The 576716-nt window shown below is 41.1% G+C and overlaps 4 protein-coding genes across 14 annotated transcripts; 2 read left to right on the forward strand and 2 right to left on the reverse strand.

Annotated features, from left to right (window-relative positions):
- Nucleotides 1–78153: 78153 nt before the first annotated feature.
- On the forward strand, nt 78154–248760 carry DOK6 (docking protein 6). The gene is made up of 8 exons (XM_081919351.1): nt 78154–78930; nt 154969–155076; nt 173699–173813; nt 189431–189550; nt 198464–198653; nt 209673–209811; nt 218511–218628; nt 245729–248760. Exons 1-8 carry the CDS (start codon nt 78865–78867, stop codon nt 245866–245868), a joined length of 996 nt encoding a protein of 331 aa, XP_081775477.1. The 5' UTR covers nt 78154–78864; the 3' UTR covers nt 245869–248760.
- Nucleotides 248761–250444: 1684 nt separating this feature from the next.
- Nucleotides 250445–270391, reverse strand: CD226 (CD226 molecule). Of its 6 annotated transcripts, none has more exons than XM_081919348.1 (7): nt 270044–270391; nt 269433–269753; nt 264109–264459; nt 261621–261732; nt 258935–259001; nt 256163–256260; nt 250445–255710 (listed from the first exon to the last, which is right to left on the reverse strand). In XM_081919348.1, exons 1-7 carry the CDS (start codon nt 270153–270155, stop codon nt 255668–255670), a joined length of 1104 nt encoding a protein of 367 aa, XP_081775474.1. In that variant the 5' UTR covers nt 270156–270391; the 3' UTR covers nt 250445–255667. The 6 variants fall into 6 exon arrangements, with proteins under 6 accessions (XP_081775474.1, XP_081775473.1, XP_081775471.1 ...); XM_081919347.1 differs by having other exon boundaries at nt 256174–256260; nt 264109–264456; nt 270044–270390; XM_081919345.1 differs by having other exon boundaries at nt 256174–256260; nt 270044–270390.
- A 9451-nt stretch (nt 270392–279842) lies between these two features.
- On the reverse strand, nt 279843–369290 carry RTTN (rotatin). 3 transcript variants are annotated; one of them, XM_081919309.1, is made up of 49 exons: nt 368984–369290; nt 366401–366588; nt 365371–365566; nt 364978–365064; nt 363341–363431; nt 362881–362995; nt 362611–362761; nt 360790–360955; nt 359398–359573; nt 358165–358280; nt 357132–357302; nt 354727–354939; nt 353147–353259; nt 352136–352262; nt 351540–351665; nt 349714–349830; nt 348564–348700; nt 347529–347703; nt 346080–346179; nt 344677–344765; nt 342863–342980; nt 341657–341753; nt 339911–339979; nt 339203–339391; nt 337558–337797; nt 336521–336665; nt 335281–335435; nt 333650–333869; nt 330877–331005; nt 329551–329655; nt 326775–326933; nt 324614–324685; nt 318907–319099; nt 316463–316545; nt 314199–314307; nt 312333–312531; nt 310298–310388; nt 305639–305774; nt 303578–303715; nt 302803–303014; nt 296626–296731; nt 294369–294466; nt 293107–293187; nt 292521–292647; nt 286673–286875; nt 284499–284766; nt 283136–283239; nt 281514–281583; nt 279843–280364 (listed from the first exon to the last, which is right to left on the reverse strand). In XM_081919309.1, the coding sequence occupies exons 1-49, from the start codon at nt 369090–369092 to the stop codon at nt 280285–280287; spliced, it is 6759 nt and encodes a 2252-aa protein (XP_081775435.1). In that variant the 5' UTR covers nt 369093–369290; the 3' UTR covers nt 279843–280284. The 3 variants fall into 3 exon arrangements, with proteins under 3 accessions (XP_081775435.1, XP_081775436.1, XP_081775434.1); XM_081919310.1 differs by having other exon boundaries at nt 305639–305792; nt 349714–349788; nt 368984–369289; XM_081919308.1 differs by having other exon boundaries at nt 305639–305792; nt 368984–369288.
- A 19393-nt stretch (nt 369291–388683) lies between these two features.
- On the forward strand, nt 388684–413290 carry SOCS6 (suppressor of cytokine signaling 6). 4 transcript variants are annotated; one of them, XM_081919334.1, is made up of 2 exons: nt 388684–388756; nt 405343–413290. In XM_081919334.1, exon 2 carries the CDS (start codon nt 405466–405468, stop codon nt 407071–407073), a length of 1608 nt encoding a protein of 535 aa, XP_081775460.1. In that variant the 5' UTR covers nt 388684–388756; nt 405343–405465; the 3' UTR covers nt 407074–413290. The 4 variants fall into 4 exon arrangements, with proteins under 4 accessions (XP_081775460.1, XP_081775459.1, XP_081775461.1 ...); XM_081919333.1 differs by lacking the exon at nt 388684–388756 and adding an exon at nt 389049–389254; XM_081919335.1 differs by lacking the exon at nt 388684–388756 and adding an exon at nt 393317–393444.
- The last annotated feature ends 163426 nt before the right edge of the window (nt 413291–576716 follow it).

Raw genomic sequence — 576716 nt, forward strand, 5'->3', positions numbered from 1 at the left:
AAACTCTCATTTTCTAAGGACAAGTTATTGCCCATGACTGAAACATTGTTTACTTCAGAACCTGAATCCGAGCGGTTGTCGTGCACCTTCAGCTGTATCTTTGAGGGCACATCTAGTTTCTGCCATCTGTTCTTTTCATGTGGTCATAAAAGATCATTTGTGAAATTTTCTTTCCTTTATGGCCTCCCAATGAATGAGTTTCTAATAGCACTCGCTGTGAAAGTCTCCTGCTTTATGGGAATCAAAGTGCACATCTTCACTCAGCTGTTTGGGAAAGGTGTAAGACACAAAAATCTCTCTTCATTCATCATTTTAATGATTAATATAGAATAACAACCACAACTTTTAATAATTTCTTAGATGTAGTAATAATAACAGAAGTAATAAATAAATAAATCCCTAAGTAAAATGTGCAAGAGATAGTTAAACTCAGTTTTGATTTTTACTGTCAACCAATATATTATGTTTTATTGTGTTTTTGTATATGCTGGAAGCTGCCCTGAGTGGCTGGAGCAACCCAGTCAGATGGGCAACCCAGTCAGTACAAATAAAACAACAACAACAACATATTAACATAAAAACAGAAATTCCAATGACTCCATCCATCTTCGCTTTCAGCAATATCTCATCTTCAACAGGCTTTTTACACTTCTAAGGCTGGACTCAAATTATAGTCTCCTGCAAACCAGTAGTTTAATTATTTGGGGTGATTTGAGGCCAGTCTTTGGCAAAACTGAAATACGAAATCCTCATCTTAAAAAAATGATACTAACTATTGATGTCTCCCTTCTCTCTCTATGGTCAGAAACAGCATGTCACTAAAGGCCAGAGGCTTGGAACTACAGGACTGCTGTTGCTCTCATGTTCTGCTTGCAGGCTTCTCCTGGTTGGCCACTATGAGAACAGTTTGTTGGAGTAGAGAGGCTTTGGCTTTATCTTGCAGAACTCTTGCCCAGGCAGGCGCATTATGTGACCCATGAGAGCACCAAAATAACCAGACTGTAGAACAGTGGTGGGATAAAATCAGGCCAAATCTTATGGTAAGGGTTGGCATGGCATTGTGTCCAGGATCAGTTCATCATTCCACAAGTCCCATGTTGATGGAATGGATCTATCGGGTTTGGACCACTGCAAACCTCTTCCATGGGAGTCAGCCAGTGTTGAACCTTGCCGTGGTGCAAGCCAAGCAAGCAAGCTCTCACTGGACGACTAGGGTGCAGCTTCCAACCAGGCAGATACCCCTACCCAAGCTTGGGGTGCCGTGGTCAATCCTTCGCTCAGACCCCTATTGAGGGGGAGCCCTATACCATGTATATCCTGCCCGATGCCATTTCCACCCTCATACAAACAGTGCTCTTCTGCCTAATAAAGAAAAGCCATAATTTCACTAAGGGGAAAGGTGGAGAGGGGACCAACCAATTGCCAATCAGGTTGAGAGAGAAGAATTATTTTCGATCCTGTCGACTAGTGACCCAAAAATGCTTGGTGAAAGCTCTAACTCAAGGGTGGGCGGGCAGGAAGCTCTTGGGGCAAAATGGCCCTGAGCTCCAGGGGAAGCAGCCTTATATAGGCTTTCCTCTCCTCTCCCTGTGCAAGGGCTCGTGGGACAACTTTTCCCCATGGGCCCATGCAGACAGGATCTGGGCAGACTGCCCAGTAATTTGCTGCATTCTATGGGCTACAGGACCACCTGACAAAGGCAGCCTATGTTTATTGGGCATGAAATGAGGCTTCTCAGGGCCTGCCAAAGACATTTTGAAACCTGAAACATATCCCAAAATGGTGTCCTGCTCCCCGCCAAGGACTCTCAACAAGTGGGGGAGTAAGATTGACATCAGGCTCTACTGGTCAGGTGGACCCTGCTGCCTGAAGTGGTCACCTCATGGTAACCTCATGGGTGGGCCGGCCCTGACTCTTCTTATGACAATAAGCCATGTTGCTATCACTTGTAATGTCTTTGTGTGTATTGGCAATGAATTCTGCTGTTCTGTGCTGATCACTACTATGGCAGATCATGGTCACCTACAAATAATTTTGTAGCCTAGCCTAGACATGTTAGTTTCCCTGCCATACTAGTTCTCTCATGTGCAGTCCCTTCAATCCCATGATAGGGCAGTGTCCAAACATAATACAGCCTTGCACCCATTCCTCATTGAAGAAATATTTTGCCATGCGACCTGCTGCTTGTGTAGAATGACGTAAAACTCTCAGCTAAAGGGACCGTGCCTGAATTTAGAGTATGTGCTGATGCACACATGGATTACTGGCATAAGGGAACTTCTGTAGTCACTTCAGTGCCTTTGTGTCGACAGAGTTCTTGTTTCTATTGAAGTGAATGGGGAAAGCTTTGCAAGAACTTGGGTGACTTGGCTGTCCTTCCAGGAGTCATGGAGTTGCAGCCAAACTCTCATATCCCATGTATATTTCTAGCAAGCAAACCTTACAAGCAAAACACCTTTTCAGTGGTTCCTTATGTATTTTAAAAGGGGGGCTTTAGAAATTACTAGATATTAAGTTTTTCCGTAAAATTACATGAACCATGAAAAAAATGGAAGGCCTCTAATGATGTTTTCTTAAAAATATAGCAACTTTAAAATTAATTTCAAATGGAAAAGGTAACTCTTTTTTCCTGTTAGGGTGCACACTTCCTTTTAACAGTTATCATTTTAGAAACATTTGCAGTTTATATGACTAATCAAGTCACTGTACAGCTGTGCTAATAGCACAGGAAGCACAGTAATTGAATACTGATAGCAATAGTTTTCCATAAAAGAAAAAAAAACTTATATAAGGATAATATTTTAAAATAGTAATTTATATGCAAATATGTAATAAAAAGACTTGCTTCCATCTAAGAATCATGGATTATGTTCGTTCAAGCAAAGCACATGTAATAATAACAGAGCACATTTGTGATAGGTTCTGTGATGGATTTAATTTGAGAAGTGGAGAAGTTTAAGAGGCAAGCACCAATTGGCCAGCTTTTAAAGCAATTAAATGCAAGATAAGTCTGAGAAAATTTTGATCTTGGGCCTTTTTTAGATATCTGAAATATCACAAAACTCACACATCATCTGAAACTGAGCACACACCATACATTTAAAGCACATTTAAAACAAACACACCATGAATCCTGGGAATGGTAATTTGTTAAGAGTACTGGAAATTGTGGTTCTGTGCGGGGTAAACTACAGTTCTTGAGATTCGGGTGAAGGGAGCAATGCTTTAAATGTATGGTGCGTGTGCAGCCAAGAGAAGGCTGTTTGGTTGCTATGTGGATCCTGCTCAAAATAGGGTGCCTTTGACAAACTATCCTCATTTCAGTAAACCCTGAGAGAGATTTTCACAACCACACAGCATCCCTTTTGCAGCAGCTTCCAGGAATGCAAAGTAAGGGCCTGGAGGTTAACAATCCACTGTATTCCAACTGTATCTTTGGACGGTTGGAAAGCACTTCCATTTCCATAAGGCAGGGCTTAGGATTTTTGCTTATTTTCCCCAACATTCTGTTCTCCTCTGCTTCATATCCTATACTATCCTGGAGGATCCCCCACAAGCAGCTTTTCAGAGATCATGGGGATGGTGAAAATCAGATGCCCTGCTTTACAAGAGCATAGGTGCTAGTACCCAAGGTGTCTGGTTGTGCTAGTGCAGTAGGAGTACCATGGCGTTTCTTCTTTCTTTGGGGGGGAAGCACAGACAGAAGAAATGCCATGGTAGTAGTAGTAATAATAATAATAATAATAATAATAATAATAATAATAATAATAATTTATATCCCGCCCCCGCCAGCTGAAGCCGGGCTCAGAGCGGCTAACAGCAATAAAAGTAACACAGCATTCTAAAATCAGTATTCTAAAATCAATTCAAAATCAAATGGCAACCACTGGGCCCAGAGTTCTATGAGGATCGCCAAAGGAGGGGGTCAGACTGTGCCTTGGCCCTGCAGAAAGATTTCAAGTCCATCAGGGCCCTAGTCTCTTGTGACAGAGCGCTCCACCAGATCAGGGCCACAGCCGAAAAAGCCCTGGCTCTGGTTGAGCCAGCCTAACCTCTCTGTGGCCCGGGACCTTCAAGGTGTTTTTGTGTGAAGACCGTAAGGACCTCTGTGGGACATACCAGGAGAGGCGGTCCCATAGGTACGAAGGTCCTAGGCTGTATAGGGCTTTAAAAGTTAAAACCAGCACCTTAAACCTGATCCTGTACTCCACCAGGAGCCAGTGCAGCTGGTGTAGCACCGGGTGAATGTGATCCCATGGCACGGACCCCGTAAGGAGTCTCGCCGCGGCATGGTACACTTGCACCAGTGTGACCAGGCATCTTCATCTGCCTGGACCTCTCCCACAATTGCTTCAAGAGCTGAAAGGTAGCCTCAAAGGAGACCTGCACATCTATTGTAGTGAGCTGCAGTCCAGGAATATCCCACACTTCATGTCAAGGCTACTTGCTACTTCCAGCCCTTATTTTCAAAGCAACCTGTGTTTTCCATACTTCTCTTGTGCTTCCATCCTACCTCTGTCTATTTCCTTCTGACGCGAGGTTGATCAAGAGAACCTCATGCACAGAGACAGAAGGCAATGTGTCTACTGGTTGCTAATCTCATATAATATGGAGCTATGTGGAAGTGGTGCATCTTCAGTGCGGCAGGACTAAACAAATATGTGATCCCATGTCAGGGGATCAGGAGGTCCTGGTGAAAAAGCAGGGTCTGGATCACATCAATAGCCAAGGTTTTTTCCCTTGTTTATTTTCCATTGCACTCTGTTTCGGAATGCAGGTCATTTGATCTTATTTTGTGTACTGGCAATATCTCTGAAATTATATATTATTACAGAGTCTACTGCTTTGACATTTTCATCAAACCAGTAATAGTCTTGCATATCTTACACAGCATATGATTTAAAAATGCTGTCCCCAGTAAAGCAGTCATCACAGACTGTTAATCATCCGTTAACAATGCAGCTATTATATTGCTGAAACTTCTCAGCAAAAAGTTCAGTAATTGTTGGTAGAAATAACATATTTCAAAGGAATTGTTGATGATACGAGCAATTCAGCAACTACTGTTCCTGATTTACTTTGCCGTTACTTGTGTAGGCTGTATTTGAGCCTATCAGTTGTTGATGATGTATGTTTCAGCACAGAGGCAGAGTTATTGTGCTGCTAGTTAAAAGCATTAATTGCTCGATTTTACATTTCCTTAGTTTACTAGCATCTGCTGTTCAAACTTACACTGCCTCACTTTGAAGTTAATCGTTTTTTAATTCAAGGAAACTTTTGGATTGCAGGCATAAGTCTTCAGTCCTATACTTATTGAGGGTAAGTTACATTGAACTCAATGGGATTTAATTCTAAGTAGACCTTAGAGCAAGCGTGGGAAACTTCATATCTAAGGATTAAGTTGTGACTAATGTATGCCCAATTTTTCATGACTCGCTTATTCATTAATAAGTAGCTTGATTTGGATTTTTTTCCTTGTTCAAGTGAATTATTGGATGCAGAGAGTGCTGAAAGCAACAATATGATTTCCTATATTGTCATAGAATTGTAGAGTTGGAAGGGATCCTGGGGGTCATTGAGTTCAACCCCTTGAAATGCAGGAATCTCAGCTAAAGCATCCTTGACAGATGGCCATCCAACCGCTGGATTGATTTTCAAGTATATAGCAAAAATGAGCCTCAGCCTCATAAACTCCATAGTTTGTAGTTATTGACTGCAGCTAGCCTGTTCCTACTAGCATATTTTCATGTGTGCAGATCAGTACAGATGTAGAAGCTTGTTTCTGTCTGCACCATGCATGGTTCATGGTGGCTGCCCTTGGCAGTTCTGTGGTGTGCTGCACAGTGGCCAATCAGCATCAAGTCTGTGGATTAAGCCCTGATTGTTTAATGTAAATATTCTAGCCAATATCTCTCTGTGGATAGTACCTTCATGTGTGCATAGAGTCCTAGTCAGCAGTCTTCATGTAGATCTCTCCTTTGAGGTCACAATTAATTGTCTAATTTCCCAAAGGATGCCTCTCTAATACAAAACTTGCAATGCACAGGTGTGCTTCAGTGCAGCAACAGTAATGTTCTTGTTTTCTTTTTCTTTTCTTTTACTGTCCACATCTCTCTGGGTGAAACATGAGTTTGAACCATCCAAGATAAAAAGGATTCTGCTGTGATCATAGAATAATTTACATCGATAAATATCAGCACAATGCGATTTTTCACTATCAGACTCCCATAATGTTTTCTTGGAAATGTGTCTGTATCTTGTCAGCTTTATTTTTAATCACAGCATGAAGAATAATTTAAAAATCAACTATTTGACAGCTATAGATATGAATCTATTACTCAATCTGAGCCTTTGGAATGGGATCGACTGTGCATCTAAATAAATGAAGGCTGGAATACAAGCATGCAAAAGCTAAATCATGAAATAATGACAAGGAAAAGTCACCTCATGCTGACATTTTTTTGCCACCCTAAAGCACTTTATGAACACATCTGTATTAGATCAGGGCACAGACAAGATGCTGCACTTCTCTTTCATTAGAAACCCATTCATCAGGGATCACACTATTGCGCAAGTAGGAATGTGCAAACCTGTGTTTGTTGCCACTCTTGCACAAGCCACTGCTGCATGTATGAGTCTCTGGACTTTGGTAAATAATTCCAGAAATTAATTTCAGAATTAAAAATACATGGTGGCATCCAGAGGTGGTGTCCTTATTGTGCAACGGACTTCTGGTTGCACAAATTGGAGTTATCATTTCTCCACTGCCCTCAGCCATAAAGCAGATTGCAGGACTCAGTGGACCGCATGGGCAGGAAAGAAGGGGTATCGTTTCATCTCACCCAAAACAATCCAGTAAAATAATTTGTATATGCAGTCCTTTCAAAAGCCCTTCCCTCTGTAGAAAGGCATTAATAACATGTATTGCCCACAATATTTTCCCTAGAACTGTAGACTTCTCTTGATTAGCCTAAATTGTTTGGCTTAAATAGCACAAATTTATTCATTGGCTCAGTATCTCAAGCAACATTTTGCTGCTCGAAAATTGGCATTGATATTGCCCATTGGCTTTGATAATGAAATTGTACACCTGTTCAAAAATAAGCACCAGATTGTTAATGATTCTTGGCCCTCTTGCTGTCGGTTATTTTCCAACAATATTTCTTTCCAAATTAGTGGTGCCTTTTTGTGTTTGTCAAGAACTGAGAGACAAACAGCTCCAAGAGTTCACATGTAACATCCCAGTTAATCCAGATTCACCTACATCTAAAACTGTAACTTAATGGAGGAGTGATGTTTGGACAAGATTGTTGTTTAATGTTTAAATAAGCTTTCCTTAAATAATGAGCTCATGAAAAATTCAAGAATCCACTTCATAGGAAATACATTTTATTAAGAATATGAAATTCAGTATTAGTTATTTGAATAATTGTAAAGCCTTTAGGGTATGCCAGACCCACTTCTCAAACCCGATTCTCCAATCTTTTCCCTTCTACTAGTTACATTATGAAGAAAGATGTTTATTCATTTAATGTTTTTATATCCCACCCTTCATCCAAATATATCTCAGGCAGGGGTGAGGACTCACAATAAGAATTTACAGCAAATTACAATCACATTATTAAAGTACCGGTAGTACAAAATATGCATTCAAAACAAGAAACACTTTTCAAATTCAACAAATTTGTCTGAGTATGTGTAGAAGCCCCATTCCATGGCCAATAAGCACAGGAAGCCTTTGCCTGGCGATTGCTGTGGGCCATAGATTGCAGCAAAATACTGGGCAAGGTTTTGCCCACTATCTTCTCTGTGTGATGGGTGCATAGGGAAAAGCTGTCCCATGAGCCCTTGCTGCAGAGTGCAGGGGAAGCCTATATAAGGCTGCTTCCCCTGGAGCTCACACTGGCAGAGGAACGGGGGGCAGGGGAGCGCAGCACCCCCAGCACCATCGGGGAGGGGGGGTACCATTGCGATCGCCCCCAGACATGCACCATAAACCCCCCCACTGCACTGGGTGCCACGCCCACGGGATACATGCCACACCCCCGCAGGCGGCGTGCTACACCCCTGGGGCATGTGCCAGCCATGCCCCCACCTGCTCTCTGCCCCCGGTGCCGGAGCATGCAGCTTTGCCACTGGGAGCTCCCAGCCATTATGCTTTGAGAGCTTTCCACCTACCCACCACTGGGTTAGAGCCTTCACTGAGCAATTTTGGGTTGCTGGTTGACAGGGCCTGAAACATTCCCCCCCCCCCCAATTTGGCACTTGGTTGGTTTTTCTTTCTTTCTGCCTTTCCCTCCGTGAAATTATGGCTTTCCTTTGTTAGGCGGAAGAACATTGTTTGTATGAGGGCAGAATGGCATTGGTCGGTATCTACATAGTCTAGGGGGGGTCTTATAAGGGGCCTTGGAATCTGCCCCCTGGTCCCCCAGGGAGACCTTGCTTGCTTGGCTTGCACTATGGCAAAATTCAACAATGGCCGACTCCCATGGAACAGGTTTGGAGCTATCGAAACCCACCGGATCCATTCCGTCAACAGCTTGTGGAATGATGAACTGATCCTGGGACCCAATGCCATGCCAACCCTTGCCCTGCCTGCTGCTGTCAATAAAGATTTGGCCTGATTTTATCCCTTCACCATTGTACACTCTGGTTATTTTGCTGCTCTCATGGGTCACACGATGTGCCTGCTTGAGCAAACAAGTCTACTGAAGAAAGTTAACATTTACATATTACTCTGCCCACTTTTGACTGGCATGTGTCCCCCAAGAGATAGCCAATAAGGGAATGTGATCCTCTTTCTGAAGAAGGATCCCCACCCCTGATATAGATACGGATTAGATATAGATAAATTCCATGCAAATCCATTTTTTATTACAGTAAAATCAAGACAATTGTCAATTAATACATTGCAGTTGAAAACAACGGATATGTGTTTTTTGTGTCGAATGTTTAAATCATACGAACTTAATTAAAAAAAAAATACACAGGAAAAAGTTCTGTTTGCATTTTTTTTCCTTTGTACTTGCAGATATCCAGTATTCCTTGTTGAAGCCAATTGCAGAATGACAAACACAAAGACTCTGCATTAGTTCTACTCAGAATCCTTTGAAATTAATGAATAGGACTAAGTTAGGTACTTTAATATTTGTAGGTATGCTCTTAGTTGGATATCATCCATTGAAAATAAATCATTATCAGAGTAGGTCTGAGTATGACTAATGTTGGATACTACTTGATATTTTTAGCACAGGTATGTAAAAGATTAGACTTCTTTTTTATAATTGTTGATATTAAACTAAGTTTTACTCAGAGTAGAGCCATTCATGAATTTCATTAGGTCTACTCTGAGTACAACCCAGTGTTCAGAGATTCTCACAGCTTAATGAAATACAGCTGCCTTAAGGTCTACTAGAAAAATCATCTCAGAGATTTTTCTATCACAAGCTATCTGCAATTCCAAAGTGGCAGACTTTGGTCTCTTAAATTTCAGTGGCACCCTGCGTGACGCTAAAATTTGGTGCCTCCTGCCTCTCTTGCTCTGTTCTGCATCGTTATTGTGACTTCCCCTGCAGCGCCAGCACCCAGTGCAGCTGAAACAGTCACACTGCCCTAAAACCACCTCTGATACTGTGTTTTGAAACTAACTGTTTGGTGGAATCATCTGATTATCATAAGTAAACTTGACTGTAATCCTCTCATATCATATATTGTATCATATCATTCTTACTGTGGGATATTAGCTGAGATAAATGGAGTGCATCATGCTATCAGGTACTGATCATTTATCAACTTTAAAACACTTTGGGCAGGATTCAGCCAACGAGTCCCATCAACAGAAGCTCTGCACAAGGATATCTGCTTGCACAAATTTTCCCCCTGTGCGCCCCCCATGGCGAAGGGTGGTCTGGAGAACCCTCAAGGAGAGGAGAAAGGGAATTGTTCTACCCAACAAACTGCAATGCTTGCACACATAAGAACAATTGGAAAAGCACAACATTGAATTCCACCTGTTATTCTGATTCAGACAAGGTAAAAAGGTAAACGGACCCCTGACTGTTAGGTCCAATCGTGGACGACTCTGGGGTTGCGGCGCTCATCTCGCTTTACTGGCCGAGCAAGCTGTCGGGGCCAATATAGGGACTACCAGTGCAATTCTATACATATTTACTCCAAACTAAGTCCCTTTGATTTCATTGGGGTTTACTCCCTGGTAAGTGTGTATAGGATCAGTGACTAACTGAAGCTAAATTGTGTGCATTGTATGATTTATATATAAAATATCTTCCATCTTATTCTTTGCTGTCAGTAACAGCATCAAGAATGATTAAATGTGTCTAGTAAACCCAGACAACATAAAAATAAATGAAGAAAACTCAGCATGACAAAGTTATATTTCCAGAAAGACTGCTCTCTCTCCCATCCCAGGAAAAAAAGGTACAATAGACTTTTTAATGGATGAGGAAGCTTTTCATCTCCACATCTTATTGGCTGAACTGCTAAGAAAAAGAACTGAAATATAGGGTGGTCCTCTTGGATAGTGTTTTTAAAAATAGCCTCTTGCTTGATGTACCTTGCTGTTGAGCTGGACTCTGTGTAATGTACTTCTCACCTTCCTTTGGATAAGTACTGAAGGATCTCCTAATTAGGATGCTCACTTTAAGCAAATGTACCTTCAGGCAAATAGGATATCTCAATTTTGCATGCAAGATAATTTCCCCAGCCAAGACCCTCTGCCCCTGAGTGGCTTACTCGCAGGCATGGCAGCCCCTCGCTAAAACATCAGAAATCAGAAGAGGAAATGGAAATGCTGACCTTGGAATCCAACATTGGCACACTTGCTGCCAGGAAGTGTCCCAGCAGAACAGTAAAAGAGTTAACTAAGATATGGATCCCAACAATGTTAAACAGGGATCATCACAGTGATTTTCACCAATGATCAGTTTATTATCAGCGTTCTGGGCAAGACTGACAAGGCTTATAATAAAACCACTGCAGCTATCCTTTTGAAATTTGGCAGGATTCACCCCTCTGCAAAAGGACAAACTTGTTTATAAATTTCATCCAACTTTAACCAGAAATAATAAAATAAAAGGTTAGAGATCTCCTTATTTAAGGGGGAGGGAAGGGCAGGTTCACAATTTAGAGGTCTCCAGCAGAAAAGCCCCCGCATTTATCTGCCAGCAGTTTGTCAGGCTTTAATCTATATTTCACCCATTTATGTCAAAGGGAAAAAATGATTCTGAATCAGTTTCCTTCCATCCACCCCCAATCACTAATGGGAACTCTCTAGTGCCATCAGGAGATTGACAGATAGGCAGCCACACCCATGGGAAATGGATGAGACCAGCATCTTGCCCAATGGCCAGATCCACTTCCTCACCCCTGATGTACACTGAGAGGCAGAAGTTTTCTAGAATCTCAGACAGGGTCCCCCTCCCCCTGTTTTATGCAGAAATGCCAGGGATTAAACCTGTGACCTGTTGCATATGAAAGAGCCATCGTCCTTTACTACTAGCACCACCAATTTTTATATATATATATAGCAATAATGCTTCCAGAATGATGCTACATCATGACACAATGCAGCTCACTAGTTCACTAACAGCAGTGATGTTGCTGCTTTAAACTGTGGTCCATCTGTACTTTTAAAAAGAAGAAGAAAGGGACACTACTGGAATTAAGTCCCAGGAAGCCCCCAGCTTCAAAATAAAAAAGGCATTTATTTATTTATTTTTCACACTTTTCAGCAAGTGAAAAGTTGTAGCAGGACTGTAGCCTAAGAATCAGTCCTGAGCAGGCTTCCTCAACCTTGACCCTCCAGATGTTTTTGGCCTGCAACTCCCATGATCCCTAGCGAGCAGGACCAGTGGTCAGGGATGATGGGAACTGTAGTCTCAAAACATCTGGAGGGCCGAGGTTGAGGAAGCCTGGTCCCGAGTCTTGCTTAGATTGATCTGTCACTAACTACAAATACCTCTTGTGGGATGATAAATGAAATTATTAGCACTGGTAATTAAGCTGGCAACTCTTTACCATTGCTGCTAAATGGTGTGATCATTAAGGGAAATTATGCTTCCTAAAAGTTATTTTAAATGTTTCCAGTAGAGAAAGGAGGGAAGGTATCTCCATCAAACATTTTTAGGAAATCAGTGCCTGTATGTTTATATGTATTCCGAAGAAATAAATATGAGAATCATAGACTTGGCAGTTATTCTGAAAGTCATCTAGACCTGCTCAGAACAGGAATCTTGCATCTGCTTAAATGCCTCCAGAAAAAGTATTTTAGATGGTCCATTCCCCCACATCAGAACTGCTTAGCTGATCTTGACATATGCGAGTAGCAGCAATAAATCTATAAGCACACAGGCCTTTTGACAGACAACTTATCATCTCTCTTTCTGTGTCATTAAAGTCTTTTTCTTTATTCAGTTAAATCTATGTACTATGTTTTAACATTTGATTCATATTTCACCCAGGAGGCCACCTTCCCAGTAGCTTTTCTTATTCATATGATGATGAAGGAAAGTGAATCCTTATGCTTCTCTCCAGAATCCCCAAAATTATTTCTTCCCCAACCTAAAGTCTAATAACAAACTTTTTATTCAAGTGTGGATCCCCCTACAGCCAAAATGGCACCATCCACACACAGGTGCATCAGCCCAAGTGGCATCAGCAGGCTCAAGAAAACCACAATATCTGTAGAAAGCCTGGTGGTGGAGGAACAGATTCCAGTGAGAACTCATGAGCATGCTCAACAGACACAGAATGCAGATAATGGTGGAGAGCACATGAAATGGAATGTCTAGAAAAGCCACGGCAAGTTGGAACCTTAAAACAAAACCATTTTGTTTCTCGCTCCCTTTGACTTCTAATAGCAAACTACCAACCTGTTTTTGTTTTGAACCTTTCAGAAATGGCTATTGTTTTGTAATTATTATTATTATTATTATTATTATTATTATTATTAATTTATTTATACCCCACCCATCTGGCTGGGTTTCCCCAGCCATTCTGGGTAGCTTCCAACAAAATATTAAAATACAATAGTCTGTTAAACATTAAAAGCTTCCCTAAACAGGGCTGCCTTCAGACGTCTTCTAAAAGACTGGTAGTTGTTTTTCTCTTTGACATCTGGTGGGAGGGCATTCCGCAGGGCGGAACTGCCAGAAGGCCCTTGGCGCTGGACCTCAGTGTCTGGACTGAAGGTTGGGGGTGGAGATGCTCCTTCAGGTATATTGGACCGAGGTTGTTTAGGGCTATAAAGGTCAGCAACAACACTTTGAATTGTGCCCAGAAACATACTGGGAACGTACTGGAAACGTACTTATCATATAACAAAAAAATGAGCAAACCAAACCCAGAACTAATTTGAAACCATTCCTTCATAAGTATCCTGATATGTACGTGAAGAAAAGAAAAGATTAAAGATCATTATCACCTTTTCTTTTTTCTTTTCTTTTTAAATGTCCTACAGACTTCAGGGGCATCGAGAACTAATAAAGGAAGTCCTTGCCATCCAACCAAGTCTTACATATATTGGACACATTGAGATTAATGGATCCAAATTAGTCAGGTTTGTTAATTTCAATGAGTCTTCTCTGAGTAGAGCTTGAATCCCCCCTATGGTTTCCACCCGTATGTTTGAATCTGAGTTCAGTAAATGGTTGTTGATTTTGTCTGGATCATCAAGCACTAAGACATTAGAGTATTTATGAAATATGTAATTTCTGCCAGGTGTTAACATACAATCCTCTTCAGAAATTAATAATGCCATAGCAAGTGACAGTGGAGTCATATGCATGTATATTCAGGTGTAAATAATATTGTGTTCAATGGACTCTTACTCCCAGGTAAGTTTTGTTAGTTGAACTTAGGTTCTATTGAAATCAGTGGGACAAGTTAGTCATGACTCCCATCTCATCAATATCAATGGAAACTAGCTTCAGCTAATATTCTGGATCCTTTAAAGACCTAAATAAAACAGAACCAGGATACCTGAAGGGCCTATTTCCTCATATGATGCTGCCTATCTTCTCAGGACAGCTGAGGAGCATCTTCCACTGTTGTCAGAACTGGTTGGTACAGGAGAAAGAATATTCTTGGTTGTGGCATCAAAGATGTGGGACTCCCTGCTCTGAGAGATTCGGCTAACACAGAAAACCCCCTTCTAGTCTTCAGCCACCACCTGAAAATGATATTTTTCAGCATACATGATGCCTGTGTCACCTGCTCCTGCTGGAATTGTAAAAACTGCTGCTATAGCTTATATTATATATTGGCTATTTTTTTAAATTCATGATGTTGACTGCCTTGAGCACCTCACTAAATAACTAAATAAATAAATACTAATATGATGCTCAGAGGGGCTGGATCTGTCAGATGTTTGTGTTCAGTCAAATTTGCTCGTTAGAAAAGCCAGTTGAACAATGATAAATTAGCATTGCATTTTTGTTGCAGTGATACAGATGGCATCTTTAAATGCTCAGCAAGTTGAGAAAATTCAGATCATACTTCTGCTTTCAGATTCTTTTTGGAGGGAAAATAAAAATTATGCATCTCATATGAAAGGATTGGCCCTTAAAATTGCCACACCACTTCAGCTAAGACTGGAGTTTTGTTTTCATATTAGGTTGAGAAAGATCAACAGAATAAAGGCAAGAAGAGAAAACTCGTGTTCATGTTTAATTATCTTGTGAAGGAGGAAGAGCAACATCTCTGTGGTAGAGCATCTGTATGAAGAATGCCCCAGGTCCAATCACTAGCTTCTCTACCTGGGACTGGGGAGAGAACTGAGTCTGAAATCTCTGAGAGCTGCTGGCAACAAATGTAGACAATACTGAGCTAGATAGACTAATGGACTGATTCCTATGTTCCTACATATGCTACAATCACAGTGATGGGGGGGGGGCGGGGAGGGATGTTGTCAGTTATGGTACATAAAAAGTTACCTAGAGGCAAGCTCAAAAGTTATAAGAACTATCAATAATACATTATTGTATGTAGCTCCAGAGGATGTATATGTTGTGTAGTACCAGCAAAACTCATAGCAAGACAGAAGATATTTAAATATATTATGTAGGATTGCTGCCAAGCGGCTGAACTCTCTGCTCACCTTTCTCTGCACCTTGAGGATTTGGTGCACTGTGTTGATTTTCTCCCACACAAAAATTGCAGTTATCCTTGTTAGAAAAACATAAATCAATCCGCTTCAGCAGTACTGAAAACAGGAATCAAAAAAAGTGCATTGCCCCCTTCCACTTTTACTGTTGAAGACTGATATACACCCCACAAAATCCCACAAACATTGGACAACAGCAGGAAAAATCTTTTGAAGCTTCTAGAAAGATTTTACAGTATGCAGGCAACTTAGAAGCAAGGAGGGGAAGGTATGCCTAAAACATACTTCGCCAACCTGATCCCCCCTCCAGAAGTTTTGACTACAACTCCCATAAGCCCCAGTCATCATGTGCTAGCTGAAGATGATAGGGACTGTAGTCCAAAACATCTGGAGGGCACCAAGTTGGGGAAGGCAGATCTAGAGGAAAGACCAAGTGTACATTCAACACATCCAAAGGGATCAGCCTGAAAATTGATTTTCCCATCCTCCTAAATTAAAAGAAAATTACAGTTTTATACTATCGCTTCCCCTCTATTTTTCTTTCAGTTCAAACATTTGAAAAATCTTCTGCATTATTACAGGTCAACAAAAAAACAATCCTTTTTAGTACTGAGTGCTTCTCTGGCTACCTGCCAAATGCCCAAAGCCCACATGCAATTTGCATATAAATGTTCATTAGGGTTTAATCAGGAAAATGCACACAGGTTTCTGTTTATTAACTTCTATAAAGAACAAACAAAACTGCACCAAACACACAGAAAGACAAATTATGTTTGAAAAGAATCAGGAGGCATTTTCACTGGAGATAGACAAACCACACACTCATGCCATTTGGTGTAAGCGCAACAGACATGAAAAGGTGTTGTAAATGACAACACCATTCAAAAAGTGATTTTTCTATTAGTTTTGGGAGCATGGAAATATTATCGTTCTGCCTGTCATATGCCCATATTTCTTACATCTGCACCACCATGTAATAACCTTTTGTTGCTCAGGTTGTTGTTCAGTTATCAGACAATAGTCCTTCTTTTACTGTGCAGAGAAAGGGTTGGAATGGCACAACTGAGTCTAAAGCAATATCTAAATAGACCTTTTGGCTCATTCATTTTCTATGTCTCAAATGAGGAGGGAGGGTGCTAGCAAGAATACTATACATTTTTCAACTTTGTCTCAAAAAAACCAAAATGCTACATCTCTTGAGCTGCTTCAACAAATGTTTTTAATGAGACCCTCTAGTCTTCCAACACTGCAGAAGAAGTAAGATGAAAACATGACTTCTACATATATTCACACCTTTCGTTTATGGTGTTCATTTCATAAAATTTGTAGACTGCTTGATTGTAAAAACAACCTCCAAGCAGATTAAATGAAAAAATATGTTAAGGCAGATTAACCTAAAAGCACTCTTTCCTGTATTTCACTACACAATCATGCCAATCGGCTGCTGAGGTCCTCTGGGTCACTCCACAACCTATGGGAGTACGATTATCGGCCGCTAGAGTTGCCATCAGAGACATCTTAGAGACACTGGAGGAGTACACCTTCAAAGGTGAAGCTGTGGCTATAGAGATTGAGACAGGAAAACATGTTTTGTTGCAGCTGGGGCAGATGAAGGTGTCCAGTTGTGCCGCTGCAGATGCATCATGGTGTTTCTTCTCTGCGCTCCTCCCAATAGCCATTCCTCCTCTGGTTGTTGCCATGGATGCATGACCTGATTGTCTGTCTCCAGGCAACGTGGTCATCTGCAAGGAATTCCATATGGCGGGGTTGATGTTGCCAGACTTCATATAATGTTTGCAGACATATATTTGCACTGCAGAGTTGGTCTGGCAATGGGCCTGGTGCCTGAAGCCAGCTCCCTATAGTCATTGGGGATCCTGCCATCTTCCATTCTGTGAGTATGACTAAGGCAGTGTAGACGTTGCTGAGACAGAAACGCAAACACATTGGGAATGTGGGCTTGGGAGAGCACATCATTGTTTGAGACTCTTTCCTGCTATGTGATGACCAAATCCTTTCTGACGCAGTGCATGTGGAAGGTGTTGAGGGATCGCTTCTGACGATTGTAAGTTGCCCATGACTCACTTCCATAAAGCAGTGTGCTCAACACACAAGCCTAGTAGGCCTTCATCTTGCTATTGGACGTTAGCATCACATTTTCCCATACCCTTTGGAGAGGTAAGCCATTGCCAGAGCTGCCTTGCCAATATACTTGTCCAGCTCAGTGTCAATGGAGAGATTACTGGTTATGGTGAAACCCAGACAGACAAAATCGTCCACCACCACAAGTGTGTGGTCACTAGTGTTGATGCGTGGAGTGCTGGTGACATCCTGACTCAGGATGTTGGTCTTTGTTAGGCTGATGGTAAGGCTAAACTGCCTGCAAAATGGTTGAATCTAGCAGTGACAAGAGGGAGGGCATTTTCTGCAGTGGCACCCATAGTAAGGAATCACCTTCTCTATGTTCTTGCTACATTAATAATCCTTAGGCATCTCTTGAAAATACATTTGTTCTCCCGGGCCTTTGCTGGCACTCAATCTCCATAGATTATGATTTTAATTCTAGACTGGTTTTTCAGTTGTTTTTTCTTCCTATGTATATTTTAATATTTTGAGATGTGTTTTATTATTGTTGTACACTGTCTCAAGGACTTGACATGGGAGGCATTAAAAATGGTTTTTCAATTAATTAAAACTTATTGAAAGTACAAAATGAGTTTATTTCACTGCAGCAGAGACAAACCCTATTGGTGTTCAAATACCAATATGAAAAGGAGCTTGTGAGCTTGAAAGAAGGCTTCAGGTGCCAGACAGTAAAATGGTTCAAGGCCCATTTGGCACGTGCATTGAAACAGAAAAGAGTCCTAACACACACACCAGATATTGCTGAGATTTCAAGCGGGAGCTTTTCAACATAAGAACAATAAAGTAAATCTGTCGAGTATTTTCAAAATGATCTCTGAATAAATGGCTGTTCAACCAAGTGTTTTTCTGACCAGAGTGCCAGATACAAACCCAGAGGCAATTCAAAGGGTGGCTTCATAATCGCTTGAAATTTTTGCCAAAGGGACAGATGCTATTTCTGGAAGTGCCACTTTTCAGAAGGTAGCATCTGGTTCTCTATCATTCTTGGTAAAAACACATGGGTTGAGGAAATTGTATTGGTTTCTTCTCCTTTTTGCCATCTTAATGTTACAGTTATGGAGCTGGCCAAGAGCCATCATCAGCCTGCTTCCGACAGAACACCCTAATCCTAAAGTACCTGCTGAATATCCTTGGGCAGTTGGCAGAGTTTTCCAATAAACTGTCTTAAGCAATTTTATCTTCATTCTAATACACACACACTCTCTATTTATCTCTATGACCATTTCATAAACTCTTCCTCCAGTTTCGTCTCCCCTGCCACCTTGAAAATTAATATGCTGTCAGTAACCTAGGAAGTGCCCTACTGAATTTCAATAATAGTACCTCATGGACACTTCTTGGGTGATATCCAGCTAAATAATTGCATGAATGGAACAACTTCTTCTTGTGCAACAGGATGCTCCCTTCTCTCCATGCCCAGCACAATGTCTACATCTGCTCTGGAGGGTGAGGGGAACCCCCAAAACAGAATCAAGGGGTGCACAGAGAGAGGAGAGGAAGTCATTCCAGTCACATAATTGTTAAACTGATAAGAACAGATACTACACTTGATCTCAGCCAAAAGGCCAAGAAGTCATAATTATTTAGTTCAGTACCACCCCATATATTTGGACATCCATTTTTGTCTTACCTCATCAATGCATTAGTTCAGTGAAGAGTGACAGTAGTGTGCCTTCACTGAACTACCAGTACCCAATCTGAAAATGGAAACGGTCAATTGTGGCGGGTAGAGACTGCAATAATCAACAGTGTTCAATGCTTCCAGTAAGGATAAAACTAGGTTACAACTTACTGCTAAAGTAAAAGAATAAAAGGACTTCACTCATTCAGAAACTACTAGACACCCTATTAGATTCTCATGAATAGAATTAAAATCAAGGAAACTCTATCTGCTCCCAAACCCAACAAAAAGATATGAGATTATAGTGACTGACCCTTCTTCAGATTAGAACTTGCTGCCCCACACCTGGATCCTCACAGCCATGCCTCATATGAATGTTCTGATGAAGTCTGGAGATCTAGGCCTACTAACTGTTCCACCAAATGTGATACAAGGTCATTCGCTCACCTCCTTGGGAGATTCTTAATCAGCTATCTACAATAACGTGCTAGAACATACTCACTGAAATATGGGCCATACTGCTTTAAGGAAGTCTGTGGCACACGTATAAGACTTGCCCCCACTTGGCCTCCAGTCATGTGGACTTCCAGATCTGTGCTATACACTGATCCACAAGTTTTGATGCAATAAACAAAGGGAGAGTAACTAACCCTCAGGGAAAGATTTTTGGGGGGACTGTTAAAAGGTTAACAAATTATCAATTGTTTATTACTGGCTAGGCAGGGAGCTCCATTTGGATGTTTTGCCTCAAGAGCAAAAACATTTTTATTTTCAGTTTTTTCGTCCAGTGCCTACTATGTTCTGTGCATGTTTTCGAATAGCAAGGTTTGTTGGATGGAGGTTCCTGTGTCAAATATTCAGTCTCAATCCAGTCCCTCATCCAGTCCATTACAGTGGCCAGGCATCAATTTCTGACCTGCATGGCTTCATCTGACTCAGATGACTAAGGGAAACATTGCTGGGTGTCATCAGCATACTGATTGCATCCAACTCTATATTGGCATGGATTGCATCCAACTCTATATTGGCACTGGATTGTAGTTTGTGGCTGTGTAGATCAGAAAATAAGAACAAGCAGAAGGCAGGTAACATGGTTGTGGCAGAGACACATGGGTTGTGGCAGAGACAGGCTGGCCTTACACTGCTAATGGGCTTTTGGCCGGGTCATATCAATAGCCAACTCCTACTTTGGCTCATTTCCACATGGCTGAGTTGCTGTAGATCTCTTTGTTAATACTCACTAAAATTGTCACTAGTTTACCCAATACCTCTGTTTCACCAAGTTCTTCTCAAATATTAAGGGGCACCATTAAAGAATAGCATCCAAGTGTCTATGTGATGCTGAATAAGATTAATTTTATTTTGAGAAGAAGCCATGGCAGGATGTGGGTTGGGGCGTTGTGTGGATATGTCTACAGAATCAAGCAGAAATAATGCATGGAGGAAGCATGACTGAAAAGCAACGTGCTTCATGAATTTAAAACAAAACAATGTGCATGAGATCACCATCAATATTTCCCTCATGGGAATTTTGCGCATCAGTACAGAGCAGCACACTGAAGTTTCCTATGCTAGAATGTCAAGAAATTTCAAAGATGTGGCACAGCATAATCCATCCAATCTATATTTTTTTCCTGTTGTATGCAGTATATTCAGCAGAATAACAGGCAACCCATGCAAACTGAATGCAGATTAAGTAGAGGAGATTGGCAGAAGGATATAAGCAAATATTTCCCAATGCTATTCTGCCTCCCAGCCTCAAAGAGGGTGGAAAAACTGTTGTGGGTGGGGTCAGGGGACAGGCAGAAAACAGCTGTGTGATGTGCAGATGTGTGCCATGCCAATAGACATGTAGTAAGCAGGAGGCAGTGGAAGACAGGAGTGCCTGGTGTGCTATAGTCCATGGGGTCGCGAAGAGTTGGACACAATTAAACTACTAAACAACAACAAAAATAAATTAAAGGAACACCCACAATGATTAATTTAGTCAGAATTTTCGCCAATCAATGTCTCTGTATTCATTTTGCATGCATACCATGATCTCTACCTGTGAGCTATGATGTTCTTCCTAATAGGATAGAGACCAGCTGTGATATTAGGTAGCATTCCAATTGTTTTCCAGCCCTTGTAGGGAAGGATGGTGAGGTTAGCAGTATTGTCTTCCCAATAAATTGTTCCTAGTCTCTGATCAGAAATGTCTTTCTCCAAATTTGTGAAACTTCTCAGCTCTGCCATGTGAGGGCCAGCTTTGCTCTGACCTATTCTTTACAGGTTTATTGCTTTTTTAAACACCAAACTACTAAGGTTTAGAGGCCATTTATTCTCAAGCTGCTGTTGCCCTTTCTGTATATAGAAGTGTGAAAGCTGAATTCACCAATTTTGAGGTACATCTATTATTGAATCTTTTAGACATTGAGTGGAGGGATACTATTCAGACAATATACCTTAGTCTGTGAGCTCTTGGGCTTATCTGCAAAGTAAATGACTTGGTTTGAGCACATCATCTCTCCATTAGCCAGTAGACTAATTTAGCCATTTTGAGGACAGATACACCAAGATTCTATTAAAGCTCTCATTTAAGTAGAATATTACAGGGATAATGCAAGCGCAGAAACCATAAAAGGCAGAGAGTTATTTCACAATATGTAAAGATGTATGGAAGGAAAAACTCATGCCACAGCCATTCCACAGCTGTGTAATGCACTCAACAAATCCTCAGGAATAGATCCAGAGATTTTCAGTGTTATAATCATTGTAAGTATCACTGAGTTAACAACTTTTCAAGCTTTCCCATCAGTATCCATTGGTACTCAGCATCCACCCCATTCATAGTGTACCATGGACCACAGCTTAGAGCTGGACTCCACCTCTTGGCATAGGCCTGTTTCATATAAGATATTTCTCATGTACAGTGGTACCTCAGTTTATGAACTTAATCCATTCCAGAAGTCTATTCTTAAACTGAAACCGTTCTTAAACCGAGGCATGCTTTCCCTAATGAGGCCTCCTGCCACCGGTGCCCTTCCACCGTTTGGATTAGACGGAGGTAAAGTTTGCAAACCAGGACACTACTTCTGATTTTGTGGAGTTCGTAAACCAAATCATTCTTAAACAGGACTGTTCTTAAACCAAGGTGCCACTGTACAGATAATCTTCATATATCAGCAGAGGAGAATTTTGGAAGCATCCCTAAAGTGGAGAAGCTGTTCAGAAGGAAGAGCTCTTCACTGAGGAACAATTGTCTCTTATTCGAAGTGACACTCTTATTCGAAGTGTCAGGAAAATATATTGTGACTCAGCAATCCAATACCTCAAGGTCAGTTTCAGCACCTTATATTGCTGGACAGCGGCCAGGGCCCCGGCATTCTGGTGGAGTCTACAACTGATACTTGCCCGGGGCTTCTGTTTAAAAGCTTCTGGCCCAGCACTTATGGAAGAGTATTGATCCATGGCAGTTTGGAAATTAACATAATGGCTAGACTCAGCAGCTCAGTGTGCTGCTACTGTTGCTGCTTGGTACTGCCTGCCAGAAACTGCTTAGATATTATTGTAAACCGCTTTGAGGTGTTTTCTTTTCTTTTGTTTTTACAATCAAGCAGCATATATTTTTTATGAAATAAAATTAATTAAAAGGTAAGACCACTAGGGCCCTGTGAGGGAGGAAGAGGCCCACCAGACAGATCTATCTTTACTTATGGTCCTTCAAACATGGAACCAGCCCTGAAAACCCTTCTCCAGCCAAACAATGGAAAAGTGAAATTGGCCACACTTCAGCATGGGTCATATTGTTGGGAATCAGTGCTCTTCTATAAATTGATAGTGAGTTAAAAATGGGGCAGAAGGTGAGGTAGAAGTTGCCACCCTTTGTAACTTTTTTTAAAAAATGGAGACCCATCTTCTACTCTAAGAACTAATGGATAAGAACATATATAATCATTAGTATCATCTAATCCGATCATGTGAAAACTTTGTTCAATGTGGATCTTCCCTTCTGACCAAGGAGGTGGGATCATCAGTGCCAAAATTTCCAATGAATTCAATGACATACTACCTTCATTATCCAATTTCTAGACAGCCGATTTTTTTAAATGGCAGTAAGCTTAGATGAAGTTGAATGTGTGGTTTATGTGCATGTGTTGGAGGTTAGAAAATACACATTTCAGGATAAGTACATTGAGATAAAATATACATAGAAAAAATTGAGTGATATATAAATGATGTTAAATAAACATATTTAGATCTGTATTTTGAAATTAAGTATGTATTTAAATATGAATTTTCATATAGATTTTAAATAAAACATAATCTGCAGATAAATGCAGTAATTGGACAGTGTGGATTTATGAATAACCCATTCACACTCTACAAAGTCTAGTAATAGTCTATCCCCAGTTTCGAAATGATGAGGGGAAGATTCCCAAATAAATTCATACCAAAATATGACAGCAACCTTGAAAGAGGTCAAGTTTTAAGAACATGAATGCTAGATGGCAACTGTTTTCTTTTGTAGCCAGCTTAAAGATAAACCATTCTAAATATTCTACAAGATTTAAGGTAATTAACTGCAAATATTTGGTGTTGGTTCAATTAAGCAATAAATAACTAAATTGAACTCCATGCTATTTGCTTTTTCCTTGATCCACTATCAAAGCAGCCTCTTAATTCAGAACTGTAAAATGAAATACAGAGCTGTTTATTGGATAAAGTGCCTATGTATTGCTATTAAAAGCTAATCTTTTTAATTTTAAAGAAGTTAAATTAATTGCTTCTCAAAATATTCTTTTCATGTTTCTAGGAGAATAGTGCATCATTTGCATCCTTTATATGATTCTAGAATTTCTTCTTAGTTCTATTTTTTTTCTTGTTTCACAATTTTCCATCAAGAAAACTGTTTGAAAAGAAGAACAGGATAGCAAGAATATATATCAAATCTGGCACTAGCATTGAATGTGGTATTTCCTGCCTAGGATCAGTTGATAAAAGACCTGTAGTAACCTAACTGCTTCACAACTCATGAAATTTGAGTTGTTTTCATGGTTTTGGGTTGGCACCAAAAAACTGGAGTTAGCCCCAGACAGGTCTTCACATACCTGGGTATTGTGGGTATGTGCTGGTGCTTTCCAATTAAAGCCAGACTGGAAGGGAGGGAGGCAGCATTGCAAAATGTATATTTTATAAACATAATAGCAAACTCATTTTTTAGTCTGCCGTGCATTTCTAAAGCAAGTTATTTATGATATACAGAATGTTAACTAATGTTTTCTGCTATTGAGTGATAAGCTGCAGAATTGATCTAAGGGAAGGTGATTTTTCAAGATGATGATGTTTCTGTAAATATCCTTTCGCCCTTGTGCCCTTGAAGCACTCCAAACTTGTATTTTGTGTCTTGAGGCTAGAGTTATCTTGATTATTTCAGAGATTCGTTACACCGCTGTCTCCGCACGGTTCATCAATTGGCTGTTCGATATATGAGATCAGACAAATGCTGCACACATTTTAGGACACATCACAGTGAGTGAAGAGGAGTGTGACCAGCATGTTGCACAGCAAAAAGCCAGATGGCACAAATGTAGCATGGGAGTAGAAAGCACCAATGGAAAATGATTATGATGATTTAGAAGAATGGGATCTTGAAGCACAATCTTTTCTACTCAAACTCAAACTTTTACTTACTGGAACAGGGGCAGCCAACATAGTCCCTTCCAGATGTTGCCAGACTACAACTCCAATCATACCTGACCATTTGCCCGGCTGACTGGAGCTGATGGGAGCTGTAGTCCAAGAACAGCTAGAAAGCTTGCTTTAAATATTACCAAACCATATCATTATGTATTATAGAATGTATTGTATAATTCTATGACAAAAAATATGAATTAATGCTGCTATCCTCATCACTTGCATGAATCAGGATCTATTCTAGTTATTCAAACAATCACCAACCTACCATCCAAAATATCTGTAGAAGGAACAAGCAATTTTCATACTTAGAGTAGAGACTCTACTCTTTTCTATACCTCTTTCACAGGCTGCCTATTAGTTTCTATTCCCTTCTGCTCCACACACATTGGCGGCCGAATGTTATACCCACACAAGGAGTCTACTAAAGCAGAAAGGCCTCCCCACTGCAGATGTTCAGTCCCAATCTGTGGAGCGTGGTTAAGGCTCAGTCCCCAAAGTGTAACAGACTTTTCTCCACTCTCTCCATCACATGAGCGGCTAATCTGGTACATTTTTAAGGAACTATTTTGAAAACAGTGGCTAAATAAAAATGTATTCTTATTGTAGCCTCTAGAAATACAGGTTTTTTTAAAAAAAAATGCACAGTTTTAGTGATAAAGCTGCCATCAATGTGCTGAAGAAGGACCCTTTTTATCGCAAGATGCTAAAAATGAGATTGTTAATAACATAAAAGATTTTAGGACCCAGCCACTGGGCAAATGCTAAAAAAATTATCAGGAGCATAATGTTCAGGGGAGCATGCAGTATTAGAATAAAAATGAAAGCTGCAGCAGCGGAAAGAACTACGGAGGATCTCATGTCCTGATATTCTCCCCTTCGAAACTCCTAATAGGCAATGAGAGGAAGAGGTGGGGGGAAAGACACATTAATATTTAATTAGTTTTGATCCTGAGAAGTACTTAATCTTGTGCTAATGAACATATTGGAGCCAATTAACAATCTCTCTGGAACCATGCACAACAGTACTTTGAATGCAGCTCTATAAATCTTTCGCTTGTATTTGTCATCGTCCACACTGTGCTAGTGGTTTCTGAGCAGATACCAATGATCTTTTGGAAAATCCATAGGAATCATAGCAGCCCCTTCCCCCCAATTCAAAACAAGTAACATAATGTGCTCTGAATTGAAGGTCTTTAGCATCCATAGGGTTGCCATGTGTCCTCTTTCCCCAGGAAATTTCCTCTTTTTTCAGGGGTAAAATTTAGGATAAATTGCATTTATTTGCTTTGAATGGCCATCTGAGGTTGGATGGTCTGAAGTTCACCACACCTGCTCTAGAATATTCTTGCTAGCATTTATTCAGTGCCATGTTCTTGATGCTCAATTTCTGTGAGGTGTCAAATAATACGGAAATAAATTGATTCATTTCATCACTTCAGTAACTATGAAAGACATTCATTTGAATTCATCCTAAAATGAGTAGACCAATAATGGGTTCCTTGATGCAGCTTCAGGCATTGCAAAGAAATGGCAAGTGAGGAACTGGAATTGCCTTTGTTTCCTCTTTTGCACAATAGGAATGGACAGATCAATCTATTTCTGATCTGTGTCGATTCTGCTTGTGTTTATTCATGTCTCCGATCCCATTTCCACATGCACTTTCTTAATAAAATTTATGTATGAAAATTCATATTTAAATATGTACTCAGGTATATGTATTTTCTCTCAGTGTAAGCATTTCTAAATGTATTGCATCCTAAATGCACCTTTTCACATTTTTTTTTTAATTCTTTGAGCATAAAACTGCAAGGAAAATTTTGGAGAAATGCAAAATCAGAGAGATAATGACATTCAAAGCCATATATGTATCCAGGAGGTGCAAATTAGCTCCATTTGTTTAAAAATGTAAACCATACAAGATGTTCCTGAGGTCTCCAAAATGAGTCACCATAATAGACAATCAGCCCTATGGGCCATTACTCTGATATTATTCATATCTGTTTCTGGTTTCTTATCTTGTTTGATACATCCATGCCAATATGATACCTTTTTGCATTGCTTTCCAAATAAATGGAATCAATGGCAAGCATGTGATTGTGTACAGCTCGGCTTTAATTTTTTAGATATACTAGAAGCCAGCTACAGCATTTGAATAATCAGGATAAGCTATAGAACAACCCAAAAGGCTCTATTTAAGCAAAAATAAGTAAGATCGCTTGTTCTTAAATAAACAAATAGGATTCTGCTTCATTCTATCTATTTTGTTATGGGTTTGGCTGAAAGAATGCTATCCCCTGCCACTATGACCACATTGCTATAATATGAAGGTTCTGCTGGATTTGGTCAAACCATGAGTTATGACCATTTAAATCTGGATAATGGGAAATGTGCTATGCATTGCTTATAAATAGGGAAAATATATAAGTGTACTTACTCTACTGCTCATATGACACTCTATTATGTAATGAAACCCAGATAGCTGAGAAACCATTTGCATAATCAAAGCATAATCTCAGATTCAATTACTTGTTTCCAATTAATATTCTGCACGACAAGGTCAACAAATAAATGGAGACTGGGAACAAGAGAAGGATTCCCCCCCTCCCAAGGGCATGTTCAGTCATACTGAGGCATAAGGGTTCCAGTCTGTTATTGATACCAGGTACTGTCACAGGAAGGGACGCAGGTGGCGCTGTGGGTTAAAGCCTCAGTGCCTAGGATTTGCCGATCGAAAGGTTGGCGGTTCGAATCCCTGCGGCGGGGTGCGCTCCCGCTGCTCGGTCCCAGCGCTTGCCAACCTAGCAGTTCGAAAGCACCTCCGGGTGCAAGTAGATAAATAGGGACCGCTTACCAGCGGGAAGGTAAACGGCGTTTCCGTGTGCGGCTCTGGCTCGCCAGATGCAGCTTTGTCACGCTGGCCACGTGACCCGGAAGTGTCTCCGGACAGCGCTGGCCCCTGGCCTCTTAAGTGAGATGGGCGCACAACCCCAGAGTCTGTCAAGACTGGCCCGTACGGGCAGGGGTACCTTTACCTTTATTACTGTCACAGGTACCTGGAACTCTAGCTGCTGAAGATGCTGCTTTGAGTATGTTCAGTTAGTAGCTAAAACAGCCAGAATAATTGCTCTTCTTGCTTTAGCATGCTTGTATTTGTTGACCTTGTCGTGCAGAATATTAATTGGAAACAAGTAATTGAATCTGAGATTATGCTCAAGAATGTCCTGAGAACAGGATGTGAGGGCGATCTGGCTGCGACACCTGTCACCCCATTGATCGCCAGGGTTGATTCGGCTGATATGGCTGGCTAGGCGGGTGTCCCCTTCCTCCCTCACCGCTCCATGTGCGTCCCTCCTGAGGCTGCACGCTCGGTGGAAGAGGACGACCATCCCAGATAGAAGGAGTGTACCGTTCTTTGGTCAAGGGTATACGATAGCTGCACTCCCCTGCTAGAACCTCCAAACAAGCTCAAGAATGTCCTGAGAACCCATCTTTACACAGCTCTTCGTGTGCCTCCTCGACTAAAGGTCTGGAGGGTAGCAACATGAGAATGGGCTTTTTCTGCAGTGACTCCCCATTTGTGAAATGCTCTCCCTCAAAGAGGCTCTTCTGGTGCTTTCATTACATATCTTCAGGTGCCAGGCCAAAAAAAAAAAAAAAGCCTTTCTATAACCTTTGGCTGTTTAACATTCTTTGGCCTTTTAACTGTGTTTTGGAGCGGCTGTTAATGGTTTATTTTTATCTTATTTTATTTTATTGCGAAAGAACGATGTCAATCAACATTTGATGATCTCCTTCTACTGGACACAATGGAAAGTGTCCTTTCATACTGCATCATGGTGTGGACCACTTGTCTGACATCAATTGATAGGAAGTGCCTACAGAGGGTGGTGAATACACCACAAGATATTATGGGCTGTCCCGTGAATCTGCTGGATGACATCGCAGAAGAACGTTGCCTCAGGAGAGTGAGGAAAATTCTCAGGGATGATTCACACCCTGGCCGGCACTTTCTTGATCTCCTGCCCTCGGGCAGAAGATATAGAAGCGTGATTAGTTGCACCAACAGGGTAAAAAACAGCTTCTATCCGTGGGCTGTTAGGCTGCTGAATGAAAAGATAACAACAGGGCAACTGACTTTCGGGTTCGGTGGGCGTGCATCAGTAAACGAGGGGAACTAAAAGAGCTGAGTGGGGGGGGTGCTTATGTAATCTCACTGTATACAAGCTGTACAAGTGACAATAAAGTATTTCAATTTCAATCATTTCAATTTTTGTTTTATTATGCATTTTATGTTCTCATTTTGTATTTTTATGTTGTGCTGTGATTTTTGGATGAAGGGGGGTATACAAATTTAATAAATAAAATTGCACATTATGCACAGTAGTATGGTAGAATTCAGGACTGATCCACATCTGGCTGAAGCTAAGAGGTTTGAGGGGGTTTTTTTTGGGGGGGAGACACACAAACAAATGCAGAAGCCATATGGGAAAGGGCTTCCAGTTCTGCAATTCTATTATTTGATCACCAGTTAGAAACTGATTGATCATAACCCATATAGGTCTCTGCATGATGAATATATTTTAGGACAGAATGGAATTTCATATTCTGCAGATTATTACCATTTTCAGAGGAGGAAATGAAGATTTGCAAGGAACAAACAAACAAATCTATGCCATTGATCATTCCATATTTTGTCTTTCAAATAAAACTTTGGAAAGAAGAGTGTACAAGAGTATTTACACACACTGAAGTAAATACATCAGAAGACATCAATGGACTTGCTAAACTCATTAGACAAGCACATATCTGTCAAATATATATAATGGACTATATTTTGTTTCATAAACATACATTGGTTGTCTAGTCACATAATCAATATGAAAATAAATCGGTTGAACATTGTTGTTTTATGGAGAATCATGACTATACTCCAGCCTGTAGCCAGAGAATAATGCCATTAAATATATATGTTTTGGGAATCAAATTTGATTGAGCTAAAGGGGGAGGGGAGGACAGATGACAAAAAAATTATTTTATTTATTTTTAATAACCTTATATCCTGCACATAAAAAAGAGTGTGCACGGCAAACTGTCACAGAATATTAAATCACAACCCCCATTTCTTACTCTAGCCAAAATAAAAGGCCCAATGCATAATAATACTTTTAAAGAACAGCCATCAAGCCTAAACACTAGACATCAATCAGCAAACAGTCAGCTCAAGGTCTTTATAAACAGCCACATTTTTACCAGTCACCTGAAACGCTACAGTGTTGGGGCCTGATGCACCTCAGTCGGCAAGACATTCCTCTGGGTGGGGGCCATTACAGAAAAAGCCCTGGCTTTCATCACCAGCCATGTTCCATGGAGCTCTAGGACACTCAGGTGATAATCAGAGAATATGAAGAAGAAGAAGAAGAAGAAGAAGAAGAAGAAGAAGAAGAAGAAGAAGAAGAAGGAAAAGAAGAAGAAGAAGAAGAAGAAGAAGAAGAAGAAGAAGAAGAAGAAGAAGAAGAAGAAGAAGAAGAAGAAGAATAGTAGTAGTAGTAGTAGTTGTAGTAGTAGTAGTTTGGATTTGATACCCCGCTTTATCACTACCTGAAGGAGTCTCAAAGTGGCTAACATTCTCCTTTCCCTTCCTCCCCCACAACAAACACTCTGTGAGGTGAGTGGGGCTGAGAGACTTCAAAAGTGTGACTGGCCCAAGGTCACCCAGCAGCTGCATGTGGAGGAGCGGAGACACGAACCCGGTTCCCCAGATTGCGAGTCTATCACGCTTAACCACTACACCACACTGGCTCTCACACTGAAGAGGAACACGTGGTAGAAGGCAGCCCTTAAAGTACCTAGTCCCAAATTATTTATAGCTTAAAAGGCTAACTCTAGTACCTTGACTGTATACAGAAGATCTATAATATAACTCCACCACTCCCAAATTAAGAAACTAAACATAACTTCGCATTGTGAATATGACTGTGTTGTTCAAATGAAAAGACTAAGCAAAGCAGATGCATCTGTCTCTGTAAATCACACACATATTCCTCCACCCACTGAAATGAATAGCAAAATGGCCATTGACTTTAACACTATAAGATCAAGCCCTAAAAGCAAATTGGTTTGATCTTGAAATGGTTTTTATTTTAGCTTGATGAGGTCATGGGCTTGCCAACACAAGAAAGCTGAAGTAAGTTAAATACTTTTTCAGCCACCAACTGACTTCCTTCTCTTGCTCTGTGCCCCGAGGTTCTCTGTCTCCATTAAATGCTGTTATCAAGGGAGTATTTTGGTTAAAAAATAGCCTCCTGCATGTGAGCACATATGTCTAGGGTGCCAGGGGCTACAATTCAACTTCCATAATGCACCCAAATTAACGAAAGAATTTTCATTAACGTTAACATTACGTGAGCCTTTCAGAACAGAATGGTAAATAGCTAGCTGCATCCTAAAGGAGGTTATATATTACTTTTTGCACTTTGTCATTTTCAAGCCATTTAAACAAATAAATATGCAATGCTGGATTTAAAATAATTCCAATCCTTTTCTGAAGAAGAACCTGGCATGCATTGTTAGATAGTGACCTAGCAGAATTGAGCATTGGGTATTTTGCTCTGGGCCCTCGATCTCCAGAGCACTTCCTAGCCCCCCCCCCATATTTTCCTTTTTCTTACTCTGCACTCCCTGAAATCTCATAAGGATCTGGCCTACAGAGCCAAAAAGTCCCCCCTGGCTTACAGGATGGTGAAAGCCTATCTCCATGCAATCTTAATTTGCCCAAAGGCATGGGGCCTGTGCAGCGAATCTTCTAAACCCATAGCAATGCCTATGCTGTTAGAACTGCACCATTACTCACATTTCCCCAGCTGAGAATGAATAGGAAAGGCTACAATTGTCACTTTTGTCCTAGATTAGTTTAACTGAAGTATTGAAGACAAGTAAGGAATCTGAGTGATGCTTCCCACCATTTCAATGGCCAACTGCATAACGCTAGCAAACACAAGGCCTGCCTATGCTCTGATTTGCTTTTTCACATGGTCAGTCATAGAATCATTGGCTCTATTCAAGCTCTCAGTTGTGTAAGGAATCAGTACTGTGAGTGAGTTGGACTGCATTAGGAAATAGCAAGAAATTATATCTACAGTGGAGAGTGGAAGCATTTTGCTTGTCCCTACAGCGGTTCTCAACCTGTGGGCCCTCAGATGTTGTTGGACTACAACTCCCGTCATCCGTGAGCTCTGGCCCTACTAGCTGGGGTGATGGGAGTTGTAGTTCAACAATACCTGGGGACCCGCAGGTTGAGAAAGGCTGCTACAGAAGTGTCCTCTTACTCCAATGTCTGCAGCGCCCTCATTTTTCTAATGTAGGCTTCATTTCCAGATTCAAATACAGTGGTACCACAGGTTAAGTACTTAATTCGTTCCAGAGGTCTGCACTTAACCTAAAACTGTTCTTAACCTGAAGCACCACTTTAGCTAATGGGGCCTCCTCCTGCTGCCATGCTGCCAGAGCACGATTTCTGTTCTCATCCTGAAACAAAGTTCTTAACCTGAAGCACTATTTCTGGGTTAGCGGAGTCTGTAACCTGAAGCGTATGTAACCTGAAGCGTATGTAACCCGAGGTACCACTGTTGTAGTAAGCCATGCAAAAAGAATAGTCAGTCTTAACATATTTCCATTCTTTTTATCCAGAATGCTTTTTTAAAAAGCAAACAACAAAAATAACAACAACACTTCTACATGAGTGAAGTGGACTCTGTGAAATAATTTTGCATCTCTGAGACTTCCAACTCTACAAAAACTCCAGTGGGAAAAGCTACTTTGAGCCAAAAGATACAGGTTGTATTTTAATGTGAGAAGCTGAATAATTATGGCCTTTCCTCTCTATAGAACCTTCCAGAATTTTAATTAGTTTTAGTTCACAGACAATGGCAAGGCAATCTGAAATGTACGGTAGTTTCACAGTTGCCAACTGGCTAAGATAACGAGTTATAATTAAGTATGGTATTTGCAACTGTCATTCTGCATAGAGAATTGTAACAAAGATCACAACTATTCCAAGGAGGTTATTGTTTAACACTCTCCACTTCTTCCCTCTACACTGTCAGTTTCCTTTTAGATAAAAGAATATTGGAGACTTGGTGGCGCCTTTTCTAAGAATGGCTCATTTAGAAATGTACAAGCTGAGCAGCAGGGAGCAAGAAAGCACATGAGCTGGTAAAGCTTCAACACCATTGCTCCAGCCAGCCTTGAAAGGTGAGAAGTGTGTTCTCGTTATCTCTGACCAAATACAAAACTGCATTAGCATGTCTATTCCAGACAGGTTTTGAATCTGGCATATTGCCTATGGCATCAATGGAAACCTGTTGCCCTCATAATCCCTGAGCATGGGCCATCCTGTCTGGCTCTGATGGAAGCTGGAATCTAATGACACCTGAAGGGTCACAGGTTTCCCATCCTTGTCTTAGGAGGGTGAGACCAATGCTCAGGTTTCCACTGCTCACACTTCAGTGCCACACGCACAGAGAGATACTGACATTTTGCAAGGGTTCAAATCTCCTACAAGTACTATTTAGGAGCACAGTACACAAAGTAGAGGACAAAAAGTCCATGCACACACAGCATTCATGCAGTTCACATGGTTGGGACCCAGTGGCGTAGCGTGGGTTGTCAGCACCCGGGGCAAGGCAAGTAATTTGCGCCCCCTAACCCGGGGCAAGGCATGTAATTTGCGCCCCTTAACCCGGGGCAAGGCAAGTAAGCCCCCTAACCCCTAACCTGCCGCCGCTGCCAGCTTCTTCTTGCTGCTGCCTGGGCTGGGGTATTTACGGTAAGGTAGCCACAGCGGCGGCGGCGGGTCCGTGTCGGGTGATCTGAGGCGAGTTGCCGCTGGCGCTGCCGCCCAAACGACGCCGCTTGCAAGGAGGAGGGCAGAGAGACGAGGAAAAGGCAACATGGTCCAGCAGCTGCAGCAGCAGCGGTAGTGGCGGGGCTGTGAGGAGGGGCTGCCTGGCGCGCCCTCCGCGGCCCTGACGCGCAGGGACCGCGGCAAGCATTGAGAGCCGCTGCCTGCCGGACGCCTTCAGCCCGGACGCGCGCACAGCTCGTTGGTTCTGCGAGACATGGGGCTCTGCTACAGCCTGCGCCCGAGGCTCTTCGGCGACTCTGGAGGCGGCGAGCGCCCCCCCCCGATGTTGCGCCCGGTGCGGCCGGCCCCCCCTGCACCCCCCACGCTACGCCACTGCTGGGACCTACAAAATACCCCAAGCCCTTCAGGAACACGGTTCAAGCACAGCCAAGGAAGAAAAGGCTTTTTAGACAGGCTACCAAGTGGTAAGACCAAGACACACAATGAAAGCAGCCATAGGCAGCTTTAGGAGTTAAGAAGGAGGTGGGAAAGAACACCCCACACACCTTTTGCATTCCTGACCACACACACAGGTCACCTACATGTTTTGTCGTAGGAATTCAGACACAAAGCGGAAATGCGGTAGGGAAGGTGGAAATGTAGGTATACCACAATTAAAAGTGGTATGAATTAAAGTGCTCCAGCACATCTATTACACTGTTTTCAGAAAAAGAAAAAAACTTTTTGAGTTAGCAAAGTGATGCCGAAATACATGAAAAGTGTGATATGAATGGCTGATTACTGGGAATATATATAAACAAATCAGAGCAAGGGCTAATTGCAGGCCAGTATGAGTAATGCACCAACCAGCCTCCCCCAGTGTAAGGCAACAGTATAAATAGGATGGCTGAAAGCACTGTCTTTGGGAAGACCAATGTTAGACCAACCCAGGACAGCGCTGCATCATCTAGCTCCAGTTATGATGGGGTCCACCTGCTGTCATGCTTGTGGGATTCCCTTGCAGCAACAGAAGGGGTGTGAGAAATGCTGTTTAGGGTATTTATTTTAGTTGTGTCTAGCTATGTAATAATGTGCTTTATGTGTTTTACTTAGCTGCAGATGTGCCTTGATATGTTTATGCTTTCTATACACGCTTTGTAGGACAGCACAGCTGATAGAGCGCAAGACTCATCATCTCAGGGTCATGGGTTTGAGCCCCACATTGGGCAAAAAGATTCCTGCACTGCAGGGGGTTGGACCAGATGACCCTTGTGCTCCCTTCCAGTTCTACAGTTCTGTGCTTCTATCCTCATCCATAAATGTGCCTATTGCCTTTGAATCCACAAAAGAACCACTGCCCTTACTAAAACCACTTGGCCTTGGCAGAACAATCCTTCCCTTGCTCACCTGTGTGGGCAGGGAGCAGCAGTTGCTTTGTCCCTGTGCTTGGAATTATAGCGGTAGTAATAGAGTGGGCATTAACTTCAAAACGCCTATTTTCTTGCAACCTGTAATGTCATATGTTCACATATACAAGTCACATGTCTGTATTTTTTGTTCCATAGTTTTTAACCCAAATGAGCATTTTCAGTTTCTACTGAATCAATATTCTCCTTTTGTAAGAGTTTGTTTCCTTCTAGAAAGGAGGCTGCATCAAGTGTTTGAGTACTGAAAAAGAAATCTAAAGTTCCTTACAATAAATATTACAAGATGGATTGAAGAAGGGCAGCTTTTATACTGTTTTAATGTGTTCCTCCTTTAAAAGGGCAAAAGTGATGGTAACAAGCTGGTCCTAATGATGTTCATTGATTGCAGTAGGGCTTAATGCTAGCCAAGTATGCTTATCATCGCACCTTTCAATTTAGATTATACCAGAATCCCAGGCATGCCCACTCAGAATTATGCTCTACTGAGTTAAATGGGACTTCTTCCCAGCTAAGCGTGTATAGGATTGGAACATCAATCCACCTTCTTTGGCATTTAATGTACTATGCTGCATAATTCACAGTGCTCTTTAATTGCCATTGCTTAAGGCCTTGCTTCCTATAGTAACATGAAATTTTAGCACCAGAGAAAAGAGCTTATTAATTATTGAACATTCTTCTGGGAATGTTAACCTTCTTAATGTTTGTCGAGAAGAACTGGGATTGTATAGGAAGCTCACATGCATTTACTTATTCTAAAAACCTCTTCCCCTACTTTTCTACCCAGTGGATGCTCACGGTGCTTACTGTTGACTATCACCATGTCAGGAAGAGTTTGGATTTTGATATCTCGCTTTATCACTACCCTAAGGAGTCTCAAAGTGGGTAACAATCTCCTTTCCCTTCCTCCCCCACAACAAACACTCTGTGAGGTGAGTGGGGCTGAGAGACTTCAAAGAAGTGTGACTAGCCCAAGGTCACCCAGCAGCTGCATGTGGAGGAGCGGAGACGCGAACCCAGTTCACCAGATTACGAGTCTACCGTTCTTAATCACTACACCACACTGGCTCTCTGATTTTAAAGGAAGCCCACAGCTGCTGCTTCAGCAATGAAATAGCTCAGTTTGAGAGCTGATATAGGAACTGGGAGCTCCACTCATGCTTGACTCTCAATCAGGCTCTGACCTAAGCAGTTTTTTGAACATGCATTTCACCATCCTCCCAAGGAACATCATGGATAACTAGCCACTTTGGCTGTGGATATGGAAATCCTTCCTGACTCACCATCATATTTGCTCCTGTTGTCCTAAGGCTTGTCTAAGAACCAACCAAGAACCTAGCTAGTGTAGTGACATCCACGCTAACAAACTACATACACATGCAATAACAATGCTGCAACAGTTGAATTAGAAGTCTGAGCTGAAAGTGTAGTGGTGGCAAGCTTCATGAGCTTGAGCTGTTGATCAAAGGAGCTGGGAGAGGCTTGCTTAACAATTTCCTGCCCAGTGGTTCCCTGCCCAAACTATCTCCCTGACTGATTTATCCTTAGATGAGGGAACATCCAGGAGTAGGTTAAAGTAACTTGGGAGCGGATCTGGAATGAGGAAGTGGCAGGTGAGGTAAGGGTTAATTACCTTCTTTTTCCAGAACCTACTTTTCATCATGATATATTTAGAGATATTTGTGTGCAGTGTGTCAATCACAAACACTAAGCACTTTACATATCCATTGATTTTAAAGGAAAGGTAATCACATACTTAGGCCTGCAATACTAAACCATATGAATAAGTCCAATTGTACTCAATGGAATTCTTCTAAGTAAACATAGGCAGGACTGGGCTATACACTCTTCTGTTTTGTATCACTTGGATTCAATAGTTTGCATCCTACCTGTCCTCTATTTTCAGACATTTTGCCATTGTAATATTTTTTTTTTAAGAAAATGATGCCTGCCCTTTACTGAACCTTCTGTTTTGTTGTAGTGTTTGTTCACACTGCCTTAGTATAAGAAGCCCTATAATTTTCACTTTCATTGGCACAAGGAAAGCTAGACTAATGATTTGAAAAGGTAAGACAAAGAACCAAGCATTTTCCTTTGTTTTCAATTAACCTTTAATCCATTAAACCTCTTTACAAACTGTGAGAACTGCCAACTTAAATTTATATTCCATGGAAATCAATTTGGTTTCTTAGGCAGAAGTCGGATAATTGGAAATTGCATAGACTGGAACTATTCGGTCTATCTGCCAACAGTAAGTTACAAACACTGTTGAGGGGAAACCCTGGGGAAATGCTAATATGTTGGAATCCATCACTTCCACTTGATCAGGGATGGGAAACCTGTGGCCTTTAAGGTGTTGGACATCCATTAGTCCCAGCCAGCATGACCGATGGGCAAGAATATGGGAGTTGCAGTCCAGCAACACCCCTGATCTAGATGCTGAATTTGGCATCTCAGCAATTACTATGACCCCTTTACCTTGGACTCCATTCTGTGTGCCTCTGAAAGCATGGGGAAATCTTATTGCAGGTAATAACCAGGAAACCCCAACAAAGGAAGAATATGAGATCCAATCAAAAAGTTTACTGAAGCTTGAAGAATGTTAGATCTACCTGAACTATAGAATTTTAAAAATTAAACATAGTATCATCTAGCTTACTTCATCCAATCATCATCATAGATTCTTTCAAGCCCATTCAATAATATTTCAGACACATTCATGAATAACAGTGCACTATACATTTAGAGCAATATCATATCATTTTAAAAGCCTTGACTCAACTCAAAGAATCCTTGTTCTCATGGCTTAATGGCATTTGCAAGGCCAAGGAAAATACCAGTTACCACCACCCATCTCCTCCCAAAGATATCCCACATGGCAGCAGATGTTTAGGATCAGAATTTTTCTTCTCCTAGATGGGCTACCTTCCTAGGTTGACAAGCCCCATCTGCTCCCCACTTCCATCGCAGCACATGCAGAAACCATCTTCTTGACCACTGGACCCACTATTGGTCTCATCTTCTCAATCTTCTGGAGCCTGTCTTCACATGCAGGGGAAGTCTCTAACTCACTGAGAGTTTGAGTCCCATTGGCTACCCTCAGCTGGTTTAGGTGGCCAGTCAAAACCATTCCCAGGGTGTCACCACTGCCACAGGCTGACAGCTTCTAGGGGCCACAGCTGAGAGCTGACTGCAGGGTGGTAACCAAAGGTAAACTACCCCAAAAGGAGCATGTGTCCCCCACCAGAGGTACTACCCCTCCCCTAATACCCCATTTTAAAAATTATTATTATTATTACATGCCTGAGAAGGAGATATGCTGCCAGAAGCAAAAGTAAACCTTCTTTTTCCTTCCCAAACAAATTCTACACTGAGTATCTTTTGTCTGTGATTTCAAAGTGAACAGAAGTGTGTTGATTTGTTTTAGACAATCTTCTCTCTTTAATTTATTGAATTCTATAGAGTGACAGATAGGTTTATTACAGAGGCACCCGACAAGCATAAAATGAATCAAATAACTGACAGACCAGAGCCTTCTATAGTTTGCAGAGGGCATGGCCCAATCAGTTCTAGTACCCTCTGCCAGCTTTCTTTCAGGTCACACGTAGAAGACTAATGAGCATGTAAAGGATAAAAATGAAAAAGCAAACACTTATTGTCACTTTTTCTAAGAAAATTATGAAAGTAACTGAGAAAAAGTAGCAACGGCCAAACTCCCCTGAGCTTATTATTTTGTAAACAGTATGGGAAAAGCACAGAAAAAGCTAACAGCTGTTTCTCAACTTAAGTGGTATCATATGCAAATTGGTGGTGTCGTCCCTCCCATTGTCATGTTCCTCCATGGGATCCATTTTTTCATTTCAGCTACCTTATTCCAAATTGTGGCGCTTTGCTATCATGAGGAACAGCCTGAAAATACAACCATGCATGTCCTCCACTGCGGTGAACAAGCATGCCAGGAACAAGGGAAGGTTTTGCATCTGGATGAAGGACAACAGCCTCATAAAAGGCTTGCAATAATTAACTACTATAATTAAATTCAAAATATACCCACTGTTGGTCAAGAGGTCTGTTCATACAATCCGTGAAAGTCTCTTCAAGGTTTCTTAAATGGTTAACATTACGACACAGGGATGGTGAACCTGTGAGCTCTGGATTCCATTGGATTTCAACACCCATCATTTCTGACCACTGGCCAAGCTGCCTACAAGGATCCTATAGATGATCTTCATGTTCCCAAACCTCAGGGATTTGTCTGACCTTTAGAGTTTTCTACTTGGGTCATTTAAAAAAAATACCATTGCTTATTAATTTGTTTATTTGCTTAAGTAATTTACAAGCCATTAAGCCACTTTTCTGGACTATGCCCATCCTAGGCAGCTAGCAACAAGATTACAATACAACAGCAGAATAAAGCCTTCAAATCAACAATACATTTCAATATAAACAAGTTTTTAAAAAACATTTCCAAAGCCACAGCAGTGAAAGACAATATCCACAGTAAATAAAACATCAGCAGGTCCCAAAGGTACACCAGTTAAAAGCTCTTTGAAGCATTTAGTTTTTTAAAGCCTATGACCATACATTCATGGGGATGGAGTTCCATAAAGAAGTTTCTGTCCCTGGTGCCTGCTAGTGTAACGGATCTTAAAGGAATGCTAATAAGCAGAACCTCTTTAAGCATAGGCAGGATAATTTGGGCATAGGCAGACCATCAGGTAACCTAGGCCTGAAACATTTAAAGGTCAAATCAGCAGCTTGAATGGGACCCAGAAACATGCTGGTGACTGGTGAAACCGGTACAAAAGCATCGCAATATATTAAACAAAAGCAGCTATGTTCTGTACCAGCTGAAGTTTCTGGATCCTTCTGAAAGGGAGCATCATGTACAGCATATTACAGTGCAATAGTCTAATCTGAATGTAATTAGTACATGCATGACTCTAGGCTAGGTCCACTGTTTTTAGATAGGAGCTCAGCTGGCATATCAGCCTAAGTGAGCAAAAGACATTCCATTGCCACCACCTGTGCTTCCTGTTCTCATCAGTTGGGATTTTCACCACCGGAAGGAGGTGATCACTGAAGCAAGACAAAAGACTAGTGGAAACGCCTGGAGAAGAGGAGGTTAAGGGGTGATATGATAGCCATGTTCAAATATATAAAAGGATGTCACATAGAGGAGGGAGAAAGGTTGTTTTCTGCTGCTCTAGAGAAGCGGACAATGGATCCAAACTACAAGAAAGAAGATTCCACCTAAACATTAGAAAGAACTTCCTGACAGTAAGAGCTGTTCGACAGTGGAATTTGCTGCCAAGGAGTGTGGTGGAGTCTCCATCTTTGGAGGTCTTTAAGCAGAGGCTTGACAACCATATGTCAGGAGTGCTCTGATGGTGTTTCCTGCTTGGCAGGGGGTTGGACTCGATGGCCCTTGTGGTCTCTTCCAGCTCTATGATTCTATGATTCTAACTCAGACAAGATCAGGACCGTGGACAAGGACCAAGGTGCTGATTCAGAGTTCAGTATTTATAGCCTGGGCTATGGAGTCCAGATTAAAGCCCGATTCTCTGGCATCTAGCAAGGGCTGGTGCCTTTTTTACACAACCGCTGGCTTCTTTATATAAAGTGGGGTTTCAAACTGCACATAGGAATAAAACTGTGGAAAGATTATTCCACCGCTATGCTTTTAAAGCTCCTCTAATGCTGCATTGTAAAGAAAGAACAATACACTTTGATTCATGTCCCAAATGACCCAGAGGGTCAGCGTTTCCTATTGATTCATGCCGTCAGTGCTACCTTTTCCAAGAACATTCATTTTGTTTTCCTGAATATGAGAGTGGTGTTTGGGTTTCAACCTCCCCTGTTTTCCCTGGAAGAAGAGAACAGAGAATTAGTGAGTTTGTATTGTAAACAGCAGCACTGCAATAATGAGATATTTCACTTTAGGGCATTATGACGGAGTAGCTGCAACAAGTAGAACAGTTAGTCTCAGACATGGTGTATAATCTATGCAGGACTTTAAATTAATTATCTGAGTAGAATGCATAATTATAAGCACATTTATGCTGGATGGCATAGAAGACAACAAAACTTGCCTGCATGCATAGATATGTATAGATATAGGTATTTTAAAATTCATATAGATTAATATAAAATAAAATCTCTTGTTTTACATGTGCCAAATGAATTAAACGTTCATTCATGTTCACACACACACACCCCTTTTCATTTTAATTAGGAACAGTTATCCATATAATCCTTGCTGATATTAAGATTAATCTTGTTTGAAGGCTATTCACTAAATTGGGAGCCCTTTATGGAGCAAAAATATATAAGGTTATTTACTTTCACTAATGAAATAATCTTTCATAGGTTTGATTGTGGCTCTTCTTTCTTAAGATTGGGAAAGCAGTCCAGCTGAGTTGTGGAATGCAATCACTTTTCAGTGGAGCAGAACATTCAATATAGATTGTCAAATGGCAGCAGTAAAGTAGTCATATGCAGCAAAATTCTATGCCCAGAAGTTTGTCCATCTTCAGTGGGACTTTCTAAAATATGTATGCAGAAGATTACAGCCTTCAGCATGAAACACACAGAAATAATGCAATCCATATTTATTGTATTGAGTTGATTTTAGTCATTTGGACTCTTTTTACTGTGTTTATTGAATTTTGTGAGTTGGAGTTTATTTTTTAAATTAAAGGAAGATTTGCATTTTTAATGAATCAATAAACATACAAATCTCAAGTCTGCCATTACTTTCTCAACATGATACCTGCATGCATTGACGTTATTTATATGCTAAGTATTGCTGAGAACAAACTGATCATGTTCTCATTTTAATGTGAATAGGTATTATATCATTTCTTTTCATCATGAACATTATTTGGAGCTGCACGTTGGTAACTTAAATTTGTAAACTATAATGTCAGGCATGGTCCTATGTTAATTGGTTCTATTGATCCCATTAATTCTCTGTTAGAGGGTAAGTAGTTGGGGTTTCAAGGTCAGTGGCAATACAAGCAATGACTTGGACAAAATATCAGCATGTCTTAAAAGTAGAGAGGCTGGAACTGACTAAAACATAATATCATCTCCACCCCTCCCAAAGCCTGGGCAAAAAAGTTGCATTTTGACTTGCTGAAGAAAGATGCACAATATTTTGGAGGAAGAAGCATTCCAAACCTTAGGGACTACCACTGAAAAGCCCATCACATGTTCCACTGCTCCTTGAGCCTAATGATTAGGGCCTCTCTCACATATCTTAATGCTTGGTTGGGTCAATGTGGCAAAATATTTGGGGTTCAAGATGTCTAGGGCTTTACATGTTAAGAGAAGCACGTTGAATTGGGTCTGGAAACAGATTAGCTTCCAGTGTAGATCTTTCAAAACTGATGTAGTATGCCTCCAGACAGTGGTTCCTCTCAGTGTGTTGGCTGCCTTGTTCTGTCCCAGTGGAAGCTTATGAACCATCTTCAGGGGTAACCCCACATAAAGCAGATTACAGTAGCGCACCCAGGGCATGACAAACGTATAAAACTGTGCTTTATTTGTCTAGGATAAGCCATGCCTTTGGGACATGTCAGTTGCTATATTGTATCTTCCCTACTCCTGTTTTGCACTCGTAATACTGGAAGAGAGAGGCCAGGTAGTTGAACTCATGAATGGCTCTTCCATAATAAAGTGTTGCACAAATTTCCAGTAGGTTGCTGCTAATATGGAAAGTGTTGTGGAATCCTCCCACATGCTTGAGATAAAATCAAAACACCTGAGTTAATGGGTTCCACTTCCTCCTCAGTCAAATCATTAAGGGAGGCAAAAAAGAAAGTTTTTGGTACAACTAGCAGAATTTGTCATGCATCACTAAGGAGTGTTAAATGTTGCTGATCTTGACATTGGCTTTGTTGACTGCTTGAAGCATGAAAGAAACTATTGAACACATGAAACAATCTTGAATGGCATGGAAGTCTACATTTCGTCAAAGTACAAGCAAGATAGTAGATAACTAGAGACAGGTTCCTATGACTAGCAATTAACATTCAAATGTGTAGGACAAGAACTGTAACATAGATAGATGGTGTGATGGAGAGAAGTACTAGAAAGTGACATGTTGGTAGGCGGGACGCAGTGTCTGAAGGCAGTAATGTTCAATGATAAAGATCCAAATGTCAGACCCATGTGTTCCTTCATAGGAGTTTATCGTCACATTAGTTTTGAAGCTGCTTCCATGCCATTCTTGTAAATTAAAATGAACCTGACACTATCTTTTAGTGACAATGGTTTCTGCTGAAATAAAATATTTGCACATAATTAGGCAGTCTGCAATGAGCAATTGCTAACCAGTTTAATGCTCTGTTTCTTTGTGTGGATTAAGGCAGCCCTGGGAATCATGTATCAACCAGCTCACTTCTGTGGTTGTATTTTCCACATGGCTGTGTAAAATATTTCGAGCACATTCTTTGAAAATAACCGTTGGCATAACTATCTCAGTATATCAGTTTGGCCTTCACACCAAATAATCTGGCTAAGCTGTTGTGACAGGCTCGGCTGGCTAAATTGCTTCTGCCTTATTTTGATGTTTCATAATCCATGTATATCACTAGGAGTAATTTGAGAACTTCTTAGCTATGGAGCCTTAAATTCAGTTCAGCTCCTCTCCACACAAGATTTACAGAAGAGCCTGACCTGTCAGCAGTCTCACCACTATGGATGGGGAAGAAAATGCAGTTTGCATCTAAAGGCAAACCTACTCAATTTGCACTTCTCAAAACAATATGTGGACCAAAACTCTCACTTCTCCAAATTTTGCAATACAGTTCCCCAGACAAGTAGTGCAACAAAAAAAACATATTCTAGGGTAAAGTGGGTATAAAAATGCATACATTATTGAAAATAACATTGTCATATTGTAGGAAATCTTGCAAAAATGTGCATATTTACCAAATTGCATACAAAAAAAATGTGTTCATTGGAAGAAATCTGCAGGAAAATGTTGATAAATTTTCATGAGTATTTTTTAAAAAGAAAATGCAAATTGGTGTGGAAAAACAGAGAACTGAATTTAAGACTGGAAAAGTGAGAAACGCGGAGAACCAAAATTGACAGATTTCTCCATTCCTACTCATCATTCATCAGATCTCAGTGCAGTAATTATGTGATATGAATGCACAGGCTCTAAAGTGCACATAAGCACTTTCAGCATGTTTAAGGAGGGGTTCTATGTGTGTACACATGAAGAACTCAACACAAGGGAGAATTGATTGATCCTGGATCCCACATTTCACATATGTGAAATGCATGGGTAATAGTGGTGTGTGTATTTTTCCAGTGCACAAATTTCTGGCAGGGCTGTGTGGCTACTAGACATTATCCCACTATTGTAAAGAGATGTACATGTGAAACAGCCTTCTCATTTGTAGTGACATAGTATCACATTTCTCTCTGCAGTTCACCTTAGCCTCTGGATTAGGGTGTCTGGTGCAATGTGTTTTCTTCCTTCCTTTTTGCAGTCACAAGTACTATGGTGGAATGAAACTGTTGATTCAGAATGACTTGGACATTAAAAAAAATAAAATCCTGCTAAACGACATAATTAGGTGAAGCATGCCGTAGCTCAGAGGAAGCCATTGATATCCTATTCTTAAGGCCAGAGTCCCTAATGGGCTCTAGGCCTCTTTTGTACAGCCAAAGTAGCTGTATGCTTGTGTTCCAGCAAGCTTTTGGATGAACAGACAAGCAATTTGGCCCACTGGAAGGATGCATTGTAATACTTAGGAGATGTTCCAAATTCCATTTAGTTGGAGATCACTTTGGGCACAATTGCTCGACATTGCTTCATTCCACTCCACCAGATTGCCTCCTGATAGTTGGTGTGTTTCACATTGAAGCAGCAAAAGTCAACAACAAATGTAATTTTAGCTTTGAGTCCACCAGCTTTCCTGGCACAAGAACCTTAGCAGCTACCATTTGGTACAAGGAATATGTGAAAGAACAAGTAGCAGCAGGAGAGTGATATTGTGCTTGGGTTCTGGTTGTGGGCTTCTCGTGGACTGGTTGACCATTGCGAGAACAGGATTCTGGGCAAAAGGAGCAAGATGGGCCAGTAGGCTGGTGATGCTTGTGACAGCAATGTTCAGCTCTCTTTATGATCAACATTATTTCTCATCTTCAATTATTAATTTTTGAAAAAGTTGGCATTGCTGTTTGCCACAACTAGCTTAGCAGATGTTAAGTTAGATATTAATGAGCAATGTGCCTTAGGTATGCTTGTGTGAGTTAGTTCAAGCAACATTAATTACCCCTTTGATGTTCTTTTACATTTGAGCCTAGAATGTCTGGATTGCTGGACGTGACCCCCACATATGTAACTAGTCTACTGCCTGCTATCAAGGCACACTTCCAGCAGATATTAGGTTTATAAATATTATTCATCTTTTTAAAAATATACCAACATTAATTTATCATCACTTTCACTTTCAGTTAATGATCTTTTCACATTCTGCCGTTTTCACTCAGCATGTGTATTAAAACACTGCCACAAGTTATGATGAGGCAAATGAGTCAAGTGTTTATTGTATGATGTCATTCAGCAACCATCTAGACTAAATAATCTACATTATGTCATTAGGCTAGCTGAACGTGACTCATAGTTTAAAGCCACTTTGACAGAATTAACTGTAGAGATGGATTTTTCCTTGTTATATATTTTGGGTTGAACATATAGTTTTTCTTATGCCTTACATAATCTACCATGGTATTGATGTATTGGAGGAGATCCCGCTAAAAACTATGAAAGCATGTTTCTCTCTCTTTTCTTTTCTTTTTTGTATTTTACACAGGCATCTTCCAGCAAGTCCATAGGGGCACACAAGCTTTGCCTTCCATGTTTTTTTGTGTGTGTCCACCCCTCCCATTCAGTGCTTAACCTTGCCCCTGCTGTATGGGAAGGTCTGTGTGGACACAAATGTAAACAGAATTTTCTGTGTGAGCAGGAACTCTGATAAATATCAGGGAATAGAGTGAGTGGGGTGCGCACACAATCCTGTCCTTAATCCACACTTTGGAATTTGCATGTTCTGGCAAACACCAGAACGCACCTCCTACCACATAATTGCCTTCTCTGAAGTCTTTCTGCTTTCTGAGATGAATTTCCTACTGCTGTCACTCTGGCCAGAAGCTACCATGGAGAACCATCTCTGGAGACTCCCTTTCTTTGAAAGCTGTTGTAGATGACAGTGATTCAGTGGTAGGAATTCTGTATATACATAGCCCTAGAATAATTCTGCATGGAATTGGAACGCATGCACATAGCACCAATTGGTGCATGAGAGCATGAATATATCTTACCTGGTATGGCGGTTAATATATTCTACTTAGGATACTTTTTTCACATTGAAATCATTGACTATAAACAGACATGTTAAAGACAACATGAGACATGTTAACTTCAACCAAGTTCTATCGCCTTATGTCCATGGTTCTTGTTATTTACTGAGTTGTTATTTACTGAGCAGTCTGATTGGTCCTAGAACAATGCAGCAGTATGATTGGTCTGCAGGAGCCACCCAATCCGGCTCCAGATGGAAGTGAATCCACAACCTGATTGGCCTACAGGAGAATTCTGGAATTAGCCAATCACGTGCAGCCCATTGTGTAAATAATGTATATAAAGCAGATACTTTGAGGGGACTTTCATTCCTCCTCAGCACTATGAGCTGAATAAAGAGCATTGAAATCCACTCTCAACTCTGAGTATATTTCAGTTCTGTGCACATATTTTTTAATATACATAAGCTACTGAAGTCAACTGTTTCTTGCACCATCAAGGTAATATTAGAAGCTCTGGGGCCCATGGGGGAGGACATGTTACAGCTCCTGCCCACACCAGTTTTCAACAATGTGGTTTGACTACAAAGTGTGCAAGGGCCTATTTTAAATATCAAATGCCCCTTTCGCTTGAGCTGACTGTGCTTTGCAGTACATGTGAAAATAGTGTCCACACATTGTGGTATGCACCCCATTTAAAATGGCAAAGGTGTGAAATGCATGGGTTGTGTGCTGCAGGCATATTTGCCAGAGAATTTTGTGTTGCGAAGATTATCTCCATTCTATGTGGGTCATTGCATAAGGATATCTCCTACATTTAATTGTTGTTTAAATGCTAATTGGTCTAGGGGAAGATTTATAATTGCATTTAATTTGTCAAGTGCTGCAATGTAATTTATATATTAACACAGTCCTTGCCATAAGGAGAGGTTATTAATTATAGCACAGTAGGTGGGCTGTGGGAATTGCTGTGCCCTTTTGTACATTGATGGTGTTATAAAAATGCTTTATCTGCCAGCCTAATTTCTACAATCTGATATTGGCTAGTAAAATAGCAGCATGCTGCAGGCATCATTTAGTTGCTGAATTAATATGAATAAAATGAAGAAGTTGATAATGACTGCAATCTTAACTCTTAAAAAGATGGATAAAACATTTTAGGAGTGAAATATAGGAGTACTTTGGGTGCTGAGGGAAATTTTAATTCATATAAATATCTGCTGAGACTGGGGGTGGGGAGGTTACTACAGCACAAAGCTTTGGTGTTTCCAGTTTAGTTATTATAAATCCAAAATTCCAATTTAAAATAACACACATACACACAGAGTGAAAAATCTTTTTCTTTTGTCCATTTCCATACCAAGAGAGTCCTGCATCTGAAAATCTGCCAGTGCAACAGATGCTTGTGCAACATTTACACTGATAGTAAACTAGCATGACGTGTTGGCACAGGAACTGCAGCTCAACTTTACCAATGTTCATACTCCCATTGTTTGTTATCTATTTCATTTAGCAGCATGAACGGCGCAATGTTACATATGGCTTGTCAGAAATAAGCTTCACTTAGTTCCCTGTGATTTACCATGGTACTGCGGTCTAAGAGACATTTTGTAGCAGGGTACAATGAAGGAATCAAGATATTTTAACCTTGCCACCAAAAGGCCTATTAAAAATGTTCTCCAACCCCCATCCGACTTAATAGCAACAACAACACACACTCCAGTGGAGACGCGTGACTCAACCAAAGTAGCCAGACTGTGAAAATGAACCAATGTATTTTAGTCGGCATTTCTCCAGTTTCCATATTTAAATAATTTCTGGCTCTCACCATGTGTTGCCAATATTTCTATGGTCTCCTTCAGCTTTTGTTTCATTGTTGAGGAACATCAGAATGTCTCACAATAAAGCTAAAGTTCATTTTATTATGACTTTATGACTTTTACTTGAGGGGTGTTAGATTTGGGGTTTTGAGATGACTCATGTCAACACTCAGACACTTCTAGGCACAGGGGTCAGCTTCTATTTGTCCATATTTTTGCACTCAGAGAAAGCTTACAAAGAGAGTGGGTCTTAATTCAGAATAATTGTACCTTTTCAGAACTATCCTCATCTTGCTTATGGTTATATGAATGACTTGTGCCCAATTTTTTTAAGTATAAGCAATTCAAACCCAACAAGTGTTGGATTTGAGAGAGATCATCTTCCTGATTCTTGGTACCAGATTATTTTGTAAGCTCATAATGAAGTTATCCTTTAGTCTTTTTTTGTCTCCTTTCCAGAATCAGTTATATGGTTTTTTATCTCTTCTGTACAACTAACATTTTACAAAGGAATCAAAGACCATGCTAATTCATATCAGGAATCTGATATGAAGTTACTTCTGTTAGTTCCAACAGGAATAATGGAAGCTTAAGTAAGAGTAGAACTTGAATACTTTCCTGTTCAGAAATAAGAAATCCTTTTGCATCCCCAGAGAATGGCTGCTAACCCTGCTCAGGGATGGGAAGCGGTTGCAGCTCATCATCACAGGCTCCCCCTCTGCCTCTGGGGAGGGGGGGTGGAGAGAGAGACATCCCTTCACTGCCAAGCATTGGGTTTTCCTCTGGCAGACAGCTTTTGATGGTGGGATAGCCTGCCAAATCTAAAATTTGAACTGCCCAATCATAGACAGGCAGGGAGGAGGAGCCTGGGTGATGGACCAGAGTTAGGAAGTCTTCACCCTGGAGAAATTAAGTTATTCATATCTATAAACTCCTGACCGTTCAACAGAAATTCCAAGGCCTTATAGGTGAGGGATGATATTAGCAATCCTCTTATTAAACGAGCTTACAGTGTAAATGAGCTATACAAGTCAAAGTCAACTGTACAGATTTGGGGCTCCTGCAAGGTTAATGCCCTGTTCATTAGGTTATGATGTGAACATTATAAAGGAAATATATTGGCATTCTATGACTTCAGGATGACCATATTTTCTAGGAGAATGCTTTCCCATAATTACCTGTAACTAAATAAGCACTGAATTAAGATGAAGACCCTAGAGGCAGAGCTGCATGCCTGACTTGAAATCAGCAGTTCGACACTGAATGAGCTTTCTGTGCTTCCTAAATTTAAGTCCAAGATGAATGGAAGCCTTTCTTAGCTGAGGGATGCTTACAGGTGAGTAGCATTTTCTACAGATTAATTTTGTGTGCTAGTCATATTAACTAAGCAAAGTTAATAATTCAGTTAAATCTTAGGGGATCCTCTGCTCTGAGCAGATTCACATATTCCTCCCAGCTGTTTCAGACCCTCAGTTTTATTCCCTCTCCACGCACCCACCTTGGCTGTATGTTTGGTCAGTCATATGACCAAAGGTGGACAACTGGACAATCCCTCTGCTACTGCATGATCCCGTTCTGGCTTTCCTGGTCCTGTACTGTTATTTGTTAAACAAAAGTCCATAGGACAACACCAAACTGCATGGCAAATATCACATTTAGCTGGGCTCCAACAAGGCTTGTAATATAATTGTGCCTGAACCAAAGTGAAAGATCCCAAAGGCAAGTTCTATGTGACATATTTGGGTTTTAGGGAAAGCAGTTCCCTGCAGGGATGTTTTGCATAATAAAAAACAATGTTGTAAATTCAAATGGCTTCAACTGCTACGTAAGGATTTCTCTTTTCTGTTTTTGAGGAGTGTTTCTTTCTCCTTCCTTCGTAGTATGATAAATATTTTATTCAACATTAGAAGACCTTCTATTTGTACTACAATAACTGTCAAAAGGAAAACATGAGGGCTAATGCCTGATCTCTGTGGTCAAATGTCTGCTTAAACATTCCATGCAGCTTGTTCAAGGAAGGATGGAATTTTCAGCGCTTAATTGCTTTTACTAGATGCCATCTGTTCATTGATTTCTGACCTTTCTTTCTAACTTCAGTATACATGGAGTGTCCACAGGTGAGCCAATTAGATCAGAGATGTTTCATGCTGACAAAACAACCCAATTACTGCCTACCTGTCGAAAATCAGTTGGGAAAAATTAATACTGATGGGACCATGACCTTATGCAACCCTTATTTCGGCATATGATACATTGGATTATTTTCTCTGATATGTGACATAATTCATTGTTCATTTTTTTGTTTAGTTTCCTGTTTTCTTCCATTTTTAGGCCTGCCCGTAATCAAATGAACTGAGGGAAGATTTCACATAAAACCACCAATAAAATCATTGCATTCAAAATATCAAATGGCAACTTATATAATGAAATGATGAATAGCAGACACTCCCAACAAATATTTTCCTCCTACCCAATTGTCTCCCACAGCTAACACTCACAGAGTTGTATAAAATGGTGCCCTTCCATGAATAGAGGGATTCTTTCTATTTGCAGAACAACATATGATCTATGGAAGCCTCCATTAAAAATAGGGGGGGGAGTTGGGGAGGTGTTTTTCACCAACCCTCCCTTCCCTAGACAGCCCACATACCGCTTTCCACATTGCTCAGAAGAATCCTGAGAGAGAGAGAAGTGAGAGAGAGCTCCAGGAAGAAGAACTCAGATACTAGAATCTCTTCTCCCCTTTCATTAGCAGAGATACCTGTGACGTAATTAAGATGGATTGTGTGACAACAATAAAATACAATAGTTAAAAAATTGTAACCTTCTGCACACCAAGTCTAAAATCTAAGTTAAAAGTGAAAGAGGACAAACATCATAACGTCTTGTGCTGAGCCTTGAAATGCATATTGAAAAGGTGTTTAAGAAGAAAAAAAGTGTGCTCTTTGTTGTATTTCTACATTTTAAGATATTCTGTTGCACCTTGTTCCAAATCTGCACTCATGGAACAGAAATATCAAAACTTAGGAGCTAAAAGATACAGCCTTCACAATTTGTCCATCTTTCCCATTGTCAATAAAACAACAACAAATCCTGCTGAACTGTATTTAGAACTGGAGGTCTTAAATGACACCTGCATTAATTCCACATCTTGTCGACACCAAATTTGTTCATTCAAAATTTATGCTAATAACTAAATGATTAAGCAAGAGTCATTCACATTCATTATCGCCCCACACAATCATTTCCCCAGGAGATACCTCAGTAAAACAAATACATCAGTATGTCACAATTAACTAGCGCGTGCTTATCATAATATTTGAACTTTGCACATTTTTTAAAAGCCACATCTCAGATTAAATAAACTCATCATTGTTGAAATACAGTAATGTTTAGGGTGGTTTGCAGCACAGAACCTATAGTATATGTCTACTGTCGAGCTATGAAGAGGAATCAAAGTGATACCACAGTCAGACAGAGGCAAAGTTTGAGCTTTAAGTTCTGGAAAGGACATTAGGGCTATTACTCTGGAGGCTCTGATGAAGGGCAGTGGATTTGCTGCTGGAATGTTAAGCTGTGCACCTTCCATATGCTCACTTTGTGTACTTCTAAATAAATTCAAATATTGCAGAAGGCCATAAATCTCCAGTGATCTCACCTTCCAAATTATCATAGAACTTCTCACCAGTAGCAGAAATGGGAATATCATTTGCTTTACTGTGTTCTGTATAGCATACCCTCCAACATTTCTCTGATGAAAATAGAGATGTCCTATTCAACAACAACAACAACTAGTTTATTATTTATACCCCACTCATCTGCCCCAGCCACTCTGTGTGGCTTCCAACTTATAGAAAAACATAATAAAACTTTAACATTAAAAGAACTTCCCTATCCAGAGTTGCCTTCAGATGTCTTCAAAAGGCTGTATAGTTATTTATCATCATCATCATCACTTTAATTTGTATACCATCTTTCTATCTTACAGTACTCAAGGCAGTTTACAAGCTGAAGAACCAAAGAATGTACACCTTATAACAATCTAATGCAATACAAAAATGTAATAATAAAACATAGCTTTAAAATAAGCAACCTACATCAAATAAAGTAACATTCAACCATCATTAGAATAGTATAGAATAATAATAGCAGCATATAAAAATTAAACAAAATTAACAATTACAATAAATAAAATAATACAATGCAAATTGAGAAGCAGAGACTGGAGGGTGGGGCAAGGCAGGTGGAAGAAGGCCTTGCTTGATGAAGTCTCTCCCCTCACAGTTTTTCCTCCAGGCACAGCTCCCTTATTTATCTCTTTGGTTCGTAGGTGGCTTAAGTTCACTTCCTCCCACAGTTTTCCAATGAAAATACGGATGTCCTAGGGGAAGCGGGACATTCCGGAATCAAATTAGAAACCAGGACTGGGTCTGTAAATTTGGGACTGTCCCTGGAAAATAGGGACACTTGGAGGGTCTGGTATAATTTAGAACAGCTAGCTAAAACTGGCATTTATAGAGCACCTATATATTAATAAAGAAGGGACACAGGTGGCACTGTGGGTTAAAGCCTCAGCGCCTAGGACTTGCCGATCTAAAGGTCGGCGGTTCAAATCCCTCCCGCTGCTCTGTCCCAGCGCCTGCCAACCTAGCAGGTCGAAAGCACCTCCGGGTGCAAGTAGATAAATAGGGACCGCTTTCTAGCGGGAAGGTAAACGGCGTTTCCGTGTGCAGCTCTGGCTCGCCAGAGCAGCGATGTCACGCTGGCCACGTGACCCGGAAGTGTCTCCGGACAGCGCTGGCCCCTGGCCTCTTGAGTGAGATGGGCGCACAACCCCGTACGGGCAGGGGTACCTTTACCTTTACCTTTATATATTAATAAGCAATAAGTGGCAAAAATATTTTATTTTACAAAGGCCTAATTTGAAAACATTTTCACACTGAACTAGCCTTTTAAACATTTATTTGTTCTAATCCTTCTAACATGGTTTCTGTTTGAATAATATTGTGGGCTACACAGTTCATACTTATAGAGAACCTATTCTTACTAAAGACAAGGCTACAATGCTGGATGCGGCTTGCCATCAGCACCTACTGTTTCAGATATGAGCAAGCTCCACTAATCTTCCAAAGAAAAGATTGTGAAGAGCCGAGACATTTATACTTCAGCTTCTTCAGGATGATGGATCCTGTATCCCACTGCAATTCCATGCATGTTTATTCAGAAGTCTCACTTTGTTCAGTGAAACTTTTCCAGTGGAAATGTGTACAGATTGCTGTGTTAATGTCAGATATTCAGCTATGCCTAGCTGTTGTAGTTTCCAAATCACCTTCAAAGGTAGCCCCACACAGAGCTCATTGCAGTAATCCATACAGAAGTTAACCAGAGCCTGTACCACTCTGGTGAGACATTGCGCAAGTTGGTAGGGGCTCAACTTGAATACTAGATGGAGCTGATAGATAGCCACAGAATTAACCTGCACCTTCATGGACAACTGTGAGTTCAGAATGACCCCCAGACTGTGTCCCTGGTCTTTTAGGGGCATAGTTATCCCATTAAGGACCAGGGAGTCCCCCACACCTGCTTGGCCTCTGTCCCCCAGAAACAATGCTTCTGTCTGGTCAGGATTCAACCTCAATCAATTGACATCCATCCATCTCTCTCTCTCTCTCTCTCTCTCTCTCTGTGTGTGTGTGTGTGTGTGTGTGTGCCTGTCTGCCTGTCCTTTTTTGTAACTGTTAGGTCCCACAGCTCATAAATGATGCCCATCTCTATGAAATCTGTTTCTATAGCTCAGGGAAAACTTGAGACAAGACTTGTAGCCCATGCATTTGCAGAGAAAGATGTAAGTTATTCATAAATGTGCTTATCTGGCCATGGATCTGCAGAATAGTTTAGCCCTGCTAGCTATTTTCCTAGCAAAGTGATTCTGACTGAAGCCATTCTTAACCATCAACTAGAAAGCTGTGAAACTAGATCCATTTGATAGGAGAAAGAAAGAAAGAAAACAAAAAAGGTGACACCTGCTTTGTGCATTTCAGAATAGTGGCTAGAACAGTTTGAATAAGCAGGTGCTGAATGCATTATCAGAGATAGCACAGAGAAAGGTTATCTGCATGCACTGCACATTAGATTCTACTGCATTTAAGTTATGTGAAAAATTGTCTCCACCAGCAAATGATTTAGCACATCAAAGCCTTTGTTTTAAAAAATTGCATTTTAAAAGTCTTTACAATGTTGGAGCAGGTTGAGAACCTTTATTTACTTCCTTTTTGGGGACTTCTTTTTGTCACCCTATTCTCCATGCCAATGAATTTCCTGGTTCCGGGTGTTGAGTTATGACCACTCTGCAGGCAAAATGAGAAACAAAATAAATTGTCAGTGTGTGGGCGGTGTGTGGACAGCTCCGATGTTTTGCCGCAGTGGGGGGGGGGGACCTTTAGTGGGGGGGGGGGAATAAGGGCAGAACCCCAGTGCAGTTCACTGTAGATTCAGCATTCTCAATGGCAACAGATTGCTGAGTTTTTGCTGGGTGGAAAAACAAACAGAAAACAGGAATGGAGTATGGGAATGGAATGGAGTATTTTGAAAGAAAGTGTGGTTGGCTGACTGAAATGCTGAACAGGACCACTTTATGCCATGTCACAGACTGGTTTGATGCAGACTCAGAGACTGGTGGGAAGTACCAGCTGGGGAACCCCCAAGGGAACAGGGCTCAGAACCAGGATATTAGTGATGGGGTGACGATGACTAGTCAGAGGGAGATGAGAGAGAAGCCTGCGAGGAGGTGTCAGAAGCTGAAGAGGTAACAGGATTTAATGAGCTGGAAGAGACTGTGGCAGAGAGCAGTCCAGAATCAGAGGTAGAAGCTGCAGCGGGAGAATGGGATGAGGGAGGCCAAGAGGCAGAGATGAGTCAGGCTGGTGAAGAGTCATGGGTGTCTTCCACGCCTGCTGTGACAAGCTCCTCTCACTGCTGGTCTCCCAGAACCAGGAAAGGCATTAAAAGGGCAGAGAAGAAGTTAGCTTCACTCAAGCACAGTCTCACATTGCTGGGAGAAAACCCTGGTGAGAATGGGACTTAAGCAGCTGTGGGAAGACCTTCAGTCTCCGCAACTGCTTCATAGGGGCAAGACCTACCAAAGAAGAGTTGCTGTGCTCATTAGGTCTGATCCTGTTTCTTCTAATAAAGAGTTAACACCACTTTGTGTGATTTACTGCTGGCTCACTCCTGTTACATGCTGTAACATTTTGTTGCAAGTTTCACTTGTATATACTAATAGTGTAGCCAAAATAAAGCACCATGTATATTTTTTAGAGATGGCTGTGTAAAGAAGAAGAAGAAGAAGAAGAAGAAGAAGAAGAAGAAGAAGAAGAAGAAGAAGAAGAAGAACCTGCCCAACTGACCATTATCTGTATCCACAGACTGCTGAGTGGGGTGAGGAGCAGGTAGGAATGATATGGACTATCCTGAAGGTGAGATTGACTGGGAGAGTCAACAGGAGTGCTCCACACCACAAAAGTAATTAATAACTAAATAAATAATAAACATTTTGCTGTAGGTTTCAGTTGTATTCAGCTAATATCTGTATATGTGGGTATACCATTGTTTGTAACCATGTTCATTTCAGGGGCCATACTAGTCCTGCACATTGATAGGCCTGCTTAGAAACCTGCAGATCTGCTATCTGAAATTTCAGAAATCTGGGAGTATTAAGGTGGGGTGACAGATGACAACCACTATGAGCTGAGAATGAACTCCCCCTAGGGCACACACTATTTTCTGATTACTGCACCTTACTGGACGGAGGTAGTGGTCACGAAAGATGTCTTATGTGGAAGCTGGTTCACCATTACTAATTTTTTCATTGACAAACCCCTGATAAGCTTCTAGAAGACCCTTGGGGCAGTTTCTAAACCACTGCTATAAGCCATCACTTCAGCACAGCGTAGCAACGTATAGAATTGGGCTAGACTGAAGCAAGAGCTTACTTTTATACAAGTAGAAGTTCAGTATCAAAAATCCTTTAGCTCATGCTCAGGCAAACCTGCTTGCAAGTGTTTGAATGTGGAAACATTAGCTGCTTTTAAGTTGTTCAGATGCAAAGCATGAAAATGAGTAAGCACTGATTTATTGGGCAATTTAGGAGTACTTCACAAATAAATTAAATCTATCTTCCCAGGCTTCAAGAAAACAAATGACTAATACATAAGCACAAGTATGTGTGTGAGAGAGAGAGGGGTGGAGGGAGGGAGGGAGAGGGGGAGACTAATGGGGGAGATTCAGAAGCAGCAGTGGATTTATAAATTGGAATTGGAACAATTTTACCTATAAAATATACCAAAGATAAGTACTGTAATTTTACCTCCAGTTATACATTTGCTTAAGTATATATAATCATAAGAAGAGCCCTCATGGATCAGACCAAAGGCCCATCAAGTCCAGCATCCTTTTCTCACCATTGCCAATCAGATGTGTATGGGAAGCCCACAAGCAGAACATGAGTGCTAAGGACATGGTGGCACTGTGGTCCAGACTACTGAACCTCTTGGACTTGCCGATCAAAAGGTTGGCAGTTTGAATCCCTGCAATAGCATGAGCTCCCATTGCTCTGACCCAGCTCCTGCCAACCTAGCAGTTTGAAAGCATGCCACTTTAAGTAGATAAATAGGTACCACTGAGGTGGGAAGGTAAACAGCATTTCCGTGCGCTCTGGCATCCGTCACGGTGTTCAGTTGTGTCAGAAGCGGCTTAGTCATGCTGGCCACATGACCCGGAAAGCTGTCTGTGGACAAATGCCAGCTCCCTCAGCCTGAAAGCGAGATGAGTGCCGCAACCCCATAGTCACCTTTGACTGGACTTAACAATCCAGTGGTCCTTTACCTTTTTACTTACCTACATGAGTGCAATAGCACTCTCCCCACATGTGCTCTCCAGAACCTGGATTTCAGAGGAATATTACCTCTGATACTGGAAACATTGCATGGTCATATGACTAGTAGCCACTGATAGCCCCTTCCTCCATGAATTTGTCTCTGAGCTGCTCAGGGGTAGCTAGTCCTGTTTCACCATTGAGGCAAAACAGGAATATACCACTGCACTGCACTGCACTGCTGCTGCCACCATTCCCACCATGCCGCCCCAAAAGATTTCACTGGAAGCTGGTGCCACCACACAAGCCAGGTAAGGGAGGCATCAGTAGGCTCTTACATAAATCTTGATAACTGGAGCTCTGTCCTACCGATTTGCACTGTGTACAAATGGAACTTCTAGGAGAGACCAGGAAATGGGCACTATAGTTTAAGATACCGTACTACCAGTGGTGGCTTCCAATGATATATTGCAAGATCTTGCTGAAATCTCAAAATTTTGATCTTGGGAGAGTTTGGTGAGATCTCACTGCTTCTCTGCTGCTTCTCTGGTGGAGATGGCAGGACAGGCAGAGTATCCATTGGCTTCACCCTGCCTCGTGGGTAGGCCAGCCCTGGAGTTGGTGGCCATCATTACATCCTGTGGAGAAAAATTCTATACTTTAAAGTAAGTTATAGATGAAGAAGATCATATGGGTTGCTGGGTGGATGGCGTGTATCCTCCTTTTATTCTGCTGTAGTTCAAACAGCATATGAGCTCTGTTCTTCATAAGCTATAGTATCTTATAGTGCCCATTTCCTGGTCTCTCCTAAAAGTTCCATCAACAGAACTACCTGGGCTGTGCACAGTGAAATGTGCATTCATTCCTATAAACGGTATAATGACGACAGCTATTCCACTGCAACTTTCTACCCGCTATCTCTTAATTTCTCGTGAATAAAGCCGAACTTTCAAAAACTTCCCATAAAATATACAAGGCAGAGCGAATCGGTAGGACAGAGCTCCAGTTATCAAGATTTATGTAAGAGCCTAGTACAACTTTTACAGCCGCTGAAATCTAGCCGTTGAATAATTTTTCAAGCTGTACATTTCAACATAAAATTAAAGGTTCTCACTTATTTTTATAATGATCCATACTCTTCTGGAGAATAAAACATAGATCACTACTTTGCCAGCAAAAAGATGGGGGAGGGGGTACTTTTGTGATAAGAAAAGGAGAGAGGGAAATGCAACCATCTGCTTTTATCTGCAGCATGACATCCCCAAAATGACTTGACTATAAGCTTCATTCTTGTTTTTTTTTTAAAAAAATGCACAAGCACAACTAATTTATCCATTAGACTCAAATCCTCTACATTTAAGTACATGGGCTTAGGTATACCAGAGGTGGGGGAGCTATGTTCAGCCTCCTGGGCAATGCATTCCAATGATAGGTGGAGTAAAAGTGGGTGGGGCAAACTGCACACATGCACCCAAAGACCTGTGGCTAAGAAACAGAGGGCAATAGCCAACTAAGTTATACTCAGAGTAGTGCAAATCCATTAAAGTATATTGGTTTCAAAAGGTCTGCTCTGAGGATCACTAACATTGGATAACTCTCAGAGCCATGGCTCACCACTTAATGAGTTTTCTGTTTGTTGAAGCAACTGTAATGCACTGTACTGCATGCTTTATGATTTTCAATTGCATTTTTGCAGATAGGCCACAGTCCACCTGAATGGAGCTCGGGGAACATGGGTGGTTCACAGGGCATGGTTTGCGAACCCCTGATCCAAAGCGTTTTTTCCTAATGTACATACCCACACACCCATCCATGTCACAGTGCAAAGACAACTTCAGCTTCACTTTGTTTGAGCAATGGTGCAGAAAGTTCCATTCATTTACAGACACTCAAGTATGTGCACATAAAGTGCCTCCTTGCTTGCTGGTTGCTTGCTTACTGTGCCTGTTCAATGGGAAGCACCCGTCCAACAGAGAGAGCTCAGAGAGTCACACCAAAGGCTGTTCCTGAAAAAACATGATTTTCCTGTTTTCCAGAAAATGAGGACAAGCAACAGAAGGATATCACCTTTATACCTTGCCTTCCAGGGCCATGGTAGATGGTCACACTAAATGGATCTCACACTAAGATGATAACAGACCCCTCTGTCATGGGGTCTGTTATAAAATACTTGGTGAAGTCCAATGCCAGTTATACTCAGAGTAGGTCCATTGATTTCAGTGGGTCTACCCTAAGTAGAATTGTTGGCTTTCACCTAAGTGCTTTTTTAAAATAAAGTCTTTATTAATGTCAAATCAAAAGCAAAAAAACAACAACACCTTAATGAAAGCTACAAAACATAGGAGAAGCACAGAGATTAAATTAAAAAGCAACAAAACACATCATGGAAGCCAAATTTTGCAATTTCTTGGGAGAATAGAGTTTCGTACATTTGAATTTGACACTTAAGAAATGAAATCCCACCAAACGGCATAGAAAGACGTAATTTGTGAGTTATTTTCTCTGCTATGATCAGAATCCAAATATTCTTTAAACAAGAGGTTTAATTCTGGTGTCTTCCATTTCTGAACCAAATGAGTTTTTGCTGCAGCCAGCATTCATACGATAAGTTTCTTAGATCAGATGGTCATTGTTTCATCATCTCACAAATTGAAAAGGGTAAGTTTAAACTTTAAAAATATATATTTCTTGAAAAATATCAGTCCAGAGTTTGGATGCCAGAACGCATTCTCACCATGTGGAAAAGTGCCCCTCCCACCACAACCACACCAACTGTTTTGTGGAGTAGTTGATGTCATATGAGAAACCTGCACAGGAGTGGAGTGCCACCTTTGCAGAATTTTTGAGGAATATTCCCTTAGATAAACAAAGGTTGATTTAAAAGGCTTAGATGCCCAAATTTCATTCCACTTAGAGTCAGGTGTTTTCAGTTGTAAGTCCTTCTCCAAGGTACATTTAAAAGCTTCTAATCAGCCTGCAGAAATAAAAAGTACTCATAAAGAACAGATACCAATCCACTGTCCTACTGACCCAGATTTAATAAAATCACCCAGTGTTTTTCATCTATGATTTACTTGCATGGAAACTTAGGCGACTGCCTTACTTCTGAAAAGACATGGTTAGGATTGTGCTTTAAGTCTTTGGAAGCTGGCCTGAGAGCTTTTATAAACCATGCTGGTAGGATATAAGTTTTAATCATTGATAAATAAAATGCACCCATACAGAATACGTACTCAGGATGTTCTTCTAAACTGTAATAAATTACTGCAGATTTCTGGTTCATATGGCTTTTGACCAGCAAATTGTGCACATGACCTATTTGCACAAAATATTGTCAAGCATGTGTACTAATGATTAAATTTGCAGTCAGCCTATTGATTCAAAATGTTATTCTCACTGCCTCAAATGAGATCTCTTTAAATTTTACTTATAACTTTGGGGGGGGGAATTAAACCTCTAAAATAAATAGGATTTAATTTGTTTTTCCTCATGAAAGCATTACTTTATGTACAAGCAAGAGTGCTTATACATAATGTCATTCTTCGCCTTCTGCAATGAAGTAAATAATCAAGTTGCATTAAGTTGAACATAAATTAAGAACAATTAAATGCACTTTAGAAAGATCAATTAGACTGCAGCCCAATAGAAAATAGTGGATGCAAAGGCACTGTTAAAAACTGAACCAAAAAACAACCATGCCCTAGTTTATTATGCCTCATAAACTGGTTTTTATACTTTATTTGTAACAATGATCCAAAGTAGCATATAATAATCTTTTAATGAAGAGTAAAAGGGAAGGATTTTTATAGTTCAGAGAGAGAGAGACAAGATAAGTACAAGGATGCTGTGTGAGAGAAAGACTGATTGTGAATGAGAAGAGCAAGGGAGATAAATGTCTTCTATCTAGTTTTTCTAAGGAAAGCTTTCATGCTTGGTAATTGGCGGTTGAAGTTTGTAGACACTGAAATGAAATAATCTCTACACAAACTAATTGTTCCTGCCTAATGAAGAAAGGAAGGCAGCAATATCTGTGTATCCATGTGTAGGTGTATTGGATGGTGTGTGAAGAATTAAAAAGTGAGTGGAACACATGCCTGGCAAATGCCTTCATATGATCCCTGTGTACCAATTTCATTGAAGATGACAACAACATAAGAATATAAAAAGAGCCTTCTGGATGAAGCCCAAGTCCCATCTGCTCCAGCATTCTCTTCTCACAATTGCTAACTAGATACCTTTGGGAAGCCTTTTGAGCAGGACCTGAGTACAATAGCATTTTCCCACCTTCTGAGCCAGCTGTGTCTGAGACATGCCCAAGGAAAGAACTAGGATGTGGGTTGGGGCACCCAATGTGGCACCTTCTAGATTTGTTGGACTCCAACAAGCATCAACCCCAGCCATTGGTCAGGAATGTCGGAGGGCACATGGACCACTGGAGGGTACCACGCAGACTACCCCTAAGCTGAGTGTTTCAGCCTTGCTACTTGCTGCAGACACTGTCGAACACTGACCTGAGTTGTGGCTGGACACAGCTGTTGCTGGACAGCCACCTGTATGCAGGTTGAACACAGTCGTAGCCAGATATTCTTTCCAAACTTGTACAACCAACTGAAAGGCACTTCCAGATAAAGTGGTCTGGAGATTGCAGCATTAAAGACTGTAGAATAACTATAATATGGAATCATGATAGTAACTTGCACTGTTTCAGCTAGAACCACCTCCTCCTCCTCCTCCTCCTCCTCCTCCTCCTCCTCCTCCTCCTCCTCCTCCTCCTCTTCTTCTTCTTCTTCTTCTTCTTCTTCTTCACACCAACAACCCAGCCTCCTCCCTGTCTTTCCTAATCCATTTATTTTAAGCATAGGAGTGATGGTAACTAATATGGGTAGAATATGAAGCTTTATTTTGCATCCTCATATTGTAACATTACAGTGCTTTTAATATTGTAATACAATATTGTCTATTTGGAGGCAAGATAATAAATTTGAAAAAAGAGGAAAATCAGTCTTAACTATTTTGCTAAGGAGTAGCTTTTGTATTCATTAAGCAATAATTACAAAAGTAATCAAGGAATCTATATAAAATTGTTGGCTTGGGCTGTAACAAATTAGGCTGCATCCTTGAGACAAGACAATAATTTACTTATATTGAAATATGTGATCACTGCTCCCCTTCCCCCTTTAATTTCAATACAACTAGAAGGATGCTACTTGGGAGCATCAGTGTGTTAAAAATAATTTATAGCCCAGTTATACAAGGGCAGTTTAATTAATCAGATCAAAATTAGAATTCAGAATGTGCAATGTTAGGCCTATAATAACGTTGGTGATAATTAATCTCCATCAAATCTCTGCTCCTCTTGATAAAGGTTGTACTTTAATTAACAGGTTAGTAGTGCAGTTAGTTTAATAGCTGATTTGGAAATATTTATTCTTCTGAAATGATATCAAAAGTAATATTATTGGTGTGCCAGACTGTGCTAGTTCCAAAAGAAGATCAGTGGGTTGTATCCAACAAAGTCCATCTCAAAGCCAACCCTGGCCCTGTCCTTGGGCTTATCTCAAGCAAAGCTGCCTCAGAAGTGAGCTTTTTCTTGTGCATGTCTGCTGCTGTGTCATGAACCCAAGCGTGGCTTGGGTTGTGGTTTGTTGCTCCAGGCATAGCCTGGCAGAGGAGTGAAGCCGGGGCCACGCTGCTCATTTGCATCAAATCACAGTTCGACATTAACTATAGTTTCACAAGACATACAAACCAGGCCATTTTCACACAATAGTAAGCTGTTTCTATGGTTACAATTGTAATATAAATGTAAAATAACAAAATCAGCAATCATGAATTATTCATGTCTCCAAAGTGTGTCGAGATTCTCAAGTGTGTGAAGAATGTGTGGGCATGAAAGGCACTGATTAGTACATTAAAGCTACAGGCTCAGTACCAACAGCCACAAATACAGGCTTGACACATTAAAAGTGAAAATCACCATATGCACACGGAAAAGGAATTTTGTAAGCTGTAGCAGCTATCTTTATAATCCAGCTGGAAAAACAGCTACCAGTTTCATCAAGTGTCTCTGGATCCAGGGAGAGGAGGAGCAACAAATGAAAATGGATATTTCAAAATCCTCCAGGCATGCCTATTCAGACATGTGATTCTATATCCCATGAGGAAAGTGGAGGCGAATCTCTGCAGTGGAGAACCTTCTGTACTCTGCATGATTTAGTAGCCTGATAATTCTGTGTCACAAATAGCATGTGATGTCACCACAAGAAAAGGAGGTTCTTCTGGATGGACTGCAAGAAGATCAAACCTATCGATTCTTAAGGAAATCAGCCCTGAGTGCTCACTGGAAGGACAGATCCTGAAGCTGAGGCTTCCTCATGAGAAGAGGACCCTGGAAAAGACCCTGGTGTTGGGAAAGATGGAAGGCACAAGGAGAAGGGGATGACAGAGGACAAGATGGTTGGACAGTGTTCTCGAAGCTACGAACATGAGTTTGACCAAACTGCGGGAGGCAGTGGAAGACAGGAGTGCCTGGTGTGCTCTGGTCCATGGAGTCATGAAGAGTCGGACATGACTAAACGACTAAACAACAACAACTGGCAGAGGGCAGCATGCATGGAAACAGTGATGTGACAAGAGTATGTGAGGCTAGAGTAGATAGTGTGCCCTCACTCTTCTTCCAACATTTAGAATCACAGGTGTAAAGTGATCATCCAAATAAGGCTAGAGAACTAACAGGCCTTAGATTGTACAAGTCTGTTCTATCTATACCTTTCTTTTATGAGTGCATATTAACGGGTGCATAAATAAGGGTTTTGTATCCATCTATGATATTGATAGAGAAACAATTGACAAAGAATTTATACAAAAGCTACCCACAATGGCAAACTTCAAGAGGAAAATCTGCAACAGAATCTATCAAAAGGTTCTAATGATTAAAAAGGTATGTTGTTCATTAAGTTATTTCTTTTGAGTCAAGTTCAGTTTCTTCACTTGTATCACTCTTTAAATGTAGAAATGGCTTAGTTCTTGCATTAATATAACAGGGGAAAGATCACACCTCATCTCCATAAAGCAGCTTATTAAGTATGCAAAGACCTTTATGCACTGCAATAAATTTTAAAATGAATTCTATATTACAAGCATGATTTAAAGGTTCAGTGAAGGTTGCCATTGAAGATGAAATGTGTTAACAGCCTAGCCTTTGAGGTCTGACTCATATGCAGTATTTCTTAATGTACTGTACTTAAATTAGAGCAGTAAATGAATAAATATTTTACAGCATCAGCCATTATTTCAGTGGAATATTCTAAATGGGGTTCCCAACACACATCCATAATCTATCTGTATAATAAATATTCGCTCTAAGGCAATAAGAAATGGGAAGCCATCATATTAACACAATGTAAATATGGAATTATACCCGCTTTCAAAATGTGAGTGTGCATTTTTCATACTTAAGCAGTGATCCACAGCCCAATGAAATCAAAACAGTGACGCCCAAGCCAATTTTGTATTGTTTTTCTCAACGGGACAACAATCTGATTATTGGGTGCCATTTTAGCTGCAGATTCATTTGGCATCCTCTAATCGGTAAATGGATCAAGGCGATTTTGCTTATTCCATTTGCTGTTTAAAATTCAGATATATTATTTAAATGTGTTTGTGTGTGTGCAATTCTATGATATGCTTTTCTGTGCAAAGCACCTTCAAAGAAGTTTACAGCAATAAAAAAAAATACACAGAACCAAAAAGATAAAACCTATCCAAAACTTTCATAACATAATGGTACAGTCTCTATCCAGACAGTGGGACAAAATTACTTGAAGGCAAGTCAAAACAAATAGATATCTTTAAGGCTTCTTGAAAATTATGGAGTGCAGCAGTTAACTACAGTTCTTCTTTCTTCCAAAGAAGCAGAGTTGCCACAGAAAAGGTACACACATCACACACCTGGGGTGTGAGCTCAGCAAGAAGGCTTCAGACTGAGATCTCTATGTGCAGGAAGGATGGTACTGGTGCAGATGGTCCAACAAGTAGCTCAGGTCCAAACCATTTAGAGTTTTAAAGGTTAAGGCAAGCACTTTAAAATGGTCCTGAAAATGCACTATGAACACCTCCCTTGTTCTCTTATAATGACAATGGCACCCACCCGAGAGGTGTTGGAACTAAGTTTCAGTGAGTTCTGCTGGGGGGTTTGAAGCCCTAGGCATAAGTTATTTTCCCCTAAGTACTTAGCAAAAACAAGTATCATTTCTGAGAGCTGAATAACCAAGATAAACTAGCTCAAAATAAACTCTCATGGCACAATAGTATTTTTCTGACAATGTGCGGGATGCTTTTTAGAGCTTTATATTGGAAAAAGAGAGACCTCTACTTACTTTCATTAAAAATGCATGTTAGTGGAACATCATTAAAAGCACATGGATTTTCCTGGCAAAGTAGATTTGGGACCTTAGCCAGGGCATAATAAATAGCCTGTTCTCTCGTTTTATGGAAGAATTTGTCAATTTACCGCTCACTTACTTTCGTGTAGTCATACTGAAGCTGACATTGTCCCTGATTCAGTGATCAATGCATCAGTCCACTGGATAGTTTAACAAACTCTTCTCAGGTCTTGTCAGCTTCTACGTTGAGTACATTTTACTCTCCCACCAAGTCCTCAATATGATGAACAGGGAGTTTTGCAGAGTTTTTCTTTTACATGACGCTTCCCCACCCTCCTGCCCTGCCCAACCAGTCACAGACTCCCAAAGAGCCCAAACTTATTAAAATTCTCAGTTGACAGATACTGTTCTGGGTGTTAGAAACCATGTTAAAATAATCTTATAAAAACAACAAAATAGGAAGGAATTGAATTGTTCAGATAAATCTTGTTGAATTAATGCTGATGATGCCTCTTTGTGACAGATGATGTGGCCATGTCTTCTGGTGACTTCATTTTGGTTAGAAAATGTTGTTCCAAACAACTTGGTTTGGGGAAAATATTTGACATTTGTATGTGCTTCTGTGCTTTTACATTATATTCCTGTGATGTGGGGACTAACAGATTGAAAAAGTGAAGATTCAGGGATATATGAAACATTGAGCAGGAAAAACAAAATTTCCAAATTTAGGCTGCAACAGCATGCACACATTTCTGGGGGAAAGCCACATGAATCACAGTAGGACTTGCTACTAAGCAACCTTGCATAGCATTGCACAAAATCCAAGCAATTTAGACCACTTTCTTTGTTTTTTTTAAGCAATACAATTTATTCTGAGAACCAGAAACAATCCAAAATGACTGCACAGGGTAGCATGTCACTTAAGACTACCACAAGCTCTTATGAGAATTGATGCTACAGTTTTATGCCATCATGGAGAAGCAATACTATCATGTGAACATAAGGGTTCTGCTGGCTTAGACCAAAGGCCTATACCATAGAATACTATTACTTGAGGTAATATGGCACCATCATGACAGGTGATCATGTGAGTTGTAATTTTCCTGGAAGTCAGCATTTTCAAAAGAGTGTGGATGCAATTCCTGTAGTCTTTGGAGAGGGAGTTCCTTCTGCCATTTCTTCTCACATTGCAGTATAACTATGGTTTAACAAGATAACTTTTCATGTAAGTGATCTGGACACTTTTCTGTGAGACCTATTTCAAATCCCATAAGAATTCGGCATCATCATCCGAAAAACATTAAAATCCATGCTTGATAGTGTTATGAAGAACAAGAGTATGAAATATATGTTCTCATTTTTGCTTCGTAACAACCCCAACAGCTGAATCATAATTTATTTTCAGGCAAATGAGAAAGACAGTTTACCTGAAGATGATTTATCTCTGTGACCTCAGGAAGATTTATTTGAGCCATTTATCCAAGTTAAACTTTATGAAATGATTGTATTTCTTAATATAAAACATGTTCTTAATGTAACAACTAAATGCAACATCTTACCTCCACATATATAATTTCATAAACAACAGCATGATTTTTTTAAAAGATTTATATAATCTCTTCTTACTTTTCATAAGAAGGTGATCCCTTTTTATGTGTGCTTCTAATTTTAATGTGCAATGCAGGTTAACAGAAAAGTATTATCTTCTTAAATTAAGGGAAATTTAATCCAATTGTGCTGTAATGTTCAAGATCAGTGTTTCCTAATTAGGGGTCCGGGAACCCCTGGGGCTCTGCAGAACGTACCCAAGGGGTCCAGGGCCCCAACCCTTGCTTCCCCCACACTATTTTTTTGTCATTTTTGCATAGTAATACCACAAATTTTATGGCCTGTTTTAGCGCTGCACGATTTTTCAATATATTGGCCAAAATCGGTTTTGAAATCACACCGCGATGACGATTTTGACCTGGCAATACGCAGCAATATATCGCTCCTCACATGAGGGAGAACAGGACAGCCGATTTCAAGGCACCGCCGATATCGCATCATGATCTCAGCCGATAATGCTGCTGATCTGAGCTGCCTTCCCTCATGCTGAGGGAGACCAAGGCAGCCAATTTCAAGGCGCTGCCTTCCCCTCATGCTGATGGTGAATAGGGCAGCTGACTGACCCCACTTCAAGGCACTGTGGCACTATTTTCCCCTGGCAGTGAGGCAGAGCAACTTTTCTCAGTCAGCAGGAAAGCAGCAGTCACCACAGTGGACATGCATCTTTGCTGGCTTCCCCATTGACGGCAGCTTGATGCACCCCCCATCCCCATCCCCTCTCACCCAAACCATGCCATAAAGGTGACTGCATTTCATCTCCTTCTCCCACCAATTCAATCTCTGCAGCTGCTTCTTCCCTCATCTCCATGCCTTTTTTCCAATTTCAGACATTGTGATATATCAGAATATCGCTATGTTTAGCTGCTGATATATCACAATATTGAAAGCCAGATATTGCTTTGCCCTAGTCTGTTTTTTGTATGCCTAAAATCCTTTCCTCATTAGGGGCTACCCCACATTTTGATCAAACAATTGCTTTCCATAGGAAAGTACCATAGAGTTATCAACATTTTCAAAAGTAGGGGGGCCGTGGCTTGGCTTTTGAAAAATGTGGGGTCCTCAGTAATTAGCTAATTGGGAACCACTGTTCTAGATTTTATACGTTGTACTCATGACAGTTAACAGTGCAATCCTATATGTATTTATTCAGATACATATCCCATTAAGTAAGTGCAGCCTTTGACAGTTTTTTTAGATGCAAGGGAACTCAGCATGCAGCATAACATATTATCCATTTTCAAGGTTTTGGTGGGAGTTATTCAAATGCATGTTTAATAATCAGTAAGCCCACAAAAATTCAGCAGAGTTGGATGTAAACAAATCCTTAGACACAAACATAATTTAAGTCCCTTACCACTTTGCTTTGTTAAATCTGACAAGAACAAAGGTGTTTGGCTGTAGTGATAGACAAGCCTCACTCTCTTTTGCCTTGCAATTTATGATGTCCACACACAAATCAAGTGACAGCTATAGGATGGGGGGTACCGGCTTGGCAGTAGTATATGAAAGCAAGATCTTGGTATTATAGTTGATCATAAGCTGAACATGAATCAGCAACTTCTCTTGGCTGCAAAAGAAAGACCAATGCAGTGTTAGACTGTACTAATAGAACTATAGTTTTCAAGCCATGAAAAGTAATTTCATACTGATCAGAGGTCATCTGGAGTGCTGCATCTTGTCCTGGGAGTGAGCCTTTCAAGAGGATGCAGATAAATTGGGGAAAATGTTTAGACGACAGCAATGAGTATGGGATGGAAAGCAAGTCCTATGAGGAATGGTTGAAGGACCTAGATAAATTTAGCCTGAGGGCATGGCAGCACACTTTAAATAACTGAATGGCAGCCTGTCGCATAGAAGAGGACAAAGACTTGTCCTTTGCTGCAAGAGGGCAGGACTTGATCTAAAGGTCATAAGTTAAAGGAAGGTAGATGCCAACAGAACATTTGGTGAACATAATAAATGCAATTTGATAATGGGACCAGTAGAGGCTGATGCCCATTGGGACTAGTAGGGCAGAAGGTAGAGATGCCAATGCTTAGAGAAGCCAGAGCTAAAGCCAATGATAGGCATAGCCAACTTATTCTGGTTTGGTTGCCACTGTCTTCCTGGCTGAATTCAATAAGGGCAACTCTTAGAATAAGGAGGAGAAAGCAAACAGCCAGTGACATCCCATAGACCGGTTGTAGATAAAGAGGTAGTCAGGTGGGCACTGGCCAATGGCAGTTTCAGCTTGGTAAGGCAGTGCCCCAACTTACTTTAATGAACTAACATTCACTGAATGGGATCAATGACCTTAGGGCTAGTGGGCTCTCCTTCCTAGAGATCTTAAATCAGAAGCTGGACAGACAAGTTGGAGGAGGTCTTGTAGGCCATCTAGATTCTAGACCAACCCTCTGATCAATGAAGGAAATCAGAGATAGAGCACCCGAGCACATAGGGCTCTATGTTGCCCATTCCTCATGGGTGAGATACATTTATGTTCAGGCGACTTCGGGATTGATTTTATTCATGTTGCAAAGCTTGGGAGGGCATAGATTTCTCCCAATTTGCATTTTATTGTAATATCAGTAAATTCCCACATCCCCTTTGGACAGTTCTGTTCAGGAATCTTCCTGTTGTCTCAACCATCTCAAAAGTAAACTTGTAAAAATAGGAAATTTTCCAGAGAACTACAAGCTCTGTGCTGCCATTTCCGTCGAGTTAAATGTCTGGTCTCACTGCTGTTTCTCTGCTTGCAAAAGGATAAAACACCCACACACCCTCAAGGTCATTGTGTCACAATGATGTGAGATGCAAACACTGCTTTATTTCAGTGATATCTCTTAGATGAAAGAGCTTGCTTGCAAATCAGTTTGGGCTTTTTTTTTTAAAGCACAATGGTGCTTTTTTGCTTTGAAAAGTGAGCTGTCCTTTGCAGCAAGTGAGTAAAGGCAGGGTCATCAAAGGTAGGTTGAACACAACTGATTCATTAAAGCTTCCTGAAGATTTATTTTAAAAGAAGTTGTAAATGGCATCCACTAACTTCTTTTCTTTCTTTTTGCTCTGCTACAAACAAGTTTGTTTCACATTAAAAATACTAATGTAAGAAAATAGCAGAGAAATAGTGCCAGGAACTCTAAATGAAATGTAATGTTTTGGACTCCAGGGCTTGATTTATTTGGAGATTAATGCACTTCTTGGGACCAGAGCCCTGAACTTAACAATGCACTGGAGGCATATGTTAATGATCTAGTAAAACATCTCCTGTTGTGTCTCAGTGCTGTGTTTTGAAAGATAATGGAGTGCACATATTCTTTGCTGAAATCTGTAAGATTATTAAGGGCATGTTGACCTTGAAAAAGGTCCGCTAATCAAAACCAGCCTATTACATTTATTTTTAAAATGAACAGTAACACTAGCCTGCTAATCTTGTAATTATGCCTGATGAAACAGAAAGCTTTACAATAGCATTATATACCAAGATCTTCATTTTGTTTCTCCCAAAGAGCAGCAAAAGGAAATGTTAAAAATAATACAATAGACTATTTTGTTGCTGTTTCATTGCTCTTAACAATTTCTGTTTTGTTACCTTTGGAAAACTCATCTATGTTCTTGCAGCCTTTTCAGAAGCTTGATGGGGTTTTTTATCCCATTTTAAACAATCAACAAAATCACTGAGTGCAGTGCTGATTGATTCGTTGCCACATGTCAATGGGGGGGTTGTTAAAATAAAAATATTTCCAATAAGAGGGAGCTACCATCCCTTTACAAACAGTGCCATTTTTAAAATCTGCATGCACCAGCATCTTGCTTGTTCACTATGATGCTCTTCATTAGCATATGCTACTACTCATTAGTGTATTTGAAAAATCAGCCACTGTGTGTAAACAAAGATAGTAGTGCCTATAGCTTTAGCTTATGAACTGGTCCCTGAGAAATGCACAGGCAAGTTAACAGTGCAATCCTGTGTGTGCCTACTTATACTTCATTCCCCTTAGACTAATGGTTTACTCACAGGTAATTGTGCATAGGATTGCAGCTTTAGTGACTACACCTGAGTCCCTGGAGACCATGTTGACTGTGAAATGACTTGATTCTTTATAGAAATTATATTGCAACTACCTATTGCAACAAGTTTCATGGAAACCTCATTGTGTATGGGTTTTTTTAATTCTACAAACCTACTAATCTGTCAGTAAATCTGTTTGAGATTAAGCTTTACAGTTTGTGTCATAATGTGTTAAAATCATTGATCAGGTTTATTGAATGTCTGTTTACACTAATTTTTTTAGCTGAATACTTGGCTCTTCCACTTACGAACCTTAGAATTTTCAGATAAGAAAATGCCTGGAACTCTACAAATATATTTATGTATGCATAATTCTAATGATCTATAGCAGAAAAAATATTATTGTGCCAGTGAAAATGTTAGTATTACATGATGAAGAGAGAAATGGTACTCCAAATCCATTCTCAAATGCATATTCTTGATTATCCATGGCATATCCATTTGGGAATGTATTTGACACACCATTTTTATTTTCGTCACATAACAACATTTACACTAACACTATTGTCAAATGCTCTTGACACTGTACAGGTTAAGAACATGTGATGTACTTTGTAGTAATCATACTTTTAAAAACCTACCCCCCAAATCCTGATGTGTTGTGATCAAGGAGTCTATTTCACACCATACTTCTTTAGACACCATACAGGTATAGTCCTGTGGTTCCTAATATGTTTTGGCAGCAAAAGTCACAGTGCAATGGGTGGAATGAACTTATCCTGAATCAGCTTTAGATGGATAATCTGGAACATCAAGCAAATAGCTGCTTAAATACAACAGGTGAAAAGAAATTGGTGTGATCAACGAAGGAGATTATTTCAAAGTGTTAGACACCTTATAATGCCATCTACAGGTGACAGTAAAAAATCTATAACTCAGAGAAACCCCATATGATTTCTCTTTTCAGATTTGTCTTGTACATGATAGGTGGAAACAGCATAATTTCCACTGTAAATCAGGTAGGTGTATGATAAATTAAATAATCCATCAGAGACAATAAGACACATTAGTACTACAGAAACATGAGAAATTTAATTTCTGAAATGGTAACTTGGGAAAACCACTATATTTACATACTACTCTAGGCTAGTAAGATGGCCAGGATTCGTGTCAGGGGCAGGCAGGATGCCAAGAAAAGCAAATTGATTGACAGTGTTATCCAATATATGTCTACTCAGAGTAAGGCCCATTAAGTTCAACAGGCTATTCCTAGGTATTCCTAGGTGTGACTATGCTAACAGAGAAAAGAGCTATCTGGTTCTTGTCACTGGGACTGGGGCTGCCATGTTCAAATGGAGGTATAGAATTAGTCCATTTTTCTGAGAGCTGCTTCTCTTGATATGGTTTTATCTGGTGTGCATATCTAACACACACACCTTTAAGGCAGTTGTAGATTCCCATAACCAGATTAGAAACCTCTCATATCTTGCAGATGAAAAATAATATTGCTATAGTATCCTTGCTTTTACTGGTCAGAAATACTTGCAAATATTGCTGTACTCAAACTGGGTTTTCTTATAATCTTTATATGCTCACAACTTTTCCTAGTTTTGAATAAGGCAATTTTCCTTGGAGAATTGTCCCTTTGGACAATGGCCTGGTTCTCACATCACATTATACTATAACTGAAAGCAAATGATGGATTAATATGAGCAAACATCATACATGTGAATGCTACTTCCAAGATTATTGTACCACGCCTCCCTTTCCAGAAAACAAGCCAGATTCTGCCCCAGAGCTCATGGTTTGTTTCTTTCCAAACAAACCATGAACAGTAACCAAGGGATGTTCTTGGCTTACTGCCTGAGTTCAAACAACATGACAAGTCAGAGTTTGGCTTGTTTTTCTGGTGGTGTGGCAGCAGCAGGAGTGAGGTAAGACTAGAATGAGAACTTTAAAGTAGTGTGAACCAGCAAGCACACTGCACATTCACTTTAAGCCATTGTTTGTTAAACGATGTGGCATGCAAACTGGTCCTTTGTTTGAAACCTACCCCTCAAAGATATAGCACACCTTTTTTGCTTTCTATTCAAAATCCTTAGGCAAGTGCCATATATATTTTATGAGAATTAAATGGATTAATCATTTCCTAAGTTGCATATCAAATGTACCACAAAATAAGATTCATGTGCATGCCCTGTTGAGAGCAGAATAGGCCTCCAGCTGCATGATAAAATAGATGAAACTCTAATGGCACTCTGCAGGGTTCTTTTAACCTTTGTGGGCTTGAGACACATTTTCACTTGCTGTTGTACACCTGAGCACTAATGAGCCATGATTATAAGGTGGATGGGATGACGCATATGTCACATTTAAATGCATAATTTTCTTCAAATGCATCAACAACCGCAGTAACTCCATTCAGGGAAGAGGGGGGAAATAGGATTTTTTAAATGTTGAAAAGAATATGAAAAAGTTTTGAAGTAAAGTGTCTTTAGCCCATTGCTATTTGATGCACCAGTTTTGAATGTAAAGGGTGCTGTTTTACACTGGGAAGCATTCAGACATTCAAGTAGCACAGTCCAGAAATAAATGTATCACATGTGATGCTCCTGTCAATGCAGGATACACTGGACAGTGAGAACAGGAATCCATTCCTTTAGATTACAGAGGCTGTTCTCACACCCCTTAACCATCCCCACTATCCAGGATCAATTTGAATTGCAGCAATTAAATGTCCTCAGCCAAGTGTTCTGATCTCACAAATCACAGCCCTCTGGAGATCCCAAAAGGCTCATATAGGATTTCCTCTATCCTAGACATCTCTTTTCATTTAGCCATACCACACACAAAGTAACTGTCTCTCACAGCACTACATGCACACCACTACTGGCAAAATTGCAGCTTTATTATGCATGAGTATTTTTCCAGTGCTTCCCTATTTTCCTGTGATGAACCACTTCAGCAATAAAATTAGTATCTGAAAAGACCCATTCCCCCCCCCAGTGAAAATGTATGCAATTTCCCATCCACCCTATTTTAAGGCGTAAAAGCTCTGCTATAATTTATACTGTATTGCAAGCAGAAATATAGGGAAATGGTAAGAACTGCTTTTTAATGCCTGGCTCAGTCTCCTATCAGCATTATTTGTTCTCTCCCACCAAATTGGCCAATGACCTTATTAAGATATGAAAGGGAATTTAATTGGGAGGCTGCTGATTTAAAACAATCAGCAATAAAAACAAACATTGTTATGGAGAGGTGGGTAGGAGTAGAGGGGCGATACATCCTGCAGCCATAAATAGTGTTCAGAATTCTGCATCAGCTATATCATAATTCTGAAGATACATAGCAATAATTCTGTAGAAAGAACTTGAACCTAATTGCATTTGAAATATAGGCAAGAACTTTGAGGGATGAATCCACATCAAATAAACATGACATGCTGTAAAATAAAAGTCAAAACACATTACCAGGCAATAATTAATTTCTGACTATTTTTTTTATACAAAACATTCACAGAACAGCTCTTCTGTTGATCATAATGTACCTACTCAAGCAATTTTTGATTGTCCAAATACTTAGGTATGTGAAAACAGCAAGCAACTTTCCCAGCATCTATTTCTGACCCACCTACTTATGTCAGCACAAACTGGGCATTCTCCGTCTCTCTTTTCTTACCACCAATCAATAATGGATTTTTGCCTTCCTCTTGAAATGTTTCACTGCTTAGCACAGAACTAAGAAACCTGAGCCAAAAAAAGGCATTTATTCATTCCTTACAGGCTTTGACCATGACTGACTAGGGGCAATCTCTGCCTGCACTGTGGCTTGTCCCCTCCAGCACCCTCTAACACTAACAGTGCTTCAGAAGCTTCTTTTGAAACCGAGATTTCCCATAGTAATTGCTGATACATATGGAGACAGAATTCAAAGAAGTCAGCTTACCAAGCAGGTATGCATCAAAGGGGATTGTGCCCCCAGCAGCTAATGTTATTCCCAGGAATTCCTCATCAGCCAGCCCAAGGCAACTCACAAAATTAAAACATCAAAAACAATTCATGCATAATAACATTCCCCTTTAAAACAAACAAACACTGAATGCAGACTGAAACAAAAACATATTCAGAGAATGTTTAATGGGAAATCATAGATACGGGGCTACTGCTGGAAAGACTCTGTCTCTGCTGCCCACCAGCCAGATGTATCTTACCTGCATCTTCCCTTCACCTGATATATCCTCCACCCTTCATTACCATAGCGCCTTTGCCACACTCAAACATTTCCAGGCATATCTCAAACAAATGTCCACATTATGAACCACATTCAAATATTGTTCTCTCATGCAGTGGAATATACACAAAAATGTGAAGAAATCTAACACAGTTTGAGAACTATCTAATTCCATTCAATATTTAAAGTAATAGTCCAAAGTAATATATTTAGATAATAGAAATATAATGTTGATTTGCTTCATCACACACACTGAAAATTTTCTCTCTCATTTTTGCAGCCTGTCAAAGCAGCCTCAGCCTGTCTCCACCATTTCACAATCTGTCAAAGTGGTTTGGCCCAGAAATATTAGCAATACTCATTGATGTGTAAAACTCCTAAGAATTATTCCATGTGGGTGACCTGTAGTCTGTTTAAAGAGAACTTGTAGAGGATGCCCTCTGGAAAATGTGCATGTGTTTCTACAGCAATTTTACAGACCAGCTTTATCCACTTGCTGATACACAGAATGTTTTAAATATAAATGCATTAACAGATGCATTAAATACATTACATGCATTTTTAAAAGTAAGTCCAGTTGAATTAATTGTGACTTTCCCACTGCAAAGGTAAGTGGATAGAAAATTGCAATGAAACTGCATTAGAAAACAACTGCATCCATACGAGTGAAAAAATATTCTAAATAATAGTGGATGGTGCCAAATACCATATCCATCCAGTACAGCCAAAATGTCGCTCGGCATTATCCATATTAGCATGAGTAAAAACAAGGTGTATCATGACAGAGGTTCATGAGACCTATGTTTAGCCAATAAAATAGTTCAAGAAGAAAATTAGCAATTTAGATAACATGGTTTGGCAGCTTCTTCAGCTACATACCAGGTGCAAAGCTATGCCACATTTCTAGATAGAGTTGCATGTAACTGATGCTATTTGCACATGATTTTAATAAAACTGGAAAGTGGAATACTAATCTGTGGTTGTACAGGATGCTTCCAAAATGGTTCAAGATATGAAATGGAATGGTAATCACAGGACATCTCTGAGACAAAAGCAACTAGATATTGCAAGGCAAACAGTGTTGTTCCTCTTCTACCCCATCCACTCCCACATCTTCAAAACATATTCAGTATTGCAAAACTTGTTCTCTCTACATCTGCCTAAAGCAGCATTATAATTAAAGATATGTTTATGACTGGGCAGAGTACAGTAGATATATGAGTGATGCTGCTTAAGAGTTCCATGTTTCAACCCCAGAGGGATTCATACATTTTAGCTGTTTTGGTTTAATTGATGGTGTGCTTGAGGGTGTTTGGTGAATGGAACTAATATGTATTCATGCATATATCAAACTAAATAAATAAAATTAGGACTGAATTCTCAAAGGCAGTCACAATTCAGCTTCCTTTGGGCATCATTTTCTTTGTCTTTTCCAGAGAGATATCATTATATCTCATGTGCATTTTGCACAGATTTCCCAAAGGTTTTTAAATTACATATAGCATGACATGGTGAACAACTCTGAAACTCTCGCTCCCTGCATTGGCCTTGTCCAGTATCCATTTCAATCCATGATACTTCCACGCCCGCTTTCTCTAGAAATTATACCACTTGCCCACTCAGATATGTTGGAGACAATGTCACCCACAAGCCATTGCAATCCTTTGTTAACCATTAACGGTGCTCACTCAGGCCCATCCTCACATTCATTCACTATATCAAGGGGCATCAGGAACTTGGCCTCCATTACCAACATGTCCCAATGACCCTGCCTTTGACATCTGTGAAATCCATCTGACATTTGCACTGGGAGCCCACAACCGTAGAGATCTACATGTGCAAGTTTGAGAACCCAAAAGCACACTGTTCCTGATTGTGTGGAGGGGCTCCAGTGAATACCTCATTGTCATCCTGCCTTGAGCAAAGGAGTGATACATGTAGTCATATGACTGGCAACTGTTTAAATACATAAATACATAAACACCATTCACTGGGAAAGTGTTTTGCTTAATATTTCTATAGAAGTTAAAAGAACTTAAACATTTAAACATGCATCTGTGCCCTTTGTTTTAATTAGACTATCATATTATTTCATGCATGACATTGTTTTATGGTATTGTTTTACGCTGAGATGTCTTGTAAGTGGGCAGCAAAGTGGATTACAAATATTTCATTATATCCAATCTTTCTTCCATGGAATTTAAGGTGATGTACATAAGAATTCCTATGCAATCTTCTGTTTAGACCAGCAATGGGCACTAAACCAATGATGGGCAACTCTCAAGGGCTGCATGTGGCTGCAGTGAAGGAAGTGTGGGTGGGGTGAATGTGACCTCTGCAGTATAACTTCTTGTAAGAGATAGTGAAAATCACAGAGCTGCATTTTTTGCATCTTTCAGAACCTAAGAAGTGTCTTGCTGGATCCAATCAATGGTCTATAAAGTTCAGCATCCGCCCCCACCCCCAGCAGTGAAGCAGATCCCTATGAATAGTCTGTAAGCAGGACCCTTGGGTTTCTCCTTGCAGTTGCAAGAAATAAAGGCTGTAATCCTGTGCCTACTTAGGTGGGAGTTAGCCCCCCCCCCCTCGAACTGAATGGGGATTATTTCCAAGTAAAGATGCTTAGATAAGAACACAACACATCTCTTTCTCAGCACATGTCTGCTGTACTCTGGAGTATGTCCATTCCTAGGAGCCTACTGGTGCAGTGCTGTGCCATTATTCAGAAGGAAGCCTTATTATATAGTCAATGGGGCTTGCTTGCGAAGGTGTCCATGGGATGGGATCTTTCGGCTCCTACTCAAAACTTGCTTTCTAGAGAGTAAGTTCTGCGGAAACCCAGTGAGACTTACTGCTCACAGCAAACATAATCTAGGGTTGGGTTGTGCCCCTCAGCTGCACTTTTCGAACAGCAGCAACACCTGCGTGTGACTCTCGCAGCACTGGACGCACAGGTGGAAAGAAAAGGATTGGCTTTGCCTCTTGTATGCAGAAATCTCTCTCTCGCACACCCCCCTCAGAAGCCAGGTGGGGTGAGGGGTCCTTCGTGCTTCTCAGCTGGCTGGAGAAATGCCGCCGCCCCCGGGGGGAAGGGGAGGACAAGGCACCTCAGGAGGAGCCCAGCCTTGGCGTCGAAAAAAGAGGACGCTGGCTGGCTGGCTGGCGTGCCAGGGAAGAAAGCGAGCGTGGGAATGGGGGCGGCGGACATTTCCCCTGCTCGCCCGCCTCGTCTGGCGTTGTTGGGGAGCTGAGGTGTGAGGCGGGAGCAAGAGGGAGGGAGCGCGCGGGAACCCCTCCCCCTCCCTCTCCCCGCTCGCGCTGTAGGGGGGATGGCGCGGCGGCGCGAGCAGCTCCACAGCCTCCGGGTGCCGGCAGAGAAGCAATAGCCGGGGAGGGGGAGAGGAGAGCTGGCGGAAGAGCCGGCGAAGCAGCAACAGCGGCGGCAGCAGCAGTCCTCTTCCCCTGGCTGCTCCAGGCAACGGCGCGACAAGAGCCTCTCCCCGTCTGCTCGCGCTTGGCTAGAAAGAGCCGCCCGCTCCTCCGCTCCTGGCCGTTCTGGGGCTGCGCGTGGCGCCCCGCAGGAGGGAGGGGCGGGCTGCGCTGGGCCACGGCGTGCCCGGCACGCGCAAAAGGAGCCGCTCGGCCGCCAGTGCCGCCTGGATGTCAGAGGCTCCTCGCGAGCCGGCGGCCAAAGGCGCTCCGCAGCAGCAGCAGCAGCAGCTGGAGAGGAGAGGAGGAGAAGGCGGCGAGAGAGGAGACGAGCCCGCGCACGGAGCTGGGACGCCGCAGCCGGCTCGCCCCGGCCATGGCCTCCAACTTTAACGACATAGTCAAGCAAGGCTATGTGAAAATCCGCAGCAGGAAGCTCGGGGTGAGTGGCGCCTGGCGCGCGCGCGCTTGCTTTGTTCCCCCCTTTTCGCCCTCGCTCTCGTCTGTCAGCGCCTGGGCGGCGGAGTTGGAGGTGGGGGTCGCTTGGTCAAGGCGGCGCTGCGAGCCAGCAGCCCGCTGTCGTTCCTGCGGCGGTGCTTTGGCGGGCGGCGTGGGAGGTCGGGCGGGTGGGTGTGCAGGGATGGCTCGGCGGCTGCTGGCAGCAGCAGGCGCGCTTGGATGGAGCTGCTGCTGCTGCTGCTGCTCTCGACTATTGTTTGCCTCCCGTGCGTGTTTGCTTGCTTGCCTGCCTGCCTGCCGAGGTGGAGGCGATCATCGCGCTCCCGGGCGGTGCGGCCCGATCCCTGTCCGCGTTTACTCGGGAGTAGATCCAGCAGATTTCAGAGGCGCAGGACTCCCAGTTGAGGGTGTTTATAGGGTTGCAGCCTGTTTAGTGGGAAGAAGCCCATCGGGAATAGCTGTCGCTGCCCACAACCGATCTCGTCTGTATTAGAAAGAGTACCTGCGCGCATAAGCGGAGAGACAATGGAAACCCATCACCTGTTAAACTCGTTTCCGCCACCTTTATAGGCGGCAAGCCTAACGACTAAGGAGTAAGTCACACTGAGCACAGCGAGACTTGGATCTGAGTCAACATGTGGAGGATTGTGCTGTTAATCACACACCACTCCCCTACCCCTGCTGTGGCGTGGCTGCCTTTCCCGCAAACAGGAGAAAAGGGCATCGTTCCCTTTAAGCATTTCCCCCAAGCCCTGGCTCACCTTCTTTCCGATTCAGCTGAAATCTATAACAGGTTGAAATTGTGGCTGTGTCGAAGCTCCCGGCACTGTGTTAACTTTGTGCCTGTTGTACAGTGCGTGTTGGATGCATTGCGTTGAAAGGTGTGTTCGAAGGCACTGTCAGAAGAAAAGCTTTGAAAAGTCTACAGGTTTCAAAATAGCTCCTAGCGGCCTAGAAGTAGGAGGAAAGGTAGACAAAATAGGCAAAAGTAGCTGCTGAGTAGAGTGGCACACAGGTGATGATGGTAGGTAGAAAACATCTTTTGAGTTGTATGCTTGATTTAGTATCGGTGGAGAGGATACAGACTTAGCTAGACTAGGCAAAAGGATAATGGTACATTGAGCAGATGGACAGGAGAGTTGGCACAGTGATGGATGCTGCTGTCCCCTGTGACTAGACAACCGACCGATCTCAGAGTTTTTTGGAGGCAAGGTTGGCTTCAGACAAAAGGTTGGAATCACCTGGAAAGGTGTATGAGAATGTTGAGATAATTATTGGTTGAAGTACTTGCTTAACTTTCAACATTCACACATGCTTTACAAATGTTACTTCTTGCCTAGGAGCTGGCAGATACTATGACAGTTCCAAAAAGTAGTAATGATAACTGTCTGGTTTTGCTCTAAAGTAAGAACCTCTTTAGAAATTTGTTAGGAAGAAAAAGGAGTATTGACCAGCTTGAAGGCAAATGTGGAAACCGTGCAATGAACCTCTGATTTAAAGTTTAATTAGACTTATAGTTTGAGAGCAATACACTGAGATTTGATACGATACCATGGACAGAACCAGTCCTGAGCCAGGCGATTAGGATATTAGCCTGTGCCAAAAGGAAAACAACAGCAGTACAATTAAACCAAGGAAATATTGTGATACCTGGAAAGCTGCTTGCTTTGGAAGTCATGTAAACATCTGTCTGACATCTTAGTGGTCACTAAGGCTATGAGTGGAGAGCTGTACTATGAAACACTGCTAGTCATTATGGTTATATGCTGCCACCAGGATCAGTGGTACAGTGCTCTGTTTGTCAATCTTGGGGAACAATAGTGAGACAAGTCTCTTGCCCTCATGTCTTGCAAGCCTAGCAGATTGACCATTGTGGGAAATGGCTGCTGGAGTAGATGGGCCTTGGTCTGATTCAGCGAAGGTCTTCTTATGTACTAACACCCACATGACGTCTCCTTTTTATTTTATCTGTGTTCTTTGCTGCTGCTTCTCTCCTTTTATCTGATGGGGAAGAATGTAACACACTTTAATAAACAAGTCTTGATAAACAATTGCCACCTCCTGCTTACTGGTTTTGATATTATTTTTTTAAAAAAGTATTTTTATTGAAGGTTTTCTTGGTTTACAAAAGTATGTGCAATCTCTCTCTCTCTTTTCTCTCTCAAAGTATCATTTTTTACAGATCAGTTTCATTTGTTGAGACATTAGGAAGAAAAAGGGGGGAAAGGTGGAGGGGGGAAGGTGAGTGGGGGTGGGGTCGGATGGCGATGTTTCTATTTTACTTAATATATGTGGGGTTTTGTGCCAGCGTCGCTTGTGCAGGTTCTCTGCTATTCACTAGTGTTCCTTTGGTGGTCCGAGAGGTTGGGGTTGGCCTAAGGTGTGGTTGGTTGGTTGTGATTGGCTGTGGTGATCTTTGTTTTCATGTGTGAGTGGGGTGGGTGGGTGTTTTGGATCAAGTTAGCCATATTGATTTGTATGCTGTTGGTGGATTTTTGTCAGTCTTGCTGGGCTGTGTATGTGATAAAGGGGAGCCATACTGGGGTGAAGGCGTCTTCTTTTGTTTGTTCCCATATCAGTTTCAGTTTATTGGTTAATTTTTCTAGTAAGGCTGTTTCCCATACTATTTGGTACCATTGGTCCATGCTTACCCCTGACAGGTCTCTCCAGTGTCTGGTTATGGTGTTTCTGGAAGCTGAAAGTAGGTGGGTTATGAGTTCTTTGTGGTGTAAATGGGCATTATTGTCTTGGAAGATATTTAGTAGGGCCAATTCTGGGGTGATTTCTAATACTTGCTTAGTTATTTTATATATTTCTTGTATGGCTGTTGTCCAGAATAGTTGAGTTTTGGGGCACTCCCACCACATGTGGAGGTATGTGCCTGTGGAGGTGCACCCTCTCCAGCATACTGGTTTTGATTTTGAAGGTGGTTTATGATGGTCAAAGGCGATTAATCTTGAAAGGAAAAGTTCACTTTTGCATCCAACCGTTTTTCTTAGTCTTTTGCTGAATGACTACCATTTGAGTTTTGTGATGTTTTATGATGTTTTATGATGACATCCTTTTCTGTTAGCTTTGTACTGGAAGGAATGTGTTTTTGGGACACTATTGTAGATAGGCTCTCTCCGCAGCTGTCCTTCACTACAACACACACACACAATCTGAACGAGACTTTTCTACTTAAAACCTTGTAAAACATGCAGAATTGTAGTTTTCAAATACAAATGGCATCACTAATCAGCCCAGTTATAATATATAAGGTTATAATGTATATACCAACTCATGGCTACATGGTATTCACAGATGTTCCTAATAAATAAGTTCCTTGCTACATTCCATACTCTTCCTACACTAAAGATTCCCATGCTACTGTTTCTTCTGTTCTTACACATCCAGTTTCCATTGCAGGTAAAGTCCATGGTGTTACTGTAAGCCTCTTAATTTATTTATCTTCTGGAAACATAACTGCACAGACTTGCGTGTAGCAAATTCAGCTTCTTTTCACCAAATGAGGAACATGTGAATAGGAAATGCAGTCACTATTTTTTCTGAGGTACAAGTACTCCTATACAGAAATGGAAATGCAAGTCACAACTGCTGCTCAATACGTTTAGGGTACCACTATGTGTTGTCTGCTGTACTGTCATGGAAGTGAAATGGTCCACATTTGTAGGTGGGTTTTGTTCAGTACCATGTGAGGTACAATCATGTTGTTGAGAGTTATTTGATGGTAGGAGTTTTATACCCCTTATACAAAGGGCCTGCTCTGGTCCCAAACTGAATCTGTCCCAGGTGAGAGGTGGGAGGGAAGTTTTTTGTGGTTCATTGGCCTATTAGTGCTGCACAGTCTGTTCTTATATGTTTGGCAGTGATCTGTTGCAGGAAGGATATACATGTTTAGTGAGTATATGTGGGTTGAAATATTCTTTTGGTTTGGTGTTTGTGTCATTCTGCATAGTAATTTTGTCTGATCTTAGTTGTATAGATATGGTTATGGTTATGATTATGAATGTGGACATTGTGTATTTATGTATCTGCATTTTGCTCGATTGAAATTGTGATTGTTGTACGTCTATGTACTTCAATTTGATTTTCCTTCTGGTAAACGGCTTTGAGATTTGAGGACAAAATGCAATAGGTAAATGGACTTAATACTTAAATAAATAATATAATGTTGATAATGTATAGTAGTGTTTCATCTGCCACTGTGGATGTGTCCTAGAGCATTGGGACAGCACCTGTCAGCAGTGCTGATCATGTGGGTCAAATGACCATTGGATGTGCCATCAATGTTGAACATCCAACCAGCCTTTGCTAAATTAAATACGCACCAAGAAGGGTTTTACAGTATTAAGAATATACGGTTTGGAAACAGTTGCCCTAGGAGCAAAGAACCTTACTGGAGTGAAAGTAACATTTAATGATATATTCATTAGTTAATCTGGTTATTAACCAGATTATCAGCTGTGATCAAGAATGTTTTTCTTTCTCCACCTATGACTATGGACCTTTTTGTCAATTCCTCTGGCTATCAGGAACTCTCAATCAGGGGTAATATGTTGAGGGAATCAGATGATATCAGAAAACTTGGTGTGTGGTTGTGGGTGTTACTCATTCTTCTCTGCATCAATATTAAGCATTATGTGCAGTTGTTGACTTTTAGCAACTGGCTTTCTGGTACCTTCCAAATGTCCATTATTACAACACAGACCAGCATTATTCAGGCTTTCAGGCTTCAAAGTGCTTCCATCCCTACTCCAGGGTAGGAATTGTTGAAAATGCTAGTTCATTTTTTAATAATTCTATATTTTGGGGGTACTGATTTAGGATCAATCAGAAGATTTAATTTACAACCTGGCTCCAGTGTGCCCAGCAAAGCAGCAATTTCTTTTATATAACCACTTTTAATATTTCCCTGCTCTACATGAAGAGAACATATAACAGACAGCAAACTGCATGCTTAAGCTGAAACTGTTATCTCGAGGGACTGTGTCTTATATATTTATATGAATGTGTTCCCCTTCCGAAAGAGATAAGAGAGAGGCCATGTGAAATTTAAAATTCTACAAGTGGCTAGAAGCTTATCACAGTGCTAATATATATTATCTTTGCCCTGGAAGCTGTGCTTTTCTTTGCAGAAAGGGTGTTCAAGGCTAAGGGAAGAATAATCATAAATTGACCTTTGGAACATTTCGCTATCTTGACAGGGCTGTTAATTCTGAGAGAACACAGTGGGGTTGTTGGAATCCCAATTACAGACCATTGCGGTACAGCTGACATGAATGTGTGTGTTTTTAAGCAGCTTAAATCAAGGTAGAAAGGTTCCCTCATGCTCTTTGGCTAGATAGACACCACCCCCCAAAATAATGTTTTAAGCTGAATGGCAGTGTCAAACAATGTCTTGGGAAGTAATCACTAAATCTCAGCAGGCCTTAGAAGGTTAGCATTATTGCTACTTGATGCCAGGACAGGATGACATTAGTTCAGTAGAACAATGGAACACAGAAAACCTTATTGGGAAGCAAGAATTTTTCAGACTTCATCCAATAAGGGAAATAAATCTGATAATGCTTTATATTGAAACTAGATATGACATTGGCACAGAGGAAATATTTGGGGTATGCTCAATATTTCTTTACTCATCATGATACTACCTTTTTCGTGTGCTGGAAAATAGTGATGTATTAGGACTTGTAAAGCTTTTGAAAGAGTACAGAGATTTCTGTTGCAAGTTGGAATTTTGAGATCCCATTCTCTATATGTAGGTGTGTGTGTGTGTGTGTGTGTGTGTGCGCGTGTGCGCACACACGTGCACATGCAGACACACACAAACTGTGAAGGAGGCCATAACCAAAAGCGCAAAGGCCAACCCCCAAAGGATTTTGTTAACAGGTGGCAATGATGCCAATCAGTGGGCCAATCAGAGAAATCTGTATCTTTGGTGCTTAAGCCCATGCAATCAACAATAAAAGTAATGGTTCTGTATAAAGTATATTTTGTACACAATGCTTGAAGTACCTTGGAATGTATTTATACCATTTATGTTAATGGATGTAGAAGAGAAATTGGCAAAGGGGCATTGTAATGTGAATGAACATTTTTGCCAGTGGCGGTTACGATCTAATTGAATGAAGGGCTAATTTGTAATGTCTGAAAGCAACAACATGTTTGAACTGGAACACGTTAAAGCTATGCAATGACTCTCAGGGTCCATCAAAGCATAATTCTTATTTATTTGTTTGTTTATTTTTTTGGACAGTCTGGATACCTTTCACCTAGATAACACTTCTATTGAGGAGATATTACGTCATCCCCAGTACAGTTTCCAAACAGCTGCCATAACATTATTACAGTGGTACCTCAGGTTAAGTACTTAATATGTTCTGGAGGTCCGTACTTAACCTGAAACTGTTCTTAACCTGAAGCACCACTCTAGCTAATGGGGGCCTCCTGCCGCTGCTGCCGCGCCGCCGGAGCATGATTTCTGTTCTCATCCTGAAGCAAAGTTCTTAACCTGAAGCACTATTTCTGGGCTAGCGGAGTCTGTAACCTGAAGTGTGTGTAACCTGAAGCGTATGTAACCCGAGGTACCACTGTATTATTATTTATTGTATTTATATACCGGTCTATACCCGGAGGTGGGGACGCAGGTGGCGCTGTGGGTTAAAGCCTCGGCGCCTAGGACTTGCCGATCGAAAGGTCGCGGTTCGAATCCCTGCGGCGGGGTGCGCTCCCGCTGCTCGGTCCCAGCGCCTGCCAACCTAGCAGTTCGAAAGCACCTCTGGGTGCAAATCGATAAATAGGGACCGCTTAACAGTGGGAAGGTAAACGGCGTTTCCGTGTGCGGCTCTGGCTCGCCAGAGCAGCGATGTCACGCTGGCCACGTGACCCGGAAGTGTCTCCGGACAGCGCTGGCCCCTGGCCTCTTAAGTGAGATGGGCGCACAACCCCAGAGTCTGTCAAGACTGGCCCGTACGGGCAGGGGTACCTTTACCTTTACCTTTTATACCCGGAGGTCTCTGGGAAGTTCACAGAACAAAATCAAAATATAAAACCACAAAATATATAATCAAAACAAAAACAACAACCAAATACACCCCCACAAAAAAAACCCACATATTAAAAGGGCATAGAACACTGGAAAAATTATATTCCTCTCTCCACCATCCAGTGTGATTATTATGTGAATGTAATTGTTTTTCTTTTAAAGGAAGCAGCACTAGGCAATTCTGAAGATCTAATAGATGGCCAGTAATAACCGGCAATCAGTGCTGTGAAAAATGATGAGAGGAAGGGAAAGCTTAAATATGGTTCTCACTCTTCACCTGATATATGTGTTTGCAGGATTTGCCCTGCCATAGAGCACCATGATGGAAGGGTGGATGAAGGCAGGAACTGGTGTCAAGTTCAGCATGACTTTTTCTAGTGTCAGCCCTAACAGAGTAGAACAATTGGACACTTCAGACTCCAAAATGTCTTGGACCAGCACACTGTGAGTGTGAATGTGTTAGAAAATGGAATTGTTGGGAATAAGGAGCTGATTCAGTCTCCCCAGGTGCTGGAAAGGCCATTAATTCAGGTGGTCCGAAGACAACCCTCTGAAACCTGAGTCTTAGGACCCAAGATCAGCACTGTGTGCAACTATAGACAGAGAAGTATGTTTGGCAGTAAATGTTTCAGAATGCATTGGGAAGCCATGTCATTATACACCATATGGAAACTTGGTGTTTATTTGCCTTGATAATTTAAGAGGGACGTTTGGTGGTAGAGCACATACTTTGATGGGTAAGTTGTGTGCCAGGTTCAATCACCAGCATTAATGGCTAATGAGAAAGGTTCCTCTCTTGAACCTTGGAGAGCCAGTGCTGTCAGTACAGACAACACTGAATTAAATGGACTTTGTATAAGGCAATTTCCTATATTTCCATAACACATTTCAAATGCTGAAGAATACAGAACTTCATTCAGATGATTTTAGGAATGGCTTATCTATAAAAACAATCCTCAGATCTACACAGTTCTACCTCTAATACCATGCATTTGCTCAGACAACATTTTTGTGTGTGAAGCAGATATGAGGAAAGTAGTCCCACAAAGGCTCATTCAAGTTTTAATATAAATCTCATAGAAAACATAGCTGCTTTTGCTCTCTTTCAGGCAGGTGGCCAATCCATTATAGAAATTCTTTCAGTGTTTTTGTTATATTCCATCTTTCTTTATGGTTGAGTAAACCTTGGCTGGGAATCAAATTAAAGGTTTTCTGATCTAATGCAACCCATGGAGTGACTGTTAAATGATCACTTGGGTGAAAGTGTTCTAGTACTGAAGGAATAATATTGTTAACTTTCTGAAAAGCAAGTTAGGGGGGAACCACTGAATGCTAATAGAAGTCTTAATATACTTACTTCCTCTTTTTGTTCTAATTTATATATCTCACTTCTGGAGAAAATGGGACAAACCTATCTTTTGGATATAAGACAAGAGGGTAGGTATTCCTTGGTTTACAGCTTGTTGAATTCTTTACTCCGTGTTTGGATGCAAGTGTTTCTTCCTGTGGTGGAAGAGGTAACTTTTGCCATTTCCCCCTGCAGACCCTTGCACCCCCTGAAAATTTAGTCTGCAGTTCTGTAAGACTGTCAGAAAGGTTGCAGAGAAAAACAGCAAAAAATGCTTCTTCCTGCCTTCAGCCAGTGGGAGCCTCTGCTTTGAGGATACCACGGATCTGTGGTGTGTCTGAAAAAAACAAAGTTAAAACTCATACATCATACAGCGCAGTGCATTGCAATTGCTACAACAGTCAGAAAAAAATATTAAGTGTTCTATCAAGGCCTTCAGCAATTTTCAAGTGATTCCTGGGGTAACATTTGAGGACCCCTGTTGTCCAGGATTAAAAGCCTTCTACTGAAAGGAGATGTTCCCACTCAAACCCAACTCTGCATTTAAGACTGAAAGTATTACATTAATTTCAAGGTACCACTTCAAATGTTCATTTCTCCTACCAACAGTTCTACCAACATGCAGAACTAAAGCAGGAATGAGAGAGGATTTTTAATCCTACACTCAATGAAAATAGGCTTATCCTGCAACAGGGAGAAGGAAAGTTAAAGAACAACTTGATACTATTTGTCAACAATTCAGAGCAGTTATACGATGAACAATTGTTATAAATACAAACTGAAATGGATGCAAACTGAAGGGAGCCTGGTGGGAGCCTGGTTCACATTGGGTACAGTGGTACCTCCGTTTGCAGATGGGATCCGGTCCAGAGGTCTGGTCGGATCCCAAGGTTTCCGCAACCTGAGGACTGCTTCTGCGCATACACAGAAGCAGCAAAACCCGGTAAAATACTTCCGGGTTTGCCACACGCACATCCTGAAGTTTACATAACCAGAGGGTTACGTAAATGGAGGTACAACTGTATTGCAAACCAGCTCACATGTCTATCTGCCTTAGGGACATACAAGAGTATATTCTGAAATATTAGTCTTTGTTGGTAGACGCCCTGTTCCAAAGAGTTACATGCACTCAGATGCCTTATGCATGTGTGGAAGTCCATGCTAATTATGATAGCAATGGCTGCTTGCATAGGTTTGTTTTCTTTAGGTAGATTTTTTTATAGAAGTGAACGGGGAAGATTATCTGGACAAGGAAGTCCCTTTAATGCACTTAGCATTAATTGTTTTATTTTAATGCTTTTGGGAGCCAGCATATGAAAGGAAATCCAGAAGCGAAGTCCATAAAAATTGAAAGAAATATCTGAAGTAGATTACTGGATCAAGTTGCATTCATAGCATACCCTCCAACATTTCTCCAATGGAAATAGGGACATCCCATTCTATAATGATAATTTTATTATTTATACCCCACACATCTTATTGGGTTGCCCAAGGCACTCTGGGCTGCTTCCAACATATATAAAAACATAATAAAACATTAAAACAACTTCCCTATACAGGATTGCCTTCAGATGGCTCTGGATAACTCCATACTCGACAACATTTCTCCAATGAAAATAGGGACATCCTAAAGAAAAGTGGGGCATTCTGGGATCAAATCAGAAACCAGGACAGCTTCTCTAAATCAGGGACGTCCCTGAAAAATAGGGACACTTGGAGGGTTTGTCATGGGAATCTCAGAAGGATTTAAGAGTATATGTGTTTTACGTTTGATTAATCCTACAGCGATTGGCGGGAATCTGTCCGTTTTGTCTTTCTCATTTTTCCAATCTTAAGTTCATTTCTCCACATTTCTACATAAGTATACATATTTTTTTTAAGTCCTCAAGAAAACCCAGCAGGATTTTAGTGCAGATTTTTCCTAGCAATCGTATGTTTGTATGCAGTTTTGCTCAATATACTCAGTTTTGCATAGCAATTTCCCCTAACATACAAAAATGCAGTTTCATATATTCATCAGTATGTGCATTTGTAAGAACACTGTACCCCAATATATGCATTTTTGTAGACATTACTTGGCTGGAGAACGGCACTTGAAAATTAGGGAAAGTGTGGATTTTGAAGAATACCTGTATTTCAGTAAGTGTGAACTAGGGTGGTGCACCTTTAAATGTGAACCGAATCTAATTTCTCCTCCACCCCCTACTGCTACATAAATTTACTGAGTTGTAAGCTTTGCTTTCAGATTTAAAATTCCTTTGCTGGGATTGGATTCCTTGGATTGTTGTACACAAAGCTCTAAAAATTCAGGGCATTATTGAAGCTATCGTTTCCTAGAAGAACACAAAAATTTCAAGCTGTTACAGTAGTTAAAAGTAGTAAGAAATATTTGATTATTTACTTCTGTATGCCAGCTGCCTCACAACTTTTCTTTTTATTGGCATGCTGAGTGAAAGTGTTATCCCTAGAGGCAAATGTCACTGAGTTTTGAGTAAGTCCTCCTCCTGCTTTCATTTACGGAGAATTATTAAAACGAATACAACAATCCTGTAGGCCTAGTAAAAGGCAGTGATTGGTCAGTAAATTAGATTTTACCAAGGGGTCACCCCACTCCTTTGTATCTCTTACTACCGACATCTCTCATTTCTTCATCGTGATGACAGCAGTGCCCCCTCCTTCAGTTTTTGCTGCTGCTGCTTTAGTGTAGCAGCTACACCTAGTGAGGTGCTTCACCTGTGTCTTATCCCTCTCTGCATCACTGTAGGCTAGACCTAGAGAGTCTTTCCTCAGAGAGAGGCATTCTCGGTGGGATGGTCATGAAAGTGCCTTTGGCATTGTGGCAGTGACAAATGATGCTTAACGTTAGGGGGGAAGTTTTAAAGTTACAATTTGTTGGCTGGTTGTGGAATAGCAGGCACCATGTGAAGGAGTCTCATTTTGCCAATGAAAAGGTTGTCCCTAGTTTTACCATAGACTAATACACCATATGCAGTGTAATTACATTCCAAGGCATTTGTCAGTAAATCATAGCCTATTCTTTTGAAATCTGAGTGCTGTTATTTTTCTTGCTGATTTTTTTTTTAAAAAAAAATGCTGACTGAGGCGTATTTGCATGTGCTCCCAGCAGTATCGGAGCAGACTCTCTATGGTTATAATCACATGTTTAAAGCAGCTTGTTGGTGAATAAATTTATTTTCCTCCTGGCGGAGTTCCGATTATGTGAGGAGGAGAAGCCTGATTGACCCTGTCCATGTGGTCATGGTATTTACATCCATGCCCCTGGAGCATATGTGGAAGTGACTTCCAGGCTGCTGTCTGTTAGTGTAAAGAGTTCTTGATTGACAGGAGTGAAAATCAGATGCAGCACAATCTCCGGTCTTTAACTTATGTCATGCTGGATGTTTCAGCAACTATTATGAAAGGAGCAATATCTGGAGGATAATCCATCTATGGTTTTGTGTGCTTGGATCACGTGATTAACTGGGGAGTTTCCTTAACCTCAGCTTTGTATGGTTGATCTGAGTGTGATTTTATTTATTTATTTATTATTTAAATATGCACACGATACTAGAGTAAAAATGGCAAACACTTGAGTAAAAGCTGGTTGTCAAAGACTTTCAGGTTTAGAAAGTCTTTTTGAATAATGCAGTTTTTAGAGATGTCTGAAAGCAAGCAGGGATGACTCCTACCAACTCCTCCATGGACAAGGAGTGCCACAAGACAGGGTCTACCATACCACAGACCCAGTTCCTAGTAAAGGCCTGCCAAATCTCTGGGATTTTGAGATCTTGCAGGGTGGTTTTCTGTTGCTGTGAATCTGTGCAGAAAAACACAGTCTCCTGAATGTTCAAAAAGCAAAGCTGACTTGCAATTATGATTAGAGGCTGCTTGCAGCAATTTGGGTTTCTTTGGTGCTTGGATTCCTGGATGGGTTTTTAGAGTATACATAGCTCTAGGGTTATCTAAATGTTCAATCAGAGTAGCAATCATGGGGCAAGCACCTAATAATGTGCAATCCATGGACTGACATCATGCCTTGCTGTTCATACCTGTGGCTAAACATGCAGGTGCCTGCTCAGATGGTAAAAGGTGTGTTTGGGCAGAGATTGAAATAGATACTGACATAGGTGTCTCTGAGTGGAGTTTACAGCCCCGCAAAATTGTCTGCTCTTTGTTATTGCTGCTTGTATTGCTATGTAGCTGAATGTGGTGTTGCCCATTACCATGAAACCTAGAGGACTGATAGTCTGTGTGCTTAGACTTTTAGCAACATTGTTATAAGTACAGTGAGCAAATGCAAATCATTTGGCTTCTGGGTCTTGCAACTTTCTTTCCTTAATTTATTTTGCATGGAGGTTTTATGGAGTTTCCCTACTGCATTTGATGTGCAATTGTGTAGCACTTTATGCTTAAAAAAACCCAAAACCCTGAAAACAAAAGTTACCACAGACATCCCCCTCAATCGATACTCAAAATGTTTGTGTTACTCACAATGTGGCCATTTTGCTACATGCAGAATGTGGATGAAACTCTGGTAGACCCCACAAGACAGCCAGTTGATGTAACTGGTTGGATATGTTTGTGTCAAGCAGAAGCAGTTTCATAGATTGAATTAAGGATAAAGGTAAAATTCTACATGAAGGTAATTTCATTTCTTGCAACAATAAAATGAAAAGTCTTTTAAAAAATCCACAAGTTTATTATAGCCTATTATAATCTTTCATAGACTACAGTACACTTCACTGGATACAGGAATTGCTATCCTGAGTACGTAGTGATGTCCACCACCAAGAGAAAACCGAGGATCAAGCCACATAGTGATTTGTAGATATGGGGCTTTGGAACAAATGGGAAAGTAAGGCAAGGCTAGGACCTTGGATTAGGACCAAGTTGCTGGTTTCAGATTGCATTCACTGATCCTAGAGCTGAGGCAGAAAATGCAAGTTCTCTCAGTAATTATCTTGGAGCAACTGGCAGAGCTTTGTCTATGAGTTAGGCAGTCAAAATGTAAGCCCCTCCTCCTGTTCCGTAAAAGGGTCACTAACTACCTTTGTCTGCATCCACTGGCTTTTTCTACTGAATGGTGTTTGAAGCTGTGGGGAGCGCTCTGAGAAAAGCATATTAGGAGGCATCTAAGGAGTCTGTGGGACCCGGGTGGCGCTGTGGGTTAAACCTCAGTGCCTAAGACTTGCCGATTGCATGGTCGGTGGTTAGAATCCCCGCGGCGGGGTGCGCTACCGTTGCTCGGTTCCAGCGCCTGCCAACCTAGCAGTTCGAAAGCCCCCCCCCCCGGATGCAAGTAGATAAATAGGGACTGCTTACCAGCAGGAAGGTAAACGGCGTTCCGTGTGCTGGGCTGGCTCGCCAGATGCAGCTTCGTCACGCTGGCCACGTGACCCGGAAGTGTCTGCGGACAGCGCTGGCTCCCGGCCTATAGAGTGAGATGAGCGCACAACCCTAGAGTCTGGCAAGACTGGCCCGTACGGGCAGGGGTACCTTTACCTTTACCTGTGGTCAAGTCACTGGAGCCTGAGAATTGCCTCTTTTATGGCTTTGCATGGAGCTCCAGCGATTATTGACTACCATGTGTGTGTTTACACGCATGCACAAACACTGTCATTTTATAAAAAGCGAACAGTGATGCAATCTGAACATTTGCTGGCAAAGGAAGGGCATGGCTAAAGCTGCTCATGTGCGACTTGGAAGTAGCTGAAGATTTATATGGTGCCAAGCAGTCAGAATATCTTTTAACATTGTCTGAACAATGCCGCATCAACTGACTGCTGAGCACCCATTGCAGGAGCCATGCCTAGGGCAAATGTTCTGTCTGTCTTGGTGGATGAGTGAGTCCTGATCTCTTTATTGCCACAGATGTGTAGTCAAATGAGTTGCAGTGTCTATGCATAAAGGCTTGTAGTGTCATGCCTTTGGAGCTGCCCGTCAGCCACATGAAACTTCTTGCATATCAAAAGCATTCCAGCGATGTCACATTATGACAATCTTACTGTTCCAACATCTGTTCTTTTGTTATCTGTAAGCAAGAAAATAATTTAACCAGTGTTAAATAGATGTCCCTTTCAATATGTCAACATTAATTATGCTTGCATGTTTTATTCAAAATTGCAGCTTTTGTTAGCATAGTTTGCCTGCCTTCTAGGCATTATTCTAGAATTATAGCTAGAAATAAAGTTGTGTGTGTGTGTGTATCTCAAATAAAATTAACTTATTGGTCTGTTATGGCAAAATGCAAGGAGATTTGTAAAGAATACTGTGGATATTTAGATTCTAGATTCAAAGGCTATACACTCTGTCAGTTATATCGTTGTAACTCCATTGTAAAGATACAACACTAGATGGTGCTGTAGAGCAAAAAAAACTTTGTCTATGTGATTTTACATAGGGATTTCTTTTCTTTTCTTATAACAATCTACTTTATAGCATTTTCCCTGGGTGTAGATTCAGCCCAAGACAGGAAAAAGAGCCATTGTATCAGCCCAATCTGATAAATTACTTGACAATTTAACAGCCATGTGGAAACTTGTTATTTGTGTGGTTTCTAGCAAGGCTAGATTCAGTCCTAGCACATGGGGACAACTCTGTCTATATTTAGAATCTTAAATGTGACCACTTCTGGCTTGTTTTGACCATACTGGTTACAGCTGCCTTGAAAGACTATTAGGGTTCTGTCCAACTAAGACTTAGATGCACTGAAATCAATAGACTTAAGTTAGTCAAGTTGATTGATTTCAGTCAGTTTACTTGGTGTATGACTTAGTTGGATTTATCCTGTAGGATACTGTAAAGGGGGGTCATACTTGGCCAGTATGCTTGTGCTGATAGGGACTGCATCACCGGCACTTTTTGCATGCTTTTCTCCCAATCCTATGCATGCTTTTCTCCCAATCCTATGCACCCTTGACAAAAGGATATAGATAAGCCAAGATGCAGCCTCCATGCCTGGAAGGCTATAACAGTTGAATTACAGGGCAGGTGCTAGTCAACTGACATGAACCATCAGGTTAATGTTTGAGTGAAGAAATAATTTCTGAAGCAGGTCCTATTCCAATGCAGCTGTAGATGAAACAATGATTGAATTCGTTCTACATGGATTTTTGTGTAAAAAAGAAGTCAAGCTAATTAATCAGTCCACATTTAAAACTAAGGTGTGGGGAGAATCAGAACTCTCCCCAGGCCACACTCCTCACCAGCCCTGCTCCACACCCTCCTTAAGTATTTCCCCAGGACTGTAATGTATCATTGAACTTTTGATCATGCTTCCCACTTGCCTGGGTGGAGGATAGTGTGGTTGTGTAGCAACTAGAATACTGCACATTTGTTGTTCTGGCTATTTATGCATGTGTCCTCTGGTCAGACACAGAAATGCTGCCCTTGGGTTGAAAGGAGTTCCTTAACACTGCCCTGGACTGTGGTTAAATAGTACTGATCCTAGTAGAGAACTCTGTTGTTTGTGTTCTTTTATTATAAGACTTTCTATCTCCACCTCCCAACCACCTTTGTTAAGAAAGGTGAGAGAAAGCTGGGAAGCAAAGATGAATCAATATTGTATAATATTTTAATATATTCTGACCCTAATTAATGACTATTTCTTCTGGCTCAAGGTAATTATTTGAACAGTTCTCCATGGTGTAATACAACTCTTTGGGACTTCATTGCCTAATCAAAAGAAAATCAATGGAAGTTTAAGTTAAATGAATGTAGTCAATTAATAGTAAGTCTTCACTATTGATGAAATGTTTTTTAACTTAAATTGTTTTAAAACAATAAAAGCACCTCTGATTTTCAGTAAGAAAAGTCTTCCTTTGACTTTGAACTTTTCAACTGCTACTCTGTTGGAAAGCTCTGTTGAAAGATTTAACACATGGAGATGCTCAATGCCTTATTTGCACTCTTGAAACATTGCTTTTCATTGAAGGCATGTCATGTGTTTACCTAATTTGATCATCAAATTACTAACGTCTCAGAACTGCAAAATGCAGTGCTTAGAAAATTTTTCTGACTGAAATAGTTGAAAAGCCACAAGAGAGGCAGTATTTTTGTTTTTACATTATACTGTTGTTTTTGTTACCTTTCCAGGTTACTCTGTGTTTAGAAGGAATAAGAAAAAATAAAGATCGACAGAGCAGGGGTGTTTGCAGACAGAACCAGTTTCACATGTGGTTATTCATATACCTTTTCTGTCCCATTTAAACATATACTTATTATGCCACAGTTGTCACAGAAACACAGACAGCAAACCACAGTCTTCAACCAAGGTTGGACTTTGAATTGTGAATCTTTGCTTGTGTGGTTTTCATGGCATCCAAACTTGGTGTTCTGGCTTAATCTTATGTTGTTGCATCATTCTACCTCTGTCACCCACCAGGCTAGATTGGAGGGAAGAGTAGTTACATGATGAAACTGTGAAACTAAGACGTTCCCTGTTGCTTCTCAGACCTCTGCATCCTTCCCTCTGCTTGATAATAGGCTCCTTTTCCTTCACCTCCTTGCTGACATGCTTTCCACTATGACTGCCTATTTCTGCAGGAACCTTGTGAAATCATTTTTATACCTCTTCCGAGGCATACTTGGGTTATTGTCAGTCCTAGTCAGACTCTACCAACAAATGCACAAAATGGTTCAAAAAATGGGACCCAACCACTCACTTTCTGCAACAATCTAACCACACCCTTTCCTGAAAAACCTAAGTTTTGCTTAAAACCATTGTTCTGCTTATTGTCAACGAAAATGTTAGTGCTGGAAAAGGTTTTAGCACTGAGAAAAAGTGGCCACAACAGGAAGGATTTTTGTTTGGAAGAATTGGAAGGAAATGGTAAACAAAGAGAACGTTTAGGATTATGAGTGAGATGTCCAGGGTTTGCTGAAAGTAGATGAAGGTCTTGAAGGGGTGAGTGTGTTCATGTTCTCTCCCCCCCCCCTTTTTATTTTTATTTTTTGCTGCTGGCTTATGGCAAGAGAGCCAGAAATGTGATGACGCTTCGATAGTTTTTGTCTGTTGCAAAGCACTTTGGTATAGCAGGCAGATTTGAAGAGGAGGCAGGAGAACAACAAGCCAGCACTAGTATTAAAAAACAACAACCACAAGATGAGTTTTGTTTGATCATCTGCAAATGGAATGTTATCTTCCTCAACAAACCATGGTTAAAGCCAAGTATGTGTAGCTTAGGTCCAGAAGCAGCCTTTGCCACTAAGTGGCAGCACCTCTGAGAAAACATACCTAGTTGCTGATTCAAATGCAAAATCCTGCATTCATTATTGTATGCTTTAATTCTCTGGACTTAATAACGTGACAATTGATGCAAGCTTCAGGGCAGACAACGGAAACTCACTTATTTTGAATTTTATATTTAGTGGAGTTTTATTCAAACTCACAATTGCTGTAGAATGTGGTACTCCCATGCTTCCATGTGCATATTAATATTTATGGCTCCAGTTAACATTTTAAAAAGCTGAAATACAACAAAACATCAGGGTAGAAAACCTGAGCTGGTTCTTGCCTCCCCCATGCGTGTTATACAAAAGCAGAAATTTACAAAGTGGTTTAAAGGAGCCTGAATTACTTCATTTCTACTGAAATAAAAATAGTCAGATGTGTTTGAACATTTAATTACTATTGAGAAAAGGAGGAAATCTGAAGTGCGGAATAATTGTAGATCCCATGCTTTTACAGACTTCTGTAATCTAACAAGCTTCAGTGGGGAAGCAGGAGGAGGGTGTATTTTTCTGTTGCCAGGATACAGAGATCCAAATATAAGCAGATGTGCCATTGCACTATCATAGAAAACCGCCTCTAGACAAAAATTGTACAGTAAAGAGCTGTTAATTCTTTGTTAACTCTTCTCTTGATTTAAGCATGAAATGTGACCCTGGTTGTATTACTTTATGCACACACACACGCACACACACACACACACACACGGAGAGAGAGAGAGAGAGAGAATATCTATGATAAACTAGACTTAGACAAATGAAACACATGGTCACTTCAAAACTGTTGCATTAATACTGTTGTGGGGTTTTTTGTCATTATTATAACAGCAAACTTTTAATGTAAGCTTAGTGCTGTCTTAAACTTCAGTATTACTTTGTTTGAAATAAGTGGTTTTTTCCTTAGCCTTCAAACGTTCTTCCGCTCATCTGTAAATGATGTTTGCACATGTGCAGAGTGTCCTTTTTGATTAAACAAACAATCCCAAGTGAGTTATAATCATTCCAGCTATAATCATGAAAGAGAAGGCTCATTTAGCCAGGAAAGGAGCCTTCCTTTGTTTGTATCCAAAAGGATGAACAGGAGGAACAAAGTAACCTCAACTAAAGCTGACATTTGTCCTATTGTCAAAGAAGATCAGTCATTGGGAAGAATTACTATCAGCAACTCCAGAGATTGCGCAAGGAAAATTCAAGAGGCCTAATCAATCTACTGCAGTTCCAAATAAAAATTTCCCTCCAGATTTAGCAGACTGGACAGTCCCAGAAGAAGAGGATTTGCTGAGTGATTTTATTAACCTACCAGATAAAGAGCAAAGTGATATTCTCACCAAACTAGCTAAGTTACAGTCCAGGTTGATCCAAATACAACAGCATGGACAACAAAACATGGGTGAAACAATTGACAGTCAAGGCATTGGGGCTAAACCTGATGGCATGGAACATAGCAGGTTGGTATTCAAAGCAGAATAATAAACAGCTGGTGAACTATTTTGAGCAATTTGATATTATTTTGCTACAAGAAACACGGCACAATGACTTTATAATGCTTAATGGATACAAATGTCACTCATTGACAGCCACTCCCTCAACAAGGGCCAGTGGGGGTCTAGCATGTTTCATCTTCATACAGTTTAATGCAACTATAATTCCATGTAACCCATTTGCAACTGCTGTCTTAGTTATAGTTTTGAAAGCATGCTTAATGCTGATTAATATCTACAATACTGCCTTGTAAAAAACAACAACAAAATACCCTACTGTAAATACTACCTGGACAATGTGAGATCATTTCTCTCCATAGTACATCAGCAAGAAGTGGCATTGGTAGGACATCGGTAGGACGTTTACTCACACATGGAAAAACAGAATATCAGAGGGATCAAGCAATTCGTGGAAGTGTTGGGGGACAAAAAATCCAGGGTACACAGCAGATGCATCAATAAATGTCTGGTCAATGCGGGGAGGGGGGAGAGAGTCTGTTGCCAACAACCTAGGGAGAGGGTGCCTGTGAGGATCACGTAAAACGTTTTAGGTTTTGGTATATATGACCTGTGATGGGACGATGAGCTGCTTGTGCGTAAAATGCAAGTCCCTCAGAGTTTGATCAGGTTTTCAAACCTCTGCCTGTGACGGAGCCCCTCCAGCATGGCTGCGTCAATCACTAGTAGAATCCGAAAGTGGCTGCTTTCGGAATCGTTTCCAACATAAAAGCTCTTTAACGGAAACACGTCGTCTGGCCTCTCGGCGTGACAGTTTCCGGCGAGGTGTGGGTGTCCCTATAGGAGGTCCTGAGACCTCCCCACTGTTTTCGCTGGAAGCGTCTCTGAGCCATCCCTCCGACTCACTTTCCCTTGGAGTTCTTGCTCGCCCTCTACTGGTTCCCTCTTCCGCTGCTACTCCTCTCTCAACCTCAGTGAGCCTTTGCGCCCCCGGCGCTTTATATGGCAGTTCCCTGACATCCACCTCCCCTCCAGGGCCCCCTTCACCCCCTCCCGTCTCCTCCCCTACTGGCGGTGAGGAGGTAAAACCCCTGAAAGAACCTCCTTCGTCTTCCGACGTCGCGAACACTTCCCTCCACTTGTTGCTGTTCCTACTCTCTCGGTAATCTTCGTCATCGGAGTCCACTCCCTCTTCCAACTCCGACTCCGCGAACCCTTCCATTTCCTCTTCCTCATCGGTGGTGCCGAAATACTCCCTCCTAAACCTTGCTATCGGCTGAGGTTTCCTCGGGAACCTTTGGTGGAACGTTTCTGTTAAAACCTCGTCATTGACTTCCTCTGCATTCACCCAGGTGTTTTCTGACTCCGGTTCCCCTTCCCACGCCACCAAATACTCCACCTGATTTCCCTTCCACCTGGAATCGAGGATTTCCGCTACATGGTTGCGGCGCTCCCTCTCTTCCAAGGCTGGTCCCCTGACGTACTCCCCTTCACGTCCCCCCCTGTATGGTGACAGTAACGACCTGTGGAACACTGGGTGCAATTTCATGTGGTTGGGTAATCGGAGTTTGAAAGCTACCGGGTTGACCTGCTGAATGACCTCAAAGGGTCCCAATCTTCTGGGCCTCAATTTCTTACAACCCCCTTTGAACGGCAACCCTTGGGTTGACAACCACACTTGATCCCCCACCCTTATGGTTTCACCTTCCCTTCTGTTCTTGTCTGCCTGCTTCTTATATTGTGCCTTAGCCCTTTCTAAGTTGAGCTGGAGCTGATGATGGATCGCTTCCATCTCTTCTACAAAATGTTCAGCCGCTGGGACGCTCCATCTCTCCCCTCCTTCCCCTGGAAATGCCCTGGGGTGACACCCGTAATTAGCCAAAAAGGGACTCATCCCTGTGGACACATTCTCCGCATTATTGTAGGCAAATTCTGCCAACGCCAACTTTTCGACCCAATCGTTCTCTCTGTCATTGACATAACACCTCAGATATTGTTGAAGAATGCCATTTGCTCTTTCCGCCTGCCCGTTGGTTTCAGGGTGCCGGGCAGTTGAAAAATTGACTTCCACGTGCAGCAAGCTCATGAGCTTCCTCCAGAACCTGGAAGTAAATTGTTTGCCGCGATCTGAGATCACCCTCAAGGGAGCCCCGTGCAACCTAAAGATGTGTTCCACAAACAACTTCGCTGTTTCTTCCGCTGTGACTGCATGTGAGCATGCTACAAAGTGGCACATCTTAGTTAACAGGTCTACTACTACCATGATGGCTGTTTTCCCCTTGGACTTTGGCAGATCCGTCATAAAATCTATTGATATCGCTTCCCAAGGCCGTTCTGGTGTGGGTAATGGTTCTAATAACCCTGCCGGCGCCCTTCTTTCCCCTTTGGCTCGCTGACATTGGTCACACCCTCTTACATACTCCCTTACATCTTCCCTCACCTTCGGCCACCAAAATTCCCTGGTAACCAACCACATGGTCTTGTGTTGTCCAAAATGTCCCGCCGTGGGGCTATCATGCAACTGCTTGAGTACTCTCCCCCTCAATTCACCTTCGGGTATATACAGTGCCCCTTTGTAATACAATGCCCCATTTCTTTCCTCAAAACCTCCGGGGCTCTCGCCCTCCCCCCTGAGACCTCTGAGCTTATCCTGGGCATATTCATCATTTTCCGTTTCCTCTACCAGTTCTCGTTGCCCCACCAGCGCCGCCCCACACACCCAGCGGTCCTCAGGGATGACATGTCTCTCTTCGATCACCCCCTCCCCTTCCCAATACTCTGGTTTGCGTGAGAGCGCGTCCGCCCTGACGTTTTCTGGGCCTGGCACATAACAAATTTCAAAGTTGAATTTGGAGAATTCCTGTGCCCATCTCACTTGTCGTTGGTTGAGCACTCGAGCTGTTCTCCAATACTCTAAATTCTTGTGGTCGGTGCACACTTGCACCTTGTGTTGTGCCCCAATTAATAAATGTCTCCACCTCCGGAATGCTTCGTGAATGGCAAGTAGTTCCCTGTCATACACCGTGTAATTCCTCTCGGATTTATTCAGCTTCCGCGAGAAGAAGGCACACGGTCTCCACTCCGACGCACTCCTCCCCGGTTGAAGAAGGACCGCCCCTACCGCCCGGTCGGATGCATCGGTTTCCACTCTCATGGGTTTTCGTAAATCCACATGCAGAAGTTGTTCTTCCGAGGCGAAAGCCCTTTTCAGTTCTTCAAAGGCTCGATCCGCCTCTACCGTCCAAACAAATTTCTTCTTGCTGCTGAGGCAGTCGGTGATGGGCGCCGTCAAGTGGGCAAAGTTCTTGATGAACTTCCGATAAAAGTTCCCAAACCCCAAGAATCTTTGCACGTCCTTCTTGGTCTTCGGTGTCTTCCATTCCAGTACCGCTTGGACCTTGCCTGGATCCATGGCCAATCCCTTGTCTGACAAGCGGTACCCCAGGAATTCCACCTCCTTGGTATGAAACTGGCACTTCTCCAGTTTCACCCACAGCTGGTTGGCTTGCAGCCTGCCCAACACTTCTCGAACGTCCCTCACATGCTGTTCCTCATCTTCCGAATACACCAACACGTCGTCTAAAAAGGCCACACAATTCTTGTAGAGCAAAGGTCCCAGAACGTGGTTTATAAAAGCTTGAAAACACGCGGAGCCCCCTTGTAGACCGAAGGGCATAACGAGGTATTCAAAGGCTCCCAAAGGGGTAAACATGGTGGTCTTCCATTCATCTCCCTTCCTTATGCGTATCAGATTGTACGCCCCCCGCAGGTCCAGCTTTGTAAAAATCTTTCCCTTCCTTACTCTGGTCAAAATGTCATCAATTCGGGGCATAGGGAAAGCCAGGGGCTCCGACACTGCATTGAGGGCCCTAAAGTCACACACCAGTCTCGGTTTGTCTGTGTTCTTTTTGTCCACAAAAAACACTGGGCTGCCCCCCACCGCTCGGGACTCTCTGATGAAACCTCGCTTCAGGTTTTTGTCAATGAACTCCCTCAGCTCCTGCATCTCCCTGTCTGACATGGCGTACAGCTTGCCTACTGGGAGTTGGGCCCCAGGGAGTAGGTTGATTTGACAGTCAAAGGGTCTATGCGGTGGCAGTTTGTCTGCTTCCCTTTCGCTGAATACGTTGCTCAGATCTGCGTATTGCGGGGGCACCTTCCCTTTGTCCATTACTTCCATCCCGGCTAGGGTGACTCTGTCCCCTCCCGAAACCTTCCCCTCCTTGCAGTGTTCTAGGCAATGCGCTGACCCAAAGGAGACCACCCTCTGATGCCAGCCCACTAGCGGATCGTGTAGCGCCAGCCAGCTCATCCCCAAAATGATGGGCGCTCCTCCCAGGATGGCCACATTAAACGCTATCTGTTCGGTGTGCCTTGCCACCCTCATTATCATCGGGACAGTCTGTTGGCTAACTTCTCCCCCCAACAGCTCTCTGCCGTCAATCGTAGTCACCTGCAAGGGGTTACTTAAAGGGATGGTCTGTATCTGGTGCTCAGCTGCAAACTCCTTACTCATGAAATTACAGGAGCTGCCTGAATCCAAAAGCGCCTTGATCTTTAGTGGGTGTCCGTTTGGCAGTTCTAGTAACACCTCTATCACTAAAGTGGGTCTGGGAGGTTCCGGCATGGGCACTTTCACTGCTCTTTGGCCTGGCTGCTGTGCCCCGACGGTGGCAGCCAGGCGTTGGCTTTTACTTGCTCCTTGCCTTCCTCTTCCTTTCCCCCAACAGCTCCTACCATCCCTTGCCATTCCTTTCTTTGTGGGCAGACTCTGGCAAAGTGCCCTGGCTGTTGGCAGAGATAACATCTCTTGGCGCTCCTTCCCTCCTTCTTCCGCCCTTCACTGGGATTTGAAACTGCGCGCGCCCGCGCTGTTCCAACTTCCATCGGCTCTGCCGGCGGGAAAGGTGGCTCTGGAATGTCTGGAATGCGGAACTCCCTCCAACGGTCTCCTTTCCCTTCCCGCTTTTCTAAAGCCCTCGCCTCCTGGCGCGCTCCTATGCACAGCGCAGATTTGGTTAACTGATCCATAGACTCCGCCCTGGGCCCCCGGGAAAGCTCATCTTTGACGGTTGAAGAAAGCCCCTCTTCGAAAAGCATTTGGATGGGCTCCGCCGATAGGTCCCACCCCAATTTATGAATCAGCATAGTAAACTCAGTCCAGTACTCACGGACAGATCTGCTTCCTTGCTGGCAAGCCATTAACTGCCTTCGCACCACCCCCTGCTCAATATCGCTGGAAAACATCAGGTCCATGGCACGAAAAAACTTCCTCGTGTCCTTTAGGATCTCATTATTCGCTGCCATCAGGGGTCTAACCCAATCTTTCGCCCCGGATTCGAGATGGCCAATCACAAAAGCCACTCGCGATTCCTCGTCGGGGAAGTCATCAAACTGCAAGTTTAGAGCGTATTGCATCTCTGTTCTAAAGGCATGATAGTTCCTGGGATCCCCCCCGAATTTCTGCACCAATCCTGGCACCTTTCTGGCGAGCGGGGTGGTTTTCTCCTTTCCCTTTTCTGCATCCTGAGCCCTCCTCTCCTCAAGCCTCGCCGTTTGCAGCGCCAACTGGATCTCCAACGCCCTGTACCTTTCTTCCAGGCTTGGACCCCCTCCAGCTGCTCCTGCTCCTCCGGTTCCGGCTGGGTTGCTCATGATGCTTCTCCCTGCACAAGCTGGCTTTCGGTGACTTTCGGATTGCTGTGATGGGACGATGAGCTGCTTGTGCGTAAAATGCAAGTCCCTCAGAGTTTGATCAGGTTTTCAAACCTCTGCCTGTGACGGAGCCCCTCCAGCATGGCTGCGTCAATCACTAGTAGAATCCGAAAGTGGCTGCTTTCGGAATCGTTTCCAACATAAAAGCTCTTTAACGGAAACACGTCGTCTGGCCTCTCGGCGTGACAGTTTCCGGCGAGGTGTGGGTGTCCCTATAGGAGGTCCTGAGACCTCCCCACTGTTTTCGCTGGAAGCGTCTCTGAGCCATCCCTCCGACTCACTTTCCCTTGGAGTTCTTGCTCGCCCTCTACTGGTTCCCTCTTCCGCTGCTACTCCTCTCTCAACCTCAGTGAGCCTTTGCGCCCCCGGCGCTTTAGATGGCAGTTCCCTGACATGACCCATGAGCGAGCTCTCCCTTCTGTAGACAGTACTGATCCAGATGTACCAATGGTCTGATTTGGTATGAGGAAACGTCCAAAATCCTAAACTATGTAATACCAGAGCTCGACCAGCCTAAGCACTTCAGATCACCACAGTCCAATTATGCACAGCTTTTGCAAATATGTTTTTTTAAAAGTACTATTACATTTTGCTTTAATTTTCCATGTGTTTGTTTTTATCCTTTTCAGCTTATGAAGAAGGGGTAAGAGTTTGTGCCCAGAAGCTTTGATGTTTGAAATGGAAATGGGAGAATATGCATTTCACACTTGCTTCTGGGAGGAAATTACTCTTTGTTATTATTATAAGCTTGCTCATTACTGCTTAGATCAGAGCTTAAACACAATTCTAAAACTTATCTTGTTTTCATCTTTAAGTTTCTGCTGTTGCTTCTGTGCTATCAATGTTCTGACTTGCTCTGTTTTTGACACTGACCAGAGCCAGCATTTAGAGCTAGCTTTCTTATGTGACATTAATTGTTGTAAAGGAAGATAAAGGCAGAATGTTAATACTTTGCCTTTATATAGAGCTTTTAGTAGTTAAAGAAGTTCGAATCAATTCTCAGTAATGCTTATATGAATATTGCACAATAGGTGAGAGAGTGAGAGACTAAGTCTCCCTGGCATATCTATGGCTCAGGAAATACTGGAACTGGGGACATCTGGTTCAAAGCGTACACCTTTAGCTGCTGTACTGGTTTTTATTTAAGATGCATGGAAGAAAGATGAATGTAGTACAAGATATTGTAGTTAAAAGAGAAAGCAGATTTTAGAAGAGTTGGGTTTGCATCTGTATACCTGCTTTTATTAAACCAGATTGTTCTGGAGCAAACTCACCCAATGCATTAGACCCTATCATTACTAAGTGAGATCTAGTGATATGTCAATTTTTATTTTATTTCTTGTATGTCTCCCTCTTGTTTTATTGGAGAAAACAAGGAAGGACTGGAAAGTTAAGACTTCCTTTCAAGGCTTATATAAATTGTTCAGCATTCTGTAACTCATTCCATAATTCTGTCAGAGTGGAATGCTGCTTATTGTCAAAATTGTGTAGACGGGATAATTTTTTCCTGTTCCTAACATTTACTTAATGTAACCTAGAAAGAAGAATGGACTCTAACAGTTAGAAGGATGATAAGGTGGGAGAAGCTTCCTGGAATGTGATTGTATCTTCCTGCTGCAGGGTACACTGAGGTCAATGCTTTTTAGTATATCAAAACGTATCTCCAAAATGGATTTCTGTCTTACAGACTGAAATGAACTACTGTATCTGGAAAGATATTCTAGCTAAAAGAGCAACTCTGGGAGCAAAACAAAAAACACCCCTCCAAAATGTTATATTATGTGTTGGTTGACGATTATTCATATTTAGAGGAACAGGGTTGAGCTTGATAATTCTCTCAAATGTATGGTTTTGTAAAATATTATAGTATCTTAGCTTTCATTGGTGTTACCTTCAAACTTAGTTCTCTGTGTTACTTTGTTTTAAACTCCCCCTTTGCATTTTATCATTTCATTTTTGTACAGCTGTGTATCAAATGTTGCTTCCATAGATACATTTGTTTGCATACATTGTACAAAACATTACAGCAGTTTTTTAAAAAAGATGCTAACTTTGTCAAAATATCGTTTTTACACACCTTTAGGGCATATTCTTCTTTATAAGAGTTAATATATGAAGAAAACAAATAAAAAAATTAGATCCTCTTGTTCCATCTCCTTTGTTGTATACAACTATTCTGCAAAGGAGGAAGAAAAAGTTTTGAAATTCTCACTGTTGAAGAAGTTGGAGGTTAGCATCTAGAACAGCTACCAACTGCCAGAAATAACGTTGTTGTTGTTGTTGTTGTTGTTCTTCTTCTTCTTCTTCTTCTTCTTCTTCTTCTTCTTCTTCTTCTTCTTCTTCTTCTTCTTCTTCTTCTTCTTCTATTTTTAATCACAAACCACCTTCAAGACCTTGGCCAGTATATAGATTTAGTTAAGTAAATAAACAATGACCCTTGACTACTGAGGTCTACTACTGTAATCACAAGCTGCAATTTTTCTGTTTGTTTAAGTGCTTAGTACTTTTTATAGGCATCAAGACAGCATTTGTTAAACTTATATCAGTCGCAATTAATACAAATAATTAGAATAAACCATATAATTTAGGGAGGGGTTCAGTCTACTGGCCCTGTCACAACATGATTTGTTCAGTGGAAACACCCAAATGATCGGACAATATTTCAGCTGGATTTATATCTCCTCATTCTTACACTTCTAGAATATTTATGGCAGTTCTTTTGCCATAAAGGTTCTGTAAAATCCTTTAGAGACAGAAAGGAAGAAGAGAATTGTACAGAGCAGAGAAATAAATGACATCCCATACCAGCATATTTTTGATAAGTTGTCAAGTATGATTTAATCAGTATGAGCAGCAGTTTGAAACACAAATGTATCTTTTCTACATCCTTCTACAGAGGATGTCATTCCCTATCTAAGACTCCATCTATCTGAGGCATTTCAGAAGTGCTGATCACTGTAGTAACTAGGTGCTAAATCTCCTATTTCTAATGTGTGTGTGTGTACACAGAAGAAAGCAATCTAAAATTATTTTATACACAATAGTGCAAATGTTGCCCATGTCAAATGACCACAGGGCATTGTTTACTGTGGGTTGGTAGTTTCAGACCCACAGTTCCTGAGCCACTGAGTATTAAAATATAGTTTCAAAGTTTAATATTGCTAGGAACATTGGAATAAGGCAAGGAGGGTGGTATTCATAAGATGCTTAAATTCTTTCAAAGATACAGTAACCTGGCCCTTGGAAAAGGCCTGAAATCAAAGATAAAACATGCTAAAGGCACTTCAGTAAATGGAAGTCAGGACAGGGACAAGAATGAAAAGCAAACTGAAACAAAGCAAAGACTTTATGTTGTGAGATGAGAAGAGGACAGCATTGAGGTCAGGCACATGTATCCTCGCACAGATGCAAGAATAACCCTTGTTCCTGGGGCACATGTAATTTTGGTTTATTTTATTTAATGCTTTTATGTGTCACCTTCCAAGTACAATAGTTCACAAACAGGAACCAGGAGTTACCAGTAAAATAGTTGTGATAATGCCTGGGGTTGTCTGATTAACCTAGCACTCCAGGGTGGGCACTAGAGTAGGCAAACATAAACAGCAATTTTTTGTCACCCCTATCATTAAACTAGTATCCCAACAAATTAGTAGCTCCCATCATGTATTGAATTAACATGATAGCGGGACTGAAGGAACAGAACTGATGGAGGATATTGGACCACCATTCTGAAGGCTCCCGCTGATATCTGTTGGAATCTGAGGGAGAAGCAGGACTCTTTTGGCATGTTAATGCTGTGAACCCTTCCATCATAGGCTCAAGTTGTATATATATGGTATATAAACCATATATCATAAAGACACGACAGTGCCTCCATTTCAAAGGAGGAACCCGTGGAATCTCACACCACTCAGAGATGAGGGTGGTGTGCAGCAATATTTTTGTGTTTTTTGAAATTGCAAACTGCCCTTTGATCCTTGGATGAATGGTGCTATATAAAATAAATAAATAAATAAATAAATCTGTCTTCCTGTGTGTTTCTCTGCCCTGGAAGGCATAATCCAGAGCACAGGATTGATATTAAAAAGAGAGAAAAAGAAACCTCACAAAAGATTTGTTTCCTCAGAGCCGCTTTCTCTCCACTAAGGGTTAAGTGTACAATAACAATATTTTTAGTCTTGACAGCAGATCAAGATTTAATGAGTATGAACTGTTTTGGAAGATGGACTGGCTGTAACAATTTCAACTACAATATAATTAGAGGCTTTTTTGTAGTTGATCATTTAATGTCATTCTGTTTTTTTACATTCTGTTTTCTCTTGTCTGTCAGGGCAGACAAGAAGAATATTTCATTGAAAGCCTCTTACTCGTATATAGTTTCTGTCTCTTTCAAGGACAGAGAGGCATTTATGTCATTTAAAAAAAAACTGACACAAAATTTAAATGCCATCAAAGTTTGTTTGTTTTTATTTATAATGTATATAAAACATGGCTAACTATTTGCCGATGTCACACATTGGGTCAATATTTTCATCAAGCTATTCACCACATCCCCAAGATCTCATTCCTCATCAGTCATCACCAGTTTAGACTCTATTAGCATATGTAAAGTTAGGATTGGCCCTTCCCTCTTCTTGAATATGTCCATCACTTACACTTACTTACACTGAACTTCATATGCTGTTTTTGATGCCCATTCATCTAGTTTGGAATTATCCTTTTGGAGCTCTGCAATGTCCCTTTTTGTTGCAACTATCCTGAACACTTTGGTATCATCTGCAAACTTCACCATCTCACTGAACACCCACTAACTCTAGGTCATTTATCATGATGCCCAAATGTAGCGAGGGTCTCTTGAGCAATTTCCTGTTGGGTTTTCAAACGGTGAAGATCTAAAGGCTTGGAAATGTATTTGGATATTTAAGTTATGTGTCTAAACTCTATTGTGATGAATGATTTTTATGTTTGTTTTATTTTATAAATATATAAAAATGTGTTTTGCTGTGAATTGCAGGGAAATGTCTTTTTCTAGCTAAGTGAAAATGGGGGTAGTTGATTTAAAATTGTTAACAACTTGAATAATTTAATTGGTATGATTTGGTTTCTATGACCGTTCCCATAATTTTGTTAAATAAGACAACAAGTGGTGTATGGCCTATCTGAACACTAGCTTAATTTTTATTTATATTTTTGGATGATGCATAATTTCATAGAGCTATTTCAGACAAAGAGTGTGGGGCTATTTTATGTTTTGTAATTCTACTTATTCACATTTATCTGTTGGGTGAGGAGCAATTACCGACTGAGCCTCTTGAATAACAGCTTTTCAAGAGCATTTTGCTTAAATTATTGCTAGATGTAGTTGTGTTAGCCTTAGCCCTAGCAGCTCCCAATGTCATGGGTATTTAGACTTTATTTATTCAGTAAATCATCTTGCATGGTGGAAAAACTCAGGCTTATTCATCCTCTATTTTGATTAAAGCCTTTACATATATTGCCATGGTTGTATTTTTATACTTTTTTTGTAGAACATTTTATGCTAGGTATTAACTGATTAATCCTCCTGCCTGAAGATTATGAAACCTTCAAATCTGTACACAATTCAACAAATCCATATTAAAAGGCTTTAAGAATTTAGAATCGCAGATTTCTTGGGGACTTGGACAAATATCCATCTTCTGTGTGAAAGAAACCAAATTATTACGCATCATGTGTGTGTTTAAGTTCTTTGGACTGGGGGAACTGATTAGCAGTCCTGGCTGCTTTGTTTGAACAGAAGCTTCCTTTCTAATTCTGCAGTGGCAGCGCTCCTTCATCATCATCCCCCCTCCATTGCATGCTTAGCAGTGCATGTTCAGGAACACACATTTGGAATCATGGTGCTTTGAAGCTAAATGTAACTTGCCGGGAGCTGAGCTAACTGCTGATTTGGTTAATAATCTGCATGTTGCTTGACTCATAATTATAAAACCATTTAGCAATGAACATGGGGCACTTGGTTGTGATCTTGCCATAGAGAATTGGAATCTGGTGGTTCATCCCAGGCACGTCCAACTCCCAAGAGACTGCGATCTACTCACAGTAAAAAAGACCAGTTGCGATCTACCCATTGTCATTACCAGGAGCTGTTGAGGTTTTTTTTTGGGGGGTGACCAAAAGCAGTCACTAAACTTCATACTACCTACCTAGGACACCCCCGAGATCTACTGGTAGATCACAATCTACCAGTTGCACATGCCTTCAAGTTACATACGCTTCAGGTTACAGACTCCGCTAACCCAGAAATAGTGCTTCAGGTTAAGAACTTTGCTTCAGGATGAGAACAGAAATCGTGCTCCGGAGGCACGGCGGCAGCAGGAGGCCCCATTAGCTAAAGTGGTGCTTCAGGTTAAGAACAGTTTCAGGTTAAGAACAGACCTTCGGAAGGAATTAAGTACTTAACTCAAAGTACCACTGTATACCACTTAATAGTAAATAAAACTTCTAAGTGGCTTAGAAACAAGACCATTATTATCCTTTGTCATTTTCAACAGCATTCAAATGGTAGGCATAAAACATTGTCTAGCCTTGACAATCTTTCCTGTAGTGTACATATCTGGATTTGGGAATCGGGGCAAGGGCAGCCTCCCAAGTTAGAAAGTATAGCTATGAAACAAGCTATGAAATACCTCTTTCAAACTTAACCTCTTGACTAAGCCCTGAGGTGCTTCCATAGATTTAATGAACAATTTGATGTCATAATTTAAGAACTATTTGATGTATGGATTGCTGCTTTGGGATTATGCAATGAGGCTGTTAATAATGCCATTTGCCCATTTTTTTTCAAAAAAAATTTTTTTTACTGTTTTTGTAGCCTGGCTTCCATTGAAGTGAATGTAAATGGTGTTCATAGATAGTCTCCCTACGGGTGGATCTATATAGAGGACTATATAGATAGTCTCCCTACGGGTGGATCTATATAGAGGACTATATAGATAGTCTCCCTACAGGTGGATCTATATAGAGGAAAACCTCGCTATAAATAAGTCAGAAATTAAGTTGTTATAGGGGAAAAAATACTGTGTAAAAATCACATGGACTTTTTCCTTTGCTCTCTTGCACCACCTGGTGTTGCATGTTTATAACAAATTCGAAATGCTGTTTCATGAGTAATGTAACAGTCCTAGAATGATATGTGTTAAGATTTAGCAAGGTTGTTTGGCCATTGTGTTCAAACCATGCTGAGGGCTGTGGTTTTTTTCTATACAAGAATGGGTATCTCTCCCCACTCTCTGAGTTGAGGATGAATAAACACATTTTTCTTTTATCGTGTTTGGTTCAAAACTACTATTGCATTGTTTAGTGATTTTCAAAGTAAATTGGTACAATTCTTCAGGGAAATATTCCTATCTGAAACTCTGGAAAGCTGCTCCCAGACAGTGTTGATAATACTGAGTTAGATGTACCAATGGTCTGACCCTGGTATAACGCAATTATGTTAAACAAATTTATCTCTTAGACACAAAACTTGCCTTTAATGATCAGTATTTCAGCTAAGGACAAATGAATAATTAGGGAAAACTGATCCCACAGTCTTGTTAAACTAGAGTGTATTAACTCCAGAGTACTGAATATGGATTTTGTTTTTGTGTGTGTGACTCACCAACTTCCTTACTGTGTAACAATCTGAAGAAGAGAAATAAATGAAGCAACTACCCAAGAAAAGTGTCAAACATGTATCTTGCTTTTCTGCCTCTTGCGGTTTTCTGTCAGCTTGATTACTGCAAATCTTTTATCTTCAGGAATTGCAGGCCACTTTTCTATTTTCCTAAGGTTTCATCCTATTCATTCTGAATATTGAGGAAAATGACACAACACACATTGTTGCTGGTTGAAAACACACCGAAAAAAATCATCTGTGCTTTTACTTTTCCCCATGCTTGTGTTTTGTACAAGAATGGTTGCTAGAACCAGCAGGAAAAACAGTGCAAAGCCAGAGTTGTAGCTGCAAGCGAAAACCCTACTCTGGCTCAGTTAAAGCATGCAATTTTGGTCTTTGAAGGCTGCACAGGATCAGGAATGGACTGAATTCACTGGCAGGATTTGAATAAAATTTCACAATTCCATTTGAGTAACAGATATTTTAGAGAAATGATAAGGGGTTTTATTTTTGTTTAGGAAAAACAGGATAAAATAAATAAAATTAAATAACTCAGCAGAGGGAGAGTTGAGGGAAGTCCAGGGGAGGGGAGGGAGAATAATTGTATATAACATGATGAATGAGATTTGTATCATTATTTGTTATAAAATTCAATAAATATTCATATTTTTTTTAAAAAGGAATGGGCTGAATTTTAACAATGGTCAAATGGAATTCTGTCCAAGGGGAAACGGTCTTTAATAATTTAACTCCATATTTTAAAAAAACAACAACAAAAAAAACCAGTTTAATCAATCTCTACTATTTTGGTGGTTTTCTTTTTAAAAGCTCAACAACTCTCAGGGCATCCTGGTTTTTACTTTTTGAAATTCGGCAACCCAAATATAGAGTTGCAGCTTTTTGTTATTATTCCTTTATCTGAAGAGCTGTTTTCTTATGCAGTCTTATGTAGTATACATAATATCATTTATGGCTCTTTCTCTGATCAGATAGCATGTCACTATGGTAATTATTGTAATACTGTAAATTTTAATACCTCGTATCTTGTCATTTGATAAAATTAACATGGAAATATTGTGACTCAGAAAACTGTTCTGGACTATAATTAAGAGTTCAAGTCTTTTAGATCTTTTCTATAGAATGGTTAATCAGAAGTATGGAGTAGTTTCCCAACCAGTAGTAATCCTAGTGATTGTACATGAGTCATACTGTGCACAAAAATCTGTTACGTGTCCCTAGAATAAGAGTGTCAGTTTTATAAAGCCAACAATAATGAATTAATCCCAGCTTCATAATGGAATTCCATAATCAAGCCATTAAAAATAATTGCTGGCAGACTACTTAATTGAACTTAAAAGCTGGAAAAATATTGACAGTTCAAATATTTGCTATAATTATCTCCTTCTATAAGCTTAAAGAGATCTAACGTTTTTCCTGTTAGTATGCCACACATAAAGAATGCTTTTGGGTTAGACTATGGTAAAATAGTAACTGGTGAAATGACAGTAGCTATTGTAACAAATATCTGACACTTCCTTGGAAATTTCCTGTCTCAAAGTTGCAAGGACTAAAGTTGTCTGGCAACGTCACACTAACGTGTTATGTCTTCAAGCTTTACAGCAGCAATAGTGTCATTTCACTGGGAAAATCAATGATCAAATAAAGATCAAATATCATACTATTGATCATTAGAATATATTACTTTGCATTTTAAGGTGAATTTTAAATAATAAAATCCAAAGAAGAAGAAGGGGAGGAGGTGTTTGGATTTTATATCCCGCCTTTCACTCCCCTGAAGGAGTCTCAAAGCGACTAGCAATCTCCTTTTCCTTCCTCCCCCACAACAAACACTCTGTGAGGTGAGTGATGCTGAGAGACTTCAGAGAAGTGTGACTAGCCCAAGGTGCATGTGGAGGAGCAGGGAAACGAACCCGGTTCGCCAAATTACGAGTCCACCACTCTTAACCACTACACCACGCTGGCTCCTACAAGAAAATGTGAGTGGATGATGTGTGCAATGAGCTCCTACAGTGTACTGCACCGGGTACTTGGTACATGCACCACTCTCCTTGCATCCTAGAGGGAAAAATGCATTTTTCAGTTCCACCTTTACTCACAATGGAAAATGGCAGAATCGTTCAAGCTGTTCTATAAATCAAGTCTGTGGGAATTCAGATTTGTAAGCATTGTGGCATCAAAATCAGTATTATTTCCATGTTTAGCGATCAGTTGCCTCCTCAAAACTAAACTTTACACATAATAATTTTCAGCTATGATTTTCACAGTAAGAAATGGCCTCAGAGGAGACCAACTTCTTTCTTTCTCTGCAGTGTATTTGCATGCCTGCCTCCTACTGCGTGATAGGGGTGAAAGGGGGCTTTGTGTTTGTCCTTATAACATGGGCCAAAGAACCCCACATTTTCCTAAAATTTACTTATTCTGAGATCCTTTGCAGGGTCAGTAAGGCAACCTAAATTCCCCTTCTCTTGGGATAACTGTCTAAACAGTGGTATACCCTCACCCATAAATTCCCCTCGACCTTGGTTTAAAGCTAGTTACCATCATAAAATGGGATATTTTGCCTTGATTTGGGGAGACTTGGCAAAGAAACAATGGAAAAGCCATGAGACAGAAAACAGAATAAGATTATCAAGTAACCCACAGAAATGGTGGGGAGTTCTGTCATCAACTGTGAATGGCTACCACAAACAGAGAAACTTCAGATGCTAGCTTGTGGTCTTTATGATCTAAGGTAAATACTGACAGTATTTAATTCGATGGTTCAAAAATATCTTCTAATGAGATTACTAATGTACCTCACTTTTGTTCGTCCCTCTTCACCTGCCCTATGAATGGTATAAATGCTGAGCTGAGAATTGCAGGCTTGATTGGTTGATTATGGCTGCTGAAAATATGAGATAATGTGAAAGTGAGAAGTGACTGATTGTTAGAATGTTGGCTAGATAATGATTCTGTCTTCTTTTTATGAGAAAATGTCTTTTCACTTTCCCCTGTTTCACTGATTTTGAAATATGAACATGGTAGACTATTTATCATTAATATCTGCCGTACTCACAGAATGCAGGTCTATATTTAGAATTTGGATTGTGTTTCTGTGTGAGAGACTGTATTATCATATTTCTTCATGCAGTATGGCGTGCAGAATTGATAAAATTTATTTACAATGGCCTGGCTGTATTTGTACAGTTGTGGGTCTTGTTAGCAATACATATAATTTCAGTAAGACTTGGTGATCAGATTGTGTTATTATGTTCTTTAAAACACTAAAGCAAAAAGCATATTTTGTGCCTCCTTTTATTGCATTTTCATTTGTAAAGTGGTCTGCACATCTCCATCTGGAAACACATGTGGCAACTTTACATATCCCTGTGGCACATGTATGATATGACTTTTCCAGAACATATGGACACATGCTTTGTGTTTCAACATGCATGAGAACAGCTACACTTTGAGTAAACTTCTTAAAAGTAGCATTTAGCTGAGTGTTGTTTCACATAACTTGTTCTTTTGTTGCTCTCACACACAAAACATTTACGGTTACTGTCTTTGAGTCTCTACATTGTCTTTTGCATTATTTGTGTGTAGGTTTAAACTTATTTAATCCAGTCTAGTTTTTGACTTTTGTATGTCATCCACAGATGTGGCTTGCTCATGAATAGGCCAGGTTTCAATAGATTCTGCAGGCTTACTTAGATCCTACTGCTTACTTAACTCCCATTATGAGAACTGTCCATTTATTACTAACCTATTCCTTCTATTCTTTAACTAAGTGTCTCTCTGTAAAACTACCCTTCTTACCCCCTGTCACTAAGAAGATTTTGGTAAGGACTTTTGGCAAAAGCTTTTTCTTTTTACACACACTTTTGAAAACATCGGTGTGAGGGTATAGATTACTACCATCTGCATTTTACAGACTCTTAAGAATAGTAAGGTACAGTGGTACCTCTAGTAAATAACTTAATTTGTTCCGGAAACTGTTCTTAAGTAGAGGCGTGCTTTTGCTAATGGGGCCTCTTGCTGCTGCTACACCACCGGCACATGATTTCCGTTCTCATCCTGGGGCAAAGTTATCAACTCGAGGTAACTCTTCCAGGTTAGTGGAGTTTGTAACCTGAAGCGTTTGTAACCTGAGGCATTTGTAACTCGAGGTACCACTTCTTGTTCTTCTGCAGCAAACAATACTGTGCAACAAATTATTTGGTACAGATAGCTAGTAAGTTCTTGGCTTTTCTATATAGAAAATAAAATGAATAAATAACAGGGTGAAGATGGGTTTTAAAAAATGGATGCCTATGTGCATTAAGTAAGGTAGCTGTTTTTGTTCTCTAGTATCCTGTTTGATGGATTGTTTTCCTGTGGTATCGAGCTATATCCCAATAATGTATTTTTCTGATATATAAATATGTAACATTTTTTAATCTTGCATAACAGAAATGGCTTAAGGGATTACTTATGAATTAACATAATTAGTGTGAATATATATATATATATATATATATATATATATATATATTCCTGCTGGAAGTGTCATTAAACAAGTTATCCATTTAAATGTATTCAAGTTGGTTGTTCAAGACTACTCTAGCAAAACAACATTGTCTGGTTGACAGAACTGAACTTGAGTTAAAGGAGACATATATACAAGTAATGGAGGTAAATGAAAAGGTTGTACATGTCCTGTTTTTCCTGAAGTTATCTTTTCTCTTTCCTGAACCTTTATCTGTTATTCTCATGTGACACATTTGCTGTCACATAGCCATGACAGCTTACAAATGATGGCTTCACTTGCTTCTCAGTACTAGTCAGATGTTAGATCTTGTTGACCTTCAACAATACGTTTGTGCTTTGTGGTGAAGTCCCTGCATTAACTTCTTTTCAGAAAGGATTAATGAAACTTGCCAGTGACATTGCTTAGGGGGAAAAAATTATTATTTAAGCTCCTGCCAGAAAATTCAGATATGCTTCAGCTCTCCACACGCTATCAGATACAGAAGAGTTTTTCTTTTTAACATACATTGCAGATGAAACTTCAAGAAAGGAAGGGAAAGGTTCTTGCATATTATGACAGCTAGAACAGTGCAAGTGGGAGCTGCAACAAACTCTTGTTGTGCTTAATGCTTCCATTCAGTGCTCCTGTCAGCTGCATGTTTTTTCAGGATACTCTTAGTGGCAGCAGAAGCAACATTGACAATGTACCTTGGGTGAGAACAGAGTCTCTCTTAATCTGTTGAAAGCTTCACGGTGGTTAGATCCTAAAATGAATGATTCGCCATGACTGCAGTATGGGAATATGGGGGGGGGTAGGCTTTCCCATCTTGAAGCACTTTATCCATCATGCTTGTAGCAGCTGTTATATTGGACCTGGAAATGAGAAGAAAAGCCCAGAGCTCATGGCTATTGCTCACTCACCATTCATCATACAACAGGTGTAAAGCCATGGGCTAAAAACACAGCTAAAAAAATGGCAGTTGGTGTAGTTATTTGGGTAAGGGGCTGTGGGTTAATGGAATTGATTGGAGTACTTCATAGCTGTTAATGACTGGCACTGTGTTGTTCTCCCCAGAATGCTTCATGCAAGAAATTGTGGCCAGTTTTTCTCCTGAAAATCACACCCTTTCATTCTGAAAGCAGGCATGTGTGCTATTTCATGTCATATTTTATCCCCAGAATATCCCCCTAATTTTAACAAATTAGCAAACTGTTGAAAATGCAACTCAGCCCTATATGACACTACTATAACTATAACCATTGATGTGTTGTGCCAAGGACATAGTTGGAAGGCTGTTTTGTTATCTTTTGTTGCCCTTCAATTTGTTTTTGTTTTTTATATAGTTCAATGTAGTTTGCTGCCATTTTATTACTGTGGTAATTGTTTTATTGTTTTTATGATGTATGTATTTTGAGGATGGTCATCTAAAGTGTTCTTGTCTGAGTGTGAAAAGGTGGGATAAACTTTTTTATAAATAAAAGGATTAAGTCTCTCTGTGTTTGCCTCTTCAAGTAGCATACCAGCCAATAATTGATGATTTAGGTGTATGAATAGAAAAGGCCTATCTACTGAGGAACAGAAGCCTGAGACACAAAAACTCTTGTTTTTTTAATTTTTAGAGACTTATGTGTTTTATATAATTTTATGCCACTTTTTGTCAACTTTTAACAATGTATAGAAAAAATATTTAAGACCACATGAGTTTCATTTGTACTAAGGTTTTTGTATTAGAACCAGAATTTGACATTGTAAAGTGCTAATCTTGTAAATTCAGAGGGCTTTGTTTAGTAAGAGATTGTGTATCTTGAGAAAATAGGAGCTTTTATACACCTGCTCTTTTCAGCTTTTCAAATTACATTTCATTCAAGTGTCCCCTTAAGAGTTCCACTATGAGTATATTTCTGTCACAAATAAACTGTTGGAGAGAAGAAGATTTACTGTGATTAGCTTTGGGACTAAGATTTTCCTAAAATATTACCTTAGCAATTAAAATATTACTCCTTTCTCTTTTTTTGCAACTGACTACTCAGTGGGATGATTTCCATATACAACCTGTGCTAGCTAATTAATTTAGTTGCTGAAGGATTAAAAGAGTATTGGAGTGTATTAATAAGTTAACAACTTCTGATAATGACCTACTCCCTGCTGATACAACTCCAGTATTATCACCACTTGTGATAATTAAATTAAAACAAAGCAAATATATACCCCAGAGATTAATTAAAATATGATTACTAATTCAGTGACAAGTGTCATTTCCACACACTTCTTTTCTATTTCCCCACTTCTGACAACACTTTTGTGTTTATTGTATTATGGTGTGTTGAGCTTTCTTTCCCAGGTGGAAATCAGAGTATTCTATGACATGAAATATGCTCTATACAATATATTATTTTGAAATTCAATAATTAATAACAAGAATGATTTTATTTATTTATACCCCTCCCATCTGGCTGGGTTGCCCCGGTCACTCTGGGCAGCTTCTAACACATTAGTAAAGGAACCCCTGACCATTAGGTCCAGTCACAGACGACTCTGGGGTTGTGGTGCTCATCTTGCTTTATTGTCTGAGGGAGCCGGCATACAGTTTCCGGGTCATGTGGCCAGCATGACTAAGCCTCTTCTGGCAAACCAGTGCAATGCACAAAAACACATTAAAACAATATAAAACATCAAACATTAAAAACTTCCAGTTGATGTTGGATTCAAAGACAAAACAATGCCACTTGTTAGTTTGTAATCTATTTTTCTGTTCACTATGCTATTCTCAATTGTTTGAGAAAGAATGAAAGAAAATTGTATTGAACAGAATCTGGACCATGTTGAGGAATAAACATTGTTGACTTCATGATCTCAAAATTATTCTGCACTGAAGTGTATTCTTATGGTCATGAACAGACACTTAATAACTGATAATTGTGTCATTTTCTGGAAACATTACTTTAGATGGTACTTGTGAGGGCCACAGAAGTACCTATCGTTTATCCTTTTATTATCCACTGACATTTTAAATTGCTTACAAGCATCTCACACATTACAGAAAAATGGGGGAAACAGCAGCATTTGTTATTCTTTTCACAATTCTTCCATAATTCACACCTGTAGTTTGCCTCCTATAGCACCTGCTCAAGGCTGCCTCATGGTGCCAGTGGACCTGTGAAGAAATGTAGTCAGTTTTGGCTTTCTGATGCATCTGCCCATATAATGGAATTGGTGGTCAACATGTGTTTCCTACTTTTATAACAAGCATGTAAAAGGTTTTGTATATACATATTAAAATGTCTCCTAGTTATTCACAACCTTAATCCAAATACTAGGCCAACTAGCCACAGCCATTATCCCTTCTTCAAGCTTCTTTTGGGAACAACGAGAAGGAGGAAATGTCCAGTTTGGCCCATGGAGGCAATCACAGATGTGCTGAAGCACTGATTTTGACCAGGGCTTGAGCATAAATGAATTGATTTAGGCCTACTTTGACTAGATATCAGGAATACCTATTCCCCAGCCTGGCACCCACAAAGACCTACATTGGCACCCCCAGCAGGAAAAGCCCAGGTCTCCGAGCTTTCGTTTTTAAAAAAGGCTCCTAGAAAGTTATGACAAAAAATGTGAAGTTACCCTTCTAACCAATTTCTGTGAAATGAGCCTGCCTGCCTGCCTGCCTGCCTCTGCCAGCCAGTGATTTTAGCTGTTGAGAGCTTTGATTGATAAGTGAATTGTTTGGACTCGGTATGGATCTCTGGGGCCCTAAAGAAATGGTATTTCTTCCTCCCCCTTTCCTGCTTCTGCTTTATTTTCTAGATATCGAATCTACCTGTTTTCTGTTCTGTTTGCTTTGTTTTGCTGCCTGCTGGCATGTGGAGCAGGCAGCTGCTTAGGAGGAGCTTCAGCTGAACACAGGGATGGTGGGGGGACGATATAGCAACCAGTTCTCTTTTCTACTGCATGCCTTACTGAAGAAATTATTCCAAAGTTGTTGGGAAGGAGGAAACCCAGTATAGATGCATCATAATGGTCACTATTATCATAGGTGATAATAGTGACCACCTTTTTCCTGGTTGTTCCAAGGTTATTGTTTCTTTTGGCGGGGGAGGGGCACTTCAGGGGCAACATTTTTCTCATCTTTTCCCTCCTGTCTGTCCCAATATGTTTAGGGACGGGGAGAGCACAATGTAAAGCCAGAAACATTGTTGTCATTTTTCAAGAAGCTTGCTGTTGATATTCAGTTTTAAATATAAAATTTCTCTGGGCCAGTAATGATCAACTACTAGTCCGGTGAGATTTTCATATTTTTTTCTGTGGTTTTTTTTGTATTTCTATTCCATAAAAATAGTTTTAAAAATACTTGCCAGCCAGCTATGTCTCTTTATTTGTGACTTTGCGTATGTATTTATGGCTGTCAAAATTCCAAATTATTCCTAGATTCAATTATCTTTTATTTTCTAACTGTAGTCTACAATCACACACCAGGAACAGAGAACCTAGACTTAGTGCCTGGAATTTTTTTTCAAATATTTTTTGTTAATAAAAAAAATGGAATAGATGTTTCCATATTTGACTCATTTTATGTTCTTTTTCTGCACTTTTGGGAGCCATTTTGTGTTAGTTTACACCTGTGGTGGCATCTATTTTGTGACTGGCACCGTCTCAAAATTCGAAATGTGTCCCCAGACCCAAAAGGTTTGGTGACCTCTGCATTATCTGAACACCAGCATTTTCAACTAGAGCTGTGTTCATGAATAATTGCTTAGTTTCTATCTGAGAACTCATTTTACCATAATAGTTACTTGATTTAGTGACAGTGATACTACTATGCTGTGTGTTGTGACATTTTAAATAGACTCATGTATCATCTGTAATCTTGGAGAGTGGATCTCTCATTACCTTCACAGTTTGAGGGTTTGCAGAATATGGCATTAGTGTATGTAAGGAAAGGTCTATATACTTAGTTTGGATGATAACATTTGCATGTATACATCCCTTTCTACATTAAATGTCTCAAAGCAATTTACAATTCTTACCGTATACAGAATATAAAATTTAAAGGAATATCAAAATGATAGTTACTAAAGGTGTGATATTGCAATATTATAAAAGGACTGCCCCTAAAAGATGAACGAGTATGAGTAAGGCGAGTACAAACCCATCCAGTCTAGGGAACCACCCAAAAACAGTTACTCATTTTTGCATGGATGGGCTCTCACCCAATCCATTGCCGAGGGCAGACACTGGTCTACTACATCCATTTCCACACCTCTCAGGAGAAACAGAACCGCATGTCATCTCCATATTGATGGCAATGCACAATGAATTCCCAGATGAACCCACTCATTGGTTTCATGCAGATGTTAAACAGCCCGGGGAATGAAACAGACCCCTGTGGAACCCCGTATTGGGTGCACAGAACCAAGCAGCATCCCCCAAGTACCACACTCTACCTACCAAAAGGTAGGTACCTATGTTTATAGACTAGCAGCTCTTGTATCTGCATAGCAAAATATATTTGAAACTGTGAAGGAGAGTGGCCGTGTCAAAATCAGCCCTTGATATAGGATGGAAGGTGGGTTTGGGTGTTGTCAGTCAAAGGGAATAATGTTTTTTAAAAATCTGCCATGTGATTGCAAGCCCTTTGAGATACTGAAAATAGCTCTTCAGATTTTATAATTGGAGTTTCAGTCCCACTTGAAGCTGCACCAACTGAACAAAAACAGGAAGAGGAAAGAAAAGAGAGTGATTTAATGAGATGTCATTGGAAAGCAAATTACGTGTGCCTTTTCTGTGACTTATTATTGACTAGGAAACCATGAGTATGTATTTACCTTGTACATTTTGTACTTTTGTTCATTGACAGTCCTTTTTGTTGTTGGCAGCAAAGATCTCAAAACAAATCCATCCAACATTTCTAGGAATATCGAGAATACACTGATTAATTATAATCAAGGACAGTGAAATCACTCTGTAGTTCCAGTCATTTCAAGCCATTCTCAAGTCCCATTGCTCTGAAGAATTTATAATGGCCAATTCACCACCAAGGAGGGGAAAATAGACATTTAAACTGTGTCTCTAATATGAACTGTTGAATAAGTTTTAAGTTGGATGTAAGGATATTGTAATTAAATTTACTTATTTATGTTCTTTGATTGTATTTTGCATTTTGTTGATTTTATAAATTTTGTAAGTTGCCAAATGGACTTGTTTGATGGGTGGTATACCAAGCCATAGATAAACAAACAGCTTTGACATGTTCTATTAAATGCAGATACTTAATTGTAGGTACCTAGGCAATCCAGTAAAGATAAAACAGTACCAAGAAAAATATTAACACATAAAATATGAAGACTCTTAGTTGTAGTAAGTGACCTTTTGTACTTGAGCTGATTGTGGAAGTTCACGACAAAGAATTAGTCACTAATTTTCTTTCATGCCGTTTTTCAAAACTTGTAGACCTTGCAGAAGATGAGCAATCAAGAACTGTATTAACTGTCATTATTTCATCTTCATAATGTGCAAGCAGCTGTGCTGATTTTCAAAAAATAAAAAAAAAGTTTAGTGGAGGCACTTTTATAGAAAAAATACATCAGTGTATGGCACAAACTCATCTTCATGATTTTGAAGCTATTTTTAATAGGTTTCAATAGTTGGGTGTGGGTCTATTTTTCATGCCATGTTTTTAAGATGCAGATATACTCACGTGGAGCACTTTGATATCTGCACATACTAAATTATAAAATGTGAGAAGAACTGTCTTAAGCAGCTGGGGGTGTTGTCATTCTCAGATTTTGCATCTGCACATTTCTGGGGTGTTTCTCTCCCCCCCCCCCGGGATATTGAGGCTAGTCACATCAGTGAACCTGAGATTTCAAAAGGCAATATGAGAAACATACCCATTCTTGTTCAACAAGCCAAAGCCTTGCATCACAGAAACACATGAGAAGATCTCCATTTTCAGCCTTTTCTTTTTGTTTTGTTTCATTTGACGGCAGTTCCTTTGCAGCGCCTTATCATAGGAATGTTGCAAACAGTATTCGGAAAGCGGTTCCAAAATAATGCATGGAGAGTCTTTTCCTACCAAAGGTGATGGAGTGTGATTAACGTGCCCCTTGATCACCAGCAAGAGATGACAGACACTTCATGTATCTCTTACTGGCAACAAGCACAGCAAAACTATTCAATAATTCTTATTGGCTGTAAATGATGTGCATAGCATTCCCTCCAGAAATCAGGGGGATTGTATGAACCTCTCTTGCATACCTTTCCTCATTTAGCAGGATAAGGAATGACCTGGTGAAGGAGTGGCTGCAGGAAAGAAGAGTGGCAGCTAAGTTGTTATTTTCATTTATTCATCTTATGCACTCGATAATCTCTTCAAAGCTTTCCAAGTAATGAACAGGAACACTTTAAAAATGTAAGTTAGTTTTTAAATAAGGTGGTGCAAGCAACAACTACAGTTTTACAAATGCAGGTCAGTCAGTTACCTTTTCTTTTTCAACAAAAGGATTGAGCCATGTCACTGTGACAAATAGTCACTCAATGCACAGGACCCGTTCTTCCTTTCTCATGTCCATTTAATCACTGGAATATTGGTTCCCTCCCATGTATACTTAGTACTTATAATTGGTACTTCCGAAAAGCAGTCACCATTGCATAGATTTCCCCTGTTCCTTGTAGTGTGTGTTCTTCTTGTGCTATTTGTGCCATTCATGTTGTGGGTGTGTAAATGGATGGGGAATGCAATACATTATCTGTATGCAAAACTGTGCTTCAGGGTAAAGGCTAGTGTATCTTCCGACCATGTCAAGACCATTAAGTATTTTCCTTCCTTTCCCATCCATTGCGGTTGATTACCTTCCCTACTTTCAAAGCATCTGCCTTATGTTGATATCATCTGAATTGCTTCTACTAAGCTCTGGTTCTATCTGGACATTAAGTCCACCCTTCAGCTGCTCCAGACACAGCTGCCAGGTTCTGTTCAGGGATAACCTGCTCTATGGATAATGCATGAACAGCATGGCACTGATCCCCCCTCCCCCGCACATCTGAAAACTATCAATTACATGCATATGAGCCCTAAGTTAGAATGTTAACTGCTTTGAACAGTTTTGTTCATTTCCATTTATTATATTGTCAAGAACGGTGTTGTTCTTTTGCCTATGGATATTGGCAGAAATCGGGTTAGTTTTGTGAAGACTTGTCACGAAATGCGTGAGACATTGGAAGTGGCAGGAATTAAATCTGCATTATTAAAGAAATGCTGTATTAATTCAATTTCATTTCAAGTAAGCTGTTCCTGTAGGAAGAGATTCCTTGGAAACGAGAAAAGCCAAAATACTAAGTCGTTTGCAAAATCTTACACATTTACATTGGCGGCGATTAAGTCTCTTGTGGAAAAAAAATGCCTTTTGGGTAAATCCTCCACTTAATTTTTTGTCAAGAAAACTGTTACATAAGTCAACAAATGCTAGTGAATAGAAAAGAGATACATTTACCACCTACCTCTGATCCACACAGTTTCTTGTTATAAGATGGCAGAAATCTCCACCACATATTTGGAGATTTCTACCATATATAGGTCGACCAGTTCATCAAATTTTGAGAGGAGGGGGTGGGTGGGTGGAGGAGAAATTCTCCAGCAGTTTAAAATGGAATAGGAGTAGCGCAGCTTTCTTCTTCTTTGATAGAAGGTTTTGTTTTTTACCCTGCCACTACAAGTGGCAAGGGCAGCAATTGTGTTGGCTTCCTGGACACCATTTTACATCATCCACAATGCCCCAGAATACCTAGCATTGCTCTGGGTCCTTGTGAGAGACAAAATAGTGGCTGACACACACACACACAGAGAGAGAGAGAGAGAGAGAGAGAGAGAGAGAGAGAGAGAGAGAGAGAGAGAGATGTTGAATATTTGGAGAAAGTTCTGCAAATATCCTTTTTTCTTGGAAGTGGAAGGGGAAGAAAAAACTGGGTGCAGTTATGGGCTGACACAGAATCCTGATTAGATGGATGTGTGCTGTGTGTAAGTGGTTCTGGAGTCTAAGAATTAGGGAGATGTTCTGTATAGATGAAAAAATGGACATTTAGCTTGGGGGTACTCATTGCTAGAGGTCCAGGTGGTTTCAGTAGCAAGGATTGCCTACACCTACTTCTGGCTGTTTTACCAGCTACAGATGTTCCTGGACTGGGGCAGGCTGGCTTCAGTAATCTGTGCTCTAATAACCTCGTGATTGGAGTACTGCAGTGCACTGTCCAGATGTTGCACCTGAGGCATATGTCACTGCCAGGCAAGATGGGATCACCTGAAATTGATCTTTTAAGCAATACACTGGCTGCCTATGGGCTACTGGGACCATTTTAGATGATAGGGACTAGTGTACAGTTCTTTAAAAGATTGGGGCTCAGGCAGTTAGAAGATCACCTCTTTCTAATACCCACCAACCTGAGCATTGAGATCAGCAAAGAAACCTCTTCATTTGGCCCCACCAACAGGTATGGCCATTGGCACAGAGATATAAGACAGCACTTTTCAGTAATGGTATCCTGATTGTAGAACTCCATTCCTGGGAAAGTTCACCCTTCACATAGACAACTTTTAGAAAGTCAGCTGAAGACACAACTCTTTGCTAGAGTCTGGAGACCAACAGTTTTAGTGTCACTGTCTGCTGCACTATGTTCTTTGTTTTTTGGATATATCATTTTATTTCAAAATTCATTTTACTTCTTCTTTTGTAGACCAAAAAGGTACTTTCTATACAACTTCAACTAGCTTATCAACATATGGGAAGTAAATAATAAAGGTCTGCTGATATAGTGAAATATCAAAACATGCAATTTTTTTTACGGTATTCAGTTTGTCCACTTATTTACTTCTAATACACTAATATTGATGTTTTGAATGATAATGAGGAGGTAAACACCATATGTGATGTCTACACCTGGCATCTTCAGAAGCCTTGCATGTTTACAGCATCATTTTAAGTTAAAACAGTAAACAGCTGATATGCAAAGGCTGCTGGAGAAAAGAAATGATTTGTGATCAATGAACTTCTGTTCTAATCTCATTTCACCTTTCAATACTTGCCAGAAGAGATGCTGTGTGTGGGCTGTATTATATGAAACAACTGAAGAAAAATATATATTGAAAAGCGGTAGACAGACATTCTCTAAAAATTGATAAATCACTTTGGGTGTTTCATGAGAAGTGATTTATAAATGAAATGAAGTAAAACATTGGCATTTTTTTCTTCAAATCATTGCTGGTTGTTTTAAAACATGTAAGTGGCTGGCACATGAATAGAATACTACTGTAACTTTTGATGTGATTTGAATAGACTTATCATGGCATTGTCAGTACTAAATTTTATGCAGGTTGTTTGTATACCCTGCTTTAATTTCAAACACAGTTCTTAAATGCATGAATGTTGATGCTGAGGAATGTGTTAAGATGCACAGGTTGCACAATTCATTGAAAGCCAAATGGCCAATTGAGTGATTTGGGACAAGGTTTGCTAGTCCTTGTAGAAGAGCTAGTTGAGTGTGGACAAATTTAAGACACATTTGAATGGTACATGCTAGTTACATTGCAAGGACATATTTGAAAATTCTAATGATTTAAATATTTGCTGCTGTTTCTGTATATTTTGATGAAGGAATTTGGAAAGCTTCACCATCTGTGCTTATAGAAACTAATAAGCCATGACAGTGACTCAGTGTCTGAAAAGGTCATGAGGCTTTCAGCACTGTGTTTGTTCTATGTTTCAGTAAGTACATTTTCAGGCAGAGAAAACTGCCTGAGTCATTTTAAAATGTATTATGTTTCAAAATAATTTGCAGTGTCACCACTAGATGAAGGAGGTCCATAAATAAGCCTCAAACTGAGACTTATTTATTAAAGTTTTTTCTGCTTGGTCGTTTGTCTGTCCATTTAAGAACTGATTGCTTGTCAAGATTGTTACCTCAGAGAGAAATTTTTTGGAAACACATTATACACTTTCTCTGTATTTTGGAATAATGAAAATAAAGTGAGCCAATCCATATTTTAGAAGCAGCAGAAAGAGCTTCTCAAACTATCATCTTTTTGATAGATAATAATAGCCTGGATGTAAAGTAGAACATGAAAAATTCAGAGTAAAACAGCAACAAGACAGAGGAAAGGAAGTTACACAGATATATTTTACATATACAGTGGTATCTTGGTTTAAGAACAGTCCTGTTTATGAACGATTTGGTTTACGAACTGCAAAACCAGAAGTAGTGTCCCGGTTTGCGAACTTTACACCAGTCTAAGAATGGAAGCTGAATGGTGGAAGGGCACCAGCATCGGGAGGCCACATTAGGGAAAGCGTGCCTTGGTTTAAGAACGGTTTTGGTTTAAGAACGGTTTAAGAACGGACATCTGGAACGGATTAAGTTCATAAACCGAGGTACCTACAGTAACTTTACTTTAACCAAACATTGTGGATAGACTTTTTCCCTCCTCTTCCTTTATAAACTGCCCAGAATGTTGTACCTAGAGGTTTAAAATCTAAAAGACTGAGCCATCTGAGCCAAGACTAGTGGAACTTAAAGTGGCATTAGCCCTGAAAAATGGGTGATCTGCAGTAGTGATAGGGGTGGGACCAGGCAGGGGCCACTAACTTTGGACCGTAACTCTGTTCAGCTTAGCCATGTGGCCTGGCAAACTGGCAGAATTTGACTGGCAAAAAAGGTGACGGAAAAGCTTGCTTTTCCTCTATCAGGCTTACACCAGCTCATTGAACTGTAGCCCTGCTCTTCAACAGGGTTTGGATATGCTGTACTCTATATTAACTTAATTTAAGCTTATGCAAATTATGCTGGCTTCTCAAATTTAGGATTGCTCCCTCACTCTAAATAAAACTTTTTTCAAAATTATAAAAAGACATTACTGCTATACAAATTTTTCACAACTTTTTCTTCTGCATTCTGAATTGACTTTGAATTCTCTGTTGCTTGTAATGCATTTTTAATTTATTCCTGTGCTCCTGGTCTTAAAGGTTTTAATCAATAGCTTTGTAGAAATCAATCCTAATTGATTTACTGTTCAATAGAAGGCAGTGTGAAAATTCAATATTGGTTTTTTTTTCTGGATAGAGGTAACTGCTGGAGTTCAGTGCAGATTGCCCATTAGATCATCATGGCATTGTCAAGTTCAAAATTTCCATGATTTACTGTAGGCCAGATTAAATTGTTTATGACTGTAGAATTAGCATGTTGCTCAAAGAAGCAGAAATGTTAGCCAAGTGGTTCAATAGAACATTTATGTTCAGATCCATAGGTTCTGAACCAGACGTTAAATACTGAAGACTTTACCATCATGTATGCTTGTGGGCTGTGTTGTGGTTCCTATTCTGCAAGAGCTGTATATATGTTATGTATATGTGATGTGGGGAACCTTTGGTCCTCCAGACATTGCTGAACTGCAACACCCATCACCCCTGGTCATTGATCATGCTTTCTAGAGCTGTTGGGAGTCGTAGTTTAGTACCTGGAGAGCAAATGTTTCTCACACCTGCCACATGGTTTTAAGAATAAAATTCTGTGCCACAAAAGCCTAAATCATTTGTCAACAACATACACATTCAGAACTCATACCAAAATATTCCAATTAAAATCTTCCCAAGGTTTGGTGCAAGATATCAACTACCTTGCATGTGTGCTGATAGATAATGTTTCCAAGAAGATCAGCAGCTAGGAATGGGAATTAATTTTCCTAGACTTGGCAAAGACCTCTGATATTATCAATCATAGTATCATTTTGGCAGGTTTGAGACTAGGGACTCTTGTTTTATAGTTTTTCTGTTTCTACTTGTTAGGTATAATCTAAACGATCATAGTGGGCAGTTGTTTAAATCGTATCCCTCAATTTCTACAAGAAGCTGCTGAGAAGTCTTGAGTCACTCTGCTTATTTCTACATGTTTACAAATCAAAATGAGGTGGGCCTTTACCTTGAAACTTTGCTTAGAGCCTGTAGAGGGTTTGAAGGGAGGCCAAATCCTGTAGCTAAAACCAGATCAAACTGAGTTATTCATAATGGATGGCCAGGCTGTCCTCAGATCCTATTACTGACCTTTTCTGAATGGAGTTATACTCCCTTTGAAAGCTCAGATTTGCAAATTGGAAGTGCCCATTGGCCCTATTTACTGGTAATGTTAGTGGCCATTTCCCCTCTGTTTTAGTGGAATGTTAACTTCTAGGAAATGTGGACTTGTTATACATGTCTTGGCAACATCAACTAGACTAAAAAACTGAAGTACAGCAGTTGCACATTTCTACTGCACTACAAAATTCAGACTGATGGCAAGCATCAGCTAGATTGGACACTGTTTGGGAACTAAAGTTAAATTTCCTTCCATTGAGTTTTCAGGTCCAATTCAAAGTGTTACTTCGTAAATACCTAAGTGGTCCTGTTGCTGAATATCTGAAGGAACAACACGCCCCAATCTTTCCACACATTCCATAGGAAAAGACCTGTTAAAGGTATTCCTGCCTTTTTGTGACAAGCTGAGAGAGCTGGGCTGGTTATTTTCTTTCCTCTGTTCAGGATGCTGGCAAAGAATGCTTTATAACCTGTTTTACCAAAGTTGACTGTTTTCATGCTCCCATTGTTGCTTTATCTTGTGCTTTTATTTAAATTTGTGTTTTACAATACTGTATGCATTTTATTTGTTTGATTTTAAGATGATTTGGGGGCTTTTATCTTGCTTAGAAAATGGGTTCATTTAAACAAACAATTGTGTTGATGATAATAATAATAATATAGTAGGAGGTATTCAACTACATCCTACTCAGAGTAGACCCATTGACCTGAGTTGGTCATGGCTGTTAACTTAAATGGGTCAACTCTGAATTGGATTAGCATTGCATACCACCCAGTGTTTCAGAAACTGTCTCCTGCTCGTAGTCTGCTGTTGTGTCTTTGCTAAACAGCATTCCACTTATCTTTCCTAGCCATAAACTTTATTAAAATGTAAAAATATCTCAAGAGAACGAGGAAGCTTATGGTGTGTCTTGCCAGAAATGCTGGCAGAGAGCCATCACATTTTTCTGCTTACCCAAGAGGAGAAGAGGAGCGCTGGCAGGCAAACCATTATGACGGCTTGAAGAAGCTTGTGAGAGCTTTGTTAAGAAACTGTCAGTTGTCTTAATATTGAAATAAAGGATTAAACTGCAAACTGTAAATACTTCAGAAAAGGAAGAAAATTGGCTAATGGAGCATTTTAAAACATAGCTAGGCAATATTTTGCCAAATTATAATCTGGTTTGAAATGTAATTTGGGGCTGAATAAGGTGTTTCACATACGAACAAGTTTTGTAATAGTATACAGCCATCTAGGTGTTGATGTGGCATCATTAATATTCTTAAGAGGTGCCAGAGTCCTCTTGGGTTTTCAATGTCTCAGGTGGCTTCATCATTCTTACACTTCCTGGAGAAATATTGAGTAAGAGAGTTATGTATATACTCTGAAAACCTATGCTTCTTTCCTGCTTCTGAACCTGGCTGGGAATAAAGTTAATGGTCTGTCCACAATGACGGTATTTCTTTCCCATTTCTAGATGACAACAACCACAAATTACATGGCTTCCTTCTAGACCTTTAAAAAAACCAACAGTGAAGCTCTATTAAATGATAGCATTATGTCAGGGGGGGTGTATAAGCCCAATAATGAATTTGTAGAATGGCATAAATAACAACCCTCTTTGGCAAGGTCTATGAATATCAGTTAGAAAATATGTCGCTGCTGGATATTTGGGAATATATTTGTGCCAAGTGCAATGAACCAGTTGAAAGGAAACTTTCATTTAGACCAAAAATATTGCACTGTCTCATAGCCAGCATGTGTGTGCTATCTTCTGTCTTCCATGACTTGCGTTGAAGGACTATTCTGATGACCCTCTCAAAATGGAACAGCTGCTAGTTAACCTTTCCCTGCTCCAGTCATCACTGCCACACACTTTGCCAGCCATATGAATGCTGATGGTGTGCACTGGAATCAAAGATAGACTGGAAACGACAAAGCATGCATCTGATCTATATAGAGGTCCCTCATTACAGGCATAGCTATAAGAAGACATTGAAAAAGGTTCATGCTTTTCACCTGTTGCATTCCAGCATTCATGGAAATTGATGAAATGAGTGTTGCTTCAGAAAAATGTGTCTGGTCCAGATACCAATGTAGCGTTCCTTGGAAATGGTCAACCTTAGCCTTAGTCCAATATAGTGGCAACAGCCTTGGCATGAGCCATCTGATTTGGTCTAACAACCCACCTGTGGATCTCAACCCACTGGTTGAAGATCTATGGTATCTGTGCAGCTCATTTTATAAGCACATTTTAAAGGTTTTCTGTGGATCCAGCTGTTAGTTTTGTAAGACTTTTTCTTCTCAACTGTACATACTTCAGACTGGTCAGGGCAACAAAGTCAGGGAAAGCTGGCTGATTTCAGGAAAGGTTACATTTATAAATAAAAAATATGGAATTTTTTTATAAATAACATGCAGTTAAGCACCAAACATGCGCCACGTTCCAATACTTATTTGAAAGTTGATTTTACGTCATGAGAAAACTCAAATATAATATGGAAATTGACACTCGGGGAATGTTGTGGAAATGGGATAAACTGCCTTGTGAATGCAGGCCTAATTTTTTTCTTAGCAGCATCTGATAAAATTTGCTAGTTGTTCATCCAGATTGGTCACCTGTTAAAGACTATACACTCTTACCTGGAGCTAAGCATCATTGAACTCCAGAACACCTGTTTCTGAGCCGACATACTACTGTGAAAACTTTATCCTTTGACGTAAATAGATGTTTGATTGGATAATCCACACCATAAAAATGTGTGTTTTGAAGAAGACTATTTTTAATATCCCCCCCAAAAAAAGAATATTGAAGTTATGTAAAGGAAAGCAGGAAACCATTACTAATCAATTGAGATAATCAAACTATGACTGTGTTACAGTCTGTTTGAGAAATACTTTGTGGCTTCTGCATGAATGTCTGAAGGCCTACTAACTTATGCATACAGATATGTTGCCTTCATGCAAGTAACTTTCTTGTGTGACAAACAAGTTCATGCATAAATTGTACGTTCATGCCCTTGGGTTGACTATAAGAGTGGAAGGAATCTAAAATTTTAATTAACATTGAGTCATGATGTTGATTTTCAATCTTATAGATGAAAATACTATGAAATATCTGTAAATTGCATGTAATGATATTTATTTCTCCAGGGATGTTCAGCTGAAGCCTGACTCAGTTAATATAAACAGATTTTACATTACAGAATGGAAAATGGTCGCTTCAGAAAGTGTAACTTTTACTTGAGTGATTTTCTTATCGTTGAATTGCCTAAAGGGAATTTTGCAGCTGGCTTTTAGTTCTTATTGCAAATTTTTTTTAGCATAACCTTCTCCACTTCCATACATGTATTTATGCATAAAAGCTAAGGATACAGTCATTCCCCCCCACACACAAAGGTTTCAGTGGGTTATCTCTCATATTCTAAATTTAAGGGAGTAAAAATGAATTAAATATGCAGATCACTTTTACAAAGGCTTTTGTATTGGTATTTTGATGGCCTCTGTATTATGTTAAACTGCCAAAACCACTAGATAATTGGGGTTAAATTATATTTAAAAGTTCATTGTCTATTAGAAACTCTTACTTAACTCACATGAATAAATTCAGTTTTACTCTTATGCTTTATTATGTTAGTTACTTTGGTCACCTCTATTGCAGGAAGCAAAGGATATTAAGTCTCCAAATAAACTTAGTTCAAAGTCTTGCAGGGATGTATAACTCCCAGTGCTATAAAATTAAAGTAGTATGTATGTAAGGCTTTTTCAGGGATGCGGTGCAATAGATCAGGCTAAATCTGCACTTGCTCAATCTGGGAGTACTAAGAGACTGGAATTGCCTGGCAAGAAACTCCCATCCATCTTGGACTCCCTTCTCTTGGAGTATTTCTGACCATGGGATCTCACCCAGTAGTTCCTTAAGCTTTTTGAAATCTGACTACACTCAGCTTTCCTTTACCTGTCTTAAGCCAGTCCTGCTTGAGAATTACAGAATTAAGGAAATGTATAATGAAACCCAAGAGGACATGATCACTTCCTCCCATTATTTCCACTTCCTTGATCAGTTCCCTGTTGGTGATGAATGGTCAAAGGTAAATGATCCCCTTGTTGCATCGTCCACATTCTGGGAAATGAAATCTTCAAGAGGCAGTTGAGGAATTTGTTGGACCTGGTAGAATTTCAGCAGATATAGGGGTAGGTGAAGTCTCCCATGGCCACTATATCACTCCTTTTTTAATGTTTGGTAATCTAATATAGGAAGGAATCATCCAAGTCTTCAGTCTGACTTGGAAGTCTATAGCAGACATTCACAGGAAGGTCACTCTTGTTTCCTTTCCTACAATTCTTACCCAACTGCCTTCGATGCTCTAGGTCATGGATCTTTTCTCAAGTGTACACATCCTTTACATATAATGCTGCTACTCCTCCCTTTCTGTTAGGTGTACTTTTTTTGACCAGATTATACCCCTCGATTCCTACATTCCAGTCATGAGTCTCATCCCACCAGGTTTTAGTAATGCCTGTTAGGTCATATTCGCTATCCTGTATCAAGAGTATCGTGGAAGACAGGAGTGCCTGGCGTGCTCTGGTCCATGGGGTCACAAAGAGTCGGACAACAACAAATCAAGAGTATCATGTGCATCAATGAAGCTATTATCCCCAGTATCATGTGTTCCCCTGGTGTCTGCAATATTGTCTCCCCAACCTCAGGATTTAATTTAAAAAGTTATCCTAATCAGGTCTGTAAGACTCTTAGCAAACACATTCTTGCTACCTGCTGTGAGGTGCAACCCATCTCTTTCTATAAGTCCTTCCTCAAGCAAGGAGAGACCATGGCCCAAGAAGCCAAACATTTCCTGATGACCTGACTTGTGCAGCCTTTGGTTTACTTTCAATAGTTTCCTCTCTCTTCCTGGGCCATGACCTTCAACAGGAAGGAGTGATGAAAAAGCCACTTGTGTCCCAAGGCCATTAAGTTTCCTGGCCAGAGTCTCATAGTCCCTTGCTATATGTTGAAAGCTGTATCATTTACTTGGAGCAGAATCACTGAAAACAACGGGACCTAACTGAGTCATGACTAATTTAAATCCCACTGATTTCAGTAATCAACTCTTAATCTGAACCCAAGTCAGTGTCTAACTGCTGAAAGCAGAGAAGGTCAAATCCTACTCCCAGGAAAAGAACGAAAAAACGTTAACCTGCTCCCATTAAAATGTTGTCATCCTAAAGATAAAAGGTGTGTTGATAAAATGGTATTTTTTGCTACAGAACCTGCAGGAAAGTTGTTTTAGGAGGCTGCTGATCCTTTAACACTCATTCTTTTCTTCACCTGGTCCTCCTTGAACATTAATAACCATGGTTTATAAAAAGAAAACAAAGAAGCATAAATGTGAACACTGAGAAATATGTAGGTTATTGTTTGCCATTTACTTCCCTGCTTTTAAAAATTAATGCACTTAGCCCTGGTTGCCCCTTCCTCCATATATCTGAGAAGCAGGGGGATATCTGTTTTCAATCTAGAAAAAAGGAGAATTAAAGAAGGGAAATTAAGCTGCTGGAATGCATTTATTTAGGGAGCCATTTGGCTTTTATTGGAAAGAATTTCCACCCAATTTAACAAAATAATTTTCTTTACAGAACTGTAATTGGCAATTAAAATTATGTTGGATAGACACTAGTACACATTTTCTGCATAAACAGAGCCAGGGAAATAGGCTTTGCTCAAATAGTTTGAGTGCCTCTGCATGGTGTGTTCAAGTGTCAGCTTGATGGTCTTCAAAGAAAATAATGGGAAAATGAGGCTATACCTTTCAAATAATTGGCCTTGAGAGTGTGGAGGCACAGCAAGCAAGCAAGTAATCAAAACTTAAAATACAATCACCTCATTGGCAGAGTCTCATAGAGTGTAAACAACTAGCTAGATGACTTTGATTTGATAAACTACGCTATTATAACAGTGTCTGTGTCATTTACTTAGAAAGTAAACTGAAGGCAAAATAACCTCTTAGACTGAAAAAGCATAGGGGTTGGCTCCACCCCCTCCCCATTTGAGCCATTTTTACCACTTCAGTTTTCTCTTTCCTATAAAATACAATGAAACATTTTCTAGAATGGCAAATGCTAACATATTCAAGCTAAATGAGAGCATATAATTTCAAAAGCATTTGTGCAGGTTTCTGCCTTTACATTTTAAATAAATTAACAAGGTTGGCACAGGATTTCAAACCAAACTAGCATTTCAAGGGGCAGATTTTCCCTTAAGTATATTGTCAAATATTATTAGTTACATGTTAACCTTTTCAGATTACATTAGAGACAGCTTTCAGATTCTGCTGTGCAAACTCTTAGCAACTTGGCTTTCTGTCACATGGAGAAGAAACAAAAGAGAAGAAAATCAAGCTTCCTTCTGGGTCATCCAGGGGCAGTAAGCTCAGAATTCCATTGTGCTTTGCAGAAAAAGAAGCAATCCCATCATGATTAGGGCATAATTACCGAATACCTGCTTTTGGAAAGTCATGTTAACAAGAGTCCCCATCTGTTCATTTCCATGCAGCCACTTGGGTCATGTTAACTTGAGTGTTTTATCACAGCGCCTGCTATTGTCTAATAGTCTATTCATGAGACAAAAGAGATGAATGGAACTTCTGTAATTTAGCTTACAACTTCAGCATGAAATAATTATATGTAAACTGTCAAATCTGCACAATCTTCCATGTTCTTTTGATTATTTGAGCTGAAAGATAGATTTTTTTCTCCTTGCTAGAAACAGAACATTTTGCAGGTTGTAAATAATGCATTTCTACTTAATCACAAATACTCTTATCCTTAATTGTAATACCAGGATCTGATATTGGTAGTTACACTGATTAAGCCTAAAGGAAGTATGTAATTAAATCCTCTGCAATGGTATTCAATTTGGAGTTTAATATTCTGCTATTTAAATTTGTTTTCTTTTGCCTTCCATAAACAATTTGAATGTGAAAACATAAACATAAAAGCTCCCTCCACATTCATTTCAGTGATATATGTCTCTTTTCTTTATTCAAGCACAAAGTAAAATTACATTTATTCTGTCTTGGTGTGTTAGGGCCACACTAAATAATACCTTCAATATGTGATTGCACTTGTGTTTCTTTCTTTCTTTCTTTCTTTCTGAACACTGTCCACCTGCCTTGAAATTCACCTCCCCTGAATTTGCTAGTTACACTGGAAGGGGGAAGCTACTGTTTGTGACTTTGAGGGTGATTACCATCAGAAAAATAGCACAGGGGAAAAAATTAACTCCCATTCCCCTGTGTCATGGTCCCAATACAAATTATGGCCCCTAGGCTGTTTGTTTGTTTTCTAAATCAAGATGTACAAATGCAATCACACTTTTATCTTGCTGTCTGGTCTAGCCTTTATTAACACTGATTGTATTGAAGAACAAAGAAGACTGTTACAAAAGTTGATGAAACACTGTGTTTCATTCTCTTTGTGTATAAGGATGGACAAAGAGAGGATGGCTTTAATTTAATTTTACCTTTACTTTTTCAATTTGACTTTATTTCTCTAGAGCTTTTAAGCTGTCAGTGCAATGAAGAATAGGGGGGGAAGTACTTTAGTGTAAGACATTGCTGATGCTCTCGTTGCTATAAAGAAAAGAGGAGTGTTTATCTCACCAAACATAAGTGAGAGTACATTATTGCACCTACTGTGTGTCAGTGGAAGCAGCACACTTACTTTTCTTCAACCATTTCATCTTCAGGTAGCCATCCAGTGGAACTATTCTGGGCAGTAAAGAGGCTTGTAGCATTGGACCAGTTAGGAGGGTCGTTTGAATTATTGGAAAACCGTTGTGACACTTTTGAAATGCACTTAAAGGATAAAATCCCTCAGATTTGCATGGAGTTAGAAAACAGGGTTAGAGGAAATCCTAAGATGTCTGGCAAAGTACCATTCAGTCTGATTGATTGTGTGGATTAATTTCAAATATTTCAGCCTGAGAATGTGCACAAGTGCTTGAAGGCCTTCAAGTGACCACTTGACCTCTCAGCCCTTGCTCATCATGGCTTATAAAGACATGCCAAATGGAATTGACTGGATTTCCAGGAGTTGACTAATAATTCCTTGCAAGTGAGAAAGGTGTGCATGCCCTTGATGTGGTGGTACAGTGGTACCTTGGGTTAAGAACTTAATTTGTTCTGGAGGTCCGTTCTTAACCTGAAACTGTTCTTAACCTGAGGTACCACTTTAAGTAATGGGGCCTCTCGCTGCTGCCATGCCACCGTCCTGTGATTTCTGTTCTCATCCTGAAGCAAAGTTCTTAACCTGAGGTACTATTTCTGGGTTAGCGGAGTCTGTAACCTGAGGTGTTTGTAACCTGAAGCATCTGTAACCTGAGGTACCACTGTACTTCCTCTCTTTAAGAAGACCTTTCTTATCCAGGAGCACTGAATAATGATTGCCCCACTGTGAATATCCTCATTTGGAGCAATGTGCTCGAGAAAGAGGTGCTGCTTCAGCTGCAGGTGTCCTTGGAAGAAATGATTATCTAGACTGTTTCAGTCTAACTTTAGGCCCTTGTTGATCACCTTTATCAGGACAGAGATGGGGAGCAAAACCCTGCTGGTTATCCTTGATTTCTCAGTGACTCTTGATACCATGCACCACTGTGTCCTTGTTTTTCTTCCCTTTATTTTTCATTTGCTTCAAGTCGTCTTTGAGTTCTGTGTCTTCCTGTCCACTGCCTACTTCCCTTAGTTGTTTGTCTTCATTTGTTTGCAGGCCCAGGTAATTAAAAGAAATAATTAGCTTCCATTTGTGTGGAGGCAGCTTTAGTTACTCCTTTATAAGTTATTAGGAGTTTGAATGGGTAACCCTATCAGTACCTTATGCCTGCTTCATGGAGCATTGTGGTGTAAATTTTAAGTTCCTGTCTGCATTGCAGCGTTCCTGCACAGATACCTTGGTAGATGTTTATCGCTGAATTTTCTAATATGATTTTTCCAGTGTTCTGAATTTTTGAAATAAGTCCTTTTTAATTATGAAGTTGCTAAAGTGAACAATAATACCTCTTGGGGTGGTCACCATTTTTTTGTTTGGGATGGAGTGCTCTGCGTATCCTCTTGATATGGCCTGTTTGTATAATGGTTTCAGGATGTATTTCCTTTATCCAGGATACAAGATCCTCTCATAGGTTGGTGTCTCCAAAGTTCTCCTTCAAAAGGCATGGATTCTGGTGGTGGTCCCAATCCTGCACATCCACAAGCTGCAATTTGATGTTTTTAAAAATGTTTTAAATCATTATTCTGTTCTTCATGCTGAGCTCTATTGCTTTGTCAGTTGTGGTGGAAATGTTTGGGTATGAGGTCAGTTCTTGGAAGTGGCAGCAGCCTGGACTTGTGGTTCTCTGATGATCTGAAATAGAGGTGCAAACCAGTTGTCCAGAGTGCTACTTCATGATCTTCTGATTCTGCAGTTTGTGCAAGTTCATTTTGGAGAAGTTAGGCTATTCTTGCTTCTGGGGAAGGAAGGAACAGCAGATCAAAACACCTTATTGTCTTATTCACATAACTGCCCCCACTTTGTTATTTTGTAGTAGACTCTGTGTAAGCCACACTGGAAAAATTTGTTTGAATTTATCTTTATTAATGTATAAATAGAAGTGAAATTAATGTGATCATTGGGTGATTATGGAGTGGGCTTAACAAGAGTGCTGATCATAGTGAGGCCATTTTGATCACAGGAATTGTGCTCTCTCTCATAGTGACTATTTGGGTCTTGTGAGGTAAGAGTGGCTGGCAGTGTGATGAGAAGATATGAAATGAAATCAGTGTGAAGAAAAATGGTGGCTAGCTTATTCTGTCCGCTCTGTCCTTCAGAATGAGTAATTGCTACACTTTACAAGACAGGGCCAAGTGAGAGAAAACAGTATTTTTCTTTCTAGCTCTCAAGTAGCTTCACTTGTCCTTAACCTGTCTGCCACTTTAGAACTAATCTCTTACGTCTTAGGTCTCACACTAATTGATTCCCCAACCTCACTGTGATTCTTTTAAAGCATTATTCCACAATATGATTCATTGCCCTTACATTTCCTTCACCTGAACCCTCAACAACCCTTTCCTTGTTACATCCTACAACCCACACATCAGATTGGAAATCTATTAAAATGGTATTTAATGGTAGTTTTGAAAAACGTTTCTCTCAATAATTCTGCTTCTAAGTTTGTTCTGAGATAAAATTTCTAGTAAGAGCTTTTGATACTTTGACTCCTCTGTGTAGAAACAGTAATAAGAGTCTGCTGTGCATCATATATTAGAATGTGGGATCTTTTTGATCCTGTGATCCATACCCTACTTTCAAGGAACAAATCTATGGGGTGAGTGAAATCATGTGGTGTATGAGTTGAAATAGAGTTACAAGCTTGACTGACCAAACCCAAAGAGTGCTCACTAACGGTTCCTCATCATCCTGGAAAAAGTGACAAGAGGGGTGTTGCAGCATTCTGTCTGGGCCCATTGTTGTTCAACATATTTATAAATGATTTGGATGAAGGAATTGAGGGGGATGTTTATCAAATTGCAGATGACACCAGACTGGGAGTCTAGCTAATGCTGCAGAAGATGGAATCAGAATTCAAAACAACCTTAACAGAGTGGAGAACTGGGCCCCAACTAACAAAATGAATTTCAGTAGGGACAAATGTAAGGTTCTCTATGTAGACAGGAAGAACCAGCTGCACAAATATAAGATGGGCGATGCCTGACTGATGCCTAGGTAAAGGTAAAGGTACCCCTGCCCGTACGGGCCAGTCGTGTCCGACTCTAGGGTTGCGCGCCAATCTCGCTTAAGAGGCCGGGGGCCAGCGCTGTCCAGAGACACTTCCGGGTCATGTGGCCAGCGTGGCAAAGCTGCTCTGGCGAGCCTGAACCAGCGCAGCACACGGAAACGCTGTTTACCTTACCGCTATAAAGCGGTACTTTTATCTACTTGCACTTAAGTGTGCTTTCGAACTGCTAGGTGGGCAGGAGCTGGGACCGAACGATGGGAGCTGACCCCGCCGCGGGGATTCGAACCGCCGACCATACGATCGGCAAGTCCTAGGCGCTGAGGTTTTACCCACAGTGCCACCTGCGACCCTGACTGATGCCTACTTACTGATAAGTAGTACATGTGAAAAGGATCTAGGAGTCTTAGTAGACTACAAGCTTATCATGAGTCAAGGGTGTGATGCAGCAGAAAAAAATAACCTTTAAACTTTTAATATTAAAGTCAAACTGAAGTTCATAAATGGGATAATGTGTAGTATCTATTGTGGAGGAGTGTATCCTTAGGAGTAGCTAGAGAGGAATATATATTCAGGCAAAATTATTCTTCCTGTTCATTACTATGAAGTACAAAATCATTAAATGTATGGCATAATGCTCTGAAATGTTAATCTAGGCCAGTCCTCTGCCACTCTGTTAAAAATACCTTCTAATTACATTAAGTGAAAACATATTGTAATAACTCTTGTTGAAAGCTGAACCAGTAAATACATTACTGAAATCTCATGGCTGGTTCACTGAATCGTATTTTTTAAATTCTGTTCTGAATGGAACATGTGAAAGATATTTCACTATAAAGGGGATACAATTAGAGAGACTTGGTGGCTCAAAGGATTAGTCATAGGATATTGAATATTTTACATTTAGATTGCTGGGAAACTTCCAATATATAGCTTGCTGTTTAATAACATCTCGTTAGTGTTTCATGGCAATTCAGTACCCCCATTTGATATGAACAGGTGACACTCATGAATTCATTTTGTGCCGTGTCTTAATAATTTTAATATCTGTAGTCATGATGCACACATGTAAAACAGAGAACCATGAAGACTCTTTATGTGTATTTTCATGAGAAATGCAGTGTTTTTAAGTTCCAGGTTATCTATATCAAGAAATTCCCACCTTGGTTTTGTTTGTTTGTTTGTTTGTTTGTTTGTTTGATGGTGGTGGTGGTTTTCTAGAGGGAGAAGAATTTAATTATCTTTTCTCCCATTTTCAGTCTGAAATAGTGTAGCCCCAATGTATGTTCACTGCTTCAAAACTTGGTTGTCAAAAGATACTTATAAAAAAAGAAGGTTATATATGCATTTCTTCTTTTGACCAATACATCCTATTGTCCACTGTCCATTTTACCTATAGCAAAATGCATCAAAGTGACTATGCTTTGATGCTAACACATATTATAAAAGAAATTTCTTCATTTTGTAGCTGCACATATACCACATGTACTTCCATGAGTTTAGAAGAAAGCACCAAATGCATGCTGAATACAGCATATATTTATCACATTGGGCAGATTTCAGAAATGTGGTGAGCCAATTTGATGATGATAAGTTGTTGTTGTTTTGAAAGGTACAAATAATACAAATCTACATCCTCATAGGATTTGTGTAAACCAGTGTTCTAGGAAACACACTAGTTTCTCCACACTATGATAAGCTTTCTGCTTCAGCTTTTTTTCTTTTACTTTTCTAAAAGATCCTATGGTGACATCAGTGATCTGTGTGGCAAGCTAGGATACATTAATAGCTGCCTGCATTTATAGCTCCCTCCGCAAGGCAGCTGTATTGTGAGCACTGTCCTATTAATACTAAAAGTCTGGTTAATTCTCTGTTGACAGGCTTGGTGAGCCACATTAAGGAGTAGATTTATTAAATACTCTGAAGAGCAAATCATTTTAGAGTGCTATTTTTAAAACTTCAGAAGTAGAAGGAATGCATTTGCTCTGTGCCATTCTGAAGCTTGATTTGCTTTATTTATTGATGCACTTAGATTAATGTATTGAGGTCACAGGCAATATTTTTCATATAGCATTGTGGGTTGTAAAATGAAAATTTAGTAGAAGGCTATTAAAAGTAGGTGGTGAATGATTAATGCCTTAGAGCTTGCTTTTGCATGGTATATATTTGAACAAATCCTGAAATCCATGGCCACCACTACAGTTTTAGTCTGCAGCATGAAAGTCTGCTTTTTTCCTGTCCGATTCTATGTTATCAGTGTTGCTGTATCATGAACAATTATGCCTGTTTACGCTATGACAATTCCAAAGCAATAATAGGGGTGTTGGGGAAAGAGCAGATACAGCTGTATCATGTTACTGATTACCAATATGATGTGTGAGATTGCATTGTTCTCTTTGAAATAACGTGCTTGTGTGTACTTCCGATAGGCATCTTGTTGGTCACTGGGGCAAGAGATTGCTGTACTAGATAGGCCAATGGCCTGATGCAGAAGGCTCTTTTTATGTATTTGTGAGGGGTTTGGTAATGTTTAGAACAATGGTGTGTAGAGATGGACGGTTAACCCTTATGCTTTTCATAATTCTGTTCAGTCTGTAGATGTTCAGAAAAATCATTGTAGGTTGCTCATCTCATAGGTCACATAAAGCTTGTTGATATCTGCATCTTCTCAAAGCAATGCTGTATGTTATAATTTCCTTAGCTACTCTACATTTCCCAGTCTCTTTTCAAGCACAGTGGGTTTTTCCTCCTTATGATTGCCCTAACTTAGCAGTAATTATAATCACCTTGTGATAATCTCATTTGATTCCATCAAGGCTGTCTAGTATTTGCTGAATCTTTGGGTCTAGCATGTCCAAATCAACACTGCTTTGGTCTGGTTTAAAATCATGGAAATGGCCAGGGGTCTGATAGACCAAGGAACCTTGGTCAATGTGGTTCTCCTGTGCCCCCATCTTCCATTTCCCCATCCTGTACAACTGAAGAATGGTAGAGCCCCAAAATTGTCTAGGGAAGGCCTAGAAGGAACTTGTGCACAATTTGCATAAAACCCCTGCAATTTACAATTCTCCCCAAAGGTCCCCCCCCAATTTATCAAATGGAAAGGGGGGGACTGTGAAACAGGATCATTAAATAGACAGGATCCAATATCCAAGCACAATTAACATTGTTTTGATTCTGAATATTCAAAAAGGTTTTAAACAACACAAAATAATTTTCAAAGTGATCTTACATTCATCTTATTGTGGTAATTAGCACTTTGGGTGACACTGCAATAAAAAATGTTAATGGTTGAAAGCGGATAACATATTAAGGCAGATGTAGTTTTTGCTGTGAACAACTATGAAAATGTTTCACACTCTCTTTTAAATTGATGTATAATCCCTGTGTGAGTGCTAAGAATTCAACAGCTGTCTCTCTAGAAATGTTATATTCCTGCGTTTAACCCCTGCTTTGCTAAGGCAAGCATTGCTGCTAAATGTTTACTAAAAAATAAAACCATAAACAGGGTGGTGATACAATGACTACTGCAATCAACACAAGATAATATAACCAAGGCAACTATCTGTAAACAAACAATAAACATCCATAAAAATGGCAAAAGTAGTTTCTTTCCAAAATTGGTTTGATATTAAACAATTGTAAAGAGTTCACTTGTGATATACCAGTGGTTCAGTACTTGGACGTCTTTCTGGTAATCAGATGTTTTGTCACTAAAGGGCTTAGTCACTGAGCTGTCAGGATCAATTGTAACAGAATTGCACCGAATTAACAAGTAGAATAAGGAAAATTAAAAATACAGTATATTAACTAAGGCATACCTTTGTAGTAAATAATATATGAGAGAAGACAGTATGCAAATGACTTAAAGTAGGGGTATAGCTACAAGAATAAAGGTGAAACAATTAGTCTAATCACACATACATAGTTAATACCTCCAGTCCCACTAATACAAAAAATCTCTATAGAAACTTACCTGTCCCCTTGATTGCAAATGTCTGCTAAAAGCACAAGCTGTACATTTTCCTAAATAAGCAGTGGACAAAAAGGGGGTCCACACCCACCAATAAAACCCTCAGAAACCTTGAAAGTGAAAGGAGACAGCTTTCACAGCAAGAAAAATATTACTATCTATATGTATTTTTGTGTTTTTATATTTTAAACCACCCTGTGATCCTCGGATGAAGAGTGGTATAGAAATTTAATTACTACTAGTAATAGTTACTATGTACAATCAGAATCTATAAACTCAAAATATGAACCTGTGCGCATTGCCTCTGATGGGGCACTTCAAGTGGTTCCCCATGCCCCAGAGTTTCAATTGGTCTTTTCTAGGGGCCAAGCCATTTCTGTGGAACTCCTGGGCCAGTAAAGACTGAGCAGGAATCATCCTGCATACTTTAACACATCTCCCAAAAGCTGACTTATTCAGACAAGCCTTTGAAATATCAATTTATTTTCCCCACCAGCATTTATATTCTTACAGATCTTTTTGCAACTTTGTCAGTTGTACATATACCTGCTTGCTATATTTTCATGAAGTGTGGTTGATAATAAATGAAATTCCAAGTGCAGCTGTAGCTGGAGAGGGCAGACTGTGACATAGCAGAATGGTCTTAACTCTTTCTCCTGCTGACTTTACAGATCACACGTTCTCCCCACCACCACACACCCAGTGTCCAGAAGTTGCTATTTGGCTTGGTACCAAAAGCCTGAGCACCCAGGCTGCCTCTGTATATTTTTTCCTGATAGGGGAAAATTCACATTTACAGGGCAGGACTGACTTTCATCAGGGGGAAAAAATGTTGAGAGGAAAAGAGGTAAGCACACCCCCCCCCTTTACATGCTACAAGGCTGATCCAAATTTCTCCCTTCCATGGTTGCAATTCATGAACATTTTGAACATCTGAGTTGAACATTGAATGTTTACATTTAAACCATATATAAAATACATTGTGTCGCTAAAACTGATGCTATTGTTATACTTTTACATTTCCATTAGTTTTGACTGTATTTCAGATGGTTGTACTTGAGAAATATAGGAATACGGTACATTTTGTAAAAAAAGAACTGGATGCTATTACTTTACCTAGCTAAATAATTAATAGAAACACCATGTTGCTGAATTCTGTTTTCCCACTTGCTCTTCTCAGAACAGGGGAAAGCAGCCAGATGGAATTTACATTAACAAGGTTGGTTGTTGGGAAGAAATGGCTAAATGTAAACATGCTTAAGCAGGCTCACAGAAATACAACTTTTCGTGGAAAGAATAAAACGCAAGAGACGTTAAATAATGGTGGATTTGTATGGCCATGACAACAGAAGGATGAAATTAGACATAACTTTTCCAAATGCACCTAAAATGGAAAAGGCATTTGATGATGCAATTCGTTATCTCTCTGAACTCATAAGGTTGGTTCAGATATTTGAATGGACTCTCCTCATGGTATTGTGTCGAGGAATGTGTGTCTGAAGAGCTGCACCTCAAAGGAACTGGCAGCCATTTCTCTGCCACTGCAACAGCAGCTGATAGACCATCCTGCTAGGGCATTATTTCACATAATCCTGTACCCTAGACAAGGGACTTGGGTCCCTGGAAGGAGAAACTGTTCAACCATCTATCTGGATTAGGCTTGTTATCACTGAGTTGGTGCTCTTCGTCTTCTACACTGAGAAGAAGAGATATGTGCATTATCTCATCTTACATATATATTAATATTATTTCCCTATTGTGTTGTTTTGACCTCAGCCCTTCTAAAGGACCTTATACAATGCATATTTTAATCTTTCATGATGATTCTTAATATATTTGGGGTGATAGGTAAAGGCAAAGGGAGCCCTGACCATTAGGTCCAGTCGTGGCCGACTCTGGGGTTGCGGCGCTCATCTCGCTTTATTAGCCAAGGGAGCCAGCGTACAGCTTACAGGTCATGTGGCCAGCATGACTAAGCCGCTTCTGGCGAATCAGAGCAGCACACGGAAACGCTGTTTACCTTCCCGACGGAGCGGTACCTATTTATCTACTTGCACTTTGACATGCTTTTGAACTGCTAGGTTGCCAGGAGCAGGGACCGAGCAATGGGAACTCACCCCGTCGTGGTGATTTGAACGCTGACCTTCTGATCGGCAAGTCCTAGGCTCTGTGGTTTAACCCACAGCGCCACCCACATCCCCTATTTGGGTGATAGTATCCTCATTATTTATTTATCAACCATCATTTATGTCTGTGTATTTAATTATTATCATTTATTATTTAATCATTGTTTATTATCTATTAACCAGCCTTGGCAGTTGTAACAATTCAAAACAGTTAACGAAAATTACAGTGTAGAGTAGCATAGTAAAGAAATAGTTTCTTTCCATTCTAGTTCCAGTGCAGTGTGATTTTCAGCCTGTTTTAAATGAAACACAGGTGGTCTGAATGACTTTTAAAGGGTTGACAGTGCAGGATTTCAGTAAGATAGAAAATGTATTTATTTTATATGTAGAATCACAATTCTTTGATTCCACATAACATTTCTGAAGGGACAATTATTGTCTACCAAACTTACTTTAGGAAGATTAAAGCTTCCCAAAGACCATTGGCATATTTTAACTGCAAACATTCTAGAGGATTTTGACATGTCTGCATGGTACTAAGAAGTAGCAGATAATAGCTCACTATGAGATTTTTACTTTTTACCTATTAAATTAAAGGAGCACTCCTAATTCACTGTGGTTAAGTGAACATTTTTCTTCTTCTTTGAAGGTGAGGAAAGGGGGGAAAGCAGCAGCCATAATTATGCATTCTCTTAGAAGCATATTCTCTGTGAATATTTCAAATGTGATACCTGTAAATGTATATGGCTGCTAAATGAGAGGTTTTAAATCTGACCAAATTCACAGAGAACTGTTAGCTGATAATTGGGATCAAATTATTGGGAGGAAGATAGGGGGTCGTTAATGAAGTCAACAAATCCAAATCATGCCCCGGTATCTTTTCAAAACAGTAGCCAAGGGAACAATAATAAAAAGCTAGAGGACCTGACGATCCCCTTCTCTGCTCAGATCCCTGTAATTAAAAAAAAATGGTTGGAAAAATACCGTCACTGCTGCTCAAATATATATTTTTGTAAGAGCCATGATGGCATGCCAGTACAGCTTCATTATTTACTTGGACTTCAAAAACATTTGACAAAGGACCATCCTGAAGATTTCTAAGGTAACAGTCTTTGGATAAGAGAAGACAACAAGTCAACAGCTTTAGTGTTGGACCCAGACCAGGATTCAAATCCCCACTCAGCCATGAAACTCACTGGGCGACTTTGGGACAGTCACCAATTCTTAGCCTAGTCCACACCGTTGGGTTGTTATGAGGATAATATTGGGGGGGCACAAATGGCACCTTGAACTCTTCGGAGCAAAGGTAGGATATAAATGCAGTAATAAATAATTGGTTAATTATCAGGAAATAGAAAAATAAGGACTGAAAAGAGAGAGAGATATTAATCTCATATTTTTCCCTTAACAGAGCTTTTTAATGAGAGATACCTGAATTTGCTCTCCCCTGCATCTGTCTAACAAATGAGACTATGATATAATTTAATTTTACATCATTATCAGTTATTTAAAACCCAGGTTGTTTCCTTAGGAATGTCAGATTTGCTTCTGTTTCCAGTGTAGATACTAAGCATACTAAGCTGCCTGTTAAGCACTCTTGCACTAAAGAGGTCAAAAGATTGCGTCTATCTCAAGTCCTCTGCATGATTTATAAAAAGAAAACAAACTGGGCAAATATAGGTTCACTTTCATTCATCTAATTTATTTGTGGGTATGCATTTCATTCTGATCTCTATGGGTAAGATCCAGCATCATTTCAGTGAACATGATGTGACATAAAGCAGTAAGCTTTCATTACCATATGTTTTGTTTGTTTTACTGGACATTTTAAGAAGAGGAGAGGAGAGAATGTGCAGAGCTGTTTTTATCAATAAGCACCCATCTTTCATAGTGGCTAGTTCTATCCTTAAACTTTGGTTTACAGCTTAACCCTGAAACCTGTGTTTAGAAATATAAGATTATTTTTTTATTCTTGTTCATTCTCGGGCTGTAATTGTTTGCTTTTCTTCTCCCCTGAAAGATAAAGAAAAACAACAAGAAGCAAAACTCTCTCTCCCAAGAGTCTGAGTTGAGTTCTTCTTATCTGGGATTATTATTTTTTAGCCTTTCCTGTGAGTTCATTCATAACTCCTTTTTACTGTAAAATGCACATCTCCTTTGGAAGCTTTTTAAGCACTATTGCCTATTGTGAGCCAGTTGACTCTTGCCTTATAAATAAAGCAGCTCAAAAGACACGTCAAAAACTATCTGATATATTATTAGACTTTAAAGATAGTGCTGAAGCAGTGACATTCATGAATGTAATGATCCCTCTGGGCCAAATCCTCTTTCCCTTATCTTTTCTTTTTCAGCTCGATTGGTATCAAATAGGATCTGAATTCTAATAAGGATTCCTCCAGTTCTGCATGAAGAAGTATTCACTAAAGCAAAATTCACTTCCTATGAATGATTAAATATAATGGATTGTAGCAGATTTCTTACACAACCCCAACCGGGGCAGGTATTCTGACTTTCTAATTCACATTATTATAGTAAAGATACTGGCTATTGTTGTTTATGAGGATAATCTCACAAGAGATACCTACAATAGAGGAAATCCATTCTGCCCCCACAGCCTAATTAAGACACAAGATGATATACGTATTTGGGGTGAACCAGACCAACAACTTTATTAATGCAAATGCCTGCAGTAAGAAATCAACTGTTTCTCCTCTGTTTGAAACCACCAAGTTACTATTCTTTAAAATGAAGACTAGGGTAGCTCCATTCTGCCATAATTCTGGTTGGGATTGGGTGACTCCCACCCTGGCTCCATGCCTGAAATCAACAACCATATGTTCCTCTCTTCACATCCATTGCTGCAGAAAGATCGAAGGAACTGGAAGGAAAACTGGGCTGGCCTGAAATGGTCTTTCTACCCTGCCCTACACTTCCCAGCCTGAAGTCCTTCTGCCCTGCCCAGCATTGAAGTGAGAAGGGAAATCACCCTCTGCAATCCTCATACAATCTGAAGAGCAAATTATTTTGCACACCATCATTGCTCTGGGCTGGGCAGAGGGATGGAGAGGAAGTCATTTCATTATGTTGGACCAGGGCCAGCCGACCCATGAGGCAAGATGAAGTGACCTCTTCAGGCAGCAGGATCCCCAGGGGCAGCAGATCCAAATGTAGTTATTGCTTCCCCTGCTTCTTCCTTAGGTACTTAACCCTTCTTCCCTGGTGAGGAGAGGAGTGCCATTTTGTGGTCTTGTGGTTCGCCTCAGGTGCCAAAAAGTATTGGGAGACCCTGTGCTGCACTGCACAAATAAGTTCCTCTCCAACCAAAACAGTACCTTGTGGAGAAGAAAATCACTTGTAGAATTCCAGGCATGACATTACCATAAAAGGGGGGAAGAGGAGGTCTAATGACAAACCATCTAATTAAAAGTACATAGAGGAAGGTAGCAATAGCTTTTGGGATTCAGTATAATAACACATTGAAAAAGGCATTATCTTGCTCTGGAGAAACCCAGCCAAGTTGTTGTTGTTATGCTTTTTGGAGTGTTGCTTCTTCCCATTCTTGCAGAAACAACATTGATGCCCCCTTCCTTCCCCCAAATTCATGTCCCCCAATGTTAGTTATTGTTGCGATACAAAAGGAAAGAGCATCGTCTATTTATCCATTAACTTTTACCAATGTATTACAGAATACTAAAGTGGATTGAAGCACTCTGAGTCAACAAATGTACTTTTTCTGGTTAGGCAAGTGATGTGGAAATGCACTGCAAAGTATGGGATGAACATCACAAGCAAATCAGGATGAATTATCATTGCTGTATAACTTCCCACCAAACAAATCAGCATGGATAATTAATAAAGCCTGGGCATAGGACTTTACCACACTTGTGCTTCTCCCGCCACTTTCCCCAGGAGAAGCCTGCTCTTTACTGCTGAATCAGAGCAAATGTCAACCGAGTTTTCCACAGACTGACGTCTGCCCTGATTCAGCAGCAAAGCACTGGTTTCCCTGGGGAAGGCAGTGGGGCAAATGAAAAACTACTCAGATTTGTGGCAAGAAAGCATGGGGCAAGTGGAAAACTTAACAGACCATGCTTTCTAGGTGCTGGAAAAGCAAAGTGTGGATGAGCACATAGTCAAACCTCTGCCTAAGTTTTTCCCAAGAAAATCAGGATGAATGCTCAACAGAAATGTCTGGAGGAGCCTTATGATCATGTTGATTATGATTTTGTTATCTATGCAAAAATACTGTAACAAATGTCAGTGTGATGAAACTCATACTGCAGATATGAGGCTGAGGCTTAGGGAATTACCAAGTGCATTCAAGGCAGAAAGAAGGACTTCCTGATATACAGGGTTTGAGGACTTATTTGACACACTATGGAAACAAGTCAATTGTGCCCTATCATGATAAAAGTATTGGGAGGTATTAAAGTGGGGACTGGGAGACAATAAACTTGCTTTGTACTATAGCTAGCTTTCATATTCAGTTTTCATTTTCAATAAAAATGTTCAGGCTTTAAAATGTTGTTGTAGGTGATGGGATTTACTAAATCCCGTAGTAAACAGCCTCTATTTCCACCTATCTTGTCATTCTAAAGACCAGAAGATGACATGATGGTAAGAATACTGTCACTGAATAAAAGGGTTCAGTATGACAGGACTCGCAGAAATAAGGTTAGATGTGCAAAGCACTCTTGTACCAGCTATTGTTAACATAAAAATAAGTTTATTGGCCCCAGGGCTCATTTTAAGCTTGTAACTCTCTAAATTAGAGCTGTAAAAGTGATTGAATTTTTGTCCTTCAGTGGCTTAGAACAGGTGGCTGTGATTATTATTCCATTCAGAATCTCTGCTTTGGTTTAAGATATTCTGATGCATGGTTTGGATAATGTAATATTTATTTTGACAAATCCCTTTGCTCCCAACATACAATACTTGAGATTTAAGTAGATAGCTACCATCTTTCAGCATAAATATTGTGTTTTACTTTGCATGTGAAGGTCAGCATTTTCAATTCTGAAGCCTCAAAAGGAGGAAGCAGTTTCCCAATAATTATGTGTTCTCATAGTATGACACACTTTCATTGTGGTAAACAACATTTATCTTGTCAGATAACAGGTGTCCAATATCATGCAAATGTATTAAGCCTTTATAACAAAATAAGTGCCATTTCACTAGAATGAAAAAAAGGCACTGAAGAAGGAAAAAATATGATATTATAGATGGGGGAAATATTCAAAGCACAAAAAACTGGAACTAAGAACATTGGAATTGTATGGAATTGTGAACACTGTTATTTAATACAACTATATTCATTTTCTTACAACTACTGTCAAACAAGAAGGAAATGCAATTGTGAAAGGTTCATGCGTAAAATAATTTTAAGGTTCAGGATTGACAACAATAGTTCTTCACACAGTGAACCATTATACAGGCGACTCCCCACTTACATGGGGGTTACGTTCCGGACCCCCTGCACGCACGAGTGAAAATCATGTAAGTGGGGAACACCCTCTAAACACCCATTAAATGCCCTCTCTGCCACTCTCTCTACAATCCAGGTCAAAAATGCTGTACCAAAAAATATCTACAACTGGAATTGAAGCTGTGGGGCTAGAAGGAGGCTGGAGGGTGTATGGGAAAGTGACTGCTGATTCTGCAGTACCACAGACATCATTTCTCTTGCCTATTTAAAGGCTTAACTGAATTCTCCTACAGTTGCTAAACATTATCAGCAATCTCCTACAGTATCTGATCTGTATTTGATTACAACCAATGGCAGCTAAAACTAGGCCAGGGATAAAAGAATAGTTAACTGTTCCTGAATAATTAAGCAGGTTTCTGTGTGACAACAAGATGTCTTGTGTAAAATATGCATTCATTTACTATGTATTAGTGGTGCCTATCTTACTGCCCTTATTAATTATTTATTAAAGTTTACAAAAATAGCCTGTTCAAAGCTTTGAGAAGTGTTCTTTTCTTTTTAACAAACATTTAGAACTTATTTCTCAGCTGAAATCAATGAGAATGAACTTTTATTAGAGCAGGAAATTTTGCATAAACACACTTGGAGAACATATATTCAGCATATATTCTAAAAATGTAGATCTTTTTGCAATTTGCATAGGAATGCTTATCTATTCACACTGCATTGCTTTCAGTGGAATGTACACTTGAAAAAGCATCTGAGCGTAAATTTTCTTGAAAACTGTTGACATCATTCATTTTTTTCTTTCCTTTACTCCAACGGTTCAAGGCAGCATACATGGTTCCTATTACTTTATCCTCACAACAACCCTATCAGCTACATTAGGTTGAGAGATGGAAAGTGCCTGAATGGGGAGTTGCTTCTCCCCTACTCTACTTCAACACTCTGACCACTACACAATACTTGCTCTCAGTGCATAGTATGTCTGAGTACATGTGCCAATGTTACATTAGTTGAAAACAATGCAATTCAGATAGCCTGCCTCCTGTGGGTCTCATTCTCTGGTATTTGACTTGGAAAATCGGTGATTAAGGACAGATTTTCTATGAAACCAGTTTCTTTTTCTGTGGTCCTTTAAGCGATGAGACAGTAGCTCTCTGTCTCGCTTAAAAACAGATGTTGTTGAACTACGATTGTCATCATGCTGGCTGGAGCTGATGGGAAGTCCAACATCTGGAGGGCCCATAGGTTCTTCATCACTGGTTTAAAGAATTGGCCACAGTCTGGTAGACTGCCACACCCTCTTGCTTGGCAGCTCTGGAAGCTTGGAATATTGTTGCCACCTGACAGTGACTCATCTTGTTCTGTGGCTCCATAGTACCAGGAAGACAAACTAGCTGGCAGCTCAACCTTGAGAGCTCACAATATGGCTGTTGCCGTATTATCTGACAGGTCCACAGGACCAACAAGAAAGAGAACTTGGCAAGGCTCTGTGGATTGTGCTCAGTTTACCTACAATTCCTTCCCCCTCCTTTAAGCTATGAAGGGTCAGTTCTCTTTGACGCTTATAGGGTATGGAGAATTTATAATTATATGATTTATATGAAGATTCTGTTGAGGACTTTCATAGAGTGGATATAAGATATCAGACACCCTAAATTCCATTAAAATATACCATATACACAAGACTGCAGTATCAGGTTTACTTTGAGCAAAGTCATGCCAAGGGTCAGTCTCAGGATAAGAAACATGTGAAAAAATAATAGAAGTGTACCTGTGTGTGGGCAGATATCATCTGTTACCAATGTGTAACCTCAAACACTCAGTTTATCTGGTATTTTAGAGCAGAATTTATTGACCCAAAAGTTTTCACATGTAGGAATGAGTTCCCGTAGTTATCATATTAAGAAGTAACAGCTGGTAGTTTTACACATGCATGTTCTGGAATTTAAAAATGTATCCTGTCACCTGCGGCATATAGTTAAAAGAATAAGTGGGCACGCTGCTGTTCATAGTTTTCTGCTGCCAATTAAGTAAAATATTATCATGACACAGAAGACTTTCTATCTTATGCATAAAGAAACCTACAGATCTTGCATCCTCCAAGCTTAGACAGAAAGGGAGTAGGTGACTAGAAAAGCAGCTTATGTGGCCGTTTGTGGTTATTTGAACACAGCTTTCTACACTTGAATGCTTCTGGAGGTGTGATACCGTGTGTTTAATTCAGACATATGCTCATTATGCCTGTAATAAGAGAGTTGCTCTTGATAAAGCTCTCTATTAGATTATCACATTTCTCAGACTCTTCCAAATAAACAGAAGAAGTAGGTTAAAAGAGAACAGAAGTTGAATAAAAAGATCAGAGTTGACAGGAGTGAGGTAGATTAACAAAGAGGAAAGGAAACAGAATTCTAATCCCTTGGAGACTGGGAACATAAGAGGAGACTGTTGTTACTCAAGGACCAGTGAAACCGCTGTAAATTAGGTATTCATTGCGTGAGCCCAGTAGATATCAAAGAACATAAGGAGTGGTACCTCAGGGTATTCACTTTCTCTTCACTTCCCTGGAAATCTGCCATGTTGTAACATTATTTCTAGGAGATAAACTTGTAGGTGAAGTTACCATTACCGGAAGAGTTCAGTGCAGTCTGCTAGCACATTTCCTGTTTAATCGGGACAGCTGCCTAGTCCGTTGAAACCTCAGACATAATTTAGATTCTGTTAGGGACCAGGCTGGTTTTTGAACACTTCATTGTTTTTCAGTGCTCTGAAAATGGCTTGTTAACCCAACTGCAAAGCAGGGTAGGGGTGGGGATATCAAGTAGCCACCTGGTCAATTTTATTTTAGCAACTCATTCCAAAGCATTGAAATAAAAGTATTTTTAATGGACAAGACTAGTATTTCTTTCTCTCTGTATTTTGTTTATTTTAAATGGATAGGTGAAACAAATAAATCCATAATGATAGCAATTTCCATAATGTTTAAAACTGTTAATTAAACCAACTTTACTTGATTTAATGGAATTTGATCATCGGCTTCTAAAGAACTAACTCTGAAAAGCATTTTGTGTGTGTGTGTCTTTTCTGATTTCTGATCTGAAGAAAGAAGCTACTGTCACTGTTGTGCTTGGTGTAATTTGTGTAAATATCAAACACCACCCAACCCCTGTTCATTTGTTCTGCAGCAGTGAGCGAGGAGCTTTCTTGAATGTGCCAAGCTAGCCTTGCGCCTTATGTGTTAATATGTGCATAGCCTTAATTTGAAGGGGGTCTACAGTATACAGATGGGCACACATAGGGCTGTCTCCATGGAGCTTTTGCCCTCACATGAAAAATCCTACATAATCACACATCTCCCATGGATCATGGCTGGCATGTCATAGGCATCTAAGGTGTAAGTCTAGGCAGGAACATATTGGAACATGGTCAAACTGACTCAGCAGATCTCTAAAATTAGGATCTACCAAGTTGTTCTTAGCTCAGAGCAATGGGGGAGGGACAGGAAAGCAATTTGGTGGGGGAGGGACCAAGAAGACCAAGAGGATTTTGTGCATTTATTTAACATTTGTATGCTAGTCCATCGCATGAAGCTTTCTTGTGTTGGCAACTTGTATTCCAGTGGTTGCAGATATGTTAGTTTCTAAGAATTATACTGCCCTGTGTAACCAAAGGTTAATATTATTAATATAATTCATTAATTTTCCTTGCAGATTTTCAGAAGGTGTTGGTTGGTTTTCAAGAAAGCCTCAAGTAAAGGACCCAGAAGGCTAGAAAAATTTCCAGATGAAAAGGCAGCATATTTCAGAAATTTTCACAAGGTAGGTCATAATTATCTGCATAAATGTGTAGTGTAAGCTACTGGGGAGAAAACTATTACAGAGAATATTTTCATTCTCTGCTTTTGAAGCTGTTGAAGTTGACAGCAACATTTCATGATGCTGTCATTATAGGCTCAGACTAGAGCCATCTTTCCAAATTAAGAACCAGATTCCAGTTCTTTGGGGGTTTTTAATGTTCATTTTTGTTACCATTGTGAAGAATAGGATTCTTTTTGTTTTAGTAATTACCTAAAAATCAAATGAAGCCTGAACAGAAGGTGTCAGTGTCTAAGTGCCTGATGCCGTATCTTTAATAACAACAACAACAATAAAAGATTGACGGACTGACATACGGATGCTTGAGATTGCAAGGATGTTGAAGACTTAAATGTGTAGCAGTCACTTTGCTACAGTTTAGGCTTTGGACAGTGATTATCTTACATCTGCAACTCAATACATGATTATATGTTATTTCAATGGAACCTATCCTTTCACTCATACTTCAACAAAGCAACTATAATTGATTCAACCTTTTGTGCAGCAATCTTGAGGATGTGTCTCTTGATAGCTGTTTACTGCTACAAAAGAATACTGGGGCTCTTCCAGGACTTCTTTGTTCAGAGCTGTAGCAAAGTAACTTGCTGCAAGAGCCAAGATATGCAAACAGCTTTCGGTGGACTGACACACTTCAAATTATAGGCAGGATATTGAACGTTTGAATATCTCCATCTAATTAAGGTCACTGTGTATATAAGTTAAGGTTAGTTCATATAAGTTTATATGTTGTGGAAAAGGTTAGAACCCATCTCACGGACATGCATATTTTCTATATATAGCATTAAAATATATATACAGGGAACATTCAAGTGCATAGGGAGGGGAATGTCGCCCTTGGGACTCACCCAGGCAGGATATATCCCCCATTAGCTCTGTTTCATACTTTTTGGGTATTTTTGCCTGGCTGGAATGTGTCCTTGAACTGTGCTAATGCTGCTTAGTTGCCTGGATAGAAGGCGGAAGGGTGTGTGTGTGTGTGTGTGTGTGTGTGTATTCGTGTGTGTATGTGTGTGTAGTCTACTGTACAAACAGTGCTATTTTTCTAGAAAAGGTGCTAGGACTCACTATGAAAGCCTCCCTTGTTATCTTATAATGGCAATGGCACCTGTCAAATTCCAACTGGATAAAGCACTGTGTACAAAAGTAAAAAATGTGTTCTCGCCTCTCTCACTTTGCCTCTTGCTCTGTCCACCACTGTCAGTGGGCCTGAGCACAAGACAGGTAAAGCTGTGCCTGCAAAAAGACAGGTGGTACACAAGATTTGGATCCCATGCCAGCAGGGGCCCCAGACTCTTAACATTCAGCTGAAAAGAAAACTAAGCCCATTTGACATTTTAAAAGAAAGTTATAAAACAAAACATAGGAACAACTCTATAAGCTTTGGCACTCGGCAGGCAGCACCATTGCTAAGGAATTTTGCTGTAAATATCAGGACTATGAAACATTGTAGAGCAGGCTGATTTTCTGGCTTTCTTTATGAATGGCATTACGTAAGAACAAAAGAAAGGTTTTCTGAATCAGGCCACTCTCCCCTCCTGCAGTTTTCAACAACTGGTATTCAGAAGCCTCTGGCTGAGGAACTTAGTCATTGTGGCCAGTAGCCACTGATAGCTTACTCACAAGAAACAGATGTAAAGCAAACTGGTGTAGGTTAAACCAGCATAACGTTAAACCAGATCCAAGCTCCGATCTGTAGTGGTGGGACTACTGCTCGGTGAGCCAGTTTAAGCAGGGTAGAGTAAAACAAGAGTAGTCTAAGCCAAGTGTCCTCCATCTTACAATTGTGCAGATGGTTCTTATATTTGTCCCTGTTGAAATTCATTTTGTTAGTTTTTACCCAGTTCTCCAATCTGTTAAGGTCATCTTGTATCCTGATTCCATGATCAGGAGTAGCATTGGCTACCCCTCCCAGTTTGCTGTGATCTGCAAATTTGATGAGCATCTCCTCAATGCCTTTATCATATATAAATATGTTGAAGAAGACCTGTGCTTTGTGTTTTCTATACTGGCAAATAAATATTTTAAGATTGTAACACTATTACGTTTTACTGCTGTTGTAAAGATGTTTTCTTGGGTGTTCAAGGCAGAAACAAAGTCATAAATCAATACAATTGTAAGAATTTGTCAGATTTGTTGAAAGTCTTAAATAACTTGTATCAAACAACATAGTGATTTTGAGTTGTGTACACAGAGAGAGACTGCTTTTGACAAATGATTACTGGAATTAACAGAATTTACAGGTCCTACTATCCAGAACCTATATCTAGTGTGGAAACTCAATGGACATATAAAAGGCCTGAGAGAAAAATAATGGCCTATGACTAATTATGTATGCTGAAATGAGTTTGTAATTTCTCAAATAGTAAGATACACAGCTCATACCTATATAGCAAACCTCTCCTGAAACCGTTGGATATTTCAACAGCAGGTATAGGGATGTCTATATGGTAAAAAAAAAATCCACTGGGGTTACATGATTCTTTGGTCATGCCTAAATTAACTCATAATCCTGAGGCAGGTTTCTGTTGCACTGATGCCATAATAGGAAGCAAGTAAGGGAGCAGTCCTGTAGCAAGATCTGCCCGGATGAATGTGATTAGGATCCATTGGATCTTCAGCTAAACTAGGAGATTCCCAGTGCAGTTGGGCTATGCCGGTGTAACTCCCTATTATCTACTTTGCCAGAGATCCTCACTCTGGTTGGCTTAGTGAAGCCTAGCAGATTTTAAGGTGGTATAAGTCCTGAAAAAGGGGCATGGTGGGAGCATGATGAGAATGTGACAGGGTGATTTAGGATGGATTCTAAACCTGGTCAGCATGGTGACATGATCTGGGAACCCAGCATAAGGTTAGAGATAGATGATAGATAGATGGATAGATGATAGATGATAGATAGATGATGATAGATGATAGATAGATAGATAGATAGATAGATAGATAGATAGATAGATAGATGATAGATAGATAGATAGATGATAGATAGATAGATAGATAGATAGATAGATAGATAGATAGATAGATAGATAGATAGATAGATATAGATAGATAGATAGATAGATAGATAGATAGATAGATAGATAGATGATAGATAGATAGATGATAGATAGATAGATGATAGATAGATAGATAGATAGATAGATGATAGATAGATGATAGATAGATGAGAGAGAGTATAAACATACAACAAAAACAGTTCAAAATCCAAAAATCGAGATTACTCTGAATCTCATGACCCCCCCCATCCCTTCCATAGGTCCTAATAATAATATTTACAACTGCATATCAATACTTATCCAGATTTTTATCCTTCTAAATTATCCATACTTTGTGTTAGTTTACAAGTGTGGTTAAAATCCTGCTAGTGTTTTAACCTGCTTACAGTGGTCCCGTAGATAAATTATAAACTTTTCCCAATCTTGTCTTCTTTATTTGTGAGCTTCCCAGTTAATTTTGCCATTTCAGCAGTCCATCAAAGTGGTATGCCATTCTTCTCTGGTCAGGCTTGTCCCTTCCTTCCATCTCTGGGCATGTGGCTGTTGTCACATACAGAAACAGTCTTTTCTGATCCTTTGGTACCTATAATTCCTAATAAGAAAGCTTCTGGGATTTTTTTAAAACAAAAGTTATCTTAAACCTTTTTTACATTTCATTATATATCATCTCCCATAAATTTTTAATTACTTTACACATCCACCACACCTTTTTCTTTAGATTTCCAGTAAGTATTTGTACTTGTTCTATACATCTTTGCTAACTTAACATGAGTCAAATACCACCAGTACATCATTTCCATATAATTTTCTTTCAGTGAACAACATGCCGTGAATTTCAAATCTGTTTTCCATAACCTCTCCCAGTCTGCCATTTGTATATTATGTCCCAAGTCTTTTGCCCGATGTATCATCACCAATTTGACCTGTTCGTCTTTTATATGCCATTCCAGGAGCAAACTATACATTTTCAACAATAATTTTATACATAGGCGCCGACTCCATGGGGCCTGAGGGGGCCCGAGCCCCCTCAAAAATTTGGTTGGGGGGGCTCTGCCCCCCCAATAATTTAAGAAAATTATTAGTTATATTATGCTTTGTAAAATCACAAAATTATGTTGGTATTTTTTATTTTCCTTGTTTGACGATAGTTACCTTTTAAAATACATTCAGTAATGAGTTAAAACAAAGCCACTCCCGATCTAGAGAGGGGGTGGGGTTGCGGGCTCTCGACCCATCAACAATCTCGCGGGGCTGGCGTCAGCCCCGCGAGAAGCGGGTATTCCCCTAAGCTCATTAATATTCACCGCCCACGGCGGCAGCCAATCGGCTGCCACAAAGGGCGGGCCCTCACAGGTTCTCTTAAGGTTGGGGCAGCCCGGGGCTCGCCCCTTTCGTTCCCCCAGCAGCAGCGGTTTGGAGGTCTTGGGCCCCCCCAATATTTTTTATAAGTCGGTATGGGCCCCCGCCCCCCCAATATTTTTTATAAGTCTGCGCCCCTGATTTTATATTGTTTTGTAAAACATCTTTTTGAAATTTTGATAACTCATAACTAAAACCTTTCTTTTTAGCTGTCTTAAAAATATCATTTAATTGATGATACTGTAACCAGTCTGTTACCAGTTCTCTTATCTCTTCAAAGTCTTTTAATTTTACCTAATTTTCTAATTCAGTTATATGTTGGAGTACCCAGTGTAAATTAAGCCAGCTAAAAGGGTGGTGAAACTCAAACTCTATTTAAAGGCTTGTTCCCCCTCTGCCAGACTTAGTTTAGACTGGCTCCAGTCAACAGTAGTCCTGTTCCAGAATTTAGATATGGTGTACTTTACCCTGCCTTAACTTAAATTTAGCACAAGCTTTTTGTTTATAGGATTATCCTGCCAATGTACCAGTCTTTTTATGGGCACTTTCAAGGTTGATAAAACATTTGATATGTTGACTAAAAAAAAAAAGATACTTGCAGGAAAAATAAAAATAAACATTTATTATGACAAATTTTCTAAAATCTATTCATATTTTTGTTTTAGTTTGTTGCAGAGAGAAATTTAAAATGCAAATCATTTGCAGATGGAAAAAGTTATTAAAAATGCATTAGGCTTGAAAATGGATCTGTACACACTCATAACATATTCAAAACAAATTCATCCCTTATGACAATTAAACTAAAAGAATTTTCACATCATCAACCAATAAATCTCACTTAATTTGAAAGCAGGTGAAAAAAGAGACAATTGAAATGACTTGTACTAAAGCAGCGACCGTTAATGGCAATTAAAGGAGGAGCTACCTCAAAGCATCAAGCATATTTAACTCTTTCTGGTTGCATTTTTCAGATTACATGCTTCATTTTTAGTTTCTTCCCCAGCAGGTCTTGAACTGTTTTAGTGTAACTAATGTATGAGGAAGACAACCATAGGGGCTGCAGGAGCATAGGAAGCTCTTTTTGGAGATTCTAAATCATGGGTAGGCAGACTAAGACCCGTGGGCCAGATCCGGCACAATTGTCTTCTAAATCTGGCCCACGGATGGTCCAGGAATCAGCGTGTTTTTACATGAGTAGAATGTGTGCTTTTATTTAAAATGCATCTCTGGGTTATTTGAGGGGCATAGGAATTCATTCATTCCCCCCCCCCACAAGTGGACTGGCCCCCTGCTGAAAAAGTTTGCTGACCCTTGTTCTAAATGAACCTGGTTCATGTGAACCAGTGCATACATATGGAAGCTATATTTGTGGCTGTTGCATTGCGTACAATTAACTGTGGCTTTAAAAAAAGATACTGTGGCTGCATGTATAGCATAGCTGTCTCATGTCCTGAACTGGTGCATTGTGTGACATCAGAGGCAGATCTCGGGGTCTCAAATTTCAGCAGCACACTCCGCCTCTCACACGCTATTCTAAATCATAGTGGTGACATCCCCAAGGCTTTGCACTCAGTGTGGCCAAACCATTTGCGCTCTCCTAAATCCACCTCTGATGGCATCATAAGAACCATCTTTCTCACTGGTGGCATCCTGAATGTGGAACATCCTCTCCTTGAACATTCAGCTGGTGATCTATTCAGCATCAGCCCAATACTGATTTATTTGTCAAGCTTTTAAGTGTTGAGATGCTATGGAGCTACCCCCAGCAATGGTTGGTTTTATAAATTTTAATTGATATGAGTATTAGATTTATCAGCTTCTCTTTTGTATTATTATGTGTTGTATTTATTTATGTGCTTTGCAACTTGACCTGGAATCAAGAATAACTGGATCTGGGGGGGGGGGGGGAGAAACCTAAATAAATAAATATATGTCTCTGATACGGTTTTTGGTTAATTGAGAAATCATCAAACCATTTATGCAGCCATTTTTACCATAGCACATTAGTACATTATAACCAGCAAGGAGGGGAATCTGGGATTTCATTGTTAAAAAACCATTACTCAGATCCTGATGTAGGCTATTGTTTCGTTTTTAATGAAGTCTAGTTACTCATTTTGGGGATGCAGGTGGCGCTGTGGGTGAAACCACAGAGCCTAGGACTTGCCGACCAGAAGGTCCCAGAGATGGGGTGAGCTCCCGTTGCTCGGTCCCAGCTCTTGCCAACCTAGCAATTCGGAAGCATGTCAAAGTGCAAGTAGATAAATAGGTACTGCTCCAGTGGGAGGGTAAACAGTGTTTCTGCGCGCTGCTCTGGTTTGCCAGCAGCGGCTTTGTCATGCTGGCCACATGACCCGGAAGCTGTACGCTGGCTCCCTCGGCCAATAAAGTGAGATGAGCGCCGCAACCCCAGAGTCATCCGTGACTGGACCTAATGATCAGGGGTCCCTTTACCTTTACCTTTAGTTACTCATTTTAAATTATAGGTGTGTTTTGCTGTTGGCACGCTTACTAAAAATGTATTGCAGATTGGTAGCTTGTTTCACAATTGAAGACACACAAGTATACAGAGTATGTCACTAGCTCTCTGTGTGTGATAAGCGCCTTTGTATTGTGTTGTCTTATTGTTAAATTATATTCAAATATTTCATTTTTCAAATTTGCATCCTGCCTTTTCACTAAATGGTCCTCAAGATAAACAAGAGTAATAACAGAAATATGTTTATATTAGAGTTGTGTATACTGTTCTACACTTCCTCAATATTTTGGGTGAGTGGAGTGTATGTCCAGCGCAGCCATTGGCTTACCAAGGGCACTCCATGTGTTGGTGACATGGGGCCTTCAGGTTGGGTGGGGTTCCTCCTGCTGTGGCAAAGGGGGTGGCTCCTGCTAAGCAAAGCACAGAGTGGCCGACTGGAGCAGGAGAGGTGGTTGTGGAGAGTGGCCTCCACTGTCACCTGCCTTGCTGCAGGTGTGGTTCTCCTGAACTGCAGCGAGTGGTAGTACAGCTGCTGCCTCTTCTTTAGCTGCAAAGCAATCAGATAGTGAAATGGCAATGAGGGCTAGTGGTCACCTGGGTATGGGTGGCCAATCCCAGGAGAGAGAACTTCTGACCCCTACTCACCTTCTTTCTGCTTTCTGCACAAAGGTGGTGGTGGAAACATAAGTGAATCCTACGAGTGAGTCTACAGCATCCTCATTTTATATCCTGTTGCTGCTTGGGCTGCCTGGGCTTGATTTGTGATGATCAGTTCTTTCCCATTCTCCCATTGTGTTGATCTGCTGGAACCTAAGCTGCTCAACCCACTGGATTTGAACTCAATATTTGCATCTGAAGCAAATGTTTATATACCACTTAGTTACCAATGTTTCTAAGCAAACAATTTGAAAAGCATACAATGGATGAGAGTGATTAAAATAATTTGTCAAAACAGAAAAAAATCTTTAAATTGTCAACTGAAATATATAAGTCTCTGCCAAGTGTCTGAGGTTCAGTAGGAAAGGAACAGCTGTAATCTTGGTGCAAAGGAAATTCCACAGAATTGGGCTACAGTACTGAATGTGCAGTTTGTGGTGGATATGAGTCCTGCATCTTGCAAGGCCAACTGACAGGCTGCCTGAAAACCTTAGGGATCAGGAAGGAATCCTTAAGGTACCAGGACACAAGCTGGTAAGTGTCTTACAAATTAATACAAGAACTTTGAATACAAGAACTATGGTGGACAGAAATGACAATCCTGCTTTATGTGATATTATTTCAATGTAACCACATTTTCATTAACATCAACAGCTGGCAACAATTTCAAGGACATCTGCACATCTGAGTAATTTTAAGCTGTTAAATAACTGTTTTGTTAAGTAGCTTTTGATCTGTATGTATGTACCATATATATGTGTGTGTGTGTGTATATGTATGTCTATATATAACTTTTATCCTTTCACGTTCCAAAAAAAGAGGGAAATATATGCACACAACAAACATGCATTAAATTTTGGCTTTTCAGCTGAGCTGTTGGCCAGGGGAAAGTAACCTCACTGTGCTGGCAGCCTTTATGGATGAGGTAGCTATTCTTCGGTTTTGGCAGCATTATTGCAGTCTGTTTCAAAAGACAAAGTGAAATAGCTTGACGAGTACTCTGCCTTACTGCTTAGTGAAAGGTACCCAACATGCATAATTTGCCCTGATCAAGCTTGGCAGTCTTGTCACGTAGAGACTGTGGAATCCTTAATGTATGTTCTAAAATAATATAAATACTATAACCAGTTTAAATGAGCCCCACCACCCAGGCTTTTAGATTTCATAAAAGAGATTTCATAGGGATCCAGACCGCCTGAAAACCATTGTTTATACGGTGCAATGGGATGACCATTCTTGGCCACTGTGTAGTATCCAAAAAACATTTATCTCTAAATTGAACAGGAAAAATAACAGGGACTTAGAATGTAAATGTTTAATGTTTAAAAAGTAAAACAGTGAATTTGGTAGATAGTTTAGCTATCAGTAGAGAAATTGACTTATCTCTTGGGAAATAGTAAAAGGGCATAAAAAACATCTTGTCACCCCTGTTGATGTAGTATGTTGCCTCATTGAAATACAGTGAAATGGCCCAGCAGATCAAATCAGCTGGGAAAAGGTCAAGATAAAGGCTAAGGTTTTAAGGCCTATTTCTGGATGCATCAAATATTAATTAAAACAATGGCTTCACAGTGTGAAGTAATGAGTTGCCAAAAGTTGTAAGCACTTCTGGGAACAAGCATCCCACTAAAACCCCATGAACTGCAACAGCTATAACTATCTGCCTTACCATCAAAAGCCTGCTAACAGGATGAATGCTTATAGCAACTATCATACCAACAAAACCCAACCCTACCAGCCTTTATGCAATTCTACAATTTGGAAGTGATGCATGTATGACCGGATTTCTGTAGCTTTCTCCACCTTGTGTTACTTCGTGTTAACATGCTGTTCATCCTTTTCCTGGTGAAAAATTCCTGGTGTGTTTGTGTGGCCATACAGTGGAACCTGGGTTTTCAAACATATTCCATTATGGAAGACTGTTTGATTTCTGAAATGTTCAAAAACCGAGGCTCAATGGGCTGGCTGCAAAGTAAATGCAAAGTTAATGGGCAAAAATGAAAAAAAAACGTGCCTCAGAAGCCGTTCGACTTCAGAGGCATGTTCGAAAATGGAAGCAATTACTTCTCAGAAGCATCTTTCAACAAGTTTTATGTGGGATGTCTTTCCTGACATACTGAGTAAAAATTTTAGAGGAATACATACGTCATAGCTCAGGGGTCAAGAATCACCAGAAGATCTCATAAAAATAGAATCTGAAATCCTGAATAACTTCAGACAGATATAGTCCTTAAATGGCACAAAGAACATAGTGGATTTTAACGTGCTGTTGGTTCATGCAACTCTCTTCTCAAAAATGTGTGCTGTGCAAGGCCAGCTATACAGGCAGAGTTGGGGTGTAGTAATTATAAAATGATACACGCTGAGGCAAAAAAAATGCCAATTTCATAGATACGTTGATGAGTATTGGATTGACCAAGAAAAGATATATCAGGGTTGTGCTGCAGCATTTACTGAAAATGTTAACCCAGAGCTGAAAAAGTCAGTGGAGGAAGAGTTTGGTTCCGCATGGCTATTATGGCTATTCTTTGGACATCTTCCCCATGCAGCTGCTGAACAACCTTCTGCCTAATGTTGGAGTTAAGGAGGTGGTCAGCATCGCCATGCAGCTGCTCAGAATGGCCTGCTGAAATATTTTAAATAAATAAAATATCTCTGCAATTTCACAGTTGGGAGGGAAGCCAGCTGATCAGCAAGTTCACCAGGACAGTGTGCCACATCCCTTCGCTCCATCCGTTCATTTGCTGAAGCCTGCATCTAATGATGATAAACTGCTCTTGAAAAATTCTTTATCACTTAATGAAGATGAGATGAGTCAATCCATATTTATTTAGTTTTCAGCTAAAAAAATTTAAAGCCATATATGAAGGACTACTTTTAGTCTCACAGGAAAAATTCCAGAACTAACTCATACAGGAAATGCAACAACATTAATAATTTCTTACTTGGATGGACCCCTGGAATGCAATACATCATAAATGTTGCTTGGGAGGATAAGGGAGGATAAGGAGGATTTTTAAAATAAGTTTTTTTGCCTTTATAATATACTCCACGAAAGAGATTGAGCCAAGAAAAAGTGAACTACAGTTTCCTTTTGTGTGGAACTGATGGGCCATGGAAGGGGGAAATTGATTCAGGAGGAGGCCCTGAGATCAGAGAAATAAAGAAGGCAATTATAGCTGCTTTTCCTGCTCACAAGGAATTTGTGTTTGGCCTTCCCAGGGTCTCTGGTCAGCAACCGAAGGATGCCATTTCCTGATGCTGGTTCTAGATGTGTTTTCGCTATCACTCACCATATCCCGTGTGATTTTTATGAGTTACCTAAAGCTTGCAGGTTAGGAACTCTGGATTGTGTGTCAAAATTATTGGCACCAGTCATACAAACTCCACTGGTTTCAGATGGAGGTAAGTGACCAGGTTTGCACAGGTGTTTGATTGGTTGTCTGGATTTGCTGCAAATACCACACTAAAACTGTAAAAGGATGCTCATTTCATCCCTGAAACACCACTGCTTTCAGGGTGTGTAGACTATTGCTTAAATACCGCTAATCTTGTGCTAACTGGATCCTATCTGTTAAATCCTGAAAAGGCAAGTGCAGCTGTAAAGAAATAAACAGTGATCAGAATAAATGGCAGCTGTATTTGAGAACTCAGGAAACAAATATTTCAAGTTACTGTGTATCTATCTTTCCTTAAGAAAAACCTCACTAATTTGAGTGTTTAATTGCCTTTCACCTCTGAGATAATTAAGTGAGCAGAAAAAAATACACTTGCACTGTGTTTAAATTGGCAGATAGTTGGTCTCAGTTACCATGGAAGTGAACTGATAACAAGGCCTTCAGTAGACTCTCAGGATATAGGTTATGCTGCTTGAATGTCTGTTTGAGCATAGTTATAATCTTATGTGTTATTATTTAAGCATTAAATTGGTGATAAAGCATTGCATGGAATAGGGCAAAATTATGTACAAGTGGTACCAAATTGGATTTTTTTTAAGATGGGAAACTTCCACTGCTTTTTAAAAAATGTTTTAAGTTTTTGCACACTATCCTTGGGCATTCATGCAATTCCTTGTGACTCTTTGCCATATGAGTGGCCATATATTTTTGAGTGCATGATTATCCATAATTTCTGTTACATAAGAAATATAAGGGTACTTTAGGCTTCAGAAAATATGCGGCTCCCATGGCAACTTTAAAGATTCCTGGAGATCAACTCTTCAAAGAAGAAAGAGAAAGTATGTGTGCAAAATTTCACACTTGCTTTCCCTGGAGGGTTCACTTTTCTTCCCTATTATAATCAACACCAAGGAGGGGGAAAGGCTGTATGGATTCTTTTTTGGACATTTTTAGTAGGCAAAAGTTTATTAAAACTGTATGGATTCTTTTTTGGACATTTTTAGTAGGCAAAAGTTTATTAAAAACACTACTAATGCATTTTGCTAATGCATCTAAAACCACACAAGAGGCAGCTGTTAAGAGATCCTTGTCTCTGCTGCCACAGCAGGTGCTGTGATTCTCCAGCAGTTTGACTTCACCCCTAGAGGCACACTCCATTGTCTCTTGAGACAGATGGATGCCAACAGAGAATGTAGATTAAATTTCATAGAACTGTGGAACTAATTTCACCAATTCTGCAAAATTTGCAAGTTCCTAAATGTGTTCTATATATGAATACATGCACTAATAAGGAGAGAAAAAACCACAGTAACTAAGTTAAATATTGTAAGATGGTTGTTGTTTTTTAATTCAGTGACAAAGGACAAAGCTTTAGAATTTAAAAGCATAAAAGTTGTCAGTGCCAGATGGCCTTCACTCAGATGTTCTTAGAATCTAAATGTGAAATTGTTGAACGATTAACTAAATATGTAATTGATCGCTAAAAGCAGGCTTCATTCCAAAAGTGTTGAAATATGGCCATTAGCCAAGATAGCACCAGTGTTTAAACAGATTTGAAGGGAATCCAAAAAATTATTACTCGTCGGGCTATCTTCAAGCCCAAGTAAATGAATGAAAAACATTTTTTAAGACAGACTAGAACTCATAAACATATAGAAAAGCACATTTTGCTAGGGAAAAATCAGCATGGCTTTTGCAAAAGGAAGTCCTTCTTTTAGTAAGCTTTCAGAATAATTTCACAGTCAACAATTATGCATGGTATAACTGGTCTATATCATCTATCTATCATCTATCTATCTATCTATCATCTATCATCTATCTATCTATCATCTATCTATATCTATCTATCTATCTATCTATCTATCTATATCTATCTATCTATCTATCTATCTATCTATCTATCTATCTATCTATCTATCTATCTGAAGTCTCCTTCACATGCTAAACCCAACAGAAGGGAACTTCATCTGTAGAATTCCCTAGCACTGCATTAAATACCTTCCCAAGTATCCATGCATTGCATATAGTTATCTGAATAGCAGCAGATTATACATATAGGCCTCTATGCAATCTGGAACTCTGCATGTGGAACTGATAGATGTTGGTTTACAAGTCTAGTTTGTGTGGAGTGCTCAGGTCACAATTTTCCTGGTTTGGACATCACAGGAAACAGATTTAATAAAGCAGGAAATCTTTTCTGAAGTCAGGAGTAAACAGTGAGAGGACCAGGTGCTCATTCCTACTCCCCCCAAAAACATGGTTTGTTTAACTGGGAGCATTGCTACTGAACTGGGTCTGTTCTTCAGATTAGCAGATACAGTTGTACCTCCGGTTATGAACTTAATTCGTTCCGGAGGTCCATTTGTAACCCAAAACCTTTCTTAACATGATGCATGCTTTCGCTAATGGCGCCTCCTGCTGCTGCCGCACCACTGGCGCACGACTTCCGCTCACATCCCAGGGCAAAGTTCGCAACCGGGAGCATCTACTTAATGGAGTGCGTAACCTGAAGCATTTGTAAGGAGGGCAGTACGTAACATGAGATTTCGCTGTATAGGTGACCAAAGGGGATTATTCTGAACACAATCTTTGCTCTGTAGGAGCATCTGAAAGGAGTACCAATGCAAATGGGATTTGATAAGATTCAGCATCACCAGGTGTTGTTTTTTTAAAAAATATGATATTCTGGAAAAAGTTTACTGCAAAATGATTTCAGTAATTTCTCAAATTCTAATAATAGCCATATAATAGTTTTTATCACTGACTGACTGAAATGCTACTTTAAAAGTTTATATGTAGCTTATAGTTCAGATCTTTGAAAGATTGTGATCCAATCTTTCCCCTTTTTTTCTATTCCAGAGAGAATTTTTTTTCCTATATGAAAGGGAGATATGTAATGGATTCGGTGCTCACAGATGAATACACGCACTCAATTCTTGTTCCTGTTCTTTGAGTAGCTAGGAATCTTTCCTTTCAAAAAGAAGTGAGACTGTACTGCATGGGGTTGTTGGAAGACTCTTGGCATCACACGCCATCATGTCTGCTTGATCTTTCCTTCCTAGAAACTGATTAGCAGGTATTCAGATGCATCAACTTTGTTTGAATGGGAGAAGGAAATACGGTAAATGCTCCCAGAGACATCCAGGTTCTGACCCAGGCTTCTGAGCTTTCCTCTTGTCACTGTTCCACTTGCTGCCTCCCTTCCTGCCCAGTTTGTAGCCCAGCTGCACACTTGGCATTTATAGTTACAGCTAAACTAATCCCTTCCCTACTCCTTTTCTGTATTCCATAGTTGTTTGGAAACAAAACCCGCAATTTCTTAAATATAGGGAAAGTCTTCATTGCATTTCAGTTTATGCAGTGTCTCTCTCCCTCTCCTCCAGTTTTTCTACATTTGGCTATGGGAATTCCAGTTTAGATTTCAGGAGAGAGGATTAACAGGGGGTGGAGAGAAGGAAACAAACACACACACACGCAGAGAGAGAGAGAGAGAGAGAGAGAGAGAGAGAGAGAGAGAGAGATGTAGAAGTTTACAAACACATTCCTAACTAATATGGGTACATCTGGATTGCATACCTGCTATCGTTCTCCAAAGCAAAGGACTCAGCATTTGCAGCTGCTTTATTCCTTTGCCCCTTGTTCTTAGAAGGAAAGCATAATCTTTATTGCTAAAAAAAGTGTGAAACAGCAGCTGCCCTGGGGCAGCTCTGACCTTTCTTTATTTTTCTACAGCAAATAAGAAACGAGTAGTTCTCTAGTTCCATTTTGTCCGGCAATATTTCTGTTCAGGCCAACTGACGATGCTATGAGGCCTTTTCAAGTCTGGTAAATGCAGCTACTGCAGTAAAACTTTAACTGGCACTTATAATGGCAATGGAGAGGGTTGCAACTGGGGCATTTAACTCTAAACAATAGGTTCCATTAGTTAAGTTCCAAAAGGCCCAGACTTCCAAAGCACTTGGCTATCTGTGTTGCTAGCATCATATTGCCTCAGTTGCTTTCTGCAACTATACTACCTGAAGCAGTTTCCCTGAAGCAGTGAATATGGGTTTGACCTTGGACAAGGGAGGCTTAAGCTCACATTACTACTCAGTCCAAATACTCACTTGAATTGCCCTAAGCATATCACTGTTTCTCAGTTCCTACACATAACTGTGGTTGTTTCAAGGATAAAATAAGATGAAATATTATCGTATACAACAAAATGATACTCCTCTTGGAATTTTATGGTATAAACTTTCTTGCTCCAATGTATACCCCTCTAACCGTGTGAATGTTGTGGTTGATTTCATGATGTTTCTCACAAAATGAAGAATGGAAACATGAGCTCCCCTATCTCTTGCACTTATCCCACGTTTCTTCATAGGCAGTGTACTAGGGGTCCCAGAGTCACCCAGCCAGGCACTGATAAAATCCAGACTGCCTTAGCTTCAGCTGGGTTTTGGCCTTACGTATATGCCTTTAGATCATTATCTGAGACCTGTATTTAATACATTATTTCAGTGCCACAGATGCTGCCAGGAAGTTGAATGATTAGCATGTAGTGCCACCCACATGGTTGTGCTGAGAGGAATGCCTCAAACAATATGTGATTTTCCTAATGTTTGTACAGTTTATTTGCTTCAACCTTCACTTCTGTGAAAGAGCTCAGAGTAGCTTAGGTATTATTCTCAAGTTGTCTCCTGAGCAGGAGGGTACATGGTTGTACATGCTTATACATGCACAGTTACTGCACCATGCACCACTCACCAGCATTCTGTTGTCCTCAACCACATGGGCATCCCCATATGATTTGCCTTTCAGGTAACAACTATGTTGTTGGGATAACTTTCTAAAAAGTTGTGTATGATGGCCCCTGTGAAGCATACAGGTTTACTGTATTTTCCAGTCAAATGTTTACTCCATGCATCAGTGGAGAAGTATAGACTAGCATCACAGATCCACCTATAATATATATATGAGAAAATCAATGACTTCTGAGAGACCCTTGCTTATTTCGCCTTTTTTCAAGAAAGTAAAAAAAAACTAAGCAATCTTTTAAAAATGTGGAAGTAGTACTAAAAATCATAAATTACTTTTAAAACATTTATTTGATAGTTTGCTCCTTTCGTGTTTTTTTGATGTATTTTCCTTCTCTATAATATTCAGAAGCAGCTAACAGCCATTATGAAATAAAGGTGTATGTCCAGGGGTGGCCAGATGAGGCATTTTGTCTCTGGTCGTGGGTGTGGGTAGAGCAGTGGGTCAGGGCTGCCCTACATTCTTGCCACTCACCTCACTGAGATGACTCTTGCTGCCTTTGCTTTGCTTTCCACAGTTGTTTTAGTACCTGTGAAGACGACTAGCATCCCTCCATCTGAGGCCTCTATGCCACCACTATGTCTTCTTCAGCCACACCCATCCCCACCACTAAGTCCCCCTGCCCTGGCTTCTCACTATCTGCTTGCCATGCTGGAAGCCTCTGGCAATTGCTGTCACTTGAGCTCTCCTTGTGGACGGGAAAGAGGGGTTCCAGCCACCCAAACTACACCCCAGCTGGAAAATATTAAAGTACAATAGCTGCTTCAATCCAAGGGGATTGGGGATTACCATAGCCAGGCTCCATGACTTCAGCACCATTCCTTGATCCTTTGCAGGAAGTTGGGAAGGGAAGTGGCGGAGGAAGAGGCAGAGTGAGCAGGAGTTGGCTCTTTACACTTTTTCTTGCTCAGTTTCTTTGCTTTGGTGCCGGCAGGCAGAAAGAAAGAAATCACTACAATATGCCCAGCTCAGGAAGTAATCTTTATCTACAGTGGGAGCTTCTGCCAAACCCTCCTTGCCACTTTTAAAAATGTTTTAGCTAGCGGTCTGAACACAGAGCTTCTGAGCCTTTTGTGTTAATATATTAATGCTCTTATGCTTTGCTGTCAGTGCTTGCTGGTGTCCACTGGCTCTTCCATGGCTGATAGGGAGTCATAGGGATATACCTCCTCCTGTTCAGACTCTCCAGTCTCCACTTCTGTCTCTCAGCACTCCAAATGTTCTGCACACTTCTGTAGCCCTACACCTTGTGCTAGGCATGCATACATACTCATAAATCCAGTCCAGTTCTTTTCTTCCTCTGCATTCTCTTCCCACCACATAGTAGGGATGGGAAGGGGCCTCCAAAGCTACACACAAAGCACAGTCGTCTTCTTTTTAATGTTTTTAAATGTGCTTTTGCCCAGCTGGAGATTCAGGTCCTGCACCTGGAGGGGGCCAGGCAAACCTGGAAATTTCAGGTCAGACCTGAAGATCTGGCAGCTGTACACCTCCATGCTTGAGAAGCCTAGACTAATCAGACCCGACATCATGCACAACAGCTTTAAAACTGAGACTTTGGGGTCAGTCTTCCGCAGCTCTATTTCCCAATTCAAAAGATATGCGATGCCTAAGTTTGCTCTTAGTAAGTGACAAAGAGGTTTAAGCAAACAAAGCAGCAAGTGTACCTGCATCCAGTAAAACTGCTTTCCAGGTGTTGCTTGGTTCCAGAATAAATATTGCTCACTTAAAATGCAGTCTGGTAACTGCTCAAACCCTAGAAATATTGACCAAGAAGCAGTTTAGCTAACTGCAGGCTGCATTGTGACATGTGGAAGGAACTACAGCGGATGAATCTGTTGGGCACTCCAGTACTTTCTGTCCAAGGCAGAACACTTTAGAAGCTGAATCATGGTATTTTTGTTTTGTTTTTTACATAGCAGAACAAAGTTGGAACTAAATGTGTCTAAACTTGTGCAAAGGTACTATTGGGTTCATAAAGCTCCCGTCTTTGTGGGATTAGGCTCCTAAGGAAAAACTGAATAGTCTGTGGGAAGCCTCTAGAGAGCCTGGAAAACTAATTAGATCATACTTCAAGGTGTTTTTTGTTTGCTACAAGCCAGACACAAATTAGTCCCCAGTGTATACTTAATATCCATAACCCTATTTTCTGAGCTGATCCAGTCTTAGAATTACTAGTCAAACCTTGATCATTGTGTTGTTTCCTCCCTTCTTGATGCTAATGTGAAATGTTTGTGTAAACCAAGAAAAACAGAAAAAGAGCTTCTGTAGTTAATACATTTTGGTAACTTATTTCTTCACCAAATCCATAAAACCTATGCTAGTTTTCTTGGCTGATCTTTGCCCTTGGAATATTTCAGATGAATGCCAAAGTTGCATTTTCTGGTTCAGGCTTGGATATCCCTAGAACTACCATTTCACTTTAAAGTGAAAGAACTCCACATCAATGCAAAAGTATGTGGTGCTAATTGGCATGATGGATGAACTACTTTCTTCTTGCTGATTCTGTAGAGTTTTCTGAGATGGAAACTTATTTGCTGCTGCTACTGCAACAAATTTGCCAATTTAGGAATTCAGACAAGTGGCTTGTATTATGAAGTAATTCACAAAGCCAAAGCAGATGAAAATGAATAGGCTCTATCGCTCCAAGATTCTCGAAGTATAATAAAAATAAATAAATCATGTGTGACAGAATGGTTATTCTAGAAACAATTCTGTAGCTCCAACACACACACACACACGTGCGCACACACATTGTTTGATAAAGTCCATTCCACTGGTCATCAGAAAATGTGGGGACTATGATGAAAATTGAACATTTGGGGTTTTTCTCCTCCTGTTTATAAACCAAACTAAATTCTATATCTCTTCATTTTAAGGTAACTGAGCTGCACAACATCAAAAACATAACCAGACTGCCTCGAGAGACAAAGAAGCATGCAGTGGCTATTATCTTTCATGATGAGACATCAAAGACATTTGCCTGTGAGTCAGGTAAGCAATTATTACCACATCTTCAGCCTGAGTAAATTAAGCTGCTTATGAAACAATGCTTCAGATGGATTAAGATTCAGCATTTAAACAGGGTGCCTTATCTTAATGAGAATATGCTATAATATCTTTTTTTAGCATACAGAGATAAATGTGTCCCTCCCCCTTTTAGAAAAAGACTAGTTTGGGTGCTTGTTTCTTATTTTTCTCTGTCTGGACTTGGCTCCTAGTTGGATACAAGACTCTGGAAGCTTTCATCTAAAATTCTAGAGCTGAGTAAACAATGCCAATGGGATGCTATTAAGACAAGCGTTGACATGAATTATCAGGGGTTGTTGTTGTTTTGCCAAGTATTGCTTTAGGCACTTACTAGGTTAGTAATAATCCTGAGAGTAGCAAAGAACAGCTAAAATTCCAGGACACAGAGAAGTTCAGCTTCAAATAGTTTACGGTCTAGCTGTTTAGAACAAAGTTTTGATAGATCTACAGTACTCTCTACATTTTATGAAACAAATCATTACCATTTGCCAGTCATCCTGTCTTACAAGATTCAGTATTATGGAAAAAATAAATTATGTTCTCTGTATGTGAATTCAATATTGGTATTAATTTCTCCCCCTTCACAACCATTATGCTGGCCTGAGCTGCATGTCATGCGAAACCAAACCACGGATGATGATGATGATTTACATTTCTATACTGTACCACCCTTCTTCTGAGGATCACAGGGTGGTTTACAATATAGAAATACAAACATGCATAACAAGCAAAAATAATACCTCCCCTGCACACAAGCAGTTTAAAATGCCATAGCTTGTTTAATTAGCCAAAGGCCTAATTAAAGAGAGGAAAGAGGAAAAAGAGGAATGTGGTTGCCTGGCAGCTAATGATATGCAAGGAAGGTGCCAGGTGAGCTTCTCTGGGGAGAGCATTCCACAAGTAGGAAGCCACCGTTCTCATGTTGCTTCCTTCTGAACCTGTTGGAGATGTGCCACATGAAGAATGGCCTCTGATAATGATTACAGGGTCTAGGTTGGTTCATATGGAGAGATGCAGTCCTTGAGGTGTTTTGGTCCTGAGAAACTAACGAAGAGAGTCCATGCCCTGAATGACGTATCAGATACTGATGATTTTGTTGACATTTGGAAGCTCTTTATAAAATAACCAAATGAACATCCTGGTGACTGGCACTCACCTAATACACGTATAGATTTATGGGAAAATTTGATGGATTGGTCTTCTGTTTTGGGGAAGGGAGTACTTGTAAATTTTTTCTTGAAAATTAATAAAATGTTTATAAAAACTGTTGCAGTCCTGAGCCATTTAAGGCTCTGTAGGTCAAAACATCCCTTTGTATTGGTCCCGGAAACTAGTTGGCAGCCAGTTCAGTCAAGGAGGGATCTGTGTAATATACTCAAACCATCTTGCCCTGCTGAGCAACCTGGAGCAACCTGCACCAGCTGAAGTTTCCATACCATCTTCAGAGGCAGCCCCATGTAAAACGTGTTGCAGTAATCTAACCTAGAGGTTACCAGAGCATAGATGACAGAAGTTAGGCTATCCCTGTCCAGAGAGCAGTGCAGCTGGGCCACCACCCAAAGCTTATTGAAGGCTCTCCACACTTTGGAGCATGAATGTGTGGACATGTCAAAAGATTGCAGCCACTTTGTTCATCCCTGGTTGTTCTGCTGTTGCACTGTGATGAGCCAAACCATGGTTAAGACAAACCATGGTTTGGCTCATCACAATGCATGTTGCTTGAATCGAGGTTTGTGGTTTATCTCTCCTTCACTAACCACAAGCTGTAAAGAAGGTTTGTTCTATAGTTTATGGTTTAGGATAAAACAAGATTTTTCACTGTTTGAACACACATTTGGAAGTGTATGTGGGCACAATCAGGGCACAAGTATCCACAACATCTTTAGTTTTATTATTAAAAAGAAAGAAATGATATCAGGATTGGAATTCTGGTGTAAAATTGCTGCATTGTCATTTGCTAAAGAAAGGGGAGTCACTCTCTGCCCTTTGTTAGGTACATATATTTGTGAAAGCCAAAATGCTGCTTTTGAAGTTTAAGAATCTGTAGAACAAAAATGAAAATACCAAAACGCAACTGGAAGCAAAGGAAAAACAAAACAATGGGGTAAACAAGAAAGGTCTGGTGGCGCTGTGGGTTAAACCACAGAGCCTAGGACTTGCCGATCAGAAGGTGGGCGGTTCGAATCCCCGCGACGGGGTGAGCTCCCATTGCTCGGTCCCTGCTCCTGCCAACCTAGCAGTTCGAAAACACATCAGAGTTCAAGTAGATAAATAGGTACCACTCCGGCGGGTAGGTAAACAGCATTTCCGTACACTGCTCTGGTTTGCCAGAAGCAGCTTAGTCATACTGGCCACATGACCCAGAAGCTGTATGCCACCTCCCTTGGCCAATAAAGCAAGATGAGCGCTGCAACCCCAGAGTCGGTCACGACTGGACCTAATGGTCAGGGGTCCCTTTACCTAAACAAGAAAGAGATTTAATGATCCAAAGCATGATTATGCTAAGAAACAGAAGAGGTAGCATATCAGAATTGTGAATGGTTGTTCTGGTTTTCCCTCAAGAAGGATTAGTAGAATCTGAAATGTATTGCATCAGTAAATCTCTTTCTTGTCTACCCCAATGTGTGTTGTTGTTGTTTATTTGTTAATGGATTTGTGGACAAGGAACTTTGGGGGGATTTTTTGGTTTGTTGCTGTTGTTTTTCAATGTAGTTTTCCTTAGCAATTTCCCGGCCAGTGGCTTAACAGCTTTTGTCGGTCCATCCAGGTCCCAGCAAATGTTAGTTTCACATCTTCTCCCTTCACCATGTGCCTGATCAGACAATAAACATGCAATGTTTTAGAAGCACAACACTATCATAATTTTATGTCATAATTTTATGTCAAACTTGGCAGATTTGGGTGGCAAATACTGCCTCCTCATACATCTTCCCTTGAATGGCACAAGCTGTTTGTCAACTACATTCTCATGTGTCATGAAACAATGTGTCCACAGGTAAGCAAGCTGCTCTGTCACAGAGCTTGACCCCCAAAGTGCAAGAATTTTTTATTAGATTAAAGGAATGGAGCTAAGCAGCCCTCCTCATAGCTGATGACTCTTTGGAACATGCAGCTGTGGGAGACTGATACAAAAGGCTTGTTTTTTATTCCCTTGAAGTTTGTATTCAAAAGTTTTAAAAAGTTTTCTTAAAAATAATAATAATGGAAGTGGAAATTTGCTTCATATAGCTGGCTTCCCCCTCTTTTTGTGCATGGAAGTGCGTATTTATTGTGGCCTTTGTTCTCAAAACAATTTGAAATATTTTTCTTCATACCCATTGTTATCCTGCAATAAAAGAAAGCAAACATTTCCTGAACAGATCTTGTGCTGCTTTTCTAGTAATTTAGCTATAAGAAGCAGTGTACTTTTCAGTTCTTGCTTCTCTGCTTTGCTGCTTTCTCTGAGAAAACCCAGATGACTCTGAGAGAAGCAGATGACAGATCGCTTTGCAAAGCCAAAGCAATTCCTAGGGATATAAATGGCTAGGGAAGGAAGCCATCTAAAAAGCAAAAATGGTATTGTCAAAGTGCTCCCAGTGGGTCAGATTGTGCTAGGTCCCATGTGGTAACCAGTATTTCAAAGTGCAAGAGCAAATAGAGTAATTTTTCACAGATATGTATCCCTGTTCACAGATGAGGTAAGTCTATGGACTCCCAAGAGAAAATTACCCAGGCGCTATGTTATTGCAAGACTTCCAACTCCCATTTCATTTTAAATCCTTTTAGTGTTGTTCCAGGTTGGACAGGGTGACCTTCTAAAACCTCCTTCCCTGTGGCTCCCTTTCTATGTTCCATCAGTAGTGTATGAAAAACTAATGCTTAGATTACATGAGTGGTTCCATAGCACCACTGTATCTGTATCTTGACAGCTGACTTTAATGTGGAAAACCCATGTGATTTGAACATTTTTTTGCACATTACATATAAAAGTGTTTGTGTAAAGGTAAAGGGACCCCTGACCATTAGGTCCAGTCACGGACGACTCTGAGGTTGCGACACTCATCTCACTTTACTGGCTGAGGGAGCCTGTGTGCAGTTTCCGGGTCATGTGGCCAGCAAGACTAAGCCACTTCTGGCGAACCAGAGCAGCACACAGAAATGCCGTTTACCTTTCCGCTGGAGCGGTACCTATTTATCTACTTGCACTTCATGCTTTCGAACTGCTAGGTTGGCAGGAGCTGGGACAGAGCAATGGGAGATTTGAACCATTGACCTTCTGATCGGCAAGCCCTAGGCTCTGTGGTTTAACCCACATTTTTTGCACATTACATATAGAAGTGTGTGTGTGGCAGCTATCAAAACTCAAAAGGTAATGTGAATGTTGGACATACATGTTTTCATGGAGGATGAAGATGTCAGTGACTACTAACTCTTTTAGCTATGTTCTACCTTCACTGTTGGATGTAGTATGCTTCTGAATACCAGTTGCTGGAAACAGGAGAGGGTATTGTCTCACTGGCTGGCCACTGTGAGAACAAGATGCTGAACTTAGGCTACTGACCTGATCCAGAGGGCTCTTATGTTCTTGTGGACTTGTGAGAATTCCGAACATACTTACAGTACTTACTTATAAACCACACTTTAGCTAAAAATGTTCCCAGATTGGCTTACAAGAATAAATAGAAAGATAGCCCTGTCCTCTGCTTTCCTGCTTGATATTACAAGGCAGGCATAGAAAACTTGCTTCATTCTTTGATTCATTCATTCAGTTTATGCCCTGGTTATGATGGAACTGTGTGCACTGTGTATTCTTGGGGCTGTTGATCAGACCTAGACCAGTTTTCATGTGTGTTCAGATATAGTGTATGTTGGTACTTTCGACATCTTTATGAAACCAATCAGAATATTTTGCAGAAATCTAGAACCTATGTCATAGCCGATTAAGTAAAGCACCATGATGATGACATAATCTTTCACAATATTTTCTGCATCTCAGGAGGAGACATTGTACGAACTAAAAGTATTATTATTTCCTAAACATAATTTGCTTGTTTCTTGTGTCTGTTAAAAAGTTAATTGATTACCCTAGGCCAGCCACTGTCCTTCCTGCCTTGAATTGTTGAGCAGTTACTTTTGCATAGGAAAGAACAAAGAGAATGAAGATTACATAGAGCAATGATGTCTGTCTATATATACACACACAAGCATATATATTGAGCTAGTTGACCCCTGAAGTTTGCAGTCAAAAATGAGCGACATTTAACCAAAAAGCAATGCAAATGCAAACAATGGATCTTAATTATTATACACAAACAGAATTGTTAAGCAGAAAAAATAAGAAAGACCTTAGGTCTAATGTATGGCAGCAAAGATGGATTCTACAACCTTTGCTTTTAAAAGAAACAAAGGCAGTCCAAAATATGCTTATTGTGACATGAAAACACTACGATTTGATGCAAAGGAAGAGATCCTTTGTATTTTCTTTGGTGTCCTTTAAACATAGCCTGGTCTAATGGGAGATGCATTTGTATGAGCTAATTCCTTGTGGCTAGAGGCTTTCTCTTGAGTGATGCAAACATGTGGGTGGGACCAGTCGGCATCTCTCCTCCCCCTTGCCACAGGGAATGTTATTACAGAAAAGAAGTTTCCATTTGGTTGTAGCTTCAATTAAAGGGCAACATTGTCACAATCTAATCTATTTGGAAATTGTGAGTAGAGATTATGATGCCTGTATAAGCAAGCACTTCCTGTTGTGTGGCTACAGAGGCTTAATTTAACTCAAGAGGCAGCGAAGTTTCATTTTTGATTAAAATTATGAGACATACTTTTTGGCAAAGATTGTGTGATATTTTTGAAATGCTATGGCTCATTGGGGTAAATTCATGAGTTTTCTAACTGGAAGGTGGTACATATTGCTCAGACATACAGTGGTACCTTGGTTCCCAAATGGCTTAGTTGTTGAACAAATTGGCTCCTGAACGCTGCAAACCTAGAAGTAAGTGTTCCGGTTTGTGCATGTTTTTTGGAATCTGAACGTCCGATGCAGCTTATGCAGCTTCCAGCTGAGTGCAGGAAGCTCCTGCAGCAAATCAAGGAACTGTTTCGGGAGTCAAACGGATTCCCAGAACGGATTAAGTTTGAGAACCAAGGTACCGTTGTATATATGTGTGTGTGTTTACTATTTTCAGCAATTATATGTTCAAGGTGCAACTTGGTGTTACACAAGGCCTCTACAGGTGACCTTCTATAACATGTTGGCAGTTGATATCTTATTCTTATCATTTGGTAGGATAAACACAGTGGGACAGCTCAGTCTTGAGTAGTTCAGCATAGCAGATGACAAACTGCATTCCAATTGATGGAGAACCTGCACGTCCCCAACCTCCCAATCTTCCTTGGTTGCAATGTCCATTATCTCTTGACTGTTAGTCATACTATCTGTGACTGGTGGCAATTTGAGTCCAATAACATCTGGAGAGCCACAGATTCCCTACCTCTCATTAAAAATTTCCTCATTATCTCATAGCTCTGCTGCTGCAACTTCTTGTACATATGGGAGCCCTGGTGTTCACAAAGCATGCCTTCCCTAATCCAAAGCTACCATGAGGATGGCTGACCTTCCCTATGTGCAATATATACCGGTACTTTACGTCTGGTAACTGTAAACATTTTCTCGCTTTTAGTTCATGCTAGTTCATTAATTAGTGTCCCCTTTTAATTAGGCAGCTGGATACTGATGGTTCCAAATGGATTAGTTTGGTTGGATGAGGGAATGTCACTATGGTTCTCATCATTTTCAAAAGAGCCAAGGCTTATGCATATTTGTTTTCCTTTGTCCCTGTTATCTCATGCTTTGTGTAGCATCTTGCCTGAAAGCTGAGTTTTGGAGAACACAAAAGCTTGATGCTATTTTGTGACATTTTGGTTGGTCCTAAATAAAGAATTCTCCAACTGTGGGTTTTGGAATATTTGACTCAGTTATATCTCTGATGTGTGGTACTTTCAGCTTTGCAATTGCTCAGATTTCATTATTGACCTTTATAAAAGTGCAAACTATTGACATTTTACTGTGTTTGCCAAACATTTGTTAACAGAATCATTCAATTGTCAATCTAGTTGACTGGGACCCTCAATCTTAACATATGAGAGAGAGAGAGAGAGAGAGAGGGGGGGGGGCTAAACTCTGTTGTCTAAATTTTGAAAATGCTGTGAAAAACAATCTGTCCATTTCTTTTCTGCAGCTTTCCCAAACTCACTTTTTTTCACTATTTCCTGATATTTTAAACTTTTCTTTATTTCTATTTTCCCATACATGTTATGTCTTTATACTGTATAACAAGCCTTCAGGTAGGCCCCAAAGAAAGTACTTAATTTTAGACTGTGTGTGTCTGTGTGTGTGTGTGTGTGTGAACTAAATTGAGTACTGAGTACACCCACCCACCTCAGCTTGGTCTATTTATATTTCAGTTACTCTGTGAAAGCACCATCATTTGCTTTAATGTCTCAATATTTCTTCATTCAGTTAATCAGTTTGGAACGTTGGGCAAAGTGAACCTAATCCACCCAGACTATCTCAGGGTAAAACACTGAGTCCAGAGAGAAAATATTTAAGGTGGTATAAAGGTGTGCTTCTGTGGTTGTCTGTGATTATGATGTACTGTATAGTTAAAAAAGCCTTTTCGTAAGTTAGCTTTGCATGAGATCTTTTGGTAAGCTGGATGGGGGAAATACAAAAATTAAGTACAACAATCTGGACCCCTCTCAAATTAAACTATTTAATGCTATCAGTCCATACACACTACAATCCTCCATGCATCTGTGCAAGAAATATAGAGGTGGGCAGCTTGATCGTGTGGGTTGGACTTAACAGCTGTGGTCATTTGATCTATGGCAGCTAAAGTGGTTATAGCAAGTGTGGACATGTCTTGCTACATTTCATTTCCTATTCTCCTATAACTCATCCTCAGTTCCAGGACTGATAAACATCACATTTAATGGAACATAAGAAACTATAATATATCCTGTCCTCTTAAAATATATCCCCTGACACACCCTAGATCACGCCCTGCATATAAGCCTTGATGGAGCAACCCTGACCACCGCTGACTTTACAGCACTGGCACTTGTGGGTTGCTATTAAAGCACAGCAACTGAAAGAACCAAGCCTTGACTTTTGCAGCAGATATATTATAAACGCAATCTGGTTTTTAGTTGGAAGTCCAGCACTGTGACTCATAGTGCCACAGATTGCTCAAGGTGCACACATACTTGTCATTTTCAGAACTATTCTAGGATGCTACAACCAGACTTACAGTAGCTGTCAGCTAGCGCAACATCAGGGGTAACAGCCTGAGCTCAGCTACAGAAGCTGCCACTTCAAATCCCAGATCACTATGAACTACTTTCTGGCTCTGGGCAAGCCAGTCTTCTCTCAGCTTTGTGCCCCCTCCATCCTAATTACAATCAGCTAAGGAAGCTTGCCCCATTCTAGTTTAAGGCCCCGAGACCACTATACTACACTGTAGCACTAAAATGTTCTTTGAAAGCCCTTGATGTAAACTGAGGTTGTAGGCAGAAGAATTATATTATTTTTTAGTGTAAAAGCTGAATATGGAAAGCACCATTTTAAACACACACACACATTCTAAGAATTTTCTATCTGGCCATTTAACATGGTTGGTCGTCATTGGGCTTCTTTTGTTCTCCCCCCCCCTTTTTTGGCACAGTAGGTGCTTTTTTGAGGGGAATCCTAAAGATGTACTTTTGCAAACCTTGGTTTGCAATGCCGATATCTCACTCTTGTTTTGCAGTTATCTGGTTTTTGCTATATAACTATTGACACGCAGCACCTGAGTTTGATATTAGAGGGAGCAATTGTGTTGCGTGCCACTATTAAATATAGCGGTCATTTTAGCAGACTTTCAGCTAGTCAGAGATGCAGCATTTCAGAAAATTCATAAAGTGATTAATCTATTTACAGCTGCATGTACTGCAAATACAACATGAATTGCCAAATGCAAGTGAGACCAAACAGTGACAGAAAACAGAAAATGAAAAATAGACCTGGTATTTCAGGTTAGGTGCAGTAAATTACCATGTTATTCATTGAAATCTCTCGAGGCCCAGCTGCTCATATATCATCTGTCAATAGCCTAAATTCCATATATAAATTTATGTCATTTTTGTGTGCTGTCTCTAAATGTGCATTATTCTCTCAGGATGCTTGGAGTTGCACAAGTCATGTGACTCTGCAATATGGCTCATACTTTCACAAATCCCCCTAAAGAGCTAACCTACATTCCAAGAAAATGAATAGAGTACCCAGTTCCACCACTGGTGAAATATTAATTTGCAGGCAAATTTTTATCCCAGCATTATGACTTTAAACCAGTGGGGCTAAACAAGAATTCATGGTTTGTGGATGACTGACATCCGCAGTAGAGGCTATTGCACTAGGGCTTTTAGGCACAGCCCTCCCAATGAGAAAGTCAAGCAATTTTTATGGACCCCCTCCCCCCCCCCCCAAAAAAAATATCAAAACCACATACTCTTTCCTGCCCCACACTCATTTTATAATTTCAGGAACTTACAGAAGCCTGTGGAGGCTTTCTTTCACAGGAATAGACCCACCATTTTAGACTGTAGCTTCTACAGGTGCGCCTGTCACTGGAAGTGTATTTCAAAGGTTCTGCTGAGGCTTTTTACTCCATCTCAGGGACAATTGGCTCTGGCCAGTATAGGAATATTGAGAGTTGCATGGCAGGCAGCATTTTGGATGCTTTTCCCCACAAGCCGAGTAGAGGGTGAATAACACTTAGGACATTGGTGTGGGTGGAAATAACAAGTGTTATTGACTACAGTGAGGCAAGGGGGTGACATGACATTTGGAAAGGATCCATTAGCCCCCAAGACTTCCGATCTCAAGCCCAATACACCATCCCAGCACACCTGCTGGGGACTGTCCTGGGAGTTGACCAGTGTAGAAGGACCCAGTGTGGCACATGCCATGGGGCTGAAGACTCACTGGTAACCTGAGATGGGTGGTGCCAGGCCCAGCCCACCAGGACTGGGAACTGGTGACCTTCTCAAGACCCCTTGTGTGGGCCTCCCCCATGTTTATATCCTACCCATTGCCATTTCTACACAAGACGTGGCAAAAGCTATGTGCAAAGTGCCTAACAGTCATGTGTTATCCACCAAGAAAAGGCAAAAACCCCTCTATCGATGATCAATGGTTGCTGAGAAGAAAATTACTTTCCAGCTCAGAAAACCAGTGGCCATTTAATGCCTCAGAGGAAGACTTTAAAACCAAGGGAGGACTGGGAAATTTGGTCCATGTACAGTACAGTGGTACCTTGGTTTACGAACTTAATGCATTCTGGAAGTCCGTTCTTAGACCAAAGCGTTCTTAAATCAAGGCGTGCTTTCCCATAGCAGCAGGGGACTCAATTTACAAATGGAACACGCGCAACAGAAAGCAAAACATGTTCTTATTCTAAGGCAAAGTTTACAAACCAAAACACCTACTTCCAGGTTTGCAGCATTCTTAATTCAAGTTGTTCATAAACTAAGCTGTTCTTAAACCAAGGTACCACTGAAGTGTGTGAGAGAAACCAACAGTGGAGCTGACCAGTGCTGTTAAAGGATCTGACATTCCACCCCCTCCCAAGAGCTCACCAGGCCCTATGAAAGGAGTAGTTCAGTCAGTAGACTGACTGAAGGGATAGCCCTGTCAGCAGAGCATGTGACTCTTAATCTCAGGTTCGTGAGTTCGAGCCCCACTTTGGGCAAAAGATTCCTGCATTTCAGGGGGTTGGACTAGATGACCCTAATGATCCCTTCCAATGCTACAGTTCTATGATCTATGGCATGAGAATGCCTGTGAAATCCCAGGTGGGAGAATTGGGGGACACTGGCTATTGTGGCATCGGTGCTGCCCCAAGGACTGGCACCTGCTCTTAATTCTTTGCTGGGCCACTCTTTCTATTTGGGATCTTCACACGGCGACACAACTCTACATGTTTGAGTTGCTTGCAGTTCATGGCCCACTTTGAAAGCCACATATTTGATTAATTGAGTGCAGTATAAATACTGCAATAAATAAGTTGTTTCAGAAAAAGAGGCATTCATGATTTAGGACTATCTTGTCCACAGAGTGTTTATTTATCTATCTCATAGGATTTATACACCTCTTGATTGTAAAAACAAAAACAACCTGAAAGTGGTTTACAAAAAACAAAACCGTAAAATCAAGAAGAATTGCAACCCTACTTTAAGACATACCAAAGTTAAAACACTATAACAGATTAAAATTGCATCAGCTTTCGAAGCATCTGGGTAGGCTTGTCTAAACAGTAATGTTTCAAGCAGGTGCTGAAAAGAGTACAGTGAAGGCACCTGCTTGATTTCACTAATGTGTAGGCACTGCCACACTAAATGATCAAATTCTTACAATGGTGGAATCGGTGATTGTAATAGATGGTTGATCAGAATGGCTTACTACAATCACAATGACATAATCCAGAATAAAACAAAAAAATACAGATCAACGATATAAAAGCAGCCACAGTAGACACAAAAACAGGCTATAAAAAGCTGGGTTTCCCCCCGTAGAAGCTCATCTGTGCAGTACAACAAAAGCATATCAGAATTTGGAAGATGTCAAGCAAAGCTCCTGATCATAAGGATCTGGCAGGCTGGCAAGGGAGGAGGTGGCCTCTAAGGAGCGGATTAGGCTCTTTGTGAGAAAATAATTATCCCAGTACCTTATTCGTAATATTTTAATGTTATGAATATGAAACTATCGATTACTAAAAAAGGAAACAAAAATGTTATCATCTGTTCAGTAAACAGGAGGAAAGAACACATAACCTTTGCTACAGTAGAGTTGAAATTTTATGGCAAATTTAGTGCTTTAGTCCATTAATGAAAGAAAATCCAGAAGCAAATCTTCCTGTATAAATATATACATGGATGAATGGAAAAAAGCAGAAAAACACATGTTCTGTTTACCTAATGAAGTTTTAGACTATTTCATAAGAATGAATGTATTTTTTTGTGCTAATCAACATTTTTAATATCTTCTACAGTATTGTTTAGATATTATTCAGTATTAACCAATATTATTCACAGACACAGCAATCAGTGCAAAAAATTAATAAAGCGAAGTTTTTTCATACCACCGGCTAAATTATTAAAAATGATCCTTCCTCCAGTTGTAACTTAGAACTGTTGGCTGTAATTTCATTGTTCTAAATCTAAAGAGAAACAATTTTCTCCCTTGCTTACTGCGGTTTAATCCAGGCAACAAAGCTTCTTATCTATGAAGGATACAGTAATCTGAACTACGTCAAACTCCAGTGGCATCTGTCACATCTTTTAAAAATGAAAAAGCTTGCTGAGCTGGCGACTTTGATTTTATAGCAACAGGCAAAGCAAAGGACAAGCAGCCTCGCTCCAAGTCCAGTATAAATGGCTAATTGTCCTGGATAATATTGCAGTAGTAAAGAATAAACAAGCAGCCCCTTCCACTGAGATACTGGAGTTTGAACACAAAGTCTTATTTTTTCAGGATATCGTATCTTACATTCTATGAGAGCAAATCACATGCCTTTTTTAAGGGGAGCAATTGGAGAAGAAATGCCCCAGATGGGAACAGGGGCATAGCTAGCTGCTCTGGCACCCAGAGTGGTAGGGGCAGGGTGATCTGCATACAGGGCCCCCACAGTATGCAGTGTGCCATTTTGTCACCCCCTCAGGGAAGACACCTGGGGCGGACCGCACCCCTCTTTCTATGCCCCTGGATGGGAATCACAGATGGAGGGGCTTCATCAACACTGATAATGAATATTTATAGATAGAGATTTCCCAATAAACAATGTTTGCTTTATTTTTGTAAGCTGCTTAGAGGGTCTAGTTACAGTCATTTTGTTAAATAAACAATAAAATAAAATAGCTGTCCATTGTTGACAACTCTCCACCTCCACTCGAGAAACACAATCCAACTTACCTGTCTTATGTAATGGGGAAATTCACAGGGCAAATTCCGCTATAGGGAGGCAATGTCCTTTTGCCATGAATTAGCTAGATTAAACATACCTTAAAAACACAATATGCAGTTGGTAGCTAGTGCATCACCAATTACATTAATGTTTCAAAAGTTGAATCAGCTACTCTCACGCCTCACCCCCTGCTTTAATTCTTCCTGCCTTTGCTTGATGGAATTAAGTGGCCAGGCCAAATAGATTGTCTGAAAGAGATAATTGCAAATCAACTTTGGGATCAGTTGCTTCTGTTTGACTGATCCTGCTTGGGTTCTTGGCCAGCACCTGATATTTCAGACTGTAAGTTTAGTTTCAGAGTGGTTGAAGACAATGAACTGAGGCCTGTACAGCAGACTGTATCCAGTCTGGGTCTGAGACACAGCAGAACAGAAACTGAGATGGGGGCTGCCTGGAGTTGATCTTACTGAATAGGCTTGATAGTGAGCATGAATCCCCCCCTTTTTTCCATTGATCCTGCCTTGTTTTATAGATACGCCATATGTTGATTGTTTTTGATACCATCCTTTTCTCTGTCTAGTTCATACTTGTGTACTTTAAATCTTGATCCAGTCCCTCCTGTCAAAAGAGATTAGTAGATTTTGGCATTCCACGGGATGAGAAGATACTCACTGATAGCTTGTTTTCCCAGATGAGGGTGTATTCTTTATCCCCATCAGAAATGGCTTAATCAGGTCAGATAACAACAGCTGTCTGGACATCCTCTCAAGAGACAAAAGCTTCTGCTCAAAATTCTGTCTGCATCAAGAAAGGAATGGTTGTTTGGTGCTCGCAAAGGTTACAAATTTATTGCGAGGGGGGGAGGTAGTTTTCAAAATTTAGATCCAAGCCACATTTGATTAACTTCTGTCACCTAGAAGCAATTATCGTAATCGGTCTCAGCTCCTTTTGCTAGACTTCAGGATGCACAATTTTTTTCTATTTATAAAAGTATTTCTCTACCGCCCTCTTGCAAAACATCAGGTACAACAACATTTTTTTAAGGGATACAAAGCATCTATGAAACATGTAGTCAGAGAGACTATATATAACTATAAAAGATTCTATATTCTTTTGGGAGCCAGAGACTGGTCAAGGTCCAGAATGACCTACCACTACCAACTCAGTATGTGAGGACACGTGGCAGCCTTCCTCATATACCTCTAGAACAAGGATGGACAGACAACCTTTGGCCCTCCAGATGTTGTTGAACTCACATCAGTCCCAGCCATGTCCAATGACCAGGGATTATGGAAGTTGGAATCTGACATCATCTGGAGGGCCACAGGTTTCCTGTCCCTGCAATATCCCATTGTGAGGGTGGAGGCTTTTGCTTTTAAACAGTAAATAAATAGTAAAGGGTACTTAATTGAATTGTTTATAAGTAAACAGTTGAAGACAAGGTCAAAACCAAGTGATTTACTTTAATAATAAGGACCAGAGGATTATTGCATCTATATACTATATTGACTGGACATAAGCACCATGGCTTTAAAATGGGAAAAAGAGAGGAAAATCAGCTGTAAGCAGGTCAGAAAGTTGGTTATGGGCCAAATGGCAGCTCTTGCATTCACATATACATAACATAGTCTAAGCAAGATGCTTTGGATGACTAGTGGCAAAAAGCACATCCGTCTATTAACATTATAATATAACAAATGAAGTATGATTTGATATAGATATAGGTATAGATATTGACAGAGATACAGAGATATAGAGATATGTAGGCACCTCCCTACTTCCAGGCTCCCAAGTGAAATCATGTAAAGTGGGGAGCAGCCTATTTAATACAGAGGGAGCATGGGGAAGAGAGAGAGGCCCTGGAAATCAGTTAGGGCCGCTGCCCAGCCTTTCCAGAACCTGCCTGCCTGGCTGCAGGGAGCCAGTGTGCATGGTGCCAGCTGGCCATGGAGGGCAAGGGCTTATAAGGGCACACAACAGAACTGGTGCTATGACCTAGCATATAACACCAGCTTAACTTAACACTTGCTTCCCATATATGGGATTGCTCCCTTGAGCCATTTTTGGGATTTTCAGCATTAAGGAAACCTCTCACGTTTCTCATCAAAACAAACCATCAAACCTTGGAGTTTAGTACTATCCTTCTCTCTTCTTCTCCCATTACCTGTTATGTCACCCATGCAACAAACAGATTGTACATGTCACGGTGGCAATTAATAATATCCTATGAAGGCTCCATATTTCTGCTGCAAAAGTCATCTGGGCTAACAAAAATGGATAATGTGAATTCATCTTCACAGACCAAAAAATGATGTGCCTTAATGTCCCAAGTGATCGGGTTTCCAGTACAGTGAGCAGGCTGCAATTAATTTCCACTCACTATTAATCAATTTAAAATGCATTTGATATTTTTAACAAAAGCAATCATAAATCAAGATTAGTGTGTGTGTTTGTTTACTTTCTTTAAACTGGAAGTTGTTCCATTACTACCCCGTAAATCAAGTGCTGCTGTCATTATGTACCTTCTTTTAAATTAAATCAAATACTGCAGACGCTTCATTGTAACTCCTTGTAGTTTATTTGTTGTTCTTTTTCTTTCAGAGCTTGAGGCAGAAGAATGGTGCAAACATCTTTGTATAGAATGTCTAGGAACCAGACTTAATGATATAAGCCTTGGTGAACCTGATCTACTTGCTGCTGGAGTACAGAGAGAACAAAATGGTAGGTGTTTAGGTCATCTGGCCTCATTTATCTAGGCTACTCTAAACATTCTTGCCTCAACTCGTAGTAATTCATTTGTGGTACCTCGGCTTGGTTCTTTTATCTCTGCCCAGATCTTGGTATGATGTTCAAAGCCCAAATAATTTTTTAAAAAACAACCCAGTAAATTTTGTGCCTATTTGTTGCACATGAAAATTGCACTGCAGTATAGGATTTGTAGTATTTATGACTGACAAAAAAGGTGATGTGGGATATCATTAGCTTACAGCTTACACTAAAAAATTTTTTAGAAGATTATTAGCATTATTTAAGTTTGTATATCACCCTTTATCCAAGGATCACAGGCCAGTTCACAACATAAAAATACAAGATGAGAAAATAAAAAACTTAATAAAAAATGAAAACAAACCAGTAACCTCCCAGCCCACAAACACAAACCATCTTCAGAGGCAGCCCCACATATAATGTATAGACAACAGAAGTTAGGATATCCCTGTCCATATAGGAGTGCAGCTGGGACGCCAGCTGAAGTTCATGGAAGGTACCAGAGAGGCTATGTGAGCCTCAAGTGACAGCAAAGGATCCAAGAGTGCTTCCAAGTGATGTACCCACTCTTTCAGAGGGTGTGTAGCCAACCCCCAACTCAGAAAGTCATCCAGGATACCATGGTTATTGGTATCAAAAGCTGCTGAGAGGTCAAGAAGAATTAAAAGGGACATATTTCCCCAGTCTCACTCCTGGCAGAAATCAGCATACAGGTTAGCCAAAGCAGTTTCTGTGCCAAAACTGTGCCTAAACCCTGATTGGAAAGGATCTAGAAAATCAGTTTCATTCAAGAGTGCCTGGATCTGGTCCATGACCACCTGCTCAAGAACCTTACCCAAGAAGGGAACATTGGCAACTAGCTGGTAATTACTTAAATTTTCCAAATCCAGGGAAGGCTTCTTAAGGAGTGGTCTTACCACTGTTTCTATCAAGCAGGCAGGGACCACCGTATCTCACAAGGAGGCATATTCTGAATAGATACCACCAAAATAGACGACGGTCATTATATAGTGTTAAGAAGAAAACCCTTCCTGCATTAATGTGCAGGAGGTACCATGTATTTCAGAAATGCTAGCAGAATTTTCACAGTAATGATTGAGGTGTAGTCACTGGAACTGAAGTACTGGGCCTGAAATTTGCTCTTTGCAAACTATGGAAAGTAAGTGTGTCCAAGAAGGGATGTCCATGAGCTATGACTATCACAGTAGCAGGTAAGCACTGATGGAGCTGCTGGTCACATAAGTGGTCTGAACTGAACGGAAAGCCAGGATTGATGCTTCATTGCACCATTTTACTACATTGACAGTTGACTACTAGTAGAAATGAACACAATTAGCATGCTTATTGTCCTGTGGTAAATAAATGGGACAAAACAAACATGATTAGGCCAGCAGACACAAGGTCTCTCTGCAAGGCACACCCATAAGGAACCAAAGAGGTATGATTAGTGGCATCATTTAAAATGTAAGGAGTGAGTGAAATTGATGTTTCAGTAATATTCTGTGATGAATCATTAGGTACATTCCCTCAGACATTGCAATTTTGATAAATATCCCCCAGCGTAGAAATTTACATTTAAATTAACAGAGCTAAAACTGTCACCCTAACTCTAGAAAGCAAATCAGACATTGTGCTTGTATGTAGCAAGAGGACATGATGTAAACTGTTCATTAATAAATTCATTAGCTATGGGGAGAAATAGCATCTCTATAATAGGAATATAAATTTGGGTGAATCAACTGTATTCACCCAAATAGGACCTGTACAAGTCCTATTTAAATGGGTGGAAGCTTGTGCAGAAATTTCCAATGAATTACGTACATGTCCTTTGTTGTGAAACCCATAAAGAAGAGTTTGTTCATAACATTGAATTCCACCCTATATTTTTCAGGGTTGTAAATATTCTGGTTGTAAATTGTTTTAACTGGTATTAATATTGCATTTTTATATTGTTGCCGTATCGTGAAGGGCAGGAAAGAAATCTGATAAATAACAACAGCAACAGCCACTATGTTTAATTAATTTAATTTAGACAGGTGTTCATGCAGCACAAACCTTCACAGTTGTTGGAAAATGAAACTAATGGAGCAGTTGAAATGTGATGAGGGCAACTTGGGAAGAGGTGGCAAATAATATAAAGCCAGGACCTAAGCTGAACCTTGAATTATGCCTTTCATTGTTCTTACACAAATATTTTGGCCTCACTCTAAGAACATAGCCACAACATTTCCTTCTGTATCTCTACTAACAGCGCTGAGTCGTTGTGTGCCCCCCCCCCCGCTCCCAATTGTGTTTGTTTTCTTCCACTTCTGTTCATCTGCCTTTTCATTCTATTTGCACATCAAAGATCTGTAATGCAGCAGCTAATGGATGGTTAGCTGTGCTTTGTATCCAGCTTTCCATCTGGGATGATTTATGCAAAATGATATGATTTGAATCTGAAATCCTTTTGGTTTACAGTTGTTTTGCTTTATTGAGGTGAAATTGTATACACGGATATGGGATTTAAAGAATGAATTTGTCTTTTTCTTTTATTATTTAAATGATGATTGCCAAGTTTTCTGCATAATCAAAATGCTTCATTTAGGCTTTGCATTGTTCATTCATTATGGCCTATTCCATGGTTTAGGTGGTCATCTGAACTGGGCTACAGTCCCTGCAAAACAGTTCCATGTGTACACTTAAAAGCATATTTGAGATACCCTATTTTTGTTTTTTATTTATAAAACTATTTCTAAACCGCTTTGTTAAAAGATGTTATGATGATATGCAATAAACATTATAAAATTATAAAAATAGAACAAATGACCAACACAGAATCAAGTTAATTGTCTGAAAAGGCTTGGCAAAAAAAATTAAAAAATATTTTCAGTACAGGATGAAATATCAAGATTGTAAGTGTTTAAATAGGAACAGTGTTCTAAAGTACTGCTGCCATTGCACTAAAGGCCTTAGTTTGTGCAGAAACTAAACACTGGGACAATCAGGGCTTTTCTAGATAAGCTCAGTGATAGGACTGGTATGTAAGGGACAAATGTCCCTTAGAGTAACCTGCAATTAGCTGCAATTTATAAACCAACCTAAAGGTTAGTCCCACATAGAGAGAACTGCAATAGTCCAAGATAGCAGATGCCAAGGCATGCACCACTGTGGCCCAACTATCCCTGTCCAGGAATGAGCATAGCTGGTGTACCAGCCAAAGCTGTAAGAAATCACTCTTAGCAACTGGGGACACTTCTGCCTCCAGTAATAGTGATGGCTCCAAGAGTAGTCTGAAGCTGCAGTGCAGCCCTGTCAAGAACAGTCATCCTGCTTATTTTCCAAACTTAGGAATGACTAACCCACGGGTTTCTGTCCTACTAGGATTGAGCTTCAGTTTCACTACATCTGACTAGATCTGCTAACCAGCCATTATTTAGCTTGCCTTGCAAGTAATATAATGTTCCAGCATGTAAACAGGTATCAGAGGAGTAAACACCAGTAACCTTCAGAATGGTCCTTACAAGAATGCTTTGAGATGGAGCTGTTATTTTCCATCCATGAGCTGTCAGGTGTATTTTATTTATTTATTGCTTAGGCTGTATATCTGATCAATCATATTTGGCCTGTTTATCTTCCTGGGTTCTTCCCAGGAAGCCAGTATTTATCTATTTAACTTAGCGATTATATATCTGAATTGGTTTATAGAGAACATTCTACTCCAAAGCAATTGCTAAATAGTCCAAACCAAACATAGGATCTCATTATCTGTCTCCCACTCCCTCTGTCTGTACCAGGGTGATTTCATTTTTCTAAATAAATTGTGTCTCAACAACTTTGTTCTAAATTTGTGTCACTCCCTTTCTACAACTGGAAACACATTTGTTAGCAAGATCCAATAATGTTTTGTGTATATATGTCCATTAGCTTTGCTGAAAAACCCAGGGAATGGAACAATTTTCTGTAGAATCTTTTCAGTGCCTTGCATCATTTATGGATGATTATTTTCTGTTAACTTTTTAGCCACTTGGTTCTATTCCTGTAGTGTACCAATGCATAACTTTTTGTCTCAAGTCCTGAGTAATTGCTGTTGCTTCTGTTTCTTTGCCTTGCAGCTGATGTTCAATTTAATCATGAACATTTCTTCTTAATCCATGACACCTCACCTTAGACACTGACCTCCAATGCAGAGCAGACAAATGTCTCTTGACATTTTGAGTATATCATGTTGCCTGAATGCCCTTTTCCAATAGCATGCTCGAATAATTAAAGGAAACTATGGGTTTTCTTCCTTTCTGTTGAACTTTTAGGTTTTGACTGTATTTTTTGCCCCACACCCAGAATGAAGACTTGATACACGGATTGGTTAAAGGTTATATTTATTTGAATATAACAAGGAAGACTTGTGCCAATACAAACAGAAGTGTAAGCTGGTATAACCTATGCTAGCGGGCAGAAAATCTCATGCTTGCTGCTAAGCACCAAACCATCTCAGAGCAGCTCCATCACCCAAACTGAAGGGAGGCAAAAAACATATTCCCATAAAGGGAAACCATATGTGGATTGATTGACAGGTGCCAGCCACCCCCACTGCTCAGCATTCAGAAGGTGGCACATATGAGGCTGCAAGACCACCATACCAAGCTGCCCCCCCCAAGCTATTCAACAGTGGTGGTCCTTAGTGGAGTGCCCCCCCACTCAACACTGTAAATCTGGTTACAGATGGAAGACCTGAATAATCAGTAAACAAATGTGCTGAAAACTGTGAAAATCAGAAATGCCATATAAAATCAGAGTCTTCTGCAGTGGAGACATAGCCTTTCATACTTGGGATTTAGTTTTAAAGTACTTGTTGCAAGACTGACACCCATTAGTGTGATTAATGAGAAATATAGCCTCAGAGGAGAGGATGGATAGCCATGACATTGAGTGAATCAGCTTAGGAGGTATCACTGGGACAAAAATAAAATGGACTGAGACAGAAAATAATATTGAGACTAACAAATTTACTTATAGCCATATGGGAGCTTTAATCTTTGACATATACATAAGAATTCTTTGGCCACATAAATTTTTCAAAAAAAACTTTTCTCAGTTTTTCTCTGGTTTATTTCAGGCTTGCTTTTCTATCACCTGTCGAAAATTGCATATCATTTTGGAGTGATATGCAGTGAGTTGCAACTCCTTTGTAATCCCTAGCACTGGTTTTGCTGATTCTGTACAAGATTAGATCCTACATTGAATTTTAAGTTATTAAAACCTCACTTTTTTTAGGATAATCCTGTTAAATGCTAGGTCATATATGACTTCAGTATCCAGAGATCAAGACACAAGCTAATGCTTAGTGGTTTGCATGTGGGAGCCAGAGATAATATATGCGCTAGGATTACAGAAAAGCCTAGTACTGTATTAGATGAGCTGAAATCAGTAATGTAGGTCCATCTAAAGGCACAAGTGTTGTCAAGGATAAGACAGTTGTTGGTGGAATAGTCCATCTGGAAGAGAATGACAGTGGTGAGTGATGGAGAGCTATGCAGAGTTGCTGTGATGCTGGATCACAGCACTACTAGATCAAGCCTGTAACCAAGATTGAGAAACGGAATCCACGTGGGTCTTCCAGCAATGAAGTCACTTGTTTAAACCCTACATTCTTAGCAAAATATGACTCTGCATTCTGAAGCACTAACACCACATCACCCAGGAGCAGCAAGCTTTTCAAGCTCTAAGTGTGATGCTTGTTTTTTAATTCAGTCAAATACAGTAGCAGTGCTATTATCTTTTACATTTCTGCCTTCAAATCTTGGGTTGAACAGATTTCCAAAATTGTGAATTGGGTGGCAACAAAATTCTGCTGTTGTGTTCTTTCTCCCACTCTCAGCCTTTTGAGGCCTAGATCCATTTACTATGACAGCAAGAGGAAGTCCACAACCTAAAAAGGGACTGAATCCTTCTTCCTTCAGTTGTGGCAATGACAGTGCTCACTAGAAGCAGAAATATATATTGCTGCTGCATTTGATAGCTGTAGTATTAGTGTATAACTCAGTACTTGTTTGTTCTCAGTGTACAGAAATCATATTGATCTGATACAGTATGGAGTCTTACATAAGTCTTCTTCTAACTCAGTTTTTTGAACTTTTTGGGGTCGAATACATCAACACATTGCCTTAAAAATGTATCATTCTAAAATAAAATATTAGATAATCCAAAATTTTCCAATTTCAGGGAGAAGGGGGAAGCTTTGGAAAAAAATAGGGAAATATTTTTTCTGATTTTTATTTTATTTTTTTTATTTTTTTTGCTTCCCCTCTCCTCCCAGCCCTAGGCCTTCACACATCCACTGCCAAAATCTCTATATTCACATATTATTGGGCTTCTGCTGGTCCACATGTGCATAGAGTAAGTAATATGTCAACTGAAAATTCAAGAATACCTGATAAACATGGCTTCTAAGACCATCACCTACTGTTACATCTGAAAAGGAGGTGTCACACACAGTGCATCTGAGTTATGTGATGTGACAATATCTCCCAAAGTGGAAGTATTGGGAGGCAACTGGTAAAATCACAGAAGTGGGAAGAATGTGACCTTCCACACCCCATCTATGAAGATTAATTAAATGTGATGTGGAAAACCTGTGGATCAAGGTTTCGGTAGTGGGGGGGGGATGGAATAGCCAATAGTAAGGAGACAATCTGGGTTGTGACAAAAGCATAGGAGAGGGTTTAACTCTACATAGTATTCTTGATTAACCACTTTCCTCCAAAGCTTCTATTGGTATCTCAATGAAGGCATAAAGGTACCTGACCAAAAAGAAAAATTAGTTCCATTGTGCAGTTTCATCTTACATGTTTTCAGATTTTCTTTTAAATTATATATATATATTAGATTTTCCAAAATTATAGCAAAAACCACAAAGCAGAATGACACACAAAAACAGAAAGGAAAAGAAGAATACATCAACGAATGAAAGGGGGGGGGAAGGAACAAAAAACAAATAAACAATAACAAACAACTTCTGAGTTTCCTTGTAGTTAAAAGTAACAGCTTTCCAATATCATTATTAAACTAAAACAATTTCCAATTATAGTCCATCTTACTCACTTTTCTTAATATTCTAAATCCCATTTATTTAATTATAACTTAGTTTAATCCGGGACGCGGGTGGCGCTGTGGGTAAAAGCCTCAGCACCTAGGGCTTGCTGATCAAAAGGTCGGCGGTTCGAATCCCCGCGGCGGGGTGCGCTCCCGTCGTTCGGTCCCAGTGCCTGCCAACCTAGCAGTTCAAAAGCACCCCCGGGTGCAAGTAGATAAATAGGGACCGCTTACTGGCGGGAAGGTAAACGGCGTTTCCGTGTGCTGCGCTGGCTCACCAGATGCAGCTTTGTCACACTGGCCACGTGACCTGGAAGTGTCTCCGGACAGCGCTGGCCCTCGGCCTCTTAAGTGAGATGGGCGCACAACCCTAGAGTCTGTCAAGACTGGCCCGTACGGGCAGGGGTACCTTTACCTTTACCCTTAGTTTAATCCTAGGTCTATTTGTTTCTTTCAAGTAATTCCTAATTTTTTATATTACAATATTTATTCAAATAGTCCTTAAATTTCCTTCAGTCCTCTTGAAACTCCTCTTCTTTCTGATCGCGGATTCTTCCAGTCATGTCAGCTAGCTCCGAAAAGTTATCATCTTCATCTGCCAATCTTCCACTGTTGGTAGTTCTTGTGTTTTCCAATTTTTAGCAAGTAATATTTGGGCGGCCGTTGTGGCATACAAAAATAATTTAACATCTTTCTTGGGCAATTCCAAACCTGCTTTTCCAAGAAGAAAGGCCTCTGGTTTCTTAATAAATGTATATTTCAACATTTTTTTCAGTTCATTATAAATCATCTCCCAGAAGTCTTTCACCTTGGGACAAGTCCACCACATATGGGGAAAAGTACCTTCTTTTTCTTTACATTTCCAACAAAGGCTATTACCATTGTGATAAATCTTTGCTAGTTTTACAGGGGTCAAGTACCATCTATACATCATCTTCATAATATTTTCCTTTAACATTGTACATGCAGTGAATTTAACCCCTTTCTTCCATAGCCTCTCCCAATCCTCCATCATTATATTATGTCCCACATCTCTTGCCCAATCAATCATAACCGATTTAACTTATTCTTCCTTTGTATGCCACTCCAACAACAAATTATACATTTTAGACATATTCTTAACTTTAGTATCTAACAACTCGGTTTCCAATTTGGTTTTTTCTGTTGCAAAACCATTTCTCTTACCCATCTTATATAATTCATTAATTTGATAATATTGCAACCAATTCACTTTATCTTTAATTTGTTCAAATGGTTTTAATTTAAAACCTTCCTGATCCTCTAACAACAAATCTGAGTACCTCAACCATTTGTTTTCCATATTTAACTTTTGGGGGGCTGTGCTTCCATTGGCGAAATCCATTTTGGTGTTTTTCTTACTAAGAGATCTTTATATCCAGTCCATGTTTTCAGATTTTCTAATGAAATATGTTGATGCTTTGTTTGGTTTTTTCCCTTTGGAATAAAAAGGTCCATCACAGTAAAGAAGCTCTTTCAAAATAGCTTGCTAATTGAAATTATTAATGCAATAAGAAGAAGCTAATGATATCATTTTATGAAGGTCACTGACAACAGACACTGTTTAACTGTTACATTATGCCATTGAGCATCTGTTACTAATGATAAAGAGGTCTCAGCTGTGCTTCCAGATGTACTATGAGCTGTCTTCTGAGAGAGTTGCATTGATGTATTTAAATGGGTTTATTATTTACATGCTTGTCACTAGATTGAAAGGGAATTATCATCATAATGCAAGCTAGCTCACTATTTTCACCATGATTTTCCACTCCTTTTCAGAGCGCTTCAATGTTTACCTAATGCCTACACCAAATTTAGATATCTACGGAGAATGTACAATGCAGATTACACATGAAAACATCTATCTCTGGGATATACACAATGCTAAGGTGAAGCTGGTGATGTGGCCTCTCAGTTCTCTAAGAAGATATGGGCGGGACTCAACATGGTTCACTTTTGAATCTGGAAGGTAAGAGACAATTATGGAAATATAGTAAATAGATTGACTCATATGGAATAATGTTTTATTATTGCCATGGTGGGACATGAAGCATCAGTGGACACTTTTAAGAGAAGTTGTTATTTTTCTGTCTGGAATTTGATTTTTTTTTTATTTCTTTTAATGAAAGAAGTTCGAAAGAAGTTCCAAACTTTCTTTGACTTTTCACATCATGTATACATACCTGACAACTGAGCACCAGACTTCATGCACTTGATGAAGCAGAATTTAGTCCATGAAAGCTTGTCTTGCATCTAGTAAAAATGGAAGCATGTCATCATGGAGGCCCTACTGGAGGATTTGTAGTGCCTCTTCACAATCTTGGATTTGCATTAAATCAGGGAGAGGGAGGAAAATCAAACTGAAGGCAGGTTGCACAACTGCAGTAGCCATGGCATGGAAGCCCATCCCTCCACCATCCCTACCCTCACTTTACTCAAACTTCTGTTATTGTTTAAAACAGCTACTTCTCCCCCTATCATTGACCTTTCCTTTTCACTGTTCTCGAACATCTCCCTCTTCCTTTCCTTGCTGCCTCTTGTAAGAGAGATAAGGGGTCCAGAGCCCTGAAAATTCCATAGTGCCCTCACATAATGTATTTCACTTCTTGTACTGTGTTATCTCCACCATGAAGCTCCAGCTTCCGTGTTTCTATTTAGAACATATATTTCATTAGGAAGCAAATGCCCATATATTTACAGCATCCATCAGCTGAACTTCACCTTCTCTAACTGAACAGCCTGAACTTGCCATTAAGATTCTGTTCATCTTAAAGATACAGTAGCATATATGATCATGGGGTATGTGTGCAAAGGGGGACTGCAGAGGAAGAGAGAGGAGGGGATATGGAAATTGGAGATGTCTGTGTCCAAGGGAGAGTTGAGAAAAGGAAGGAGGAAAAAGGGAATGAAGGTGAAAATACAGGGAAAGGTAAAGGGACCCCTGACAGTTAAATCCACTCACGAACAACTCTGGGGTTGCGGTGCTCATCTCACTTTACAGGCCGAGGGAGCCGGCGTGTGTCCACTCCACAGACAGTTTTTCCAGGTCATGTGGCCAGCATGACTAAGCCACTTCTGGTGCAACAGAACACTGACACCAGAGCAGTGCATGGAAACGCTGCTTACCTTCCTGCTTGCACTTTTGGGGGTGCTTTTGAACTGCTAGGTTGGCAGGAGCTGGGACCGAGCAACGGGAGCTCACCCCATCGCAGGGATTTGAACTGCCGACCTTTTGATCGGCAAGCCCAAGGCTCAGTGGTTTAGACCACAGCGCCACCATGCGGAGGAAGGTGCAAAAAAGGAGAAAGTAGGAGGCACAGGAATGAGAGTGAAAGTAGGGGTGCGAAAAGAGCTGCAGAATATGAGGCGATGGTGGTTTAATCGCAGGGTGGAATGTGAAAAGTGTGCTTAGTAGTTGCAATGTGTGGGGAAGAAGAAGCAGGAGGTTGCCATAATAAATTTGTTATAAAGTTGCAATAGGGCTGCTTGTTGTTTTTGCTGCAACACAGCTACCCTCTGGGAGTTCTGACACATAAATACAGTAAATACAGAAAACTCCATTACTCTGTGTGCTTTCCTACTTAGCAAAGGGTATTTTACTTGCCATAATAAAATGGGATGAAGCATAAGACATTTCAGGTTGATGAATAAGCAAGCATGCTTAAGTTGGCAGCAGACATAAATTCTACATGTTGTAGTTGTGGTTTTGAACACACATTATCTACGCTGACAATGCAGCAAATGTGTGTCAGTTATCCATATTTAGGGGAAGAGCCGCATGCTTGTTTTGAGCCTAGAAGATGTGATGCCAAATGGTAAAACCCCCTTTCAGGCATTTAAAACATTTATAATAAACTTTTGAGGAATGCAGCATGTTGGTGGCAGATTTGACCGTCACCACAGATGCATTAATTAGAATGTCTGTGGACAACCCACGTGTCCAGCCGTGGAGTATTCTTTGCAAAGGAGCTGCAAACCCTTTTGCATCTGCATACGTAGGCCCTCTACAGACATTATAATTAACATGCTTAGGTCAGGGTTAGACTCTTCAGTCCATATTTTAAATGCCTAAAATGAGCTTTTTCAGAACATAACTGCTCAAGAGCAGGAATCAGTTCTGTTATTTGGTCTTCCCACTGAGTGTGTCTAATGGTTTCATTACCAAGAAGGGAAGGGAAGGATTATAAAAACCTAAAAATAGGTACAAGAATATAAATTGCAGTTCCCAAGCCATGAACTTTTTCGTATCGCAATTGGTATGCCTGAAGTCAGTGTGCTTTAGCTCATAAAGATTCAGCTAAAACTTTTGTGAATGATAGAATCTGAGAAACTTGACTGTTAACATGAGCCAAAAATATTAGAGCAACCAGTAGCATAAGTAAGGGTTATCATGCTCAAGTTGAGGAATACCTACTTAAGTTTTCAAAAAAAAAAAACCAAAAAAAAAAGACTTACAACAATTTGTCATAGACTTTTATCTTTCCAATTTGTCACTTTTGCTCAGGAATTGCTTGTTCAGGAATGTATTGCTTTGTTATGGAATTTATCACATGGTAGCAGCTGTTTCAAACATTCCTGGTGTCAACAGAACTCGTTGGTGACCTTGGGGCAGTCACTCTCCCTCAGCCTAACCTACCTCACGAGGCTATGCTGAGGATTAATTGGGGCAAAGAGAACCATGTACTCAACGTTGAGCTCCGTTGAGTAAAAGGTGGCATATAGAAGTAATAAATAAATAAGAATTGACTTTATCACCCATCTCTAGCAATATCTAATATGTGTCATGCTCAAAACAAACCTATAAAAAGGAATGGAGATGACTTTTTGAGATTCCTGCATTGTAACTTCCAACTCTACAATTCTGTCATTCTATAAACTAGCAGCAGCTTCAAGTGGCATTGCCACATAAACTGTGGGCATTTGTGTACGTCCATGCAGAGTATGTAACCAGAAGCTGGTGATGAGCTTTCAGTCTTATAGCTGTCCATGGTGCTGATAAAAGGAATCTCCCAAATTATGAAAACTCTAGTGTCAGATTTAGCTTGGCCCTGATTATGGTGTCTGTGTGTGTGTGTGTGTGTGTGTGTGTGTGTGTGTGTGGCTATTGTAAGTTTCTTGCTGTGGATTGCCAACTATGGTAAATTGTATAAAGTAATAGTTTTAAGTAGTGCAGACAGATAAGCAAAGATTAGAGTAACCCTTCTGTTTTACCATTTAAGCAAAATGTGACATTAGCTCTAGGGATAACATTCAGGAGTAATACACAATCCTTCTTAAGCTCCAGAATCAATGTGTGAAAAGAGGCAGAGGAGACATATGTGAGCATGGGGACTTTTTTAGTCTTCAGAAGGGACCTCCTTATATGTACATAAATGTAGTAGGTTTTGTGAAACTGTTGGTTGTTGACATCCAGGATAAATGAGGATTGAAATAATGAGCCTGTCTTGCTCAGCATTAGGCTTTGGAGAGAAAGACCAAAATAAAATCTTTATTTTGAGGTTTGTTGAGTGTCATTTGCTTTACATTCAAGGTCTCTTTGCTATATTAAAAACAAATGTTTCCAAGATCCGATTGAGATTGTTTATTGTGATTTGTTGCCATATTGGCTTAGGTTATTTCCTTGAATCACCTTAGTATAGAAAACAATGTTTGCTCATACTCTTCACTTGCAATGTAAAATAAATTGGAATACTGTAGAGAGAAATGCAGGGAGGATCAAGCTTTGGAACCAGGAGTTGCAATAATTTAACTGTATGGTTTTTAAGCAACAGTAAATGGCAAGCAGTAAAATTTCAAAGTCTTATTTAACAGCACTGTATCAATTATTGCTATGAATGTTTGTCAGGTAAACTCTTGAATATGGAGCTTTGGTTCAACATTTGCAGTCATGATGTTGACGCACCTTGTTTTGATGACAAGCATGACCAAACATTTTCTGTTCCATTTCATGATAGGCAAGCTTGATATTATTTCATTTCAGTGGTTCAGAGCTTGGTTTGGAGGTAGCGATACTGCTTTCAGGTGGTGGTAAATGTGTAATGTTATATGTGTATCCATGTGGGATAATTTGTGCATAGTTCTTCAGTTAACAAGTCCTAGTATTTCCCTCCCTCTGTCTCCTGCAGAATACCCCATATGGTTGGCATCTGCTAGGTGGGAAAACTAGAGGAATGAGCAGACAGTGCTGGCTGACATCCTTAACTGGCCCTCAGGGACTTAAAGGCCTAGACTGCAAAACCAGGGTCTTGAGACTGTTAGGGCCCTGCTGTGATCAGCTGCTTTGGGAATTAGAGCCATGGCTAAAGGCAGGGCAGGTTGAATGATAAGTTTATGCATGACATAAAAGGATTGACTCTCTGTGGGCATCCATCTTCTGCTGTGTGCAGTCAGTATCTTGAGATTGCCACTCTTGAAAGTCAGGCAGCTGCTGATATCTGATAGCACAGTTGGCATAATATATAGGGAAGTTTTTAAACGATTGCTATTTCCATTTACCCTAGGCAGCACATCCGCAGAAGACTAATGACATATCTAGATAAGTGGTTGTACTCCTCTCTGTTATCATGTTCTGATGAAGGTTAGAAATGTAAAAAATAAATAAAAATAGATAAATTGGTTTCTTTTGCCTTGTAAAGAAAAAGGAGTGGAAAGGAGTACAACATATATAATCCAGCAAAAAAGAAACTGGAACAGATGAAAAATATAAGTAATGGGAAAAGATAATCACAACTTTTTCCCCAAGGTGGACCAAGAACTAAAGATGTCATTTCAGTACCATAAACATTTAATGCAGTATGTTCACTTTTAAACTTGCTGTGTTATCATATTTACCACATTTCCTCCTACAATCCTACAGAGAAAATTTAGCGTTCAAGTTAAGCTAAATTCTGCCCTAGCATATAGCCATGCTCTGGTCTGTAGGGCCACAAGTTACAACCAGGTCACAAACAGATTGCAACTTGTGATAATTGAGCTGAAGCCAAGTAATTATGCCTGGGCAGGAGAGTGAGGATGAAAGGACAAGCCAGTCGGTAGGACCAAATAACTACCAAAGGATACAGGAACATGCCAAAGCTCAGGAAAAATGTGATACTTTGGCTTTGTGGATTCACTGTCTGGCATGAATGGGTGGTGTCAGTCTGTTGTTGTTTGGTCGTTTAGTCGTGTCCGACTCTTCGTGACCCCATGGACCAGAGCACGCCAGGCACTTCTGTCTTCCACTGCCTCCCGCAGTCTGGTCAGACTCATGTTTGTAGCTTCGAAGACACTATCCAACCATCTCGTCCTCTGTCGTCCCCTTCTCCTTGTGCCTTCCATCTTTCCCAACATCAGGGTCTTTTCCAGGGAGTTTTCTCTTCTCATGAGGTGGCCAAAGTATTGGAGCCTCAGCTTCACGATCTGTCCTTCCAGTGAGCACTCAGGGCTGATTTCCTTAAGAATGGATCGGTTTGTTCTTCTTGCAGTCCATGGGACTCTCAAGAGTCTCCTCCAGCACCATAATTCAAAAGCATCAATTCTTCGGCGATCTGCCTTCTTTTTGGTCCTGCTTGAAGAACTCAGATAAGCTATGAACTATGCTGAGCAGGGCACCCAAGATGAACAGGTCATAGTGGAGAGTTTTGACCAAACATGATCCACCTGGAGGAGGAACCGGCAAGCCATTCCAGTATTCCTGCCAAGAAAACTCCATGGACAAAGACAACAGGTGTCAGTCTAGACCCTCTCAAATTTGCTGTATGGGTCTGAGGCCATTATAAAACTAATGTTCACTGTCATTTCCCTTTCTGTGTGGAAATGGAGTCATATGAGCTTTGTTTTGTGCATAAATTCAAGTTCAGTGTGTTGCTATTCATATCTTAACAACTTGGGACTATTTTACCTATGAAATCACCTTACCTCGCATGTTCCCACTCAACCACTTTGATCAGTGGAATTGGCACTGCTACAGGTGCCACATAATACATGTTCTGCATTTGTAAGAACCTGATCCTTTAGTGTGGCAGCCCTTTGGAAGTCCCTGCCGAATGATATCAAGCAGGCGCCTTCACTCTAATCTTTTCAGTGCCTGCTAAAGACATTATTGTTTAAACAAGCCTGCCTAGATGCTTAGAAAGGTGATGCTTAGAAAGTTGATCTGAATTTTAACCTGTTTGGTATTTTAACTTTTTGTATTATATTTTTTTCTTGATAATTATATTGTTTTATCTTTTTTGTAAACTGCTTTGAGGGTTGGTTTGTTTTTTTTACAATCAAGCAGTGTATAAATTTTATGAAATGAAATAAAATAAATTCACCCAAGAAGCAAAACTCATCACTTGTTCTGGATTGATATCTGGAGTAGGTGAAATCCCTGTTTCTTGCTTCCTTACATGTTGAACTTTTGAGGTACCCTCAGTGTGGTAGACATGGAACTGTTTGCCTGGTGTTATCATATTTATGAATAATAATTTTAATAATACCCTACCCATCTGGCTGGGTTTCCCCAGCCACTCTGGGCAGCTTATGGCAAATCTAAAAACATAATAAAAACATTGCTATGGTTCTTAACCATCCTAGGATGGTTTTATTTCCTATTTGAAGTTGTAACATTGGAGGTAGATAAGTATTTTATTTCGTATCATGACATTCTCTTCATTTTTGAAGGAATGTAATTGTCATATTTGTGGTGAGAAGGATAAGAATGTAACAAGGATAACATTTTTTTCTTGTCCAAATAATACAATATTTTAAGACTAATATAAGCTTAATAAATGATTGCTCTAGCATAGGAAAGAAGCTCAGATTTTGGAATATGCCATTATGACTCCTGAATTTGTGCGTGTGTACTGTTATTTTGCCTTTGTTAAGCAGAAGCACTAAAGCCAGGCAAGGTGTGCTAAATAATATGTATAATTCATTCCATTGCACTGGGTTTTATAATTCTCGAGGATTAATTATCTGACAACATGTTAGTTTGCTCCACTGCTTCCATCTCTGGAAAAGGTGGGTGCATCATTAAAACTGTATAGATAATTAGCTTCACCAGCCTGCTTTTGTTTGTGTGTTTATATTATTATTCAGTGCAGCATGTAATATAGATAAGTTTAATACGGTTTCTTAATGAATACCTGATGGTTGGGGGGGAAGCACTCCTCAGTCTATGTTCATGTTTTATTGCAAAGGTGTTACGTTTTTAAGGTAAACTTCATGTTTGAAGTTGGTGGGCTCTCTGAATACTTAATTTGTTCATAAGCATGCTGTATCTACCACCACAGTCAATACTATTCCTATTGGGGGAATAGTACAAATAGCACATCACTCACTGCAGAGTTGTGCACCACATCTGAGCTGAGAGCAACATTTCCATAACCTCTGAGACCTTTGAAATAATTCAGAGGCTTCCTGGGATGTCTCTCTCCACAGTGCTAGAAAGACTGAAGGGAAGCTGGTCAGCACAGAAGTGACACATGACTCTGATCTGTTTTGACCTAAGCTGAACTTCTTTCCTGACCAAGCCTGTAGTGTAGTGTTGTGTAGCCCAAGCAGAGCACCAGTGAATTTGAAGGCACTTCTAAGATGGTTGTCTAGTGATCTCCTCAGTAATTACAGTGCTGAGGGGAGGGAAATCTCTTGTGGCTCTTTTCCAGATAGAACTGTGAAGGCTGAGGACCAGCTGGCCATTGAGTTTTGAAGTTCACACTGTGCTGCCTGACAGATCAGTAGTATGCAAGTGCCATTTCTGAGCTGGCCAGGTTATGGGAGGGCAGGGGGCATTATTTGGTATATGAAATGCTGTTTTAGAAGAAGTAAGTGCAAAATATAGAGCGATATTAGCCAGAAGTATGACATGTATCCATCATGCAAACAAATATACCCATACAAAGATTAGCTCCTATGTCCGCATCTTAATATTGTATTACATACTTCACATCCTCTCCTTACTGTAGTTGGTTTCTTTTCCATCTTCAGTTGATATTTCTGAGAGGGATTCAAGAAACCTGCCAAGTTGGCATAGTTTTTAGCTTATCCAAAGGGGGGTTTAAAGGTTAGCATCTGCCCTCTAAAAACCAGATTGGGAAATGTCAGTTCAAATTGGCTAACATCTGTCTCATGAAAACTTTCTTAGTATAACTTTAGGTTTTGTAGCTAACCCTTCAAAATAAATCTATAGAATAAGCCCATAACTATTAAAATAACAACAGTAGATAAAACCATTATTAAAACATGGGGCCATAAAATGTTAGTTTAAATAATAAGTATATTTTAAAATTTCTGTTTTGCATGGATAGAGGAGGAGTGATGTGAAGATGAAACTACCAGGCATGGAATGCCTTACCCCGGTGAAAAGGAAAACTCTTTTTCCACATTGCTTTAATATCCTGTAGAGTGCACCAGCTGATCCATTTGTACCAGCAGGTTGTTGTTGTGAAGTGCCCCTTTGAACATTCCTCACTGCCCAGCTTTGAACATGTCACTGCCCAGCTTTGTGAAAAACACCCAAGCCATGCTTGTGTTTGGAGTGGGGGGTTGGTCTACTGTTACTATGAACTTACAAAGAAAGACTGTAGAAATTGGATTTTATCCCTGAGAACAACATTATATTTTTCTGGAACACTAGCAACAGAAAGTAAGCAAGACAGAAGAACCTTCCTATTGAGTAACAGAACTGATCAGCCCACAACATATATAACCAGGAGTATTCAAGATTAGGAAGGGTTGCTCCAGACAAGTACAGTTGAACTTTTCTGAGTTTTTCCTGACTCTTCATCACCTAAAAAGGAGTTTATATCGTTAGTTCCATAAACCCTAAGAATCATAGTTTTGAACAAATAGAATAGCTGTGAAACCAGCTTCCAATGGTCCTCCCACCTCTTTAAATATTGCCTCTGTCAACTTCAGCCCGATGCACTTCAAAGCAAGAGGAATTCATATACTGAAGTCCACAAACTAATGATTATGAGCAACACATCGAGTCACAAAAGCAGGACCAATATTTACTAGTGAGTTGACTCCTGAATCCAAGATACATGTTTTTAATCTTTCTTGGAAATTTCAAATGTCTATCACATGGACAGAACCCTTCTGTGAAGCAGTAGAACTTTTGGACCTTGTCAAGTACTTCTTGAGTTTAATGGATTGGAGACAGCTGAGAATGACTATATCACACCTTTTAGAGCAGACCACGCACTGAACTACTTAGATCTGTGTGTTCTCTTCATTGCCCTTTACTTACTCCATGTTGTTCCTGTTGTTAATCTTTGTTCTGTGTCATCACTGATTTACAGGTCTTCTCTACTTTTTCTATGACCTTTTTTTCACCTATAGGGCTTGTCTGCTGTCAAGATATGCTGCTTTGATTAATTGCATTTCCTGCTCAACTTTGGTTGGCTTCACTCTCATCTTTACTTGTTAACCTTTGCAAGCTTTTATTGTGAACTTTTATGTGCTTTAACCTTTTCTTTATTGACTATCTCACCCTACCAGCACAGCCTCAGTGCTCTTTGCTGTTTGGTTTTTGGTTTTTTGGTGTGTTTTTTTGAAAATTATTTTCCTTGTATAGCTCCTGGCTTTTTTCCTATCATTGTAGCCATATAGCACTGGTATAATTGTATTTCCACAACAGTGTAAGTGGGAAAATTCCAACTGGAACTTTTTTATTTTGGGTGCTCGATGACATAATGGGACTTGGAAAATTCTTTCACATGCCAATGGAGAATATGCAGGCAAATGGACTGGGGCCACAAAGCTTCCCTCTGCTAAATCTATGCTAACCTGAGTTTTTGTGGCAACATAAATCTTACCCAAACTATGAGTAATTAGAGTTTTTCCAGTTTAATCATGGTTAGCATGAACAGAGGAAGGGACAGGCAGTGTACATAGGCAAATGTCTCATGCATATATGGGTTGACTAAGATGAGGTATGATTGTCCAAACACAGTCTCACTTACAGGCAGCAATCTTCAAATGCACTTCACAGTCACTGTGGCAGCTACCCCTTCCTTCCTTCCTTCCTTCCTTCCTTCCTTCCTTCCTTCCTTCCTTCCTTTCTTGACTCAAGTGAATGGGCCAATTGCATTTTTTTAAAATATATACAAGGGCCAACAACCTGGCACATGTGCCATCCCTGTTCTATAGATATGGTAATATAGGAAGCTGATCACTCTGAAACCGAGTGGGGTGAATGATCTGGTCTTTGCCCATGGGAGAAGCTGAAATTCAATATGAAAAGCAAGGAAGGTAGGCTAGAAGTGGAACTTGACCTCCTTCTTCCAGGCACAAGTTAGACAGATAGTTCTGATGTTTGAAACTGTTATCCTGAACTGCCCACCTGACTCAACAGTTTTACAGCAGTCTGTAGCTGATAGCATCAGTTTTGTTGGCCAGGGCATAAAATGGTGAATGCCTGAACCTTAAAGAACTAGTTCCAGCATCAGACCGTTAGTGGGAGAGCGAGAACAGACATCAACCCAGACAAATAAAGAGATGAACTCTGACATATGTTTGCCCATACTATGTGGCCTTTTACGGTGACTCTGCTGACTCCTTGTAGGGTCCTCTTTGTAGGGTTATCATCAGCCCCTGCCTAACTGTATCATCTTCCTTGGCCAGGAACATAATAGGAATGCTGCCTTGGGCAGCAGGTGCACCATCAGCAAGGTTGCCACCAAAAAGGAAAGACCACAGGGTGTTGTCTCTTTGAGGGTGACATAAAGACCACAGACTTTATTTTTCTGCTCCTTTTAATTTTTTATCTTTATTTTTGCCACACATGTAAAGCCGAATGTGCACAAGTTAAATGCATGGATTTAAGGTTCTCAAAGCAGCTTTAATGTCAAGACTAAATTTTGCCTATGTCATTAGAAATCCATTGATCTACTGACAGAATAATACAGTGCACCCATTGCCATAATAATTCATTAGCAATATGAATACCAGAAGAACCCAACTATGCATGTTTATTTTATCAAGGCGTTATAAAATAAATTAATTAATTTAGAACTTTTTCTAGGATGTGCGACACAGGAGAAGGGCTGTTCACCTTTCAGACAAGGGAAGGCGAGATGATCTATCAGAAAGTCCATTCTGCAACGCTGGCAATAGCTGAACAACATGAAAGATTGATGATGGAGATGGAACAAAAAGCACGGGTAAGGATCTCACTCCAATATTGCAAAAGGCATTTGCTGCATTAGGAAGGGAATAATTGTGAAATTAATAAAAACAAAATCAGACTTCTTTAAGAAACTTAATACCCATGGATACATTAACATGATAATGAAAAATGGATTATGACATTAGTTATTTTAGGCCATATATTCCCTCAGAGTCTATATTTAATACATGGAGTTAGCCCTGATAGATAGATGGAACACCCATCAAGGTGTTATTTTTCTGAATGTGGTGTCCATGTGTGTATGCCTTTATACATCCTCTTTACCCTAATGCCAAACATTAACCATGCCACATTGCAAGCTGCTTCCCAAGTTTAAATAGTAGTTGGATTGTGGTATGACCTTTTTTAAAAGGAACAAGATGTGCTCTTTTCTGGACCATGACCAGTGATGTTATTCCATGAACAATATTTGCTCTCAAGAATTCCAGTATATGCTCTTCTGTTTGGTAGATCAGGCCTGCCTTTAAGGAAGCAAAATCAATGAAGCTTATTATAAAGGCACCGTAAAGGTTAATAAATGTCATCGTACAGTGGTCAGAAGACTACATTTGCCTAGGTGCCACAAAATATCTCCCACGCCCCCTTTTTTTAACTTACCTTGTTTAGCAACATAAATATTTGACTGTTAATATACACATGAACAAACTCTGGTTTTTATTCATTTTTTAAAAAACCACATTTTGAGAGCATATTATTATGGGGAAAACTTTGAAGTTATGAAGAATTTCCATTATAGCATTCTAAATCACTTTGTCCTTTGCTTAGGCCACTTTCTTTTGTGCAACAGGCAGCCTTGCAGCAAACTGAGAACATGCAATGTTTCTATGGTTGACTCACACAGGCTTTTTCCTTCCCACTAACTTGAACTGAGTGCATTAATTTTTAGGCAACAAGATATTCAAAGGAAGAGCCCGTTTAGGGGACAGCCAATATTCTCAATACATTTGATTTATTTTAGTTTTCCTTTTTCATTTTAGGATGTTATTTAAAACAGTGTTTCCCAACCTTGGGTCTCCAGCTGTTTTTTGAACTACAATTCCTATCATCCCTGACCACTGGTCTTGCTAGCTAGGGATGATGGGAGTTGTAGGCCATCTGGAGGCCCAAGGTTGGGAAACACTGATTTAAAAGGACCATGGTAGAATAATAATATATATCAAACACTGATTTCAAGTTCACTATATTTAACTCTTCTCACCAGAAGAGTTCTGTTTCAAGTAAAATGTTTTGCCCAGCACTTTTAAAGATCTATACTTGCCCACTTTCAGCTGAGCTTTAATATATTTCTGAATTCCACAATGTTGGAAAATATGCTCTGAAAGGACACTCTAGAAACTTACTGTGAGTCATGTGGTTCAAGTTAGCATTTGCATCTTCAGCGTTTGTCCATATCTACCACCCATCTTTTATAGGAGGGCAAACTCAAACTTAACATTAGTAACTTGTCTTGTTCATATTCGTAAGGATATTCACATTAATTGTGGGAAAACCTAGGATGCACCAGGACTGAAATAATGTTCTTTTTAAAAGTATGGAATCTCAGTATTATGAATAAAATTACATGTTACATCTATGTAAAGAAAGGCTAGCAAGTTTAGAAAAGCATGGAGGTGGTTTATAAGTAAATGGAATTCTAAACAATCTGACATTAAAGATAAACCTTCCTCCCCCTAGGATTTTGGGTTATAATGGCAGAATGCAATTCATTTGTTTTACCTTTGAACCAGGGCCACAGTTGTGGCCCAATTGTACTCAGTATTTATTTATCAACAGTATATGGGTTTTTTTATTTCCTATATTTATCTTATCTTTATCTTCAGATGTCACTTATTGTGTAATTTGGTGAATAATTTTTATTTATTTATTTAAAAGACAGTTGAGTCAAGCAATTGAGAGTGCAGGCAATCTATTCTCTGGTTTGTTAGCTCATCTGATGTTCTAGTGTCTTGTCTTTAGGTTTCCTATCCCAATTACATGAACTGCAGATTAATTTATTTTAAATGGACGCTGAGATCCAGTGAGGGTTGCAGGCAACACAAAAGTGTATTTTGTGCTACAGTAGAAAGCTGCATGGAACACACTTGTTCTGTGTTCCCTATTTCTGACCTAAGGCTTCCTCTTGATGTGATAAAAACTGAAGGAGCCACTAGGGAAAGCACTGGGCTAAGATGATTACATTTTCAGGAAACATAGGCCTGCCTTGAAGCCCTTTCTCCTTCTCTTTGAAGATTTGAAGCTGACCAGAGTTAATGCTCTCTGAACATGCTCAGTGATGCTCTCTGAACATGCTCAATAATGCTCTCTGAACATGCTCAATTTCCCCCCCCCAAAAAAAAATAATTATGAAGCCCTGGATATTTAGACTACAATCCTATACTCTGGGAATCAGGCACATTGAACTCAATGGGGTTGAAAAGACATGCATTGGATTGTCCTGTTTAAATAGAACAAAAACAAAAAGAAGTCCGTTGTAAGAGAAGAATAGATTATATGGGGAGTGAATATTTGTCACTGTCACCCCATACTGCAACTTTTATGTTTGTATCTCCTCAGTTAACTTCATGACTGGCTTGTAATGAAAGATGTTTGTTCCAGCAAGCATTCACACTGTCAGAATCCATTTCCATATAAGTGGCTAAAGGGCAAGTTTCCAATGAGATGGAGTGGCTGAGAGGGCAGTCCCATTGCGCAGTTTGTAATTCAGATGGAATCACATTGACAAGATAGCATGAGCTCTTAACTTCTCTTTCTATCTCTTCCTTTTCCTCATAGTTGTCTTCTTTGTAACTGGCTTTGTTCCTGTTGTGTGGAATAATAGCAGAAATTGTAGTAATGTTAGGTTTGAAAGGAAGCCTGCTGTTTCCACCCTGTAAAATCTGCTATCAGATAATTTCTGCAATGTTCTCCATAAATGCCCAACTCTTGTCTATGTGTACTACATAATTTGTGAGAAGGAAAACATGTGTGAAGTGGTTCTCTCCATGGTTCCAGGTACATCTTTTATTCTGAAACAGAATGGCACAATGACACTGTTATAAGGATTGTAGAATTAAAAAATGAGCAATGTTCCTTTTAAGAAGCATATACTAGCCTAACATCTATGGACTGAAAAGGACTTAATTATTTCACCATGTAGGTGTAAAATTTAGGGCAATAATATGGTGTATCCATTATTAAAACCATGGCAAGGGAAGGCAGGTATTTCTAACTCATTTTGCCAACTTCCACTCCCAAGCTTATATAGTTTCTTTAATATAGTACTGTTTCTTTAAAAGTATACAATTAATTAACATGCTACTGTCACTTTAAATAGAATTTATTTTAGTAAGCCAGTTTTTCAGAAGCAGTTCGTTAACCTATTAAAACTCTTTTGCCAGATGACCTTATTTGCTCCACTCCAATTAGGCCTCAACAAGGACTCTTGTTGAAGTTTCAACCCTTACTAACCTAGTGAAGTGCAGGCCTGTTTTTGTTAGAATATTCATCTGGTTCTCCTTCCAGACATCAGAGCCTCACATTCCAAACTGCCTCTCACTTCTTGTCCCTTGGTGCTTATACATAGGTTTTCCCTTTGTCCCTTTAACCTGAACTGGCCACCAAGCCACCCTGCATTCTTTTCAGATCCTCTTTGTCTGCTGTCGTCTTCTTGTGACTATCCACCATGATGACTAAGCACCAACCAACATAGACTCCCTAACAAGCATGGACTGACTCCTGGCCAACCAGCACTCAACTATATGTTCCATTCTGGCACCTCTAGTTCAGGCTCAGCCAACCACAGTGCCTAACTGAATATTCTAAACTTGCAACCACATATCAGAAAAAGCATATTTTCTATTCTCCTTTTACATACTGAGAGTCCAATCTCCAACCCCACCTCAGCTCTCAGTTAAGGTCCCTCAGTGACAGTTAAACCAACTGTCACATGTCCAGACAGAAAACTTTCCCCCCATTACAATAAAAACAGCAGAATGCTTTAAAGCGCCATTCAATTAATCAGGATTCCTTCATAAAGCTCATGGAAACTATGTTGAGAATACTGAAGGTGCACTTCATTGAACTAAAGACAGTCAAAGTCCAATGTGCAAACATTATTTCTGTGGCCAGGTACAAGTCAGTGGAATCTGTCATATGCAAATGGGAGCCAGATACATAGGTGACTTTTATCTCCCCTTTTTCTGTGGCATGGGTTTTCTGGTTTCCTTCTCTGAATAACTAAGTTCTATCTGCACTGATGCTAATCATGACTCCTGTCTAAACCAGGGTTTGAATCAGTGATTGCCAAACACCCCCTGCTCAGGCTTAGAATAAGACTTTAAAAAATGAACTTTCTGCCAAACTCAATCTTTCGAATGCAATACCACCTCACACATGAACTCCCTGAGGGTTCACCCACTTTTCCATTTGTCCCATGCCTAGAAAGCATGGATTTGAGCAGTTTTCCACTTGTCACACCACTTTCCCCAGGAAAACCCACTCTTTCCCCCAGGGAAATTGGAGCAAAATGTCAATTGGAACCTAACTGGCATTTGCTCTGATTTCCCTGGGGGGAAGCAGTGGGAGAAGCAGAAAAAGCCCAGAATTTCTCACAAAGCTTCTATTCTGCCCTGCCTTTTTGTCCATTTTTGCTCTAGTGGTAGCAGCAGTGATAGGATGAGAGAGGACATGTCTCTCTTCCCTGCTTTCTCTAATGTCTTCCTTGTTTTCATGACTGAGAACAACTACAAGGATCACTGGCTAATGAAGGTTTCATAGAACTACCATGTTTTCCAGTATGTCTTAACATCAGCATACAACCATCTCAGAATGCTATATATTAAGAGGGTTGGAGTCTGTGTGCATAAGGTTAGGAGGCAGAGGATGGTAGGTGACAAGGGCAGAGGGCGTATTTATCAAAGTCATCAAAGTTGTGCTTGAATAATATTTAGAGCCATGACAATCACTTTCCATATGGGAAAGAGGGATGGAGAAGTATATCTTCCTGAGGTTGAATTCAGGTTTGGATTAGGCCATGGTGAAATATAATTGGCTGACACAACTGCAGTATTGGGCTACTTTTTAAGGCAACATGAATCTGTCATTTCATTTCATATAAATGGTGCAAGCTGAAGAAATAGGCAGATATGCCTAGATGTTATAAAATGCAGTTATAAAAATGCAGCAGCAAAGGTAAAGGTAAAGGCACCCCTGCCCGTACGGACCAGTCTTGACAGACTCTGGGGTTGTGTGCCCATCTCACTTAAGAGGCCAGGGGCCAGCGCTGTCCGGAGACACTTCCGGGTCACGTGGCCAGCGTGACATCGCTGCTCTGGCGAGCCAGAGCCGCACACGGAAACGCCGTTTACCTTCCCGCTGGTAAGCGGTCCCTATTTATCTACTTGCACCCGGAGGTGCTTTCGAACTGCTAGGTTGGCAGACGCTGGGACCGAGCAGCGGGAGCGCACCCCGCCGCAGGGATTCGAACCGCCGACCTTTCGATCGGCAAGTCCTAGGCGCTGAGGCTTTAACCCACAGCGCCACCTGTGTGCCGCAGCAGCAAAAGATTGCAGTAAATTTCACTAGCACTCATTAGACACAAAGGACTGGAAATAAATGAATCAAGGCCTAGGTAGGAAAGCTCAAGATTCTCACTTTTGGTTTGTTTGTTGTTTATTTGTTTGTTTTACTTTTCAGAAACTATTTTTATTGCAATATTTCTACAGATGAACTCTAGCCTTGTTTCAGGTCCATTTCTACAACTGAGGCATTTAGGCAGACACATTCCAGGCCATATGCAAGCTTTTCCATATATATTGTGTCTAGATCTTAATCTACAATGACATTCTTCCACAACTCATGTTGTCAGAAGTATGCCACGGCAACAGTATATCTGACAGCATAGCTACACCAAATCAAAAAGTAACAACTCAAGCATTAGTTCCAACATTTCCTGTCCAGTACCATGCTGTTATGTTTTTGTGTGTAAACCAAAACCCATTGTGTAAATACGTGTAACTAGTCTAGCCTAATTTAATAGGGCAGGGAATTGTTGCTGGTCAGATTTGGTTCTGAGACAAAATTCCCTCTTTCTCAAGATAAAGTCTTCCGCAGCTTCTTTTGAAGGTTCTTAGAAGATTTTGTTTTTCTTTCTTAGAAAAGGGTCTTTTGATCTCACATAACATTTAGATAATGTGTGAGATCAAATAGCCTTTTTCCCAGAGAAAAATGCAGCTCTTAAAACTTCAAAAGCCGCACTGGAGGTTGAGGTACTTTTTACTCATTTGAAGTGAAACCCAAAGGGCATCCATGAGCTGCACTCCCAGTACTCCTGTACTTTACAGTACTCTCAATATAGGCTCTAATAACAACTTGCAAGTGAGGTAAGCTATGTGAAAACATGTTGCAATAAAGAAATACAAATTGATACCCATAAAACTGCATCATTAGATACATTTTTTTTCCATTGGCAGAAATGGTGTACTGTATTGTGCTTGTTTGCATATCTTTCTTCTTGCTGAAAATAAAATATTGAAAAATGAAGAGGCGACATATATTTCAAAATTTTATGTTTGGATTTTTATCATATGTAAGAAATGGAAACTTTTCAGGGTTGCTTGAACCAAAAGTAGTGGTCCAGTTCAACTCTGCATCCAGGCTGCTCCTAGGACACATGCTGCCTTCTTTTAAAAGTAAGGTTCACAAGATCAGCTGTTGAGCAGATTGGGGGTGGATTTGAGGTGGACTCATCTCAGAAAAAGATCATTATTGAAACTGAAAAAATAGCATAAGAAAAGGGCAAGCAAAACGGCAGTGATTGCTGCTGGTGCATCTTCCCTATGAGGAATATCTGGAGTGTTTGGGACTCTTAGTTCCAGAGAAAGAAAAAGACAATAAGGTAGAATAATAGAATTGCAGAGCTGGAAGGGAAGGGACCACACCCTGTAATGCAGGAATCTTTTGCTCAACATGGGGCTCAAAACCCACAACCCTTAGATTATGAGTCTTATGACTGAGCTACTGTATCCCAGTACTGTAGATCAAGAAAACTTTTTCTTCCACTCCCATTGTGTTAGAACTGTCAGTCATTCCTTGAAGCTGATTGGCTGTTATTAAGACAAAATAAAATACTTCACCCAGTGCATGCATATGGAATTAATGACCACAAAGTGTGCTAATGGTCACTGCCTGAGATAGGTTTAAAAGAGAATTAAGAGTTAGAAAAACCCATGGAGGATAGATCTGCCAGTGGCTTTTAGACATGAGGTTCCGCTTAAAGGTCTTAAGTTCAGAGGCTGTGTGCCACTGCATTCCAGTTTGCAAGGGGCAGCAGGGTGGGACTGTTATGCTGCTATCGTTGTTGTTGTTGTTGCTGCTGTTGTTGTTTTATTGAATTTATATACCACCCTATACCTGCAGTGGTTCACCCTTAGTCTGATCTAGCAGAGTAAGCAGAGTTGTTTCTTTGTTTTATGGGCGTATACCTCACTCTTCAACAAGTTCCAAATATGCCTTTTAAAATGGGTTAAAAATGCAGTAGAACATATTAAAACACCACAGTTTCAAAGAGTAAATGAAAAGCAGCATGCAGAAATAAAACAGGTCAGATTTATTTAAAAAATAATAAAAACGAGCTTGCCTGTCAACAGAATGATTTCAGAGTTTAGTGTGTCCCCTTCCCAATTTCATTCCTCATTCCTCATCCAGGAACTGGTTTGACTGAGATGACTTGACTTAAATTCTGCCTCAAATGAAATAGGCTCATTCAGATTACAACTGAAATGTTTTTGTTTTGTTTTGTTTTCATTTTGATAAATACATTAAGTTAGAATTTAATTTGGAAGGGGGGGTTAAATGTTTTTAAAAAAGCAACATACAGTTTTGCTGAAGTGTTGAATGGAGCTGCATCAGATATCGTAATGCAAGAGAGTTGTGACTACAAACAAATTGTTTTCTCCAGACTAGTAATTTTATGGGAATCTAATAGGATCACTCTGGAGTAAGTATGTTGTTTGTGGAAATTATTTGTGTAATTATAAATATATCATCAAGGGAAATCAACAAGAATATCTCTAAATTTGCAGCAATTCCATACTCGTTAATGTAGTATTTTCTGTGGACAGAAATGGGAAGGCAGGGAAGGAACACATTGTTGTGATGTTCAGAGTGTGCTGTACTGTGTGTCCCTTTCTGACATGTCCCTGTTGTCCTTTAATCATTATACAATAGCCGCAGTACAGGGGCCACATGAGAATTAATCCTGTTTTTCTGAATCATTACCTTCTAATGAGATTGCTGCTTGCAAACCCATGAACTCTGCACAGAACACTGCCTCTCAGAGCAGCTGGTTCCCAGTTCTGTTCAGCCCTATTCCCAAATCTGACCAAGTCTGATGGGGGCGGGGAGTTCTTTTCTTGTGACACCAAAAGAGTTGTCAAAGTGTTTTACTTCCACTCAGGATTTCACTTGCAATTTTGGAAGCAGCTTCATACGGATTCATCTGAAATATATTTCAATGTACTTTCCTCCTGTGTTTCAGTGGATTCTCTTCATTACTGCTGTACACAATTAAAAGTAGTTAACTGTGAGTAAAGTATGCTTAATTCACAACACTGTGTGTGGTTATAGTGGTTTGAAACATGTAACACTGATGTGAAGTGGGCAATAGAATTTATAACATTTTATTCATCTTTCAAGCTCCAGACCAGTTTGACTGAACCTATGACATTACCCAAGTCAATCTCGCTTCCTCGTAGTGCATACTGGCATCACATCACTAGGCAGAACAGCGTGGGAGAAATCTACAGTTTACAAGGTAAGATGCTTGAATATTAAAATGGTATGTCCATTAGCTTCTCTCACATTGAGCAAAACTCATGCAAATTGCTTTCATCGGCACTGGCGGTTTTCTCTCCATTTCAATTACTAAGGTTTGTCATCAGACTCAGTAGGGGTGGTGTGATATGCTGCCTTCCCACTCACCACTTTTAATAAAGAAAACACACACCTTCTTCTTCTAATGGTGTATATTATTACCAGAAATCTTGCATAGGTTGAGAAGTCAATTTGACAGTTCAGCTTTTAAACGGAATATATGTCTAATGTGTGGCTTCTCAGAATCTAATGAGGAAGGGTTGTATGGAATTTCTCAGAGGAAACAATTTGCAGTTAGAGAAGATTTGATTTTGTTTAAACTGGCACATTCCCCATACATTTTGGCCATTTCCCAGTGAAAAATAAATAGGCAATTACTGCAGTGCCTTGTCAAGTATAGAAGGAAAGGTTCTGTATGCAGGAGACGTATCTTTGACAAAAGCCTATTGCTAGTCTAGGAGTTGTACATTTGGAAAGCACACTTCCTCTGACTGATAAAGAAACCATGCTGGTGGGAATGGTCTTCTGCAAGCAACTAGGCAAAAGAAACACTGCTAACTCTTCCAGGTTTACTTGCTACTCTTTGTGGTATGTGGTAGCCAGCTACTGGACTACAATACCTCAAGGATTGCTTCTCTCCTTATGAGCATACCCAGGTCCAAAGATCATCCTCTGAGGCCCTTCTTCATAGGAATGCTTGAAAAGTCATTAAGAAATATCTTGAATTCACCACTGTGTTGGTTGGACAGTAATCTGCTCCCAGTTGATTCCTGGGTTCACTCGTCAAAAGAAGGGTGCCCTATATACACAGTAACATCAATAATTCCTTCAATAATAACAGGTTCATGACTTTCTGGTGTGGTGATTTGATTTGATGGTAGAGCAATTGAGGCTTCAGTGTCCTCAAACCTGGCTTTAAAATTCACATTGTGAATGATTACTTTATTCGTGATGAATTTTTTAAAAAATCAGTCTCCCTAAGCTCTTGGCCCTGTATGACAGTGTTGTGATTCGTGTAACAGTTGATGAAAATCTGTGCTCCAAAAAGGAATCAGGAAGGGAGTGCATGATCCCATGGTATGCTAAATATTCAGGAGTGTTATATATGCACAGGGATATAAAGAGAATGTCACCGATGAACCTTTCATAGAATAATAGCTTCCATGTAATTTCACAAATTGGTTATGTCAACACAGAATTTAGTACTTTGTTCTGTTAATGTACATGGTTGTAATATTTTTTTAAAAAAACAAAACAACCATTGGATAAAACCCCACTCTGCAAGACAGTTTGGAGACTATGATCAGTTACTGGCAATTCATGAAATACTCAATTTAATCAGTCAGTTTGTTTACATTCTGTGTGCTTTCATGTGACTAGGCAAATCACTATTGCTCATGCACGTTCTTTGTTCAATTCACATGAACTATGACAACATACATATATATATGCTGAAGATATGTTTATGCAGTCAATTTTTAAACCAGGGACTGGTTTCAGAAAATATAGGACATATGGGTTATGTTGCCCAAAGGAGTACTTAACTGTTTTTGATAGTGTAGTAGTGTTGTTTTTAAAGGATGTTTGTTTCCCTTTGAAAAATATTTTTTCCCTTAAATTAACCTCAGCAGGTGGCCAGCTTGTGAAATTGTTCAAAAGACAGCATGTATGTGTATGGTAAAGCATGTGGTTTTATACCATGAATTCAACTGATCATGTAACCCGCTGCATTTTTTTAGAACAGACTCCTAAAGTAAACACACTATGTGAGCATCAAGGCAAGTTAAATTGTTTCATTTTCTCTTCTCTGCAACTCATTTGAAATAAAACAATATTTCCATTTGGTGAAGAGGAATGATATGCTGATTCCTTGATTTGAAAATTGGCCAAGATGAATAATTTAGGCTGCAATCATATATATATTTGCCTGGGACTATGCCCCATTGATCTGTAAAATACACAAATCCTCTTTCATACTGTCTTTGTGTCTGTCTCTCTCTCTCTCTCTCTCTCTCTCTCTCTCTCTCTCTCTCTCTCTCTGTGTGTGTGTGTGTGTGTGTGTGTGTGTGTAAAGGAATGAAGCTCAAACTGATGATGAAAGGATTTAAAGAGTCTTGGCACAAGGAAGTGAATAAATATATCATAATGACATAGAAACACTAACAGGCCTAGCTCACCACTTGTATGTGCCAACACCAGATATTTTATTATCCATTACATCAATCATGTAATTGCAACTTTTTTTTCTGCACAAGAAATTGTTCAAATGCAGCCCAAACTTTTGCAATGGATTAATCTGTTAACTTGCCTTTTCTAGACAGGTTTAGGAGTTTTCCTGCAAACATTGAATGCATCATTGAGGTGCACTTGAATAATAATTAACCAGCTTGCATGCTATCTTCTTAAATGAGTGTAGTAATAAGCAGAAATAATCTTTCTCCATAGTTACCTACCTAGCTAGCTAGCTTTTCCACTCACTCGTCAGAGCCATTCAATTTCCCCCTTTGTGTTTAAAATCTGGTTGACTTTCTATGGCAGTACAATCATTTAGAATGCCAAAGTCGATGGGGGTAAGGAAAACTGCCACTCATAGCCTGCTTTGGCCCCTATTTTCTTAATGAATGACTCTTAAATTTAATGTTTTGAATGGAAAAAATAAAACATAATGTGGATTTCTTTGGAGAAATAAATAAAAACTACTTCATAGCCATTTGGATGAAGAAGTATAAATCTGATATCCAAGCCAAATTTCCTTCATGCTATTTGTATTGATTAGAGTACAGCTTAAACCCTTTACTTTGATATTTATCAATAGAACTGTTTAATGAAATTCATACTTTAGGTCCAGCCTTAAAGTTTTTTATGCAAACAGTGCCACCAGGCAATTCAGTTGCTTCATATTTACTTAAGTGCTGATACTATGACGTTCTGCCAGTATCTGTTCAGCTGGCTTAGCTCTAGCTGAGACAAGATGAGGGCGTTACACTGGTGTATCTCTGGCTAAGCCAGGGTTGGGAGGACGTATATCAGTACCACCTTGGTGAGCTGGGAATCTGCTGGCTGAGCTAGAGATCCACCACATCCTTACTTGTTCATCCCTGTGGATCTGTGTTTAGGATCACACCCTTAGTTTTTAATTTCTGCTCTTCAAGCTGTTAGTTGCATTACTAAGACCTTTTCTTGTATTTTTGTAATTATTTCTGAAATTGATCATTCTGAAATCTGCTACCAATACATGTAAGTGTAAATATAAGTTTCATTGTTGAAGAAAATGAAATATAAGGTGTTAATGATTTCCCCCAAGTACAAAATACAAAGCAGAATGAATACTCGCTGCAAAATCATGACTTGATTTTTCTTTATTTTTAAAAAAAGCATTCCGTTACAAAACATTAAAAAACTTGCCTGAGTCATTCTGTTCAGTCCTTGTGTAGGCTAATCCTGTGGGCATTTCCTTTGCGCATCTGTAGTTCTCTGCAAATTAAAGTGTGTTAACAGAATTGCAGGGGCATTCATCATTTTGGCATATCCACTGTGTGTTCATATTCACAGAAACTGCTAAATTTATTCCTTCATCCTACTGTGACTCTGAAACAATATAAAATGTTTCAGTATGGTTGCTTTTGGGCATTATGATATACCATGGTTCATTGTGATGGGCACATGCTTTCTTTTCCCCACCCCACTTCTCCTTGGAAGAAAGGCTTTAGATACTTCTGTTTCTATTCTTAGGTGAGCACAGTGTGCTGTTTCATTTGAACCTTTGATTGTAACTATGATTTCTTTGAAACAAGCTAACACCAAACCTTAAGTCAGGCATAGACAAATGCGGCTCTCCAGATGTTTTGCAACTACAACTCCCACCATCCCTAGCTAACAGGACCAGTGGTCAGGGATGATGACCCAAAACATCTGGAGGGCTGAGTTTGCCTATGCCTGCCTTAAGTCATGGTTTGTCTTGACAAATCATAGTGAAAGTTTAGGGAATACACCTTTCATAATAGTCTATCTGAGTGAGTTCCAGTTGCTCAATCTCATGCCTTTGCCTCACAGGATTTTTTTTTGGGGGGGGGGGTTTCTCCTCAGGTTTCTCTAGCCACTTAGTGAACAAGAGGATTATGGACTTAGTGGTCCAGCAGACATTTGTTTTTAGGTTTTTTTCATGCATTTCCTGGTATCTTGTCATAATATCGCTAGACAGCACATCAAAATGTGTTGTATCAAGTCTTTCTTTGCTTCACATGGTCTGGCAATGCTGTTCCGCATATTCCAGAGGACAGTAAGATACAGAAGTGAGACTTTACAGGTTATATAATATACTTATCAGCAACAGTAACAAAAAAGGATTCCTTGGATTCAACCTCACACTGCTATCACTAGTGGTACATCAGCAACCCTGCCTTGCATGGCTGCACCAGTCGGGAGATGGTTCAGCAATTGGGACTAATGCCATTGTACGACAGTTGTGTGACCAACTTCAGATCAGAGGCAGATTTAGGGCAGTGTGACTGGTTTCACTGCAGTGGGGGCACCAGGTCTAGGGGGCACCACAGGGCATGCATCACTACTATGACACAGTAAATTGAGCAGAAAGGAAGGTGAGAGGTAGGGGTGCCAAATTTTGGCCGTGCAAAGGGTGCTGCTGAAATTTGAAACCAGAGTCCAGGCCTGTTCAGATCCAATAGATCTCAGGCCAGCTAGACCCTCCCTCTCCCCAGAATGCCCTGTTTAAGGCCTTCTATGGTTGCTGCTAGTGGGCATATCACTTGTGACACTCCCCACACCACACCACTCACACCCACATTTGGCAGGTGGAAGGGAGGGATGATGCACTAATGGCTTAGCCTGAATAGCTGGGAAGAGGATAGCTATATCCAATCTAACCCCCCCCCCCAAAAAAAAAACACCCACAAAAGGGGACTGGGATTGCGCTGCACATTCAGTAGAAAGGAAACAGAATAAACTGGTCATCCTCTCCATCTCCATCCCATTTCTAGGGCAAGAGAGAAGTATATTCTCTGAATGGAGGAATAGAACATCATCATTATAGTCTTGTTTATCATATATTAAGTAACCTGGAAACCAGCACCAGTACAAAAGGCACACACAAGGATAGGCCCAGTATTTTGGCTTAAGGATGATTTAGGAAAACATAATTAAATAAATTATAAACATAAAATAAAGACCTAGGAGCGTAGGCGAGGTAGCATATTTGTCAAGTATAGTTGTACTTATTTCCCAGGTTTGGTGACACAAAGTCTTGAGAAGCAGAGCATTTATTCAAGTTTGAGCTGAGATATAAATGACACATTTAAGCAAAATTGAATTTTTATGTGTGCATTGCAAGCTATACAGTTGAGGACATTATTTAAAGATGAATTGTTATAAAAGTGAGGTTATTCTACCGTATCTTCATTGGATTACCTTTTATCAAATCTTGTTTAACTCTGTTCATGTTTTATTGGTTTGCTTGGCTGGTTCCTTTCCTAAGAGAAAAACACTTCATTTAATTCTTAACAACACTGTGCATTTCTCCTACTCCATATAAATTTAATTTACAAAGGTACTTGTTTTTGTTTTATGCTAAGGTAGATTTTCAAGTATAATATCAACAGGTGGTACCTGCTATAAGAGGTAAAATAGAAAGCCACCAAGTATGACTCTAGTTGACCATGTTTTGCTGCTTTTCCATATTGCCATAGAAGCCTGTTGAAAATGAAACATTTTTATTTCTGATCCCATGAGCAAAAGCTAAAGCTCAATGGCACAGTGACTGCTTTGCATGCAAGCAAAGCAATTCCCAGCATCTCCAGAAAGGACTGAGAATGTTCCCTGTCTGAAATCCTGGTGAGCCACTACCAGTCAGATCTAGGTGTTCCATGTTCTTGCTATAGGTATTCTTGTGCATGATGATAGTTAATTCCCACAGATATTTGGGGGTGGGCTATGGCTGCCCATTGGCTACCATCTTTTTTCCCCACTTCAACAATGCTTCTGGGGACAATGTTACAGGATCATACAGGCTTTAGTAGGCCTTTTCCACTGCTGGTGCCCAATATATAATTAATCAGCACCTAAGCAGTTTTTGCAAGGCTTTTATTTGCAAAGAGACTTGGTGCATCATCCCTTAGTCAGCTTTTGATGTCGCAGATGGTTTGCCCTAGATGAAATGATCTGTTTCAGGTTAGGAAATGGAAATCTATCATCCGTCTTGTCAACTGTTTCATTCTCCATTCATCAGAGCAGTATTTTGTTTTGAGAAATAGCACTGTAAGGCATGCTCCTCTGTATGCATTTCTTTTTATCTCTCTTTTTTCATACCATAACAGAAGTGCTTTGTTTTGCCTGTGTTCCACTTTCCAATGTACATTGCAAAGCATCCTTAAAAATCACATGATGATCCACTCATTACATTCATAAATACTTATTACATTACTCAAAAGGACATTGCTAGGAAAATGGATACACTGAGGATGGTCATGTTTTGTTTTTGTACTACCACAGTCATGCAAATTAAAGACTGATCAAAAAAATTCAAATACATTTTTTGCACTGCTGTGGTCTTTCCAGCTGGTAGCATAAATGGCATGTTCATTGGCCCCAACATGAACAAATTAAATCAACTGACTTGCACCATGTACACATGGGTCCAGATCCAGTGAGAGATTGCTGTGCCAGTGCTTTGGTTCATACATACCTGAGCTGGAGACATATTATGAACAACAGAAAATTGATGCAGATAACATTAGTTGTGAACTGAGTGCTTCATATGAACTCCTGAACTTGATTCTTTCTTCTCAAATAAAAGCAGGATATTACTGCTCAAACTACTGGTCATCTATAAGAAAGGTTTTCACTGGGATGTGTTTACCTTACATGGCTATATTTGCTTCTAGTGAAAGGGTAAAAAATAAAAGAGATTTAGAAAATTACACAATAGATGCTGAGTAGAAAGTCTTATTGAGACTATCAGGAAAACTCTGTGGAAATGGTTGACTGTTCATGGTCCCTTTCCCAATATCATCACCCAGCATGAAATTGCCCCAAGCATTTATTTGCTACAGTCTGGGTAATACCCACAGAGTTGGCACATGCTGTTGCATTAAAAGTCAGTAATATAATATTCAGATTCGTAGGCAGCAGGGGACCATTATCTCTCTGAAAGAAATTTTTCAACACTGGGAGCTCTTAAGTTTACTGATGCATGTAGTCAGCCGGAAATGAAAATTAGAACTCTTGTCTTTTCCAGCTAGTAGAAATGTTCACTTTCTCTCCCAAACACATGTATGCACCCCGTTCCAGTAGAAGAGATAGGTTGTAACAACCATCTATCTACAAACAGCGTATTAATAGTAATAAACAACAATAAAAATCTCATCAAGTGGTACTTCCTAAACTTCATCATAAGGCACCTATTGAAAGCAAACAAACAAAATGTACATTTCTCTGACATATTTAGTAGATGCCAAAAATATTTCCAGTGTTGTGATATTTCAGGGCTTCCCAACAAGCCTCAGCTCTGGAAATCACTAGGAATTTTACTTGGCTAGTTACTGAGTTCAGAGTTCCCTTAATCTTCCTCTCAAGAATAGCGTATTGACAACATGTAGACTTACAGGGAATAGTAAGACTTCCTCTGTATGGTTAACACTGTATTCACAGCTAACATGTAGGGTGAGACATGTTATTCCTATAATCCACCCAGATTGGAGCACATTCATATATTTATGGAAAACAATAGTTATAGGGAGCAAATCTTCTTTCTAATATCCCAAACCCAACATTCTATCATCACTGACTTAACTATATAGCAACTTGCCTAACCACCTTTTACCTATGTATTTTACCTCTTAAATCTCACTTTTCTCACTCTGTGAGAAATAAAATATTTGAGGGGATTGGGCCCCCTCCAAAGTTGATGGGTATTGCCATTCAAATGTTGTGCATACACCACATCATGTGATCAATTGTGTGGGGTGGGACTTACCTCCCTCCCCCCCAATATTTTATTCAGGTTGGCACCCCGTAAAGGTCCACTCTCTATTTGTATATAAGATGCTAAGCATTGTAGAAAAACAGGTGCTGGGACTCAGGCTCTCATTCCCATGTTTGCATTCTGCTAATAAAGAAATAAATACCACATTTAACACATACATTGGGCTTAGGAGCAGAAAATGGCTGAAATAACTCCCAAGTCAGTGGGCTTCAGTGACAGAGACATTGGATACATGGGCTAATGTTTGTGCAAAGGCAATGTATCTGTAATACTGGTCTGCATGGGCGGCCTGTTGTATGCATGAATTGTAAGCTTTGTACACATTAGAAGTATCTGATCATAGTTAAAACAGTTTCATGCTTGTTTGTTTCTAGTTTCCACCTTGTAAATCTTTTTCTTTTAAACAGTTCTCTGTTATTTTATTTCATGTGCCTCTCCCATCATCCTGAAAATATTAAAATTGAAATGAGGTGATATAACATGCCCCAGAGTATTGTAAAATTATAACCAGTCATCAAGATTTTTGAGGCTTCAGTCATAAATGTAGGGTGGAAATGTGCCTATTGTACTGGCTTTACAATGCAAGTTGATTATAGCTCTCAAAGGTGTGAAGTAACAAACTGCTTAGCAAAAGGGTAGCCAAATTTTGCCCAAGTGATGACCATGCTGGCAATTTATGAGGAGCCTTAGAGAGAGATTGTAAATGTCCTCAGATGGAGCCAGTAAGAGACAATCTGTGTAGCTCAAGAGAGTGCACTGCGTATTGGCCACAGTGTTCTCCATTGGTTTCAAATGCACAAAAAAATGCATGATCCACAAAACAGGACTCTGTAGATTCCATTTTCTATTGTTACATATCACATATGCCAGCAATCCATTAAATAACATAAAATAATAAAATCAAATGCATTGCCTCCCCTGAAATTTGTAGAAACCAGCGCTAGACTTGGGGAGAAACAATCCCTATTGCCAGCAGCAATCTTTAGCATGTGTAATGTTTTTAAAAATAAGAATGCAGAATAAAACAAACACTTTCTTGCTCCGTTACTTTTATAAATATTGCATCTTTTGCTACTTTTAAAGGGATTCAAGTAAACAGAAGCACATAAATCAAAATCAATACATTTCATCGTTTATTTAATAAGAAGAGAATATCACCTTGCGACATATGCAAGGTTGACAGAACACAAAAGTACTTGGTCCATTGTTCCTCTTGTGCTACCAATGACTGCTTCTGACTTTGTCTTACCTTAGATTAATTAGCTAGCCATAGAAATCAGGCATTTTCTGCTGAAAGCTTTCTTTCTATCATAAATGCTGTATAATTTCAGTGCTCCCAGGTCCTGGGGACAGGAGGTACTGTCTATTGCTAGCTGTTGGGGCGGGGGGGGGGGACTTCAAAAACAACAGTAGCTATTTGGAAGAAATGAAAGCACATATTTGGAGGAGAGGACAGCGCTCACTTACTGATTCAAAATAATCATATATTTTGCAGACAGATCTTATAGTGGAAGTGTGTGTGTCCATATGTGTTATTTCTTGCTTATGCATTTAGACTTGTGATGCCCAAAGGGCTTGGGCTGGATGAGGACATTTTAAAGCCATGGTAATAACTGGATAGGTTATTCATTCGAAGTTAGGTTGATTACAGGTTTGCATAATGCTTTGCCTTAATCAAATGTTTTCATTTCAGATTTGCTGTTCTTTCATCATCTCCGCAGACAATTATAAAGAATCTTTAATGCTGCAATAGCTTTGCTAGCCAAATAAGAAAATATAATTACTTTCAAATAACAAAACATTTAAAAGCTTCAATCCTCTACGATCTGGTAAATACCATTAAATGCAGTGAAACTTACACCTGAATAACTGTGGCTTTGACTCGACAGCAGTTTACTCTCTTCTCAAACTAGCATGAAGTTTTCTACCTAAAACTGTGGCATGCAGTTGGATGACTCACCCTAGGGTTAGACAGTCTAGCTATTTTTCACTGTCTGGTAGATAAGTACAGTTCAGTGGATAGAAGGACTGAATGGAAGATCGGGTCATATTTTTGAAACCATCTGAAGCAGGAACAAAAGAAACTTTGACAAATAAGCCCAAGTAAAAAACAATTTCACTTCGGTATCAGTTTTATCTGGGAAGGTATATATCCAGTGGCATCTTACCAAATCATAGTCAGTCATGACTAACTTAAGTCCATTGATTTCAATAGGTCTACTCTGATGGGCAGAGCAATCCCAAATTTAAGTCAGCATAAGTTAACCCTACTGCAAAGTTCATTCAGAAGTGAAGGTACTGCCAACTGAGGCAGCCTACTGCCTGGGAGAGGGAAAGTAAATCTTTAAAATAGAAATATAAAAAATATTTAAAAAATGGTCCAGTGGCGCCTTAGAGACCAACTAAGTTTTTTCTTGGTATAAACTTTCATGTGCGGGCACACTTCTTCAGATACTTCTTCATGCACACGAAAGCTTATACCAATAACAAACTTAGTTGGTCTATAAGGTGCCACCGGACAATTTTTTAAAAAATTGTTATATATTCCGACTACGTCAGATGAATATGACTACCTACCTGAAACAGAGTGACTTATACCAGCCTTTTTGCCAACATTAGTTCTATTGGGTAATCAGGTCACATGACTGAGCTGAAATATGTATAGGTCTCTCCTTGCCCCTTTTCACCACCCTTCACACCCCAGAAATGCCCCTTTCATGGTATTTATACTGTAACAAATTCTGTCAGCTTTTTCACTGGTTGAGCCCTAACTGAACCAGCATAGCCTCAGTTTAGTTCAACCAGGACAGCCCAAGTTCCACCTATTTGGAACTCAATAATCCTGGTGGATTTTGGGTTTGGTTTGCGCTGTAACTATTGTACTTTACAGATTGAATAATCTAATTTTCTTTACCTATAGATGTTTAAGTTAAAGTTTGATGAGCCAAAATGGCTGACAGAGCCCGTGCCCTTAGGTGGTCAAAAACTTCATATACAAACTGAAATTTGTCTTAGGGATGGGTGACTCTCCCATTTTTTGTTTCTCTTTTTTCCAATTCTCTGTTAAATTCACCCCATTTCCACATCGGTTTGTGTTCCTTTTCCCTAATATACACATTTTTGTAAGTAATTTAGCTCAATATAAAGCATTTTGCTTATTATTTATACATGTATATATTAGATAAGTATATTTGTGCACTATTCCATAATATAAGACTTCTATATGCATTTTTAAATGGATGAAGATTTTGAAAGATCACTGTGTTATAGTTTGATTTGGTTTAGGAAGTACAAGTTAAGTAACTGCACATTAAAATGTGAAATGAATTAATTTCTTCCTTATCCTTAACCTCAGCATATCTTACCATGATTCATGGACAAGTGTGAGAGAACACCACTCCCTCTGAGCATTAGATTGTCTTGTCCTGGATAGTTAAAAGTATATTTATTGCTTCTCTTTTTAACATTAAGTCATGATCCAGAAAATTTAAGCATTATTTTAGTTCCATGGATTTCAGCTAGTGAGTAACAGCACAGTCCTTTGCATGTCTACGTATGATTTCGACTGGGCTTACTCCAAGGTTAGCGGGCATAGAATTGTATTTTCCTTCTTGTATACATTAGGTAAGAGAATATATAGCATAGACTTCCCACTTAATAAGCAAGCTATCAGAATGCACTTTTGTTTTATATACCTTCCTTGTTTTGGTACCAGATAATGTAAATGGCTCCAGACGCTATATTGTGTTTGTACCATGCATCCTTTGTTCTACAAACAATAATAAAAAATACTCTTGAAGAACAACCATGATTGTTCCACATTTTTGGTCCTTAAGCTAATTCTTGTTTAAAGAATGAATTTATTTATTTATTTGGCACAATTAATGTATATGGCACTTTACAGTGTTTCATAAAAGAAAAAAGAAAGAAAAGGCCAGTGCTCTGTTCCCAAGGAGTTTGTTTAAATTTTCGACGTTGGGGAGAAAGGCAAGAAAAACTATGATAGCAAGGAAGACACATGTGCCAGTGCTGTTGCATGAATTTAGGCTTTGATACAGAATGCGCAACAGCATTTGCTCGCATTTTAGCTGATCTGTATCAGAGAACACGGAAAACAAAATGTCATACCAGTTGTATCAGCCACGGGCAGTGTAAAGAAAGCTTGGTGAATATCTGGCTGGAATCTCAATTAATGAATTAGACAGAGCTTGCTTAAACTGTGTCTTGACTCTGTTGTCATGCTTCTTTGGATCAGTGGTTTGAGTGTACTTAGAGGCGAGTCAAGTATGACTCAACAGACACAGTGCTTTGAAAAGCGAGCTTTTGATTGCTAGCGAGCACAGTATGTGTCTGTCTTGGGATGCATTTTTCTATCAGTTCATGTTGTACCTTTTAAAGGCTACCTTTCATTTGTGCTCAAAGAAACGCACCAGAAATGCAGAGTTAAACAGCTGCCAAATAGAGAGGATGTACTTTGTGAAGGAAGATGGATGGCTCCAAATGACTGCCACCTAAAGCTTAATTAATCATATGATATGGTACCACAAACAGGAAATGATCATGCAGATCATGTAGCAGATCATGAAATTATACCATTAGGTTGGATCCAAAGTTGTTCACAAGTGGGTCCCATCAATCACGTTGCTGTAAATGCAGTAACTTTCACTTTTATTACATACGTTTGATCCTTCAAGAACACTAAAATTGTCAAAGAACTTTGCCTAGAGTAAAACCAAGTTGAGTTTGATGATACGACTAAGACAGTGTTATCGGTAGGAATTTCCAGAATATATGTGATTCTTAAAGGGGGCAGCGGCTAAACATTCTTTATTTGTAGAAAGAAGGATGCCATGTCCTGATGGGGATTTGGTAAAGCAATTACCACAGAATCTCCACCACCACTCCACATAAGACACTAGTCTGGAAGTATGCCTCACTGTACTTGATGGGATTTATTTCTGAATAAACGTGCAGGGGATTGAGCTGTGATATTTTAATTTATATTTAATTTATATTTTCAGTATTACCCTGAGCAAAATGTCCTCTGCTGGGCCTGTTCCTCTGATGGCGAATTTACCTTGTTGCAGTGGCCATGTTCGCAACTGAATCTGGCCACTGCTTTAAATTTCCCACAATGTTCACCAGGGCAGTGGTACGTTGGGGGCATTGTGAGAATGTAAAAGGGAAATTAGATCAATGGTTTGATGCCCAAAGGCACATCCTTCCATCATCTCCCAAGATGGACAGATGCCAACAATATGGTGGTGCTCATCTTTCAGTGGGGTGGGTAGGACTTGGTTCTTATTATTATTGGTGGAGCATTTTATGTAACTTGTATTGTCAGTGCTTTAAATTGACTTTATTTGCTGTATCTTATTTTTTGTCAAGTCACTTTGACACATTCTACTGTAAAAGGTGAGCAAAATAATATACTAATAAAGTTATACAGGTGATAGGGCTTTCTCAGTGGCCTCACCAGTATTGCGAAACAACTTGTCTTGGGAGCTTTGGGTAGCCTTGTCTCCGATTGCCTTCCACCACTTTATGAACACTTTATTGGCAAGCTTTTAATTTGCTACACTGAAGTGATTCCATAGAAGTCTGCATCTTAGCTATCATGCTGTCTCTTATTGCCTATTTTTTATTGTTACTATATTTTTATTTTGTTGCTGTGCTGCAGTAATTAAGTCACTGTGATTTTAATTATTGCAAGCCTCCTTGAGTGATTCATATGCATTAGAAAGGTACAGTCTCAATCTCATAAGTAAATAAATAAATAAATAAATAAAGTCAGTCCTGGACTTTAAGAGGGTACTCTGGTCTGGCACCTGAGACTCCACTAAGAATAACTGATCATGATACTAATCTGTAAATATTAGAATTCAAAGTAACAATAATGTTGCCACATCTGTAGGAAGACAGGACAAATGGGAATTACTTGTAAGCAGTGAAAGGACGAATAAACTAATGCAGGCCCAGGAAGACAAATTATAGGTAATAAAACGGTAAACTGTGTGTCACATCTTAGCTCTGTGTTCATATATCTCTTCATTATCTAAAAGTTAGTATATGCTCTATAAACCAGGCTCTCCTCTTCAGGGTCTCTTTTTTTAAGTGTCTCTATGAAGAGTCATTTGAGAAAGCATCACCACCAGGAGAATTGTGTCTCTTTCCAGCCTAGGTTGTATTTGTCAGCACCAAGCAATAAATATAAACAAGGAGAAGCTCTAGGCAAAAATAGCTTGGCCTCAGACCCATGTATTAAAAATGTCCAGATTAGGCTACTGTAATGTGTTATAATTGGGGTTGCATTTGAAGATGCTATGAAAGTATAATTAGTCCAAAATGTAGCTGCAAGGCTAGCACAGACCTTGAAATCATTTTGGTACCATCATATTTCATGCTGGAAGTAATCCCCCCTGGACAATTATTCAGTTCTGATAGCCAAATACTCTTCACTACTACTTATCACAACGGTAGGGATAGAAGACATTGAAAAGCAACACCACATGGCCAAAAGTAAGCGAGAAAGGAGCATAAAGCAGTGTAAACCAAAATGGTGCAGTAGTATGATTGCATTGCTAATGGACACAACCTATTGGGTGGCATGGAAAAGCAAAGGAGGATTGGGATGGGATAGGATAGGAACAGAGCGCAAATGGAAGGTGACATACAACACTGAAAGGCTTTCAGCAGCAATGGAATCATCTATGTTATGGATCCCTCTGCACCTGAGAGGCTGTAGTGATTTGTTCTACAGCAGGCATTGATGACAGTTGATGTAGGGTTACAACTGATGGACAGTCCCAGAAACCAATTGTGGGTGGACCTGCAGCAGTGCAGAGTTACACTTTCCCCCCTCTGGGCTACTCCATCCCAACTCAGCCTCTTACATTGAAGAAAACAGTTCCCAAAGAGACAGTGCATGAAATAGGAGTTACCGTATTTTTCGCCCTATAGGACGCACTTTTTCCCCTCCAAAAATGAAGAGGAAATGTGTGTGCGTCCTCTGGGGCGAATGCAGGTTTTCTCTGAAGGCTGGAGAGCAAGAGGGGTCAGTGCGCAGGAAGTTCTGCGCAACCCTTGGGAGACCGGCGCGGAGCTACACCGGTCTCCAAAGGGTTGCGCAGAGCTGCCTGCATTCTGAAGCCTGGGGCGCACAGCTCTCCACAAGCCTGGGGAGACCAGCGCGCCTCCCTAGGCTTGCGGATAGCAGGCTGTTATGGGGGCTGGGGTCAGGGGAAGCTCGGGCTTCCCCCGCGCCAGCCCCATGCCTGGGGGGGAAATAATTTTTCCCCCCTTTATTTCCCTCCCCAAAAAACTAGGTGTGTCCTATGGGGCGGTGAGTCCTATGGGGCGAAAAATATGGTAGCCTATAGAGCTGGGGGCTGGTGAGAGACGCATGACTGGCCTCAAGCTTCATTCAGGTTCTCTACCTTGGTTTTAAAGGGAGTGCAGGAGAGTCATGATTCACATTTGATGTGACCGAAGCAATGCTGTTTTAAGTCACTGTTCACACCACATATATAGGATCAGGCTGCATCTAATTGACTGAGCGGCATATTTTATTTTGTACTGAAAGAGAATTTGCAAATAACCTTTCTGAAAACCCCACCAGCTTCAAACCTCACTGCTTAAAAATACACTCACATTTGAATGTTATGCTAAGTAGTAATTGGATTTTAGCATGAAGAATTGCTTTGTTAACAGTCAGCTTATCTTCATATAATTATATACCTAAATACGTTACTTTAGTTGAAATAAAGGTAATCACACAAATTGATTCATAATCAGTGAGTGGATACATGATAAATATTAATTTCTGAGAATTATTGCAAGCTGCTGTAATAGTAAAAACCAAAACATGCCATTGTATCCTTTCTCTCCCTGGTCTTTCAAAATACATATTCTGGTTGTCAGTGGATAGACAAAAGCATTTAACAGATGGGCCATCTTTTTTACTTGTGACTGCTGTGGAAGAGACAAAGACAACATATTGGAAAGAAGCAGGTGGCAAAGGAAAACGTGGACAGATTCTTAGGAAATTTATACTCAGGACCTGAAGGTTTCCTTATTGAAAACCATGAGGTTAGCTTAGCTTATCAGACTGTAGATTTAAAAAATAAATCTAAGTAATAGAATAAGACAAAAACAGGCACCCAGAAAAAAGCCCAGATATAATGTAAAACTATTTAATTAGCAACATTCTCCCTCAGGGTAACAACCTGAGAATGTATAGTTGCATTATATTTTCAGACTATTAGAAACAGTCATCTGAAACCCACTACAGGTTTGCTTTCTCAAATGTCCCTTCAGGGGACATCTGTGATACTGGGGTTTTGGACAACAACAACAAAAAGGTGCCCAATTTAACTATTTATATTACAAAGTCTTTTAGATTTTGACAGTCCGAATTCACATCATATATTCTCATTTATGTTTATATCTTAGTCCATGGTTCCAAATGAAAGTTTCTACTGACAGGCCTATGCAGTTGTTGTTGCGTGTGTTTTTCTGGCGTAGCCGGCCATTTTAGCAATTGCTTTGTGTTGCTTTTAAAAGTTTTATTTTGCTGTAAATTGTCTTGATGTTTTGCAAGAGAGCAGTGTATAAATACTTCTATAAGTAAATAAGTTGACTTCTTGATAACAGTAACAATTCTGTAGTTCTGTGTGTGCCTGAATTGCTGTTTCATTGTTTCAATCTGTTTGACACAATTTGCTGCTTAAACTAACAGCTTGGGTCTCGTTGCCAATGACTTTTCCCCCTGGAAACCACTTACTTCCAAATAAGGCACTGAAGTCCTGCACACCCACTGGGTTTCCAGCATCACCATTACAGCTGAAGAGAAGACTAAGGAGAGACATACTATACACAAATTGGTCCCCATATGCAAATTGCTGCCACATAGAAGGAAGCAAATACTTCTTGTGTGCTATTCCAGAGGGCAGGACTACATCAAATAGACTTAAATTACAAAAGGATAGGTTTTGGCTGAACGTTGGGAGAAACATCTTAATAGTAATAGCCAATCAACAATGGAACCATTTACCTAGAAAGGTGGTAGGCTCTCCTTTTATGGATATTTTTGTCATGACTTGTCCCATGATCCCGAATAGGCTGACTGTTGCTGTCTAATGAAGAGGAGCAGGATATGGGAAGTGCCACAGACAAGGAGCAGCCCAAGAGGGAGGATGAGGGAGCCATGTTTTACTTAGCCTGTCATTCTGCACAATATGATTTGGTTCAAGACATACTAGAAAAGCAAAGAAAATTACCCTACAAAAGAACAAATAGCCTATTGGCTTCTAATCCAGTGGAGAACCGACAGTTGCAGAGTAAGTGACTATAGTACACAGAAGGCAGAGCAGAACCCTCAGTAATGCATAATAGTCCTGGGGCTATGCTGACTCTCTAGGGTAAGAAAAATGAAAGTAAAAATCTGTAGCTAGAAAGTGTAAAAACAACAGCCACTAAAGTTGGAAGTGGGAAGGTTTTGATCATGCCGAATCAATGTCCTGAGTAATCAAGGTGGTTTAGTCATTATTGGGCTGAGTTCCATTATAATAATTTCTCGGTATTGTTTCAGTAGAAATCATTTACGCATTATCATTAATGGCATTGTTATCCCACACTTCAGCTGTTTCAGCTGCAGCCTGATGCATTCAGCTGAGTACACCACTTAGCTTTGTTCTCCGATTGATTTGGCTTTAACTAAAAGTGAAATATGGTTATTATAGTGGAATTACTTTTAGACAGTCTTATTTTCCAAGAAGACAAACTGTAAATGCAACTGTTGCTCATTGTGATTTTGGTGGATTATTGGTTATTTCTCCTTTGTTACATAACTGACCTTCCTTATGCTCAGTAGTTTTTGTTTGCTTTTAATCTTGTACCAAAACTGGAATCCATAAAGTATACTGGGTATATCTGCTGTTGTATCTAGTTATTTATAGCAAAGCATGAATTACCATTTTCTTCTTTTTTACTATTTCCTAATGTACTGAAACCATATTTGAAAACCAACTTTTCTTTGAATAGGAAACAATTCCAAATTTGAATAACAATAGTTGTTTCAAATAATAATAATAATATCCCTTCCATCTGGCTGTGTTTCCCCAGCTATTCTGGGTGACTTCCATCAAAATATAAAAAATAATAAAATGTCAAACATTAAAAGCTTCCCAATACACGTCCGTTTAGAAAGTTGCTTCAATTCATAATAGTAAGCTTTTACTATATCAGCAGCCATAACTTTCTGGGTCTTTTTTTTAACATAGGTGCATGAAACCTGCAGACATACAAGAGAATTAACCTAGCAAAATTTCAGACAGGCAGATCTAAGTGAGTTTCTGTTTTAGAACAACAAAAATCAAAACTTTGTAAAATGGCAATGCATACAAAACCTAAGAAAACTAGACCCAAAATTATTTTCCCATAGAAGTTATTTGCTATCCTGCATTTCAGAAACAGAGGAATTGAGTTTGCTGTTAAAAATATAAACCCTTCCTCTCTTTAAGGCAAGGGTGCAAAATATGCCCAATTTAGGATTTGGCTGCACAGACCTACTATTCAGATTCCCAGTTGAATGCATCACAATAAATTTATAAAGAACAGGATCTCTCTGCAGATGGCAACATTAAATTGGAAATTCACGGTAATTCATGTCTGTTATTTAAATTGTGAAGCCGGAATGAGGAGTAAAGAACCTGCTGTAATGTTGGCTTGCCTTCATCCTCTGTCTGCTTAACTGTTCAGCTCTATAACAGGTTACTCAACTACTTTGTTTGTTTTAGAATTCCTAACACTACTAGCTAAAGACATTTATGACCAGAAGAAAAACCACTCCAGGGACTCTCCAAAGCCTGAAGTCCTCAAAAAAAAATTTAATCTGAAAAGGGAGAAGTGTCTGGGGAGAAGTAGGAGACATTTTTAATTGGTTCCATTATATTAATGCTGATGCGTATCTGCACCAGCCAGTTCTGATCCATTTCATCACACACCACAAAAATAACCATGTTTTCCAGGAAACACACCAAAAGTTTCTGTTTTGTGCTAATGAAATCAAGAGGGTTTTTAAAATTATTACGCTATACTTTTGAATGGTTTTAAACAAACAAACAAATGATATTATTTTAATAAAGTCCCATTGAAGTCAGCAGGAATTTCAGGTCAAGCATGTCTAAGATTGCAACTATACTTCTCCAGGAGTAGCTTGTGGGCAGGACAGGAAGGAATTTCTGTCACATCCTTGGCTGAAATAGCAGCCCTCTTCTCTCCCAAGTCATAAGATCCAATAGTCAAGGATAGATAGTAGACTAACCATTCGTTTACAACAGCTGATGCCAGCACATGCACGCGCGCGCACACACACACACACACACACACACACTGGTAGATGTGAGAAAGTAGGAAGCTAAGTTGATGTTTAAATATACAAATGCCCATATATCTGTTCCTGAGCTAGATCAGTCCCTTTTTCCTCTCTGTTTGAAGCAGAGAGATTACCCCCTCCAAATCCAAGAGGCTAACAGCAGCAACACATTTCTTGGTTGAGTCTCTCCTCCTCCCAGAGGGGAGGAGTTGTGAGCAGGAGCGGTTTCCCGTGTTTGGCAGGGGGGGTTCTGGCCCCTGCTCAGCTGTCCCTGCCACTGTGCCGAGCCCCCTGGCAGCCAACCAATTGGGAGGAGGCTCGAGGGCAGGGTTTAGCCGCTCAAATGTGACTGCAGCAGCGCTTCCTCCTCATTGCGCTTCTGGGTTTTGATGGATCACCCACCCACCCTCCGTCTAGTTCATTGCTTCATTCTTGACCTTGCTATGGAGCTGTGGTTGGTCGCCTTGGTTGTCCAAAGGGCCTGGTAGGAATTTTTATCCAACTGGCAAATTGGCACCAGCCACTTGGTTTTTCACCTACCTCGTAGCAAATCGTCACAGCTTTTAGGTATTGGCAGTTAGGCATTGGAATATGTTTGTGTATTGGAGGGCAGGGTGTGGCCATCGCCTACCCCTCCACTTTATGAGTATTCTGTTAAATGAGTCCGGCAGTCGTGGATCCTGTCTGATGCCCTTGCTGGTGGCTAGGGCCATGGCACGACCCCCGGTGATATCAGGGGGAGCTTACAGTTGTATTTGCCTCAACAGGCTCATCCTACTGGTGGTTAACCCTTGTTAGACTCACCCCTTCCTGAGGGGATGGAGTCATGCTCTGTTGTTTTATCCAATGCCTAAGCCAATACCTCTCACATGCAGTAATCAATAAAGTTGTGGCCTTTTTTAGCCCATTAACCTAATATACTGAGTCCATGTGTCTTTCTTATCCTCAAGGGGGTGGCGGGTCCTCGAATCACAACACTGAGAAGAGAGGAAAGGGGCACCCGAAACACTACCTTCCACCCATAGCTTCCTAAGTCCCCACTTGAACTTGCAGGAATCCACCACTAAAACTTCCTCGGGTCTTCACTATGTAATAAATAATTTCCAGCAGAGAAATATTTCACAGCTCACATTAGTATGCTAATATTACATCCACCTTGCAATTTTATTGCCACAACCAACAGGGAGATCCAATAGGATAGATAAGTATTTATATAGAGCAGTTGATAAGGGTGCATCTGATTAATTACAATGGCATGATTGGAGACAAGAAGGGAAAGTAATATGAACTATCAGAACAGTAAATCAAAAATCCATCACTGCTAGTAAAGGTGCCTATTGGAATGCAAGGTACTAGAGGTAATTTTCAAGGATATAAAAGAAAATTATCTTATAAATCTGCTTAGATGTGAAATCAGCAATACATTGATTCATATAATGTTTTCTTGGTGTGTTGCTATTGCTTGGGTTGTGCCTGGGCACAACAATCACTTTCTGTTGGTTGGTTGGTTTGCGCTTCTTTCATTACTTTTATATCTTCCTTCACATCTCAGGTCATTTGAGGTCATTCCAATATAAACTATTTCCCCCATTTTTTATACTTTATCTTATTTGTTCATGCCCATAAACTGAAGTCCCTAGGCACTCTCACAAAGGGTGAATCATTATATTCCTACCAGAACGTTCAATAACTGTCTTCCTCTTTTGCCTTTTCATACTCATTTTACACCACAGCCACATTTTGTCCTTCAGACTAAAATGCCACACAGTTGTTTTAATGAAAACGAAAGTCTTCTGCATTTCCTTACTGCTGAATCTTACCACTAGCCATAAACACCCACATTTAATCAAATATAGTCACAATGCAGGCAGGCACAAGTGGATCAGTACTGAAAATGAAGAGGATCATCAGCAAAATATAAAGCAATGAACAGCTTAGGCTATTAAGCAAGGCATCACATTTTCATGACCCTTAGACTAGAAAAGAAAGCATCAGATAACACGTGCATGTATATCACATGATGATTCAATATCAGCTGAATGAATGAATAAACGAATTTAACTTTAATAAATTGTATATTGATATGAAAGGTTTCTCACTGATATTTGATTCATAATGACCCACACACATACGCAAGCCACCACTTAATGCTTCAAAGAAGGTTATAGGATGTTGACCAGATTTCAGATCTTGCTTAAGTATGCTATAGCTGTGGTCCAAAAAAAAAACATTTGGATCAGAATCTGGATACATGGCAAACTATTATTTCATGTGCTCTTATTCTGAGTATGTTGTTCTGAAAACTTTCTCATAAATGAAAAGTTTTTTATTTCCTTAATAGCAGCAGCAATAATAATTGATTTTCTGGAAATAAGTGTTTTCATTCATCCCAGTGGAAATTAACTGTGGGCATAGGACTTCCTCCCCCCCATCCCCTTGTGTCACATTTCTTCACAAAATGACTACAAAAAATAGAATTTGATGCACCTCTGAAACCCACTTTCTCCAAAGTGTAGCAATGCTATTTCCATGTCTTTCTGCACATATATAGGAATTTGCAGTAATGATGGAAATTTTCTTAAAGATTTTTTATGAACTTTTCTGATCAGAAGGGATCACTTTCACAATCCAGAGAGATCTAAGTGATTGTATAAGCAGTAGCATTTGCTCTCATCTTATTCTTCAAATATCCATTAATGTTCTTCTTTCAGCTCCTTAATAGCATCTAACCCAAATTCCCCATTGACTCAGAAGTTGCTACAGATCTTTCTTTCTTAGTACAAATTCAGAAACTATGAAAGGAAAAAACCTACTATCAGCTCTTCAGATAAAAACGACACTTTACCTTATGGTGCTTTGGTCATAACACGCCCCCCCCCCAGCTTTTATAAATTGCAAGAGACCAACTTAAAGAGAAAGAGAAAGTAAAGATGGCAGCCAAGATATTACCCAGTGGAGCACACCCAACCCCCCAAAAAACCCTATTAAAGAGCTGTCTAAGTGATACAAGTAGATTGACAAGCACTGAAATATATCTGTGTTCCCGTTACATTACAATAGTAATAGCATATTATAAAAAAAAAAGCTGCAAATTTTCAGGCTGTTTACAGTATGTAGGATCAAGGCCGACCCAAGACATTTTGGCACCCGAGACAGACCACAGAATTAAGCTCTCTTCTTCCAGATTAGTGATATGGAGGTGAAAGCGTGGAAGAAATTTAGCTTCATCTGAAAAAGTACAAAACCAGACTCCCAAACACAATTCCAATACAAAGCACTCTGTGGCCCCCACACAATGAAGCACACAAAAATCAAGCTGCAGTGTTTTGTGCCCTCTGGAACTTTCAAGAGGTTACCTGCTTTTAGCATTCCAGTTTTGATACCAAGCATCATTGTATTGCCCCCACACAGCCTGCCCAATGCACATAGTAACACATTCAGATATCAGGTTCAAATCTCAGCTTCCTTGTAAAGCTCACCTGGTCACCTTGAGCCAATTAAAACCTCTCAACCTAACCTAATTTACAGGGTTGTACAACACCTTAAACAGATAAGTGGACTGAAATAAAATTTAGTTGTAAGCTGTGTTGAGTCCCTGACAAAGGAAGAAGGATATTAATCAACAACAATGTAAACTGTGAGAATGATCAGGCACATAGCAGAAAGTCCTATTTAGTGAGACTGATTAGATATGCAGAGACTTGCAGTGTAAGGCTCAACAATAAAGGAATAAACACTCCGTGTTCTCTAAAAGTTGCTGGCAACTGAACCATTCCAATTAAACAACTTAAAGTGGATTGGTTACATCTTCTTTTGAAATTATGAGTGATAAATACAAAGTGCTCTGTAGGTCAGCTTCACCATTTCCTTCATTTGGTGCAGGCACTTTATTTTCAATATAAATATCCCAGACTCTGGCCTACCTGGCAGCAAATCAGTATTGTAAAGTCTCCAGCGCAGAGTCAATCCATGTGCCCAAAGTCCAAATTGAAGCATGGTCCTGGAGCAGCCAAGTCAAGGTCCAGCAGCTTGGGTAGTTAAACACACCCAACCCTTTTATACTTTGCATGCTGATTGCAGCATCTGGGTTTGACAAGGCATGTGACCCTCACCTGTTCCAAGCCTACTCCAGCTGAGGAATCACACCCCTCCACTCAGAGCTAACAAGCCCCACCTGGCCAGCTAGGGATCTGGCTGTGGGCACTTGCCTGCCTCAGCCTCCTGCAGTTCCCCTTCCATTATTACAATTACTATTGTCGCTTTGATTAGTTGGCTGTTTGTTATATAAATTCCTGCAGGAACTGAGTGTTATCAAAGTGTACATAAAAACAGGAGCAACTGGAACCAGGTTTAGAGCCCTGGTGACCTACCAGCCCAAAATCAGCCCCCAGTGAAACAATACGGTCTTGAAAAGGAACATTTGTCTCCCAGTTGCTGACTACAAAAGTGCTGTTCTCAATTGGAACAAAAATCCTGTTCCTAAATACTGCTAAATTATTGACAAGATCTAAACTATCTGTCACACAAACTCATGAATCAAGCATGTATTACATTCCCCCTTTATATGAAAACAGTTGTATGCATTATTTATAAATGGTTTGGCTGCTAGAAGCGGAAATTTTACACTGGGAATGAACTCGAAATCACTGTAAGTTGTCTACTAACAGGTTGTGTTATAGTAAGTTTAGCCAGTGCTATTTTTCTAGAAAAAGAAGTGCCGGAACTCACCATGAATGTCTCCCTTGTTCTCTTATAATGTCAATGGCGCCCACCCAGTTCCAGATTTACTTATAAGCTAAACAAGCTATAGCTTAGGGCCCCACTCTGTTGGGGGCCCCACAAAAAAAATTTAAAGGGGGAAAAACTGGATGTACATTTCCAAAATATAAGATTAAAAAACAAAATAAAACCTACATACAGCAACAGTGTTTTGTGTTGTGAAGGCTCCTATGATGCATTTCAGTTCAACAATTACTTTGATAAAATACATGTTTTGTTATGTGTAAATGGCTTTAAATACCTATTAGGTCCATAAATTACCATATAGCATATATTCAACACAAAAAACCAGCGACAATTTGTTGTTGACAAAGGACAACTGGACATATAAAGGCCCACATTACCTTCAGTAGCTTAGGGCCTCATCAAACCTAAATCCGGCCCTGCGCCCACCTGAGAGGTGCCAGAACATAGTTCCAGTGAGTTCCAGATGAAAAAAAGACCTGCGTTTAACAGTAATCTGTTGGGAATTACTAAAGTTGAACAGCACCATTAGTTTGTTTGTTTGTTCTTGTTTTAAATTGAAGGTCATTTGAATGAGGAAGTCATGGGTCATGGAGTGTACACTCATGTTAACTGTTACCAAACAGGTTGCATTGTTGCAAGCCTGAACAATCTGTTTGGCTACAGGTGACAGTGGAAGAAAAGATCAGGGAAGAGGCAACCTATAGCCCTTCAGATGCTACAACACCTATCAACCCTGCCCATTGGTCATGCTAGCTGCTGCTAATGGAATTTATAGTCTTACAACAACTGGAGGGCCAGAAGCTCTCAATCCCTGCCCTGATGACAAGAAAAAGCATAAGGCAGGGTGATAAACACATCAGTCAAGTGCAGAGAAATCATGTGATATGTGAACAATTACCATGGCTATGACCTACTGTCATTTCTCCCCACCATGCCTCCACCACCACCCTAGGATTTGGGAACTTTTATTGTCTTTTTAGGTAAAACCAAATACACATAGCTCTGTTTCAGATGTTTATAACTACTTAATCACTACCAGATTCTGCTACTATTATTCTTCTGTAGGTGGCGTCAAATAATTTCCCACTTAAAAATTATGGCTAGGCATTGTAAAAATGTTTTGTGATGAACTGAACCAGCCTGCAATATCTTGAATGTGCATTTTTGTTTTTGGAGGGAGAGGAATAAAAAGTTGCTTCTTTCCTTATGAACTTTATCAGTACAAATAAAACGTCTGCATCAAGAGTCCGCTGGGGAACATTTAAAAAGTCAGGATGATGGGGACAAGATTTACATCTTCAGGATGACACTGGCATTTCTGCAGTAACAAGCACAAAAAGTTTAGGCCAGGTGGTATCTTTCTAAAGGAGGCATCATCAAGTTCATTCTGATGCAACCTCTGGTGTATTATAAGCACAGCAAGTGGAATCTGGTGGGAGAGTAATACCTGTTAGAAGCAACTTATAATCAGCCTCTAGTATCCCAGCAAACTGCATAGATTGATGACTTCCCATTCATTAATCATCTGCTGGTTTACATTTTAACACAAAGGCTTCCTGAAGCCAAAAGACATCTAAGCCATATTTCATTGAAGATTTCAAAAGCAAAGGTTAATTCACCCAGGTAGTAAACTGTTAAGATGTATGTGTATTCTCATTTGATGTGTAATATTATAACGCTGTCTGATTATTGCAGTCACTGTACTGTCTCTGGTTTAACTCCCTGATACCACCGTTTTCTGTTGTACTTTTTCTGCTCATAACTATTATTGATTGGTCTCCTTCTGTGGATTTGATTGGCTTGCCAATTTCAGTGGATTTAAGCAGTAATTATATGAGATTATTATATGACCTACCAGCATGAGTTTGACCAAACTGCGGGAGGCAGTGGAAGACAGAAGTGCCTGGCGTGCTCTGGTCCATGGGGTCACGAAGAGTTGGACACAACTAAACAACAAAAATATGAGATCACCTTTTCTATACTGCATTTCCCCAGCAGATTGGATCAAGATGGTCATGAGGCCATGCTGTGCTTCCTCAACCTTGGCCCTCCAGATGTTTTGAGACTGTAATTCCCATTATCCCTGACCACTGGTCCTGCTAGCTAGCTAGGGATCATGGGAGTTGTAGGCCAAAAACATCTGGAGGGCCGAGGTTGAGGAAGCCTGAGCCATACTAATCCAACCTTTAATAATTCTGTGATCTGAATGCAGGGGAAGTTGAACACTAATATTGCATTAGAATGCCCTGTCATCCTAATCACCCAAGCTTCATGCTATAGATGTCTTTGCTCCAGACTAGAGGGGAAACTGCAAAAGATTCTGTGACTGTAATTTGTTCTGAGACAAATGTAAAGGGCTGGCATGTACCTACCGACGAGTTTAGAGCAAACTGGAGAAATCTATGTGAGATTTACCTTCGTTTCCCCATTCATTTGGCATGCTTCCAGCGTTGTGTTTAAAAATACATGTTGAAAGGTGGAGCAAGAATGCACCCTTTTCCAAATCTATCGCGGTCTGTAACATTACAGAAACAGGTCCAACAAAAAAGGTACAAACTATACTTTTCAAGCACATTTAGAGCACATGCCCCCCAAAGTATTCTGAGTACTGCACAGAGTTATAATTCCCAGCAATCCTTAACAAACTACAGTGTCCAGAAGTCTATGAGGGGGGATACTGTATAAGCTGCAGGAGCACCATATTATTTACACATATTTGAAGCCCAAGATAGGTTGTAGAATTATTGTTGACATCAGCTCTCCCTTTACACATATCTTACCATAGTCTTTTAAATGAATGATAAACCATTTCTGGAATATCAGTGTATCTTGTTAACATCAAGAATATGTGCAATTTGCAATTGTTAAAATATAAGAATATTCATGAGATTTGTCTCCTTCCCCTCCCCACTCCTTTCCTTCCAGGTCACAGCCTCGGCTCAACAAAAGTGACTCGTGCACAGACATTTCCCAGCTACACCTCAGAGCAGGATGAGGAGCACGGGCCACGCATGTCACTGTCTAGCAGCTATGGATTCAGCTACAGCTCAGGCCTCATCCAATGACACACACCCTGTGTCTAACCAGAGAGACAGTCTAGTGTGAAACCTGCCTGTAGGCCCTGGAAGCCACTTGCCGTTTCCTCGGTGTCCACAGAAGACAAGCCGTAGTGAAAACTGAGGACACATGTCTCCAGGCTGCAACAGTGAAGGTGAAATCTTGGATCACTGCTTCCCTGAGGCAGAGTCTAAGTGTTTTATTTATTTAACTTTTGTATTTGGTTTTGTCCATATGTTTTGTTTTTTTTAAAAAGAAAAATGTGAAGAAGAAGAAAGAAGAATTTCCTTTGCAGTACTGATGGTGTGCAGCTGAAGTTTCTGCACAACCACAGACGCTGGCTGTTTGGGGGTGCGGGGAGCAAAACATTACGTCTTCAATGTGAGGCTCTTGCCGATCAATTAAGTTGTCAAGCTTGCTCATCCATGACAGTAGCCACCTTTATATCCTAGGCATCAGTCTACCAACTGAGTCATTCTTGCAGAAATGGTACCAGGCAAACAAAATTTGAAATATACTTCAGAAGGGAGTATGCAGTCCTATTACCAATTATGCACAGTTTATTCCCATTGACTTCAATGGGATTTATGCATGGGATTTAGGACGGTAGCCCAAAGTGGAATTTCTGAGGAGGCACCAGTGACTCTTAATCAGGTTCTCATCACTACAGTTAATACACAAGATAGATATAGAGATAGATACTGTCAGTGGGATGGGATGGTGGTGCTTAGTAGCCTTTCAGAAAATAGATTGTGTTGTGTGTTAAGAGGTCATATGCCTAGAATATTTCCCACACTGAATTTTTATGCCCAGATTCTGCTGTTGTGTACTCTGAACCTAATAATCCAAAACTTCCCATTGAGGAGATATCAAGGGAAGACTGTCACAAAGCATTGTCAAAGTCTTCCCATTGTAGATAATATTTAAATAGTGAAGTCTGAATTTATAGTCAGTATACTTTTAATTCTGTATACTGTGCAAGTGAGAAAATTGATATTACATTGCTAGGCAGCAGCCCAATTTCCATATAGTTTTATAGGGCAAGATGCTTGGGCTGGAAGAAATAACTACAATTTCAAGTTCTGTTCTTATTATTCAAGTCTTCTTGGTTAATATGGATTTGTTCTCTTCGTCAACATTAATTTTGTTCTAGATTCCTTGTCTGGTGTCTAACTCTGCTATACAACCATAGGCTAGTCATGATTAAATTTCACAGCCATTTGTCTCATTGCAACGTTGATTTTTTACAGTCTCCTACAGTGGACAGCCACATGAAAATGAACTGAACTGTGTGTTTTTTAGTCTTCCTGAAATCAAAACAGCTCACTGTGCCCAAAACTTTCAGTCTTTTTCTAAAGATCAAAAAATAAATAGCAGCACCTATGAGTAGAATAAATATGAGACAACAGGATTTCAACAATCACTAGGAAATTGTATGTTCTGAAGTAATGCTAATGCCTATCACATTCCAGGACAACACAATTTATTCAGCTAGGTCTTCAAATAACAGAGATCTACTGTAACTTAAGAAATTAAATAATTGACTGACTGCTGGCCACTACTGGTGCCATTCTTATACCTCTATCATAGTATCATTTTCTAAAAATAAAAAGCTGCTTTTGGCCTAGCATTCCCCCACCTCCTTCCAAAATTATGCAGTTATGACTGTGAGTAAGACAATAAAAAGAGCAACATCTTCACAGGGCAGCATGTAAAGTTAAAAACATCAAGCAAAGTTCAAAAATTAAAATGCATTGTTAAAATATATAACCAAAGATGAAAGGAAGTGGCATAAAATAATAACTAAGTCTGTGGAAATGAAAAAATACCTTCACCAAAATGGCATCTGCGCAAGCGTCAGGCCAACATCTTTGGAAGAAGCATTCCAAATTAAGGGTGCCAGCACTGAGGAAACCCACCCTCCCATCAGATAGCAAGAGAACCCTGGGATTTCTCTGCCACATACCTTAATATTCAGGCTGGCCCTACCATTAGAGTAAGGTGAATGCCTCAGGTGGCAGATGTAACGGGATCAGGAGCAATAGCCTACCTGGTAGTTCCTTCTGAGCTCCCTGGACAGTTCCCTCTGTTGTAGGACATGGCTGTATATATCATATGGCATGTCCTGGGTGCCCTAAACTAGCCTGCTGCAGGTATGATGGAAGATGCTGCCCTATTGCCAGTGTTGAAGTGAAATTCAACTCCCAGTCCGGCTGGCTTTTTAACATGGGATAGGGAGGAGGTGTCCTATTCTCCTTCACCACAAGCAGCCAAATTTCTTGGGCTGTGCCTGCTGGGTGGGTATGCATGAAGGCAAGCTGTCCTTCATATCCCCTGGCCCTGAACTATGAAAAGCTCTAATGGCCAAAACCAGCAGTTCAAACTGAGTCCGACGTACGTGGATTGACTTATCTACCAAATGTTCTCTAGACATAGGAGGGTCATGAAGCAAGATCTCAGCGGCTGACCTCTAAGGGGAATCAGAAGCATTCTAGATATGACAGACCTTTCAATAACCCAGACGCAAACATTTTAGGCTTTAAATGTAGTAAGCCGTTAAGAAACAAGCTAGTTTAGTGTGAACAAAAATGGAGGCACATGCTCCAAATAACTTGACCAGAGTTGCAGTTTCTGAACTGCACCATGAGCCTTCAGGCTGTGAGGGGTTCTGCTTCAGCCCTTCCAATAATTCAGTTCCATGTGAATTTCCACTGCAAGGTACTGCAAAAAAAAAAGTCTTCAACCTGCATCATTGGGAAAATGGACAACTGAATGCCCTTATAACTAAAGTGTAATTTCACAAAAGTCTCAGCTGTGAAACTGTGTCAACAGCTTTGGATCACACTTTGAAAATTGTAAGTTAAAGACAGGATCTCTGAGCACATATGAAGTATGTGCCCCCTCTACAGTATTTCAAATTGGGGCAAGGAGGCCTGAACTACTCATAATGACTCACGAGTACGCATTCTAGAAGGGCACCAGATAGGTGTTCCTCCCTCATTTAAGAGTTCTGTTTTTAATAAGTCCACAACAAACAAAATGAGACATGTTAGAAATCAATAAAGGGACAGACACAGTGAAAGGCATAAGCGTAAATGCACAAAAGGTCCCCCCCCCGGTCATGTGCTTCAATCTTCATAAAGCTCATTGTAATGAATGTGTAGAAAACAATTCTCATAACACTTGAAATTTTAGGGAAGAAAATTCACTGTGAGCAGACTGGGTGTTTTGTTCCGTTGTAGAACTGACAGCCTTGTTTAGCAGTAGAGTTTCCTGCCTTTCGTTGTTTTATGAGGCCAGCACTGGATGTGTTAAAAGAGTCAGAATCTTCTCCCTCTCCCCACTACCTCTGTAAGATCAAGTTTTATCTATTGCAATTTGAAGACAGAAAGAAAAGATTTCTTTAAAATGGTGTGAAAGAAATGTCTGCTTTGATTAAACATTTATTGATACATTAGGGTGGGAGATATTACTTCCCCCAAGCCATTCCTGCAGTCGTAATAGATTGCAGACTTTTACACCTCAGTGAACAGCTGCTGAATGAAACCAGTGTGTGATCTGATGGAATTAATCACGCCCCCTGTCTCTGTCACTTACTCTTCTTTTATCTCACTCACCGTGTTTCTACTACCCAGAGAGACCAGCTTTCTCTGTGGAGAAGTGTTGAGCTACCTTCCACCACAATGCAGAATTTCTGTTTCTGGCTGTTGCCCCCTGTCTTATTTTGAAGCCGTGGTTATTGACATTTGTCATTTTAAAATAAGGAGTTGTATGTAGCATGTGAGAAATCCTTCCCTGGTCAAAAATATTTTGTATACAAGAACCAGTCCTGTATAGACCTTGCATAACATTAGTGATACAAAGCTAGATTTCACTAATGCAGCTGAAAAACTTCCCATATTTTCTCCAAGTCAGTTATTATACAACACTGATGCATGTTATACATCCATTTGGCTTGGACTGTGTTCTTATTACAATTAAAGTAGATTAGCATTCTTTGATATATATTTTTTTTAAAATGGAAACCACTTCTTTCCCTCTCCCTGCCCCACAGTTTTATTATATGTTCTGCTAATAGGAATGCCCATATGTATCATGCTCCAACACAGAGCTTTTTTTTCTGGGGGTACTCATGGGTACACAGTACCAGTACCTCCTTTTCTAAAAGAAAAGCACTGGTTTAAAATGTGGCACTTGCTGTAACAACTTCGTGCTCCAACTTATCATTGTTTCTACTGTTCTCAACCAATAAGGGTCGGTTGAAAGAGAACAACTATCCATGATATGTATTTACCAATGTACATCTTACTCACAAAAGCTAACAACCAATGCTATTCAGGATTGGTCAGAAGTGAATAACATTAAATTCCATGGGGTTTGCCTCCATACACCATTCCATATATGTACATATATCCACATTTTCTTAAGTCTGTGTAATTTAAGCCTGCTTCAGTCTATCCACTTCTCACACTTCTAAGAATTGTAAAAGGAGCTCCAGTTCAAGAACAGTCAACTTCACCTATAGTTCAAGAAGGAAGGAACAAAGCAACCAACCAAGTAGAAGCATAAAAATTCAGATGCCAATAAAGCAAAGCTGTGTTTATGTTGATATATGTACATATAAAATGGCCCTTGGAGAAATAACTTTTTCTTATTCATAGCCTGTAAAAATGGCATTTCACAAAGACAACTGTGCACCAATCCTATTGGCTACTGAAACCCTTTTGGTTTTCTTATGTGAGTTGCACCTTAAAGAACGTAAGGTTCTTTTGAAACCTGTCCTTTAAAATGAATATCTGCACTGAAAACAAAAAGGATATAAGAAACCAGGATATAAGTATGGCACATGAGTAAAATAAAAACAGCATATACCAGAAGTATCGTTAGCATAAATTTTGAAGTTTTAATGTGGTACATTTAATGCACAGCCTTGCATGTCTAATGCAGCCCTGAAATTAGCCATTTGTCCAAGACTAGAAATTACTCTTGCAGGTCAAGTAGGTTGCCAAGCCAAGTGCCCAAGCAGAAACAGACAGACATGATTGAATGGTCACACTACTATATTTTTTTCAGCTGGAATACTATTCTACATATGAAACATTTCCAAAAGATTTGAGTGACCACAGTTATGGTCAGTAAGTTATGCATTGCTGGGATCATCCATTGAACTTGACTTTACCTTGATTTCAACCAAGACCAATAAAAAACTTACCAATAACAGAGTTACAAACAAAAAGCTGAGAGTAATGTGTACAATCACACTAATCACGTAATTGTTCATTATGGATGTCCTAAATTTTCATTGCATTGATATGATATATTTGGGGTAAATCTCACATCTATTAACAATCACAAGTACAAAGCTGGGAACAGTAGTTTTTCTCATTTATCTAGTCCAGATAAAATGTGTGTTTGTGCTATAGACAGCTGGTAGGGGTGACATGAAAGTTGTTCTTACCTCTTTACCCTGCCTAATCTTTACTGTTTCTTCACTGTGCCAAATAGTGGAAAGTCTTAAGCAAAGCCTACCTGTTTTTCACCTCATTCTTCTAAAGAATTGCAAGATCCATGTGGTCGCCTCCTTAATTCCTGCTCTCCACTTTCCCTTGTATGTTTGCTTTTGAATCAGTTTCACTGCCTTGGTGAAGCTAGAACAGTTCCCCAACTTCTTCTATTTAAAGAGAATCTCACTCTGCAGACAAAGTTCTCGAAGAACATCATGTGTAAACAGTTTGAAAACATGGTGATACATTTTTCTATGAGATGCTGTTGATATCCCCAGTTGTGTGGTGGACAAAACGTAATTTAAGTGTGTACAGGGCAGCCGTGGTTTTTAATGGTTTAAAAACAGCCTTCAGCTACTGTTCACTGACGCTCTCTTTTGACTGAATGGTACATTTACTGTTGTTTCCTGTTCTATTTAATGGAAAGAATTAAATACACTGCTCTGTGTGATGTGATGATCCAGTTTTCCCTGTGAACCAAAGCATCTATGAAATTTGAATTAAACCAGATTAAACAAATACCAAGATGTGCTGCATAATTTCCCCTCTACCCCCTCCCCCTGCTTTGAATGTGAAAAGTTTGTGGCAGAACAGACTGTGGAAGCATCTGAGACATGAACAAAAAAATAAAGAATGCTTACTAGATAAAAAGCAAACTAATTAAAAAAAGTACAAGACAACAGTAATCCTTTTCATTCTCTGTTTAGACAACATGCTCGCTTTCTTCCAGTATAAAGTTATTCTACTACAAAAAAAACCCCAGAAACACTGATTGTGTTACATGAAAGAGCTATAAACTCAAGTCTTAAATAAATTAGTATAAGGCATTTCAAGTTCCAGCTGGGTAGAAGTCAAATTACTAAGCACAGCCATACCCTTACATATGGGAACAAAACAGCTGTGTGTACTGACTGCTGTACCAACATAATTCACAGACGGGGAGGGGGGTGCATTTCAAAAGGGGGTGCATTTCAAAAGGAGGTGCATTTCTGGGCTACCACCAGAAACTGGTAAACTTCCTCCAGTGTCCTGTGCAAGTCTGCAGATCCCAATCAAGCCACTCTTGCATGCTCCCCAGTCCACAAAATACGGCCACATATGTACAAATGCCTGTGCCAGACGTGTCCAACCTTTCTGAGCCCACAGCTCAACTTAACCAACTGCATTCTTTCTGTAGCTCCTTGGTGGGGAAACGAGCTTCGAGCCTCAGAAGCCCAGTTATGTCACCCCTTGTCTGTAGAGCTGGCAGTTCCTCACACCCTTGTGAAGTGTTCCCTCCCCCCTCCCCTCTCCATGGGAGTCTTCTGGGCAGCTGCCACAGCTGCCCTTGGTCTCTGAGCTGCCCACCCCACCCCAAAGAGAGCTGCCTTCTCATGCTGCCCCTTGGCAGCCTGGGTAGAGGATTCCCCCAGACTTAGTAGCCCGACAGAGACTGGCCAAAGGTGAACATGAGGCCAGCACTTACTCACCTTGGGAGGCAGCAGTGATGGCAGCAGGCACCGGGGCTGCTGCAACAAAGTGCGCAAGCCTTTGGGAGGCAGAGACACAAGAGGGCATCAGAGGAGGCAGGGAAGGAAAAAGGGCCAGGGGCCAGTGCTGCCTGCGGCACCCTTGACCATTATTCAGGCCAACAGCACACTGGTTGAAAACCACTGGTCTAAGCAATAGCTGTAGCCACTTTTACCTAGATAATTCCCCAAGCTACTCCCTTTCAACCTCCACCACATCCTTCCTTTCCCTTCATGTGATTAACAATCTCCACGAGTGAGAATGATGGGTGCCACAGCATGTCGTAGTACACATGGCAGTCTCTACACTCTGCCTAAAGTGCTGCCGCATGCCCATTCTCCATTGACATTTACTTAACAAGTGGAACCCCTGATCGTTGGTAAATATTGCAAATTTCTTTACTCTTATTCTTTGTAAATTTGATGAAGCAGTTGATATGTCAGACAAAACAGAACATCATTGACATAACAGAGTTTTATGGCACACACTTCCAATACATCTCCATTTCCTGAGTTCTTTGCTAAAACACAACAACATCCATTGTAACATATGTGACTTGGATAAGGAGTCACAGATGCCAAAAGATGGTTTCTAATCATGGCAGGCTCTTCAAGTCTGGGTGAACTAACTAACTGTTGTAATTCCATTTGATTTTGCTGTAAAATAAAGAAAGCTGCACAATGTCCTAGACTGTCCATGTAATGCTGGAAAAACGTTCCTGATCTCCATCTCATTGGTCCAAAAATTACTGCCTTATGGAGATAGCTATTTAAATTACACTTTTAGCTACAAGCAGCTCCTCTCTCTCTCTCACTCTTTGTCATTACCTATAGATTAAATGGAGCTGATGCTTAGTGATACAAGTCTAGAGGAAAATACCTCTTTAAAAACAAACATGGTAGTAACACTAATCAGTAAACTATCTGCTCATTGTTCAAGAAATAAGATAATCATCTCTGTTTCAGGAAGAACTTGAAAACTCCTAAGCATTAGAGCAAAGATCACTTAATGATCTTAGCAGATATAGCACAGGATTTGTTCCCATGTGAATGCAATGCCTGAGTTGATTCTAATAGTGGTAGTATTTGCTACTTATCTGGCCCTAGATCATCTTTCACAGCCCCTTAAATTTCCACTGGTTATAACTAATAGCACTGAGATTGGGCTAACTCCTTTATAGTTTCTGGTCTGTGGGCACTGTTAAAGTCATGTCAGTAGGAAGTATGTAGCCCATATATGTCACCATATTATATTTTAAGGTGGTGTGAATTTTGAAGTTCAACAGCATCTGAGTTTACCTTTCTGAAAGAGATGAAACATTGTAAACCTGGACACAACATTTGGATTCCTACAGCTTTCCTTTTTCTTAATGTTGCTATTTCCTTTGGCTTTGAAGATAACATTTGAAAGCATATATGGGCAATGCTGCTGAAATCTCAGAATGCAGAGAGGTGACTGAAGAAAATGGCAATAATGGGGTACAGTCCAACAACATATGGGGAACAACAGGTTCCTCTTCCCTGCCTTATGCCTTCTGGATGCCTGAAGGAAGTGTGTTTTGAGCAGTGCTTTCTTTTCATTCCTCCCCATGCTTATTCACGGACAGTTCTTGCTCTCAATTAGAGTTTTCATTTCTAGTTTTCATATTGACAAACTGGAGCGTGTGCAGAGAAGGGTGACCAAGATGATCAAAGGTCTAGAAACCAAGGCTTATGAGGAACAGTTGAAGGAGTTGAGTATATTTAACCTGGAAAAGAAGAGACTGAGAGGAGATATGATGGCCATCTTCAAATATCTCAAGGGCTGTCACATGGAATAAGCCTGATTCTCCTCTGGAGCATAGGACTTGAACCAATGGCTGCATTTTCCAAGAAAAGGAATTCCGACTAAACATCAGGAAGAACTTTCTGACAGTAAGAGCTGTTCAACAATGGAACAGTCTCCATCGGGAGGCTATCGACTCTTCTTCCCCAGAGGTTTTTAAGCAGAGGTTGGGTGGCCACCTGTATGGATGCTTTAGTTGCATTGCAGAGGGTTGAACTTGATGACCAACTCTATGATTCTATAACTCAACCTTACAATAATTTATTCTAATTGTTTTCTAGAGCTTGACAGGAAGAGTCCATGCGTTTTTGTTTTCACTGGTACAGTAGAAAAGGAAAGACTTGGCATCTGTTCATTTGCTTTCTATTCTCTGCAAGCTTGAGTAATCATATTACGGCAATGGGCAGGAACTTCTGCTCAGGCTACCTGTTCTGGGCAGAAGGAAGGGTGTGTGTTTGTGTCCATACTGAATTGTGTCCAGAGGAAACATACCTCACCAGGAGCCAGCAGCAGCTTTGTTATGGAAAGTGGCATCTGACCTACTCAATGCTTGGCTGCAAGACAACTTAAAGCCTATTTTCAGTCTCTTATTTCAATAGTCCACTTATATTCAAATTTGTATCAGCACAAAGCAGCTCTGCTGACATTCCAAGTCGCATCACAGCCGATTTGTCTTCTTTGCTCAACTATTAATCTCTTGACCCCTATGTAAATTATCTCTTCGTATATACCTACAGTCTTCACACAGTTCAATTGTATGTGTGTGGGACTTCTTCAGTCACGGATGAGTGAAATGGTAGTGGAATGGGTTTTTTCTCTCTCCAGTCGCATTCCCAATGTAAAAATTGTTGGAGCCTTGGCTCTAGGTCATTCACATAGTAGACAAGAGGCCATGTTCACATATCTCTGTGCGAGCAATTTGTGCAGTTGGCATAGACTGGATCTTCTATCATTTGTCCTCTGCTAGTATTTACCGCACTCTGACAACCAGGTCTTCCATATTTGTCTGAAGGCTAGAGAGGAGAAAAGTAGAGAGCAGTGAAGAACAGTGAGGACTACCACCCTATCAGAGTTGCTTACGACAGAGGCAAATTTGAAGCATGTAATGGCTTTTGACGCTGACTGCAATGCCCATACACGTTGTGTCTGACTGAGTATTCTGGACCTAGCTTTTCAAGTCTTGAGTTGGGAAGGGTGTTTGAGGCATAACACCCCATGGCCCAGTCCCACCTCCTACTCCAAGCCAGAAACGTCCAGGCACCATCCAGTTTACGGTGTACAAAAAAAGCAGAGAACAGAGGCCAAATAGGTTTCATTTGCCAAAAAAAGCTGAAAAACTTCACAAAACCATTCACAGAACTCAGCGCCTTACTCCTCCTATTAGGGCTGCATCAAATGCTCTCCCTTTTTCTTTTCTTTATAATTAACATAGTTGAACAAATTACTGGAAAAATGGCCATCTCACCAAAGGATCACCTTGTTTTGATGCTTCTTGTCAATCTCTTGTTCTCTTGGCTGCTGCGCCCCATTTGCCTTCACTCTTTGCAGTCTCATTTGCCTTTGCTGGCAAGAGAACAAAGTGTACCAGGCCAGCATCAGAATAAAACAAAGAAGATGTTGTACGTCAAATAACTGCTAACAATGGGAACTTTTTGTGGGCCCCCCAAAATAACACAAAGCTAGGCACTGTAAATGGTTTTGGCTTACCTTTAACATGGTTAGTGGTAATGTATAAAACACTTAAGATGCAGCTTGTGCATTCATCCATGCAAGCTGTTTGCACATGTTTGCGGATTCATATATCAGCCCATGCCTTTGAAATGTAACATGATAAGCAACTCCTATTGAAACTTTGGCAACTTGGCCGTGAAGCTGTTGGACACCATCTCCTAAACAATACTTCCACAGACCATACCTAAAACACTCTTCATATGCCCTCTGTCCTACACCACCAGCCATCAGAAAGAAACAGTGCTGTATCAGCACACAGATCACAGTGCTTAATAGTGCCTCTAGAATGGAAAAGAGTTCTCTGTTGTAACTAACTGATCCCCCTTTCCCTCTGCTGGAAATGAAAAGGATGAATAAAAAAAGCAAAACCCACAAATAGAGTTGTGTGGATACACATTAGCCAAGCACCGAAGGCCACATGTTTAAGCACATTCTAAGAATGAATCAGGATGAGCTCAGCCAAAGTTTGCTTTGGAGGTGGGAGGACCCAACAAGTCATATGGCATTTTCTTTTTAACCACAACCTGTGGCTTATCACCATGCTCCTCTATGGTTAGGTAGGAGGAATACCTGGTTTGTGAGCATATTTTAAAACAGAATCACGGAGAGTTGAAAGGGACCACGAGGATCATCTAATCCAGTGTTTCCCAACCGGTGTTCCGCGGCACACTAGTGTGCCGCCAGGCGTTGCCTGGTGTGCCGTGGGAGGGAGGCGGGCGAGTCGGGCGGCGAGAGGCGGGGCGGCGGCGGCGAGGAGAGGCCGCCCAGCGCGGGGCTCTCGCCGTCTGCCTGCCTGGCTGCCTGCCTGACGCGCAAACCCCCGGCGCAGGCGCCCCGCTTGTTGACACGGGAGGGGAGGGGGGAGAGGAAACGCTGCTGGTGCCGCTGCTCCTCGGCGGCGGCTCCTCCTCTCAGCCCGCCCTGCCTATATTTGCACCAATCCCCGTCCACTAAAGCATTCGCGCCTCCCAATGGGAAGCCTTGCCGGGCGGCGGGCGCTGCTGCCTGAGAGTTCTGAAGCCACGCCCACTTTCCCAGAGACTGGCAGTTCTGTGGGATCCAGGGCAGGGCCGGCGCGCGCGCGCGCTTCTTGCTGCCCGGGCGCTTGCTCTAATCCCGCCTTCCCTGGGAGGCAGGGACGGCGGTGGCTGCGAGCGTCCGGGGCGGGGCGCGCGCTGGCTCTCCCTGGCGGCCCCCGTGCCTGGCGTTCTATCAGTGCTCCTCCTCTCTCTTTCCCCACCCATCCTCCATGTGCTGCGCTCTAACCCGGAGTTAGAAGCGAATTAGAACACGCCCCCCGTGTGTGGTGTGTTTTTTTTGCTGCTCCTCTTTTTTTAGGGCTTTTTGGCGGCTTTTGGGACGGCGTCGAGGGGTGGCGCCCACGCTCCTTGTGCGCCCGCCCCGGAGGCTCGCACGCGCGGTAGTGCTAGAGGAGGAGAGAGGTGGGCATGGTGGCTGTTTTGGAGCTGTTGCTGCAGGACGAAGTGGCAGCCAGCGCTGTCGTGCAGTGGCTGAAGGCGAGCCAGAGCCCCTGCGCCATGGAGGTAAAACGCGCAGCGCCGCCCTTGCTTCACCCAGCCCTCGGTTCGAGCGGGAAGTATCCGGGAAAACGGAGTTGATGCCGGCCTTCAAAACTCTGCGCTCCAAAAGGGAGGCGGGAGGGAAAAAAAACAGGTCGACCACTTGAGGTTTCCTCCTCTGGCGGGATGCTAAGTGGGAAGCTGCAGCCTTCAGGCCTTCGCTATGTGAACTCCTGAAGGGCTCTTGCGGTAGCTTTTCGGGAGCCCAGGTGTATATATGTGCCCCCCTGAGGGAGCCCTTCACTGAACCTGAGAACCCTGCTGTGGAGTTGGTGGGACTGAGTTGCTGTGCGCCCTTACGAATCCTTCCCAAATGCAGCTTTAATGATTCAGAAACAAGACCTACAGAATTCGTTGGAAGTTACTATTTTTTTATTTTTTTTTACATAAGTAAAAAGTGACCTTTCCCCATCTGGCATGGTGGTGTGCCTTGAGATTTTTTTCATGAAACTAGTGTGCCTTTGCCCAAAAAAGGTTGGGAAACACTGATCTAATCCAACCTCCTGTAGTGCAGGAATCTTTCACCCACATGGATCTTGAACCCACAACCCTGAGATCAAGAGTCTCATGCTCTACCAACTGAGCTAAGTGTTATAACAAATCTCTGGTTAGTCTGAAGAGCATAAAAATCTTTAAAAGTTCAGAACCCTGCTTTTAAAATAACAATACCTCTTTCAGAGTGCTGAAACTACGACGTAGCAAATCAACTGGCCCAAAACCCATAGTTTGTTTTTATGATATACAAAAGTATCCTAAATGTCGTAACCGTTCATAAATACTGTTTCCCCTCCCCAAAAAGTGATCCATGCTTTTAATAGGCAAGTTGCTTGACTCAAAAAGCTTGAGAGGCACAGCCATTAGACTTATTGCATATGGTGAAGATGCTCCTCAAAAGGATATTCTGTAAGAAAGGAGGCTTCACCTACATTTGCTTGTGTGTGAGCAAGACGAAAGGCTTTCATCATCATCATCCTTTTCTTCTTCTTCTTTCTGCTGGCACATAAAAAAAAAAACGCTGTTGTTAGACTTGATCCACAACCAGGACATAGGAATTTGAGGTTCTGTGCAAAATATTAAGGTGGTTTCTGGAAGGTAGAAACCCTGAGCAAAATTTGCGTTTAAATGCCTGACCAACTATTCATTCACTCCCCTATGAGATGATCAAAGTGTTCAGTCATGTTCTGTATGCCTGCTAGGAACTAGCTGCAGCCCAGGTTGAGTCACACTTCTACATTTGCAACTACCTCATATCAAGGAGTAGGAAAGCACTTTTCCTCAACAGGAATCAGAAGGATATGGCCTCCCACTTTCGAAATGTTTCCATGCCGGTTATCAGCCAATTAATGAGAAAGGAGCATTCACCTATATACAGTGGTACCTCGGGTTAAGTACTTAATTCATTCCAGAGATCCGTTCTTAACCCGAAACTGTTCTTAAGCTGAAGCACCACTTTAGCTAATGGGGCCTCCCGCTGCTGCTGCACCGCCGGAGCATGATTTTGTTCTCATCCTGAAGCAAAGTTCTTAACCTAAAGCACTATTTCTGGGTTAGCGGAGTCCGTAACCTGAAGCATATGTAACTTGAAGTGTATGTAACCTGAGGTACCACTGTACTTTCACCCACTGTGTGTGGTGAAGTGGTTAAGGGTCAGCCCAAGTCCTAGAGACCAGGGTTCAAATCCCCCCACAGAGCTCTCTGGATGACCTAGGGCCAGTCACTGTCTCTTGGCCTAACCCAGTTTCCCAACCGGGGGCCATATGGCTCCCGGGGGGGCAGGATATTCCAAGGGGGGCACAGGTGAAAATCACGGAAATGGGGAAGCACAGTACAAGGCTAGGGGGCCACAGAGGGAAGTGAGAAGTGAAGGGGGGAAATCATTTTTTAAAAAAATTAAAATCCTGATTGGCTCATTATCCACTTGGCCAATCACAAGAGGTAAGGGGGTGGCCCACCAGAACCTAATGCTCCTTTTTGCCACATACGTTTTCTTGGAGCAGTCCTTGTTTGTTTCCAGTGTAAAAGGGCAATCACGGAGGCTCTCATTTTGACCAGTAGAGACTTTGATCCAGGACCCCTAGGTCAGGTAAGTGTGGTGCTAGGGTGGCAATGGGTAGGGCTGGGCAAGCCGGAGCTGCTTGTTGTTGCCAGCAGTGCTGGGCCTGGTGGCAGCCTGGGCCTGACTGCAAGGTGCGGGGTGCAATCTACCACAGCGCCTAGCAGATCAGGGCCTTCAGATGCTGCCGAGGGGCAAAGAGCCTGTTGGCACCGTTGGCTTAGCTCTGCAAGGTGCAGAGTGAAATCCACCCCCGCATCCAGCTGAGCGGAGTCATCTGGTGCTGCTGACTTGCATCTTGTAAATAGCTAAGTGACTAGTCACTGAGTTCAGTGGGCCTTACTCCCAGGTAAGGGTGTGGGGGACTATAGTGTTTTATGTAGGCAGACAGGGCTCCTCCGGATGACAAGATCTTTTTGCCCAGGTCAGTGAGGACCAATTGCTTTTTAAAATTCTCCCATAAATACACCACTCCCTGTGCACCTTTTGGACAGTATCTGTAGGTTTCCCCCTCTGTGTCAAATAACTGGGATCAAATAAGCGTTGCTTACTTTTTATAATACAGTGGTACCTCGGGTTAGGAACTTAATTGGTTCTGGAGGTCCGTTCTTAACCTGAAACTGTTCTTAATCCGAGTTACCACTTTAACTAATGGGGCCTCCAGCTGCCACCGCGCAATTTCTGTTCTTAACCCAAAGTGCTATTTCTGGGTTAGCGGAGTCTGTAACCTGAAGCGTCTGTAACCTGAGGTGCCACTGTACATGGAAGATGAATCTTTTTCGGGAGGTTCTGGACTCTCCTTCCTTGGAGGTTTCTGAGCAGAGGTTGGATGGCCAACTGTCACGGATGCTTTAGCTGAGTTTCCTACATTGCAGGAGGTTGCACTAGAAAGATGAGCCTTGGGGTCCCTTCCAGCTCTATTAGTCTCTGTTTTTTCTGCTTCAACAATATTTCATTATGTTCCTATTATTTTATGTGATTGTATTTTGTATAAATTATAAAAAGCAATAAAACATGTTCTATTTATAAACAAAACATTTAAAGAGTTCCTTTTCTACCAGCAGGATGATGGGGGGGCATGGAGGTAGCCAAGATTTTTGTTAGGGGACAGACTTTTTTTGAGGGGGACAGAACCTCATATTTGTATTGATTTGTATTGATTTTTACTTATAGGAGGCAGCTGCCCCCCCGGCTACGTCCATGGGGGGCCGCAGGAAGGAAACATGGTCAGAAGGGGGCCACGGCAAGAAAAAGGTTGGGAAACACTGGCCTAACCTACCTCACAGAGTTGTTATGTGGATAAAATGAGGAGGGAACCATGTGCACTTAGCTCATTGGACAAAAAAGGTGGTATATAAAGTGGTCTAAGTGGAAAATAAGTGGTATATAAATATATAATAAAAAGTAAAATGAATTTTTCAATCCATTTCTTTGCACATTCATCACTGCTAATTTGAAGATCACCATTAATTTTAGCTGGGCATATATATGGATTAGGTTTCAAGTAGGTATCAAGTCAGTGAACAAATATTAGATAGAGTACAGAACAATTTGCTTACTTTTTATGATGACAAATAAGCGCAGTAATGATGAGGATCATTATTAATGATAAGACAGCAGCAGCTCCAGCAATAACAAAGGTACGCTGATCAGAATGACTCTCCAAAGAAACTAGGAAGGTAAATGGTAAATGTTATTACTATTGCTCAAGAGGGAGAGAAACAAGACAATTTTCTGAGTGATATACAGTCAAATGAAATTCAGTTTGTGATCATGAAGAGCAAAATAAATATACAAGTGTGTGTGTGCGCGCACACACACACACACAAGCCCATGTGTGCATGCGCTAATTTCTTCAGGGTTTCCAATTCTGGCTGCATGAGGAAAATCTAATCTGATATTCTGAAATCTGGAAACCCTGCTGGAATTTAATTGAAGCATAACAAGCTCTAAACAGTGAAGAGATCAATAATACGATGTTTCATCTTCAAGAGCTTCAGCCTGACTCATTGTGTTATCTCATCAGATGTAGGACTTGCTTCAGTAAGAATACCTGTTTCTAAATTTTTTAGAAAATCAGGCTCACATTAGTTGCTGTTTTGTTCAGAGTGAACACTGACTGCCAAACTTGTAGCCATGAAGTGCTCAAAAATAGATGCGCATGATGAACCAGTGCCTGCCAAACAGCAGTACAATTTGTGGGATTGCAGTGTCTGAAAAGGGTTCAATTCAGGTTGACTTCGTTCACATAGCTGAAGACATCTGACTGCATACTTCTATGGACTGCCTTTGTACCATACTCATTCAGGGTCTATGCATCTCAGTAAAATAATATCAACAGATTTAGCTTTTAGAAAAATACCAGAACCTGGAAGCTCTTAGCTTCTTTGCAGCAGTTTATGCTGTTCTGCGCTTTTTCAATATTTCATGTCTAGCATAAATACCCATGATTTCTTAAGAACAAGGTGTACAAGTCAGAGATGCATCACTTGTCTTCTAGATCTGCCCTATCTTTGGAGGGGAGTAGGTTGATAGGATACTATTAAGTGTGTCTTGGAGTCTGTTCATTTCCCTAAAGCACTGGCAAAAAATGCAAGTGCTTTTATATTGACACTTTTTTCTTCACGGGAGTCCAAAATTTTTGTGGGTGACTGCTTTCAACCTTCACTGCCCTGACTTCAGGTATATGGGAGAAACACTGACAGGCTTGACAGTTTACAACGCACTAAAACCTAACAAGTGGTTTGAACCGCTTGTCATGCGCCTTGCCACAAAGGGTTTTACAACATTTGCTAAGCACGCACACACACATTGTGCAGGAAGAGGTCTCTGACAGTGAGAAACTATGAAGACACTTTCAAATGGGGCAAAAGAACTTTGCACCTAAGCAGATGTTGCACCTTTCATGTGGTTTCCTCCCACTTGCTTGTTATTCAATTAAAATATGCCATGCAATGAGCTTGCAAACATCTTCCCAATGTCACTGAAGCCTGAGCATCCAGTTTTGCACCAGAAAGCCAGGCAGCCTCTGGAGAGCACACAGCTTCACGTGACACAAACCAGATGGAGGATGCAAACATATTGAAATGGCCACGTTGAAGAGCAGGTGTGTGAAATCAATCATTTTCCTGAACAAATTCAAAGTATGACAGCAACAACACTGGTGGAAAAAAATAGCTGCATGACCCTGTAAGTCAAATACGGGTTGGTAAGCAATATGTTGAAATCCACGGCTACCCAAGAATTGTTACCTGCCTCGTGTGCGGAGCTGGAATTTCACCCTAAATTATTGTGACAAATGTATTGAGGGTTAAGACAATTTTCTTTATTGATTTAATCACAGCAGACTAACCTGTCTATTCATCTGGAATAAACTACCTGGAGCAGTGAAATAGCCAAGTCTGCAGATAACACCCTGTTCAGGTGTTGTTTCTGGACATTGAATGGGAACCTGAGATCCACACCAATCTTCCAGAGCTGAGCAGAAAGGCCAGAAGGGGATTTCTAAGCATTTTCAGTTAAAGAAGCTTGGAAGTTCTCCTTGAGATCTGGAACTCTAACCACTGTTGAAAACAGTATGTTGGATGGGATGGGAGTAGATGATGACGACAGTGATTTTCTTTATAGGAAAATTGCTATATAAGTGCTTCTGGATCCTCTAACACCCTCTTATAGCAGGAGATCTTGGGGAAGGAAATTGATTCCCTCCATCACTTCATTTTATCTGGACTGCTGGCTGCTTCCCTCCTTCACCACCATTGCTGGGGGGTGGTTATAGAGGGGCGGGTTGTGTCTATCATTTCCCACCTTCAATCTTTCGTCTCCATCCTTTTCTATCCATCCTTTTCTTTTCTTGCTATTTTTTATCCAGCCAAGCCAAGCCCAACTAAGGTCCATTTTCTTTCTCTCTCTCCCTTTGCCTTGCAAATGCTTTTCAAAACAACTATTCAGCCTTTAATTTTACATGTGTTTAAATTAATACAAATGCCTACAAACAACAATAATTCTACAAACAACTGCAGGATTTTGTAAATTCCCTTCACTTACTGTTGCCATCAATGGTCAGTTTTGTCCAGACTGTGGCATTTGCACCATTCATCCCAATGTAAGAACAGCTGTACATCCCAGAGTCAGAAGCTGTGACATTCCGAAGTACAATTGTGCTATCCACCCGGGCGGCACAGTCTATCACTACACGGTCTTTGTAATCTGAACCATAGACTGCTATACCAGATGTATTACACTGGACTATGAAGTCCACATGGTCTGTATAGATCCTTTTCCATTTCACTTGATAAAGTGTTGTTTCGGGGTCAGGCCCATAGGTAAAGTTGACATTTGCTCCCGGTTCAGCAACCATATGATGATATGACAAGTTTCGAGGCTCAAAATCCCCTGCTTAAAAAAAGAAATTGAGGAAAAAAGAAACACTTTGTAAAAAAATAATAAATTTAACAACCACCCCCACCCTCTCATTTTGTTTTAGCAAAACAATTCATTGTCTGGGCAGCATGCTTACTTGGGAAGAAAGTCCCACTGAAGTCTGTAGAGCTCACTTTTGAGGGTAGATGTGCATTGGATTTCATTATAAATCTCTTATTTTCCTCACCTCAGCCAAGAAAGATGATCTGAATCTCCCCTGCTGTGTTACAGTCAGAGATTACTAGAAGTCTGCCTCCCCCCCCCCCCCCGTTTTGAAATTCTTATTTATCTAGCGCTTCCTTCACTGTGGATCATTTCTATCTGTTTAGAGGGTATGAACAGCCTCTTTCTGGCAAGGCAGTTCTCCATGCATGCTGCCACACACCTCCCTGGCTTAGGTGCTAATGGCTATAAAACCTGGAAGTCTAATTAGATGCTCCAGATGAACTGTTAACAATCGAGTCCTTTAACATTGAATTTTAGATTTCTCAAGTTTGCTTCATTTATTTTTTTTTACATGCAGTATCAGTCATAGTGCCTTTCTTTCATTTCTGTGCTGAATATATCCAAGCCTGCTGTTTTCAACATTTTGGTTAGAATCTTAATACTGGGAGAATTCCTGAATAATGGGTATACACTATTTTCCAGAAAATGCAATGCAGTCATGCTTCACAGTTCTGAGGTTAAGAACAGGTCTTCACCGGATAACATCATAAAAATAGAATTTGCAATCCTTAAATCATGTCAAGTCCTTAATAACATAATCCACCTAGTAGATTTTAGTATGTTGCTAGACCGTGCAGTCCTGAAGCCCAAAGTCAGAAGTTCAGAATGCAACAGCTGGACTCCCTGTCCCACAGAACTAAGATTCCTGGAAATGGCAGCCCATCATCCCGAATCATCTCACAGAATCTTGCATCCATAAAACTTGTCCTCCTTCTATGTCTTGTCTTTTAGCTACTGACATTACGCCCCCTCCCTCTCTTTGGTGTGTGTGTGTGTTTGTGTGCATGTAAGGCTAACAGTGCAGCTGCAGGAAGGAGATTACATTCTGATGTTCCTGCTTTTAGCAATGCAGGAAGGAAGAGAACACCAGGAAGCCTAACAGAGAGATGTTCTAAGAAGCAAGGAGCTGCTAGGAATGACTGAGGTGGGGGAAGAATCTTCTTGCATCTCCAAGAGCATTCATTCCTCTCCCCACCCCACCCCACCCGCCCACCCTGTTCCATGCAAGAAACCTGCTAGGGAGATCTTTTGCAGCTATTAAAGATAAATGCAGTAACAGAGCTATTACAAAGGTGACGTGCTTTTATTATTATTCTTCATTGTTCTGCTACAGCTCCGGTTTAGTTTCTTCATGAGCAGATCATTACAATAGCAAGCATTTTCATGCCACTTGTTCCTCACTCATCTGAAAGAATGTGTGTCATTTTAATGGCTACCTATCACAGGTTCCCCTAGTTTCAGATTTACGGCTTCGTAAGCAACAGATCGGTTCTCCGTTTTCTCTCCTTCTGTCATATAACTACCTCATTTTTCTATCTTTTTTAAAATGCCTTTTAAAATGTAGCAATTATAGCGACTTGAAATGCTGATATACTGCACATAAAGCTATAACTTCATAAAATGAAAAAAAGTAGAAATTATCTGGATACTGTATGTGGCCCCCCCCCCTTTGATTTTCCATATGGTAATAGAGATTTGGCTGTCATTGGCACTTACAATCCATTTTCATATTGTCATATTTTACGTGATGGCTTATTGGGCTTCATTTTCCAACAGTATTGAATCTGTCATAATGTATAAAGCACATAGGATGTATTTAGCATGATGCAGTGCTTTTATGTTAGATGAGAGAAACCAAGTTTCATAACTCTGTTCAGCTAGTGCCAGCCTTATTTATTTTTGTTTATTTAGATCATTTGTTTCCCACACTCCTTGGCCAAAAAGGCTCACAGACCTGCCTACATACCGGTACATGACGTTCTAATCTCTGAGCAGTGTGAGATCCCAGGGGTTTACCTAGGGTTTGGTTTCCTTGGAATGAGGGACATTGGAGACTGTGGATATATGGCTTATTTGCACATGTATACAACCCAAGCTTATGATGGAGGAGCTTACAGCATCAACACCTCAAGAAACTCTTGCCTCTCCCAAAGCCACAGCCTTGGATTCAAGCAGAAATCAAGCATGTCTCTCCCTATCAGGCTTCTGCCTGTCTCTTGTGTCTAGCTCAGTTCACACATGCATGCCTCTGGCCCTTGTCCTTCTCACCAACAGGTGAGGGTGGGGTGCTACCCATTTGCCCTCTGGCACAAAGCCACTTCCTCTGTTACCCTAACAACCCATAATTAGGGGGCCATTAACACGTCAACAAACTTGTCTGGCTATTCCAACAATCGAATTTTCCTTTAGATTTTAACCATTGCTGAATCCAGGAATTGGAAGGGGCTCAGGCATACAGCCTACACACACACACCCCTCCCCCCCAAAAAAAAACCCCCTCACAAAAATGCAATCATTCTGAACAAGGTAGTCCCTGTCTGCATATCTGAAATCTAGAAAACACAACACAAAATAAAAGAGGGACAGGGAGGGAAGAGGACAAAACAAATCACAGTCGGCCTTGAGCAAGTCACAATCACTTACAATCACAAGGGTTTAAGGCTCAAGCTTTGAGGCTGCAGAGCAAAGGAAGAATTACAACTTTTTCCTATAACAACTTGGCTACAGGACTGAGGACTTCTGGGAAATTTAATTTTAGTTTCTCTATTCTACCTTTTCCATCCACTCCCATTCCCTCAGGTGTGTGTGTGTGTGTATGTTTAAACCTGGCTTATACAGCACAGCTTGTTAATGTAGAACAGGCATAGGCAAACTCGGCCCTCCAGATGTTTTGGGACTACAATTCCCATCATCCATAGCTAACAGGACCAGTGGTCAGGGATAATGGGAGTTGTAGTCCCAAAACATCTGGAGGGTCGAGTTTGCCTATGCCTGATGTAGAAACTAACAATTATTAGTAATAATCATTTATTCATTGATTCATTAATGGCCAGTTACTGCCTTCTTTGATGCAGGCAACCATTTTAGTTATATAACAACCCTTAAAAAGAATAAAGGGTGAGAAAACCTCATGTTTCTGGTATTGTGGTATTGTGTCACTCCAAACTTGTGTTTCTATGGTACCCTTGTGCTATCACTGAAGAGTCTTTTCAATCATCTCCCAACCAGAGGCGCAAGCTATGGCATTGTGTGAAAACCATAGGCTCTGTAACTGACTCATATTCACCTACTGTGTGCGACCTTCTAGAACACCAAGAACTCAGCACACTCATACACAACGTGAATATCTTTGGTTGCAAAGGAGTGTGAAGTGCTCTGTGGAGGATGAAAACTGCCATGACATTTCTGCAGGCCTTTCTTGTGTTACTCTGGCTACAGTTGAAAAGAGAGAGAATACAGAACTCATTAAACTCAACATGACAGGGATTGCACCTGCCAATCACAAGACATCAGCTATGGGAGGCAAGTGTCAAATTCCCACTGAATTTCACAAACTGGACATCTAATTGCTTTTTATTCTACATGCAGACACAATATGAACCTTCACTTTGAAAACTTTTCACTGGGACTTATTAACAATCTGAGCTGGGGACTCAGTGTCCAAGTTCACTTATTCAAAGTCCAGAACGAGAGGCAACAAAACTTTCATGCTAGACAGGAAATCACCGAATAAAAGGTTCATTTAACAAGGGCTGCTAGCTTCAAGTTGGTAACATACGCACAGCGGCATCCACAATTAAACACTCCTAGCAGCAGGTGGAATAATTGGATAGCTAGTGTAATTCACCGCTGACAGCCACACAACAAAAGCAGCAATTCCTTTAGTGCAATTTTTCTTCTTTAGCTAAAATAGCTTTGGGAGGAAGATAATTAGTACACTAAAAGTCACAGATTTAGTCAGAGTTTCCCACAAAACACCTATATGTTCCCGGTTTTCTTGAATCTCTGACTAGAAAAATTGAGATAAGTCTCGCGTCAGTCTTGAAAGAGCAAAGGTGCTTGTGGGTGATTGACCTATTCCTCTCATTGTAAGCCAAACACAGTCATTTAAATGTTCATTTTTAAAGGGGATATGGGAGACCAATAGTTGTTATGGGTTTTTTTATTTAGAAAAGTCAGAATGAGGGAATTTAGATGATAGAAAAGGGGTTTCCTCAACTCTTTTTGCCATTTGACAATTCTCATTGCCAAATCTCTTTTCTAGCTGTTCCCTCCCACCACAGGGTTTCAAAAACATTTCTAATCCTGCATACATGAATTCAGAATTCCATGGGGTGCAGGAAGATTTGGAGAATAGAGGAGATACTGATATTTTAACAAAATTAGTTATGAGGTATGCATTCATTCTCTTTTAGGTGGTCAAACACTTTATATTGCTTCCATTAATGGTTACTTGTCCTTTTGCCACATGGAGGTTGCCTCTGAGCCACTTTGGTCCAGTATCCGGAGCAGTGGGGAGGGGGCGGTGTCACAAGAACAAGAGTTGCAGGATTTACATTAATGGTGGACTTTGGTAACTCCAGTTTCAGCGACTCCCTGTGCAATGGCAATATTCACGCCCCACCCCTGCCTCTTGAGTTCCATCCCATCCCATCATTGTGGCATTCTCTGAGCCACCCCTGAGGCTCCACACCCAGTGCGACCAAACCAGTAACGTTCCCCTCAATCCGCCTCTGCTCATATTGCAGCTGCGTCCCTGAAAATATCTACCTTATTTTTAATCATAGCAGCTGATGTTTTCTTGCTGACAGATATGTAGGATTTGCACTTACCATTGATTTTATTATTTATTATTATATCACAAGAGGTTAATAAATTGAATTTATAATGTATACTGTAATTTACATTAATGTATAAGGCGGTACTTAAAACTATTACCTTACCTGATTGGACAACCTGTATTTTCTTTTTCCAAATCCCAAGCGGGAAAGTATGAAAACAGCATAGATAAAAGCCAGTGTCTTCCCTAGTTGTGCTATTGAACACCAAGGACTTGATGTTCGAGGTATCGTTAGTAACACTGACTCTGTCCTTATATCTGCTGGAAATATGCAATTGGTCAGGCAGTTGGAAGACAGCAATGATCTCTTTGCGTTCCTCCTTCCGCCAAAACACCTGGACTATATTTGCAGCCTTCGGAAAGACACATTCAAGAGTCATGGCACTGGCAAGTTTCACAGTAGAATCCACATGTTCTCCTTCAACTGTGACAGAAACAAGACAGAAAGAGAAGAGGGGGGGAATGCTGTTATCTTCATTAAACTCTGAACCACAATAACACCTGCACCATCTAATGATCAAGCTAAATGCTTCCAGAACCAACAGCCCCCCTCCACCATCCACACCGAGTACAAGTTGACCAAGCTCAGGCTAAACAAGGATCTCCAAAGGGTGAAATTATTTCTATGGAACTTAACTACAAAACACGCATACGATCTGCAGGCAAGGTATCCAGAGATTACACCCAGCATGCTACTTAAGAAACTTATCTTACTTTGATACGATTGCAGAGCAGCAACAATGAAGAAGGCAAGGTAATCCATCTCCAGTACTTCTAAAAAGACAGACACGAAAACTTCATCTAAGTGTCTGTTTCCTGACCACATGGTGCATCCTGTTGAAATGAGTAAGCAAGATGAAAAGCCGTTTCCACAGTTTTGTAGAAAGAGCGAAAGAGACTAAATGTCTGCATGACCTATGACAAGTCTGTGAGAATCTAAGATGCTCTCCTTCTTAATTTAAGTTACTTTCACACCCATCCTAACTGCTCAGGTTAGCAGGGCTGAGCGGTATCTGATTTTCAGCATCACAATATATCACCAGGTAAATATCATGATAGCTTGATATATCTACGGCGGCAGAGGATCTCGCCATACCTCCCCACAGCGGTGGGGGGTGCGTCGCACTTCTCCGCCACAGCTGAGGGCCTTGACAAGGCTCCCCATAGCGGTGGAGGGCCTTAAAATGCATAGTGGCAGATTTAATAAAAATATTAAATAAACTACCAGATAATATATTTTCAACTAATATAAGAGTAGTTTAAGTGATTTACCAGTCAAGTTGCATCTGCTTCCCCACTCACTCAGAGGTCTAAGTGGAATCTCTGCATACAGAAGCCCCACTGAGCTCAACTAAACTTACGTCTACTTTCCTGGGAGTAAGCCTCATTGAATTCAGTAGGGCTTGCTTGTGAGTAGAAACACATTTGCTTGCACCGCGTGCATGTGAGGAAAGAAAGAAGTGCTTTCCAGTTCTTTATGTTCTTTGGTTACTTTGCTGAAGTGTCCACCTTTTGTTCACTGGTATATTGCCTTGTTGAAACACTTTTCACAATGCTATTTCAATACCAGTATTCAACGGTATGATACTGGTCAGTTTCAGTTTTGTACAACTTCTTAGTCCCCGTCCCTGTCCCCATTACTCCTTGCCTACTTTCCCACTGCTAATAAATTTCAGTAGTTAATGGTGTTGGGTTAGGGATCTATTGCTACACTTTAAAGACGGGCGGGGCGGGGGGGGAGCTAAGCTGATTTGGTCTGCAGGCCATATTGACCCATGGCTAAGCTATGGTGGGAGGAGGACAAATTAGGTGTGGCCAAATGTAAAAGCAGATCTGGGGGAAATGGGGGGAGCATGAAATGACAAATTTGCAGGGTCTTGGGAAACCACAAAAAATCTTTAGCAACACAGAATCACACCACAGTAAGAGGCGCACAAATAAACCTTTTGGGATTAAATGATTATATCAGAGGACATATGGGATGAGCCGGTAACGAAAAAAATTTTATGTGAAAAATTAGAAACGAGGGGCTTGGGAGGGCCCAAAAATATCACAACTGGGTAGGAGTAGGCATTTTTTAAAATGTTTAAGAAATAATAAATTGGTGGGGGAATTGTGGGCTACAAAAAAATCCCCCCACCTTGGGGGAACGTGGGTGGTTCATGGACCACAGGTCAGCCACCCTTTCTGCGAGACACTGTGCCTATTAATAGGGCATATCCTTGGCCTGCTACTAATTCCATGCTTACCATGCCAAGGTCTTACTAAGCAGGATGGCTTGCCACTCTAGCAGAGTAAAAGGTACATTAATTCAATTTGTCCTCATCAATTTTGTTGAATCAATAAAGCCTAAAAATATTGGCCCAAGTGAGCAAGCCGCACTGTCACTTGAGAGACAAAAATCTTTACTCTGTATTCATTAGCTTCGGAAGGAAAATATGTGTTATACCAAATGTGATTCTAAAAAGGAAAGAGGGGTGTTTCAGTGTTTGCTTAACAATTGCACTAAACTTTCCAATTTAGCTTGAATACATACATTTATTCTCTTGGGTAGGCTTAATCTCTGCAGAATTGCAAGTGTATCACGTCTTTGTGTTATAAAATTATAAATATTTAGCAAGTCTATCCTTCGCCCATTGGCCAGTTTAACAGTCAGATTGCATGAGCTACTGTATAGACATGATAAAAGTCTTAATTCTATCGGTGATGTGCCAGTGCTCTTATAGCAACCCTACTTGACATATATACCCCAAGTGACTTATTTTAGCATGGGAAAATAAAATAGAGAATAGCAAGGTCATGGTGATTAATAGAGAACGATTCTAACTCTATAGTTAAAAAACATAGTGTGATGCCATTTTTGTGCTCATTCATTCAGCCATGCACAGTATGGGAACATATATGAACTATTTTTGGTGCGTTAATAGCAGGTGGTTTTTTGTTTGTTTTAAATAATTTTTATTTGCTTAGCATTGGGTGTTGCATCAGCTGATGTCAAACACATCTCAAGCTTCATAAAGCCCAACACAGCTAAGGTGGCCTTTTACAGTTACTCTCCCGGATTTCTTTGGAGATGCTCAGTCGTTTCCCACCCTTTGAATCTGGTGGTCTTTCCTGGGAAACTACCCTTCATTATTATTCAGTTTTAATATGCTTTAAGAGATAAACTAGCATGGTAGCAGAAGGCAAAGAGGGTCACTGTGAACATGGGAGGTGCTTTTCAAATTCTTGTTAAGCCAACTCAATGGTTTTGGTCAAACCATTCATTCGTCCACAGCCTGTATTCTGCATCTATAAAATGGGGTTGAGAGGAAGAGAAAGATGAAGATTGCAGTTTTCATGCTGAACCATGATGGCTACAATACTCCAAGGCTAGCATGCAACATTTCACCTGATTTATTTTGGAATTATGTACACAAAATGCTGCTTGTGACCTTTGCCTCTGAGATGGCCCTTCTTAAATAGGACAACAGTAGAATGCATTGGCTACAAGGAACAACAATGGCACTCTTTCCTTTTACATCCGATGAAATATCCAAGGGCTGCAACAATCTTGGCCAACATAAATTTAACTTTGCAATGTACCACCGTGAGAGGTGCACAGTTATTTTGATTTAAAGAGATGAACAAACTCCAGTTCAGAAGCAGGCAGAAGCAGTGCAAAGACTTGGCTGTAACTTACAGAGTGTTCAAAACTGTGTAACATTTCATCCACTTTCCCCATCATTTATGTATTATCATGCTTAAATCAGATGACTATCCTTGCTTTTAATTTCTCTCTGAAAGATCTGATTAAACCCTGCAATGAGTCCTGATTGGAGGCTGCAGATTTTCTGAAAAGGGAAAAAGCCTATTTCCTGCTGAGATTTATTTCTTAAATGTTCAGTCCCACACAGGAGACCTCAGTAAAACTGCAGTTTGATAAGAGATGTGCCTTAAAACAAAGGGCTGTAGACAAAGCCTTAAAAAGTTAAACAGGAACATCTTCTTGCTAATGTTTTGCTCAGGCAGAAAGCACTTGCAATCCCAGTGACAACACTGGTTATGTATTGAGATGTATTAGATAGTTATGTATTAGATAGACATATTGCATGAAAACATGGGAAGTTACCTTATATTGAGTTAAGTCACTGGTCCATCTAGATCAGTATTGTCAACACTGGCCAGCAGTCAGTGTTTGGCTTTCAGATGGGGGCATTCCCAACTATACATAGAGATGCTGTGAAATGAACCTGGGGCATTCTGCATGCCAAGCCATTGAGCTACAGTCCTTCCCTTGTTTTGTTCCCATTGTCACTCAACAGATCAGTGGTGCCGAGTCTCTGGCCCTCTACAGCTCCCCATGTGGCCCAACAGGCCATTTAGGACAAACCACTCCAATCTGCTGCAAGAAGATCAAACCTAGCCATTCTTAAGAAAATCAGCCCTGAGTGCTCACTGGAAGGACAGATCGTGAAGCTGAGGCTCCAATACTTTGGCCACCTCATGAGAAGAGAAGACTCCCTGGAAAAGACCCTGATGCTGGGAAAGACTGAGGGCACAAGGAGAAGGGCAGGACAGAGGACGAGATGGTTGGACAGTGTTCTCGAGGCTACCAGCATGAGTTTGACTAAACTGCGGGAGGCAGTGGAAGACAGAAGTGCCTGGCATGCTCTGGTCCATGGGGTCACAAAGAGTCGGACATGACTAAATGACTAAACAACAACAACTCCAATCTGCCCTACAGCTGTGAAGTGTGAGGCACATAGAACATATATTTTGCAAGTGCAAACAGTCAGCTGATGGTTGATTCTTTCAAAGTGCTGTGCCATCACAGTGATGTCAGTTGACTGACAGGTCGGCAGCCATCCCCACCTGTCAAAGCTGGCCGGCATGGCATGGCGCAGAGAAAAGTGCGACCCAGGTGAAGTTCTCCACCCCTGCTGCAAACAGATAAATGGCAATTTACAAGAACCTCCTGATTGATTCGTTCTACACAAAACAACATTTTTCCTTTTGCCTTCAGAGATGGATGTTCTATCCTTACCCATTCTTCAAAAACTCATCATAGACTTTATGAGCCCTTATGGCAGTTGAGAGACTTGTGTTACAAGACCGAAAGGACAAATAGCCACCATCTACTACTCAGTGCTCAGATCTCACCATCCTTTTCTATCTTCAGACACATGACTTGTACATATCAGTATCACTGGACATTTGGATATATGTTTAAATTTGAACTGATGGAATATTCTTCTTGATAATGTCAGCTGACAATGGTTCAACTTTTCTTTCTTTTTTGTTATACTGTAACTGCAAAATTTAAAAACCTTTTTTAAAAATCACCCTTAGACAGCTCTAAATGTCTTGAGATCTAACAATTGGATTGCAGAGGGAATAATTTTTTATTGTTATTATGCATTTAATGTATTTCTAACCCAAGATAAATCTTTAGTGAAATTATCATGGGGGTGATCAGGGTGTTTTATTGTGTTTATCATACTTCCAAGGTGGCCAAGCAGTGCTTTCATTCTACAAATTATTATCCCCAGTGATCTGCACTGCGCAGCCTTCCCAAGTGCCCTTCCTTGGTGAAAACTGTGGGACATGCAAGGCTGGGATGTACTGTAAGTGTAGAAGGCAGAGATTCTGTTTTTTAGTTAAAGTCTGTTTACTTGCAAAAAAAGGGTATTTTTTAACTTTTAAAAAAGAGAGAAAAGAAAGGAATTCCCTTAAGAACAAAAAAAAAAGCAAGCACACCAGCCTCACGCATTATGTAGACATCCACCCCAGCTTCCCAAATTTAAAACGGAACTTGGGGGAAGACATTGTGAGGCAAGTCCTCCCATGGGGCTTTTTCAGATCAGTAAGCCTGAGAAGCCAGGGCGGCTGCAGAACTTTGAAGACAAGTTGAATGGAAAGAAAAACATGCATCATTCACAGCCCCACGTCTACAATAAGGTAAGTTCAATCCCACACCCACTAAAATTATAAACACATTCTAATTTGTTCCACACAAGAGATAGAAAAATGAAAGCCTATTTTACAGCCGAAGAAACTTTTTTTTTGGGGGGGGGGATGGAGTGCAGGCTTTGGCATGACACTCAATATTACAAAACACATTTACCGTATTTTTCGCTCTATAAAACGCACCAGACCACCTAGTTTTTGGAGGAGGAAAACAAGAAGAAAAATATCTGAATCTCAGAAGACAGAACAGCAAGAGGGATCACTGCACAGTGAAAGCAGCAATCCCTCTTGCTATTCTGGCTTCTGGGATAGCTGCGCAGCCTGCATTTGCACCATAAGACGCACACACATTTCCCCTTACTTTTTAGGAGGGAAAAAGTGAGTCTTATAGAGCAAAAAATACGGTAAGTAAAGCAGCATTCTACCATGGTTATACTCCTTAGGGATGAGAAATTATGTCCATTGCAGTTTCTATCAGTTTCTCATTTTTCTACTCTTAAATTCTTCATATTTTGTGATTTGTTTTAAAGAAGTCCACAACAAAATACATGAACATTACTCCTAATATATGTAGTTTTGCCTAATGCAATTCATTTTTATATTATTTTCACTAAAATTGCATTTTTATGCATACTTTCCCCTCATATATGCATTTTTTTACACATTTGTTTCGTCGGAGAATTGCACTGAAAACTTCAGAGAAAAGTGTGAATTTTGAAAGATAGCTGTGTTTCTGCTGTGTATTATTTTGGAAAGGGCAGATTAGATGGGGTCGCACTTTTAATTGGGAGAACCAAATTTCTCTCCCATCTGTAATAATCACAAGTGATATTTAATTCGCTATTTGGTAACTGTGTGTCATCCAGCTTCATGGAGCTAGCTGCCCTCTTTATTTACTATATTTCTCTTCTTTTCTGAATGGAACATTTGCTGTTTGCGCTATTACTGTTGCAATGGATGGATTATCGTCAGATCTGTGGTTTTCACAGAGCAACCCACACATATTTCCTCTGTACATGGAAATTTCCTCCACAAGATGCAGAATATAGCTTGTTTTCACAAAAGAACATCAGAACTTGCCATTTGCCTTCTTAAATTAGGAACCCTGGCAAAAAGACAACAGTAACACTATATTGTTTGTTTGTTTCTCTCTCCTTACCTCTCTCTACTTTCAGTAAAAAATATATTAAAAGCTACAGTTTAAAATGAGAGCTAATAAATTTTTGACCAGGCACCAAAGAGCATAGAAATGGGAAATTAATGCTCCGAAACCAAATTCCATGTCAGGTAAAGATGCTGAATATCTCACCTACTAACTTACAAACATAGGTTCATGTAACCACACTTCGGGAGAGGGGCCATGTGTGCAGACGAGAGTCCAAAAGATGCAGTTTTTAGAATATGCTACACAGGCAACAATTTGATATCTCATTTATCCATAAACCCCAGTGCTAAATGCACAGGGAGCCCCAATGAGCCTCCCCGCTTCATACAGCCAGTCTCCAACTCATGGAAAACAACAGAAATGGCATTCCAGGGGGAGCAGATCTGGTTTGGTCATTCCCATGCTGTTGCCATCACTAAAGGTAAAGGTAAAGGTACCCCTGCCCGTACGGGCCAGTCTTGACAGACTCTGGGGTTGTGCGCCCATCTCACTCAAGAGGCCAGGGCCCAGCGCTGTCCGGAGACACTTCCGGGTCACGTGGCCAGCGTGACATTGCTGCTCTGGCGAGCCAGAGCCGCACACGGAAACGCCGTTTACCTTCCCGCTGGTAAGCGGTCCCTATTCATCTACTTGCACCCGGAGGTGCTTTCGAACTGCTAGGTTGGCAGGCGCTGGGACCGAGCAGCAGGAGCGCACCCCGCCGCAGGGATTCGAACCGCCGACCTTTCGATCGGCAAGTCCTAGGCGCTGAGGCTTTAACCCACAGCGCCACCTGCGTCCCGTTGCCATCACTACCTTCACATAAATGTTTAGTCAGCTCAGCTTCAGAATGCCTAGAAAGGGCTACAGCTTTCCCCCAAAATGCCTCCTACCAAAGTACCCTGCGAAATCTCTTCCTTCCGTCATGGAACTGATATTAGGACCTTGCCGCGCTCACTACTGAGATTACCTGAGCCCCCAGTGCTAAAGATGGATGGAGGCGTACATATGTACCTGTTTCTTCAGAGGGGATGCAAACCCTTGGAGAATTAATGACAACTCCCAGACCTAGGAACCACTCGCCTTCTTATTAGGATTCAGTCTCAGTATGTTGGTCCTCATCCATTGCATCTAGGCATCGGTTCAAAACAGTCTCAGCCTTTCAGATGGCAGTATTCTCTGAACCCGGCCCTGTACATAGGCCATGCTTGCTAGGGCTGCCAGAAGTTGTAGATCAGAAACACCTAGAGGGTCAAAGGTTCCTCACACCTGATATGTGGAATACTTGGAAAGGGCATAACCAGAATATTTTAGCAAATTAGAATTGATTTTGGAGTAAGCTTTATTTCAGTTCCTAAAACTCGTTAAAAATCTCAAAAGTGCTTTCAATTCCTGTACCAATCCAAAATTAGTTGGGGGAGGTCACCCATCTCTCATTTATTTAGAGCCATAGGATAAGAATCTAAAATATAAATCTAAACAACTCCTAAACACACAGATGACACAGACATCTCCCTCCATTTTTAAACCTGCTATCTTTTGAGAAGTATCACTCTTACAATGATTTTCTCAAGTTTCTTCCATAGTACTTCACATTTCCTCAAGTACACTTTTCTAGAAGTACTTTTAACAACCTGATGTGACAAAAATCTAGATCTAGGTGCAACACATTTTTCAGCTGCCTCAAAAGACATTTAACAATATCCCTCCAAGGCCTTTCTTCTCATTTAACACTCTATTTTATTAGTTTCCACTTACCTCACCATATGAGAAGGATGGTGAAAGAAGTGAAAGCTGGAGTGGGAAGAGGGGATAAAGAGGTAACATTTATGATTCCTAGTTATTTGGCATGCAACCTAAAAAATAATACAAACAAAGCCATGAAAGTAGAATATGGATTTGCAGTTGATGTTTGTTTTGTCAGAACATAGGGATGGCGAACATCTGAGACAGAACTGCCTGCTGGAGAATCAAAGGAAAGCTAACTAACTATTATGTGGCATTGTTGCTATGGACACCAGTGATTCAAAACCTACTCTGGACAGATCCAAGACAGGCACACAATACTTAATACTCCTGAAAGGATTCTTAGTCATCAACACTTTGTTCTCTAAAGCCATTTGGAACATAACGTAATAAAGGGAAGCTGCACTTCAATTTTTTTAGAATAATATGGAGAGTTAAAATATAATTTATGTTAAAAATGAGACCCTCATAAACCTCTTTAAAACCTAAATGAGAGCATGAAGGAAGATGAGTTTTATGCTCCCTTGGTACCTTGATCTCCATTTTGCCAAAAGGTGAGCTAGTACAGGACTGTTTAAAAAGGAAATATTGTATTAAAAACATACACTAGCCAGTCCTATATGAATGCTGCCCATGTACTTATTCTGCCTGTCCTGTTCTTTTTCATTTATTCATCATGAGGTGCATATCAGAGCACACACAACTCTGGCTTGTTGTCTCATTGCACCACCTCAAAATGCTACTTTTTGCTGTGGAGAATCAGGATGCTTCGCTAAAAGGTTCCAACACTGTTTGGTATACACGTGGGGGAGGGCCTGGCATGTGAGGAAACCCCACAAGCAGGATTCAAGCATATTCTCCCCTTCTGTGGTTTCCAGATAATGGTATTCAGAAGCATCACTGTCTCCAACTGTGGCGGCAAAGCACGGCCATCACAGCTAGTAACCACGGATAGCCCTCTCCTCCATGAATTTATCTAGTTTAAATATCCACAGCTTCACTGAATGTCCACAAGTTCTAGCACTATGAGAAAAAAAACTTTTTCTATCCACTTTCTCCATGCCACTTCTATCCACTTCTATCATGCTCTATCATGTAGAGACATCACCTTGCCAACAAAGGTCCATATAGTTAAAGCTATGGTTTTCCCAATAGTGATGTATGGAAGTGAAAGCTGGACCATAAAGAAGGCTGAATTGATGCTTTTGAATTATGGTGCTGGAGGAGACTCTTGGGAGTCCCATGGATTGCAAGAAGATCAAACCTCTCCATTCTTAAGGAAATCAGCCCTGAGTGCTCACTGGAAGGACAGATCCTGAAGCTGAGGTTCCAATACTTTAGCCACCTTATGAGAAGAGAAGACTCCCTGGAAAAGACCCTGATGTTGGAAAAGATGGAGGGCACAAGGAGAAGGGGACTCTCCCCCGGTTGCCCTTTTCTGAAATGAATTTAAATGGAACTATGGTAGAACAAGACATGATGTTAGCATTTTGCAGCCCAAACTTTTCTGAAAGCCTTTGGCTAGCACTGATCTCAGTGGCTTTTCAGCATCTGCTTCATGAGGGAGAGGTAACACAGCCTGAGTACATTTCCTTCTGTATCTAGGCTGAATCACTGTACAGTAGCAGCCAAGAGGCAGTCCTCCTTTTCTCTCTGCAAGTGATAGTGCCAATCAACATTTTGGTGACATCTTTATTTATACAAGTTCAGACATTGTGGAAAAAATGTTTTACATCATTTATAAGTGCTATGCCTCCTTATATATAATTAATACGCTTCAGCTGAAGAGCAGCGTGTCTTCTAAAAGCAAACGTGTGTAAAGGCACTGCAAAAAGTGTGTGTAAAATATATCAAAAATAAAAATATAATGTACATTGTTAAAAATCCATGCTTTATATTTCATTCTTTCCTTTGCCTCTTATAGCATCAAGGCACTGGAACAGGGTTGCCACAGACAAACACATTTTGTGGAGTTTCTGTGGCACAGGATCCTCAGTACAAAGAATTAACATAATTCTTTAGTGGTAGATTTCTTCCACTCAGTGGATTTAAGATTCCATTTGGGTTCTGGTGTCCTTCAAAAGGGGAGGGAACCAGCTCTGCAACACTGCTACTGTTAGCTATTGAGAAGCAGCACAAGGGCTTCCAGGCATTTGAAGTGATAGGCATCTTGGTGGTTTTCTTGTTGCTGAAGAGCTAAAAGAGAGAGAGAGAGAGAGAGAGGGAGGGAGGAGAGAACCACACACATCACATCAGGTGTTTGCAATTTATCTATCTGATAATTAAAGGTAACAATAAAAAGGCAGGTCCTTCTAACCTTTTGTATTTTTTTTAAGCAACTATTAGAGCAGAAGTTCTATTAAGTCTTTGGTTTCATAAAGCATACTACCATAATTGGTTTATAGCAGCACATGCCAGATCACTGATTTATCTGGCTCATTGAGGTAGGTCTACAGTGATTACAGAGGCTAGGGGTTCCCACCCCTGGCCTACACAAACTAGCAGCAACTCTCCAGGGTTCTAGAAAGTGAGTATTTACCAACCTTGCCTGATGCCAGAGACCGAACCTGGCGCCTTTCCCATGCAAAGCATATGTTCTAGTACCAAGCTAAACTCTTCCCCAAATCACCCAACGATAATTTTATATAACTAATGCTGGAAATCACATTTGAGAACATACTGGCCCCCTTGATCAAACTACTTTAGGTAGAGCTCTCAAAAGCAGGCTCTGTGAAAATGTTTATGGAAGGAACTTTGGTCTAGTGGAGGCTCCCACTGGAATACAAGGGCACTCAAGCACTACCACTCATGCTTCTCCTCTGGGCACCCCAACCCTAAAGAGCAGCCTTCCATGTCCACTAAAGGAAGCTTAGTAAGGGTCTAACCCAGTCTTAGTCTTTCTCAGAATTAAACTTAATATGCTCATGACATGCAAGATTCTATTCAAAAGGCTAATTTTGACTGTGCCTTTTCTCTAAGATTTTAGGCAATATGCAATGGGGAAAAGCTATGGCAAGTACACAGATATATCCAATACTAATCTAAGCTAGTTCATGTAAAAAGGTTTTTCTTTTTTCTTTTAAGGCACATTATGAATGTCAAAAGTACAGTCCAAAGAACACAAAGCTTCAGGAGGTTTGTCGACATTGCTGCAAACCTGTGCGCACTTCCTTTTGGAGCAAGCTCCATTGAACTCAGTGGGATTCATTTACAATAGTACTGCATACTATGTGTTTGTTTCTGTGGTCCACACTGAATATTGATGAGCTGTTTGCAAAACAATTCCCGCATCAGCTGCTACTCCTTTTGAGATGGAAAACCAAATTTTCTCCGTTAAAAACGTACTTTTCTTGACTGAAAGGAAGGCGTCGTCTATTCTTCTTTTTATTGATGGGTTCTTCAAAGTCACTTTTGCCTGTAGCACAAAGAAAGAATAATCCAATGACTGTATTAACTCCCCCGTGCCGATGCTCTTAAGATCATTCCTTCTCCTTGGCAGTCATTTATTGGCAGCAGGCCACAAAGCTATGGCATTCAGAAACTTAAGAATGCAACATGTGAGCACACCATTGTGCATAGCGCTGTGGGGCAGAGGAGGGGGGAAGAGACCAGAGTTCAATGAAATACAGCCAATAAAAGGAGCCACAATCTCCCTGAACATGGCTGTTTGCAAAGCTCAGCATAACAGAAAGTTCCTCTTTGAATATTAAGATGCTGTGTGACACACTTGCCAACTTCTTGCTGGATGCAATGGTGCTGGAATGAGCATAGGGCTGCCTGTTACATGACAATAAGGAGCGTATTTTAAAGCCATGCATCACATAACCTACAATAAGATGCATTATGTTGCCATTTATCAGTGATAATTTGATTCATTATGTACCTCGCAGCTTGCATGCAGAGGCTGAGAGTGGAGGAAGAATATGTGCTTTCAGAAACAGACACCATTTCCTTTTTAATAGAATTTGGAGTTCCACTAAGTGTAATTGGGTGCAGAACAGAAATGTTTTTTCACACTCTGGAATAAACAGGAAAACGGAACCCAGAACAGAGTTCTGAAAACAGGTAATTACAGTACTTAGTTCTCAAGGACTCTGTAAGCTTCAGATGTGCTTAACAGGTGGGGGTGTAACAGAACCACAGAGCTGAAGAAATTATTAAAATGCTCTACACTTCTGCATTGATCAAACTTCATGAAGCTAAAAGGCGATCTCAACCTTATTAGCTGCCATGGAATGGATGCTTTCTTAGAGATCACTGACCTGGACTTCCTTAAACTTGGGCCAATGGCTTAAGATGCATGATGCTAAGGAATATTCACAAACACTCCAACTTCTCAAGAAGAAGTTGTCAGAAACAAAATGGCCCTAGGACCAGTTTCTGTGAGAAGGCAGTTTTCAGTATGGCTGGGATTAAAGCATCCCACATGCTAGTTCTACTATACTGGCAGGGCAAGGATAGATGGGCAGGGTATACAGTGGGAAGCTAACTGGTAGGCAGAAGGTAAGTACCCTTGGGGAAAGATTGTAAGTATGGCGGTAGAATAAAAAGAGAAAGTGGGATACAGGCTGAATGGAAAGAATCCCAATGTAAGACTTGCTATTTCACAGGAATAAGGAATTTAACAATTGTCAAGATTACATCCTGTGCTTTTATGCAAAACACAGAAATGAAGAATTTCTCCAACTGTGGCCTCTCTCATTATAGCAGCATGTTGATTGGCAATCCAAAGGGGTCATTGACTTGGTGGTGCTAAATATCATGTAGTAAATGATTGAAGACCTGCCAATTTTGCTGCAAGCTTTCGTTTTTAAAAATGATGTACAGTCTTATTGACCATGCTAATGAAAAGGTAAGATATATAATGTGAAACATAAGAAAAAGCTACAAAGCTTCAGTGAATACATGTCAAAAGAGAGACATCCAGTCTTTTTTTTTTAAAAAAAAAAAGAACCCAAAACACTAACCTTCTGATAATTGTGAAGCAAAGCCCAAAGTGCAGATGCTCCTATTCTTCGAGCTACAGGATTATCACTTTCTAGACAGTCAGATAGCAGTGCAATGGCTTTATCTACAAGGAAGACAAAAGACCACACATGCACCGAACAAAAGGACATTATATCATCGTTTCAGCTTCTCCAGTTCACTCCCGTGAATAATTTGTCTCTTTTTTCTCTGGTAAATATTACAACTGTATGTACAGTAGGTTTATATCATCAGAATAATTTATTTTCAACTAATCACTCCTGACTTCTGCAATTAGAAACTGTTCTTTGTAAAAATAAATCTGTATTAAATTTCATGTAAAGCCAAGAAACTGCAGGTATCTTAATTACAAAGCAGGCATTCTAATTACCCAGGAGACCCAAAAGTTGTGGAAAAGAGATGGATACATCACTGCTTTTATTACAATCAAGCAGCATATAAATTCTGTTAAATAATAAAAAAAAAGTATATGCTTTAGTAAAAGCCAAGCGGGTAGGAATTAAGACACTGACAATCTTAACCCACCTGCACTGGCAAAAACCCATTATTCTGCTGCTTCTTACACATGCTTTTCTGTCTTCAAAATGTACCTGCACACTTGGCATTCCATTATCACCATGTTCAGAATATTAGGATTCTGTTCTATAATATTTAAAGCAGATTATGAAAATTGAATAATGATTGCCTAAGAAAGGTTTCCAAGTATGAAGGTAATTGTCGATTGAAACTGTTAAGAGTTCTGTTAGAAAGTAACATGTAGCTTCATCTGTTGCCCCCTCCCCCTATGAGAAACCTTGCAACATATAAAAATTCTGTTTCATTGCATTGCTTCCACTACATGTGTGTACACACATGCACACACATACCATATGATCACAAAATATGTGCAGGTTTCTTATGAATCCATTTAGCTGGGGTCTAATTTGCTGTGACGTAAGAATGCTTTTTCCATTAAAATGCTAAACCCTATCTAGGCACAATTCAAAGTGACTATCTATAAAGCCGCCCGGCGCGGAGCGGAGGCCGCCACTCCTGCTGCTGCTTCCGAAGCAGCAGTGGGATCGCTCCGAGCCAGCCGGCTCTCTCCCGGTGCGGAGCGGAGCCCGCCGCTGCTGCTGCTTTGGAGCCACCACAGCAGCAGTGGGGGGCGGGCTCCGCTCCGTGCCACCCACACCCGCCGTATAAGACGACCCCCCAACTTTTTAACCTCTTTTCCGGGGTTAAAAAGTCGTCTTGTACACCAGAATCTACGGTACTCACCAAGGTTAATATATATGGCAATTTATCATTACCATAAAATAGCATAGCTGTATCATGGCAACACTTTAAACAATCAGTACCTACCATTAGCCAGTATCTTGGATTTGTTGACTGGGTTAAAGCAGGTGTTGTGCAGAATCAGAAGGATCGTATATGGATGGCTTCGGTGTTTGTACTTGGCCATCTCTATAAGCTGATCTAAGCTACCATTCAGCTTCACAATCATTTGCTGCCCATCTTCTCCAAATGATAAATTCAAGAGGAGTTTCAGCCAAGCAACAGCCAGGGGACCAAGGCTTTTGTTTCCTCCTTTTGGCAATGACAGCGACAAAAAGTTCTGCAGAAAGTTACTCTGGAATATGACAGGGGCAAAAGCATACCACATTACTGAAGAACACCATTTCACAGTTCTTCTGTGAAACACATTTCCTCCCCCAAATAAGCTATTTCTCCAGAAGCTTTGATCTAGAAACACTGTTCTGCAGTTTTGATAAATTAGCTCTTCCTCCCAAGTGACCCTTCAAATTGTAGCATATTTTCATCTATTGCTTCAGCCTGACCATCGCTTCAGTGAATGACCTCAGCCTGCACAAAACAGAACAGAATGAACGTACCATTTGCCCAAACTTCCTGAAATTATGAAAAATTCAATACTAGCCTGAAACTAGAATGCTGTTTTCATAACAGATATTAATAATGCAGTCAGTAAAAATAAATAAATAAAATCCTCCTCTTCCTACACTGTTCAGTCAATCCAGTTTATGAATTATAATCTGGAAACATTATTGCCATCAGATGTGTTAATACTGAGCTATACTCAACCCTCATGGCAGACAAGTGTCATGTATCAGGTAATTAGTACATACTAATTTAAGACTTAGTTACTTCAGCAAGCTTAACATATGAATCATTATTTCTTAAATAACTTTCTGATCAGCCGACCCATTTTTGCATTTTTGCCTCTTTATTTTATTCTGTTGCATTTCATTTCACATTCTGTAAACCGAATTTTTGGTATAGAAATCAAGCAATAATACTAATAGCAAAGTTAAAAGTAGTTTTAAGTGTGGAATGCTGTACTATGCCAAGCAACTTATCAAGACCAGAAGGAAGGACACAATCAGTTCCCATTTCTGCTCTGCTTGATGGGCAAAAGGAATAGAGACTATTATTTCCTTGTTCCACTCATTGTCTTGCTCTAAGAAGTAGTGAAGATCGTGAGCTCACAGATGAGGGAATTGCCCTAATGATTAAGTGCTTTATAGTTTCCGACAGCGTTCATCAAGCATAAGCAGGAAATTACTGTATTATTCAAAAGAGAATTATTGCATCAAAGCAAGCCAATCATTTCTGGAAAAAGGCACATCCCATGCTTTTCATTTTTGAGATAACAATACTGACATTTTTTTCAAAGCAGCAAAGAATGTAAATGAAGATCAAGGGATAGAGGCCCACCTTTCCACAAAAAGCAATGTTGACACATGACAAAGTATATTGACAGTGCATATAATTAATGTCTAAATGTGTTGGAGCCGTATGCAAATATTATCCTAATTATTTTACTTTCCGATGTGCAACATAGGAAACTGGTGAATAGGGTACAGCAGTTGAAACAGCAGCCAGGAAAACAGAGTGCACAATATAGCAATGAGGAAGCAATCCTACAGCAAGATATTCCAGGATAAGGGTCCATTAATTTCAATCCATTAACTCCAATGGATCTACACTGAGCAAAGTTAGTTGAATACAACCCAAAGTCTTTAAATTAGGCTCGTATGCAAAATCAGTAACTAAATTATGCCTATACTACTATTCTTTTCTTTTTAAAAAAATGAATAATGTCCTGTGACAAAAAAATCATGTACAGTAGTTGTTGTTTTTGCAAATTGTCATAACCAACAATTAAATTACATGAATAATAGAAAACAGCTTTTTTTCAAAACTTTTCATTGTTGTTGATGATAACTGTATCATCTTACAATCCCTATATGTGGGCTTTTGAGTAGTGTGCACTAACATGCTTATTCACTTTAAGCCATAGTTTAAAATAAACTATGGTTTAATGTGATGTATGAACCAAGCCTATGTGTGCTATGCCTTTCCCCATAACTTACCCTCCAATTCATCATCCTAAGCATCATTCTTCTGTTCACAATTTTTTGCTTGGTTCAGACCACATAAGTGTCTTAACATCTTCACTTGGTTTTGTACAAAACCTAAACTTTTTTGTGAAGTTTAGAAATAAAATGTATGCATACCTTCTGAAGAACACCCTTGCAGTCATGAGATACAACGGCGTTAGCCAGAAGATTAAAGGTCATCTGCTGGATTGTGCTGTTCTCGGCTGGGGTTTGGGCAGCCAACTTCACAATGCTATGCATTAGAGAGTTTCCAGCTGCTGTTCGTTGGGCTGTTTGAAGAGGAGACAATCCACTGCTTGCCAAACACAGAGAACCACAGCCTTCAAAGATGGAACCACAGTTGCATTTAACCATCAGGAAAAACATATACATATACAGTTTCCATAAATACATGTATCCTTTTTGTATAAAAATGTAATCTTATCAATTTCATTATGATTTATGAAATATGTATTTTCAAAACAACATACCAAGACCTATGAATGAACCATTAAAGTATTTATACAGCCTTTTTTATCAGCTTTCTACTAAAATTATTCTAAGTTGATCAGAGAAGAAAATTTATGCTTCAAGCTTCTTCTCAATAAGAAGTACATTAAATTTGGGTCAGTTAAAATTACCAGAAACGGTTTGTGCATGTACATATCTAGATACACTTCCATACAATAAAGAATTACAAATAGGATATTTAGTTTTCATGATAATACTGGTGATTATGTAATGTTTCTGTCACATTTGCTTTCATTTCCTTTCTTCGGGTTAGAAGTATTCGGACAGTCCATGGACCAATAATACCCTATTTAAAATGTCTAGATGTGTTTAACAGAATTCCGAGAACAAATCGTATTCAGTTTTTACAAGATGGTCCTTCAGAACAACATTGCTGTTTGTCCTTGCCTCCTGTTTCAGGGGATCAATCCAGCTGCTTCCTGCAAGCAGGGCATTCCATCACATCCCCACTGTTTCCTAAATCACTCTTCCCAGTAATCTGTGGCTACAAAACATGATCAGTTCTCATCAGGCTGCTTAGTCCTCTTAGGGTTTCTTCCCCCACCTGCAGGGTTCCCCTCAGCATGTTGATATTTCCCTTCTCCTGTTCCAGTGGCCCAAAGTCCTTTTGGAACTCACCACCTAGGTTTGGTGTTGGAGGGAGCAAATCATGATTTTAAAAAGTAGCACTGGAGGTGGAGAACAAGTGCTTTTACAATTGTAACTGTACAATTTACTGCCAGAATATTTAGTAATGGGATTAGACATTAGAGAATAGATATCCCAGATGCTGTTAGATGGGGCAGCTAAATGTTCTCAATGTCCAGAGGCAGTTGCCAGGTGCTGGGGACAAACTGGGGTGGGTGGGTGATGTCTTCATGCCATTTGTGAGTACTCCTGAGACACCTCTGCACTGCCACTGCCAAAAACAGAATTTGGACTAGGTGGAAAGTTGGCCCAATCCAATCTTAAGTGCATTTTGGATAAAGCATATATTAATGCAATCTACAAATTTTATTAGTGGCAAATATAATTTATCTTCATAAAACTCTTGACATAAATGCATTAATAATTTTCCACCATCAAATCTTGGAAATCTAATCACGTAAAGCCTGTTAAATAAAGAGCTGCAAAGATGAGCCACTTGAGGCTTCAGTGAGAGGCAACAAATAAATTGAAAACATAATAAGACTTCTTAAAGAGATCACACCCACTTAATTTTTGCACTGTTTGAACATGAACATTGTTTAATTATAACCCAAACCATTTAGGATGCTGAAACTCACTATTAGTGGTTTCCTGCCCACACAAGGGTCCTTCTGTGCTTTGTAAGAGATTCTCTTTTTAACTGGTAACTGCCCCCACAGTACTCCTCAAATCAGTTTAGAATACGCAGAGCAGTTTCTTCATCCCCTTCCTTGAAACCTGAAAGCCTCTCAAGTTATTCTCAGCCAAATTGACCCCTGGTGTACCTCTGGATTTCAGGAGAACTGAGAAAACTACATTTCATAATTGCTCCTGATGCTTGGATTCCTACCGCAGCAGTATCAAGCCCTGGAAGGGTGTGAGGGGGAAAACAACGCACAGAGAACAGATCTCTCCTTCCCACCACCAGTAAACTGGTGGGTAGTTGGGGACTTATAGATGGGTAAGATAGAGCTGGATTGAAGTTCTTTTCTGAATCAGATTAAAATCCAAGCCAGAAAAGAACCTGAGGGTCACAATACTCATCTCATATTTGAGGTGAGCATTTTGAGTTGCCAAGGAGTTATAAAATTCAGAGACATCTCTAGTAGTAATAGTTTTACACTGGTGCACTTTTGCACAGGAAAGGTCCCAGAATATGCCTTGAGGAACGTAATTTGGCTTAATGTATGAATAAAAATTGGTTTGCAGACATAGGCTCCTAGCCATGGCCATGACCCTAAATGCTATTGAAAGCATGCTTAAGGTAATGGCCTGCCCAGTTGAATCGAAGTATTTTCTTTGAATATGCTCTGCTGCATTACAGTCTGTGTTTGAGTGTCTTCTCAGTTTAGTTTGAAAAACTGAAGGCTGTTGTTTGAGAACATAAGTCTAAAGCCCACCTCAGGCATGCAGAACCTTGGACATGCACAGCTCTTCATTGCAATGTCTAGAAAGATAATTTAAATTGACTTAATGTTTTATAAGACTACCAGGAAATTAAAGCTACTTCTGTAATGATGTGCATAGAAACAAGTCTTCAGAATCTATTCACAACAGAAATGGAAGGTTGTGTGTCTTAATATTTCAATTGATATTACTGTATTTTGTATGCTGTATACCACATTGCTGAATTGTTATGATAGTGTGGTTTATTTAATATATAAAAGGCAAGGCTGTTTTTAAACAGAAATGCATTCATCTTCTATGACAACAGATCAAAATAAAATTTTCCACTCTTCCCAATCATGCTGTCAATTTAGATATATTCATACAAAAGTTGTCATAAATAGAAATATAAGCATCAACCTCATAGATACTAATTACAGTGGTGCCTCGCAAGACGAAATTAATTCGTTCCGCAAGTCTCTTTGTCTTGCGAGTTTTTCGTCTTGCGATGCACGGTTTTCCATAGGAATGCATTGAAAATCAATTAATGCGTTCCTATGGAAACCGCCTTCCCCCGACCTCTTCTGGCAGGCGGCATTTTAAAATCGCCCGGGACAGCGGAGGACTTCTCCGCTGTCCGGGGCGATTTAAAAGCCCCTGGGAAGGCAGGCAGGGGGGACAAAGACTTTTGCCCCCCGCCTGCCTTCAGAAGAGGTCCAGGACAGGCTTCGCGGACCTCTCCGCAAGCAGCGAGAGCGCTCCTTGCGGAGAGTTGCCAGCGCGCCCAGGCTTCGCGGCCCCGCCGCCGGGCTTCGGGACATCGTTCCGATGCCGGGCGGCGGGGGGAGGCTTTCTCGCCCCGCCGCCCGGCATCGGGACGATGCCCCGAAGCCGGGCGGCGGGGGGAGGCTTTCCCGCCCCGCCGCCCGGCATCGGGACAATGCCCCGATGCCGGGCGGCGGGGGGAGGCGTTCCCGCCCCGCCGCCCGGCTTCGGGACGATGCCCCGATGCCGGGCGGCGGGGGGAGGCTTTCCCGCCCCGCCGCCGGGCTTCGGGACATCGTTCCGATGCCGGGCGGCGGGGGGAGGCTTTCTCGCCCCGCCGCCCGGCATCGGGACGATGCCCCGAAGCCGGGTGGCGGGGGGAGGCGTTCCTGCCCCGCCACCTGGCATCGGGACGATGCCCCGAAGCCGGGCGGCGGGGGGAGGTGTTCCTGCCCCGCTGCCCGGCATCGGGACGATGCCCCAAAGCCGGGCGGCGGGGGAAGGCTTTCCTGCCCCGCCGCCCGGCATCGGGACGATGCCCCGAAGCCGGGCGGCGGGGGGAGGCTTTCCCGCCCCGCCGCCCGGCTTCAGGACATCGTTCCGATGCCGGGCGGCGGGGGGAGGCTTTCTCGCCCCGCCGCCCGGCATCGGGACGATGCCCCGATGCCGGGCGGCGGGGGGAGGCTTCAAAAGCCGTCCGGGAGCTTTTAAATCGCCCCGGACAGTCCCGGGGCGATTTAAAAGCCCCCGGTTAGGCAGGCAGGGGGGGGGCAAAGACTTTTGCCCCCCGCCCGCCTTGGGAAGAGGTCCTGGACCTCTTCCGAAGGCGGGCGGGGGGCAAAAGTCTTTGCTCCCCCTGCCTGCCTTTCCGGGAGAGCGGAAAAGGCAGCGCTGCCTTCCCGCTCTCCCGGAAAGGCAGGCAGGGGGGAGCAAAGACTTTTCCCCCCCGCCCGCCTTCGGAAGAGGTCCAGGACCTCTTCCCAAGGCGGGCGGGGGGCAAAAGTCTTTGCCCCCCCTGCCTGCCTTCAAAAGCCGTCCGGGATAGCGGGAAGCGCTTCCCTGCTATCCCGGACCGCTTTTAAAATGCTGGCGGTGGGGAGCAAAGCCTTTCGCCCCCGCCGGCCTTCCTGGACCTCTTCTGAAGTCCGGAGGGGGGGGGAAAGGCTTTGCTCCCCACCGCCAGCATTTAAAAAAAGGTCCCCGAGATTTCCCTATGGGCTTTCATCTTGCGATGTAAGCCCATAGGGAAAATTGTCTAGCGAAGCGTCACAAAAACCGAAAAACCCTTTCGTCTTGCGGGTTTTTCGTCTTGCGAGGCATTCGTCTTGCGGGGCACCACTGTATAGGTTTATGCGGAAAACTGAACCACAGGAGACAAGAGTTCCTCATGTATTCACATACTTTAGATTCACTGAGCACATGAACTCATCACCCACATTAGAAAGTCAATGCTGCTATATGCAATGAAGTTCACTGTCCTTCTCCTCAAAACAATAGATGTCTGAAACTTTCATAGCCTGGGTTTCCTCCTATTCTGAAGCTATGCAGATGCCTTCATGGTATTCTTATTTCCTGTAATGTAAAACCTAGCCATGCTAGGTGTAGGTATTTAATTTAGCAAAAATTATTTGGCTCTCCATACAGGTTCAGCCAGTGTACATCTCAAAAAAAGTCTTATGAAAGGTATTGCTGATTGACAGAAAATTTGGTTGTTAACAGAATGTACCTATGGATGCTGTGTAGACACACTGTGCTTATATTACTATTTTGTGCTTATTCCTAAAATAAATTTTAAAAAACTGCTACGAGAGGAGAAAGTGGGTAAAAAGAAAGAATAAATGATATCAAAGGGTAGCCATATTATATACAAACACAGGGCCATAGTCAACTAACTTCTACACATAGTAGACCTACTGAAATTAATGATCATTTGGTCCATAAATTTCAATGGGTCTACTCTGAGCAAAAGTTAGTTGACCAAAAGTCAGCTGATGAAACAATCTCCCGGCATGCTATTGTGGGGTTCTCCCAACCCTCCAAACCGGTGGGGGGTGGGGAGAAGGGGAGGGCCTGTTGCACTAGTGGGAGCCTTTGCACTGGGTTCTGTTAGCAAACAAGGTTAGTTGATTCCGCTCTACAATATCTACCTATTCCTTTAAGGAAGTAGGTGTGCATGTTATATAAGTTTTCCAGTCATGTTTAGTAGGGAATTTGAAGAGGACTTTCACTTGCACAGCACAGGGACAGTAAAGGATAATGCACAAAACAAATGTTAACTGTAGTTTCCCCCTCACAGCTTTTGCTTGGATTAGTATTTTCTGGCGACTGTTCCAGTACAAAATATACCCGGTGGCCACACCACCAACATGTGCCCTTTGCCCTGGGAGGCATGGGGGCTCCCATTTCTGTCTTTTAAATGCTGAGGAAGACATTTTTATTACCAGCAGACTTTTCCTTGCAGAGGACTTGAGGTTTTGTTTAACTGTGATGTTTTTTCTGCAGCTCTTGCCTCTGTGGCATTTTTGGTTTTATTTTGAAGTGTTGTTAGCTGCCCTGCATAGCATACAGGCACTAGAAGGGTGGAACACATATTTATATACAAATAAAGAAGTAAACAAAAGTCTGACTCGTCACCCACCTAAAGGATAGTTTGCCGTGTAGACACAGAGCAAATGCAGAGCTGTTTGCATCAGTGAGTCATCCATTAAAAGCCACGGCCACAGAGCGTGCAAAACAGAGATAAGGTGAGTTCCAAGGGCTGCTGCCTGTCGGACAGAGACAAAAGGACAGTGTAATACTGAAAAGCTACTTTCATAAGAGAAACTGTGAGTAAAAGTTAAAACCCTCACAACTAATGAATAGAAGCAGTGAGATATGGTACTTAAAGGCATACAATAATGTTTCATCTTGTGGCTAAGGAAATCGGCAACTGCATATTCGACCAAGCGGAGTATAGAGGCCATTTTGAGCTTACCACACTCAAATACAACAGAAAGTGTAAGTTCAGATTTACTGAGGGAGGGAAGGCCCACACTGCAACTTACATTCAGTAAAGAGAATCACCCCACCACCACCACACATCTTGGAAATTGTTTGAAATTACAGAAAATGAAATCCCCTGGATGTAAAGACAGAAGGAAGATTGTTCCAGAAGCTTCTGCTAGTGCTTGGAAGAGGTGCCTCCACCAACATATTCAGCTGAAAGTTGCATGTGCATCTCTTACTTTGCAGGATTCATTTCGAAAGAAGCAATTTCTTAGGAGCTGCATGACAAGCTTTATTTCTTTGCTGAGGTTATTATCATCCTAGTAGAACAAAAAGAAATAAAGAAAGTGATTTAGCATCAATATCTAACCAGAAACTGCTTTATATGACATATATAGCACCTTTTGCTTCTGGTACTATTTTACCACACTGGAATTGCACCTGACCACCTTGCTTTCTAAGATGCTGGCATTCTAACTGTCTGTGGAAAAGATTATTGAATTTCAATAAGTTCATCTAACGCAGAAGAAGCATTTCAGCTCTACTGAACATAAAGGAAGAGCGATACAATATGGAATCCATAATGGAAGCTACGTTTTCAAACACAGCAAATTCACTGGATGGCAATAAAAGGGTTTGCTCTCAAAAGTGCAATGGAAAGGAACGAAAGTAAGGTGATAAACTGGGTAGGGGAAAGGACAAACAGCAACTTTCCAAAGGGCTCAACAGAAGTCTGCTCTTGCTCTTCTCTTCACATGTAATAAAAATGTAAGAATGTTATCAAGCAAGACCACACTGGGGGATTTGTAGTGCCACATCACAATCTTGGATTTGCATGAAATCAGGGCGGGGTGGGGGAGAAAAAGTGAAGACAGGTTGTTTAACAAAAGTGGCAATAGGGTAGGAGCTAGAAGGGAGAGACAATGAAAAGGATAAAGCATAAAACAATAATAGAATTTTGAGTAAAATGGACATGAAGGAAACTGAGTTGAAAATGGTGGCTTTAAACAACGGCAGAAGCTTAAATAAAGTACCTTCATTGTACAAAGGCAGTATTTTATTTATTACATTTCTATACCACCCATCATCCAAGGATCATAGGGCAGTTTACAATATAAAACCATGAAAAGACATAACAGAGTAACAAACAAAAACAATAACTCCCCCCGACCAATTTAAAAGGCCACAGATTGTTTAATTAACCAAAGGCCTGGAAGAAGAGGGATGTTTTCTCTTGGAACCTAAAGATATGTATTCCCCAAATAAGCTTCATGGCCAAGTGTAGATTTGAACTCAAGATTCTCTGATCCCAGACCAACACACTAACCACTATGCCACACACTCTTTCTTAAGCCCCAAAAACATTTACTCAGGAGTAAACCCCAATTACCACAATGGGATTTACTTGTGCATAGACATGCACTGGATTGTGCTCTGCAACATCAGTAGGAGAAAGTCCAAACTTTTAATATTAATTTTACAAGTTTTCTTTTTTAATTACCTTTTTCCTTGGGACTGCTTTTCCAGGCCTCAAGGAGTCCAGGTTCAGTTGTGCATGAATGTGCTTTATCTGTTCCAAGCAGGTTTCTATTAGGTTGGCTGTAATGAACAATGCACTCTATCAACAAACCTGCCTACACTCAAATACAGTGGTTACTCGGGTTACAAACACCTCGTTTTACAAACACTTCGGGTTACAAACTCCACTAACCCAGAAGCAGTACCTTAGGTTACAAACTTTGCCTCAGGATGAGAACAGAAATTGTGCGCCGGCAGCAGCGGGAGGCCCCATTAGCGAAAGCGTGCCTCAGCTTAAGAACAGTTTTGGGTTAAGAACGGACGCCTGGAACGAAATAAGTTCGTAACCCAAGGTACCACTGTACTTGCAAAATGTGGAAGTATCAGACATTCTATCAGTAACCAACGAGTCACATTTTCTATTTTATTTTATATTGATGGACGTGCATTATATTATTTCTAGAACAACAACAACAAAATGTGTTCAGGTGACATACTGCATGCAAAATGACAAGCTTAAGTACCCAAAGCCTAATTAACATTTCAAGTTACTACATTTGAATTAAACTAAGCAATCAGTCCCCCTAATAGCAGACTCTAGGGAGGCATCGTCATTCTCAGGGCATCCTGGCATTTGCAGATGGGCGGGAGAGAGAGTTAAAAAAACAAATAAAAATGGGGAGCCCCTCCCTAGTCCACAAAAGGAAACTAGACCAATGAGGAATGAACATGCTCAGGGGCCACCAGGAACTGTAGACTGTCCATTGGAAAACTGTTTGCTATAGCCCCTAACAGCTTATAGCATCTTAGAGAAAGGTATGGCTAGCTTGCTGGATAAATCCTGTTACTTTGGGAGGATTTCAACGGGCAGTTAATATGTCTCACTTATTTTACAATTAGCTCATAGTTTAAAGAGTGTGTCTTCAATGTACAATTATTTCTTTTCTACGGATTCAACTGACCAAGACACAACGGTAGGATGAGAACCTATGCAACTCAGGCTCAAACCATTCACATCTTCGGCCCTGACATGCAAGTTTTGGGGCTTGTTGTTTTTTTTACCACACATCTGGAAAGGGATTATTAAGTAAATTGCTTTGGTTCTGTAAATATGGGTGTTACTATTCCGAATGATTTTTCTTTTTAGAGACACAATGTAACATTTCGCTGGCTTTTCCTTAAACATGCTATCCTTATCAAATATTTAACCATACAAAAATGACAACATTAATTATCAGCAGGTACGCTGCTCAGTGTTGGGTTTCATTCAGAGTGGATTGAGGAGACAGTCACAGTGTGTAAATTTTTTTTTACCAATTCCGCCTTGCAGCCTCCTGTAAAGCTCCTTTGGCAGGTGGGGAGACCCTTCAGGACATGGGGAGGTGGTACAGGGGATCAGTGAAAACCATCTTCCACCACCCCCTTTCCTCCATTGGGGAGCTCTGCTGGGCCCTGGTTCTCTCCGTGAACTGAAGGAACCCATCCATCTGCAGAGGCACAAGTTTGGAACCAACCCACAAGGAATACCAATAACTGCTTTTATTTTGTTCTTATTTGCTCACTTGCAAGCAAGAGGAACGGCAACCCTCTGAGGTTGCTCAGGCATCAATAAATACTAGATCTTCCTGCCTGAACCTTAACATTGGTGCCACAGGAGACCTTTAAAATGGTTCTTCAAGTTTCTGAAGTAAACAGAGTGCTAAAATACATGCCGACATCAACCTTGTGTTTTCCCACCTAGACTGTACTGTCTAAATGCAAGGTTCTCCACAAGGGATTCACTCCAAGGCTCTCATAGATTCAAGGGCATTCAAAATGCACTGCTTGGTTATGGTGTGTCTATAAACAGGTTATTCAGGGCCAGGAGAAGATAATGAACACTTACAATTACAAATATGGATACGAATTTGACAGACTTTTTACATACAGAAACACAAAAGACACTAACGTGCATAAATTCAGAACTTCTAAAAATATCCATCATTGAACCAGAACCACTTGAGCAGATAAGTCTGTTTAATGGTACCTATAAATGCATGACAAAATGAAAGCCAACTGTTGTGGTGCCATTTCTCTAGTAATGCTCATAACCAGCATTTTCTAATGTTGATTGTGATCCTGCTCTTGGTTTTGCATGTCACCAAAAGTAGACTTGGGAACACTTGTTTTAAATAAGTCTGTTTTTGCATTCCCTACACATTAAGGACAAACTCAGTGTGTGTTATAGCAAGGCAGCTCACCTTCCAAAGCACATTTCTGGGCACTTTTACTGACAGCCAAAAGGGGAAGCAAAGCACTGGCAGCAACTCGCTTCAGCACATCCTGAGAGGATTTTCCTTCATAGCTCTACCAATAAAGCAACATTGGTTACCACACAGAAAATTGAGAGAACATATCCTGCAGGAAGTTACACGTTAAATGTCTGCAAATTCCATTTACACATTTACTTACTGGTTTCCTAGACTGTCCTTCATCACACATAAAATGCATTCAGTACAAAATAATAAAATTTAAATCTCAATGAAGCTTGGCAGCACAGGGAACCCCCCCCCAAAAAAACCCCATTCATTTGGGGTGGAAAACTATACTACCACTGAGAACAGACTCTACATTCGATTCCCAGAGATTAGAACCAGAAAAATACCTCAGGTGGAATCTACACACATATAAAAAGACATTCAAAAAATGCTTTTTTAAAAAAAGTTTTTAAAAATACATTGAATTTTCCATAATGCTCACCATCGCTATCTAGTGTCACATTGTATATTGTACTTGAAACACACTTAAAATGTTTTATTTGCAGCTGTATAGCAGTGTCCTCAGTGTTGTCTGGAATCAGGCACAATTTGATGGCCTTCTTCCAATCCACTGGCCGGGCAGGAGGGTGTCACTGAATCCTTCCCTGCCCCACACTTCCCCCCTGGAACGTATCCACAGCAGCTTCTCTCTTGGCAAGGGATACTCCCCATCTTACAGTCCGCACTAAGAGAAAAATGGTCTGGGGAAAATGGCTGCAGTACCCCTTCTTGCCTTTACTACCCTCTCTCTTTATAGGAGCTCATTAACATTCTAACACGTGGGCCTTCAGCTGCCGCATCTAGTTTACCCCTTGGCAATATCTGCAAATTAACCCAATACTTCTACAGAAGTGACTGGATTGACAGGTTCCTCCTATTTTAAGTGGCCATCCTTTTTATTCCTGCTGATAACCAGTGAGTGGAAAGGTGATGATGAGTTATCCTTTTGTCATGACACTTATCAAATCTTTAATGTAGATGATTTCAAACTATTGTTCCCCTTCTCTAGATGTGAACCTCAGGCCCTCTTTGGTCTCCTTTGTTCGATATACCTGGCTCTTACATCAGTGCCTGCTTTGATTTTGCTACTCTAACTGCTTTCTCTGAAATTACATGCCTTTTTAAAAAGCAGCATGTGAATCCAGCCACTGCAATAGTGTCACTTGCCTTTTTCAGGAAACTTCTTTTACAGAGACAGAGTTATTACCAAGCTGTTAAAGAGCCTGACCGCCAGGTAGGCTATATTTTCATTCCACCCTCAAATTCCCCCCTTTGACCTCTGATATCTCTGCCTCAGTGGAGCTGTGGGTAAGTCTGCTCAGATGTCATAGCACAGGCATAGGCAAACTCGGCCCTCCATATGTTTTGGGACTACAACTCCCATCATCCCTGACCACTGGTCCTGTTACCTAGGGATGATGGGAGTTGTAGTCCCAAAACATATGGAAGGCCAGGTTTGCCTATGCCTATCACAGCAGATAGGTTAGCCACAGTTCTCTAGCCAACTGGATACTAAGGGGAACTTTAACACCAGATGTGAGTTCCAAGGCACAGAAGCTGAAGAACTAGTGATGTTTGCTCTAAGTTACATGGTCACATGGCAAGGGGAAAACCCAAGTTTTCCAGGGACACCTTAAAAACATCTAGCATCCAACAGCCAAGATACAAAGGATGCTCAAGGAAAGTGATTCTGTGGCAAAACAAGAAGGCAAGGGTGGTCCTCACAACCTCAGCACTTATCAGCATATAGTCTTGCCTCTTGATTGTTCCTTTATTACTCCTGTCTCTTGCTGTCTCTTACAATGAGATGGTTTTTGAAACCGTATAGATTTTATACAACAGATGTTGTTTTTAACACAAGACCTTGCAGCAAACCTCAGGCTCATGTACTCCCTGCTCCTTGCAGCTGTGCCGTAGGAGCTTTGGAAACTTTCGTTTCTGTTTTAGATTAACCATGGCTTGCTATGTTGTCAAAACCCACTCAAACTATGGTTGACCCTAACAATGGTTAACTGAAATGAGCCAACTTCTTTTTAAGTAGGTTGGTCTCTATTCATTCTTATTTAAAAATATGTATAGGCTGCTTTTGTATGAGCAGGCTTGTTTCAACGAACCATTTAAGATTAACTACAGTTTGTCCAGTTCAAACAACATACTAAATGGCACTGAAAGACAAAACTGAAAACTTCAATTTTAAATTATGTCCACACCAGGGGTGGGGAAAGCACAAGCCCAAGACTCATAACACTAAACCACATTTTAGGGCTTGTAAAATGTATGCAGCCAATCCCCCCCCAACTCTGTTATTTTCTTTTAAGTTGTGGGGAGGAGGGGAGGGAATTTGCACAAACCTGGCCCACAAAACAGGATTGTTAGTCCTGTGTAAATTTTAATCCACATACAGAGGAATTGGAATCACTTTGTCCCCTGTATGACTTAAGGGGTTCACCTGTATGACTTAAGATTTTCATGGGAGCCCAACATGGGCTTTTCTCTTTCTCTTAAGCTCTTTTCACTCATGTTCCTATTTTCTTTCCTTTACTATCTTTTGTGATAAATACATACTTCTTCATGAGTTTACTTTTGAATGTGTGTTTGTGTGTGTGTTCTTTAAAAACTATTTTTATTTGCTTTTCTGTTTTATTTTATTGTCAACGCATACTGTGCTACAGTCAGACACAGGATAGCAGGGGAAAAACAAAACAAAAAACAGATATACAACATATATATATATATATATATATATATATATATATATATATATATGCCCTTAAGTGAAATTTCTGAAACCCTCCTCCTGTTAGTCTATGGATGAAATTACTGGACTATCACAAGCATTTTGACTGCACAAGCATATCAGCTTGCTATTTGGAACAATTCTGGTGTTTTCTCCTGACCCTCCAGAGCCAAAAGTGGGGGCATGCGGGTGCACAGGGGGATAATAAGGGGTAAATCTCCTGTTTTATGTATGTAAATATAATAAATATTCTTTTTAAAAAATCATTTTGCTGGATATGCTGTTATTTCGTTATTTTATCACTTAAGAAATGCAAGCAGAGAGAGGAAGCAACACAGCAGAGTGGAAGAATGCAGAGAGGACAGACAAACAATTGAACGTGCACATTTCAATTCACCAAGTGCAAATAGGAAGTAGTGCCTACAGAAAATAAAAAGATGCATTCCCAATAAAATACACTGGATCCAGACCTGCTGCCTCAAGAACATTGATTCCCATTAAAATAATCTCCTCCAACACAATTAGGATCAGCGTTAGACTGAAGATAGCAAACACTGAATGGGTCATTTAAGAGGAAGTTATTTTAGCTTCATTTAAACTGAAACAGGTCATATTAATGGAAAGAAATTGGAAGAGGAACAGGCTTGAGGCCCTAGCCAGTTGATGAATATAACATCCTAAATAAGATCTGCTTATCTTCTGACTTCTATTTGGTCTTAGACAGTAAAGGTCTGGTAGATTTTTCTGACCTGTACTTGAGCAGAAGTAATATTTTCACCAGAGTCATCATCTACAGAAGAACTCACTGCAAGAATAAAAAGCTCAAAAGAAATGGGTTAGAAGCCCAATCCGCTGGGTAACATTGACTTGGTAAAAAAGGGAGCTGAGAATAGCAAGGCATGAAGTGCTTCAGTATTTTACTGCTATTCCATGGCTTAAGAGCATGATTTTGATGGCAGTAAATCAAATAAGAAAGAATTTACACAGGGAAATAGAGAAGTAAAATACTTCAGGAATTGTTTCTGCAAAGATATCGATCAGCAGTACGCAAGAGAATATTTTACCAATGTCTCAAAGAAAAAGAAAAGAGGGTGCTTATAGACAGCTATAATACCATTAACAGCACTGTGGCTAAGATGGGATGGGATTATCCTGTATCTGATGCCAAGAGCCTTGAGTCCATAGAGCAATCAAATTTAGAAGACACTGGCTTCAATATTTTGAGACCACTTGAATATTGCAGTTAAGGGAACTAAAGCTAAGGCAAACACACTGCCATGTCTCAGAGCAAAATTTCATTTCAAAGGGGCAAAAAGGGGTGGGATAACAAAGGAGATTTTCAACTTACATTTAATAGGAAAATAAACTTACATTGAAAGCCAAATAATGTTCCTCCACACCCCTAGCTTTAGCAGATATTCTGAGGGCTTGATTCAGAGTTAGCCTGAAAACCTACACTTATTGGCAGTATGCTCCACTGAACATTGTGGGATTTACTCTATGTAAATATAGGACAGTACTGTAATTTATGAAGAACTCAATAGTCACGTCTTTTAATATAGTATTAAAATGTGCCACAAATATATGGGCAGGTTAGAATTAGAATAGAAAAACCAGTTATGGATTCAGTTCTTCTTTTTCACTTATGTTTAATAAGAGAAGTATGCTCAAGAGTGTGTAAAATAGAGGAATTATGTGGTCCCAACAAAGTTTAGTGAAACTGATATGCATCTCTGGAAGAAGCCAATAACATTGTTTTCATGCTAGAGACAGCTGCCACCAACCCCTCTTATTTCTCCCCTTCTTAACAATCCCTCTTATCAGAGCTGGCATCAGCACCTGGCAGCAGCTGCCATAACCCCAATGTCTTGGTAGGGCCCATTGCAGGTGCCTTCCCTAGCACCACCCCCTTAATTCCCACTTCCCCTGGTCTAGAATTAGAATAGCCCCATGTGGTAGGTTCTAAGCCAGACTTTGAGTTTCCCACAATGCTCTTGGCCAAGCCTTCCTCTGGACATATTGGGAAACAAACAACAATAACAAAAGCACAGTTAAGCCCTGCTGGTCAATGGCACCTCAAACACTTCCACAGCCAGGAAAGTCCACAGAGCCCACAGAAAGAAGCATGGGCCCACCAGAGGGTTACCTCAAACCTGGAGCCAGTTCTGTCTCCTCCCATAATCCTATTCACACTATTCTTCTGCCTTTCTTCAAGAGCACCCATAACTCTGACACTTCTTTTCTGCATCGCCTTCCCTTCCTTTCAGATTTTCAACTTTTTCAGTCAAATTACTACTTGCTTTATCTTAATCCCACACATGCCAACACCATGGCAAATATCAATGATACATAAGAACAGGGGTCAACAACCTAAGGCCTATGGGCCAAGCAGCCCATGGGGGTCTTTTAAGGAGCCCATGGACCCCCACGGCCCGCTCAGTTGGTTCCCATGCACCGTGCTAAACCAGTGCGGAGCAGAGCAGAGACAACCTTCCATGACGGTGGTTGGCTTTCCATTGGCTGCAGGAAGCTCCTGCAGCCAATGCGAAGCTGTGCATGCCTCCTCCATGCTAGAAACAGCGTTTGCACATGCGCGCGCGCACTACAGCCCACTGTGGTTTCTGGGGGACCATGAACCGGCCCAAGCCACAAAAACTTTGCCGACCCCTGCATAAGAACATAAAAAGAGCCTGCTGGATCAGGGCAACGGCACATCTACAGTGGTGCCCCGCAAGACGAATGCCTCGCAAGACGGAAAACCCGCTAGACAAAAGGGTTTTCCGTTTTGGAGGTGCTTCGCAAAACAAATTTCCTATGGGCTTGCTTCGCAAGACGAAAATGTCTTGTGAATTCCTGTGGGGGTTTTTTCCTCTCCCCCCCCCTTTTCCCCAAGCCGCTAAGCCGCTTATCAGCTGATCCGCTAAGCCACTAATAGCGCTAAGCCGCTAATGGGCTTGCTTCGCAAGACGAAGAGACTCGCGGAACGGATTCTTTTTGTCTTGCGAGGCACCACTGTAGTTCAGCATCCTGTTTGCAGAGCGGCTAACCAGATGTCTGTGAGAAAGCAGAATGCCTGCACTTATGGTGTCTTTACAATTACAGTTACTTAGGAGCACAGTCCACGGAACCAATAGATGTTACTTCCAAGTAAGCAGGTGCACAATTGGGCTGCAACTTTTAAGCTAGGCTGGAGGCTCTGCTGCATTAGCCTCACAGGCTGAATCTTTTCATAGAGTCCCTTACCACTAAGAGGGGCAACCCCCCACCACATTGTTTTGATTAACTTAAAATGAATAAGCCAGCAAATTATTTGGGATAGATGCCCATGTAACTAGTAAGACTTAAATGCACCACACGGAAATTGGATTATTATAAATTTCTACCTGAATTATTAATTCACTGAGTTTGGCCACAGAATCTCGGCTCCTCTCATCCTCATCTAGAAGGAAAACCACTGTTGGGTGGTAGCAAGCATTCTCTTTACTGTTGAGCTCTCTTTTCCCCTCTTCGGAAAACAAGACAGCAAGGAACTGCAAGCAGGTCACACACAGATCAGGGTATCTGACGGACAATTGCATACATTCACATATTGTTTCTAAAATACAAAAAAAAGATACTGTGTTTTATGTTGCAGTATTTACAGAAATAAATATATTTAACTACATATTATGGCACTAGGTTCAAAAAAGCATATGAAAGGCAATGGGTAAGAAAATGGCTTATGGTGGTTGTACATAAAAATATCTGGAGGGCCACTGCTGTTCAAGTTACACCTGTCAGTAGTCCTTCCTCTACACAATTATTAAAATATACAGAACTGCTAATACAGAACTGCTACCCTGCTTTTTCATTTGGTCCTCATGCCACTTTGGGAGAGGGAGGAGAAATGGCACTGGGCCAGTTCATCCCATTATCACCAAGGACTAGAATTACTATAGAAGCACACAAATACCTAGGTTCATCTCTTTATGAGCTGAAAATAAGTTCTGCTGAGCCCTGAAAGTGGTAGACAAAAGCAAATTAAAAAAACTTACACGCATGCAATCAAATATCAGCAAAAGTGGTTCCAAGAAACATATTCCTTTGAAAATTTCATATTATGGTCTTAAGTTATCATTATCTGTGCAGATATCAAGGTACTTGAAAAATAGGTCTTACCGATTACTGGAATCCAATGCTTTGCAAGAGCTGCAGTCACAAATGGCAGAGAGGCATGGCAACATTTTCTTAACAGAGTAGTGAGAAGGCTGAATGAGTCTTCCCAAGTTTGATGAACTGCAGCAGTTATCTCTGACCCTGCCAATTAAACATACAAATAAAAAAAACATAGTTCTGATCAGTAAGTATTACTATATAGTGCCCATATAGAAAGTGAGAAGGGATTACTACTTTCGGACGTTGGCCTAGTTCACATGCAAAGCTAAGCCAAAATATGGTTTAGCACGAATGAGAAAGAGTGCTGTTGCAGTGAGAAAATATCAGTTGCTTCACTCCTGCAGTGTTACTTGAAGCTAAGCCATGATCTGACTTAGCTTTATGTTTGAACCTAGTCTCATAATTTGCCTCACTCCAATATGTGTAGAATATAGCACTTAATTCAAGATTGGAGGGTGATAAGAGGAATAATAGAAAAAGATGGGTATGATTCCATATGGTCTTAATTTATATCATTTATTTACAATAGTGCAGTAATCTGCTTACCGCCTCAGTCACAGCAGCCACTATGAAGAAATTATCTTAATGCTATAGACTGAAATATACCCTGTGGATGTGAGTTTAATCTGTAACGTAAAAGATTTCCCATGTCTATTTTGTTCCAATGTGGATGACTGCATACAATACTTAGCTTCTGTATTTCCCCTGGAAGACACCACTTTATGCTTGGTCATTGTTTTTTTTAAAAAATAATCATTAAAATTTGTAATACAACAAACAAACAATGAGTGGTAAACCAAGAACAAACCATGGTTACAGCTTGTGGTTTGTTTGAAGCAATAACATGAACTTCCCAGGTTGGGAAGTACAGTGGTGCCCCGCAAGACGAATGCCTCGCAAGACGAAAAACCCGCAAGACGAAAGGGTTTTTCGGTATTTGCAACGCTTCGCTAGACAATTTTCCCTATGGGCTTGGATCGCAAGACGAAAGCCCATAGGGAAATCTCGGGGACCTTTTTTTAAATGCTGGTGGTGGGGAGCAAAGCCTTTCCCCCCCCTCCGGACTTCAGAAGAGGTCCAGGAAGTCCGGCGGGGGCGAAAGGCTTTGCTCCCCACCGCCAGCATTTTAAAAGCGGTCCGGGATAGCAGGGAAGTGCTTCCCGCTATCCCGGACGGCTTTTGAAGGCAGGCGGGGGGAGCAAAGACTTTTGCCCCCCGCCCACCTTGGGAAGAAGTCCAGGACCTCTTCCCAAGGCGGGCGGGGGGCAAAAGTCTTTGTCCCCCTGCCTGCCTTCCCGGGGGCTTTTAAATCGCCCCGGGACAGCTGAGAATTCCTCCGCTGTTCCGGGGCGATTTTAAAATGCTGGCGGGCGGCAGCGGTGCCGCCCGCCAGCATTTTAAGATCGCCCAGGGACAGCGAAGGACTTTTCCGCTGTCCCTGGGCGATCTAAAAATGCTGGCGGGTGGCAGCGAAGGCTTCGCTGCCGCCCGCCAGCATTTTAAAAGCCCCCGGGACTGTCCCGGGAAGGCAGGCGGGGGGGAAGCAAAGACTTTCGCCCCGCCAGCCTTCAGAAGAGGTCGGGGGACAGACTGTCCCCAGACCTGGTCTGAAGGCGGTTCGGTTTCCATAGGAACGCATTAATTGATTTTTAATGCATTCCTATGGGAAACCGTGCTTCGCAAGACGAAAAACTCGCAAGACTAAAAGACTTGCGGAACGAATTAATTTCGTCTTGCGAGGCACCACTGTATAACTAAGCCAGACCACAGCTTGGTTCCCTGTAGCAGGGAAGCAGCAAAAGCAGCGATATATACAAGCACACCAAGCTGGGAGGAAATCTGGCCTGGGGCAGCCCTTTTTTGCTGTGTGACAGTCATGTAAAATCTCTGTTTCCAGGCAATAGGACACAGAGATGATATTGCCGCTGCTAGGTCCCATCAGCAAAATATAGAAACAAGATTTCAGGGATCTAAACATCAAAAATAACTCAACTTTGAGATCTACCAAATGACAGATCTCATGTTCAAAGCATTTCAGTAACATACTCCTTATCACACAATTACCTAAGCCATTCTTGCAGCCAATGGAAAGAACCACAAAGATATGAGCCAAGAGAGGTGTCAATAATGCATCTTGCATCACCAGGCGAGTGTCTACCAGCAAGCAAGACTGTAGCAGTTGGGACAAAGATGAAACAAACTGCAGTAGAAACAAAACCTGTTTGAACAACAACAAAAAGATTTGGCTCAGATACTTGTAGTACGTTTCTGCAGCAATTATTTTTGACAATGAGATTTTTTTTTTAAAAAAAAAAGTTAAATCAATATAAGAGTTAAGAAAGTTATGAACCGCATGTGAAATATATGCAAATATTTCAACAGTAAAGATGCGATATTCTTAGAATGCAGTCCCATGACACTCACCTGGATATAAACACCATTGCATACAGAACAACATGCTTCCAAATAAAAATACAAAGGATTGCACTGTTAATATCCAACTGAAGACTGTAGCCTGCAATCCCAAGTGCCATGTATCTGAAATTAAGTCCTACTGAATTATGTAAACAGCCATGAGGTTGGGTTATTACGACATTTAGCAGAAGGTTGTGTGGTATTTTGGGTCTCTTGTACAGAAAGCATAACCAGAACCACATATTACCACCGCATTTCTATTTCACAGAAAGCATGATGAGAACCAGATATTACTACCTCCTTAGTGACTTTGCAAGTTTACAAGGAAAGGTAGAAACTGAAGGCGTTAATGGGAGTAAAATCCAAATAACTGTCATTAGTCACTATGAACAAGAATGGTATTTTAAAGCCAAGGTCCATTCCACATGAGAAGCAACAGTGCCTCTTTAATAATACTGGTACTATTACACACTTGTAATAGTAATTGTCTTCTTGCTTTGGTGATTGATGTGCAGCATAAGGTGTCAAGAATCTGATGGCTTACTTCCTGTGGTTTTAGTAAGTGCTGTGCTCAAACCAAAATGTTTCTTCTCCTGTTGAATGAAGTTTTCAGTTTTCTGCCTCTTTCTCTTTTGAATTTCCTAACAACTTTGTTGGGTGGGTGGTTGATCTTACTTTATTTCTGCAGGTGAGGCTTTACTTCTTCCTGTTAAACATCTCTCCAGCCCTTGGCAGCCTCAGGTCTGCCCACGCTTCCTGATCCGAAAAAGCCTCATGGGAGATGTTACCTCATGATGGTTTTACTCTAACCTTTAAATGAAACAAGGGGAGCCAGGAAGGTTGGCTACTGAATGCCTGCGATTAGTACACTGATTCCTTTAAAAAGAAAAATACTGTGCTTAAAAAATAAAAATAAACAGTTTTTAGGCACATAGTAGGCACCTTCCTACTATGTGTAGTTTTGTTGCTTTTCACAAAATGGGGCTAGAAAAGGAGAGGCCTGATTCATTATGGGTTCAAGGAAATTGTCCAAAAACCTCCATACTCATTTCAGTTCTGTACTATTTTCTTATTTGGCATGCATTAACTTAAGCACACATACTCAAAGGTTTCTTTCTCAAGGATCTAATGATAAAACACATTTCAATTGCAGCGCAACAGTTTCAATATATGGCATTTCCCATTTACTTCTGAAAAGCTAGCGGGTAGTCATCGTGTGAAAAAAAAGGTGATTAAACTGCAGTTGATGTGGCACATTATTGATCTAGCTCGCACTTTATCTTTCCCTTCATTCACAAAAAGATTCCCATGGAGAAGTGAGATCAAAGGAGCTTTGATGCCACTGCTCACGTTCAGTTGCACCGCATAACCCAGTTACTGGAGTTTTACGACTACAGAGCACCCAGTCAAGGCTCCAAAAGTTCCTGAATAATTGACAGAGATGAGCTTTCACGGCACGTGGTTGTGCAAGCAAACCAGCTCTCTCAGCTACAGCAAGCAAGCATTCACATGTCTTTCGGCAGTGTGTGTATGTGTGTGAGAAGCTGTTGCTACCCAGGGACACACACCTTTCCATTCTCCATCTACTAGACCAGTGTTTCCCAACCTTTTTTGGGCAAAGGCACACTTGTTTCATGAAAAAAATCTCGAGGCACACCACCATTAGAAAATGTTTAAAAAATTAACTCTGTGCCTATATTGACTATATATAAAGTAACTCTCTTTAATAGGAATCAAATAAACACAAAGAAAGTATTTTATAATTACTTTATTATGAAATAGTAAGTAAACAGAAATATGAAAAATTATAAAATACTTTATTCAGTGCGCCTTTTGTCCCTCTCCTCGAAATGCTCCAACTCAATGTTCCTCCGCGGGCTGGCCATTGGAGAGCCGTGTCGCCCACACCGCAGCCCAATACAATATGAACCCTCCCCTCGCAAGCGGCAACCCCTCCACACTCCCCACCTTAAGCCTCCACACGCGCCCTGCCCAAAGAGATGCCCGCCCGCGCGCAAGGGGATCCTTTACCTCAGCATCCCGCCAAAAAAAAAAAAAAAGGGCGGGAGACTGCGGTCCCTCAGAGGCTGGGCGTTAGGAAGAAGCAGCTGCCTTCATCCAAGCAGGAGCAGCAGCAGCTGTAGCTGTAGTAGCGCCAAGCTGTGCCGGGGACTCCGTGCCCATGAGGGGAGGGAGGGGAGAGAGAGGAGAGGGAGCAGGTCGCCCTCTTAAGTCACGCGCGCGCAGGCACCACCACGCATCCCTCGCGCCGTCTCGCAGAGCCCCTGCTCAGCACCTCCCGCCTCGGGGACGCCCGTCATGAGCCGCTGAGAGGCCGCCAAGCCTCCAGGCTGCTCCCATTCAGCCTTAGGCGCGCGCCCGCCTCGGGAAAAGCGGAGGTGCTGGGAGGCGGAGAGAGAGAGAGAGAGAGGACGCCGCTGGCCGCGTCCCACCCTCAGTCAGTCGGCTCGGAGCTACTGAGGAGAGGGAGGTGGGGACGACGGCGCTTCTGTTCTGCTCGGGGCCAGCGCGCCCCCGCCCCCCTCTCCAGAATCCCCAACTAAATACGATGCGCTAAGGGAGGGGGGAGAACCCACCCACAAAGAGGAGCCTTTCTGCAGGGCGCCTAAGGCCTCTCGCCGCCCGACTCGCCCTCCCCCCTCCCACGGCACACCAGGCAACGTCTCGCGGCACACTAGTGTGCCGCGGAACACCGGTTGGGAAACACTGTACTAGACAAACATGAGGCATTATCACAGTTCAAGATCCCATTCCAGCAAGGAGAACATGGAGCAAGGACAGTGAAAGATATGTCCTAGGACGAGGAGGGTCCTGGAGGACCACATTCAGCTATCAGGCCTCACCCTTGTCTTTCATGATTAAACCGCCATTGATTTCTTTCTAGCTGAATTTGCTCTGGTAACTGAAACCAACAGCTGCTAATCACGTATTTTTAAACCTCAGTTTTGACCAGAGTTGGTGAGCTTTGAACTAGGGTTGTGCTCCAGATTCAGCCACAGACCCAATCCTGAAATGAATTTGACTAATTCGAGCAGAACTGGGCTTTGGTTGAGTCAAGACAAAACAGTCCTGGATTGGGTTGCCCGGAACAATCTGGGCCTACCAGCTCCACCCTCCCAAACCATTTCAGGTCTGGATTTGTGTCAGGTATGCAGAAAAATCTTGAGACTACTGTTCTTCAGAGTTTCTAGCTTCCCAAGTATCCCCCAAAACTTAACACTGGTGTCAGAAAGGTGTACAGATTCTGATGTGGCTATGAATTAGGCTAAAGGAGGTTTAAAAGGATTGTGTTTTGGAGGAGAGTTGGCCTAAATGCTTTACTAAAAGACACAAAAAACCCAGAAACATGATGTCAAAAGGAGAGAGAAAAATAATGGGGAAGGAAAAGAAAGCAAGGGTTCAAACAGCTGCTCCTTAACCGGCCAATAAGATGGTACTCCCCCTTGACCCCCTTCCTGGGAGGCAAGGGTTAGAGCCTCCCAGAGGAACTTGGTCTTCTTGCTGCTGGCTAAGGCCAGATGATGTTTCCTTTTGACTCTGTAGGCCCAGGGTGACTGGCAGAAGGAAGCCAAACCTGGAAACGACTGCTGCTTCTCAACTGCAGCAGAGAAGTGGTCTGTCTGAGCCACAACACTTGTCCTATGGATATATCTTGCTTGTTACCTTCCAGATGTTTTGGAATATAGCTCCCATTAGCTTCAGTCAGCATGACCAAGGGTCAGGTCTGATGGGAGTTGTAATCCAAAACATCTGGAGGTAACTAGGTTGGGGAAGGGCTCGTTAGGAGTAAAGTAGCATTCAAGGAGAGAAGCTGGGAGATTAAAAGGGGGAAATGTTTTTTCCACTTCACCCTGCCCCCTTCTGCAACCCACCCCCGCATACATGTACAACCACTATACAAAATGCAAAATGCTGTGGGTTTGCATTTTAACACTCCCACTAACACCTTTTCTTTCCGACAATGAGTTGTACGTAACTCTCTTACTCAATTATAATTGTTTTCCCTTAAGCAAAAACACATTTTTCTCAAACAAAAAGAAGCAGCACCTTTCATGGGGTTCACTGAATCAATAAAATGGAAGATTATTAAGGATGCAACCCTACAACTCACTGACTTGAAAAAAAAACGCTCCACTCAACTCAACAGCCTTTACTTCAGAGTTGATCTGTATCTTTAAAGCACATTTAGGGTGTAAACCGATGCCTTTCAGTAATTAAAACATGTGCTGCATCCTACCCATGCACTTCAAGAGAATGGAATAGAAAAGAAATATGTATGCCACCAACCTGAATTTTTGTGTAGTCCATATGAAAAGGCTGAGGAAGAGGTGCTTTCATTTCCAAGATACATCTCTCTATCAAGCTGGAATTTACTAGACTACCATGAAACAAAGACAACTGTGTTAAGGACACAGGAATAAACTTAACATTTTGACACAATGTGGAACTGTAGCCTAGACCATAATACCTTTCATGTGTTTTTGGACATCAACTCCCATCATCCTGTGCCCAGCATGGCCAATGACAGGGGGTGATGAAATATGTAGTCTTTAACATCTGGAGGGCACCACATTGGCTACCCCTGGTCTAGAGTGTAGGCATGTCTGAAGAATGTGTGAGACAACAGATACTTCAAAGACAGCAATTCTCTCACTCAAAACTTTGCCCTCACTCATATGTTACCTGGGTTCCTTGCCTTGCGAAAGCCTAGTGCACCTCTTTCCCTCCACTATAGAAAGGACAATGTAAGTGGGTTCTCCATGTTAGCATGACAGGCTGGACAGGCAAAGAAAAGCAATTTCTCTCCCTCCAGAAACAAACAAAAAATTGGGGGGGTGGGGGTGGAGAAGACAGGACAAGTCACACAAACAGGATGTCTAAGTCAGGGATGGAACGCTGCAGCTCTCCAGATGATGCAGGGCTGCAACTTGCAGGAGCCACAGCTAACATGGCCATTTATGATGGATGAGGGGACTTGTCCACAGGTTTCACACTCCGGCTTGAAGTGATTCAATGTTCAGCTGGAGGCTGCAGTTCACATTATGCCATCTGCGGGAGGGAGGAGAGCACAGCACTTCTACCCACTAGTGAAAGTCTTAGATAAGACATGACTGGGAGCTAAAACAGCCCAAAATGATAGAATTTAGACTTTTTCTCTTTGCAGAAAAAAGCAGATGGAAGTAGGGGAAGTGGTGTGGGTTTTTGATCAGGAGTGTGAGGCAGGAAGAGACAATCAAATCAGTCCAAGCCCCACACTGATGTCCCAAACAAAACTGGTACCCTGCCTTCATCACAGCTCGTGATCATTCCCCAACCCACTTAACCCTTCCTTAACCCGCGGGAATCTGGTAGTCTCCCATAAAAGTTTGTTTCAGTGATGTTTTGAAAGGTTCAGCCTGCCATCTTGATTCAAAATGGCATCCAGTTGTGTCCAAACAGACGAAAGCCTGTATGTGTACCTGAGGAAATGTCCACATACATAGTGAACATTCTAGGAGATGTGGTAGGTTTAGCAGCAGCAGCAGCCTATTTAAAAGTCTAATTTAAGCTAGGATCCTAATGATTCCACCTCTCATAATCCTCACTCAAACGATGTTGACTCTCAAAAGGCTGTCCTACGCTTATTACAGAGAAAGGAAGTGCAATACACTGCAGTCAGCTGTGGGATGTTGTTTCCTTGGAGACAAACTGTAAGTTGCTACAGTTCAGCCAGGATGATAAAAATAGCAATACTCCTAGCATAAAGGCTTTAGGTCTTCTCACAAGTCTGTGCTCAATGGTAGATTTGAACTGGGGACTTCAGAGCTATCAGCTCTTGGCATCTGTCGCTATGTTATTAGCAGACTAAGCAACTAAGGTTTCTCTTGTCCCTCTTGAATAATGATGCTAATAGGGTATAAATAAATCACAAGCATATTTCCCATACAACACTTGTTTCACTGCTTATAAACACCTTAAGGATTTATACCAATGTATATGCCAGTGCTTCCAAAGTACACTCTTTTGCAAGTTTTCCAGTTAGCATGACTTGTCTATGCTTGTAGCATGCAATCCGAGGACTTCATCGTCCACCGTAATAAAAAGACAAGTTACCGCTTTGCTCAAAAGTCCAAGTAAAGTAAAAGTAGCTGAACTATAAAGAGATTTCAAATCTGCTCTACTTTCTGCAAAATGCTGTGGTTCTCCTGGTTCGATTTTAAAAGGATAACTTTGAATTCTCAGAATACTCAGCGGCTCGATCAATATCTGTAACAAAGGCTTTGGGTAGCGCTTGTCCCATTCAGTCTCTCGTCTGTGACCTCAATAGCTATTGATCTCTTACCTACTGAGAGCAGTTAGTGTCTGTGCTTGCTGAAGAGCAACGCCGGTGTCTTTGGGAGTGACAATCAGCAGGTTGTCCAGCAAGCCGCACACCGCTGACAGGAGAGGGGGGGTGACCACCGCACACTGAGTGGGTCTGATGGTAGACTGCGGGGAGTCATGCGGACTTGAAGACACTGTCGTCGTCGTTTCACTCTGACCTACAACACACAATTTAGAGAAAGAACAAAACAAGCAGGTAGTGCTGCTACTTGGGGATGGATTTACATAAAGCAAGGTGGTATATGTCTCGTCGGACATGAGTTGAGGAGCTGAGCAGGAGAAAAGCCAGAGCTCAGTGGCAGAGCATCTGCCTTGCATGCAGAAGGTCCGAGGTTCAATCCTCTGCATGTCTAGGAAGGGCTGAAAGAGAACCCTGCCTGAAAAGCCTGGAGAGCTGTTGCCAGTCAGTGCACACAGTACTGAGCTAGATGACTCAGTGGGTTTGACTTGGTATAAGGCAGCTTCCTATGTTCCCATCAGTTTTGTTTGAAATCATAGAAATGGAAATTATAGAGCTGTAGAGTTGGAAGGGACCCTGAGGATCATCAAGTCCAACCCCCTGCAGTGCAAGAATATGCAGCTGTCCCATATGGGGATCAAACCTGAAACCTTGGCATCATCAGCACTATGCTCTAACCAACTGAACTACAACACATCATATGTGAAACGTCACACAAGACCTGTTGATGTGCTATTGAACTGAATGCCTCTCCTTTGGGATAAATATGAGCAGTCCAACTTAGAGGCCACAGGAGTGGGGAGGGTCCTTGGCAACAAAGACTTTCCAAGATATGGGTGGGACGCAGTGCAGTTTATAACAGAGGTTCCCAATTTAAGGTCTTCATGCTTCATTCAGGTGGTCCGCAGCATGTCCGCATCAAATAGTCACAGTGGTTTTAAACTGTATTTTTATTGCTTCCTTTATTTCTTACATTGTATTTTATTGCATTGCAATTTGAATTCTATGGCATGCAAATTGCCGTACAATAAAATACAATATGTAAGAAACAGAAAAAGCAATAAAAATACAATTAAAAATCATATAGCGTCTAGCACAGCACAATTGCTATAGACAGAAAAATTGTTGTGGTCCACCAAGGCCTCCAGCAATTTTTAAGTGGTCCATGGGGGGGACGGGGAAATTGGGGAATCACTTGGTTTAGAGCTCTTCAAAATTAAACTGTGCAATCTTGAGATATTTGAAGGAAGACCTGTGCATTCAGCTATTACCTTATCATCCTCTCCACAGCTTGAACACTGTGAGACTTGCAAAAGTGAGCAACAACATGGGGCTGAGTGGAAGTTACTGTTAGGTAAAAGGTAAAGGTAAAGGATCCCTGGACGGTGCAGTCCAGTCAAAGGTGACTATGGGGTTGTGGCGCTCATCTCACTTTCAGACCAAGGGAGCCAGAGTTTTTCCACAAACAGCTATCCGGGTCATGTGGCCAGCATGACTAAACCACTTCTGGCGCAACGGAACACCGCGACGGAAAACAGAGTGCACGGAAACGCAGTTTACCTTCCCGCCACAGCGGTACCTATTTATCTACTTGCGCTGGCATAGTTTAGAACTGCTAGGTTGGCAGGAGCTGGGACAGGGCAACAGGAGTTCACCCATCGTGGCGATTCGAAACACCGACCTTCTGATCGGCAAGCCCAAGAGACTCAGTGGTTCAGACCACATTACCACCCATGTCCCTGTTAGGTTACTGTTAGGAGAGGGTTGGTAGGAAAGAGCGCCTGGCATGTATGCAAGTAGCACTCTGCATCAGGACCATGGTTAGTGATTTGTTCCAAATGAATCATTTTCATTACATCCGCTTACCTTGCGCCATAAGCCGATTAAGTGGCACGTCGCAAATTCTAGCTATAGGTGGAGAGGTGGGCAGCTGCAGTTCCACAGCACAGCCTGGAGATGGCGATGAGGAAATGATCTAGGAAGCAGAAGCAATAATTACATTGCCTCCTGTTAACAAATGTCCATATACCGTATTTTTCGCTCTATAAGACGCATCAGACCACAAGACGCACCTAGTTTTTGGAGGAGGAAAACAAGAAAAAAAATATTCTGAATCTCAGAAGCCAGAACAGCAAGAGGGATAGCTGCGCAGTGAAAGCAGCAATCCCTCTTGCAGTTCTGGCTTCTGGGATAGCTGCGCAGCCTGCATTCACTCCATAAGATGCACACACATTTCCCCTTACTTTTTAGGAGGGAAAAAGTGAGTCTTATAGAGCAAAAAATACGGTATATTCACAGAATCAGAGTTGGACAGGACCATGAGGGTCATAGACTACAACCTCCTGCAATGCAGGAATCTCTTGCCCAACATCCGGATCGTACTCACAACCCAGAGATTGAGAGTCTCATGCTTCTACTAATGGGCAACTTTCATTTGCTGGAATCCAAAGAGCACCATGTGTGAACAGAAAGAATTGATGCCGGGGGGGGGGGGGGGAGAACAAACCCAATTGTGTTCACTGATCTCCGAAATGCAGCCTAAATTTAAAGCAATTACCTCTATCACTTCAATGGTTAGGTATATAAAAATAGCTGGCTCTGCCCAGCTTGTGCTGTTAGTAATTTACATAATTAAAAACAGAAGGATGGGATATAATAAACTGGATTTTTTAAGGCATTTTTAGTGAAAAGGACTTACTCCCAGAAAACACCACAGAGTTACAGAGTTCTTTATTCCTAAATTGTGCTACTTGGATGTTTTGGATTTTTAGAGTTCAAGGGAAACAAGGTCTTAAGATACATAAAAAATCAATAATAATTTCAGCTAGTTATAAAAATAAGTCTTGTTAGCTTCTTGCACCAGCTAAGCTTTTTCCAATAATGGCTTGCCAGTGGGACGGAGGCTGAACATAGAAATTTTCCAGTATCTAAACCAGAACACTCACAATACACATGCAAATTATTCGCACCACTGGTGAATAAGAATTGCCTCCAGGCGAGCAGGTAGAAAGGATTTTGGAAACTGGGCGAAAATGGTTTTTTTTGGGGGGGGGGTCTTGATGTATGACACAGAAGCCTGTCTATTTATTTTTATTATTATTTACAAGACAGCAACAGTTAACACATTTTCAGAGTGAACTATTTTTCAGGATGAAAGGGCCTTCCTCACATACCCTTCCTCACAGAATTACTAACAGTCATAGAAGTCAAGAGTAAGTCGTGCAATACTTCTATTATTACCTGGTGAAAACCCGTAGCTTTCAATTTGTTAAAAGCAGGAAAAAAAACTAGGTAAAATAAATAAGATTAGAAACCGAAAATGAAATGTGAGGAGGGGTTATGTGACAAAGTGCAGGTAACTTGCATCTTATGTGAGGTTCATGTTTCCAGCCATCACATGCATCAACAAAACGGCATAAATCCACAACGACCCCCAGAACAGCCCTCGCCTCCCAAGATCTGGCTGTTAAGTCCTCCAAACTTGCTTACTGGGGTCTTAGGAAGCACATTGCTAAACTTCACCTCCTTCCTTCAGCCTTCCTCAATCTTTTGTCAGCTGCTGAGGCCTCTCCTCCACCAACTCCTGCTGCACTTTCTGTTCTCCCCCTGCAAACTTTTCTCTCTTTTTAAAGAACCTCTCTTTCCAAATTACCCCAACTGCCCCACTCCACTTTCTGGGTTTTCCTGTTCTCTTTCTATTTAGAAAACCCAACTCAAAGGGAGCTGTTAAACCCTCCAGCTTGCTTGCAGTACCAGATCTCTTAAAAGGTCTCTCTCTGTGTGCTGAGTTTTCCTTGCAGCTGCTCAGCTGCTTCCTGTAGCTGCTGCTGTCGCTCTCTCACCCTGAACAGAGGAGCCCAGTCCAGCCCCACAGAATAGCAGAGAAGGAAGGTTGTAGGGAGAGGGGGCCTAGCTGCACCCAGACCACCCACTGGCCCTACTTTTGGCCCACCCCACCTACTTTCTATTTTATTAATTGTTCCCAGCCAAGCACACAAAGCTGCGGTTGTGTAAGTGAAATAAGCGGCAGGAACGTGTTACTTGGAAAATGGGACCTCTGTTTTTCCAACAATCCAATTAAACAGTATTGAGCTCCCCTTACAGTGGTAACTTGTCATTTTAGAACTCACCACAGTGTCAGAGGTTGACTGCGAACTTGGAGATTGGCTTTGAGTAGATACAACTCTCCAGAGAGAAAGTGAATCGTCAAAATCTGGAGGGGGCGGGGAAGAAAAGAGAAAAATGCAGCCTTTTAAAACACCTTGTATCAGTGGTTCTCAAAGGGTGTGGTGCACCACACGATATGGCAGGAGAGGATGGCAAGTGTGGCAAGACAATCATAGAAACATTTAAATATTTCAGTGTAGTATAGTTATCCATCTATCTATCTACCTGTCTGTCTGTCTGTCTGTCTATCTAGATATACACACAGAATATAGAAGGCTATATTTTCAAAATCAAGCACTGCTAAGAGTTGTTTCTTTTTGTTTTCTGATGAATTTCTTATCAATTAAAAAAATCAAAACGGTACAAGCAAATTTTTATTCTGAAAGTGTGGCCCAGAGAAAGAAGTTCAAGAACCACTATATTATATGCTCACCTCTTGCTTTGCTGGTAAATCCATTAGCAAAGAAAAATGACAACCACCCCTTTGTTTTTTTAAGAACAAAAGGGAAGAATCTCTCAAACATTCCACAAACTGCAAAACACAGATATTTTGCTGTAGAACAGGGCAGACAGAAGCCATTAGACAACATAGAACTATGTGTGTGGGGCGGGGGGATGAATACATATAGCATAAATCTATGTTGAAACTACATTGATTAGAGTGATTTTGCAAATTCTCTGTTCCATTTATTAATCAATATGACTAAAAAATGTGGCAAGTAAGCTGATGGGTTCCAGTTTGATCTTATGAAGTGATCCGGTTCTGGAGCCACAGGAAAGAACTAATCAATCAGTAACTGAGAACTGTTGAGTCCTTCTTCCCACTGCTTGCCTCGGCCAAGCTGCAATAAATTGTCCTGATTTTTGTTCACATCCAATTTTTGTATTATGTTTCACAGCCATAAGGGCTAGAAATAGGCTTCCACATTTTTTGCTCACCATGGCAACTGTGCCCTCGGCCAGCCTTCTTTTCAGCCTTAAAGCTTTAGAAAATGAGCAGAGATTATTCTGGTCGTTGCACAACGAACCCTGCTTCCTCGCCAGCTCCGAGAGGAAGAAAGGTTGGAAGTGGTATCTGGAGCACCTCGGCCACAGAATGGCCACTCTGGCAACTCTTCACCCACTTCCTAGTAAGAAAGATGGTAGGGAGTTCCTTGGGCAGTGATGATAAAGTACCTGGAATTCCCTGGCTGCAAATCTGTCAAATCAGGTCCAACCAATGCCAGTTTTGTGGCTTGGCTAGCCAAAAATGGCAGACCCGTAGCTATAAAAACTTGTTGCTTGTTTTTAACAACAGAAATAAAATAAAATAAAAATTGACTGCAAGGCATTCCACATTGGAATTCAATATTTTTCCTTCTAACTACTGGGGATGGGGGGAATTGAAGGGCAACCCATAAATAAATTTCAAGGAAGCACTGCTTTCTAATCTAACTTCTTCCTCTCAGCTTTCCCCAATGCTTCAAAATCTTAAGTGCTGAAGCTCAACCGTGAATCATAAATCCTCCCATAAATTCATCCTATGGGCCTTATTAAGGAATCAACACCCCCACTATTCTTTACAAGCACACGTCCCTGATATATTGATTTATGCAACAGCTCACTACTTCCCATCCCACCACAGTGGAAAGAAAGCTGTTTTTCAAACTGAGCAAAGCAGCGAAGCCAGAAGGCTCACGCTGCTGTTGCCCCATGTGGCATAGCAAGAAAACCAGGGTCACCACCAAGTGGGCCCTCCACAGGGAGTTGCAGCCAGTCTGGTTCTCTGAAGAGCGTATCTGTAGGATACATATGTTTCCAAGCACCTACTTGGCTGCATTAGCATTTTCTATGTTTCAACACATGAACTTCAAAAGTGTACCTATGAAGCAGACTTCATTCCCTATGGAGTGTTGGCAACGCTTTCTATGATCTGGAAGTAGCCTGTTTCGTTATCCCCAATATGGAATTATTCACAGGGCATCACTAAGACAACCGCTTAGAAACAGAAAAGTGAAATGCTTGCACATAGTCATAACAACCCACGTACTGCCTTTTTCAAATTCTTGCCATTGTACTGGAGATTCTTCCTTCTTGATGTTCTAATTAGATTTCTGTTTTCTTTTTACATTTCTCCTACAGCCCATTATTTATCCTTCACGAAGGAAGGAATGGGCTATCTCTAATATGCTTCTTCCACCTCCGACTATGAACACATTTAAAAACCTCATAATTGCTTCTCGGATACTGAACCAGATGATGTGGTATGAGACTGGCTGACTATTTTAACTTTGAGACACAAAAGGATAATACTTTTAGAAGACTCGCACAGAACAAAACAAAAAAATCACAAGAAAAAAATGTATTGAGAACACATAGAACCGCAACCGAAATTTAAACCAAATGAATTCTTTGAAGTGTCACTTACCATTTATGCTACTCTTTTCGGCTGCCTGGCTGCCTCCCAAGGAACAATGCAGATCAAATGTATATCGACCTAAGTAGCACTGTTTCACCATCTCATTCAAATGCTCGTAGAAGCGACAATGATATAACAGAGCCTGCAAGGCGGTTTTTCCAGTGAGAGATAGACCAGATTCTTCATCATGCACACAAGGTCCCTGGCGGCAGGGGGTAACATATATAAAAATATATAGTCATTAAAAAGAACCTCACAACATTGGTTCCCAACCAATGAGAATGAACACCTCTTCCGTCAGAGCAGGAAATAGCAAGGGTTGATGCCATGAATCCATGAAAATGCAGGAAAGCATATCCACAGAATTCATCTCTGAGAATCTCAGCTTCATTTTAAACAACACAATTGCTGCCAACTTATGCCAGGAGAATTGGGACTCGGAGAAGCTGCTGAACAGGGTTTCAACTGGTCAGAGGTATGACATTCCTTGTCGTTTTACGAAAGATTTGTGCATAATACTAACGTCTGGGGGAAATCACACAAATCCTGATAGTTTATACAGTTTGCATAATTCTCTCTCGACATTCCTACCCTCACACCTGATCACCTGATTACGCAGTGTAGGGTAAGAAAGAACTTCAATACTTGTTTGAGATGAAATATAAATAAATAAATAACATAATAAATAAATAAATATAAATAAAAAATAAGTTTTATAACTCTGTGAAGTTCTTTTCAAGTAAACTTACATTACAAGATGGGAATCTACATGCAGAAGATGTCAGTAATGTGCATTCATTGACTCAAGCATGACAACTACCTACTCAGGGAATTCTGCTGACTTCTAAGCGTGATGACATTGAGTCAAAGTTTTTATATTCGGCCCCATTGATGCCAATTTACAATTTCTATGCCAAGCATTTCACAGCCACAGGGGTGTGCTAAAACCCACTGGAGTCAGTCACACCTTATAATCTGTGTGTGCAGTGACTTCAGTCACCTTGAAAGTACATAACATCTTGTGATCTGATGACTTGGGATTACATGTGCTGATTTATTGACTGCAGAAAGGATTTCAATTTCAAAAGCAGGGAAGCTAAGAATCTACTGAACTGTGATAACAGAAAAAAATAACTGCTGGGATGGTAAAGCAGTGAACATTTTAATCTCCTTATCTTGTGTACTATTTGGTATACCACTAAATAACACCATATAAAGTTCCCTTCCCTTTCTGCAACATTCTCCATGGAGATAAGTGTAGTCTAAACTGGCTTAAGCAGAGAACTATAATATATCAACCTTTTTATTTTTAGCCAAATCACTGCATAGTTATCAATGTTAATCAACATATTTAAATAAATACTGAAAGGGTTAGGGTTAGGGTTAGGGTTAGGGGAGGATAAATTATATCAGATTTCATAATCTCTCTTACAGACAAATAATTTGTTTCTTGTAAAATCATCCTAAATACAGGTACACATTTGTTTTATAATTACAGCATTTGTATCTACACTTGTTCCAGACCAACAGCTCCAATGAAAAATTGTATTATGTTCAATCTGTGATAAGATTTAAATCACAGATTTACTAAAATCTATTTCATGTTTTTAAACTGTGATTTCCCATGGAAGTCTTGAGCCAAGTGGCCATAGATTATAAATCAATATAAGGAAATCTATTCCTTTCACACCACAGAGTGCCAGAGCGGTTTACTACTAAATCAAAAGTATAATAATATTCTTGCTTATGCCAATTGTATCTGTAAAAACTTATCAGTAAAATATTAACCTGAATTACAATCATCTAGGTGCTAAAAATGGCCAGTTTACAGGAATGGCTTGGGGGGGGGTATGCCAAGCATAATGTAGCACCATCTATCCCTGAAAGACTAGTCAAGAATATATCGGCATCTTTTGAGATGTTTCCCACAATAAATTACTTATCAGAACACATACATGGTAATTCCATTGAAATAACTTGCTTAAAATTGAATGAGTATAATTATGGGTAGTTTAGTTCTAAACCTTAGTGCGTGTAATCTCATCTCGGCTACTTCAAAACTGTCCAATTATCTTTTAATCTCCTTTACAGGAATGTAAGGGAGCAAGCCTGAATATATTCTGTTATTAAAATGAAGAAGAAGAAAAAGCAGGAGCTCCTTTTGAACTACCCCTTTCTAAGGCACTTCTGGTATATTTGAAAATCCTTTGAAATGCATGAATGGCAACTGGGAAAAATAGATGTGCCTGGATATAGAAGCTCTAAACTTTTCACAGAAATACTCTCCCTACTCCTGACCACCCATGACAAACAGTGTTCACTGAGTATACAGTGGTACCTCGGGTTAAGTAATTACCGTATTTTTTGCTCTATAAGACTCACTTTTTCCCTCCTAAAAAGTAAGGGGAAATCTGTGTGCATCTAATGGAGCGAATGCAGGCTGTGCAGCTATCACAGAAGCCAGAACAGCAAGAGGGATTGCTGGTTTCACTGTGCAGTGATCCCTCTTGCTGTTCTGGCTTCTGAGATTCAGAATATTTTTCTTCTTGTTTTCCTCCTCCAAAAACTAGGTGCGTCTTGTGGTCTGGTGCGTCTTATAGAGCGAAAAGTACAGTAATTCGTTCCGGAGGTCCGTTCTTAACCTGAAACTGTTCTTAACCTGAAGCACCACTTTAGCTAATGGGGCCTCCTGCTGCCGCCACACCTTCAGGGCACGATTTCTGTTCTCATCCTGAAGCAAAGTTCTTAACCCAAGGTACTATTTCTGGGTTAGCAGAGTGTGTAACCTGAAGCGTATGTAACCTGAAGCGTCTGTAACCCGAGGTACCACTGTATTGAGGTTGTACACTGATTGTAGGGATCATCCCCACAAAAGAGAGCAAAGTAGCATTAGAGAAGGAATCCAACAGAGACTCTGCAATGCATTTGATCCTGCCAATGTCTTCCAACTTCCCAGCAGCTTGGATCCCAATATAAGTGAACATAAAGTTCACAGAAGGAGTTTTCCAGCCTCTTTTCCTCCCTGCAGCTCCTGATGTATCAGAAGGGCCTTCTGGACAAAGTGGAGTGCAGGGAGCTGCTGGCAGGAAAGAAGAGTAATCCAAAATCAGGTAGGGGCACCTTCCAGGCACTTCGCCATATTCACTTATCTTAGGATCCAAGCCACTGAACACGTGAACTTTTCTGTGCAATCAAGTTAATTGGTTATATTAGACAAGCTACAACGCTATAAATAGAATGTATATTAAAATATATTATTTATATTATTCAGATGTCACCTAATATAAAAAAGTCTCTAGGCAACCTACATACAGAATAAAAATACACTTAAAAACAGCAATAATTAATGCACTAACAAAAAATAGAATTACATCAAGAATAGCAAATGGCAAAAACATCAGCAAAAACATCAGCTGTCAAAAATATGCTTAAAGTCAGCTCTGGACCATAAAAAAAGCCCCCAAACTCATTAACTGCATGAATTGTTTGCTCCCAGAAAACTCGCTTTTGTTGATGATGGTTCTTCTTCCTTTTTCTGCAATTGGAACTCCATTAAAGAAAAACCTGTCAGTTCAATAGTATCCCATGGAGGTATTTAATATAGGTTTTCAGAACTATACTGATCTTCTTTCAATGTTAAAATAATATCTATCTTCACTCTGCCAGAACAAGTAGGTTCTAGAGATACAATTCACATAATTATGGATCTACTGTACAAGACAGAGAGTGGTCTGCTTGTTGCAAGAAACTCCCGGGGAAATAGGTTCTAAATAACTCCTGCCAAGTTTATCCTTCTGCCTTGGCTAAGCCACACAATAGTATCTAGGCCACAGAGAAGTGTTTGAACTTAGCATCCATTTTAAGGCTAGGGCTTGATATCTCCTGCTCACAGGAGGATTATTTTACATTTATTTTAAAGCACCAAGTGGGGATGAAATGAAACCCAAAGATGTCCCTCTTCTACTTGTGCGGGTCTTGGAAAGCTGTGAAAAGTGTTATTAGTGCCTGCACAAGTGCTGGTAGACCACACTGCCAGTGGCTATTTCCTTTCTGCTCATTGTTATTTGAATCCAATCCATTTTTTTTAAAAAAAAGATCAAATGGATACATTTACTATTGAAACAGTTCTTTTTAAAAGCATTCACAAAATGTTTAAAAGGTATTTCACAAACCTATTAAAAACGCTTTAAGATGCAGCTTCAAAAGAACTGACAAGCTCAAATAGGCAGTTTACCAATTTTTTCTGTACTAATCCGTGCTGGCATCGTTCCCTCCTACAAACAGGAATTTCATTTCCCAAACTAATCTTTCTGGGTCCCTGGAGCTGCTATATAGGGATGCTTTAAAGTCAATTATTCCAAAAGCTCTTTAGTACATCGAGTACCTGTAAATTCCTGCTTCCCTTTGCTACCACTACCTTTGAGGGGAGCATTGCCAGGAGAGACAACTGCTGGCCATCAGCCCATGTGAGGAAGTCCCACCCCAGGGAGACCAAAAGTAGGGTGTTCTATTTCCGACGAGTCCCATTCTTCCCACAGCTGCTGCCGAAGAGGCTGGTGAGGCAGCAACAATAGCAAGAGGGCTGAGGAGCGGACTGAGACCTCCTCCCTCAAGATGCCCCACAAGAGTTAATGCCCACAGTACAAGGGCTGGGAATAGCTGGCACCATCTGCTCAGACTCGCAGGGCTCAGCAAACTTTTTTGGCAGGGGGCAGGTCCACTGCCCCTCAGACCTTGTGAGGGGCCGGACTATATTTTGAGAATAAAATGAAAGAATTCCTATGTTCCACAAATAACCCAGAGACACATTTTAAATAAAAGCACACATTCTACTCATGTAAAAACACGCCGGTTCCCAGACCGTCTGCAGGCCAGATTTAGAAGGCGATTGGGATGGATCCGGCCCCTGGGCCTTAGTTTGCCTACCCATGGCTCAGAGCAACAACATCTGGTGATCCAAGAAAAGGGCTCCAAACAATTCCTCTTCCATAGTACCTCCCATTTTCTGCCTCTGACTTTGAGGGAGGAAGAGGCAGGAGCCACATGGCACCAACATTTGATCCCACGATGGCACCTGGTATTCTGCAGTCAGCTTTAAAGAGGACACTTGTTTCTCTCATCTCAGGAATTCTCTCAGACAAGCAGGACAGCAATATTCCAGAAACATTTTTTTCCAATGTTTGCATGCACCTTATTGGTTCAGGGTTATTGTGAGGGCAGTATCATCAACCAACACATCAGACTTTGCTGTTGTGAACAACTCTTAAAACCATCATAGTTGAAAAACAAATATTGTAAAATAAAATGCATCAACAAATTACATCCATCATCTCTCCAAACATAGGTCACACACTTTGATCCCATTATGGTAATGGGAAAAAAGATTAAACACGTCCCTCAAATTAAAAGCAAGTGAAATTGGCAGTGTTCTTTAACTAGCTGAAGCCCTAGGTTAAGTTGCAAGTCCACTCTGTAAGGCTAGAATAATTTGAGAACGATGATATTTGGGTTTTATCCAGTAGGGAAAGAATGTTGGGGGAAGAATTGTTTTGCTTGTCCCAATCTTTACTGAAAACAGGGTAAGAATGTTCATTATTTTCACTTCTAAAGTACATCTAAAGCAACTTGTACCCTTTTCTTTCCTCTAACAAGGATATAAAATATTGGACGCAATTATATTGATGAGCAATGGAAACTCATCAAGTCAACTAGTCACCTGCCAAATAGAGTCTTTAACCTCTTCAGTGGGCAGTGGAATCACCAAAAGATTCTGAAGAATAAATGCAGCCTGCAAAAGAAAAATCAAACATCAACAGTGCCACCTGGCTGCAGCTAAATAATTGAAGACAAGAAGGCTGTTTCAGATATACACTATTATCATCAAAAGTAATGTTCAGGCCACTTTCACCTTCTATTTTAAGGAATTCAGAAGCTATTTGGATTTTGATTACTCAGTGAGTCATTTTTAAAAAATCAAATGCTGTCTTGTCAAGTTGAGGGAGGGGGAAGTGCCATTTTATTTTTAGGATAAATTTTCACTGTGGACAAAGCATGAATAGCTGAAACATCCATTACACAGAAAATACACAACTACATGTATTTGACTTATTTTTAGTATAATTTTCTTTAATTGCTAAGATTTTCTGAAAATTGATTTCTGCGTATTACTTTCTTTTCTATCATGTCTAACCTTGTTTGTTTACATAGTGCAGAAACAGTAGGCTTCCACTGTGTTGGGAAAAATTAAGAGAACTCATGTTTGTTCCTCTACTTTTCAGTGAGGATGTCTACTTTGAATCACAAAATAAAGAAGTGTGACCAATAGCTGAAGAGCTTCTTTAACGAAATTTTAAAAAGAAAACGCCGAAACATTCAGCATAATAAATTCTACCTGACATATCTAAAAATGCCATTATAACAGCAGGAATGAGGAAAACCTTTTTTTTAAAAAGAGCAAAACTGAACTGAGTTTGGGATTCAACTGACCTGTTTTGAAGTGACCATCAATGTAGGTTATAGGTGATATTCAACTAACCCCTTTCTCCTGTGTGTGCCCCACAGCACCCCCAGATATACTCCAGAGGGCTGGGAGAACCCCCATAAGAGATTTAGGGGAGTGGGGTGGGAGGAGGAGAGGGGTGAGAAAGATTCATCATTCCATATGTTCACCATAGTGCTACAGCAGCTACACTGAATACAACCCTATGAAGTGTCTTAAGCCAATCAGGGGACATGGTACTTTTAGTCACTGCTTCCAGGCACACCCAAACAAAGCACGCTTTCTACCACTTTGCCTTGGCATACCTAGATACACTCTAAATAGTGTTAGAATGATGGTCTCTCAGAAAGAGAACCAACACTATGCAAGATTGTACTTCAAAGGAGCTGAACAAGGCTGTCCTGGCCCCCGTCCAAAACCAGGCAACAGAGGAGTTTACTTGTACTTAGAGAAGTAAACTTTTATTATGGCAGTCCAACAAAACAAATTCTGCATCTATGAAAGAGCAGAATCTAGCCCTGGTGCTCTTATAGGGTGGATGAATAGTTTCCCCATCTTCCTGCCAAGCTTTAAACAGAGGTGGAGAAGGATCAGCTACTTGTGCAACTTATCTGCAAGCATGCCATCCTCCCTTCATCGAGGGAGATGAGTCTCCACTTTTGATGTGCCATCTTTCCTTGGGAGAGATCTTCGGAACCATTCTGTTACAGAAGTCTGAACTCTGCTCCTCCATCATCCTCCACAGTCTGGGAAGGGGCAGCCCCTGGGTCTCCCTCCTTTGAATTCTGGGTGCAGGGTGGGGGTGCTTCATCAAGCAGGCTCTGTTGCACCCCTCTTCCTTTCTGACTCCCCATCCTCAAGTGCTCCAGATCAGAATCAGAGCGCCCAGGGTGGACCATGACACTGACAGAGGGAGAACTGTTCAAACTCAGTTTAAAAGTCTAAATGTGAACCTGCCCTAGTTTCACCTAAATTGTATTTAGGTTTCAGATGACAAAAGCAGAAAATATCTGTGTACGCAATCTTGTTTTGCTGATGTTGGGTATTTCTTCCTCCTCTTCATAATCTTCAGTACTCAATACACAGGCTCAAATGGGGAGTGTGAAGGGAGAGATGATACACATTTATTGGATCCCATTCAATTTTACAAGCACATCAAAGTTATCTCGAAGTTTCCACAATAAGAAAATTACAGAACAAGTCAAGTAGTGCTTGTTCCGAAAAGGTGACGTAAATGATTGCAACCTTGTATCCACTTATCTTAGACTAAGTGCTATTGAACTCAATGAGAGTCACTTTTGAGTAGACACCTAAAGGAGTGTGCTGTAAGAGAACTATTTAAAAAAACCCATTTTTACAGGGAACAGAATTTACATACCTCTCTTCGGACCATGCTGCATTCAGACTGGTCCAGCAGGATGTTAATCACCGTTCCCCACAAGCCTCCTGATATGTTCTGGCAGCTTTCAGCCAACGCGAAGCAGCCTACTTCGAGGGATGTAAGTGCTGATCCTATGGCGAGGGAGGTGAACTTTACCTAGAATTAACGAAAATCAAAACCATTTACACATTAAAATCCAACTTTTCTCTAACCTCCACATTGCATTTTAGACCACGTTCCCCACCATTTAGAAGTTTCTTGAAAAACTGCAAATTGATTCTTAAAACCAATCATCTGGTTTTAAAACATTTTGCCTCAAGGTCACAAAGTTAGGTCACAAAGACCTAACAGTTTATGGAAATGGAAAACTTGCTCGTAGAAGTATGTAGGACAAGCAAAGTTTTAAAAGGTACAATACGGTAATGTTTGATACAGTAATAGTAATGCATGTAAGGTGAACACAAAACCATTCATTCATTTACTGAATCGGTAAGACTAATAAAAAAAATAAAACCCCACACCTTTGTCCTGCCTTCCTTTTCCTCCATACTATTGTTAAAATAGCATGGGGGGAAATCTGTTTCTTGACTGAATTATTCTGAGATCAAGAAGGAAAGATAGCACCCTTCATTCAAGAAACTGCTGAACAGTGACTACTGTCCAATTATATTTTAGATAATCATTCTAGCATAGCATCCAATATGCCCACGGATACATTTTATGGTGCCCATGAGGTTCCCACCCCTTCCTCTGCTGAAATTACATTTGAGAGCCGAATCCTCTTATAGCCAACAGAATATGCCATGGTGTCTGTTTCACTGTTGTGCATGTGCAGTGTCCATGAGTTTCCCCAGTTTGCAAATGCACCCATGAGCCTTAAAAGGTTGGCGACCCTGATTTAAGACCTAATGTCAACTTGTACCATCCCCACCCCAAAACTTGCAAAGAATTCTAAGAACAGAACTGCTCAAAACAAAGCTCTCAGATGTTTTACCAGATGGGTGTCTCCACCCCCATCATTCAGCCCAGATCCAGGTCCAGTGCCAAGGGCCTTCTGGAGGTTCCCTCACTGTGAGAAGTGAAGTTACAGGGAACCAGGCAAAGGGCCTTCTCGGTAGTGGCACCCACCCTGTGGAACGCCCTCCCAGCAGATGTCAAGGCAATAAACAACTATTTCACTTTTAAAAGACAACTGATGGTGGCCCTGTGTAGGGAAGTTTTTAAAGTTTGACGCTTTATTGTTTTTAATATTCAGTTGGAAGCCACCCAGAGTGGGCGGGATAGAAATAATAAAATTGTTGTTGTTGTTGTTGTTGTTGTTGTTGTTGTTGTTGTTATCATCATCATCATCATTTCAATAGAATTTGAGGGGGGTTTTGTGTTTTTTTGAGGGGGGTAGAAAAACTGAACAACTGTGGATGCATTGCTATGTGTAAGAAAATGGAATGCCTGGTTTTTCTTCCCACAAACAGGAGATTACTATGCTTAGGAAGAATGGATGAGGAGCCCCTTAAGGTGAACAATGACACTGCCACCTGCGAGAGGTGGCTGGCTTATCCTGCAGCAAAATATGCAAAATTCCTTTTGGCAGAAATAGGCAATGTATTATAGCAGAAAAGGTGAAAGAGGCTTTTGTTCTGCAGTTCATGTTTCTCATATTGATCCTTGCACTGAAAGGCAAAAGAAGCTGTTAACAGCAGCTATTCTCTTGAATGCCAACTTAGTTTATAAGTAGCTAAGGTACTGCTGGAACAGAAGAAATTATTTCACCTCTGCCCTCCCCACTTTTCTTGTCTCTTGAAAAAAAAACATATATTGCTATGAAAAATTGATATTTTCCTCTGCTGTCATCTCCCCTTTCTCCCATGTTCAATTTACCCAGGGGACAAATGTTTCAAGAAGCAAAATGTACAGCTTTTAGCCTTCATTACCCATTGTTGTTATCCTCCAGGGTTGAGCAATTTGTTAAGCGCCAAAAGCCGCATCAAAAATACTACAGGTGCCAGAGGACAAAAGAAAGCTTATATGAGTTAACTATTAGCTATGTACAATTAACAAGTTTGCATACAGTGTTCATTAATATTGACAGATGCCATAATACAGCTTGTCAACATGTTGCAATTATTCAGTCAAGTCTTTTGGGCATCTCTACAAGTGGGACTTGGGAGACCTGCTGTAGTACAGGTGAGTGTACAACTGGTTGTGAAGCTCCTTGGTGTCAGCTTCCTACTATAACAGTTCACGTTGAAACCACAAAGTAATTCCAGTCCCCAAACAGTCACCCCAACCTTCAGGTGGGAGGAATCCAGAGGGAGAGAAGGATAGTGGGGCAAAATTAAATGGTTTGAATGTCGTCCTTGACGGAAATCAGTTTCCCTACCCCCTGCTCTACAGGAGGAGAGTTGGACATGAGACAAAGCAGGATGGGTGCAACACTCCTTGTACTCCAGTGGAAGCAATGCGTGGAATTTTCTCCTAATTTTAGCACAGCGCAATACACCTTCCCTGCCAGGGCTCTAATGATTCTAGAGGGCAGAGCATTTCACTCTGTATTGAGCATCCACTAAATCGCCACAGAACTGCTGGGACAATCTTCATCTGCCTCCACACCTCCAAGGTTGGGAGGAAAGTTGGCTGCTCAAACTTGCCAGGCAGCAATGGTGCACTTGCCATGAAAAATGCGGAACTGACCTTGTGAGGATTGGACAACATCATCATATTTGTTGTATTGCAAGCATGAAGCAACAATTCCAACAGTGAGGGTTTTACTGACCTCTGGATCTCTGTCTACCCATAATGGAATCAGCCAAGCCAAGCCTTGCCGAGAAACAACTTGTTCTTCGCTGTTATATGGCAAGAACCAGAGAGGTATCCAGTCCTAAAAGATAAACAGATGAATCCTTAATCTTAAGGTAGCCTTCGTATAACACAATCTAGTCATTATTTATTCCAGCATTTAAAATTGTGCATTAGTGTACACTTTTAAGGTACTACCTACAATAAGGAGCAAATTGTATCCCAATGGTAAGGGCACCATAAGGCACAGTAAGGCCATGTGTAATCTGGTAATGATATATTGGAAGGAAATTAAATAAATAGTCCTCAATTGCAACTTGTTGGTTACAATGCAGAATTTTCATTTGACATACGACTACTTATTCAGTTTAAACCTGCCTGAGCCACATGAATGCTGAGAGTCATTTGAGCTGCTCTGGCTGCAAGTCACTGCTGAACAGACTAGATTGGAAACACAATTTCATGCCAAGGGAAGAGTAGAAAATTGCAAGGAGCTGAAATGCTCAGCTCCTCTAGCCTAACTTCCTCCAATATAGGAGTGACATTGCAGGGGGAAACAATTTTCAGGTTATTTATTCCAAGTCTTAATTGGGATCTCAATATTTATTTCTTGGGGGGTTGAGGAGCTAGACCCCTACCAGGCCATGTAGGGATTGGGAAACACCAGGGTTTCCCAAACTTGGTTTACAGCTGCTTTTGGACTATATTTCCCTTCATTCCTGACCACTGGTCCTGCCAGCTAGGGATGATGGGAGTTGTAGTCCGAAAACAGCTGGAGACCCAAGTTTGGGAAACCCTGTACTAGTTTCCAAGGTTTACCCTTTCCTACTTCCACTCCAGTGGATTTTAGCCTAGGGCAAAGAACACATAAACTACATATATTAAACAAGTTGTGCCCCACATTCTATAAATGAATATTAATATCACCAAGTATATAATCAAAACCTCTTCTGAAAAACATTTTTAACACACTGATTCTCTCCTCCCTACAACCGTTATGGCCTCACTTGGATGCTACTGCAGCAACACATTCCTGTCTGGAAACTAAGGACGGTTTTTTGTTCCATGAACGCACTTGTGTACAGCTTGAAGAAGCAAAGGTTGATCACGGTGCTCGTGTTAACACGCAGACTTACAATTGTTTACCAAGGACCCCAATAACAAATGCACCCATTGAAATGCAAATCCGCTATCACAGAGTACTGATGATGCACAGAGTTGACAGCTAATTAGAACTGTCAGTAACTGCACGTTATCCGAGTAGCTTAAGCTAAGAGACAAGGGTCGATGTTATTCCTCTTACCGCATTTGGAGCCTGAGACATCATTTCATGGGACAAGTGAAGCAAACAAAGGATGGCGCTCTTTGTGACACCTTTCCCCATGAAAGACATGGCATTTCCTCCCCATTCGACATAAAAAGATGAGATGACCTGGAAAGAAAAACACAGAACGGCAGCTTAACCGCAAACTACATTCTGATGTATGTAAGCCGAATTGCAGATATGAGTCAACGGCACCCACAAAGACAACAGGTTTTTAACTTCACTAAATAGACACTTTCCCATGCTGTTTTCAAGAGCAGTTTTATAAGCAGACATTTCTAAATCCTGTTCCTGTGTCAAGCAACTCTCGTTCACACCTTATGTCATCTATCTCTTTCTTCTGGATCGGTAATTCCCCCATTTTACTATTCCATTCAACAAGTCTCTACAAAAGAAGCAAAACTGTAACAAGTAAGGTCAGCATATGCAGGGGGTGGGGAAATCTATTACCTAAGTCAGATAATATTACGATATCTATGGCTGTCTTGGGCACAAACATAATGAAGCAGTATGTAAGGTTCTGGCAAGATAAAGACTACAATTCTGTTGCTAGTTACGGGAAGAGTGAACTACATACGTTTAGTGTAGGAGTACTGCACTTCAAATCTATATTTCTTATGAGAAGTTTGATATTGCTTCTTGGCTAGATACTTTGGCAAGAGACTAGAAGGTTATTTTCATGACAAAATCCTGTTGTTTCATTTCTAGCTCGGCATCACACACACTGAACTAAGTAATTTAGGGTCTCAATAATTTTTAGACTATTTGTGGATTGTACAAATATAATACAGAGACGCTCATTAATTTTGTCATTTTGGGGATATGCAGAGTAAACACACAAATTTGCTTTTAAAGAGGTTAAAAGCCTGTAGTACAAAAGCAGAAGCAGTCACCATCTGTTCAGTGACCATTTCAGATGGGAAGCTGTGTAAGAGCTACTAGCTTTCTTTGAAAGAAATACAAAGCAGACCAAAAAAAACCCCCTCAATTAAATGGCTCCAATTTCAGAAGCCACTCTACATTGAGATCTCATCTGATTTAGTCACCAATTAGAAATGCATCACGGCATCCCATCCCATTTTTAATTTATGTAATCAGCCATCAGCAGGACTTCCACATCTGCACTCCGTTCGGTGCTAACAATTACGTAAAAGGCCAGCCCTTTCTAGAAACAGCCCTGTTATTAGCCAACAATGACATTTTAAGAGCTGAATTTAGAAAGAAAAGCAGAAGTCTATTAAATAATATTTATACATCTAAGTGACATAGAATCCAAAATCAGATTTAAACTCCCACTTCTTCCCCATTTCACCACAACACATTATCAAAAAAACATTAACATGTTTGTTACATAATGACAGTGATGGCAATATTTCTGCCCTAAAGAAACTCTTGCTTAATAATGAAAACCTCCAAAAGAGTTTGGAGACCTAAAAGATTAAGGAAGCCCACATGCTTTATTCTACTGCATTACTTACAAACTTCTGCCTAGCTTTAAATGCCAGAAGAACTGCTGTGGGAAAAAGACATCAAAAGGAAGCTACAACCAGCTTTTATTGCTTCTTATCCATGGGTTTATCTATCGTCTTTCAAATGAAGCCTAACAGCTTTATTGTATAATGAAATGAAATATTCTTTGCTGAACAGTATGTCAATATGGACTGCAAGAAGAACCTATCCATTCTTAATGAAATCAGCCCTGAGTGCTCACTGGAATGACAGATCCTGAAGCTGAGGCTCCAATACTTTGGCCACCTCATGAGAAGAGAAGACTCCCTGGAAAAGATCCTGATGTTGGGAAAGATGGAGGGCACAAGGAGAAGGGGATGACAGAGGACGAGATGGTTGGACAGTGTTCTCGAAGCCACCAGCATGAGTTTGACCAGGCAGTGGAAGACAGGAGTGCCTGGCGTGCTCTGGTCCATGGGGTCACGAAGAGTTGGACACAACTAAATGACTAAACAACAAATGTCAATATATACGAATTCATTCAAAAGTTGTCCCATCAGTGCTGTTTGTGGGTGAGCAGGTGGGTGATGGCAATTGTAGTTCTTCTAGCTTGCAAAACTTCCTTGCCTGTTGGTATCTTTCCTGCCAAGAGTTCACAGTCCATTCTGTGGTTTTTCTCTCTAGCCCCACTTCCTCAAGTTCTACATCTTATCTTGCAATACTTGCTGCACTGATGCCTTTTTGAATAAACACATACTTTCCCAATAGCTTTACAGTGTGGGGAGTTTCATGGGGAGGAAAATAACCCATGATCCTGTGCCTGGATGTCACACTAAGCCAGGGATTTATTGCTTCCAAAGGAACAAAGCAGCAGCCTCCTGTGTAATCATTATAAGCTATGATTTTATAACAGTATTTTTAGAAGTTCCATATCCATTAGTAAAAAAAAACCCATAGGCGTTAATGCATAGGCTTGGATCCAGACTTCCTGTGAGCAAAACTTTGTTTACAGCGTAAACCCACTGAACATGCGTTGAGGGGGGGGGGTGTTGGTCATAAAATCAATCCTTCCTCTTGAGCTTCCAGAAAGGCTGCTCTGAAGGACTGGAGGATGCATCAGAATGGCGTAGGAAGTGGCTAGAAAAATCACCTCCTCTTCTTCCTTGAGTGGAAGCATCTACTGGATCTTACTTGCTACCACAAACAGAAGCAGCCCTTCCATTTGTGGAAAGGGCATTATGGATCCAACCCACTGCATTCTGCTTACCGGTCGCATTGAGATCTGTATTCATAATTCACTAACCTCAAGAAGCCCTGCTAAGTATTTCTTACAAATGGCGAATGGCTCCATTGTAACAGAGTACGAACTCCACCCTGGGAGTGCAGTGACATGAACCATGCCTCTTAATGTTCTTTCCAGAGAAGGTAATCCATAGAAATGGGGGGCATCTGTTACTCGTAAATACTGCAGAAGTTTAAGAGCGAGTTCTGTTCGGAAATAGCCAGTAAGCTCTAGGTCTTTCCTGTAATGAAATGTAAGATTCAAGGTTCTAGCATTATATATTTATTAATTAATTAGTTTACTCACTGGATAGCAACAGTGACTGTTTAAATCTATAGTTCATATAATTTATGTTCAGATACACTAATGTACTAGAAGAAGAAAGGGGGCATGCAAAGGAGGTAGATAAGAATGATGGCAGAATATGGAAGCCTCACCATATTGTGGCATTTTATGTTGCTGGATATAACAGGGGGACCTCACTATAACTGAGAAAATGCTTGAAGAAGCTGGAGAGATGTCCAGCCAATACATGGCTGCACAATCTCCAGAGCTTCAGCCTTGGCATTAAGTAATGTATGTACTGATTCAGAAATAATAACTCGCCCTTGCAAACAGTGGGAGAAAAGGAGAAAAAGCAGACAGATTAACCTATCTGCCACAAAACAAGAGTTCTGTAGCTTGCATTCAAGCAGAAGGTGCTTAAGTGCTACAAGAATATTACAAGCCAACACATTGGCGCGCTCTTCCTTCTAATAGTCATGAGCAGGCACCTTACTGTCCAATCTTCAGTTTCATCAGGACATCATCCTGCCTGTGAGCCTTAAGGCGTGCAGTTGACTGCAAACATATTGGCCAAGTTCAAAAAGTCTTTCTTACTTTTCATCAAAGCTCTGGCCCCTAAATCACCAGTACAGGCCAACAGTTTTCAACCTGCGTTCCAGAGAGCCCCAGGGTTCCTCAATGGAAAGATCAGAAACAGCTGACAAAACTTATTTATGTAACAAAGATATACCTTGCTCTTCAGTCTGAGAAACCCTCAAAATATGGCTTACAAAGAATCAAAACAGAACAGAAATAATAAAAAAGCAGCAGTAGCAAACAACCAGCATACATTAAAAGTCAGCACAACACAAAGCTAAACAGAATGGGAAAAAAATCAGGGCTGCTTCAAGTGGGGTCACCACTGAAATGATACATGCCAGTCTAATGGACCTTGATGGAGGACCAGAATAAAGTAAATCTAAAGCAGAAATCAGGCAGGCAGCAGCAGCAATGTGTTGGATGTGTTTTAGGGGTCACTCCCAGTTCATGCAGGTCAGTACTTAGGCCCAGCTGGCCATGTGAAGTGACTGCACATTTCATAAAATGCTTTGGGGTCTCTTCTGCCCCCCACATCCCAAGCATCTCAACAGGTCAAGGTGGATCCTGCATGAATGTCAAATACTCTTCTTCACAAACATGTAACTTTCCAGTAAAAATGAAAGCTGGCGCTAACAGAATTTTGGAAAAAGAAACCAAATGTGGGGGGGGGGGAATCACATTCCATGCAGCATGACCAACACCTGATATATTAAACTACCTCTCCATGCTATATAGCAGCAATATTTTTAAGAATAAAATGTCTTATGGATAACTCTTTTATGCTGTACCTGTCAGTAGCGGACATGAAGCTGAGCAGAAGTGTATTCAAGAAAGCAATCAATTCTTTCTGCAGTTGTTGCCTGACAGCAGTCTTTAGGTCATCCATTTCATCTTGTTGCTGTGCTTCTGGCTGCACTACAAGATCGAGTAGAGACTTTGGATTCTACAGAGAAAATCAGTGAAATGTTATCAGAGCAGGTATTTCATTATTTATTCTCCACCAGAGCTGGGGAATCGAACTGTCATACAGAGGATCATTTCAAACTATGTTTTACCTAAAGAAAATAGTGATAATGAACTGTCCAAAACAAACTGAGGAATAATTAAAGTTGTTCCATTTCCAGTAAGGCATAAATTTAAATTACTAGATGGTAGCAAGACTCCTGGCACAGACAGAGAGGATTAGAGTGGCTTATCACCTGGAACAGCTTCTATTGATTTCACTTTTCTGACACAACAGGTATCTTATTTTGTTGGGGGGGGGAGATCTTTTTATGAAATAAAAACTTATCTGTTACTCATTCACTGCAAGATGCTCAAGTATCTTGTCAATTCTATAGTGAACATATCATATTTCCCCAGAACTTAAAACTGCAACATTTTGTTGCTGGGCATATGCACTCTTGTCCCCTAATTTGTATCTGTGTTGGGACTGTTTTGTAGAATACGATTGTGCAGCCTGAGCAACAGAATGGCTTTGCTGCTGTACCTGCAACATCCAAGCTCCCCACCAGTTCCTCTATTGCTTACCAGCAGAGACACTCAGCAAAGGGAAACCAGGTGAGCAAAGGTACATCACCTGCTACTGAGCTTCTCTCTTTCCTGCTGTTTGAACCAGATGAATGAAAGAAGTTGCCTTAGACCATTGGTCCCTCCAGCCAAGTGCAGGCAAATTCTCAAGGCATCCCACAGAAGCGTTTCACACCACTGTTACCTGATCTTTTCCAGCTTCATCTGGAGCCAAGGCACCTTTCAAACCTGAGAGTGTTTGCCTCTAGCACTGCACTGGTCACCATTTGTAACTTGTTAGAAAATTAAACTGTGCCATTGAAGTCTGGAAATATGCTGGTAGCTGGACCAGCTGAGGATCCAGCAGATTGTTAGCCAGGTGAGCTCCATTGCCCTTGATGGCATGCCTTGTTTCAGAAGTATATGAACTCTCTCCAATGTAGTAGATTAGGAGGGTTGGATTGTTCTGCCTGCTCCCCAATTAAAAAATCATCAAAAAATTGTTAGTCAGGGTCTTACATGCTTTAGGATTACATCCATGATCCATTTTAGATGTTCTACATCTGACATAATCTTCTGTTCCTTAAGAAACTTGTTTAGGAAACATACAATGTCAATCAAGAGTTTCTCATCCTCTGAAGAAGCTGGAAGCACCTGAAGAAACCTTCAGCATAAGCAATAATTTAGCATTATCACAGGTGTATCATAAGCTTTGACTAATATTCCCCATTCCATCTTTCAGTCTTGAATTATAAAGATATATTCAGATATGTGAAGAAAACTAGCAGTAACATACAGATGGCAAGTGAAAATGCTCAGTACGAAGTGCCGGCATGCAAATGTTCAAAATCATTTTGACGCATCATGAGCTGCAGTTTCGAAATTTCATGCCATCCATGTGTCAGTTTAGCAGAGGAGAAAGCAGACCATCCACCCCTTTGTCTTTCTCATTTCATGCCCTATCCCACTGCTTCTGTGAGATACCACTATGTGCACTGACAGACAGTCCTGGAGACACCAACAACAACAACAACCACCACCTAACTGCCCTAGGATCTACTTGCGTCCAACAGACTGGCAGGAGAGGCACAAGGTTGAAGGGGGAAGGAGAAAAAGGGCAAACCACTCACTGCTCAGCCCAAGCCATTAATGCAAGCTGAGCTCCGATTATCTGCTGGGGGCTCTGATTAGGTTAGTACTGTACAGGGATGAGAAAGCAGCCAATGAAACTGAATTCATTAGCTTGGGGAAATTCATCAGATGTGGGGGCAGCTGATTACTATTTTTTAATAGTAGATATTATGGGCAGAGAAAGAGGACCGTGACTCAGTTGCATGTGTCCCATTCTATCCTTAGTCAGGCTATGAATCTGAGCACTCTCCCCCTCTGCTTGCTGCTAAACACAGATGGGTTTACCACTTTAAAGAATATTTATTCCAGTGCCAAATGCTTAGAAGGACTCCAAAGAGTCTGGATATCTTTGAAACTTTCAAAGCCAAATCTACTGTGACAGGCGTCTTTGTAGCCAGTTATGCACCTTGCACTTACACACTGACCTGCTTAATGCTGTTTGCCAAGCCAAGCACTTCAAAGTGGCCCCACAAGGGCCACTGCTGCAGATTAATGCCAGCCTGTCATTCAGAATGTAAAAATTCATTCTCGTGATGGCGGCCCGAACTTCCCTGTGGGACACTGCTCGAATGATGGAATTAAGACAATCTTGCAGCCCACTGGTTGCATGAGTTATCTTCAGGGTAATAATATCCTCCGAGGAGAGCTTTAATGTGTCTGGAAATCTGAAATGAAAAAGGAAATCAGCTGATTGTTGAGGATTTCTTTTTTTACAAGAGACTACTGAATGAAGCAAAAGAAACATTTTGTCTTCTCTGATCAAATTGGCTTTGATCCAATTATTTTTTCTTGATTTGAAACTTTGGGCAGCATGTGTCTTGTTTTAAGAGGCTGTCTGCAAAATACAAGATCTATCACTGAAAATACATTTCATTTATTAGCTATTATTAATAAAGTAGTATTTCACGGAAGTATTCAGTATCTTCTTTGGGAGATCCCAGGATATATAATTAATTATAGCACTCAAGCACCCCCATCCTCTATCTGAATCTCAAGTCTAATTTACAAGGACTGGATCAAACTGGATTTGGAATCAGGCTTAGTGACTTCTCCCATCAATTGCCTCTCTAGTGTTCTCCTTCCATTTCCCAAACTTATCCCATTGTGCGATGGTGTTAGTAGAGAGACCTTTGGATGGCAGAGGTCTTGTCTTTAAGGCAGTGTTTTTCAACCACTGTTGCCTGGTGTGCCGTGGGAAAAATTGAAAAATTTGAAAGATTTAAAAATAAAGTATTTTATAATTTTTCATATTTCTGTTTACTTACTATTTCATAATAAAGTAATTATAAAATACTTTCTTTGTGTTTATTTGATTCCTATTCAAGAGAATTACTTTATATATAGTCAATATAGGCACAGAGTTAATTTTTTTAACATTTTCTAATGGTGGTGTGCCTCGTGATTTTTTTTCATGAAACAAGTGTGCCTTTGCCCAAAAAAGTTTGAAAAACACTGCTTTAAGGAACTGATATGGGAAAGCTTTGGGAACTATATCTCTACGTTTCGTAGCCTTAATGGACATTCCTACGACATTTGTGGGACCATCCATACTTTTAACACAAGTGGCTCTGCTGTAGGAAGACTTTACCACTAATTTCCCCTCTTTGGAAAAAGTATGCAAAAGGCAGGCTAGACAGTTGGGATGGCTGGTAGACAGGATTGGTTGAGCTAATGGCTGACTGAGAGCGACTGCACTAATGTCATGCACATGGGGTTCCTCGGGGGCAACTGGTTGGCTACTGTGAGAACAGAATGCTACATGGGCCTACAATCTGATCCAGCAGAGCTCTTCTTAAGTACTTATGTGCTTCCCACAACTTTGACTTTGACTCCCACAGTCTCATTGTACTAATCACACATTCTAACTAGAAGCAACATCCAGAGTTAACCCAGTTTTGCTCTCCTTACATTTACAGTCAATGGAAAGAGGATAAGACCGTACAGTGCTGGAGGAGACACCGACAAATTCCAGTTGTCACCCAATCCTTCACCCAAAATAGTCTTCCTGCTCCAAATTCTAGCACATGAGGGGATTCAAGAGGGAATTTTCAATGAAGGTGAATAGCTTACTCTTTGGTTCCTGTCTCATAATCAGTGAGTTTCAGTAAATTATCCACTCCATGGAACCAAGACAAGTTCCAAGCCATTTTAAGCATGTCTGACACCGGTTTTGAGGCCCAGAGTTCACAAGGAAATGGTAACACCACTGAATTGGGGCTCACAGCATGATGAGCTTTGACTCTGACAGGCAGATGATACCTTTAAGGAGAGAAGGGGGGTATGGCAAAAGTTAAAATAGTTCTTTATCATCCGAAAACTTAATAAATCTGCTAATCTTCTGGCAATAACTGTTAATCTGTATGTATATGGCTTAAAAGAAACTTTAGGTGTTTGTTCTTGTTATAATGTTATCCCAGTCTTACACACGATCTACTGTGGTCTCTTATCCAAGGAACTGAAGGGCCCACATCTTCTTTGCTTCCACAACACTGTGGTGCTAAAATGATCCTATATCATTCGCTAGGCCCTAGCTTAGAAGCAACTTAGAGTAGAATACAAAAATTGCATATTGCAATTCCTGAAGATACACTCCGAAGACCTTGCTGCTACTTATTCCATCAGCTGAAGAATGCTTCAGTATGAGAATATTCACACCTTTCATGATGTGCATATGAAGTGGCTTCCCTAGGAAGTAGTCTGTTGATGGCACTTCCTGGTGAGGCACCCCACAACACCAGGGATACAACTTTCTTAAAGATGCAGAGAGGAGAGACTTACCGTCTAACAACAGAAACAGGCAAACTAAAGGGAAGAATGTTGTAAGAGTCACAGGGGAAAGTATCAGCCCTATGAAAAAGAAAACAAGGACGATAGCTGTATTAAAGAAGCACTCCATGGGTTAATCAATTAATTAGCTGCCCTGTCACTTAAACGAATGCATTGTGATATGACACAAGGGCCTTAGTTTAGAACAAACTCACAGTGTGCTGATCCACACTGCCAAAATTGTAGCTGATTCACTCTTCTGCCATTACCACTGTCCCAACTCTCCAGAGCTGGTTTTGGAGGGCACCCAGGGAGCTGGAGGGGGCAGGAGAGGAAGCTCTGTTGCATAGATGGAAGTCAATTGCACCAGCAGAGCTGCAGCACTGGGCGCAGTTTTTAAAAAAACAATTCACTTTTAAAACATTTTACTTTTGAAAACCAAGCAAAAGATACCAACCCCTTTTGAGAAAGTGTGTGTGTGCATAAGTGAAAAACAAATTTATTTTACTGAAAAAGAGCATAAGATACTCTTTAAAAATGGAAAGTTTAGATCAGGCATAGGCAACCTCGGCCCTCCAGATGTTTTGGGACTACAACTCCCATCATCCCTGACCACTGGTCCTGTTAGCTAGGGATGATGGGAGTTGTGGTCCCAAAACATCTGGAGGGGCGAGTTTGCCCATGCCTGGTTTAGATGGCTCTAAATTAATTAATTAATTGTTTAATAAATCAAAACATTAGTCAAAAAGGGCTTGTGCAGTATCACCAACAGTAAAAATTCACAACACATTATCCCTAACAATGCATTTGACCTTTGAGATCAAACTCCAATATGTATTAAACTACTAAAAGCTTTGTTAATGCATTAACTGCTAGTGTAGGATCAAAACATTGGGTGTGTGTTTTAATTCTGAAATTGATTACAATGGCCTTTTAAAAAAAATCTCACTACTGTATGTACCCTATAAGGCTATTTTGGTTGAAGCCTGCCAAAAACTTCAGTTCATTTGGGCAAAACACTTAGTGGGCCGTGGACTAAAACCTTAAGAGAACTTCTTGGCATTAGGCTTCCAAAATTAATGGGCTTAGATGCTAACAAAGCTCCAACCAGCAGGAACATCCTGTGAGAAGAGTTCCACTCATAGGACTTCCCTACCAACAGAAGGGCAAAGAGATGTGGCTCCCTGCAGTCTTTGATTTATAGCCACTAGGCTCCTCAAAGATCTTCTTCAGAGTATCAGGGGACTCTCTAGAGCTGCAGTGTGAAGTTTCAACCTTTCTGCCACGCCTGGCATCGTATCAAACATAAGGTGCAATAAACTGGATGTGGTTTGCCTCAAACGGCCCGGTGGGCCAATCTTCATGACTTGATGAGCCTAATTAGACCAACGGGTCAAATACTGCTCAGTTCTTGCTTATAATTTACATTTAACTTTGCTGGAACAGGGAGAACAAATACAGTGGTACCTCGGGTTAAGTACTTAATTCGTTCCAGAGGTCCATTCTTAACCTGAAACTGTTCTTAACCTGAAGCACCACTTTAGCTAATGGGGCCTCCTGCTGCCGCCGTGCCGTCAGAGCACGATTTCTGTTCTCATCCTGAAGCAAAGTTCTTAACCCAAGGTACTATTTCTGGGTTAGCGGAGTCTGTAACCTGAAGCATATGTAACTTGAAGCGTATGTAACCCGAGGTACCACTGTATTTTGCTTGGTAGAAAAATAAAGGAGCATAAAAGCAGTCACTATAAATCCACCTACCACATCTCTTTTCTTGATGCCTCATCAAACAGTAGTAGACAAAGCAATGCTGCTGCTTCACTCATGACAGCACCATAATCTTGGAATAACAAGCAAACTAAGAACATAGAAAAAGAATTCAAAATATTTCTCCAAGCAGCATGACCACGGGGTTATACAAATATTCAAGTCTGCTGACGACACAATCCCATGCATCTCTACTCAGAAGCAAGTCCCATTGTTCAATGAGATTTACTCCCTGTTAAGCGTGCAAAGAATTGCAGCCTTAAAACTACTAATTACAGTAGAACTGCCAAGTTTGGATTTGCTTTTTAAAAGTAATCCATCTCCGAGAAGTACCAGAAATATTAATTCATTATATATAGCTGCAGGCGAAGTAATGAATACATCTTTAAAGTTTTTGGAAAGAAAATGCTAAAACGAAACAGCATTTAGAAATAGCATTTCTCCAAGGGCTGATTACTTATTCAGATGTTTAATCTGAGGTTCACAACAGTGAATCAGCAACCTCAGAACACAGTGAATCAGCTCAAAATTGTTGACAGAGTTTTGGAATTCCAGACCATTAGTAATCGTGGCCAGTGGTCCTGGGGTCAAATAAATCAGGAGGCAGCAATTTATTTATAAGACCAATGGAATTGAATTCCAGTAATCAAAAACCATTCAATGAGTATGTATATGAGAAACTGGTGCTTAAATTACAGTATTCTTTGAAGGAAACAGAGGCTGCAGTCCTAAGGACTAAGGAGCAAGTCCCTTTAAAACAGAATAATTTGTTTCCAAACAAACATGTGTAGCAGGAACGGGGAACCCATAGTTCCAACACTTAGAGGGCTACGGTTCCCTGACAACTGGCTAATGGGGGCTGTAGCCCAACATCTGGAGTTTTCACAAGTTCCCCATCTCTGACGTGTAAGATTGTGCTGTACAACAGAAACAGATTTTAAAATAAAGAAACGGGTCCACGTAACATGAGAAATCAATTCTATGTAATTCATTAAAAACTAGTTTAAAAGTAAGCTTTTGGGGCCATCCTAGCCTTAATATCTGAAGCAACAATGTGTTGTTGGATATTTAAGCCACTAACCGAATAAATACAATGCGACACTCTTGTAAAAATCCTATCCTCTTATGGCTTTTGCATTTTCCTCCTTAATGGACCGACAAGGCTATTCGCAGTTTTTAGCTATAATTCTGTAAAGTTACCTCTAAATAACACCAGCAAGACAGATGGCTGGTTGGCCAGGGAGAGCCGCTTAGCTGGATCTGCATATGTAAGTTTCCGTAACAGGGTAAGACATGGCAACATCATACACCCCATAACCTGCCAAAGCCAGAAAACGTTTCGTTAACAGCGATGCAATGTGCCATCTGGCACTTTGCGTACCTTCTCTCTTTATTCCCAACCCTCTCTGCTTCCCTGGAAACTTAAAAAGAATTCAAAAAGCCTAAATAAGCCCAAATTTTTCACTTTTCTTTTAATATACAGGTCCATTGTCCCAGGCCTAGAGGACCAATGACCATTTTTAAACTCATGCTTGAATATTCAGGTGTAAAGGTATAAATGGAATGGAACGAGTTCACAACATGTCTTTCATCTTTTTCATCCTTAGGGCATTTTCCTCTCTCTGTGACACTCACAAAGGCTAATAAAGATTGAAATTTGAAAGAGATTCAAGACATATATAGAATGCATTGTCTCTTCTTGCTGTGGTGGGGAATCTGCAACTGGGACGTGTCTCAGTCACAGGGCAGAAAGCAGACATAACCTGGTTCAGTAGTAACATCTTGGGTGGGATAATTATTACAAGGATGAAGTAAGACTACTCATACCTTTGCACTTCTTCCACTCTAAACAAGGAAGTTTGCAAATCTGAATGAATAGAAGCCTCATATATCCCTGGTGCAATTAACCCATAATCCTAAACCACGGTTCACATTCATATCCTGGTTCGGATAACTATCTGTGACTTGTGCAAACCACAAAATACTTTCCCATATTTTGAGGAAAAGGGAACCTATGGTTTGTTCAAAATTGCAAGACAAAACTTCAAAAGTTCTCCTTTCACATGCAGAGGGAGGAAAGCACAATGTGGCTAGTGACCACACCAGAAAAACAAAACCTGTTACTGAGACTTTGCAGACTGTTTATGTCTGATTTTTTTTATTAGATTACGTTTAACTGGATTGTATTATGCAGTATTTCATTGTAATTTTGCTGTTTTGTACATGGTTTAGCGCCCAAGGATTACAAACATAGTGTTTCTTCTTCTACTATATGACAAAGCCAAAAATGAATATTCTTCAAAATACTTATTTTCCCTGCTATACCTAATCAAAGTCTAAATAGTATTTTTATCAGATAAAAAAAAAAATGCCCACCAAGAATATTGAAGGCACAAACCTAGAAAGTTACAGTGGTACCTCGCAAGACGAAATTAATTCGTTCTGCGAGTTTTTTCGTCTTGCGAATTTTTCGTCTTGCGAAGCACGGATTCCCATAGGAATGCATTGAAAATCAAAAGGAAATCAACTTGCAAGACGTTTTCGTCTTGTGAAGCAAGCCCATAGGGAAATTCGTCTTGCGAAGCAACTAAAAAAACGAAAAACTTTTTCGTCTTACGAGGCATTCGTCTTGCGAGGTACCACTGTATTTGATAAAACTATTGTGAATTCTTAAATTGCAAGTCTCTTTCCCTAGATTCAGAACTATGGTCATTGGTTATTTTTTGTTGTTACATACAGACTGATGATAACAGGTTTAAAGAACAGGAAGTTAAAAGATATCTTCCACTGAATTGCATGTGCTTAATCACTATGTTAAGGTAAGAGCCAAATAACTCAATTAGTTTTGCTCATCAAGTGGAAATACTAAAGTGGGGTGTTCAATTGCCTATTTTCACAACTGAATTTTTAAAGTATCTAATTCCTATATGAAATATTTTTTATCAAACATACAGTAATTTGAGATGGAAAGAGGAGGCTGAAAAAAGTCACATCCTGTTGTTATTCTGTTTTACCTTGCCATCCTGGTCAACACATTCAGCAAAGTAGGAAAATATTTTTTCTATGATACCCATCTTTTTGATGATTTCGTGCATTTTAGAATCTAGAAAGGGGAGTAAGACAAAAATTAGCAGGCCTCAAATGCTGGGCACATGTATTATACACACGTACTAATAATTTAGCACCGTATTTTGAAGACACTTGTGGGTTGCCATATTTCAAAAAGTAAAACCCAGGACACCCTGAAAGCGTGCCTCTTCCCTGCAGTCATTAAGCTAGAATTGGCTGTTATGATAACCATATGATGCCACTGAAAACAGAAGCCTTGCCTCTACTGCTATTACTCCCTGCCTCTAGTTTACATCACAGTTGCCAACTTTTGGGGATCCAGCAGCACATTTGCAAACTGTGTGAACACCAAACAACCACTGCAACCAAGGACATCACTGCAACCTAGTCTACTGCCCACAACAGTCTCATTTTGGTGGGGGAGGGGACCTGTGGGTGCCATGTTGGAAGCCCCAGCTCTGGAGCACGCAAAATGTACAACATCGTATCATCATTATAAGAGGTATCCCATTTCATTAGTTGCTACTCACAGTGAGGGGAACACTCAATTGCAACAAAGCCATGTTCAATGTTTCAGGTCAGCTAGGACCAACCTTGGCTCCTTATCCCTCCCTTCCCGCAACTGAGTATTCTATCTGAGCCACAAAAATGTGTGTTAATTTTATAATGATTTAGAATTACACTCTAGCTCCCAGTCCCATGCTGATGCCATTTTACCTCTCTAATAGACTCTTTCAGGTAAGACAAGTACCACTAGTTGAAGGAAAGGCCACAGTGGAAATCTCAGCTTTGGCGAGAGGGACAGAAAGCTACCATTGTTGAATGCCCCACCAGGTGTAACAATCAGAAAGTATGAAAACAGGGTGTTTCAGGGAAGGATGTGGCACCTTTATGCCCATTGCAGTTTGGGCCCCTCAGTTACATCAGCTCAGAGCTGCCTAGCAAAAAAAGTTACAGGAAACCACCCCACATATCCTCTGCCCTAATCAGTGTGAACTGGCAGGGTTTGGGATGTGGTAGTGGGTCTGCAGCTCCACCCCTCCATAACTTAAGTTACAATTGCTTCCATAGTGTCTGAATTCGCTTGTTTTCTTGTTCCCTCCACATCCTTTTTGCTATTGTGATAATAATATCAAAATATTGTGATAATAATATCAGTCAATGGGGTGCATACCTATTACAATTGTCAGAATAAATCATTCATGAAATAATCAATCCAAGTCAAAAGATTACCTCAAAAGGGGTTAGATGGAGTATCCATCCTAAAACATTATGCCAAAACTACTCCCAAGGAGGAAGTAACTCTGTGAACTGCTGCTGGTAAAAGTATGTAGGAAAAACACTTTACCTTGCATAATTACAGCTAGCTGCTCAGCTGCTGACTTCCTCAAAACTAGATCAATTGTGTCTGAGATAAAGATATCATACAGCTTTTCAACAGTCTCAGCCTAAAAATAAAATGATACATACCATTATCTATGTGGAAAAATATTTGCCTTCGTAATCCCACCAGGGGCAGAGACACCTTCAGTTCAATTGTATAAGGGTTATTTGATCAGATGTTGTTTCATTCTGCCTAATGTTAAGGGGCTAGAGGGGATCATTTGGGCACAAACACAGCATCAATTTAGTGTATTTTATACCAGGGCAAGGGAACCCATTGTTGGACTCCAACTTCTATCGTTCCTGATCGGTGGCTACACTGGTTGGGGCTGACTGCACAGCAATTTGAGGACAAGAGGTCTTACAAAGTCCCTAAAATGTGGTGAACGTTTCGCCTGCCAGATGTTGCTGAACTACAACTCCCATCATCCCTGGACATTGGCCACGCTTGCCAGGGCTGATGGAAGTTGTTGCTCAGCAACATCTGGAAGGACAAAGGTTGTCCATACCTGCTCTTAAAGTACTGGTGCCAAGGTGTTCGTTTCTGCATATGCCACAAACTCCTTCTTTAGCTTTGCTCTACGGCAAACTGTACAACGTGGTTGTACGTTTTGCTGTGCTTGGGGCCTCATTGGAAGTAAATTTAGTTACAATGTACAGTAATATAAAAAGTACAAGAATCCCAGGTGGATACCAGTGCCTAATTCTGCACCTGATCTCTTTGCCAGCTGCCAAGACAAGCTTGATCCTACGCTTGGTCATTAATTAACCATGGTGAAAACAGAAGCCTCTTTCTTGCCTCAACTCACACTGCCTTATCAATAATTATGGACATTCCTTAAGAAACTCCTTTACCCCTGCTTTGTACATAGGAAACTTGTCACTAATTCCCAGATACGATCTGGACTAAGGACACTTTGCCCCATTTGGCTCAGAACCTTCACCTTTAAGACCACCCAAACAGACTGAAGTTAGAAACATGGACTAACATATTTCATTGGTTAGCATTACCCGAAGTATCCCTCAACAAGTGCCAGTTGACTGACCTTCCGCCTAAGGAACCCAATTTTTTTAAATTGCTTATACAGTCTCCCTAGATCTCTTCTTCACTGAGGCCGTTCCATGCTTCATTCAGTCTGCTCGATCTCTGTAGGACCCCATGACAGCAGATTCTTTCACCCCACAGCTTGTTCTCTCCTCTAACCTGTTCCTTTCCCTCCTTTCCATATCTATCATTTTCCTCTGGATCAGTCACGTCCCTCAGGTCACAGTGACTACCAGGAAACCCACGCTTCTCCTCAACGCTGGCACAGAATATTTTCAACAGCATCTTCAACACTAGAACCCTCTTGCATTGGGGGATACAGCTCCAGTTCAATGCTAGCAATCTCTGTTAAAAGGCTCCTTTGTTCACCTTAAATACTGACTCTCTTGCTGAATCTCCCAGCTTGAGTTCAACAGTCTTTTCCACAATAAGTAAGTTAGGGATGCTTGAAAGGACACTACTCTGTGGTAGTGGGTGCCTCAGGGTTGCCTCTTCTTCAGTCGTAAGATGAAACATCAAGTGTTTGAGCGCCGTGGAACGGACTCTGAGGAAATAAAATGTATGCTTTGAATTTTCCCTAGAAAACATTTCCTGCTCTTCAGTTTATACCCAATGCCCTGAAATTTTAAAGTAGACACATATATGCAGAAATGCTTGGTGTTCAGTCCCCATCCCCTTCTAAATAGGATACAATGTTTTCAGTACACCTGCTACTTGAACTTCCCCAATACCTTATACCACACAGGGCTGAAGTAGTGTTTGAATATATAAAGAACCAACCAACCAGATTTAAACAAAGAGTTTCTTCAGCTGCTCACTCTACTTCAGTGGCACCTAACTATGTCCCCCTACTTATTTGCTCCTGCGCTTCAGTGTGGTGTAGTGGTTAAGAGCGGTGGACTTGTAATCTGGTGAACCGGGTTCGCTTCCCCGCTCCTCCACATGCAGCTGCTGGGTGACCTTGGGCCAGTCACACTTCTCTGAAGTCTCTCAGCCTCACTCACCTCACAGAGTGTTTATTGTGGGGAGGGAGGGAAAGGAGATTGTTAGCCGCTTTGAGATAAAGTGGGATATCAAATCCAAAATCATCTTCTTCTTCAATCAAGTGTCTGGAGATCTACGGATAGGCCTAATTATTTAATTCTGAGCATTTTGATGGTGCTACTTTTCTCTGAGAAAAATTATTGAGTGGCAGCATTGTCCCTTACATTTCCCCCCCCTTTCCTTGCTTAAAGTAGTCCAAATTAAATTTCCATAGAAAAATTGCTATTGGGGTGTCCAGTACCACCTGCACTTGAAAGTCAATCTAGTTCATCTAGAATTCTCTGCAAGAAGCAGGTCATAATGACAGATGTAATGCCAGTCTTCCTCATACACACACAAAAAAATTGCAGATATACTCACAATGGTTTTTTTGAGAACAGAAGACGCAAGGCAGCTTTAAGTCTTGTAGTTCTGGGGAGAATCCCTTCTTTTTCAGCATTTGTTTCACTCAGTGAGAGGATGCAACTACCCAGAGCGTCTTCTGTGTCTGCATAGCCCTAAGTGTGCATTTAAAAGTTCACATCGGCCATTTAACAGAATAATAAGTCATGCATTGTAATAATTTTCTTGGCAACAGTAAATTCACCCTGAGTAATGGGCAATTTCAAGTTTGTAGGCCAAATTCATTGGATGGGTGGTTGCTCAACACCATCAACACTATATGAACAAGTGCTCCACCAAATTTTCGAGAGGTTCAGTTATAATTTCAGAAGACTGGAAATGTTTCGTTATTTAAAAAGAAAAAAAAAAGCCTTTGTACATTTTTCATACCAGTTCACAACCACTGTTCCCTTGATTGGCTGCTGCATCAGAGGGGAGTATGAAAGGGTATATGGTTCCATTGCCCCCCATCAATCCTGATTTGCATCACTGTTCTGGCAGTTTCTTTATTTTATTTTATTTTCAATTTTCAAAAGATCACAAACACACACGTTCCAAACTGTTCTGGCAGTTTCACTACACACCAAAGCTGTGTGGTAAACCTTTCACCCCAATTTGTATTTCATGAATGAGTGAACATGTATGCTCACATGTTTCTTAAAGGTGACCTCTGGTGTTTCGGATCAGCGCTACTATTCTCATGGTCATAAAATGGCTGGGATTAATCTCATGAGATAGGAGGATAAATGATTCTACAGCAAATTGAGCTACCAAGAAACTTCAAGATATACAAGGAAATCTATAACTTGTCCCCTGAGTCAGGATCAATGTGGATTTAAGATGGTTAGGAAGAATAAGGTTCTGAAGAACTATTCAGAAAAATGCTGGATAATCCATTTGAAATTAAGCTTTCCCATTTTGAAATAAGCCTAATGCTACATTGTTGTCCAGCATTCACTCAGAATATCCAATGAACAAGTATATTGATTGCTCCTCCATTCCTTATTTGCCTGGCCGCCATGTTTATAAATATCCATCTTTCCCTATTGTGTAATGTCATTGCTGCTCCTATTGGCAAAGCAATTAAGCTTAGTTCAAGATAAACTGTGCTCCGAGAAGTCGAAATTACCTGAAGAATTGGAACAACAGGATAGAGGGCCTCAATAAACTTGTTCCAGGTCACTGCTGCCATCATCAATCGGCCCTGAAGAAGATACATCAGCATAAAAGTGGCGGCTGAGCACACCTGTTTTAATGAGAGAAGGCAAGGTAGCAGAATAAAGAGTGGTCAAACCAATTTGTTGGTGCCATAAAGGGAAATTAGGCTGTGCCTTGGAAGCTTTAACATCAAATAGTTTTCTGCTTTGTTTGAAATCCAACTGTGGTGAAATACTATCATGAGCCTACTGTTATCAAATAGTCTTCAAGTAGAGTGTAAGACTCAGCTGCCTTGTAGCAAAGCATCCACCCAAAAATGGCAAAAAGAGCTTCCCTGCCTTAAGGTTTAGGGCATGTTTTACAACTGGTGATTGGCTTTGCTTACTTCCCACAGAGGAGACTGACTGCAATGGGGGGATAAATCTCAGCACAATACCTGAACTTTGTTCTATCCTTTGAGTACATGTCAACAAACCTGGTACAGAATCTCTGGTAAGAAATCTCTGATCTGAACGTTTCTCACATTCAAAATGAAGAACAAGCTTGAAAAGGTATGGAACCATTCCCTGAAGGCTCAGAAACCCAACAGTATGATGGTAGAGATTGACTGTGTCTCCTTCCACAACTCAAGATATAGAATAACATAGCTGGGTCCTAGATGCATGACAACAAATGTACTTTCCCACACCAGTCTACCTGAGTGCCTAGACCACTTCCACATAGGATGGACTGCATCTTGTCCACATTTTCAGGTTGAAAATACTGGATGGTATTCAAGTCAGTTTTACTCAAGAGTTAACCTATTGAAATTAAGGAATGTAACTAATGTTCATTTATTTTAACGGGTCTACTCAAAGTAAAACTTACTTTAATACCACCCTTTGAAAATTATCTATGACCTGACAGTGCTCTGAACACCTTTACAGACACTAGCAGATACACTGTCAAAACAAAGATATGAGATTTTATTCTAGTAATGCCTTGCAAACTTGTCACAACTGTTCCTCTTACTATCAACACACCACCTTATTCTCTATACAGTGGTACCTCACAAGACGAAATTAATTTGTTCTGCGAGTTTTTTCGTTCTGCAAGTTTTTTCGTCTTGCAAAGCATGGATTCCCTGGGTATTAACGGTTTTAAGAAAAAGGAAACAAACTCGCAAGATGTTTTCGTCTTGCGAAGCAAGCCCATAGGGAAATTCGTCTTGCGAAGCAACTCAAAAAATGAAAAACTCTTTCGTCTTGCGAGTTTTTCGTCTTACGAGGCATTCGTCTTGCGAGGTACCACTGTATACAGTAGCTGCCATAATAGAATATTTCCTCTGCCTGAAACAACATAGTGCTGCTAGAAGCAGTTGTGTGTTGTTTTTTACATGCAACATAAAGCATACGCTCCAGATAAGGAGTCTTCAAGTTCAGAAAGCATGGTTACATATTAGCTTCAGTGAAACTTCATATTAGCTTCACTGAAAAACAGCAGGGACAGTTAATACTATGAAGAAAAGGGCCACTTGGCAAGGCCCCATTTCCCAGAATCCAAGTCCCTTGAATGGGAGAAGAGAAGAATTTTGTTATGATGACATCCTTTGGCTACACGAAACTTAGTCACATAAAAAATATATATACAAGGTCTTCTTCAAATTCCCCACCATTCTTATGACTCAGTTGAAACATTCTGAGGTAAATTCCACTAATGAAAGAAAAAAATTGGACGTTTAGAAAGTCCTTTGGTGTATGCAATACCTCTCAACATACTGATTAACTAACAGAGGATAAGATGAACAAAATGTAGTACCTCATGATGGGAATCTTGAAGGCCAAAACTACAGATTTCATAGAGAACTTTGGGATGAAGCAGAAAATGTATTCCATAGCTGACTGAAGAAACAGGTTTAGTGGCATTATGAATTCCTAAACATTCCTAGAAAGAATACATAAAAGACAGCTAAGTATTGTCTTGACAATATTGAAGCCATGCACAAACAGTCAAGCTATATCCAGCAAGATAATAATGACACCATTAACTAAAATGGGTGCTAAGGGCTGGGCTGTTGGCTCTGTTTATCTGCCTTAAGCGAGCAGCTTTTTATATACACCAAATGAGAAGAACTATAATAAAGTATGATTTAGCAGGTGGACAGGGAATAGAGACAAAGAAATCGTGTGGACACATCCCTCTCCTCTGTGAAACTCAGAAAAATATGAACGTGCTCAGGCATAATTCATGCCAAGCAAGCTTAACATCATATAGCAAAACGCTGGGTTTTCAGCCCAACACGACTAAGGCAGCTTTTGAAACAGACTGTTCCTATGAGATTACTAAATGGTAGGGAAGAAAAAGAAATCTTTCTTTAGCTTGGAAGTAAATTGCAAGCCATTTTAAATGCTAACCTTAACAGTTTTGAGGCAGTAGCGATAGGCTTCAGTTCGTATATTCGGCAGAGGATGGGACAACAGATGGAGGAGAACCTTCTGACTCTCTGCCTGCAGCAACGGGCTAGCTTGGGCAGACTTCCAGCTACAAACAGAAATAATTCAATACAAAGAGAAATTAATTGCTCTGAGACATGGGCAGCCAATTCATTAAGCCTTGGGGTGCAGATTCCCCCTGGCCAAGGCACTCGGGAGCTTACAACTAATTCAGTTACTTCCTCATCTTTTGTAGCTGTATGGTTAATTGTTAGGCTGTCGACTTTGGCCACCTCCACACCATACTTTTAAAGCAGTTATGTTGCTTTAACGGCCCTGGCGTCTCCCTCCCAAAGAATCCTAAGAACTGTCATTTCTAAGGGCACTGGGAACTGTAATGCTGTGAGGGGCATCCTAGTAACTTTCCACCTCAACAACCCATAACAAAAGTAGAGCTTTCAGGATTCCTTGGGTGAAGCCATTACTTTAAATGTATGGTGAGGATGTGACTGATTTCTGAAGAAACATATGCTACAGTGCAGTTTCCTGTGTCAATATGGGGACAGTGGTACGGTGTTGGGAGCACAACTCTGCCCTACCATTCAGGCTGCTACTGCTTTATACAATTTAAAGGGTGCCTTTTAACCAACATTCTTAAGGCGGACTACAGGGATGGCGGGATCCTTGAGCAGGAGCCTCCTTCTTCGCATGTACTGCCCTGCAAATCATCCTGTGTATCTATGGCACTACGTAAGGCAGGACTGCAATCTTATACATACTTACCTAAGAGAACAGGATGGCAATCTTACTTCCAGATAGGAGTGTATAGGATTGTGTTGTAAGCCAGCACTTATTACTGGCTAAATTTATGACAGACAGACAGACAGCGTAACAATTTAACTATAGCCCCATACTTTTAAAAATAGCCCTGTACTCTTGTCTCCAGCATCATGACATGGGGCTTTCTTGCAAGTTAAGTTGCCATATGCTTACATGTCTGAGCAAATGCTGAGGAATTCCTGAAGTAGAGGGAAGTGCTGATGATATGGGAGACTTTTTAGAGCCTGTTCTACCATCTCCAGTAGATCAAGAAGATTATTTTCTCCCTACGAAAGAGTACATATGAATCACAGAATTTAATTTTTTTATAAAAATACTGAAACAGCTCACTTAAGGGTTAATGAACAAGCATTATCTTTCAAACAAGTAATCATTTGCTAATTACAATGGATGCAACTAGGAATAGTAGCTGTAAAAAATGCAACACATATACCCAGAACTAGTCTACAGCAGACCCATTAATACCACCATGTAACACACTTAAATAACACAAGACTGAATTTTATTGGCAAGTAGGACCAAGGATAGATCAAGCATGCCTAAGGCTGCCCACATTGCAGCGTGATTTCACTAAGTAGTACAATCCAAGAGGGGTGTACTATTGAAATACCACGGGGCAATAGATGGTTCTCTCAAAATACCTCCAATAATCTTAGTGCAACTCATTCTATGGCAGGGTGTGTGGCACTACAGGAAGATCATTTATGTCAACACAGCTAAGAGAACTTCTAAGGTTGCTCATGAGTAGCAACGGGATTATTTTTCCACACAGAGGGAACAGTAGACACAAGGAAGTGCTTTGGATAGCGATGGCAACAATAATATAATCTGTAAAACACAACAAACTGACATAGCCATTATTGTCATTATCTTGTTACATCTTAGAAACTAACCCTACTGTGAACAGGGCTAGCTCTTGAGATGTAACAAGCATATATAAGATTAAAACAACTTGATGACATTTTTACCCATGCACTAGTCAGGCCAAGCTGTCCTCTCCCCCCCAAAAGGACACTTTCTCACACTCCTCGCTACCCAAGGATGAAAAGAACTCAGAATGGTAAAACGTAGACCTTCACCCTCTTGCCCTTATTCTGGAACACTGATGAAATAATTCTTCAACAAAGGCTGTCACCCCATTACACGGTTTACACTGCCAAATCACTGAGGTCTTAGGGAAAGTCACTATTTGTGGTTCCCCATGGTTCGGATGCATGGCTTGTATCCCAGCAGGAGCTTGGCATTCAGTACCGTGGGCCCAATTTTATGTAACTCCCTTCCAGCTGAGGTAAGACAGGCTCTCTCCCTGCTGGTGGCTACTGAGACTTTTAAAACCTACGTTCTGATTTTATAGTTTTGACTGGAGTGAGGAGGGGTGGATTGCACCGAGTTACTCATACACTGCTTATGAGAGCATTATAATTAAGTGGTATATAAATTGTCAAGAACAAATTATTATTATTATTATTATTATTATTATTATTATTATTATTATTATTATTTCATTTACGGATCGCTTCCCATGACGCATCCTGAGGTGATTTACAATACAATAAAAACACACAGAGCAACTGCATATATAAGAACAGCCAAAACATTTGCATATATCAAAACAATTTTTAAATATATATATATATATCCAAAAGCTATTTAAAAGGACACCACCACAACATATATGAAAATCAACTGGAATAAAACTCCCCACTTGGATCACTGAATTCAATGTTTCCTACCTCCTTGTGGACTTCCGCCATAAAGTTGCAGGTACACTCAACAGAATAGGCAGCCTCTGCAGCTTGTTTATAGATGCTGTAGTTTTCTGAATTCATTTGTTCCAAATAAGCTATGACAGAGTCATGAATACTTGGATATTCCAAGGAGAAAGGCATGTCCACAGAAAGGTCAAATAAAGCCGCTAGTAAACTCTCTGGTAAAACACTGTCAGCCTTAAGAAAGGGAGCACAGAACAGACTAAGAGTCTATTTGCAAATAAGTACAAAAATTAGGTATTATTCTTATTATGTTATTTATTGACCATTTGTAAATAATTTTTAACACAAACAATTCCCTCAAAAAAAAAAGAACATTTATCTGCAGGTGTTTTATTCAATAACGTTTTTATTCAAAGCGATGTGTGTGGTCATGAGGTGAAACCTATAGAATTTGAGCTAAACAACAATGCCGAAAAGTGCTCAACTGGCCAAGGCAAAAATCCTATATGAGGTTACAGTTGCAATCTCCGAGTTAGATAAGGCTGTGTATTTTGAGTTCAAAATGCACTGCACAGGGAACAACCCCTAAAACCATACAGAAACTGCACAAAATTTGGCAGCCCATCTCTTAATGACAGAAATTCACCAATATAACACATGGCACTATCAGTGAGCTTCTGAGAAGAATTTAAGGTTTTTCAAATTCTGGACCTAGCATGCATTACTCCACCTCCTTTATTACTTCTCTTCAGGTCATTAATCTGAGGATATCAGATTCCACACATTCTGGTGTAGCAGGAATTGTTAAGTGATGGTATCCTAAGTACTGAACTTCCCCTCTAAAAAGGGGAGAGTGCACACACTCTAGTTCTGAACAACACCTTTCTTACTTCAAAAAAAATTATTGCAGAACCCCCGGTATACATGTTGTAGCATTGCCTTCCAGATGTTTTAGACTACAGCTCCCATGATCCCTGAGGATCAACAGTAATCACAGTCCACCAGATCTGAGGGCACCACATTGGCTATCTACTCCACCCAGAAGTTACTTTTAGAAAGTACAGTGGTACCTTTAGTTATGAACTTAATTCATTCCGAAGGTCCGTTTTTAACCTGAAACTGTTCTTCGCTAGAGGCGTGCTTTCGCTAATGGGGCCTTTTGCTGCGTTCTCATCCTCGGGCAAAGTTCTCAACTCGAGGTGACTCTTCCAGGTTAGCAGAGTTTGTAACCTGAAGCGTTTGTAACGTGAGGCATTTGCAATTTGAGGTACCACTTTAATGGCTATGACAGCTAAAGCCTCTGAACCAGCGAATAGCTGTTTAGGGTGGGACATACAGCACCTGAATTTACAGCAGCTGGATCCACACAATGTTCAGCCAGCATCTTTGCTGTGCTTTTGCAGCTACAGCTATGCATTTATTGCCTTACCATTATCAAGAAGCAACAAAATTAAAAGAGAAGGCCCGCCCCATTCAGGATGGGTGTAAATAGAACTAAGGCCTGCTTCACATGATATTTTAAGTACGTAAAAATTCTCTCTGCGCAGGATACATACTGTGTGCATCAACCCTAAAGCACATCTGGATTAACTGGGAGGTAGGCTGAGCTACGTTATTTTCTTTAACCACCAGATGGCAGACAGCACACCTAATCCACATTTTAAGATTTACTGTTCCTTTATAATGCTCCAACACCAAATACTTTAAGACGCAGCAGGGTGCTAATGTTTTATCCCAGCTTCATGAATGCATAATCTGCATGAACAGCACAGTCTTTTGATAGTTAACCAATGTAATAAGGATTTTTTCCCAAAAAAACTGAACTCTTCAGAGTCACCTCTCTGTACTGAATAAAATCACCAAGCATCTGCTGATCTCATGTAAAAAACACACACACATAAAACAATAGTATCAGCTAATTATTGGCCTAAATGCTTTCAGGAACTAGGGAGAACATATTATTTGGTTATCGCTAATGAAATTTTACCTATTGATATGATCAAACTTAAACCACCTGCTTCCAGGAATGCATTTTAACCTTTTAAAATTAATCTTGTCTACAAGGAAATATTTATGGAACACATTTTCCACTTTTTTCAAATACAGGCAAACACACACGCATACAAATTATCAGATGTCTGTTACTGACTGTAGCAGACTGGACACGTCATTAGGGAATAAAGCAAGAATTAAAGTTTAAATTAGATGCTTTCATTTTTTGCCCCAAGTGAAGTTATAGTGCATATCACTAAGAAGAATAACTATACCACAATCCGCACTGATTTTACTGATTTTCTTAATATGTATTGTGTATTTGTAATAGATCTTTATTTAATCTGAAGGACCATATAAATCTTGAAAAGTACTTTCTACCCAAGTAAGCTTTTTTTTTTATAAGTAGTCTTTCAAGTAGGGAAGAGTCTCACCTTTTCCACAGGGATAAGTGAATGCAGTAGTCGAATGGTGAAAAGTGAAACACTAACATACGCCATTCTGTGGTGGATGATCACAAGCTCAGGCTGCTCTGAACTTGCATTATTTTTGTGGTAAGACATGGTTTCACCCAGGGTATCTAGGACTCCAAGCAGTTTTTCCTTCTGCAAATTAAAAGGAAGTTCATCAAGTTCAATATTTATGAAAAGTATATGACAGGGATGTACTCAGTCATTACAGGAGATACTCTTAGAACAAGATAAACAACATCCAGTGAATTTCACACATGTGCTCTCATCTTTTTAAAGACTTTTTCAGCTTGTCCTCATGCTGTAAGATGGTTCCCTATAGCTCTTTAGAAATATGGTATAAAGTTATTTTAGTCTCCTCAACTGTTACAATTTATTGGAGAAGTCTGTTGCACAAAGGGATGTGGTACCTCATGGGGGGGGGGATGGGAGGAATCCTGTGTCTACTCTCCCCCAAGGACTTCTCCTCCCTCCCCCCAAAAAAATCTGTTTCTGCTGCCTTCAGTTTTCCACAAAATTTCCATTTTTTCTTGCATGGTTTCAAAATGTTCTGAAATTTTGTGTCACTGCTGCCTCCACATAACTTTTTCTGGAAAAGTAAGACCTGCTATAGCACGGCTCCCTCAGGGGTGGCACCCCCGCTGTGAAAATTCCTTCTTTCCATAAAAGTCCAGCAAGCCCCTATGTTATCTGCTTCTCAAAAATAGGTTTATATGTTTGATTCAAGCAGAGCATTCTTACACAGATTAATTGATGAATTTCTGCTTTAAGAATGTTCAGCTATTTTGGACTTCTAAGGATTTGTCAAATTATTATATTACTAGCCAAAATTGGGGGGGGGGGTTAATAGCTTCTTAAAAACATATGCATATGCGGCCCATTCTAAATTCTAGACATAAAATGAACTAGAAACCGATATAAAGGAAATGGAGGTTTCTAAGCCATTTCTACAAAGGAAGACTCACAAATCCAAGACACATATATCAGAGATACTCACAAGTTCCAGCCCAAAGAGACTGTTGTCTTCCCAAACATCTTCAGACACGGCATCAGAAATAAGCAGCAGGTCCTCAGCCAGACACTCCAGAACATGTATGGTCACTTTCTTACTACCTGAGAATTTACACAGGTAAAGGTAAGGTATCAGAGAAGGCTATTACAGTAAGGAATTTCTATTAATTAATTTGGTTATTGAGATCCACTACAATCTGGGTTAAGACCCGGTTTCAGAACTGAATTAGCCATGAAAACCCTGATGGATAGCCTATATAATGCAAGAGACAGGAGAGCGTCACCCTGTTACTTTTGCTTGCTCTCTCCACAGGTTTTGATACTATTGACCATGGTGTCCTCCTGGAACAACTCAGTGCGATGGGCATCAGAAGCACCATATTAGCTTTTGAGCTTTAGGGCTATGTTCAGCACTGGACTGAGAGAGCAGCACTCCTCAGCCTTCTGGCACTTGTAGTCCATGCTATATCATTGTTAAAACATCTGCACTTGGTTGCCCATCTACTGAGCCAGGTTCAAGGTACTTATATTAATCTACAAAGCCCTGAACAACTTAGGTCTAAGGTACCTTAAGCACCACCTAAACCCTTATATCCCAGCTTGATCATTGTGACCATCCACCAGATGTTAGTTGTCCCCCAAGTTGGGAAAGGTCATTTGACATCAGCCCGAAATACACCATTTAGTGTCATCGACCCAGTCTTATGGAATACTCTGCCAATAGAGATACAGCAGGCACCTCCTGTTTCAACCTTTTGTTCCCTGCTGAAAACTTTTCCTGCTACTTGCTAAGCAAACTCACTTAGTGACCTTGGTGAAGTCACTCGCTCTTGTCTGGCATTTATTTGGTTATAGTGGAAAGATCACTCAACTAGATGGAGTTGCTCAAAGCTATAAAATGAGTGTAAAGCAGAGGTGAGGTCGGAAGCAAACACAGAAATTGATTTCAAAAGAAGTTTGCTTTCATGATGGCTGCTGGACACATTAATAAAATTTAAGTTGCTCAGATTCCTAGCAAGAGCCCACAGAATGCACAGAGATTCACAGCAGGTAAATATGTTCAAAAGCCTTCTGCCGAGTATCCTTGTTTCATGCATAAAAATTATTTTGAGTTTCATTAGTGTGCATATATATCTTAACATTTTGAATGAATAGAAACTTCAGCTATAGAACACCTGGCCTATTATAAGCCCAGAATTCCTTTTTCAAAAAGAATTACCCGTTCTTAGAAGAGGCACAGCATATTCCAAAACGGCTACACAGAACTGAGGAAGGCTAAGCTGTTGGAACTGTAACTCTAAAGTATCCTCATTCTCCAGTTCTGGAAGGTCAATATGGCCCATATCCAAAGGTGAGTGAACTCTTGAATTCGCATTAGCATGAGAACCGCTTCCACTGCAAAAAGCAAACAAACAACCTTATTGATACGCAATACAAATTATCCTACTATTTGCAAGTAGCAAAAAGCAAACTGCATAGGAAATGTTGCATGTCAAATGCTGTAACTGGAGGACCACTTTTGCATGTCTGGTGGCACTTTCTTCTACCTTCTCGATCCGCACCCCAACCCTAACATACCAGTGGTGTAGTCTTCTCAATGCACCACTGTGATGCACAACATAGGCAGAGTGTTCCTTTTACTCAGCTTCTCCTACTTTTGGTGAAAAACCTTGCCCACGTTGCTTCTATAATCACTGCATAAATTGGGTGGAAATTACCAGAAAACTAGGCCAAGGTATCACAATACTGTAGCCTTCAGATAGAAGAGGTTGAATACAAGAAGCCAAAGGTACAATCACAAAGCTATTTTTAATAGTAAGCTAACAAGATGGCACTGCATCTCTTTGCGAGTTTACAGAGCCTGGTACTTTTTTGGAACAGGAGTACAGTGAACATTTATTCTTCATATTTAAAAAGAAACACCGCAATTCCAAATGCCACATGTTGCATACTGTCTGCCAAGATAATTTGGGACATTCAGAGTTGCGTTGCTTCTTGACTAAGGGTAGTGATTAACGAGCCAGTCATCAAGTCTCTGAAAAGAGACACGTTTTCTTCTACCTGCTTATTAGCTCTGCAGTTATTTTCGTTCTTGATGAAGACCTGCTTCACACAGGAGCACTGAGCACCCTCCAGGTGAATTAGCAGCTATCAGTTACAAGACTCCAGCTGCTCTGGGAAGCCCATGCCAGTTGGCATTCATTCATTCACAATAACAGTAAGCAAAAAGAAATGAACTGAATTATGTGGTTCATTCAGCATGCATGACCCTCAACCTATTATTGCGTTAACTCTGCATGTATGTGGATCTTAATGTGGTTTCCTCAATCAGTTCTAAGAAGACGGCTCTATATCTGCATCCCTGTGCCTATGCACTGCTGTCACATACAGGAAGTCATGGTCAATACTTACAGTGCTGTCTGACATTTGTAAAGATTTCTAGACAGGAATAATAGATTTTAAAGTTTCAAGCTTGGTTCTATAACACATGAGGCTAGTAACACACATTTAAAGTACAGAAGCTCCAATCTTTAATTTGAAACAAACAAAGGCTACCGACTGAAAAAGGATAACAAGTATATGGTATACAACAAAAATGTTACTGGCCAACCTTGAAGATACTGCATCCCAGTCTTGACCATCACCTCTGGGACGCTGACCTGTACGTCCTATCACGGAAGGTCGAGGACTACTACTTCCAGGGGATGCATTCTGAGAATGAACGGATCTTCTAGCATCGTGGCCATAAGACACTGAGGAATTCTGGGAAATGGTACCTTATATGACATTAATGACAATCAGGCTTTTGTATGCAGCAGGCACATAACAAATAAGATGGACAAAACTTCAAGAAATTTACAATGTTTTCTATCCAGTAGAATACAATTGAATATAAGCCAGGATTTAGGTCAACATTCAGAATGCACTTCAAACAAACACTGAAAGACTGCTTTTTTTGCTACTAAAAATTATCTAGAATAATTCTTATTTTGCTATATATTTCCACTATATATTTTTTAAGCAATAGAAATGTTTTTTGAAAAACTTGTAGAAAGACTTGCTTTAATGAATTATGCTGTGAACTTTAATCAAATATTTGTCTTCAGATGCATTTCTTCTGTATTCAAGCTTACTTAGTGAACCTCAAAAATGGTAAGGCAGAGACAGGCGGCACAATCATGCGATAGCTTGAGCTGTGGATCTGCAAATTTACACATCAACAGCTATATTAACATCCTATGTGAGGCAAGCAGAACCAAACTAACTATCTTTGCCCTATTTGCCTCAACAACTCTCTATTCGCTGTTGCATCTTTGTGCCAGTGCAATTGTGTATCAGCACTAGTTGGATACACTATCTCTTGGGAGTCTGAATCTCTTACCAACTTCCTGTCAGTAAATACTTTGATTCCCAGAAAACACACTGTTGTTTCAAGCAAAAATATGAAAAATATCTAAGGAGGAACAGGCTTCCAAGCTGCAGGAAGTATAAATAATATCGGGGAGGAGTTATGGTTTTGTTTGTTATTATGTTTTGTATTTTTGTATTTTTATACTGTAACCACCCTGTGATCCTCAGATGAAGGGAGGAATATAAATTTAATAAATAATAATAAAATATGCAAGGCAGGTCTAAATCCTGACCACCTGTGTCTTCTCTTCCTTCATGTTCACCCCACCTGGTATCAGCAATGTGGACTGAATAGCCGTCTCCAGCAAACAGATAAATGAAGCATGTTATATATTGGTATAGTTGGATACCAGTAAACATTCACCTACATATATTGTTTGGGACAGCGTAAGATAATAATGGAATCATCCAATATCTCAACTTGTTTATTGCCATGTTTTCTCACCACCACATCTGATTTATTGTTACAATGATATAATTCTGGCTAAGTCAGAAATGTATTGCACTATGTCTCTCAATACTTGGAAGATAAAAACATGAAAACAATAACACACACACACAAAAGAAGTTGCAACATTGTGGTAGAAGAAACCTGAGTGGCATCTAATGGTAACTTAATTGCTTTATGAGATGTATCTGTATGATACATTTGGAGGAAGTATGGGGTTAAAAATGCAAACAAACAAACAAGAATGCAATTATATATACCATTTTTGCTATAACTATAAATTATCTAATGGAGAGAGGGGGAGAGAGAAACAAAGTATTTGGCCAGTGTCTAATCAAGAGTCAATTTACCCTGATTTAGCTATATCTTTTGTTGCCTATCCTTTTCTGACCAAGTGGAGATTTTTAGTCCTGTCTCAATCTGTACTGAACTGTGCTGAAGTTGGCATTCTTTTTATATGTGTGTTTATTGTTGATTTGTTTATTATTCAATTGTTTCAGGAAACTTTATGGGAAGCAATTCATTAATGAAATGAAAGAGAGAGGGAGGCAGCGGGAAGAGAGAGATACAAACCAGTTTCACTTGAGACAAAACTTGGATCTCTATGGAAGTTCAGTCTGTTTCTTAAGAAGGTACATAATTGCTGCAGACATAAGACAGCTTGTAAGGCTAAACGGTGTTGTCCATCTCTTCCGAAAGCCAGTGTTGTTAGCGACAGAAGACTCTGAGGTAAACAAAAGTCATCCATTATTAGAACTTAGGCCTAAACATATATGCAAGCAAGGCAAACCAAAAACCGCTAACACTTCTAAATGAAATATCTTAGTTAAAAGAATTTCTAACCTGAACAATCTTTGGTCTCTGAAGAAATATCTCAGCAGGAAAGTCTTGCATGATGACATCTTGTAGAAGCTCACAGGTATTCCAAATTAAACTGTGATTTTTGCTTCTCAGTGAGCTGTAAAGTACATTTGAACTTTTACTAGGAACTTGCTTTGCAAAGCTATAGTAATCAACTCTTTATACTCCATCAGTGGCATAATTTTTTATCTGATTTGATTATATTCCACCCTATCACCAAGGCTCAAGGAAATTAATTTTTTAAAACAACATACACACACGCTGGGTGGGTGGGCAGGGAGGAGAGGAGGCAAAGAGGTAGTGCTTTCATTAATAATTCCGTGCATTGCTCCAGAACACAAAACTGCCGCAGTTCTTATAGAACTTGCACTTTAAAGAAGAAACGTAGCAACTTTTATTCCCTTTCAAAGAACACAACAAAGCTACAATTAATTTCACATACCTTTCACTTGATGAAAGAACATGTCTATCTGTTGTGGTCAGGGATAACCATGGAAATGTAGAAAATTTCAAGGATTTCACGCCGTGTTTCACTGAGGATGGAAGAAAGGCTATTTTTACTGTGTGCCATATACTGAAACACAGAGCAAACAGGTATCATTCAGTGTTTCCATTGTAGAAACTGATAAGCATTCCTATAGCAGATGACTTTTATCTCGTTTCCCCCTCCCAATATACCTTTTTCATTGTTTGAAACCTACAATGCCCAACACTAATTTTCAAAGGCTTAAATGGTAAGAAATATGAGCTAGAGTTTTGTTTGTTTTGCTTTGCCCTAGAGCCATTTTCTAAATGTAAACTAGAGGGGGGGAAGCTAGGGATGCAATCTAAAAGATTATTAACAGAAGCCTATCAGAAAAGACAAACTGGTACATTTTTGACAAACCATTTTGATCCAAGGTTATATTTTGGGGGGGAAAAGAAGACTGTAGCTGTTCGTTCCACCTGCCAATTAGGGCTGGTATCCAAGCACTTCCTTCTGATTGCATAAAATTCCAACACTGGTATAAAACTTACTTCTAAGTTGTTAACAAGTTCAATAGTTGAAGATCCCCTCCTCCTGGATTAACTCTTTCTCAGGTGTTAGTTTTTCTGCCTCCCCCCACCCCATGCCATCTATCTTTTCTTATACACCTGATTCTCAATCCGTTGCCCAGGGGCATAGCTAGCTGCTCTGGCACCCGAAGTAGCAGGGATGGGGCGAGCTGTCCACGGGGGCAGTACAGAGATCCGCCCATGGGGATCCGCCACTGCATCACTCCCAAAAGAGACGTGTGGTTCAGGCGCGCTGCAGGCCAGGCCCCGCAGTAAGTGCCCCCACCCCGCGGTGTGCCATTTCGTCACCCCCTCAGGGAAGACACCTGGGTCAGACCGAACCCCCAACACTCCCCTTCCTACGCCCCTGCCACTGCCTAGTCTGTACCTTTCTTTCACTTACATTGGCTCTGGGATCCTCTCCCTTAAGCTCCCCTACATTAAGGATCTTTTCCCTATCTTCATCCTGCTGCATAGCAAGGCGAGGCCTATCTTTCCCCTCAATATGAGGTTTTAATCATAGCCAGACTGACAATTTGCCAAGGAATCAGGTTCCTTCCTTTTATCATTTGTCGCCTGGCAACAGCTATGCTATTAGTATGGACATAAGAAATCCTTGCACCCAAATTTCCTTATTTTCTCCTGACTTCCAATCTACTTTTCTTGTGTGTTTTGTCTTTTAGATTGGAAGCAAAGGACAGAACTTTTTTTTTTTAATGGCTCTATAAGGTGCTCTGGGAGCCTGCTGGAAAAAACATTTAAAGTCTCAAAAAATAAATACATATTTTCCCCTTCCTTCACCTAACTGAAAACTTTGTTCCCCCATTTGCTCTGAATGTTCATGAACATTCCATGATATATCATCTCATCTAACCGGTGTCCAAGGCTTCCACCACCATAACCACAATACAGGTGGGTTTATCTATTTAAAAAACACCAGTAAAACAAAAAAGGAAGAATCTTTAAACAATGGTGTTCAACCACACTAACAAATCTAGAAAACTGTCCAACACATGTTTACTTCATTTTTATAAAGTTACCTACCAGATAGCTGTTTTGGTGGTATTCCCATCTCTTGCAAATTATTTCCCCCTTGATCAAAGTATCCAGCATTAGCTTCTTCTGACAATACTTAAAAATATAAAATCATAGTAAGCAGCAGCATTAACTGTATTAAATAGCTTTATTTTTTTTAACTCTATGAATCATATACAGTCATTTTTCCTTTTTAAAAGTAGATCTGTTTCCTTTAGTATTTTCATTTTTGAAGATTTATACTTTCAAATCGCCAATTCTCTCTGAAAATCACTGAAGTCACAAACACAGATACCATTAACAAAGGTTTAGCATCTGGACTAAATAACTTGATATTTTCAATACAAGGCCCACACTTTGCAAAATAAAAATAAAAATGCTGTGTATATAGGTGTAATTTACCTATATTAGTCACTGCTGGCAAGGGCGTTTGATAAGACACTTCCTGATAATCAGCAGAGATTTCTGAAGGCAACACAAATAGCCCATCCAAAATCCCATCAATCACAGCCTGTAGGTTTGGATCCACATTTGGACGAAGTTGAGTGAAAAACTCCACTGCCCCAATCCCAACCAATTGTTCTACAGCAGACGGGTGCTAAAATTAGAAAGATGATACGAAGTTAAAAAAAACAAAATGGCAAATTCTCCAAGCTTTTATTTATTCAAATGTGGCTTGCAGGAAAAAGCCCATCCAAAAGATAATTAGTTTCATATGCTTCTAACTCCTGGACCCAGGATGGATTCAAAATTCTGGAATGGCCAGGCTAGCTTGCTGGTGAGGTGATGGCCTAGGTACGGGTTGTTAAGCTAACAAAGCAAATGGTTCCATGTTAGAGAGCAAATGGGTGGGCGCCACACCCTTAAATCGCTGGTAGGTAGAAAGACAAAGGCCAGAGTTGAGAGTTGAGTTGTGTATGTGAGCTAGAAGGTAGAAGCAAGTGTGTAGGCTGGGCAGCTGAAAGACAGGGCCACGCTTGATTTCTGTTGGAATCCAAGGCTATAGCTATGGGAGAAGCAAGAACCTCTTGGAGTGTATATATGTGTAAATAAATTATATATCATAAAGACACCACAGTCTCTGCTGTTCCTCATTCCAAAGGAAACACAAACACTGGGTAAGGGCCTTTAACCCCTGGAATCTTGCATTGCTCAGAGATTGGGGTGGTGTGCAAAAATCATTTAGCTTCATATGCATAGCAGAGGATCTCAGAAGGAGCTGTATTTAGAAGATAACCATGTACTGAGCATCTCATTCAAGTCACCTTTCAAAAGAAATACATCATGGCATATCATTTTGCTTTCCAATGTTCTTTTAATGCCGAAGTAGCTTTACATTAAGTGGGGTAACAAGTAAGCACTTTTCAGCATGGATACGGACTGTAGATGGTTTGCCGTTTTCAAAAACATATAACAAAACAGATAACTGTACCTTCACCAGGTTGCTCACTAAATTCAGAACCTCTTCTTTCATTGGTACTACAGGAAAGTTGAACCACTCCAGAAGACTGAGAAACAGGAGTTTTTCTTGAACCAAGTCATCATATGTAACCAAGTTGTGATCCAATTTACACAAAATATTTCTAAGAGCACGTTCTCTAATTTCAGCCAGCTGATGACCTGTTCAAAAAAATGAAATGAAAATGGAAGAAGTTTCAGAAGTTCAGCTGATACTTTAAATCAGATGCACTGGTTATTCCCAGTAGGTTCAGTTCAGAAACCAGCTTCCCAAGTCTTTACTCCCAATACGTGATAAGAAGGTGGTGGACTCTCCTCTCCTTCATGGGAGGTTTTAAAGCAGAGGTTAGATGGTCATTTGTCAGGGATTCTTTAGTTGTGGTTCCTGCAGTGCATGGGGCAAGACCCTTGGGATTACTTCCAACTCTACAATTCTATGATTCTAAGACTTTAAACCTTTAAACAAATAAATCAAGAGAGCAAAAACATTTGGTAATGGTACTACACAGAAAATTTCAGTTGATCCTCTACTCCGGACCACAAGACATATATATCTGCTCTTCATTTCCATACCTTTGTCACTCACATACTGTTTCCCCCTTCCCACCCACCCCCACCCCATAAACCATTTTTTATCTTTCTTCATGAGCAACAGCAACTTGATTTGACCTTAAAAGCTGCCACTCAGAAACTAATCTTTTAACAAAACAAAAAAATAAAACCAATAGGTTTACATATGCCTAACTCTGCATCAAACTGGAATATATAAGCATCATGGATCTAATTCAGAAAACTTTTAGATGGTAAAACTATAGGTGAAGACCAGCAGCATAGTGTCAGTTGTAGGCCACTGGGGTGGGCGCACTCTGGGCGGCAGGCATCAGCCTAGCCCTCTCTGCTGAAGTGACCCCACCTCCACCAAAGCAAAGCAGGGGATGCTGAACCACCTGCACAGCCATGCAGAGAGGAGCCCAGCTGGCCAATGCAGCCATTGGTGGGCAGAGAGGAGCATCAGGCCACACTGGGGGTGCCTGGTTTGCCCCAGCCCTCCTGGCACTCCCCACACTATGACTCTCGTGAAGACTTTGATTATAAAACTAAACACACTTCCTACAGTGCCCTATTTACTTCAATGGTAAAAATGCCTAACGAGACGCAGGATCAAGCTGGGTATTCCCTAATCAGAGTCGCTGGGGTGGGATAAAAATAATAAAATTGTTGTTGCTGTTGTTAGGTTTGTTTTCAAACACAACTCAATAAGCACAGTTATGTAATGATCTTTTGCTCACTGCATCACGCTGTGCAAACTCCTGTACACAATTTGATTTAACTCAAGTCATCGCATCGGGATGAGGCAAGAAGAGAAAGCTAGTGAGCATTCATTTAAATGACCAGCACAGAAAATACGCTCATCAAATTTACAGATGACACCAAACTGGGAGGGGTAGCCACAGAAGGCAGAATTGGAATTCGATTCAAGAAGACCTTAACAGATTGGAGAACTGGGCCAAAACTAACAAAAGGATTTTCAATAGGGACAAATGTCAGGCTTTGCACTTAGGCAGGAATAACCAGCTGCACAAATATAAAGATGAGGGACACCTGGCTTGCCAGCAGCACATGTGAAAAGGATCTAAGGGTCTTGGTAGACCACAAGCTTCACATGAGTTAGCAGTGTGATGCAGCAGCAAAAAAAACCCCTAATGCTATTATAAGCTACATCAGAAGAAGTATAGTATTCAAATCAAGTCACTGTATTCTGCCTTGGACAGACTACACACATGGAGAACTGCAATAGCATAGCTAGGCACTGCAAGGGGGCTCAACAACTTTGGAGAGGGTTTCGACCCCACTGGACAACTGTTTCCAGTTCTGGGCACTACAATTAAGGAGGATATTGAACAGCTGGAACGTGTGCAGAGGAGGGCAAGCGAGAGGATCGAGGGGCGCTTGAAGGAGCTGGGTATATTTCGCTTGTAAAAGAGGAGATGCGATAGCTATCTTCAAGTATCTAAAAGGCTGTCACACGAAGTTTGGAGCAAGCTTGTTTTCTCCTGCTCCGCAGGGTAGGACCAGAAGCAACGGATTCAAGTCACCAGAAAGTGGAACAGCCTCCCCACAAGGGGTTGTGGACTCTTCTTCCTTGGGAGGTTTTAAAGCAGAGTTTGGATGGCCACCTGCCAGGGATAGATGCTTTAGTTGAGATTCCTGCATTGCAAGGGGCTGGACTAGACGACCCTCGGGATTCCTTACAACTCTACAATTCTAATATTCGCTCCTTAGAAAGTGAATTCCGTGTGTGTATGGAGAGAGAGAGAGAGAGAGAGAGAGAGAGAGAGAGAGAGAGGGAGAGAGGTTCACTCTCTAAGGAGCGCGCGCAGGAAGGCAGACTCGGACTGCAAGCCGTGCGCGCATTGAGCACGGAAAACAGCAGCTGCGCTCTGGAGGAAAGTTTCCCTCTGCCGCTTATCCCGGCGCCCCTGGAAGCAGCGGCTGCGGCGGCTCCAGGGCGCTTGTCTCCGCTAGCCAGAAAGGGAAGGGGGCTTCCACCACTTACGGAGCTTCCGGACGAAGGGCGACAAGGACAGCTCCGTCGGAGGAGACGACGCGGCGGCGGCGGAACGCGCTGCCATCGCCGCCACCGCCTTCCCTGGGCGGCCCCACATTCAACCACCGCGCCGCAAGCGAGCGCGAACTTGCGAGAGGCGGGGTTGGGGAACGGAGCGGCGGCGGGCCATCTCGCGAGAGCAAGCGGCGAGAACGGTTGCCCGAAAGGAGCCCCTGGGAGCTGTAGTCCGTTCTCCGTCTCCCGTTCCCTCAACGGCGTGCGGGGGTGGCGGAAGTGGAGATTTCTTTCGTCGGCCAGGTTTGCGTTCTCGCGAGCCTTGAGCCGAGGCTTCCGGATGGCGAGGGTTTGCCGTTGCCTGGGAAACAAGCCGCTCAGTCTGCTCGCTCGTTTGCTCGCCCGCCGCCGTTGTTTGAGCGGCGGCTGTGTCCGAGTCCCGCCTCTTCTCCCGCGCGTAGCTCCGGGGCGGAGAGGAAGCTGCGCTTAGCTTCCAGAGGCTGCTGCTGCTGCCTTCCCGTCCCCTGAAAGCGCGACTCCATGTGTGTTTATTTGGACGCCAGTCCTGCTGAGTCCAATGGGACTTCGGCGCAAAAGTCACAAAGTGTAGACATATTAAAAGGAAAGAGTCGATTCACTGCTCTTACTAAGGCCAGGCTCCTAACCCCGCTTACTTGGGAGTTGTGAATTCACTTTTTAATCAGTCAATCTGACAAACCAATAATAATAAATAAATAAGAATGTGCTGTGCACCCCACGATCGAGACCATTCCATTGTAACTATCCAACCTCCCAAAATTTCAACACCTCTTGTGATGGTTTGACCCCTTTCCGTTCTAACAGTGCAAATTCTACAAACACCTTCCATATCTGCTTAAAATAATTTCTCTTGCATATTCCCCGTCTTACCTTAATGGCACATGTTAATTTATCATTAATAGCTTTATTCCACACCTTTTTATACCATTCTTCCGTTTTATATTCTGCTTGCCCCCTTCCACTTCCTAGCTATCATAATCTGTGCAGCTGTCAATAAATTTGTGAGCAAGTCCTTCACAGCCTGCAAACCTTCCACCCCATTGCAAATTGATACTAATGCTACAGCCCAAAGCTTCAAGTTACAGACAAATATACAACCACAACCCACTGACCTGTGGAAAAGCCACTTCTCGCAGGGAATGGAAAAGCTACAGGAAGCAGCAATTAATAGATGATATATTCTTCACTGTTATTATTTATTTAATTAATTTTTCATACTCTCCTCAATCCAAGGATAACAGTGCAGTTTACAATATAAAAAACACAAAAATATGTAACATAGTAACAAACAGAAACATTACCCCACCACACACAGAGATAGAAAACACTGCAGATTGAAACATCTGGTTCTTGCTGGAAGCAGCTGTTCCTGATTCATAGGAAAGAGGTTACTGAACTGGAACAACATTGTGGTCTGGTATGATATCACGTGGCCAGAAACAAGTTAGCAAATGCTAAGGCTGTTGTAACGATCTTCTGTATGATTGTTACCCCAATGTCCAAGAATTCTGTATGGTTTTGAATAATAATAAAAAAGGTTTATTTGGCTATGTTAGAAGAAAGAGGAAGAACAAGTAGTAAGTCCCTTGCGTGGAGAAGATTGAGAAATGCTTTTGGGTGACAGAGAGAAAGTGAAATTGTTCAACACCTACTTTGCCTCTGTCTTCACCCAAAAGGAAAGCAGTGCCCTACCTGATGTCAACAGAATAAAATATGCAAGGAGGAAACTGCAGCTCAAGATAGGAAAAGTGATGGTAAGGAAACACCTAGCTACCTTAAATGAATTTATATTTCCAGGGCCTGACAAGCTACAATCAAGGGTACTAAAGGAGCTTGCAGGTGTAACATGAGAGCCTCTGTCTATAATCTTTGAGAATACTTGGCAAACAGGTGAGGTCCCAGCAGACTGGAGCTGGGCAAATGTCCCAATCTTCATAAGGGAGGGAGAGAGAGAGAGAGAGAGAGAGAGAGAGAGAGAGAGAGAGAGAGAACTACTGATCAGTAAGCCTGACATAAATTCTGGGGCTCTTTATAGGCCACAAGCTTTACATGAGTCAACAGTGTGATGCAGCAGCAATGAAAGAAGCAAATGCTATTCTAGGCTGCATCAACAAAAGCAGGGAAGTAATAGACCCGCTCTGTTCTGCCTTGGTCAGACCACTTGTCCAGTTCTGGACACCAAAATTTAAGAAGGATACTGACAAGGTGGAATATGTGCAGAGGAGGGCTACTAAGATGATAAAGGGTGTGAAAACCAAGCCTTCTAACAAATGGTTTAAGGAGCTGGGTATGCTTAGCCTGGAAAAGAGAAGACAGAGGAGATATGATAGACGTATCTAAAATGCTGTCACGTAAAGGATGGAGCAAGCTTGTTTTCTCCTGCTCTGGAGGCTAGGATCCAAACAAATGGATTCAAGTTACAAGAAAGGAGTTTCCAACTGAACACCAGGAGGAACTTTCTGACAGTAAGAGCTGTTTGACAGTGGAACAGACTGCCACGACAGGTGGTGGACTCTCCTGGGAGGTTTTTAAGCAAAGGTTGGATGGCCATCTTCCCTGGATGCTTTAGCTGAGATTCCTGCATTGCAGGGTGTTGTACTAAATGACCCTCGGGATCCCTTCCAACTTTACATTTCTATGATTTGAAGATTTATTTATTTTTAAAGTTTATTGTATTTGGTGACCTCAGATTCTGGGCCAGCTTTCTTCTAAACAGCACCCTCGGTATTTCCACAGAAGATGTGTAAATAGTTTTTATGCCTTTCATTATTATAAATAGTAGAAGAGAGACATTTGTAATGACAGTGAGGATTCTGACCAATGTAGGTTTCAGCTTGCATTCCAGCCACTGTTAAAGTAGGCTTCTTTAGCCTTACGTATGAAAAGGCCCTAATAGACTGTTTGAGAAAGTTGTTCAGGAGCAGACATTTCCTTTTACAAGGAACTAAGAAGCACCATTAAATAAAGCAAGAGAAAAGAATATCCAAACTATCCCATAACATTATAATAGGGATCAAATTGTAATAAAGGTAATTGTTCCTCTCATTTCTCTCCCCCCCCCCCTTGAACGGGTATGCTTCTTCACTTCTTTTCCCTTGTTTCTGACTATCTTCATTTTGATGAGCTTCTTGTGTGCTATGCCCTTTCAGAGTGAGGCTGCAAGCCTACACCAACTTACCTTGGAGTTAGGACCCACTGTACTCAGTGACATGCTATTAGAGTAGACATGCCTAGAGTTGTGCAATGAATGCAGTGCTTTTTTCGGGGAGGGCACAGGGGAACACATACCCCTACAACATTTTGTGAATCTACGTTTGGCCTCATTGAGGGGCAGCATTTCAATATGAGTAGGAAAATGAGAGTACCCCTAAAAATATTTTTTTCAGAAAAAAGCACTGTATTTGCAATCTTGAACAATCATCTCTCCCTTGAGTCCTTGTTTTCTATAAATAATAGCCAGGGTCCAAAGAAATGTTTATTTCTGTATGGTCAATATGGTTTTTGGTATATTTATTGAACAATAGCATTCTCTTTATGCTGCATGGCAAACTACTTTTGAATACAAAGTGGATTTCAAAAGTGTGTATGGTGTGCAAAGGGTGTAAAAATTTAAATATCTGGGCTGACCTGGTTTGCATGTAGCAGTAAGTTAAACCACTGCTTACCTCAAATGAACAAACACGCAGGTTCCTGGAGAGAAGACTCTGGCCATTTTGGTCCTTCTCCAGTCTTGCTGCTGTGAGCTAAGCCATGGTTTGACTTAGTGTTGCCTCCGATTCCAGGCTTGTGGTTTACCTTGTTCCAGACAAGCACCGAGCTGTAGCCAAGTTTGTTCTGTGGTTCACCACCACTTTTGGTTTGCCTGGGGCAGATAAACCACAACCCCCAGATTTAGACATAATGCCGAGTCAAATCATGGCTTAGCTCACAACAGTGTGACAGCAGCAGTGTCTGGAGAAACAAAACAGCTACAATCTGTCCAGGGGTCCACACATTTGCTCATTGGTGCTAAACCATGGGTTGGCTTAGCGTTATGAACTGGGCCACTGTCTGGATTGTGGACAATTAAATAAAAGTTTTAGAAAACACAGTTCAGTTTCTGAATAAAAGAATACAAAGGAATAGTAGTGATCTTATGATGAAATCAGTTCAGTGTTACTGTAATAGAAAGTCGTTCCCTTTTCCTGTGCCAACTAGGGTTTCAGTCTTTACTTTCAAAATTATTATAGCAGTTGAATATGGGAACATACACCACATCCATGCAAAGAGAGTGGAAATATTAACATATTAATGTAGTGCAGATTTTAGATAGTAGGGGCTGAGTATTTGTTGACATGAATTTACTGCCCTGTAGCAAAAACAGAAGCTGCAGTGGACATTTGTACTAGAAGATAGAACAGAAACCGTCACAGCCCCTTTGTACTTCTTTGTGAGTAATGGCTATTTTATTAGGAGCACTGTAATCACATGTTCTTAAAGCAATGCTCTGTTTGTCAGCTGCCAGTCAGATGATGATTCAACCAGACCCATGGTTGGAAGCCAGATCCAACAGAGAATGCTGGAGCCATAAGACAGCACGAGTCCTGCAATTCCTTTCCCTAATTATCACAGACGAGCTGGTTTTTATTGTTGTTTTATAATCTGCAAATTATAGTTGACTGCCAAAATTACTGCTATAAAAGACAAGGTAAGTCAAGATGCAGAGGCTTATGATGGTAATATAATAGTATCTGCCACTTTAACCATTTGTGATCTGCAGTATGTGGCTTAGTTCAATATTGACATATGCTATACAGCTCTAGGCCTAGTTAAAAAGTGGCTTAAGACACTTTGGATGCAGTCCTGCACACAGGCTGCATTAAATATTATCAACCTCAATGGGATTTAAACAGACTTCTTATCTTGCTTGCTCTGAATACGTATTTTCTTGAGAGTCCACCCTCCTCCGGTTTATCCCTCAACCAAGAATCACTTTCTGAATTAATTGTCTAGAGTTTGTGGCAGCAGCTACCAGTTAGCTTCTAGACTTAATTAGATGTGCTGGATTGACTCAAAGCTATTAATGGCTGGGGATATGTGCATCTTAGTATATTAGGCTGACCGTTTGGATTACCTTTGGGAATGGGGAAACTGGGTGCTACGCATGGAGCAGCCCAAATTAACAAAACCTCACAGATGAAGAAACACACAAGCATCTACCTCCTGCAATTATTCATGAGGATTCCACATCCTGTGGAGTCTTATTGGCTACACTGTGGAGTGCTGTGGGTGCGGCTTTTTGTTAAGTGTGGACAAACTCTTGCAATAAATAAATAAATTGGCATACAGTGAACCCACAGCTTACAAGGGGGTTATGTCCCGGGGACATGGTCTTACTGTATTTGTGAACCTTCAAACAATGTGAGGACTTGTACCTTCAACGCTTGGTTTCAGTGTCTTAACATGACATAGAATGACAAATAAATAGTGGGTTGTATACAACACTGCAGCTCCACTCACACTTTCATTGCTTATGCAATGAAATTCACCCCTCCTCTCCTTTGCAGTGCCCCATGAACACTCCAGAGGGTGGAGGGATCCTCTGGGGCAGATTTTTTTGGGTGTGAGGTGAGAGAAGATGGGAAAGTCCTGTTGCATGAGTGGAATTCTGCTTACACAGCATTTGATAAAACACACCAGGGCCAGCCCAAGGCATTTTTGTACCTAAGATAGATCCCAAAATGGCACTTCCCACTCCCTGCCAGGGAAGAAGGAGTGAGGAAAGACCTACGTACATCAGGAACAAGAGGGAAGAAACACTGACATTGGGATTTGCTGCCCCAGTGAAACTTGCCATCTGAGGCAGTTGCCTCACCTTGCCTCAAGGGTGGGCCAGCCCTGCAATCCACAATTTCACTATGTAACAATCTTGGTAAATTGTTTAGTTTTGTTTACATGTTATAGTAACTGCTGCAGACTCTCATTCCCATTGTTCATGCCAAAACAACAATCATCCCAGAGAACTGAAATAGCATCACTGCAAATGCACTGCATGACTAACAAAGAAGAGTAGTGAACGCTCACAAGTGGCATTGTTTGTTAATTTGTAATGTGGCACTCACATATAATGGAATCTGACCTCTAAGGGTAAGAGGAATTGCCCATATGCTATTCCCAGAACCAGAGACAAAAGATCTACACATAAACTGAGACTGCAGCTAAATGGCTGCTACAAAAAGAACAGCTTGTGCTTTATTTCTTTGTTTATTCGAGGAATCATTTCCCCCAAAACGCAATTACAGTGGACCAACAAAATTATCACAATTGCTTGCTCTCTTATGCAAAATACCCAACTTGCCCCTGCAGGCCAAAACAGGAAAGACTAGATAGATGATAGATAGATAGATAGATAGATACATAGATAGATAGATAGATAGATAGATAGATAGATAGATAGATAGACAGAGATAGCTAGATAGATGATAGATTGATAGATAGATAGATGATAGATAGATGATAGATAGATAGATGATAGATAGATAGATGATAGATAGATAGATAGATAGATAGATAGATAGATAGATATGATTGATGATAGATAGATAGATGATAGATAGATAGATAGATAGATAGACAGAGATAGCTAGATAGATGATAGATTGATAGATAGATAGATGATAGATAGATGATAGATAGATAGATGATGATGATAGATAGATAGATAGATAGATAGATAGATAGATAGATGATAGATAGGTAGATAGATAGATGATAGATAGATAGATAGATAGATAGATAGATAGATAGATAGATAGATAGATAGATGTGACATGAAACTCCCTGGTCATACAACACAAACTTGGGCAAAGGGTAAAGTTAAAAAATCTGTATGTCACCAAGAGAGAACTGAAATCTATCCTGTTTGAAGTATTTTTATTATGGACTTAGCTCTGTTTGTGTGTGATCTGCACAAAAACAGTTCATGTGGGATGATCCTACTACATATGCAAGAGTACAATACTCTTACAAAAGCCCAGTGCCTGTCCCTCTCTTTGCCAAGCTGTGGCAAGAGTGCATGGGATCACAGGGTCTGTGTCCCTTTTGAGAATAGAAGACACGGCGGAGGCTGTCATGCTTTAAGAAATAGGGTTTATTCGCCTATTCACACATTCCATCTGCACGAAAGGGTCCAGATCTTACAGTATGGTCCACAGCAGTGCAGGAAGTCTTTCCTTCACCCTCACCAAAATGGATCTACTCTTTTCTTCCTGTTTCTTCTTCCCAGAAGCCCCTTGCCCTCCCCCAGAACAGTTATCCAGGCAACCTTCCAAATCTCCAGTCTCTGGTCACACCTGGGACAAGGAGTTGTTGAAGAACCTCAGTGGCTCTCTACCGTAATGCTAGCAAGCTCTGCCCTTCCCTCAGCCAGCCAGAACTGTTTGTGTAAGGCAGCCCAGGAATCCCATTGCAGCTTATATTCTCCCTTCATATCACAAAGAACCCAAAATCCTAGCATTTATTAATTTCTAGGGTTTACCTCAAATCTCTAACAATACCTTCCACTGCCAGATGATCAACTTGTGTGAGAGAGAACAGCTTCCCTCATGTGCTTGTACAGTAGCTCACTGTTGTCTGCCTATGCATGTCTGGGTCCAGTTTAAGGTGCTTGTGGTTGTTTTTAAAGCTCTAAATGGCTTGCGACACAAATACCTAAAGGAGACATTTTCCCATGCCAGCATGCTTGTTGTCTTAAGAACTTCTGAAGAGCTCCTGCTCCAAGTACCTCTTTGTTCAAGGCATGCTATGTTTTCAGAAGAAAGGGCCCCAACTCTGGAATGCCCTCCCTAAACTGGTATGTCTGGTGCTGATGTTGCGTGGTGAGGCCCTGGGCCCTGCAGTCCCCTCAGAAATAAACACACAGACACAAATATATTGGGTTAATTGGGATAAATTAGGCCACAACTTTATTGGTTACAGATGTGAGCGGTTTGGCTTAGGCATTTGGGTGAAGCCAAACTATATCCTGACTCTTGCCTGTTTGCAGGAAGATTCTGAAGGGTCAACCACCAATAGGGGGAGCCCTATGATATACATCAATTAAGAGCATCCCCAGGGTCACTGATGGGGTTGTGGCATGGTCCTAGCCTACGCCTAGGCTTTGGACAGAATCCACACCCCCAGATCCCTTTTACGGGATTCCCTTAACGAGGATAGGCAGCCGGAGGCAACAACTTCCCCTCCCATAAACAAGACTTACCCAGTGCCTAACCTTACAAAGTTGTGACGATTGCTACAAGGTAAGCAAAAACCAAATGGCTGGTGCCAATTTGCCAAGTGGGAAAATTCCTACCTGGTCCCAACAACCAGGAGACCGACATTAGTCCATAGTAAGGCCAAAGTCAAGCAATGCATAAAAAGAGGGTGGGTAGGCTGGGATATCTGACAAGAAGGCAAATGGAGGTCACCCCCCAGCTGTGCTGCAGTTTAAACAGCATTGGCCATGCCCCCTGGCTAACCCAATTGGTCAGCCAGGGGGTGTGACATAGTTGGAAGTCCTAATGACGTAGGCGGCATCCCTCCACCCACTGCTGGGTCACTGGGAGGTCCCAGATGCATGCCCGCAGTGCCACCCCCCCCCAGAAGGGGAGTGGTCTTACCAACTTTTGGGAATCTAGTGAAAATCTTCCTATTTCCCCAGTCCCTTTAGAATTCAGATGATTTCTTGAATTAAGCTCTCTTCTGTTTTTAGGGTGTGTGTTTTAGTTTCATTTCATTAAGTGTTTTTGTTGGTTTCAAATTGTATTTATATGATGCGTGGATTAATTTTATAAACACTTTTGTACATGGCCATGCAAGCTCCTGATGAAGAGTGGTTAAGAACTATTTTAAATAAATGAATTAATAAACAACCAAGAATGTATAATGAACCACCTGATTATACAGCCTTCACAATATGTCTCTGAACCCTTAGATAAACCTTAAAGCCACTAGATAGATTTCAGTTAAGCATTGCATTTAATTATTCAAAGTATATAGAGAAAATGCCAATGAAAATGTCCTAAAGTAATGGTAAACTGATCTTGCAGTACTATAGCTGAGCTAACACTTCCCTATGTATTTATGATCCATTCCACCCTTATAGAAGGTTTTCAAAAGCCTTGTTCTTTTTTTCTATTTCAAGCTAAAGTAATATTTCTTTGCAAGACCCATTTCAGCTTTGAAAATCATTTTTGTGTGCTGGCTTGCACATAAATAAATCATGCACACATCACAGGCAGTAGACGATGGTTCTCTTCAACCCTATTCTTCATGACTTCAATGCTACCTATCTTGAATAGCAAAACATGCTAATGCCCAACTGAAGATGCCTAGCCATTTCAATACAAGCTGGCAAATGGATGTTCAGTGAGTTATTGTCTAAACAGCTTCCTCTGAACAGTTAAGTCTCACGTTGCCAATTGCTCTCTGCATAATGAGCTTTACTAGGATGACACTTCTTTCTTTGCATATTTCATGCTCGCTAAAAAATCTATTTGATCCAATTCTAATGTGATCCTTCAGCTGCAGGGTTCTTTTTTGAGACTAGGTAATGGTCACATTATAAACATATGAATTAAATTTTAGTGAGTTTAACAAGAAAATTAGTCTTTGGAAAATAAACATGGAATTGGAATCTTAAAAATAAGAATTGTATGCAAACTGTATGAAAAATTTTGGCCAGGAGAGACATATGAAGGCCATCCTGAGTTCAGGAGGCCTCCCTAATTCAAGAAAAATAATAATCTCCAAATGGAAGTATAACAAGAAAGAAAAAGATAGCTTGGCCGACAGCGATTCTCATGCTGAATTTCATAACCCTGGGGCTTGAGGGACCATGCCCATGGAATTATTAATTTGAGATATATATTTCTAAACCCAGTAACACAAATGGGTAAGCATATTGTCATAGTTGAAAGTGTGTTACTCTAAGCACACTTCCTTGGAAATCACTCAGAATTTTGCAAGATTGGGGTATTGGGTGGAGGGGAGAGGACAATTACAATTACAAGCTAAACTTTACTTCCCAATTTAATAAGAAAATAGTGAACTATAGGAGAATATTGCAAAGCTGAATAGTCTCAAAAGTACCACAATCTTGGCTTCTGGCAAAGCTCTATGCTTAAACTGAATATAGCTCTGGATTCCTATGGATGGCTGCTCTTACCTTACCATGGGCACATATACCCTGCCATGCCAAGGAGAACAGGCATGTATTGCAAGTTAATAAACTTGTGCCCATGAGTCAATAGTTTCTCTGTGGTGTTCCTCTTCACACAGAAATGCCTCTGGCCGTTTTCCCTTTAGTAGCGGACAATGCTGGCTTTATCTTTGGAGAGGCTATGTAGGAAAGTCTCACACTACATTGCCCCATGCCAGGTTCTTCTGTGAATTAAATGCAATCTAAAATTATGAGTATGAACTAAACGTAGTGCATGTGATGCTTTATAAAGCTGCTTTAAAAACGCCGTTGTTCAAAACATTCTGCCCATCCTCTCATGCTACAGCAGTGAAGTATCTTATGCAAATGAAGCTTTGATATGAAACAGTTCTCTTGAGAGCTTGTAAACCCCGCCCCCCATATAAACAAAGTATGATGCCAATGCATTTATTAACCTCATCTAGCAATTTGCATATGTAGGCATGCTTTTCCGAGAAACTTCATTCACAGTTTATGTTGAATGCCCTCCACACCTCCATGAATCGACACTATAAATACAACAGAAAAAGGCAGCAGCTGGATAATGCAGGCAGAGGAGCAATAAAGCAATGGCATCTGGCAGAACCAGGAATGAACGTTGCACATTGGTTGCTTAGCCACTGCCCAACCATACTGAAAAACAGAGATTTAAGGGCTCTGACTCAACATGTCACTTCTTAGGTAGCAGATTCCATGATGGGATGAGAAATCTGTGGCCATCCAAGTGTTGGACTACAACTGCCATAATTTCACTATTGGCCATACTGGCTGGATCAGATAAATCCAAGAAAATCTGGAGAGCCACTACTGCCCTCTGGATTGTATCACTAAAAGTTTTTGTCCCTACTGAAATGTGTTTTGGTACTTGGCCCAGTTCTCCAGTCTGTTAAGGTTGGCACCAATACAGCTTCTTGCCAAGGGCACAAGGGACCCTAGGTATGCCTCTGTCTGGCAGCAGACAACCATTCTTCAAGCAGCATGGAGTCAAAAGTCACAAGGTCAGCCCTACTTGAAACACATTGCTTTTAGTCAATGCTTCAGGCTATGAAGGTGGAGATGTGGTACAGATTATTTCATTCCAGAAAAAGATGCACCAGTTTCTCCTTTGAAAAATATTATATTCTTGCCATTTTGTGGACTCTCCATTGAGGCATTTATCAGTATTGACCCAAAGATGGTATTGCCATCTTTTTGACTCAGTTTGGAAATAAAAATGTGTGGTAACAAAACATTCATTTCTGGATTTGCAGGCATTACCCAGACATATTTTGCTTAGTATATGCACATCTTATTTATGAAAGGCCAGCCTTTTCCCTAAGGCACCCAGTACAATTCCAAATTCTATGCTTAAGCTTACAGCACCACCAGCTCTGGGATTAAGTATCAAAATTGAGGCTGCATGTGAAAGAGTGGATATTACCAATTGCTGACACCGCTCTGTTGGGAAAGGGGATGCAGCACAATTGAATACTCAATCATTTGAAAGAACCTTCCTATTAAATTGGCTTGTTGCATTTCTTTGCCAGCTAAACAGCAACACATTGGGCATTCGACTTTTCTCAGCTTGATACTGGTATTACTTTATACTTTATTCCCAGTGTTGTAAAGATATATTTATCAGTGTCCCAGAAAACATTCAAAAGAGAGAATGAAAGACTTTTGTTCACAATATCTAGAGCATCACGTGGAAAATTTGCTATAACAATGAAGAAAATTATTACTTGATCAGTTCAGTGTAGTGGAAATCAGAGATCTGAACTGCCGGATGAAACAGTCTAAAATTGAAAAATGTGAGCTGTGTTTAGTCTGTGTCTGGGACTTAAAAGACACTAGTTACATTGCCATCTTCACCAAAGAATTCCAATATGACTCGAAATAAATCATCTGTCTTCTTTTGGTAAAACCCTTATCTACTTAAGTCAATAGAATGCATTTCCTTTTCATTAAGGCTGCATCTCCAACCCAGTTCTTAAAAAAAAAAGGAAAAAAATTGGCAGTACATAATATACCGGTACATGCGTATTGCATATACCGTCATACCTCAGGTTGCGAATGCTGCGGGTTGCGCGTTTTTGGGTTGCAGACTGTGCTGAACCCGGAAGTACCGGAAGCACTAAATCACACTTTGCGCATGCACAGAAGTGCCGAATCATGTCACGCACGTGCGCAGATGCGGCGCTGCGGGTTGCGAACGTGCCTCCCACATGGATCACGTTTGCAACCTGAGTTTCCACTGTACATGTATATCATCTCATTGCAACACAGATCTTAGTGGTTTCAGATCTTTGAGGGATATTATAATATGATATCAGTCCTTATCCAGCAGCCTACGCTCTGCAAAACTAAAAAAACCCCTGATGCATAAAAACAGATATGAGGTGTCTGGGAGGAGGAGAAAAGTGGAAGAGCCAGCAGGATAAGTCTTTCTTTCTTTCTTTCTTTCTTTCTTTCTTTCTTTCTTTCTTTCTTTCTTTCTTTCTTTCTTTCTCTTTCTTTCTTTCTTTCTTTCTTTCTTTCTTTCTTTCTTTCTTTCTTCAAATAGTAATGCAAGTGGTGAAGCAAGGACTTATACAGCAATGAGCTGCTAAGGCCTCTTCACTCACAAAGTGCCCCTCTTCACTTCCAAAACCAACTATATAAAGCTAGGAGTCAGGAATTTTATCTGTTCAATATGTAGATATTTGTAGGAAACTTGGTTAAAGGAAGCAGCTGAATAATTTCTGTATTATGAATCATGGGCTGTACTTGCTTCATAGAGCTATGGGTTAGTGGGAGAACAGGGATCCCCCAGATCCCTGAGTGCCAGAATTCCCGCTCTAGATTACTGTATTGGGTGCTGGGGGTTAATCAGAGCTGACGGGCTGAGTTTGTTTTATTGCCAGACAGAGGGGCAGAGGGAGATGCAAGCCCTGCCATTAACCTACAGTGGTACCTCGGGTTATAGACGCTTCAGGCTGCAGACTCCGCTAACTCAGAAATAATACCTCGGGTTAAGAACTTTGCTTCAGGATGAGAACAGAAATCGTGCGGTGGCAGCAGGAGGCCCCATTAGCTAAAATGGTACCTCAGGTTAAGAACGGACCTCCGGAACAAATTAAGTTCTTAACCTGAGGTACCACTGTATTTCAAAAGCCATCAACAAGTAACTGAGGGACAGGGAGGTTGTCTGGGCAACACAGAGCATGATGCCACACACACACACACACACACATTGTCCTTTTACACAGGTTGAGGGGGGTGTTGACAAGGTATTCTGTGAACAAGGAGGAAGTGGGAAAAACTCCATGTAGCATAGGCTGGAGGAGGCTGAGTGCCATGTCTGAGGAGCAACGAGGGACACTTGGGGTTTAATGTTTTGCACCCCCTCCACAGAAGGCTTTAGGTGTAAATATGTTTAAAGTAAACCATATTTCTTAGAGACAGTGGTCTCTGCTGTGACTTGATTTCCCAACGGAAAAACAACCCTGAGCAAGCGCCTGGAACCTCATGGAAGCTTGCTACTGCTTGGCAGAGATTTTGAGTGCTGTGCAACAATATTCATTAAGGAGTAGGTGATTGGCAGGGCTGGTTCTACCATTCGGCACAATGAGATGACTGCCTCAGGCGGCAATGTGGAGGTGGTGGCAGTTCCCTGGCTGTTCCTTCCAAGACCCCTGGCTGTACACTTGTGCTGGAAGATACCATATGCTCTGTGTCCTGCACTAGCCTGCTGCCCTCAGGCGCAGTGCAGAATGCTTCCCTGGGCTCATTTAGAAGGAATGGTGGGAAGGAAATCTAAATAATCTTGTTGCCAGTGTTAGGATTCAGTGTCCAGCCCGGCTGGTTTCTGTTTATGGAATGAGGGTGAAGATACCATCTTGTTCTTCACTTCAAAAAGCAAAATGCCTTGCACCAGCCCTAGTGATGAGTAGCAGCAGTACAGGGGTACCTCGGTTTAAGAACGATTTGGTTTACAAACTCCGCAAAACCGGAAATAGTGTCTTGGTTTGAGAACTTTACCTCGGTCTAAGAATGGAATCTGAATGGTGGATGGGCACCGGCGGCGTGAAGCTTCATTAGGGAAAGCGGGCCTCGGTTTAAGAACAGTTTCGGTTTAAGAACCGACTTCCGGAATGGATTAAGTTCATAAACCGAGGTACCACTGTACTGCTTTTCAGCAGACCAAGCTGATGAATACTTTTCTGTCTATGTTGGTTGATAACTCACAAGGAAAAATCCACAAACACAGAGGATTAAATATTTACTTGTCCAATGGATAATGCCTTAATCCTGAATAAGAAGCTTTCTGAGGACACCTAGTAAAAATGTACCTTATCAGATACAGCAATTCATTTGTGTTCTAAAACTTGTCTATGAGATAACCTAGCACTTTCCTCCGTCAATAAGGGTCAAATATTTTTGTGTTATATTTTATAGTACAAAGAGCCAAGGCAATAACATTTCTCCTTTCTGAGAGCTTAGTGTGAGTGCATTGTATCCAGCTAAGTCATTGTCATGGTAGACCTGACGAAATCAATGTACTGGAGTTAGTAACGTCCAATGATTCAGTAGATCTACTTTGAGTATGATGCAGTTGAATTCAATCCATTGTTTGCCAATGGCAGATGGAATGTTTATAGTATTTATTATTTCATAGATTTATATCTTGCTTTCTATTAGAATCTTCATAGCAGGTTTGTATGATTCCCTTACTTATACCATCCGTAGGTCAGCTAAGATGCGGGTGATTTAGGAAAAAAGTAGCACATGACTAGAAAGTAGTGAGAATATTGCTGAGGGGGTTGGGCTTTTTAAACAAAATGGAACACAACCTTGGATAAGTGGATGATGTGATAGTGATACCAGAAAGGTAAACATGCCCCCCATGTACAAAACTGGAGTTCAAAACGTTCAAGGAAGTATTTTGTTAAAATATTGCATGAAAATTCTTTGTATTTCCAAGTAAGTGTCTGGAAAATTAGACAAGTATCCTAATAAAATCAGTACTCCTTTACTACCATTGAGAAACTTTTAATTGCTTCTTCTGTCATTATGCATAAGTGTAATATAGCAGCAAATAGCCTAATTATTTAAAAACGAGTCAGAGAACATAAAAACGTTATAATGGCAGAGGATAACAAATGCAATTTCCAACCCATACACAGCATAAATGGAAAAAATGAGAATTTGAGGCTAATTAAGATCAGCATACATTGCTTTGAGGACCAAATCTACTAGATTTAAATTTTTATTACACAAAATTAAGACAATAATAACCAGTGTTAATGTTGCTTCTGAAAAATAATGGTATGACTGTGATATTTCTGGAATGTGATACATATTTGTTTGATAAGAAAACAGTTTAAGCAGTAGGCTTTGACTATATTGTTCATTTGAGGAAGCCATAAAAATCTGTATTAAGGTGCTTGTATTGCTGGCAGATAGCCTCCTACTAAGGCTCATTGCTTCAGGACATAGACCTGTATTTCAAGGCTACAAAGGCTTGATGAGGACCTGTTGACAGCGGATGATGTGGAAAACTATTCCCAATAACACATGGATTTTGCCATGAAATCATTCTACACTGAAGTCATTTTATAGCAGAAAAATTGTTATGCAAATTGACTATCATGTTTGTTATGCAGGTGCAGGTGCAGAGATACAGTTATACAAAGTACTGTATTTCCACCCTGTTCTGCAGTGGAAAGAACCACCACAGAGGCTTGCATAAGATCGATAAAAGCAGTAATAAATAAGACAATTCCTGCTTGCAGTCCGAAAGACACTGCACAAAAAACACAACACATGCCTTCATCTATTCCTTTAAAAAGTCAAATCAAGTTAGTATGAATAAAAAAAAGCCTGCTTGAAGAGAAACATTTAGGAGAAAAGATCCCCAAGAATTCTAAATACCTTCAAACTATAACTATATCCACCAATTCATTTTTTTGACTGAAAGCACTGCAAAAATATTCTGCAATCTGCACTTCATCCTGCCTCCTGTACCGATATTTTTATCTTCATAAGAAAGCACTAACTTTACTGGAGTACACCTTGATATATGACTCTCTCTTTTTTTGGTACTACATCCTCCCCCCCCCCCATTATCTTCCACTTCCTTCTTTGCTACCAAGCATAAGAAGTCTATTTGTCTAAATGCAGCCTCAAGTGGTCAATGCTACTTCAGTCCTGCTTTTTAATAAAATTAAAACAAAATTCACATCACATTCCAAACATTCCACTTTTATCCTCACACTCTAACCCCATTGCCCCCCTGTTGCAGAAGCCCAAAGGATGCCATCTTTCAAAAGAGGGCCGAGACACTTAATCTCGGGTTTATGGGTTCAAACTCCACATTGGGCAAAAGACTCCTGTACTGCAGGGGGCTGGACTAGATGACCCTCATGGTCCCTTCTAACTCTACAATTCTATGAAACCCATGAGAAAGAACTATGGTATAGCCCATATATGAGGAGTGGAGAATCTCTTTGGGACTCATTATCTCATGGGCAACCTATTTTTTTTGGGGGGGGCACATTCCAGTACAGTGGAACCTTGGTTCTCAAACTTAATCTGTTCCAGGAGTCTGTTCAACTCCCGAAACTGTTTGAAAACTAAGGCGCGGCTTCCGATTGGCTACAGGAGCTTCCTGCACTCAATTGGAAGCCATGGAAGCCACGTTGGACATTCGGCTTCTGAAAAATGTTCACAAACCGAAACACTTACTTCCGGGTTTGTGGTGTTCGGGAGCCCATTTGTTCAGGAACCAAGCTGTTTGAGAACCAAGGTACCACTGAAGTATGGTGGAACAACTGTTGTTGCTTTTACCAGTGTACAGTAAAAACCAGAGGTTTCTACATACACCCACACCACAAAGATACATCTCTCTATCTAGCCTCATCCAAGAAGAGAAAAGGTATTGTCACAGTTCAAGGATATATCCCAGCCAGGCAAAAGTGCTGGAGGGCACAGAGCAGGACCATTGAAGAGTGTAGCCTGTGGATAATAATAATAATAATAATAATAATAATAATAATAATAATAATATTTTTTTATTTATACCCCGCCCTCCCCAGCCAAGGCCGGGCTCAGAGCGGCTTACAAGCAATAATAAAAACAAGATGAATGGTTACAACTTAAAAACAAAATAAAATACAACATTAAAATAATGGAACATTAAAATATTAAAATGTAGCCTCATCGCAGGAGGAGAAGGAAAAGAAAGGGGGGGGAGAGAGAGAGAGAGAGAGAGGGAGGGAATCAAATTGGCTCCAAGCTAAAGATAAGAGGCCTTTATGGGGATGATGTCTGGCCCATGGACCAGATATAGAGCTCTGCCATTCACTGCCAACTACCATCAACAGCATTAAGTCTCATTGAAAAGTCTACTGGTGAGGCAGAAGGCAAATGAATAAACATGAGCCAGGGAGCATGGTGTGCGTGCCACACACAACAGAGCCGACAATTTCAGTGACCAAAAACATGACTTTCCAGTTCTAGCATTTTCCAGCAGGTCCCAATTTAAGATTCAATATTAAAAGCAGTTAAAACTGACCTGATGGACCTGACTTGCTTCTCAATATAATGTCTCCTTCAACAACAGGCTCAATGCCATAGCTCAGAGGTAAAGCACATACTTTGAATGCAATAGGTGACAGGTTCAATGCCTGGCATCTCCAGCTAAATGGATCACGTTGCAAATGATGCAAAATGCTTTCCCTGCAAGCTGATGACAAAGAGCTAGATGTAGAAATGGTATGTCCTATATTAGATATAGTTGCCTGTGTTCCTTACCCTCACCTCCCAAGTCAAACTCCATCCCCATGTTCTACTTCTTTCTTAACAGTGGTGACCTGGTCCACGCCCTCAAAGTTCAACTTTCATTATCACATGTATTCACTTTCCCTTCTTGTCTGCTTAGTCAGACATGGGATGGCCCCACACAGAGTCACTATTTTGTGAGAGAGGTTCAAGCACTTACTGAAAATTTAGCACTCTGTTACTCTGGTGCAACAAATCAACTTTTCTTTTAAAAAAAGCAGACTTTTAGCAGTTAGGAGAGTCAGACATGCACTGAGAAGTGTGGGCTGAACAACTGATAAATGGGAAGGTTTATCAACACCACACAAGCAAATCAGGCTGAAAGCTCATTGCTGTATAACCAACCTACAAACAGATCAGAACTCCATGAAGCCCAGTTATGGCCTAAGCCATGGGTAGGCAAACTAAGGCCCGGGGGCCAGATCCGGCCAAATCACCTTCTAAATCCAGCCTGCAGACGGTCTGGGAATCAGCGTGCTTTTACATGAGTAGAATGTGTGCTTTTGTTTAAAATGCATCTCTGGGTTATTTGTGGGGCATAGGAATTTGTTCATATTTTTTTCCAAAGCAAAGTCCAACCCCCCACAAGGTCTGAGGGACAGTGGACTGACCCCCTGCTGAAAAAGTTTGCTGGCCTCTGTCCTAAACTCTGCTTAAGCTTTATGCAAACAGATCTGGTTGTCTGAAGGAGTCCCTGGTCTACAAATGCATTACTACCCTAATGAGGTAAGATATGCTAGTTCAGACTAGAGATTGTGTTTGTGTTTGTTTGTACCTTTTTTGAACACTGACCTACACAGACATCTTCCAGCAAGTAAAAAGCAAGCATACCAGGAGAAAGGTATCTTGCCACCTCTGTTTTAAACATCCAGGAGTTATTTATTTAGGAATACATTCATCACTGTGAGACTCTGACCCCTCTTGAGACCTTGGACAACCCCTGCCAGTTAATAGTTCTGACTTGGTAGCACCTCCACATGCAACCATCTCATTATGTTGTGTGTGTGCGTAATTTCACCCACAGCAAGAACCTTGGGAACTGTAGTTTGTGAAGAGCGTTGGGAATTTTAGCTCTCTGGGCGGTAAACCAGAATTTCCCAAAATATGCTTTAAATTCATGGTACATATGAAGCTTTAGTATTGGAAGCCGCCCAGAATGGCTGGGGCAACTCAGATGGGTGGGGTACAAATAATAATTTAGCAGCAGCAGCATCCCGCAGTAACATCCCTTCCCGGGACACTTGCTAAAACAAAACAAAAGCTAGTCAAATCTTCAGCCAAGGGAAAAAAGTTGCAACGGCAGACAGCTCCCCGCAAGTTCGATGCCCAAAACTCTCCTGTCCCCAGCTCCACGTGTCTGCTCCCCTGCAAGCGTCCCCCACCCGCGGCCGCCTGGCTACCTACGGGCATTTTGTAGTCTTCCCAACCCAGGCAAAAGCGCCGGTCCCTTCGGCGGGGCCACCTTTCCCTGTCCTTCCTGACTCGCCGTACCGTCGCTTCGGCAGAAGTCAAGTCCCAAGCCGAGCTAACTCTCTCTCTCTCTAGAGAGACCTGGCGACCCCCAGCACATTTCGTGGTCTCCCCTAGGCTGGGCGCAAAGTGCGCGCCTCTCCGCCCGCTGCCCGGCAGGAGGATGGGGCGCGAGCAAGGGGAGAAAAGGCAGGCCGGGCAAGTCGGAGGAAAAGCCTTTTGTGCCCCAGGTGAAGAGCCGGGTAAGTAAAGTGAGGAGGAAACTGCTGCGCGAAGTGAGCCTGGCGCCGGGAGAGAACAAACAAAAGGGGGGCGAATGTCCGCGGGGAGCAAGAAGGGAAGGCGAGTTGTGCACGGGGAGGGGGCGTCCGTGGGCAGCGAATAGGCGGCCGAGAGGGAGAGCGCCGGCTTGGGCTCTGTACCCCTCAGCGGGGCGGGGGGGGGGGTGGCTGCTACTGCGTGCGCGCGCGGAGCTTCCTTGCATGTGGGCTGGCGGCGGCCTCGCTGCCCCCCTCGCGCCCCTGCGAAGACGGGGGGTGAAGGAGGAGAGGAGGCGGAGGAAACTGCAACGCCAGGAGGAGGAGGAGGAGGAAGCGGCGGCGGAGGCGACCGACGAGAAGGGAGCCTGGCGGAGGCGGAGCCGGCGCTCGAGCCCGGCCGGCCTGCACTCCGCGCAGCACGGCCGCCGCCGCCGCCGCTATCGGCAGCAGCAGCAGCACCACCAGCACCAGCCTCTCCCGGTGAGTAAACATGGCCTGCCCCCCCCCCCTCCTCCCGTGTATGCTTCGCAAGGGGACTCGAGGCCTCGGTGGAGATTGGGCAGCCAGGCCCGGAGTTGCGAGGGGAGCTGCGGCCTCCGCGGAGCAGTGGCCTGGCGCGGCCCCGCCGGCTCGCCCTGCCCAGCCCCGCGCTCGCCTTTTGTTCCGGCTGGCGCTCGGGCTGGCGCGGCCGGGGCCTGGAGAGAGAGAGGGACGGGGAGAGAGGGTGCGCCGCGGCCTGCAGTGGGGCCGGGAGGTGGGGAGGCAGCAGCGTGGGAGCCTCGCGCAGGGCACCCTCCTCCTCCTCCTCCTCCGCCTCGGCCGGGTGTTGTCATATGGGAACCTCCTAGGAAATGCCCGAAGAACGGGGCGGCGTTTGCTCCAGGGCCGCAAGGAGCGTGGGCATCCTGTGCCATTCCCCGATCCTAAACAACGAGCAGCTCTGTACCCGGATCACTTGCCTTTCTGTACTTCCGCTAAGAGACCCTGGTCGTAAACTTTTTTAAAAACAGCGTTACGCCCCTAAGCGGTGTTTTGTTTGTTTGTTTAGTCTTTGCAAACCAGAATCCTAAATTCCTCCTCCTCCACGCACACTGCCCAGCTTCAGACGTTTTTTTGGCTTTCTCCCGTGTAGTTTTTTTACTTTCCTTTCAGCTGCAGAGAGTAACAACAAGCTGGGAGAAAGGTTGGGGGGAGACTGAGATTGACAGTGGGAAGACCCTAAGAGCTCTCCTTTTTATAACCTGTGGGACCCATACCCTTTTCTTCTTTCTGTCATCAGAAACAGTGAAGTTTGCAGAGAATTGTTTCTGTTTTGAGGTAGGCCTCTGAGTTTCGCAACCAAACTGAGTGCAATGATTTTCTCTCTCTCGTGTAGCCACTCATTAAAAGAGCACATCACTGCATCCTCCACCTCCATCTTGAAAAGTGTCTCTGGCTTTTTGAGTACTAGACAGTAGCTGTCATAAGGGTCCCAGAGTGTAAAAGATTAAAAGCAGTTACGAACTTAAGTTTGTATAGGAGTATGCAAGCTTTCCAGTTTCACAGAGCTGTTTGGGCAGTAGTAAAAATATTATTATTATTTAAGCATTTTTGAAAACAACGGGGACGTACTTTGTATTTCAACTTTTGCTAAACTTATTTTATCATATGGTTTGCTTTCCTGTCAGTTGTAGTAATATATATCATGCATCAAGGTGCACAGAATGACAAAGTTCTGATAAAGGAGAAACGGACCATTAATCAAAATGGGACAAATTCAGCTGAAGTAAAGGACACTTGCTTCCAAGTCAGGTGTTTGGTACCTTTGATTCCAGATAGAGTACTAGCCAATCAAGATTAATCTCTGTATTCTGAAAAATTATTACTATAATCTCATCATGTTGACACAAGTAAAATATGAATCCAACTTGAATTTCAATAAAATAATGGCTTTTATTTGAAAATGTGATCTTATTGAATTGAGATCTTATGTAAAGTAACCACCGTGAGATCTTGGGATGAAAGGTGGCATATAAATCTAATAAATAAAATAAATAATAAAATTTGTAAAAAAGAAAATAAAAGAGGACAGTTCTGTATTACCGAATAGTCCTTAGTTGGTCTACAATTTAAACAAAGGTCAGTGATAGTTTTGTTCTTCACCCTACCTCTCCTTTCTCAGCACAATGGCCTAATTTATCAGTAGGGGCGAGTAAATCTGTTTAAGATTCTGTGCTTTTACTATGTGCTTTGAAGGAGTTTTGGGGTATGGATCTCCTGACACAGACTCTGATTATTCTGAGCTTTGATCCCTTTAGCAGAGAAGCAGCCTACAAAGAACTCTTCGTACATAAAATCTGATTTTGTTCTTGGTGCTGTAGCAGCATAAGCCCAGACCAATGCTAATAAAGCAGCATTCTATCCTGTTTCTACAGTGAGAACAGCAGATGGGGAGGAAGCCTTTGTTGCAAGATGACCTGTCTGTTTGCCTTCCTTGTGCTGTTTAAATTGAGGTGCATATGTAATATAGCACTGGAGCGAAGAGCTGTACAGCCTAAAACTGAACATTAATCACACAAATAAAGGCTCAATAAATGGTGGAGCAATTTCACACATGGGGAAGGTATCACGTACGTGAGTGTTCACAAGATTTCCCTACCCCACTTATTTAAAATGCTATGTTAAATGCTTCTGCTGCTGTGGTACAGTGTTGAGGGCTCAGTCTCTTTATACAAAAGAAACAAGCAAACCTCAAAACAATCCAAGGGAAATGGTAGCATGGGTGCCAATGATGTTTGCACAAGCGCACAGTCTATAGGACACTCCAGGAAGTAATGAATGAGTAAATCTGAGAGAAATTACATTTTTTCTGGTGATTAAATATAGCAGTTTTGTTATTTTGCAAAAAATGTGTATCTAGTGTATGATTATTGCATAAAGTTGCAATTATATTAAACATTCTTGAGCTTCTCTATATACAGCTCTACTGATTTAAAGAGAACCTTTATTCCACTACTTATATTTACAGTGGTACCTCGGGTTACATACGCTTCAGGTTACAGACTCCGCTAACCCAGAAATATTACCTCGGGTTAAGAACTTTGCTTCAGGATGAGAACAGAAATTGTGCTCCGGCTGCATGGCAGCGGCAGGAGGCCCCATTAGCTAAAGTGGTGCTTCAGGTTAAGAACAGTTTCAGGTTAAGTACGGACCCCCGGAACGAATTAAATACTTAACCTGAGGTACCACTGTACAAACATTGCGTTCCCTTCCTCCCTCAGAGTTACTGCATGTAGTAAAAATGGAATGTTATCCTATATGTAATTTCTCATGCTCTGTCATGGTCTAGTCTGCCATATGAATCGCTTTTTCTTTATATAATCAACCTTCATAATTTTCTTCCTTAAATTTTTCCTGTTGAATCTTGCAGTTCAGTAACTTAGGACACTTGTTGACTTCTTCCAATTGCAAATATAGAGATAGAAAGCACCCAACATTTTGGCAAACCTAATCAAACTTCAAAGAGTAAGGTATACTCAGATATACCAAATCCCTTTTTTTGGAAGAGCTAAAGTTTTATGCTTTTGTAGCTGAAGATAATTGGAAGGATATGATTGCATATATATTGATTACAAAGTCCATATTAGGGCAATAGTTTTTGAAGCTCACCAAAATGCCATAAATTTGTGTGCAAGCTTTTGATTTCTGGAGAACTATTCATCAAGCTAGATGTTAAAACTGCAAGGGGTGAAGGGGACAGGAGGGGCTGATGGTGTTAGTTAAGCTATCCATGTCTACATCTGGCAAGTTTTAAGGCGGAGCATGAGAGGAACTAGCAGACATTCAAATGATTTGCATTCAGGTTTCATGTTGCACTGTGGTCGCCTGAGAAGAAAATGCATGCATAACGACCAAGACACCATTCTCTGCAAATATAACAACCAGCTGTAATTCAGTTCTGCTTCCATTCTTTGGTGAAACATACAGGTTCTTTTGGTTATGGGGTTGATGAATAAGGAGAAATGAGGTAATTTTTATATTAACAGAGGGAGATATTAATTTTAGGTGTGCTAGATAATAAAAGTACATAGAATCCAAATTGGTTATTTTTATCCATCATGCACCTTCAGATAATAAAGTCCCAGCTTTAGGTGGCATTTGATCTCCTTGTGGTTAGGAAATCCTGCTTTTGTAAAGTTAAATTAGGTATTTCTCAAGTTTATTGAGTTAGTAGTATGCTTTGATTGTGTTCTCAAAGCTACCAGCATGAGTTTGACCAAACTGTGGGAGGCAGTAGAAGACAGGAGTGCCTGGTGTGCTCTGGTCCATGGGGTGACGAAGAGTTGGACACGACTAAACAACAACAAATGCTTTGATTATATTCTTTCAGTTAAATATGAGACTGCCTATTGGTAAATTTGGACTTGGGAATTCTATATTCCCCATTTCCATTCAGGAAACCAGAAAATTCAGGATTCACTGTACAGTGGACCCTCTGGATGCGAACTTAATTTGTTCCAGGGGTCCATCCGCAACCTGAAAACTCCGTATCCGGAGGTGCCGCTTCTGCGCACATGCACAGCACAGTGCTTCTGTGTATGCACACACTGCGAAACCCAGAAGTATACACTTCCAGGTTTGCCGCATTCACAACCCGAAGTTTACGTATTCGGAAGGATACGTAAGTAGAGGTACGACTGTATAGTATTAAATTTTTTGAGTCTGATCATATGTATGTCTTCCTGACTTTAGTCAGACTTATCAGTTACGTGAGCACAGGATTGCCTCTTTGGTTGTAATCTGTAAAAGTGTGGCATAACAGAACAGTTTTGTCACACTAACCGGCGAGTAATGTACATTGAATACAGTGGGACTTAAATCTGAGGATGTATGCTACTTAATTGCACTCTAAAGAAGTAATGTTGTGTAAGCAAAACTATTGTCAGAACACTGAAATTAAATAACCAGCATTGTATGGCTTTTGATGGCACTTCAGGAAAATTCTGTGTCTGGAGGAAGCGTTCGTAGATGGATTTGGTTTGTTCTCTACACACTTCAATTGAAGTACATAATGTATAACATGTGTAATTGCATCAAGTTGTAAAGATACATGACGTTAACCACATTTTTCTTTAATGTAAGTGACTTCAGGTGACAAGATATGTGTGCCTCTTTTTAACAAAGCATAATGATGCTATCAGAAGAAGTCTCATTGAGATCTTGCAATGGAATATTCATTAACTGTGTTTAAATAAGGCAGCAATGTCATTGACAAAATGTATGCCTCTGATCTTCCAACAGGTAAATGTTATGATGTTGGGCATGTTTTATTTCTTTCAAGTATTAAGAGGAACATTCTAGTTAAAACATTTCATGGATAAAAAGTTGTATGATAACAGATACAGGCTATTTTAAGCCTATAGAGCCCTGTTCAGCAAATACATTACACAGTGGCCATACTTTTGAACTGAGCAAGCATAGGAGAGCCAGCCCACCACCAGTAGATACACCTGCTGATTTGCTCCTGCATAAACTGTGACATAAGCAAAAAATCTTTAATTCCTCTTTCTCTAGTGAACAGTAAAAGTGGCTTTGGTGGAGCTTCTGTTACTTTTAATGAGAGGTCATCAAAGAATCCTTTGCCATCATGTTAGAAGGAGCAGCTGAGGTGTATTATGAGGGGAGGTTTCTACCAAAATCATAGCTACCCTGGTAAAATGAAGCTAACAAGTCCTGTGACAGAGGGCCAGTTCGTACATGTATGTATATCACTTGATTCTTCATTGTATAATTACTTAATAGGTAAAGGTAAAAGGTAAAGGACCCCTGGACAGTTAAGTCCAGTCAAAGGTGACTATGGGGTTGCAGCACTCATCTGGCTTTCAGGCCGAGAGAGCCGGTGTTTGTCCACAGACAGCTTTCCAGGTCATGTGGCCAGCATGACTAAACCACTTCTGGTGCAACAGAACACTGTGACGGAAGCCAGAGCACACGGAAACATTGTTTACCTTCCCGCCGCAGTGGTACCTATTTATCTACTTGCACTGGGGTCTCTACCAAATTCTGAGGTGACATGAAAGTTTTATCTCTGGTGCTTGATATATGATAGCACATTAGTCACCAGATGCTGAATTATCTGGTAATTAACATACATGTGTGAACTGGCTTGTCTCAGCTTTGTGGGAGAAAAATCAAAGTATGCTATACTTTTGTTGTTTTGATTCTCCAATCAGTAGAAGCTGTAAGAATCAAGAAATAGCAGGAACTATTCCTCTCTAAATTTGTGCTTTTACACTTCTGTTGCTCTAATGGGTTAGAGAATTCAAAAAATAATACATAGGTTTTATTGCTGCAGAAATCACTGATTTTTTTTTTTTTTGCCTCATAAAATGCAAATGTGTTTACATTTACTGGGAGAAAAAACATTTTGCTTAATCCCAGTGTTCTGGAAAATTTATAGTAAGTTTTTTAAATATTCCATTTTGGCAAGGTGCTTGAGTCTGCAGCTCTAGGTTTTCTTAGACTCATCTCAATCCAGTGCTAGGCCCAGTTTTGGGACCAAGACAGCTTTGGTCTCCTTGGTGATTTATACTGGGAACTGTACCGGATAAATGCATTTTGTTAGTTCCATTGGACATTTTGGCATGCCATCAAGCATAGTATTCTGAACTGGATATCTGGGATGGGTCTTGGTGGCATGGTGTTACGGTGGTTCCAGTCCTTCCTGGAGCACCAGTTTTAGAAGCTAGTGGGAGATCTATTTGATGCCACAGCCTATGGTGCCCTTTCGAGTTTTAGCTTGTTCCCATGCTATTTAACATCTGGGACAGATGAGCAGAAGTTTAGTGTCATCCAATATGTGGATGGCACAACCAACTGTTTTCTCCTTTCCCTCTCATTTTAAGGAAGCTGTTTAGGTCCTGAATTGTTATCTGGAGGCAGCAATGGATTGAATAAGGGCAAATGTATTGAATCTTAATCCAGGCAGAGATGCTTATGGTCAGTCATATTGATCCAGGAATTGGGATTCAACTGTGGTTGACACACCTATTGAAAACTCAGGTCGTAGCTTGGGAGTTCTTATGGACACCCTGGATGCTAAGTTCTCATCTGTGGCCAGAAGTGCCTTTGCCCAGCTGAGATGATGCATCAATGCTGTTGCTGTGGAATTCAGATCTGGCCATGGTGACCCATTCAATAATTGCATCACATCTGAATTACTGTAATGCACTCTCCATAGGACTTTCTTTGACAAGTGCTCAGAAACAACTAGTTCAGAATGCAGTAGCTTGGTCATCAATAAAGGCTGCAAAGAGGGTGTTCCTAACTCCCTTCCTGAAACAGCTGTAGCTAGCTTTCTGTCATGCTGGGCATATCATCTTGCTGATGATAATTTTTAAAGCTACAGCATTTGAAACTCACCAGGTTCATTTTGCACCTGGCTATCTGCCACCTGTAAAGATGCCTGGGCACCAAGATGACATCACCACCATCTGGAGGTGCATGCCTGGGGATCCTTGGATCTTGACTGTTTTCACACATCTTGTAGAATTCTATCTGTATCTGTACAATCAGAATTAATTTCAGGAACTAAAAAGTCATACTGCAAAATATGACTTTCAAGTCATCTGGCCCAAAAATGGCAACTAAGCATTCCATTTCGGCAATTGTAACTCACGTTTAAGGAGCCATTTGGCACCTAGCTTATATATCAGAGTTTCTAACACTGAGATGTTTTAAATAAAACTAATTTGCCTCCCCAAATAGTTGATTAATTTGAATCAACTTCAGAATTCAGCCCCCAGGTCCCAGGCACTCCGTTTATCAAAAGACTTCCTTCAACATTCCCACTCATGCTTTAAGCTACCTACAAATGCAAATGGGCACATTTTGTTGTTGTTGTTTAGCCGTTTAGTTGTGTCCGACTCTTCCTGACCCCCTGGACCAGAGCACGCCAGGCACTCCTGTCTTCCACTGCCTTGCCTCCCACAGTTTGGTCAGACTCATGCTGGTAGCTTCGAGAACACTGTCCAACCATCTCGTCCTCTGTCCTCCCCTTCTCCTTGTGCCCTCAATCTTTCCCAGCATCCGGGTCTTTTCCAGGGAGTCTTCTCTTCTCATGAGGTGGCCAAAGTATTGGAGCCTCAGCTTCACGATCTGTCCTTCCAGTGAGCACTCAGGGCTGATTTCCTTAAGAATGGAGAGGTTTGATCTTCTTGCAGTCCATGGGACTCTCAAGAGTCTCCTCCAATACCATAATTCAAAAGCATCAATTCTTTAGCGACCAGCCTTCTTTATGGTCCAGCTCTCATTTCCATATATCACTACTGGGAAAACCATAGCTTTAACTATATGGACCTTTGTTGGCAAGGTGATGACTCTGCTTTTTAAGATGCTATCTAGGTTTGTCATTGCTTTTCTCCCAAGGAGCAGGTATCTTTTAATTTCGTGACTGCTGTCACTATCTGCAGTGATCATGGAGCCCAAGAAAGTAAAATCTCTCACTGCCTCCATTTCTTCCCCTTCTCAGTGAAACATCTTCAGATCAACATATGTAGGACAAAGCTGTGTATTTATTAGAGCACATTTACTAAATGCGGTGCACTTGTTTCTTTGCACACATTTGCCTCCCCTTTTGTGTTTATCATTGCGGCAGCTAGAGGAGTAAAGTCTGACATTTGGTAGTAGACTTCATTGTCCGTATTGAACTGACCACATGATCCCACCATTTAACAGCCACAAGTTCAGTTAGGAACATGTCAGTAGCAATCTTCCCCAACCTGATTCCCTCCACTCCCATCAGTTTCATTACCATACGGCTGTTCTAGCTAGGACAGAGGAATTGTAGTCCAAAACATTGGTAGGGCACCAGGCTGGTCAAGGCTGGTCAATTTCTCAATTTATTGAGAAAGTACTTATGAAATAGCCTCCCTTTTTAGAACTAAAACCTTTATATCTACACAAGATTTCTTTACACATGTTATTTATCCATTAATATACTTCATTATTTTGTTCTAGTCAAGCTTATTGTATATTGTAGAGTAGATAGCTATGAAATGTGTTCAGTGGAGCTTACTCCTTATCAAGTGCTTAGAATTATAGCTATAGGTAAATGAAGGTCAGAAAACTATAAGAAATGACCTCACAATTGAGAGCATTAGTGTAGTGTATTCCCAGTGGCTCATCTCTATCAGAAGGTGTTTCCCCCCCTGCAACCATCACAGCCCCACATACAGACAGCTTTAAGGTTATACAGGTATTAAATATTCAGAACAGGGGCTTTATAGTAAATACGTCTGATTCAGATGGTTGAAGAGACAAAGTTTGATGCTGCAAATTGATTTGGTATAGGATCCAATTATACAGCATCCCAATGAAATTGATTGTGCATGCAGAGTCACAGGGAATTTTTGGCTTGTGTTAGTTGGCTGTAGAATGAAATCTTTTGGCCAAATCTGCCATCTATCTCAGCTGTAATGTCACTCTTACAGATCCTTGCAAGCATTTATAGTAGCAAAACTTCTCTCAGACATTACAAAATCAAAAGGGAATTTCTTTTTTTAATATCTGCTAGCTGAAGACAGCAAAATATAAAAATGTGACATTGAAACCTTTGTCTGTTCTCATTTGGAGGGTGATTAACTATTCATGCAATTGTGCTGACATTGTGTTCTCATCTCTTGCATTGTTCTCCCCCTTTTTAAAAAAAGACAAAAAGTTGCAAGATTTTATTTATATAGATCTCACACACTGTCAGCTCCTTCCGTGCTGCATAACTCAGGGAGCTTAAGAGTAGCATGCTCTTTACTCTGGAGAAATTTGCTTTGCAAGGATCTGTATTTGGTATGATTCAAAACTTGCTTAAGAGTTACTATTTAGAGTTGGAGCAATGGACCAGGCAGTTGCTAACATGCACTTCTTTATGTTAACTATTTTGTAGGACTTTGGGTTCAGCCCTTGATAGCATGAGCATAAATGTGCTATTTTCATATTTATTTATTTTACAAATTTATAAACTGCTTCAAAGCTATGTACAGCAAGATAAAAATAATTTAAAATAATTACACAAATATAAATTATTAAAACCATATTGACAAACTCTGACCATAATAAAACCATTCCTACAGATACACAGTTAATATTTCATAAATGGCTGGGTCATGCCATAGGGAAAGCCTTCTTAAAAACATTCAGTAGGCACCTAAGGATCACAGTGCTGGATGCCCGTTTAATTTTAGATGGTAATTGTTCCCAGACGGCTGCAGCTGCAGCATTAAATTCCTGTTTCTAATACAAACTAAGCTCATGTCTGGGGCATGTGAAAATCTCAGTCGTGCCCCATTTGAGGAGCACAGTTTCCAGCCAGGGATATATGGGTTGAGGCATTCTCTTAGGTAACTTGGTCCCAAATATGCAATTATTTATAAAGTAGACAGATTTAATGTAGGATTATAAGCATGTTTATTCCACTGAGTTCTGTAGGACTTTGTCCTGAATAACTGGAAATGACTACTTTCCCTGTGTGAACCTACTTGGACCCTAAGATCAACATCCAAGTCCTTTTCTCTGAGCTTCCTCTGAGAGCTGTTTGGAGTTTGGCAATAAGAGAATGGGCCTTCTCTCTGGTAGCCCCGCAGTTGTGGCATGCCCTCTCCAGGGAGTTTCCTGGTACTGAAAGTTGCCGGCATTGGAAGGGGTTGGACGGGATGACTTGTGGTCCCTTCCTGTTCTACATTTTTATGATTGTATTAGTAATATTAAGTTACATCAACAGAAGCAATAATTCATTTTTTATAGATATATACTATATGGAAATTGATGCAAATATATACAGAAATATATTCACTATTGTTTGAAGGTGTCAGTGGAGCCTGTTTCCTTGCTGCATATGTATCTGACACAGGATTTTTAATTTCCACATCCGAAGCATGTCAGATCAGGAACATTATTTGATATAATTGAATGGAAAAGTAATATTTATAAGCCCGTTTTTATAAACAGTTCAGAAGTATTTGCAGATTAGTGGCAGTATAAGAGCAATTTTGATGTTATGGTACATCATTTTGATTTTAAATGTATTCACTTCGCATATATTGTAGTTGTAATATGATTGATAATACCAGTGTTATGACTTAGTTTACCTGTTGCTAAGCACAAATTATTACATAAGCATCACTTATAACAGTTGGGTTATCTTGATGTTGTAATGTTGTAAGAATAGGAATCTTCTGTACTGTTCTTCAGATTCTACTTTGCAGACCTTGGAAGGAAACTGCTGTAGTAACAATGTGAACATCACATTGTAGCTATTTAACATAGATGGACCAACTTCTTTTTTTATTCATCAAAAGTACAGTGGTACCTCAGGTTAAGTACTTAATTCGTTCTGGAGGTCCATTCTTAACCTGAAACTGTTCTTAACCCGAAGCACCACTTTAGCTAATGGGGCCTCCCGCTGCTGCTGTGCCGCTGGAGCACAATTTCTGTTCTCATCCTGAAGCAACGTTCTTAACCTGAGGTACTATTTCTGGGTTAGTGGAGTCTGTAACCTGAAGCGTATGTAACCTGAAGCGTATGTAACCCGAGGTACCACTGTATTCTGTGCCTTTAAAAGCTTCCTGAACAGGGAATAATACAATCCTTACATTTCCCCCATTATATGTAAGCCAGATACACCTGCCAAACCTTTGCAGAATTTGCTACAACCTGCTAAAATGTATTACCGGTTCTAGATTATTGCACCTGAGTTTCTTATCCTTTGTTCATTTTATATTGATGCCATTGAAATTGTGTTCTCTAAACACCAGTGTGCCCTCAAAAATAATTTCTCAAAAAGTAAATTGCATACCTTATGAGAACCATTTAATGATTGCAAAACAGATGTGTCATTGTTTACATACGACATGCACAAGAGACCACATCATCTGATACTGTCCCGCTAGCAGTTTGAAAGTGGGTTAGAAGCCTATAGTTAAAACACAAATAACAGGCTTTGATGCCAGGTAGGAAATTTTGTAGCACTGGTGCATATCACTTTTTCTGATCTGAAATCATGGAAGATTTCCATATATTTGTTCCCAATGTGTGAACCTACAGAATACTCAGTAGTATCATATCTATTGAAAATGGCTCAAAACAGTTTTTAAAAGTAGAAAATGTGTTGGTATCAAAAAATGAGAAAAGTTTTAAAAGCAACTGGGTATTTTGCAATGTCAGAATGTGGAAAGCTGGCAACAGTGTACAGCGGTGATAGAACATGGAAGTTACAATTCATGTTTAGTATCCTTTTTTTAAAAAAAGAGGATACTATATAAAAATGGAGATGTACCTTTTAGCAAGTTGTCTATTTACCTTTACCCTTCTATTTTGTTAAGCTGGTAAAACTTGACTTTCCACCATTTGCTGGAATTTGCTCTGTTTTGGCATTTACCTTTTAAAACCTGACACTCTGTCAAAGACTATTAAGTTAAAGTAGGACTTTTCCATAATTAGGTGAAGAAAGCATGGTGCTTTACTGGTACAAGTGTCCTTACTGCTTCTGTATACGTTTCAAATCTATAACCCGAATTAGATGTTACAGGCAAGGTCAAATGCAAATTTGGACATATACCGTACCTGAGGCTGCGGGGAAGCAATGTGGGAAAGCTTTAGAGCATGAACCTGGTGGGCCTTTGGAGCCTGTATTTTTGAGACACTGGACTTACATTTGGCTTTTTAAGAAGGCGCTGTATACCTTAAGAGCTTCTACAACCTTCACTCTAGCACGAGAATAAATATATTCTGCTGTCATTTTGTGTACAAGCTGTTCGACTCTTTAATGATACAAAAATGTTTCATACATGAGAGGCTTTGTTGTGTTTCTGTCACACTTGTGCCAATTTGCAAAAGTGAATATTGCAGCAGGTTTTATAAAAGATTGTAAGAGTTATTAGCTGTGCTGACAGCACTTTTGTTGATAGGCAGATTTTCTAATTCAGCCTTCATGTTTCTGAAGTTTGATGTGTCTGAATGTATCAGTATGTTAAATAAGGCATGGAGATGTTTGAAGGCGGAAAAGAAAGTTTTCAGATCTTAAGAAAAGAGATGGAAGAGCATTGATTCCCCCCCCCCTCGATATTTTACAGTTACTTCTGATTTCTTCCTTCTTAACGTCTCATGATTTAATTACTATTAAATAAAAGTATTTAGGATATAAATTGTATGTTATTTGTAAATCACATTAGGGCAATCCAGATCAGACCTTTATTTTTACTTTGAATTCAGGGAAATCCAGTAAATGGCTAAAGAGTATCCAACCTTAAAGGGCATCAGATATCTTTTTGTTTTACTTTTAGAACAGAAATTTTAGCTCAGATAATGGAAGAGTACGGGCAGGGGTACCTTTACATTTAAGTGGAAAGATACCGGTGAAGCATATTGCCTTGTTGAAACACTTTATCACGATGTTATTTCAATACAGGTATTCAACGATATGGTGATTTATTGGGCAGCCCTATTTACATGTAGGCAAAATGATTGTGACAGTAGTTCTTGGCTTGGAGAATAAATTTGTTAATAACCTACAAATGAGGTTTCTGAGTATGAACAGTGACACATCTGCAATGACCTGCTACAATGATGGGAGTCCCAGATTAGCTCTACTGATGTGCCAGCCTTGCTACTGCTTTGCGGTTCTCCATAGGAAAGCTGGAGTGTTAAGTCTCTGCTTCAGCAACCAATTGTGTTTTGACATTACATTTAAATTCACAGACCACTGGCAAATCACATTAATGACTGTTAATCTGCCTCAAGAGGCTGATCCACCATAGACATGAGAACTTACGTGTATATTATACAGCATTTTCAACATTAAAACAGAGATAAAGCATAACACAAAAAGTTCTAAAAAGCCTGAGCCAAATACAAAGGGCTGACTCATTGCTGCCGTAATATTGAACCATGTTGTAGCGTTACATCTGAACTGGGTGTACTTGCTTTTAATGAAGTCTGATAATGATACAAAGCATAAAATTTAGGACTGCTGCTAAAACTTCCTTGAAATTTGTAATTGTTGCAAATTTCCTCAGAATTATTGTAGAGAAGATAAACAGGAAGCAATGATGAATTTCACTGTAGGGAATTACTCCAGTTGATCAGTACTACTTCATAATTAGAGAGTTGTTTTCAGTTGAACTCTGTTATCTTCTAGGCATATTTTTATTTGTTTACCTGTAGAAGGTCAGTGGGACCTGAACATTCTCAAGGTTAAATACAAAGTCAGTGGCTGACTGTTGCAAGGCCAGAGCCAAATCCAATTAAAATAAGTGAGAGTCTTCTCAGTGAAATCAGTAGCTTTAGGTCAGAGCTGTAATTGATTAAATGACGTTTATCTTTGCACAGACAATCTGGTACTTTGCAGCATACACAAGGTTATTCTGCCGCACACTAATGGTGAGAATGTCCTGATCCAGAATACTTGCTCTTGAATCCTTTTAGAGCTATTAAGGAAGTAAGATAAGTGTTGTGTAATTATTCCATATGAAGTAGTTTGCAGATCACACTATAAGTGCTGTAGAAATCAATTTAGTCATATTTTCTGAATCTTTTACATTAAATAAATTGGCTGCCTGGAGATAAAGACTAATATCCCAAAACAGCAGTAGATCTCCCCCCCCCCAAAAAAAAAAATTTAAATCTCAAATACAGTGTAAGATGTAGAAGATTTGACAGAACAATTTGGAGTCTGTTACACTTTTTCAGCTTCTCTGATTGCTCCACAAGTACTGGAAATTTACTTAGGCTGCAATTGAAAGCACACTTATTAGTGAGTATTCCCTCTTGAACAGACCTTTACTTTCTTCTGAATAAAGTTTCCTAGGGTTTCACTGATAGTATGTTGCAGTAAGAAATGTTTGTGTGTCAGATATTTTATTTAGAATTTAATGTTTCTAATTTCAAATGCTTTAAAGCAAAACATGAAAATAGGTATAATAAACAGTAAAAGCTACTTTATCAGTACAACTAAAAAACAAAATAAAAGCTATACTGAAAATATGTAAGAATAAAATGTTAGTTTGAAGGACTATTAATGCAAAGGCTAAATTAACCACAGTGTTGGTGCGATTTTGTAAAGGTTCAACAAAAACTGAAGGTTATTAGAAACGACAAATTAAAATCAAATGTTTAGATACAAAGTTTTCTTTTATAAAGGGCATTGGTTTTACTTTTCTAGAATATCAGATGTGCAGTCTTTCCACTAATAAAAACTTGCTCAGTGGGAAGCTATTATTGTGTACTTTCCAGAATAGTGTTATTAGATACTGTCAAATGGGTATCTAAGCAATAAATGTGTTAATCTGGTATCAAATGTTGTTGTTTAGAGTTCTAGTCTTGCTGGAAAATCTGGAAGCTGAACACTAAAGCTGCATGCAAAAATGCTGTCCTAAGTGTATAGTTAAGATATTTCAGACAAAAATACATAAGAAGAAATCCTAGATTGTTGTCTGTTCATCATGCATAATCCTTCTCATAATGACTCTGAAAAATTAATACTTACTCTTAGTGGAACAGTTAATAAGAAAATTGAACTACGTTCAAAAACTAGGTGTTTACAGCTACCCTACCCCTTGTCCTTGGAAGCTTTATAAGAAGCTGCTGCAGGAGAGGGATTGCGAGAAACATCATGGGAGGAGTGTTTCTTGGACTAAGGTGAAACTGGTGTGCATAATGTGCATTTTTAGCTCATACAAACTGTATTTTGGGTTTCTTTCTAGACTTTGGGAGCTGAGTTCATGCTGAATTCACATAACAGTTACCAATATCAGAGGCACAGGTAGCAAATCATAACATTTGCAGGAAGGAGATTCCTAGCACAAGGTGAATCGTATTGCATTAAATATGGGCTGGCCAATTGCCAGTAAAATAGTAACTCATGATGGGAGATATATTCTTCCTGTTCTGCAGTTGAATAACTTCTACTGAGTTCTTAAGGAGAAAGTAAGAGATTGCAATTAGTGAATTCATTAAGGGTCACAAAAGGCAGGAGTAGAAGCCAGGCTTTCCTTATATCAGTGCTGCATTGATTATATAGAAGTGTACAGCTAATGTTGACTCAGTGTTAAAAGAGGAAAGAACGTTCTTTACCTACTCTGTAAACCTGCAATGCCTAGAGGAGTCATCGGTAATGTGTCATTGTACATTGCATGATCTGTTCATGGAAACCTGATATCTCCATTTTCTTCTTTCTTTACTCACCCCTTGCGGGAAGTGTTTATAAAACTGGACATTCTCAGAGTATGCACCTTCTACAGAAAAGGAGTCATGAAAGATACTCACTTTCTTTGATAATGTGAACAGAAGGGCTCTGTTGTAATTTTAATCCAAAGCTTAAGCCTCAAAAGACTGATCAGCCAACAAATCAAAGATGAATACAATAAAAAATATATAATATAGTTTGCAAATAAAAATGGCATATGATAGTATGTTGATATTTCTTGATGTTCCTTTAAGCTTATACTTTGGTTATGTAGATCTCTTTACCATTGCTGTAGTGTAAATGATGTGTCTTTCCAAATACATAAAATAATGTGTCTTTCTCCTCTTCCCCACAGGAAATGGGACTTCGAAGTTAAATGAGACTGGATAACGCACATCAATGAAGAAGCTCCTGCATTACATGCTTTAGGGGCAGAACTTCAGAAGAGTCAAACTGCCAGATTTGCTGTACTTTCATAATGAAGAAAATTAGTCTCAAGACCATTCGTAAGTCTTTTAATTTAAATAAGAGCAAAGATGAAAGTGACTTCGTTGTAGTTGCACAGCCATCGTTAAATGATTTTGGAAAAGATGACTCCTTGTTTGGTAGCTGCTATGGTAAAGATTTGCCGAGTTGTGACATCAACAGTGAAGATGAGAAAGGTGGAAAAAACAGATCGAAGAGTGAAAGCTTAATGGGTACGTTAAAAAGGCGGCTTTCAGCAAAACAAAAGCAGAAAGGCGGCAAAGGTAGCACACCATCTGTTAGCTCTGCTGATGATGACACCTTCTCTTCTTCTTCTGCTCCAATAACCTTCAAAGATGTGAGAGCTCAGAGACCTCTTAGATCTACATCCCTCCGAAATCACCATTATAGCCCAACTCCGTGGCCGCTTCGTTCAACAAACTCAGAAGAAACATGTATAAAAATGGAAGTGAAAGTAAAGGCCTTGGTCCACTCCTCAAATCCAAGCCCTGCACTGAATGGTGTTCGCAAAGATTTCCATGACTTGCAGTCCGACAGTGTGTTCCAGGAACAAAACAATGCATTGAAAAGTACAGAATCTCAGAATGGAGATTTGCATCTCCATATTGATGAACATGTGCCTGTAGTTATTGGACTTATGCCTCAGGACTACATTCAGTATACTGTGCCTTTAGATGAGGGAATGTATCCTTTGGAAGGATCACGTAGTTACTGTTTGGATAGTTCCTCACCCATGGAGGTTTCAACGGTTTCTTCTCAAATGGGTGGCAGTGCATTTCACGAAGAAGAGGGTCCAGTGAGTCAAGATGTAGTAGTTACCCCAGATATCTTTGTTGACCAGGCAGTGAGTGGTTTATTAATTGGTACCACAGGAGTCATGTTGCAAAGCTCTAGAGTCAATCACAGTGATGTTCCTCCGCTCTCTCCATTGCTACCTCCAATACAGAATAATCAAATCCAAAGGAACTTTAATGGCCTAAACGCCACAGATGTCCATGTGGCTGAAAGTATGCGTTGCCATTTGAATTTTGATCCTAACTCTGCACCTGGAGTTGGAAGAGTTTATGATTCTGTACAAAACAGTGGCCCTATGGTTGTGACCAGCCTCACAGAAGAACTGAAAAAACTTGCAAAGCAAGGGTGGTACTGGGGCCCAATTACACGATGGGAAGCAGAAGGGAAATTGGCCAATGTTCCTGATGGCTCGTTTCTTGTACGAGATAGCTCTGATGACCGCTATCTTTTAAGTTTGAGTTTCCGTTCCCATGGGAAGACTCTTCATACAAGAATTGAGCATTCAAATGGCAGATTTAGCTTTTATGAACAACCAGATGTGGAGGGACATACTTCTATAGTTGATCTTATTGAACACTCCATCAGGGACTCTGAAAATGGAGCATTTTGCTATTCAAGGTCTCGATTGCCTGGATCTACAACTTACCCAGTCAGACTGACCAATCCAGTATCTCGTTTTATGCAGGTGCGCTCGTTGCAGTATCTGTGTCGCTTTGTTATACGCCAGTATACCAGAATAGATCTGATTCAGAAACTGCCTTTGCCAAACAAAATGAAGGATTATTTACAAGAAAAGCACTACTGAAGGCTTATGGGAACCTTGCATCTTGCACTTTGGGAACAACAACAAAATAAAATAAAGAAGAGAGATTGAAATACCGTTTACAAACTTTAATTGCTATCAGTCTTTTGCTGCCATAATTTCATTTTGTGCATAAAGAAGGGTAATTCATTTTTATTTGTTTAATGGGTGGTCTGGGTTTTATGTTTTAAAATAATGATCTCAGCATATATTTTTTAGGAGAGTGAATAGCTATCTTTCATTCAGTGTGCAAAATAATCACAATGTGAATGATAAAAGTTTTCCTAAAACTCCCCATCTCCTTTGCTGCTAATCCACTGTGATTTTTATGCATTTGAAGCACATTTCATGTGTTTTCGACCATAAGTAAAAGTTGACACTTGATGGGATATGTTTTGTCTTTTTCAAACAGCCTGGTTTTGTTTTGTTTTGAATTTTAAAAAAGTGGAAAAATTGTGCCAGTATACAGAATTTAGATGTATGCTGAGAAAGATTTCCCAGTATCCTAATTAAAAACATAAAGTTAACTGTGGGCTGGAGGGAATGTTTGACGCAACAGTTATGCAACATATGTTTTGAAAGCCTCCTTTCTCCTAAACTAGTTTCAAAGATTGTATATATTGTTTTGCGCTTTTTTTGTTCATTCTTAACCATTTTTTTAAGTTTTAAAAACAGCCTTTCAAAACAGACTTGAGAAAAAAATATTGCTAGTATTCTGTATTTAGACAAAAGTTAATGTAAATCAGAGGCCATTTTTTAAAACTGATATCCCTGTAAAATTGATTTTGACTAAGCTATGGTAGCACTTGGTCGGATAACTGAAATCTATCCTTTTTCGGATAATTTCAACATAGTGGGTTTTTTGCCAGTAGGATTTTAAAAGTTATTATTTGACCAGAAGATCTAAACATTACCCCACATTTCCTGCTAAACTGAGACATCATCTAGCCAAAGTTAAGCCAATTCAAATTTAATTAATTTCATAGATGAGTTATGCACATGCTTAAATTTCTCCCATAGAAATTGATGGGATTAGCAAGTACTTAACTTTGCTAGATAATGCCCTTAAATGTTTTTTTATTTGCTTAGCATACATTTTCCATCATTATATTCATTTCAATATGTAAGATGGGAAGAGAATAAATTAAAATTATCCCCAAAGTTTCATTTTTAAAAAACCTTGCATGTTTTGAAATTAAGACTGAATTGATTACATTATGGCGTAATCCCTATAGGAAATATTCCAGTGCATTACCAGACTCATTTCTGCTTAGTCTTATTCAAAACAAGGAAAAGCAGTTCCATTTAATATGCGAGATATGGGAAAATCCTGCACTAGGTTTTCCAGAGGAAGATAGATTTACATAGTTTACACAATGGGTCCAATCCAGGAGTTGGTTCTGTAGAAACCAGCAGGAGAAGTTGCTGCTGGACCTAAATGTAACTACCTAACTTTGGATTGGGGCCATTAAGATTTGTACTCATGGGACTGCTTCTACCGAGCATTATATGGTGGAAAGGAAGTATTCCTGTTTGCATTAAGGAAAGATCTAGTTAATCAAAATGTTAGCAAGCAGGAAACTGAGCTCTGAAAATTCTGGAGAAAAAAAGTAGTATTTTGGAGGCTAGTTTGTAGGTTACAAAATTTATTTTGTGCCATTTTCATATGTCTTGTTTTAGTTTTATGTTTTTCCTCCTATCCTCTGAAAGATATGGCCATTAGTAATTTTCTTTTTCATCTTCCCATCTCAAAAATTTGAATACGTTTCTGTTTAGTAAAAAAATATTAAAGGGTGATAAAGTTTTGAAAAATCTTCGTTTCTGGATAATTCTCTATTGCTTGTTCTACCTAGCCTTTTTTGTGCTCTGAATGAGTTTATAATATTAAAGTACAGTGTTGCTGCAAGGTGCTGCAATAGTGCCACATCCTGGGTTGCCTGAATCGATATGCTAAACTTCTATTTTTTAAAAAAATATTTTTAGATCATAGTGTTTAAAAAGAATATCAGAGGCAAAGCATGACTTTTGCTGTGGGAGTGAGAGGTGGAAGTGTCTCTCTTGCCCAGTTAAAATAGGTTCTGAGGTGTGAGGAGTATTTAGAGAGATGGATTCTTAAATTCCTGAGCAAAGTATTCATGTGTGTCACTTATAGGCTTTGCCATCCTGATATTTATGCAAAATCTTCATTTGGTTTTCTGATTTTTACCCCCAAAGCAAGACTACAAATTTTATACACAAAAGGCACAATAATATATACTATGGTACAGTGTTTTGAGTCTGAGGAAGAAAGAAGTAATCCATTTTATACAATAGGAAGCATACTTGTTAGCTTAATACCCTTGTCATTTGGGGGGTGGGTGCGGGGTATTTCCCCTTCAAATGCAAAAATAAAATAAAAATCTGTGTGGTTGGAGTAAAAACGTTTCCTGGAACAATAATCTGTATTATGGCAAAGGTCAAAAGTAAGCATTATCCCGGTATCTAAACTCTAAATAATGATGTTACGAGTTATGATGGTATTACAGTTCCATATGAGTTGTATATTTAGATCTCTAATGTTCCAGTCATATTGCTGTTCTGAGACAGCATGAACTTGCATTCTGCATTCCTTCTTATACTCTCTTCAGTTCATTTGTATTAAAAGCAGGTTTTCAGAGGTGGTTCTTGCAATGCTGACCGATTAGCTTTTCACCGCTTTCCTCTTTGCTCTTGTAGCACAGTTGTACAGGAACAGCTGATTTCTTCCACTGTGCAGTTTAGTGGACTTGGGGAAGACATTGTGTCCCGATAAATGGCAACCTATAGTCACATACTCCATAAAAGTATTAAATTGTTAGATCTGCCTTTGTCCTTCCTGTTGCTAGGCCTTCATCTCCTAGCAAGCCAACCTCTCATCAGCTAGAGCAGCAACCACCAATGCATACACTTTCCCTCAAACACATCTGGGCTAAGAAAGTGGTCCAGCTGGAAAAACTGCCCAGTAGGAGCAGCTATTTTATCTCTTGCTGCTGACAGCCACCTAGCAAATACCTGAGCGTGGATGAGCAGACATAAATGCAGCACTGATGCTGGCGTTTTTGTTTCTGCTCTGAATGGTCCTGAAGCAAGTGACCAAGCTTGTTCAGGAGGTGGGGAAACTTTTAAAGTGTAATCCAACACCATCTGCCCTGGAGGATCTTCTGGCCCAAAACTGCTTAGGACAATAAGACAGACAGAATGAGTGGCTTCTGCTCTTTGTATTTTCAAGCTTCAGTTTGGCATTTGGGGGGCAATTGCTCCTTGAGGTGAGTTGCACCCATGTATTACATAAAGGAATGAGTACATTTCAACTGAATGATTCCATTGAAAACACTTTTTGAATTGCCTTTATTGCTCTGTTCTTTGTACTACATAGGATGGACATATCTTATTGCCACAAAGATCTATGTGTTATATTCAGTCACATTTTTGTGCATTTTAACTGGTTGCCTAAATGGCCTGCTCATATGTTCAGTGTAATAACAGAGCTTATGCAAGACTTCATAACAACCTCCAACAAACATAGTCTGCAAGAAAGCAGAAGCCCCTGTTCACAGTTGCTGTTGAGTTTCTCCCATGTGACATTGCTCATGCCAATAGATTACTCCTGCAAGCTGTTAATCTGAGTCATGTTTAAATTGCATTTAACGCATAGTGCATTCTTAGATTGACAGTTTATAACACTGAAGGAAAGGGACACTCTAAAGTTATGGGAGAACTAAATCAGTCAAGCTGCTCAGCATTTGTTTTAACCTGGTGAGGTAATTTCCTAAAGTTTTCTTACTATTCTATAAACAAACGGCATATCAACGTTTTTCTGCTGTTGAAACATCAGCAGAAATAATAAACAACTTCTGGGAGGGTTGGTGGAATACTTACGGTTGGTTATGATGAAAAACACTATTGCCTCTGCACTAGCATAGCTTGGTTAATAACTGCAGTTTAAACATGCTAATACTATAAGCAGAAAAGGCTATTGTAGATTGGCAGGAAAAATAGTGGTGTAAAATTAGACCGATAACAAGTTCATGATAAAAATAAGACAAAGAACTAATTAATTTGTATGGAGAAAGCAAATTAAGTTCGTAACATAGGAAGCTAGCTCAGTATTGTCCACACTGACTCGCAGGGACTCTCGAGGGTTTCAGGCAGGGGTCCCTCCAAGCCCTGGAGATGCCAGGGATTGAACTCCTGCAGGCAGGCCTCTGGCCTTCCCTGGTGCGAGTGCATCACTTTAAAACAAAACTACTGATTGCATTGAGGGCAATAGCTGTATTGTATTAGTGTCCTTCCACCAGATGGGTTTCGAGAAAGCAAATGTGAACTGCAGCGGTGATTTCTGAGCTTACAATGAGTAGAATGTGGTGTAAGAAACAAAGGGAACAAACCAGTTTGATGGACCTCCACATATAGACAATAGGATTCAAAAGCCCAAAACCCCAACAGGTCAGTATGTGGTGTCTCTGGCAGTCTGGCACCTGGTTGCAGTCCCAGCGGAGGGCCTCTGTAGCCAGTGTATCCAACCGCTTGCTGCTCCCGCCTTTCTCAGATGTAGTCTGGAAAGCCTGAGACCCTTAGAAACCCCCTCTCTGGCATGTTCCCAGTGGGCTGCGAGCACACAAAAGCTGAAGCAGACAGCTGTGCACCTGTGCTGCTGTTCCTTCAGAGGGATGGGCTAGACTTCTTTAAACTAGTTTACCCCCTTGCAGCACTATGGTTTCAATAATAAAGGGATTTTTTGTTTTAAAGACTGGATTACAAGCCTTTAATAGATTTCTTCTGTTGTTACAGCAAAAGCACCTGACAGTGCTGCTGAGATGTGCCTGCCTTGTTTCTTTGCTGCCTTTAATAGGCTATGAAATAACACCTGCATATTGGATATTTTCAAACCTGGTGTACTCAAGACTAGAAAGAGATAGCTTACATGCACAATACAGTGTAATGGTGATTCTGGCAAATCAGGCCACGGGAAATAGACGTATTTTCCTTTCTTCACTTGTGAGGATAGTCCAGTACTATAAATCTGGCTTGCAATCATAGCAACAAAGTCTCCCTGAATTTTCTTCTTCTTTAAGGCCTTCCCCTTACACTTTGTTTTACATCTTCAATAAGCAGACACGCAAGCAACAAACATTCGTAACAGACCCACTGTTCAAGTGCAGTTACATGACCAGCTAAGACCAGCTAATTTTTGTCAGATGCTTCATACGTTTAGATCTTCTAAAAGTAACATCCTACATCTGCAAAAAAGATGTTTACTCAAACCCAGCTTTCTCCTGTGGTGAATATAGTATTTTTGAATTAGGAAAGGTGGTAGCACAGTTCTGAGTCCATTCTACAGCCTCAGTAGAAGCAGCAAAAAGAAGGAAGTTGGGGCAGCTTTTTCCAAACTCTTCCAGATTGTGGTGCTGGGGGGGGGGGGCAGGGAGAAGAAGGAAAGGTCAGATCGGTGTCTGTGAGGGTCAGAGCATTTTTTTATAGTGGTGTAGAGAAGGAAGACCCTAGCAAAACTGATAATTCAAATGAAGCTTGAAGTATTTCCCCTAACAATGTTTGAGTACATTGCATATTTTCTAACTTGAGGCAAGTGATTCTTGGAGAGGGAGGAAATTCAACCAGAACTTTACTTACCGCCCCCTCCCCCCACTTTGTAATTCTGTCCATTATGTTCTGGTCCCAGGAGATCAAGTCCTGCAAACCCAGGAAAGTCTTTGTTTTCAAAATCCCCAGGTTATCTTTAATATTCATGTCAAGGTGCTTATCTCCATATGAACTCTTACTGCTGAACTTTGCAGAACATGCAGTTTTTTTCGTACAAATTCATTTCTTAAATGTGTAAATATTGGAACTGTTAAGTGAAACCAAAATACCAGCAATATATTGACTGTGAATTCCAGTAAGGAAGGGTCTTCAGCTATATAACTTTCAAATTTTAAGCTAAAATATGGTCACATCAGCAATTGCTAATATTGTATCTTTGAATACTACAGAAATATATATGAAAGACATGCTCTTTGACAAAGATGGGATAGACCTTAAAATGACAAAATACTGTAGAGTTTGATGTATTTGGAGAATAGTCCAAACTCTTTATGCCAATAATGGGATGGGGCAGAAATTCTTATAGAATTTTGTACTACTACATATTGGGTTAAATAATTTTTATAGTGGTGATGGAGTGCCATGAAATTAATACTTAAAATCCAGATTGCTGTAGTTTACACTTTTCTGTATGTTTCCAACTGAGTGTGCATTATTTGTATTAAGCACACAACAGAATGAATTATCCAAAGTCCATTGATTTTAAATGTGTTTTGGTTTGTTAAAAAGATTATAGTAATTTCTTGCACATTTTTTGAAAAATTGTATAAGGATTTATGTATCTGCTTCTAGATACGGTGTGTAAATAAAAAAAATTCACAAAAATAATCTGTTGTGTATATTTTAGTAAAATGAAGATAATCATCCAGTAAAGTTAATATCTGAAAACTCTTACCAGTTTTCCTCATTTGCCGGTTCCAGTTTGCGTTTACAAATGGAAAAACCCTTCTCATTTAATGAATTCCAAACCTTTTACAGATTCACATAGCTCAAGCAAAGTAGGTTTAATTTTTTTTAAAAGGACAACATAGTAGGAGCTAAGAGTTAGTGTAACTCTACAAGACTTTAGCTTAGGAACACCATACTATTCCTTGCTAAAGGCACTCTGCTATCTGAATCTGCTATCAGTTTTGAAGTATGGCAGGGCCACTCAAAAATAAAGTTCTGGTTTATATACAATAGCTGTGATAAAGTATAAAAGTATGTTACTTAAAATAAAGTAATTTAAAATATGAAAACCTACAAAATAGGTTATGGCCTTCAAGATTCATGATCTGTGGAAACTGGAAGGGAAGTTACAGATAGGTAGCCGTGTTGGTCTGCCATAGTCAAAACAAAACAAAAAAATTCCTTCCACTTCTGAAGAAGTGTGCATGCACACGAAAGCTCATACCAACTTAGTTGGTCTTTAAGGTGCTACTGGAAGGAATTTTTTTGTTTTGACTGGAAGGGAAGAAAGAGTGAATTGGACTGCACAAACACCAAAAAATAAGTATCCCAGAGAGAAGATTGGAGATGGATTATGTTAAAAAATATATTTTAAAGAGGCCCTTCACACTCATATACAGAGATATTTCAGGTATAATGAAAGGGGGGGGCACGTTCTCTTTCATCTGCCTTACCTGCTATATAGCTGTGAAATGGCATGTAAGCAGCTAGCGCTATATGGTACAGCACCGTGGGAAAGAAAAAGTGTTCTAAAGAAGTTAAGAGCCCTGCTGGATCAGACCAAGCCCCACCTAGTCCAACATTCTGTTATCACAGTTCTCTATGAGAAACCCTGAAAGCAGGACCTGAGTGCAACAATGGGAGTCCACTTGCAATTCCCAGAAACTATATTCACAGACACAACTGCCTCTGACATTGGAAGCAGGGAACATAGCCATGCTTCTGAAACTTCCTCCATCTGAAGCCCGAATAGAACACACACAAGTAGCTACAGGATGGTTGTAAGCACCTCTTGGGGGTTGTGAGGATACACCACAACATTTTATTGTGGCGGTCCCACTTCTTGTTATTAGGCCACACAAGAAACATAATAAACATGTTGGCAGAACTTTCTAGGGCCTATTTGTATCATTGCACCTAAGCTGATAAAGGAGCATGTAATAGGGGGAGAGATGTCTTCACAAATGCGGTCGCAACGGATTTTCAAAGGGACTGCATTGCCAAGGTAGTTCTAATTAGCGTTTAAGGATATCAACATAAGAAAGGCAGAAGGCTAACAGTGCAAGTATCTACACTGTGGTAAGCTCCATTGAATTCAATGAGCCTCCCAGGGTAAGTGTGTATAGGATTTCAGTCTTAATCTGCAGTGCATCCAATTATGCATACTCAAGTTCTAACGATTCTAGTGGGAAGTAAAAGTTTTCCATGTTGCAGAATTGGTTTTCTTTTAAAAGCCTTTTAATTATAGCTGCATCGTGGAAGAGTAGTGTGAAGAGGAATATAGATGAGACGGCCTCTTTAACAGGCTTGGTTGGATGTTTGCTATCGAATGCAAATTACCAAAGCAGGCTGAAGTTGCCCTCTCCCAACACGAATTCATGTGGGTGGCAGAGGTATTTCAATTTGAAGGGGAGGGGATGATTTTAGATGTTCTCATTAAAATATATGGTAGAGAATTCATTTCCAAAACATTTACTATACGTTGGGGATTAAGATAGCAGCAGCTTTGCAAAATGTGGGAATCCATGATTTGCTCACCTAGGTTTAAACCCTTTGGGCAACTTGGTCCTTTCTTCATTGCCATTAATCTGCCAGTTTCACTGTACTGAATTGACATATACACACATGCCAATGGGCTTCCTCTTTTTCCTTCTAAGATTGGCAGAGAACCAACTGTGAATGCTCTACAAAGAATAATAAAGTTCAATCTCTTTCAAAAGAAATCTTTCAACTAACTTACAGTAGAAATTCCCTAGTAAAAGACAGTGTCACAAATCATCCCAGTGAAGGCATATGCAAACCATTAAGTGTTGTCAGTTTAAGTAATTGGGACTCGATGTTTGAAGACTAACAATCCAATAAAACCAACAACCATTGTTCTGTAACTAAGGGTCCTACGTCATCTCATTATCTTGGAAATGTATATATTTTCTGTCCCATGCCCCAATGCATACCAACCCATAGGTGGCTTTTTTTATAAAAAGAAAAAAAACCAACCACCTCAAAGTGAATTCATGGTGTAAATGGCAATTCCTTTAATTGTTTAGGAACAAGCTGAAAGATAAGAAGCCAGGAAGACATGAATGGTCAGCTCTTACAGTCTGGAAAGATAAACAAGGAACCACTCTTTAGGATCATGCTTTCTGCTGGTGGGTCTTGTACTATTAGGTGCTCGTGTGATACCAAAATAGAATTGGCACAGTAGCTTTCAAACATTAACAATGACTCATGACAGATTTATGCAGGTTGATCAACAGCATAACGTATGCGCAAAATAAAATACGAAACATGGTTCATTGTGGCTATTACTGTTGTGGCGGGGAATGGGGGAAAGTTGAGAGACGAAAAGGACCGTTATCACATTGTTGGATCAACATGCATAGATTTGCTGAGCTGGAAATAGGGATGCATGGTCTATTCTCTCTATTCTTGAATACTCCTTAATACAGTACGGTTATGACCATGCTCCTCTCACCTGTGGCATCTTAATGGCATGCAGCAGGAAAAGAATGGCGAATATACATTACATAGACATTTTTGTGTAGTAAGCTGCCGTACAGGTAAGGCCTCAGGAGGGCAGTTAAATGAATAAGCAGTATAACTGCTGATGAAATTTAATGGTAACACACATAACTTTGCCCTGTTGGGTTATGAATTATATTTTGCCATTCAAAGCATCATTGTATTTTTTTTTAAATGGAACTATACACAGTGTTTTAAGTATGGTCTCACTTAAGACTTGTACAAAGGCATTTTTACAATATTTGCAGTTTTATTACTAATATCCTAATGATCCTGAAAAACGAAATTCACATTTCATTCTCCAACACAAACTCAAGACATCTTCCACAATTGGTCACCGACAGCCCACACCCTATTAGTGCATATGTAAAGATGCAGGGGAGAGAGGATTTTGAAATAACGTCCATCACTTTACTTGCATTGAACCACATTTGCCATTTTATTGCCCATTCACCCAAAGATTCTTTTAGAGCTCTTTGCAAGTCTTTTTAGTTTTTACCACCCTGAATAGTTTCATGTGACCAGCCAACTTGGCCACTTCACTGCTCATCCCTGACTCCAGATCATATATGAGCAAACTAAAAAGCTTCAGTCTCAGGCCATTTATTCCTATTATTTGTTTTCTAGTATATAACCAGTTTACTGATTCTCAAGAGGATCTGTTTAATCCCATGACTGCTAAATTCACACAGGAGTTTTTAGTGGGAGACTTCAAGCATCATCAAGAAGCAGCCACATTCCATATATGTCAGTAGGAATTTTGGTGTTCCACTGGTAGCTAAATCAAGTTGCTACAAATGAAAAAATACAATTCAGAGCACTAGTGTAAATAGATCACTGCCATCCTGGATTCCAGAATATTATTTATTTTATTCCAGGTATTTATATACTGCTCAGTATTCAGAGGGGGGACGCGGGTGGCGCTGTGGGTAAAACCACAGTGCCTAGGACTTGCCGATCGTATGGTCGGCGGTTCGAATCTCGGCGGCGGGGTGACTCCCGTCTTTCGGTCCCAGCTCCTGCCCACCTAGCAGTTCGAAAGCACATCAAAGTACAAGTAGATAAATAGGTACCGCTTTATAGCGGGAAGGTATACGGCGTTTCCGTGTGCTGTGCTGGTGCTGGCTCGCCAGAGGAGCTTCTTCACGCTGGCCACATGACCCGGAAGTGTCTCCGGACAGCGCTGGCCCACAGCTTCTTAAGTGAGATGGGTGCACAACCCTAGAGTCTGACACGACTGGCCCGTACGGGCAGGGGTACCTTTACCTTTTTTACAGTATTGAGAATTTCAGTTAGCTACAGGATGGAACATTAATGGGGACACAATGGCACCCAGTACTGTCACAGCCAGTGACACCTCTACTCTCTGCTCAGTGTTGTTTTGGGGAATTAAAAGGGACTTATCCTTTAGTTTGCTTAAGTGGGATGGCACCTCATTCCATGATGGCATATCCATGAGAGGGCAAAAAGTTTATGAGAGGGATGGAGAAGATGCAAATAGCAGGATAGGGGGCGGTGCTGGAAATTGCTCACATGATTTCCCAGAGAGAGGTTTGGGCTAAAGGGGCAATTGGTCCATGTAGAGGAGCTCTAGATTGGACTGATGGGCTGTGGCATGCCCATACCAGCCCAAACAGGCCATATGATATGCTGGGTTACAGAACCCGGGATTTTGGCCCTGACGTCCAGCCTAGCTGCACCATTGAGGATTGTTTGGTTAGTTTTAAGGGGTAACTCTTCCACAAACCCAGGCTGCGAAAAAGGGACAAAAAGGAAGTTGTGCGAGAGAGCTTGTGCTCTGCTGGAATGTGCCCTTTGAGAACCTAGCAAAATTTCAGCCACCACAGTTGCCTGACACACAAGGAAAAACAAAGATAAGCCCGAGTTGTCAAACCTTGTGATTCATTCCATTATTTTCTGACAAAAGGTCACTCGACTTTCCATTCCCAGCCCTACCTCCCTTTCAATGGCCCATGTAAAAGTCCCTTGCCCTAACTCCAGTTTCAGCAACTGCAATGAGTTACTAATTCTCCAGGGTGCTTCCTGGCTTATCAGCGAGAGGAGTGAGGTGTGGCAGGCTAGCTGGCACTCGGTTTAGGAAAGCGTATTTCCTCTTCCCACATTAGTTTGCTACGTGGATGGGCAACTGCTGAAAAGGACGGCAGTGTGGAAGTGCAGAACTGTGCCAAAGTAAAGTGCTTGGAAGTGTCACTGATTTCAACAGGAGCGTCAAGTACACTGACATGAACAGGACAGTAAGATGGTGTTTGCATGCTGCAAAGAATGGGACCAGTGGTGGGGAACCTCAGCCCCAGGAGCCAAACTGCAGCCCTCCAGGCCTCTGTCTGGTCCTTAAAACTTTCCCAGGCCATCCTGCCTGCCCTGCAAGCCAACCCCTCACTGGCTCTGCTTTGCACCCCCAGTGCCTTTGCCAGGCTGGAAATTTTCTTGAATTCTTGTTGTCAACGCCTCTAGCTTGCTTCTCTCTCTCTCTCTCTCTCTCTCTCTCTCTCTCTCTCTCTCTCTCTCTCTCTCTCTCTCTCTCTCTCTCTCTCAGTGTGTGTAAAATTTACCATTGTTGCTTGACCACTTTTGCCTTTGTTGCTCCACCACAGGTATGTGGCCCTTGGAAGGTTTCCAAGAAGGAAATATGGCCCCCACCCCAGGAAAAGAGGAGCAACAAGGCATTGGCCACTTACTACAGGACACTCTACTTATAGCATACATGCTCACTCAAAATACCTGTGTGTGCTGGACAAAACCAGGCTATCCTGAGGTTGATGAACCAATGATCTGACTCAGTACCTATAAGGCAGCATCTGATACCCCTATAGCATGCTATTGCTATATTTTGAATACCATTTTAATAAGTGATGCTTATAGTGTGTGTCCTTAAATTGGCCAAGTCAGTGAAATACATCCTTTGTCTACAACAGGTGTTTTCATATTTTATATTTTTGTACAGGCTTAAGGATTTCCCGTGCAGGCATTAAAAGAGGGAAGGGATCTCCAGGGAAAGAAATAAAATCCCTCCCACACCTCAAACTTCCATTAAGTCATGAGGGTGTGCACAGCTTCCTTATATTATTCAAACGACATGAAGGTTTCAATAGCTCAGCCTAATTTGTCTCCCATAAAAAGACTTGGGAAAGGGGCCCTTACCTAATGCAACTGAGCTCAATTCCCTGTTGGTTTGTTCAGAAAATTACATGCCTTGTGTGTAGACAGAGCTAAGGTGCTGTATTTCATAAGTTCAATATCTGGAGTGCTGGGACAAATTTTGGCCATACTCGTCCAGTTATTTTTTCTGTGAATGATGGTGGTGATTTATTTAAATACTTATATCCACCACTTTCATAAAAATATAACAAGGCAGCACACAACATAAAACCATACAATAACATCTACAAAAGTTTAAATATCAACATCTATGAACCATAACACAGATAAAATTTTAAGAATGTAGAGCACACACGTCTGAATCTTAGAAAGCCACTGACGGTTTAGATAATACTGTGTTAATGGTCTGAGTCAGCTTACAGCAGCTTCCTATGTACCGTACTTGTGCTGTGTATACACCTGGGTCACAGTTGAATTTAAGACCATTCACAATGTATATACAGTATTACAAAGTAACCTCAGTCCTGGTGGGCACTTTGCTCTGCTTGCTTATTAAAAATACAACTGGTATTCTTAAAAAAAAAAAAAAAAGACAACCACAGGCAGTAATTTATCTTCAACTTTTCTCTATTCCATTGCCACACTCTTCCATCTTTTTTCCATTTGGACTTTGTGCCATATAACATTTTTGAGTGCTTAAGACCCAGAGAGTTTCAGTCTTTCTTATCAGTGTCCCCTCTCTTTCAATCCTTCCATAGCTTTAGTCCTTGCTATTACCTGCACATGTTCCAAAAGTAGGCAAACGGCGGAGGAGAACAAAACAATTGCCAGCCTCTTTAGTACTACTCCATCTGGTGGAAATTCTTCAGTAATGTAATATTCAATCCAACTGAATTTTACAACTTTCTGTTTCAGTCATAAGCTGAAACAGTATCTTCAGTGGTATACTCCAGAGCAGGCATAGGCAAACTTGGCCCTCCAGATGGGACTACAACTCCCATCATCCCTAGCTAACAGGACCAGTGGTCAGGGATGATGGGAATTGGTCTCAAAACATCTGGAGGGCCGAGTTTGTCTATGCCTGCTCCAGAGCTTAGGGCAAGGAAACAAGATGGGAGATGGCTCGAACATGAGTGGAGGAAAACTTTAGTTGTAACACATTCAAACACAGGGGAGGAGTCATCAGCAAGTCATCAGTGAGACAATTCCTATTACCTCTGATTATTGGGCATAGTGTCTGTGGCTGGTGGGAGCAGCACAACATCTGGGAGGACAACAGATTTACCACCCCTGAACTCTAGAGGGAGCAGTTTCTAAATGTTTGAATTTAAAAGTGATCATCATATGGCTGCTTAGCAGTCTGAATTCTCTTACTGGCCTACTGTAACACAGCTCAGCTCCCTCCTTTGGGACCAAATTGCTTAGACTTTGGCAGCACTTAAAAGGACAGACAGATAGAAGACAGTGCAAATCAAAAATTTGCCAGTTAGCTCTATGATCGGAAGTGCCGTCAAAATAATAGGCCGCTTGCTGCTTAACAGTTTTGAATACTTCTTTTCTCAAGAGTGGCTTCTCATGGTAAATGCCCTCCCCCCCCCCAATTTGTGTCCATCAGTTACAATGATTACTTCTTTATTGACCTCACTTTAAGTACCAATCTGTTTTGTAAGACTCAAATTAGGAAGAGACTTCTTCAGGAAGTAAGGCTCAATTCGTCATTTGACAAACCTTGGTCGACATGTCACCCTTTCCCCTTATTTTCCCAGAAAGCTTGGAGCGAATGCAAGATATTTTCAAATAAACTGCCATGGAGAAATGATTGTGAGTCGATAAATAGTCATTGATGAATGCTTTTAATACCTCCCAGAGTGCAAAGGAGGCTGCTACTGAACTTTTTTTTAAAAAATAAGCACTTCCCATACCCCTGGTGGGAAGATAGATATACTGAATATCTGAAAACTAATATTCAAAGTCTGCAATGTCAATCTCCTGCATTTATCCACAGGAGGCTCGGCTCTGTGAGGACGTAACCTTCATATAATGGTTGGGCAGAAACTTGTTTGTATTAATATTCTTACAAGAGGGACCTACAGATTGTTGCAATGGGGGTATTCCAAGTTAGGATTCCAGACATTCCATTTCCCATCCCCCTGGGTTTTTATCTCTCCCTCCATCAGGCTGTACTCCTGACCCACTTTGTTCTCTAACTACTGTATTTTGGTACTTCTGCAAACCAGGAGGTTTCCCCAAACCTGCAGATGTGTCGCTTATGTGTGTGTGTGCGTGTGTGCGCACCATTTTGGCTACATAAGCAGTGGCACTCGCAGCCTGAACACAGGGGAGATGAGGCACTCACCTGACCTCCCATTGCCTGCATTGCTGCTGTTTGCCAGGAGGTACGGGGGCGAGGCGTTGGTGAGACTGGTGCAGTGCAAACACGCTTGTAGGTGCCCTGGATTGGTTCCACCAGTTCATTTGCACCACACTGACCTTGCCCCCACCTTCCCTTCCCCAAAGCATCAGCCATGCAGAGAGACCAGATGTTCCACTGACTGCTATTGCCTGAACATAGGAATGACCAATAAGACCAATCCTTATGAGGAACAGTTCCGGAGTAGTGTATGTCTAGCTCAGAGAAGACTGAGCAGTGATACGATATTCATCTTCAAATATCTGAAGGGCTGTCACATGGGTGATGAAGGAAGCTTGTTTTCTTCTGCTCTGGAGGGTAGGACTTGAACCAATGGATTTAAGTATCAAGAAAGGAGATTTTGACTAAACGCGAGGAAGAACTTCCTGATAGTAGGAATTGTTTGAGCATGGAATGGAGTATCTCAGAAAGTGGCTAGACTCGCCTTCATTGGAGGTTTCTGAAGAAAGGCTGGGTGGCCCCCTGTCAGGGATGCTTCATTTGAGTTCTCTGCATTGCAGGGGGTGGGACTAGATGACCCTCAGGGTCCTTTCCACCTCTACAATTCTATGATGACCTACAACAAAACGTTGCAGTGTGCCCTTGTCCTGTTGAGTACACTCCATTCCATACCAACATACCCATGCAGTTTTCTGCCTCCCCACATCCCTGCACAAATCAGTCATAATTCTATGGATACGTGAGTACCCTGGATCTTCACTGGGCTGTTTGGAGATGGTGCGCTTCCTGTAGGGATTTTTGTTCTAAATGTATTTTGTATTTATTCAACTCTTGGGATTCCCTTAAACCTGCAGGCACCTCCTTTTTGCACATGTTTATTGCCATTTGGCTGCATAAGGAATGGCAAAGAGATTTCAGTTCACTATAGTAATGCTACATATATAAATGATGATGATTGGTTTACTATGGGCACCCTCTTGTGGTGAATTGTATTATTTCTTTCAGTAACATCATTTTCAAGAAGCTAAGCTGCTGGTAAGGTAGGAAAGAAATAATGCTTAAAAAACTATACTCCCAAGAAAAGCAGCATTAAAAGTTCTGCTATCAGCTAAGTATAATTTTAAAAACTTGCTTGCTCTTGTTATAAGATCACACTTTTACAGAATTTGTTTTGTTTTTCAAATAATTAAAGACCTGCAGAAATGAATAAATAACAGAGTTTCTATTATGGAGATCCTGATTATCCAAATTCAGGGTGAACCCTCGTGTAATTGAAAGCTAGATCTGTACATCAAAATGAAAGTTCTCTCCACCTATCCTCAATCATTTCCACCCCCTCATCTTTCTTGAGCATTCAGTTTCGCCCCTGCTGATTTGATTTCGTTTCTCAGAAAAGAAGAGGGGCACCCTCTGGCTCTAGGGTTTAGTCTGAAGACACATAAGGCCACGACCTCAGTTAAGGTAAGGAGGACTGGGTCTGCTCAGGGACTGAATGGGAGACTTCCTGGCGATCACACACCTTGAGTTTGATGAAAATAAGGTGGGAAATGAATGTAAAGTTTTCGGGGAGAATCCTAACCCCCAATGCTTTCTGGACGGTCTTAACGGAGATGCAGGCTACAGATGCCTCCACAGCATTGCCAGCTGAGGTGTAAAGCACAGGGTTGGCAAATTGCTGAGGTAGCCTGTAGTCGGTGCTATGATCAGGCCTGATGCCATCATGCAATGACAGCGGAGGCAGATTGGGGTCTAATGGATTCTAGGTCTGCTAAGACTCTTCCTGTCCCCGGAACTCCCATTTTGGCAATAGCTGTCATTAGCAGCACTTGTGTCCACTTCTTTGAAAGCCAGCGGATGCCAGCAGGACTGGGTAGAGGGACATCTTGTTCCAATCTGCCCTGCCCACAAAACTGGCAAAAGGGACATTTGGCTTCCCCTGCTAATAAAGTCGGTAAGTACAAAAAATCCTTAGTTGTGGCTAATCAGGTCTTTCTTTCATATGATCCTGTTACATTTGTTCCTTCCATGGATGACTTTGACTTACATGTAAGATGTTGGGACATGAACTTGTGCCCCCAACACTTCCCAAATCTCATTTTATGTTTTGGTGGGTGCTATTTGCTCATGCTCAGAGTCCAACTTGTGAAAAATTATTTCCCCATTGTGAGCATGGCAGTTATTTTATAAAGTATTTTAATTATTATTAAACCACCCAGAGGCCAGAAGCCAATTTGGCTCACTTGACTATGGCATCATGAACTACCTGCTCTGTAGGCATATTTGCTTGTGGCACGCTATAGTCTGGGTGATGTAAGATGTAATGTGACTTCGGCCTAACAATATTTTCATCTCTGTCCTGCAATTCTAATGCAGTTATAGCTCAGATAAAGAAAAAGGTTACAGCTTGTTGAGAAATATGGTCCTTGAAATTTGAAACCGATGTGTAAAAAGTGCTTTGACCTAAGCAACACTGTACAGCTTGTTCTTATTAATGGCCCATTTCTGCCAATTACCTTAAGAGTGATCAGACCTGCCATCAGCTGCTGAGAAGTGGCAATAGTGAGTTCAGGTCAAGCAAGCACCTGGGGGAGAGTCTGATTGCTTTTTCTCCCATTTCTCAAGGAGGGTAGGGAGTCTGCAGTATACACACTAGTCTTTAAATGATTTCCTCTGATTTCAGAAGTTACTTTTCCTGGACTTTTCACCAGCAAAGTTGAACTTTAAGGCTATGCTAGGAATTTACTTATACTGAATTGTATACTCCCCAAAGACCACCTTCAGATAATTATCTCATCTATCAAATGAACATGTGAGGTACATGTGAGGTGCCCTGCCATCATGGCTGATGCATCTGATGCTGTTGGTACACAAAGAAGGGATCTAATCAGGATCTCTCCTTGCATGGAGGGACGCTACATGCTTATGTAGGTAAGTGTGCATACAGAGCCCTTCTCACAGGCACTAAATCTGCATATTGGGGTGGGCAAGGCTGCTATCATTAGGCCAACTAGGCAGCCACCTAGGGCGTAGACATCAGAGGAACACATTACTGACCTTTGAGGAGCACGGTTTTATACAGATTAGTTGAGAAACATGAAAGAGATTGCAGTGTTTATGATGGGTACAATCTGACCAAGGCTTCCAGAAAACCCTGCTGTAGGCTAATCCAATAACCTTCAATTCTCATCACAACTGGAATTCACCTTTAATACCAACTTCCAACTTTTAATTTTAACTACTTCTCTGCTGTTTTTGCCTCATCTCTTCCCTGCTCCATACCTCCATTTGGAACAACAACAACAACAACAACCTTTTAACAGTTGCTGCTGCAACTGTCTCAGGTGGGGTTGAGTCTACTGCTAGAAGACCATTTCAACCCAATGCATTTTAGTCTTCTCCTGCCCTAGAAGGCTAGAGGCTACTCTAGGAAGAAACAGCTGTAGACCTGCATGGGGAATAAAACTATCCAGTGTTTTGTCAACTGTTTAAATTTTCTAGTTTGAAGCATTGGTGCCTCTTCTATCTGTGGGTCTCAGTGCACAGATATACAAAAGAAATTCACTCCACTTTTTGGAGAGAGAAAGAAACACTGATATTTTTTCAGTTAAGGACCATTATTAAATATGAAGTATCCATTCATTTTTCTGTTGTTTTCTTGACTCCAGCTGTTAAGTTCAATAGATTTCATTTAAGGCTTGGAGAGTTTGCAATAAAACTAGCAAACAGCATCTAAGTAAATGGAGAAAAATATAATCAAACAAACAAAAAATGGCTTATGAGCCTCTTTTACCAATTTACCTTGAGAAAAAAAGTTACTTTTTCTGTTTCTAACAGGATTATATTGTGAATGCCTGCCGGGCATATGAGAAACTATTCTAACCATACTAATACACATAAAGAAAACATTGCCTTCCCTTTTAATATTTTCTGGATATCACTTTCCTTATGTTAAGAATGCCCATTATTCTAACATCCATTTCCCCATCACAGTCAATCTTATGATTGCCCCACGAAAACCAGTACTATGAGTCTAAGTCATGAATGAAATATAAAATTTCTCTTCCTTCCTTACAAAATGGTCATTTGAAAAAATATTAATAATAATAATAATAATAATAATAATAATAATAATAATAATTTATTATTTATACCCCGCCCATCTGGCTGGGCCTCCCCAGCCACTCTGGGCGGCTTCCATAAAAACCAAAAATACAGTAAAATATCACACGTTAAAAACTTCCCTGAACAGGGCTGCCTTAAGATGTCTTCTGAATGTCAGGTAGTTGTTTATCGCTTTGACATCTGCTGGAAGGGCGTTCCACAGGGCGGGCGCCACTACTGAGAAGGCCCTCTGCCTGGTTCCCTGTAGCTTTGCTTCTCGCAATGAGGGAACCACCAGAAGGCCCTCGGCGCTGGACCTCAGCGTCCGGGCAGAATGATTGGGGTGGAGACGCTCCTTCAGGTATACTGGACCGAGGCCGTTTAGGGCTTTAAAGGTCAGCACCAACACTTTGAATTGTGCTCAGAAACGTACTGGGTTAGATGCTAAATTAATGGGTTAGATGCTAAGTATATGCATAACAGTGATTGCTGGGGTATATGGGGTGCTAGAGGAGGGGTAGTACCTCTGGTGGAGGACACATCATGCTCTCTCTGGGGTAGTTTGTCAACCTTTGGTCTCCACCTTGCACTCAGGGCTCACCTGTGCCTCCTAGAAGCTGTCAGCATGTGACAGCAGCCTCAACAGGAACGGCTTTGCCTCTTTGGCTAAACCAGGTGAGGGCTGATGAGTCTCAAACCCTCAGTGAGTTAGGGACTTCCACTGCATGTAAAGACAGGCACTGGTGGATTGAGTGGATGACACCAATAGTGGGTCCAATGGCCAAAAAGTCAAGTTTCTTGGGAAGTGAGAGGCAGATTGAGCTTGTCTACCTGGGAAAGTAGCCCATCTAAGAGAAGAAAAACTCTGATCCTAAACCTCTGCTGCCTTGCAAGATATCTTTGAGAGAAGAAAAGGCTAAGGAGTAAACTCTACACAAATCTGAAGTGGGGTCCCTAAAATGGTTGGATGGTGCCTTGTATGCATTCTTCTGGCAACTCCTGCAGCCAAGCTGGTGCCAAACGTATTGCTCTGTTTTCCTTTGGACTACATCAGCAAGGCCAAGAGGGGGGCATTGTCATTTAGGCAGTCCAAGACCATATACCCTCCCCAGGCATACGCCCTGGGGAGGACACTTTGGTGCTGCTAACACAGTGGGTTGGCTTCACCCCTGGAGGCACAGTCCACTGTCTCTCGGAACAGATGGATGCCAACCAACTAGTAGCTGGTGCCCATTGGAACTGGTAGGGCAGAAGGCCAACAGTAGGTGGAACCAGAGACAATGACAGGCAGAGCCAACTAATTCTAGCTTTGATCTTATTTTGCTCCCTGCTGAGTTCTACAGCAGTAACCCTGAGACTGCTGAAGAGGATGAAACTGACAGTCAGGGTCACCCACTGGACTTAGTGTGCTAGCTGAGGGGAAACTGAGGTTGGTGGGGCAGTGCCCCCTTGGCTCAAATGGACTAGCCTCCATTGATGCAGAGGATTTTGAAAGAAAAATGTAAGGAATGAGCAAGTGGAAACTCATGTAAAAATACATATATGGTTGTGCCTGATGCTTGCTTGATCTGTTGTGCTTTTAAAGCATATTAATTGTTATTGCTATTTGATATACTTGTCACAGCTTTGAGGACCCTTTGAGTATACAACAATGGCTGAAAGGTGGCCTGAAAATGCATTTTAATAACAACAATAATAATGTATACTGATTCATGTGACAGAAGTGGTTTGGACACACATTTACTAAGATGTCCCAGTGCAAAGAATATTCTTTCAATTCATTTCCATTGCAACTAGAGTTCTTCCAAACTGTTGCTATTTGGGGGTGGGATTCAAATACATACTGGCAAAACCAAGTTATGCAAAACCAAGTTATGCAATTCAAGTTCATTTAGAGGTCTTACACAATAAATTTGCTTCCTCAAAATATCAAAGTTTCTTCACTTAGGAGTGGTGGAAAATACACCAGGAAGCATGGGATAGCACTTGCCTCGATGCAACGTTATGTCAGCTCCTTGCAAACAAATCAAAATGGACATTCATTAAATACCCAATGTCTTCTAATCTCCCTGCAAACAAATCAGGGTGAATGCTCAATAAACAGGTCATCTGGAAGTCCCCTTAAGACACAATCCAGGAAACATACCTAAGAGTGTGTTCCATTGAATTCAGTGGGACTTGCTTCTTAGTAGACATTTATAGGTTTGCATATTAAACCTTTGTGTTTGTCATTGCCCTTCACTTATAAGAAAAGTTGCATCATTAGTTTCATGGAAAATTTAGGGGACACATAACTGCTAGGAAATAATCAGATGTAACATACAAGGTCCTTGACAAAATCTTCCTGTTATCTATCCACTTAGAGCTCCAAATACCAACATCTCTCTGCTTTCTCTTCTCATTAGTAGGAAGGAGAAGGCGCAAGCAAAGCCTATGCTTTAAACACCATGAACTCGAAATTATAACAGCGTGACTTGGTATTATTCCCTCTTAATGAATAGAAGGCTTCCTGCATGTAGGCACTGGAATCATATTTGAATAAATTTAGATATTCCCATGCAGTTGTATTATGTGAACTCATTTTAACATATCAGGAGGTCTCAGCATGTAGTCGGACAAAACCCTTATTTTAATAATTACAGAGAAAGATGCATGAATCTGCACAGAGTATATATAGGGCAAACATCTCTTTGCTCTCCCATCACGATATTTTTATTAGTATTTTTTTAATTCAAAGGAAACATGACTTTCTCTAGTGCATAGATTTATTTAGATGCAATTAGAACTACCATCTAGATCTGTTTGGATGGGTTTCCTCATTGTCGGTTGCATTCTTGGGGAAGAAAACTCGCATTCCTGTGCTGAAGAACTCATTTTCATGAGTTGGTAACAAATTTAAAATAGCAACTGACCAGTAATTGGCAGAGGAGCATTCTGTGAAAAGCAGGAGGAAAAAAGAAATCCCAGCTGATTCAAGAGACATGGACATCAACTTGAATCCAATTTATATAATACAATGCAGGGTGGTGGTGGAGAATTGCACTGCCTAACTAAAGAACTTGCTTTTTGAGACACTGAGCCATCCAGTCTCCTCCACTCGCCTACTTCCTCCTTCTTGCTGACACACTAAAACTTTTTATGGTAAAGTTTTAACGAAGGCTCCTTGTAGAGTATGTGGCTTTTACAGGTGTTGATGTCTTGCTTAAGACTTTAGAAATGGAGCTTACACAGAGCTGTAGGAATAAAAAATGTGGAGGGAAAACCCCAATCTGTCATTTTTATCTGTTTTAAGTTTAAAGATCTTCATTCTGGAGTCTAAAACCAAGTAAGTGTATGCCTAGGATATTTCCCAGTTTTGCTTTGCCCTGCTTTCATGGCCAGAGTTGACAGCACAGACTCATTTCACAGCGCCATCTAAGTTAAGTGGTATAAATCACACTCGTTTCAATGGGAGACATTCATTAAGGTGCTTAACTAGTTCATTGTTAAAACCAGGACTTAAAGGTGGGGAGAATTCTGACAAAGTCAGAAATGGGAGTGGGAATTGCTGATGTTCACCTGTCCCATGTCCAGAACGGCAACCAATCCAGGAAATACGATCAGTATTCACTGTTGTCATTGCTTTCGTTCCACAAACGGTATGTTCCAACATGTCATTGGCCCAACACATGTGGCACTGGCATGAACAAAACTCACAAGTCCAACCCACTTGAAAGAGTGCCCTTTTGATTGCCCAGTCCTGAGAGTCCAGCCACTTGACCTGCTAAATGCTGTGTCCACCCCATCATTCAAAAGGAAGGTGCAGAGTGTGTATTGGATCAATGTCTTAGTTGTCGCTGAGGTGCATCCATGCCTCTTATGTACCTGCTGCACTGTGTCATATGTGCCTTGCCAATGTACTGATCTGATTTATGCATTAAAGACTTGGGCAGAAACCAGACTGGGAGCTCAAGTTCTTCACTGTCAGGCTTTGAGGACCAAGCCAGTGCCATTGAGAAACAGCTGAAGAATTTCTCTAGCAAACTAGAGAAAGCTCCACTGCAATTTCTCTAACTTCACATAGGGTGGAAAACTTTTAAGAGACCATTTCTACTGAAAACCTTGCATGCCACGCAGGGACACATTTCTCCTCCTCCAGTATTCATTGCACATGGACTGCTGCACATGTGCGGCACCATCAGAGAGATACAACAATATACATATGCACCATAATAAATAACGGATGAATGAACAAGCTGAGCACCTTTCAAAAAACTTTGCATCTGCTCCCTTTTGGCTCAGCCTTACTTTGCCTCAGCCTTACTTACTTAAGTGTTTGCAGCTTCATCGTGATGAAATAAACACTTCTGACTTTCCCCCAGTAGGCAGAAATGTGTCAGATACACAGAAAACAAGTAAATTGGAAGCGTGTGCTGAGGCTATGGCTGTGGCAGTACATGGTCATATGTCAGAATATTGCAGAACACCTTTCTGTAAAATATAATTTCTGCTCTCTTTTGGATTCTGGTGGCTTTAGTGTTCTCATTTCTGACGTTATAAGGTTGCAGGCTCTAACCTTGGGAAAGTTTACACTAAATTTGATTTTTATTGTTTCACAAAATGGGAATTGTTTTCTGACAGTCAATAAAACTGTAGTTGATAGTCCTTTTGTAATACATTTGAACAGGCCATTACTATTTGTTATTGTGGTTTAACTGCAGGGCAAGCCTATAAGAGGGTGCCAATGGAACAACACACAAATTTATCAGGCTCTTTCCTTGTGTTATCACGTGGAGTGAGACAAGACTCTCACCCATTTTGAGGAAGCAACGTCAAGGCTAGGAGGGTGAAAGTAGCCATGCCCTAAATGAACACACACATAATGGGCACCATTCATGCACATGGTTCTTTATAAAATGAGTTTACTATCTAGAAAGTTCTTTATAAAATGAGTTTACTATCTAGAAAGGGAGGCAAGGGAGGCAACAGAGGGAAGTGAAAGCTCAGGCAAACAGGTGGCTAATAAGGATGCATTTCAGTTCTACAGCTACTTAGGCATATACACACTGAAGGCTGGTTCCCACATTATCATGTCATGAAGGTTGTATCCACTGCAGATCATTCACATGGGGTAGGCAAATCCTATCCCTTTCCCCAGCCATTCATGTTCTCCACTTTCTTCCCTTCCTCTTGTATGCTTTCCCCAACATGCACGAATGCAAACTAGTGTTTTTGCAACTACATGCTAGTCACACTGTTTGCTATGGGGAAAGCAATGGATTGTTTGGTCCTATGCATGTGGGCTCCAGTGCATATTTAAATTTCTTTGCATTGGGATGGAACACTCACCTCTCCATTCACCCAATCCCAAAGGAAATGTATGAGCTTCCTGGAAAGAGGCATTGATTGTTACACCACACTGAGAATTGAAGCACTGTGAGGGGAATTGGGGTCTCCTAACTCCTCTCAGCATCCATAGCAAACTACAGTCACCAGGATTATTTGAGGAAGCCTTGACTGTTTATAATAGTATGAAGCTGCTTTAAATGTATAGTGAGAATGGGGCCAGAGTGGTGCTGAAGGCAATGAGTTCATAGTAGTTCACCCTTATTTTAGTTTTCCATCACAGGTAGCATCCGGCCTCCTGAATTAGATTTCTCAGCTGTGCTCAGATCATGTTTGGCAGCACTACTAGTGTCAACACAAAACAAATTAAGTTAGTATGGCTATTGCATTTCAATTTATTGGTGTATGCACCTCAGTTTTTAAAGAGCAAGAGACTCCAGGGGTGCCTGTGCCTTACCTGGGGTCAGTTTCCTTGAAATGAAAGTTAATGAAGACTGTGGTGTCTTTAGAATACATGGTTTTATTTACACTAATATACAACCTGAGCATTGGATGGAAAGGCTCACACTATCAACACTCCAACAGGTCTTCTCTCCCTGTTAGGTTCCCAGGGAGATCTCCAAGTCATAGCTTTGGGTCCAACACAGAGAACGATAAGCCTGTATGTTTCTAGCTTTCAGCATCACTCAAAACAACCTTCCCCCCCCATGCACACACACACACACAGCGCCTGCCTTGATCTATTATTCTACATCCTAGAACGACAACCAGCCAGAAGAGGAAGAGGAAAGCCCACCCATTTGCCTGTATGGCAATCTCTCTGGACATGTAAATGCTGGCACTTAACTGGAAATCTCAGGCCATTATGTTTCAAAGAAACTAATCCTCATACACAAACCTGTAAGATCACAATAGCACCTACACATCTGCATGCATGCAAACCTAGGCTATGCACTATACATGGAGCAGGGCACAGCAGCCTGTCTCTCACTGAAGGTGAGTTGTTCACCTTCCTAGCAGGCACAGAATTCATCGGAAGTACATTGCTCGTCTATGGGCAACAACTGTGGCGTTTGCCCATTCTTTTGGAAATGTCTGTACAGGGGGAGAGAAAGGGTTAACAGGTAGACCAATAGAAAAGCCGAGAGGCAGAGCCTACCTGTTTTTAAAAGGCTTAGCCAGAGGTTTAGACAGTTGGGAAAAAGCAGTTGGAAGACAGTTGGAAATAGACAGTTAGTGCAGTTGGTTCTTGTGTGAGGGGAGGTAGAGGTGTTAGAGTGAGTTAGAGATTGGATAAAATAAGACTAAGAGGGTAAAGGGTAACAGCGTTTTGAATGCATTTAAAGTTTATTTGTGTTTGCAATAAACTACAATCTTCGTTGTTAACTTGAGAACCCGACTGAGACTAAATGTTCTACCGGGGAGAACCTGGTTGGAGGCAGCGGATTAGTGGTGTATGGGTCAACAGTCCATGAAATGACTGGGGGCTCCGTACGAACACCACCACAACATGGAACCCAGATATGGAAAATAGCTATTCAATAGCATAGTTCTGGTTTCTCTCTAATTTCCATGGATATGTTCCAACCTGAGATTTCATAAAAAAGGTTTTTCCAAGTACTCTCTCTCTCTCTCTCTCTCTCTGTACAAACCAACCTCACCACAAGTATCCCTCTGTTCCTGCAAAACTTCTAAAAGTTTTCAATCCACAGCAAGACTTTTAGGTTATCTAATGTTGTGGGAGATGACCTATTTTACAGCACTCCAAGCTTAACATTTTCACCTCACCTCACCCCAACAATAAATTCTTGCACAGCGTACTACTTAAAGGTTCAATCAGGATTTTAGACTTTTCTTCACTCACAACAGCCAAGTGTGAAGTTCCACATTTCCTCCTTGATTTGCTCACTGGAGTAGCTGTGGCAGAGAAGTGCCTGAAAGGATAAGTCATCATCCAAATTGCTCCTGCCTGCCTGCCTGTGTAGAGGGTAATCTATGTTTCACATAGGATGTTTGCTCAAGGAATAGAAGACAATAACATGAAGTAGACACAAAAAGATCCACTTGTGACTCTGAAGGAGGTGAGGACAAAATGGAAGGACATGAGAGAGGAAAGAAACAAGCCACACTTTTTTCCTGCATAAAAATCTTTAGAATGTTGATTCAACTGAGTCAAAATTTTGGGGGCACATTGCTGTCTCTGTTTAAATTGGAGAAAATTATATCCAGCTATGCAAAACAAGATTGCGTTCTATGATCGAGGAAGTTATCGTGCAAGTCTGAACATGTTTACTCAGATACAGCAAGTCTCATGGAGTGCAATGCAACTTATTCCCAGGTAAGTGTATGCAGACTTGCAGCCTCACAGTGTCATCTTATGTGGGTAGGCTCAGGTGTAAGTTCCATTGGGTTGTGTGTTTAACTTTTACTCAGAGTAAACCAATAGGAATTAATGGACCAAAGTGAGTCATGGCCATTCATTTCAATGGGCCTACGCTGAGTAAAAGTTGAATACAACCCATTGAGTTTAATGACACTAACAGTGCAATCCAAACCCAAGATCTACCAGGACAAGCAAATTTGGAAAAGGCGGGTCCTTGGCTGTCCCAGCTGAAATGGGGTTATGCTAGTTTAACTCTCTCAGCTCTGTGCCGCTTAATTGGGTGAAATTTACACTGATGTAAATCTGAAAAAGGGGAGCGGCGGTGACAGGACTGGATAAGAGACTTACACCTATTTCAAGCCTCTTTCAGCTCAGTCATGTGCCCTGGCAACACAGAGGCTCTTACACCATCTAATACAACAGTGTAAGTTAAACTTTGTTTTAAAGGCTTGATTTCCCTCTGTGGGATTGAGCCAGCTCAGCTGGCAGTAGTGCTGCTCCTTAATGAAGTTTGGAATGTATGCACTTATGCCTCTATATACCGTATTGCCCCAAATATAAGCCACACCCAAATATAAACCACACCTTTAAAATTAGAGGGGCAAATGAAAAAAAGAAAAAAATACCCGAATATAAGCCAATCCATTTCTTGCTGCTCCTGGCTGCATCTTGGGTGGCAGCGGTGGTGGCAGCAGCGGCGGCGGCGGCGGCGGCGGCGGGGGAGCCATGCTGTGTTGGCGGTGGCCTTTCCCCTTCCTCGCTCTCTCCCTTCCTGGCTTTGGGGGAATAATAATAATAATAATAAATTTTATTTATATCCCGCCCTCCCCAGCCGAAGCCGGGCTCAGGGCGGCTAACAACACCAAAATAGTGCGACATTATAAAAACATTATAAAAATTAATTAAAATCAAGATTGATGGCAGCCATAAAGTTTTGTAAAGGTTGCCAAAGGAGGGAGTCAGGCTGCGCCCTAACCAAAGGCCTGGCGGAACAGCTCTGTCTTGCAGGCCCTACGGAAAGATGTCAAGTCCTGCAGGGCCCTTGTCTCTTGTGACAGAGCATTCCACCAGGTTGGAGCCGCAGCCGAAAAGGCCCTGGCTCTAGTTGAGGCCAGCCTAACCTCTCTGTGGCCTGGGACCTTCAAGGTGTTTTTGTTTGAAGACCGTAGGTTCCTCTGTGGGGCATACCAGGAGAGGCGGTCCCGTAGGTATGAGGGTCCTAGGCCGTATAGGGCTTTGAAGGTTAAAGAGGACGGGGGACTGCATGTGGGGCGGGTGCTTCTTTGCCACACTCCTGGCGCTGTTTGTCTCGCACTCCTGGCTGCATACCATAAGGTTGTGAATATAAGCTGCACTTTAACTTTTTACAGTCAGAATTTGGGGGGAAAGTGAGGTTTATATTCAGGTCAATATGGTATGTTCATCTGTCTCTGTCTATCTCACACAAGGAAGAAGAAATTTTTTTTCTGATCTTTGATTTTTTTGGAACCAAAATTGTATTCACATGTGATTTCATGGGGTGTCATTAGACATCCTGCTCTCCAAGTGCAAGAAAGTAAATAGTGATTCACCTCACAGGGTGGTTGTGAAGGCAAGCAACACTGATGGTTTCGTCCATCTTGTTTATATACTTTGTGATATTTGTTGCTTGTTATACATCACTTTTTGTGGAACGGCAGCATGTATACCGCATTTTTCGCCCTATAGGGCGCACTGGCACATAGGGCGCACCTTGTGTTTTTTTTTTGGGAGGGGAAATTATTCTCCCCCTAGCCGCGGGGCTGGGGTGGGGGAAGCCCGAGCTTCCCCCGACCCCAGCTCCCAGAACAGGCTATCTGCAAGCCTTGCGAGCCTTGCGGCGGGAATTCCCGCCGGGCTCCCAAGGCTTGCGGATAGCTTCCTGAAGCTTGGAGAGCGAGAGGGGTCGGTGCACACCGACACCTCTCACTCTCCAGGCTTCAGTAAAAGCCTGCATTCGCCCCATAGGATGCACACACATTTCCCCTTCATTTTTGGAGGGGAAAAAGTGCGTCCTATAGGGCGAAAAACACAGTATATATGCATGCACGCACACACAATGCTCAAACAAGCATCATCATTTTGGTGCATGATATTTGAACAACTCTCAGATAATGAGAGACTGATTCAGATATGTGAATGTTTGTCTGGACTCCACTGTTAACTGTGGAAGGCAAAGTTCCTTGAGTGCAAGCAGTACTTGTGGATCTCCTATGGAAGGCTCTAAGTCTACCTTCTATTTTTCCAGATGCTGGAGTCCCCATTCATTCCAAAGCAAGCACTTCAGGGCATGCAAGAAATGTGTGTGTGCATTTGAGCTGTTTTTGTTGGAGAGAGAGGTTTAGAAGATATTCTTACTCTCTCACAGCAGAGTTAACACAATTGTGATTGCTCCAGGCACATTAAAACTTGGTTAGATTTGCAGCTGCCCTCATCTACCTTCACACAACCAATCCCCACAAAAGTACTTGAGCTAGAATAAATCACAGACACTTAGTTTTGATAAGGGACTATTTTACCCGCAGAGTTTCCAGAAGTTACAGCAAACAAGTCCCCATCTACTGGCAGGAAAATAAAGGTGAAAAAGGCTCCGAATGTCTTAAAAAGAAAAGTACTTATGTTTCCTTAAAAAAGGATCATGCAAACTTTGGGTTAGAAAAGATGCAGCTTTAAAATAGCCTTATAGAGAGATTCGGTTCACTTGCAGGGAGCCATGGCTGCACGACTTCTTGCTTATTCCGGGAAGCATAAAGAGAAAGGGGGGGGGGGAGAATGAGCAGAGACTGCTGAGAAAATGCTAAGCCACACCCACTTGCAACCTGAGCTCTGGGCTCAGGTTAACTCATTCATGCACCCAAGTGTAAGTCTGTAACTGTATATTACAACAGTTTTATCAGAAAGATAACCTCTGAACTCCTAGGCAAAGTTAACTGGATTGGCAGAGGAGAGGGAGAGCGCCTCTAACAACTTATTTGAATAATAAAGCATCACTTAACGAACCCTGTGGCTTGCCTCTCCATGTGTTTCACTGAACTGTGCTTCCAGGAAACAACTAACAACACTTTAACCTCCATAAATCCCTGCATGAAACTTTGGCAGAGCCAGTGTGAAGGCAAAAACATTGCTCTTAAAGCATTCAGAAATTGGCAGAGCTTCATCTGCCATAAGTTAGATTAGTTTCAGAACTAAATGTCCATAATGGATACAAAGAGACTGTTGAAATCCATCAGAGTAAAAAAATAATGTTCCTTGCCATGCCAGGTGCAGTGATGCTACATCTGTTTAAACTGAGAGGGGATGTTTCCTCAATTGAATGACAAAACATTTCTGAAAAAGAAGAAGAGAGGTTGCATATATTTCTGCAGTTATCCCAGGGCACAATGTTCTCATTTGGAAATGAAAGCCTATTTATGTTCCTGTACCTGCAGAAAGGAAGGTCAAATCCCTCTTCTGCTGCCTTGCAGTCTACCACTGTCTTACAGGGATGCTATAAGATAAATAAATTGTAAAATACACTGCATACTGAGAAACAACTTTTCAAATTCCTTATTTTTTTATGCCACAGAACACACCATCCCCTTTACATTCCAAATTCAAAATATCCACCACCATGATCAGGCCCAGTTAGTTGGGGGATCCCAGGAAGAATTCCATCAATGTCCCCCATGCTCCTACCTGCCAGGGTCGGTGCCAAATATTCACACTTTGAATGGTATGTCAGTCATGTTAGAAACAGTGCATGCTGCTTTTGGAAAGGCTAGGTTCCATAGTTTTAAATTATTATTTGCTAGCAGTCTCTTACTAGACATTGTTCAGAAATTCCAAAAAACAAACAAACAAACATCAGCTCTGTTTGAAAACAGTGGTTGAAATCAGCAGTTTGGAAATGTTCAGTATGCCATTTTGAGTCAATATGATCTCTAATTACATCCAAAAGCTTGCTCCTTGATCTCTGGACCCATCATGCAAAATTTGATTACTGTGTCCAAATGCAGAGAGAGCAAATGACTTTCAAAAATATATGGTAGATGACTTTATGTATTGCTTAATGTCAACGTAGGCTTACAAGTGTAAAAACCAATTACACGAGTATTAAAATATAAACATCCATAATTAAAATGCACAACAAAACAATTCCATTAAAATATTCAAATCTACACACCCATAATTAGAACAGGCAATAAAGCAATTCTGTTTAAACACACATTAATTAACACAGGAGACACAGCTCTATAGATCAAGCAAGTTCCAATATAAACAGGTAAGTCTTCAAAAACTGACAGAATGCCAATGCAGATAAGGCCTCTCAGCCCCAAGTGCAGAAGCAGTGGTCATATCTAGATTCAAAGGGAGCCACAATGGCTTTTAGCTTGTTGGAAACAAAGAAATATAGCATAACTTCAGTGATCCTTTATCTGCTTCCAGAAAAAAAGTTTGGAAATAACACTGAAATGTACTATATTGTACTATATTTCTGGAAGTGGAGTTTATATCCAGTGGCGTAGCGTGGGGGGGGTGCAGGGGGGCCGGCCACACCGGGCGCAACATCGGGGGTGGGGGGCGCGCGTGCTCGCACTCGCAGCTCTCTGCCCCTACCTGGCTCACTCACTCTCTCTCACTGCAGTACTGGCTGTGCGAATCTGATCCAAGCTGCCGGGTCGCCGCCCACTGTGGAGGGGGTGGGTGCCAGGCGTGCGGTGCGGAGAGAGAGGGACTATCTGGGGGAGGGACAGTGCAGCGACCGCCCAGCGCAGCGCTGAGCGCGGGAGAGAACCACACCAGACCAGCCCAGGCAGCAGCAAGAAGAAGCTGGCAGCGGCAGCAGGTTAGGGGTTAGGGGGCGCAAATTACTTGCCTTGCCCCGGGTGCTGACAACCAATGCTACGCCACTGTTTATATCATGTTGAAACTCAGATACAATGCAGAAATTATGGAAATGTGAGGAAAATGGAACAAACCGCTGAGTGAATGTAGCCTTAGCTAAATACCACCCACCTTCTGCTTTTCAGTTCACACTTCTGCAAGCAATTTCCCCTAACATAATGCATTTTTGTATTTTATTTTCACGAGCATGTTTTAATGTCTATTTCCCCGACATGCACCTTTTTGTACACATTATCTGCTTGGAGAACTGCATTGCAAAATTCGGGGATGTGCAAATTTAAAAGGATAGCTGTGTTTTGGTTCATGCATTTTTTTTCAGGAAGCGTGAATCAGGTACATTAAAATGGAAAGAGAACAACATTGTCCCCTCTACCTAGTCCCAGCCAGCTACAATGGAAACAGCCTGCTCTTGCCCAGTGGTGGCTGCTATCCTTTGGGACTGGTAAAGTGGAAGGGAGAGTGGCCAGTAGCAGGGGGAACCACAGCCACTGAGAGGCAGAGCCAGCTCCTTCTAGCTTGTCCCCCACCCTCCCTGCTTCATTCTTCAAGAACAAAACAGACTGAGGAGGGGGGAGCTGACAGCCAGGGCCATCCCCTGGACTAGTAAGTAGGAAGGCAGGCAGGCAGGTGAGGACTGGCTGAGGTTGGTGGGGTCATGCCCCCTTTGAATCAGCCACTTCTGCTCATGCTTGAAAAACTAGGTGCTAACACATTGTACGTAAAAAGGGTTGGGCTGGGTTTGTAACTATGTCTTCAAATTCCTGTATCAATAACAGTGATACATCATCTTTTTGCTTTTGTTAATCACTTAGATTCCCACTTCCCTTATTTAAACTTCTCTAGAGATAACATATTTAACAGACAAACTGAAAGTCTTTAAGACACTACAATACTTCTTGTTTTTTCTCATTACAGAGCAACAATGTGTGTTAATTCAAACAACCAGAAGAGGGCACTGCCCACCGATTTTCAACACTCACTTTTTTTTGGTGGGGGGGGAATGGATGGACACAAAGAGTTCTGATCACTTACAGATCAGTTCTTTACAACAGGATAATATTGTTTCTGTCACCAAAGCTACAATCAACATGCATAAATTCAGAAAGCGACACAAGAGAAGGCAAATCCTATGAAAACACAAACCTGGCAGCATAAATAACCAGAAAGCAAAGTTACTATATATTACTACTATCTAGCTATTAGAAACAATGCATCGTAATATGCAAATTTAATTCAAGGCTTGGTGTGGGGATGGAATCTGCCCTGTTAGGCCTTGCCAAACTCCCAAGTCCCATTGTCTCAGCCTTCAGGTCCAATGGTCAGGGATGAGGAAGTCCTCAACAACATCTGGAGGGCCACAGATTAGCCACACCTGAGCTATAGTAAAGGTAAAGGGACCCCTGACCATTAGGTCCAACTCTGGAGTTGCGACACTCATCTCGCTTTATTGGCCGAGGGAGCCGGTGTACAGCTTCCAAGTCATGTGGCCAGCATGACTAAGCCGCTTTTGGTGAACCAGAGCAGCACACGGAAACGCCGTTTACCTTCCTGCTGGAGTGGTGCCTATTTATCTACTTGCACTTTGACGTGCTTTCGGACTGCTAGGTTGGCAGGAGCAGGGACTGAGCAATGGGAGCTCACCCCATCGCGGGGATTCGAACCACCGACCTTCTGATCAGCAAGTCCTAGGCTCTGTGGTTTAACCCACAGCGCCACCCACGTCCCACCTGAGCTATACCACCCTCTAATATCACATATCACATTTAATAGGTTCTTTTTTTTACCCCGATGAGAGGTTGCACTTGCCAACATTCCCTGTTCTACTTGACTATTAAACATATAGCAACCATGTTTCCCTTTTTCTCTTGGTCACAGTTACAACTTCTCACCTTCCAAAACCCATTTCTGAAGCAACTTCTCACTGCAGTCCCACTTTGCACCCATTTTCACCTCCCCACCATGTCCAAAAACAAAATCAATTCTCCTGGCAAACTGGGAATATCCCCTCATTCATGCAGTTTAGGACATTCCCCACCTTTCTTCAGCAGAGTTTCTTTTTCTTTGAAAAAAATAAGGGGCTCACATAAATGTAAACAAAGCTTCAATAATAAAGAAAACTGTGACAAAATAGCATAATGAGACACACTAAATACAGCCTGTTATGTACTGAGTTGAATAGGATCCAAAATGCAGCAGTCTGATTGGTCCTAGAACAACAGGATTCAGAATGCAGCAGTCTGATTGGTCCTAGAACAATGCAGCAGTATGATTGGTCTGCAAGAGCCACCCAATCCAGCTCCAGATGGAAGTGAATCCACAACCTGATTGGCTTACAGGAGAATTCTGGAATCAGCCAATCACGTGCATCCCATTGTTATAAATGATGTATAGAAAGCAGATACTTTGGGGGAACTTTCATTCCTCCTCACCACTATGAGCTGAATAAAGAACATGAAATCCACTCTCGACTCTGAGTATATTTCACTGGTGATGAAGGTGGGATCCTGCTGAGCTGACCGCCACACACAGCACCGCCACCTGCTGCACCGCTGCCTCGCACCGTGTATCCAGGCTTCAGCTCCGGGACCCAAGGAACTCAGAATGGCAACTGTCTGAGGCAAGAAACAAGAAGAGGCAGTTGGTCCCTCTTAACTGAAACTTAACAGAACACACTGAAGGGAGGGGCTGATTCCGGAGTATAACACACAAGCCCTGCCCACCAGATACCAAACATTCTACTGATCCAGTTAGGCCCCAGGATTTTTTTTCAACCTCCTCCTCCTCCTTTTGTGCAACCCAGCTTTGTACACAAGCCACCTCTATGGTAACTTCCTGTATCTTCCTCCTCCCATACAAAGCACCTACTAAGTACTTTCACCTTCTGCCCAGTTATGAAGACCCAATTCCCCAGAGGCTCCTGAAGGGCAGCCCTTAACTTCTGGAATGACTCTTCCTGGGAATTTCTATTCTACCCCATTAACACACAGAATGTATTAAGCACTTCTCCAGAAGATTTCCCCATTGCCAGGCGATGCCAGTCATTGTGGCCTGTAGTACTTTGCCTGTTTATTCAAAGAATGCTTTCCCCAGAAGTTATACAAGAGGAACAGAGAACCTTGTCTCTCTAATATGGAACTAGAGGCTTGAACCAAGGATAGGGAACCTTTTTTGGGCATGAGGACAAGCTTCTGGGCGATGCAATCCAGGGGCAGATGTGGGTGGAGCAACATGTGTGACTCTTTCCTTTGCATCCCAGCCACACAAAGTCCAGAGATTTCTATGCAAAAGGACACACATACACATGCAAACATGTATCTATCTCCATCATCATCCAGGCATGTGAGAGGCACAGAGAAAGCACCAGAGGAAGGTGTGGAGAAGGGGAAATGGGGAGAGGGTGGCCTGAGAAGATTATTGAGGGCCAGATAGATGGTCCTAGAGCAGCCTTTCTCAACCTGTGGGTCCCCAGATGTTTTGGGACTACAACTCCCATCACCCCTAGCTAGCAAGGCCAGAGCTCAGGGATGATGGGAGTTGTAGTCCAACAACATCTGGGGACCCACAGGTTGAGAACCACTGTCCTAGAGGGCTGTACCTGAGCTTCCTCAACCACATGACAAGTGTGTTTCTAGACTTTCCAAACAAACTGTTGAATACTGTACTTGATAATCATCTCCAGGGATGCATGAGGGATCATTGAAACTCGCTCAATCAATCAATCAATCAATCAATGCTTTTCTTCTCCCATACTTCCACATTCAAGCCAGTCCCTTTAAGAAGCATTTCATCTCCTGATGAATGTTATTAGCAGAGGGGGTGAAATTATGCAGGAACTGACACCATTATAAATAGTATGCATATAAAATCCCTTTTAAATTACTATAATAGGTACCTAAATCAGCCTTGCTAATGGCCTATGAATCACAACTGTCCCTGCATGCATTTCTACATGTTATGACTTGAAAAATTTGTGTGTGTGTGTTTCTATATGTGCTTGTTTTTTCTACTATTCTTTTGTTTTCATGCTCCATCTCTCTCTCTCTCCCCGCCCCTCTCTTGACTGTGTGACATGGTGTCTCCCTTCCCCCTATGCTGCCTCTTGCACTCTTCCTTCTCAAATACAACATACATTTTTTAAAACTTTAATGATGCTACTGTATGGAACCCTGAAGTAATGCTGGTTTACGCCTTAGGTTACAGAGCACAAATACTGCAGAAGTGCATTTAGATACATAGGTCTGCACTCTCTACTGTGAATAAGTTGACTGTATAAATTTACAAGCGCTCCCTTAGGATAGAGAAACTGCTTAAGGTAATACGAGGACATACTTCTAACAGTCCCTTTTTACCATGGACACCTCCTGTTTCCAGGTGTCTGTCCTGAGTTAAAACACGGTCCAACAGTGTTGGAGAGGAACTTGTAAACCATGTCGTTCAACCATCTACTTCAGAGGTGGGGAACCTTTTTGGTTCAGGGGGTGGGAGAATCTTTACCTCCTCCTACACCATGGCTCAAATTTGACAGGTAGGTGGCTCCTGTCAGTCTCCAGATGCCACGGTGTCAGGCAAACAACAGTCCTCTCCATGTATCATAGTTCATCTTGGGGAGAGATTTGCTTCACCAGTGCATTCCCCACGGCACCTAGCAGGACTGAACTCTCCACTAGCAGGCTGGTGATTGGGGACTTCAATCCTGCTCTCTGCAAAAGTCTGCTTTGCCTGTGCAGTCCTTGCAAGTGCTGGTGAAGCAGCACCCAGCAGGATTGAACCCTGCTAACACTATCCAGTGACAGGTAGGTATGGTTTGGGAAATGGCTGCACAGGCCAAATTGGAACCTGCTGGAGGCAGGGGCGGATTCAGATGAAGAGAGGCCTTAGGCTACTCCATTTGTGAGGCTTCTCCGCATCCCCCACCCTCACAACTAGAAGAAAATGGAAGAATGTTATAAGCAAAATTGAGTGAAGCTAAGTATGATGATGGGTATTTAAAATTCTGCAATTCACAATTTCTCCTCTAAAGGCCGTAGGATATTATTGTTAAATACCATGGTGATTTAAAAAAATGCAATAACTGAACTTTGTACACCTTTTGTGGCCTGGGCAGGCCTGGAACTAGTTCCCATGTCTTGTTCCTCTCTAAGGAATCAAATTCAGCCTTCATGGCATTTAACCATGGCGTGGCCACAGGCCGGGTCTTCCTGTTATATACCTGCTGGGATTGGCAAGGCATCTGACCCTCACCTGAATCTCATAGCTCTCCTAACGAGTGCTTTGGCCTGCCAACCAGATACCAGGCACTCTACTATTCAAATTAGGCCCCAGTGTTTTTGTTACAATCCCCTTCTCAATTAAGTAATCAATTTTAATCTAGAATTTAAATTCTTAAGACTTTCTTATTTGTTAATTCGAGCAAGTAAACTACTGCTCTCACTTCATTACAAACAGTATTTCTACCTGCAACACACTTGAACAAACCTGCTCCTCTTTCTTTCATTTTGTTGCCATTTGCAACTGTAGCTGCCTCTGATTAGTTATCATTTAACTCTTGGGGGAAATAATCACACGTCATGTGCATGGAAGTTGCCAAACCAATTAACCAACAAGAAGGATTGCTGTTAATAGCACCAGTTTTCCTATAACTTGATATTCCTGGATAGTTTTGATGAACTGCAAAAGCATTTTTAGTTTGCTTTCTGTTGCCACCCTTAAACTTTTCTTTATTAGTGCCACTTTGTTTTGTATGATTCCTTGCAAATGAAGGATAACTGCTTGTATATGTTGATAATATAATTTTGGTTACTGAGGACAAACAAGATTGTGCAAAAACAAGATTGAGTGCAGGCCTGGCCAGGACCTAGGCGTCCTGACTGTGACAAATGTGACCTGTGTACTTGCTTGCTTGATTAACAGCTGTTGAGAAGTTCAAGGTCCCTGCTCTCTCTTCTTATGGTCTTTGTACTGGACCTGGAGACTCCAATAGAGAGCATTCCATGTCAAGAAGGAGGGCAAGTGGGCACCCTATCAAATGACAGGGCAGGAGCTACACGGAGCAGTGCCTTTTCACCGGTGGTGCCCATTGTATGCCTCACTCTTCCCAGACCTGCTCTCTTTTGGCCTGTATTTTGGAGATTTATAATTTAGGAAGACTTTGGAAGAACTGGTTGACAAGTCTTATCAGTTGCTGAGGTATGAGCAGATTTTATTTGCTGCTATTCTGGGCTTCTGGTGTACCAGATAGTGTATTTGGTGTACCAGATAGAGTTGGCCAGGATGCCAGAAGGGATACAATTTATGAGCTTTCTCCATTATCTGCACAGCAGGGGGTGTTTTGTCAACAGTGCAAAGGCTGAGCTGAAGCGTTCTCTGCTGGTTACCTGCTTTCAGCAATAGGAGTCACTGTTTGGTAGTACCCAATTGGTTAGCTGTCAGATTCTAGAGCTTCCTATTGGTGGCTCTTAGGTAATTCACAAAATACAGACTCCATTCGTAAAACACAGTGTTTATTCATAAAGCAGTAACATAAATCTCCATTGCTACATATTGGGTGTATATTTCAGCGGTTGAACGTACAGGTTTATGACCATGCTGTAGTATAGTGCTTATGCGACTGTGAATAAAAGGTGGCGGGGCTCATTTTCTCGGGGTTTGTGGGGGGGGGGAAAGAGGTAACAAAACTGACTTCCAATAAGTGCCCCCCTTTATTTCCATAATAAGTCCTTGAGTCTGTACTCTGAATGGTGACACCAGGGACCTAGAAGGTGCAGGGCTTGTCAGTCCAACCCCTGCACAGTCTCATCAGGGCTGACCTTAAGGCAATTGGAACAATTGTGCCAAATTGGGCCCCATGGGCCGCTCCTAAGGCCCCCCCTGCACCAGGGCAATGTAGATGGATTTTATTTATATCTATAAGATTTTGCAGACTTTGGCTGTAAACTTGAAATCCTGGGCCACTTTACAGTACAGTAAGGACTACAATACCTCAAAGACCGCCTCTCTCTATATGAACTGACCTGGACCCTGCAATCATCAGCAGAGGCCCTTCTTTGTGCGCCTCCTTTACAAGAGGTCTGAAGGGTGGCAGCACAAGAACAGGCCTTTTCAGCAGTGGCCCCAAGTTTGTAGAATGCTCTCTCCAAGGTTGTTCATCCCCAGGCACCTTACTTATATATCTTTAGTCACCAGGTAAAAATGTTCCTCTTCAACCAGGCCTTTGGCTGATTAATATTCTACAGCCTTTTAAATGCATTTGTGGGAAGGAGGGGTTGTTGATTTGCTGTTTCTGTTTTAAGTATTTATTTGTGCTTTTATCTTGTGTTTTTGTCTTGTGAACTGCCCTGAGATCTTTTGATGGAGGGTGGTATATAAATCTAATAAATAATAAAATAATGATTATACAGGTCTCTTGAGAAGTAAACTGAAAGCATACTCCCAGCTATGTGCATATAGGACTGCAGCGTCTTGTAGCCATTGTTCAAAAATATACGGAGAGGCATAAAGTACAGACTTGTCAGGCAGAGGGTTTAAAAACAGATTCAGTTGAACAGTTATAATTTGTTCAAATAGGATTCATTAAGGCATCTTTGGACTGAGCTCCCAAAGGCCATGCACAATATGTTGCTGAATATAACTTTTGATCAATTTTACTTTTTATTTTTTTATTTGTGATGCTGGGTGGGTAGCCTTCCCACCACACCATTAATATCCAGGGGAAGAAGAAAAAATCTATTGAGACTGCAGATAAAAATGGCTGCAACTGCTACGAAGCCAGTATGTGTCCTGAACAGAGTAGCCCCAAAGACATTTGCCATCATAAGCAGGGAAGCTTTATCGATATGAGAATAAAGATATTTTGTGTGTGCGGCCATTTTGTGCTTTATTGTTATTTATACTTGCACTGGAGCATCAAATATTTTCTCATTCTAATTTAGTTGTTTATCCAGACAAAGCAGAACCAGCCGCAGTTCCTCCTTAAGTGTGAGGTGTGGATAACCTAGGGTTGCCATATTTCAAACAGTGAAAATCCGGGTGGAAAAGTCAGACAGAAAAATTGGTTAAAAACAGCACTGCTGACATGGGTTGACATTTGACTGATTGCCACCTGGACACTGCAGCCGACAGCTGTATTCTGGATATGTCTGGGAAATTCTGGACATATGTCAACCCTAGGATAACCAGTCTCTACTGAGAATAAGTGTGTGTGTGTATATGTGTGTGTGTGTGTGTGTGTGTGTGTGTGTAGATTCCCCTGTCCTTGCCTGCAGCTCTAGGCACAGAATTAGGAAGATTTTTTTTTAGGAGGCAACCCTATTCAAAGCAAAGGACCAGAGTTTTATTTATTTATTCCTGCACTGCAGGGGGGTGGATTAAATAACCCTCAAGGTCCCGTCAAACTCTACAGTTCTAAGATTATGTGTCTAAGATTTCTACTCATCTTTTGGCCTTTTTTGGGTGGGAGAGGTAGTACTTTAAAATACCAGTCAATGGCATCAATAAAGTACACTGCAAGAGGTTGTATTCAACATACTTTTATTCATAATAAATTAATTGTAAAAGTAATGGTAAGTTGATTTTCAGTGGGTTTCCTCTAAATAGTTAGCTATAATCCATGGATATTGCAAATAAAACAATTTCTACTCACCTTTTAATAAAAAGATAACAATCAAGGAAGTTCATACAGAGTCAAAGAACAATCAAACAGTAATTAAAATCACCCCCCAAAAACCCAGTGACAACAAAGGCGCAGTATACTCTTAAAACACATTTCCTCCCTCAAATAATTTTGGCCACTGTACTTTGTTAAGATCTGCTGGGAATTGTAACTCTGTGAGGGGTAAACTACACTGCCCAGAATTTGTTGAGGGAAATAATGTGCTTTGAATGGGCTTTAAACATAGTGTTATGAATTTGGGCGTTCTAGACACTTCTAAATTCCTGGACCCAGTAAGTATTAGAATTTAATCAAACCTCCTTAGCTCTTGCATCCAGCCAGGGTTAAAATATAAACCGGGCTAGCTTCCTCATGAGGTAATCACCTGCTTGATGGGCCACTAAGAGAACAAAAGCAAAGATGATCAATGGGGCTTACTCCTGGGTCATAGGAATGCTGATAGGATTGCAGCCTAGGTAAAGGAAGGCTATGGGTACTGGGCAATGATCCATCCCATGACCTAATCTCAATGGATTTTTTATTTTTAATTTTTGTATGAAGGTGGAGGAAACTATAACACCAGCACTCCAGACAATTTCCTAATTCATTGTTTGACTCATTCACATTCAAAGGAGAATCAAAACACTGTTTACATCGCAGAGCTACTTGGCACAAATATTTGTATTTTGAAACTTGCTGCTCTCTGAATTTTATGGCTTTGCTTGTCACACCAGCGGAGTCACGGATCTGGAATTAGCATATCTGTGGATGCTCCAGATGGGCTTGTAACAGAGATTTACACATTTTTTTGTCAAGCCAGGTGGTTGCTTGCATCTTACAGAGGATTTTTGAAAAGAGGGTGGGTGGGTAGTAATAGAAAAAGGCCTAAGAATTCTCTTTAAAAATGAGGTTGAAAGGGAAATGTTTGCATTCTGGTCAGGAGGGATACAACCCCAGACAAATATGTTTGTGGGGAAAACAAGCTAATTAAGCATTCTGTAGCCTAAAGATCTACAGTTTCTGGCAGTTCCCCATTATTGAGCTGTATGATATCCTGGCACTGTGCTCTTCCTCCTAATTGTGATGATTTATTTTTATTCCAGGGAAGTTAAACCTCGTTGTTATGCTGCTAGCTCAAATGCAGCCTCTTGCCTGGGAGGTGGCTGTAGCTCAGCCCTCAACTATGTTAAATAGAAAACCGCAAACACACTAACAGACCTTGGGAGAACTCATAACAGGAAAGAAACATCACAGTTCAACATAAGAGATGGTAAATCAGGGTGCGGGCAGTTTCTAGAGGATGCCACAGAATAGATGCCTCGCGGATCTTGTTGCCTTCCATTAGAGTGTCAGTAGTAAGCATGAATTGTACAGGCCCAGTGTCATAAATTTGAGGGAGGTTTCTACTGCACCCTTTTAAAGACATGGCATGAGATCAAGAGAAACTTATGTACTTAACTGAATAATTTGGCCTGCAGGTAAGCCATTTTAGAGGCTGTTCCCAGCTTGCACACATTGGGACCTTGTCTGGTAGAAGCAACAGCAGGATATAACAGGGTTTTGCTCTTGATGCAAGAACAAAGTTGTATGGTCTGTCGTCCAGTTTCCTGCATAGCAACTTGGAATGGGGGCAGATTTTGGATTGGTTAGCATTTTTAATGAGAACCTAAAGAATTTGCACTTCCCAAGACAATGCACACGTCTAAACACAGCTGTCCTTTGACATGTGCACTCCACTGAATTTGAGATACAGTTCTCCACTCAAATAATGTGCAATACATGTATATTTGTGGGACGTTTGCATAAAGTTGCATGTCATAGTGAAAATAACATCCGAAAATGTATTGTATTTTAGAAATTTTCTTGCAAAAAAGTGACATTAGGGAAAATTGCACAAAAATGTGCATATTGGAAGAACTGTGCATTTACATGTTGCTGAGTTTTCATTTTTCATTCACCCCCTAGTAGTCACTCCATGTTCCTATCTATGTCAAATTTGGGTATAATCTCCTAGAAGAGAAAAGTAAGTCATGTGCAATTCTGGTGCCTTATGGAACATTGCTAACACCCCCCCCCAAAAAATGCTTTGATGACATACTTCTTTTAAGCTATAGGTTCTGGTCTCAATAATATCTGGTAGAATATCAGCAGCCTTATGTTCTGTACCCCCACGAGTGCTTTTCCCCCAGGGGATACTCAAGTGTATGCAGTACCAGCACCTCTTTTTGTTGTTGTTTTTTTGTTAAATAATTTTTATTAATTTTCCATTAAAAGCATCATTCAAATCAAATGAAATCATAATCTAATTCAAGAAAAAAAAGACCAAATTACAATCCAAATTATTAAATTTCAAACGGACTCCCCATATTCTGGACCCCTTTTTTTGTTGTTAAAAAGTGTAGCACTCACTGCAACAACTTCATGGTGAGTTGCACCAGCAGTTTTATGAGCAAATTATTCTGGAATACTGGCTGAACAGTGGCCAAATCACATGGAAGCATGCAAAAAAAAATCTGGAAAACAGCCATCTTCCATTTGCAAAAGGTAAGTGCAGAAAAGCTCTTGGTCCTTTTAGATACAGGGCTGAAAAAGATCACCTCATAACGAAGAAATGGAATGAGCTGTGGAATGGAGAAATCCAGCATTATGAGTTGAATCCTATACAGTACATCTTTACTCAGAAGTAAGTGCCACTGGTTTCCATGAGACTTATGCTCAGCTAGGAATGGAACATAATATCTGGGTCAGCATTTTCAGGAGGGTGGTGGGGAATCTTTTCATGGATGCGTGTTGGGCAGGGGTGGCTTGCAAGGGATGCAGCTCAGTGGTAGAGAATCGACTTTGCACGCAGTTCAATCGTTGGTATCTCAAGGGAAGACTGGGAGAAACCCCTGTGTAAAGCCCTGGAGAGCCACTGCTGGTTGGTGTGGACAGCTCTGAGCCAGATGAACCAAGGGCTCAGTATAAGGCAGCTTCCTATATTCCCATGTTTGAAACAAGTTGCTGCAATACTTTTGAGCATCTGCATGTTTTTGTTGGTTGACACCAGGCCTTGAATCTCTGATGTTCCTCCTCCCCCTCCCGTTTTATTGTCAGCTGCTGCCTCTGTATTTCTTATCAGTTTGAGCAGTTTGTGTGTGTATGGAAGTATGTATGAGAGAGGCTTTCCACCCACGTAAGTATATCTTCAGAATGATCGCTTAGGGAAGTGGATAAATTAAAAATGTTCCTTGGTTGGAATCCACCTGAGGGGTTGGCCATGCATGCCTGGCTCTCATCATCTATCATGATCTATTTTTCTAAGCAGTGGGTAACAGTGAGATACATTCCTCTGTGGATCCCTACTGAAAAGCCCAATTCTTTTCAATGCGGCAGTGTTATGTTTATTTATCGTGGTGCTGCTTCAATGTGCATAGAGCCTCTGCAAAGGAAAAGAAAGCTCTATATAGATAATAAAATAACCAGAAGGCTTTCTCTGTGTTATTTGCATCACCAAAGAGAGAGAGGGAGAGAAGGAGAGCGAGAGAGAAATAGGAACTAATTACTTTAGCAAGAAATATTTTTGTGTGTAAAATTTGCTATTTTGGAATCTGTTTCTTTGTAATTTCTTTTTAAATGTAGAATAGAATAATTGGTTTGCTGGCAGTATAAGAGGATGCATAAAAAAATGATTTCATTTCAATTGTCTATTTACTCTCCTTCCTTCTTCACCCCTAGTTTACACTGAAGGCAGATTACAAAATAAAAGGCAAAACACATCATCATTATTAAAGAAAATCATAGCCATGGGTTGTATCCAGAGATTACATGAGTGGAATGTCATTCATAGGCAGATCTCTGTGGGAGACCTGATTTTTTTTTCTGAGTCTCCCCATTTCCTGTGGCTGCACCCCTGAAAGCTACCACTGTTTATATGTTCTGGAGAATTAGGTGACTTTCCAGGACAATGTGGAATATGGTGTGGTGGTGGGGGGGGGGGGCTGCAGGGGAACTGAATCAGTGAAAATCATCCCCCGCATCTTCCATCCATGAAAACAGAGGTAGGAAATACGCCATACCCCACATCTCTATCTGGTCCTCAAGGCTCTCTCCAGGCCACATATCCTTCTCAGTCACACCCATCAGCAACACTATTTCATCCCCTCCTTCAGTGTTTTGCAAGGCTGGAATCAGTGGTGGAGCTTCATGCTCCAGCACCTGGGCTGGGGGGCTGGGGCTGGTGTGTGTCCTAGGGGTGGGGTATGCCGCCCGCAGGGGTGTGGCACCCAGTGTGGGCAGGAGGCGGCCACAATGGCACCCCACCGGGATCGTGCTGCAGGGGGCGGTGCGCTCCCCCCCCGCACTCCTCTTCCTCTGCCAGTGGCTGGAATGTGTCCTTGAACTTTGATAATACCTCTTAATTCCCAGGATCAAGGACAAAGAGGGGTGTGTAAGTGTGTGCAGGATCTAGGCTTTTGTATGAAGGTACAAAGGGCCCCAACCACCCCACCACTGGCATGTGGCCCCCAGTCTGAAAAAGGTTCCCTTCTCCTCCTCTAAAATCTTCATTGGATCACAGATCCTTCTGGGAATGGAATGAAGTTTTCAATTTATGGAACAGCAAACCTGAATCCAAAATGGCTGTGAGATCCAAGGGAAGCAGCCTTATATAGGCCTTCCCTCTGCAGCAAGGGCTCAGGGACAGCTTTTCGCCATGAGCCCCTCACACAGAAAAGATACTGGACAAAACCTTGCCCAGTATTTTCCTGCAATTTATGGGCCACAGCGCCATCGGGCAAAGGCACCCCATGCTTATTGGGCATGGAACGGGGCTTATAGTTAATGAAATCACCCACCCACCTGAAAGTAGCAATCCAACAACATGCCAAAAGCAATAATAGCATAACTGGTTTTTTAAAAAATATTTTATGCAGAAGTAAAAGAAATGAAAATATAGTCTTCACCAGGAACCAAAATATATGCCAAGCAGACATTGTAATGTGTACGTTTGTGCTGACAATGAATTGAACTGTATTTATTAAAAATACAAGGCTGTTCTGTATCAAGGTTCTCATTTCCTCAGTGTAATGTGTAGTTCAGCTTACTTCATATGCTGACATCATCATACTCTAGTGTGTGAGTGTGTGTGTGTGTGGGCAAATGCAACCCTTCAGATGTCTCTATCTGGCTCTCAGAATTCCCGTCAGGCCATGTCCAGGCCACATCCACACTGGCCCTCCTCTGTGCCTTTCCTGAGTGCTTTTGGATGGATTGCGTTCTTGAATTGTGATCGTATCTCTGGCTTGCTTGGATGGAGGATGTAGAGCGATGTATGTCTAAAAACCTCTCACTTTTATGTGGTGTGAATGTAGATTGCTCTGGTTGCTTTTTGACTCTGGTCCCACTCACCCCTGGCATAGACTGCCCCAAAGATAACCCACAAGTAAATGAGGCTCTTAGAAGAAAAAGGAAAATAAATCTTCATCCCTCTGTTAAGAATGTGCTCATCCATTGGTGTAAAAAGTTTACCTACATGTTGAAAGAAAAGGCCCAGACCAGGATATCACTGATACTAGTGCAGTTGTGCTTTAAGAGACTTAGATTGAACAAATTAGTGGAGGACAGAGCTACCAATGGCTGTTAGTCAAGATGGCTATACATTACCTCTAGGATCAGAGGTTGCATCTCTCATACCAGTTGCTCAGGAAGAACAACAGGAGAGGACTACAGTATTCCTTTCATGCCGTCCTTTTGGGCTCCCCAAGAGGTGTTGAGTTAGGCACGGTGAGAAATAGGATACTGAGCTAGAGTTATTGTTAAAAGAGTGCTGTGAATATTAAAATTATATATGTTGATGGCTGGAGTGACTTTGAAGTGAGAGGGAGAGCTATAATAGTGATGACGGTGATGATGATGGCAATGTAATGGAATGGTGTACATTACTAAGAAAGGATCCCTAAACCATAAAGTCCTTTGAATCTCATTCAAGACTCAGAAGCCTCACACCTATAGAATATATTTCCTCCCTTCTGGGAGCTTCTCAGCTTGCTGATCTTTTATTTTCACATCAATAATTGTAACAGGAGAACTTTGAAGCCTTTATTATCTTGGAGAGTTTGTCTGTGGCCAAAGGCTGTTGGTTGTCCTTTTAACAAACTGGCTAGAGTAAGTGATTTTTTTAAAAAGAAAAAGAACAAAAAGAAAGGAGATAAGTCCATAAAATGTTTCTTTCAATGGTCAATGGGAGGTGCTTTAAATAAAATATAGAGCTGAATATGGGTGGGGTTATTTTATTTATTAATTATTAGACTTGTTAGTCTCTTGTGACACAAAGGTATCAAAGAGACTCAAAATCATAAACATCAATACATTATAACAGTAACATATCATACAATGGGTTTTGTGAATACTTCAAATAGGGTTGTCATATTTCAAAAAGTGAAAATCTGGACACAAAATGTTTTTGAGCTATTTTAAATGGAATTCATGAAAATCTACAGTGCCGTACATCCGCATTTTCCTGAACATTTCAGCAAATTCCGCCCAGACGCTGTTAGTGAGAGCTGAATACCAGTTATGTCTGGTAAATTCTGGACGTATGGCACCTATACAGCTCCACCTGAATCTGATAAAAAATGAGAAAGAAATCAGATTTATGATCTGGAGACATCTTGACAAATTCCTAAGAATGGCTGAACCAAATGGCTCATCAGCCTACAACATAGTCAGAAGCATTAAATACAACAAACCCACAGCAACAAACTTGCTCATTCCGCCTCAGTTTTAGACAATTTTTCTCCATAAACCCAACATTTTAATATTGAACCACAGCAGCATTTCCCCTTGGGCAAGAAATCTTGAAATGATGCATGAGGCACATGCTGTGTTTCACTGGTGAGCGCCAAGGGCTTACTTACTGTTTGCAAATGAAATGCTCTCACAAATATGTTTCTTTTAGCTTGCAGATGAAGTGCAGGTCACAACAAACTTTCAAAGTGTCTCCCTCCATCTGAATGTGGCCTGGGTAGGGTTTTTGTTGCTGGGGAAAAAAAATACCCTCAAGCTAAGCTTGCTCCAGGTTTGAGGAGATCACATCTTGACCTCAGTCGGTCCTCTCTGACACTTTCTGTAAATTGATACATGTTGCAGCAAAAAATACCTTAATTTCACATATATGCTCATGGGGTCTGAACTGGTGGTAGCTAGTCTGGAATGAGACCTCAGGGTTGTTGTGGTTAGCTCAATAGAGATGTTGACCCGCTGTGCAGCAGCTGTGGAAAATGCTAATTCCATACTAGGGAAAGGAGTTGAAAATAAAACCGCCAGTATCAGAATGGCTATATGTGCATTTGTGGTGCAGTCATACTTGGAATACTGTGTACAGTTCTGGTTGCTGTATGCCAAAAAGAAGATTGCACAGCTGAAAAGGGCAAGCAAAATGAATAGGGGAATGGAACAACTCCTCTATGAGAAATGGCTACATGGTTACAACTCCTCTATGAGGAATTTGTTCTACAAATCCACACAAATGCCACATTTGGAATACCATGTACAGTTCCAGTTGCCTTATCTCCAAAAGGGTAATGCAAAGCTTCCCACAGGCATCTGACTGGCCAGTGTGAGAACAGGAAGCTGGACTAGATGGGCCATTGGCCTGATCCAGCGGAAGGCTTTTCTTATGTTCTTGTCTTATCAGTGTTTTCCCTGTCCACAGATGGGTTTGCCCACCAAGAAGACACTAGCACTCAGTCAGAGGCAGCTGCAGCAATGTCAGTGGCAGGATTTGGAAGGCTCTTGTCAAGACAACATCTATGCCTCCTCACTGCAGAAAGCCCAGGGATCTCTTGGCAACTGGCCTTACTGTGGGCTGTGATCCCTGCCATGCTGACTCTTGACCCTGACCCTGAGCTGCAATCTGTGGTGGATAACTGATCTATTTGGCATGGTGTTGCAATCATTAAAAGAGCAGCTATATATGAGGGATTGCCAAGTTGCATCACAGTCAGCACAATATATAAATCTTTATTGGAAGCGACCTTATACCATGTTGGACCATCCGTCTGTTCTGCCCAGTATAGTCTACAGCCGTTTTTCAAACATGGGTTTCTCCCAGTCATACCTGGATATTTATTTATAATTTATATAATACCCTTCACCTGAAGATCACAGAGCAGTTTACAACATAAGAACACAAAATGAAAACACAAAATACATACAGTAGAACCTCGTGTTAAGTACTGTCCTCCTTGTGAATGCTGTGGGTTATGAGCTGCACTAACCAGGAAGTAGATGCCCCTTGCTGAGAACTTTGCCCTGGGATGCAAGCAGCCAGAAGTTGTGTGCCGGCAGCGCGGCAGCAGTGGGAGGCGCCAATAGTGAAAGCGTGCCTCATGTTATGAGCAGTTTCAGGTTACAAATGGACCTCTGGAATGGATTAAGTTCGTAACTGGATGTAACCACTGTATTAGCAAAAACTTCCACAAAAAACCAATAACCCACCCATACACATTTAAAAGGCATGGATTGTTTAATAAGCTAAAGGCCTGGTTGAAGAGGAACATTTTTTTTGCCTGGGGACCTTTGGCATGCAAACCATGTTCTGCATGATGGAGCCATAGCCCATCCTCTCATTAGGTTACATGAAATACAACAGAAAGGCTGTTTCTCCTATCCTGAAGACCTGTCAGTTGCCCTTTGCCTCTTATCTCACAATAAGCAGGACATGTGAAAAATACAGTTGAATGAGTGAAGTGACTGATGCAATGTGTGTGTGTGTGTGTGTGTGTGTGTGTGTGGTGGCAGCAGCAGGTGAGGTAAGCTGGAGAAGTTGTCCTGGAGGTTGTGGCTTGGCAACCCAAATTATGATGGCCTCAACTTAATTTCAATTGGTTCCATTTCTCATACGTCCAGCTGAAATCCTACAAAATGACCTCAGTGGGTCTTCCTTTTGAGTAGGGTTGCACCACATTTGCTCGCTTTTTTTCTTCAAAGCTCAGGAGCTCATAATGAGCTGGATCAGATCGAAGGCAGATCTTGAAATTAGTTTTCTAGAAAGTTTTCTAATGCATTCCGTGGATGTGTGGAACCGTATAAAGAATTTCATGAAAGAATGCAAACCGAACAACCAGCTTTAACACTGCCTTTGCAAGTCAGACTTTTAGGCACCTCTGCTCCGTTCCAATCCAAGACTGCTATTTTAATTGGCCATTTAACAGCTCTCTTCTTCAAGCGCAGCCATTTTGAGCTTCCCCCTCTTTCCTCCCCCTAGTAAACAAGGCTATACCTGACAAAAGGAAATGGCTGGAGGTATCTCTTCACAAAGCCCCTCGTGATGTTCCCTTGACATGTGCTGTCCCAGTTTTATAAATTAGAAATCTGGTCATCTCATTTTAAGTCTCTAAGCAATGCCAGCTGTCTCGCATCTCCAATACTTCCAAGATGCTTTGAAGCTCTTTCTGTATTCTGTTGGCAATATTTGTGCAGAAAGATTTGAAGAATATAATAGCTGAAAAAGGTTACATGGGATCACGTAATTGACAGCAGCAATATAAAATATTGCCTGCTTTCTGTTTTGTAACAAAGTAGATATTGCTTTCTTTAAGGTTGGCAAAGAAACAAAAAAGTACAGTCGGAATGTCTGTTCTGCTAACTTTCTTAACTTAAAGAAGGAAATCTGTATTGTTAAATGCCATTCCTCTCGCTGTGTACATGAGTCATCATTCCACCCAGCTTTCTTCCCCCTTTCTTTTTTGTTTCCTTACAATGATGAAGGATAACTTGTGCTACTGTAAACGAAGCCGACACACATATATATGGGAAGATAAGGGTGCATTTAAATTGTGGGTGTTTATCGTGATGAAAAATATGTGACATTTACTGAGGCCATATTTTTAAAAATGTATTAAGGATGAAGTAAAAGAAGTGAGCAACTGGAAGCTCAGTTTGGAGACTTGAACAAAGGGCCTTTGCTCAGTAGAATACCACATGGTTTGAGCATTTTTCAATTTGAGGACCCATCTCCACTCAAAGAATGTTAGGTAGCAGAGACATCTTGGCTCTGCTGGGGTCCCAGAGCTCACCAGTGTTGATGTTTGCCTTACCATGTCAAGTGGTAAGTGGTTATTAGTCACTGCTTTACATTTCCCACAGTGTTCCAGAGCACCTGGCATAGTGGAGCACCCTGTAGCATTGTGGGAAATATAAAATGGTGGCTTATAGTTTCCTGTTGTATGTGGGGGGCACCTACATACTTTGATGGCTCTGAGCAAAGATAAGGTGCCAAAGAGCCTCTGGCAGACAGCCTAGTAGCAACTTCCATTGAAATACCACGATTCATACATTTATATCATAAGAGGCAAACACCCCATATTTCTGGAAATCCAGTGTATAACAGGAAACCTGCTTTCATGCTGTACAGGATTCCCATGCCCTGAAAATAAACCACCACTTCTCTGTCATGTAATGAAGGAAGATCTGCTATGTCTGCTACAAACTTAGAAAAATTTCAAGGAGTCTAACAGGGGATTACATGTATTTGCAATACTCACTCAGATTAATTTCTTCTTTCTAGCAGCTTTGTGATGCTTGAATCCTTGTATTCTGCTTCATTTCAAAGACAGCATAATAGAAGCTCTCTTCAGACATTTAATGTGGGTGGGGTTAAAGTGGGAAGGGTGTATGCATGCTAGCCCCACCTCCAATGTCCACATGTGCACCTACTCCTTTCCTGAATTTTGTATGGACCCATTTCAATCCAGCTTCAAGCCCAGCCATGGCACTGAAATTGCCGAAGGATGAACTTTGCTGGGCTGGGAGAGAGAGGCTGCATGCAACCATGTTGCCTCTCCAGAGCTCCTACCTCCAAGGCCAATTTCAGAGAGTAGTACTGGAGGAACTATTGCTCAGCACCTTGAGAGCTAACTTGCAGGGTTCTCGAGGGGTCAATCTTTTCTCCTATGCTCATCAACATCTATATGAAGTTCCTGGGAGATGTCATCAGAATATCTGCAGTGGGGTATCATCAGTATGCTAATGACACTCAGCTCTCTATTTACAGATTCCTTTGAACTCCTGAAGAGGCTTTTAGTATCACATGCAGTTCTGTCTTTAAAACTATAAAGCTAAAACTACAGATTCTTTACTCAAATGAAAGTCCAATTGAATTTAGTGGGATATACATCTAAAGAAGCATAAGTAAGTTTGTAGAAAAAACCTTTTTTCAAAAAGTAAATGGTGTTACTGGTCTAGGTTAATGGCTTACAATGATGTTCAACTGAGCATTTTCCTGGTCGACATTGAGTCAGTATTCAGTAGTCAGCTTCAGAAACACCCATAATTAACAAAGTCATAATTCTAAGAATTATCCCCACTAGCCAGGTGAACCCCTGCAATTATGAATTCCTGGAGGAAGACTTCCCAGAAGATCAATCCTAAGGGAGTGTTTAGTTGACTGGTCAACCAAGGCAGATGAGTTTTGTGTAACTGGAAATCTACCATCCCTTTATTTACAATGAATGAAGATGTGTGATTCTTTTGGGGGCAGTTCTTTCATAAAACTGAAGCAGTGGATTTCTACTTGCCCACAAACTGTAGTCCAGGCTTGCCTATACAATATCAGGTCCTGATCGATGTGCCTTTGTGGAGGCTTCCTACAGACCTCTGTGCAGGCCTAGCCATTGCCATTCCAATCATCATCAGCATGGAAGGAGATCCATTAGTGCCTAGGAAAATTCCCATAAATCCCTTAGAAAATCTACCCACCAATCTGTTGCTAAATCCCAGTTTGAGAAGAATTCAGCCGCCACCCTAAGTAAACTAGGATGACTTTTAGAACACTTATTAAAAGGCTTGCCAGATCAAAGATTTTTGTGTGTGCGCATTTTGAAAGGTTTTGAGACTGCAGAATGCAATGCTTGAAACTAAAGGGGGATATGCATTGCAGCAACAAACTGTTAATCAAATGCTTACTTATATCTAGGCATTCTTTTTATTTGTTCTGAAACAAATAATGCCTAAGTTTGTTGGTAGGAAGAATATCTCCTTTCATCATCTGTGTCCATCTGGTTCTCAGTAGAATGCTGGAGGATAATAAGTTATGGGAACATAAGGGGAACAATATGCTTGAATGTATACAAACCCCTCTCTCCAATCAGATTTGAAAAAATATAATTCAGAACAGAATGAATTACTTGCCATCATTAAACTGGAAGTAACTCCCCCCTCCCCAATCATTAGAAGTATTTCCTTGGTTACTTTGGACAGGGGAAAATACCTGGGCGACTTATATTTTTGGGCCCCAAACAATTCTGGGTCACATGCCACATTTTCTGATCTGCCTGTTTTCACACAGTACAGATCACTTATCTGACAATGAGTTAATGTCTTTATTCTGCATTGCTAATCTCATATGCAAAGTGTTCCACACGTTATTGGGAGCACATTATTATACGCTTGATTTATGTTAGGCAATCATTATGATTTCAGGACTTGAAGTTATTATTAACTAAATTTATAGACTGCCTTCCACCTGAAAAGGGTTTTTTAAAAGTTTTAAAAAGGAAAATAAATCAAAACAGTAAGAAAACATAAAATCTGCTTGCACAGAGACAAGGCACAAAACTGCACAATACTCTCAATCTCCTTTAACAAGAAACTATTAACCACCCAATCTCCCCTTTGCAGCAGCAGAAATAGGTATCGGGACCTGCCAGAGGAATGATGCATTTCAGTCTCTCTTTGGAAGTTGTGTGTATGAATCCCCTCCCTGACTCTTAGGGTTTAGAGGGATTAGACATTAGGAGAAGGTTAGACCAGCTTCCTTTCTTAAGTGCAGCTTTGACCAATCAAGGGAACTGACCGAGTCTCTTTAAGGCAGATTTTCTCAACCTACAGTTCAAAGTTGCAGTGGCAACCTGGCCACCCAGCTGAGTTCTGGCTACTAGGTCTAGCAGCAGGATTTTGTGTGTGTACTCATGGCTAAATTAGTCCCAGTAATAGAACTTTCCTCTATTTAATCTACATTGACACATCAGTTGAATTCATTGATGAGCATCATAGAATTGTAAAGTTTGAAGGGACCACGGGATCATCTAGTCTAACTCCCTGCAATGCAAGAAACTTTAGCCCAACATGGGACACAAACACCAGACCCTGAAATTAATAGTCTCACACTCTACCGATTAAGCCATCCCTCAGCTTCATGAAACATCTGTATGGTGAAAGGAGAATTGTGTCATAGCTACTCCCTACGTTTAAAGCATTCTTTAACAGTCTTGCCCCCCCAATAACAATCATGGGAAATGTCGTTTGTTAAGGGTGCTGGGAATTGTTGTCCTGGGACAGATCTCCTAAAAACTCTCAGCATCTTTAATAAACTATAGTTTTCGGAGTTCTTTGGGGGAAGCCAGAACTGTTAAAGTGGTGTAAGAGTGCTTTAAATGTCGGGTGTGGATGTGGCCCCAGCCCCCTTTACTGGCATTAAGATTTGCACACTTAAGCTGATGATGCTGTCAGGCTTCCTCTGCATACCTTTCAGTTGTTTGGGGAATAAAAACCAAACCCATTGAGTAAATATCTGAATCATTTGTATCTCTGATCTATTCCTTTGAGCCAAGGTGGAGCCAGCCATCTGAGCCAGCCATTTCGTTTTCTGTACAACGCCTCTGCAAAGGAAGTGGGAACTACATTATCAAAATGACACCACAGAGGTGGATCTGGCAGTGCAGAGGTGCATTGTATAGCCTCTGCTGTATGTTGAAGGCATACCTTTTACCTGATCTTCACTTATCTGGGCAACTGGATAGCTCAGTTGGTTAGAGCATGGTCTGATAACACCAAGGTTTGATCCTCGTATGGGACAGCTGCATATTTCTGCATTGCAAGGGGTTGAGCCAGATGATTCTCAGGGTCCCTTCCAGCTGTACAGTTCTGTGTTTCTATGTACTCATATGATACTTAAATCTTATTAACGCTATATCAGGGGTAGCCAATGTGGTACCCTCCAAATATTGCAAGACTACACTTCTCATCATCCCTGATTGGCTATGCTGGCCGGGATAGGTGAGAGATAGAATCCAGCAACATCTGGAAGGAATCATGTTGGTCACCCTTAGGGCTTTTTTTTTTCAGCTGGAACTCACCAAACTCAGTTCCAGCTCCTCTCAGGTGGGTCCCATTGCAATTCTAAGAGAATGAGGGAGGTGTTCATGATGAGTTCTGACACCTCTTTTTATATATAAAAAATAGCACTGGTTACTCCATTTGCTAAATCATCTTAAATCTTTCCTTTTGAAAGCCAGTGTGGTGTAGTGGTTAGCAGCTGTGGACTCATAATCTGGGGAAACAGGTTCGATTCCCTGCTCCTCGACATGCAGCTGCTGGGTGACCTTGGGCTAGTCACACTTCTCTGAAGTCTCTCAGCCTCACTCACCTCACAGTGTGTTTGTTGTGGGGGAGGAAGGGAAAGGAGATTGTTAGCCGCTTTGAGACTCCTCAAGGAGAGTGATAAAGCAGGATATCAAATCCAAACTCCTCTTCTTCTTCCCATCATTCTTACAAAAAAATTATGCATGCGCAAGATGCAAAGCACCTCTAATCTCACTTCTGAACTTCTCTTGCATCAGCCCTTGGAGTAATAACACACTGTTTATTTACTTGATAGCTTTCTGCCTTAGTTTTTTGAGTAAGGCCTCACAAGGCAGTTTACAATTTTAAAAGTCGCAAAACCAAACAGTAGAAGAAGTATAATAAAAACAACATTGGATGAAAGCAATTGTAAATGTCAGAGGGGGGCAGAAATAAAATCAATAAAGATCTTGGCAGAATAATAATGATAAATCATTTAGGAACTGCTTAAGGGTCCCTAATACTTGAGCACGACAAGTAACTTTTTGCAGAACCCCAGATGCAATGCAGCCACAATGCAACAGCTTTAATTAAAAATATATAGACTCAAAATAATTCTTCTTAAAAGAAATGAACTGAGGGTATTAAGATGAACTGATCATCAGCCATATCCTGCTGCAATCGAATTTGCAACTAGGTTGTCCTTGGAAGTCAACAGCACTAAATCAGGTGATGGAACAGAGGTCCTTTAACAGATTCTACACAAACCTAAAAATGTTTCAGTTCTCTCAACAGACCAGAAAAAATGTTCATTGTGGTATTAGCTCCAATTGTGTTAAAATGGAATAGTCATTTCTTTTGAACATTTATTTATTTTAAAATAACCATAATTCCTTCAAAATTATGCTTTAGTGAGAGCATGTTTAGCCGGAGTCCTACTCCATACTACGCTTTAACGCAACTGATGATTCACATGAGGAAGGCTTTATTTTCAATATCCACAGAGGGATGGGAAATACCCCTGTCAAAAACCCTGGAAATCTGCTGCCAGATGGACCAATGGTCTGCCTCAGTATAAGACAGCCTCCACAGTCAATATAGTCGCATAACAGCATTCATGAAACTGACTCAAGGTTTGTCAACAGAGCAAACACTGTTCAAATCACACTTTGCATGATGCCCCCCTCTGCTGTGATGTTGCAAAACAGAAACCCTCAATATACTTTTTTATATGGTGCTCAGTGCATATGTCTGCGGGTCCCTTTAATTAAGGGGAGCATAATAAAAATACTTGCCAGTGGGCATTTCAGGGGTAAAAGTGATAAGCTTCTGAAAAGATCCATAAAATATTTATTAAAGTCTCCACAGCATGCATAAGATAGACACCAAGGAGGGGTGACAGTGATTAAAACATTCAGCTTCTACCCTGAGATATGCGGAGCTTTTAATGTACTGAATATAGATTGCATGATGAAGAATCCTAACTGTTTACCTCCTGTGGTTCCTCACAACAGGAGGGGAAAATGAATATACCACATTCATGGAGGCAAAATAGGGGGCATTGAGACTCAGCAGAGAAGGAGAGCTTCCATTTTCTCCCTCTGGCTGTGCATATATTAACAATGCTGATGGGCATTATTAATATAATGCTGGTTGGGTTTCATCTTTTTTTAGACTCGAGAATCTGACTCGTCTGCTCATTGGCAATTGCTTAGAGGAACACCTTCAAATAAAACATTAGGATGGGATTGTTGAAAGGTTCAAGCTCCCTTATCCAATACTATCTCCTCATTTGCAGGACTTCTTAAGAATTCCTCCTTAATTCAAGAAGGAGCAGATCGAGTTTCAGAGCAATGGGGTGCTGATGGCTGGCCTTAGATTTGTGTTTCTTACAAAGCACACTCTTGGCAGTCAGATCAAATTGGCTCCCCTTGACATTCTTGTATTCTCCAGCTCCTCAGCTTCTGAACCATTCATTCCACTTCCTCCTATAGATGATTATGTAGCCCCAGGAAGCCAGGGGAACCTACTTCAGGGTGCTACAAGTGAAAAAAAATTCTACAGTGATCAAAATCACAACATTCTTCTTAGGAAAAGAAGTTCAGAATCTTTTCTTTTTTCTTCTTTTCTTTTCATAGCAGCAGCCCAGAGGCAGCTGATTATTAAGGTAAAGGCACATTTTATATTTCTTGAACTGGTAGGGTTAAAAAAACCATGGGTGCAAGAACAGATGAAAAACAAATTCTGACATCAGGAGCTTTGGACTATATAGATTCCAGGATATCTGATATCCATACCAAGAATTCAGGCACCCTCGGAAAATATGTTGTGTCCTTGTTGCTAACAAGTAGACAGGATTATGTTACTTCAACCCTCAAAGCACTGTTCTGGCTGCTGGTGAATTATTGGACTTGATATGTGTCCACATTAATGTATAAAGCCCTGAATGACCTAGAACTCAAGGATTTGGCGTACCTACCCCAATCTTTCCGAACTGGGCCTTGATGATTAGCAGGAGTCTCATGGTCCTGTTGGCTGGTGTGGCTTGTGGGATAGTGAGATGAGACAGAGCCTTCTCAGTGGTGGGACCCCATTTATGAAAAATCACTTGACCACATTCATTTGTTTAGGCCTTTGGACAATTTCATTTTACCATGTTGAATCAGATCCAGGGGTGGACTTTGGTATTTTTTTGTAATATGCGAGGCCAAAATTGATCCATAATCTCAATTATGGATCTTCTCAATTTTGTGCTCCTTCGGCTCAGCACCTTGTGGAGGGAACTGCCCGCACCGCCCTAAATCTGGTGGTGACAGAGCCATAGGACTGAGCTAACAGTTCTGCAATTGGTCAAGTAAGAGAATCTTTTGATATCCATATACTGTTTCTCTCCTTCTTAAGACAAGAGACAAATGTTCCTTTTTCTTTTACTCCATTCCCTAAAGATATCTTAGGTATATGGAGACAAAGCTTCAGTGACGGCATAACACATTTTTATGCTGGAATCTGCACACTGCTCCAACTGCAAAATGGAATAAGCTACACCACATTTTGTACCAAGGCTGGGATTGTTCCTGGGTTGATTGCCAGTCCATGATATCAGTGTTGCTTCTTCTTTCTTGCTGGAGTCCAGGTACTGATATTTCCTAAGGTGAAGAGGAGCATTTCATATTTCTGGGGAGCTCTCTTATCCATACAGATAATTTTGTATATGTGTGTCCATCAGTGAAGTGGAGAGAAACAAAGATCAACCGGCCTCTATTATTGTTAGTTAATTTTCCTTCTGTGAATTCAACAAGCAGCATGAGAAGCCTTGCAGGTTTCACACAGCTAATGTGCACATTGGTTCTGTCAATTCTCTATTCTCTCCCTCTCTCCAGGTGGGAAAGGGGGAGAGAGAGAGAGAGAGAGAGAGAATGCACTGGGAAAAACAATATCTGAAACAAAGCTTATTTTGTTCCCTTGAGCTATATGGACATATGCAGCAGAATAATGTTCTCGATTTCTTATATTTATTATCAAAGAAACTTAGACAATAATTTTGTTTCTTTTGCACAGTTCTATATACTGATTTACTTATTTGGACACTTAAGTGTGTGTGTGTATGTGTGTGCATTCTATAGCGTCTGTGTTTGTCAGATTCTTGGGCATTTAAAAAAATCACAATATTCGAGAATGATCAACCATATCCGCTAGATTTTATTTTATTTATTTTTTTACTATTCACAGCAATAATTCAAATGCAGAATGTGTGTGTGTGTGGGGGGGGGGGAGACAGTGTTTTGTTTAACCATTGTTGTAATTAACTTTCTCTGGGTAGAGCAGCAGCTGCTAGAAAGGAGAAGGAGACCAGAAACTGACCTCTGGCTGACTGGTGAGAACAGTCATGCCAGAGAGAAAAATCTAAGTTTCCAATGCCTAATTCACTGTTTACTACAGAACCTCATTCTTAGCTTAGGGTCATATTGTTGCTGAAGAACAAGAGCTACCAGACATGGCACAAATGAAAAGGTTTCCTAATATAATAGTGCATTGGCAGGGTGGAGTGATTGGAGCACATCAGGTGTGCTGAACAACAGTATGGCTAACACAGCAACCAGGAAACAAACTGTTTGTTCTGCTTCAAGCATTGGTGGCCGGTGCCCATTGGGGTGCTAGGGAAGATGGCAGGGAGCCCAACAGTAGGTGGAGCTAGAGCCAATGATAGGTGGAGTCAACTCTAGTTTTCTTCCCACCTTCCTCCTTGCTGAGTTCGAAGCACGAGGAGGGTGATAAGCAAAGCCATCCCATAGAGTCGTTGTAAGTAAGAAGGTTGGCTGAGGGCAGATGGGGTTGGTGGGGCAATACCCCATTTGCCCTAATAAACCAACTGCCACTAGCACCAACCCTGTTCCTTTTCTTATGTTGAGGGAAAGAGCCACTTGAGGGAAAGAAACTCTACTATTGTATTTGAAAGCAGCTTCTTAAATCATAAGTATTACAACTGCATGAGATACATTTTTATTTTTACTTTATAATATTAACCCCTATCCTGATAGTGGTGCTTAATTGGCATATTAGGAAAAAAATAAGCATAATCAACACACCAATACATGAATTTAATATTTGGTTAGCATTTCTAGCATTTGAAATAACCTTTTCCATGGTACGTGATCAGTTTAACTTTAGAGAAAGCACTTCCTGTGCTAATTGGATACCACTGGACTATTAAAAGGGCAGCTAAGTATCAAACATTAATGTGGTTCTTAAAAGTGACAGGACCATTTGCCATGCGCTTAGTTTTGCAACATAAGCAGTCAAAGCAAATTAGCATGTTATTCAAGGTTTTATCTCAGGTCGCCTGTGATTTGACGATACTGTAAGGGGGGCTGTGTGTGGAGTTACATTGATTTTGTCTCTTCAGCAGCTTTGTGACATGACTGACCCTGCAGGATGCAAACATCTATCCCACTCCCCTGCAATGCAGGAATCTTTTGCCCAAAGTGGGGCTCAAACCCACAACCCTGAGATTAAGAGTCTCATGCTCTATCAACTGAGCTATCCCAGAAGGTCAAAGTAGTGCTGGTGTCCCAACATATACCTTTGAAGGACACTAAAAAAAGCCCTATGCCTAAGGGGAAGACCAAGCAGAGCAGGAAACCAGTAGTTGAATGAGCCTGTATAGTAATAGTAGCAGCAGATGCACCCCCATTCATCTACCCATTTGTTCATAGGGCCTCCTGTTTAGGCTAGAGGAATGGCAGATAGGTAAGGAGAAAGAAGAGAAGTTAGGGCTTGGGTGGCAATGGAATGGTCAATGAACTAGGGTTTTGATGTTTGAGGTAAGGAGACATGTCAGGGCCTCCATAAGCAATAATATATGTCATGGAGAAGATGGCTGTCCATCTATAAGGGGGAGAACATTTGTGTTAGGAATGTAGCTGTGGTATTTAGGGGCTGGATGAAAGGAGTTGGTGGAAGGGCAGGTAATAGCATCAGTTATAGCTGACTTATTAGAAACGCCAGCCCTGCCAGATATTGCAAAAGTTCCTAAAGAGCTTGGATTCAGAGTGCTTAGATTCAGAGACTGTTGGAACAATAGAATGTGTTCCATGGATGTCTGCATAGAGGCCTGTTAGGAAGGCATGAAAGGGCAATGTATGCACGCTAATTGTAGGTAGACATATTCTCAGTCATATCATACCCAGAGGAATGTCTGGATCAATTTGCCTGAATAAACCAGACACATTAAATGGTGTAAACTTGACCAGCTGAAGACTGGGTCTACACACTTATCTCATGAAGACTTATCTGCACTCTTAGTCCACACTCTTTATCTTATGAAGTGGCTTGAAAAGATGGTGAAGGGCATGTATCCAAGTTATAATTCGAGCAGACCGCTTGAAATGACAATTAGTTATGTCTATTGATTTCAATGGGTCTACTGTATTCTGAGTAGAATTAATAGACACAACCCAATATCTTTTGCATGTTTGATCTCACAACATAAAGTGAGACCCTCAAAGTCATCACAGATGTACCATGGCTTGTGATTTTCACTTGGGATGGGTTAATTGGCTCTGGGATTTAAGACTGGAGCTGTTACCATTTCTAGGGTTGAACAGGAAAACAGAGTAGTGGCAAGAGGATTTTTTTTCTGTTCCTCACATAACACTACAGCTTGTGAACATCTAATGAAATTGAATGCTGAAAGATTCAGAACAGATAAAAGAAAGTACTTTTTCACAGAGCACAGTTAAACTACATGCATCTGGTTGACCTCTGTTGATCTAGTTTAGCATGCTAGACAAGATGGACCATTGGTCTGATCTAGCAGGCTCTTATGTCATTAAGTTCTTAGAGTAAGTGAAGGGAGAAATAAATAATCCTTGCTTTCATTTCTGCTTTGTCAAGGGCAAAGAAATCAGTAGCGAATACTCACTCAGCATAAGAGTGATCCTCGTATTTCAGGACCACTCCACTCCTGGAATATTGAATCCACCACATTTCCCATTAGCCCCCCAAAAGACATAGTATAGTAGAGAGCCATCTGCTCTTAATTTGAATTTAGAGTCCCAAAGAGCAGAAGGTTTGGTGGAAGTCATAAGGACTATATAACTTCTGAGAGTGGGTGAGGATTGTAAAATGGCTATTTTTAGTCTTAAATTATTGACATTTAGATTAGATAAGAAATTGCATGGACAAATGCTATAGTTTATTGCCTGCTTCTCAAAAGGCTTGTTAGCTTTATAAATGAATGAAAAGCAGCAGAAGAAGACAGGGTTAGGACTTATTCTTTGCCCCTGGTGTACATTGGTTAGCCAGTCACTCTTGCCCCTTAGGTGTCAGAACTTAATTAGTGCAGTTTCTCCAGAACAACCTGTGAATACAAAAGCAACTGAGCTGTAGACTGATCGCTCCCCTAGGAACACCAAATGGTGGTATATGTAGAGCATGTCATTAATATTGCTTGCAAATGAACTGTTTGGCTTCAGTGCATCTATTTGGGGGTAACCTTGTCAGTCATACAGAACTAATGAGTGAATGGGAAAAAAGTGCATCCAGCTGCTAAGAAAGTCAGCAGGGGTAAAAAAGGAGAAAAGAAAGAAAAAGAGAAAGACCCATTTCTTTTTTCTGTACTTAACCTGTATCTCCAATATTACAAATAGCATAAGACCCTGAATGAAAGTGTTCAAGTGAAGTCACATACTGTAAGTGTGAACTAAGGACAGTGAATTCAGCATATTTGATAATTTCTGAGCACATAAATCCCAGTTAGGTTAATGCTTCTTTCATGATGTCTCTCCCACCATATAGTTGATTTTGACAAGCAGCTTTTGAAATAACTAAATAACTAAATAAATAAATAACATTGCATATTTTCTGTTTCTCAGAGAAAGCTTCAAGACACTTAGTTAAAAGCTCAAGTTCATACGATGACTAGCATCAATTCATTTATTTCAGGGCATTAGAACTATTATTAATAATTAAATGTGAATACAGATCTGAAGATCACAGGGCTGTTGACAACATAAAAATATATAACAAGAACACAAAAGACATAATAAAACAAACAAACAAATAAACAAACAAACAACACCACCTTCCCACAAATGCATTTAAAATGTCATAGAATGTAAATCAGCCAAAGGCCTGGTTGTGGATAAATGTTTTAGCCTGGAGTCTAAAGATATGTAATGAAGGCACCAGATGAGCCTCCCTGGGGAGAGCATTCCACAAACTAGACCCAGATAAGACAGTATTCTGGACACCATGCACATCATGAACACACACCTACTTATGATAGTATTTACCAGATAATTCTAGTTTTCTGGAGGAAATTTGCTTTTATTTTCATTGTAGTCAATGCAGTTTCAGACCTTAATACGCCTTTACTCTATGGTAGTGTGTCGATTATATATATATATGCAAGCTGTTAGCATTTGTTGGTGAATTTAAATATTCCAGAGGGCATGGGAGCTCTCCTTGGTGCTGATGATGAGCATTTTTGCTGTGCTTCACTTTCATTTCTGCATGAAACCAAAACTAGCTGCATTCACTCTTAGAAATGTTGAAGTGTCTGATGGAATGATCACGAGCAGCTTCTTAAATGACACTATTTGCCACGAGATGAAGTTTGCCATTACAAATGAGCCTAGTTCTGAAGATCTCCAGGAACATGAAAATAGCTTTCAGCTAGTAAGGAAATGAAGAAAATAATTGCCACCTCTACCTTCCTGAGAAGGGACTGAAACAACAGAGTGCAGGGTGGAGGGAGGGGACCCACAACAGAAACCCTAAAGAGAAGGGGATAAATTGTGCTAGACTGACTTAACAACTAATAAAATGGTGTGTCATAACACTCATTTTTAGCAAGCCAGGATCTCATGCCTCAAGAAAGAAAGGAAAAGTCAAGACCATCTGTTTAAAAAGAGCTCATGCATATAATTTTGCAATATGATATTAATAATTATTATTGTGATATACTTCTCTCTCAATATATATATATTACTATGGCATATGTAACACAATGGTTGCCGTGGAAAAAGAATAATAGTTAAGGAGATCACAGCAGGGAGACAACACGAAGCCCTCCACATGTTGAAAGAATGAGTTTTAATTTCATTTTAAATGGGTTTTTTTAGGGTCTTGCTTTTGAGATGTTCTTTTTGTTTTTTAAATAAGGTTGATGGACTAATTTAATAAGGAATTAGGACTCAATAAAGCAGTGTACAGTAAAAAGGCCAGTGGAGGGGTTGGCAATCACTGGTGCTGCCCAGGGAAACAAAAAAGTCTTTGTTTGCTTCTGAACAGTGCCGAGCAGGTATTCCTAGAGAGAGCTCAGACACAGCACTTTGAATTGGGCCTGGAGACAAAGTCGCCACCAGTGCTGTCAGGTCAGAAACTGGGATATAGTTTTACACCTTCTTGTCCTAATTAACAGCCTCATTGCCACATTCTGCACTAGTTCTAGTTTCTGAACTGTCTTCAAAAACAGCACCATGTACAACACTGTGCAGTAGTTTAACCTGGATACAGTCGTACCTTGGTTTTCAAACAGCTTAGTTCTCGAATGTTTTGGCTCCCGAATGCCACAAACCTGGAAGTGACTGTTCCAGTTTGTGAACTATTTTTGGAAGCCGAATGTCTGACGGGGCTTTCACGGCTTCCGACTGGCTGCAGGAGCTTCCTGCAGCAAATCAGAAGCTGCACTTTGGTTTCCGAACTTTTTGGAAGTCAAGCAGACTTCTGGAATGGATTCCGATCGACTTCCAAGGTAGAACTGTATTCTCAAAGCATTGACAACTGAAACAAAGATGTTCTGATCCAGATAGTTGTATTCAAATATAGGAGGGTGGGCACTGGGACCAGTGGAGGTCAGGGAAGTTTATGAAGGGGGCTTAATTTCTTCTTATTCTTCTGAGGGCATTTAAAAAGGGGTTTAATACATCTCTGGGTTAAAAGACGGCAAACCTAGCAGCAATTCCCATGGGCAAACATTTATTATTATTATTATTATTATTATTATTATTATTATTATTATTATTATTATTTCTATTTGTTCATTACTTTTTACAAAAATAAAATCTCCCAGCTATAAAATACATAACAAACAAGTATCAGTTGATTTGATTTGTTTCTTTAAGCTGAGTAAGGTTGTGATCCCTGCAGAAGGTATCATATTGACAATAAAAGTGCTGACACTGTGTGGTGATGACAGCATTATACTATAACCCATCCCCGAGACCAGCAGATCACTCATGATATGTGGTAACCTCTATTGAGAATTTAGATGTTTAAAGGGCAGGACAGAGTCAAGGCATGATCTCAAAGCAGCTTACAATTCTATGACTTCTATGAGCCTTATTACTAGGACAAAAGAAATTACTTCGCTTTAAAGGGAATATGACTTAAAACCGGCTGTGCACCTCATTTCTCCATCCTGCGGGTCTTCAGAAGGGGAAACTCTCGTCATGCTAATAGATAGCCTGAGGGAATTGTAAAAGCTCAGATCACATAAAAAGAACAAGTGCACAGGATCTGAGGGAAGTATTTTACAATTATATCTAAAAAAAGGCACCAGGGCCCATGGTACTTAAGACAGGGAGCTGCGATCTTTTGTATTTCATCTGTGCAAATCCCATTAGCATCAGCAGGGTTAACTCAAGTGCAACAGAGGGCAAAGTTTGGTGGTTGCCGAAAGCTAGAACATCCTTGATTCCATTTCATTCCAGCTGCCTCATCTAATGAGCTGCTGGAATCTCAGAGAGAACAAAATGGGGTTGGAATGGGGTGGGATAAAATGGAGGCTGACTGTACTGTGCCTGGCTGACCCGACAAGATTTTGTTCTGCATTGAGACATACCAAAAGAAAAAGAAAATCCTTAGTCCCAAAGCAGAAGGGGGGAAAGAATAATTCTGACAGCAATGTTTCCAATTTATTTGAAACAGGCATCAGTGTAAAACATGTCTTAATGTAAAAGCTAAATTTCCCAAAGTTATCACATTGCATAGCATAGTCCTCTTAGCAATTCACTCATTCATTATTGCAAATCTAATCCACCTTTCGTCGAAGGCAGAGTACATAGTTCTGTGCCCTCCATTTTGTATGCACAATAATCCTGTCAGGTGGGTTTAACAGAGAGACTGTGGCTGGCCCAAGGTCACCCTGTGAGTTCCATGGTTGACTGGGGACTAGAACCCTGGTCTCCCTGCTCCTAGTCTGATACTCTAACCACTACACCACACTAAAGGATGCTCCTATTACTGTCCAGACAAACTGAATGTGCATCAATAAAGCTACTTCATCAGAGGCAAAGGAAGACAGGAAGCTACCTTAAACCGGGTCAGACAATTTGTCCATCAGGCACAATATTGGCTACTCTGACTGCCAGCTGCTCTCCAGGACCTCCAGCAGAAGTTAGGGTGGCCGTTTACACATGGTCACGAAAGAGGACATGCATCGCCATAAAAGAGGGCAAAATAAGACACATATTTGCATATACTCTGCATATGGTACTTTAGATGTACACATTCACATTTAGAAGTTATTGCTATAACGTAAGTATAAATATACTACATCTCGCCATAGTAAGGAAAAATACTATGGCCAGATGAGCTGCGCTAATTGTGGATGGGCAACTTCAAGGCTGCTGTTCTCTCTTCTCCTCATCTTTCAGCAGAAAGACCTTCAAGCAGAGGTCTGTAAACAGAAGTGGCTTGCCAGATAGGGCTGTTGCTTATTGGGAGTGACATAGAGAGGGGTCAGGTTGGTGGGGAAGGTTGGTATGAGAAGGTGCCACTACTGGGGTACCATCACTGAAAAGGCCCTCTTCTTAGTAGCCACTCACCTCACCTCAAATAATAAGCTGCCACTATTTAAATGGAGGCTGTCATTATCTGTCATGTCATAAATTGAAAATACACCCCCAACAAATCTGGGGGGGTGGGGTTTGAAGCACCATTTGAGGGGGTGGGGAGGTGCACCCATTTGTCCAACCCCGGCCTCAGGACTGGTGACACTACTGGTTCCAGCAGCACCCACAAACTGTGAATCTGTTCCTTTGAATGTCATTCAGCAGGTGTTACAGGACAGCATCATGTGCACTTTTGCATACCAACTTAGAACGTGTGCAGAACTGAAATGCTTGTCAATGTTCTGGCAGTTTCAGCGGACCAGGAGTTCCATGTAAAAGGTCCGCTACTGGATTCTGGCACAACAACTTTCATGCGTGGAAGCCTTTGGGAGTTTGCGCATGTCAGTTAAAATGGCACGATGTATTGTGAGTGGTATTTTAATCGTCATCATTATAATTAATTTATTAATCACCTTACACACAATTCCTGCAAGGCGATGCACAATAAAAGCAACAAAAACCAGTTAAAGCACACACAAACACACAAAACCAGTTTCTACATTTAAAACCAGGACAACACAAAATAGACACTCATGGCAAAGACTTATTCATCCGGTTGGGAATGCCTGATGTACTGGCACCTTTCCAGAATACATGCCAAGGATTAGTATGCCCTGAGGTGGTCTGGAACACAACAAAACTATTATCCCGATAAGCCCTGATACCAGCTTGATTTTGAATCTAATGTAGCGGAACCCCCAATTTGCTGCTGAATTCTAGAACACCATTTACAGAAGCTTCCCTACTCCTCCAGCCTCCAGTTTGCTAACACAGATTTGGCTCTCCCTCCTGAACTCTGGACCACCCAGACTTAACTGAGGGCGAGATCTGCATGTCAGCAGTACTGTGGATATTGTGTTGCTAATGGAAGTGATGATGTTCCAAACTATTTATGCATCTGCATAACCGCTAATAATGTGAGTCTTGCTTCAGCGCTGAATAGTTATTATGGATGGTTTCAATTCCGTTTGCCTTTCCTCCCCGAGGGCAGGTAAGCAAGACCAGTGGGTATATTTTCATTTCACCTTACAACCACTAATCATTCCCATTTATAATTTAAGCTGTCCAGTACATGCAAGCTCTTGGGAACTAGCTCGTAATCGAACCGTTATCCTTCTATGTTTTGAGCATGGCTAAATTGACCATAACTAATTCTGACCATAACTAATTTTGTTTTCGCTCTGCTGGCAGCAGGGCCAGTGTTTGGTACCAATAAGTTAACGTGTTTCCACTTTGTATATTGGAACTCTGCCTGTGCAGTGTGTGGGGTGCCAGCTGGCTCTTCTCCAATGCAGGGAATCAGCTCATCCTCTGCATCTCTCAATTGTCCCTCTGGAAACAAAACAAAACAAGCAAATAAAAAGCAAACAAATTAAGAAGCTGGAGCTTAAGTTGCAAAAGGAAAATAAAGATGTTTTGACCTTCCTCTGAGATACCCTGTGCATTTATACATTATGCCAGTTTAGCGGGGTTGGGTTCTTTTTTATTCTTCTTTGGTTGGACTGATGTTTCACAAAGGCCACATTCACACCAAAATGCTATGATGCTACTTTAAACAGTCATGGCTTACCCCATAGAATTTTGGGAGCTGTAGTTTGCTAAGGGTGCTAGGAGCTGTTAGGAGGCCCCTATTCCCTGCACAGAGCTACAATTCTTGTAGGTTATGGTTACCAGATTTTTTCCATTGAATCTGGGGACACTCCCCCCCGCCCCGAAGCTGAGTAGCAACAGGGAGTCAGTAGTGGGGATGGTGAGGCAAAAGACCCTGGGCCCAAGCACACATGCATATTGCATAAAGGTGCAAAGCCCTTCTTTCACACCCTGTGAAACATAAATGCGCAGAGTTTTTAAAAAACTGGGCAATGTCCACCCGTGACTCCCGAGCATCCCCCATCAGTCAAAACAAAGGGGGAAGGGGGCAGGAGATCTGTACCGCTGGACATCCCTGGTTCCCCTTCGGCAGTGGTGGCGGCAGTGGCAGTCAGTAGCCCGGAGCCAGCTTGGTAGCGCAGTTGCCTCTGGATGGCTTCAGGAGCTGCTTGCTGCCGTGGCGTCTGCCATTTTTCCTCTCCGGAAGTCCCCATATGGTGTGTTGCGCAGAAGACACATCATATGGAGACATCTGGAAAGGAAAAATGGTGGGCGCCACAGCAGCGAGCAGCTCCTGAAGCCAGCCAGAGCCAACTGTGCTACCAGGTTGGCTCCAGGCTGCTGAGGCTGCCACTGCCATGTTTCCTTGGGACAGATTTTCTGCACCCTTAATAAACAACCATGTAGATTGTCCTACATGCATGTAGCTTTGATACAGACCATTGCTGTTGGCTGCCTCTGAGTTGCTTACCACCTAGTTCATGTAAACACTGTGTCATACAATTGTGGTGCTCTGATTGGTCACTGTGTAAATATGCCCTGTCTTTTCTACTTTTATAGAGCAATATAGAATCGTAACCATTTTGCCATGCTCTATCTGGGGCAGATGCAATCAGTCCTAAATAAAATAGGTAGTTGCAACAAATGCTATATACAGGCTACAATTTTGCTATGTTTCAAAAAATTCAACATCATGCACCATATACATGCTCTATGTGATTTTGTCTGGTGGATTTTCTACATATAAACCCTCATTGGTTGAACTCTAAAAAAACAGTTCTGCTATGTTAATCCAACATGAGCAATTTTTCTGCAGCTAGTCAGAATGAGGATTCATTAGCAAACCTGACCAAAAGAGGGAAAAGACTTTTTAAAAGCCTTATAGAGCTCAGCTGATGAGGACTATTAGTTCCTGACCTTTCTTGAATGGTGAGTTCATTCAAAAGTTTAAAAAGATAGAGAATCTTAGTCTAGCTGATGGAAAGTCTTGGATAATAGGAAGATGTACTCTAAATGATATCCCCTGAGTCACCTTTTTACCTTTGAGAAGGGGCATGTTTAACAAGGCCCTTTCTATACAGGTAACATATATTTTTTAAAATGAGGCAAAACAGTAGAAAGCAAACATGCCCTTTAGCGCACATCATGCTCTTAGGAGTCTTTCCACAGGTCTCATGGGAAAGTTTTAGGAAAGTTTACCGACTTTAATTAGGATTTTAAGTTTCCCTCCTTCTGTAGAACACTGTGTTTTTCTCAAGCAACTGAATTGTAAGTTGGCTCTGAAATTGCTGTGTGCTGTAGGAAGCAACTGAAGAACTAGTTAATTACATTTCTAGGATAATTTATTGTCCCTTTTTGTAAATGCCACAGAATCACAGGTCTGGAATACTCCTGAGGTTAGTCACAAGATACAGAATCCATATTCTCATGAGAATTTATTTTTGCAAACAATATACTATGACTTATCCAAGCATGCCATGTGGATGCTCATGCAAAACATAAGAAGAGCCTGCTGGATCAGGCCAATGGTCCATCTACTCCAGCATCCTGTTCTCACAGTGGCCAATCAGATTCCTGTGGGAAATGTGAAAGCAAGATTCAAGCACAATAGCGCTCTCCCCTCCTGTGGTTTCCAGCATATCACTCCACTCATTATATATGATGTTTTTGGATCAGAAGTAGGTATGACCAATTCTTTCAGGAGATCATCTGATACTGAAAGTATTTAGGAATTCAGAAGGTGCACATCGCACAATGTTGTTACTGGTTTGTTGTCAATATGCATTCATTGCTCCTTGGGATTTGACTGATTTAGAATAATAGAATCATAGAATACAGTGGTACCTCAGGTTACAGACTCCGCTAACCCAGAAATCATACCTTGTGTGGTGGTGGCGCGGCAGCAGCGGGAGGCCCCATTAGCTAAAGTGGTACCTCAGGTTAAGAACAGTTTCAAGTTAAGAACAGACCTCTGGAACAAATTAAATTCTTAACTAGAGGTACCACTGTAGTAGAGTTGGAAGGGACCACAAGGGTCAACTAGTCCAACCCCCTGAAGTGCCCATTGTGGGGCTCAATGCCACAACTCTGAGATTAAGAGTCTCATGCTCTACCCAGCTTAGATCCCATCATAAAAAGGTCCAACAGTGAAAAATGGTAATAAGTGTTCAGGAATGTGTTGGGCTGGACTGGAACCTTCATCTTAGCAGTGGTATGACTTGCTAATGTGCTTTGTGTAGGTAATAATAAGGTATTCCAAGTACTAGGATCCCTGTGTTATACGAAAGTGATGGTTGCTGTGATATTATTGTGAATGGCATTCTGGAAGAGGCTGAGACAATATCTATTTCTGGTGGCTCCATTGCTGCTCTGTTCTTTGAAGGGTTTAATTAAGAGATATGCTAGATTTAGCAATTCAGCAATAGATGCTAGGCAAAACTTACTCATTATCAAATGTCCTAATAAAGGGAAGAGAGCTGCTGTTTCACACTAAAAATAAAACAGGTCTGGTCTTCTGTCTACATCTACCTTTTTTGTATTCAATTCCCTCATGTGTAAATGGAAGTATAAATGCAATTCCTCAAGTGAGCCCAGGAAGTTTGGAGTTCTTTATTTGATTTCTTCATGCTAATTTCTCTATTAGGGCAGTTCCCTTCACAGCCATCATGGAGGGATATGAAAGTGTACACGGCCCAGGGATCAAGAAGCTGATCCAGGTTATCAGAAACCATTTCAGGCCTGAGAAAGGTAATGCTGGCTTCAAAAGGTATGAAAGCCTTCACTTTGAAGCAGCTTTGGAACATTTTGAAGATGAAAGACACCATTTATTACTTGTGTTGCGTAACACCAGTCATAGACTAATGTGGCCACTGCGGCCTGCTTGTGACCTCCAAATCTGCAAAGTCAGTGCATGTCAGCTTCTAAAATCCTTGTCCTGCACTCTGGAAGCCCTGCTCTAGAAATACGAGTTGAAAAATCAACATTTAATGCATGGCGAATCTCAGCAGACTTGGAAGAAAATGAGGTTTGTCTGTGGGGGACCCCTGCACTACATTTCTGCATTTGGAAATGCCTATTTATGTCAGGTAGCTCTGCATAATTGGGTAGCATTGTAGATTTGCTATGAGGTAATACAGATATTTTTATATATAAAAAGGATTTGTTTCTATTTTGCAGATCCGTATCACTTTGATGGTCATGACTCAGTCCCTTCTTATTCCCAGAATAAACTTCTGGTAGATGATCTTTCCTTCCTTTGTTTTGCTTCAGTATGCTTACTAAAGAAGAGAGATTCACTCTAGAGTAAAAAAAGAAAAGTTGGTCTACTCTCTTTGAGAAGGCACATTAAATGATTTAAGCCAGCAGTGCCTTCTAGCAATCGAGCAATTTAGTTGGTTCCCTGCTGCATCATCTCCCAGTACTTTCTAAATATTGCATGAAGTACTTAAAGGTGAGGACACAGCTGTTGTGAATATCCATATCCATAAATCATCATTAATGACAAGACTTTAGTGACAGAGTTCTCTGGGCGACTGTTGCTTCAGTCTCAAATGGGACCAACAATCCCTTTAAAAATGCATCAGTTCTTTTTACTCTTTACATTGCACAGGCTTATCAAACATTATTAACCCCGTTATGTCTCGGGCAGAATGTAATAAATGCTCCCCCCTTTCCCCCTCTCTCCTGTGGCTGCTGCAGAAACCTGTTTTGGCAAAGAGTGGCTGCAACAAATCTTCTAAATTAGGGGACTGGAAAAAGGAGGAAGAATGATAGCTGCGAACACAACTAGCCCTGATCTTCAAAATAATCACCTTTATGGTACATTTTACGGTGGCTAATGCGCTGTAATACTTTCCCATTTATGGCAGGATTCTCTCGTAAGCTGCAAAGTGCTGCCAGAGACAGGCCTTCTGAAGAAAAGATGTCATAAAAGATTGACATTAAATAATGCATCTCCCTGGATTTGCTGAAGCAAACGGAATTAAGCATCACCCTGTACACACTTGACACACAGGGAGATGGAGCGCTGCACTTATCCCCAGGCGTGGATTAGGGACATGAGGTTTCTTTGCTGTACTACATTATACACCCCACTTCCTTAACCCACAAATACCACACATCATCTGTCTGCCTTCACCACTCACAAACCTGGCTACATGCACCTACATGCAATATGCAGAGAAGCTGCTCTGCGTCCATTCTACCCTAACCCACATCCTTGGCAGTTTGTTTCCAAGCATAGTCTCCTTTGCTAATGCTGGCAGTACTACTAATATCTTACATTTCCTTCCTACTAAGAACACACCACTGCTTCCCTATCAGGGAATTTTCAAGGAATGCAATGCCATGAACAAGTTTGTGCTGTAGGGGCTGAGCCTAATTAGCAATTCAGCTCAGCTCCACCTTCCCAAATTTGAATGTATGTGTTCACTTAGTCTCAATTAAAAGTTATTTGGGGGATGAAGGGCAAATATTGACTTTGTCTTATAAAATGTATGGCTACCCAAGGTTGCAAAATGTATCATTGCTAAAAGCATGGGTATGCTTCTGAGTAGATATGCAAGTTACACTGTTAATATTCACATTGCACTGAACTTAGAATGACTTACTCCAGTGTGTGTGTGTGTGTGTTTGTGTGTGTGTGTCTGTCTATCTATCTATCTATCTATCTATCTATCTATCTATCTATCATCTATCTATCATCTATCTATCTATATCTATCATCTATCTATCATCTATCTATCTATCTATCTATCTATCTATCTATCATCTATCATCTATCTATCATCTATCTGCAGTCATAAGAGCCAAGGTGCCGAGGTCCATTCAACCCTCCCAAAAAATATTTGAGGGGGCGAGCCCCTAAAGTTGATGGGCATTGCCATTTAAATGGCGTGCATGCACCATATCATGAGATCTATTGTGTGGGGTAGGGCTTACTCCCCCCCCCATATTTTATTAAGTTTGGCACTCCTGAATGCAATGATTGGCATCAGGATGGGGGGAGGGGGAAGAGACCTGCGCCCTCCCAGATGAGCTGTAATTCTCAGTCTTCCTTCCTGCCTTCCTTCCTTTTGAAATAAGTTTCTAGCACTTTATTCATTCACCCATCCATCTATCCATCCAGCCATTATTGGCATAATGTTTCTAGCACTTGTTGAGTCCAAGATCTATTTTTTTTAAAAGAAAATTTATTAAGGTTTTTTTAAAATACAAATGCATAAATAACAACCAACTTCATTTACATAACATACTTTCATCACTTATTTGGACTCCCTCACGTCTCCCGCATCCACTTTCATCGTAAATAAAAATTTTCCAAACAAATTATCATCTTATTTAAAATCTTATATCCCTTCATTTTAATGCAATCTAACAGTTCTCTAACAAAAGAGAATATGTAGTCTTCTTAATCTCACTTATCGTCAAATTAAAATCTAATTTAGTGGTGGACAGTTATTTATGATCAGCATCCTTCTTAACCTTCAACCAAATTACAACGTTTTTGTAGATATGTCTTGAATTTCTTCCAATCTTCTTCAACCCTCTCTTCTCCCAGGTCTCGGATTCTGCCAGTCATCTCAGCTAGTTGCATATAGTCCATCAGCTGCATCTGTTGAGTCCAAGATCTAAGGCAAAATGTGCAGGCACTATTGTCCCCATGCGTTCTATGAGAAAGCAGCATGTTCCTGCCTTTCAACGTTTTTAGCCAATGAATTAACCCATAGCAATTGCTGACATTTAAAAAAGCAGAGCTAACTTTTTAGGCAAAGAGAATGCTAGAGTGAAACACTCATTTCTACAGGAGGATTTTCTTGGTTTATTTTAATTTTATTTTTGAGCGTTTTCTGTAGGTCTTGCTGAGTGGAGATTTGGTGGAAAACAATACAGGTACAATACAGGATTTTAGTGTAACTGTTATATGGGGTGGGAGAGCAGTGTGTCAACCCAAAATATGAAAGGTTAACAGCAAAGACAGGAATTAATGATCTTTCTAACTCAGGTGCTCTTTCATTATCACACAAAATGTGGTGGTTATGATGACTTCTTGTGTTTTAGAATGCTTTGAGAACCTCTCAGCCAATGGCAATAAAATTCAGCATTATATACCATACTGATGTGTGGGAGAGGATTATGGATAAGAGATTGTGGTTACACAAGCCCCATAAAAGAATCAAATGTTGTTAAAAATAAAGGGAGGATTAGAAAGTTAGTGTAGTGTATGATGACCCTGTTGTGTGTGTTTAGAGAAATGCAGTGAAGGAGGCTGTGAAGCTGGTTGTATCAAGTGTAGAAGGTGAAGTTAACCAGGGAATGTTTTGAGGGTAAGTGGAAGGATGTCTTTGGATTCCAGATCTCCATGTTTGAAGGCAGCATGACCTCCCACTGAGTCACTATGGAAAGGGTAGATCTAAAAACTCAAAGACTACATCCACCAAGCTACATTACATCCCAGTCAACAGATCTGTCTGGAATTGTAGACCTGTTTTCCAAGCATAGGCTCAAGGTCTCATTCTTTTGGTTATTAAAGCACTTTCTTTGCCTCCACTCCAGACCATCTGAAATACTGTAAACCATGCAGCAGTATTATGGTATCAGAGCAGGCAGTCAAAAGCTATGAGAGATAATCATTCTCAAGGGAATCTTTAAAGATCTGTTCATGTTTTCTCAGGTTTGTCAGTGGTGGAGATAGGTTTTATTCATCTGTTTCTCTCTCTCCAAGCATTAACATTTCATACTCTGGTCTGAGTAAATCTGAAGTCGATTGGCAAACTCCCTCAGACCCAAGGGTTTTTTTTATACCACTGCATTAGTCTTCTCTACCTTTTACTGTCTCTGAGTTAAACATATTTCTTCTGCAGCAGGGTGAAGCTTTTACATCTTTGAAAAAATGTTCTGGAGAGTAACAGTGGACAGGGAATGAACAGAGAGATTAGTAGCATTGATAATCTGCCAGTATCTGACACTGTCCTGGAAGTACCCCTGTCCATGCTGTGATATCATTTTTACTTGTCACAAAAACATTTGAAGCTTCCTTGTACCATGTCACACTTTGTCCATTCAGTCCAGAATTGTACACACTGGTGGTATCAGTGGTATATTGTGGGACCATTAAGGCATCTCTGGACACACTGGGGTATCTGAAGAACTGGGGTATCTGAAGAACTTGAGGATCCAGGGCCTTGTAAGGGACACAATATGATGGTAACTGTAGGAACTAAAGTTTTGTGATATTAATTTATATGCTATGGACTGTGCTTTATCACTGAGCTATAGATGTACAGACAGTTCTGTCCTGAGAGATGAGGAGCAGGGCTGGACTTGCATGCTTCCTCCTGGCAACTCCTGCAGCCAAGCTGGTGCCAGATGTATTGCTCTGCTTTCCTTTGGACCACATCAGTGAGGGCAAGAGGAGAGCCTTCTCATCTGGACAGCCGCGGACCTCCATTTACACTGCCTGGACTTGTGTCCTGGAGAAGTCACTTCAGTGCTGCTAGCATAGCAAAAACCATGCAGGAGGCAACAGTTATGAGCTACCAGTCTCTGCAGCCACAAAAGTCAATGTGATTCTCCAGCAGTTTGCACTTTATTGTCTTTTAAGACAGATGGATGCCAACAACAACAACAACAACAAGAAGCAGATAAAAGGTCTATGTGTCTGCTAGTGATAATTGACTGATGACAGCTGGGAGTTGTGGCAATCACTACACAACCCAGATACAGGGCACAGAATGTAGAATCCACTGATGCAGGGAGAGCCAACCACAGCTCTTCCCACCTGTTCCTTTGCTAGTTATGTCATATAATCATATAATTGTGAGGTTGGTGACTATGGCATTCGTACAGAGCCCCTGTTCATCTCATGAACTATTGACCCGTACACCACTAATCCACTGTCACCAACCAGGTCCTCCCCGGTAAATCACTTAGTCTCAGTCAGGTTCTTAAGTTAACAAAGAAGACTGTAGTTTATTGCAAACAGAAATAAACTTTAACTGCATTCAAAATGTTGTTACTCTTCTACCTCCCTTCACACAAGAACCAACTGCACTAACTGTCTCTCTATTTCCAACTGTCTGCCAACTGCTTTCCCAACTGCCTTTCCCAACCAACCAACCAACTAAAACCAACCAACCCAAACCTTGGGCTAAGCCCTTTTATAAACAGATAGGCTCTGCCTCTGGCTTTTCTATTGGCCTACCTATTAACTCTTTCTCTCCCCCTGTACAGACATTTTAAAAAAGAACGGGCAAATGTCACAGTGACATATACTTGCCTCCTCACTTGCTGTGGCAGGTAGGTATGTTGTACTCTTCATGAGGGATAGGAGTGTGTCATCATACCCTGGTCCTTCCTGAAGGCTTCCTGCAAGCATGCTTACATCAGGCCAGCCACTGTGATAACAGGATGATGGACTCGAAGGGCCACTGATCTGATCTAGAAGGCTGTTCCTATGGTTCTAATAGAGATGTATTACTTTAGTTCTGAGGGCACTCTAGCTTTGAGGGTGCCCTCTGGCAGGCCCATTCCTTCATCAGTAGACCTGGGTTGCCTTACTTGACAATGGGCAGCAGCAGCACTGCATGGAGCACTTTGAACAGAATGGGGCAGCTGGATCTAGACACCATGCTCAGGAGCATTACGTCAGGGGCATTGTGGGAAATTAAAATGGTTGCTATGCTGAGAGACCCATCACTGCTTGGAGTGCTGGGCCAGAAACTAGCGGGACTCATGGTAAGTTTAGACTAGAACCCACTGTCCATTAGACTTAACCCCATCACCAAGAACAGACAGTATGCCAATCTTCCCTCGCTGCCAACGTTTTGAACAAAAACTTTCATCAGCCCTAGGCAGTGTAGCCAGCAGTTAGGGGGATGGTTATTGTAATCCAAAACATCTGGAGAACACTAAAGTTAGGGAATGCTACATTATGCATGCAATTGTCTTCTTCAGAAATGGGTATAGATATAGAAGACCCACAGCAGACATTTTTGGACCTAAAATGCTAATTCTGATTTCAGGAATGTTGCTACAACTTAAGCTCCCTCCTACCCAAAGGACTGTCCTGAGAACACTGGGCTAATAAAACCAACTATTCTATCAAAGGCATCATCCATAGTCACAAATGCAACCATCTATGAACAATGGTTCTCTGTTTACATAGGCTAAGCAAAGTAGTTCCAACATAAGTAAGTCACTGACTGATTTTCTTGATGGATTAACTAACTAACTAACTAACTAACTAACTAACTAACTAACTAACATAAGACAGACCCTTAAAGTGGCAGCACAGATCAGAGGAAAAACATGTGTTATTTTGTGACATTCATTGTCTGAGCTCAAGTCATTACACTTAACAGGATACTTAACAAGAAACCAAGTTTAGAGGTTGAGAAAATGAGTTCATTAACAAATCAGCACATCTCTTGGCCTAAATACTGTTCAAGCAGTATAAGAGATGACAATATGTTAACACATCATAGCATGAAGAACTTCAAAATGAGCTTTGCTGACTGAGATTGCTGAGATAAATGAGCAGTTTCAACTACATACAAAGGAAAATATTCCCATAGTAATAGTACAGATAAGCATGCTTGCAGTCATTGTGGTGTTTTAGTGGATTTCCTGCTGTTCTTATTGTGAATTTCTTTTTCTTGTGCTCATTTATAGCAATGCAAAAAAAGGGAAAGGAACTCTGCCTCTAACTAACTTCAATGATTAGAAGCTGGTTTTGCTTTTTTTTTTTGGTAGTTTCTATCAAACACAGTATGCCATGCATTTGCATTTTATTGAAGAAGTAGTCTATGTGGCCCAATTAGACAGTAATCACAAACAAATGATTTATTACATTTCTCACCCAGCAAATAATTGGTAGGTAATGTATATAGAAAATTATCAGATACTACCTCTGATGACATTACTGCTTTTCAGAATCCCACTTTTCCATGTGCACCAGTGGGATGAAGTCTCAAAACTTCCACCCTTTGGAGTTTGGGACGGAGGCACAGTCACAGTGTGGCTGATCAGAGCAGGGCTTGCATTGACCTATATAAGGGTGGTGTTAGCCTTATTTGGCCTATTTTCCCCAGCAATCCAGCAGAGAGATGAAGCTCTGTTACTTTGTGTGATTTAGCCTAGAACATGCGAAGCCAGACTGCGGATGGCTCAGTTCAGCTGAGAGACAGAGTTGTTGGCTGGTGTCCCCTGGAGTGGCACAATGGTGGATTGCTGAGTAGCAGCACCCAACATGGAATAAGTGTACGAGTATCCATGGTTTTCATCCATGAACCCACCCCACCCCTGTTGCAATTCCAGTTTTGAACTGCGGAAGCCTTATCTTCAGTGGGCTGTGAGCTTCTGATGGATCCTTTTAGACTTTCCCTGAGTTATTATACAGCAGGGATGGAGAACATGTGGCTTTCCAGACATTGTTGGACTCCAACTTCCATCAGCCCCAGCTAGCATATTCATGGTCAGGGATGATGGAAACTGCATTATAGAAACACCCCCCCCCCTTTTTACTGCATGAATTGATAAAATGATATGAAGGTAGTTATTAAACTTATTGCAGTGAAAATCACTGTAGCTACTCTCTAGGAAAGAACTATACTCACCTCATTTGAATCTGGGGTGTATCAGTAATGATAGAATATATGCATTATATCAGTGGAACATAACTGGCCTTAGAAGAAGTATGACTACACAGACCAGCATGATTCACAAGGAAAGCTAAATGTTTGATGTTGTCTTTGTACCATCATTCCGGAAAGATCCTTTTACTCCACTGACAAATCAATAGCACTTTGAGGAGCGACATCTAGAAATTTCTGCTCTGGGTGTTTTCTGGATAAAGGTGTAGTTGTATTGAAAGCGGTATCTCTCCAATCTACAGGGGGAACGGGAGAAAGAGGAAAAGAGATTTGCAATCTTTTATTCTGTATTAGCAAACATTTCCATTAGTCCTCATTCTGGTGATCAAGAGCTGAGCTGCGTTCATATCTCCTGAAAGCTAGTCAGTTGATTCGGAAGTGCTATGGGCATTACCAATGGAAAGATTATGCGTTTGTTATCACATTTTTTTTAAAAAAACACCTATATGGCTAGTTTGTCTTTCCCATACACTTTATTGAATCCATCAGTTATAAAAATTAGTGCCACTCTGACACTTCTAGTAATTTGTTTTCCCTTAGGATGTTGAACCTAATTAACTCCTTGACACTAGTACTTAGTAGCTCATCTCCCACGTCACCTTAAATTAACTCCTGAACACTACTTGGAGATTAGCGAAGAATAGCTTTCCTTATCCTCTGCCTTAGAAGTACCCACTCCACAATAAAACATATACATTTAAATAAATCAAATCAAAATAAATCAGGGATAAAGCCACTGTTTTCCTGAACTTTGTACTGATGTTACCATTTATCCTTCCTTCCTTTCCATGACTTCTTTCAACAATGCAGTTTCCCTTCAACTTTGGATTTGTTTTTGTAGAGCAGATATGGGGAACCTGTGGTTGTTGGACTCTAGCTCTTACCAGGCCCAGCCAGTGTGCCCTGTGGTTTGGTGTGACAGGAGTTGTAGTCCAACAGCATCAAGAGAGCCGCAGGTTTCTCATGCCAGTTTTAGTAAATATCCTGGATATAGTGCAGCTATCAAGTTTATCTACATCTTGTGCTTACTAAGTAACAAATAGCTTGTAGATCTCATAGAGGCATTTGAGTCAACTGTTAAGGTTTTTAAACTTTTATATTTTGGGTGAAGTTCTGGATGCACTATCTATTGCTCTGTACTAGATTTATACCTGCTGTAAGTATTCTAAAGATAGCTTCTACTTAGAGTCCTTTCCAAAATCATCACACTTTATAAGGATATTTAATACAACTAAAAATAGCAGTCTATAGGATGTACAAGATTAAATTTTCTTAGGAAATTAAGGGTGCAGTCCTGTACTTGAAAACCATAAGCCATTGGGCAATAGCAGAAGGCCTACTGCATCAGAGAAATGTCAGCTAACTGCCTCCATTAAATATATGCTAGAACATCTTCATAACAGCTGAATGTCTGAAACAGTGCAGAAGGGCGGCTTTGAATAATTCAGGTCTAGGAATATAGAGTGACAAAATTTCTGATGCCATCAGATCCAGAACTTGAGAAGGCTCCTGAACCTTTATGGGTAGTGTAGAAAAGATATAGATCAGGTGCAGCTTTTTCCATCATAGAAAGTGCTGCAGTGTTTCGAAAGAATAATTACGCTTCTATGAAACTTTCAAAAATATTCTCCCCCCGGAGTTTGGATCTGGAAACATTAGTATGTTATCCACACACTGCCATTGCAATAATAATTTCCACACGATGGTGGGTGCAGAACAGCAATTCTGAATCACTGAAAGCTATTTTACATGTTCACTGTAAGTACCATTAATATTAGTTCATATTGTTTTATAAAATGGAGTCGAACCTCCACTGTGGATATCACTGCAATGCTAAAATGCTTGATGTTCATGCATTTCCAACCTCCCCTGTTTGTTTCACCATCCATCATCTAAGAAAAGTGGGGGCAACATCATCTTACCCATTTTGAAAAATAATGCTGTTTCAGCAACAGGCTATAAATAATTCTTAGACACAAATACATCAGCAGGCCCAAACCTTCTCACTGTTGTGACAGTGCAAATTGAGATGAATGCTGCTATTGTTGGATGTGTACCAGAACAAAGAATGAAATTTGCTATGGCAAGTTCACTCTAGTGGACCAAAAAAGTCAATTTTACATGTCTTTATCTCCTACTGGAGCACACATTTTTACATGACAATGAGCTACGTGATTACTCCATAGGGCAAGTTGTCATGAGGTTGTGTTATTGAAGATGCGAAGCAGAATAAAGCTCTTTTGTGGTCATCAAGTGGTTTTGGAATAGTACTCATCTTTGTGCAGTAACATTTGGTGGTACTTCCCATAACCAAGATGGGTTTGTAACAGCCAATATGCATTTCTGCACATCTAGTGGAAGATCATAGATGATCAAGTTTCAATAGACAGCAATCAAGATCCAGCTTCAAAACAGCAGCCAACCAATGAAATCGTACATAGAAGGTAATGAAACATTGCACATCCTCCAAATTCTGTACAAAGCTAGACACCTTTCATGTTTCCTGAAATTTCCCAATGTTGGGACCAGGCATGCATCCAAGGCAGGGCATTCCAAACTTTGGGGGCCACCACAGAAGAGTCTCTCTCACACACTACCATCACTCAGATCCCTGAGGGTGGCAGCATCAACAGTGCCTCTCCTGCTAATAGGAACAAGTGCATTTCTCATAGATCAGGGATAAAATGAGACTTACCAGCTGTGCCACTCAACAGTCTAGTTACTGTATTTTGCACTAGCTGCAGCTTCGAAAACATCTTCAAAGGAAGCCCCATGTATTGTGCATTGCAATAGCCCAGTCTGGAGGTTACCAAAACATGGCTGCTGTCCAAGTCATCTTGTTCCAGGAAGGGCTATTGTTGGTGTCCTAGCTGAAGCCAGAAGTATGCACTCCTAATCATTGAGGCCACCTGGGACTCACATGGAAATGCTGGATCAAGGAGCACCCCAAACATATGACCTGCTTTTCTCAGGAATGTACAGTCTCGCACCCCCGAATGGTTGACTCTTCACTTCATGAGCTCATGCACCTGACACACATGTTACCCCATCTTGTCTGAATACCATTTCAATTTGCTGGCCTTCAACCGGCAGGCATTGAGCAGGTGCCTGGAGGGGACAATGGGCTGGATGAGGGCCAGCAAATCAACATACTGATATCACTTCATTCAAAATCCTACAATGACATCTCCCAGTGGCATCATATAGTTATGATGAACAAAATGGAACCCTGTGGGAAACCAATTGCTTAGCTTCAGGTCTAACACTCGTTTCTGAACCAATAAACAAAAGAGAGAAGTATTAAATCATATTCTCATACTTTTACTGTTCCTTGTTTCCCTCTCTGACAATGTTCTGGCATATTTACAAGTACTGTAACTTGACTGTAGACTAATCCATTCAAATGCCCTATAATATCAGCCCAATTTCTCTCTCACGAAACTGCATATAACCTTGGCTGTTCCCCTTCTTCTCCCTTGACGGTTTTGATGGTTTTGTTGAATATTTGAAAGCAATTTTATTTAATGCTTGGAATTTGAATATTTTACTACCTGAACATCTGTTAATTAGTCAACCTGTCTGGCAGCCAAGATAAATTAACTGAACACTAGAAATAGCCTGAATATAAAGCACAGTATTATCAAATTTACTGCTGACTGTAACAATATAGAGTTTGTGTTCCATTAGCACCTGAATTCCAAGAAGGGAGTTAATCCAGGAGCTCTCAAAAGTGATCCTCTGCATATTTACACATCAGAACCACACAATTTCTTTGCATGTACAAAGGCAATGTCTCTTTAAATAGTCAGTGCTGCTATTTGAAGGCTATTTTGTCAAAACTCTAAAGGTGAATTACCATTCCAGTTAGTTGAAGTGTGCACGTCAACACATATGGCTGCAGAATTCATACTGAAGAAAACCATTTTGGAACATGTAGTCTCACTGTTGTCACCTTTTCTTGCAAAACTGAGACCAATAACAGGCAGAAATTCAAAACTGAGACCAATAACAGGTGTGGTGTTTTCTTAGCACTCTCTCTTCCCACTTGGTTTCAGCCTAGCATGAAACTGTTTAGACCCAGAAGCTTGGACTCAGACTAGGTAAGTTGAGCTTTGTTTCTCCTGAAATCAATTTGGATTTAGGTTAAGTCCACTTGCAGGAACTACAGGACTTTCAATCCAGCTGTGTCTTGGCCTGTCCCCCAAACACCCCATTCCAGGGACCTTTACTGCCTACCATGGCTGGAGAACCACTCTCCTGCAGCACTTCTCTCCACCAGTGGAGATGAGACTACATATCATCCTAATCTTCCCACCATTAGCATTGGGAATGGATAGAATTGCACTTTAAATCAGCAGCATCACTGTAACAGCATGAAGAATAATCTAAACAATTTAGACAGTATCCTCCTAAATAATTAACCTACCCAGAATAATATTATTACATTGTAAAGTCCTTGAATGACGTAGGTAACCAAAACCACAAAAAGCTCTGTAATTATAGGTCCTTCCTTTTGCTTCCATCCTAGTTATTTTTTAAGAAAACAATACTTCTTTTCCTCAGTGACTGGCATTTGTGTAGGTGCATTCCCCTTATTTGTTTTTGTCTGACATTGTGTGACATGCTTTTCACTTTCTATAAAGTGATGGCATGAATGCAGTCGATACACTTATGTTCCCCATCGTTTGCATTAGTTATCCTGACAGCTAAGACATAGCTCATTATAATAACAGGCAAGATGATTCCTTTCCTATCTACCTCGACATCCCACTGAACCTCTTTGTTTTGTTTTGGAGATTGTGCCCAACGGATTCTTCACACTTGACACGTTCCCTTGTGTAGACCTCCCCCCTTCTGCCCCTTCCTCGTGTACCTTGCAACCTATGATGGCTGTAGGGATTCTAAATTAATAAGAAAATAGAGATGCAACTCGTCTACCCAGAGGCTTAATAATGGCCATAAATGACAAGCCCTGCTTTGATGTATTATTTAGAAATGTAACATTGCTGCCACACTGCTATTCTCTTGAGAAACAAGGATGTATGACACCATATGGTAATAGGCTAGCGGAGGGGACTCTCTTTTCACACTCTTGCTATGGGGATGGTTTGTTTATGTATCCAAATGTTGTAGGGTAGGAAAGAGAGATCACCAGCATGCTTTGTGTGGTTCATTAGTTCTGCTCCTGCTAATTGTAGTCTGATCTACAGGAGGTAGTTCATTCTGGCTTTGAATATCTGTCAGGATTCCTTTTGTCTCATGTTTGCTGATCTCTCCCACTCGTCCCAATTGTAGCCAGGCCTTTATTGCAGCAATGCTATTTTTCACTTTTCTATGAGAGCAATGGCAATGTGTGCCCTGCTAACAGGCTCCAACAAAAGGGAATGGAGATGTTAAAATAGAAGCACTGCCAGCAGACTCAGAGTCATTAGAAATGGAGTCAAGAGACTTAGAAAGAAGTTCTCATTTTGCTATTAGTTATTAGCATCATGTGTATACAATGCCTTACAGAGCGACACAAGAAAAAACAAGTCCTTGCACCCATAAAGACACACAAAAGGCTCTGCTGGGTCAGAAGAAAGGTGTTGGGATGCATCCAAGGGAATTGGGGCAACTGGCAGACCCCCAGCTGGCTCCAGCCCATCGGCAGGTTGCCGGGCGAACTCCAGTCCGCGGTTCTGCATCAATCAGCGACTCAGAGCTTCAGAAGCTGAGCAAGCAAGTCAGCAGAGATAGCAAACTCTTCGTGATGGAAAGGCGGACAGAGGCAAATGTAAAGCATATTTACAAGCAGTTTATTCAGCATAGATCAGGACAAAGAAAACATGTCTTCTCTCTTTCATGTCCAAGAGCAAGGAGCATAAGGCAAAAGCTATACACAAACGGAAGTTCCCAGCAAGCTGTGCTGGAATGTAAACAGCCCCACCCATCTGTTTAGGTGAAATGGAACATCAATATCCTAACAAAAGGCTCATCTGGTCAAGCACCCTACTTTCACAGCGGCCAGCCAGATGCCTATGGGAAGCCTGCAAGAAGGACCAGAGTGCAGAGAGATAATGGACAATGGCAATGGGGATGGATGAATGTGACCAAAAACTTAAAGGCTACACATACAGCCAGAAATGAGGATTCACAGAGTGATCAAATATATGTCTCCTGAAGAGAAGGTTCACTGAGTTCACTTGCACTTTCTTTCAGGGATGTGCATGTAGGATTGGCACCTAATCGAATAACCCAAAGGTCCCATAGAATAGTTAGGCTCTGAGGACTGATTTGAAGGATGGTGTAGATGTACATGTTCAGGGAATGAAGCCCTGTCTCTGCCCATCCACCCACACAACTCATGATTCCCTTCATGCCAGATCCGTCACACAGTCCTCATATAAGTCTGTGAATCCCTATTCTGAATCTAGAAGCTAGAATGAAACCCTGTAGCATATCAGAGCAGGCAGATTGTGTTAGCCCCTCCTATTCATACTGCAGGCTTCAGGAGTGCTGTGACAAAGAAATACAAAATGACAGGCATACTCTCTTCCCCTTTTGAAAATAAATCCCATCATTTACCCTGATCTGTCTCCAGCCTTCCTTGTTAGGCAGAGAAGTAAAGAGAAACAAATTAAAGACTACCCCTCATATCAGGAGAACCTTATCCAGGGCTGCCGTATTTTGAAGAGCAAAAAAGAGGAGACATGTGTCCTGGAAGCAGTTCAAGTTCAACGTTCTTGAGAATAACATGGAGGTTGAAGGCATTTTCTAAATCCTGGTTTCCCCAGTGAACACACACAGAAGCTAGTAGCCCTGAAGAGACATTCTGGAAATAATGGGCCCAGTTTCAACTAAGTAGGTGCACTAATGGAGACCAGTGCAATGAGTCCTGCTAGTGCAATGGGACTTTCTCCCTCCTTCTCCCAGACACCCATGTCTGGAGAATCCCTAAAACAGCATGCATGGGGAGATCATTTCATCAGGATAGCTGAAATTGCGCTGGTGGGACAATTGGAAGAGCATGTTTAATTCCTCCATATGGATCTGAAGAAGTGTGCATGCACACGAAAGCTCATACCAAGAACTAACTTAGTTGGTCTTTAAGGTGCTACTGGAAGGAAAAATTTTTTTTGTTTTGTTTTGTTTTTCCTCCATATGGATTGTATTCAACTAAATCCTGCTCAGAATAAGACCATTGAAATTAATGGGATTAAGCCAGTCACAGCCATTAATTTCAGTGGATCTATTCTGAGTAGGACTAACATTGGATACAGCTAATTATGTGTGGCTAGCCAGGGTGAAATATGAATTATGGCTTTCATCTGTGAAGAAAACTGCAAGCTCTGCTATATAACTTGGAGCAATTTTGTGTTATTTGTAAGGGTCTTGATAAAGCAAGGATTTGTTTTAACAAAATAGGCTTTAAATGTGATTAAGGAGGAATTTGGAGAAACGGCAATGAGCTAGATAAATAAATAAGATGAGCACAAAACAATTATAAACTGCGTCCTAGAAATGGAAGCACCGAGGAAATTGCTTTGTTTAAAATGGGAAAAGGTTTTTTTTTTGAAAATGGTTTTAGCAAGTTGAAAAGACGTCATTTGCCTTACCATATAATGCCTCTTTCTGAGGATATGCAAAGCTAAATTAGATTACTACTCAATGTGAATATTGTATTTTTCAGTATTAGTACTTTCAAATGAATCCATTCAGTCCTTATATGTATTCTAGAAGTATGGTGGTGTTGTTTTTATTCAAATATAGTGCTGTGAGTAAAAGCTACACGATATGGGGCTTTTTACTTTAGGAAAATGTTGAGTAAGGGGGGGGGACCTGATAGAGGTGTATGAAATAATGTGTGGCATGCAGAAAATGGATGGAGTGGAGTTTTTCTCCTTCTCTCATGGTACTAAAACTCTTTTAATATGTTTGATAATTAGGAGACTCATAAAAAGTACAATGTTTTGTACTTCTAATGCAGTATGCTTATTCATTTTTTCATGACCTTCCTTGTATTCTGTGATGTGAAAATAAACCTGCAAGAACCCTTTCCCATCCTATAAAAATATAAATAGTTTTATGCTGAATGAATTCCCAAAGCCCCATCTCTTTTCCATCTCTTAGAGTGGCGTTTGTAAGTTCAGCTCTGGATGTGATAACTACAGGTATAAAAAGCAGTCTCTCTTCTTTAATTTCCCTTTGTTCATGTATATTAATTTGTTGGTCCCTTGTTTGATCCGTTAGAAGTGTGAATAGCCTCCTGACAGGCAAATTAATTTATGTCATTTTAGACAGCTAAAAGACAAGTTTAGATGTCAAAAGGTTTGGGCAGCTTGGTGCATTCAAGTATAACTTGTAAGTATACATGCCCATAATCCCTTTCCCCTGTTCTGATTTAAATCATGAGACAAATTCAGTGGCCAAGTCTCCAAGTCTCTATTTACCTTTGACATGCTGGAATCATTTGCACATGATTTTAGTATCAATATTTCCTGGTGATTATTTCTTATGAACATACCCTCCATAGTGACAGCTGGTATTTACCGTATTAGGGAGTGTTGATGCCTGTTCTCTGGCATAGTAAACATCAGCTGTTACGGCACAGCTGCATTCATAAGAAACATTCACCACATGGAATTTTCAATGTAATCTCAAGCTGACTTTAACATGACAAAAGTGAATATGAAGGCAAGGCTCAATAGTGTATTACGGAAAAGTGCCTGTTGGGTGATGTTAGCATGCTATTTGTTCATGGCAGAGTTTTTACCAGGAGAATAACCTATTGTTTTTTGTTGTTGTTGCTGCTGCTGATGTTTGCTGGCCCAAAGAACATTACTTTAAATCTTACTACCAAATTAAGACATTTAGAGAACAGTCCTATACACAACAAGACACAGAGCAAGGCAGTGTAAGTAACGTTACATGAAATCCAAACTCTGCTCAGCAGCAGTGATACTGGCTGCTAAATTGGTCTAAGCATGGCAGAGGAAAAACAAGCCTTTAAAATAGTGTTTTGAGTCACACTACCTTTTTTGGCAGCTTGGCACTATGGTCTAAAACGCCAAGCCTCTTGGGCTTGCCGATCATAAGGTTGGCAGTTCAAATCCATGCGACTGGGTGAGCTCCCATTGCTCTGCCCAAGCTCCTGCCAACCTATCAGTTTGAAAGCATACCAACGTGAGTAGATAAATAGGTACTGCTGCGGCGGGAAGGTAAATGGTGTTCCTATGCACTCTGGCTTCCGTCACGGTGTCCCATTGTGCCAGAAGCAATTCAGTTATGCTGGCCACATGACACGGGAAAGCTGTCTGCAGTCAAACACTGGCTCCTTCGACCTGAAAGTGGAGATGAACGCTACACCCTATAGCTGAATTCAACAGAACTTAACTGTCCAGGGGTCCTTTACCTTTTGGCAGCTTAACTTATGCTGAGTTGCTAGGTCATGTAACCAAGCTGAATTGACTTTGGATCCAGCCTAAGTCCCTCCTCTCTGGTCCTGTCTGCCACGCCCCCTTTCAGGACCTACGGCAGTTTAAAATGCATTGGGCACAGCTCTGCCAGTTGGGTCCTGGCTGAACCTGGATGGGGGAAGATATGCCAGTGTAGTCATATAGATCAAGAATTTAATGTATTTAATGATGTATAGTTCCACATCAATTAGTTGGATGTAAAAGAAACATGAAAATGTTAAAAAGGTAATTAATTGCATATCAGTGGATGGCTCACAAAACAATAACAAAAAGATTATGGTGAGTATGAAATACAGCTTGCATGCTAGATTGATTTCCATTCTGGACCTGGGATGAACAGTAGCAATTTCTGCTTCCATTTCCATTGGAATTCCCTGAAATCCCTAGTGGCAGCTGATTTAGCTGCTGAGGACCTGAGATGGCCCGGGAGAGCCCAGCAATGCTGTCACATTCTCCATTTGTACAAAACAGTGGTTGAAACAAACAAACACCATGTCATGGTCACCCCCATCACTTACTGCCAAGGGCAGCAGGGATTGCTGCCAAGGGCAGTAGGGATTGCTGTATATCAAATTAATCTGCAATAGGTATCTTCTTCTGTTCTTGTGTGGGAAGCAGCTGAGCGGATCAGACAGCAGTTCTATCCAGCCAAAGATTTCTGAATTCATTTTTGGAAAAGATGGGAGAGATAGGTGTGAAAGTGAGGAGAAAGGTCTACACAAGCTATTAAAGGAGAAGAGAAAGGAAGATAAAAATTTGAGGTCAGGAAGCTCAAAGGAAGAAAGAAGAGAAAATAGTTTTCAGGGGAAGCTGAAAAAGGTGCACAGCTCAGCAGGTTACAATACTAGAAAGATAGCAAAGGTTAACAAGAAATTTAATAGATGCACAGGTGAAAGGTTTTAGTGGATAGGTTCAAGGAAATGCAACTCTTTTTGAGACAGGGAAGCTTGAAGAGTGAGGGGGGTATGTAGGGAAAAAATAAGCTAAAAATAAGCTATAGATGAAGAAATACAACAAGAGCAAAACTAAACAGTGGAATGTCTGTTTTGTTAAAAGCTTGTTAAAAGCCAAGAGTGCATTTATCTCTCTGTCTATATTAGATATATATATCTGGAATAGATGTGCTGGTAATGACAAAAATATATCTATACTAAGAATAAAAATGGTTTCTGAAATAGGGATGCTGTCTGCTGGATACATGAATCACAGCTTCATCCATCTTACAGTAGTTCTATGGGATGTTCTGTGGAAAACGCATGCAGGTTCCAGAGATTTCCTACATATGATGTTGCAAAGATGCTCAGAAGAAAGCACACCACCAACCAAATAAATGTGTCAAGTGGATTGATTTGTGGACTATGTTGTTCAAGTCAATGATGGATAAAGAGATCCCAACAATGATGTCTTAGGACTGGGATCCAAAGAAGAAACAAGGGAAGTAAAGTGAAAAAACAACAACCTTACATAAGCATGGTGGAAAGAAGCTTGTTCTTTCAAAACTGACATGTCATAGTACAGCATTGTACTTGCCTGGTTCAAAAACTACCAAATGAATGAATGAATGAATGAATGAATAAATAAATAAATACACCTTGGCAAATCAATAGTTTGGATGGCATAGCTTACTTCTAATGAAGAGAGGTGCTGCACATGCATATATCTGTGTTGCCAGCTATTTAGAGAGAGGAAAGATACAGATAAAACTGGCAGATATCTCCAAACTGAGGAAAGGTTTGTGGGACTGGGTTTGAACCCCCTAGTCAGTCCACCACGGTCCTATTTGGTGTTAACCTGAAAAGGATAAAATCAGTCCTAGTTTGCATTTGAGAAGATTCCATTGTATCCCAACATCACATACTGTACAGTAGAGCTTTCCAAACTGTGTGTGGTGACACGTTAGTGTGTCAGCTGCAGTGTGCCGGTGTGTCACGCAAATTCTCCCTGTGCTCCTCTCAAGGCTGGAAAGGAGTTAGTTTAACCTCTGGTTTGCTAATAAAACTACATTACTGTACAGTGTTTCGTGAAATGATGCGTGTCTAAAAAGTGTGTCACCAATATGAAAAGTTTGGAAAGTTCTGCTGTACAGCATCCATGGCCAATGTGGTACCCTCCAAATGCAGCCGGACTACAACTTCCATTATCCCTGACCACTGACTGTGTTGACCTGGGCTGATGGGAGTCCGACAATTGGAAGGCACTGTTGGCTACTTCTGCTATATTAATAGCTTCAAAATTTCAATTACTATACATTTGTCTAAGGAGAAGGAGATTTCGGCTCCTTATCTCATCACTTCCATGTGGTATGTGATTATCTGCTTCGGTCCTCAGCTTTTGAGGACTATCTTTAATATCAGAGAGAAGTCTTGCTTCTTCTAAGGTAGGCTCCAGATGGAGGCAGCTGAATAGTTCTCGAAGCTCTGCCAAATTTTGTTTCAGTTCTGTGCTGTGAAACCTATTTCAATAATAATCATTGGATGTGATGATCAATTAGCTAATATAGAGTTCCATGTTTGTATGTGTGTTTGATGCTTTTGTTTCAGTTGGTTCTGATACATAGGGCTAGTGTTATACTATATGAAGAAAATGCAAAACTGGCAACCGTAAAGGAGTATGCTCGAAGCCAAGAATGAAAATGTGGCTTTGAACTTTAAATATTTAAGAATGCTCTACATTTATCATGCCTTCAGGCCCCTTGCTAGCTTTGTTCAGCTACGTTTTATGTGAGAGAATGCTATTCTCAATGGTAGAGACAAAGTGATAAGGTCTTTTGATGGAGGGTCATGAAATTATAGCAAGGTAGCCCATGGGGAATGCTAAGAGCAAATCACTCCTTTAAATGTCACCAACATGAGAGGTTTTGGCCATTTTCTATTGATGTGACTCACAAGTTGTACAGTGGGGAAACATTATTTTCAATAACACTCATTTTTTCAGCCCCAAAGAAAATAAAGATATGCAGAAATGAGCAACAGCTTATTGGGGAATACAGTGCGCTTGTGTACGTGTAAGGGTGTTCTGTGAGCATTTGTGCGTGAGAGACATCTTAAATTGAGTGGCTCTTCTGAGCAGAGAAGTGAGTCACAAATACGCACCTTGATGTGCCATGGTATCTTTAGTGAAGTGCATCCAGTTTAAATTCATTCGTTTACAGACTGAAATGAGATTTCTCCCCCTCCTAACTGCTAGAGTTGCAAGGTCAAGCTAAATTCAGAAAAACAACATGTGAGCTTTTCAATATGGAAAAGTTTCACCTTTTCTCTCTCTTTTTGACCTGATCCAAGACTCCTTTATTCTTGTATTCTAAAAAAGAGCTGACAGCACAGCACAAAAGACTTATTTCTGTCCAAAATATTTTTTGATACCGAAAACCCTGTTTCTGCTTAATCTATCATGACAAAGCTGCAACTTTTGGGATGAACTAGCTTCTGATACTAGTCGAGATGCTAAAGTATCTGTCAGCATGATACTTAGCCTTAGATCTCCCTTCTCTCTGTTTAATTTAGTAATCATTTTCTCTATCTTTAGACCACTTCATGCTACCATTGGTCAAAGGATCTTAAAACAGTATTGAAATAATAACTTATCCAATTATAATTCTAATTAGTTTTCTACATCATTTTAGAAACAAATGAATTAGAGGCAGAACTCAATTGACTATTATGAAAAGAAAATAACCAGGAGTACCAGGGGAATAATTCATATTCCGTAGTTTGCCTAAATAACTTTGACTCTTCTTAGAGGAAACTTATTTCATATCTTGGGATTGAATAACATTGTTATGTAGGAATTCCTTATTTTGTATGGCAATGAATTTACAGCCAAAATCTCAATGACTGGGAAGGTAACCTAAGAAGGCGAAAAGAGGGGGAAAGAAAGATATTGAAAAAATGTAACAAAGAAAGCTTTATTTATTATTTTCTTTAGATTTGCTGTCTTAGAAAGCATATCAAATGTTCTGGATCTGTTTCACAGAATGCTGTTTCTTCTGGCCAGCAGTGGTGTGTTTGCTATGCCCCCTTTATGGAGAAGTTTCTCCAAAGGGGAGGAGATCTGGGGAGCACAAGGGCTTCAGATCCCCACTGGAAGGGGCATCTCACTGGCTACGTGGGTTATCTCCATCCCCAACACCTCCTTTGCAATGTCCTCCCCTCACTCCCTGCCTTTACAGTATGAATTTTTGCTACTTGCCTTTTGGAGGGCTGAATAAGAATTGTTTGAGGAGCCCCTGATTGGACATTGGGACACCTCTTTTTTGCTATTCCACACAGTTGGGTCCCCCTGGTTGGCCTTTTGATGTGTGTTAATTATTTGGTCTTTGGTATTTAGTACAGGCAGAAAGGAAATTCAAGAACTTCATTAACAGGCATCCTAAGCTATTATTGGGTTAAGGTAGGGGTGCCCAAACATTTTTCAAAGAGGGCCAGATTTGATGAAGTGAAGATGCAATGCATGATGGCCAACCAAAGTTGTTGAGCTTTTTTTTGGATTTTACCCCAGGAAATAAACTGCCACAGGGGCTGGATTAAACCAACCAGCAGACCAGATTAGGCCCCTGAAATGGACTTTGGACATTTCCCACAGCAGGACCTACGAGTAGGTAGGGTGTCCTTGGGGTTGCCCTTTGAGCCTGGCATGTGCACCTGAGTGAACACTGGATGGTGGGGCCTGAGCTTACACGTTGGGCTCACGTACCCAAGGCTCGCTTAGCAAGGAGGAAGATGGAATGTGGCTATTAACATGTCCAGGAGATTGGAGGGATGCTTCCCTTCTAGATTTGAATTAAAAACCCACCTGCCCATACTTTCATAATTTGGTTAATTAGTTTGCAGATCTTCTATTGTTTTATTTAATAGATAGAACCATTTCACCATTTCATTATCTCTTGAGTCTTCTTCACACTTGTGTTAGCAAATGCTGTCTGTTCACATTTTTCAGTGTTCATTCTGAATAGTAAATAGTGATTAGATATTAGTGATGATAAAGTGGGCACAGGATATTGGGCATAATATTATGTTTGAAGACTGGGAAAGGTTGTGGACCACTGGGTTGAACTTCACTGCATGTAATGCTCTGAAGGAAAATGTAATGAAAATGATATATAGATGGTACATGACCTCAGTTAAATTGGCCAAAATATACCATTCGTCTGATAATAAATGTTGGAAATGTAAGGAAAATGAAGGAACATTCTTTCACCTCTGGTGGACTTGCCCTAGAGTGAAGGTATTCTGGGAAATGATATATAACGAGCTGAAAAAGGTGTTTAAGTATACCTTTACCAAGAAACCAGAGGCCTTCCTTCTGGGCATTGTCGGCCAGAATGTGTTAAAGAAGGACAGAACATTTTTTATGTACGCAACAACGGCAGCAAGGATACTCATCGCTAAGAATTGGAAAACTCAAGATCTGCCCACACTGGAAGAATGGCAGATGCAGCTGACGGACTATATGCAACTAGCTGAGATGACTGGCAGAATCCGAGACCTGGGAGAGGAGAGGGTTGAAGAAGACTGGAAGAAATTCAAGACTTATCTACAAAAGTATTGTAATTTGGTTGAATGTTAACAAGGATGTCAGAGTAGAAATAACTGTTTACCATCAAATTAGATTTGAGTTCAACGATAAGGGAAATAAGGAAAGAATATATTCCTTTTTGGAGAAAGGAAGATATTGTATTTAAATGAATGGATTTAAGATTGTAAACAAAATGATAATTTGCTTGGAAACAATTTTATAACAATGTAAGTGGGAGTGGAAGACGTGAGGGAGTCCAAAGTAGTAATGAAAAGATGTTAAATAATCAAAGTTGTTTATTAATTATGCATTTGTATTAAAAAACCTTAATAAAAATTTATATATATAAAAAAATAGATATTAGTGATGATCTTGACTTCCACCTCACATTTACTCTAACACTCAGGTTCATAGCTGTCAACATTCCCCTTTTCTTGTGAGAAATCCTATTTGGAATAAGGGAATTTCCCTTAAAAAGGGAGAAAGTTGACAGCTATGCTCAGTTTACAATGGGTACTTTCATTGTGTGTGTGTGTGCGCGCGTGTGCGCGCGCACACACACACACCAATCCCCCTTCAAACTGACAAAATGTAAATTGAGACATTGTTTAGGTCGAGTTCAAATTACTTCATAGTGTGTAGGCTCTATAGTCTCTCTCTCTCTCTCTCTCTCTCTCTCTCTCTCTCTCTCTCTCTGTTTCTGTCTCTGTCTCTGTCTCTCTCTCTCTGTAATTAAAGGTTTCACTTTTAAAATGCCTAGGGATTCCACAAACTTAAACATATGTCATGGCTACCTATGCATTTGACAGTATTTTAGCACATGCAATGTAGATGTAAAGTGCCAGTTAACTGTTCTAGAAGAAATATTAACTAGAGTGAAAAGCCATTTTAACAAGCCTAATTACAAAAGGGAACTGCAAAATAAGAATGAAAAACATCAACCTGTGAAATCCTATGCTGCAACAGGCCTTGCCAGAGAAACCACAGGCAGTTGGGTATAGTTTTTTGAAATGGGGAAAAATGCCTTCAAAACAGCATGGACTAATGCCTTAGTAAATAGCCTATAGAACACAAGACTCAAGCTGCTCGATTCCAGGGGCGGTAGCAGGACACCTCAATTAAATGGCTGATATGAGCTTCTAAATAAAGATCAGAAGTCACTGTGGCTCCAAGGTTACCAGAGTTATCTGAAGGATAGAGAAAACTATGGCTCAGGCAAGTCATTGACAGGCTCTTTCAAAGTGATCTTTATTAAAACCAATGTGTATGCTAGGGGAGTCATACAGTAGGCTGAATTCTAAATTCCCTTGGAAACTGAACAAACTTTGTTCTCTAATGAGGAGCATGTTTCTTAATAGCAAGCTTAAGTAGCATTTTGCTAGATTAGTTGCAGTGGTTCAAATGAATTACTATAGTATGATGCAATATGCTCAATATTTTTAGGTCTCAGATATGCTGATGACACAAACTTGATGGCAGAAAGTGAGGAGGAATTAAAGAACCTTTTAATGAGGGTGAAAGAGGAGAGCACAAAATATGGTCTGAATCTCAACACCAAAAAAATGAAGATCATGGCCACTAGTCCCATCACCTCCTGGCAAATAGAAGGGGAAGAAATGGAGGCAGTGAGAGAGAAGCAGTCACGAAATTAAAAGACGCCTGCTTCTTGGGAAAAAAGCATTTGTTTGATGGTTGTTAACATAACTGGATGGGAAAAGATTGCCATGGCTACAGAAATGCAAAGTGGTTATAATCCTTATGATATCAGTATGGCAGGAAATCCCACTGAAAAGAATAAAACTAATGTCAGAGTAAACATGGCTAGGATTAACTGACAAGGCTGTCTTTTGTTGGGATGCCTGGATTACCAGCATGGTCTTCCTTCCAGCCTGTCTAGCAGAGGTTCTTCCAATTACATTCTTTGGGATTATGTCAGCTCTTCTAGGCAATAGCCCATGGAGATATGAATCCAAGAAAACGACCGATAGACCTAAAGCAGTATTTCTTGGAATACCACTTCTACTGTTTGCCAATTAAAACTGGTCATGTTTGTGTCTCCCCTGCAGATCTGTGCACCCTTTGAGTGCATCTTTAAAGTTATTACATCAAAGACACAGCAAATTGTTCTATAATTCAGTTTACAAATTCTGCAAAGCCTGCACAAAAAAATGGCTTAATGTCTAGAGAAGGGCAAGCATTTATCTTGTATAGTTATTAACATCTTTGTTTGCAAGGAGGAAGATTTTTTTCTTCTTCATGAAACAAACTTTTTGCTGAGACTGATAAAACTGTTTATAGTAAATTGTGCTCCCTCTGTGCTCAACACCTGATTTCATCTGCTGCCCTGCAAGAGATGTCAACTCCCATGATGCCCTGCAAGAAGTGCTAGGCTCAGCTGAAAAGAACTCAGTTGCTTTGACACTGAACATCTGGCATGGTGTTTATTTGTTCTATTGCTCCTTTTAAAATGAACGTGAAATATCAGATGCCTCAGTAAAATTAGTTTTCGAGCCATCAATGCCTAGAGCTAGCTTAATAATCTGTTCAGTAGATTTGGAGCATCAAGCAATATTACTTCTGAACTTAAAGTAAAGGAGAGGGAGAAAAAGACATTGCCTGGATGAATCTGAAGCACCGTTTTGCATAATTGCACTTTTGTAATTCAACAAGCAGCAGACATTTCAGAAATGGAAGCACCTCTCTGTTTACAGAGAGTTTGGCTTTGGCATCAAAGCTTCAGCAAACAATGCCACCCTCCACATATGATGTATCCAGTGTATATAATCTTATTTTAATTAAAAAGCAAGCTGTGTGCCAGCCTCACTGCACCGAAATCAGTGGAAGTTTGTCCACTAAACTTGATGGGTCAGGACTGTGCTTTTTTCTCTTTAATACACACAGTTAGAAGGAACTGTAGTAATGATGCACATTTTTTAAAGTTGGGTATATTTTCATGAGGTATGTAATCTAGGTTATTTCCATGTCAAACCCTCATGCATGTCATTCCTTTCCAAGAGGCTTTTAACATTTCTACAATCTTGCTCTCAAACACCTACCAGTCTCCACATAATATGAATCAGTTATGAATGGCATTTGCTTTGAAGAGAACATGCAGCTACCAAGGAAGAAGCAACAGGCAATCTTAGCTTCATTAGCTAAGTTTGGTATTCCAACACTGCAAAACAAAATGGCCTGAAGCCACATATTCAGATGCCTCATCGCTTCAGAAGTATAAGAAACAGGAATCAGTCAAGCCCCTGTATGTATGACCTCAGTCCCTTGATCAGTTTATGCACAACCACCAGTCTTTCATGACCAAGGGGTTGTACCCAACTAACCCACTGAAATCAATAGACCTAAGATAATTGTGTTCCCACAGTGAAGACGATGACGAACTGGATGAGGGAAAACCCAGGTAAGGAGCCCAGGTACGGGCTGCTTAAATGATCCAGGCACGGACCTGAGGGAAGCCTTCCTGATCTATAAGCTCTGCCCCCTGGCCCAACCTTCATCCAAACCTGCACACCCATTTGCCAATCCTGGGTGCTCCTGATAGGTGGCATGGGCTTATGCTGCCACTGCCCATCCAGTTGGGGCCTTTGGAGGAGCCTCTGCCATCCCGCAATGCCACTGCACCGAGAGGGTGAGCGGACTAACCGTGTTCATTAATTTCAATGGATCTACTCTGGACCAGCATAGGCTACAATCCAAGGCCTTTCTGACCCTGTGACCAAGATAACAAAAAGTGTCAAAGGAGATATCCCAATAGCTGGGGAGTAGAGTGTCAGGGGCAAGGCAGGAAACAGTATCTACTGGGACAAGTGAGGAGGCAAAAACTCTTATTTCCACTGGGGCAGCAGGGCATGGCCTAATATATTTTGGCACCTGAGGCGAACCACAAAAAGGTGCTTCCCTCTGCCTGGGAAGAAGGGGTGAGCAAAGATCTACATCAGGAACAAAGAGGGAATAAAGATTTACATTGGGAACAAGGGTGGGAGGAGACCAGCAAGAGGTCGCTGTAGAGGCAGCATGGGGCAGGGGAGCTGCCAAGGAGATGGCAGAGACAGCTTCCAAGGAGTGTGTTATCCTGTTACTACAAAGGCTGGATCTTGTGCCTTGGAACTACCTTGGTTCTTCTCCCTGCGCACATATTAAGTTCTCCCCAAAGCTGCTCTGGAAAGTGTGGGCAACCCCAAATATATAAGGGTCAGCAGGGAGATGAGATGGGGAAGTTCTGTTGCACAAGAAGAAATTCTTTTGCCAATGGAATGCTACACTTAGTGCTACCTTCAACTACAAGCCTGCATACTGGTCCACTGCAGCTCAGCTCATGTGAGCCTCAGACCCAAGATACTAGACTGAAGTTACAGAATCCCTGACATATAAAGGCTGGCATCGATGCCATCATATATTTTAGAGTCCTTACACTGAGTTTTTCGCAAGTAGATAATGTTAAATATGCAGCCTTTTACTCCAGTATATTCTGCTGCATGGGGTCACAATCAGCCTGTGACTATCAGCTCTTGAAGCTAATATAAAATGTTTCCTTTCAGCAGGTGTGAGCAACTCGCTTGCACTATGGGTTAGAAGTTGCATTTATAAATGTTAAACATGTTATTTGTCAAAAGCTAATAATTTTTGTCAGCATATTAAAAAACGACTGGTGCAATTTTCTACTTCTGGGTGTCACTGCTGTCAGATTAAATTGTTCTCAGGCATGAGGTCTGATTTCTTTCTTGTGAAAAAAATTATTCTTGAATTTACTTTTCTATGGAAGATTTATTATTTTTTTAAAAAAAACAAACTGTACAGAGAGTGAAGCCAGAGTGCAAAATAGTATTTTATCCTTCAGGAAGTTCATTTAGGGAAGGTTTCAATAAGACAAGGGGAAGGGAAATGGGAAATGACTTTTCCATCGGAGCTGGGTTAATTTTCAGAAATTGAGTTAAAGCTGGAGAATGTGAGGTGCAATGCAATTATTGTGCTACTAATGTGGTACACATCAAGTCCTATGAAGGAAATTAGAGGTGCTTTGAGGGAAGAGCACACATTGCTTTTAAACTGCCTGTATGATTCCCTCTGCACATTTTCTACTTTATTTATAGTCATTGTGAAGAATCCTCCTGTTGGCTATGTGAGCATAGAGGCCTATTGTCTGATGCAAAGGTACAATATTGCTCTTTTTTGGATTAATGGGATGAGATCTGCTACCAGTAGCTCAGTGGCAGAGCATATGCTTTTTGTGGAAGATCTTAGGTTAAATCCCTGGTATCTCAAGTCAGCAACTCAGGTAGTAGAAAGGGGAAAGATCCCTGCCTTGGAGGGGGATACAGCCAGAGAAGACAATACTGGACTAGATGGGCCAACTGTGTAACTCAGTATAATGCTATTTCCCATGTTCACATTAATATAGAAAATACTGCATCTTTGCAGTAATAGATTTACTGTTTTCTTGTTGCCCCCTCTATTTGTTTTAATTAGTTAAAGTATGGGTGCACTGCACCCAGCTTCATGGCATCTTGGTTCAAAGTGCTGGCTTTGACCTTCCACCACTTCACCTGCATTTGATGAAAAGGAAAAACAGAGTTGAGTGTCCGTCATCCACATATTTGTTTGTTCATGTGTTTTCATACTTACCTTTCACCACAAGGTCCTAGAATGGCTTAGACCAATACAGATGTACCTTGGAAGTTGAATGGAATCCATTCTGGAAGTCTGTTCAACTTCCAAAACGTTCCAAAAACAAAGCCCAACTTCTTATTGGCTGCAGGAAGCTCCTGCAGCCAATCAGAAGCTGTGGAAGCCCCGTCAGACATTCGGGTTACAAACGACGTTTGCAAACGTTCAACTTTCAAGGTGTTCAGGATCCAAGGTACAACTGTATAACCATGCAGTTATAAAGCAAATAAATACCATGCCCCAAATCTCTGGATGGCATTGCTCCATGGTTTGCTGTGTGTATGCTGTTCACTGTGTGCACTATTAGGATTTACCTCAGAGTACGCTTAGGTTCAGAACAGCAAATGTGTTCTCGGAATTCCTTCTCAATTATTTCAAGATGGACAGTGTCTTCTTATGCTCTTAAAGGGAAGCAAAAGTTTGTTCAGAGTATGAAAGAGAGACAGAACTACCACTACCACCAAAATGTATCATGTTTGTTGGGCTCATCTAGGATTTCCCCCCATACCCATGACTTGTTTGCATTTCATGTGAATCAACTGCATTTCATGTAAAGCAGAAAGGTCACTGCACACCCCATTTACTTACTTGTCGTCCATCATATCTGTTTCCCAAGTGACAATCTTCATTAAGGATAATTCCACAGGAAGCATCTTTGAGTAGGTCACTCTCCCTGGGGCATTTATGCAGAGCAAACTGTAGTTTCTTATTTTATAGTGCTCAAACAGCCTATAAGGTTCATTGTTTGCACTGAACACTGTAGTTTCTTATTTTATAGTGCTCAAACAGCCTATAAGGTTCATTGTTTGCACTGAACACTGTAGGGCTTAATTAGTAAATACAACTTCACAGCAAACTGTATTATATAATCCATATGTTTCCAGATAACACAGGGAACTATCAAGCCAGATGAACATAAGCAAAACTCCCTAGTGAAATTAACCGGCATAGAAGAGTAATTATAACAAATGCATGATTAAATTATGTTCGTCCTCATTCTGACTTAAAGGACTAAAATAACATTCTAATTAATATGCCAACATATAAGGCTTAACTTGTTGGCCCTGACCCAAATCTAAATCTAAATAATCACATATGTATTTAGGGACTAGTCTTATTACAGAGAAGATGTCAATATCTGATTTTTAACTTGAATGCTATGAGATTTTTCTGGCCTATTGTCCATGAGCCAGGACTGAAAAATTGGGTGCTTGTTGCTATCTAGAGTGACTGAATGAGGTAACATTTTAAAAATATAGTCTATGATGTTGGAAAATTGTTAGCCATGTTGTATTTTCATAACAAGTAGATTTCACTGAAAGCAACAACAACACACATCTTAAAGAAAAGGGTGGGGGGAGGGGAGAAACGAAAAAAGCTCAAAAATACCTCACATCCACTTGGGGATATAGCTTTTGTATATTTTGCACAATTAGGCAAAATTAGGTGCTTCCAGGCTTACATTTAGGCAAGAAAAATTCTGTTCTTTGTTCTATAAATAAATAAAAAATATGGCTGATTAACATCTTATACCCCTTTTCAATGAGTTTGTGGGAGTGGGTCAGAGGGTAATTGGTGTGTGTTTGTGTGTTCTTGTTTTTATCTTGTATTTTGTGCTTTAATGTTGTATTTTTATGTTGTGACCCGCCTAGAGATCTGTGGATGAAGGTTGGTATATAAATTTAATATGAATAAATAAAACAAATAAATCAGAGCCTGGAAATGTAAATGATATAGCGTAACCTTTGTGGAAAGCCAATCTGGCTTTGAATTCACTCCCCGCCCTAAACGTAGTGCCACCCTCAGCATCTTTTTCAGACCATGATTGCTTGTATCTGTCAACATCTCAATGCAACAAGGTCAAGCAGGACTTGTGAAAAGGTTCGGTGAAGGACATGTGAAGCACATGCTCTCCAATATTCGTTATACAGTGCTGAGGTTAAGGCAAGGTTAAGGCAAACCATTTACTTGGGAGAAAATGCACATGGGATTTCCAAGGTATTCTCCTGAAGGCGGAGTATTGGGAGGTATAAAACAACAATGTCTTATATAAAGATGCTGCAATATCCCAAGAAGGGAACACATTTAAATGGGAACAACAAGGATGACCTCATTTAAATGATGTGTTTCTCAAAAGGGGGAAAACATAGTTTGCCATCTGCAATATGAAAAAAGAAGTGGGAACTTCTTCTGCTTTTCATACTTCTGATTCCAGACAAGTGCATTCTCTATGGCAAACAGCAAGAAAACAAATGCTAGGCTTTAATCAGAAACATATTGGCCGTGTTGGGGCTTTCAGATCATTGGTCCGTTCCTTAATAATGTCATGCAGATTTCCCATTGGATTATTGATGCAAACCTTTGACTTTGATGTTAAGAAAAGGTTGCAATATATTGAACATGAGTGGAAAATAGCATGTGTTCACTTAACATTTGTTGAGCTTCAGAAGATGAAAATGGGTAGCAGTTTCACCACAACTTAATTCTTCAGTGAAACTAAGAACCAGAATTTCTGCTGTGCAAAGCGCACTTCTGTTATGGGTCAGAAACTCCACTCCCCACAGACTTTCCTTCTGCACATGTGTGAGCCTGTTAGGAACAGAGGTGTGTGGCTGCTTTAAGCCCTTCTTCATGTGCCTCCACTGCGAGAGGTTCGGAGGGTGGCAACTTGAGAACAGGCCTTTTCTGCAGTTGTGGAAAGCTCTCCCCAGGGAGTTTTGGTTGGTGCCTTCATTATACACTTGAAAACGTTTCTCTTCCATCAGGCCTTTGACTGATTAACATCTTATAATCCTTTTAAGTGTATTTGCCAGGGGAGGGTGTTGTTGGTTTGTGCTTTTTTGTTTTTCTTTTTATCATGTACTTTGTGTTTTTATATAGTATTTTTTGTTGTTGTGAACTGGCCTGAGAACTATGGATGAAGGGTGGTATACAAATGAAGAGTGGTTTAAGTCAAACTCTCTTTTAGAAGCTTGCTTCCCCTCTGCCGGGTTAGACTGGCTCAGCTGGCAGTAACCCCACTCTTGAACCAGTATAGATTATGCCCATTTCCCATGTACAGGATTGCTCCTCTAGTCATGTTCATTAATTTTACTCTGAGTAAAATATAGTTGAATAGCACCCAGTATATGGAAGCAAGCAGGGGTAGCCTGATACTGTAAATTCCAACTCCCATCAGCCCCAGACAGAATGGCTAATGGTCAGGGATGATGGGAGTTGCAGTCCAAAATATCTGAACCACAAGGAAGGGCACCATTGTGTGTGCATGTGGCTATTGTTTGCATTTGTGTATTTAGACACCTGAAAACAAACCCACAGAAGCGAACTGTCATGTTATCCCCCAAGCATGGCTTTAGTAGTAAATAAAAAAAAAAGGTAAAGGACCCCTGGATGGTTACCGTAAGTCCAGTCAAAGGCGACTATGAGGTGAGGCGCTTATCTTGCTTTCAGGCCGAGGGAGCTGGTGTTTGTCCACAGACAGCTTTTCAGGTCATGTGGCCAGCAGTACCAAACCGCTTCTAGCACAATGGGACACTGTGATGGAAACCAGAGCACATGGAAACATCGCTTACTTTCCCGTCACAGGGGTACCTATTTATCTACTTGCACTGGCATGCTTTCAAATTGCTAGGTTGGCAGGAGCTGGGACAGAGCAACGGGGTGTGGGGATTCAAACCTTCTGATTGGCAAGGCCAAGAGGCTCAGTGATTTACTGGTAGACCACAGCACCACCCACATCCCTTTACCTTTACCTGCTTTAGTTGTAACAGTGGATAAGGGTAATTAAATTAATTCTAGGCAAAAAAGTTTTGCTGTATAACACTGGGGTATGGGGGAGAGTCAGAGTTGTGCTTTCTTTTGGTTAGCAAAGAAACCATTTTTGTTGTTCTATAAAGAGTTTTCCTACGCTGTCTTCACTGTTTCAGAAAACAAAACCACAGGCCAAGCAATCAATTATGTGTGTTTACAATGCAAACACTAGTGGACAATGGCTATCTAACAGCCGAGTTCTTAATTAGCTCTATTCTCCTTGTCTCCAGAACAACCCTGTTTTCCAAGTGTCATGACAAAATAATTCAGTTGAAGAACTTTATCCTGCCTTAATGAGCCAAGTTTTTAAGTTAAGATTTGAAAAACTTCCCTCTGGATTTGCAAAAAAACTTACTTTTCTGCTGTGTAAATAAGTATGCTCAGTTTGTAAAAAACCAAAACTCAACAGCAGTTGTTTTGATGCAGTATTCTAAGTATAAGTTGACACTTCTGAAAGCACCTCATCAGGGTTTAGGGCTTCCACTCAGAAAATGACTGGGCAGTGGTCTCATGCATGGACAGTTTGGGGAAGCTGTCATCTTGATATTGGAGTTGACCATGAACATGCAAATCAAGGAGATGGCAAATAATGAGGACTACCATATGTTCCTCCAACATAGCCACAATTTGACCACATGACACTGGCCTTCATATCTATCATCTATCTATCTATCTATCTATCTATCTATCTATCTATCTATCTATCTATCATCTATCTATCATCTATCATCTATCTATCTATCTATATCATCTATCTATCTATCTATCTATATCATCTATCTATCTATCTATCTATCTATCTATCTATCTATCTATCTATCTATCTATCTATCATCTATCTATCTATCTATCTATCATCTATCTATCATCTATCTATCTATCTTCTATCTAGATAAACAGTGGTATCTCAGACGTAGAATGGAATCTGTTCAGGAAGTCCGTTTGACTTCCAAAATGTTTGGAAACTAAGGCATGGCTTCCTATTGGAAGCCTTGGAAGTTGTGTCAGACGTTCGGGTTCCAAAGAACGTTCGCAAACCGGAGCCAAAATATTCGACTCACAAGTTGTTCGGGATCCAAGGTACGACTGTATATCATATCAATTACTTAAATAAAATAGTCTCTAAGTCGTTTACAAAGATACAATGCAAGAAAATAAAGAGAAGTTCAAACTATAAAATAAAACTTCAATTAAAGTTGATTTAGTTCCTGGCAATGTAATTCAGCTATAAAATTTGTGACTTTGAAGCACATTTATGCTGATTATGACTCAGGTGAAAGTATGCCCTCAGTCTTCTCATAAAGAAAGAGACGATTGAGAGAAGTATTTAGAGAATAGAAGTTAATTTCCATTCTGCTCATTACTGCCACTAAAAGAAAGCTCTCTCTTCCCCTATTTATTCAAGGCCTAATATTTCATTCTTGAATTTGAGAGAGTTCTAAGTTTCAGAAACATAATCAAGCAGATTCCAGTTGGGCATCTCTCTAAGATGGATGCTTAATTCAGAATCTCTGTTTATTCTCACTTGAAAATCTCTAGTCAAGTGCTGCTTGCAGACTGTTGCTATATTGTAGGTGGGATTCAATTCCCTGTCATCAAATTCAAGTTGTCCAATAAAAGTGGATTTGGTGCACTGGAAAATGTGGGTAACTATTGCTTGGCGGGCAGTCGTATCACTTACCCACAAACAAATCAGAATGAATGTTTGAAAATCAGCTAATGCTTTATAACCTCCCTGCAAGCTTTGGGTGCACCAATCAAGATAGGTGCTCAATAAGCACCCATCTGGAAGCAACCTAGTTAAATCTAAAAGTTTTTGAATGCTTAAATTTTAAATCTAAACATTTTTAGATGAACTCTGGGAGTGGAAACAGATCAGCTGACATGGAGGACACCTATGAAAACTCTACAAAAACATGGATCCTAATATTAAAACCATTCCTACATATGAACAATTAATATTTTATGTATCCAGCGGCATCTGAAACATCACAACACTTGGCACTTCTCTAATTTCAGCTGGTTATTGATTCCAGAAAGCTGGAGCTGCAACTCTAAAAGCCCGGGTCCTAATATAAGCTACACACACCTCTGGGTCATGTGGTAATCTTCACACTGTCCTATTTGAAGAGTTCACCAGGGATATATGGGGTGAGGTGGTTCCTTGCACAATATATATCTCAACACTAGATGATTTAGAGTAGATTACAAAAGGATAGCTTCACCCCTTAATTAAACCTCTTTGCAAATCGCTAAGCGCTAAAAGAGGTCTGCTACAAGTCATGGTGATTACCCTTGGCACAGGTGTTTAGCAGCTGCTTGAGAAAAGCACCATCATTAAAGATAGGAAGGGAAGCCAGGAAAACTTCAGAACATGAAGATTTGTTATTTATTGGTTAACTTAGCTGAAAATCAAGACTTAGTGATGATCCCCTACAGAATCCTGAAGCAACTTGGGGGGTCTTGGTTAAGAAATAGAAAACATGACAGGAAATGCTCCTGTACCACCTACTGGTAAATTGATCATTATTTTTCTTTTCTTTTTTAAGGCCAGGGATTTAGGTGTGAATTCTACAAGGGAATATTTGAGAAATTTTGATATGAGTTGACTGACCTGTTCTAGAAAATTGTTGCAGTTTGTGTGTTTGTCTGTGGTCAGGAACAGAAATCAGTTGATTCACATACTTGTTCTTTTCAAGTAATTAGTAATGGGGTTTTCCATATTGTTCTGATGTTTCTTTTACATTGAAAGTTTTATAAGTTAAATAAATAGTTAAGTAACTTTTGTCAAATAGTGAGTGGTGAGACTACAGTTCCCAGGATTCCTTGAGGGTGGGTTGTGCTTTGAATATTTCTTAAATGTGTGCTATATATGCAGCCACAGAGACATGGTTTTCTCTCTGTGAGAAATCTATCGCTATGACATTGAAGGCTGCACTAGAAACTTAATGGAGGAGTAGGATCTGTTGTAGCGTTAATGCCGTGAGCCCTTCATCTAATACTCAGCATGTATATATGTGTAAATAGTACTTCATAACACAGAAACCTTATATCATTCCAATGTCTCATTGCTCAGAGATTGGGGTGTGCGCAGCAATCTTAACTTCAAATTTGATAGATACATGGGCAGATAATAGGAGGAACGGAATGCAGCTGCCATCTAAGCTTTTGTGTCTTCCTCTTCTTGGTATGAGCTAAACACCCATTTCTCGCATGCGAATGAGCCACAGAAGGAGCATGGGCACAATGCTTCCAAACAAAGTTGTTCTGCCACTCATGCTCTTCCTTCTGGAACATTCTTTCCACCCGCACATTCTGAATCAGATTTCTCTGGAGGATTCTTCTTGAAGCAAAATCAACAGTGTTATTCACAGTCCGTCTCTTTTGCTGAGATAATTATGCATCACGATGAGTTCCACAGCCATCTTTCCTTCATTTTTTCCCCTGTTCTAAATTACTTGTTGAAAATGCCCCTTCTTCTGTGTGACTGGAAAGAACATGCTGCTGTGTTTCCTTTCTGCTGAAGAGCTAATAATGAGAAAATATTATGTCTGTCTTTGGCAACTAGAGCTCCCGAGAGAAATCTAAAGAGCCGTTTCCTCTAGCATCTCATTACATCGGGGAACCTTTATCATTTTTTAAACTTACTGTAAAGATTTTTTTCTTCCTCTGTGTAGTTTTGAGATGCTTGTTTCCAAACTCCACTTTTATGAAAACAACAGTTTGGTCCCTCTGACAGAAACAGGGCATTGTCACCTTTCCACTATTTAATGTGAAATTTGGGAGAACCCATCTTGTAAATGGATTTCACCTTGCCCCTGGGTGATATCTGTCACAGACATTTATACTATTTACTCATGTGAAAAAGGTACACTATTTTTGTTAGCACTTTAGAGCAGAATCCTAGGGTCGCCGAGGAACCACCCTAGAGGTCATATGGTTTTGGATATCTCCCTCTCCACAGGCAGAGACAGAGGTCTCTTTGTTGCAGCTGCAGAAATCTCCAAGGCTATCCCTCCTTCACTGTCTGCTCCCTCATGGTGGAGAATGCAAAAAAAAAAGAAAAAAGGAAGCATCCTAGGGACATCCTGGGCCAAGCTTTGAATACACTGGCTTTGTATTCCCATGGGAAGTGGGTAAGGTCTGCAGGGCAGTGGTAGAACATTAGGGTTTACCTGCAGAAGGTCCTAATATTTCCAGGTAGGGCTGAGGGTGACCCACTCTCTGGAACCCTGGAGAGCCACTTCTAGTAAGTACAGACAATGCTGAGCTAGATAGACCAATGGTTTGATTCTGTGTAAGGTAGGCTCCTATTTTCAAAGCCCTCTTATTGTCCTGATATGCCCTTTGCATGGGAAGAAAGGTACACCAGTTCTAGAACGGGAGACTGGTTTTACCTCCTATTGAGACCTATGGGAAAGAAAGTCTAAAAATAATAAGTCAAAGAGAAAGAGGGAGAGGAAGAACTGCCAACCGACACCTTCCACCCTGCCAGCACAAGCTTGGCAGGATTTTGGACTTGGTGTTCCTTTGCTTAGGTTCTGTCTCTCTGCCCTTTGAATTACTCCACCCATGAATGTTCTTTTCTTCTGCAACACATATAATAAACAATGCACAACAGGAAGGAGAGAAAGGGTTGGAGAGAGGTGGCAATTTTCCCTTATAAGGGGCAAGGATTACTTAGGGGACACATCAGTAACGGCTCAAATGCACACCTCAAGCTCTTTTATATAATAAGGTAAACAAGACTCTCTCTCCCTCTAAAGTACAACAAACTAGTGTTTATTGGGAAGCATCATCATATCAATCTTAGCTACTTTCCAAATGAAAATCATAACAACATTGTAAAATTGGGCATCGGTGTTTTGCATCAGCCATCATTGTTCCAGTCATCCACCACAATCACAGAACAGTTGTTAAAGAGATAATATGCATCAAATTTGTTGCTGTCGTTTGAATTGTTTATCTCCTTAATCTGCAGCTACTATGGCTATTGTTTATTTTAGAGGTGAATCATCATTGTCAGTGACTCTCTTCATCTGACTTTTCTGTGTGAGCAGAATTTCAGCATCCCCCGCCTCTGTTGTATGACAGAAAACTCAAACCTATCTTTTTGGAAAGCACAACTAAAATCAGTACCATAGAGGTGTCTGTCTCCCAGTCCACTCCAAGATAAACACTGTGGACTTTTTGCACAATGAAATGTGCTTCTGACTTAGTCCTTGTTTTCATTTTTGCTTAAAGGTGACAAAGGATGGTCTCTTAGGAGCTATACTGAAGCAGATTCTCAACAAGCTTTTCTTTTCTTTCCCTTACATTGACAGGTTGTTTGGCAGCACGTCAGTCTTTATTGAAAACAGGACTCTGCCGTTTCACATTTCTATTTTGTTCGCTTCCTGCAGCCAACAAAGCTGCTCCTGAACATCACTAGCTCAAAACTACCAGCAGAAAGTATATGTGCACCTCAAAGAATGTGTTAACTTTACCTACAGATATGGATGGAAGAGAAATTGGATACAGTTCACATTCATAAGCAAACCAACCTAATTCACAGTTTCCAAAGCAGCATGTGAACCTAATAAACAACCATCCTTTGAAATTCACACTTCTCTGAATTTTGCAATGAAATTCTACAGCCAAGTGCAAAAATGCATTTACTGGGGCAAAGTGTCCCCTAAAATACATACATACATACATACATACATACATACATACATACATATCTTTATGAAGAGAAATTCACAATTAAATGCTGATGAATTTCCATGAGGCCTGGCAAAATAAGAAACTGGGAAAAGCTGAAACTGGCAGATTTGTGCTTCCCTAAAGGAAAAGCTGTTGCTGTAAAGTTTGTGCTCATCTAGTCACTAACATGGAAGCAAATGGCCACACTATATACCTACTTTATACAGTGGTACCATGGTTCTCAAACTTAATCCATTCCGGAAGTCTGTTTCAAAACTAAAGCGTTCCAAAACCAAGGTGCTCTTTCCCATAGACAGTAATGCAAAACGGATTAATCCGTTCCAGACTTTTAAAAACAACCCCTAAAACAGCAATTTAACATGAATTTTACTTTCTAGCGAGAGCATTGATCCATAAAATGAAAGCAATAAACCATGTACTGCAGTCACACAATCAATCAGTGAGTAGCCGAACTGGGTTCCACACAGTCACACAAAAAAGAGCCTCAAAAACACAAAATAAATAGCAAAAACAGACAGACCTCAGCGTAACACTCATAACGGAAGTGTGGCACTCAAATCGGAAGCATAACACTCAAAATGGAAGTGTAACACTCAAAATGGAGCACGTTTGGCTTCTGAAAAAAGTTCGCAAATCAGAACACTTACTTCCAGGTTTGCAGTGTTTGGGTTCCAAGTTGTTTGAGTACCAAGGTGTTTGAGAACCAAGGTACCACTGTATCCTTGCCCCAAGAGTGCACTATTTTTCTTATTTATCTTGGATTTTTCATTTTCTGTAAATGCAAGAAAGGCAAACTTAGAAACTACCGGTATGTTGCTTCATATGTAATATAGCCTTGGCATTGCAAATGAAAGAAACAAAAAACAAACAAACACACCGATGTGCAGATACAGTATTCAGACAATTACCAAACACACAGATGGATTACTGAACTTTGTATGTAATAGGCAGTCCCTGAAGGTATTGCTGAAAAATATAACTTGTTGAAGTAAAAAAAAAATAAAAAATCAATAACGATGAAAGTCAAAAGGGGGAACATTCATTACTCTGCCTTCAGTTCACAGTATATGCATGGGCAGTGAAGCCTCCAGCCTTTGTGAAGGACTCCTATTGACAGACGAGAGAGTCTGAACTGCGGATGAAGAGGTAGCTTGGCTGGGTTACTATGGGAAGAGAAGTCTCAGGCTGTTCCTTTATTTATGCATGTGAGAAGCAAGGCAGGAACAATGAAACCTTGTTTCTGATGATACTCCTATTACAACACACTTCCTACTTATTACCATCTCCCTCCCGCCTCCCAAAAATGATTACTGCAAACAGGTTTGCTTTGCCAAAAGGACTGTTGTGTCATTTGGGTCTTAGTCTAGAGTTAAATACAGTGGTACCTCTGGTTGCGAATGGGATCCATTCCGGAGGCGCATTCGCAACCTGAAAAGCCCGCATCCTGAAGCGCCATATCTGCGCAGGTGCGTGGTGTGATTTGGTGCTTGTGCGCATGTGCGAAGCATGATTTAGCGCTACTGCACATGCATGAGCTGCAAAGCCTGGAAGTAACCCTTCCCGGTACTTCCAGGTCACTGCAGGACGCAACCTGAAAAAATGTAACATGAAGCAAACGTAACATGGGGTATGATTGTACTTTCATGCCTGCTATTCAAGGTTAAAAAGGTAAAGAGACCCCTGACCATTAGGTCCAGTCGTGGCCGACTCTGGGGTTGTGGCGCTCATCTCGCTTTATTGGTCGAGGGAGCCGGTGTACAGCTTCTGGGTCATGTGTCTAGGCTTGTTGACACGTCACACAAAACACGGGTGCATGTTGTTGCTACACATGTACAAGTGTTTGGGTGAAATAGTGTACACTTGTTGAGGTGTACGGCTAAATTATCATGTGCGCAGGTATGGATACTGCACCTTTGTTGGATGGTACATGTGAGCAAGTGTACCAATAGATTATTTGTGTATGAAAATGGTTGTCTCCAGAAGATATTTATTTATCTTCAGAACAACTACGTATCTTTGCTTCCTCCAGTATTATTAGCTAAAATAATGTTACTCTCTTTCAGTTACTACTTCTAGAGGGAAACTGTATACATGTTGAGGCAGAATGAATTAAATAGGATTTAATCAGAGTTCAACACTATATATATATGTATATATATTCTTCTCAAGTGGAATCTAAGCTGGAACAGATGTGAGTGACTTTATCTGCCAAATGCCTTGGAAGCAAGTAGTCACAGCAGGCCTCCAATGGCATAATGTCATCATTTTGAGAGGACAGGTATAAAGGTCTATTCAGTGCCAGAAAGAGCTCCACTGGATGGCTTTGCATAATTGTGATGGGGACAGAATACATTTCCAGGCTTCCTTATTAAATGTGTCCTTATAATATGCCATTTTAGATATATACATCCAAGGGGGAAATAGTATTTATCTAAAGAGCTACCTTCAATTAAACTGTCAAGACAATGAACCAAATAATAATCTAAAATTTGTTCCATTTGAAAAGTGTTCTGAATTTTTTATTTAGCCTATATACTGATTGAGCTATATAAAAGAAGAATACTCTTTATTTTGGCAGGGGAAAGGGAAGCGCTGTAGAAGAAAACAGCATTGGCATCCAACATAAATAACAGATACTGTTCTGTAGGGACTAAGCAAAAGATCTTCGATTAGGAGGAGTTGTACCAGATCTTCCCATCCCTTCTCAGCACAAAATGTCAGACCACATGTCTGCACATGACACACGATTGTATTGCATGTAGTGCTAAGTAAACAGTTCAATTAGCACACTGATTTCTCCTTGCACAACACAAATTTCCTCCCCCTCCTCCAACCATGCCATGTTAAATCTGTTGCAGGGGCTCCCTCAACCCTCTGGGAAAATGGGGGAGGGCAGGAGAAGGGGGAAGTCCTGGTAAAGTTTAGTTGAATGCAACAGTTTGACTTCACCCCTGGAAGCACACTCCATTGTCTTTTGAGACAGGTGGATGCCAACAAAAACTTGAATATGCAAAAACACGATCGCTATATAATTTGAATATAGCTACCACATTTTCTGAAACAACAGAATGCTGTGAAACAATGCAAAACTGGGAGATTAGTTTCAAAGAATTACGAAGTATAGATCTTGTCTTGCTGTCTGGACAGAGAAATGTAGTATACTATTGAAGGCATAGGTGAAATCTGAGTACTTTATCCTGCGGAGTTTGGTTGTTTTTTTTCCATGATAGGGTGAGAGATTTCATCCAGGAGGTCAAGCTATAATAAAAAGGTTATAATAACAGCAGGATCCAATTGATTTGTTAAAAGAAATGACCTGCTCTGAGAAATATCCTTCTATTTTCGGCCTGCTTCCAGCAAATGACAATTAAACATTAAAATAAATCAATGTTTCCAAATCTTCTCAGAGATAATAATTACCGCAACTATTTCTTACATGTAACTTGAAATTCCCTTTGATATTGGCTTGAGGAACGAAGCCATTACGATTATTAATGGATGTTGAGCAACCTTTAGAATTACACCACCTGAGCTTAGGTGAATTTACACCTTCTCTTAAAGAAAACCAATTACTTTTCTGAGTTATTTTTTTTCTAACACACCGAGCTCTGATTTCACTCTTGTGGAACCCTGTGAGGAATCTTCTTCATTTTCCTATTTCAGTTTCAATATTTTCTAGTGCAGAAGTGTTGTTCAAGAGAGGCTCATGCTTTTGTTCTAAAGGACATTAGATGAGTGATAAATGGCATCCTGTCAGCTGATCTCTCCATCCTAGATTTCTGATCCTACACTTCTAAGGCTAGTTCTCTAATTCCAGCTGATTTTCATCATGTTGCCATACTGGGCTTCAAGAAAGCGAGACTATGAAATGTAATGAAATCACACGGCAGGGAGCACAAAATACTTTCTGTGGGATTTACTATGACTTCCACTATATTGCGTATGTGAAAGATCTATGCCTTGCTCGAAAGCTCGCTGGAGTAAAAATCATCAGACCCTTCCAAGACAGGGAAAAAGTCATAAAAGGCAGGGGAAAGTCATAGAGCTGTTGAAACCAGGCCTAGACTTGTCACCAGCTGGTCTCTCCTTTTCTTGTTTGAATTTCAGACTTATGTGCTGGGGCAGGAGAGTGAGTAGGTGGGGCTGATAACAGAATCATAGGTTCACAGGCTAGTAGAGTTGGGACTTTATGGTCATCTAGTCCAACTCCCTGCAGTGCAGGAATCACACCTGGTGATCTGGTTGAAGTTACCCTTTGGTAAAAAAACACATGGTTTATCCAACACTGTTGTTACATTTGTGTAGCAGGACTTCCCTGTCTTTCCCCTGCAGCCCCCCTGCATCCTCAGATCTGTTGCAAATTGTTAGGGGACTTTCCACAGCATGTTATAGGCATGTGCATAGAGCAGTGTTTCCCAACCTTTTTTGGGCAAAGGCACACTTGTTTCATGAAAAAAATCTCGAGGCACACCACCATTAGAAAATGTTAAAAAATTTAACTCTGTGCCTATATTGACTACCATATTTTTCGCCCCATAGGACGCACCGCCCCATAAGACGCACCTAATTTTTTGGGGGGAGAATAAAGAAAAAAAAAATTTTCCCCTCCCCAGGCACGGGGCAGGCGCGGGGGAAGCCCAAGCTTCCCCCGACCCCAGCCCCCAGAACAGCCTGATATCCGCAAGCCTAGGGAGCCACACTGGTCTCCCCAGGCTTGCGGAGAGGTGCGTGAAGCCCGGGGGCGCTCTTCAGCGCGCACCAGGCTTCGGGATGCAGGCAGCTCTGCGCTACCCTCCAGAGCCCCGTGCGGCTTCGCGCTGGGATCCGGGGGGTGGCGCGGAGCTGCAAGAAGCCCTGGAGCGCAGGCAGCTTCGCACCACCCTCCGGAGCCCCGCGCGGCTTCGCGCCAGGATCCAGAGGGTGGTGCAGAGCTGCAGGAAGCCCTGGAGCCCAGGTAGCTCCGCGCCACCCTCCGGAGCCCCGCGCGGCTTCGCGCCAGGATCCAGAGGGTGGTGCAGAGCTGCAGGAAGCCCTGGAGCCCAGGTAGCTCCGCGCCACCCTCCGGAGCCCCGCGCGGCTTCGCGCCGGGATCCGGGGGGTGGCGCGGAGCTGCAAGAAGCCCTGGAGCGCAGGCAGCTCCGCACCACCCTCCGCAGCCCCGCGCGGCTTCGCGCCGGGATCCGGGGGGTGGCGCGGAGCTGCAAGAAGCCCTGGAGCGCAGGCAGCTTCGCACCACCCTCCGGAGCCCCGCGCGGCTTCGCGCCAGGATCCAGAGGGTGGTGCAGAGCTGCAGGAAGCCCTGGAGCCCAGGTAGCTCCGCGCCACCCTCCGGAGCCCCGCGCGGCTTTGCGCCGGGATCCGGGGGGTGGCGCGGAGCTGCAAGAAGCCCTGGAGCGCAGGCAGCTCCGCACCACCCTCCGCAGCCCCGCGCGGCTTCGCGCCGGGATCCGGGGGGTGGCGCGGAGCTGCAAGAAGCCCTGGAGCCCAGGTAGCTTCGCACCACCCTCCGGAGCCCCGCGCGGCTTCGCGCCAGGATCCAGAGGGTGGTGCAGAGCTGCAGGAAGCCCTGGAGCCCAGGTAGCTCCGCGCCACCCTCCGGAGCCCCGCGCGGCTTTGCGCCGGGATCCGGGGGGTGGCGCGGAGCTGCAAGAAGCCCTGGAGCGCAGGCAGCTCCGCACCACCCTCCGCAGCCCCGCGCGGCTTCGCGCCGGGATCCGGGGGGTGGCGCGGAGCTGCAAGAAGCCCTGGAGCCCAGGTAGCTCCGCGCCACCCTCCGGAGCCCCGCGCGGCTTTGCGCCGGGATCCGGGGGGTGGCGCGGAGCTGCAAGAAGCCCTGGAGCACAGGCAGCTCCGCACCACCCTCCGCAGCCCCGCGCGGCTTCGCGCCGGGATCCGGGGGGGTGGCGCGGAGCTGCAAGAAGCCCTGGAGCGCAGGCAGCTCCGTGCCACCCTCCGCAGCCTCCTCCAAAGGGCGCCCCGCGCTCCGCGCTGCAGGCTGCCGCCCGCAAGCCTTGCGCGCGGGGGGGGGGAGTTCCCCCAGGCGCCCAAGGCTTGCGGACAGCTGCGCGAAGCACGGGGCGTCTTCCAAAGGGCACCCCGCGCTCCGCGCTGCAGGCTGCCGCCCGCAAGCCTTGCGCGCGGGGGGGGGGAGTTCCCTCTCCCGCCTCCCTCCCGCGGCACACCAGGCAAGGTCTCACGGCACACTGGTGTGCCGCGGAACACCGGTTGGGAAACACTGGCATAGAGTGGAAGTGGGACAGTGGCATAGAGTGGTTGTTCGGGGTGCACACAGACAGTTGCCCTCGGTGCAAAATGGTTAAAGGTAAAGGTAAAGGGACCCCTGACCATTAGGTCCAATCGTGGCCGACTCTGGGGTTGCGGCGCTCATCTCGCTTTATTGGTCGAGGGAGCCGGCGTACAGCTTCTGGGTCATGTGGCCAGCATTACTAAGCCGCTTCTGGCGAACTAGAGCAGCACATGGAAATGCCGTTTACCTTCCTGCGAGAGCGGCACCTATTTATCTACTTGCACTTTGACGTGCTTTCGAACTGCTAGGTTAGCAGGAGCAGGGACCAAGCAACGGGAGCTCACCCTGTCGTTGGGATTCGAACCGCCGACCTTCTGATCAGCAAGCCCTAGGCTCTGTGGTTTAACCCATGTCCCTCGCAAAATGGTTAGGGGCACAGAATTTCAACACCTAGTGTTGCCTCAATACAGCTGCACACTTCCATTGAAAACTGCTTCTCCATGCGAACCAGGAAATGACCTCTCCAGACAACGGAACGACTCTTCTTATCTCTGTGGCTGTCATCTCTTGGGTGATGCAGATTGTGTTAGACAGTTGAATGTGCATGCATACTCCATTAGTTTCCCTCATTCTCCCCCCTCCCCCCACTGTCCCAGTGGCTGGTAACCCATGCTATGCCAGTGAACTGGGAGTTGTGTTGTGTGAGAAGAACTCACACATGCAGCATTGGGTACAATGAACTCCCTCTCTCTTGCACATTCATATGTAACACGACCAAGGCTTGCAACTAAAATATAGTTCCTGCCCTAAACTTTGGAATGCCCTTCCTCACACTTGCGGTGCTCTGAAGCAAAATTACAGGGATGGGATTTTTCTGAAAATCTCAGTGTCAAGCTTATCAGCAAGGATATGTTTCTAACTATGCTGCAGAAAGATAGTACAGCGTGGGGCACGGCTCTCTCACACATATCTTGTTCTTTTTTCTTTTACGTGTAATTGTGCATAGAATTTATTGGGCTCCTCTGCTTTAAATTGACAGTGCACAAGTGGTTCAGGCACAAGTGGGAAAGGAGCAGTCCAATGTGAACAAGACTTGATTGGGTCCAGAATCAAAAATCCTGATTTAATCCTGATTTAAACCTATGGAAGGAGCTGCTCTTCAACCCCTAATTATAGACACCAGCAGTGAGGCTGCTGCTAGGGTTTCTAGGTTTTCGTCCATCTGGTACCTGCCCCATGAAAAAGACGTGAGTTTCCAATTAGGGATTCAACTCTTACATTCCTGCTCCTGTAAAATTCTAATTTTTGCCCCATGGTAGGAATTAGAGGTGTATGTGATGGAACTGGTGGACATAATAAGTGAGAGGCATTACCTACTCTCAGTACCTGGCAAAGAGTGCTGAGCAAGTCTATCCTGATTTGGTATTAATCATATATTTTTAAAAATAATCTCCTATAACCAACTCTGCCAGGATATGGGTAAAGATGTACACATGAGTGCACAAAATACTGAAGGATATGCAGTGCTATAGCCAATGTATACACTTGGGCACACATTCTGATGTACCATTAGATTCACATCAGATTTATGTTTGCAATTCCTGATCCAGCAACCAAGAACTTCACTAGATTTGAGGAGCTGTGTGCCCTCTATTTTTAGGTTTCCCTGAAATCAGATAATTGTTGTCTTCTTCCTGATTTTCTGGATATTTTCTGTATGTGGCTACACAGTTACCTGATATATGACAGCTGCATTTATTGATTTGGCTGTATGTTTGTTATTGTATTTTTTTCAGTTGTTGTCACCTGCCCTGAGATCACTGGTGATGAAAAGTGAGAGAGATATTCTGTAAATAAAGAAATAATAACTCCTGACCTTCCTTTTTAGGATATACAGCTCCGGCAATAAACTGGATGGGTGTGCTGGGGGGGGGGTGAATGGTCCCCTTGGTGGGTCAACATTGACTTGCAGGCTAGAGGTTCTCCACTCCTGTTCTATGGGGGCACCTGGACGACAACCTCTGAGGCCTTCCAAGTGCTTATGTGTAAGGAAAGCAGAGCAGGATGGCTGCTCCTAAGTAGGGAAATGGGAAATATTAATTTGGCACTGATTGGGAGCTACTGATGAAAGGCACTAAGGGGAAGGGTTGAGGAGAAAGCCCCTGCAGTGCTGAAATGGACCAAAGGGAAAGTCAGGGATGAGGAGCTAAAGGACAAGACACATGCTCCCTACCCCCACCCCAAATATCTTTTCCTTTGAGGCTGCAGGGAATGATGTGAGGCAAGGGCTTCCTGGTCTTCCCAGCCTTTATCTCCCACAATAGAAAGTTTGGATAATGCTATACATACCTCCAACCCCACAGCATGCTAATCATTGCCTGCGTTCCCTATGGTCTGAAACAAAAAAAACAAAAAAAGGGGGGGCATGCTGTAATCACAAGATATTTTTCTCCCAAGAGTCATATGTCTAGCCCATTTCTCCCAACTCAATTTCCCAGAACAACCCAAATTGAAATTGAATTAATTAGACCAATAGAATTTTTTAAATGCCTTTTCAGTGATTCTCTTTGTAGCTATATAATTTTAATATGCTTTAAAATATTTATGCCCTGAATTCCTCACTTAAAAAGACAAATTCTACCAGACTCGGTTACATTCAGGTCATTGGCATTAGAAGCAGCGGATCTTGATTTATGACCACTGAAAATGTTGGAGGTCAAACTGGAGCCTTATTTTTGTTATGAGAAGAATAGTAGTAGTAGTGGTAGTAGTAGTAGTAATAATAATAATAATAATAATAATAATAATAATAATAATAATAATAATATGTACACCATCTCCTTGTAAGATGGGAGGAAGCTGGCACGTAGAAATTACTCCCCCATAAACAGTTCAGTGTACTCCTCACCAAGATAGGAATAATTTTTTTCTTATGGTTGCAACTTGTTTTAAACTGTTTTTAATATTAGAATGTAAACTGTTGTGACCTGCTCTGGGACTCTGCTTTATAGGACTAGGTGGAAACCTATTGCTCCTCGTTCAACCTAATTGCTGTGGGGATGGTAATTGCAATGCAACTCTCTGGCCATCTGCAATGGTTATCCTGCAGAACAGCAGACACAAAGTCAGCACTTCCCAGTTCCAGCGACCTGTGATTGTGGTGCATAGACTAAAGTGTCTGGGTCACACTGCTCGGATCCCTGATCACTTTAACAATGATTCATGCTCCAGATTTTTGTTTTCAGTGATAGGAAAACTTCCTCCAATTTTCCTCAGAATGCATTCCCCCCCCCAGGAGAATTCTTGGAAAAGAAAACACAGATAAAAGGAAGATTGCTGCTTCCTAGTTGTTCCTTCCAAGCAAACATATCTTTGTGAAGGCTGGGGTATGTGAAGTAGTAGTAAAGAGAGCTTGAGTTGGCTTCTTCATAGCCAGTCGATGAACAGGGCCTGGAGAGAGATTGCTGGAGACATGCACAACCTGATTTATTTGGTAAAATCTTTCTGAACACATCTCAGTGGTAGAACAGTTGGTTTGTGTGAACCAAACTGTTCACTCCCAGCTTCATTCTCTCAGATTTCCAAGTACGACTCCTGAGTGAAGCCCTGGAGAACCATTATTAGCCAGTGTAGACAATACCAAGCTACAGGGACCAAAGGTCCTATGTCCCCCAAAGCAGTTTCTTATGTCCTAGACACACCTCATGCAGAGGCAGCAAGGCCAGCTACATGGTCTCTCCTGAATCCACTGAGTTCCTATAAGTTCTTCCTCCCCTTTGTAAGAGCAAATTTCTTGAGAAAGAGAAAATGGCGACAGTGGCAGCAACAGTGCTAAACCCTGTTTCAAGCTGTGCCTTAATTCAAATGGGTCATGGCCCTAGCTAATAATGAGGAGCTGATTTATGAACTGGGTCACAGCCCAACTAATAATGAGGTGTAGATTTTTCAACTGGGTGGGTTGTTTTTTACTTTTCCAAATTCACTACCATTACTGTTAGTGTTTGAGGCATTAATAGCCAAGAGTTGGAGATGCAACTGATGCTACACTAGAGTTCAACCTAAGCTTCCATGAAAATCTAGACATAAAATGAATTTATAAGATTTAAAACATTCTGGTTTACTAACGGTGTGATGCTATGCAATGTATCTTCTTCTACTGCAGTGTATCTTCAATGGGGCTTACTTGCTTGTAAATGTGATTAGGATTGCAACCTAAATAATCTCTCCTGAAGTGGATTTCTTAAGGATAAATTGAGTAGCAGAGGCCATGCTGAAGATATGGGACAGTATGGGTTGTATCCAACATTAGTCAAACTCAGAGTAAAACTATTTGGTGGAAACCCATCTAGTGATATGGATAATGTTTTGACAGCACCGTCATTTTTGCTTCTCCCCGTCTTCTTCCCAGCCCCCTCCAATTTGTTTTCCCCAATCCTCTGGAGCAGATCTGGAGAGGGCACAGGGCACACAGTGGGAGGAGAGGGAGAAAAGTCCCATTGTGCAAGCAGAAATCATTGCACTGATGGGACATGATAGTAAAATACCATCCAGTGAAATTTGGCATGACACTGGGCTCATCCACACTTACCTTTTGCCCAGCACTTTCTAGACACTGGTCTGAGGGCTTTTTAATTTTTTTGTCTTTCCACTTACCCCAGGAAAACCCTATCTTTACTGCTGAATCAGAGCAAAAAGCAAATTTGGGTCCTCATTGGATTGCCATTTGCTCCGAGTCAGCACTAGAGAGCGGGCTTTCATGGGGAAAGTACCAACACACACACACAAACTTGGACCTGGACTTAGAAAGCCTGGACCTGTGCCTAGAAATGTGGAGCAAAAGTAAGTGGATGAGCTCTAAATTAGGTCTGTTGGTTTCAATGGGTCTACTCTGAACTAAGTTGGATGTGATGCTATGTTTCTTTACACACACACACCATTTTAAACCTTTACAATAGCTGAGAGAATTGGGCATTGCTTCCACATCTCAAACAAATCCACAACACCTAAATATACCTTAACTTCAGTCTAGGCTTTTTCATAGCCGATTTATGAAATGTTAAATTGCTTTCCTTACTTCTCCTGCTGAGTCATGCTGCTTTATTGTACTAATAAAAAGGTAAAGGTACCCCTGACCAACAGGTCCAGTCGTGACCGACTCTGGGGTTGCGGGCTCATCTCACTCAAGAGGCTGGGAGCCGGCGCTTGTCCGAAGACAGCTTCCGGGTTACGTGGCCAGCGTGACTAAGCAACAGCTGGCGAGCCAGCACCAGTGCAGCACACAGAAACGCCGTTTCCCTTCCCGCTGGAGAGCGGTCCCTATTTATCTACTCACACTTTGGGGTGCTTTCAAACTGCTAGGTGGGCAGGAGCTGGGACCGAGCAATGGGAGCTCACCCCGTCGTGGGGATTCGAACCGCCGACCTTTCGATCAGCAAGTCCTAGGCTCTGTGGTTTAACCCACAGCGCCACCCGTGTCCCAATCTATTGTACTAATAGTAAGTCCTAAATATAAACACAATCCTATTAGTTTTGTTTTCAAATATCAGGCATCATTTATTAGATATATCATCACAATTAAGTTCAGTGGTTGTAATTTCACAAATATACGGGGAAGGTCTAAACTCTGTGAACTCCTATCAAAAACTCAAGTGCCTAGAGGAGAGAGAGAAATCTTAAATCAGCCTAAAAGAAAGCCATTCACCAGTAACAATTCCATTTGGGTAAGTAACCCATTGTTAAGCACATTTTGTGATGTACGCGTAAGAGACCAGGTTATTCACATTTTTGTATTTATCTGGAAGTTTTATACATATAATTAAAATGTGTTCTTTGTTTGTATTGCACTGCATTATTAATGTAGCATCATCAATGTACACGGTGCTTATAGACCGAACAGGAGGTAGATTCCTGCCTGTGATGCTTTTAATGTACATTTTGTCAGACTCTGGCATGGCAGAGTGAGGGAGACAAAAGTATGTGGAATGGAAGATGTTTAGGTTTTGTTGCAACTGAGGGTCAGGACTATAGGATTATTCTTTGCACATTCACAAATCAAACAAGCAACTCCCCCCCTCTCCCAAGTATATGGATGGAAAAAGTGTGTCCTTTTTAACTGAACACAGTCAGATATATAAAATGAGTACCAAGAATCTGCACTGCATCTCAGGCTTGCAAAAACAGCTCGTTAAAGAAATGACTATGCTGCTGTTTTAGGTTTGTTTTCAACGAGAGAGGTGTCTGCTAGGAGCAAGTGCTCTTTTCTCAATACCACTAGGTGGCATTGTGCCTGTTTTTAACTTTTATGCGCTAGTTTATTCTCTAGCCCGAATTATCCCTGAGTTGAAGACTTTGTCTGCTTATCAACATGTCTGATTGAAATGAAAGAAAGAGACACAAGCGCTCAATATATTGAGGTTTGAAGCAGTTCAAGAAATTAGAAGCCAGATACACGAAAAAGGTTGTGAAATCTAAGGACTAGAATTTTCACAGTTGAGACCCATCTAATTCAGCACCTTGTTCTCAAGTGGCCAACCAGATGGCTATGGGATGCTTGCATAGAACTTCTAATACTGCCTCCAATAGCAGAGGTGAAAAACAGCCATCATGCCTAGTAGCCACTGACGGCTTGATTCCATGAATTTGTTTAAACCCATTTTAAAGTACTTCCAAATCCTTCATTTTCCTCTGTTCTAAATCTCCCAGCATTCAGCTTCTTTGGATGACCCCAAGTTCTAATATTATGAGAGAGGGAAATAAATTTCTCCCTGTCCATTTTCTTCACATAATGCATAATTTTATACACCTCTATCATTTCCTCCTTTACTTGCCCCCCTTGCTTCATGAAACTAATGTTGCAAACTTTCCTCCTCATCATTTGAGTTGCCCTTTTCACAAGCTTTCCCAGTTCTATAACATCCTTTTTGAGGTGTGACCATCAGAACTGTACACAATATCATAGGAGCCAGCTCCCAGGAGCCAAGGGGTCTTTCCCCTCCATAAAATATTTGAGGGGGCTGCCCCCAAAGTTGATGGGCATTGCCATTCAAATGGTCTGTGTGCTCCACATTATGTGATTGATTATGTGGGGTGGGGTTTACCTGTCCCCCCTATATTATTTAAGTTGGCAGTACTGCACAGTATTCCAAGTGTGCTCATTTGACATTGGCAGTTTAATTTTCAGTCCCTTTCCTAATGATCCCTAGCATGGCATTCACTTTTTTCACTGCTACCACACATTAGGGTGATATTTTCATCAAGGACTTAGCTCGGCTGGGAAAGAAAAAGTGATTTATATGTGTTGTATGTGAGATATAACATTGTGCCACCAGATGGCAATGTGGAGTCCCACTTTTCTCTACCTGTTTTCCCAGTTTAAATTTACAATGCTTTAAACTCAAATGCTTCTTTGATGTGTCTAGATCCAGCCCAAGTTATCATCTATTTTTTCCTGGTCAGCCACAGTCAATTCAGACCTCATAAGCATATATGTGAAATTAAGATTTTTTTCTCCTGCTCCAGTATTCATTACTTTGTATATGACAACAAGTGGGCATGGGTGGGGAAAATGGCCTTCCAGGCCAGATTAGGAACCTCGGTGGCTTAATTTGGTTCCTGAACTGGAAGTTCCCCAAGCTTGGTCCACTGGGAGAACTATCAGTTTATTCATACTCTCCATTCCAAACCCTCCAACATGCCACAGAGGAAAATCAGGATGTGTGTCTTTTGCAGCAGCACTCTCATGGGAACCAAAACGGGTTCCCAAAATGGGAATCAAAAATTCAGTCAGACGTCAGGTTAGCTTCTGTAATTCTAGGGTGTCCCACTTAAAGTGGGACAGTTGAGGGGTATGCACTTCCTGTTCATTAACCAATTACTGATCCATAAGATGATCATCTCCTCTGAGCCAATGACTGCTAAGCTTAGACAGGAGTTTGTAGGCTATGGAGATTATTTAAAGTTTTATGAATGTCTAAGTGCACAATGCTGCCTGGATAACTGCTATCCATATGCCTACTGACACTCTCAAAGAACCTACCCTTGAGGGAGTCATGATGGTTCTTCTTAACAAACCTTTCGCTGTTTATATTGCTTCAAAACATTTTGGCTCCTTTTTTGGATTATTAATGTTTCAGATAGGTTTAACTAGTAAGTGTAGTCATGCTATCCTAAGTTTTGATTTTTCAAAGCTGAAGCTGCCTGAACTCCTGATGTGAAGATGTTGGAAGGTGACATTTTACTAATGACTCCTCCAAGAAATTGACAGAGATTGATAGAGTTATTCTTAAGCAGGTCCCCTGGAGAGGCATGTGTGTATGAGTGGAATTACATGATATCCTTAGTCCTACCCACCCAAAGATTTGATCACACTCTTGGGTTACAGGTTAGGCTTAAAAAACAAAATATGAACCCTTTAAACATAGTCTAAATAGAGAAATGCATCCCCTGGTTTATAACTGGGTTCTGCAAAGGTATTTAAAAATATGTCTTGTATTGAAATAATATTTCCTGAAGATGGCTAGAATAAGCAACAAATGAAAATAGCATTAGGGGGAATCTGATTCCATAAAAATACTGTTCATTTGTCATCAGTACTGAAAAAATTTCTGATTTCTTTATGTGCCTTTGGAATCCACAGCTGTAGAATGCATGCATTCAAAACTTAATAATAGAATCTTGTTTATGCTTTACTTATTTTCCATAAATACATTAAGAAGGCGTATAATCTAATTTTGAGCCAAAAAGAGCTAGACGAAGTATGCCCAATGGACTCTATCATCCATTCTGCCCATTCTTTGCCCAGATCACCAGGCTTTCAGGGAGACATCTTGGCCTCAAATCTACCCTGCATCTGTCTATACTGCCTCTTGTTTTCATAGAATCATAGAATTGTAGAGTTGGAAGGGACCATGAGGGTCATTTAGTCCATCCCCCTGCAATGCAGGAATTTCCAGTAAAGCATCCATGACAGATGAAGATGCTCTGAATCTCATTATCTTACTTCCTTGGGAAGGTGAAAAATAGAAAGTGGGAGATCCGAAGCCATGTGCTATATATTCAGTGCTATGTAAGCATGCTTAAAGCCTGGCTGGAATTCCTCACTGTTTTGAAATGTTCAGCAGCGCAACTTGCTTACTTGCCACCCCTTTCCCACCTCCCTTGCCTGTACTGTACATAGAAATCAATTCTTCTCTGAATGCTGCTGGCTGAAATAAAGGGGAGGGGGAGTCCCTTCTATTGGCTTTTTATCTCATTTGATCAGTAAACCTGCACATGCCAAGCCTTCGTAATGAAAGTAATATTAAAAGGCGCATAAGTGCAGGTGGCTGATGGGAGAATTGGTATTCAGCAGGACAGGGGAATTAAGTCTAACAACCCTGTCATTACTTCAAGAAGAAATTCACTGAAGAAAATAATGAAAAAGGAGGGATTTTTTTGTTCCCCCATGACTCAGGTACAACTTTCAGGTCTCTGACGGTGAGGTCCTTCGCTTAGCATGAGGAGCAGATGAGTGCAATAGAAAAGATTGGAGTGAAACTGGCTTGTTCTGAAGAAATGATTAAAACCAGAAATGGGAGCAAGTGTCAGGAGGTGGGGGAAACGGATATCTGTCATGCAGATCACCATTCAGTCTGCTCTTCAGTTCATAAAAAAAAATCATCTCATTCATGCAGCAGCAAAGCCAGAGAGACATGTTAATCATGGTTGTGGCCAGCTTTTAAATTGTCATCCTATCAGGCGTAATATAGGCTGTTGGGGAAAATGCAATAGTCTCCTTTCATTGGAATATTGCTGCATTAAACCCTTCTTGATGAGACACATTTGTTGGATCAATAAGACATTTCCCCACATTTTCCTGCTTCTCTCCTGGGCCTCCTATTTCCACCTCGGGTATTAATTGATTCAAATGACATATGATAGTGGAAGAAAAAGGGGGAGGGCAGAATCACACGCATACTTCCGTTTTCCTTTCCCTACATAACCTCTGAAATCTATCAGCCCATCTGCTAAATTTGAGGATTTCATTTTCTTATTTTGTAGCGCATGTTTGGGGGTGGGGGATAACCATGTTTAAAACGCTATGTTTTGTTTCAAGTTTATTTCTAGATATTACTGATGTCTCTCCCAAGGAAGTGCAGCAGCTTAATTGAAGACAATCTAAACTAGTCTTGAATAATAACAAAGAAGCAGGTCTATCATGCTGGGAGACTTGTTTGGATTTTACCTTTGTCCTATTACCATCTATCAGCATAGCAGCTATCATCAATGTGACTGTCTATCACTTGTAAGTTCATCGTTCATCTCTCCTTGTCAGTTAAGTTTTATGGTGACATACCCAGAATCTCTGCTTCCCATGCTTCATTGATTTCACTTACCTGCCTCCTGGGTTTTTCACTCTCCCTCCGCCCCCCGCCACTGCCTGTGAACATGTTAACCAATTCCTTGTTTCTCCTGATCAGCCCTGCTCTCAGCTTCAGCCACCTACAGTGAGCGAAATGTGTGTTACGTTGCGTTGTAGGGAGCAAGTTAAATACCAGGAGCCTCAGTGCATATTATTGGGAAATGCATTTGCCTTTTCAAGTTTACAGCTTGTAACTGTCAAGGGATTACACATGAGATGCGACGAGAGCGAACGGCGCTTCATTCCGTAAGTCAGAAGCTGAATGCGGCCGTCTTGTAAGCTCCGAGTGCAAGAATCAGCAGGCAGCGATCCTTCTGTTTGGCAATGAGATTTCAGGAAGGGTTTTATTCAAAAGTAGGATTACATTTGAGCATGACATTAGACTTATTAAATCGGAGTATGCACTGTGTAGCTGACATGAAATAAACGAGGCAATTATTACAAAACCAACAAGGCAGAAAAGGAAGAGAGGAGCAGCAGCGATACCCCCACCCCCTGGAACTGAAGACAAAGAAGAATGAGGAGACAGTGACAACTCTGAACAAAGCAATCTTATCTACCCAACAGTTCCATCTGCAACTAAAGCTCGGAATGATATGACATGCGATGCAGCAGAGGGCAAGGTTGGACATACAGTGCCAGATGGAGTTGGCAGAACAAATAATAAAAAGCCGTCAATCCTATTTGGCAGTCAATTTAACAGGTAGCGTTACATCCCATGATGGAATGGCGCAACAGAGAAGATGCAGATAGAGTCACCATCAGCAGGCTTTATGCACAGGGTGGGGAGATTGGACTGAATAGCAGAGAACTCCCAGAGAACCACCTAAATTTTGCTAGTAGGCCTTAAGCCTCTGGGCTGCATAGAAGTGTCGCTCCTTCAGAAGCAGATACAGTCTTACCTCGGATTGAAGTAGCTTTGGGATGAGCGTTTTCGGGATGCACTCCGTGGCGACCTGGAAGTAATGGAATACGTTACTTCCGGGTTTCATCGCTTGCGCATGCGTAGATGTGCAAAATGACGTCATGCGCATGCGTGGAAGCGGCAAATTGCAACCCACGCACATGCAGATGCGTGGACGCGGATTGCATTCGCTTCAAGATGCAAACGGGGCTCCGGAACAGATCCTGTTCACACCCAGAGGTACCACAGTATAATCATTCAACAGTAGAGTTGCCATTACTTAGGGGGACAAAACTTGATTTGGTTTGCTTTTAACAATGAGCCTCCCTAATTTGCACTTTCTGAAATGTTAGGGGGGAAATGAGAAATGAAATTGACAGTTTGGGTAGACCTGTCATCAGCTGTCCTGCCCATGATAAAGTAAGAAGCAAGAGACAGCTAAAAAATAAGCATCCTTTTTCTAAAATCTTGATTAATTTGATTTTCTCACTGAGTCAGCTATCAGGGGCAAGGTATGTTATGGCACTTGCAAACTGAAAACTCTCCTTGTGACCTGGCCATAAATTCCCATGAAGAATAAAGTAGGCTGGTCTACCGACAAACCTGTTGGTAGGGTTTCTTTTGCACTTTGAGGCCCCTAGGCCTTCCCCCATAAATAACTTCACACTGACACATAAATTTTAGTTTAAGTTATTGGGCAAAATTTCAGGCCACAACTTTATTAATTACAGCAAAGTGAGCAGCATTGGCTTAGGCATTGGCTACAGGCTATAACTGACTCCTGTCTCTCTGGCTGGTTGTCTGAAAGTGTAAACACCAAATGAGGGAGCAACATTGATGAAGATCAACCGAAGCTCACCCTGGGGTTCCTGTGGTCCTGGCATGGCCCTAGCCCCCCAAGTGGACTTCGGACGAGATCCAGGACCCCCAGATTCCTTTACTGGAATACCCTATTTCTGGAGGGGCAGGTAATGGCCGCATATCCCCTCCCACACACTTCATTAAGCCAATGCCTAACCGCCAAACCTTACAAAGTTGTAACGATTGCTAAGGGGGTAAGTGAAAACCTAGTGGCTACAGCCAATCTGCCAAATGGAAAAAATTCCTACCCAGCCCCTGCTCCAAAGCAGACGACCCAAACCAAAGCAAGGCCAAAACAGGGAGGGATGGCAGGTGTTTGGCAGCGTGAAGCAAATCAAGTTGTGCTGCTGCTTTTATAGGTCCCAAGAATCACACTGCTCACCCTGATTGGCCAAAACAGCCTGGCGCGATCCCAGGGCCTAACAGTTACAGCTTGGGCCACATCTAGCTACAACGCACCCTGTGGGGGTGTCCTGGGGGTCTGAGTGCAACCAGGACCCTCGTTTAGGAGGATCCCATTTGTTTCATACTCAGCTGACTTTCTAATAAGATTTCGTCCTATGTTAGGCCATGTTTCTCTTTCTGTTTGTTTGTTTCTAAGTGGTGTCTACATCACCCATCCAACTTGCCCTTGGCACCCATATTCTCATTGACTTTATACCTTCTGATTTCTTTCTCCATTTTTAGATGAAGGCCTCTCTGTTCAACCAGGACTTTTAAGTAATTTAGGTTGTCTCAACCTCTCTCATTTTTATTTTTATTTTAAATCTGTCTTTTAACTTTAGGAGTGACATGGTGGGTTTTGTTTTGTTGTATTTATGCAAGGTTTTTATGGATGCGTGTCTTATTTTGTATTTTTCATTTAATGAAAACTTGTTTATTGTAAGCCACATTGAGAACTTTTTATTATGGGGTGACATACAAATGTCATAAATAAATAAATGTGTAGAAATAAGATTGTACTAACCTATTTTTTTCATGCACTATTTTTTGTGGGTTCTCTCTCTCTCTCTCTCTCTCTTACACACACACACGATAAAGTTCTTAAAGAGATTTTCAGATTTGTGTCTGGCCACTGAACTATGTTTGCCTTCAGCTTACCCTGATTTCATGTTCTTTGAAGACCCACATTTGCTTCTGCTTTCACTCAGTAGGCTGCTTATTGATGAGCATATGAGATACAACTTAAAGCCATTGCTCAGAAACCGTCCACAGTCTGCCATGACCTTTAGTACAATGTGAGCATTATTTGGTACTACTCTTCCTCCTGGCTCTGATCAAGCCTAAAAGATAATGAAAGCACTTTTGATACATTTATAGTCTGATCCTACACAGGTTTGTTTTGAAATTAGATCCTAGTGATAGTATGTAGCTCCTTGTAATTATTCTTAGTAATACAGCCAGGCAAAGCAGCCATATGCGTGGTTAATTGGAATTGTCACACTGAGTTTACATAATGGCTCCTTACCTTATTTTGGGTTGGTGGCAGTTGTGGCCCCTCGCAGGTCAATCACCACCCTTGGCAGCCATCCTTGGCAGCCAGAACGTGTGGGCGAGGCTGACTGTTGAGTGTCTACCCAGCTGTCCACATTGCAGGCTGAGATTGCTCACAAAAAAGCTCTATTTTGAACTAGCCAACCAGGGGCCTCCTGGTGGGTGGAGCTTCACTGATGGGCCATGAATCAGATGCTTCCACACTGGTTCACCAGCGACGCATAAAAGCCAGCTGAGCCTGGCACCTTCAATGCTAGTTGGCAGATGTGTTTGCGGAGATTTCTGTTGGTTGTAGCTTGAGTAGCGGTTAAGGCATTGGGTGGAATCGCTACTCATTAAAGTTTTGGGTGGATTGGTGCATCACCCAGACCTGAACCAGCATATCCCATTAGAAGGGTCTATGTGGAAGTCTTTGTCCAGAAGCCAAGCATGGAGCAGACAAGTCATAAAGCTTCCAGCAACAGCCTGAGGACAACCACCTCAGTAGTTTGGCATCTTGAGGAGGCCATAATATTTGACGTGACCCTGTCAAGGGTTTCCGCCATCTGGCAGAAGGCTAGAAAGGATATACACCCAATGCCTGAGCTAAAATTGACCCACATTAGGAATCAATAAAGTTGTGGCCATTTCTAACCCAGATTGTTGTCTGCTTGAGTTTGTTCATTACACCTTGGCTGTAGTCACTGCATGGGAAGGGTAGAGCTGGGACTGGGACAGCTATTCCAAAGAAGGGTGTATCAAATTGCAGCTTCACCGTGCAAGCCTGCATATGTTTACTCAGAGGTAAGTCCCACTGAGTTCAGGGCATACTCTTGGGTAAGCGGATACAGTGTGACAGCCTTAATGTCATATTTGTCTTTCAAAATATTCTGGAGGGGCATATAATGGCTTTTGTTTAGTTTCCCCCCATTGATGTGAATGAACAAATAATGGTACATGAGACTCAAATGAGATGCTGCTATCATAAGGAAGGCTTTGCCTTCTGTGACATAAATTATGTTTGATTGGGCCCTTAAGTTCATGTTTGTACTGCTTCAGTTAGTCTTTCTTTTACTTAAAAGTAGAAGTCTATTTATAAAGAGTGACTCATATGGTTGGAAGATTTCCCTGCTTTACCTGACAAAATTGTCCTGAAATATTGAAGAGCTGTTTTCTTTTCAGGGAGAATTGCTAAAGCCTTAAAAAAAAAACCCCTTCTCAGCGCTAGCTCTTCCCTGCCATTGGAATCTGTACACAACCTAATTAGCCAGTGTAAAACCTGCTGTAATGTTTTCACCTAGGGCAATATTTGAATTCCTATGGCCCTTAAATCTACCACCAATTGCAGTACTGACATATATCCTAAGAATCTCAGTAAAGATGAGACCTGTAGCTTGTATAATTTCCCTAGACACAGCTAGATAGCATGTTTTAATATTATTATTTTGCTACTCTCATTTCATATATCACAGCTGGGGTGAGTAAACTAGATGATATCCTGGTCTTCTTTTTGAAGGCTCAAAACCTGCTATACACAGGCTACTTCTGATGGTCCCCTTACATAATTTGTATTCAGACAGACCCTAATCAGGATGACACCTCCTTACCATCACTAAAGCATTACATTATCTTAGACATTATTCACTGGACCACTGTTTTCCTGCTGTCCCATCTTCCTGGATCTCAGCACACAGGGCCAGTGGTCAAGGAGGTTGGGAGTTGTAGTTCAATGACACCTGGAAGGGCACATATTCCCCATTTCTTTGGTGCCATTTGTGGCCCCCCATCTCTATGCCAGATTGCATTAGCTTTGGCAGCAAATGAAGCAATGGAGGGCACTGAGCGCAAATCATTTTTATTTCAATATATTTCACTGAGAAGCCTATTCCTCTGACTGCTGCCTGTGCTTGCAATGTGACATCTCATTAGACAAAAACTCCCTGAAAGAAGGCTGCTTCCCATGTGTAATCAAGAAAAGCAGGGTCCTACTTGTGTATGGGTTACATTGTCAAAATAGAGAGCACAGGCAGAGCTCTAACTCTGAAGTTTGAACAGTATTAGCAGTCACAAAAGTGACTGTGTTCTGACTGTGTTCTGCCTAGACTATGAGTGGGGGAATGGAAGGTGAAGGAAAAAACCTAAGCAACCCCATGTAATTTCACTGTGTGTCTAAACCACAGCATCTAGGCCAGGTGTGGGGATGCTTTGGCCCCTCATGTGTTGCTGAGCTACAGCTTCCATTATACCTGGCCATTAGCCATGACTGCTAAGGCTGATGGGAGTTGTAGTTCAGCAGCTTCTTTATCAGGCATGTCCAACCCATTGATCACGATCTACTGTTTGATCGTGGGTCCCTATCAAGTTGATAGCCCCCCCAAAAAACTATGGGCAACCCCTCCCCAAAAAAGCTCAACAACAACTCTTGGCAATGACAATGGGTAGATCACTGCCAGGTTTTTTTATACTGGGAGTAGACCACAGTCTCTTGACAGTTGGACGTACCTGCTCTATGTGGTCAAACATTCCTACCCCCATTTTAGACCTTAATTCAAAGACCAATGTTCTCTTTTGGCCCTCCTCATGCCCTGCTACCAGGATCGTATATAGGATTATATGCCAGAAGAGCTCTGTTCTCCATGACAGAAATGTCAACTGCAAAGCAGAATGCCAGGAATGTGGCAACCTTCTACAGCAGAGAGGGCAAAACTGTGGTCCTCCAGAGGTTGTTGTACTCTGACTCCCATCAGCTCTAGCCAGCAAGGTCAGGGATGAAGGGAATTGGAGTCCAACAATATATGGTAGGCCACAGGTTCTCCACCACTGCCCTCCTGGGATGTACACTCTGCTTGTTTGTACCCTAAGAACTGAATGTTGCAATAAAGAAGGATGTTTGCCTCCCTCACAAGGTGAGCTCAGTTGAAAGGAGAGGTGCAAGGCAATCTGGAACCTCCTACCTGTTTCTAGGTTTGGAGGCTTATGTGGCAGAAAGCTGTCTCATGTACCAATTCCAAATTGCATTCCTCAGGTAGCTGTTGTATGCTATGCGGCCCTTTGCACACTATGCTGACTGGTGGACAGTGGACTAATCTACCATTAGGTAGGCTATTTTCCTGATGTCCTATCCTTATGGATCTCAGTTTACAGGCCATTTTCTATTTTTTCCTATTTTTTAAACTGCATGTTGTACATCATTTTATTTTCCATATGTGTCTCTGTTCCTTTGTGTAACACTTTTGAATTTGATATAGCGTATCTATTGATTAGAACCAGAACCGCAGGGCTGACTTTTTTCGAGTCCAGTCCTTGGTAGTAAAGATAATCCACTATATTCAGAAACACAATTTTTGTAGTGCAAGATTTTGACAGGAACTGGACCCAGACTTATATTAGAATCCACAATTTGACACCTCTGATGGTAGAACTGTGATTTGTGGGACACAACACTATGGTTCCCTGCTGCCTTAATTCAGGAAGATTCTCTCAACAATTGCTCCCTTATTGATAGCACCTGGATATTGGTGATATAAAATATGATTCCTGCACATGTGGGTGTACATCAGTTAATATTTTAAGGTAATGCCCATTAACTTCAATGACAATTGACTACAGTTCAGTGCTTGAATATTGATCAGACATATTTAATACACCATTAGTGTTAACAGAATGATGTATGAGTCAATTAAGACCCCATTGACTAGGAATCTTAATTAGATATTGAAATATTTTGCCCCTTTTTGTAAAGTAAAACAGTATTTGCAGAATAGTGTTTCTTTTCCATCGAACAACTATTAAGAACATAGCATTCAGAGTTAAAGTATTCAACAGATGTTATTGTCCTGTTACTGAGGGGCATTTAGTAGTTTAGTTAATAAATAAGATTAACAAAGGCTTTAAACTTTGGGTTAATGATCCTGACAACATTTCCTAACAGTTACTTAAATTGAGATTAAATAAAAATAATAATACCCATGAGAGATGTTTAGATACAAGTCTCATAACTGATAAGTGATATTCTTTAGCATTCTTCGAAAAGTCCTATGCATTTAGAACACATGCATTGGTGACTTGAGACAGCTTTTTTAACATTGGGAACCATGTTACCAAAAAGATTTGATTGAAGGCCAAAGAGTATTTAGTGTTATACATGACAGACCTATTAGATAAATCATAGAACATGCTTTGATTTCCTTAACCGGAGTAGACATTTGTGTCTGTTTGATGAATTTATTTATTGATTTCATTAAGGGTATGCATATGGCACCAGATTAGAAAGAAAATACATTGTTACAAAAAAGTGGAAATGGCATTGATGTTAAGAGAAAAAATTCTTTGCTTCCTGAGCAACAAAGACAGGTTTGCAGCTAGAAAGAAAGAAAGAAAGAAAGAAAGAAAGAAAGAAAGAAAGAAAGAAAGAAAGAAAGAAAGAAGCAGTGTTGATGACTGGTGAGAAAGCAGAGGTGAAGGAAACCCTTAAACACAGTTTAGGAACTGGAGGGACTTTTTACATCAGTGGAGAAGTAGACCAAAGGCAAATTTGGGAAGCTGGGCCAAATATCCCAAAATGGGAGGCAGGAGCTTGTGGGCAGTGAATATTACAACTGTATTGGAAATAGGGATGGGTGAATCCATTCGTTTTGGTTTCTCTCAGTTTCTTATTTTTTCAATGCTAGGCTCCGTTCTCCACATTTCCTCATCTGTTCACTTTTTAAAAAATTAAAAAATTAAAAATTATGAAATTCACCAGCATTTTAGTGCAAATTCCTCCTAATAAATACATTCTTTATGCAGTATTGACTAACACACACATTTCTGCAAGTGATTTCCCCTACTATAAATGCATCTTTGTATTTCTTTCCCACTAAACCCAGTGTAGGTATTTCTTTACACATTACTTTACTGGAGAAGTACACTGCAAAATTTGGAGAAGTGCACATTTGGAAAGATGGCTTTGTTTGGTCTCACAAAATGTCTTTGGAAGCGTGAATTAGGTGTATTCACCTTTAAATGTGAACTATATTGAATTTATCCCCTGCCCCTAATTAGAACACATCAGCCATCTCTTTAGCACGGGACACAAGTTTTTTTTTTACTATTGTGTATGGTACCATAGTTTTAATCGCTGTTGTGCTTATGTCTATGAGGGATAAAGTCTATTTATGACTCTATTTTTCTTTGCCACACAGAATTCCATTGCCTTTGGAACCCTGTCAGTGGGAGGTCAGAATGTTTGACTATCAAAAGAACCAACTTTTCAGAAAAAGCAAATCAGTATGCTGAAGGAATCGCAGATTGCTAGCACTTTTCCTCCTACCTCCTTTTTAATGCAAATTTGAAATGGAAAATAAGTGACCATTTATGCTTTTGCAGGATTTTCAAAGAGGTTGCTGGTACAACATGTGTAGTACGAGCCAAGCACAAGATTCAGCTAATAATTTTAGTGAACAGAAGTCTTTCAGTTATTCTAGAATGGAAAGAAAAGGAAATTTAAAGACTTCAATTTGATTCACCCTAACTTGGGGTAAGACTGGTTTGAAACTCACTTAATTAGATGTACTCACTGTTTTTTCTGGCCTTTCCTCACAGGAACCTATACTTTCCTTGATCTGACATTGCTTCCTAGATTTTGAACCCTCTACTCTGAAAATTGGGTAAGGGACCTGGTGTCCTCAGATCATGTGCCAAGCACCAGTCTTCACATGGACTAGAGCCATGTCTTCCAAATGGTTAATACAGGATTAGCTTTCTATTCAAAATCTTGGCACCCCGCCCCTGTGACACAACTTGGCTTGAAAAGGACCTCCACTGGGAACAAATGAAGACCTTTTTCTTGCCTAATTGCAGTATGGATGGCACAGCTGTGAATGGTTAATGCTCCCCTCCCTGAACACTGACGCTCCCATCCATTGCTCCCCCCCCCCAAAAAAATGTTTAGGTGTACTCTCATTTTTACTCAAGGAAACCACCATTTTATAGTTCAAATTGGGGGAAATAAATGCAGTAAATGGACAAAAGTACAAAGAACATGCATTACCTCATTTTATACAACTGACAGCTCACTGTAATTTTCTTACTCAGATTGAAATACTGCCCCTCAATGAGGCCAAACTTTCATCAGTAAAACACTGCATTCCATACTGCTTCACACATTAAATGTTCGCTTCCATCTAAGACTCAGGAAACACCATGACTGGAAATGAGGCTGCCATTGGGGGTAGCAATGGAACTGACAATTCACTGTGCTAGAGAAGAAACTGTTTATTTTTTTGAAAAAATTGTTTCTTCTCCCGTCAGATTCACAACATGTTTAGGGGTATGAGTACCCCTGTGTCCCCCCAGAAAAAGCCCTGCTCTCATCCATGCCTCCTGTACTACAATTAGACATGAAAGCAATCCTTCAGTTGTATCCAATTCCAATAGATCCTGCATAAGTCTAATTTTTAGGGGGATGCAGAATTAACACCACCCTACCCTCTTCAGGAAGATATCTCTCCCTAAGGCAATTAGACTTGAAAAACAATCTAAAAGAAACACTTAAAATACTTTTTTGAGCCTAACTTCTGGGAGGCAAAGGAGTGTGCGTGTTTAAAAATATGTGCTGGGGGTATATATGTAAGTATGCATGTGTGTGGCCACACCCATTTTTGCCATCTTTCCCATGCCCACTACTGGCATGTTGTCTCTGAAGGTTGGTAAGATGAAATGTGGGTCTCAAGCCTAAAAGGGATCTAGAAGTTAGGAACTATGTAGAGAGATAAATATTCTATATTGTGTAATCACTGTGTTATTCAAGACCTCTCTTATCAGCTCTGTTATCAACATGAGACATTTGTTTCACTTATATAATCCTGCATTTAGAAGAGGAAAACAGATTTGTTTCCATTTAACTCAAAGGAAGGATGTGGACTTGGATTTGTCTAAGATTGCTCTCTCCCCCGCTTTTGCTAAAATTTCAACTTTGGCAAAATGGCATGGAAAGGAAAGAGCAATCTAATTTGTATTGACAGGGTCAGACTGAAGACACTATCTAATTAGCACTAGTTCAAAGAAAATGGGATGGTATGAATCAAACCTCTTTTGCTAGTTTGAGACTTTAACTGTAACAAAACAAAACAAAATGTTTCTTCAAATTTCACAGAGAAACATTTCCTTAGAACTTGGTCTGCTTGTTATTCTTGAGTAGCTTTTCTTTACAGCCCTTGTTTTTGAGGATGCAAAGCATTTTACCATATTGCCTAGAGAAGGAGTATGGAAAGTCAATGTGATTTCTCACATGTTTGAATCATAGATGAGAGAAGGGTATTTATGAAATTTTCAATTGCCTTATATAAAGATGGAATTGTCTCCTGGAAACTAAAATTCATAACAGCACTCATATGAAAATGATTAGACTGCTCAGCCCAGTATGCTTTGTTAATTATGATTGCATCACAATATGCCCTGTGGAAAGCTGCTTTTATCCACACTGTATAGTTTCCACACATTATATGTTCAAGTAACCATGTGAATTTATTATGCTGAAGTCCTATGTACACTGATCTCATTCTACTCAACAGGATTTACCTTTACTTTTAGACAACCATAGAACTGCACTATTAATTCTTCATTTTAAAATGTCTGGGGTGAATGTTACACACGTTTCTTTCAATGCATGTATCATGCCTTGAGCATGGTTTGAACTGTGGAAAGGTGTCATACAAGTATGTATGTATGTATGCATGCATGCATGCATGCATGCATGTATGTGTTTATATCTGGCTGCAGGAAAATCAGTTTCTCATACCAACAAGAAGGTCAAGTAGGGACCTCTATTCTGCCACCCAATCTGGGTTTGGCACCACTGCACCGAAACACGTTGTCTTCTGTTATCTGGGAATTCCTTTTTCTTCTATAGGAGCAGATCTCTTATATAGCTGAAGCAGATCTGGGAAATGTTCCTGGCTGTGGTTTCATGTTGGCCAGGCTGGAGTTCTTGCTGCAAGAGCAGATATCCTAATCAGTAAACACTTCAGCCTTCAATGTGAAGAGCAAATCCTTGTTGCTGATGGTCTGATGAACTACTTCAGTCCCCTTGGTTAAGTACAGAGATGGTTCAGTGTGCAGAAGTTGCCTTGATTTCTGCAGCTCCGAAGCACGCCCATTTCTCTCAGAACACACTCTGCTACTTTGGAAGACGTCTACATTTCATAAGTCCAGCTTCACTCCAGGTGGATGCTATATGTGTCCATTTGTAGGCTGGCTATTCCAAGTGGAAATCCATTTATGTTTAATCACTCGCTTTTTGTAGGCAGGCTGTGTCCATGCAGTTTTCCTCCATAGCATGATGTCAGAGAACGTGGCTGAGTCAGATGCCTGAGAGAGAATGCAGTCACAGTTAGAGCAAGAATGGGTTAGTTTGGACCCCCTTCCTCCAGAGTTCCCAGTCACAGATAGACAAGCAGCCTCAGAAAGGGAGGAAACAGTCGGCCTTGAGGGGGTTGCTATGCAACCAGAAGGAAGGTAGTGTGTAGAGAACTCCTTGTTTGAGAGTGGAGGAGAAGTCCACCCTCCCTCTCCTTCCTCTAGAAGGGCTGAAAGGGTTAAATTACAATGGAAGTGCAAAAGGGGGGAGGACTGGACATTTGTGTGCTCTGTGTTGCAGCAGGGGTAGAGATTCAGACTGAGCAGCTCATGACCAAATGCAGGTAGTCCGGTGCTGCTCTCTCTGTGTAAATTGTAAATAAACATATCATAAAACTGCCAGAGGCTCATTAGTTCTTCTTGGAGCTTGCTCGTGTCTGCCTGAAATTCTGACACATGAGCAAAGTACCTGCTCACAGGCTAGTGGTTACACAATGGCACCCAGCTAATACAGTATTGGCTTTTTGTATGGTTTAGATGCCATTTCAAGGAATCCCTGTGTGGTGCCAACATGGAACATGCAGATACCGGTACTCTAACATTTTGGAGGTTATGTAATGGCATGGTATCCCTGAAACACCCTAACAGAATCTCATTCCTCAGCTCACACTGATGCACTCTTATGCTAGTGTTGTTGATGTTAGTGTTGATCCACCACTCACCCTTTGTATTGTGCATTCATGATGATTTGGGATCATGGTGCTATAAGGATAGACATGCATGATTTCAATTTAATTTTTAATTTTGCCTGCAAAAGTTTTGGGGCAGTCACACTGCTGCATTTCCAGCTAGTGCATATCCCATGACTTGCTGCAGAAATCCCACAACCTTTTACATCACAAATGTTCTGGTTTATGTTTCTTCCATTTTCATTGCACTATAGCCCCTCTGGACAGCAGTAATGTGGAAGCACTGGGGAAGCATCACAGAATTAATTAGGTCCTAATAAATTCACCAGTAATGAATTATTGTGGAAGAAAATATTGCAGAATATGAAGCACAGTCTGAAGGGGCCCTTAGGCCACTCGCTCTTGCCTATAGTTCCTACAAATCTTCTCCACCACAACCGCTTAGTTGAGTGAGCCTTTGATGTTTCATGCATGAACTTTCTCTTTTTAGCATCAGTTTGGCATGCATTCATCTAAATACCAACTTAATAAACTTTTTGATTCCATGATGAGATATGTTCATCAGAATGTGTTCCTACAAACAAGACTTGATGCAGATACACTCTAAGTACTAGAGTAAAGCTGAGTCTAAGAAATCGTTAGATATGGATTTACATAACTAAATATTTAACGACCTATTAGATCGATAAAATAAATCTTTTCTGAGATAATTACATAGCATCTGTGATCTATTTTGGTGTGGCTGGGCTTCCAGGAAGATGCTGTTGCTTGTTTTACTTATAACTGGCATAAATTAAGAGTAGGACTAAAATGCCTTTCAGTGTTAGCTTTAATATAGTATGGTCCAGAAAAAGGTTTGTTAAAAATAATCATTTTGTGCTTGAATTGTGACTATGTCCTTGACAATAATATATTTTTGTACTATATACATAGCTTTAATATGCACAATAAAGTACATATAAAAGTTACCATTGTAATTGATACAGTGATTTAATAACATTGTAATTTATCCAGTGGTTTTGAAGATTTTCAGTTGCCAGTTATCACTAGTCTAGCTGCAGTTGGTAAGGTCATTGTTAACTCCAAATCTGTTTCCTTGGTTATTCCTTTCAAATATCCTAAGAGAGTTTGCTATGGTGTTAACACTATATCACATCCAATTATGTCAGTTAATCTCCATGTTTATATGTGGGGAAATAAAGCAGTAATATTTGGATAATGTAGACGAAACATATTTTTCTCATAAAAACGAAAAGAAAATCACTTTGTGCTTTAGATATTACTCCAAACATGCTATATTTAGGGATGGATATGTGCTGATAAAAGTGTAGTGGAAACTGTTCTGTTTGACCATAATTCATACTTGAATGTGAACAGACTACAATGTGAAGGTTGTCAATAAATTATTATGAGGCGAAAATGCTCTCTTCTTCCATTTCTTGTTCACCCATAAAATGACCAGGCGAATAGTCAACAGCATGTAAACCCAAAAGCCAGGTTGTCATAAACTATCTAGCATCCCCATGGCAAAGATAAACAGCAGCATAAAGGAAACACTGACAACACCATATGCCATTTCATTCTTATGTATGGATATTTTGAAGATTTTTAGGTTAAAAACAAATGGAAATGTGGCACTTAAGAGGATGACATTTATCAGTTCCTGTCAGAGGGAAAAAACCCCACAATACTCAGGAGATCTTAAATGTTGACAGTCTGGGTTTTTTTTAAAGCAGATTTTCCAGCTGCACAAATTCCCTTTCAGACACCCCACCTTAAGAAAAAGGAAAAGAAACCCAAATCAACACAATACATGCATTGCTCCTTGCTAACAACCTGTCCCAGTGGAGTCAGTAGTTTTTATCCACTATATAGTAACTAACAGGACAATTCAATGACCCTTGCACTAATGTAAATCCCAACTCAATGACATGGTGCAAAGGCCATTGGATTCTCCTGAAAGTTACCTCTCTATTCCTGCACCTAAATTAGTCATGTCCAATAATTTTAATGAGCCTACCCATAGTAGGCCTAATGTTGGATGCAACCTATTGATAATAAACATGTAAGCATAGTTTTATTATCTATGTCTCCTTAAATAAGGCATACACTGGCTTAATTTATGGATAAAGCAATTCTATTCTTGTCAAGCTACTATTCACAAAAGTTTTATCTCACGACCTAGCCAAACACTGATGATGCTTTTAAGCAGAGCCGGCCTAGCCATTAAGCAGAGTAAGGCTGCTGCCTCAGGCAGTAAAAGCCCCCTTGGTGGTATGCTGCTAGTGTCCTGCCTGCCTCGTCACCTCTGCCAGTGGCAAAGACGCACCAACACAATCGGTACCAATTATGGGAAAGATTGCATTCACTTTGGGAGAGATTTTGCCCAAAAGGCATGAGTTCTTGCAGAGTACACAACATCTCATGTGGTTTGAGGCAAGATCTCACTCAAAATCAATGCGATCTTGCCCAACATTTCACCAATTGTGGTGTTCCTTCTCCACCACTGGCAAATGTGGCAGGGTGCGTGGTGGCAGCCAAAGCAGGTGGGTGGTGGTAGGAGCAGCAGTAGGAGCAGAAAGGCAAAGTGGCACCTCCCATTTTGTCCTAAGCGGCAAAACAGGACGTGCCACCCCTGATTTTAAATCACCCAATGTCCATTTTGTTGAGCAACAGAATCATCTTTTCATTTCTTAGGCACTCTGGGAAATCGCAAGCTAGTTAGCCCATGTGCAGGTCTTGAAAGAGAGGTGAACCTGCTATCCTTTCCTTTAGGAATAGATGTTTTGATCTGTGGATGAATTTGGCCAAATTTTGATCTTGAAAGGTGATCATTGCTCGTACCAAGTAACCATCGTAAGTACTCTATAGAAGCAATATTGTTTGGCTTTACCACTCCTGGCAACATATCATTCATGATGCTCAGGAAATGCATTATGCGATCCATCCATGAGAGGAAACCCTTTGGTTTTGGGTAGTTAACAAACACACGTTTTTGAGGGATTAGTATCGAGTTCCGATCTTTTTTCTGGATTGGAACTTGCCAGTCCCGTAGTATGTCACCATCAAGATTGTGGGCCACATCCTCTTTAATACCCGTATTTCTAATTGGTTTCCTTCCAGGGCTCTGAGATGTTACTTCCGTTATTACGTTTGTTTCAGGGCTCTGCTTTAGGATTTCCTCCTCGGGTGTTAACTGGGGTTTTGCCTTGTTTGTGGATAAATATCCTGAATATATTTTATCTTGTGGGGGGGGGGGCAAGCCCAAAAGTTTCATACAAATAAACGCGAAGGCTTCACAAGTCCCTAATTTCTAATTTGTCTTGTATAGCTTAGAAGGCTTTCACTAAAGTCCTCATAGGGCATATTGTGATTGCTAAACTGCCAACTTCCTTCCCCTGGTCTGCCTATGACAGCACTCTGACACTCCTGTTACCATGTCAGCACACTTTGTCTTTGGGGAGGGTCTCTCTCTGCTTGAAGAGTTTATGGAGTTTCACAAGCAGGTACTCTGGGAAATGATTATGTAGCTGTCCAAAATGCAAAGCTAAAATGGCAACTGTGTGCATTATTTCGCAGCATGTGCTTTGATGCTCTGCCATGTATCATCTGCAGCTAAGAGCAAGCAGGTCACGACACAGATGTAAAACCAAAATGAGTTTACTGCTACTTTTGACACAGTCAATAAATAATGTTTCTCCCTTTCTTTCTTATTTTCCCCCCTTCCAAAAGATGTGACTATAGCTCTCACAAAGGTTTCTGGATTGACAGCAGGGAAGATTGAAATTCTCAATTTAGCCATGGAGCAGGTACAGTAGAGCAAAGGCAATAATCCTTCAATATACTGCAACCCTGACCAGGAATGACCACTTCTAAGGATGAGAGGGAGAGGTGCAAGCACTGTCTTTATTCAGTCCTTGACCTCTCTACTGAGATTGCCAATAAAAGTAGAAATTAGTGTCGGCTGCAGTAGCATGGATTTTTGTTTTTTTTTTATTTTTTAAGATATGGGTGAAGAGAGTGGCTGCAATCCCCCACTGCAGTCTGAAGTGACACCACCTGCGCAATCAATCACATTTTCGGTAGGGATAACCAGGAAGCGAGAACCATGGTCAGCATAAATAAGACCATAAATTTCAGTCTGCTGCTTGAACGCTCCTAAGCTTGCTAGCAGCCAGGGTGAAAATAACAGATTGTATTAAAAATGCACGAGCAATAAAACAAAAGTCAAATTTCTGCTCGGGAGTATCGCCATCTCCCTCCTTAATTAAAGAAGCTGTCATTGGAAACCAAGCACAACTTATTGATTTGTGTGGCTTCTGCAAGGCCACATGATAGAGAGAATAAAAGGAGCACTTCTGGCTTCTAGCAAACAGATAGGCTCAACTGTATAATGACATGCTAGGTGGGCTGAAGCTAAAAATAGTTGGCTCTCAGTTTGGATAGAGGAATATGTTCTCTTCCTGGTGTGTTTTGGTTTAATTTGGCCATTTGTTTATATATGTGAGCCTATTATTATTATTATTATTATTATTATTATTATTATTATTATTTCATACTCTCCCTTCACCATGAAGTTCCAAGCCGGGTGGAAACAATTTAAAATCCAATATAAAAACAGTTAAAACAGATTACATTCAAAAGAATATCATGGGTCCTGAAATATCTCTCTCTGGTGTCAAAGGTCAGGGTAAAAAGGTATGTCTTCAGTATTTAAGGTTTAATGTTTTACTATGTTTTCATATATGCTGGAAGCTGCCCAAAGTGGCTGGGGAAACCCAGTCAGATGGGGGGGTACACACATATATATTAAACATTATTATTATTATTATTATTATTATTATTATTATTATTATTAAAAATTTAAACTCCATAATGAAGGTGCAAGACACACCTCTGTGGAAACGGAACTACCATAGGACATAGCTCCTGATCTAGACTGTTGGGTCTCATTTTACGCAGGGTATTAATAACCCCAAATGAATGTACAAGCCTAGCCCCACAACATAATTGTTCCACATAGGAGGATTCTATTTGATTCCTTGCTTATTTATTCATCACCCCACCTTTCCTCTGAGGAACTCAAAGTGAAATACATGGTATCCCTTCTCCTGGTCTTATCCTTATAACAAGTCTGTAAATTAGCTGAGGCTGAGAGGCAGTGACTGGCCAAGGTTACTCCTTGAACCTCATGACTCAGTAGGAATTTGAACCCTGGTTTCTCAGGTCTTAGTCCAACACTCTAACTGGTTCTCCCACCATACTCGGGAATGTTGGGTTGGTCTGCTCCTTTTCTTTTGGTCTGAGTAGCACTGATTTAGCCAGCGTGGGCACACCATTTCCCAATCACAGGTACATTGATATCTAAGCGCAGCTTTGCACATTGGGTGGAATTCAATGTTGTACTCATTCAATCTATGCAAGCATGCCAGCTTCCAGGTGGAATAATGTCTCTTCTCTGCCCACTGCATGACATTCTGGGGCTACTCCTGATCTCCCCAGAACTCATTATTGTGGGGAGAGGGACACACGGGGAGGAGAGATGGTCTGACTCAATGTAAGGCAACTTCCTATGTTTCCTATGCCCTCCAACTTAGGTAGAAAGTAAATACCTTAGCTAAGATGTATGGTGCATTCTGTCCATGGTCAGAGAAACTTGCTTCTTTAGCCAGCTTGAACATGTACAGGAAAAAAAAAAAAAAACCAAGTTCCAACTAGGACATGATACAGAAGAGGCTCAACCTGGCATCAAGCCTCATCAAATTTTGAAATTATAATGGAAATGAAATATATGAAATGCAAACTCTTGTTCATTGGCCTTTAGTAGTAAACCAAGCAGCCAACATATGGTGGTCTGTTTAAATGGCTGCAACTCCTGCCAGGAAAGCAGGGTGGTGTTTTTACTCTAGTTTATAAGGCCTATTAATCATAAGGGTTAGTGAAGCTGCTTATCCCTGCCAGCTGATAAAGATAAGGTAGCTGAACAAGTTAACTGTACAGAAAATGACAAGCACTCAAATCAGCAATTGACTCTGCAATTACGGTGACAGACACAGAGGCCGTGACAATACTTTGAAAAATGACATATGTTCCTTTGGCCAATTCAGGCTCATCAAAGCATGTTCATTCTAAATTAGGAAATGAAAGATCTGAAGCTGGAATAGGGATGCTACAACCCTCAGATCCACATTGCTGAATCTGCACAAGAGGCATTGATTTGGAATTTTAGTCATCGGCTACACCCATCCTTCTGGCTTCTCTTGCTACTTGTCTTCTGCCAAGATAAGGGGTGGAGGTGGGTCAATAATGGTTGTTTGTCCATAAGCAAATATTGTTGCAAATCTTATTTGCTGTCTTTCTGTGACTACAGCTCAGATTGATGTGTTTCTGTTCATGCAATCTGTTTTGAGCCATCTTTTCTGGGCTTCAGAACAGCAGTCGTTTTGTAGCATCTCACAACAGTCATTTTCCAATGTTGATCAGGATCTATGCATCCTTTTTTTTGTCCCTTGATTTTATTTACACCCCACTTTTCCCCCTGACAGGGACTCAAGACACCTTACAGCTAAAAAGAAGAATGACCAGAAACCTAGGGAAAAAGCAAAGATTAAAAAGAAATTGAACACTGATGGAAACAAAGCTACAAAAACACACAAATTAAAAGCAGTTGGTTCCCAAAATCCTGTTGGAACAGTCTTCACTTGATGGCAGAAGAACAAGGAGGGAGAAAGTTTAGCTTCTCATGGGAGGGAATTCTAAAGGCTGGGAGCTGCCACCGAGAAAACATTGTGTGCCATGGAGAACACTCAATTTGGTAATCCAGATCTTAAACTGGAATATGGTGCTTTTCTGCCACCTGAAGATAGGAAGTTCCTTTTCGAAGGTTGCATTTTTAGCTAATTAAAAGCATTTATAAATAGCTTAATATTATAAAAATCTCTAAGTGGCGCTTAACAAAATAGAATAAAATAAACAATATGCTTAAAACAATAATACAACATAAAACCGTAGAACATTCATATAAAAAGAGGAACCTGGGGAATTCTAAAGAATACAACAGGGTCTGATCATACGAGCCCACTGAACTATTTCAAGACCAGATCCTGTGTGCGTTGACTTGATTGGATTCCCTCAGATTGGGGCCAGGGCCACATGGGAATGGCAGTGGCTGTGCACAGACCTCGTATATCAATTAGGACAAAAGGGTTGTCAGTGGGAACCTTACACGGGAAGTTGGCATGATTATCTTTTATAGCTGATGCCAAAGGGGCAAAGGATGTTTCTTCAGATTTTAGGGTTAGGAAAATACCAATGGGGGTGGTGGCAGAGGGAAAGTCCCCTCTTCCAGACAAGGGGGAACCTATATCTTCATGTTTGTTAAAGGGTATGACGCAAAAGTGGGCAGCAGTGTTCACCTCCTGAAATGAGTACGATTTTCATGCAGCAGTGCTAATAGTGTTTTGGAGGCACTTTTGGCATTGGTGGCAAAACCAGACCCTTTGAAGTTTAAAGAGTGAAGCCAAAAGTTGTTGGTCTCCCAGCAGCACCAGTGGAGTGTGCCTTATGGGCTGATGGTGGTGCTGAATCTCCCTTGCTATAGCCTCATGAAATGGCTTCTGCCATTAAAACATTGCTTTGGAAGCAATCCTTGACTTCTTAAACATTTTGAGATACTGGTTAATATAGGTATCAGACTAAATTATTTGAGCCTCATTCCCACTGAAATCAATTGTGCCATTGGTTTCAACCCATTGAAAATGCACACTATATATATTCCCAGTCTGCTTGGGAACAGCAAGCATTCAGAGTCCTGCCCCCCCTCAAAAAAACAACAACTGTTTTGAAAAAGTGAGCGATTGTTTTCATAATATTCTCAGTTTTTCACATTTTATTCTTCTGATCTGACATTCAGGTCATCTCACTAAGGGCTACACTGTTAAGTTTGACCCAGGTCCAGTCTCTTCTGTTTTCATAGTTTAAAAGTTCTGATTCAGCATAGCAGTATGAAAGGTATGAAAAAACCTGTCCCATTTCTCCTTCTTTCACATGTGCTTAAGCATCATGGCTAAATATCAGTTTGGAATGAACTGCTCTGGCTCTACTGCTGATGGATTATGTGCCCTTAATCAAATCTTTGTCCCAGTTTCCTAATTTATATAACAAAGCTGATATTTTAACACCTACCTGAGAAGGCTTGATGTCATATTAATGAATGGTTCTAATTAATTAACTAACAGATTAACTGATGACTATGAACTACTTCATTAACCTTTGAGAAGCCATCAGTCAAATACAAACTGTCAGTTCTGCTTCTACGTCTATTTGAGATACTGAAACACTTGAAGAAATAAGGATTTATTAAGTGCCCTCTAAATTCTATAATAGATATTGAATCAAGTATAGAGAACCTTTCAAATATGTGAAGAGTAGGTCTTTTAAAATAAAATAAAATAAATAAATAAATTTATTAACAAAATAGTAGAATAACAGGAGGCAATATACAGGACACTGAAAAGATGTTGGCCATTAACAGTATAGTCATCAAAACTGTTGGATATACCCAGCTTCATATAGCCAGCATACTTAACTCTATTTAATACATGAAGGGGTTAAGACCATAGAGTAAAGTATCCTGCCAGGCTTAGCTAGATCACACCACCTCATCTTGGGAGGGAGGATTACCAAACTCTTAGTTCTATTTTCTTTTACCGTGTGAACCAGACAAGGAAGGATGTCTGTAGGCTCTGTGGCTTTAGCAAACCATCTTGGTGTTTCTACACAAATAATTTAGAAACTCTTACCTATTTTGAAAGTAAGTTGTACTGCCTGTCTTTTCTTGCTGCTGTATGGAAAAGCACATGAATATGACATTCAAAGTTTGTAAGTACTGTAAACCATTTTTAACTTACCAAATGTGTGGTCTCTTTCTATGCTAAGGGAAAGTGGGAAACTCTATAAGTGACCTAGAAGGGGATATTTTAAAGGTCCTATAGCCTATATTTCCACACTTTGCTGCATGTTTTGTGATTTTAAATCTCTGCTGGGACTCTCTCACCAAAGAGTACTTGCCCCAAATCTGAATATAGGCATCCAGGGAATTCTCCTTTTATTATCTAACCAAAATACTAAAAACCAACAAAAGCTGATTCACTGGAGCATTCATCTCTGATCAGCAGCTACGTGTAAACTTCTTAATTGTTATACTAGAGAAAAAGATCTAGTTCTTTTCACTGTAAATCAACATTAAATATAAGAATCAGGAAAATGAATTTGTACAAGCATAAATCTCCTGCAGGTGCGGTATATGCCAGTATAAACTCCCTGCAGGTAAAAGGAAATTAGACACAGCAAGACTTTTACCACTGTCATCAGTGGAAGCCGGGTCACGCTCCTGGTCTAAGTCAATTATTAACTTCTGCAAAGGGGTCCTGGGAGTGATTGTGATTTTTAACAAGCAGTTTTGAGATGATTCTGTTTACAGGTTTGGCTTGTAAGTATGTAGCTGCTTATTTTCTCTTAGGCTGCCACTTTGTAAACCTCTGTTTATAACCCATCTGCTCAGGAGGGAAAAGCTCAGCTTGGCAGTCTCCCGTAAGTGTTAATTTGATTGTTCCACCTTCAGAACTGCAATGATTGGCATTATTCAAAAGATCACCTTCCTTTGTGCAAAGCATCAGTCAAAAGGAAGCGGTCACATTTTAAAGAAGGATGTTATCACAGAGAATGGGTAGGAAACTAAGCTACCCTCTATAAACCTAAGTGGACATCTGTTTGAGGAACTAGTCCTATCTAGGAATTCAGCCTGATAATAGCCCTTGTATTCTGGGCACTGTCCCTCCATAAGAACCACAATGTGAAGGTCAGTTGAGGGCCTCTCACTGTACTCAGCTGAATGTGGTAAGAAGGAGGCCCACATGACCGAGAACCTGTGTTATCAGGGTTCCAGGGGACTGGAGTGGAGGGAGGGGTATGTGCCCAGCATGCAGATATTATCGGGGTGAATTGATGTGCATTTATCTAGCTCCCTACCCATATCCAGCACTACCCAGGGCTATTGAAATTTCTGATAGCCCTGCCCTTGTTACTGACAGAGGCACTAACAGGGTTCCAACAAACCCCACACAATTAAAAGAATGCATGGTGGGTGTGGGTGTTCATGGGGCTGAATAGGGTAGTCGCATCCCAGGGCCCGGGACCCCTGCTGGTGTCTGTATTGACAATGCATTCAGTTTAGTGTTCTTCCATGCAAAGTGGATCATTCCTGGAGGACCTCTAAATGTCCACAGGGACGTTTCTCTCACCAAGCATATGGCCACAGGGATGATGGAGAAGACAGATAGGTGAATTGGTGTTGGGCATGGCAAGTGCTTTAATTGTGATGTGTTTTTAGTTGTTGCTTTGTTAAAGGTGTTTTATAGATTGTAATTGTTTCACTGATTATTTGATAATCATTCTATACAATTTATGCTTTTCCATTATGATGTTCTATTATGTTCTATCATGTCATTATTATTTATTGTTTGTAAGCCGCTTTGGAATTCCTTTGAAAGAAAAGCGGCATAGAAATGCAATCCATCAAGCAAGTAAGAACAATCCCACTTTCTCCCTTAATCTATGAAGTGTGCTCATCTAGATCCCCCTACTGTAACTTGAAAAGCTGCAACGCAGTCAGAGGTTCAACTTGTCCATTTGCTAAACCCACAACCGGGTGAATAGGTGGGCCTATAGCCAGAACCATAGCTAGGTGATCTTGTGCCCCTGGCAGAACCGTCCAGATTGCACCCCCTAGCCATTGACAAATTAGCTCTTATTTCCACCTCTCCTCCAACTCCCCCTCCATCTATTCAATTCACCATCTATTTAAAATGATTTCTTATGAGGCAATAATCAATATTTATATTTATGGACATATTTTTTTTAGCCAATTTTGCGCCCCCCCCATCACCTGCACCCCTGGCAGGGCCCCACCTCGCCACCCCCTAGCTATGGCCCTGCCTACAGCTCTAAACTGCTACTGAGGAACACTGGTTTGTCACTTTACAGAGATATGTTGCCTCTTGCCTGCCAATTGGTCTAATGGTGCTGCTTGATTGACAGCTCCTACCACTCAGCATCATGCTCAACCTTGGTGACAGGAGTGGCAGATCTACACACTCAAGTAGCACAGTGCATGGGATACAACATGCTGTTCTGCAAATTATTTAAAATTCCTGTGCATAGAACATTTGCTAGGATGTTCCTATCTTATTTCTCCAGTTCTGTTAGAAAAATACTGCTGTGAAGTGCGTATTTACAGCTATATTTGCTCAATCATTATGCATAAGTAACAGCTTTTTTTTGGGGGGGGGGGTTCATGCATTAACACAAACAGTGACTGTGCAACATGACTCATTCAGCCTAATGTATGCAAGTAGGATTTTAAGGAATTAATTAACCTAGATAATTTTCACTCCTTTAATTTAATTTTGTGAGAGTTTTCATTTGGCCCTTTCCTTCTGGCCTTGAAAAAATTATCAGCCCTAACATATACCAAATCACAGTAAGGCAACCTCTCATGGGAGTCTTTTCTACTGTTGAACAGTTCTTACCACCAGAAAGGTCTTCCTTATGTTTAGCCAGAATTTCTTTTCACATAACTTGAATCTATTTGTTTGGGTTCTAGCCTCTAGAGCAGGAGAAAACAAGCTTGCTCTATCCTCAATTTGACAGCCCTTTAGATATTTGAAGATGGTTATCATATCTCCTCTCAATCTCCTCTTTACCAGGCTAAATAAACCTCATAAGGCTTAGTTTCTAGACCCTTGATCATCTTGGTCCTCCTCCTCTGTACATTCCACCTTGTTAATATCCTTCTTAAATTATGGGGCCATGAACTAAACACAGGATTCCAGGTGTGGTCTGACCAATGCAGAATAGAGCAGCACTATGACTCCCTTTGATTGGGCCACTATACCTCTGAGGGCACCCTTTTGCCCTCTGGCCCCACCCTGTCAACCTGAACCATCTACCTACCTTACTACTCACAATTAGTTCAAGTGCTGGTATTTTCAGCTTTCTCCCGTGTTGTCTTTGCAGAACTCAACAGGGAGCAATGAAACTAGAATTAGCTGGTTCTGCCCACCATTACTTCTGGCACCACCTACTTCTGGCCTCCCTGCCTTCTTCCTTACTGGGCACCAGGCATACTGCAACAGGCCAAATAACAAGAAGGAAAAATCATTTTTTCTTTAAATCTCCAAACTATTCTTGAGGGTATGTAGCCTAAACTGTGGACCAAACTAAAGGAGTTGGGTGAAAGTTGTTTGCCTCATTAGTGTAAACCATAGGTGAATATAAAGTAAAGATAAAGGGACCCCTGACCATTAGGTCCAGTCACGGATGACTCTGGGGTTGTGGTGCTCATCTCGTTTTATTGGCCGAGGGAGCTAGCACCCAGCTTCCGGGTCATTTGGCCAGCATCACTGAGCCGCTTCTGGCGAACCAGAGTAGCGCACAGAAACGCTGTTTACCTTCCCGCCAGAGCGGTACCTATTTATCTACTTGCACTTTTATGTGCTTTCAAACTGCTAGGTTGGCAGGAGCAGGGGCCGAGCAATGGGATCTCACCCCATCACGGGGATTCGAACCACCAACCTTCTGATCGGCAAGCCCTAGGCTCTGTGGTTTAACCTGCAGTGTCACCCACGTCCCATATAGGTGAATATATTACTCCCAAATAGCATCTTGGAGAGATGCTAGATCTAAAAACATGGGTTAAGCTCCTCTTTACCACAACCACATCATGTTCCAATTCTAAATGCCCCATTGCTGCTTTGAAGTGAAATTGAAAGAGACAGGAAATAACAAACCTGCAATTTCTCACCTTATCTAGCTTGGCACCAAAATGGGAACCTTCTTGTCAGAATGGAATGCTGCACAAGATATATTCATCTGGGTTTTGAATCATTTATATGCTGGCCTTTTTAATTTGGGACCACAGAAATAACATGCATCCCTCCCCACCCCAAGAAATGGTATATTGCTGTCCTACTATACCCTAAATCAAGTTTCAGGCAAGCAAGGATACAAGGCAATGTAGGGATTAACCAAGATGGCAGGGTGGGTAGCTTGAATTCAGAATGAGCTACTCTTGTATGGAGCTTGGCAAGAGGTATTACCGTTCCTATAATGGAATATCCAAGTCGTAGGAAAAATTATCTATTCCAAACAGCCTTTAAGTCTCTCATAGTTTTAGTAGTTAATATTCTTTCTTAAACACTTTTTTATTGCTTTCAGCAATTTCCCCCAAAAGGATAAAGTTGGAATTTTAAAACCATTTAAGGATCCTTCCCCCATCCTTTCTTTATAGTTTATTAGTGCTCAGTTTTCTGTTTCATGAGATGGAGCTTTGCAGACTATCCCGGATGATCTTTGGGGATATATATGTTTAATATACTTTAATATTATATTAGCATATTTGGAAGATAAAAAAGTTTGCAGAATCATCAAATTGGATCTCCATATAGCAAATAAAGCAGATTTCATTGTCTCCAAACATCTACAGAGGACCACAGCCAGAATTCCCAGTGCACATAGCAAATTTAGTGAAAACAAGAGAGAGATGGGAATGTAAGTCTGAGTAAGAACCAGACATTATACAGACATTAGAACCATCTGTCATTGGAAATTGTTTAGACATACATAGCCGCTTAAGATAGTTCATCAGAGATTCCAACTGGCAGGTGGTAAGCTTTATAAAAATTAAATGTGTGGTATTTACTTTTACTTTTCTTTGAAATTGCCTTGAGCCCTGGGGAGACTGAGAGCTGCATAGTCTTTGAAGATTTGTTTTTTTACTTGCGGAGTCTAATTTTGCCCTTAGTAGTAAAAACAGCTTATTTTTCAGATAGTGTCAATCAGCCGGTTCCCATTAGCATCAGTGGACATACCTTAAATCACACTTAAATCACACTTAAATGTTGCAGAGAACACTGAAGGTGTGAAGAGGCTCATCATGTTTTCGGATCCTTTGTATCTCACAATAGTTGCTACCTGTGCCCATCTTACTGCATTCTCGAAGTAGGCTGAAATTACTATGCCATAGTTTCTCATGAGGCCAACATCCTCTACCAAAATGCTAACGTTGGCCTGGGGCAGAGAAATTGAAGAAGGGTCAAAGTTCAATAGTAACTGCAAATAAAGTGCCTTGCTATCACACAAGGGAAGGAGCGGAGATGAGTCAGCTGTTTCTGAACTCTATTGTCCTACTGCCCCCCATAATTTGCAAAGGGACAACTGGTGATTGCTTCTGCCTGCTCCTGCATATTCCCATTGCTGGTTTCTCTTTTACTTCTTCTATGGGAAACCTTTTCTATTCCAATTCACATCCTGTGTGATTTAGAACCCTGGCAGACAAGAGCCCTGCTTGAAGGCAGCAGCTTCTGCCACAGAAGTTCCACCACCAACTTGTAGGGGCTGTTGAAATAGTGATATGGACATGTAGGAAGAGGCAGAAGCCACAGGCTGTGAAGATCATTTGTAGCTAATAAAGGTAAGGGTACCCCTGCCCGTACGGGCCAGTCTTGCCAGACTCTAGGGTTGTGCGCTCATCTCACTCTATAGGCCGGGAGCCAGCGCTGTCCGCAGACACTTCCGGGTCACGTGGCCAGCATGACAAGCTGCATCTGGCGAGCCAGCACAGCACACGGAACGCCGTTTACCTTCCCACTGGTAAGCAGTCCCTATTTATCTACTTGCACCCGAAGGTGCTTTCGAACTGCTAGGTTGGCAGGCGCTGGGACCGAACGACAGGAGCGCACCCCACCGCGGGGATTCAAACCACCGACCATGCGATCGGCAAGTCCTAGGCGCTGAGGTTTTACCCACAGCGCCAGCCGCATCCCAAATGGTGCAGTATTGTAGCTAATACTGCACCATTTTTGCCACCATTTTTGGTGGCATTCTACTCTTTTCATGAAACTTTAGATCTTTCCAGTTGCATGCTTTTGTTTCACACTCAATTCCATTTGGTGCCATCTCCATCTATCGTCATATGGATGGGTTGATTGTTCTACAAGTTCATTTACACAGGGCTTTTGCAGTAAAAACACGACACTGGCCTTTTAGGTACAGGATCTCTGCAGATGTCAACTCTGATGTGAGGAACTGAATCCATATGGAAGCACTGCTCACAGCAGTCGTTATTGCTACATACCCAAACTTCCCCTGATGGCAGCAGGTGATCTTTCGAAGGTGGTTCTTGTGAACAGGTTAATCTGAGGTAACCTAAACTCCATGTCACCTGGGTAAAAAGGTTACCTTAAAGAAACCCCACAGCTAGTCATACTGAATTCTAATAATGCTTTGCCTAGCCATGTAATGAAAAAGTGCATAGAAGGTCTGAAATACAGAGAGGTGATTTAAAATTTATTTTTGTAAAATAGTTTTGTCTGATATCTAAAATAAAACACTGGCTTATTTGACATGCTCAGATTAAAGAAGGGAATTAAGCTATTAATATTTCATTTCATGTCCTGTTTTATATAGTTTAAATGTATGGGTCATAGTGGAATATTTTAGTCTTAATGTTGATATCAAGGGATAGTTTCACAGTCATTCAGTTGGATCAGTGAAAGTACCCATGAAATGAGGACTTATTAAATCCTGCACTAAAGCACCTTAGCTTCGGAGCACTTTGACACTCAATCTCCAAAAACTCGTGAGTATAATTACTATGGTGAGCAGCCCCATTAAAACCATAAGATCATTTTTAGAGAACATGAGATCTGGAAACCTGTGGATGTCATCAAGTTGGTCATTGTCTGATAGTTCCTTATGGCAACCTTATGATTTCTCAAATCTTCATAGAAATTGGAGGTGTTGTTGGAGATAAATATTTCTCATTCTTCCTCTTCCCTGCAGATTTTTACAATGCTGAAGTTTTGTGAAGTAATAACTCCCAGGTACAGTTAAGCAGAATAAGACCCACTGGACAAATGATGTATGTGTGTTTTGTGTGTGTGTGTTTTTTACAAAAAACATTAAGGAGACCACACACACACACAGAAAATAGTAGTGTGAATTGAGTCATCCAAGAAATTATTTTTTACATAGTGGGCTTTCTGGGGGGGGGGGGATCTTATTGGTAACAATTTATTTAACAAACCTCAACATATTTTCCAGGTGTATTTAGTGTTGATTGTGGACTTTAGTCGAATATTTGAAAGCACCTATGTTTTCTGCAAGACCTGTATCAGAAATTCTATATTCTTTCCTTACAAAACAGCACATGCAATGTTGGTTTTGACATTTCCTCCTAAAGAGTTGTCACACTCTAATCCATTCTTTATACATCAGTAGTATTTCCCTCCTCCTTCCAGCCACCCTCATTTCCATAGGAGTGGATTATCTGCCTCCCATGTCTTCATTAACGACAGACATCTTCTTTTGCTGAGAGAGTTGATTGCCAGGAATCTGCCAATAATATTTTACACATGTTTACAGTCAATGTGACAAACTTAATTGGTTGATTTAAACAGCTGCCAGGCGACTGTTAGGGGAACAACTGAACAACCGAAGGAAAACACACTCACACTTGCTTATCATTTATACAGAAAGCAGTTACAGGTAGGAATTTATTGCATGAAGGAAAGGAAAAATATAATGCGAGCCACAGATGAAAGAAGATTCAAATGATATTCATACAGGCATCATCGTGGCATTAACACTGTACCCATTCACTTAAAAAGCAAATTGGTTTAAATACGTGAGAAATCTCATTCACAGCTGTGTAACTAGACCATTATGATCTATAATAGTCCATTCCCATGAGTCACCCTGATAGAATCCAACTACTTCCAGACTTAAATCTGTCACTAGTTGTTGCTATACATGGGCACCACAAGTGATGAAGGAGCAAAAGGTGACTGCATTTGGAAAGTACCTTACTTCTAACCAGGTTTTGTCTTTGTGGATCTCTAAAATAGGATGTGTAAATAGATCTATAATCTATCATTACAGTGAACAGGGAACATTGCAAAATATCCATGAGCTCATGAAAGAGGAAAGGGAAGGAAAGGAAAGGAAGGAAGAAAAGGAAAGAAGGAAAATGAAGGAAGCAAGGAAACAAGCTTCCATGTATGCGTTTGAAAATGTGCACTATATTGCAATAAATGGCTGATGGTCACTGGTTTTCTCTTCACTAGAAACAGAAAATGTGGACTGGAGAGAATGAAACATTTGCGTGCTGAGGTCCCCAAAACACCCTTACCCCAATAACTCACACATCACACATAATTTTTGTTTAAGGTTTTTGGCATAATTTTGGCCACAACTTTATTATCATACAATTAGTGAGTGGTTGCTTAGGCATTGGTTATGACTAGCTGTCCCCCACCGCCTTGGGGACAGCACTGGCTTTCGGATTCCAGCGAAAGCCAGTGTGGAGGAACAACTACAGGGATAACTGGAGCTGCGACACAGACCCTCAGCTTCTCCCGCATGCTCCTAGGGGTCTTACACGGCCCAAACCCGATTCCAGGGGTTAGGACGAAATGATGGTAAGCCCCTGAATTCCTTTAACGGAATTCCCGTGCAGCGCCAGCATTGGAGGGGCAGGCACAGCCAATCCATACCCCTCCACCAACCAATTTAAACCAATGCCTAACCGCCAACCTTACAAGTTGTGACGATTTGCTAAGTAGTAGGCGAAACCCGAAAGGCACACACTAATCAGCCAGTCGGTAAATTCCTACTAGGCCCCCGCACAAAGGCGAACGACCCCATGACAGGCAAAGCAATGTCAAAGCGCAAGCCCATCAAGGGAGGGCGGGCGGGAGATCCGATGTCCACAGCAAAAGAGAAAGTAGCCTGCTGTGGACCCTGCTTAAATAGACTCTAGCCCCACCCCTCAAATTTGCAACAACCATTTTGCCCCAGCAACAGCAGCCTTCAACATCAGGCTCCTTAATCTCCACTCGCACATACACAACAGGGTGCTTTGACCGTCCCCATCCGCAACACGTGCTCTCCTTTAGTGAGAACACGCTTTGCGTGCTGAGGTCCCCAAAACACCCTTACCCCAATAACTCACACATCACACATAATTTTTGTTTAAGGTTTTTGGCATAATTTTGGCCACAACTTTATTATCATACAATTAGTGAGTGGTTGCTTAGGCATTGGTTATGACTAGCTGTCCCCCACCGCCTTGGGGACAGCACTGGCTTTCGGATTCCAGCGAAAGCCAGTGTGGAGGAACAACTACAGGGATAACTGGAGCTGCGACACAGACCCTCAGCTTCTCCCCGCATGCTCCTAGGGGTCTTACACGGCCCAAACCCGATTCCAGGGGTTAGGACGAAATGATGGTAAGCCCCTGAATTCCTTTAACGGAATTCCCGTGCAGCGCCAGCATTGGAGGGGCAGGCACAGCCAATCCATACCCCTCCACCAACCAATTTAAACCAATGCCTAACCGCCACTCGAGCCCCTTAAGCTCGCCGCCAACCACTCACAAACTCAAACACACCCTCAACTTATCCACCACCGCATTTAACCAAACATCACACCCAACCTCCGACAGATGAACCCCATCTGTCATAAACAGTTCAGTGGCTTTGAACGTAACCCGAGGGTGCGGAATCACAAACCCACCCAGACCAACCACCAACTTACTTACAGCAGAATTAATCCGCTTTCTAACCCTTTCAGTTGCAGCGAAACAGGGGCTACCCCGCCACTTTTGGCGTTGGAGCAACTGAGACCAAAATATCCTGGTCATAGGCACTGTGGCCGCCAATTCCCTCAAGTCCTCCAAAATAACAGCACGGAGAACAAAACAGGAAGAGGAAACCATGTCATTTTCCCCCAGCTGCACCACAATCGCCGTAGGAGGGCCTTCCATCAGGACACGTCTCTGCATCAGCGGTAGAAACTCCTTCCACAGCATCCCCCTTCTGGAGATCCAGGACACCCTCACATGCCGCGGGAGGCCAAGCCCATCACCCAATCCGGACTGTCGAGCTCTGCTAGCAGCCCAGTACACAATACTGTGCCCCACAATCCAGATGCGTATAGCTGCTGGTCCTAGGGTGAAAACAATAAATGTCAGCACACACCACACCTCATTTTCGTACATAACCTTTGTACGCATTGGACCTCCACCGTCCCATGTCCTTAATCCTTTCCACCGACAAGCCCCAGTGAGCGGCCGTCGTCGCAGCCCCAATCCGGAAGGAGTGAGGAGCAAATTCCGCACCCGCTAATCCGCAGGCAGCAATAGCCTTCCGCAGCACCTTGGAGAACTGGTGCCGGGCCAGCGGATGCCCATTCTCATGAATGAACAATGGGCCCTGACCTGGTGGGCGCAAGGCCAAATATTTCCTAAGATCCTTAACAGGGCAGGGCCCCCTTTCCCCAGTTGCCGGAAGACGGATCACCGCTCCCCTTCCCTGCTGGTCAGTTTTTGAACTCCTAACGTTGACTTGCACTTCTGACGCAGACAAGCTTACGTCATGCCACAGCAAACCCCTAGAGCCCCCATCCCGTTTTGGCTCTAGGACCACCTCTCCCACTCTCATGGCCCCAAAAAAGGCCAAAGAAAAGGCTGCGGAAAACAACCGTGCCTCAAACCTGGACCAACAGATGCCCCTAAGCTTACTGCGCATCCTAGTTAGCAGGTGAAATGTGATGGGGCGCCTGGCAATTGGCCTGGGGGGGCGAAGTCGCCCCCATCCTTCAATCGCCTTTCTTACCACGAACTTACCACAAGGGTCCTTGTTAAAATAAGCCTTACTGAAAAAGGAAATTGCCGCAGAATGCAATCTCAACGTTCTATAGGCTCGCCGCCTCTGATATAACTGTGCCAGATACTGTAGCACCTGGGTGGAAGAATAGGGTCCCCCAATTCCCCCCGCCACCTGCTGTCCGGTAAACTGTAAAAAATCATCCCAAGCCTTCTGGTAAGACCTCAAGGTAGAGGGGGCAAGAGACGCTGCTACTCCCTGTAAAACTAAGTTCTGCCAAGGTTCCAGAGATGATCCGGGAAAAATTCCGGACGGTCTCGAGCCTCTGGCGCCAGTGACCTAAACCGCTCCATCTGAAAACGGGACAGAGCATCAGCAATCTCGTTAGACACACCAGGCACAAAACTGGCAGAAAATACAATGTTAAAACGCAAGCAATGCAGCACAAAGGCCCGCAACAGGGCTGATACCCTAGTGGATCGTGAAGACTGCTTGGCCAGCACGTTCACCACCGCCAGGTTATCCGACCAAAAACAAACTCGCCGGTCCCTAAAATGTTCGACCCACAAGTGCACGGCCACTACAATGGGAAAGAATTCCAAAAAAGTTAGGTCACGAATTATAGCATCACCACGCCAAGCTAGCGGCCAGTGTTGTGCGCACCACCTACCATCCCAGAACAAACCAAACCCCAGGGACCCCGCAGCATCAGAGTGCACTTGAAAGTCGGTGTGAAGGTTCAAAGTGTCCTGCCACAAGGACACCCCATTGAATTCCTCAAGGAATTCCAACCAAATACGAAGATCAGCCCTAACCTGGGCTGAAAGGCGCACCCTATGACGTGGGGCACGTAAACCAGACATAAGCCTGGCTAAACGTGAGCAAAATGGTCGCCCCGGGGCGACCACCCTACAGGCAAAATTCAGGTGGCCCAGCAACGACTGTAGCTGACGCAGAGTAACCTTCTTCAAGGGCAGCATTTCAGTAATGATCCCCTTGAGCGCATTTATCTTGTCCTCCGGCAGCCTAGACGTCTGGGCCACCGTGTCCAATAAAATACCCAAATAAGTCAGCTGTGTGGAAGGACCTTCCGTCTTACCTGCAGCTAACGGCACCCCCAGCTCTTCCGCTAAATCGGCAAAGGCCTGCAGCAGCACAACACAGTGCCCAGAATCACTAGCTGAGGCCAGTAAAAAATCATCCAAATAATGAGTAACTCCGCCCAAGCCTGTCCTTTTGCGCAAAGCCCACTCCAGAAACGAACTAAAACATTCAAAAGCCGCACAGGCAACCGAACAGCCCATAGGCATGGCCTTGTCAAAGTAAAATTCCCCATTGAACTGGAAGCCCAGCAACCAAAAATCATCAGGGTGAATAGGAAGCAGCCGAAAAGCAGATTCTATGTCGCATTTTGCCAATAACGCACCTGACCCAAATTTCCGAATCATCTTGATCGCCTGATCAAGAGAAGCATACTTCACCGAACAAAGCTCCGGGGGAATGACATCATTTACTGATGAGCCCTTAGGGTGTGAAAGATTATGAATTAGGCGAAATTCCCCCGGAGCTTTTTTAGGAACTATACCCAACGGCGAAATATGCAGATTGGGAAATGGGGGAATAGCAAAGGGGCCAGCCATACGCTGTAAAGCCAGCTCCTTACCGATTTTTTTACGAGCCACCTCCGGCATGTCCCTAACCGACTTCTGGTTGGTGGGGTTCCTAGCCACCGGGGTAGAGGCCACCGGTATCCTGAAACCCACGGCAAAACCTTCCTGCAAATAGGATGAAGACTTCTTATCTGGATAAGCCTGCAACAACGACAGCAGCGGCTGCAGACGTATCGGGGTATAGGCCAAGGAGGACCAAACTCTACTTTGCTGCGCCGGCAGCTGGGGCTGGGGAGGCGGCCTTGGGGGGCTGCTGGGAGCCCCCCCCCTTTCCGAAAGGAACGACGGCCCCCCATACAAGCTGCAGCCGGGTGGTTCCCCGCACACTTCTCACAAGCATGTGAGAATCTGCAGAATTGTCGCGAGCATGTACCTTTGTTAAAATCCCAGCAGAACAGTTTACGACCCGCCCTTGGAAGTACAGCCTTAAGCTTTTGCGATTCTGCAACCTTTTTGTCAATACGTGGCGCCACATACGTGGTCCACACGTCTAGATCCTTCCGATCCCAGCGGGCCGTGGGAATCTTCGCTGCCCTACGCCTAAAATGCTCATCATACGATATTGCGGCCGATTCACCAGCCATCGTGAAGGCCGAACGCACTATCGACAAATATACCCACAAATGCAAAGATCTCCTAGGATAAGCTGCGGACACAACTCCAGCGAAAACTTGGAAGCTATCCAACCACCGTTCAAATGTCCTATCAGCCTTTGCCAACGTCACCCGCTTTTTCAACGCAGAGCCCTTTTCCTGGGAGTCCTGACCTTCCAGGGGCGGGGCCAAGCAGAAAATGTCAATATACCGGCCGTCCAATATCCTGGACCGCAGCTTGGTAGCCAGATGGGCACCGGGTATAAGGTCCCTAGCCGAATTCGTGGCAACCTTTACATCGGGTACCAAAACCCCATCACGACAATCCAGCACTGCCCCGTACTTTGCCCTGTGGGAGTTAGCCCTACGCTCCCAGGCCCACCTGGGGAGCCCTGATGATTCCCCAAAGCCCCAATAAAGCTTAAGAGAAGCTTCCTCCTCACCGCTTGAACTGGAAGAAGAAGTACCTGAGGAAGAAGACGAAGTTTCCCTCCGACTTCTCTTGGCACGCTTCTTGGAGCTCTTTTTCCGGCGACGATGTCCCCCTGAAGAGGCCTTCGGGGGAGGGAGCAAGCTATCCTCCAAAGAAGACTCAGAAACGTCACCTTGCTGAGCAGAACCTTGAACACACTGAGAAGAGACAATCTGTGAGTGACCAATAGCTAACTGCCTAGCTGGAGGAGACAAGGCACGTGCCGCTTGCACTACCCTGATGCGAGCAGACGCCCGTCTCCTGGCCGTACCCCTGGCCACAGCCCGACCCCTTCGAGTGGCCACCGGAGATACAGGTAAGCCTGGGGTCTGGGCCAAGGTATCAGGTGAAGAAACCCTAGGTGCTTCAATCACTCTCTCTTCTTCACTAGATGACGACACCGAAGAGGCTGCACCAGCAGGAGGAGACTGCCTTGCGGTAGAAGTCGTTGGTGTTGAACAGCGGTGTAACAGGCCATCCATTTCAGCTTCGACCCGGGCCAGTGCAGCAGGATCACTGGCCAGACCCGTGATCATAGATTGGAGGCGACTCAGCGACTGATTTGGTTCGGGAGAACGCAAGGCTTGAGACGGCCCCTTTATGGGCCGTTTTGCCGAAGGCATAGGCACCGGCCTCTTTGCCGCCTTCTTTTTTGGAGCCATACCTACTATAAGTAAAACAGAAAATCAACGATTAAATACAAGCAACAATCCACACATGCAATAACCAACAACAGCCAAGTAGTAAAATTATTCCTTTTATTAACTGGCTGCAAAATACAAACCGCCACTAGGTGGCGAATTAGAACCAAAGCCAGTCAGCAAAGCTGCACTTGCAACCCCTGGCCACTAGAGGCCAGTCTACTCAATGAGCGAGGCAGAAAATGGCACCCCGTTAAAAGCACCTAAAATGGAGGGCTCCAGGACCCGCTCACTGCCAAAAAGGCCCACTCCCAGGCCCCGCACCAGAACCCAGCCAGGCCCCAGGCGCTCAGCACGATCCGCGGCGCAGCAGCGCCTGCCTTGAGCCTTCGAGCTGCCGCCGCCCACGCCCCGCGACGCGCGCCGCAGCGCGCCCAGAACCCGCCGCCCCGAAGCGGGAAAAGGACGGGGGAAAAGGTCCTCCAACCGCCCGCAAGCGGCCTAGGTCCCGCGCCCCGCACCGCGCGCCGCAGCGCGCCAAGGGCCCGTTGCCCCGAAGCGGGGAAAGGACGAGGGGGGGGGAGGTCCCCCAACCGCCCACAAGCGGCCCGGCAAGCCGCAGCAGGTCACCCCGGCCGCCCCGCACTTTTCGTTCCAAACGCCGGGCAGGGGCCGGAATGAGCCCCCTGAAGCAGGCCGCTGCGGAGGCGTCTACGGCGCCTCCCGCCGATCAGGCCCCAGCCGGCCACGTGAGCCGCGCCGGAGCGCTCGGGGCGCTCCGGAAGCAGCGAAGGCCCGGGCGGGAAAAGGACTCCTCCAGGTAAGCACAAATATATACTGAGGGGGGAGGGGGGAGAAAGTAAATAAGGCGGATGGAATAAAAGGAAAACACAAAGAAATCAACAAACGTCCCCCAGGGCCCAGAAAATCCCGGGGTATCGGGGTGGAGACACCCCACCAACCCGTGAGGCCAAAGCGCCGACCCCCCCCAAAGCCACGGCCAAAAACCGGGCCGCAGGCCGTCCGGGGTCGGGCACCCACCCCCGGTCACCTCCTACAGGGCCTGGGCCAAGGGGAACAAGTAGGATAATTAAATGAACAACAAGGAACCTAGGCAAATAAATCAAAGAAGAAAACACAAAGGGGAGGAAGAAAAGCTGTGAATACAACCAGTCCTTTACTGTGTCCGATCAGATCCGATGTCCACAGCAAAAGAGAAAGTAGCCTGCTGTGGACCCTGCTTAAATAGACTCTAGCCCCACCCCTCAAATTTGCAACAACCATTTTGCCCCAGCAACAGCAGCCTTCAACATCAGGCTCCTTAATCTCCACTCGCACATACACAACAGGGTGCTTTGACCGTCCCCATCCGCAACACGTGCTCTCCTTTAGTGAGAACACGCTATGCCAAAAAACAGAAAAAGAGTACAGATGACAATTTAAGCAATGCAGGCCTGTGAAGAGTGAATAGTCTTGTTTCAAAATTTTCTTAAAGAATCATTGCACTTCCTCCCTGCCTTGTCAAAGGGAAAAAAATGATTATGGGGAAAAGCTTGTATTTGTTTTCCTTGTCTAGAGACAACCTATTAGTAGAGATAAATGTCTTTTCCTGAAGCTTCATTGCTTTCAAATAATTGTATTAGTGATTACTGAACTATGTAATATTTTCAGTATCGGTCAAGATTAGCATTGAGGGGCGCACATTTAGAAGTGCTCTTAAAACATTTGGCTAGAAGGCAGTGGTGTGTGGTGAAATTTTTCAGAGGGGAACAGTTAGGATCAAAGGCAGCAGCTTGAGAGGGTGCTATGGGGCTGACATGCATGTGATGTTGCACATGTGAGCACATGTGAGCATTGCTCCTCTCTCCCTAATCTGGGCAGAAGCTTCCCAGGCTTTCAGAAGGAGATGCTAGAGGAACATTTAGGAGCATAGCTTAGGCCCCCTAGTCCACTGACCACTGCTAGGAGTATCTTTTCCAAAAAAATAATTGAGCAAAACCTAGGCCACAACTGCATTTCAAGCACTATTGTATCACTTTAACCAGTCATGGATTTCTCCAAAGGATCCTAGAGAATCTTTGTTTGTTAAGGATGCTGAAAGTTGTTAGGAGACCCCTACTTTCCTTACAGAGCTACAATTCTCAAAGAGTTCCTTGGGAAATAGGGGTTGGTTGTGATAATTGTAGCTCTATGAAGGCAATAGGGATCTCCTAACAACTCTCAAAATCTTTAGCAAAGGATAGTTCCCAGGATTCTTTGGGAGAATTTAGGGGAAAGGACTATAAAGTAGTATAACTAGATTCTTAATGCATGGTATGGACGTTGCCTTAGCCAGTTTATAGAATTTTTTATGAGATTGAAGTTGCATTCTCCTTTAAGATCGAAATTATTGTCCACCTCATCTATGGTATGAATGATAAATGTTTGTGTATTGCTCAAACTTTTCAATAAGGACTGGGCAGCCTCTTCACATGCTTGGTGCAACCATACAGTTGTTTCAGAGAGAGGAAACATCCAATTGCATTAATTTCTTGTGTAAAACACATGATTCACTGTCTCTAAAACTTCTGACAGCTGCAATATGGGCAAAGATTAAACTTGACTTTTGCTTCATTTCAGAAGTTGTAATGCTTAATGAGCCTCTCAACTTAAAACTTTGTAAAATATTTTAGATTATTTTTTCCATGTGCTTGTTCTCCCTTCCTCTAAAGTTAATGGGTCTGATCTCAGTGAAAACATTGTCCAGAGTGTGCGTTGTCCAATTATTTCTGATGTTTTCTGGCTACACTCAGAAGTAATAAAAGCCAAGCCTCTTGTGTAGACGCTGCAATGTCATGCACTTATTTCTTTCTGAGCAGCTGATTAATTTACTCCTGATTTGCAGCATTCCTTGCCTGTAAACAGATAGGCACAACCTCACCAGATTATTCATGCAATTACCAAGATGGATTGATGGCTCTTTATCTTTGCCTTGGCATTATTTAATTTTGCTAAGCATTATTTCTGAAGGAACAAACTACATTACAAAGTTGGGTATGCCAGTGGAATAACAAGTTGAACTAATCTCTAGGAAAACTCTAATGCCACAGAACTGCTGTGTTTCGGAAAGAGATATATGAAGAGCCAGAAGGTCAAAACAATAAAAGAGAGAGTCTACCGCTACCGTTTTTAAGGCCCACATTTGTTATTACTAATAGAGAAGTGAGGGTAAGTGTCTGCCTCAAGCCTCGGCTAGGTAATAGCAACGGCTTAATGATAGGTTCAGCCACATGCAGCCCCCCTGCAAGCTGGTGATTTACTTCCAGGCCAAAACAGGAAACAGACCATTTACTTGCTCCTGAAGGGAACTCTTAGTGTCATTTTTAAATGCTGAAATACTTTGGGCAATGAAAAGACAATGTTCAAATGCATTCGTAGGGAAGGAAATACCCAGTATATATGCCTTATGTACTATCAATACTGTCAAACAAGGCACGATGAACTGGGCTCTCTTTTTATGTGGCTACCCTACCTCCCCGCGGACTGTCTCGCCAGAGTGGTGCATGCTCTAGTTATCTCACGCTTGGACTACTGCAACGCGCTCTACGTGGGGCTACCTTTGAAGGTGACCCGGAAACTGCAATTAATCCAGAATGCGGCAGCTAGACTGGTGACTGGGAGTGGCCGCCGGGACCACATAACACCGGTTCTGAGAGATCTGCACTGGCTCCCAGTACGTTTCCGAGCACGATTCAAAGTGTTGGTGCTGACCTTTAAAGCCCTAAACGGCCTCGGTCCTGTATACCTGAAGGAGCGTCTCCACCCCCATCGTTCAGCCCGGACACTGAGATCCAGTGCCGAGGGCCTTCTGGCGGTTCCGTCATTGCGAGAAGTGAGGCTACAGGGAACCAGACAGAGGGCCTTCTCGGTAGTGGCGCCCGCCCTGTGGAACGCCCTCCCATCAGATGTCAAAGAGATAAAGAATTACCTGACATTCAGAAAACATCTTAAGGCAGCCCTGTTCAGGGAAGTTTTTAATATGTAATGCTGTACTGTTTTTAACACTGATTGGGAGCCGCCCAGAGTGGCTGGGGAAACTCAGCCAGATGGGCGGGGTATAAATAATAAATTATTATTATTATTATTATTATTATTATTACTTTTAAGAAATGAAAGCAGTACAGTAGACACATGGACTATTAACAGCATCCTGAAGGCCAGTTCCAATGGAATAGGAGGGCAAAACTGACAAACTAAGCAACAAGAAGAAAAATGCCAGAATTGTAAACATGTTAATAGTTCTCTACTCTGTACCGCTATCTTTATCAGAAGGGGGAGGGATTTGATTCCCCCTGCAGTTTCCTGCACCTGCCAAAGAATTTGCTCAAGGGGCCCCCTCCAGTACAGTGTGGAGAGTGGTATGGGAGGAAAGGGAAGATTGGCAGGCATCACGCTCACTTCCTTTCACCAGTAGTAGCCTCCACTGTATCAAAGAGCCATCCTTGAAGAGAAGGAGCCCTTCTGCTTGTGGAGAAGCAAATCTAAATAAGAAGAACCCTCTGTTTGTGGGAAATGAAATATAAATCAACAACCTCCCCACATAAACAGCCACTTCAACAACAAACTAGACTAGAGCTCTTCTTGAAATCAGAGCCGTCTTTCCTATTGGGCTTACTGGCACGATGCACCAGGGCACTGGCCTCTCAGGGGCGCCCCAGTGAGTGGGAGAGCTGCGCAGCTTTGCTGGAGGCCTCCCCTTTCCCTGCTCACCTGCCAGCTGTGCCCTGTCAACCATATGGCTGGTGGGCGTGCAGCTTGCCTCCCAAGCCTCCGCGAGAGGAGAGCGATCCCTGCAGAGGCTTGGGAAAAGGTTGACAACTCTGGAAAATGGGGGGGGGGGGCGGGCGCTGGAGGGATCTTTCCACCAGATATGCTTAAGACAGCCCTGCTTGAAATGTTTGTTTTCCTTACATATACATATCAACTCATGAGATCTCTAACCTGAATTCTTAAAGGCAACAGGGTGCCAACCTCTACCTACTTACCAACGGAGTAAGCCTCTTTGAACTTAATGGGGCTTAACTTTTGAGTAGACATGCATAGGATTGAGCTGACTTTCTCACAAGGACTCTATGGCAATTGGGTAGTTCAAAAATCCTTGTGGCTGATTCAGTTTCAGCACTCCCCTTTCACATGCTTCCCCCTATGTATTTTGGAAGGAAATCAGCAAGCACCCACTCAAAACACATAACAAAGACATTAAGATAGTTTTGTAGGGACTGTCTCAAGGACAGTGCCCATGAAAATGTTCCTTTCATGCTTAGCTTCAAGGTAGGTAAGTGAAGCCATTGGGTTAATTGGTCTGTGGTTTCTTCTAGTGCACTGCTCACAGTTTTATTTTAGTTTATTTGTAAATGACACATTTTGATTTGATTTGAGGGTTGTTGTTTATTTACCCTTTGCAGAACCAGATAGGCTACATTTATTTTCATGAACATTGTCAAAGGCCTGGGTATAGTATATAAAAAATAACAACAAGCCAGCTTGCTGAATTTTCCTTGCTTACGACTGGGATCTCTGCACTGCTGAGAAAACTCAAGCGCTCTTTCCCAAAGCCCCTTAACGTGCACAGAAATATTGGGATTTGAATTAGAGGCTAATCAGGAGCAGCAGATAAAGTGACGTGTCTGAGTCCTGCCTTTTTTGTCGCCAATTACTCCAGGCTCCTGGTGTTCATGTCTTCCCTGTACTTTCTTTAATTAGCACTTTATTAGCTTGGCTTCAGAGAGCCGAGCCTGGAGAAAACTTTTTTTCCAAATCCTCCAAATGGTTGCAAAACAGAAGGTGATTAAAGTTAGTCTTAAGCAATAGGCAGCCTTTGAATCTCGGAGCGCTTTTTAAAAGATGCGCTCTTGGTGCCTTCCTCCTGGAGGGATGTTGTGCTGTCAGTAACTGTATTTGAAAAAGCAGTCTCACACACCATTAAGCTATTTTTCTGCCTGCTATTGATTGAGACCTATTATAAGAAGAAGAATCTTGACATTCTCCCCTGGCTTCCGCCATGAAATGAAGCCTGACTGTTGTTGACAGAACAAGGAAATACAGGTGTTCTGCAGGATTTATGCAGGTGATATGACAAGCATGAAATTCTTGTGCTGGAAGAACTGTAGACACACAGACCCTGCACAGGTGCAGAACTCTTCAGGGCCAAAGCCATAAACATACTACTTAATATCATCTAGATCACAGTCCGCAGAAGGTGAGCATTGGAATTGACCAAAGTACTGTACCCACTAGGCACCTCGAGTAATAGGAATAAGAAACACAAATTATTATTTAATAATAATAAATTTATTATTATTTAATAATAATAAATGGGGTGGCTGAAGTGACCCTCCCATCTCACCCAGATTAACTCCTTGTTGCCCCCAGATAAGGTACTCAGTTGACTGCAGCCATTATGACAATGAAACAAAAGCAAATGTGCTTCCTTATTTCTGGTTTAGTTCCCTTTCATTTAAGAAAAATGTTTTGACATGTTTTGCATTAAAGGTAGAGTGTTTGAGAAAATCACTTTGCAACAATGTGACTAATTCTGCTTTTTTATTTTATTTTAAAATGCCTATTGTCTTGTTTGCATTTCATCTCATTGGCTGGTGCTCCATTTCTGGACTGCCATTGAATTGGTGAATGAGAAAGCCTGTCTCCCAATAGGGTTCTTGCATTGCTCTGGTCTAAAGACGAAAAAACAAGCTTGGTGCTTGGGCCAAATAAGACCAACCCCCCCCCCCAAAAAAACCCCTTTCAGTGCAGATAGCACAATGCTATTAAGTTTTGCTGTACCTCAAAATTTTAATTTTAATACAAGTGAATCCTATGACAAATTGTGCATGGATTGGAAAGAGATTAATTAACAAACACCCCATACATATGTTGTCAGGGCCGTCTTAAGCATATCCAGTGCCATGGTGCAAAGATACCTCTAGCACCCCCCCCCGGCAACTCCAAAACAAGTGAGGGGGCAGTGGAAAATGTCCTCTGTCCTCCCCTCATCCGTGGCGGCGGCGATCAAGCAGGAAAACGTGCTGGCGGACATGCTCTCTGGGGTCGGGGCGCCCAAGAAGGCAGCCTGGGAAGGCTGCGCACCACCTTTCACCAGGAAGCAGGAGGAGGACAACGACTGGGAGCAGGGCCGTCTTTAGCAGATGCAGAGGCTTGGGCGGGAAGCTCCTAAGCCTCTGTGGGGATTGCTATCCTCCTGCAGAGGCTTGGGAAGGAAGCTGCACGCCCACCAGCCATATAGTTGGTGGGGTGTAGTTGGTGGGTGTGCAAGGAAAGGGGAGGCTGCCGGCAACGCCGTGTGCTTCCCCCACTCGTTATGGCGCCACTGAGAGGCCAGCACCCTGGCGCAACAAACCACTAACACCAATGGGAAAGACGGCTCTGTATGTTGTATCAGAGAGTTGCATCACTCTCATAAAAACAAATCATTCTGCAGTGGCTGCACAGTCAAGTTGACGCCATCCCAGTCCTTGCACCCTTTAATTCAGCCATTGCAAGAAGTGGACTAGCTGTCCACCCCTGGGCTGTGTGTATTCAAGTATCTTATCATAACCTATAATCTCTCCAGTGCAATATAATGAAATGTTTGGCACATGTACAGACTTACATCCTCTTCCTTGCTGAAATATTTCAGCTACAACAGCATGAAAAATACCTCTAGGTACTTTATCAGTGGATGTAGTTCCATATTCTTGGCAGGCAAAGCAATTATCTGCTTCTCCTCTGCTTGCTAGACATGCTTACTGTTGACTTATCGGATGAAACCTGTTTACAAGTTACTTTACTGAAAGTCAGCCAGGCTATCCTAAACATTCGGAAAGCCCGGGATCCTTTGCAGTGCAGCACAGTGGATCAAGACAAAGGCAGTATCAAAAAAGTCATGCACCGACCCCACATTCTGGATGTTCCATGTGTGTGTCGATATTTTGGTAGCGGAAGCATGTGGTCCTCCATCAGGATCAACAATAATTGTTTCAACTGATCTCCGGGAGTGTAATTTTTCTGTCTCTTAAATGCCTTTCCTGAAATTTAATTACCACAGGAATCTATGGGACATTTTCTTTAGCCATAACAAACAGTGCAAGCCTAACCACCTCTACTCAAGTTCACAAGACGTCTGCTACAATAAATATGTCATGCTGTATCCTAACCCCACATACCTGGAAGTAAGTTCCATTGAACTCAAAGGCACTGTCTTTACAGCAGACTTGCACATTCTTGAACTACCAGGGTGATAACCAACTGAGCCATACTTAAGAGTTTGTTATTGACACGTCCAAATCAATGGACTAAAACCACTTATGCCAGTAGGTATAATCTGTGTATGACTAAATATTGGATATCACCCTTAGGCAGCAAACTTAAACCCGTTTATGTGGGAGTATCCCTAGTTGAATTCAGTGGGACTTGGTTTTGAGCTGACATGGTTAGGATTGCAGCTTGAGTCTTTACAGTGCCAAAAATGTAATTGGCTGGATTGAGACACATCAAAGAAGTGTTTCAGTTAAACGTGTTGTAAACTTGGTATGAGAAATTGGGTTGGCGAAAACAGAACTCCACAGCGCCTTCTGGTGTCACAGTGTTATAATGCATAAGCAGCACATATAAAGCGATTTTTCTTTGCCAATATAGTTGAGTCCTTTGTTTATATATTTATATATCTGAAAGTTATTATTTTTTTAATTTACTTGACCACTAAGTTACAGGTACTTCTAGTGTTTGTGTGAACTGGGACAAGGAGTGGGCATAGCATAATGTTCTGTTCTGTTCAATGGAAAATGGAAAACAGTGTTGAACTGAAATTTATATCACGCAGGATGTAATTAACCACCTTGGAGTTTAGCCAAAGCAAAACTGCTTGGTAAAAAGAACAGCAGCTAGGTAACAGATGCTCAATACTAGAGAGATGAGAGGCATATAAATAACTATAAAGAGAGGAGGATATAGCTGAACAACCATATTTGAGTTACAAAACAGATTCTGAAATAAAGTAAATGTTGAGTATTATATTTTCTGCCATGTACAGTATATTTC

The sequence above is a fragment of the Podarcis melisellensis genome (genome assembly GCF_964234715.1).
Source record: "Podarcis melisellensis genome assembly, chromosome: 7".
Lineage (NCBI taxonomy): Eukaryota > Metazoa > Chordata > Lepidosauria > Squamata > Lacertidae > Podarcis > Podarcis melisellensis.

Coding starts and splice junctions, on each gene's coding strand:
- DOK6 (XM_081919351.1), top strand. CDS start 78,865: ATGGCCTCCAACTTTAACGACATAGTCAAGCAAGGCTATGTGAAAATC. Junction 173,814..189,430: donor GACATTTGCCTGTGAGTCAG/GTAAGCAATTAT, acceptor TTTTTCTTTCAG/AGCTTGAGGCAGAAGAATGG. Junction 209,812..218,510: donor AGATGGAACAAAAAGCACGG/GTAAGGATCTCA, acceptor TCATCTTTCAAG/CTCCAGACCAGTTTGACTGA.
- CD226 (XM_081919345.1), bottom strand. CDS start 270,155: ATGTGGTCAGGAAACAGACACTTAGATGAAGTTTTCGTGTCTGTCTTT. Junction 261,733..264,108: donor ACTGACCATTGATGGCAACA/GTAAGTGAAGGG, acceptor TTACCTTCCTAG/TTTCTTTGGAGAGTCATTCT. Junction 256,261..258,934: donor TTGCTCACACACAAGCAAAT/GTAGGTGAAGCC, acceptor TTCTCTTGCCAG/CAAAGGCAAATGAGACTGCA.
- RTTN (XM_081919308.1), bottom strand. CDS start 369,092: ATGTGGGGCCGCCCAGGGAAGGCGGTGGCGGCGATGGCAGCGCGTTCC. Junction 292,648..293,106: donor TTCGAAATGAATCCTGCAAA/GTAAGAGATGCA, acceptor TCTGTCCGACAG/GCAGCAGCCCTTGGAACTCA. Junction 283,240..284,498: donor ATCCAAGATACTGGCTAATG/GTAGGTACTGAT, acceptor TCTTCCTTGTAG/ATAAAGCCATTGCACTGCTA.
- SOCS6 (XM_081919334.1), top strand. CDS start 405,466: ATGAAGAAAATTAGTCTCAAGACCATTCGTAAGTCTTTTAATTTAAAT.